The sequence below is a fragment of the Argiope bruennichi genome, chromosome 8, assembly GCF_947563725.1.
Source record: "Argiope bruennichi chromosome 8, qqArgBrue1.1, whole genome shotgun sequence".
Classification (NCBI taxonomy): domain Eukaryota; kingdom Metazoa; phylum Arthropoda; class Arachnida; order Araneae; family Araneidae; genus Argiope; species Argiope bruennichi.
The window spans coordinates 12,336,822-12,913,537 of NC_079158.1; the positions used below are offsets into that span (position 1 = coordinate 12,336,822).

A 576,716-nucleotide genomic window follows, 5' to 3' on the forward strand; every position below is an offset into this window, starting at 1 on the left:
AGCAGTCTGAAACGTTCGCATAGTGATTTTTTTTTTTTTTTTTGCACTTTACTATTTCTGTTCAACAGTAATAAGAGCGATTTTTATGCCAAGTGCTTTAACGTTTTATATATATATATATGTGTCTGTATGTGTGTGTGTGTGTATGTATGTATTTATTAAAATTTAAGAAGATTTGACTTTAATTTTAAATAAAAAAATTATATTTTAAAAAAGTTTAATGATGGCAATTTTCCTTTTTGTCCCGAGACGACGTAACCACTAGAATGCACTATGCCTCGCACCTAACTTTACACTGCATTGCGTCATATTGCTTTGTATATTCTCATATGGTTTTCTTATGCCATACAAGTGCACTTTTAATTATTTTTTCATCATTTGATGGTGCACACCGTTTTTCAGCTTTACCAATTTGATTTTATAGAGAAGGATTTTCCTTATATTTCTAAAATTTGGAAATGCCGACCAGAGTTATATTTCTATTTATCTATTTCTATTTTCATTATAATTAACGTCTTTTTCATGCAATATTAAAACTTTACACCGCTTTTTACTTTCTTATATACAAAGCATAGAACCATCAATAATTCCCTCTTTCCTATCATTGATACTTAGTGCATGTAAGTCCTATTTTTGTTTATTTTGTTAATGCTCTTGTTTAAAACATTTTTCATTAACACATTCACTGTCATGATTTACTTCTATGATTTGGATAATCTCATCCTATAGCAATTATGAATCGCCAGCAAGTCACGCAATATGTTAAAAATTCATGCAATGATCACTAACGTTTAAACTGACATTGCACCTTTGATTATTTTTATGAATCCTGCATTCATATCTTTAATATATCTATATTTTAAATGATTGTCTTTTTAAGAATATGTAAGACAATATGAATTACCTTTATTTAAAGGACAATTTCGGTTTAATATTTACAATTTAACGTGTTTGTTTTATTAATTGAATTAATTTATTTTTATTAATTTGAGAATAGATATTGTGCCACAAAATATTTCATACGCATACACATTTTATCCGATTTTTGTTAAATAAAATTCACGTTAGTGTTAATGTGTAAAGATCCCTTGAGAATGTGCGTTTTGTTTCAAAGCATCCTCCGAGGATTTGTGTAAAAGACGTTTTGTGTGCGTTTTGTTTCAAAATATCCTACAAGGATTTGTGTAAAAGATATATGTGTCTTTGTTTCCATAGAAAGAAATGTTTGAAATTTATTTGGGAAATAAAATAACGTTTTTATATTTTGAGTTAAAAAAATGATCTCCCCCTTTCCACTCGTGTGCTTTTTAACTGCATGCGAAGCGAATATGATTGACACGGAAAGCTAGTAAATAAATCAAAGTAACACACTTCATTTACTTTTATTGGACAATAAAAGGTGGTGTCATGGGTTACATGTACATTGCTGATCATAAATCCAAATGGCACAGGTGATCGTGTGAGCAACCTGCTCGCAAAAAATCTATCTACAGTAAAACAGTTTTATCTTTAAAAAAACTTGAAACAGCCATCGAATGTACAGCAGTTGAGAAAGAATAGTTAAAACCTTTTTTTTGCAAATAAAATTTGGTAGTTATGTATAAATTATTCTCACACTTAACATTTTGAAAATTGACTATTTTCATTAACAATGCTACTATACAGCTTTCATAGTACACGACAAAAAAGATGAAGATCAATTATGTTTGATATATTCTTAAATATAACAACCCGTAAATTTCTTATGTCATATAGGTTTCAGATTTCTAATTGCTTCTTTTAGTATAATAAGTGAGTCAAAGGAAAAACAAAAGTAACATTTTAGTTACTAGAAGCCATACATTTTTCTTGAATAGAAATCCATTTCTGGACTTTGTATTATCTGACTTATGATAGGATTTGTATATCACAGCACTTAAAAACGTATAAATCTATCAAGTCCCTGCCCATCATAAACAGTTGAGACACTTTTACTTGAAACAATAGTTATGAGTCATAATTATAAACAATTCATTAATAATTATAATATTTTGTAATATTAAATTAATAATCAGTTTCAAATAATGAGAAGCTTATATAAAAAAAAACTGATGACCCATTTAACCAAATGTTCGATTTTTTGATCAAGTATGCATATTTGGAATTGATCTTCATCCTGTTTGTCTTTTCTTTCATATCAACAAAAACTTCAATCTAAAGTTTTGTTCATTATTTATGATATACATTCTACACTGCTTGCATTGGTTACATGAACAAGATCACAGACAATAGTGAATGGGAATTATGTCTTCACATTCACCTATTCCAGAGACAATAAGGCCTTGAGTTTCAAGTGAGCTAGGTTTAGAAAAATTCAGAACTTTTCTACCCATTGCAGATAGTACTAAACAACATAGATATTTGTGTTAAGAAAAGAGAAAGAATTACAATTGTATTGCGTTGATTTTTTTTGTTTTGATTGCAATGCGATTTATTCCGTAGAATATTTTTTGGAAGAGCTTTCGATTAAAACAACAGATTTGATTTTGTGGAGAGTAAATCGATGAAGATAAAAGTATATAGATTTAATGGTGCCATATCATGTCTTTTTTTAATTTTTCAGAAAAAAATTTGCAATTAAATAAAGCATATAAGCATTTCAGTGTTTCATTAATAGATAATTTATATTTTTAATGATGTCTTTTGAAATTTAATTAATTTTTTTTCAAAAATATTTTTAATTTATTTTTAAATTATTATTATTTAAATTATTTATTATTTAAATATTTTTAAAAATATTTTTATGTCAAAATCCAAAATTATATTTGCATTTAGCATAAAGAAGTTGTAAGAAAAAAAGTTGATTTAAACCATATATATTTCTGTTTAAATGTTTGTGCAAAGAAAAAAAGTAAGTTATTAAGAGATACATTAAATTTTTTTAGATTAACATGTAAATGAAATTTCTGCCTTAAGGCTACAGTTTTTTTTTTGTGAATAATTTAACCCTTTAGTAAACACGATAATTTAACATTTACATTTTCAGTAAATTATTTACAGTACTTAATATTCTAAGAAACGCAAATTGTTAGTGAAAAATAAGTTGTATTAAATTTAATATGAAAAACAATGATAAGCCTGCACACAAAAAACTGTACCATATGAATTTGTCTCTGAAGATCGAAATAAATGAACAATGCAGCCCTTTTTCTACAAACCTTGTGCTATACATCGTTAGTGACTTTTGTTCTAGTTGTTGTTTCATATTTTGTCAACAACTAGACATAATCAAATGCACACCCTGTTATGTATGTGGTCCCAATATGATGAAAAATGCTATTTTGTTATGTTATATACCATAAAGCATCATTTAGACTACGGATTATATTTCTATGTTGTTTATGCTATTTAAATTTTCTGCTGAAATTTGAATATTCTTTGCAATGAATAAATGAAAGGTGTATTGTAAACAAAGTCAACAAGGTTAAAAAAAAAAAAAAAAAAAAAAAAAAAAAAAAAGCAAGAAAAATTTCATATATTACATTTTCTTGAATAATTTAGTTTACTCCAAAGATTAAATGTGGTAACATTTCTTAGATTTTCAATTTATTTAGAATATTGATTTCATCACTGCTTGTTTAATAAACTGCTCTATTTTCAATATTTTATAGCTTCAAAATTTTCTAATGGCCTAGGCATCTTAAACAGCATATATATTTTAATTTATTTCTTTTTAAATTCGAACTAAGATATCTGCATGCATGTATGTTTCACATATGCAAAGATATGAATTTTAATTATTAGATTCAGATTAAGTTCTTCCATAAAATGTTAATTTTGCACCAAATTGTGTTTTTAAATAATTACTTTATGTTAATTTTCCATAATACAATTTTTAAAGCTTTACATCAGAATTGTTTTCAACCATAAATAAGTACAATTACTCTTATATTTATGATTATGATTTAATTCATTCTAAAATTATAACTTCAAGAATTTGCCGCATTTTGAAAAATATCGCACATCTTTAAACAGATACTTTTTACCACATAACTTTTTAGAAGTTTTTTGTATCCTTTTTTGTATGAAAGAATGAATACAAAATTAGCGTGAAACGAAAACTGTTTCAAGCAGTGTAAGAAATCAATATTTTATTTTAGATAGCCATTTTTTAAGCAATTAAAAAATATCACCCATAGATTAGAGGTAGAATACAATTTTTCAGGAAAAATCTCAGAAATTAATTAAAAAAATGGTTTTAACTTTGAACATCTTTACATTTAAAACATTTTTGAAGATCTAATTTAACATTTTGTTTAAACAAGAATTTATCTCAGTTATCAGAAAAAATAATTTGCACTATTTTCTTTCATTTATATAGCGGTTTTCATATTTTTTAAATAGTTTCTAATGCTTTCCTTTTCCTATTAAAAGCACATTGTCTATAAAGTAGTTCTGTTTTATTTAGGCAGCAACCAAAACAATTTTAAGTTGATAGAAATGAGAATGAAACCCATGATTTCTTCAACTTTCTTTCTTGCAGGCAATTTTTTTTCTCAGTAAACAAATAAATTTTCTAAAAGTATTTTGCAACCATTCCGTCTTCTACTTTTGAAAATTCTTCTACTAATTCTTTATAGACTTGTGCTAATACCGTATTGCTCTGGTCTTTTTACTCTCTCTAATGAAAAAATGGCATAAAAGAATACTATGTCACTCATAAATATATTTTTGAGAAACACTGATTGCTCAGTAGGTTTATTAAAGATATTATTAATGTGATTTAATTCTTTTAGATTTGTTTCCAAAAATGTTAAAAATATATCCATAAACCTCATACAAACAAAGCAATCGTGGTCCCATTATCATACTTCCACGACCATCCATATTTTTGAATTAAATTTTTTTTTGTTAAAGAATTTGATACAATTATAAATAATTGTCTGTGGTAAAGATAAAAGATTTTTAGATATAAAAATGTTATTTCACCTAAATTTTAAAGAAATTAAAAATGTGTTATTTTCATTTTTATAGCAACATTTTCGCATTATTTAGTTGAGAAATTAAAGCTGTGGCAACAGAAAAAGATTAAAAAAAATGATTTTTTTTTTACAATATTTGTTTGATTTTATTGGATACTTAAGGTAATAGGATATTCTATTGCCTTTAAAACAATTATTGCTATATATTAATATAAAAATATTGAATTGTATTCCTTTAAAATTTAATTAACAAGTCGTTATTAGTTGAATTTTATTGTAAAATAAAAATATGTTTGGTGAATATTCTTTTTAAAATTAACTATTTCTGCCTAAATATTTATAATCAAGTTATGTTATTTTTTTTTGTTACCTTTTTATATTCAGCTATGAAAATATAATATAAAATTTAAATATCGATTAATGTCAAGATTAATTTAATAATAATAATCGAAGACTAACTTCCACATATGAATGATTTATCACAATTTTCATTTTATCGTAAATATAATTGAAAAAAATCTAGACTTTTTCTTTACTCATTATTCTATTCATGTTTTTCACCTCACTTACATATTTTTTTAATTTAAAATTAAAGCTATATATAACTTCGAACTGTTAAAATATGTAATCTGTATCATACAAAAAAATGCGCTATCTGTAAGAATCGTTGAAATACATATCTTCGCGATTTCAGCATTCCGAGCAATCAATGTTTCTCTTGAAAGTTTATAAATATCTTTTCGTTTTTTTCGAAATGTGTCGCTAGATTCTAAATAAATGAGCAAACCACTTCTAAAAGCTAAAGTGAGATTCGAAAAACTTAATGGTTGTAACGTGGTTCAGTCCATAAAAATAGATCGCGAAGAATTGTGTTTTTATGTATGAGTGTGATGCGATTGTGACAAAACATAAACCTTTGTGATGAGGAAACAAAACAAGTCTAACACTATACATTCTTCAATAACATGGACACACTTAAAAAAAGCGCCAACAACAAAAGTGATTTACAAATCACTATGGGTCTAAATCCCTGCAGGTGTGGTGAGAGAATCACATCATATATTTAGTTGAACTACCTTCAGTTCACTGGAAGAAGCTATGTACATAAACTAACACAGACGAAGGTTCCAGAATTTGACGCCATTCCTGACGTTCCATCTTCTACAACAATTGCTTTTGTACAGTCTTCGTCCTTTCTAAAAATTGTTAACGATTTGTTTTGGGCTTGCTGTTGCATAATGGAGATTCTTCACCGAGTGATTTTTGTTTACGTATTATTATTTATTAATGTATCTATTATATTGCTGGAAACGTTATCGTTCACCTCTTGCAAGTCTGTTTTCTTTTAAGTTTCCGGATTTCCATAAAAGCATAACAAATATGTTCCATTTTTTTTATTAGTTGTTTGATTCAGCTTCTGTCGTTTTTTATTTGAAAGACTGTATGATAAAACTAACAGTTGGAAGCAATCTACAAATATTTAATCCTCTAGGGTCTAACTTTATAAACTTCAACAGTAACATGAATGACGAACGAGGGAAATGACTTGAAAGTGAGCTTTCTCCAGTCTCGACCAGCGTATACTCGTTGCCATTCTGAAGTTCCTAACTCTAAGAAGGAGACGAAGAAAGTTTTTTTCCATGTATATACAATACATAAATTCTTTTTTTTTTATTTTCTTTAAACTATATAAGGGATTCTTCTGTTTGAATAGTTTCTTATTAAAAAAATCTTTTACTTTTTTTTAAAGAGAAATTACACGTATGTTTTGACGAATTTTCTTTCATTGCAGTACGTTTTTCTATGTACAAGTGGTTTAACAGTCTCTGCAAGAAAGCAGCCGCAAATTGGCAGAGTTTGAAGGGAGGTAGAATGGGGTATTCAGTCAATGAACAAGTTTCAGGACCTCACCCAACCGTTCGCTTGTTGCCTGAAAAGAAAACGATATATAACATCACTCATGTTGTTATTTTAATGCAAAAAACAAATCATTAGTAATAACTGTTACAAAATATTTTAATTATGCTTAAAAAAGGGATCATTAAATTTAAAATGCCTGTTTTATTTTGCCAGTGACAGAAAAACAAAGAGCAAGTGGCTTAAATCATATTTTCTTAATTTCCTTAAAGAAGCTGTTGTTTTATACTCTAATCCATTTGAAATGTTGTATTTGTGGAGTAGCTCTTAAACATTTTTATATAAATCTTTGAAAATTTGTTAATTCTAGAAATTTAGTTATTTTTTAATCATATTAAAATGACGTGATTGTAAAAATGAATTGCACTGTTTCTTACTTAGGTTAAACTGATGAAAGATAAGTTATAAATGGTTCATTAGAGGTGGCATAAATGGCGGTAAATGATTCCAGCGTACGTTCCATGCTTTAATTCAATATCAATTGCAGTGAGCAAGATTTTCACATGATAAGTAATTCCCTAATTTTTTCAGAGTGAAAGGGGGAAAAACAGTCAATAATTATCCGCATTTTATTTTGAAGATCAAACAAACAAAAGCAGAATTTGAATCAAAATTATAATTTCTCCGTAGAGACTCCTGCCTTTGCGATGCATTTCGTCCACAAGTTTGTGCATTCCCTGAGAGATTTACGTTTTGGAACGCATTGCTGAACATTTATGAACTTGTCCTGTTCCAAAGAAATGGAATCCATCTAGTATATATTGGAGGGATAGTGTCTCCATGATAGAGCACTGTCCCTATATTGTATGTCTGGTTTCAGATTTGTCTCGACTTCTGTTGCACATTTTGCCAAAAGGAAACGGATGATCGATCACTCGCTGCTCCTTTTAGTAGACGTTTTTATTCCCCAAGAGAATGAAGATAAATGAAAGTAACACTATCGAATTTCGTTCATGTGACATTAGTATTATGAACTCTACGCATGCGTACTCATAAGTCAAATTCTCCTTTCAAAACTATTTTTCTTGCTAAATGCGGATTATTTTTGACTTTCGTGCGTAATTATGGAAAAGAAAAGGGCAAACCAAATAAATTTAAGAAGTTAATTGATCTGTCTTGTATTCTAAGTGTTCTTCGTTTATTGCACATTTAAGAATCGAAAATCTTATAAAATTTGTGTATCAAAAATAGAATAAATGACATCTGAAGGTTCATTCTGAATTTATATGGTGAGGTACTTACATCGGTGCGGAGAAATCCTGCATTGCTTGTTTAACTGAAGAGAAAACATTTCTGCCGTCTTCCTCCTTAGAGTTGTCCGCACAGAGAGACTGAAGTCTGTTCAAGTACGTGTCGAAATTGTCCGGGGTAGGTTTCTCGTCGAAGCTGGGTAACCGGACGTGGTCCAGGAGGTTGATGAAATTGTTCCGAAGGGATTCGTAGTACTCGCTCAGCTGACTTGTCTTCTGAGCAGTGGAATGGGGACTCTCCTTCAAAAAAAGAAAATAGTTGCGAATGTCTTTTACATGTTAATCGATTTTTACTTACCTCATATATGTAGTATATCATCAAAAAATTCGAACTCGAGGTTTTGATGAATCTCCACGTTTTAGACCACCCTGAGTTCGAAAAAGGCATTTTAGGCATTGCAACAGTCTGATAACTCAAATATGCTTTGAGTTAAACGGATGAAATTGGTATACGACCGTTGCATCTAATTTGTAAATTTTTTTTATCAAATTTTGAATAAACTCCATTAAGAAGAAGTCTGTCCGGCTATTCAAATATATATAAGTTAACACAATAACTACAAAATGAAGAGAGCTGGATGGATAAAATTCGGTAAACTGATTTAACATCTATAGTGTAGACAACAATTAAATTTTGAGTCAAATCCAGAAAGGGGTTGACCGTTTATTTGTCTTTAAACGCGATAACTCAAAAACGAAATGACTTAAATGTATCAAATTTGGTATTTCATTTTGTGATTACAATTATAGTTATGCATCAAATTTTGGTGTCAGTCGAATGGGAAAAATGCATTTCGATTTCAGCATACTAGTAACCGCTCGCCAGGAATTCATCGCCACAAAACTCTCCAAGGATGACATGATAATTTCAGCATAAATTTTAATTTCACGCCAAAAGTTAATATTTAACTATTGTTTGCCAATGTCATGTAAGGCGTTCTCTGTCTTACTCAAGGTTCAGAATTTTTTGCTTGGGAAAGGAGTTGAGGACAACATTTTTATTGGAGAATATACGAAAAAGTTTGGCTGATGCCATTTCCGATGATTTAAAATTATGTTTATATTCTACTATCATCTATGCTTTATATCTACTAATATCTACTAATGCTTATATCTACTAATGCCTTTTGAAATATACTGAAGACTAAATGAAATGAAAATTTGAATGCAATAAAAATGAAAAAAGGAAAGGAAAATTTGAATGCAATAAAAATGAAAAAAGGAAAGGAAAATTTGAATGAAATATTATAAGGGATCTAAATATTTGCAACTTCGTAAATATTTGTACGTCGATTGAAAAGCTTTTGTTTCTTATCAAACATATAATAATACATACAGTATAAATTATCTGTGAAATTTAAAGTATTTATGTAAAATCCTTGATATTTTATAAGTATCATTATATTGGTTCCGTACTTGCATATAGAAATTGCTGATCTTAATACTTATTTTTGTAGCCTCATATTTATTAACTTCTTGAAGGCGTTACGTACCTTGGCATTTTGTTCATTATATCTGTTATATTATTTTACACACCTTTAGTGATCAGCTTGTTTGCTTAAATTTTTTTTAAACTTTTTATACTGCTAAACGATTATATAGTGGCCATTTTTTAACATTTTTACTTCGTTATTTGATAAGAGAGGAAAACATGAAGTTAATTGAATCAATATGTTATAAATTATTGTAGATGCAAATAAAAAATATACACAACGAAAAAAAAAAAAAAAGGAAGTGAAAATGCTATTTCGGAGTGAATGCCGAAGAAAGCATTTTTTATTATAATTTTAACTTTGATAAAAACACGCGATTGAATGTTTTAATGGATGAGTTTGAATTTAAATTGTTCGATTGTGTATTAAATTTAAATGTCTATTAAAATAAAGAAATTTTTTTTATCGAAATTAATTTGATATTAAAAAGTTATTGTTTTTATAGTTTTAAGATACTGCAAAAATCTTTTCTTGCAAGATAGTAATTTTAGAAGGTATGCTTGTCAATTTCCATAGGTAAATCATTACGATGTCTCATCTAGTTGCGAATAAGTCTATTTTTAAGCTCGATCAAATTTCATGTGTGAAAAATTATTTTTTTATTTCTTTTACATCTTGTTCTTTTGTCTGAATGGAGTTTTGAACAAAATCTTGAAGTTTTACAGCTTTTTTTAAAAAACAAAACAATGTTACTATTTCACTATTTTACGAAACGTTGAATTAAATGCAACTGTAAAAATATCCAATGAAGCAATCTGAAACATTGGTATAACAATTTGTTTTTATCCGACTGTTACCATTTGAAATAAAATAGCTCCCGCGCACCAACATGCAGAAGTCCAACCTTTTCGGAGGCAATGGCACCCCTCTTCTATGAGGCTTTTGGAGGACTCTAATCTTTTGCACTAGCAGTGTATGCATAGACACGACAACAACAACAACATCCGACTGTTGCCATTTGATGATAGGTAATAAGAGCTATCTCTGTGCCACGTACATTAGCGTTATATAAATATATATAGGTTTTAAGATTAGAAATTCTTTTGATTTTTAAAATTTGATTTGTAATTTTTTCTTTGTTGTGTGGTTCACGGAAGATAATAGTTCCACATCATTCTCATATGCCTTTTTAGTTGTCAATGTTCTATTCTAATCTTATGAGTGATGAAAGAATGGGATATCTTACTCTGTCCGTAGGCCTCGGGAGTGGTTCCATTTGGGTGATATCTGTTCGTAGTTGGAACATCTCCGATTCCACCCGGGCATTGTATTCCTGGAGTTCCATTATCTCTTCTTCCAGGGCTCGAATGTTGGAAAGATCCTCCACACCAGTTACTGAAATATTTGCATTTGTTCTTGAACGTTGCATTTCAATATTCTATGAGGGTTAATTTTCTTTTTAAATATAGAGGCTATTTTGGGCTGAAAGAATAATTAATCGGAAGTCTGGGAAAATCATATACTGAAGAGAATAATTTTCTTTTTGCAAGAAATGCTTTTATATAAAATAGAATATGTTTTTGAAGACAATAACAGAGAAGGAAATATTACTTGTCATATAAACCATATATTTTTTTGAAATAGTTAATAATACGTATTTTAAGTATTCAATTGAAATTATTTATGCAAAAATGGAGCACTAAATAATTTCTCATGCATTAGATATTTGTAAATATTAATGTAAAACCATAAGATATATGATAATATATCCACAATAAATCAATATTCAAAAGATGCATATAGTGACGCACAGCTTGTACAGAAAGCTTCCAACAGATATTTCTACCTTTCATATATATATTTATAAAAATATATAAAAAAAACCCAAACCATATGAGTTCATCGTGTTATAATCAAATATAAACGAAACCGATATCATTTTGTAAGGTGGTCTGATTCAGACATAGGCAATACAGAAACAATGCATTTTCCCGTATTATCTTGAAACAAGATTCTGTTTTGTTAACCTCCAGCGATGTCTTTCTTGGTAATCTGTCACTTAGAATGAATCTGCAAGCAATTTCGATCATGAAAAGACTTTTCCCAAATAATTTTTGGATTGTGTCTTGCTCTATGGGTGGTACTGACTCACCAAACATGAGGAACAGTACGTACCTGGCTGATGCTTGACTGGCAGAGCGTCTTCATCGGCTGCTGCTTTAGCCTTACGCACTGCCTGGGCTGCCCTGGGACAGCCAGAGAGGCTACGGTGGGTGAGGAATGTACCATTTGCGTGGCCGCTGCCATCGCAGCCTGGTGTTGGGCAGCTGGAGGGATAAAGGTACCACCTTAATACCAAATTTTGGGCACAAATAATTATAACTAAGCATTCATTTCTAAGCGCAGCTAGTCTAAAATTGGTGGTAAGATATAATTCTAATTTTAGATAGGAAAAATAATGAATAACTGCCTAGCAAGCCTAATGTTCATTGAGGAGCGGGATTGTCAAGCAAGCGAAGAAAACCAGAGTTCCGTAGGTTGATGATAGAGATAAAAGCGAATGAGATAAGCTTCATGAAAGCTGAATTATTGTTTTGAATTTTGATGCCTACTTTTACTCATCAGTCTATGAATAATCACTTTCTGTATTGCCCAGTCGGTGAGAAATTGCAACAAAAATATATTTTGTTACAATCATCAGAACACCTTGATTGGTATTTTTCTGTGTATGGTAGAGGTTTTCATCTATTTACCTATTTTCTTAATATACCACACAACTCACCTTTGCTTTATAGCATTTCTGGAAATCAAATACCCATCACAAAAATGGTAATTCACATTTATATAGTATGTACTTGACTTTGTGTGTTCTATTTCTGCATTAAAAAATTCGAGAACTACATTTGGAAAATAAAAGATGATTTTTGATCATATTTTATTTGAGAAAATAAAATATGATTTTTACCCTAGATTACGTTTATTTTATGTTACCACAATTACTTCTAAGTGAAAATAATTTGTTTCTTAAATTTATAATTAGGTGTAATAAAGGACGAATAGAATATTAATGTAACATTCAAGATGCACATTCTTCCATTTTTTAACCTCAGCTGTAACATGAATGTATTTTGAAATTATTTTATTTTATCGAAAACACAACAAGAGCTGATTAAATAGTATTGCACTGGAGAATATAAGTTGACTAACTAGCTACCGAATATGACATAGTAGTTGTGTTTGAAATGTGTCATGAGGGGTTCACCTTGCTCCTCCTAGTGCACGTGGCTCTTTCTAGCTGAGTCATGAAGTGACTTCCAGTTTTCAGATTAAAGATTATCATGAACAAACTACATAAGACATGCAATAATTTTACACAGCGCCATGCAAGGAGAGTAAAACAGTTGCAAAAAAAAAAAAAAAAAAGAGTCTTAGAAAAAATGATCATGCAATGAATCACGATGCACTGAAAATAAGTTAATTCGGTTTCCTTTCTGAGGTGTTTTTTAGTTGTTTGTTTGTTTTTTCATTCGGACAGTTAGCTGGTAGTGCAAAAAAAGAGAGCACTCTATCGCCTACCTCACCCCTTCAACCTTGACTGGCCTAGGTTCATGAGGCATCGTTTCAAGCCGGACCTTGCTGCGATTGGCAATAGGGCAGCCTGAAGCGCTGAAAACCACAGTTCAGCAACAATTAGTTCAACTTGACTGAGATAGTGGTATAGACGCTATATAATTATCTATACATCTAAAAGGAATTATAAAGTATTTAAAATAAAGGTTCTTTGATGGATTTCGTTGCACTTTCAAGAGGTAGATTATATGTTGACACCAAAAGTGTTAAAAGCCTCCGCTGATGTATACGTATATATATATTCGAAATATATAATTCCACAAGATCTGATATGCAATTTTTGATAATAGCATACTATACATCTCCTTTTAAAAGAATGTTTTTGTAACATATTCGGTTGAAATATTTCCTATTAAAAAAGAAGAGCATGTTTTTAGGAGCACTGGATTCTTTTTTTCGGTTAGTAAGTTTACGATTTTGATTTTTTTAATCAGAAATGCCTCAGCAATATAAGGATACAGAATTTGAATGGAAAATATTTAGAAGTAAGAGCAAAAAGTCTTAATTTTAGACTATATTTGTTAGTAAAAAAAGGCTTTGATCAGTTGCTTTTATCTAAGCGAAGCATTTTATGATAATGACATGCGTCGTGTTCTATTTTTTGAACAATTTTTGGAGTGTTCATTCAGTTAAAAAGCACCGGAATAAAGTTTCCAACGAAACCTTACTTTTACTATACATTTTTAAAACTATAAAACTACATAAAATACTAACAAAAAATTTGCAACTACACATGCCATGCAGATTTTAAGGTTGGAGCTAAAAATAAATTATCGCAAAATTAGAAAGGTGTGATAAGTGATCACTGTTGTAAAGATTATTACTTTAAATAATAAAGTTTTTTTTTTTCGAAATTGAGTTATTTTGTAAAAATTTTTAAATGAGGCTAAAATATCTGCTATCTACTTTATCAAGTATTAATTTTTATAACCATGCAGTGCAGCTGGAGGAGTTAGTTGATGGTGTGAAAGAACGTATTCTTAAAAATATCATGCTACTAATATTGACTTGAAAATAATAGTGATTAAATGTACCTTCTGTGTGACTGGAATTTTCCAGTTACATGTCCGGAACCATCACATCCCGGAATTGGACACCTGTAAAGATAAGAATAAAAGACGTTCAGCATTAAAAGGTTTCCTCCTGAAAATAATAATTTAAAACTGTGCGGTCTGTATTATATAAACTAGTTTGACCGGAAGTCAATACAGTTGCAACCACCCGCCTCATTTTAATGAAACGAACATCACAGAAAAAAAATAAAAACAAGTAAACAAACAAAATTATAAAATTTTGGGTTAATTGTAATTAAACTGGGTATTAATTGGAGTAAAAATTGTAAAATTCTTTGAAATGCGCATAACATAAACACTTTCCTGACTGAACAATGGCTTGCTTAATTTTTTGAATTCACAGAGAATAAAAGTAACAAATCTGGAAAAACACGCGGATTATTTTGAAATATTTGAACTTACTGATAAAAGATTTTCTCTTAAGTGTTTTTTTAAATTGGATTTGTTTATTTTGGAAACAAATTCTGATTTGTTCTTGAAAGTAGTTTGAAACTTTTTCGGTAATTTATAATTTCCATTTTTCTCAAACAAAATCTTCGTTTCCAGCTGAAAAAAAAAAAGAAGCAAGGAGTCTCATGTAATAAGTATCTTGTTTAATTATAAAATATATCCTTTTTTGAAAGTTTTTCCCCTTAAAATGAAAAAAATACTAAGAATATTGAAATCTACTATCGCAAATTTCAAGTTAATATGTGAGAACATTACTTTTTTTAAAAATCAATCATCAAGTGGTATCAATGCGACAGAAAAACAACATCATGTTCTCACATGACTCATATTTCGCAATTACCGACATTTAGAAAGACGATGATTTTTAACCACGTCAAAATCAATCGAGTTCTAAAACTTTTTTCTCGAGGCCAGAATTTTTTTCGTGAAAAACCAGTTTAAACCGTTTTGAAACAATCACGTGACTATCAAATTACGCATGCATCGATATTTAGAAAACGATGTTTTTTTTTGTTTTTTTTTAATATCAAATTACACGAGATCCAAAACTTTTTCACAAACGTTTTTTTTTGTGTGTGTGTGTGTGTGCAAAATTTCGGTTTAAAGCGGTTTGGTTCACATGACTATTGGTCACGTGACATCAAAAATTTTTTTGACAACTAGAAAAATTAAAAAAAGTTATAAATTATCTTCTGCCCGTACATTTTGAGGTTTCAAAAACCCCAAACCAAAACAACATCATGTACTTACATGATAACAAGAAATATAAGAATCCTGATGATAAGAAAGTTAGGAAGCAATATCTGAAATTTCGCAATCTTTCAAATCTGCTGTTGACTTAGAAAAGGAAAAGATGAAATATAGATCTCTCCACAACCAGCGACGGAATAGATGATAATTTTGCTTAGACTTATTCTTAATTCATTGTAATATTGAACATTATTGCCGTAAAAGATCATCTAAAGAGTTACAAAAAATAGTAGATTTTCAAATTTAAAGATTTACTCACTGGAAACTATTAGTTAAGTTTATTTTTAGTTTAAATTGTTATTAATGGTAGTAGGAAAAATTATTCTTCGCAAAATTTTATGTAAACTTCTTTAAAAATAGAATTTTTGAACATCCGGAGATATTTAATTCCAAATGAATTAGTATTTTTTTCGCAATTTCAGTGATCTTAATTTTTTTATAAAAATGTATTAGTTTTATTTAAATGTTTATAATTATTTTTTGTAATTTTGATTCGAAATTAAGAAAAAAAAAAGGTATAAAAAGAAAATTTAAACAGTATTTTTGATCGAAAGATGGTTAATACTGATGTGACAGTCTTATATTTTGATAAAATATATTTAACAATAGAAGAATTTTAAGAAATAAGGAATTTATTTAAAGGAAAATATGAATCTTATTTACCAAAAGAAGTATTATTTCGCAAAAATAAGTAGCATACAATTAGAAATTATCGAAAATCTTAGGAAAAAAAATCGAAATTCGGATGCTGTCGCCAAAAGAAAGTTTTTTACCGAAAAGAAAATAGGATGAAAATATTTCAATAAAATAATAAATAATTTCAATTAACTATAAAAAGTCTTTCTATTTTGAGACATTGCTAAATTAATAGCAATAATGAAATAATCTTATAATTTTTTTTCAAGCGGAATTAAAAAAAAAAATTAACAATAATATTGAAAATAAAGCTTTTATTCTGTTTTAAAATTTCTTGGATATTTTGGTAAGCAATCAAAATAAACTTTTATTTGATGAGCTAATTTAATATTAAATGATTATTTAAAAATTTGAAAGACAATATTCATAGATAAAATTTTACTGTCATATTTGTAATTAGAACATGAAAATTTTAGCATTAAATTGTGTGTAAACTCTTCATAGAAATTTTCACTTTCCTATTTTTAAGATTGCATCTCTTAACAAAGAACTATTGCAGGTTTTTGATACTTTTGGTAAAGATAAGTTTTACGAATACAAACATTGAATTTTTGTTCTAAGATGAGGTGATTTAATGTATTCTATTTTATGTAATGATTATTTTATCATACTTAAAATAATGTTTTTGTCAGTTGTAAAATGATCTGAAAATTTGACTGAGAAATAGTAAGTTAACATCGTGACTAATATATTTAAATTTATCTATTCTATCAAATGACGATTGCTTTTATGCTTTTTTTTAGTGTCATTTCAAAACATTTTTAGCATGACAAATGAAATTAAAAAGTAATTCATTATTTTTTTTCATCTGAAAGACATTTATTTTCTATGCTGTTTTAATTTTCATTTTTTTTTTATCAAACCCAATTTTTATGAAAGTGTTATTTTTTGTAATTTGAAGTATTTTTGCTTTAATTTTCACAATATTGTTTAAATGTGTTAGATCAATTAAAATGCATCAATAATTTCACAAATTAAAAAATGTAATATATTCTCCAATATTTAATGTCTCGACGAGTTCTTTTTTTTTTCAATTAAAGTGCTCCATCCTTGACCAGCGCTTCAAATTAAAGATTTCATGACAGCTTTGATATTCAATTGAAATATTCTAAACTATATAAAAATGTACTCTTTTAAAAATATTTAATCAGTTTCTATACAAAAATATTTGAAGCATTCTACACAAATACAAGCCTACATAAACAAAAAAAAAAATTAAACCTAAGATTTGAATTGACCGTTTAGAAATGTATAGGATACCAGAACAGGATTTAGATAAATTATATTAATCTGTCAGAAATGCATTAGAAATTTTGGAAGGTGTTAGAAATCTCTGATATTTAATGACCTGAAAAATAAAAGTTTTCAATAAAGGAACCTTTGATGTTTTAACTTCCTATATACTGGAATAAATGAGAGTGATATTTAAGTAGTGCTGTTTTCAGTTAAACTTAAAGTTGCAGCAATTGTTATTGTGGAACCGTTTGCATACTTTAAATATTAATCTTTTGAAGGAGGCAATAAAAAGAATGAAAAATTTCATCAAAAGGATCATTTTAAATGTGCGACATCTGATAAGAAAGGAGGGCTTAAAGGTGTATTAACTTATCCGTTGGAAATTATCTTCAAGAAATATTTTTTCCTTTATCTTCAATAAAGTCTTTAAAAAATTCAAAAAAGTTTTTAAAAAGTTGAAAATATATTATTTATTCATGTTTTTTCATTTCAAAAATTGATCAAATCTGTGTCCTTCGTAATTTATAATTCGACATTCTGTAGTTAATCTACATTTCTTCAATCAGATATTAATCCACCATGATAGTAAAAAGATAATAATTATGAAAATTGAAACAATGATGAAAACGCTTTCAAATTTATTCAAATGATATTTTTCAGCCGTCATCGTTTCTTACCTAAGAGGTTCTGGGTCATTTTTTTCGTCTCTGTTAACCATTTTCTTTGGTTTATTCGCTCTCGGGCAACCAGAGAGACTCCGATGTGACGAATAATTCCCCGTCACATGACCAGAACCGTCACAGCCGGGCGTAGGGCACCTGCATGAAACGGAATAATTGCTGTTGAATAATGATTAGGAATCAGTTAAAAATGGTGTAAAAGTTTGAATATAAACGAGAGAAATATCATCACATAAAATTATATATCAGTTTTCAGGCGACCTCCTGTTTTGCCAGGAATGATCATATTTGATTTGATATAAATCCTTTAATTATAACTTCATGCCCATGATTCTGACAAATTATCTGATATTAACGCCATGTTATTTTAATGGCCCTATTTGAGTTTTATTTATTGCTTATAAGAACATTTCTAATGGTGACTTATTGTTAAAAATACGATTCATTTGTTTTTTAAATTCGCGACATTATAACTTCCTTTTTTTTAAAATTCGTTTTGTAAACTGAACAAATATTAAACAGAACCCTGCTTCTTTAGATTCCAAATAAGGGAAAGAAATCACGCGATTAAATATTTGATGAAACAATGAAAGCGGTTTGAATTTCAGAGTAACAATGTAATCTATTGTTGGAAATTAAGGAAAAAATATTTTTAGAAAATTCCCGAATTCAGGAAAAATTTGCACGACCATTAAATCTGTATCAGTAAAAAGACATTTTTTTTTTTTTTTTTTTTAAATTTGAAATATTGTAGAATTCATTTTGTGTAATAATATTTTCAGATACTATCGAAGAAAAAAGTCGAAATTTAGCTTAGTTTTTAATTAATTAAAATTTCAAAAATATTCGCTCCAAGATGCACATTTTTACTATCCATGGTATGCATGTGCCATGGTACCAAATACACACACACACGCACACGCGTACACACACACATACGCACACAATCATTCATCTTTATTATTAATATAGATTCTAAAAGAAAAATTCGTGTAAAATTCGGAAAACAAACCCCTAATTTAGAAAAATGAAACTTAAAAAATGCATGAATTAAAACTCATGCAAAATGTACATGAAGTTTAATCTGTTATTCTCAATTTTATTGCCAAAGATTTACACAAAAAATAATGCAGTCAACCCACCTATATAACGCAATTTTAAAATAAACGAAAGCTTAAAAATGTGAACAACATGAATTTTCCTGTCATGATGTTTTAATTGCACGAAACGTGTTCTTTCACTAAACACGTTTTTCAAACAATAAGGAATCTTGTTATGAAAAAGTAATATCAAAGTCATGAGTAAAAATTTGAATTCTGCAATGAGTCGAATAGTAAGAAGAAAATTTAAAAGCCTTTCAGAACATCACGGAAATAAACTGAAGAAAAAAAGCAGCCTCGACAAAATCCAAATACGTTATGGAATTTTTACTAATTTGAATTTCCTTCTTATTCAAATCTGATAAAATAGAATAATATGCCTGTATCATATTTTCAAACATACACAAAATGCATTTTTATTCCCAAAATACATTTTTTCTTTTAATATTTTAGACGTATTAATTAACGTAATAAAATTAATATTAATATTTCATAATCTTTTTAAGAAATAAGAGCATAATTACTAAAATAAATACGCCAAGTTATTTTCCAACAAATTCTCAATAAAATTATTAATGTTTATTTATTAATAATAAAACACTCATATAAAAAATTCTGTAAAAATTCGTGTTTTTACCTAAACAAGATTCGTATAATGCGATTATTTTTTTTTATCCCAACTAATCGAACTTTTATAAAAAGATATTTGATTACGAAAATGCTGGTATTTTGTTGGGGTAAAATTATAAATATAAAACCAAAAAAGTTTCGATTTTTGGTGAATAATGAATAAAAGTAGAAAAAAAAATTAGTATAGATGAAATACGTTTTTCTGAAGAATTAATCACTATTCAATGAATGAGAAAGAGTACAGTTCGCTGTATATCAGGAAGGATTTATGAATGAGAGGTACACACCTGAGAATGGGAGACATTGACTTATCGTGTTGGCTGCTTGGATACCGATACCACTGACCACTTGGTTTTTCATTGTAACATAAATTAGGCCTGAAACATTAATAAGATTTTTTAAAGAAAAAAATTATCTTCATTTACTATGTAAAAAGTAACAGTAGAAAATCATTCGCATTTATTTGTGTGTTACGGAGGTCATTTTAATAAAGTATCGCCACTAAAATGAACGAGATTTAATGATCTATTATTATCTGTTACAAAACGTGAGATCTTTATTTTATTACATAGTTGGAATTTGTGTGCAATGAAAAAAGATAAGCCTAAATTTTGTATTGATAATACTTTTATACAATAAAAAATTTCCTTGAGAAAAATGACCCCATTTGTATTTTTATAATGTTTTTTAATAGAAGCTTTCCATTTTTCTTGTCAATGCTTAACTCGATTCAATTTTTTTTCTTTTAATGTGCCAATTTCTTGTTTAGAAATTTGAAGAAATCAGAAGAAAAAAAAATTCAGTGGCTTTTGTTGATTTCTGCCAAACCAGGCTAAAAAGTTCAAACACGGTCCAATTTTTTTTAGATACTTGATTTAAGAATGAAAATACTTTCTTGAATACGTAGCTCTTTTTTCTGAATTTATTTCCGTGTGATTGCATGAAAGTAAATTTTCAGTTGCATCAAATTGTGTTTTCTTTTCACAATATATTTTTATCTTGATATTTTTGTTTGTTTTTGATTTTTTTTTATGTTTAGCATAAACGGTGCACAATTTAGCTGTTTTTGATTAACTGTTAGTAATTTGTTAACCATTGAAATGTTCTGACAAATTACAAGTTATAAAATAAAGAGAATATTTAAAATATTAATGTATATTACATGCCGAAATTTAAATAAACTGTCAGAATCTGTTGCAGCAAAAAGAAAAATAATTCATTTAAAAAGGAATTTCATGATTTAGATGAATTCATAAATTTGATTAAATGAAAGTTATTTTCTTTTCTTTTCTAATATAAAAAATATGTATATTTTTATAAATAGGCTCTCTATTGTTTGTGAATGAAATTTTTAATGAATTATTTTCAATGAAGAATTTTTATTTAAGTACATTTCTGTGCAAAGCAACAGTGACTTTTGCAAAAAATATTTTTTCTGATGATATTTATGTCAATGTTCTTTGGCATGTAACTTCACAATTAATTAATAAATATATTTTTTAATTACTGCCAAATAGATTCTTAATTCCAAAGAATACATTTTTTCTCAATAATTTAAATATTATATTTTTTATAGAATCTTGATCATTCCTATTAGTCGAAACCACATTTGCTGGAACTTTTCGGTATTTGCTAACAAATTTTTGTTTATAAGATATATTTAATACTGAATTCAAACTCCTCAAAATGTTGACTAATTATTTTTAAAAAATTGAAATTTCAATGAAATTCAAAAAGATTACATACTTTAGCTCTTGATGCTGAGCCTGAATTTGTGATCGATCTGCATGCGGACATCCAGACAGGCTGTAAAGAAAAAAATATCTTTGAAATGTAAAGAAAGATTATTTTTGAAATGTATGTAAAGAAAAAAATCATCTTTGAAATGTTTGTGAAGAAAAAAATATCTTTGAAAGGCAAAATTAGATTTCACTTCCAGATTTAACCTTCCAGAACCTTTATTTTTATTTCGAACCTTTATTTTTATATGCCAAACGATAATATTGTGTTTAGTCATATATGGAAGGAGAATACAATATTTTGAAATTAGTAATATTTATTCATAAGAATAGTGATATTAATAATTTAATAAGGCATAAATATTTTTATTTATCAGACGTGCTTTAGGAAGAAATAAATTCCTTTGTTATTTTGAAACAGGGTTTTCTTCCCATGATGCAGTGTTAAAATGGGAAATAAAAACTAAGTTAACTTAAGTTTTTCCATATTTATATTTGTAATTATGATTATTACATATATAAATCTGGAATAATGAGTCCACCTTTTTCTGAACAAGGTTTAAAATGCTTTTCACGAGGGAAAATTCTTTTGTCATTTGACTCCTTTAAAAAACAAATTATTTAATCTTCAAACTTAGTAAAGGATTTTGTGTTCCTTTCAAGAAAATAATTTTTTTCTATTAATTTATTCATTGATGTTGATAATGTGAAATTGAAAAGAATTTGAATTAACTAATTAAAGAATTTGAATTAAAAAAGGATTTCGTTTTCCATTTTTATCTAATTACATCTCCTTTTAAATTTCAATATTTTTAACTGTACATGAAAACGGTTAACATATTTTCATTAATTTTATTATTTTGACTGAAAATGAAATTTAATTTCTTTGAAAAATATAAAGGATTTTCTATATCCTCAAATTTCTACTCCTTTATAAACATAATTTTATCTATTTACAGGTAATTACAGATAATTATAAATAATTTAATCTAATATTATAATCGGGAGTTGAAACATTATATTTTTACCTTCGATGAGTTGCATAATTTCCGGATATATGGCCCATTCCATCACAACCAGGAGTAGGGCAGTGAATTAATTCTCGACCCTCTCTTCCTCGGCTTTTTATTTTTGGCGGCATACATCTATAATTAAAGAAAGGCCTTTAAAAATCGTGTTTATATAAATGATTTATAATAATTTAATCTTTTTTGTAGATACAATAAACTTAAAACTTACATTTTCATATTGAAAAGAAGAATATTTTAAAATGCTTACTTTAATTTTATATAGGTAATTTGTTTTCATCCATCTTTAAGTCATAAAATATTTTGTCTTTATATTAAAGTTGCAGATTTCATGATGAATGCAACAAAATTTTGATATTGTCATTACATGCTTGCGTTTAAATTAATTTATATCTTAGTTTGATTTTTTACTTAAAAAACTCTTAGACTTTTATTTAAACAAAATCTTATTCCATTTGAAACTTTTGTATTACTTCAATCCCGGCATCTACCATCTATGAAGAATGACTACATTTTGGAAAAATTTGAATCTTGAAAACGCAACTGTTAGAGGGATATCTTTAAATATTGAAATTAATACTTTTTTCCTGCAGTTTTTTTAAGTATATGTTTAAAAAAGTGTTAAAACCATAGGAGAGCTTCGGCTTTTCGTTGCTTAGACGTAGCTGTCTTATGCAGTTGGACGTTAAAAAATTCTTTACGTAAAGAATCAATTTATGTTCGCGTGACACAAGTGAAACATAATTAGAAATGGATTTCTAACTAAAAATAAATTAAGTTTGAAATCCATTGTTTTTCTGTTAAAAGTATAAATGATATATCATGCATTCAGATAGCAATATGTTGGTAAATGCTAAATTATATTTGCCTATAATGTTACTCGTATTAGTTTTATTACATTTCAAATGAAAGCTACTTTTTGTGTTGTCATGTAATTTTTTTAAAATAAAAATAATCCTATTTTAAAGGTTTAAATTTATATTAATAAGACAAATTCGACCTAACTTCTGATTAATCTATATAATCACTTCTTTCTTTATTATTTTTATGATGTATTTTAAAAAGAATTTTTATTGTAATTGTATAATTGAACATTGAAACGTCGAATGTTAAGCTTTATCAATACATGTTATCAGTATATACGCTTTAAGGTTTATCAATATATGTATGTCTTTCAAATGAATCAGATGACCTTATGATTTGTTGTTAATAATCACTGTTAATGAAACAATTTGTGACGAAAGATTTTTATTCCATATAATATAAGTAAGTTGATATTTTATTTTTTCCCTGCAATTCCTCCCAGAGAACACCAGTGATAAAGGGATGAGACGCTTCCGGTATAATGGTTGGTTCTCGACACCCTGATAGATATAAGAATAGTGTAGGATCAGCTACTCCCTACCGATGAGGGGATGTGCTTCCTACGGAAGGGGTTGTATCTTGACCGGTGATGACTTGTATCTCGGTTATATCTTGCCCCCTTAGAACTCAACCATAGTTCTTATTTATACTGTCATGGCATTCCGGTCGCTCAATATTTCCGTGTTCTTTTAAGTGTATCGAAGTAGCTGTTTAGGGTTAAAAACTCCGCACTTACTTCTCTGGTACGTATTCTGGAGGTGATGGCATCAGATGATGATGCTGTATTCTGTCCGCTGGAGGCGGCGGTCCCAAGGGACTCTGTGGATAAGGGGGTACATGCTGCGGTGGACAATGAGGCGAAGCGTCAAGAGGCGATCGTCCAGTTGCTGGAGATCGAGGTGAAGGTGATGGTGTAGCGTTGGGTAGCATGTGAGGTCCGGGCACTCTTTCGTCATGTCCTGTCGAAAAGTCGACGGGCTCCGTCTGTTCCGAGTCGTTGGTTGGTGGCGGGGGAGGGGAATAAATTTGCTTCGATGAGACAACTACTGAATTTCTTTGGCCACCTCCACACACAGGCGCTAAAGGTATGCTGGAAGTGAAAAGTTCAAATATGCCATTTCAAATAATTAAACTTAAAAGAAGTTCGTTTTTTAACACTTTATCTGAGATTCAAATCATTAAACGTATTTGCTATAAAAATAAATGCCAGTGTGTTTTAATATGTTTCTATCTTAAGAGATTATATATATATATATATATATATATATATATATATATATATATATATATATATATATATATATATATATATATATATATATATATATATATATATATATATATATATATATATATATGTAATGGTATTTTAACTCTAATTTCAATGTAATTAATTTTCAAGATTTTATCTTAATTTAGCCCATAGTAACTTCATTCTGAAATATTCTCTTATTTCGTGATCCAATTCCACTGTCTCTACTTAATTAATTCAAGAGAAGCTTTGTTAAAACAAATGGGAATTAGATAAGAAAATAAAAGAAAATTTTAGAATGAGGTAACATGGGTTAATTTAAGGTAAAAATTAGAAAATTAATTAGCATTTAAATTTAAAAGATATTATTACACAATGTATAGAAAGATACATTAGGAATGAGATAATTTTATTTCTTAATTTATAACTGCATCCATAAAAAATGAAAAAAATATTATAGGAATTATCTTGTCATGTGATATACCGCATATTATTTGACTAAAAAGTGCCTGATTAAGCTTTTGACATATAATATGACATATGAAAATTTGATTTTCTGCGTAAAATTATTTCATCAGATTAAATCTTACAGATGGTTTAGTAGGATTTTAAATTTTATGTTAAAAAAATATGAAGGATTTCCTCCATTATAATTTGGTTATATCTTTTTTTAATATATATATATATATATATATATATATATATATATATATATATATATATGTGTGTGTGTGTGTGTGTGTGTGTGTGTGTGTGTGTGTGTGTGTGTGTGTGGGTGTGTAATGATATTTTAAATTCTTAATTTCAATTTAATTAATTTCCAAGATTTTATCCTAATTTATCTCATACTTAATTTCATTCTAAAAATATTCTCTTATTTCGTGATCCAATTCCACTTTCTCTACTTAATTAATTCAAGAGTAGCTTTGTAAAATTGCTGAATCGGCTAAACGCCAACACTTTCACACGCTCAGCGTGAAGGGAGTGAAAAATGTCCAGTAAGCAAATTCTTTTCAAAAAGATCCCTGTGTTTCCTTTACATGTGATTGACATGCGTCAGAAATCCCTATCAGAATCTTAATAATATATTAGCACTGTAAAGAAATATTTTCCCCATCAATTTCTCTGGTTATATAAGACCAGAGATAAAATGTCCAAGAGCTTTTTCCTCATTCCTTTCTGTGTCGTTCTGTGTGCTCATCGCTTGTACATATGCCTGCTTCTCCAAAATGAAATAAAACGACGTCACGAAATCAAAAGTATCTTCACTGTCTTCAAACTGGATTCTGCTTCACATAAAATAATGCTTACATACATACATATATATACATAAAGAAAGTAACTATTCAAAGATTCTTACTTAGATTTATTTAAAATTTGCCCATCCGGTGATTCAGACTTTATTTTTGGCACCATAGGCGGCCTACCATAAAACCTCTGGCTATCGTATGAGTTGTAGTCAGGGGTTTGAGGGCGACCGTACTTTTCCATGGGTGAGCGCGCTGGTTGTCCGTACATCGGATACCTGTAGTCTGGCATGTCTGTGTGTTTTACGTAACAGAGTGTCCTCATAACGCAATCAGGAGACGATGGTCCAGAAGGAACTACAAAACAAATTGTGATTTATAGATCTCATCTTGTGCTTAAATGGAGTGTAAAAAAATAGATGAGATTTATCTCTTTTAATTGTTAATATAAAAAAGTAGTAAACTTACTTTGCCCAACAGGGGGTGATGGTTTGGGTGTGGCTCTTTGTTCCTTTTGGACCATTTTCTCCATTGCAGCAATAGGGCACCCAGATAAGCTAATAAACAAAGAAAAAAATACCACTGCTTTCACCCGTCTCCACCTAATATATATCACATATGCATTAAAAATGTTTTCAAAATAGTGTTTCGAAGATTGGTTTTTATTTTAAAATGTTTTCTTTTTAATCAATTTTTACTTGCATTTCAATTTACCAATCGATTTTTTATTGCTACGAAAAAAAGATAATATCGTGTCATTATGAAGGTGTTCTGGATTGAGATTCAAGAATTCGCTTACAAATGTAGAATAATCCATTTCTATTTATTTGATTTCGATTACGGGGAATTTAAATAGGATTTCGCTTTTAAAAGGTTTAAAATACTTAAGTGGCTATATTATTGATTTTGAATCATTTGAAAGACTTCAGAAATATTAGTTGCATTCGATTCGCTATCAGAAAATAATTCAGATACAATTTTAAAGTTGATGAATACTAGATTTCATTACAGTATTCGGCAACATTAAGTAGAGATCTATATTTATTTTAAAATTAAATCGTTATGTTCAACTGTTTTAATATGAAACAAAGAATGGAAAAGTCTTTAATATAAACAGTTTTTTTTCATTGTTTTTAAACTCGTATATGGATTTTTTTTTCTTTTCAAACAGAACACTTACACTTGAATAAATTTAAATTCAATATTGTACTGTAATAATGGAATATTTTTGCAAAAAGTGTGTACTAGCTTTATGAATTTTATTAATAAATTTGAATCAGTTTCCATTATTTTTAAAAATGCGATAAAAGAATCCAAGAAAAAAGAAATTTTTAGAAGCTATTTGTGCCTAAAGATATGCTTGAGAAATCTATACATATGTCAACATTTTGGAATGCAGAAACGTAGCTAAGATGAAATTATATATACAAAAAGCAATTTTTTTTTTATTATTCTTCAGTCACAGCATTAAAAAAAAGGAAGAAAAAGCCAGGTCCACAGATGAGGGCAGTCGGATACCAACCTCCGATGCGAGATCCTGTTACTGTTGATGTGCCCTCTGCCGTTACAGCCATTCGTAGGACACCTAAAGAAGAACACGCGGCCTCAAGTTCCCATCGCTGCAAAAACACTCCGAACAGCATTTTTACCTGTCTTGTTTCATTCCATTACAGTTTTCCGAAATCGGATGTTTATTTAACTGATGCACTAATTATAAAATCGAGGTACGTTAAAGTAATCATACGAAAATCTCAAGAAAAACGTTTTTTTTCCCAACCAGTTAACAGATTGTAATAAAATTATTTTTCTCAATACTGAGAATGCACCTTTATTATCATGTATTTATTTCACGAAAAAATTATTTTTTAAACTATGCTATAGAATAGCTATACATTTTTTAGAATAAATGTTTATGAAATTTCAAATGCGGTTGAGGAATTTTAGTAAGAAACAGAGACAAACCATGAATAAAATAACTTTCCAAAATGATATTGGAGTAGATTTTAAAATTAAAAAAAATATCAGTAATAAAACTATTTTTATACTGTTTATTTCTTGCTGTAAAATTCTAATCTTCAATTACTAAATGATATCCAAACAAGAAATACTTCCCTCTCAAGCGAGTTTTATTTGTATGATTAATAAATAATCATTTATAAATTCTCATTAAAGGTGCAGGTATTGAAAAATGGTTATAGTTGGAATGAATAAATTTAATAACACAACTTGAAAAGATGTTCGAAGTTTTTCCCGAACGTTATCTAGTATTTTTAGAGTAATGTATTTCTAAATTAGCCAGCCCGTAATTTTTTAAAACTTATGTTGAAATTAGGGCGTTGACGCGTTTTATTCACCACGAATAAAACTTTTTAATTTGCACTGTTAACTCTACCTTGATTTTAAATAATTTTTTGCTTAGGTAAAATTATATGTGTATCAGTGTAAACAATGCGATTCATCTGCAATTTTATGAACATCTGTTAAACAATGAGTTCCAAGACAGGTAAATATGAGTTCTGTGAACATTATGACATCAAACCAGCATTTAAAGTTAAAAAAAAAGATTAAAATATGAACCTTAGTATAAAATGATAGAATGATTGAAAAATGGCTTTACTATTAAATATTATATTAATAATTACTTCGATTTATAAATAATGAATAATTTCATAAAATATTTTTTATTCGTACACTGGAAAATGCCAAATAGGATTTTTAAAAAATTCGAAATAGTCATAAAGACAATATCAAAAATGAACTTACTTCAGTATTGTCTCATGTAAGGCTAAAACTACAAAGAGAAGAAAGAAAGTGAGAAAGTCCAGTAAAAGCAGATTTTAGAATTCAAGAATATAGCAGAAAAAGATTTGAATGAATCATTTAATAAAGAAATGGCATATCATTTTTTATGAATCATTTTATATTTGTAAGCATTACTAGTGAAAGAAAAGAAAAAAAGACTAAAAGTTTGTACAAAACTAAATTTTCAGTATCAGAAAATGAACGTCTATAATTTTAAAAGAAGTTTAGATAAAAAATGAATCAATTTTGTAGTTTTTACAACGCATCAACATTTCTAAAAGCAACGAACAATTTGATGTTTGATTAATGATACCTAGAAAAAAAATTCCTAGAAATAAAAGACTTTGATGTGCTATAAATTTAAAAAGTATTTGAAAATCTTTAGAAATGTAAGTATTCTGTGACGAGGCTCTCATTGCTCATGTTGTGACAAAAATAATTTTTTTCAGGTAGATTTATGCTTGTCCCTTAATTTCCTTTGAGGCTCATAATTGTTAGAACGGACTTTAAAACTTCACTGTTTGCTCTCAAATTTTTTTGTATGATAATAATTTGCATTTCTATTAGGATTTTCTAGCTTTATTTTATTCTTCATAAATGCTCAGATATTTCATTTGTATCTTAAAATATTACTATTTAAAGAAAGAATTATTTTTCTCTATATAAAATTTTTAATGTTCGTAACCGAGAGACTGGTGACAAAGTTTACATATTATCATTAAATACGAGTTAACTTTATTTGTTTGGTAACTTTTACAAATTACAACACATTTATAAGAAACCGTTATATTTGGAGTCTGTAAAATATTTAAGAAAATGGCTATGTTCAAAAGTTTTGAGATTTCTATTGATGTATATATCACCGCATCAGTGAAGATCAAAAAGACGGAATATCTAATCAAATTGTATCAAAAATGCATCAAAATATCATAGGTATTCTTCTATGTTTTGAATAATACTGCATTTTGATATTAAATAAAACTTTATGAAATAAGATTTAATTATTAAGTGCGTCGGAATGTCTTCCAAAAAGGGAATTCATACAAAAAATATTAAGATAATGAACATATATTTTTTATTCTTTTCCATTAGACTATCCAGACTTTTTTTAATCACAAGAATTTTGGCCTTAACTTAGATAAAGTATTTATGTTTAGACAAAATCAATTTTTATCTAAAATTATACATTTTAAATATTACAAATGATTAATTTCATGAAATAAGACAACTGAAATGCTTTTAATCGGAATCCAGCCTTTTCAAAAGGAAAGATTTAACTAGAAATATAAGAACTTGAATGCAAAATGTTGAAATTATGAAATTATTTTGTGCGATTTTTTTTCATAAGCTTTAATAAATTTAATACAAAGCTTATTTTTCTATTTTTAGAAATCGGAGTCTCCTTTCCTTACTTTATGTAGATAACGTGATAGATAACTTTAATTTGTGTTTTATATACAAAGAAATTTCTGAAATATTTTAGAGTGAACCTCGTTAGAGATATTAGTAATAAATTCTTTTTAATGATAGACAGATAAACAAACCAAAAAGAAAGCATTATTTATAAATTTATTATTCCGATTTTCTTATCTCCCTGTAGATGCTAAGTAGAGTAGAAGATGGATTTTCCTATATATGTATGTACGTATGTGCGTGTGTGTGTATTCAGATAAGAAAATAATTAAGGGAAAAACAGCAAACAGATGCGATTATTTTTGAAAAAATTAACACTTAATCAGACCCATTTAATGACTTCTAAACAGTAATCTCATATTTCTCATTACATAAGAAGATGCTTTTGGATAAAACGACTTCTATAAGGCAAAAGAATATAAATAATATATTCTAAACCTCAACGAAAACAATGAATGTATTAATCTTCATGAATGTATAATGATTTAAATGAATGTCTTAATCTGTCTAATGAAGTACAAGCAAAACGTTTGGTTTGAATGGGAACAATTACATTGGAAACATTACAAGTACTTGATACGGTATTTCAGGTTTCTTTTTTTTTTTTTTTTTTTGAAAAAGTGACTGCATGTATTCTTAAAATTAAATATATAAAATTTAAATTTTTATAGATTTGTAATCTTTTGGAGTGAAAACGATATCTTTGGTTGAAAATAAAGCATTATGTATTTTAAATGAAGTTTCAAACTTTATAATGTTTAGATCGTTCACATAAATGAGTCTCTAAATGAATAATATTCTTGCATTTTATTTACAATTGCGAGTTTTTTGTTTATGAATCTTTTCTGCAATAGAAAGAAGAGATTGTAAGAGTTGATAAAACGACTTATTTAAAATGCATCTTTTTTTTTTAGCATTTTGCTACAGTTTTATATTGCGTATGGCAACAAAAAAGTTATGTATTATTAAATACTCAAAATTATTTTGATTCTTTGACACACGATGCATAAACAAATCATTCTTTGTTCAATTTTCAATCATTTTAATTTGTTTTATTATTTTTACTATTGCTTCGCATTTAAATTCGAATGAATATTTTTTAATTTTAATATCGTTTCAAATGCAAAATACATAAAAATAAGTTTTGATAAAAAAATAGGGTATCATTATTTCAGTATAATTCATTTCCTTGTATCAAAAGATGAATACCTGATTTCATTTTATTTTTATTTTTATTATGATGTTTAAATAAAAAATAAAGTTTTATGTAAGTATAGAAAAAATAAATTTTAAATTCAATTAATAATATATAAATGACCTGTTATGCCAATTACTTTATATTTATTCAGTTTAGAAAAGAAATGAAATAATAGCGACAAAGAAAATTTTCAAATATAAGCAGACAAAGCGATACTACACTTGATTTAATCTCTTTTGAATTATTTTTGATGAATAGTGTTTACTTTGAAAAATCATTTAAAACAAAGAGAGAAAGTCAGTAACAATATTTAATTGGAATAACTATTTTAAAATCTAGCGTAAAAAGTATCGGAAAAACTTACTTTCTGGAGTGATTCGATCTTTTCGGGGGCAACCAGATAAACTGCAAAAAACAAAAGACACCATGTTCTAATTTTATCTAGGTAGCTAATTCTCCTTCATTTAACATGAATGTTTTTATTTTAAACTGTTAATATCATCACTCTGCACATGCTTAAATCTCACATTTTTAACTAATTTTTAAAAAAAAATAAGACTGAATGTATAGCAAAAATTAAAAAAAAAAGATACTATGAGAATGTAATTGCTCAATATTAAAAAATATCATAAAAATTTCCTGGTAAATTTGTATTTTCTCTTATATGCAGTATAGAGAAGGTATTCGTCAAAAAATTCGAACTCGAGATTTTGACAAATCTTTACGTTTTAGACTAAATTAATTAAAAACACACAGTTTAGTCTGAAATGTGATAAACACAATTTTTATAAAATGTCTGTAACAAAGTTAACTTAAGAAAGCTTTGAGCTTAGATGGATAAATTTTTGTATACTATCTTAGTCCAAATTTTTATTCTATGAGGTTCCGAGAAAAATCTATTAAGAAAAAGTTTGCCTATCCGGCTGTTCAAATGTAAGTTAACACAATAAGCACAAAACGAAGACAGATGAAGAAATAAAATTCAGTATACAGATTTAACATCCATAATGTCACTTATCAAATTTTGAGCCAAATGCAACAGGGAGCTGAACATTTGTAGATCTGTATCTTTAAAGGCATTTAAACGCGAAACGCAAAAAGAAATGGCATGTGATTTAGCGTAATTGTAGTTCTGTTTTATATTTTGGCTTCAGTCAGTTGGAAAAAAACCTCTCTAAAAATTCTTACTCGAGAGTATACGAGACAACCCTCGGATTATTTAGTATTTAAATGCGCAATACTCACCTTCTATGATGAGAATAGAGTCCGGTAACATGCCCTGACCCATTACATCCTGGAGTAGGGCACTTTCCGTCTGTAGAGAAACACAGAGCAATCATTAGATAAAAAAAATTAAATGTTGCTTGAATTATTACTAATGCAGCTGCTTTTATATATTAACATTGTTATTGGAAAAAGATTAAGCGTCTAAAGAAAAAAAATAAATAAATACAAATTTGTTAACTGGTTTATTAAACAAATCGTTAAAAAATTCCATAAAAGGGCGTTATTCAGAATTTTAAAATATATTTTAATGGGTACACTTTTTTCAGAATAAGAAATCATAAATAAATTTTTGAAAGATATTTTTTCCATTTTAAAAAAAATTTTAATGCTCATTTAAAATACACAGAAACTCGGAAATATTTTTCTAATTTGAATGAAATCCATGAAAATGACCCGTTGTAAAATTGTCTATAATGAATTCATTTCTTATTTTTATTGTTGTTTAACAAGCTGAATTACGACAACGTTTAAATTTTAGTTTCAATTTAGTCGAATTTAATCCAATATTCTTTTGCTGTAAATTTCGTTTTTTACTGTCGATATTTTTTTGATGAAGGAATTCCTTTAAATTAAGGGACGTAAATGATCTCTGAACTTTTATACAACAAAACAGTTGTAAATAAAAATTGTTATTCTCTCTGACTTTTTTTCGGATATGAATATTTTGCAATTTAATATCTTTTAAATACAAAATATCCATGTAATATCCATGCTCATTTTTTAATTTTAAATTTTGTAGTACTTTTTAATTACAGACAGTACTGTCAATACATTGCTTTCATTCTTTATTGTTGCTTATTTCATTATTACTCAAAGCTTCCTTTTCTTATTGTATTTTTTTTTCTGCCTAAGAAAAATATTTGTTTTGTTAAAATTACATTTTCAGTTCAAGAATTTATAAAATAAAGACGACATTTTTTTCAGTTAATGAAATAAATCATGTTTTAATTGATGTGCTTTTATTTTCAAATAAAAAGAAGAATTTGCATTAATTTTTACTTATAAATTTTTTACTATGCACTAATGCATATTTTTTTTACTAATGATATGTATATATTGATTTCATCCTTTATTATTTGAGAAATTTTTTATTTGACACTGATTTTCTTAAAGCATGAAGTGTAAAAAAATCTTCACTTATATTATGCAAAAACGAGCTCTAAGGAGAGAGAATTCGCTCTTTCAGAAACAAGACACAAACAATGTATACTTGTATTAAATATAAAGTAATTTCACCTATTTACCATTAAATTAATTAAAAGCCAACAAGATTTAATAATTATAACGAGTTCCAAGTTGCATATCAAATTGCCTTTTCTGAGGCTGAAACGACTTCCATTCAGGACCTTAAACGGTTCATTCAATAACTCCCATTTAAGGTCACGTGGTCTCTCCGCGACACGACTTCCAGAACTCTCTCCCCTCCAAAAGAAATCTGACATCAAAGGAGCAGCAGAAAGGAAGAGAAATGCATTTTCAGTTCTGTATGGAAATGAGCGGGGAGAACTTAAAGTGTTCCTCGTTCAGGAAATGCTCATTAATCAATAATTTTATTGTTGAGATTATGTCATTTCCTCCGAGGCATAATTGCATCCTCCCGCGCTCACTGTCTTTGAAATTAAAGTGCTCCTTGCTCTTGCTGTTTGCTCCTGCAAGTAATTTGCTTAAAGTTATTTCGTTGTTTTGAAAGCTCACTTGCATTTATTAATGAATGGCAGAATAAACGGTGGCTTCATTTTATACGGAGCAGGGGGAGGGGGGAGACAAAAATGCATTGCTCGACACTCTTAAAAAGAATGAAAATTGCTGGCTATTGTATCTATGGTGATGTAAAAGTTTTTTTCTTCTTAAGCATAAAATTGATGTTGATGGATGTAATAATATCTACAAATTTAAGAAGAAAAACTGGAATAACACTGATTTCTGTGGGGAAGATTTTTAACTTCTTTCAGAATGGGCTTACTTCGGCATTTTTTTTTTTTTTTTTTTTTTTTTTTTTGTCGTTTTAGATTCATATGGTAATGAAATCTTCCGCTTGGGACGTTTTACTGGAAAAAATTAAAGATGCCAGGTCGAAAAAAGTATCAGTTTATTTTATGGCTGGCAATTTATAATTGAGTAAATTTACGAAAAGAGTTAACATCATGAAAAGTTCTTTATTTTACTAGGTGAAAATCGTTGATTCACTTGCTGGTAGTCTATAACGATACTCCACCAGGATGGGATTATTTTGCTGTTTTTTGATGTTTTTGATTTATATGATAATAAAACCTAACATTTGGAACATTTCGCTGGAAAATTTAATATGTTAGGTCAAAGAAGTATCAATTTATTTTACGTCTGGAAATTTATAATAGAGTAAATATATTGGAAAGGATTAACATCTTCAGAAAATCTTTATTTTATTACGAGAAAATCGTTGATTTACCTGATGATGTTCTATAACGAAATCGTCATTCATGTAATAATGAATCAATTAATTGATCACTTTTTCATTAAGTTATAGTCCTTTCGACACCAAGGTAATTTATCATTATAAATACCTGTCGATCAACAAACGATAGTTCGTAAACTTTCCGAAGTACTATCGCACATTTGTTTGACCTAGAATGCAGTTTTATTCGATTCAGAGCGGAAATGAATGAATTATGCTAAAATTGTTGCGTCTAAGTGTTTCGTTATATAGCATTTGCTTATCTGCTCAAAAAAAAAAAAAAAAAGAAGAAAAAAAAAAAAAAAAGATTCGATTTTCGACCATTTTGTGCAGAGCAAACACCCAGACACCCTGAAACGATGGCTCGTAGAAAAGGTCTAAATCCTGATGAAATTGCTAATATGTTGTGAGAGTTTTCTGAGAATGAATCGGATGGTGATGAGCTGTCCTGTTCTAATTTATATTCCGATTAAGACATAAGATTGCGTGAAAGTGACTGCGAAGAATCCGAAGGAAGTACAGATGAAATTGATAATATTCCAATAATAAATACTGAATTTAAAGGAATTACAAATTTGCTAAAACGCAAAAGGTGCGAAATGAAAGAGTGTAATGGAACAAAAAATGTGTGTTCTCTTGCATGAAAATGGTGTGCGGAAAATGTGCAGGAAAAATTGAATATCACTGTATCCATTTAAAATGAGGTATGTACTAAACATTATGTATAAAAACGATAAATAATGATTAAGTAACTTGCATTTTCACATAAATTACATTTTTTCTTATTATACTAATATTTATGAATATTACTGTTTTATTTCATTTTATAAGATTAAGTAATTTGTTTTGTTACAGTTTTTTATGATATAAAGGGTCATAATATATGATAATTGCATGAAATAATATTAAAAACCCTACTGAACAGTAAACCTTAACCTAAAAGTGAACCCTATTGGACAGTAGTCTTACAATTATTCTTTAGTTATTACAATTACTTTATATATTTTATATCGCTGTGTAGAAAGGAGACAGGCAGATGTTTAAGGGTAATTGAAATTCCGAACGTTTTAGTGATAAGAATTGATATAATAGGTTATATTTAAAAAAGACCAGTTCAAAAATATCATTTCATGAATCAGAGACTATTTTTAAAATTCTTTTAGTGTATATTTCTGTTGATAGCATTATCAACTGAAGTTTAATATCTCATTAAATAAAAACACCAGGTTCTAGGGAGTACCATCGCTATCCCGAAAAAGTTTTAGTTTATAGAATTATTTCAAGACAAATTTAGCCGTAACGAATCTTGGAATTCATATATAAATTTCTCCAAGAAGTTGAACATGATTCTGTTTTAATGATTGTATATGTTACAGTTAAAGTAAAAAAATACAGTTAATATGAATTATTATAGTAATTATTAATGCTAACAACCATTTTTATTAATAGTACAGCTACGATTAATAATTAATTCAATATATATATATATATATATATATTATAAATGTAAGCTAATAAAATTATTGATGATCTACGGAAAACTAAGAATTCCTTTTCATGTTATATATAATAACATGATAAGTATTAACCATGTGATAATAATCATGTAGTATTAATCATGTAATATATTAATAAATATGTAATAATTTCAAAAATTAACATGCATCTATCTATCTGAGCATTTTAAATATTAGTTGCAAAAAATAGGATTATAGTTAAGAAAAACCATTCAAAAAGATGAAGATGTTCGATATTAAGGGAAAAAAATTAGCTGAAATATAATATATTTCATTATTTTCATTTTACAGTTCTTTCATCTGGTAATTATAATCACGAAAACAAATTATTAGTTTTACGATTGAGAAAGGATATATTTCCTTAACTAAACCAACAAAAAGAAATTTTTATCTTTCATCAATTTGTTATTAGAGCGATTTCATATCTCATTGTTGCATACTTAGTTGCGAAATAATTTATGTTTAATATCATGACTATATAAAATGCTTTATACAGAAGAATATTTTATGATTAGTTTCTTATAATTATTGTTTAAATGCTATTTTATGAATAGAATTATCAAGTGATTTAATTTTGCCTATGCCTTTATCTATACAATTCCCAAATAATATTTGAACATTCAGGCTTTATAATAAATTCTATTCTACAATATATTATATTTTTAAATTTTAACACATATTTTTCATCACAATTTTTCATACTCATGAATTTGCATTTTTTTTAATTATCAGTTGATAAAATCATTTTCCTTGTTATCACTGTATTTAAAATGCATCAAATCTATCAGATTTATTCTAGAATATTTTTACATAAGACACGCTTGGAAACTGCAATTTTGTCACAACAAAAGCTGCTAGCATTTAATCGATATTCTTTTATTGAAACTCTAATTTAAACTAGGAGAAACGGCATCCTCTAAAAAATGTTTTGTTCTCGGATTTCACTCTCCGAAGGTTCCGCACCACGGAACGTACTCTTTGGAGAGTATCGTATCGCAGATACTCGCGACAATCAGATACCATTCCTTCTTCCCTGCTTCGATCCTCCCTGTTTCCTTTGGGTGTTCTCCGAGCATTCTTCATGGCCGGAGTTTTTGGGAGACAATTTCGAATTGTTTCCAGTCCTCTGGGAAGGTAACGCTCTATCTGAAGGGATTTTTTTTTCTTAGGTTTCTTTTTTGTATTGGGCATACATTTATATGCTACATATCGGACTTGCAAATAATTTTTTAACGTGTCCAAAATTCCAGAAACGGAACAAAGAGATTTGATTTTACAGGATAACTATATATTAATAGGTATTATTTGAGAATTTCAGTTAATAAACGAGTTGACTACGTAATAAGTTTTTCCCCTTTTGATATTGATAATTAAAAGCATCATTAATAATTTTCTTAACATCTTGAATGCCGTGTCACTCACATTCACGCGACAGCAAAAATTCTCAATCAATGTAGAATTTAATACGAGTAGAACAAGCCTATGTTTAGTTTATATCTCCTTGTTTTAACACGTTTCTCAGCTCGTGAATCGCCTTTGATTCATACATACTATATAATTAGATATTTTCTCCTCTACTACAATTAGAAAAGAGCATATAAGGTTTACAGGATGGTAAACCTTAGTGGTGTAGAGAGTGGGGTGCCAGCTCAGGTGTCGTCCTCGTCATCTGACCGCGGTTCAAAATGACGAGGTCCGTCCCAAAATAGCCCTAGTGTTGCTTCAAACGGGACGTTAATATAACCAAGCCAAACTAGAAAAGAGCATATAAGTAAACATTTTATTAGATAGTGGTCCAAATCACAGGCATCAATCATGGCAGCTCAGCGCACGTGTTAAAAATGTGATTTACTTTATCATATGCATATTCTTATATTTCATCGAATTATATTATTTTTATCATTTTATCGATTTTGTGCTCTTATGAAAGGGTCGAGCTTAAAAAAGAGGATAAATAAAAGTCTATAAGAATTCCAAAACCGCTAGAAGGATTATAATCGGATTTTTTTTCTTTATGAATCTATACTTCATTAAGTGTTGCATTTTTAGATGTAGGATGATCTGTGGAGTGTAAAAAATTTTTCAGTTCTTTAAAAAAAGTTAAATTTTATGATTAAAATTGCCTTGAGTTCGAAAATTCGACTCATCTCCAAAAAATGAATTTATATAAAAGTAATTTTAATTCAAAAAAAATTTTAAGATAAGCTAGGGATTATGATCTGTAAGCTTCTTTGAATGCTAATTGAAAAAATGGTATAACAGAATAAATTTCATGTTTCTATTCTAATAGTCAGCTTTATATTGATCTCAATATTTGTTTAACTAATTCGAAATGTATTGCATATTAACATTGTTAAATATAATTTTACACCAATACCGTCAAAGCAGTACCATTCTTATCGTACAATGCTAAGGATATGTTTCGTGATATAAGGTACTTGCATTATCGGAAGAATTTATGCAGGCTCAAGCATGTCTTTAATTTGCAATTGCGCTTATTAATAGGAAGAAATTACTTTCCTGGCATCCTGGCCTAGGAGTAGCGCGTCTTCACAGTGACTTGTTCGTCCCACGTTCGAGTCCTGTTTCGGGCATGATTGTTCTTTACCCTGTGTTCTATCTATGAGGTGTGTGAAAGAACCCTCCTATAAAAAGGGGTTGAGTAAATGAGTGTGTGAGTGTCTTCTTCATTTGAACTGGAAGTCAGACTTATACCCTCGGATGCTCATGGGCCTTTACCCTCAGAAGCTACTGCACAAACTCGGCTTAAATCGTTGACAGAGATAGCGGCTTGTCCTGGCCCTATCAAATCTGAACAAGTGCCATAATAACAACAACAGAAATTCTTTTTTTATTTTCTCTTATAAGAAGCGTTGTGAAAATGTTATAATCGTCAAAAAATTCAAAGCGAGATTTCGACGAATCCCCACATTTTAGATTTCTCTGAATTCGAAAATCACATTTTTGCCATTATTTCTGTTTGTCTGTGACAAAGAAAATTCAAAAACACTTTAGCTAGACATATGAAATTTGTTTTTATATCTTATATGATCTTTACACCTTTCTTTCAAATTTTGAGGAAAATCCATCCAGAAGAAGTCTGTCTGTTCGAATGTGGGTATATGACTTCAGTTGTAGTTCTATATCAAATGTTGATTTCAATCAATTAGGGGGAGGGGAACGCGTCTAAAGCACAATTACAGCTTTATTAAAATGTGTGAGAATGTTTGAGGAAATCCCTGTTGCTGGTTTACTATTTACTCTTCCAAATAATTCGGAAAAAAAAAATCAAGAATTAAAACTGTGTTAAAATTATCTTACTCGTAAGAATGGACCATTCACTATACTGCATGAGAAAACTTATTACTGATTTCTTATCATGAATTCATATTATAAAGGCACCGTTTATTATGAATACATTGTAACAGCATGTATATTTTTTCAATATTGCCATTGTTCTGATAAACGTTTCAGGGATACAGGACCAATTTACTCAATGATTTTTTTTATTATCAAGGATAGAGAAAATACATTTGACATCGATTTTTCTTGATTCTTCTGTTATTGTAGAAACGTTTAAAGAAGCATTTTTTTTCAAAAACTTATTTTGATAGTATACATTAATTTAAACATTTTACTGAATAATTGAATGTTTTGAACATTTGGGCATTTAAATTCACGATATTTCCTACAAAAAATACCTATGATTTTTTTGAGATCAAACAAAATTTCTGTGAAGTGTTTGAAAATATTCTTATAATAAAAGCTGTTTTTGATGCCACATTTTATGAAATATAAATTATTTGCTTTGTTTTCAAACGATAATAATTTTTTTGCTTAAATCATTGGGGGTGAATCGTATTTTTAACTGTATGAGTTTTACTGCAAATTACTTATATATATGATATGAATATTTATAATTTAAGACTGCCTCTGAAAATTATAAATACATTATACAATAATATTAATGATTTATATCATACATAATTCATTAAAGTCATTGAAAAAAGAAATTACCTTATAAATATATTTATTAAATATTATCGAAAGAAGGTATAAAAATCATTCAAACATACAAAATTTCATAGAGAAAACATCTTAAAATATTTTCTTTTCGTATATGATGCCTCTTTTAGTTACATGATACCTGATTTGAATTGAAATTTTTTGTGTGAATGTTACCATTAAGGAATCAAATGAAAGTTTTTATATTGTCATACCATGTATGTATCCTTCATTTAATTAGAATATATGACATTTCGTATCCTCTCTTACTATTCATCAGTAAGAAAATAAACCTAAAAAATTAAGAAATTGTAATTTTAAGCACTTTGCACAGAATGGTTAGTTCTTTATGTACGGAACATCAGTAAATGTAATAATGCTTCGATCCAAATTTTAGACTTATGATCATTAAAGACTTCACATTCCAAGAGTATGAGGGCCAGGAGCACGAGTAAAAAATGACACCTTAAAAAAAGCTTCCTTGCCTTTTCATTTGTTGATAGATATTTAACAATCTGTGTGTTATGGATGGAATTGAACATTCTCCGATTTAATATTTCGTTTTCTAGAGTGTGTTGTTCAGGTAGGTTTGTTTTGTTGTTTAAGCTTGAAGATTAAAATAGATGAATTTTTGAAATACGTGTTTTAAAATTGTTTATAATTTTGTATAAAGAAACATCTGTTGCGACTTTCAAATAAGAAACTTACTGGAAAGGTGACCTAAACGGATCTAATGTGACCCAAATTGCATTTACCGGATAGAATCTTGATGAAATGAATTTGTTGATAATTGAAAACATATACATTCATATTTTTTTTAGTTGATATATTTTCTTTGTAGACTCATAGATATAGATATACTAATTTTATAAAAATTTGCTAAATGTGATGAATCGAGAAAAAAAGTATAAACGTTGCTAACGATGAATTACCAAAAACATTCATCATATTTCCGCTTTTATACTTCTATGTAATAATAACTATATAATCTATATAATCACTTCTATATAATCAATTTTTAATTACAGCATATTACTCAAGCTTAAATTTTATTAATTTTTTCCCCCTTTGTACATGTTAATGAGCTAAATTTCAATTTCCGTGGAGGAAATATTAAAAAATTTAATAGCTATTTAATTTGTTGCTTATTTTAAAATTTAACATTCCTACATTGTCGTAAGTTTTATCTTCTTTTGTAGTTTTTTTTCTTATGTCTTTTTCCCAATTTCTTCCAAATCTCTTTAACAAGGAAAGTAAATGAGGGGAAGAAAAAAACGGAAGCACATACCGGAATATCCTCTCAGCTTGAGTCCCCAAATCCACGCCAAACGGAGAGCTCTCATTCTTTCGTAGAAATACGGATGGAACATGATGCGAAATGGTCATTGCAAAAGACCACTTTTAGACACTAGCAAAAGACCCGGCGCAAACAACAATTACTAATCCACCAATCATCTTCCGGGTGGGTGGTGCCGCGAGAAAACAGAAAGGATGGGGGGGGGGCAGAAACAGAGGGGGAGGGATGTGAATTTCTATTGCCTATTAAACATGGTGATGGAAATGCAGAAATGAGATTACTCGGGAGCCGCTCAAGTAAATGGAAACTGTGTCCTCCAAAACATCATAACTGGCAACCGCTTGGAAAAACGTTCTCTTTCGGCGTATGATTGGAAAATAAATTCATCCATATGTAAAAATGGAGGCTAGGAAAACTACTTTTCTCCCTCTAATACGATTTCAATTTAATCTCCGTGTTCCTATTGTTCCGTTTTATAACATTTATGTTTTATTTAAGCCAGCGAATGCAAAAACTCCCTTCCCCCACCCCCTTCCACTTGTCCGATTACCAATGCTGATATCTGCGCTCGGTTATTTACATTTCGGCGAGTCTCCCGCCGAACAATTTTCGGGAGAATAAAGTTTGAAGGTAACAGTATTTTAATACCGAGAAAACAACCATTAAATATGAAAATGATAGTTTTCAGTGCTGGCGGAAATTGATCGATAGGCATCTCGTCCTGAGCCGATAGCTTTTCGCGCCATATTTATTCAAATGCTTTCTTCAAATACGCTTTCTTCTCTCCATCAAAAGACGGTCTGCAGATGAAATATTTGCCGGAGCCATGAATAGTTTTGCAGAGATGAAACACGGACAAATATTTGTTTTTCCAATCGCTCCCGCGTTTACTTTATTAAATCCCGTCACGATTGTTTGTGTTTTCATTGTTTATGAACCATTGTTTTCGCTCCCCTCATCCCCTTGCTCTCCGGGATTCGTTAATTTCATGTTTTGAAGCAAAAGAGATGAGTCTGTGCGTGCGATTTTTCTTTTTCTCTTAGCTCGTGAGCGACCCTCTCACGGAATAAATTGTGTAATGAGTTTGGAGGAAAAGGCTGCTCTTCTTAATGAGAGCATTCTCAAATTGAGAAGATGATAAGAACAAAAAGAATACTTCCACCTTTCCGTCGAATTTTTAGATGAAATCGTGTTAATAGTTTAACAGTTTTATCGCATTCCATTTAACCCTTTATTCACCGAATTATTATACCATTCATTTTTCAAAATTTTATTGAACCATTAGTTAAGTTTTGGCACAGAATATATCCAGGAAGAAGTGAAAAAACTTTTTAATTAATTAAATTAATAATTATATATTTTCAATGCTATTTTTAGTTGATATCTATTAAATCCTATTGAAAATGCGTTCTGCGTGTACTGTTAGAAAAGATAGTCGTATTGTGAAGATATCAGCCAGATTTAAATGGCTCTTTAAAGTATCATCGGTCAATAAAGGGTTAAACTACAAATCAAATGAATGATTTTAAATTTTCCTAAAAAATGTTCGATGTTCTAATGCTTCACACGTTCTTATTTTTCAAAAATTATTTTTAAGTTTAAAGCTTATCTTTAATAATTTTTTACCAATTTTATGAATAAGGTTAACAACCGTTATTATCATTATGTTACATATCGTTTTTTACATGTATTTTTTTTTGCACCTCATTATCACCTATATTTTTCACATGGAATAAAATAATTTAATCTCGTTTTACTTAAGTTGAAGAACACTGATGAATTGACAACGATGTACGACATTTTAAAATTCTTGCCAATAACGATTATTATAAATATTCAAGTTCCTTTTTTTAGAAAAGTAACTACGAAATGTATACAATAAAAATTATTTCTTAAAGTAATATCTCTTTAACAATTGTTGAAATTTTTGATTTAAAAGAAAAGAGAAGTTTGAAGAAGAGAAGTCGAAACATTCGAAAAAATAAATATGTTTAAAATTAGAATCTAATCACTAAAACTAAAGCTGTTAACTTTTATTTACAGAGTGTAGCATCAAGACTTTGATATAATTCTAAAAGACTGTCCGAAAGGAATCACAAACTTTATCATTTTCTTTTAAAGTTTCATTGATAGTTTATGTTGGATGAAACTTGAATTTTCATTAACTTGATATGCTTTTAAATGAGGAAATTTCTTAAAGCATTAAACCGTTGTATCAAAACAAAAATTAAAATAAAATAATGCAGGACATGTAAGTCACAGAATGAAAGTAGTACAGATAATAGAGAGTAATAAGAAAATGCAAAAAGATGTTTTACCTCCAAAAGATCTGTTGATAGAAAGAGGCATTCATATGGGATTGGCAACTTCCTATATGAATTCAGCAAAATTGTAAAGGTTACTACTTATGCTGAATATATAATAAGTTGTGCTTATTAAAATCCTGATAAAGAATAAATTCTAAATGATTTTGAGAATGTTTCGAAACATCAAGCAGCTAAGCAACATATAAAGGTAATTTTCTTCTTCAGAATAGTTTCGTAATGGTTTGTCAGCTTTATTTGTGTATTAAAATATTTATCCAGTCATAATTTTTTAAAAATCAAAGCACAAAACATTTTAAAACTGAGTTAATTCCTTCGGGACTAATGAATATTTCAGTGGGATTCATTCTTACGGGTGTTTCTGTTATTTTATTAATTTAAAAGCAAAACAAAATGAATCTTTTCCTCATTGTTGAAAATTTCGAACACTCTATTGGACTAATTCCAAGAATCGAAACCGGAATTATCTTTTTTCCCTCCCGTTGTTAATCTCTACGGAGTTTCGCTTTGATTTGATGTTTTTGAATACTTTTTTGAATTTTCTTTTATTTAAACGAATAAATAAAACCGTAGCTTGTTTTTATCTTGATGTAAAAACTATTACAAAGATGAAAAAGGAAACGGTTCTCTCTGGTGTGGTAGAACAAATAAAATATTTTTCCAAGGTGGAAAAGGTTAAATAAGTGAATACTATAGGGTGTTGAAAACACTGCTGCAAAAGTACATTATTATAAAAAGCAAACTAAAAATTGAACGAACTCATTTGAATTCCTTTAACAAGATTAAAAAAAAGTAAAGCAAGATTACTTTTTTTTAAAATAAAAAAGAGAGTTAGGTTGAAAAATTTTGAAATGCAGTACCTTGAAAACATATTAAAAATCAATTTTAACTCGGAAGTTTTTAAAATGTATATTTGATTTTTAGTGTTTTTACAAAAAAGTAATTTTTTTTTTTGTTTAAAATTATTTTTTTGGAAAAACTATTAATTTCCAGTGTTAATTTTTTTAAAAAGTATCTTTGAATGTTTGAGATTCTGAGGGTTTTAAGCTTTTTCATGACGGGGGAAAGTAATTCCCCAGGTATTGGGTCGGAATCATACTTTAATGTAGGCACTGCATATTGATTATCTTCTTTTTCTTTGCTATAAATCACGCTGTCATGTTGTTGTCAGATACAAAAGAAAGGGTGGAGTGGAGAAGTGAAAACTGGTGAATGACTGAAGATTAATCAATGTAGCTTCTGTCTGAACTAAATTTAAAGAAAAAAATTATTCTAGTTCTTAATTACAAAGTTGTATTTTTTACATCGTCAGATTGAAAGCAAGCCGAACTTTTAGAGAATGTTTCGTGAAATTTTCAAAATCCATAATTTAGAAATCAAGAGATTGAAATATCCCATATGATCAAATGAACATTTGGCGTCAGAGATGCAGAATTTTATAAAATAACAATCAAGTTTAGTTTAGTATTGTATTTCAAAATATTATTAAATAATAAAAAAATGAAATGATCATTTTAATTTTGTTATTTGATATCGATTTATTTTACGATTCACTTAGTAGGGTTAAAAACAAGAAAGTCTTTTTCAATTCTTTTGAAAAAAATTTCCATAACAAAGAAGGAAAATGCAAATATTTAAATGTATCTTGAGGGTGACATTTCTGAAACCCCTCAAAGAAGAAACTTTGTGATCTATCATTCTTAGGGTACTTTTCATGGATTCTTGGGATTATTTTCAACATAAAAATACATTTCCTGAAATAACTTTAATCAAAATCTATATTACGAAAAATTAATTGAAGTTTTATTATTTTGGTTAAAAAAATCAAATGGATTATATTTTTTATTCAACAGAAGAGGAAATAATATAAATTGAAGGGAAGGATTTTAAAGAAGTGAATCCAGATATGCCAATACTAACTTTTAATATTGTCACATAGGTAGTCTAGTGTGGAACTCAATGACACACACAAGAAATAGAGCTAAACTAATTTATTAACTCAACTCTGAACTCAGAACCCAGCAACTGAAAAATCTTCTACTTTTACACTACTTTACTACTTACTTAGTGTAAAAGTAGAAAAATCTTCTACTTTTACACTAAGGAAAGTCCCAGAATACTTTTCTGGAGACAGTAAGAAAAGTCCAGAACAGTTGTCTGGTAAACTAAAGAAATGTCCAGAATCTTCTGGAAGGAAATGACCATGCAAAGGAATTCAAAAATTACATTTAAGCAATGAAACGTCTTCACTACTGAAACTCTGAAGTCTTAACATCTTTATATATAGTGAAAATGAATTACACATCAGTACTTTATATATAACATGCCAATGAATACATTATTCAGATCCTAAATTGATTCGGAAATTTAAAAACCAGTACAATCTTAAGATAGACGAAATGTTCATTACTTGAAAAAAAAATGCTAACATTTTATCTATTGAAATGATGTATTTAGTTTTTTACTTCGTCAGCATCAGATATTTTGAAAATATATCGAATAGTTAATAAAAGTCACATCTTTAAATCAGCGGGAGTAGTCTCACCGAAACTTTCTTTCGTACTCCCTAATAAATATGCAAACGGTCCCTTTCCGCATACAATTTTGGATTTTGGTTAAAGTCGTGGAAACCATGAGTATTTCAGATTGTTAGTTTCTGAGCGCTTCATAAAAGCATTCTGAGCTCCCGAGTATAGCAAAGAATGCTGGCGCCTCTGCATAAAACGCATGTCATTGGCAAATGATAGTTAAGAAAAAGTCGAAAGGGCAAGCGATCTTCGGAGCACGTTGTGGCGGTTTGTGATGAGCGGGGATAGAACCTGGGATCTTGTGGTTCGCAATCCAGTAACATGACCAAGATACAAAAGCAACTGCTTAGGTAGCGTAGCTGTTAACTGGCTTATAAGCTTTCACCACAAACTCTCCCTCCAGTGAGTCGAACGATATGGCTGTTGAGTGGTGATGTTTTAGCTGTTGATTCTAATGCGCCTGTATCCATTTGATAAATGCTAAGCTTTATGGCTAGCGTATGTGGGTGAGTGGTTGCTGTTACGCCAAGTGAGTCTGACGACTTTATGTTGCTGCGTCAAGTGAATCTGACGACTTTAGTTTGCTGTGGGTACATGGCGCCATAACAGCTGTACGAAGGTTGAAGGTTCAGTGTCCGAAGTCACCAATGTGACGAATTGTTATGAGTGGGAATTGAACTTGGGACCTTGTGGTTCGCAGTCCAGTAACAGGACCACCATACAAAAGCAATTGTTCGGGGAGTGTAGCTGTTAACTGACTTATAAGCTTTCACCACAACGTTTAATGGCTAACATGCAATTTATTCACAAGTATCAAAAGCCGAATATGCATTTTGATAAATACTTAGACGGTCTCCTCTTTGACAGATTTGTTTTAAAATTTGATAAGCATTTTCATTTTAGATGCTAAAACTGTGAACCAAAATTTCTTTTACATAAGTTGTTCATTTTTGAATAATCGCTTTGACTGGCTTGCAAAAGCACATATAGTCAATCCTTTTAAGGATTTATTTTCAAATTTGATGCGGGCCTTTATTTTTTAGGTATTAAATTTGTATATAAAATGTTTTTTTATTTGGCTCTTCACGTTCTGTTGTATCGTGTTCATTCCTATTCGGACAGTCGGACAGACAGACTTCCTTGAAAAGGATTTCGTTCAAAATTGAACAGAAGTTTAAAAATTTGACGTTAAATCCATATACCAATTTTCATCCAACTAGCTCAATGCATTTTGAGCTCTCGCTGTCATTAATACACGGACAAACATAGATATAATTAAAAAATTGTATTCTTCAGATTGAGATGTCTGAAATGTGAAGATTCGTCCAAATCTCAAATGCGATTTTTTTTACTTTATTTTACATTACAAAAGTTCGTATACTATTCAGAGAAAGTCATTAAATAAATAAACACACACATATATATAATTCTGTCTTTTTTGTGTTTTTCTTTTTCTAAGAAAGATGTGCGCTTTTTACTTTTAATTATTAGATGGAGGCAAATGAAATAATTCGTGTACAATAAAGCGATAAGGTCGATATATGAAGAAAAATAAAAAAAAAAAAAAAAAAAAAAAAAGTAAAAAAAAACAAAAACATTTCGAAGACGTTATAGAGAAAAAAAAGTCGATTATCGAAACATATTTGCCTATATTGGATATGCTATACTTAGTTCTTGTAGGGTGTTTAGAAGCGTATATAAAATTAATTGCATTTTTGCATTGCATTTGGTTATTTTCCAAAAGGAACCAATGTAGAAATGAAAGAAACTGCTCATAAATTTAGAGAATATTGTTCAAAGGATTTTGAATTTGAGTTTGGTGATGAAATAATGCATTATAAATACTTTGTCCTACAAGTAGTGGAAACAGATGAAGAAAAAATAGCGCCTTCAGTAGATTCTTCTAACCTGATGCTTGATAATATGATGTAGCCAAATTTTCAAAGAGTATTGGACAGAGCTGAAAATTTGCAAATGTCTTATAGTCACAAATACAAGTAGTGAACGATGTTTTTCGAAACTGAAGCTAATGAAAAACAATTATAGATTATCAGCATTTCTCTGAACCTGAACTCTCTAAATAGTTTGGCTAAAGAACATGATATATTAGAAAAAAATGTTATTTACCAAGACAATTTAATAGAATTTATATAAATGCGAGGATAATCACAATACCTAAATAGTATAATGTACCTATAGTGTAAATGTACGTAATAGAAATTGTATCTAATATAGTATAATGTAAATTCAAATATAAAGTTATGAACTGTTCTATAATTTTACAAAATAAGTTGCCTTTTTTTCTTTTGAAAAAGTACGATCCACTGATTATTCAGTATTTAGAATCTGTTAAAAATGTTATCATCTTTTTACTGTTTTATTTAAAATTAAATACTTTTGTTATTTCAATTTGTTATAAAAAATTTTTACTTAAAAAACTTTTTTATTGAATTTTTTTAAAACTAAGACAATAATTTTATATATTTATTTAAATAAAATATTTTAAATTATTAGTTTTTAAATAATAATAAATTCAAGAAGACTCTGTATCCTGAGAATTTCGGAAAATCGACGAAAATATCGGTTTTCTAATTTTGAGGGGAAAATGATACTTGAACCTTTGACTTATTAATCTTAAAATTTCAAAAGAATCGGACAAGTATTTAACGAGATATGGAGTTATTTTGTCTAACACGATATCAGGTGCCACGCCCACTTCCTATGTTTACATCAAACATATTTCATGAGCAAGTAATCAACCTGCTTAAATTTTTACATGAAATAAAAAGCATGGTAGTAACGGTTGATACTTTTTTGTTTATAATTTTACAACTTCCGTTTTTCTTTCAGATGGAATTTCTCACTAGTTATTATAATCATCTTCAAAATGACTCATTTCACTTGAATTTCAATCATATGGTCTAGAATTTTCGCAATGTATTAATAGATATTTGATAAACAGAATTGCAAGTTCATTTAATAACTTAAATTTGAAGTGAATTAATCAATGATGATGATGTCATGTCCGCGTTACCACGGAAAGGGGGTGCAGTAGCTTCTGAGGGTAAAGACCCCTGAGCACCCGAGGGCAGAAATTTGACTTCTAGCTCATATGAAGATGAAACTCACACATTCGCTTGCACAACCCCTTTTTACAGGGGGGCACATTCACACACCTCACAGATGAAGAACAACCATGCCCGAACCGTGATTCGAATCCGGAACGCCCAGATCACGGGGAAGATGCGCTATCCCTATGCCAGCACGCCGGCAGTTATTCTCTAATTAATTGAAATAAGATAATAATAATATTTAATTATTTTGTGAAACATATTAACATATAAATATAAAATTAAAGTAAAAAAATATATCGGCTCTGATTATAGTTCATGTGAAACAATACAACTACCAATAATCGTCAGTAGCATTGAAATACTGATGTTAGCCAATAGGAAAGGAGTAGATGACTTTAGTGTAGAAATTTCTTCCTGAGTTATTGACGGATCCAGTTTCCATCAGTGTCCTTTTCTCAGTTTGCCATTGTCAAAACTTTTTGAGAAGCACATTTCTTTTGCTTATCAGTAGTTCATTTGTGGCTATCCGACGACTCTGCCATCCGAGGTCTCCCGCTGCTGAAATTACAGTTTTATTGGACACAACATGAGGCCGCCCAGGGCGTGACAAGTTCTGAATATCTACATAAGTGCATAGAGAGATAACGATCATGCAATGTTAACGGGCTAGAAAGTTTTCTGAACAGAAAAGAGTTTTTCTGCGCCTGCTCAGATTTACCTTCAGAAAACGAGTCATATTAATCCTGTTGCATAATAGGAAATATAAAAATGCGAATGGGAGCTTTAATTAGAGTTATCATCATAACGAAGAATATTTTCGTGTTTGGGAATCGAATATAAATGTCGCCGAAGATTTCGAGAAGTTTGATTGAAGTTTAATGTTTTGATCTTTTTCTTTCTGATGTTTCTTCACTTCTTCTTCCTCCCTATGATCTTCATCTGATGAATTCAGGATTATTCGAATTTATATTCATATTTTGAATAATTAATATATTTTTGAAGAGTCTGCACATATTATAAACACAGCTATAATAGCAACCGTGTTTTATGGAGTAAACAATAGAAATATCCTTATCTCTAGTATATCTCCTTATTCAGCACAAAATGGACACAAGAATAACATCGATTAGAAGTGCCTGGAGAATATTTCTCTCTAAAAAATTTCTAAATCCATTCCCTTTATATTCTTCATTCATCCTGTAATAAATTTTTCTCTCTCCTTTTGCACGAAGAAATTGGATAATTGTCTTTTGTGCTGGAGGAGTCCATTATGCAACGAAGTATGAAAACAACACTCAAGGAATATGGATGTTGAGTCGAAACCATTAACTACGCATGCGCAGCTGGGAATACGACAACGCCATCTATCGGCTAACACGTTAATTCATTAAGGTTTGATAAACGCCGCTACTGTTAAAATCTTTTTTTTTTTTTTTTTCATGTAGACACACATTATAGTTGCAGCCACATAAACAACACGACCCTTGACAGTCAAAAACGAAATAAAAAAGAAAAAAGAAAAGAAAAGAAATAAGAAACCCCGTACCAGTAAAATTATGCAAAAAATTTGCAATACTGTTTTTACAAAATGAAATGTTTTACTATTTTAGAAATAAATTGATATCTATTATTCAGTAATGAGAATTACATAATAATAATAAGGTTCTACTTTATTATAGTAATATAGTGTAAATCGTGATTAAGAGAATACATCAATATTTTCTTTCTTATCGTTCGACTTTCTGTAAAAGAATATTAAATGTTTTAAATATATTTTATTAATGTAGTTCTAAAAGTACCCTCTTTTTTTTAATCATATTTATGTTTAAAAGAAAAACTATTTCCGTTTTTTGTATAAAAATGTTTTCTGCTTCGACACAAATTTTATTAAAATGCAATGAGTTTTAATTAGAAGCTGCGTAAAAACTGGTAATCCTTATTTTATATAAGAACATTTTTAAATAATTGTAGATTGAGATTTTGATAATGACAGAAAATTAATTAAAATTTTAATATTTATATTAATTTTTACATTTTTAAAAAATGTTTCAGAGTTTTCTTTTTTGTGATATTCATTTTTCTCAATTTCCTTATAATACCGTTCTTAGGGTCTCAAGCTTTCACAATTTTGTTTTGGCTACCATATTTTTGATTTAAAAATTCTTTCCCTTTTTTTCTATGTATTTATAGCAAGATTTTCCTAAATATTATTAATATTAATATTTTACTTTTTAGTCTTTATTGTGATTTAGAATATATTATTATAAATAATAGAGAAACTTGTATCAATTTTTTTTCAATTCTCCACCAAGTGGCATTTTATGTATAAAATAAATATTTTATTAAAATTAATCACTTAATTCGCTGTTAAATTCTGGAAATATTAAAGTTCTAAATAACCATTAGAAACATAAAAATAATATAAAATTTCGGAACTTTGGAACACCTATTTACCAAAAACTATTTTAAATGCCGATTTTAGATTTGGTTGGCTTCATACAGCCTGAGTAAAAACTTTAAGGCCAGTAAAAATTTTTGAGAAAATGGAAACATATAAACTGAGGAATTAAAATACCATTTGATTGATAATTATTGAGCTTAAATAAAAGTAAAAAAAGTAGAAAAATTAATTTGCAAATATTTTATTATTAGAAAATATTACAGAACACACAGATGAATATTTGGGCCTGAGTAAAAACTTTAAGGCCAACATAGAAAATAACATATAAGAAAAAAATTACAAATTCTTAGAAGGTTGTGTAGGAGCCATTTCTTCGAATTACTTCAAATATTCTTGTTTTCATGGATGAAACGAGTTTTTGACAAAGGGTGGGGTTGGTTTTATACCATTCATCTTCGATAGTAAATTTCAGCTCTGTTGTTGATGTAAAATGTCTCCCATTTGCATAAACTCTTCTTGATAAGTCACCCCAAAGGTTCTCAATTGGGTTGAGGTCAGGTTATCTAGCTGGCAGTTTCACAATTTCAACATTGTTGACTTGGAACCAATTTTTTTGTGCTGTTACTCGAATGGATCGATGCATTTGTCTTGCTGATATTTACAATTTTCTCCAGCAAGACATTCAGCATTTGGCAAAAGATGATTTGTTAGGACATTTTGGTATCCTTGTGAATTCATTCTACCTGAAACGAATGCAATTGAGCCCACACCATTGTAAGCAAAACAGCCCCAAGTCATGACAGACCCTCTACCTAATTGGCGCTTGGAGAATATTTCTTTTTCATTTCTTATATCATGTCAGTAGAAATACCAGCCATCTGGTCCATCCAAATTCCAATTTTTTTTCGTCAGAAAAAATAATTTCTATCCATTGGTTGTCCCAGGTCATGACTTTCTGGCCAAAGTTCAAACGCTCTATTTTGTGTCTCTGAAGTAACTGAGGCTTAGTCAATTTTGCTGTATAAGTGAACCTTCCAGACCTTCTAATTGTGTTATAAATCGTTTTTTGACAAACTTTTAAACCTGTAGTCGGAATCAGTTTCCTGGTTGAGTACTTTCCAGTAGATGCAAGTTGGCACACTCTTCTTTCATCACGTGAGGACAAAGCTTTAGGTCTTCCCCCAGTATTCTTTTTACCATAATTGCCTTTCAATTTAAAAAAAATTGTTGACTACAGTCTTTGACCTTCCTATCTTTATCGCAATAGCACGACTACTCATTCCTGTTGAAGACAAAGCTTCGATCTGTCCTCTTTCACGATCAGTTAACTTCTGACCCTTCGCCATCTTCACAAAGATCACCAATACTTCGAATAAACGTATGACTTCGAATAAACGTATAATATTATTTGAATCCCTTTTATTTTATTTTACATTTTCTCAAAATTTTTTACTGGCCTTAAAGTTTTTACTCAGGCTGTATCATTGAATGCACATTAAAAAATCAATCAGATATTTTAAAATCAAAAACTATTGCACTTGCATTCGAAATATAAATTCTGATATTTATTAAAGTCAAATTTAAGAAGTATTTAAAAATTCTAGAGTAATTTACAAATTACCCGAAGAAAGTTGCTTTCAATCTTTCCGGGATAAATTTAATTTTGAATTCAAAAGTAACATGATTTTGACTTAACAGTTTAGTTAAGTATACGATGCACTAGAAAAGTTCTTGTTTCCTTTCTTAACAACATTTCCATCTGAAAATGAAACTCTACATTCATAACTTTAATATAACTTTAATCTGAGTACCATTAAGAGACGCCAGATTTTCTAAACAAGTAAATTAGTTTCATAATGAATTCACATCAGGTTAAATGAAATGTTAGTTCTTAAACTGTTATTTCTTTCACGTATTCAGTGAGTAATCATGATATTTTAATTTCCGCCGTAAAAAAATTTCTTTACATTTTAACCTATTACTTTCATCAAAAGAGAATTAATGCATGAATTTGTGATCATTTTATTAGAATATCAACATAAATGCTATAATTGTATTTTTCTATATTGAATATTTTACAATTAAAAAATCTCAAAATATGCAAAATACATGTTAAAACATCAAACGAACATTAGAAATACATATATCACAGGATTTTTTTCATTTAGATATTAAAAAGACACTTAAATTTGAGTAAAAGAGTTCTTATTCTATTAAATTGTTTGACAAACAATTTAATAATGAATATTCTATATTATGGTCAATTTTATCTTTAACTTTCATTGGGTCTTATCTTCCATTTTCATGAGATTTCTGTGATCTTGAGTTATATAAAGATTGATTTCTGGTAAAGTATTAGAGAAAATTGCCATTAAATGGTATCTCAACTACTTGAAGATTACGAATTTTTGGAAAAACATACACAATATTTTGCGATTTGAATCACTTTTATATCGTCATAAATAAGCCGTAAAAGGAAACATGATTCGGGGGATATTGAAATAAACCAAGATTATTTATTCCAAAGAATTCCTACTATTCATATTCTGATTTGGATTGAATACAGTTCGAGGCTACAAACATTTATATTCAAAACTTATTCATTTTTTCTGTGGATTACTATTTCAGAAAATTATTCTCGGTACATTTTATAATTAAATGAAGATAACAAGGGATCTAATACACCGGCATCAAATTTTCAGCTCTCAGCGAAAGTAAGGAATGTGACCACAATATATTTACAATGCCACCCTTCAAAAAGAAAACTCACCATCAATCAGTTAATTGACCAATTAACCTCTGACCCCCCCAATATATATATATATATGTATATATATATATATATATATATATATATATATATATATATATATATATATATATATATATATATATATATATATATATATATATATATATATATATATATATATATTGTGTAGATTCTTCGCTTCTGCCATATTCTTCGTTTTCATGTGAAAGAAGTGATTTAATATTTTATTATATTCATGAACAACTTGTTTGAATCATTTCATAAACCAATCAATTTGAAAATAATTTTTTAAAAGGTAAACGGTGAAGTGGAATGGTAAATAAAACTAAAATTTGATTATCATAATTGAAACAAATTATTAATAATATAATGAATGATGAAATTATGAAACAAAAAAAGTTATGAAACAAAATAAAACATTGAAAACAAAGAGTCACGAATAAATTTAATGAACGTTTAAAAACCGAGGAATTTAATAATATTAAAATTTTCTGGTAAAATGACGTAAGAGTGCATTGAAAATCCTTGCAAATCCATAGCTGATACTTTTCTTACTTTTTGAAGCCCTTGGGATTCAATCATGCAAAAATTTAAAAGTTGAAAACAGTCAAAATTTAAAAGTTGTGAAATAATTTCCAAGTACGATATAAGAATATTTAAGTATATACATATATATTAATAGTTAAAATTTTTCAGAATATAAACCATTATTATAATATTCAGTTATTGTTTAAATACAATTTCGCGTTAATTTTTTATTTTTTGAAAATTTTTATCATTGTAATAAAAAAGTTCACGTCAGATGGCAGCACGATAGCGATTTAATTGAAATGGCTTTCTACACATATTAGATATATCAAGCTGCAAATTTAGATGAATTTCGATGTTTCAGATCTTTTATGTCCATCCACCCCTATTAGCACAAACAAGGTATTTTACGTTCATTGCTTGATTTTCTAAACGCGGCTCAATATCATAAAGATAACAACATGTGGCGAACATTTTATGCCAGTTCTTGTCAGTTATTCCTCTGCATTTATCCGAATATATAGGAACTCAATAATAAAGAAAATCCTCCTACTAGATGGATAACATTTGGCATGTTGTTTTTTTCAATCCCAAAATTGTATCGAATTGATATCATAGCTACTCTGAAATTCAAACCATTTTTATTTCATCAAATATTTAATCTCGTGCTTTTTTTTCACTGTCAAAAGCTAAAGAAGAAGGATTCTGTTCTAATTTCTGCCTAGTTTACCCGACAAATTAAAAGTAAAGTTGCAATATTAAGAAAATTAGATGAATCGGATTTTTATCTTTTTAATAGCTCTATGATTTATGTGAGTGATCTCTATTAGAAAGGTTCATGCATACAATGATCAGAACATATATAAGGAATTAAAATAACACTATTTTAATGTCTAAAAGTTTGAGGAAATAATGGACATAACTGATATTAACTATAACCAATAACCCCTGCAAATCAACTGGTCTCCTAAAGCAATTAGTTATTTATAAAATTTTCTATTTCTCATGAAAACGTTTTCCGTCATTATATTCGCAAATGCCTTTGTCATCATGGACACACGATATTTTAGGATCTCATGGTCATATCTCAGTCATACTTTTCTCTGTTTTACTAAACTAAACTGTAAGAAATCATGTAACGTTTGTAGCTTTCTCAATAGTCACTAAATCGAACAATAATTTTGTATGAATTACCGAAAAAGATTTAAAAAAATCCAAGATAGGGACATTTAAATATTGTATATAAAGGAAATTATAAATTGTAAGTAGTAAATAAATTCGCATCGGTAAATTGTTTTCCTGTTTTGTATATAAGCTTAGTTGAATATTAAATTTCACCAACTTGATCATATATTAAAACACTTTTGGAGGATTAGGTTTACAGTTGTAAAACATTTGTTTGGATTTACTGATATTGAATTAAATTTGAAGAAAGTCAATTGAAATATTAGATATAGATTTATATTTCTTAAACAAAGAAAGGAGAATTTGTTTTTAGCACATTTTTATAAAAGCGGTATTTTAATTATACTTCACCAATAATTTAGTTTGAAATTCGTTATTTCATTCTTCACTGTAAAGGCTATCTTATTTATATGAAATCCTGATGTAGGGACAGGAAAGTTTAGAGAACCCAAAAGATTTCATACATTTGCACACATTTATTTAAACTCTTATATTAGTATAAATGTACTTTTCTTAGTGCCAGTTATAATTTTATTTGTAAAGATATTTATTTATGTGATAATTAGAGTTACAATAAACAATCACTCATAGAAAAATATTTAATATCAAGATGAAAATATGCTTTAATTTTAAAAAATGAATAATATAAATAATTGGAAAAAAGTTAAAGGTCTTTGATTTTATATAATTAACTAGTTAATACTGTATAATAATATAACTAGTTAAGACTGTCAAATTTTAATATCATTATTTGTTTTATCTAATTAAAAATCAAACTATTCAAGACTTGAATTTGTGACACTCAAAACATTTAAGACTCCAGGAAGAAAGGACCCGAACAAAATTTTTTTTTCTAAAGTAGGTAACAGTAATTTTGAAATTCTGAAAATTTTAATATCAAGCACTTTGTTAATATGTTGATTGTTTAGTATTTTAAAAGGAAAAAATTAAAGAAACTAATTTATTTCGCGAATTTCATGAAAATAATGTTATTTCCATAAAGCATAATTGTATTAAATCTTTTTAAATTTGCTGTCAGTAAATAAGTCATGGTTCAATGATTTATTTTTACTTTGTCGTATAAGTAAAAAGTCGAGTAATCTCCACGTTTTAGATCTCCCTAAATCGAAATACATATTTTTGGAAAGTCTGCCAGTGACAAAGATAAATCAAAAAGGCTTTAATTTAGGCGAATATAATCTGGTATATGGTCTTAAAGCAATTTTGTAGATTTCTATTAAATTTTGAGCAAAATACATTCATAGGAAGCCTGTCTATCCGGCTGTTTGATTATAAGTTAACACGATATCTCATAAAATGTAGAGAGCTATATAGATAAAATTAGCTGCACATATCTAACATCTATAATGTAGATACCTATCAAAGTTTGAGTCAAATCCAACAAGCGGTCGAATGTCTGCTGATTTGTACTTTCAGAAGCATGTTGTTGTTGTTTCTAATGGCACTTGCCATAGACAAGCTCGCTGACGAGATCAGCGATTTTAAGCCGAGGGTGCGTCTCTTGTTATTTAGTAGCGCCAACTAGGGCCAAGAGTACGTCTTAGCTATCCACGCATCACATTCGCTTGCACAGCCCCTTTTTACAGGGGGGCACATTCACACATCTCACAGATAGAACAGATGAAGAACAACCATGCCCGAACCGGGACTCGAAGCCAGGACGCCCAGATCACGGGGCCAGAAGCATGTAAACGCGATAATTAAAAAAAAAGCAATGAACGAAATATATCAAATTTGCTATAAAATTTTGTGATTACAATTGTAGTTCTGTACCACCTTTTGGTTTCAATCGATTGGGAAGGGGGGCAAAGAAATTCAACCTTATCAGAGAGTTTACGAAAAACTGGAGAGACCCCTCTCCCTAGTATTAATTTGAAGTTCAACAATAAGTCTTTCTTTAGGCAATGCTGCTAATATCAGCTCTATCTTATTCAAGTAATATTAATCGCATCGATTCTAATTGGAATGTAAGTTTTCTAATGACGAAAAAAGAATGCTCACCTCTAAGAGAAGGATCCTGTGGTGAAGACTGCTGGCACTCGAGCATTCTTCTACCATCCCCCATGTCGGAGTGTGGTGACGGCATCATTTCGCAGCAACTGTTGTTGTAATGAGGCGTCGACCCGCTCTGTTGACTGCACGACTGCAGAGAATTACTGTCCTCTTCGTCTTCTATCCCGCCGTACCTGTGTTGCTGCTGCTGTCTGCCTTCATCAATGACCAGAGGATGGTCATCTTCTGGCAAAGGCAACAGGTGATCGTCGAAAGATAAAGGCCTCTTGACCGGCTCTTGTAGCTTAGAGTCCAGAAGCAGATATCTCCTGGAAGCTGGGCTGGTTGGAGGACAACCATAAGGTTGAAAATATTCTCCACCCCCGTAACCATCGTCCATTCGACAGTAAGACTGTGGAGGCGGTGGCTGAGGCGGTTGTTGATGGGTAAGATGTCTCATGTCATGTATATTGGGTTTTATGTCGTGCATTGGTTCTGTTCTTGAGAACTGTTGTTCTCTGGAGTAGGCATCCGTTTGCATCGTGAAACCGTCGGATTCGACAAGCGATTGGATATTGGCACATTCTTCTGAAACGAAAGTGATTTAATAAGTATTTGTCAAGTTTTATTTCAGTTTTCTTCTGTTTTACACTTGGCCAACTTGTAGAATAATCAAAATTTATCTGTTCAAATAAAAATGTCAGCTACTATTTCTTCACATTTATGATTAAATAAAAATAAACTTTCTGTGTTTAAAATCTAATAATCTAACTTTTATTAAAAGAAATCTATAATTTGCTCTGGATTTTTTTAGTAAATTTCAGAAATGCATCCCGAAGTTTGAAGGAAAAATTTAGTGATGTTTGAAAGCAAAAGGGAGGTTTTAACTATTCATTACATCTGCTGTCAAAAGAAGGAGAAAAATAAATATATGCAGGAAGGCCTGGAGGGAAAAGTTGCGCAAAAACAAGATTAAAGCTTAACTTGATTAAAATAAGTTAAGTATTTCAAACAGATAAAAAAGAAACAAATAAAATTAATTTGTTGTGGGTTATGAGGCTTGTAAAGCTCCAAATGTACATTAAAATTAATAATAGATTAAGCACACATTTTTTAAAATTGATATTTAGCTTTCAAAGATTTCTTAAATTATTGATAGTCTATAAAGTCCCCTAGAATTATGTAAAATAATTAGCTATAAATTTCTAGATTTTATTTTTAAACAAAACACGCGTGTAATTATTATTTATGAATTTTGTTAAGATTCAATTAAGATTTACAATTCGTATTTTTGTTGCAAATCAATAAACAAAGAACTAATATAAAATGCAGTACAAAAATATATAGGTATTGAAAGGAAATACTTTATATAAGAAGAAAGGCATTTAATACTAGAATATTTTTTATTATACATCAAGAAATTTAAAAATTTTCTCAAATAGTTAGGAAATTATTATATATCTATATTATGCTTGCATTAATTTTATCTTTTATTTTTCAATTGAAGATTTTCTCTGTCCTTATCAATTTCTTTAAATCATAAAACGGCCAATTATTGTCTCAGTTGTTCTTTCAATAGAATTAAAATTAATTATACTTTTTAAAAAATCAAAATCAGCAATGAGAACAAAGTTAACCTATAAAACTCAAGCCTATTATATAAATTATTTTTAAACAGCTTATTTATAATTTATAAATATTTTCATGAAATAAAATAAATATATTTTTAATTCTGTGAAAGGAAAAAAGCCTATATTCAAAACTCCAATTTCCAAATTCATTACTCATATATACAATACTATTTTTTGAGCTTATTAAATTGTGCATTTAAAGCATAAATAGCTCTAATAGATAGCTAAATCATTATTTAAATAGTTGTACTGCAAGTGAAATAAAGGTTTTTAATTAAACAAGAAAGCAACATTAATAATAAGTCAAAAGAATTATTTGGAATAATTGGACACTCAATTTTTTTTCAAAATTCATAGATGGCAGCACGATTTAAGTTTTTCTTTCAATCTTACATATTTATGTACCGGAATTTTCAAACACTTTTCCCATAAACAAATAAAAAAATATATTTCTGGAGATGCATTTTATTTTACACCAAATTAGCACCTTCAACAATATTTTATTTACTGATGAAACTTCCTCAAAAGACATATTTATTTTTTAGTAAAATTTCAAAAGTGCGATATATCAGTAAAGTCTATAAATCAAATTTCATTAAATTTTACTTCTTCCTTTATTTTAATTGAATTTTTAGCCACCTTTTAAAGTATCTTTACCATGAATTTTTATAAAAAAATTCTTGTAGATATATTTTATCTAAAAATGTAAATTTATTTTATCAAAAATTAAGTTCAGGAATTTGGTTAAAAAATTAAGATTATACATATTATTTGTATGAAATGATATGTAACATGCATAAATATTATGCATTAAAAATATATATATAAAAAAGGAAAGTTAAAATATATAAAGGTACCCAAATCTATTTTCAGTATAAAGTTTTTGTACCGAAACTTAGTTTATATTGTTTATTTCTTCTATTATAATTAGAAGTATTGCCAAAAATTAAAGATAGAAATTTTCAAAACGTCTGTAATATGTTGATTGGAATTAATAGTAAATCCTAAGTTTCTATAAATAATAGAAGACTGTTAACATTATAGAAAAATGATAGATGTAACGATTACATAGATATCTTGCTACGACTCTTTGTATTTATCATAGTTAAAAAAAAGTTTAAGTCTAGCTATTATTCAGTATAAAATAAATTTTTACTGATAATGAGTTTGAAATTCCGCATTATATGCTGTATTTTTTATTGCATGAAATTAATATGAATTAACTTAATACAGGAAACTTATAAATATCTTTTGGTCGAACAGAAGTTGCTTTTGTATCCGTTAATATAGAAGCTGCCATATTCGTTTGAATGTGGCATCATGATATTTCAGATAAATTTATATCGAATTTAATCAAACCTTTTCCACTACTTTGAAATTAAAATTTACTGTCATTGATTAAAATCTAAGAATCCGAATAGTTAATTCGGCATTTCCTTCCATATCTGTTGCATTCTACGATAATATTACATCGTTATTCGCAACAATGGTGTGACTGAACAGCACAGGATAAAGCAAATCTACGTTAATTGATAAGAGGAAACTTTAAAATCCTCAGAACAACTAGTTCTTTTTATGTCCCCGGAAGATATGGTAATTGGGAAGTCGAGTCATATTAACACGACACCCTTCCTCTTCTCAGTAATTTCGTATCCAAATGAGAAAGAAGTAATTAATGAATTTTTCTTGAGAGGCGCTTTGCCGTCGTTAGAGTCTAATTGGTGCTAAAAACCCAGGAAACTGAATCTTTTCCTTCTCTCATTAGTAACAAAGGGGCGAGATACATACCTTCAATCTTCAGCAGACTGGCGACATCGTACGGTTCTCCTTCGTTAACTGATGAACCTACATTGTCCACGCTCCTGCTGTCCTCCTGGGGCTGCACTGCAGGTGGCAAGGGCGTGAATTCATCGAATACCTCGTCCGCCGAACTGTACTGACTTGTACAGCTCATTGGCTTAGCGTCCACAGAGGCGGGTACACTGAAGCTAGTATCGGGTGAACTGATCGGAGTTTGAGGCTGGGGCTGTTGCTGATGTTGGTGATGTTGCTGTGGCGCCCTGAGCGCTCCCTGAGGGGAATATTCCTCATCCCGAGGTTGCTGGTACATGGGGCTGGTGACCACTTCTTGCTCTTCACGCCTTTCCTCTTTAATACTGTGGATACTGACCACTGGGGATAGGATAGGCGACCTGAGGGGTGATCTCTCACTACTACAGCATGAACTGGAGGACGCACTGAGAGTGACCACGTCCTTCCAAGAGTTCGTGACTACCTCTGCAGTCTTTGGAGTGGTCACCTCGTTTTTCTTTTCAAACAGGTTCTCGAAGAAAGGCCGTTCAGTGGTCACGCCACCACACACGCCAGCAAAAATGTCCATACCAGTGTCCGGTTCGAAGTCACCTGACAGTGAACGTAACGCAGCTTCTGCTTCCCTGATTCTTCGGGTGTCTTCATCCATATCACCTTCTTCTTCGCGTACTACAGCGTCCATGGTTTCTTCGACCACACGCTGCACGATTTGATTTTCCTCTTCGTAACCGACGGGAAAGTCCTTGTTGCCGTATGGCTGTAACCTGCATGCATCAGGAGTCTGATCATGCGTTGGTTTCGTTGAATCAGCACTTATTCTGTGGTTGCTGTCGTCTGTGTTCACTAGATCTGTAAGGGAACCGTCTTCAGTTTTTGGCTCTTTGAAAGATGAAGGCTCGTTCGCGTCGTTGGATAATTTTCTTTTACGATTCGAGACGCATCCAGAGGACCTAGAAATACCGAACGAATCCCTTTATAAGTAAAACTGCATTAGATTTATTAAATGCAATGTTAAGAACTTTAGAAATGTTGAAGTTAAATATTATTCTGAAAATGAAATGCGTTTGAAAAGTCTTGATTAAGTCTTTAATCTATTTCATTCTCCGTCCATATAACAGTCCATAGCTTTTTTTTTTGTATTCAAAAGAAAACATTTTGTAGAAAAAGAAACCAAAAAACAAAAATTGTTGCAATTTATATATCTAAAAATTGTTGAGAAATTTTAAAATTAGAATTATAAGTTAATAATTTAAACATCGTAATACTTAAATATATCAGCTTTGAAATGTGATTTTTTTAAACAAGAAATGTAGTTCTGTGTGAAATTTTTGTTTGGGAAAATAACATTCTAAAACATAAATTCGAATTTCGGATACGATTAATCCCTTGCCAGAAATTAATCTTAAAAATATAAGGAAAAAGAAATGCTTACAAGGATCACACGATAATTTCATGCCAAAGTGAAATATCTGGCCGGGATAGCCTGGTTGGTAGAGTGTTGGATTCGCGTCCCTTAGGTTGCGAGTTCGAACCCGCAGACCGAAAATTCCCCGCTTGCTTGGTGACTGACGCGCGTATAAACCTGTCGTGGTCATAAAGTCCTCCATGTCGAGAGTAATATCACTGGGGGTACTAGATCAGGCGTGATCGTTCTCTGATTTAAGTTTAAATTACGATCTGTGGATGAGTGAATGAAATCCACCCCGAAAACAGGTTGTGACGTAGGTGTAGTTAAGTCGTACTCTTGGCCCCAGTTGGCTCTACTATAAAAACCAGAGGCGCTCCCCCTTGGGCTTAAATCGGCTGTCTTCGAACAGCAGGCCTGTCCATGGTAAGTGCCATAAATAACAAGATTAATATTTCGCAATTGTTGCACCTGAATGCAATGCCGGAAGCTTTATGGGACATTATTGGAGTATGCGCGAAAGGTTTTGGAAACACTCCCCTTGGTTTACAGTGAAGATTTGGTTACCAGTGTATTGAAGGGACCAGCAATCGACAAAAAGAAGATGAGGTTCCATCTGAAACTCTCATCATTAAAAGATAGTAATGAATTCTATCTTTCATCAAAAGTTTCGTATTTGAGTTTTTGTAAAATGAATACATATATTTGAGAATTAATAAAAGTTCTTTTATTAAAATTTTTCCTCCTGTTTCTCGCTGATAATATACAAATTTTTTCCAACAGACTTTATAACACTTACAAAATGCAAGCTAAGATACCAACAAAATTTGAATTGAATACGTTGAGTAGTCGTAGAAAGTCAATGTTTGCAGCAAATAATTTTTAACTGTGCATGTAAAAAACATAGCATATTGATGTAAAACTTTGTATTGAATTTCGTTACGATACAGAAAGATACTAACATTGTAGTGAGCTGAATGTCATTTGCTCTTTAAAAAATGATGAGGGGTTTTCCACAAATTGTTATTTGTAAATCTTGCTTAATGAATTACATAAAAAATAAATATCTTTTAATGCTAATAAATTAAGTATAAAATTTCGAATACAATGAATTTGGCATCTTAAATAGCATAAAATTTAATTACGTTATCCATATTATTCACAGAAACATAACTGTTCCAGTATTTTGTAATTTAATTTACAATCTAACTGAACGCATTCGGACACTTTTTTACTTTGTTTATCCTGAAGACATGTCAATTTCTGATAAAACTTGAGCCATCTTTAGAAGGAAGAATGACAGCTACTCTAAGAGTAAGAGTAAATACTAGCTTTTGGAATACTTCTGCAAATTTTGTATGCCATTCCTGTAATGTATTCTATGAATTGCCCTTATGTCAATATTCAAATTATGAAAAAAAGTATTTCGTGCATGTGCAGTTTAAAAGTTTAGTTTATATATGCATATTTTTTTAATATTCCAAGTTATTTCAAATTTTAGTATAATATTTTGTATACATATTGCATTATATTCTGTAAGTGTCTTACTATTTAATTGGAAACACTGTAGTAATCAAAAGCAGTAACCTAATTATTTTAAAAATCTTTATGTCTTCTAAATGCACATACTATTATGGCAGCAGTTCTTGTTAATATTGCGTATAGTAAATAAAACCATTGATAAAGGTCAGTGTGAGATTTCTGTGAAACAAGGTGATATCAATTCCTTTTCTTCTTCATCAGCTTGTTGTTGGTAATTTTATTACTTTTGAGACCAAAAGGTGAGTTCCCGTATATTTTTTACGCGGTTGATTTCCAAAGATAATCCATCCGGCTTTTCTAAAAAAATTCAAAAAAAAAAAAAATGTGTAAATCCGACAGTGTGTAGATACTTCCCACCATATGGCATATATGATTTTAGTTCTTTTAAATGAAAGTGAAGAGGAAATGAAGTAGCTTTTCAAATCAACGAAGAATTGTTTTTTATTGGCAATGTTCAAGCTTCAATAAAATGTGTATCTTTTTTTTTTTTATAGAAATGTGGAATCTGTTATTGATACATAAAATTTTATGAAATCTTTAGAATGACGAAAGAATTGAGAGCAAAAAATTTCTAAATATGCAATATCCCAATTACTCTTATTACTGTGAATATCACTCTTGTAAAAAGGCCTTACTATACGTAACGCCTTTATTCGAGATACTAGTCTTTATTGGATTTTAACTTTTGAATAATTTTTTTTTAACTAAATAAAATTAATTTTTAAAAAGAGTGAAAAAAATGACAAGAAATTGGTCTATAACCACACCATTGGTAATAAGAATTTAACAAATATAAGTAAATGAAAAGAAATAAAAAATACTTACGCTCTTAATTTATTCACCTTTCTTGGCATATGATTTTGTGAGTTATTTGGCGTACGAGATTGACAGCTGTAATGGAAATAAAGTTAGATAAGCTAAAATTATATTTTACACGATACATTTTAAAAACTGTTTTGCATATAAGAAATGTATGAACCTGCATTTTGGGATTGAGTATTGACTTCTGATTTAAGCATAATAATTTTATTACTAAGTTAACAATAAAATTATTAACCATTTAAATATCGCTTTCCGTTTATCTACTTAATATAGCATAACGACATTTTCTATATGGTAAGAAATTAGTCTTTAAATTACTTTGATTTATTAAAATTTACCAAATATTTATTTTTTTCTCATAATTTTTTTTAATCTTGATTAAGTGAGATGTGATATTAATCGTTTTGTGTAGAGGATGTTTACGCATTTTTAACATGATTTTGGCGCTGTTTAATTAATTTTTGAAATGTAAAAACTATTTGTTTAATTTTCTGATCTGATAGTCTTTTTCCTGTTCTCTTGAAAAGCTCTGCTATCTTGATTTCCATAATAGAAACGCTTTTCGTAAAATTTCTGAGGGACATGGATTTCCATTCCTTTTTCATAGTCGTGGTGTATTTGAACTTAGAAACAGCCTTTTCTATAACCAAAGGCGCAATAATCATTGCTGAAGCGTTAACAGATTTCTCAGAAATGCGTTGATAAGGTACATATGCAATACCTGTATAAGTCTTCATTTTTTTTTCAAGGAAGGCAATGGTGCTTTTTAAAGTTTGAATTGGTTATATTAACTTCCGTTTTTAAAGTAACATCAGGACTATTTTGGGACGGATCTCGTAATTTTGAACAGCGTTCAGATGGCGAGGACGACACCTGTGCTGGCAACCCCTCGCCACACTTCCACATCATACCAACGGGAGGACGTTTGGCCTCGACGGATTTAGAACGCACCAGACACGCTTACCCAGTGGTTCTCCAGCCGGAAACCTTACCACTGGATCACCGGGGGCCATTTTTTTCCGAAATATGACTTGTAACGTCTTAGTAAAGTTTCTCTCTTGGAAAGCCATTGAAACAAAGAATTGGACTTTTCCCCGTAAATATTGTAAGTAAAACTTCCCCCTAATAAAGAGCAGAGATGATTTTAATCTCCCATTCTTTTTATTTTCAATTTTAAGTGCACAAGAACCTTTCGAAAATCATAAACTTCGGACCGAAACTTTCTTTGCGTTGATTGAACAAGATTTGCACAATTTTTCTCTCCATTTTTGATATTAAATAGATTTTTTTTTAATCGTGTGAGAACATGATGTTGTTTTGGTTTGAGGTTTTTGAAGCCTCAAAATGTATGGGTAACAAATTGTTAAATCTCAAAATGCGTAGGCAACAAATTTTCGCTTTTAGGGTTATTAGAAATTAATGCAGAAGGTTGTTACATTTGGCGATTTATCGTCAAAGAAAGTTACAACGTGATTTCCATATTATTCATTCTCTGAATTCTTACGAAGTGTTTTAATTAATTTAAGTCATTAACCAGTTTAAATTGGTTTGAAACAATCATGAGACTAATCAGATTACGCATGAGTTGATATTTAGAAAAACGATGGTTTTTTTTTAAATTTTTTTTTATCCCATCTCAAAATCGGTCGAACGTCCAAACTTTGTTTTTCAGCTAGAAAAATTAAAAATGATTGAATGAAAAATTAAAATTGATGAAAAATTTTCCCTTTACGATTAATAATGTTGCTTATTTTCCGCTTAGAAATTTTAATCCCGTGCATTTTACAAGGTTTTTATTTAATTATGAAGTACGAAAATCTTTCTTCAGAAAGCGAAAAAAAAAAAAAAAAAATGTTTGTTTATGTGCAACATTTTGAAAGAAAAAAAATTAACTTTTACCGGAAATTTTTATTTCAAAACATTTGCTTTAAAAAAATTCTGTTTCGAAATCATTCTGAAATGGTGTAAATACACTCTGTATATTATAATTTTAAGTGTTTCAATGAATGAACATTTCTCTACTTTAAAACAGAACAACCTGATAATGATGAAAAAACGTTAAAAGCAAGTAATTTTTGAGATTGATTTGTTATGTTTATCAATTCAATAATTCATTATGACTAAGATTCTAAAAATTAAAGGATGAAATAAAAATGACATACTAACTTTTGCGCATCTTGAACAGAATCTGAAAAAAAAGAAAGGAAAATATAAACGTTTGAATACATTGTCTGAAATAATGTTTAAGTAAAATAATTATAGTTTTTTGAGGAGCCAATCAAAGATTTTAATTATTATCTGTAAAATAATAAATAATCATTTTTTAACAAAAAAGGCAAAAATAAATATGATTCATATACTTTTTTAATATTTGAGTATCATATATATATATATATATATATTGATAAATCACTTTCATTGTAAAATATTAATGTTAGTTCTTGTTTGATGAGCCAGATTTCTTTGAAAATAATAGAAACGGAAACCAACTTACATAAACAACTAAATAATAATGATAACTTTCACTTTTGCTATTTAATGAAAGGTTTTAAAAAATATTCGCAGAAATATAAACTTGGCTTTAAAATTAAAATAAGAGGGTTTTTTTTTAAACGCCTTTAATTTTGACTGTAAGATAAATAAAATATTTGTGAAGATAAAACAAGGAAAATCAGTTCTTGTAAATAATAAATTAAAAGAAATAAAAAGAATAAAAAAGAAATGTGAAATTCCAAATCTGAGATAAGATATCTCAACTCTGTTTTCTAAACTCGATGTTAGATGGCGCCACAAGCATAAGTATTCATATGTATGAAAACTGGAAGTTATTCAAACTTTTTTTTCACTGGGTCACGAAGTTAAAAGCGAAAAGAGAAAACTGACACTAACTTGAATTTTCTATTCTGTGTGAATAAAATTTTTATAAAAAATTATTTCTAAGAGTAAGATTGACTATCCAACTAAATCTAGCTTATTTTCTTTTATATTTGCAAAAAATTTATTGGAATAATCAGCCAGACTGTGAATATATTTATATGCTTAAAATAAAAGCTAACCATTCAAATTAAGAAAATAAAGAAAGTGTGGAACAAATATAATTTTTTTAGATAAACATTAATTTCATCATAAATATTAATTTTAAAATAAACATTAATTTGATCAAGCTTTCTTATATAAAAGATATTTTTGTCTTTTATACTAATGAAGCAAACTTGTAATATTTGGGCAATTTAAATGAATTTAAAAACGGGATTCTAATGTCCGAATTTTTGTTTCTTTTTCCTATATTCAAAAATGCGCAGAATTTATTCCAATATTTCAAATTCAATTATATGTGATTATTACTTTTTAATTTCCAATCATAATTTTTGTATTAAATAAGCATTGATCCTAAATTCATAAATACAAATTATAAAGTGTTTGTAAAGAGTAGAATAATTATATTTATTTCTAAAGAATTTATTTCTCTGATGGAAAAAATAAAGCATGCTTGGCAAATGTCATCTAAAAGACATGTCTGTTCCAATTTTATTTGGGTAAAACGGGTAGGGGAAAAAAAAAAAAAACTGACCATTTAAATTTCAGTTTTAAGAATTTTTCTTTAAAAAGTAATTTAAAATAAATAATTAAATATAACTAGAATTACGAATCTAAAATTTTATGTGGCTGTTAGATTAGGATACACATGGCTTCTTAATATGTTGTTATATTGTCATTTTCTCTTTTAGTTAGCCTTTACCTTATGCATTAAAAAAATTAATTAGCTATATGCATAACTTCATTTTTAAAAATAAATGAACTAAATAGCATTTTTTTAAAATTCTGATTGTTTTATTTAGTTATTCCTCCCCCTTAAAAATGTAAAATAGAAATAAATCTGACTAAAGAAAAATCACAGTTGTTGTACATGTTGTTTAAAATGATATAATCGATTATGTTCTCTTTTTCTTGAAATAGCAGTGTATTGGAGCTGTTCATTTTACATCGAGTTTCGATTTTATTTGAAATATATTTGTAATTTACTTTCAGATAATCCGATTTAAGCACGCATTTGTAATCAGAATATATATTTCATGTATTTAAATCGAAATTACTCTTGAATAAATCAGATATTAAATAAAATCATAATTGTACTGAAAAATAATGTTTTTATACTTTATTAAATTTATATAAAACTGCACATTAAATATAATATAATTTGTGCAAGGAACATATCAATAATGTTTTGAAATATTTGATAAAATATAAAATTTAAATCGTCTTTAGAAATGCGGCTGTGCAACTATCTATAAGATATACAATGACTTTTAATTAACGCGTTTCATAAAAACGTCGCATGCTTTCCCTTATCTTTTATATTTATAGGCAAATTAATTCTTATAATCTTTCCATTTCCTAAAAAGGAAATGTATTTTTAGAAATATAAATGACATGTATATCTAAAAGATATACTATGGTTTATTGTGAATTTTTTGATCATGAAAAAAGTATAATATTAAGAAAACTCTTCGTCCAGTTTTAAAAATAAATGCTTCTAAACAGCTTTTGAAACCTTTTACAAAGGACTATTTTAAAATTAGTAATTAAAAATTGAAAGCATATAACTTTTTGCAAGTTCGCATAAATATCATGTTCAAGATACCTTAATGTTACACTTTCAAAAGAGTATTTTTAAAACATTGTTTTCATATTTGCATGATTGGAACTGCATTTTATAGTAAACATTTTGAGAGTTTATCTATTAATTACTTGATAAGACGAAATATTTTCTGTTGCCATGCAGAACCAATTAATTGAAACCTGAGTAAATAAAAAAAAAACAGCAAAAATTTAAAAGCTAAAGAGGACCAATTAAGTTGGCAGCATAAAAAGTGCGTTATTTCAAGCCTATATTAACAATTCCGTCTTTTTCTTGCAAGAATTCCTGCTCAAAATGACTGATACGTCATCAGCTTAAAAAGGCCCTTTTTTTTTTCTCATCAGAGTTAAACGTCCTCTTTTAAATTTATTCGTGCGCCCGCTTGTTTTTAATTACGTCGCTAAATTACTTCTAATTAAGAGCCGTTATGAAACCTGGTTTATTGGTTGTCTGATGCATTTCAATTAAGGAGGGATTTTAATGCTGAATATTTTTCCTACGCTGGCTGAAGTCGATAAAAGCTTTAACTGGTGATCAAAATTGGAGCTTCGGTTTTATTATTTTTCAGAATGCTTTTTAAGTCACTAATAATGTCAAAAGTATTCAATTTATACCGTAATACTTTAGAGTGAAAAAAATTTATTCTGATGTGTCCAACGCTAAAAAGTAATCTTTCAGTTTTGAAAAGAACTGGAGCCCATGACTTACTTTTTTGGATGATATTGTTTCAGTTGCCAAACAGTAACTTTTTAAAAAAGGGTTATAAACGAAATTTTTTGCAATCCAAAACAAATTCCAAAACCTGGATGCTGTGAAACAACTTAATATTTTAATTCTTTCAACTTTTTACCAACGAAATTTGCCGCCATATTGTTGCGAATGAAGTATTTTAAGCAGAAAAGAAAATCTTTTAATATCTTATCGAGTTTTATAAACAATTCATTAAGAATTTAAATAAGTATATTTAAGTTGCTTATCCAGAAAATTTCGTTAAAAAGTAAATAATAATCAGAATTTTATAAAAATACTTTTGAAGGTTAAATTCAAGGAATTCAAGTTATATTAAGAATATAAAGTACTTTTATTCGATGACGAATTTTGTTTTCATTGACGAAAGGATTAGATAAGATACTAAAATTAAATACCAGTGTTTCCAACATAATAACCATTTCTTCTTGATACGAAATTAAAAGGTCCTTTTGTTTTAAAAACAATAGTACAAGATTTGAATTAACAAATTGCTTAGGTTATAATGGAACGACAAACACTTCAAAGTCAAATGACGCTCTCTAGAATATGCTCGCATTTCAATCTCGAATATTACTCCTTCGGCTCTAAATTTAGGGAAAAGTAATCCATTCATGTACAACGCACTAAAAAAAGCCTAAGTGTTTTTCTATATTGAAAATCCACTTCAAAACTTATTTGCTATTTAACAAGTATATGAAAATAAGCGCTCGTGGTGTTTTAACTAGTATAAAAATATTAAAGATTGTCAATAAAAAATTGGTGATGGCCCAAACCAAGTACGACCATATCTTTCTACTTCAGAGGAATTGTGCACGTTCATAGGATAGTTGAAATGTAAAAAAATCAAGCAAAAATATTACACAGATGTTCCACGAACAGGTGCTGTCGATGCACATACATATCAGTTCAAATATTTTCTAGTCACTCCTCGTGTGTCCTTAACAATGATTAGTTTATTACTCTTTCTTATTTACGATACTCCTTCCTAATAATACTGCAAAATGCTTTTCTCCCCTTTCAGTTTAAATGTTTTAGTTAAAAAAAATTGAAAATCTTTTATATATATATAATGATATTTTAATTCTAATTTCAATTTAATTCATTTCCAAGATTTTATCTTCATTTAGTCCATAGTGACTTCATTCTAAAATATTCTCTTATTTCGTGATCCAATTCCACTTTCTCTATTTAATTAATTCCAGAAGCTTTATAAATTATTTATAATTGATGAATAAATTAATAATTATGAATTGATGAATCGGCTAAACGCCGACACATTCTCACGCTCCGCTTGAAGGAATAGGAAAATGTCCAGTAAGCACATTCCTTTTAAAAGATCCCTGTGTTTCCCTTACTTGTGATTGACATGCGTCAGAAATCATCAGAATCTTATTAATATATTAGCACTATGCAGAAATGTTTTCCCTATCAAAATCTCAGGTTATACAAGACGAGGGGTAATTTATTTCATTCTTCTTCTCGACTTCTGCTTTTGCAACGTGCTGTGGTGGACATGCCTTGTCCGCGTCTCTGCTTGTAAATAATTATGCTTTCCCGAAATGGATATTAAAATTAATTTTAAAATGTAAAATGTCTCATCTATGTCTTCAAACCTGCTTCAAACAAAATAATACTTACATATATATATATAACCTTCAAAAGATTTCTTGGAAACGAAACTTCTTTCTTAAAATTTTTAAGCGTGCTACTACAATACGGACATTTTCTACAATGCTACTACAATACGGACATTTATTCCGCTGGCAAATGTCCTGTTTCTGCATTAAGAAATTCACAATCCAGAAACGCAATAGTTTTTTTAAAAAATGTTCAACTAATTATTGAAACAAATTTAAAAGTAACTACAAAAACGCACGAGGCATACCTTCAACTGAACTAAATTAAGAAGGTACACTTCAATTCTGTAACTACAGAATTTAACATCGTTCTGGATTTCTTTCTTAAGTGTCCAATTAAAATCTTAAATCTTTTTGAGGACTCACTTCACTTCGACATACCCTCATACGTTTCATTTAAAGAATAAATTTTGCGAGTTGCTGTATTTTCGTCGTCTATTTAAATTTCTAGATAGAATAATGGATTTCTGTGGTCAGACTGGGCTCTTTGGCTTTTAAATACCCCTTACTACATGGAAAATACTTTTCCCGGAGAAATGTTACTCTCCGGGTCACAAATAACCAGTGACGAGAGAGGCGAATCCGACCCCCCCCCCCCGAATGCATTCCGTCGAGGAATTGCGGCAAAACCTTAAAATGCGATGTTTTGCGGCCGGCCTGGGAATAAGCGCAGTTCAGGGGCAGACAATGATTAATGGACCCGAAGAAGGAGAGCGTGGGCGGAGAAGGGAAGGGGAAAAAAAAAATAAGGAGAATAGCCAAACCCTTAAGAACCACAGGAGTGGTCCGTTGCCATGGCTACCGGTTGACGCTTACCTAGAGGTCCCCTGGAGGATCTGGTGGTTCTCCGGTTATCTTCCTCCTGAAAAGGAAGAAGAGAAAAAATAAGTAAAGAAAGAGGTAAGAGGAGGATAAGGAATTTTCTTCTTGGAAAACGTACGTCTCTGTGTCGGTCTTGAAATATAGGAAATGTCGAGGTTTATTCGGTGGTGAGTTTTATTCGTTTCTTAGGCACCAGACCCTGCTGAAGTGACATGATGCGACCCGTTTCATAATCATAAAGTTTAAAACAAAACAGTTCAAATCATAAAACGTTGTTTTTTCCCTAACTCTAACATTATTTAGGTTCGGTTGAACTAGTCAGATCTGAGTGATATCGCATTTTAAAAATTCACAACATTAGAGTTGATTCATTTTTCTTCGATTATGATAATACCCTTTCTCATATTGCTTACGTGGATTAATTCGTTTTTAATTCTTTTTAATACAATAGAATGTTAATTTAGAAAATAAATAAAAAAAGTTAATAAAGATATATTCATTCAAAATGTATTCCCATTTATTGCTAAATAACTGGCAATAAAAATAAGAGTAGATGTAGGAAATGTATAGTTTTATAGTATTTTGAAAAGTTTGTTTATATGTATATATATTCAAACTTCTAATTAATTTCTTATCTTAAATTAGCCCACATTACTTTATTCTAAAATGTTCTTTTATTTCCTGATTCAAATCCACATTTTTTTATTTAATTATTTCCAATACGCGCTTTCAAAAGTGGATGACTAACACAACTCTTAAAATTCAAGAACTGGGATAAAAGTCCCTAAGGCCCCTGGATATCCTTTCAAAGATACCTAAGATTCTCTTTCTTAAATCGAGATATCTTAAAGAAATCCCTAGAAAAATCTCTTAGTAAAAACACTTAGGGAAAACTTACTCACGTTCTATAGTGTTCGGATATAAACGGAACGCAAGAGAAAAGTGAAGTAAAAAAGAAACTAAACACACACACACACACACACACACACACACACACACACACACACACACACACACACACACACACACACACACACACACACACACACACACACACACACACACACACACACACACACACACACACACACACACACACACACACAGAGAGAGAGAGAGAGAGAGAGAGAGAGAGAGAATGCAGATAATGATTTACAATTTCCATCGATGGTAATGTTTGTTATACGCATTACTTTCACGTATTTTCGGAAGAATTTCCTTCATATATGGGAAAATATAAAATGACCAAAATTTTTTCTGCTATGTTTTTGCATATAGAATACAGAAATTTCATTTAAATTATGGAAATTTACTGAATATAGGACAATATACCAGCAAATTATTATAATAAAATTAAGAAATAAATATTTTGATTATTCAAGGAAATATGAGTATTGTGATAAACAATTTTTAAATGCGCATGAGCGAAACACGAGGTTTTACGTATTCCTTTCACATTTTCTAAATATATAGGGCAGCTTATTGAAAAATTCAAATGAACTCCCGCTAAGGCGAGCTGAATTGCATATGCTTTCTAAAAGAAATCAAATAAGAGTTTTTAAACAAACAGACAATTTCAAAATTTGCATCTCGAAACAGTCAGTTATATGGAGTTGTATAATGCTCAAAAATAATCACGAATGCTTATAAACTAATTAAATAATTTAAATTACACTAAATTTGACATTTTAAATCACAATAATCCTGTTGTTGTTTGTTGTTTCTAATGGCACTTGCCATGGACAAGCTCGCTGACGAAATCAGCGATTTTAAGCCGAGGATGCGTCTCTTGTTTTTCAGTAGCTCCATCTAGGGCCAAGAGTACGTCTTAGCTACTCACGCATCACATTCGCTTGCACAGCCCCTTTTTACAGGGAGGCACATTCACACATGGAACAGATAGAACGGATGAAGAAAAACCATGCCCAAACCGGGACTCGAACCCGGGACAACTGAACATGTTTATGTATTGATGAAATATTCAATGCATATGGAATACAATTCAATATAGTTAACTATTCAAAGATTTAAGATTAAAAAGTCTCAATATGTGAAAATATGGTATCGTTTAGCTTCTATTGGAAAGTAACTGAAATTTGGCTCGTGTTTTTTTTCAGAATCTTAAATGAATTTAACTGCAATTTATATATAACCGGCCCTATATATTCTGAAATTATGGAAGAAAAATTACTCTTCTGTTTCGTACAGGCGTAGTTAAAAATTATTTACTGCAAATATTCATTTCTTCAAATAATCAAAAGATTTACTTTTGTTGTTGAGGTGGCACTGGGCACTTCATCGGCCTAGATATATAGTATCTATAGATAGATAAATAGACATATCTATAGACAGATAGAATAGATATATAGTTAGTTGACGGTTAACTGGTGAAATATTCTGCATAATATGAGGGGGAAAAATCGAAAAAATTTAATATTTTTTGAATTTTTTTTTTTCGCATTTTTCACAATTTGAATGTTATTTTTACTAAAATACCTGTAGGTATTGCGCGCAGTAAATAAATCAGTTGAAGGACGTTGTAAATCATTAACAGCTTTCTGTGAAAAGTGCCCGGCCCAAATCATTTGGTACTTCATCACTTTTTGATCTTCTCCTTAAATACCCACACGGCAACATCTGCACTTGTAAAACGAGAATTCCCACCATTTTCCCCAACCATTGCATCCAAATTGACTCCAGATATTTCGCATTTCAACCATGTTTAATAGGTGGATACGGTCGATGCGATTCATAACGGGCGGCAATTATTCACACGAATGCGGGAGTAAAGTTGTTTGAATCGGAAGAAATGTAAAGCAGGGCAAAGATATTCGAATTTGATTTAAGGAATATTTGTTCCCTGTTTTGAAGTTTGATAGGTAACTTTAACTTATTTATTGTGACATTCATTAGGTGATAATAATTAAACTGAAGAATTGAATTAAAAGCATATGCATATGGGTTGCCCCTCACCCCCCCCCCCCAAATCCTACTCTTATTTGCTTTGAATCGAGGGTTTATAAATGCTTTCAGAGAACCAGCGGAGGAGGTCTTCCAGAGTCCAACTCGCATACTCTGTAAAAAAATTTAATTTGTATTTCAGATGCATTTTTCCCCAACTGATTGTCTGAAACCAAAACTACAGAAGCAGAACTACAGTTGCAGTCACAAAATGACACACCAAATTTGATATATTTGAGTCATTATATTTTTGAGTTATCACAATTACATGCCTCTAAAAGTACAGACTGATAATAGACACCTAATAGACCATGATAATAGACCATTGTAGACATCTAACAAGATTTGTTAGGTGTCTACAATGCAGATTTTAAATCTGTGTATCGAATCTTATCCACCGAACTTTTGAACTAATCGTTTTAACCTAAATTCGAACTGTCGGACAAACACATTTCCTCAGAATAGATTTTACTCAAAATTCGATAGAAATCTACAAATATGCTGTAAAAACCATATGCCAACTTTCATCCCTCTAGCTTAAAATCCTTTTCGAATTATCTTTGTCACAGACAGACTGACAGACGTACTGCCAAAAATATGCTTTTCAAAATGAAGGTGGTCTAAAACGTGGAGATTCGTCAAAATATGAAGCTCGAGTTTAGTTTAGTTATATTAACGTACCGTTTTAAAGTGACAACTAGGCCAATTTTGGGACGGACCTCGTCATTTTAAACCTCGGTCAGATGACGAGGACGACACCTGAGCGTTCAACCCCTTCCTCACACCACACTTCACCAACGGGAGGACGTTCGGCCCTGATGGATTTATCGTGCAATAGACCCCCTTACTTCTTCGGTGGAATGGGGTCTCGAACCTGAAACCCTACAGCTCTCAACCCGAGACCTTACCACCAGGCCACCACGTTCCATATGAAGCTCCAATTTTTTGACGATTACAATATTTTCTCTATATTTTGTGTATGAGAATAGGGGTGGGGGAGGAGAAAAGCTGAAATATGAAAAATTAAATAAAAACATTTAAATTTTATTATTGACTCTAGGGATTGCAATACCGGACCAAAATTTCAATACCGGTATTCGGTATTTTTTAAATCTTAATACCGGGATACCGGTTTTAATACCGGTATTAGAAATTTTAGGAAAAGAAAGAAAACACAGGTGTTTCTTTGTTTTATTTGCCAGTTTTGTTACAGAGTGTAAATATCACAAAAAAGAATTTATAATTTATAAATTATAACAGTATATAATCACAAAAAGTAAAGAAACTTCTTATTTATTTAAATCACAAAAAAAAAAGATTTTCACTATTCAGTCTGTGGTACTATTACAAATTTTTGAAATGTGATCTTAAACATAATGCATCAATTGTACTGTCATTAAGCCTGAAAAGTAATTTTATGTAAAAATTACCAGCTGCCGAAAATGCTCTTTCAGCATCTACGCTAGTTGGTGGTACTGTTAGCAATACGCGATATACTTTTTCCAAGTATTTACCTCTAAATCCCTCATCTTCAAATAAATCCATTTCTCGTCGGATGGTTTTGGATATAGCTGATTTCTGTATTGTATTTTGGTTCGTTGAAATTTTTTTATTTATTGCTAATTCTAATTTTTGTTCAAGAGACAATTCCTTTTCACTATCCACAGTAGTGACATCATAATCTTCGATAATTGAACCGAATTCTGAATGTGGATAGGTTTGTGGGAAAAAGTTTTTTAGAAACTTTACTCTAACTTAATCAGATTTGAATTGGTTATTTTCTTTTCTTCTTTTCATTTTCATTTTTAAAATCATTAGAATTATGTAAATACCATAAGACATTTGGTATTTACAGTGGTATTTACATTCTATTTCGGTATGCCTTTCTTCTGTGCGATTTTTCAATTTATTATAGTTGGAATCCGAAGTTTCTATATCCAAAGTATTTGGATTCTTTCTATTCTATTCTATTACTCCTAATTGAATTCCATGTGCAAAGCACAACTGCTGATTTGTATCAATCAACTTTCCAACTTTTTTCATAATTGTTGCTCCATTAGTCGTTATGGATACAATATTTTCTTTCAGGGATAATCCATGTTTCGCTACTTTAGATTTAAGCAATTAATTACGCCATTCATTAGCTAATTAATTTCGCCCGTTAGGGAGACATAAAAACAAAAACGTATACTATATTGCTATGTTCGCGATACCTGAACATATAGTGGAGACAATTTTAAAAATTTCTAGTAAATACCGAAAAACCGGTATTTAAACTTGTGAATACCGGTATTACAAAATTGTACAAATGGCTCAAAATACCGGTATTCGGTATCCCGGTATACCGGTATTGCAATCCCTAATCATCACCTTTCTTTAGTAGCAATACATGAATTTAGAGATGAGTTAGCTCATACCATGTGTTGTATCCACTATATCAGGCAATTTTGAATTCAGTTGTCCATATTTTATTATTAGTTGCTTGTAATGTTGCGTTACAGATAATGTTAAATGATTTCTTATAAGATAAAATATAAGTAAATACTAAATGACAGTCAGAATTGTCTTGTCACGTGATTCAGAGAATTGCAAACGAGAAAATATAAACTCGATTCTCTTTCACACGCCCACTTTGAATACGTTGAAGGATGCATTCAACATGAGATGATTAAAATTTTGTAATTAATATCAATAATGAATATAATTATTTGTTTTTGATTTTAAGTCAAAAATTCACATCTATAGTTTATTATTAAGTGCATCAATTTTGGTTTGTTTTATTTCGATGTTTTGAATACTACTTGAATTTACATCCAGTAATTAAATTCGATTTGAATCCCCAATTTGGATTTCTTTTAATAACAGATGAATTTAATATAAAATGTTTAAAATTTAAAAATATTATCCAAGTTTTTTAAATGTTCAATAAGACTTAAATGAAAGATAAATTTATGTGGAATTCTTTTATAAAAAAAATGGAATTGAAGATATCTGTTCTATTTTTTTTGAACACACCAAGTGAAGACAGAGGTTCAGAGGGATCTGGAAGAGAGCACAAACTATAGACATTATGTCATTTATCATTTCTTTTGTTCTTTTTCTTGGAAGTGGGTGGATCAGGATAAAGGTCAAAGTGGCGGTTTAGGGATTACGTTTCTGCAGGTTTTATAAATTACATAGTAAGCACTCTGTACTTAAAATAAAATGAGTCATTTTCTGAAAAGAACTTTTTATTTTCTTTCTCAGAGTAGGAATTAAAAAGGAAGGCACTCAGTGATCATTAGAGCAGGATACTAGTTATGTCAAGTATCTTAAATTGGTAAAATAAAATATTTCGATTTGAATGCGAAGAAAGACGTTTTCGTGTATCAGTATTTTAGATTTTATGGAAAAGTAAAGTGAAAGACATTTCATTTAAATCATGAAAACACAGTTCCCAATTTATAAAATTAAATAAATCTGAAGATAATTTTGAAAATGTAGACAAATTTCACCATTTTTGTTCAGATCTTTGTTAATAACTTCTAAAATAATTATCGCATGAAAATGATTTGTATGCGATTGTAAGGAGCAAATAATTATATTTTTAATAATGGCAATTTGTTTAAAAAATTATAAACTGTTCAAAATTTATTTTAAACAAAATTTTAACAAGTATCTTTATTGTTGTAGTTAAATTCAAATCAGTTTTATAACTTAATTAAACATTTTATTGAGGTGATATGGCTCTGTTTAAGTCATAATAAAAAATATTTGCGTTTTGTTCCGAGTTTTTGAGATTTTTTTTAAGAAGCATGCATAGCTTTTACGAACACTCAATAATAGTTTAATTGCTAATCATCAACAGATTTGTTGAATTTTCATTAATTTCTAAACGATCTTCTTCAGTTAAGTATTCAAGATTTCTGAGTCTCACTCCTACTGAAGTCGGAGACGGAAGAGAAAGATGGAACATTGTTCGATATTTCTTCTCTCAGACACACAAATACTTAAAAGAAGAGAATGACACTTCAGATATGGCTATAAAACATTATCACAGAAGGAACTTCTCAGTTGTCTCTATAGCATTGTTGAGTAGGGAAGAATAGACTCCCAAGGCTTGCCAAGTGATTTAAAGTATTGAAACTACGATAAGAAAGTGTTTTAGCTGTTGGTCGAGGGGTCAGACAGCACGGGAGCAGGAATGAGAATCAGTTAACGAAGCAGCCTAATGAACTATTTTATCACTTGAAATACTTTTATTTTATTTTTTAAAGTATTTGAAAATATTTTTTCTTCGAGCAACGCTGTATATGTCAATTAGTGGAATTACAAATGTATATTAAATTGAATTCTTGTTTTTAATTGTAATGTACTTATTTTAATTCGATCAGAGTGTTATGCTTTTTGAAATACCTGATTTTTGTCACCAGGAATTTTGACGCATTGCAGTATAAATAATATATGGCCTATTGTGATTAAATGATGGTTTTATAAAGTTTCTATGATTTAATCATTATTTGCTGTGAATTTATTTTCAAATAGCGGCCAGAAAACTAAGCACATCACTGCGTCCTTAAATAAAAAAAAAACACACTCCTTCAGGATCTATAAATTTTAGAAGTGAATTTCTCTAATATAAATGTTCGCAGACGAAATCAAAATAATTTGTTGTACGATTTAAGAAAAATTAATAAAATATATTAATAATTAATAAAATATTGTTATATTATTTTTTAATCCTCAAATTACAATTGTTAGTACTTTTTGAAGAAAAGAAATGCTCATTTTATTTGCGAATTGCTTATAAATGTCTTTTAGTTTATATTTAGAATGAGAAATACGACAGTAATAAATGTTAGTTCAACATTATATAATGCCTTTCTTTGCAATATCTGAATTTTGTCCATATGTGGAGCAAGTTCTTGGTTCATTTTAGCTCATTTATTTATACTTTTGTCTGATATAATCTCAGAGTGAAATTTTCGTTGATTTTTCTCCAATAATTGCATTAAAAGTAGGAAATATACTATGGCAATTCTTAATATTAAACGGACATTCTAACTAGCTACTTAACCATACATCTATTGAATTATTTCGTAGATTCAAATAAAAGGATGAAAGGGACTATCACGAATCTGCTGATTTTAGCAGCGTCTTTTATAAATAAGTGATAAACGAATGAATTTTGTTTAAAAAAAATCTCAAAATGATGTCACATCATATATTTATCCATATTTAAATTTGAAAAATGAAATTTTATTTCAAAATTATTTTTTCTCACGCCCGTGCTTAATTAAGGAGAAATTAAATACTACTTCAATGCATTTCAAATTTTAACTTGTTCACAAAGTCATTCGAATATTAATTATATTTTTAGCATCACACATGCTGTATTATTTTTTTTTAAATTTTTACGTATGGAATACAAACAAGTTTTTATTATAATTTCAAACTTGTAATAATTGACGGAGGTTCAGTAACTCATTAGTATTCTCATAAGGATATTGGCAGAACCTTTGGTTTTTTTAGTTAAAATAATTAAATTATCTAAGTAATTTAATTGTATTTCTGATTGTTAAATTTTGGATTTAAAAACAGAATTGGATGCAGTGATTTTAACGACCATTGAAAGAAAAGTCATTCTTTATTTAATAAATACATTTAATGGCCATTGAAAACTAAAGAATAAATGTATTTATGGAGATAAATTCTTCAAATGTTGAGAAATTAAATCTACTTAAAAAAAATGTATCGAAAAATATTTCTTGAATTTCACTCTGTTTAGTAACTTTTCTCTATTTTTAACACGAAAAAAAAAGCATCATTCGTTCTACTTGAAAGATTTTTGATTAAAACTGCGCTTTCGTCTCAAATAACAAATTAAAAGGAGCGATTATGCAGCAATAATTTTACAATGATGATTAAATGTTGCAGCCTTCCTCTCCTCCCACGAGCGGAAGCAATTCAAAATTCCCCATTCGTTGAAGAAAAGATCGACATATCGTTCTTCTCGATAAACTGTTCAACTAATGATTTAAATTCTTTTCATTTTCTTTTCATCTTTAGGAAAAGGTAATTTTTCGTTCACAATTGCTATTGTGTAAAATTTATTTTAAAGCATTTATTTTGTCCTGAAACACAGCGAGAAAGTTAATTTCCAAATAATTGGCTTGAAAAGCAGCAGGACGGGAGGTTTGTTGAGAGTGAAAATATTTAATGAAATTAAATGTGCATAAATATCCCATAGAAATCTAGTCGGGGGGAAGGTGTATAAGGTTAAATTAAAAGGGGACGAGGCAAAAGAAAAAAAAACATTATCTGCTTTTAATGGCTGTGGGAAAATTTTCCTTTATCCGATCTTTTGGAAGAGATGGGTTGGAGTGTATGAAAGGGGGGGGGGAGATGAAGAAGATTGTTTGATGCTAGGAGAAAACTAATTACTTCTTACGACTTTTTAATCCCGCCTTTGTTTTCCTTCTTGGAAACAGACACCGTACTTTTGCTGCACCTGAAAAAAATATCATAAAAAAAATTCCCGCAGCTTTCAGTGTTAAACAAGCAAAGCATAAAAAATGCCCGCAACGACCTGTTAGTTTTTTTTATGTATCTTTAGCCGCCTCATTAAGGTTTTAAAACGTTGAAATCTGTGGCTTCTCGAATGACCAAAGGGTTTTTGTGTCACGATCTTTAAAGATGAATTTTTTTCTCTTCTCTTCTGTTTCTTTTTTTTTTTCAGTGTTAATCGACACGTTGTCTTTTTTAATTTTTTCTTCTTGTCCTTTTAGTTATCTTTTAATGCTTTTGTGGTAATGAGATTATAAAGGATTTAAAGTCGTTCATCATGTAGTACCTACAGAAGACGATTTGGCTAATCTTTAGGTATACCCCCAATTTAAATAACTTATTTTGGAAGGTATACTTTTTTATATAATTCTAGAGGTAAGCTTTTAAAAATCTTTTTCAACAAAAATCTCTGAACTTTCTTGAAAGAACAAAAAGATGCTTTTAAATTAAGATAAAAAATGTGTTTATAGCGTAAGTAGGTAAAATTTGCACAAGAATCTGATATTCTGCGCAAACGAGTTGCACTTTTTGTTCTTAATTTGAGAAGAGGACCACAAAAAGGGCAGAGTAGATTATTTATTTATTAAATTTCTTAAAGAATAGCTGGCAGGGTTAAAAATATAGATTGAATGCTAACGTTATAAAGGCTTTTGTAATATTTACTTTTACAAATAATATTTACTTTTTATCATTCTTTTCTAAATATATAAAATTATACAATTTTTGTGTGTTTCAAAATATAATGCATAGATCGAATTGCAGTTATAAAAAGACAAAAACAGTCATTACTTACGGCGATATAAGCTTTATATTGATTTTAAAATGATGTTGCTCATTTAATGATTACTTATTTATTTTAAATTAAATATCCTGTTAAGTTATTTAATACTTCTTGCTTAGATGGTTTTATTTTTCTTTTCTGATTATCGACAAATAATTAGAATCAAGATAACAAAATGGTACATGTATATGAAATTCGCCAAAAATTAAAATATGTAAAGTTAATATAAAACAAATTTTTTATCTGCGTACTTTCGTCATAAAAATATTGTTTTAATTTTTGGGGGCTTTTCCTAAAATAGGATGTTTTGCGAAAAATGAAATATTTTTAGTATCTTAGTAAATTGACACTTTTCTCTTCATTTTTCATTAGGTCTTAGTTTTAAAAGCATTTTTCTGCATTTACAATAGTAAATTTTAATGAAACTTAATCACGTCATTGAGTGAAGTTGCTTTGCTTGAATGAAATTTAAAAATAACCTCGATAATCAATAATTATATTAATCATTTTAATTTATCATGAGATTTATTTTCCAGTCAAAAACCGAAGAATCATTTTTCATAATTAAATAAAATAGATGGCATTCGTTTAAAACTCATTTTTTTTTTCAAATTTCTAATCTGATGTGAAAGTATGACAACATCTAATCTTCTATGTTACTTTTCTTCCCTTCTCAGTAATTATTGCTCAAATGAATGTACATTTTAAACATGGTAATTTAAAATACTTCTTATAATGAATGAAGAACGTAATACTTTAAAGTTGAAATTTCAGAAATTATTTGCGAATTGAACGCATTTTGCGCTTTATATTATCTCAAAACAGTTTTTGCTTTCTAGTATGCAAAATGTATAAAAAACTTTGTAATCGTCAAAAAAAAAAAAAAAAAAAAAAAATCGAACTTGAATTTTCTCCTTCCTGAAACATATTTTTGAATATTGTCTGTCTGATTATCTGTCCATCTGTCTGTGACAAAGATTTAAGTTTGTCGGATGAAATTTCGTATATGGTTTTATTTTGCACCTAACTCGTAGACTTTTATCAAAATTTGTGTAAAATCTATTCAAAAGAAGTCTTATCGGTCTGGTTTTTCGAATATAACACGGTAACTACAAAAAGAAGAGAACTAAGTGAATAAAATGAGGTACACCATTAATAGCTCGGCACTTTTGAGTCAAATCCAAATTGTGGTTGAACATTTGTATGATTATGTATGTTTCAGACAATCTGTATGTTTCTATTCTATCTGCATGTTTCAGAAGAATGTAATCTCGATCATTCAAAACCGCAATGACTTAAATATATCAAATTTGATATTGATTTCGTGACTACAATTGTGGCTCTGTGTCTCATTTTTATTTCAATCTGTTAAGAAAAACGCGTCTAAAACACAAGTTCGATTTTCAGATACTATTAACTGCATTTCAAAAATGAATCGCCAAAAGAAACTCACTAAGGATTATATGATAGATCCAATAAAGATATTAAATTCACGCCAAAAGCTATATTTATTAACTATTGTATGCCAGTAAGGCGTTCGCTGCCTTCCACAATTATTTTAGGCGGACGACGCCTTTACTAGAGAGAATGCGAGGGAGCTTTGGGGTACCACCCTGCTGCTTTTCAAAATTATTTTCACTCTTCAGCAGATTCTACATCATTCATGGATAATAAATCCCCTGCCAGCCTAGGTATGCAGAGTACTATACGGTCAGGTTACAATAAATCGTAATATGGATAATGCAAACAGTGCTAAATGTCTATTATTAGTCCATGTACCAAATTCCTTTCCCAGAAGAATGCAAGGGGAAAAAAGGGGACCGCATTGAATTGGTTTTTAAAAAAAGTTTAGTTTTAAATTCATTTTTAGATTCCTTTTATTTATTAGCTTTTCCTGTGTTTTAATTCGTAAACAGAAAAAATAATATAAATTATTATATGTATTATACACTCAAGAGCCAAAACATTATGACCTCTCCTATATTTTGTAATGAACTCGCCTGGATGACGTGGAAGGCACGTGATCAGGTGGAAGTGGTATTTAACTGCTGCTGGAGAGTCTGAAGAATCATTCTTTCATTTACTTCTATGTGTGCTGGGAAAGGCTGCGGATCTAAGCGACTTTGATAGAGGGCAGATTGTAATGGCTCGAAGGCTCGGAACAAGTATTTCCGAAACTGCACGACTCGTGGGTTGTGCGCGATCTACAGTTGTTAGTACTTATGCAAAGTGAATGAATGACGGTGAAAACAGCAGTAGACGACATGTTTTTGGACGTCCACACGCTATCAAAGAAAAAGGTCGTTGGAGACTGTCTCGCATGGTAAAGCAAAACCGGAGCCAGACAGTGGCTCAGCTGACAGCCCAATACAATGCAGGGCCAAGTAGAATAGTATCGGAGCACACTGTTCAGCGGACACTGTTGCATATGGGGCTACGCAGCAAACGTCCCACTCGTGTGCCTTTGCTGACCAAGCGTCATCGCCAACTGCGCCTGCGCTGGACCCGGGAACATCGCGACTGGTCCATGGATCAGTGGGAGAGAGTTGCCTGGTCAGATGAATCACGGTTTGCCATGCATCAAACCGATGGTCGTGTCAGGATACGCTGTCTTCCAGGCGAAAAGTTGCTCCCTCAATGTACAGTAGGTCATACACAGGCCGGTGGTGGCGGTATTATGCTTTGGGGGACGTTCTCTTGGGCGTCTCTGGGACCCGTGGTTGTGGTAGAGCATACCATGAATGCTACAGGGTATCTGAACATCATTGCGGACCAGTTGCACCCTTACATGACCTCTGTTTTTCCAGCTGGAAATTGAATGTTCCAACAGGACAACGCCCCGTGTCACAAGGCTAAAATTGTGTTGGAGTGGTTTCAGGAACATGATGCTGAATTCCAGTTAATGTCCTGGCCGCCAAACTCACCGGATCCCAATCCGATAGAACACCTTTGGGATGACATGGTACGGCAGCAGCTCAGAGTTCAAAGATCACCAATTCGCAATATCTCAGATCTGCGTGAACGTTGCTTAAACATTTGGTACAATCTGTCTCCGGCCATCTACCAAGGACTTGTGGCATCCATGCCAAGGCAGGTTGAAGCTGTGTTGCGCGCCAAAGGTGGGCCAACTCGTTATTAACAGGTGGTCATAAAGTTTTGGCTCTTGAGTGTATATAATATTTTATATAACAAAAGTGGTAACATTTTAAATAAACATATTATGAATTACAAGAAAAAACAAATGTCATCGAGATTTATCATAACAAATATTACCGAGTGAGTTAAGAATAATTCATAGAGTACTTATTGGTGTAAATAACGATGTTTCAAATAATCTTGCCATGTGTCTAGTTTGTGCATACAGATGCTTAATATTCATTAAAAAGCTCCATTTTCTATAAATGTTTACATTTTATTCACTGAGGCTCAAATCGGAATAAAAATTATTGAAGAAAATCTGCAATAACTGCATTTTTCATTTAAGAATTTATTGCCCTTTTGGTGCCTTATGGATCTATAATAATTTTCATATCTTCTAAAAATTATAAATTTAAATTTTGCTTTTTTTAAATAAGAATTTTAATATTTATTTATGAAATATTTAACTATTTAAAGAAATTTCGCTCTTCTTTATCACGACTTTCTGACTTTCTTCGTAATTAGATTAAAATTAAAACATACGGAAATAAGTTTTTATTTCTCGAAGTATAAAATCGTTGCCTACATTATTTGTTGCATCTAGGGATTGCAATACCAGTATACCGGGATACCGAATACCGGTATTTTGAGCCATTTTACAATTTCGTAATACCGGTATTCACAAGTTTAAATACCGGTTTTTCGGTATTTAATAGAAATTTTTTAAATTGTCTCCACTATATGTTCAGGAATCGCCAACATAGCAAAATAGTATACGTTTTTGTTTTTATGTCTCCCTAACGGGCGAAATTAATTAGCTAATTAATGGCTTAATTAATTGCTTAAATCTAAATTAGCGAAACATGGAGTATCCTTGAAAGAAGATATTGTATCCATAACGTCTAATGGAGCAACATTTATGAAAAAAGTTGGAAAGTTGATTGGTGCAAATCAGCAATTGTGCTATGCTCATGGAATTCAATTAGGAGTAATAGATGTATTTATTAGACCAAAAAAAAAATAAAGAACAAATACTGTGGATATAGAAATTTCGGATTCCGACATTGAAGAGAGCAAGAGTGAGAGTGACATTGACAATGCAGATAATGACAATGTAATTGTGGAAGTTGATATTGCTAATGAGGATGAAATATTAACCCATCAAGAATTGCTTCCTATAATTTATAAAGTTCGAGAAATTGTTAAGATATTTAAACTTTCCCCTACAAAAAATGCCATATTACAAAAATATATACTAACTGAAAATGAAACAGAATATATGTTAATAATAGATTCTAAGACACGTTGGAACAGTTTACTCCTAATGATGGAACGATTTTTGAAATTTAGAAATCCAATCCAAAAAGCAATAATCGACTTAGACCTGCAAATTAATTTTTCAGACAGTGAATTCTACTTAATATCTAGAACTATATCAGATCTACTTCGAATAAAACTGGCTGTTGAGGCATTATGTCGGAGAGATTCTAATTTATTAACAGCTAATGCAACAATAAATTTCATGCTGCAGTCACTGAAAGAACAACACACATCACTGTCTGAAGAAGTATATATTACATTGAAAAATCGCACAGAAGAAAGGCATACCGAAATAGAAAATGTCTTATGGTATTTACATAATTATAATGATTTTAAAAATGAAAATGAAAAAGAAGAAAAGAAAATAATCAATTAAATCTGATTAAGTTTATAGTAAATTTTCTTACAATTTTTTACCCACAAACCTATCCACATTTAGAAGAATTCGGTTCAGTTATCGAAGATTATGATGACACTCATGTCGATAGTGAAAAGGAATTGTCTCTTGAACAAAAATTATAGTTAGCGATAAATAAAAAAAAATTCAACGAAACAAAATACAATACAGAAATCAGCTATATCCAAAACCATCCGACGAGAAATTGATTTATTTGAAGATGAGGGATTTAGAGGTAAATACTTGGAAAAAGTATATCGCGTATTGCTAACAGTATCACCAACTAGCGTAGATGGCGAAAGAGCGTTTTCGACAGCTGGTCATTTTTACGCAAAATTACTTTTCAGCTTTAATGTCAGTACAATTGATGCATCATGTTTTTTAAGATCACATTTCAAAAATTTGTAATAGTACCACAGACTGAATAGTAATATTTACACTTTTTTTGTGATTTAAATAAATAAGTTGTTCTTTTACTTTTTTGTGATTCTTTATATACTGTTATTTATAAGTTCCATATCATTTTTTGTGATATTTACACTCTCTTATAAAACTGGCAAATAAAACAAAGAAACACCTTGTTTTCTTTCTTTTTCTAAAATTTTTAATACCGGTATTAAAACCGGTATCCCGGTATTAAGATCTAAAAAATACCGAATACCGGTATTGAAATTTTGTTCCGGTATTGCAATCCCTAGTTGCATCTCTGAACTCGTAATAAACATACTTTTTGAATACAATCATAACAAGTCCAAATCGATAATCCTCATATATAATTAGTATGAACAATGCATGAATGTAAGTATTGCAAATGTTTACCGAAAACAGATTTTAAATTTAATTCAAAATCAATCTTAGAAATGATGAAAATAATTGAAAATTTGAAGGGATCAAGATTTGACGTACTTTGTTCATTCTCCGTTGCCGGCACCGAAGTCACCTGCTGAAAAGAAAAGAAATAAAATATAAATTAACTGGTAGAAAAATTATATTTCAATATTTTTAAACATTAGAAAGTCAGAACAAAATAATTAATAAAAATTTTAAGTTCAGTAATTTCGTAAATGTGTTTAGTGAAATTACATTTTTTTTCTTATTATGGAATATTTTTGATTTCATTGCTTCTTAATATTATGAATCTTTAGTTATAGTGCTAGGATTCGGGACGTGTCTCCTACGGGTGGGGTTGTACTGTGGTCGGCGATGGTCCTAAAAATTTAACCAATGCAGTCGCGGCGGCCGGTCATTCAGTTTTATCTGTGTGCCTTCAGGCGGGTCGGAGTAGTTTTCTATGGTCTACGGTTTTGATGCTAAGAAGCCGTATCTAATCCAGGCAAATTAAGAATTCATTCTGGTAAAATTCAAGCATACCTTTTCGCATACAGTTAACTCTCACATAAAGTTTGCGGAATAAGAAATCGTGTTTTACGGAGAAAGCATTATTCGACGAACTTTTGAAAATTCATACAGGTCTTTTAATTTGTTACTGCTCGCATCAGTGATGATATTTCTTTCTTTCTTTTTTTTTTAAATTTATAGTTCTTATAAAAACAACGGATAAGTTTTTTTTTCATTTGATTTTTTTAAGAAAGGTTTCGAAAAAGTCACATTTATCCTGTGCGTTAAATACCAATGCTTATCTAGTTACATAAAAACTAGTCTCCGTTTCTTCACTATATTAAAGGAACTCATATTGGCAGAGAAAGAATGATATAATAATCCACTGCATTAAAACTTGAAATGAAATGAATTGATCACACATTAAAGATTGTGTTTTGAAAATTTCTTTTCTTTTTCAATGTGACAATGCCTTGTTTAAAACAGTTATTTTATGTTCTTAATCCTCAGTTATCATTTATGTTTGAAAAAATTTTCTTTATTTTTTAAATGATGCAGTGAATTTTTTAAAAAAACTTTGAACAGTTTCTGACTTGTTTTTTATGAATCTTTCGAAGAAATGCCACAGAATACATTCAGCGAATGCATAAAATTTGTTTAAAGAAATCTCTAAACAATTCCAACTATAATTCATTAAATATAACTGTATTTATCTAGTTTCTTTATAAATAAAAAAAGAAATAAAAAAAAGATAATGAATACATTTATTAAAATATAAAATATGCACAATTGCATTTAATTTGTCATCTATGAATTCGAAAACAAAATTCGTACCTGGTTTTTTAACACAAATTTTATGAAAAGTTAACTGTAATTAAAAAATAATAAAACGTTTTGCAGTTTTTTTAAAAATTATATTAGGAAACTACCATCACTGAAATATATTAAATGCCTTTATAATAAATCTTTTTAAGAAGCGTAATTTTACAAGACAGGTAGAAAGGCAAAACTCTGTAGCAAGGGTTGAATTGTATTTTGAGTTATTTCAAAATACTCATGATTACGATGCTCAGGGAATTTCAAATAAAAAGAATCAAAATACGCATGCTCAATACGATGCTTAGAGAATTTTAGGGCTCGTTACCATTAGTTGTCATTATTCAGTGAACATTTTGGTATTATTAAAATAATACCATGTGTTATTACATTCGAATTTTACATTAACGAAATGATAGAAAACTAAATGTAAGGACATTTGAAGAGTTATATCTTAGCTAAGGAATTTAATTTTTTAATTTTAAGCGCATGTATATGAAAGCAATGACAAAAATGTTCATGTTTTTATTATTAACTTTGAAATGAGTTAGAATAATAATTATATATTTAAATAAAGCTTAAAATAATTGAGAAAAATTTGTTCTTCATCGTTTGAATATCTTAAGAAAAGAGGCATGTGAACAGAATGTTAAGCATAGTTTTAAAGACAGCTCATTCACTTTAAAATGAGATCACAAGTAACTCCCAAGAAAGTAAAGTTAGGAGTGTATGAAAAATTAACTGTGCAACAGCTTTTTCACGTTTCGTTAAAATTTTTAGAGGAATTACGGACGGAAGGCATTTACAGTAAATATTTTTTTTCTTCTCTTTCAGTTTGTGAATAACAGAAACAAAAACGGTCCAAGAATTTCCTATTTCTTTTAAACTATATCCATCCATCCGTCATTTTAATCTACCTCCAGTGTGGTTTTTGAAGGCAGTGCTACTTTAAAACATCACGGAATGTCTTAAATTTAAAGACTATTAAAAACGAGGGACAGTTTTTCCCACGTAGCATACTTAACGGTCTTCCTGCAGAGACAAACTAGGCATTAAAAGGTGTATAAATTAAATTAAAAACCACACTTTATAACTTTGGAAGTGACAGGGTTTAAATAAGGAAATTTATTCTTCTCTTTTGTAGCATCATTAATAAAGCTATTCTGCCCGGGCAGACTGTAAAGAGGAATAGAGAGAATCGGTATTTTTGTCACAATTTTGTGAAGACGGAAGGGGAGAGAGGGAGAGAGAGAGAGACAGGGAGAGAGAGAGGGACAGAGAGAGGAAAAAAAACTCTTTTTCCCATCTCGCTAAGCGTCACGTCTAACGTTGTCACGATTTCGAAAGATTCCAACTCGTCCCGGAGATTCCTGCAGTTGAGAAATAATTAATTGGAGTCCTGAACTGAAGTGGAGAAAAAATATAATTAGATTTTCGGCCTCAGGGCTCATTTACTAAGCGCCGCTGAAAAACTATTTGGAGAATTTGCAGAAACTCGTCTTGAAGAAAAGAATGGTAATGAATATTTTTCCTAAGTTGCGTCTGTTCAGCAGGCACACGCATGAGGGTGAGGCGAAGTGAACTGAAGACAGTGACGTTCAGCTGCTACGCCAAGAGTTGTCTAGGCGTTATTACAAATGTGGAAGAAAAATTGAATATATAAAAATCATATCAAAAATCTTCCTTTTAAAATTTATGAGTTGGAATCTCAATTCACTATACAGGAAATTGAGGAACAAAATTTCAAAGACTAAACATTAAAGCAAAAACATGGGAAGACATATTCTTTTAATACAAGGACGTTATGTAAATTTTATAGATAAATTACGTTATGTGACAATGTTCGGGATGAATTATTTGAAAAACGCCCTAAAATAGTTTTATTTTTGAAGTTTTGCGCAAAAAAGATTGTTATAAACCTGAAGCCAAAATATACTAGTTAAATGACAATTTTTTTTCTAAAATGAGAAAAAAAGTGTGTTTTTTTTAAAGTTAAAAAGAACTGTGATGCAAAAGTTTTTTAATTTAGAAGTTTAGCAAATGATTTGCTTAAAATTTAAAAGTTTAGAATACTTTCTATGAGAAGACAGATCCGCCATGTTTTTTGTTGAAAAATAATAACGTTCCTTCATTTAAGCTTTTGTGCTTATGCTTTCTGGCACTTTTGCTTGTCCTTTCCATCTTTTATCTCCGTATATAGAAATGACAAAAATTATTTATAATTTATTGCAAGAGTGAAAAAATTAATAAAAAATGAGATGAGAATGGTGTTTTTAAAAACTGATATGGAAACTTGATATTATTTCTATTCTAAAATATTATTTCTTGTCATATGTTTATGCCGTGCTCACGAATATTGATAAAAAAAGAATAACATTTTAATGTATGTGCAATACTTGGTATATATTTCCCGCTTTATGCAGTTTACTTCTTAATTTTAGTATTAGGTATCGATGAACGAAACTCAAAATACACATTTTAAGATATTCGCATAATGCAACCGTTTTTGCGAAGTTCATTATTGCATTATAAGCAATTGTCTGAACACCGAATTTATTCATACATTGAATTACACTTTAAATGGTGGCTGCTCCCGGATTCCATAAATGCATTTGAAACTAAAAATATTTTTTAAGGCTCATGTCGAGTAATCTAATTACAGAAAAGTAATATAATATATAAATATTATATTATACTAATGATATTAAGATAGAAATAGTTGAAAAGTGATCTACTGAAAATCAACAAATTTTAGTAATAATTTCATTTCGAGTGTCGAATAAAAATTTGTTATTTTTTATTCGATAATAATTTTCAAACCCCACACATTTCTGGTCCTTCAAGAGTTACGATAAATATAATAAACTGGTGATTATATATAATTATCGTTGATTATTCATAATAACCAGTGAGGATCATTCATAATCTCCAATAAGTTTAGTGGTGATTATTCATAATCAGCAGTGAGGATCATTCATAATCTCCAATAAGTTTAGTGGTGATCATGAATAGTCACCGGTGATTATACATGATCACCGAAGTAATCACATTTACTGTAGTATATATATGAAAACCGACAAAACTGGCTTAAGGAAAATTCATGCTTTACTTTGAATCATATGTACATGCATAGTAGGTAAATTTACATTGTTTGCTTACACTTAATCATTAGGGGTGTTAATAACTAAATAATTGTGATTTTTTATGCAGGGTCATGATTTTAAAATGAGTACAATATTAAATTAATTTTGTTAGGTAAAGAATATTCAATTGTCCATTAAATCAGAAATTGTAACAAGGATGTTTTAAAATATTATTTAAAAAAAAAAGGAAACGATAGTGAAATGGAAGATAACAGAGTAGTTTTGTAAAAAAAGAGGAACTATGTTATTTATTGTTATCTATCCCCCCCCCAAAAAAAATTGTGTTGTTATCTGTGTGAGAAGAAACGCCAGTCTATCGAAATTAGCAGAGCTGCAAGAAAACTAGATTTTAATTGTTATTTTATGGCTTATTTAAAATTTATTTCTATAAAATTATTTAGGGTATATGGCCGAAAATATTTTGCATTTTCTCGAACTCAATTTTATTGTCTTGTTTGTATTAAAAGTAGTGTCACAATTTTAAAAATGGAACCAATAAAAACATTACAACTGGGCCCAAATCGTGGAAGGAAATCTATTATTTAACATTCTGTTTAGAAATTGGAGAAAATGTCTATATAAACTAAAATAATCTAAATTTAAATACATAGTTCCAGCTTAACAAGCGCAGAGCATAAAACACACACACAAAAAAAATATAGATTTCATTTTGAGAACATAAATTTTGTTTATTATTCTTATTCTTGATGGCAAAAAAAAAAAAAAAAAACATCATTAGTATATGTCGAATACAGATGTAATACTTAAAAACATGATTCTGTCGCTTGCGGATTGTTTATACGATGAAATCAGTCACACTTTTCTGAAATCTATATTACAAAGAATATTACTAATTTATTATTTTTATTGCTTAGTCCATGCAGCTATTAAAACTATTCTATTAAAATTGTATCAATCCAAAGCAACATAATTAATAAGATAAGAAATTATCAGAGCGGAGGCAATATTTCTGCCATTTAAGTTGTTTTGAACAAACTTTTCATAAGAAAACCAGCAGACGTAGTCTTCGCAAAACTTTCTTGCATACTCTTTAATAAGGGTATTGTTACGAAATTTCCGGGGTTCGTTTGGATAGTGGAAGTTATATGGTGTGAAGAACGCTCAATCACCAGGTGGCAGTAGAAAATAAAACAACGATGTTTATTTACACGAAGACACACAGGACAGCACAAAGACGACAACTATATACAGCACACAATTATCTTCAGCCGAGACATGCAGACAACAGCACACAACAGACTCTAATGCAGACCGTAGCGCACAACTTAATTCAGCACTCACTTGACTCCGCGCTGCTCCGCTAATCTCTGGAAGGCCAGTTCTTTCTGTCGGTTCCGACTACTCTGTCCTAGCAGCTGCGGCCTCCTCCTTTTATAGGTCCCAGGAGGCGGGGCTTAGAAGCCTCTCAACCAATCAGGAACGTTTGAGGCGTATCTCCGTTCCTACTGGACGGATCGGGAAAATTCTTGATGTTTCGGGTATAATCTATTTTGGCGCCAAAGTCGCCAAATTCGTCTCCAAGTCGCCAAGCTCCGGGACTCTCCGACGCGACACTGGACTCCGTCCAATACCGATGACTGTAAAACATTCTTTCCGAGGGTGGAACCAAAAATGCTGGGAAGCAGCATTACAGATTCGTAACAGTATTATCTCCTATACCACGCAAAAAATTATGAACTTTGGGTAAGACACCTTGCATGATGGCACTGGAGTACAATATTTACGAAATGTTACCATTTGGTGTGAATTTAGCATTTTTTCTGATTCCATCGTGTGATCCTTGGCGAGTGTTTTGGCGATTAATCCCTGGCATGCGATTTTTAATATCCAAAAATCGAATTTGTGTTTAGAAGGTGTTTTTGAACAGAGAAGGTTACAAATTGAAACCAAGATTTGACACTGAACTACAATTGTAGTTACCAGATTACGTACCAAAAGCTATGGCATTTCCATTCTTCTATAAGTATAAACCGACAGATGCTTAACTCTTTGTTGGATTTGGCTAAAAATATAATAGGTGTCTACTCAATGGATAGTAAATCTGCCTCAATGGATAGTAAATTTTATCCATCTAGCTCTTTTTGTTATCGCGTTAACTTATATTCGAACAGTAGAAAAAGATATTTCCTCTAAATGAATTTTGCTCAAAATCTAATAGGAATATACAAATTTGATCTAAAGACTATATACAAATTTCTTCCGTTTAGGTTATCTAGGGGTTATCTTGGCCATAGACGGATTGACAGACTTAATGCCAAGAATGTGTTTTTCGAACTCAGTTAGGTTTGAAACGTGGAGATTTGTCAAAATCTCGAGATCAACATTTGTTTGTTTGTTGGATTACTTCCTCTATACGAGAAAGTAAAAATGTGATGCCTCTGGTAGAAACTTCGCTTAAAGTGATCTCAAGTAGACTGAATATAAGCTGTTTTTAAAAAGAAAAGCCCTTTGTTTCAAATGACTTGATATATATTAAGTTATTCAGCCTGCCGAAATACTTTTTCTTTCAGCGCAAAACGCGTTATCCTATTCCGAAAATTCCTACTCATACCAAACAAATCCATCCTTGGTTTAAATCCATTTCTCGAATGGGTAAAATTGCTGCGAAGAGATTGTCCAGTTCACATTTCCGAGTTGTTTCAAAACGCCCTCGAATGCATCCGCCGGATGAATGTCTCGCATTACCTAAATGGCCTGATGTGAAAAGGGTCCACGGACTGAGGAGGGAGAGGGGGTGCCATTTAATTCTCTAATCGTCCTGGCCGTCAATCTGTCGTTCCCATCCCCGTGGCAGTGATGCGAGCCAGGTCCTCACGTAGGGAGGCCAGCTATGAAATGTGAGATAAGTCAATTGACGAAGTGGGCGGCAGGAAATCGAATTAGTCGCCTGCCCAAGCAACCAGATAACAAAAAGAAAGGGGGCAAAAAAGAATAAAAGAGCAACTCGAGAGGAGGGAGGAGCAGAAAGAAGAGGGAATGTTTTGTCTCCATTAAGGGGATGGATAAACAATCATGGCGCACTCGAATGATTCGAACGGCACGTATGTTTTTTTATCCTCCCTTTTTTGGGAGCATGAGAACTTGATAATGCGGTATACAAGGGAAGAATTAAGTTCATTTAACGAGCTGTGGTGGATCCGAGATTAAAAAAAAGTTAAAGATTATCTTTCTCTGAATTCAAATATATATACAAAGTGGGCCTCATTTGTTTGCTGAAGTTATGATAAATTCTTAATATTTTTGAAGATTTGAATAGTGGATGCTAATAAAATTCCAATGTTTTTCAAAATAAATTTTTAAATTTCCGTTTGTATCATCGAAGCTCGATATTGAATAATGATTAAATCAATTCATTTTTTTAGCATATTGTAATACAGTTCAGAAAACATATAACTTCTAATCTACTATTCATTCAAGTTACTTTCTAATTGAAATCAGCCTCAATAAAATACTCAATTTTAACTGAATGGATTAACTGAATATATATATATATATATATATATATATATATATATATATATATATATATATATATATTGTATATATTTATATATACAATTATATATATACTAGCCGCCTTTGGCGACCAGCCGGTTCGCCAATCGTAATGTTCGTTTAAATTTTAATAATTAAATAGGTTGAACCGGAGTTTAACCCCCTTCTTCGCCAAGTTGCGATAACGCTCCAAAGCTGGCAATCTTTATTATGCACTATAATTGAACATCTGCTCCTTTGCTTTTGAACATTTCGCAAGGTCGTTGTTGGCGATTTTTAAAAATTGCTCCAAGCAGGAGGTTAAACTCCGGTCGTACCATTAAATATTTTACGCAATTCCAACTTTAATAGATTCTTTGGCAAAATATTTTAAAACTTCAAATTTTGATAGTCATATAATTCAATCATAATATTATAAGGGCCTTCAGTCATAGCCTGATATGTATCTCTCTAATTTTCTGTTACCCCTCATAGAAAATATGCTTTAAATTAAAGTGTAAATGATTAATCTGCAATTAATATAATAATATTTTTTACTGAAACAAAGCATTTGTTTAATACTATGATTACTGATAATAGAGTCACGGAGCGTTTAGACTTTATGGGCACTAAAGAATATCTTTCTTAATTTATGTAATATCTCAAGAATTTGTCAACAAAAATTTCTCAGATTCATCATGAACAGATCGATTCATTAACAATGTTTAATTTTAAATGCATCAAACACTAAAAAAATAAAATGAATCGTTTAAAATAATTGGTCGAAAACAGGTTTAAAAAATACTTAAAAAACGATGTACTTAAAACTATAAGCATATACAAAAAAGTATATAACTAACATAAATACAATTTAATTACAAAAGCATCCAATTAACCTAAAAATAATTTAAATCATTGAAAATAGGTTAAAAAAAACTACTTAAAAAACGATGTACTTAAAACTATAAGCATATACAAAAAATATATAACTAACATAAATACAATTTACTTAAAAAAGCATGCAACTAACCTAAAAATAATTTAAATCATCCGTTGGTTGCCATGTCAACAGTCAGAAAACAATGCGCATGCGTGAATTTTCTTCGCCAGTACGTTAACGCAAGTGCGTGAATTTTTCTATGCCAGTTGGGGTAACGCAATGCAGATTATACATTTTTAATTTCCTTTATTCTGTGTTATTTTAATTCAAAAGTACTTCAGAATGAATGTGAAACATGGATTAATTAACAATGTTTAATTTTAAATGCATAAAACATTAAGAAAATAAACAGAATCGTTTGAAATAATCCGCCGAAAAATGTTAACCCTAGCCTCAATTCTGTTGGGAGAAAAAAATAACTGAAAGTTGGCGGTAGGGAAAATGGAAGATTTTTTTGGCGAAAAAGTTGGCGGTGGGGAAAATGGAAGATTTTTTTGGCGGGAAAGTTAGTTTTTAACTAATAATTAAAATTCTAATTAAAATTTCAAAAAAATTTCTCCAGGTGCACATTCCCGACCTCTAAGGTATACACGTACCAAATTTGATAGCTGTATGTCAAATGACCTGACCTGTAGAGCGCCAACACACACACACACATTGAGCTTTATTATAAGTATAGATTATATTATATGTATATATTTTATTATATATATATATATTTATTATATATATATATATATACTGCCAATTTTGAAACATGTGTACATGTGTTAGAATAAAATTGAATCAATGTCAAAAAAAAAAATGTTTATTTAATATTATTTATTTTTAAATTTTTACTAAGTTCTTGTAGTTAATCGTTACGCCAAATGATTGAAAAACTATCTGAGGGAATTTGTTATTTTACTTAAAAGAAGCTTTATACTAGACTGAACTTTAACCTAGTCGGAGACAATTCAGTGTAAACAGCCGTTGTAAAACAAAGAAAAATAGCTGAAGTATTTTAAATTCAAATGCGATTTTTGTACAGTTAGGATCATTTGGTTTTACATTTCACTTAAAAGTTTTGATAAAATTATTAAGGTATGTGAGCGCAGTTACAATTTTTTTTTTGAAATCTTTTGACAGTAACATATTCAAAAACAGTATTCTTCTTAAAATTCGTGAACAACAACAACTGCAAAAGATGAAGCGCATAACACATATAGTTTAAAATAACAGTGATTATTCTATGTCATTTCGATAATTATGGTTGTAAAAACATGCCGTTTTTACAATAATAGTGGTGGTGGGGGCACACACCACATTTTTGAAAATTTTCATTTTACATTACACCAATGTTGAGGAATTTATATAATGAAGTAAATAGAAGAATGCCAAAATAACTTTACTATATATACGCAATTTTTAATAATTATTATGACGTTTAGTACGTAGGTAGCTAAGAAATATAGAAACGGTACAATAAACATTTAAAATTAAACTTAATAGAAACCTTTCAAACTATGCATAATTGCTTCCATTTAAATTCATGCAATTTTCGCCCCCCAGAGGATTGCATAACAATTCTCCCCAAAAGCAATTATTGTTTAGCTAATTCATTTGATTAAAATGCTTTATTTCAAATCAGATCTGAGTAAAGTAGTTTGGATTTGTAAAATTTTTTTTATTTGTATTGAGAATAAACTTATAAAGAAATTTTTAATACTGTATGATAAAGGAGCTAAGAGTTCCCAATATTATTTAAAGAAAAAAACCTGGAAACAAAATATTTAGACTTAATAATAAAGAAATTTTGTGTGACATTTTAACATAGTTATAAAAAAAAAGGTGAATTTCGTAGATTAATAAAAATCCTAAATAAATTTCCTTTTACATCTTCTTCGCCTTTTTCAATAAAGAATAACATTTTTAGTCTTTGCATAAGAGCGTTTTTATTTAATGATGGCAACATGATGACAAATTCAATTGATAAATAAAACTACCTAAGAAAATTTCAAAAGTATGTGAAAAAAGTTTTTAGAGTTGATTTCCAAACGAACAAATATATAAATAATTAATACATTGATGTTAGAATTCTCCAAAATGATTGATAGACATTAAAAAAAATTAATACATATGTCAAAATATAAAATACATACTGAGCTATCTCAACAGAATTATATAATCGCACAAATTTTTGATATTGTTCTAAAGAAGCAGTTCACTTTAACGTTCTAACCATCACACACACACACACACACACACACACACACACACACACACACACACAAACACACACACACACACACACACACACACACACACACACACACACATACATACACACACACACACACACACACACACACACACACACACACACACACACACACACACACACACACACACACACTTTAAAAACTTTCTCTAGTTGATTAATTTTAATTTCTTTATTTATGTTTTGATAATACTCTACAGGAGATGAGATTCATGTTCAAATTTAAGGGCAACAGTCGCAAACGCGCTTAAATCAAAGTAAACAGGTGTTTGTGTTTCGAAAAAGAAATCACGTGATCTAGCCTGTATAGATCTGGCTTTCTGGTGGTATTCCCAAATCTTCAAGCTAAATAATGCATTTTTTAGGAGTCGCATAAGAAAATTATTTATATGGATTAACAAAATTTCATAGTCTAATTTATTATTATTTTTTTATGAAACATAATTTTAAAAAGATTGTTAAACATGTCATCGCAGTATTCCTCCTTTCTTGGAATAATTCTTCACATAACATTAAACTTACTTTCATTTTCAGATATATATATTGATTATGTTGATATACTTAAGAATACTATATACTTATTCATATATACCGATTGATCTGTTCATTTAAATATTTTTGGCGTTTTGACGAATACATAATCGGATGTCAGTTTTACATAATTATTAATCTAACAGTGCAACTGATGATACCTGTAAAGAAATATAATGTGTCCATTCTGAATGAAGTTAATAAACATCTTATATCCCCCCCCCCAAAAAAAAAGAAAGAACGACTGATCTAAAAATAAATAAAATTTAGAACAAAAAGCTTCTTTCCTGTGACTAAATTCTATTATCAATTAAAAGTCTAATAAAATTTATTATTATTATAATACCATAAACGAATTTTTTTATTGTAAAAAATGTATAATTAAAAAGAATGCAGTAAATATATGAAACATTTCAATAAATTAAAAAAAAAAATTAAGGGCTGCTAGTAGAAAAGAGGGAGCCTTTCACTCCCTAAGCAATGTCCTTCAACAGATAGCGCCCTCTATACTTTTATAAAAAGAAGAGAGGAAAAACTTCGCAACCTCTTTTAATAGCATCGTGCGCGTTTTTGTCCTCCGATCATTGATGCACTTTATGTTAAAGGTTTCGGTTTCGATTGCTGTCCTTCACGCCCTCTGTTGGCAAAAAACACGGCCACCAGAGGCGCTGCTGCAACGGCCCGATGAGATAAGGCCTCTCTTTTTTTTCTTTTCCCTTTCCCCCCCCCCCTTCCTTCTCATCCTCGACGGATGAAGTCATTGCAGGGAGATTTCTTTACAGGCGCGAGAGTTCTGAATCTAGAAAAGTGTGCGAATAAAACTTGCCTGATGGAAGAACCGGTTTTTGAATACCACTTTTCTGGTAAAATCCCAGACTTGAAGTTTTCTCAATATTTTTTTTAAAACTGTGAAATATTTTAAAAGGTGAATTATTTATGTATTGTAAATGATATTAATAAAAAAACCTCTATTTTTAAAAAAAATATTTTAAAGATTTTTTTCAACTGTTTCCTCTTCAAAAATAATGCAAAAATACACTAGAATACACTTAGATATATTCATATACAATGTATTCAAGTTTTTTTTTATATAAACGATATGTTCCTTTTACATGAAAATCAATTTGATACTTATTTTTATTATTTATCGTGTATTTATTTCAAATAAAAATGTTTTATAGCAACAAAGTAATTACCCTTTCAAGAGACAAATAAAATTTAGAAAAGCAAAAATTCAAGAAATAAATTTTTTAACAATTATTATTTTAAAAAAACAACCACTTTTCCATTCATTTCTAACTCAAAACTATTTCCAGCAAAGTAAGACTTTTTCAAATTATTTTTACTAATATCGTTGCAGATTTTTTTTCTTCTTGTTATTACGTTTTTTTCATCGTTTTTATTAGAAAGCTTTAAATTCCAGTTTTATGACCTGCTTTAAAAGAAAAGCAATAATATCAAATGGTTTAAATATTTCTTTAAAAAAAAAGGAAAGAAAAAAGAACACACATCGTTTGTGGGCTGAAAATGACGGAACCACCTTTCTAAACAATCATTGCTCCTTTAACTAGGAAGATCTCGAATGATATTTAATAATAATGGTGATAATAAAAGTTTTATATAGAAAAATGAAATAATTTCAATATACGCATTTTAATCATTAAAAAAAATTTAAACACATTAATATACCTTTAAATTCTTTTTATATTCAAAATTGATATAATTTTTGATAAATTATTATACCAGACGATGGCTAATACTGAACTGTATCTGGAATCTGCGAGTGTATTTCTCTTGTTATCATCTTTAAAAACAGAAAAAAGTATGTAAACTTATTTTGTTTCGTTATACATGAATAAAATTTATGTATGCATATTTTTATGTGCCATTTGTCAGGGCTTAAAACTTATAAACTCTGTTGAAGTATGGTATGCTTTAAATCAATTATATATATATATATATATATATATATATATATATATATATATATATATATATATATATATATATATATATATATATATATATATATATATATATATATATATATATATATATATATATATATATAAGCAATATTATAAATTTAAAGATATTATATAATTTTAAAAAATTATAGTAGAAAAGTTCAATCCATTTCCCCCAAAAATTACATAACATACTGATTAAATGAGTTAAACGGTCATTTCAAAAATCAACTAATCAATTAATCAATTTAATTAACAAATATTTCTATTTGTTAATTAAATCTAGAATTATCCGATAAAGGAAACTTTTTAGGCATTTTGCAAACGGTAGATTTCCCATTCAATGCTAACTTAATGATTAATAATTATAATTTAAAAGTTAATCATGGACGATGAAGTCTAAAATAAATAATGCTTTCGATATCTTTTAAATTAAAATCATAGTACTATATTCTTTGTCTTAATATTAAATATTTTATTTTCAATATCAATTTTCTTACAGGCCGAAAAATTATATTCCATTTTAATTCAACAAACGATACTCAAATTTTTAAGAGAATTTTTTTTAACAAAAATTCTATATACATTGAAATATTTGCAAAAGGTTCTTTCAATGTGCTTTTTAATTTTTTAAAATTATTTATTAAACTGCCTAATGTCAGTTAATGTCATGTGTATTTATTATGTATAGTTAAATATAGAAAGTAATAGTTAAAATATAATCTTTTTTATGATTTGATGAAGAAATAACTATTTAATATCTGTGTTTTTCTATCAGGGAAATTAAACAAAGGAAATTAAATGAGAAATTTAGATAGTTTGAAAAATACAAAAAATACTTATGCCACATTAAGCAATAAAATTTTAATTGAAAATGACCGTTAGTGAATCTAATCAAGTTAAAAAATATTATTTCTAGATTGTTATTTTTCTAAGAATAAGTTACGAGAGCATTTTTAATGTACATAAAAATTTATTGCATTTGAAACGCGGTAAATATCTGAAAAAATTAATATTTAAAATAAAATTATTTAAGAATTTAATTTTTGTACATCGTGAAAATTTTAAATTTTCTCCCCATTTCGAAATTTAACATCTTTTTTTTTTTTTACTAAGGTATTCATGATCATTTGCCAATTAATCATTTCCGAATTTAAAAATAAGAAATTTAAAAGAAGATTTAACAAAATACGAAAAGCGAATGAAATACTGTTAAAATGATAATTAATAAGCTTCACTTCCTTTTATTGATTTTATTGTTTTTATAGTTACTCAAATAAGTCATTTAATATCAAAATAGCCAACATAAAATAGATAAAAATGCTTTACAGAACTTGTAAAATTATTTTTTAAAACATAATTTTCCAAAAAATAATTCGTTGTATAAATCAATTAAATAACCAGGAGATTTTACAAGTAAAAAATAACTGCAATTTTTCCATATTAATAATAAAACTTTATAACATTAAAAAGTTTATAGAATTTTTGAAACAATTAGTAAAATTGCAGATCATCTATTAACTGCTGATAGAAAGGATTATTAGTCTATAATTTAAAAATTTATTCGCTTAAAGATCATTTTAGACCATTGTCGATTAAATGCTTATTTGATTTGTGGCTTGTACCATAGATTTCAAGAGTTTTAGTAGTTTTCGGATATCAAATTGTTATTAGGAGAGCATTCTTTAATATTTCGTTTTTTTATTTCAAGTTGTAGTATTAATCAAGAAAATTGATATTTCATAGAATACAAAAAGCAATTCCTTTATTATGTACTTTTTTCCTTTCTTAAATTTAAATCTAATTAATTAATTAATTTTTTTGTTTTCACGGGGTTGAAACTTTAAGAGCTGGAACAAAAATCTTAAGGGCATGTGTTCTATTATATTCGTTCATTTTTTATTTGTTCAGTGCATTACAAATCAACAGTTTTTTTTTCTTTTTCATCGAGCCTTACATTTACCGCACGAACTGAAAGGAAACCACATAATTCTTACAACAAACAAAAAACGATTACCGGAAAAAAAACATTCACAAAATGACTTTGCGTGTTATTTCCGTATATTATTACGAATATGCTTTTCCCGTAAATGACCACACGAAAGCTCTTGAAGCTTACTCACTTTCCTGTGGAAATCGATTGACAAAATTTACGAACTTTTATTTATTTATTTAGTTAGTTATTTCACTTCTCTCCCACGCTGGAATTGCGTCTGTTTACCGATCTATTTGCGAAAAATTTCATTCCGAAATACTACTATCTCACCGGTGCTTTTCGAAACTCACACCTTCTTTCGAGTGATTAGCAACCATTTGCTGTATCGCTCTAGTAAATGCCTTTTTATCATCATTATTGTGGATTTTTTTCATTCCTTATATTCATCGCTTTGGAGCGGTTACCTGGAGGCGACATCAGCTCCAGCTCTACACACACACGCATGAGGGGTGGGCTGGGAAGTAAGGGGAGTACAGGCGAGAGGGTTTATCAGCAGCAACCAGCGTGGCCCTAGCAGGAAAAGGAGCGGGGGAGGGTCAGAAAATAGGGGTAGGGGGTGGTGGAAGGCCTGGCTGAAACGTCCGGTCGATACGGGCAAAATGTTCTGCACGCTCGCTACTACTCAGTTGCCTGCTTTACGGGCTTCCTTCTTTCTCTCTCTCTTTCTCTCGCTCTTTCTCTGCCTTTCCCCTTATACTGACTGGAATCCCTTTTTTTTTCTTTTTGTTTTCCCCTTTTTTTTATTTATTTTCTGTGCCGAGTGTGTAGAGGAGAAGGGGGCATACTAGGGGGTTATCCCGAGGCAGGCATCTGGAGAGCTTCTCCTGTTCTGAAGGCAGCGAACCGCGAAACAAGGAACAGCGAACGAAAAAAAAATGTATAAAAAGGGGGGAATGAAAAGAAGAAAAAAAAAAGAAGAAGAAATAAAGAAGAGAAATGGATGAAAATATAAGAATAATAAATAAAGAAAACTAAAAAAATAATAACAAAAAGAAAAGAAACGCAGAAGCATTCGGAATGGCCGCTGGCCTTCCAACCCCTGTCTTTCTCCGCGAGTAGCGAAGTGGCTAATAAAAGCAAAAGGGTTAAGGTCGCGGAATAATTAAGCGTTCGGGCAGAGGTATCATTTTCACGGCGAGAAAATGATGCTACCGTCTCATTCTTTTTTTCTACCTTTCATTCTTTCTTGCGAGCGTGGTCAGGAGGAAGCATTTCCTGATAGGATTTTAGTTTGACATACTTCCGTTGAGTATTCCGATATTTATTATGTAGAATGGTAAGATGTCTTTTTTAAAAAAAGTACTATTAAAAAAAAACAGTTTGAAGGGACGTGGAAACTTTTCGATGAATGATTTGAATTTCACTTTTAGTGTTGAAATAAAAGAGGGGCGAAAACCGTCTTCTTAATGATAAGTCAAAGTTAAAATAAATAAATAAACGAAATAAAATAAAATATATAAAGTATGTTTAAAAAAGAATATATCTTTAAGTTGAAATTAAAGATTCACTGAAGAACTAAATTTAATTTCTTCAGTTTTTCTTGAATTCTATATAATCTCCCCCTTTTTTCTTCCTTTCCTCTATTTTGTAACTGACCCAAAAGCAAAAAATTGGATAATACTGAAGACATGTATAGATTTTACTTTTCATTATTAAGATCTGAAAGCAGTAAGTATCACTACAAAAATGATATTGAAATATTAGATTGTAACATTAGATCACTCTAAAAACAATAAATTTAAGAATTTTTACAATCAGTATTCAGTATTTTACAAGCAGTATCAGTATGAAGTCAAAAAATTTTACTTGACTTTATACTTTATATATTGCCATATGATTATAATCGTGCTGAAAGCTGAAAACCAAAAAAGATATTGATTTTATAGCAAACTATTCTGTGATGTGTCATTGATAGTAAAATTATCTTAGAAATAATTCCTTAAGTTATTTTTTGTTGTAATTAATAATTTCGCATTTTTGATGAATTTGTAATATGTACACTCTTTCCTTTAATTAATGATTGTTTGTAATTAATTTTAATATATTTCAATTAAATTATTCGGTGTTTTGAAATTTTTTACATTGTGTACGAATTTATAAGAAGTAATTACACTAAATTATGGTTTTCTTTTTGAAGTGGAGTAAGAATGTTTGAGAAAGCAAAAAGTGAGCACTTTGATTTTATTACCTTTATTTTGAAAGATGCCTTTTTTTTATTAGTAATTATGCACATATTTATCTGACACAAGTCTGTTTTAGTTTTTTTTATTATTTATTTTACTTTACCTTATTTTTTTTAAAAAAAATATTTCTCATATCATAGATATTTCAAAAGTAACCTATTATTTTTTTTATCAAACATACATAACTTAATTTGTGCACAGACAATAATTTAGAGTTGTACGACTCTTATATCATTTTCTGATTTAGATTACCTCATAATATACTGTATATTTGGTAAATGTCTTTGTTAATGCATGTTATTATTTTAAAAATATGATAAGTCAACCATTTAACTCTCCGACCCGCCCGAAGGCACACGGATTTAAACCATAAACTTGAATGACCGGACCGCCGCAACAGCAACATTGGCGGGAACTGTGGTTGAGTCTTAAGGGCCATCACCGGCCAAGGTACAACCCTCCCCGAAGGAAGTACGTCCCGTCATCGATGGGAGGAGTCAGATCCCCCACCTATTAGTGTACCCTCCAGGGTGGCGAGATCCAACCACCATGCCGGAAGCATCTCATCCTCATTTCGAGGTGCCCCCCCCGGGGGTTAAGAATATGATAAAAAAAGTTCCCAAAAAAACTATTTTAACTGTCAGTTTAAATGGTTTTTATTTTCTAGTATGCGAAATATAGAAAGAGAAAGTATCGCAATCTTTAAAAATTTTGTTTTTTGGAAATCACGTTTTAGATCGAACGGTTATTCAGAAACGCAATGATGCAAACGCAATAGTTCTATGATCAGCATGTATAGTAAATTTTGTTCTATATCGATCACTCATTTTACTGTTTGACGTTATGTCTTTCATGCATATGTAAACGCTTATTCGGAGCAAGAGAAAGCAGAAAGTAAACATGAATGGATGAATTTTTATTGTGTGACTTTTACATGAAAATTTCTTCATCTGTGCGACAACCCTGGATGGTCCCTGATTTTCCTCAGAATTTCATTCCATGCCCTCTTGTACTTAACTAATGTTTTTCGGTTTGTCTCTCTAATAGTTTCATGTCTTCTTAGATGGCAGTTGATCAGTTAGGTGGTCTCCCTCAAATGGTTTAGCCAAAAACATCTTTCTAGTGGCTCGATTGTCATACAATCTTATTAATAGTACTGCCCATCTGATCTTCTGTATTGCAATACATTTAATAATATCTATCTACTTATATAGTCTGTAAATTTCCCGAGTTGGTTCTTCTCCAATAATTATCACATTTTATACCACTAAATATTCTTCTTAAAATTTCTCTTTTTATGGATTTCTTTCTTTCTTTCTTTTTTTTTTTTTTTAATATGGCAAGAATCTCCTTATCTTTTTCAGTCGTTGCTCTATGTTTTTCTGTCGAAATTATATTAAATATTTTTTGTAATTTAATTACACGAGAACTGTTGGTCTGTATTAAATGTAGACCGATTAATGAGAATAGATAATATATTTAAATTTGATTTGATTTTATTCTCTATACGATGAAGCTAAACCCAAAACACGTCACATTGGGGTTTACGTTCCTGGTCTTTATTATATTATTTGCACTTGAGATGAAGAGGTGTAAAACAGAGCTAAACGTCATATATTTGGGATTTTCTTTTACCGAATAATGTTAAGAACCAAAATTTAGATCAACTTTGCCTTTTCCTTTATCACCGATCGCATGAAGAATCACCGATCGGAAAAGGGCATCTGACTCATACATCAAAAGTGCAAAGTTATCTCACAGATTTGTTAATTTTCTCTTATTTCTTTAATCCTTTCGGCAATCACGTCAATCTTGAATCTTACCCGCTCTGCTTTTAATACCCTTTTTCGGAAGCCGTATTACCCCTCGACCGTACTCCCTCTTCCCACCCCACTCCCCCATCTGTTCATTGCCATATCCTTACCAACAAATAACTGGGGCCTTCGAACGAAAAGAAGAAAACGCAGTGGGAATTAGGGGATGGTGCATGGCAGGAATTTTGTCATGCAACTCTGTACTTAGGGTTCTCTCATGCGTTCCGTTTTCCACAGAGGCCTGGCCCTCGCGTGCCAAAGTGCAGTTCGTTCTTCTGCCTATCTGTTCCTTGTGCTTATCGTCTGCCTTTAGGGAGAGGGGAGGGATCACAAGTGCGTTCCTTTTTTCCATTCTTTTCCTTCGTTATTTTATCCAGTATCGTTTAGTTCGGGCTGGAGTGTGCCAGTGAAGGAATAGCCTATAATTTTACATGCTTTATTTAATGGGGGCGAGAAAAGATAGGGAGAGTTGAGAAAAAATTATATTCGAGATATTATCGTCTGGCATTTAATTGCGGTTTATTAAGTTTTTAATGCGGTCTGAATATGATGATGCCAATTAAAACCAAATGTGCTTTCATGTCGAGTGATTTCCTAAAATGACTTCAGGATAACAAGTGTTTTACGTCAACTGTCATTACTTTGATATTATTTGATCGATTGGTGGCACTTAGCTTGAAGTGAGGGGCTAATAAATATTTCTATAGAATAGTAAAGATTTGCATATAAGGTTATTTCTTCCCTCCGGGGTATACATTAGATATGGAGATGAGAAGCTTTTGGAATGGTGGTTGGTTCTCGCAGCTGTGGTGGGTACAGGAAGGATGTGGGGTGACTACTTCCTACCGATGGCGGGATGTGCCTCCTTAGGGAAGAGTTATATCTAGAGTTGGTGATGACCCATAAAACTCAACCTTAATACCCACCTATATTAGTGCGGCTTCCGTCCATTCAGATTTCTTTCGTGCGCCTTCGGGCGAGTCGGAGTAGTTCGGTCATGTTTACGAAGTCGTTTGATAATACCAAACTTATTGTTCTTATTGTTTCAAAATATTTTAATAGATAAAACTTTTTCGAATAGTACAGCTCGTTCAGACTCAATAAATGGATCCAATTATGGTCCCAATCCAGTTAGTATTATGCGAAACATTTTTAATATGTTTGTTACGCTGCTTTTCAGAAAAGATGTAGTGGAGTACATTTAATTTCCTGTTTAATAGGTATTTATTCAACTTAAGGCGATAGACTCTGTGTTATTTATATTCAAAACAGAAATTTTCTTATTCATCGCATTTGCACTTCTTAAAAGTTTGTTTTAGATCACACTTTATGACTCTACACAACCTGTCGATCGAAAAAGGTTTTTTTTTTTTTTTTTTTTTTTTTTTTTTTTTTTTTTTTAAATCAGCAACATTATTTTTAAAAGATTTTGTAAATGATTCTTTTAGCACTTATTAGTTGAATAGAGTAATTCAACATATTCAAAAATTTGTAATGGGGCTACGAGAGTGTGCATTTCAGATGATTCTTTGTATTTTAATAAAATGTAAATATACAAATTATTTCAAAACCCGTCGTAATTACGTTATTGTTAATCCATCGAACGTAACTAGGTAAGAAGAGATCACCCAGCCATTCAGGAGATAATCGGTTAGGAGCTAAAAAAAACCTTTCCAGTAATCTGTCTCATAATGTCTTGGGAATACGATAATAAAATAAATAAAAAAAGAAAGGAAGACATATCTTTCCTGGCCTACAGCAGCTATTTTTATCTATCGCTAATCTATCTCGTAAAATATTCAGTGATATGTTTCATTATAAGTTTCATTACAAACTAAGAAAGGTTTCTATTTTCCACCTGGGAAACGAAAGTAGATTTCTTTTATTCATAGTTATAAGAATTTTTTTTTAAAAAAAATCTTTTCTGAATATTATGTCTCTAATTTTTATGTGGGTTGGAGTTATGAGGAGGAGAGAGACTGAGTTCTGATATACAACATTTGGTCATTTGTGTGTTCAAGCGCTTCTTAAGTCAATTAACTGCAAAGTGTTTTGAAACACCCTGTATATCAATATTTCTTTTGATATATTATTGCACTAATCTAAGAATGGGTTTTGAACGATCACAGGAAGGAGCACAATCTTAGAATGTACTCCAATCTATGGCTTATATTTAAGTATTGGTAAAACAGTTTTTGTTGTTGTTGCTGCTTTTATAAATTTTTTTTTACAATAAAGGTGCATTCATATCATGTTCTATTCTTGCAAAATACGAAACAAAAAGCATGATGGCCATCTAACAATTACATCCACATTATTTCTCTGTATTATGACGTTACGACCTCTCTCTCTCTCTGTTGTAATATAAGCAAATTTCAAAGCTAAACTGGTGTAGTTCTTTGGCGGAAGCCATTCGACTACTCCATTTTGAATTTTATATTGAAGTTGTTTTATGTAGCGTATTTACCCAAGTTATGCATAAAGTGAAGTAATTTATTTTATGTTATTAATGTAACATACATTATTACTTAAAAATACGTATGTAACATACTTTTAAGTAATGCTAATACTTTTACAAAGTTTTTGTTCTCAGATGGTTTTAGTTGATGAAATTTGAGTAGTAGAAGCCTTCATGCTTTTGCCCCTTTTTTATTCTCAGAGAATAAAGGTAAGAAAACCATTTTACCCTTCACACATGACTCTTAATTCCATCCAAGAACTGTGTTAATGTTTTTTTTTTTTTTTTTTTTAGAAATTTTTCACTATATGCATAGTTGAGATAAGAAGTGTTTTTGACGCCTATAAGTAATCTAATGGAAAATATGCTCTATATTCAACAAATATGACAACTATTAGTATAATATTGAAATAAAGTAACTTTCATAACAAAAACCTGATTGTAAATACTGAAGAGATCGTTACATAATTTAAAATAACATTTTATTTTACTTCAGAATTCAAAAAAAGAAGAAAAAAAAAAGAATCTGTGTCTTTTTATTCTGTTTAACAGCCAAACAGAACAAATATAAGGGCTTCTAGATTCGAACTGCGGGTCGACTGTAAAACAAAAGCGCCGTAAAACAACCGATTTGAGCTGTGGTAGAATGCAAAATTTTCTACCATTCTTTTCCCGTGGAAAATAGCTAGCCCATACATTCATGCCATCATATCTGCTTTACGGATAGCCGGCCTCTGATCATTAAACCTTTTGGTACTGAGATAGTACCTGAAGGCACTTTCAAGTTCCGGTGAAGGCAAGAGAGAGAGAGAGGGAGAGGGAGAGGGAGAGAAAGAGAGAAATAGCAAAAAAGAGAAAGAGAGAGAGAGAGAGAGAGAGAAAGGAAACTAGGGTGGAATCTTTAGAAGCGGAGAACCCGAAACACAGGCGAAAGAAAGCATGTGGTAATTGCAAATCGATCTGTCCGTGAAGGGAGGGTGTTTAAAATGAGACGTGTGTGTGTGTGTGAGTAGGGGGGGCTTCCTAATTTGAAAAGGAAGGCAGCAGTTGCGACTGCGCCTGCGCGACAGAAGGATAAGCATATTGAATTTTTGAGCTTATTTCTTTCGGTGAGGAAAGAGTTAGAGGGTATAAAAATAACTGCAAAAGGTCCCACTCGAGAAATTAAGGATTAAAGTGCTTGAAGTATTTCTGTTTGACAGATTTATTATGGGAAATGAGCAATAAAAATATGTATTGTTATTCAGAGATGGATAAACACAGTCATGTGATTACGAGAAATGACATTACTACATAAATTATAACAGACCCGTTTTTATACCGTTTGATATTAAAAATATGTCTGTAATAGTTGTTCAGTAAATATATCTTTGAGGTGGAATAATAAATCAATTTAACTATTAGAAACGAAAACGAATTAACGAATTATTAGATAACAAAACTTTTTTTGAAAATTGTAAGATAAAATTTATTAATGCTTTGAGCTGCTTGTAAAACAAATTCCCAAGTTAGAATGACGTGCTTAATTTTGCCATTCAAAAAATTATCTGGAAGTGCAAAAAAATTGATTATAACTTCGCAATGAATAATTTTGTAATTGTATAAATTGTAAATTTAGTTTAATACCTATGAAAATAACGAGTTGACGATCAAATGTATTTCTTTTAAAAATTAATTTTAGTTTCCTGTTTGTTGATATTAAATTAAAATTAGGTGAATATCAATGATTTTTCATAATTCCATAAATTGAAATAAAAAAAATGTTCAAATTGACCAGGTAAGAACTTTATAAATATGAATTTGGTTAATTTTCTAAAGCAATGACCTAAAAAAAACTCTTGGATGATAAATTACTTGTTTTCAGAAATGGCTGATTTCAGAGAACTTTAAAACATTAAAATTTATGTTATTTCCAAAAAACACATTAAAATTTCGAAATAAATAACATAAATTATGATCACCTCTCTAATTAAAGTGATAAAGGTTTTTTTTTAAATGAAAATTCAGATAACTAAGTGCAAAGTTTGGATGGTAAACTCCGAATATCCAACACAAAACAAACATCTAATATTATTTTCTCCGAAAGTATTAACATATTACTCGCGTATTTATGAGAAAAAACAATGAAATTTGAAAAGAATGTGATTAAATAATTACTCTTTCGGATGTTTTGTCTTCCACATTAATTGGAAAAACAAACAAATAAAATTATACCTGGAAAGCAATCGATGCATATTAAAACTAAAAGCTCTTGGGTATTACCTTTTAGCAAAATCTCTTTTTGCATCTAGTCGAAATGAAATAATAAATTTTGAAAACTGAAAAACGACTCATTATTCGAAATGTATGAAATATTCAGAGTTCAGATCAGTATTATGTTTTCAGTCTCTTATTGTATCGTCAAATGCAAATTAAATTCTTTACTTCTGTTTCATTTATAAAAAGACTCATTTTAAATAACTTTTCTCGAGAGAACTGAATAGATTTTTTGAAAACTTATAATTAGAAAAACTGCGGAATTGGTGAATAGTTTGTGAAATTATTCTTTTACAAAATCATCATTAGATCTTTTTGCATTTTTAATGCGACAGAATTCGTGTTTGCATTGCCTGCAAAGAAAAATAAAATGAAGCTAATATAATTAAACATTGATTCATTAAAGCATCTTCACTTTTTCAGATATCATTTTTGTTGACTCATTATAAATCATGCAATTATAACATTGCGCAAAAACTTCAGCATAGAAACAGGTAGGAAACCATCCTAAGTTTCAAATTTATTATCTCAAGAGTGGATTACTGTGCAAGTGCAAGTTTTTTTTGTTGCTTAATTGCTGATTTGGACGGATTAAAAGGCGAACGGGTTTTTAGAGAACTCGTTCATTTTTGTTCTAGAGAAACGAAATTGGTTACTAGATTAGAATCCATATTCGCAATGCATTCTTTGGGTATTAACAGGGCTTTTCTTTTCCGGAATAATAATCAATTCCAAAACTGACGCTCTGGTGAACGGGATCCGGAATGATCCACTTAAATATTAATTAATGGCTCGCATTCCTTAACGAACGCTGTAATTAAATAGTGAATTATGAATGCATCGCTGAGAAAGAAAAAATAACGGAAGATATTATTTTTTTTTTCATTTTGTTTCTTACGAGCAAAAGGGGCTTTAGCAGCATCGAAACGTGATGATAAAAATATCGGGAGAAAGCAAAAATAGAATTATGTTTTAATTTTTCAAAAACTATATCTTATGATTTTAAAAAATGCTATTGATGTTTATATTTTCATCAGTATCGATAAACACCATGAAATGGATAAACAGATTAATTATTAAAAATTGCGAAGTTGGAGTAAATAATAAATGACTTTTAACGTATCTGTGAACGGCAACAATATGTATATATATATATATATATATATATATATATATATATATATATATATATATATATATATATATATATATATATATATATATATATATATATATATATATATATATATATATATATATATATATATATATATATATATATATATATATATATATATATATATATATATTGCAAATTTATTTCTTTTTTTCGTTAGGATGGGACTAAATGATTCCTTTTTCCTCAGCTAGATCGATGATTTGCATTTTAAAATACACAAGTAAGCGAAAAGAAAAAAAATTACGAGATTAAGTTTCATAAAACGTTAGCAGTTTGGAAAATTTCTGACAACTGATTGTAACATTTTAAATAAAAACTATTATCATGACAGTTTATGCAGAAATTATATTTTTGCACTTAAATAAAGATGATATATTTTAGAATGAATTCCGAACTATTATGACTGCAATTAATATCCATAAAGGCGAGTCAAATTATTAAATTAGATTATAATACTTGCTATTTTATAGCTTCTGTAACTTCTTCAATCACCACACCAATTTCCTTCAGAAAATTTTTCTAAGTATCAAGTGTTTGTGTCCATTTACATTTACAATGAATTTTTCAGACTTTCAAATAAATTTCTATTCTGTAACCAGCTGGCATACACAGCGAATCTTTTTGACTCTGTCCTGTCTCTTTTGTTTAGGAATTCTAAGGTATTATAAAAGTTTACACCAGTTACTCCTTATACTTTTATAGAGGGGCTAGAAGAATAGAATTATAACAACAGAAATTAATGTAACAATGTATCTCATTTTGACCAAATTATTGGAGTCAAAATGACCTCTGCCTGCTTGCGTCAGTGTTTCAGATTCTTTTAATGTTATGCTCATGACCCCGTAAAACTGAGCATCAGAGATTCGCAGATCTTCTGAAGTGTTCCTACTGATAGTGAAAATGACGAGAGCTTAGATGCGTCAGATATTGAAGAAATTTTGGAAAGAAATCATGATACAGAAATCAGAACAAAACGCAGATTCTGAATACTCTAGAACATCGGATCGATCATTTACTGCCTGTGAAAAAAAGTAGCAAATCCGTATACAAATTACATTCTCTTATAATATAAATAAATTATCTTGAAATTTATGTTAAAAATTTACTTCATTCCTCACACACGCACGCACACACACACACACACACACACACACACACACACACACACACACACACACACACACACACACAACACACACACACACAAATGAAATACAAAAGTATTTGTTTGTATGTTACGCTTCTTTTTCTAAAAAAACATTCAAATATAAACTATATATAAAAAATATAGATTTTCTTATTCTTTCAATATTTGTATACAGAAAAAAAAAACGATTTATTTAAAAAATAATAAATTTTATGTGAATGGAATGGGGAAAAAGGAACTGCAGAAAACAAATTATGGGAAAACGAGTTCAGTTTTGTTTTTTCTTGTTAAAAATCGAATTTCTATCTTAAATAAAACATATTTGCATGAAAAAATTCATATTTGATCGCATTTTTTTTATACAGATAGCTAAGTAGACAAGGCGTAAGTGCCTGACATTTGAGTGTTTCATAAACCTGACGAAATGACTCTAGTAGCGAAAGTTCGTAGCGAATGGACTGGGATGAATGCCTCGGATGTTTCGTGTGTCTGCCTTATAAACCATTCCGAAATACGTAGCCCATGTTCCTTACAAGCACTGCGTGATTTAGTGAGGAAATCCGAAGAAAGTGACCGCATCTCTGATAGACCATAATCTGGACGACCGACAGTTCCTGAGGACACTTGTGAAAATACTTCATATAATGACTTCCGTGCACGTTCAAACTGTAAGAGATGCAGCTCGTGTATTGGATTTTCTGAAAACAACAGTCACAGAGCTGCCGAGCTCTGTAATCTACATGTTTCTGTGCTGGTTTAAATATACTATATCCCTTTTATATGTTCCTATACCTCGTTTGGACGCAGGGACCCTCAACAACACATCGACTTTACAAATGAATTTGATGATGATGAAAACGGTGGTTTTTTCGCATATTATGGACCGACAAAGCGCATTCCATTTTAGCTGGCAACGGCGGCAGATCCATGCGTTTTGCCGTCAGTATCTTTATATGACATCAAAATTACTATTTGGTGGGATATGGCCGAATTATTGTCGGCCCGTTCTGCTTTGAGGAAGCGACAACAACTGAGTTCGTAAAAGTTTTGTGACAGCTTTTCGTTATACAGCCCGTGTAGCAAAATTTCGTTAGACCAGAACAGTTCACTGGATGACATCATTTGGATGCAAAATGGTGCATCTCCACATATAGTGACGTCTGTTCACAAAGTTCTGGAACACCATTTTTGAAGCGCATCATCTCTCACCATTTTACTTTTTCCGTAGCCTGCGCAATTCCCCGACCTCATTCTTATGGATTTCTGGTTCTGAAGATGTCTTGAATCTAGAGTATACATGAACAATCTGCATATTTTTCCAGATTTGAAAGACTGTCAAATGGGAAATTGCGAACATCCCTTATGCAATGTTACTTTCTGTTTTATTGTCCCCAGTCTCCTGAACACAATGCATAATTATCCGTGATAGCACCCGTGTCGAAAATATGTTATCCAAATTAATGGCTCCTTTTCTCCGATCCATGTTCTCCTCAGTGACTGGTGTCTTGCCTCTATAATACGAAAGTTTCCTCGATCGAACTTTTTTTTCGCTTTTTGAAACGCTTTTTTTTTTCGTGCGCGTGAAACGGTCACCATTCTATTCTATAGTGATTTCTAAGGATTTTTAATGCATTGAACAGTTTACAAAAAGTGGGCGTTGTCATTCAAAAATTTCATGTTTCTTTACCTGTAACCGTAACCGTGAACACCTCTGTGTTGCTATTTACCAAATCCCAAGTTTATACCTCTGAATAACTACATCTGAAATCTAGGTTCGATTACTTGAACGGACCGGCTATTAGAGATCCATTAATTGACGAAGTTTTTTAATAACCATGTACATTTATATGCTTAAACAAAAATGAAACATGAATTTTCTTTATTTTTTTATTGAAATTCCATATTTAAAATGACAGTCATCTAATTAAATGGAACTTTCCCTGTAATTCTGAGAAGAGAAAAGTGCAGTATTACGTCATTGGATATCTCGTATTTTTCTATGTATTGCCATTTTGGGATTCCGTAATAGCTAAAAGAAAGTTCATGGTATAAAATTCGCATTTTATATTTCTTGGCTTTTTTTCTGGCCAGTTGAAGTTATTAATTTCGACTAATTGAATTGTTTTTGCTTTAAAAGGTTTAAAGATATGTTTATAACAATTTCAGTATATTTGTTTTAGTAAATTGTTGTAGAATATTTAAAAATTACAATAAAAACGATCGTTGTTTACATATTTTTAGGCAAACATAACCGAATATTTATGTAAATTTTTGAGAAAAATATTCGAAATCATAGTATAAAAATGAATTAATATATTATTATATCTGTCTTTGTCTTTTGAGTCAACTTTTTTCTTTTTTTAGTTTGATAGTTATTGTAATGGGTTCAAACTATATATTCATTATTAAGTGAATTCATTTCTGATTTCGAAACGTGTACAATACAAAAACATTATACTGATTGTTAAAATAGTAACTCAAATATTTAAAAGCTCGAAAAATTTGACTTTCAAGCAATTGTTTTAGAAAATAATTTTTCCTGTATTGAATTTTCCACCGATTAACTTTGTTGCGAGATTGAATTTAATTTGAAAGTATTTCTTATTTCAATTCTTAATTTTCCATTTTATGAAGTGCTTCGACTTCGAGTTTTAAAATTGGTTTCTTTTTTCATATTGTAACAATAAAAAATAAAATAGTTTTCTCAAATTTCAGGAAATAAGACTATTGCTTACAATTGTTTGTGCAAAACAAACTCGCCAGGAAAACAATGCTTGCTAAGTTTTGCAGCGTTTGGAAAATATAAAACGTAACTAAATATTTATTTTACAAATATATTTAAAAATTTATTTAAGGGAAAAATGGAACAATAAACTTTGAATAATTCCCAAGTATTTACGAGAACATAATAACTGGAAATTAGAATAATTAAACCAAGAATCTACTTGCAAACAATTGTCTTATATTTCCACTTCATTTATTTAATTTTGGAAAATGTGTTAAGCAAAATAATTTGGAAGAAAATATTGTATTTGAAAATAAATCCATTTCTAGTTAAGTATAAGTTATATATAAGTTATTCATTTGGCACAGTCTTATGTTTAGTATTGAATATTATTTTTCAAATCAGGAAAATACGTGTTTCACAAACAATTACAATGTAAAGCCTATACAAAACTTTTGAAATAAGTCAAGGAATGTTTCTTTTTTTCTATTGATTTTGAGATGAACTTTAGCGCTAGTAATATTATATCCATATTTTTAGTGAATTTCATATTTAACGACTGATTCTATTTAAATGGATGGATATGGATTATGGTTTTCCATATTTATGGTGGATCACACAAAAAAAGGTTGATAAAAGTATTTTTTAAAGAAAAAGTTTTAAAATGTAATTATATAAAATATTTCTAATCTTTTTCTGAATTGTAAACAATTAGAATTTTTTTTGTTCATAAAATAGTTTTAATTGTAATAAAATGAAATGAATGTAAAATCAATCATACAAACATTTTCCCTATTATTTTAATTAATTCAAATAGGTATTATTATTTTTGATAAACAGCGTAGTAACACACTAGTTTTCAATAAATGTTGACATTTGTTTCTTCAGATAATCATTGTTAAATTCACATTAAAAACACTGTATTTATCAGAAATTATACAAGTTCGTGATTATGCACAATTGTTGTAGTTCCTCAACTAAGTGCAGGAATAATCCTTTGTTTATTGTAACTAAATTGTAGATAAGCAATGGAATAAAGCCATTTGATACATATAAAATTTTAATTCGGATCTAGATTTTTTAACTAAAAATCTGAAATTTTATCGAAAGATTTTCGTTTTAGTTCTAGCAAATGCTATAAGACAGTGGGAATTATTCTTTGATCTCTAGCATCTGAAATCTGGGGAAAAATAACGGAAAAAGAAGCCCATTATATCTCTTTTCAAATTTTACATAACATAATGATTTCTAGAGGCTAAAAAAAGAGACCTCAACAGTAAAGAAAAAAAAATGTTGTTAACAAGAATTCCGAGGCAGATGAAAACAAACAAGCTCTAATCGTTGATACAAAGAGAGCGGAACGGGGAGAGGAAAAGGTGTCAGGACGAGAAAGCAGAGGCACTGTTTGGTATTCACTTTAGAAAACCAGCGAGCGATTCAAGCGAAAGGGGGGTGGGCACGTGCTAATAACAAACGAGGCTTCCAACTTCGAAATTAGCCTCCTCCGTGATGATGATGCCCTCCGAGAAGGAAACAAGAGCAACAAAAAAATTGTCAAAATAAAATAATAATAAAAAAGTTGAAAGCGGGGTGGGCGAGAGATGGATGGGGGTAGGGAGTGAAGGTGGGAAGGAATGATCATCATAAACATCATCGTAATGTGGCAGCTGATCCCCATCATCAGCAAGGACAGGAACCAATCAAACTTCATCGCCATGGACCTTTTCAAACACGGAGGGTGGTGGGGTAGGGGAAGGGATGCTGAGGGGGACCGCGGGCTTCCGGTTGCCAAGGCAACGTCCTCTCAGGTGCCTTTTGTGACGGTGGTAGGAAGAAAAGAGATGCTCATTTGAAGCAGGGCAGACGTCTTCTCCTGATGAGCGCGGGTCTTCATTAGGCCTCTGAGGGAGCACAAAACTCGGTCTTTTTTCTTTTTCTTTTCATTTCATTACTTTTTTACCTTTTTCCCTCCCTCTGCCCCTCTCTCTTTTAAAAGAAAGACAAGGCAGCTTCAGGAAAAGCCTTGCAATAATGAGGACAGAGCACAAACCAGAGCTATTATGTGTCTGATGTTGGAAAAAAAATTTAAGAGAAAAAATTATATCTTCAGTAAAGAGACAATGAAAAAAAAACAAAAAAAAAAAAACTTCTTAGTGTCGTCAAACATTTTTTAATACTCCTTTTCCGCATTATTCGTGTTTAAATCTCTGTCGAGTACCGATATAATTTTTTTTTCTGTTTTGAAATTAGCGGTAGCAAGAGAGATCGATCAAATAATAAATATATTCAGGATGAAAAAAAGAAAGAATAAAGGGAAAAAATGGCTATTCCATGTTTATAAATAAGAATCAATGGCTTTGCATGAATTTACATACCTGTATCATTAACGAGTTGTATATTTAACTTTAAATAAGACAGAATCCGAAATAGATTTGATAAGTGTCTAATCATCATTGACTCATTAACTAAGAGTTTTTATTTTGAGATATATGTAAAGAACCTTAGACAAGACACATGTAAAGAATTTTAAAAACAAGGCTTAAATTATAATATTTTAGATTACACATTCTTTAAACTGTATCGAAATACTAAACAGTGATAGTAAACTCGTATTTACTTTATCTTATAAACAGCACAAATGTCTAAACTTTGAAAACACATCAAATTTATGCGATGCAAATTTGCGATATCTTTGAAAAAACGTTTAACTATTTATTCATATTTGACATCTATCACCAAGAATTTTAAGAAATGGCTGTGAAATGAAAATAATTATTTATATTTATTTCAATTAACATCTCCTCTATGCACTATAGTTTGAAATTGAAATTGAAATTATTTTTAATCATTTATAATTTTATTATTTCTTCTTTAAAAACAACCGTATTGGAAAAGTGAAAGTGGCATGGGTGTTAAATTACGATTACAATATTTTATTCCGAAATTTGTGAGAAACTAAAACCGATTGAATGGCCGAAGCGAACTTTGCGTATGTGTCTCACTAAAACCTAAATTTTTGTATAAGTTGAATTTATTATAATTTATCTTGAAAATTAGTAAAACTTGGCATGACTTGAGATATTAATTATTTATATTGTTGTCTACTGATCACCGCGTATTACATGCCTTTTCAATTTCGTTTTGGTACTCATTGAATATTTTGAAGGAGAAAAAGAAGGTGGATGTTGTCGCAACTCGTAAAAGACAGCATGCGTTTCGAGTAGACTGATTTCATAAACGTGATATTTTGTTACTATAAATCTGGCTTAATGACATTTGCTTCATCGCTATATTGAAAGTTCCGATTATGATTGCGGAAGATTAAAATAATAAGAGTGAAACGGAGAATACAAATGAAAATCTCTAATTCTATCATCCTGGAACTTTTACATAATTCCTTATTCTTAAAAAGTAAGGGAATATAACATAAAAAAATAAATAGATAAGAAAAGAGAAGGCATTTAGGAGCGTGTTTTTTTTTTCACAAAGTTTTTTTTTCCTTTTTGCATTGTAGATATCATTTCGTTACGAAATAATAGCCAAATTTTGAATAAAATTTGAATGGACTGAGAATTGAATTTTTATTTATAAAAATAGGCTTAGACCTGAAAATGAATTTCATTTATTGAACGTTGTACTCATATCAATAAACAAACAAAAAAAATCATCCTTCAGTTTTTTTTTTACAGATATGTTTCATAGATCGTTTATTTTTCTTGTTACAAAATCCTTATATATATTAATTCGATTTGTTTTTAGAAATAACGCTGTTCAAATGATTATTTAAATATTTGATGAGCATAAACAAATGAGAGAAAAAGAATTAAAATGTATGTAAAAAATTGCTATGATTGCTTCAATAAATGCAATATTGCTTGAAAGAAGATATCGCAGGAAAGAAAGGAAGAGTTAAAAATGGTTCCTTGTTTCATGGGAAAAATCTTCTAACTAAATTAATGAATAATTAATTGTTTTGAGAAATACTTCATTTATATAGAACTGATTTCATTTAGTCGATTCTGACTACTAATTTCAACTATTAATAAACTATTTTATGCTATGAGAAATTCGAATCGAATTTAATGATTTAAACTTGAATAATTCTTACTAAGAAATATCTTCGGTAACGTACGAAATAAAGTTGTAAATAAAGAATTATGACTTATTAAAAATTTTCTCATTTGCACTTATTCTTAACTATATTCATTAACATGAATGTTTAAAATTCTTACATACATGAAACGCACATGCAAATATTTATTTTATATCGAAATGTGTTATTTTCCATTAATCACGCTTTTAATGCAAAAAGTTAACAAATTCTTCTATATATATATATATATATATATATATATATATATATATATATATATATATATATATATATATATATATATATATATATATATATATATATATATATATATTGTTGTCTGTCAATCTGTCAAATGTTAATTTTTTGATTCAGAAAAATTGTATTAATAAGTTTATTTTCTCTTTTAAAAGATTAGTTGTTCTGCGTAGGGGCCCTGGCCTAGTGGTAGCGCGTCTTCCATTTGTTCTGGTCGTCCACAGTTCGAGTCCCGGCTCAAGCATGGCTGCTCTTCCCCCTGTGCTGTATCTGTAAGGTGTGTGAAAGAGAACCATGTAAAAAGGGGTCGTGTAGGTGATTGTGTGAGTGTCATCTTCATATGAGCTAGCAGTCAGACTTCTGACTTAGGGTCAGGGACTTTTATCTTATTGCACAAACTCGGCTTAAATCACTGACTTTATAAGCGGACTTGTCTATGGCAAGTGCATGGGTAACAACAACAGGAATTTATGGAAAAATTAACGAATTTCTTATCAACTATCATTTTCAGTGCAATACAAATAAAAGTTTATATAATTTTCAAAACCCTTAATTAAAAAATATTTAAATTATTTTTAGCAATTTTGTTATGAAAATACTAAGATTCGCAATGAGAAGGATTGCTAAATGATCTACATTGGTTTGATATTGATTTAATATGAGATATTTAGGTGTATGAACAATGTTGGAAGACATTTTTGCGATCACATTAAACACAGTATCTGTGATTCTGAATTTGAGTGCTCTAACTGTCGTTACAAATACTTTGACCTTTATGTAAACCAAAAATTGACACAGAACAGTAATGTTCGATTTCAATTCATGGAACCAAAGAACATTGAACTTTTTCCTTCCTTGATACCTTTTTTTACAACAATCGAATGTAAAAATAACTATTTCTGCATTATTTGTGTTATGCATCGGACTAAAACTACTAACGCAACTATTTCATAGTAAAAATTTTACAGCATTAAATTGAATGGTTCTTTTGTAAAAAATGTTTATCATCTGGGAAAGACTTTAAGACCACCCTGTATTTGTATATAGATAACTGTAGTGCGATTCACATACCATTCAAAAAATGTCCACGAAAATGCTTCTGCGAACGATATTTCCTGCGAGCCATAAAAGCCCCTTTTTTTTATAATCCGCTTTTCATGGTTTGCCCCCTTGTAAATACTACCTCCAATTGTGTGTGTGTGTCCCCCTTCCCCTCCCTTAATCGCAACATCCTAATCCGCCCTTCTGCAGACCAACTTCTCTCTCTCGCCACACGGTTTTCCCTTAATGCTCATTCCATTTTACTGTACTTCTCTTCTTTTTTCCGCCCTCCGTCTTTTCTATTTTTTGACTTTGGTCGGTGACCGAATGAAAGAGATGGATTATGAGCAGGACGATGGGCGTCCCCAAGGGTCATGTGCTCCGGCATCCATTTTCTTCCTCCACCCTCTCTCTGACTTCTTCTTCTCCTTCTGTCATTTAAAAGGGGTGGTGGAGGAAAGTGGAGTGCGTCGTGGCTGTGATGGATGGGTTCGAGCGTTTGTTCTGGAATATTTATCGCTGGGCCGCGACCGCCGACTGTAATTGGATGACTTATCAGAGAACTCTTTACCTGCGCGGAGGACTCTTTTTTACTTGGTTTGGGGGGGGGGGGAGTGGGAAGGTTTTATTTGAATAATTAGAGGCATTCAAAGAGAATAGGGGATTATTTAGTAGAGTGAAAAAGCTTAAAGAGCTTAGATTTGGAGAGCGATATATATTCCTCCTTTTTTTTTTTACCTTCTACTATGGCGTTTCCTTTTTGTGAAATCGACAAACAAGGCTTTTTAAATTTCTTCTAAAAGGAAAAATGTATGTTTTTTCTCCCACCATTTAACTTATGAGCATATTTTAGAAAAAAAAAAGTGCAGAAGTTTATTCCGTTGAAAAGTATCATTTCATTGGCATAGAGCTGATATTTCTTTATCCACAAAAGTTAGGAATATGCTATCTATGGAATAGAGTTTTCAAATACTATTATCTTATGGATGAAAATTAAATATTATAAAATAATTGAAAAATACGACATCTTTTCAAAAATTACTTAAGCGAATAAAATGAAAAAAGATCTGATTCAATTTTGTTTCCTTCCTTAAAGCTATGAAAGAGGAAACTTACTTTATATTTATTCTTTTATAAGAGCATACACACAAAAGAAGAGGGATATTAATAATGAGTTTCTACTCTAAATGTAAGATGAAATTTAATTACAATAGTAAGTTAATTTAATTGAAGGAATGCATTAGAAAATTAAGATTCAGTAATGTAATAACTTCGCTAAAGGTTTGTTGTTGTTGCTAATTATGGCACTTGTCATAAACAAGCCCGTAGACGAAGTCAGCGATTTTAATCCGAGAAAAATGATGATGATGTCGTCACCGCGTTACAACGGAAAGAGGGGTGCAGTAGCTTCTGAGGGTAGGCACCCCTGAGCATCCGAGGGCAGAAGTCTGACTTCTAGCTCATATGAAGATGATACTCACACGCTTGCACAGCCCCCTTTCACAGGGGGGGGGGAGCTTTTTCACACACCTCACAAATAGAAAACAGGATAAAGAACAACCATGCTCGAAAAAGAACTCGAACCCGGGACGCCTAGATCAAGAGAAAGACGCGCTAGTCCTAGGCCAGGACGCCGGCTAGTTTAATGTAATTTGCAAGAACATAATAATTTAAATTTAAAGTTACGAATAAAATACGAAGTCCTTGGAGTTGAAATATTAGTATTACAGTTTTATTCTCAGATCTTTGACTTAACCAATAAGATATTAGTGATTAAGTGCGGCTTGTCAATGTCAGTTTCATGTTTGAATCATTGCAAAATAGGCACAGATTTTCTTCATTTCATTTATTTATTCATAATTCTTCCATTTTCTTTGATCTAATATTATTTTTTTTCGTTTATAGTCCTTCTCATTTACAGTTCTGATGTATTATGCATTACAATCCGTCTGATAATTTCTAATTTCTAATGCGGCACAAAGCTTGAATAAATAATGGTAATCTTGCTCTCAGACAATATATAGAAATATAGAAAAATTCAAATTCAAAATATAGAAAAATTATATATATTCGATATTTTGGAAAAATTTATTGTTATACACGTTTTAAAAATTTACATAAACCTACATTACATACCTTCAGTTTGATTTAAATATTGCTAAAATACAGACTCGTCTACAATGGCGAGTCTGAATAGCGGATCAAATTTCTGAATTTGAAATCTGCAATTCAATAAATTTATTAACTAATTAAAAATTCAAAAATCACTTAAAGATGTTTCAATATCTCAAATGTCCTTATATTAGTATTAGAATTAAAATAACAATAAATGTTCCAAATAGGATGTGTCATCTAATTAGGAAGTTGAGTTAATTCGTTGGTCAACGGGTTAAAAAAATGTTTTACCTTTATGCGTTTGTTAGTATTTGTACCAGAAGATATCGTTCATTCTTTGTTATTGCTTGTTATTTCTTTATATGTTTAAATGGTCTCCTTCGATGTAATGTATAAAATTTCATAAATGCTGTTTATTGAATTCGAATTAAGGAATTCCTTAAAATAAAAAATCATAATTCATGATTAGCAACCTTCGTTTTATCAAATCAGAGTCAAGTTATATCTCACGTCGTCTTTAATTTTTTTTTATGTATTCAAAAGTTTTACTTTATCTGTTAGATATTGCATGTATGCGCTTAAATCCATAGATCGTTGCTTCTTATTAATACCTTTTTGGCTTGCTTAATTTTCGCACCTAAATCGATGAATCATTTATTTTTGTGTAATATTAGTCATGACTTTTCAGGAAAGCTAGAAGTGAATTCTTTAAAATTAGTAATGAGTATTTAAGAAAATGGGAAGTGAACTGTGGAGAATAAACCCTTCTACAACGGGTAGAAAAGAAAATCGCATTTCATTACGCTCATTTAGTTTCGTATTGTTGGGAGCAGAATTTCATCATTACAGATACGTCTGAATGTATTATGTTATATTATTTGAGCATAAATTAAGTAATTATCGATTTTTTTCGAAAAATGTTAATATTACATAACGATTAAAAACAGCCTGAAATTGGAAAACAATAGCTGAGCTTTAATTAAAAAATGAAAGTTCTGTCTGAAAATATTAAAAATATGATACAAATAATTCTATTTTAATTTTTTTTATCCAATAATTTTTATTAGCTAAAATATTTTTAAAAGTGAAAAATAATAAAAGCAAAGCATCTTCACAATAGCGATAATTTTCTAAAATCGCGAAGTAAGTGCAAATTACAATATACCAAGTTCCATCACTATGCAACCTCAAAGTAAGTGTGAAAGAACAGGAAATATCTGAATTAATTTCGTGGACTAAAACTCTACAAAATACGATAACACCGTCTTTATATCCTGTGAGCCACGTCATCCCGAAATTGCCATAACCCAGTTTCACACTTTAGCGAGGCAGATGCGCGTTAATCTATTGAAATATCAGTGTACCCTGGAATCGAAATCAATTTACCTCCACTATTTCCCTGATAGCTGAATCCAACAATTGGATAATCTGGCAATAGATTCAATGCCTTATCGCAATATCAAATTATCTGCCTTCCATCTTTGGCCTTGTGGTAACGTTGATTAATGGACACTTAACAAGAGATCAGAAGCGACTTGTGGACCTAAAGTGGCTGTCCTGATACATTAAGACGCTAAATGCGGATAAATTGTGTATCGTTTATCCAGGATGGAGGTGACGATGTTGCCGGAATTCATCGAAGTTCTATAAGGGTAGGTACATGCCATATGTTTGCCTATTAACCATTAGTAGAGAAAGTCGCGGGTGCCATTGGCAATCGAGTTCAAATGATTCCCGAGGGACTTGCTGGTAAAATATTAAGGATCCAGACATCTTTCAATATGTCAACGATAGTGTTAATATTTGGTTAGAGACGAATGCTGGGAAACGCCTTATGTTTACTTGATTTGCATGCGAAATATATTGGTAATCCTTATTTAGTTGCTCGTTGACTGAATAGTGAAATATATTCCGATATTCAAAAATATTAAAAGGCCGTTCAAACTGTTATAATTATTATAAAAACTATATAGCAAAATATGCTTCTCAATGTTTTGCTGATGGTGTCTCAATTTATTTTTAATGAAGTAAGAATGAGAGATCGATTTATTGCTATGAATAGAGTTCAACTGCTTATTAAGATGCAAAAACTTAAAACAATTAACAATGAAATATCAAACAATATTTAAATGGATGGAATTTAAGAACTTCATTAGGTAAAAGAACTTTGAAGAATAAGAATTGATACCAAAACTATTATTATTAATGTCATTATTAAACTAATTATTATTAATAACATTTCAATATAAAATCTTATACAACATTTTTATCTGAAATAAAAACGTTATTGCTTTCAGTTAATATTATACGTAGAAGGTTTCTTAAATAGCAACTAGTTTTTTTTTAAATGCAATCTCAAATTTCTAAATTTACTATTTTTCCACCTATGTTATAAAATATTTATGGGACTTTTTGCTTGCAAATTAAAAGTAAACAATTAAATTTAGATATTTGTTTAATGATTTTTTTTCAAAGAAAAATATTTTAACGCTCATATTTTGCATAAAAACACAGAAATGTATATTCTCTCTGCCTTCAAATTCGAATATATAAAATGTTAGGATTTGTTGTTAAAAATCAAATCGTCAAAAATTCGGATGGTGAAATGAAAGCTTTAATTAATATAAAAATTGCATTTATTTCTTTAATCGCTTTCATTAAAAAATTGCATTATATAATATTCATATATTTTTACAATCATTATACGTTACTGGATCAATATTTTAAAATTCATCGTATTTTGATCTCAATTACATGCAGTATTTTAAAAGAATTTGTTAAAATTAGTAAGAAATTGTAAAAATTAAATTTAAATGTTTTGTTTTTATAAAGAGTGAGGATGGCAATGAATATTGTAATATGATATCTATAAATTGGGATATGCTTGATACACACACACACACACACACACACACACACACACACACACACACACACACACACACACACACACACACACACACACACACACACACACACACACACACACACACACACACACACACACACACACACACACACACACACACACACACACACACACACACACACACACACACACACACACACACACACACACACACACACACACACACACACACACACACACCGCTTTTAAAGGCAAACTATGGATTGAAGGCTACCAAATATTGGCATGTAATTTCTTCGTTGGTAAGAAATGATCGCTAACAAATATTTTTCCTCATTTAATTAGTTTTTTTTTCGATTTTTGATTTTTAGTAAAAAAATTCATTGAAATGTTATATTTCCCTGCAGGGACTTCGGAGCACATTACAGTAAAAAAAGTTATACTTCTTTAAAACTTAAAAAGTAGCTTTTCTGTGATTCATTTAGATGTAATTTTTGATTAGTTATTAATAAAATTTAGAAATATTTTTAAGCAGATTTTACAGCATTGCTTTTGCTTTATGTTATGTGTGGGGCGACGATATTAAATATAATTTTTGAGTGCTCGTCATCCTTTTAGTCATAGTTTAGCACTTTTCGTCATAATTTAGAATAAATCATTACAAAGAATATATATATAGAAAAATCAACTCTAAAACGTCATTCTATGGTGCTTCAAGTAATATGCTGGAATTTTCTTTAAAAATTTTTTTTGACCTATAATAAATTTTCTCTTGCTTTTAATTTCCAGAATTCAAATGAGCGAGATTTCTTTTTCCTTCTTAATTAATCTATAATATTCAAGATAAGCTCACTCTACAAGCATTCTCAAGTACAGTCGTATACTTAGAAGAGGAATTATTTTTAAGTACAAGTGACTTAATACTTATAAAAAAAAAGATAATTCAAGTGTATTACATTTTTTTCATTAAAATTTCCATGGAATCTATGGAACATAATCTTTCCGTGACTGAATATTTCTGAGCGAAGAATTATCTCTTTACTTTTAAGGAGATGCAAATTTTTCTTTTCAACTTGTACTTCTTCACAAGCTAATGAGCGCGGAGGAGGGAGCTATTACGGTTTCCTCTCATAACCTAGGATACAACACCAATGCCTTCAGTTCCGTCGTCTCTTCCGCCCTGGTGGCTGACCAAAAACTTGGAATATTTTCTGCTTTCGGCGAAGCTTGTTGGCGATTATCGAGGAAAAGCATTTTCCGCCCTTCGAGAAATTACGTTCTCCGCATTTTAAGCACACTCCACTAATTTCTCCGCAGATCTGGGCACAAAATCGAACAAGGGCCAGATACAAACAGCGGAGATAAAAAAAAATCGTAATTCTTCTTAAGTTAAAGAAGATTCCGTCCCTAGGAGAAATGACATCTTGCAGAGGGTAAATTGTCAATGCAGACAAAGGCTGGTTGGCTGCCGTGGAAAGCTTATTACAACCTCTGTTGAGAAATAATAATAAGTAAATAAGTAAACGACACAAACAACTAAGAAAAAAAATAATAACACATAAGACTAAAGAAGCAGACAGGGCAGGGCAGGACAGGGGGAATCTTGCTTTCTAATTGGAAGAAGAAGCGGGTTCTTCCGTACTTTGTCCGTAACGGATGTTACCCGGGAAACAAGCGGATCTGACTTCCCTCTGCTTTGCAGCAGGGAGGTAGGCTGTAGCAATTAATGTCACTCAACGGCATTACCTTTTTCTCCTTCCTTTTGCAATTGGGTGGATGGAGGAGAAAAAAAAATACTCTCTCTATACCTTAATTCTTTACCTTAATCTCCAGGACGGGTGCGTTTGCTGAGAAAATATTAGTGTTATTTTTAGACTTATTTTTGGACCAATATTAAAGATTTTCTCTTTTTCTTAACGGCATCTCCTTGAAATTGAAGTGGATTGTTAGCTGTGAGATTCACAGAGTTTTTTTTTTGTTAACTGTTAGGAAACTGAAAGGTGGATCCACGAACCAACGATAGAATGTTTCATTGAAGAAATCGGATAAAGAAAAATAGTTTGCTTATATTATCTTTTTATCAGTATTCCTATGTAGAAATCAAATTTTCGATGTTATATATTAAGACTTCTTTTTACTTGATTAAGAGTGATTTCCTTTGTGTGTTGTTGTTGCTTATCTCCTTCGGATTGAACACCATTTCAAACTCAAGTCCAAGAGATCGGGGAAATAGGGGATCCAGTAGTTCTGAGGGTAAAGACCTCGGAGAACCTTAGGACAGAAGTCTGACATTAACTCATATGACGATGGCCCGTTTGCACAACCCCTTTTTATAGGAGGATGGGCTCTTCCACATGCCTCGCAGATTGAACACAGGGTAGAGAACAATCATGCCCGAACCAGGACTCGAACCCGGGATGCCCAAGATCACGGGGAAGACATGCTACCACTAGGCCAGGACGCTAGTTTTTGTGTTTTCAATATTAACAGGCTCAAATTGGAATGGATTTTAAGATTCAAAATGATATCTTTTCAATAGAAAAAAAAACTTTCGGCATTGAAAAAGGATTTATGAATTAATCGTAAAGAAAATAACTGAAACAAATGTAGGAATAGCATTTGCTTTAGAAATATGTTTATTTGTGCAAAGTGCCTGAAATTTAAATTTGTATATTTAAATTTCAGATTTTTTAATTTTAATTTTTTAAAATTAAAATGCTTTAAATTTATTATAAAAATAATAAATTTATATTTATTATTTGTATATTTAGGCTTATTTTTCTTTTTATGTTAATCTTTTCTAAACTGTAATATAAATTGCAGTATAGCCGCTTTTAGAGTGCTAATTCCAATTGTTAAAATCCAGGAAATGGACTCATTTATGGCCAAATAACGGCATGAAAATTGAAAAAAAAATATGGATTGCTTGATATTATTGTTCTATTTAACAATCTCAATTCCAAATTATATTTATGATTTTTTTTTTTTTTTTTTTTTTTTTTTTTTTTACAAAATAAAGAGTAATTTTTCGTATTTTTAAGTCATCAGTCAGAAATTCTGAGAACAAAGGATAGGAATTCACATACGAAAAATGCTTTTAAGATTGTTGTAAAGACGCGATTTCAAAAGCCATTTCTTAATGTATCTCTGTTTTCAACGTTATGACGAGGCTACAGAAATAAATATTACAATTTGATAAAATAATGTCATTCGAGATTTACGTGGAAAATAACAGCCTTGGAAAACTATTAAAAATCGCAATATATTATTAAAATTATTTAAACCAAATTATTTAAACCAAAAATTTCAATCTTCTTACGTATTTTATGTTTCCATTTTAGTAGAACAGTCGAAATCTCATCTGAAAAGGCTTATTATCAATGAAAATTCAAACAACTCAATAGACTCTTATAACTGTTGCAATAATAATCTGCCCGACGTTTGCATTATTATGAAGCTCCATATCGTGACTCAGACGGAAGAGGCAGTGTCTGAGAAAGAAAAGGTTCGCTGGAGAATAGAAGAGATAATTCTGAACTACTTATTTATTCAGGGTGGAATTTATATGTCTACTTTGAAGTTATGATTCTCATATTTTTTCACTACCACATACACAGAATGAGGAAAATTAAACCTCATCTTTTCAAAAACGTACTTACACACTTTCTAATAAAGATATTTTTCCAGAGAAGGTCTTGCGAGGCACTGGTATACAATAAAAATAAAATATTAAACTTTGGTGTAAATTTAGAATTTTTATTGACTCTATCGTATAACCTTTGGCCAGTTTTGTGGTGATTGATTCCTGGCATGATATTAATAGTATAAGAAAACCGAATTTGTGTTTTAGATGCGTTTTTCTCATCGGATTGAAACAGAAATGGGACTGCAACTGTACTCGCAAAATCACATTCCAAATTTGGTATATTTAAGTCATTGCATTATTGAATTATCAGGTTTACATATTTTTGAAATGACAGGCCGACAGACAGTCCTTGTTGGATTTAGCTAAAAATTTGACAGGTGTCTTGCATATACAGATTAAATCTGTGTACCGAATTTTATCTATATAGCATTCTTCGTTTTGTAGTTATCATGCCAGTGTATTCGAATAGCCAGACGGACAGATTTCCACTGAATTGGTTTTGTTCAAAATATGAGATATCCACATTTGTATAAAGATCGTAAACCAAATTTCATAAGTCTAGGTCAAAACCAATTTCAATTATCTTTGTTACAGACAGATGGAAAGATATAATGCTGAAAAGATGGGGTTTTTTTTGAGCTCAGAATGGTCAAAAACGAGGAAATTTTTATTTATTTATTTATTTTTTATTTTGACGATTACAACATGTTCTGTGCTGAATTAAAAAGTAAAAGTTGAAGTGGTTTTGAGCGCTTCTGAAAGACGATGATATGAAAATGTTTTAAGCTCGATTCTTCTGTCCTTTTAAATATGCACTCTTAATTCAAATATCTGTATTCAAAAAATTAATATTTTCTTAATGCTCATTTTGTACGAATACTTAACTAAAACGATGAAAATAATTGCTATAGAATTTATTTAAAAATACTTTGAAATACTTATTTAAGTTTGAGGGGAAAAAAAGTTGTATCGCTGGAAAGCTATATTTTTAGAATTTTATAATGGTATTACAATGATTTAACAACAATATTTCTATAAAAGAAAAGTTATTGAAGAAAAATACTACTTATATTTCGATTCTGTATTAATCGAAGATGAAATTATAAGTATTAAAAAAAGCTTACTTACTGATTATTTACAATTCCAAAAGTAACATCTGCATGTTAGCTTTAGATTTAAAGATCTTCCTTGCAACGAGCTTTCGTCGATTTTTAATCATGCATGTCGCAATTTACAGGTAGCATGCTAACTGATAAACATTTACATGCTTAACAAATAACATATGATGCCCTAAAGTTGACACCGTCATACAGTGTGGTGTTAAATCACTGAGATCAAGCAGAATTATGTTTGTCATTTGACTACAACATCGCATGAATTAGCTTCATAACATAGATGACTCTTTATATAAGTAAAAAGGAAATAAAGCATCGTTTTATAAATGCTCAGTAATTATCGTGATGCATGGTAAATGCTGTAGATGTGTTAGCCTCTGTTATAGACATTCAAATCTCATTCTGATTAATGAACATAATGCCAAATAAAGCAAAGAGCTGCAAGGTAAAATAAAAAAGTTATATCATTTTTCACATCATTCGTTCAAAATTTTGAATGACATATTACCAAGATTTTACTTGATTTTAACCCTGCCTGTAAAACTGTCTTCTTCACTAGAACACTTACTGCATTAGAAAGCAACATTACCAAGATTTTACGTGATTTTAACCCTGCCTGTAAAACTGTCTTCTTCACTAGAACACTTACTGCATTAGAAAGCAACATTACAAATGTGTAACAATACACGAATAGGCTCGTTTAAGTCACTGGGCTGTATGCCAAGTAGTGGTAAACCAGAAAAGTACATTTTTTGTATTTGGTAATTTACTATTTTAATTTATGGGGAAAAAATCTTAGAAGCTTAATTTTTTTCCTGAAATTTCGCTTTCAGAAAGGATGGAAAATTAAGAAATCTTATAAATTTTGTTAGAAAATAATTTTATTTTGTTTAGGAGATATTTCTATGTTGAATTTGTAACAGAAACGTTAACCGCTTTTATTAGTAAGCTGAAAAAACATAAATATGTTAGGTACAAATATAACTTTTGTAATTTGTCTGTCAATGATTCCGTCCTGAGGATCTTATGATTTAGTGAGAAAGAAAGGATTTCATAACCAAAAAGCAAACTTCAGTTTTTGTAACCAGTGATTCCCCAGCTCGGGAACATAAATCACATGAAAACTGTAGACACTGAAATGTCTGCAGATAAAGCATATATATCTTTCGAATTTTAATAATTGAAATTAAAAAAAAAATTAAGAACTAATTGTCTCAAATTTTATAATGATATTACATCAAGAAATTTTTCTTCTTTTCTGTTAAACAAAAGCAATGGCATTAAACGGATTTTATATGATATGCATTTATCCCATTTGCAAAAATTTCTTTAAATAATTTCCCGTATTTTTAAAAGCGAGCCCAAAATAATTCGTTTCGGCTTATAAAATAAGGAAAGGAAAAATGCTCATAGCTTAAATACCGAAAGAAAAATGAAGCGGAACGAAGCAGTAAGAAAAGATTATCTTGATTAAAAAAAAAAGAGTGCAGCGGTCTTTTCATCTTTTTAAAAGAAGATTTAATACGCATGCATTAAGTACATTACTATTTCAGTACGGAAGCAATAAGGAATTCTAAATACTTATCGGCCACTCACTCCCATAACCAAGTGTAAAATCTGTATTTGCTAATATATACTAAATAGCATTGTAAGCAAACAGTTCGCTGCTACTTTTTTCTTCTTTCTTCTTCGCAAAAGGAAAACATTTTTGATTGCGTTCTCAGAAATAACAGCGATAAGTCCCGGAATAAGAGCAAAAACTGAGTCCCGACTCGTTTGTGTGCTAGAAAAACATCTCAGCAGGGAAACAAGTAAAATTACTATTTGCTGAGCCGGAAAAATTTCACCTCACTTGTATTTTTTTAATATTTTTGTTTCATTTTATTTTTTATTTTTCATGACAAGAGCAAATAAACTCGGCAAAATGAATCTCACGCGTTTTGTAGGGAGATGGCGAGAGAGTTGGGTAGCGTTAAGGGAAGGGGGAGTGGAAAGGTGGCGGAAGACCTCTCCTCCTCTTTTTTTCACTTCACCCCCCTGAAAAAGGCCACCGTTAGGTGTTCGAAAGATTCCCAAAAGATGCTGCCGTGTTCCTTTACCACTTTTAGTTTCTTTCCCAGAGTCTTTGCTCCTGCGTGCTGCCACTGTGCGACAAAAATTCATAATTACACCCGAACTAATCTCTTCCCCCCTTCTTTTTTCTTCTGCTGACGTCGGCTGTAGTAACATGGCTGCAGCACACCATCTTGAAGGTCTTCACACACCTCCACATCGATAAATAATTCCTCTGCTTATGCTTTTTCTTCTTCTTGTTGTTGTTTCCCTTCATCCCGAAAACTTAACGAAGAAACGAGTTTCGAAGGCAAAAATTGTCTTTGTCATTGAATGCTTCGTTGGATTCTTCTGCTGGGCTCTCTACAAACTGAAGGGAAAACTCCATTGTGATGATAAACTGGCGTAATCTTTTTCTTTTTCTTTTTTCTCTCCCCTTCTTTTTCTTTTTTTTTTGCCAGGTCGAACTGCTTTCCCACGCACACAACCTACATGGTTTTCGCCTTCGCTGGTTTACATAATTGCTTAAGGCTTACCTGATTCAAAAGTTTTCATTAAAATCCAAGGTCTCGGTCCGGGTTCTGAATCTTTCTTTTCTTTTCGTTTTGTTGACTTCCATATTTGTAATTTAAATGACTCCCCCTTTTCCATCGCGGAACACTCATTGTGATGAGGAAGGTTTGTGAAGAACAAAACGACTTTTCTTCCCAGCGACAATGTATTCATTAAAATTTTAAAACCAGCGGTGCGCTAAGCAGCTGCTACTAGTGGCGATGCTCGAGAAAAGATTCAACCCTCCTCCCCCTGACATTTTTTTTTCTTTTTCGCTTTATTTACAAAAATGGAATCAAAACTCAACAAAAGATACGCGAGTGTAACGTTTTTTTTTAAATTCATTTATTATTATTCGTTTCTGTTGTGGTCCTTCCAACGTTTCAATGCCAGTTTTCACCTTCTTAACAGAAAGAATTGTGAATGTGAATTTGATCGTAATTTAGGAAGAAGCTTTTCTTTCTTTCTTTTTTTTTATTCTTCTCCCTTTTGGGCTTTTGCAAATTTTGTCTTTCGGCCATGAATTTCGAGATTGAGTTCTTGCGCTAAGGTGCGGAAAAATTAAAAGTTCCTTTCTGTTTAAGATGATTAGAAGTAAGAAAAAAATATTTGTTAAAAATCTTTCATTAACTTTTATTTTTGGAAATATTTGCTAATGATAAGCATTAAAATAATTTAATTAAAATATCAAGAAAAACAACTTTATTTTAATCAACGATGAAGATGTGGTCGTATAAAGGTCTCAGAGCCTCTGGGACTAGTATAAGATTATGAAAAGAATATATTAACTGCATGAGAATTTTTGTAAGAGGATTCTTACAGAAGTAGAATTTATCGTAAAAACTCATACATAAAATATTACATTGACATTAATATTAAATGTGTTTTTAGAATAATAATAAATTCACTTATATAATTTAAAGGAGAATTCAATAACTTTTATAGTTTGCACATAAATCAAAATAAATGAATTTTACATATAAGCACATAGGTGTAAAAGTATGCTTATGTGAGTTGTAAATTATGCAATAGCATTATTGTAGATAAAACATGTTGTGCAGTGGTTTGCGTGTATCTCGACGAAACAAATGTGATGTTCATCTTGAACATTTTGTGCCAAATACTGTGTGAAGTAAATAATTTACTCTTAGCATTCAAATGATGGAGAACTCGTGTGTTTTAAAAACATTTTTGGATATTAGGTTTGAAGTACAATAAAATGCAAAATAATAATGTCAGCCAAGATAGGCTGAGCATTATTATGGAAAAAGGAGAATGAGTGTGTAGACAAATAAGATAACAGATATTATAGATTATGAAAAAAAGAAAGTCTATTAGGAATTTCATTGAGACTTATCTTAAATTTTTAATTATATGCGGCAGGCATGATACTTTCCAATGTAATTAGTATTAGAAAAATATGCGCATGTCTTTCACTGAATCAGCGTACCAGAATACTTTTAAGGAAGATAGAAAAAGGAATTTGTTATAACCATAGTGAAAGTGATGTAGAAAGTGCTAAGCTATTGTAAATAGCATATAAAATTATTTATAACAATTAATTATTAATATAGTAAAAAGCTTCTTTCTAGAAACATTCGTTATATCTTATATGTTCTGATGGTAAAAAGAAATATCAGGAAATTGCCATTTGATTAATCGTGCAATTATTTATTAAGTGACATTTGCAGTTTAGTTTGCCATAAGATTAATAGAAAGCAGAGAATAAATGTTTTCTTTTTAGAAACTATTGAAATATATATCGTATTATTCACTTGCTTCTATAGCTTTATAAATATAAGCGCATGTTTTAATTTATTTTTTTATTCGAGTTAAATTTTGTGTTTCTGTTATGAAAACTTATTTTACACGTAATCATCTTAACTGCGCAGAAATGTATCCCTTGACTTAAATCTATCCAATGGAAAAGAGATAAATCTCGCTGTCATTGTGTTCAGGTTTTTGTTTCATTTTAAATTGCCCTCTTTTATTTCCCTCACCAATTTCCGAACGAGTGTTAATAATTAGTGAAATAAACGCCCGCCATCGCGTAAACCCCAAGGATGAGTTCCCATTTTCTGAATTTGCCCAACGCAGATTAATTATCAATTAATCAAGCCAGCAGAGTTGGAAGACCTCCAAAATTCCTCCACAACAGCACACACTCGTTTCTGGCGACCGCATTTCTCTGTAGTATTTTCTTAGGGGAATGCGACCAGAAGGTGTGGTGGTAAATCGCATCCGGGCAGCCCCTTTTCGAAAACCAGGGAAGATTTATGCTAGCCGGATGGTGATGCCGTGGTGGGGCCGGACACACGGCGGGGGTTCACGGTGGGAGCAAATTACCGGGCATCACGTGCTCTTGCTAATCTGCCGCGAACCCTCCCGACGATAAAGCAGCTTCTGGGCACCAGACGATGGAATTAATCCTCGTCAAGCCACCTCTCGTTTCCATGACAACCTCCAACACCCCCAATTTAGATGCTGGAGGGGCTTTTATTAGGAAATGCCGGCGGGAGTGAGTTCTGGTTCCCCCAGCTCTCTATGTCGACCTGTTCCTATTGGTGGGGCGGCGAACAAAGGACAGGCAGCAGAGATATAACCCTATGGTTACTGATATGGCTGCAAATATACCGACACATATGCAGATTAGACGCCCTGGCTTTAACAAAATTCCACCACTCCTCTCATTTTATCTTCCCGGAATTCCTGTAAACCGGAAGCTTCCGCCGCAAGGATAAATGGCAACCCTCTTTTTTATTTTTTATTTATTTTTGATCTTCTATTCAAACAACTTGTAGTTTTGTGTTTGGAGATCGGAATGCTATTATTCCGAAACTACAAACCAGAATCGAATGGGATGTGGAGTCGCGCGCTTAGTCTTTTGTCTCAAAATACATTTTCGAATAAATACTGCATCGAAACAGGTGTTGGTGGAGGTCTGTGGACGGAATAAAAGCAGAAAAGACACAGGTGTTTAGGATAGTGTTGTCGTCTTTGAAAATTTTTTAGGAAATTTTGTTAGAAACAGTTGTTATATTTTATACGCTCTAGAAGTAAAGGAAATATTTAAACTAATTATTTATTTAATTTGTTAATTATAGCAAATAATTATTAGATGGCTTATGTCGCTGTTCTTGTCATGCGATTGTGATATCATCATTTTGATTTGTGTATTGGACATCATTGTTTTTTTCATTTTTCTCTATATAAAAGAAAGATTATTTAAAATGCAGCTCGATGCAGAATAGAACATAACTTAATTTATGGAAATTTATTGAAATAAAAATGTTATCTGGACTTTTAATACAATCGTAGGCCAAAACATCAGAAGAATCAAATCTGAATTAGCCAAACGCATATAGTTGAAGTCATCATCCGTCGTTTTCAACATTATGATTGAGAATGCCATATATAATATTTCTCTTAAAATTATATTTTAAAAACTAAGCGATGATTTGCCAGTATATATATATAATTCAATTATGAGTCGTACATTTTTGTTGATAACAATTTATTTCAGTTTTATTAATATACAGTTTATAATCAATCAAATTTTGTTTTAATTTAAAAAGAAAAAAAAAGTGTGCTTATGATTTTATCAAACAAGCAAAAAAAAATTATATATATATATTGTTATATAAATGAAATAGTCTTTTTAGGTTAAGATATGTGTGAGCAATTCTTAAAACTAGGATCGTTTTATATCCTTATGAAAATTAATTATTATAATGATTGGTATGATTCGTCCTCAGTTTTACATAATATTAAAAGTAAATTGAAATATTGAACAAAATTTCTAGTAGAATTTTCTTAAGATGTTTGTTAAAATCTTTTACTTTAAAAATATTAACGAAAATTGGTTTCCCCAAATTATTTGAAATAAATTTCATCGACAAAGGAAATAATAAATTTCAAGAAGTTACAGAAAAACTAATTAAGACAGTTCTGAAATTTAAAATAATTATTTATATTTTTTAATTAAATTTTCTTTTATAAAATAATTGGAAAATTAAAAACAGCATTAAGGAACCATTTGAAAAAGACGAAGGGTTAAAACCGATTTAAAGAAAAAGAAAGATTTATTGAAAATATTATCTGGTTTCTATATAGATATATATATGTATATAATATACTTTTGGCATTGCATTACAGTTTACGCTAACATGTTAATTTTAAATCGGTTTTAATTTTCCTTTGTATTACGAAAATTGGAATTAAAAGTACGATTTTAATTCGTCCAGTACGAATTAATTTCGTCCAGAAGAAATTATTATTTAAATAACTTTAATGCAAAGTTAAAGTCAGTGAAAAATCATATCATAAAATGAATTAAAGAATGTGATAAAATTTTATGATGCTACTATGAAAAATGCTACTGCTTTGAAAACTTTTTCGAATTAACTTTTTTATCTAATAAATATAAAATGTTCTCTAAAGCATTTTTTTTTATTGCATTACCAATGTACTCTTTTAACTTCATTATGATAGTAAAATCAGGAAAATGAAGGCAAGAAATTGCATTAAAAAACGGTACCAACAATAATTACATCGTTCTGTTGAACAATAAATAGCTTTTTTCAACTTCATTCAGAAAATATATAGAATTATTAAAATAGAATTATTTTAATTGAAAAAACTAGATTTCAATACAAATATCTTTGTTTTCATTCATTGTGAGCAAGCAATAACAACAGAAGTAAATCTTCATTTTTCTTCTTCTTTTCTTTTCTCTTCTTTTTGCGAAAATAACAAAAAAAATGAAGAAGGTTCAATTAAAAAACAACAACAAAGAATAAAGAATTCGAAAAGGTATGCGAATGATTTTTCAGATTGAATGGAATGAAAATGATAATAATAAAACATATAAAGAGAGAGAGAGGGAGAGAGAAATATCCAACTCGCTGCTGTCCATTTTTTTCCGTCCCCAGAGCTCTCTAATTCCATGCGTGTCATCTCACCCATTTCTTAAAACCGAAAAAAAATAATAAAATAGAATAAAATAAAACGAAAAAAAAAAAAAAGAATTTGAGCCGGAGTTAAGAAGAAGAAGAAGGAGATAAGCAGGCTCTTTCTAAAGGACGTCGAGGGAGCGAGAGGCTATAAAACGGAAGACGGTGACGTTGCCATGACGACGAGGTTGCCAGCCAATTAATTTGCCTTGGAGAGGGCGCTCCCGCATCCCTTCGGCAATAATCGCAACTCTTCTCTTAATTTTTATTTGTGGCACTGTCTGACCCCTGTGCCCCATTAAAAGGTCGACCGCCACGGAACATTTATTCCGTTTTCGGACCTCGAAGGAAGGCATGGAATGTATATTTCTTACCTTTTCAACATCATCTACCCCCGTGCATTCATCTTTCAGATATTTTTTAGGGAAACCACTGGCTGGGCGTAAATCAAGATTAGTTGGCCCACACATTTAAAACTGTTTTTTCTCGGCTGTTTTTGATTACTATATAAATTTGATGATTGTTATCAGATTCAAAACTTCATCGCAGCCTTAATTAAAAGTACAGCTATAGTAGTACAGAGTGATTTAAAACGATTGCGCTGATTACAAGTGGAAATAACTTTTCTATAAACAGCGAGAAGATTTTTTTTAATCTATCGAAAAAGAAAGCTTAAAGTTTTGCTTACGTTCTAGTAATTGCCTCTTCTCTTGTTAATGCGAATAAGTATGTGTGGTAGTCCATTTCAGGTAGACACTATGGAAAATGTTTACTGCCATTGATGTGCATTCGACGGTCATTAACGGCCAGCCAGTCAAAATCAGTTGAAAGTAAATTTTTATCTTTAAAAGAATTTACCTCTTTCTCAAAACTTACCTTATAATTTATATTATGATAGGATTCGAAAAAATCTTTAAAAATATCCATAGATTTTTTAAATTTATATTGAAGTAATTCGAAGAATAAATTTCTCATTAAATAGAATTTATATTCATTAAATATAATTTCTATTTATTTACTTACATTTGTATATATTTGCATTATGACTTAAGAATCTGTTAATTGGATGTTAGCTTTTCTGGTACATTTTAATTCACCACGCGGTTTCGTTTTAAAATAAAAGTTTGCTGTTCATAATTTAATTTTATATAAAAGATAATAATCGTATTAGAATGAGTTATCTGAATTTTTATTAAAAACACTTATTTCATGCACAGTTTTTATTCATCTGCCAACTTTTGTTTGTTTATTAATTACGTTGAAGTATGATTACTTGATTAACTTAAGTGAAGAACAGATGACGAGTTGAAGATATTTATTTAAATATTAGCTACCTTTGGCGATCAGCTTGTTAAGATTATTGATTTAAATAATGATATATAAATTCTCCTTGTTGTTTGATATGACTGAAAAAATGAACTCTACTGGATTGGTTTACTAGAAATGAAGAAGTGCGAAATAAAGACGGAATGGGAAATCATACTACGGAATGAAAGATTGGCCGAAGCACGGAATGGATGAATTTGAAATCTATTATAACATTTAAAAACATTGAATCAAATCAGTTTAAACAAACTGAATTAAAAAATATTATTAAACTTGAAGGGGACATTGTGCGGAAAAAAAATGACCTCATTAATTTTTTTTTAGTTTTAAGATTATATGAAGAATATTTTTGTAAAACAATCGTTTTGGAAGACAATGAATCTTAACTTTACCCAGAGGGCGACGATTAAGCCTATTTTTGCTTTTGATTATTCGCATATTTTTGCATTTGAAGTTTTCGTGACGAGGCGAACACGCTCCAGAACATTTCTAATAGTATTTTGCACCTTCATTAATTAGCTAAGTGAAACTTGAATTCAGTGCAACTGTAAAATGCCCAAAAATGCTCAATATAATAATAATTATATATATATATATATATATATATATATATATATATATATATATATATATATATATATATATATACAATATACTAATTTCAATATTTTTCTTTAATAATGTGACTGAATTTAAAAAGAAAGGTAAAATTTGTCTCTAATCATAGCAGTAATAAAGGAAGACGCATGTGACTATTGGGACTCGATGAGATGGATTTTTAAAACTAGAACAACAAAATTTGACAGGGCTATATTTAATGGATTAAAAAAATAATCAAAATGTTGGAAGTTTTTCTGTGATATTATTCGAAGTATATGCATTGCTGCAAGAAAGAAAGAATAGCTTTATTAACTAAATGTATTCATCGACACATTTATATGTAAGAAATCAAAAATTTGCCCTTACTTTATTTGAAATTAAATTATGAAACAAATTTTTTCTAACTGCAACAACTTTTAGGAAGAATTAAAAAAAAATTAACATCACATTGACATGTTGTGATCATATTTTTCGTTGTTTTAGTTAAAATGTGACCTCGCATTTACCAAAAAAGATTTTTTTTTTCTTTACTTACCATATATTATTTACCATACCATATAAATATTTGTTACTCTTTTCGTCCGAACTTTAGTATCATGATTTACCATAGAATCAATCATTTAATTACATGCAAAAGTATTTTAATTTATTCACTGATCAAATTATGGTCTTATATCGAGCCATGTATTTTCACATGGTAATATTTGACATTAAATCTAAATGAAAATATTATCATGCAGAATTATCGGTGGAAGCTTTCAGTATTTTTCGAAGTCGACCGGTAGAGGGCTCTTTCCTTCAATTTTTGTTTCTTCGGTTGTTCATTTTTTTAATACACTTAACATTAAAAAAATAAAAAAGAGAATCGAATATGCCCACTTCATTTTCCATTTTCAATAATAAAAAAAGGGGAAATTATATAAATGTAAATGAAAAAATGCTTGATTAACAATCTAAAAATAACTTCTTCAAATTTGACTTTGTCTTTTCCTTATTTGAAGTGAAAAAGTAAATTAGACTAAAGAAAATGGACTAAAATAATTCCATTAATTAATTTAAGATAGCGAAGTTTTTAACATTATTATTTTTTGAGGAAATATAAGTTTTGAATGATGATCAAGAATTATAAGTTTCCATTTACTTTTTGATCTTAATCTGCTGTTAATGATTTGTGCCTTTCTTGACGAGAGAGTGAAAAAATTTCCAAGCGAATTTTAAGTAACCAAAGGAAGTCAAAAACACCTACAATAAAGTTTATTTAATTAAAATTAACTTTATTTGCCTTCATGTAACTTAATGAATCTCATTAAAAAAATATTTGGATATATATAAGGATCATTACGGCTATTTTATCTGTTTTTTTTACCTTTTATTTTTTAAAAGCAATTTTTTATGTGATTATTCCTTTTATTTTCATTTAATAGAATTTGTTTTGGTATATTTATTTGACATAATTTCCATATTTATTTGACATAATTTTAATAGTTTCTGATTAGCTGGGTTTTTTTATATGGCATTAAGAACAGAACTTTTGGACTATAAAATCTCTACCTACTCGACTAAGCTTACATTAATTTCTATTTATTCAGTTTTAATCAATTATTCGTTACGTATTTTACTTCCTAAAGCGTATATGCATATTTGGGATTACAAAAACGATTTCAGGTAAAAAGGGGGGACTGATATTTTTTCATTGAAATGAGGTTTTGAATAAAATAAAAAAAGAACGAATGCCTTTTAATGCTTAAACATTATTAGTAAATTATTAGATGTACAGATAGTTAAATGCAAGTGTAAAGTAATATATAATTAAAAAAATTCTTTTTACAAACGCTTATTTTATATAGAATTTCTTTATAAGAAATAGAAACAAGCGAGGTTGTAAGAAATAATTTTAATCAAAATATATCAAGTAATTCATAATGCTCCATAAAATTCTCAAGTGAAATATCTCGTATTCTACCATTTCTTAACAATTAAGCGATAGCAATAAAATATTAGCAATAAACAAGGTTTTTAATAATAATAATAATGTTAATATTTTAAATCATTTATTATGTTGATGCTATTTATAACTATATATATGTTAGACAGTCTTAAAAAATAATTAAATAATATGCCATTTTTTAAAACTGTTATGTAATTTAATGTTTATTTCCTTTATTACTTTTTTATGCTTTATTTGCTTATAATTATCAGCTTCTTAATGAACTTCTAGCACTCCTTTCGGTGGCGAGAATTTTCTTACCAATCTAAAAATATCAAAGAATTCAGAAGTATCTTCGGCTATTTAATTATAATTTGCTTTAAGCAAATCAATGGAGAGTTCTGGCATTTATTGACATAGCAAATATTTGATTGAAAAGGTCAAAAGGAGAGTTATTTCCTTTAGATATTGCCATGGAATAAATGATAATTTTCCAATGAAGGGCGCGATTTTACATTAAGTGGATGATGCTTTAAATGTTTTATATATTAGCATAGTTTATAGATGGCTAAAATGGCATTCAACAATTTTGACTGAAAATTTTTCAGTATTTAGCATTCTTATTGATAATTTGATGAGATTATTTTAATAAATAAGGACTCTTTTCTAGATATTTATCTATATTTCTAGAATAAGTAAGCAAATTATTTTATTTAAAATTTTTCATTCTATAATGGTAAATAATATGATACTGAATTAGTTAGAAGCATGACTAAAAAAAAAAAAAAACAGTCACATCATCCAGTAATAGTTAAAAATTCTATTGCGTTAGTATTACAAAGGATGTAGTCTGTTTATTCTTGATTTCGTTTCTATCTTTGTTTATTATTAGTGTAACTAAAAGAAAGTATAAAGAATTGCAATTATTTGCAACTGAATAGTTTATTCAGTTGCAAATAATCGCACAACTCCACTTGTCATGAAGATGCAACTGTGTATGTAAAATCGTCTGTCTTGGATGAAACATAATATAGGCAACTGTAATATAGGCAAACTGTAATATAGGCAAAATAGCCATCATTCAGCCTTCAACTATTTATTTTTACTGTCTCATATATAAATTAAAGAGAATATTGTAACCGTCAAAAAAATTCAAACTCGCTATTTGGATGAATCTTCTCCCTGGGTTCGAAAAATACATTTTCGGCATTATGTCTGTCTTTCACAAAAATATCTCAAGAACGATTTGAGGTAGACAGTGAAATTTGTCATATGGTTTTTGATTTCTTTCAATTTTTAAGCAAAATCCATTCTGGGGAAGTCTGACTGTTCGAGTATAAGTTAATACGATACCTACAAAACGAAGAGAGGCAAATGGATAAATGATTTACAAAGCTAACATCTAAATTGAATGCACCTGCTAAATTTTGAGCCAAATTCAAGAAAGGGTTTTCTGCCGGTTAATACTTTAAGAAGCTTGTAAATGTGATAATTTAAAAACGCCACGACTTAACTATATCAAATTTGGCATGTGATTTTTTTTCTCCAACAATTGTAGTTGTTTGTAAAATTTTGGCTTCATTCGGTTGGGAAAAACGCATCTAAAACACAAATTCGATTTCGGATAGAATTGACAGCGTGCTGGGGATAAATAGCTAAATAATTCGCCAAAGTTTACACGATAGATTTAGGGAAAATGCTAAATTCACGCCAAAAGGTGATATTTCGTAATTTATAATGTCATGTACGATAATGCCATGCAGGACGTTCTTTGAGATAACACCTTTATTAGAAAGTATGCGAGAAAATTTTAGGAGACTGCCCTGCTGGTTTTGTATATGATTCTTAGATATATGGGAATTTTCAGAGTTTTATTCCTTTCAGATTTGCGCACTTTTTAAAATTCATTTTTAACCATTTAATAAAATATTTCATTTTAAGTTAACATTTTGCATTTGCTTCACATTCAAAATAAATATAGCACAGATCATCTGGTTTAAAAATGCAAGTATTTTTTTCATACGGTTATTTAAAATAATGAAGTATCTTTTAAAATTGCTTCATTTTTTTAGAAATAATTTTTGGAAACACCCGAGGTGAATCTATGACTGCTTCTGGTATTCTAACCCCTGTCCATTCAACCATTTGGAAATCTTTTTTTTCCTTCTATTCGGCACAGTTATGAAAAGACTGTATTAAAAGTAGTTTCAAAGGTTCAATAAGGGCATTTAAATTGAGAGGAAATTTATATTTATTGTATTCAGAGAAAGAATTTAAAAAAAAATCATTTTTACTTCTGAACCCTGATTTGATTTTCGGATTGTCTGCCATCATTTGCTTTTAAAGTTTCTCATTAAATCGACGAAAGTGTTGATTTGCTATAAGATGCCAATATGAAAGATTATTTTAATAAACATCATATATTTAGAAGCACTTAACCATTAACTGTATTTTTATAATCATTTTATGGTTTTGAGATTCATTATTGCAAACCTGTGTGTGGCTTGCCACATAAATCAACTTCAATCAAATGACAACACACTATACGTATTGCACTAATTGAATTTGGAAAATATGTAGTTTTAATATTTTTTTTTCTTTTAATGTTTTGCGAAAATAGCTACATTTCAATATAATAGAGTTTTGATGTTGGTTCCACTTTTAAAGATCAGAAACTTAAAATTCGTGATCATTTATAATTATGATGTAAATCTATTTTCAAATACTCTTATGATAAAATATATTTTCTCGCCTTAGTTTTAGTATAGGATAAATTTGAGTAATCTCCAAAAAAACTTAGTTTTTTGAGTATTCAGAATTCCAATTATTTAATTCCATTATTTACGAATATTTTAAAAATAAATTTTGATGTTAAGATATTTTTTTAAAAAGTTTCTTAGTAATAGATATTTTACATTGAAAAAAATGGAATGCATATATGAATTAACATATTTTTTCATCTTTCTGATTCACATTTTTTAGAAGCAGACTGTTAGAGTTGAAATTAAGAATGAATTTAAATTTGAATTTAAGAAAGTATGCATTTTTTAGTATCGTATGATTACATTTTATTTTTACCTATATTACAATTGGTTAACAACACAGAATCCCTCCCAATTGGTATTTGTGTGAGTCAAAGCACGCTGGCATGTTGTGCGAATTCAAATATTCATAGGGCCGATATTATTAATCTTGTTACCTGCCACACATGTAAAAATCCCATTAATCACTGAATGTGAAGTTTTCAGAAATAATTCTGCGAAATGAAATGAGAAAATAGGTTTATTTTTCTATCCTATTTCATGATAACATATTTACTCTGTGATGCTATGTTGAGGACATTTTTTTTTAACTGTCATAATTTGCAATAAAAATCCGTCTAATTTTGGTCAAGCAGGAATAGATTATAACCAATCTTTTACTCAGGAAAATAATCAATTCTCTCTTACTCCAGAATATAGGTGACGCAACGATTTTAAATTCTTAGTAATAATAATAATTATATATATATTCAGAAAGGTATTGTTTTCAGTAATTTTCCTTTTCAGGCTGCCCGACTGTAACCTTTAGAATACTGGAGGAAGGAATCTAATGTTTCATTTTAAAAATGGAGAATCTAGCTGGAAATGTCGGTGCGATTTATTTCCTTTTGATTTTAATAAATATTAAAATCTATACTGTTTTAATTCACTAGTAAGATTTAGTATAACTTTCTAATGAACAATTAACCTAACCATTACTCCCACAAAAGGTCTAAAGGATAAAGCAATTTTAAAAGGTTAAACGTATGCAGACATAGTAACATTTTATTGAATTAGTGATACAACATCTACACCTACACAGTCAAAAAGATAAACATTCGACTCTGTCAACATCTGAAACTCTTATACAGAAATTACATGTATCTATAGCATGAACCTGAGAATTTCTGTTAAAATTTGTTCAGTACCTTCGGCCAAAATTTGAATAAATTATTGAACTTTGTAGCAATGTTTTATCTATAGAGGATGACGTTCGCGATTGAGAAGTGAATAAATCATTAATTGATTAAATCATAAAATCCACATGTGGGACGCCACGTTTAGACACCACATGAAGCAAGTGTTAGGACATTTACATCCGATATAGATTTCACCTGCACCAGACCCAAAAACATCCTAGATGATTTTTGAAAATGAGAAACAATCAACAAATCTGGACCTCGAAACTAAATTATTGTTCATAAAAAATAAGTATAGATTTTAAACAAAATTTACTAAAAAATTGCTTGTTGCCTAAAGAATGTTATAGATTACTATTCTTCTTAAAGCCCGGCAAAATACGACATCTGTGAAAAGTAAAAATGTTTTGAAGTAAAAATGTGAGTATGATTTGTTTCATATTGCTTTTGTATTCGTAAATAATCATACTTTCCAATAAATGTTGTATTAACGCTAGAAAAGAAACATATAAAAAAGTTTTTTACTATATAACCACCACTATATTGTAATTTCTTTTCTTTTGCTTCATCGATTTAAGACTTACTTTCATTGCAAAGTAATTTTCCCTTCGCCATAGTATTTTATAAGAAATATTTTTATCCTGTGTAAGATTTTTCAATGCCTTCTTTATCACACGAACATTTTACCTGTAAATTGTTAGAACGATAATGCGAACCTCAAATGTAATGCCTTGATAAATTCTTCTCTTGATAGATTTTTCTAAAACCCTCTGAAACATTTGACTGCTTTACTCTTTGATTTTAAGAAACGTCTAAGAAAAATTCTTTGAATAACTCACAAAATATAAAAAAAATTACTTCTCTGTGAAACTGGAAACCACATCACAATAACAAAAAAGAAGTCTCAAGAAATGTAGAAAGTATATCGGGACGAAAAATAATCAGAATATATATTCTAAGGAAATAATTTAAATTAAACCAAACAGTATCACTAACCGGAATCATAGCACCTCTAAACAAGCGACGCACATACAAATGACCTCTAATGGGTTTATCAGGAATATACGCTCGGTCATATAAAGTTCTTGGCGAGCTATTCGAAACATTCTTTTCCGCTGCTTCCTCTCTCCCTCTTTTTATTTATTTTTTCTCCTGCATTTGTTCCTTCTCTGCTTTAATTTCATTTTGTAGTCGCTCCGGGATATACAATTCCTCTTTCACGTTAACGATGTCGAATGGGTGGCAAAAGACTGGATATTTCTCCTGTGATGGGGCGGAGAAAGTTACCATAGCGCCCCGGCTTTTATTCGTCCCGCTGCGAAGAAACGCGGCGATTTTTAGGAGTTCGGCAAGGTTCGTAAATTTAAACGAAATTATTCCTGGGGCCTTTCCGAAACGAAGTGAAGAACTCTACGGTTATATAGTTTTCTTTCATTTTTTTTTCAACTCTTTGCTCGGCGACCAAGTGGGGGTGTGCAACAAATAGGTAGCCATGGTAACGGGCTGTACCCCCATATGACGCCGTCAGAAGGCAGGCGCCATAAGGAAGAGGTGATGATGAGGAAAAGGCGTGAAATAAAAGAAAAAAAAATAGGGGAAAGTGTGCACCAATTCTGGCGCCCTAATGAAATCGAATTCTGACTTTTCTTTCCGAGGGATCGGTTACTGGGCGGGCTCAGCCCTTTCGAAAAGAATTTTTTGCCCCATCTTTTGAAATGAAGAGACAATAGATTCGCCGGCTGTGGTGGTTCCAGAAAAAATAAATAAAAGGTAAATGGGCGGTAGCAGTACCAACTTGCCTTTATTGGAAGTATATTGTTACCTTCGCAAGATATCCAATAACTGCTCCGTTACAACCTGCTCGAGTTTTGTTGCAAGCTCCCCGTCCCTGCAGGAATGTCGGACGGTGGTTTCTCACGCCCCCTTTCCTTCATAAGACGCCTGCGTTTACCTAGTAGAGTTAATTGGTGAAACTTTTAAGAATGCAAAGCAATATCTTAACCCTTTTTTTTATTTAAAACTCCGAAAGAGATGATTTGTCATTGATGCGAAATTTTGCGAGTGAATGCGGGCGATTTCTGCAAGAAGCGGCGAAACTTTGTTTGAGATAAAAGAAAAAAAGTCATCCAAGTGGAAATTTATTTCCCGTTACAATAAGCTTTAGCGAATAAACTTCTCGAATATTGCTGAATCTAATCTTTTTTTTTTGTATTCTATGAGAATTTTGAAAAATAAATTTGAAGTGTCTTATTTCGAAACAGAACAGCATTTCGCTATAATCTTAGTAAAAAGGAAATTTAAAAATTGTTTCCTTCTGAATGATAGCAATCAATTTTTATACATGGCGCATTTTCAGGCATAAGTATTGAAGTTATGTCATTTAAAATAATTATTTAAGCTTTAATTTGCTTTTCTGAAAATAGTTTGAAATCGTAGCAATTAAAAGGGAACCTTTATGCATATTCATTATACATTGACATAGTGCAATTTAATGAAAAGAATTTATACTATTCCGCATTCCTATACTTTGGTAATATTTATTGCCTAATTTAAAATATTTCGGAAAAAATTATAATTGCATTGAAGACAAAAATTAAATTTAAGAATTATTGTTAGTATTTGTTTTTGTTTTTGGTGAGGTATTTATTGAATATTTTACTTAATTTCAAATTTTAATGCAAATATATTGATTTAAAAAAAACGCAACTAATTCATTCAGAATACTTTTCACTTATTTGATTTCTATTTATTTGCATTTCTTACGCTTCTATCACCAGTAAAGTTTCTCTTTCGAAATGGTCCTGTCTCAGTTTTTAACAGAAAAAAAATAACAAGTTTTAAGTGAATATCATCCTTTAAATTTCATACATTGAACGTTATTTAAAATTATTTTGTTTTCTTTTAATAGAGTTAATAAATTTAGAAAATAAAATAAATTTTGAAATTTGAAATTTCAGTTTTGAATAAATATCACAATGCATTTTAACCACGAGCATATGATTTCCACAGAAAAAAAATGTTTCTAACTTTTTCACCTGTATGATTTTATCTAACTATTGAAACTTGGAACATTTGAATGTTTACATAAGTACTGAATTTGGATGTAAAAAATTAGCCACAATATACTAGTTGGATTACTTGAAAATAGAATGATTGATATGTCAGTATATAGTCAATTCTAAAGTTCGTGATCCCTAAACACCTATTGTACTCAAATACGTGGTATAGAAACGCTAACCTTCTAAAACGTGGTTAATTGTTGTTTTTATTTTTTAACAATGTTTTTTTTTCATTTTTTGTTAATTTTATCCGCGACACATTATTCTGTTAATGAATTTCGTGGATACTATTAAATGTTTCAAACAAACTCAATTTTTAGAAATAAAATCTGACTTAAAACTTGAAATGAGAAATTTCTTTTGAACTTAAATTACTAGATTTTCACTGCATAGTTATTTACGTTTACATTATAACATTTATTTCATTAATTAGTTTCGAATAATTTAATACTAAAATTATTAAATTTTTGTATTGCTGATGTAAAGAAAGCAAGTTATTTATATTAAAAATTAAACTGTTTAGGTTTTAAAATTAATTAGTTTTAATTGGATAAATATAAATTTAATTATTTATTGGATGAAAATAATTCTTTATTGGATAAAAATAATTCTTTATTGGATAAATATAAAATTAAAATCTTAAGTATTTCCCTGCTTTTCTTTCAGTGGTGCAAAATAGAGCCTTTGTTGGGAAATTAAAAACGTGTAAAATAGGATTAAAATTTGTTGATTGCTTAAAAAATTTAGTGTGAGAAAAATAATGTATGTTTGTGCTCTATGCTATTTCAAAGAATGTTACCTCAATATCAATAGAAAATGGAAGAAATTGTATCATTAAGAAATAATATTGTTAAGTTATTGACAAATGGGATGAAAAATTGATTTAAGAAATACTTTTTCTTATTCAGTTTTTCTGTGTATTAAAAACTCTAGTAATTGAATATGATTCAGAAATATCTCTCGACGCCTTTCCAAGCACAATTAATTCCTGGCCACGTTTCAACTTAAACCTCCTCCAAGGAGAAAGAGAGGAAAGGTTCTGCCCAGATCTGTTCCCAAATATTTATTCAAACAGGAGTGGTATTTGTACATTGAATTGGATTTCTAATTCAGGATCATACAATTTTTTATTTTTTATTTTGACTGCATGATAGTGAATAATGCAGGAGCAAATGGAAATTTTCATATTATCTGAATTCCTGTAACGTAAATTCAAGCCAATAAATTGGAAAGAAAAAAAACTACCTGCACTGGATCCAATCTCTTAAAATATTTTTTTAGGTTTACAGAAGAATTTTGACTGAAAATTTTACTGACAAACGTCATTTTCAAGAACGATGATTAAAATAAAATTCAACGAATTGACCAGAGCGGTATTCAAATAAACAGGTATTATTAAGACGATTGCTAGATTGCAAATTTATGAAAATTAATTTCGCAATGTCGCAAATTATATTTTTAGTAAATTAAACAATTTCTGCGCATCTTCATATGGAATTGGATGACAGAAAATTTCACACCAGAAGTGGTGTGTTATAAAATAAATATAAAAAAATGAAGCGGAACACTTATACCAATTTACAAGGAGTACAGCTGATAAGTTATTTTTATAAGTTAGTGAATACCAGTTGTTCTTATGGATTAAAATTTAATGACATAAAAGTTCTGAATAATATTTAAATTTTGATTTGAAATAATATCTAAAAGATAATTAAGTCTAAATAAAAGAAAAAATTGTAAAATCTCAAAAAAAAAGTTTTGTGAATAGGGAAAAAGTTTTGAAATCGCCTTTCTTATGAAAAAAAAGTTTCTAAATTAAAATATCTGTCATTTTTTCTTCCTTAAACTTAACTGGTCTACTGAAATGTATTGCACTGCTTAGTATGTTTGCGATTTACGTAAAAACTGCTTGAAACATGAAATATTTTTTAAAAATCTTTTTCTACAGAAAATTAAAAAAAAAGTTCTAAGAATAATATGTTTGGTAGATAAGTTTTGAAAATGAAATCATCAGGATTTCTGTTTAAATTGCTATATTTAAAAATGTGTTAATATAATTTTCTATTTGATTTTCTGTACTTGCGTCCCGCTTTGAAGTTGAATGTAAATTGCCAAAATCAAAAATGATGTTAAAGATAGGTTAGTTTCGGAAGCCTCATCAACTTAAGAACTCTAGATCTAATACGAATTTGAGATCTTCAAAGCGTTAGCACATGGAAGAATTCTATTGGAATCGGATTCCAAACTCAAGATCGTCTGAAATGGAATTAGATTTCAAACTTAAGATCTCTGATTGAGAGGTACAGACATTGCTGTCATGGCATAACAAATGATTGAAGATAAATTCTTTACCTCAAGAAAACTTTTGATATCGAATTATTGATACCATTGCTGTAATGTGCAAGTTTGAAACCATCCGAGAATTATCTTGCAGTTTTGAACCAAGACAATATGATGAAAATGACAGGTAGTCATTTCAGCATCACTTCTACACAAGGAATTTTGACTTACATTTTAACCCTCTGGCTGCGTATTTCTTTAAAATTACTATTTAGATGCGACGTTTGTAAATAAGTTCAAATATTTTTCCAAATAAATTGAACTGATACTATATTTTAAGCGATAATATGATATAATGAAAATCTATAATCGTAAAAATAAACACTCTAAACTGCGAAAAACGCGGGAGGCAACAGAAAATAGACTGTTTGCCAATACTCGGAAATCGCGGGACACGCAGCTGGAGGATTAACACAGTCAAGATTCTGATCTCATTCGATAGAATATCGTTCCAATATGAAATTATGTGATTGCATTTATGGAATAACGTTACAGTTTTCAACCATGATCAGATGAAATAATATGTTTTCAACTTCCCTATTACATTACCATGAGAGGATTTGAGTAATTTATGGCATGTAATCGGTGCAATTTTGTCACACCATTTTCCATTACCAAATCATTGAAAGAATGAAAGTAACAGCAGAAATAATTTGATAAAGTACACTCATTAAATTGAAATACAGGGATCTTTATGAAGATTCTGGCTTGATGTTTCGAGAACCAAGCAAGAAAATGACGCCAAAGACAGAGGAAGGGCTTGGCGAGAGTTTGAGTGGAAAGCTTATCATGATGCAAAAGATTAATGCGCAGGGAGAGAGGAAGGAAGACAAAAAAGAGCATCCCTCTTCCTACTTCTATCAGTCTTGAGGCAGAGCTCACGTCTGATCTCGTCATTAGGGGGAGGCAGGCCCTGCTCACGCAAAGGCAGCGGGACCGGGTCACGCATGATGTTAACGCCGTCACGCGTGGGGCAGGGAATCGCCGCATCTGCCCGGGGCTATCGATTCAACTGAGGATGCAAAGGGTTAGGACCAACACGTGCCATTTAAATGATTCGCTCGCCACGCGGTGAAGGGGAAAAAAAAAAAGTGTGTTCTTCAACCAACCGATGATTGGAAGGCCGGGAAAGCTTTCGGGATCAGCTCTTAATGAAAACAGGCTTCAGCTGTTGTTGTTTTTCTGAGAAAAGGCATGGTGTAGAGAAGAGGTTCATGTAGATCATACAGTGAGGAATTAGGGTATTGAATAAAGTGCGGGATTTGTTTTCGTAACGCATTTTGACTATGTGTGATAAGCGTGGTATTGAAACTGATTAGATAAGACATTTATCGATAGATTATTTAATAACAAAAAGATGCAATCTAAGTTTGAAGATGTGGATACTATATGGGACTCAAAGGAAGTATTATAAAAATTTAACGAGCAGATTTCTTTGCAATACATTCGAACTACACCGAAAATACTTATCTTTATTTTAAGAACCTCTCCTCCCCCTCGAAAAGAAAGGAATGATGAAAATTGCACTTTTTTGTTCGCTGGATATACTGATCGGCAGTGCCTCTGGTGCCACGGCTTTTATTTCCTCTTATTAAAATATTACATTCCAAAGTAGTATTTCAGTAATTCTGAAGATATCAAAATAGGATTAAGTAATTGCAGATTATCATGCAGGTCAAAATGCTTATTTGCGAAGATATCATTGGACAACCCTAAACCAATCACTATGGGTTTGATTCTTACTCCGAAGTTTTAAAATCTGAGAAAGCTTTATAATTCAGTTTCGGTAAATTCATTGTGAATTCTATATATTATTACCTTTATCATCATCTCTTCTCCAGATACGCTGATGCACTGTGAAAGTACCATAAATAAGATATCACTGAATGAAAATGTTTGCCGACTTCTGACATAGCATAATGAGTTTACATTAAAGTCTATTCTTTGCTTAAAATTTTAGTTAAATTAAAATGATATTAGATAATGTGAATAGAATTAATTCATTAATGCCAATGATTATACCAATGATTCCTGTATAATAAAGCGGTGTTATACCGGAGCGGACTTTATCAATAAAACGGCATAAAAATCAACTAATATAAAGGACAAAACATATAAATAAGAGGATACCAATTTCATAACAGTTGTGATTCCATACAATTCGAGAGGAAGAATGACAGCTATTTTTTTAGCATTCTTAGAACTAAACTCATCCGATTCGACAACCTTTAAGTAGAATTTAATTAACCCACCCTTGTCATTTTGATCAGAACTTTAAAAACTAAGAAGAGCTTGAATAAGGTTCTAAGAATGGTCTCAATGAATAAATGCCTTTGCTCAGTTGATTGACTCTGAAAACACTACAGTAATACTGTGAATTAACTTAATACCATCTGATCCTAATATGCTTTTTTACAGATGACCAGACAGTTCTCATAGAAAATTTACTTTACAATCACTATATCTCTGGCATAAACCTTTCAAAGAGCTGTATTGCAGGTGCCAAATTCTATGCTTATGAATGGGCAATTCTGTACAGTCTTTTTAGGGGTCATTAAATCTAACAATGTTTTTGCAATATTACTGGAGAGGAATAACGAAAAATCAAACATGAGTGCTTTCTGATGACCAATATTAAATGCAAAGAGATAGTGTAAATATGTTTATATCTGGGAGATGTCTTTGTAGATTCGGTATGCACTTTGATAAGTATTGAACCTTTTCAACAGAATAGCATTAATTAAGACTGATAATGCCCATGGTAAGAAGTATTTAAAAGGTGTTCCAGTTAGGAGATTTAATTTAACGAAATATTTTTTTGGGAGAGAGGAAATTGATTGTGTGAAGATTTCGCACAGGTTTATAGGTGTGAAATATTCTGAAATGGTGTCAAATAATTTTTATGCAATACAAAAAAATTGTCTCCCCTAATAAAATTTTCTAGTTCGGGACGTATATTACAGAAGAGAAAGGAGATCACAACACTGTGCAAAAGGCAAAATATAAGCAGATAGAATGCACAAACAAATTAATTAACAGTATAACTTTATGTTAATATATTTTTTGAATTCAAACTAAAAATTTGCTTATTGATGGAAACAAATATTATTATTACCCATAAATAAGCTTATTAGACAAATTAGAGAATTAGTTGTTAATATAAAATGATTTCATTTTCTTACTAAGGGAGTGAAAATGTTAAAGTATATATCAAGCTAAAAAGAGAAATAAATTTAGTGATATAAAATAATTTTTTAAATAATAGACTTTTACAGAATTCTGATTTACGAATCTCAATTTTATTTTCAAACATCTTCGCTGCTTCCCATGTATGTCCAAAATTTCTGTTTCAGTCTAGCTAAAATGTACTATAAATTGATTAACAGACGAAGTATTATACATTTAAAATTCTTTTATGATTGTAAACAAACTTAACTGTCTGCAGTTTGGTTCATCCATTTTATGCAGAATCATTTGGATGAATTTTAAATTTGACAACAAAACCAAATTTAGAATGATTCCCAAATTTCGCATATTGATCTCCAGGACAATAAACATCCTTGAAACTTTTTTTCAAAATTTTTATGTTAAAAAAATGCTGTAATAAATGAAATAGCAAGCACTTTTTTACATCAAGAGTAGAAAATTCATTAATACCAGAATTGTATTAAAGCTTCTTTTTCAATCTTATTTAAAATATTTTCACCAGGATAGGAAAAAAATATTAAGATTATACGAAGATGCTATCTTAGAAAAGAATGTTTGCTAAAATAGAGTTTATGTAAATATTATTCAACAAAAAAAATGACGTCAAAAACTTATTGAAATAGATCTCCTATTATCGATACATATTCATATTCTATTAGTATAATTTTCATCATAATCGATAGCTTCTTTCTCCACAACATTTTTTATTGTAAATTTAATACACAATGTTTTAGAATTTTAGTTGAGTTTTATGCTAAACACGCAAGTATATAGATGAATGGAGGATTTCGAAAGTATCTTTTCATGCAAAATCTGTTATGCAAGTTTTATGAGCAAAATCGTTATGAGCTCTAGTGTTTTCAGAGTAAATATGTTTATAAAATCACCACTCAGCTATAATAAATTGTATCGTAAACTTTTTCTTAGTGATAACATGGAGTGATTGGAATATTTCTGCTATGAAATTTGGAATACGGAACATAAAAATAAATAAAGAGAGCTGGAGCATTTTTACATCAGGAGATAATCAAGAATATCCTGCAAAACATTTTATATTTAATATCTACGTTTTTTTAATCCCTGTGACTTTTCTACTTTTTTCGCTCAAATTAAGTAACTTAAATAAAACATTGTATTTTCGATAATATTTCTAGATAAATTATTATGTTTAGTATCATTGTTCCATTTGAAATGTTCCATTGTATATATGGTATAGATTGTAAATTTTATTTTTACTTTTTTTTTTCGTTAAAAATACAATATTGCGTTTTTTATATCTAATTATTTCTAGAATCTGCAAATGACAAAAACTGGAAATAAATAGGAGTGTTTTGTATGTACAGAAATAAGATAATATGAACACTTCAAATTTATAAACTTTTTGACAAATTTATTAATTAAATTTATTAACTCAACTTGATTGATTCACACATTCCATGAAATTGTGAGTTGGAAGAACTGGGAGCACTTGAATTCAAATTTTATAGCTAATGAAACGAACGCAAAAAAACCCCAACCCTTCATTGTTTCTTTTCTTTAGATTTTTGATGGTATTAATAATTAAAATAGATCATAATCATGAGATAGAATTTCCCGACAATGCTTCTTCTGTGCTGGAATGAGTGAAAATAAATGAAAGTGATGGAATCACTTGAAGATGTGAGAACGATTCGAACAAAAAAATATCTTCTCTGTATACAGTCTGACAACTGATAGAAGACGAAAAGCTTTCAAAATATCATTTACAATCAAGAAATTCATTAAGAAAAGATTCAAAAAATATTTAATTATTGCATGTTTTCGATTCTGTTGCTAAAAACTAAAAAATGATAAAAAAATGTAACCGTAAAAAAAAAAAAAAATACCTTGAAGTATGAGTGATACCTTATCATGAGATAAATGTAGAAAGTGATCAATAATCATCTGAGTAATTTAAAAGTTTGTGTGCAGAGATCGCTAATGTGATATCTTCGGACTGGCCGAATTGTTTCCTCTCTTTCAACGCGTATTACACTTTTACCATTCTTAGTCCTCAATTAAAATTCTTCCTGGTTCGATATTTACAGTCTTTTGCTATTACAAATGCTGAATGTAAGTAACTGAAATAAATATTATAAATACTGAATTAATAAGAAACTGAATTAATCAAAACTATTAGCATTTGCATAGAATCGCACTTCCTGCTAAGTATAGACACAAACGCCACTTTCTCCCGCGCTTAATTTCGGATTATTATTCGAACTTTATGAAGAAAACACATTACATCATTCTAGAGATCTGTAATGAAATTACTCTGATGAATTCTTATTTCGCTCTTCTTTTTAAAAGACAAACGCTTGTTGTGAAACTTTGGTGGAAACGAGAGATTTCACTCGGATAATTGTATTTTCTTCCAGTTATTGAAGCTTAATGAGAAGTGAAGGAAGATAAAACTTTATTTTTCGAGTACGAAGAGAGAAGAAAAAATCGCATTAGGAATAAATGTCGCGAGGAAAAATGGAAGCACCTGTTCTTCTTTGAGTGAAGTATGGAAAGCTTTTAAAGTAAAAGGAAGTAAATGCGCGTTGCTTCTTTGGAGAATTATCGTCCAATTGGGTCTCCTCCCCTTCATCACCGGAAATTGTACTGGTCGTCTCTTTAAATAAACTTGAATTTAAAATGTTCAATTTTTTTTTCTAAACATTAACATCATAGACTTTTTTTAAAATTTGGTTTTCTTATAATAAGGCATATATATCTTCATTAAGAACATGATGAAGAAAAAAGTACTTATTGATCACATTTTACCAATTAAATAATTTACCGGCTATGGCTAAGCTTAACTTTCCAGCGACGAGAGTACGTGAAAGACGATATGTTGGAGAAGAATTTTATTTTATACCTTTTTACCACTCCTCGACTTTGGTTATTCTTGCAGCTCGTTTCAACTACTTTTTTAGACAATGTCAGGAATTCGAACTGTTAACAGAACTCTGCGAATTTACTATTTGTATTTCAGTATTATGTGCGTCCATTAAGGTACGTTTTTGCTTATTTTCATTTCGTTGTTTCGAAAATAATATAGTTGCAACTATCAACTACATTATTCCTTCGACAAATAATAATAATAAAAAAAATCGACTCAACTATGACTCTTTTTACGTTCTTATGAAAGATTACGTTGCGCGAAGAGTGCCCATGTCTTTACAAAACTAAAAACTAAAAGTGTTGAAAAAGTAAAACGGAACTTGGTTTTGAAGAAGAAAATGACCATCAATAAAAATGATAAAAATTTGCCGAAGTGGCAATCACACTAGAATCGCAAGGCTTAACTGTGAAAATTTTGAAAAAAAAAATTAAATTTGTAAATTTTATCAAATTTTGAGCAAAATCTATTTATATGGAGTCTGTCTATCCGGTTGTTCAATACAAGTTAACCCGATAATTACAAAATGGAGCTAGATAGATGAAATTCGGCACATGGATTTTACGTCTATAGTGTAGACACTTGTCAAATTTTGAGCCGGATTGAACGTCTGTCGGTCTAAAACACATAAACGCAATAATCAAAAATGCAATGATTTAAATATATCAGATTTGGTAAGGGATTTTGTGACTACAAGTGCATTTTATAATCAAATTTTTATTTCAATCGTTTGAGAAAATGTGTCTAAATCACAAATTCACTTTTCAGATACTATTGTCTTTAATCCGTAAATAACTCTCCAAAGATGACTCGATAGATTCAGTAAAAATGTTAAATTCACGCCAAAAAATATTACATAACTATTATTAGAGAGACGCGAGAAAGTTTCGCAAAGACCGCACCTGTTGTTTGAATATTATCCTTACCATATCAGTAAATATTTCAAAAACTTATTTTTCATTATAATATGTTAATTTTGATTTTAAATGGGGAAATATGCGAAAGAATGTATGAATAGATAATATGGGTAATTTAAATAAGTAGATTATTTTTCTGAAATTCATCTATTTAAATTTATGTCGCAACTTCCATATTATGTCTATGTGAAAATGATAGAATTTCTTTGATATTTCCCCCAGAAAGATGTGGATATGCCATTGAAATCATGGTGAGAACAAGATTTTACCTGAACTCCATGATTTTGAAAACTAGACATTCGCAAATTGACATAAAAATGAATAGATGTTTATATTGTGAGTTGTAACATAGCAAATGCTTCCGCATATCGATGGACTTTATCAATTTCCCTTCCAATATCAAAATCAAGATTTTCGCTTGCAAATTTACTGAAACAGAAATTTTTGATTTGTAAATGTTTAAAAAAACGACATCTGATTTCCTCTATAGGTAGATCAGGCAGAACGTGAAAAGTTCGGAATCGAAAGTTACGAATTTAACGATGAAGATTATTTAAAAACTTAACACAAAATGTGAAATTAAATTATAAAAATACAAAATGCAGTTAAATGAATAATTTTAATTCATTCATAGTATTTTTTTTTTAAAAATGCTAATTTTATATGTATATTTAGAGTTATGATATTTTAATCATTTTGTTTACATACCGTAATAGCGGGTTTAAAAGCCGTTTGGTAAACAAATTATTAAAAGACACAGCTTTTGACGAATTTATTGATTATTAAAACATATCTTATTCTAATATCATTAAAAATACCAAAAAAAATTACCTTTGGATAAAAAAGAAATCCATTTTATTATTTTATTAATTATTTATATTAAGTAATTATTATATAAAATAGATGCATAAACTAAATTAGAATAAAACATAATAGCTTTCTTGCTAAAAATCTTGCTTATTGCTATAAATCAGTTTTATTGTGCATATAATTATTGTTACTGTCATAAAATTTTGAATTTGAATTTGAAAACATATTTTCAAAAGCAGAATAACGAAGATTTCAATTTATTTGTGGGGATGTACTGCTGAGGCATTTTATTTTTATTTTTAAAAAGTGTCGAACGGAACAATGCCTGGTTAAGTGGAAAATGTCTATAACGTGAATATAAATTAAAAATCAAGCAAAATATTTCTTTTGTAGTTGCATATCATTTCAAATAATCAGAAAAAAAAACTTTTCTTCTTTCCCAATTGTTGATAATGGTTCAATAAAATAAGAATGTGAAGAAGAAGTGAGCATTTTTCTTTTTACAATGAACTGTTTTTTATCTTTTTGCAACAACTTTTGAAAAGAATTTTAATAAAACATAGATATTTGTCTGTTATATTCTTAATATCATTTGCGAAGAATTAAAAAAAATGGCTATGCTTATGATGTTTTCTGAGTATCAATTTAATTCTATTTAAGCCGATTTTTCAGCAACCATATTTTTGAGTAAAGGAAAAGGAGCTAAATTCTCATGAATTCTTGAGAACAAAACAAGAAGATAACTAATATGATAGAAGTATTCTGCAGAAAAAGTCGCTACTGCTTAAATCATTTGTTTTCTAAAGATCTACTATTTCATTCTTGAAATAAAAATTATTAATACCCATTTAATATGAAATGGAATATTCAACAAAAACTAAAATCTTTAATTAATAACCTCAAAATATGGAAAATAGTTTTAGAATCTTATTGAATTCCAATAGGTTTTTAATAGTTTGAATTCTTTTATATGAATTTCTAAATTTTATATATTGAAAGCATAGTAGATAAAATTAAGCAATATATTGTTATTTACCATATTTGTAAGTTCGGAGTACATTTCACCTGATTCCTAATAATTAATTAATAAAAATACATTGATGGTAATTACCTGTAAAATTTTATTATGGATTTTTTTCAGAAATTCTCCACATTTCATTAAATAATAATTTAAAATATTTGTAATTCAATTAAATAAAACAAATATCAGTTAAGAATTTTTCTGATTTTAAATGCTTGTAATGAGATTTTTTTCATGAATTATTAGTTGGATTTATTTTACGTATTTATAATTTAAACTTATCTTGCAAATAAACGCATAATTTTATAATAAAAATTGTTCTAATTACAAACTGATATTGTGAAAAACTATATCAAGTTTCAAAATTAGATATTTAAAAATTTGAATTAAAATTACCAATATTAGAACTTTGTTATCAAAATCACACTGAAATTATTACATGGATTGCAAAATATTTAAAAAACAATACACAAAAGTAGATTTGTTTAATTTCTTAAACCACTCAGTGGTATCAGTAATTTTAAGTTAATGGATGAATTTAATTAACATAAAATATTTTTTCAAAACTTTCATTCAACAGAGAACTTCTTATACGAGATTCTTATATCCAAATTTATTATATTGCTTTATTCAAACGAGATTATATTTTTCATTTCCTTACCACCAAACAAATTTAGAAATAGACAAACTAGTACCAATTATCACTATTGAGTGAAAAAATTCTATAAGTCTTTCAAAATATGCAACATTTTTATAAATTTTGAGAGCACGTTCTTGGAAATACTCAATTCTTAACTTTTTTTCTCCTTTTAGAACATATGTGGATTTTTGTAGAATTTTTATTAACCGCGCAGCGGATTCAAAGTCAATATTTGGATGGCAATAACAATAAAAACGTAATGTTAAGTAAATGTTGCAAAACCGATATTGGGGTTAGATTTACAACGTTATCAGTAATGTTTTATTTGGAAAAGTGATGATTTATTGTCATTTGGCACGTTATGTACTTGTCAAATCTTTTGTAGTTCGCTCTCCCTTAATGTAAAAAGTTAACACATATTTAATGTATTTTATGCATTTTTAATGTTACACAACTTAATATGTAATGTAAAATGCAATACTGTTTTTCTATTCTTTTTCTGTGCAATATACGTTTTCTCTAGAGGGTTCTTTATTGTTTACAAGGGTTCACTGTCATCAAGTGTAGTTTGTTCCTTCGTGCGAGGGGTTGCTCTTCGGCGGCCCCATCAAGTTTTCCGCATGGCCTCTGGCTAGGTCTGGGTATCGCACAGTAGTATTAAATATTAACTAAATATTAATTAATAAAAAGACTCGCTCTAAAAGAGGAGATGAGTAGCTTGTACTCCGTAGAAAATAACACACGAATGCTATGAAAATCAGAACGTTTCCGCGACAATTATATGAAACACTATTTACTTATGTATTAAAAGTGTATTTGTTGAAAAACTGTTGTACTTAAGAAAGCCTATATTTCCTTAAACACGGTTTAAATATGCTTTAATGTAAATTTATACGCATTTTAGTTTTGTTCTAATATCAAGTTGACTTAAAAAAGTGAGCAATAGAAATTGTTATTTCGAAAGGCAAATTTAATATTTGTACGAAAGTTTTAAATTAAATCACTAATGGCATTAAAAATTATACAGGAATATTTTCAAAAAATATTTATCATTACAATTTTTTTTAAATTTTGCAATCATTACAAGCTAAAATTACACGAAAAAAAATGCGTTTTTCAGGAAAAGCGCTAACAAACAAATTGACTCGAATAACTCGAATCTCAATAAATTTTGATAAATTTTAACAGAAACTAACATTTTCAAAAAATTAAGTTTAGAAAAATAACATAGTCCGATTAAATAATAAAATATAATTTAAAAATTAATCATATTTCTTCAAATATAAGAAATTGTCACTATTTCAGTTTGAGAAAAAACTATCAATGAAGTTAAAAAAAAAGTCAGTTGACATTTTGTAATTTTTTTTTGAGAAAGTATAAGTAAAGTAACGTTTGCTTTTTTAGTAGTTAAAAAATAAAATTGTATTTATTTTTAAGAGAATATGAAAAATTATTAGAAAGACATTTTTCTCTCTTCAAGTCTTCAATATTTAGGATTTTTTTCTTACAAATATATGTAATCTGTATAGATGGTACTAAAAACATACTCATTTGTTCTTATCTTATATTCTTCTTTCTTATATAAAAAGGAATTTTTGTTTGTTCGTATTTTATGCTGGCGTACCGTTCACCCGATTGCGATGAAACTTTGCCACTTTATTGCTCGCATTTCGGCAGCACACTTATTATATCTAATATATAAAAATGATTTTTGTTTTTGTTTTTTCGTATATTTATGCACTGCCCTACCGTTCACCCGATGACGATGTAACTTGGTCAACTTATATATTGCTAGTACTTGCACGAAGATTATAGGCATAATACAATATATATATATATGATCAAATGATATTTCCAAAATTATTTCTTCTGCGGTAGCGACGCTCCTGTTTCCAGCTACTGTATGATAAAAATAACCCAAAAGAATATTCTTATCACTTTTAAAAAGGAATTAATAAATTGCAACATTTGTTGTTTAGTATTAGCCGATTCAAAGTCCCTTTTTTGCGCTTATATAGAATGAATTTATTAAGTTTACATCTTCAATTTTTCAATAAGAATCCAATTACTCTAACCAAGCTCAGGAGCTCATATATTTACTCCATATTTTAGAAAAACGAAACATCTGTAGCAACGGAAGATCGCCCGATGCGTTGTGGGGTGACTTTCATTTCTGTAACTTTGAAGAAAGACAATTAAGTTGAAGAGAGTGATACAGTCTATTAGAATGTTTTTCCGATGAAGTTACGATGCGGTTTTCTGTATGTAAATACAAGCGATTTTAGAACCCAATCGTTATGGAACATTTTATGACATCTCAAACGATATCATTTATATTATTCAAATTATCAGTTGGTATTTTTTCTTTTGGAAAACTTCTTCTGTTTCTCAACAAAGCAACACGTTTAGTTAAAAAAATAGACAGGGCAACAATTTATATTTTAAGCCCTTTCGTATGATATACATTCGAATATCAGTTGAAATTATTTAATAATCTCTTCAAAATACAATTATGCGATATAGGATTGATTCTGCAATTTTAAGTATTATTATTTTTCCAAAATGTTATATTTTCCCCAAATGAATACGTCTAATGTTATATTTTCCCTAAATGAATAGTTGTACTTATAATAAACTTTTGAGCAGTTAAATGCTTTCTCCACGGCAGACTACATGAGATTTGGTACAGTCTGCAATGGTGAATTCCACATTTATAAAACATTAGTCGACTCCCGAATCAATGTTTGTGTTTTGATAATTAAAACAAGTATTAGATATTTTGAGAGTAACTTGAGAAAACTGTGTTGTATTTGATATAATCTTAATGTAATACAAAGTTTCACTATAAATTATTTAAAGAATGGGATGCATAAAGAAAACCTAGATAAATTTTCGTCACATGTTACTGGTAATGACAAAATTTGTCTGTTTATTCAAATACCATAAATTAACATAATTTGTGAAAAGTGAAAATTTTTCGTTAGATATAAAACCATCGAACAAGGTACCTCTTTTGGGTGCTTTGTAGTCAGACAAAGATTCTTACTTTTAAGAAGATCCACCACTTAACCGTATTAGAAAGAAAAACGATGCTAAATAGACCATGACTAGATTTCTCCAACTGACCATCTCTCTTTTGGAATGCTTCTTTTTTCGAAATGAAAAATGACCGAAATACGTGCCTGCCCAGAACAAAGGTTACCGATGGACAACGCCAGCCGTAATCTTCATGTGTGCTTCGGGCCTTCCCTTTCAGATGCAACTATTTCTTTACCTTTTTTCCGCCCTCTCCTCAATTTTTTTTTTAACTCGAATCGTGTTAAAGGGGAACTTTTCGATCACGTTTCCAAACTACACCGATAACCGAAAAATGGCATCACTTAAATTAGTGTGATTGTCCCACACATTCTTCACCAGCCGAAGAACTCTAAGTGAAGTAGGAAAAAAAGGGCATTCATTGCGACATTAAGGGTGGCGAGTTGTTTGCTTTGATGCATAGGTAGATATATATATATATATTATTTGGAAAGTCGTACCTGACTTGGCATTAAAGAAGTGTATAGAGATATTTGTGAGGGTGCTTAAAAGAAGAGCGTTTAAGATTTTTTTATGAATGATTTTTAAAAATAGAATTTTGTTTGTTCAACTCTTGGTGGGAAAAATGGATTTGGAAAGATATAAAAAGAGTTGCGAGAAAATTGTTGGTCAAATTCGTAACTGTTTTGTTTGTTTTGAAATCTCTAGATTTTGGAAATGGCTGGAAGTATATATATATATATATATATATATATATATATATATATATATATAAACCGCTACTGTTAGATAATGAAAAACTGAATACTTTTTACAATTCATAAGTGCAAAATTTAATTCTTTGAATGATTTATAAACCGCGATATTTTTCGGGGAACGAAGACATAAAAACGGAGAGAAAGAAATGTCGAAAATTTAATTCTTATATCTAAAATATGAAAAGATAAATGGTATTATAATGAAATTAAAATATCTTTACTAAAAATTCTGTAAATACTTAAATAAATTTTAAGTATTTAAACTGCCAGGTGAATCAAAAAGGTGGGTGGTATCATAATTACTACAATCGAATGAGGAAAATATGGTAATTGGATAGGGAAGCAATGATTACGAAAAAGTTTAGAATATGTAATAGTTGTTTTACTGAAAATTATTTTTATTAATTTTAAATGAAGTAAAAATTACTCCAAATGGTAGAGATGCTGTCTCTAAACTATGTGAAGCTTCTTAATTGATTTAGACAAGTTATTATGTTACTGTCAGTGTTTTGAGATAGATTCATTTTAATTTTTCGAAACATGGTTGTTCCCAGATTCCCTTTTATGAAAGTATTCAGTGCGGGATGACTCAGTTATTGAACCATTTAATTAAAAAATATACCTTTAAGGCTTCAAACGATGCTTTCTTCATTAAATAGTTTAAGAACTGAACCACCATGCACTGCATGAGTACTTTGATGTAAGTGGTTCAGGAACTAAACCACCAAGCTTGAATGAGTTAAATAAAATAGTGTCTAATCCACTGAATTCTGTAAATTAATAATTAGTGAGAATACACGGTTTTATCATTTTTATTATGATTTTGGCATTACTAATGTAAATAGGAATTTAATTGTTAAAACGTAATTTGTTTTGATAATTTCATTGTGTCATTTTGTGTTTATGCCAACCAATTGCATTAATAAAACCGATGGCGTATTTGGTTTCGCCACTACTTTATATTTATTTCAAATGTTTTGATGTAAAAATCAAGGACGAATGCCCATTTGACATGGTAAATAAAATAGTTAACTCAACTTTTCTTAGAGATACGTACAGATTGTTCCGGTGGCGCTATTCTGACTGGTTTTTGCGTGGAATGATCGTGAGTAGGAGTGTTATACGTTACATTGCATTATTTTTGAAATTCAAATATATCATTATGAAAGGCTAAATGAATGAGAGCAAGTTTTGGACTCTACAGAAATTTTAATTATTGACTGCTTCTAACTGTTCATTTTAAAAATAGATAATGAAAGCTAAAAGGGACCAACCAATGATTAATTCTTGCGAATCAAGATTGGTGTCAAATTTTATAAGTGTTGGAACTAAACTGAATAATATGAAGAGTACTTTTATGAAGTTAAGGGTTGCCGATATACTTTTATTGCCGATATATGAATCAAAATACATTTTTCATTTTACTATAGTAATCTCCAATACGTGAAAAATTTAGGTCAATTCATTCCAGTACGTGAAAATTTTAGGTCAATTCATTCCATTTCTCAATATCTCTAAGAGTTAAAAACTATAAATAATACAATTGCTTTACTTAATTCCAATAAATTCCATAAATCATTTGCCGTCAGTTGATTTTATTAGACTGTTGGTAAATCAGTTCTAAAATATAGTTGTATGCCGATTCCGGAAATATACGCTGAAGTGGGATTTAAAAGAAGAAACCTTATATGTCAATCCCGTATGTCCAGTGGTATTGGACACTGGACCTATTCAACGGAAATAGGATGCAGAGTGGTAATGGAAAGAGGTCGCAAAGGATTAAAGATCGGTTCTGCTGCGATTTTTTATAAGTTCTGTGGATATTTAACGACATTCAAGCAAGGAAATAAAGATAAATTATAGATTGCAAAATAATAAAATTAATAATAAAATCTAAATTACTGAAATCTAGTGTGAATAATTTAACTACACCTATTAAATTCTCGCACATATATTTTATTTTATTTAAAGTGGTTAAATGTATTCTAATCGCCATATCAAAATAGGAAGTTCCGAACAGTTTATAAAGGTATCTGTAAATATAAGCGACAATAATTATATTTCTTAGTTAATAGTAATGATTATGTTTATTATTTTTTTATAGTTAATAATTTGTTGTTTATTTATTTTTAAAAAAAATAGTTTTGAAAGAAATGATTTTCAGAAGTTTTGAATATGCATTTCCTGCATTTCTTCACAATAAACATTATTGAAAAAAATGTTTACATTCAAAATTCCTACATACGCATTTCATGTTTACATACAAAACTCCGAATGGTAAAAAAGGCATAATATTCTGTTAGACAATATTTGGAGCAATACTTTATGAATCAATGTAGCTGGTAATTTCTATAGACATGAAAATTCTTGTGGTTTCCTCTACACTTTCTACAAATAATCTTTATTTATAAAAGAATTATTTTAGAGACTTTAATCTTATCAATTTTAGGCTTAGACACTGTCAGATATTAATTTTCATTATCATCGAATCCTGGTTTTAGAAAAGTAAATACCGATAATTTAAATGCATTTATTTAATCCAGATATCGCTGATGATTTGAAAATATAATTCCTCTCCTCCATTGCTAATTAGAGAAGAATTTCTTATTTGTTTGCGTATTTAACGAATTTACGGTGAAACGAGCCTGCTACCGAAGATCTGAGTATTTCATTTATTTAGACCGCATAATCGAAATACAGACATGTGATGTCTCGGAATCAACAATCAGCATTTACTTGTTTGTTTTTGTAATTGTATGTGTGGATGGTGAGAGGTTAAAAATTTCCTTATCATAGTTTCGATTTTAAAAATTCATTCGTTTTTGGATATCCTTAAAATAAGGATTATCGATTCTATGAAAATACAAAAATAATCCTTCAATTAAAAGTCGCCAAATATACATTAAGAGCAACAATAAATTTAAAATTTCAGTGTGGAAAAAGTTATACCGGTGAATATCTAAATTTTTATATTGTTTGATATTTTCATGCACATATTTGATTTGTATGTCTCCTAACCAATCAGTTAGAGACTTCGTTTTATTCTAGTTTTTCGAAATTTTGTTTTGAATTAGATAATTTGAAAATTCGTTGAAAATTAGTTTCCCCAGTTGCACGAATGAACTACTATTTATATGATGTTAAAATATTCTTCACAACTTAAATTTTTGTTATTCTAAGTCCAAATTATTTTATTTCTGAATAGAGGTTTAGTTATATACACCCGTGCCATTTAACTGAGGTGTCGTAAGGGAATAAAGCTTTTAATTGTTTCGAAGAATTTACTGTTGTATTTGTAAGGTCCAATAGGATAACTGGGAACGAATTTTATAGAAATTATTTTCTTCGAATTAGAATGTGCTTTTTGGAAAGAAAAATACGTACTTAATTCATGTGCGTGCATAATTATGTTCTGAAGGGCTCATTAAACGATGTCTCGCCCCCAAACAATCTTTTAATTTACAATAATGTTAATATATACCCGACAAAATCCCGATTACCCCCAAAAATATGAAATAATTGGGAATACGTACTTTAATTATTGAACATTCATTTCCAGTCATTTTATCGCCCGTTTCAAGTATTCTCAACATACTTTCTCAATAAAAATATATTCTGTGTCATGGAATATCGCATATAAATAGTCAGAACTATTCAATGCCTTTAATTTGGTGTAATTTCTAATTACCATATACACAGTTTTATAGGAAAATGAATCTTTATAAAATTAAAAATTGTTGATTATTATGAGATAAGAGAAGGAAATGTATAAAATTTAGAAATTTACTTTAAAATGTATAAAAATTAGAAAATAAATTGTAGAAAAATAAAGCCTCTACTTCACGAAGAACGTTAAATCTCCATTTCAATTAATTTTTCCCTGACATTCATGCTGCCTGAAAAGAATCTGTTTAGCGATAGGACATGGTAATATAAAATTCTAAATCTCAGGAATCGTAATCATTAGCTTCAAAACAAGTTTTGAATTATTCAAATTGGTGCTCTTCAAAGCTTTCACATTCAGTTATGAACACTCTATTCCATCAATCTCTCAGGTGAACGAATAATGATAACTCATTCTGGTCCCTTTAACATAGTCAAACAATATATATATATATTAAAAATTCAACCACGAATGATTCGATATGTTATTTTCTTCATCACCACAATCTCCACGTCTTATTAAAAGAGTCAAAACCATCATTTTCGGATTCCTCTTTCAGCATTGTGTCTTTCTTTGTCCTAGAGTTCGGTTTTCTTGTTTCCATCTACACTCGATGCCATTCAACAATAAATCATTACGAATAACTAACTTTTACGCTTGAAAAGTGTTATGTATGTTGATCATAAGGTAGATTCTTTAAAAACATTAGTTGTTAATTTGATACGAAGTAATAAACATTATTGGCAGAACAGGACACTGCCATGTTCCTATACGTAATAACCGTCCTATCATAAAATAAATTGTACAAAATGCATGAAAAATATAGGTTTTTATTACATTGAAACCCTTCTCTTAATAACATCTCTTTGGAAATTATCAGGGGTAACTAAGAATCCTATCCTGTTTCTTGGGAGAAAATCTAAAAAAGAAAGCGAAATCTCACTTGTAACTTTATATCCTTCAGGTATAAGATATGTGCCGGCGTCCTGGCATAGGGGTAGCGCGTCTTCTCCGTGATCTGGGCGTCCCGCGTTCGAGTCCCGGTTTGGGCATGGTTGTTCTTCCTGTTCTATCTGTGAGATGTGTGAATGTGCCCTCCTGTAAAAAGGGGTTGTGCAAGCGAATGAGTGATGCGTGAGTAGTCAAGTCGTACTCTAGGCCCAAGATGGCTCTACGATAAAAACAAGAGGCTCTCTCCCTTAGGCTTAAATCGGCTGTTTTCGAACAGCGGGCTTGTCCATGGCAAGTGCCATAAGAAACAACAAGAAATGTACATTCTAGCAACTTATATTGCAAATAATTGATGTAGGGATGAATAATGGCAATTAAAAAAGTTCCAATTCCCCCCCCCCCTTTTTTTTACTACGTTTGCAATTAAAGTAAACAGATTTTATAAAATTTCGTTGAAATACAAAAAAGTGTTTATTGTCTTCTTCAACAGCGCTTTAATGAAGGTACATGCTTCCCAGGTCTTTAATATTTCACTTATGGGTATTGTGATTTCCGTTTCCATTACTCAGATGCTAATTGCTCATTGATATAAGCCAATCAAAAAAAGCAATTAAAAATTTGTCTTCTTTAAAACACTAAAACACTTTTAATATTTAAAAAATAAATTATAAATTAAATGTGAATGATAATGAATTATTATCAAAGTTTTATTATGCAATTGTTGCATTCAGATTTCTTTGCACTGAAAACTGAAACTGCTCGCTTTTTAAATTATAAATTTTAGAAGTTTCAGAACTTTTTATTGTATTTACTATCATTTTGTGTATTAAAATGACTCCCTTTTTACATACTAATAAGTATTATTTATTGATGCTATTTTAATATTTAAAATAAATTTGTTCAGAATATTTTCAGTTACTAATTGCCATCATTTTCTGTTGCTGCTATTTTATACTAATTTAATCGAATCTTTTGCATAGTATTATCCAATTTCGACAGAATTAAATTCAAAAAGAATTATCCGTAGAAAATTTATTTGCATATCATATTCTATATCATATAATATTTGTATATCATATTCCAAAATTAGAAAGAAGGGACTTAAGCTGTAATATATACAGAAATATCGACTGATTAATATTTCAAATATTCATTGCTATTGCAAAATATGTGCAAAAATTCAGTAAATGAATGTTAAAAAGATTTACATGCAGAATAGTCTTTCAAATTTAAAAAAAAAAAGTTAATATGTTTACTTCGAAATGCGCCTTACAAAGCAACCATGTCTTGAAATAATTTTTATAAAAGATGAAGTTAAGTCCATAAAAGATAAAGATTATTGTTGTGAAGTCATTTCTATTTTTTAAATTAATTTGGAACTAAAATATTAAATCCTTGGATGCTTCTTTTTTTTTTATCTATTTAAATATCTAACTAGTTTTATATTTATAAGTTATAATAATACATTTTATAAAACCAATGTATTCTATAAAAAGAGAACTGGAAAAAAAGTGAACAATTTTCCGTTTGTTAAAATGACAAATAAATGATCCCTGGTCCCATTTTTCACTCTAAAAAAGTTTTAAAACTCATGAAAATGACATCTTCCAACTTATGATGATCAAACTATCTGTAAAGACTGGATAGTAGAAAAACTCACTACCACGGCATTAGCTGGCTATCTTTTGACAATTTTGCCAGAAGTAATAACAGAAAAATAATCTGATGCAGCTTCACATAATTAATTACTCGGGTTTTCCGGACCCCGTTGGTCCCCACAGTGATTTTTATCATCCAGCCCCACTATGACAACGCAACTTCAACCCTAACATCCGTCACATCCGCCCGTTTGGAAAGCATTTATCAGTTCCCTTACGTGAAAAGGTGTGATGAAAAAAAAAAATCCCCGAGAATAAATGGAAAAGTGTACAAATAAATAGGGGCAGATAGAGAGAGAGGGAGAAAAACCCAGAGAGTTATCAATGTTCCTCGTTTCCATCTTAGTAAGGATTTTAGGGTAACAGTCTTTCTCCAATCTACGGAAGGAAGCAAGAATTGAATTAGTAGTCGTGCGTAGTGGTTGCTAAACCGCCCCCATTCCCCTTCAGACGACTTCCTGAACCACCTTCCTCAACCACCCCCTCCAGGATAGTACACAGAGAAGGTGGACGCAAAAACAAAAGCTGTTCCTCATTATTCAAAGGGAGCCAATACCACTCCCGCACAGTCATTAGCGGTTTCCCGCTCTTTTCTGCCGACCCCCCCCCACTAGCTCTTTAAATGCCCTCTCCCCATCCTTCCTCGTCATCCTTTTTTGACTCTATCGTTTGCTACCATGCCTAACAGTCACAGTTAGGGTCTCTTCTTCTCTCTAAAACAGAGGATGTTTAAAACGGAAGACAAAAAAAAAAAAAAAAAAAGTGAAAAAGAAATAAAGAATTAAAAAAATCACAGAGTGGAGTTGAGTTAGTGGTTCGGCAAAAGGGAGGGTTGGCAGCTAAAATAACAAAGCAGGCAGTGGCAGCAAGTGGAGGAAAATTTTTACCTTCAACCTATTCGTCGCTTTAAAAGCTAAAAACAAAAAGCTTTCCGTCTTTGTTATCGGGACCACAAATTTATTAGCTTGGTTTATGCGTTTTTTTTTTATTTTCTTTAAACGTACCCTATTTTTAATTCAGGTCCAATGACGGGTTACATTACTGTAACAGCAAGCTGGATTTAAATGTGGAGAGCGCAGAGAGACAGAAAAAAAATGCATGAACTAAAGCAGGTTAATATAAATGTAAAGCTAATCGCTAAGTGAACTTTGCCTCTGTGTTTTCCTTTGTGCTTTTCCTTTTTGACTGTTGGCTCATGAAGACGGATAATCAAATGGATATTTAAAGGTAGCGCACCTGAACCGGTACGAGAAGAATCAGCAACGATACGAAATGACGTTCTTAATTAGATTTATTTACGACAAGTCTCTCTACTTTTTCTGTGGAAGAAATATAGGGTAAGAAGAAAAATTTAGATGCAAGATTTTTTTGTTTAAAAAAATACTGATAAAAGTATTATCATTTTTAAAGTAAAGAAATTGATTCGTATCTAAATCATTCATTATCAGAAATTATAAAACACTGCTGTAATAAGCTGATTTTGGGAATATAATAATAATAATAATATTTCTTAATTTAAATCATATTTCCCTATTTTTTATTTTAAATTAACCTGTGTTAATTTTATTCTAAAATGTTCTCTTATTTATTGATCCAATTCTCATTTTTTTATTATTTATTCCTAATACGTGTTTAACATTATTGCTGACTCCGTGGAATGAAAGGATAAAAATACGTAACACCTGCATATCTTTTTAAAAATATATCTAATATTCCCTAGTCTAAATTGGCAAAGAAATCCCTATTAGAATCTCATATTAAAGTCAATGAAGGTAAAAATTTCGATGACTTGCCTTTGGGGTGGGTCGTAAACACAGTACGTCATTTTATCATCACTTCTCTCTTGTGCAAATTACGACTCCTATAGTAAAATAAAGCGGAGTTTAAATTTTAATTTTGAAAATGTCTTTTTTTCGGCCACGCATCTGTACACACACACACACACACACACAGTAATGTTCTATAAACAAAGTTTTCAAATGCCTCGTACTTTATAACAATTTGCTGTTTGTCATCTTTTTGTCCAAATAGCATGAACTATGAAGGAGTTTCATAAGTGTTTTAACTTTAGGGAAAAGCCTCGTAATCCTGGAATTCATTTCTTTCAGAAAATGTCAAAATGGCCCTTAAATTTAAAATAAACAAACGAAAAAGAATAAATCATCAATAAAGTAAGTTGAATTAAAATAGTAAAATCTAAGAACTGAAATGTTTTAAATCAAGATTTTTTTCTTTCTTACAAATATTGAAAATTTGAAAGAAAAAAAAATGTTTTTGAAAGTTTTCGAGATTTTAGTATTTTTGTGCATGACATCATTTGTATTCTTGACACGCAGTTCATGAATCTGTGGGCCGTTGTATGCTGTAGAGAATATAACAATATACAAGTGACTTTAATTTAAGTAATATAGTAAAATAAGGTCATTATTATAATGGTCTTGATCAAATTTATCTAATTTCATTAGCTATTTATAGATTTAAAGGATAATCGAATGGATGAAATTTGTTTAATTTACAATTTTCAAGGTGATGAAATTAATAAATATTTATTATAAACTATATTTTATAATAATTAATAATAATATAATAATTAAGATATATATATTAATATACGTATATATATATATATTAAGATACGTAGTATACGTATATGTTAAGATACGTAGATATATATATTAAGATACGTATAATAATTAAGATATATAACATAAACGACGTAAAGTTTAAAAATATTCTTGCCCAATAAATCATTTTTGATCATATCTCTGTTCAATTTCCGTTATTATAATTAGTTTTGCTGAAAGACTTTTTGTTTGTTAAGTGTATATTTTTATACAAAATCTTTTGAGCATAGAACGCCGAAGTAGAATGATTTTTCCGTCTCTTTACAATTCTTCTCTTTTCGATCAACATTGTTTTGATTAGGATTGGGGATGTTAATTTTTTCTTTGACTCTTCGTTGGTTGCCACACAGTGATCAGAGAATACTTTAAATCCGGGAACAGGGGTGTGGAATCGAGATCGCCAAGATAGGGAGTAGGACAAAATCATTCAAATTGTAAATGATTGAATAATAAGAAAATAAATAATGTAGATTAAAAGATAAATCAAATAAAAAAATAAAAAAAAAGTTTTTTTTTAAAAATATGTCAAAATAAAAATCCAGTTAAGATAAAGAAGCATCATCGCTATTATTATTTTTTTTAAGTCATTCCTATTATTTCGAAGTAAAAATTTGTAAATTAAAAAGTTTTCAGTGATCGCTGCTTCGGAGAACACTCCTGTTATGAAAAATAAAATATTTATAGATAGATTAAACTTTTTAATTTGTTATTGCTTTATACATATTAATCTATTGATAATTTCATTTTGTGTTATTATATTTATTTATGGAGTCAATATGAATTAATTTACTTATCTTTACAGTGTTTTTCTTCTCTCCTCGTTGTTTTTCATTCACATTTTTTCTTTTGTATATAATATACATTGTAAGAAAACTTCTAATTACAGTTAATATTTTTTCATATTTCTATGGCGAAGCATTTTTCTTATTCAACCCATTTTGTACTGGATGATTGTATTCTATTTTGTAGTCTAAAATGCTTATATAAATTGAAACATTAATCAAATCCCAAAGGATTAAGCACTTTCAAGCTGTATATTTAAAAGAAAAAATATTTTCGAATAGAAATATACTATGAATAATCGTTATACACCTGAAGCGATATCGTTCTAAATGCTCTTTATGAAAGAGCAATCTTGTAATGAACTTGTTGATTAATCATATAAACATTGAAATCAATTTTACCATGAAAAATAAATATTTTTACATAAACTATCTGTTAACAATTTATTTGCCTTAATATGTGAATGATTAAGCAGAAGAATATTTTAATATTTTCATTGGTCCAGTGCAGAAGGGGGGGTGAGATCATCCGTAGTGATAGTAAAACTACCGTAGTATAGTTGATGAAAGCGAATCATGTATAATACTAGGTGTAATATCAACGATTGCTAGTAATATAGCCTGTTTTAATTTTATACATGGACAAGATGAACGAACATGAAAGCGATGTGAGATGCAAGTTTCAGTTTTCTGATTAAGACAAAATTTATTAAGTAATATCATTATTACGAAATTAAAAGTTACCCTCAAACTATTGATAGCGGATGATCCCAATGTCGAGTCATCATACAACAAACTTTTGCAGCAGGAGAACATGATGATACACTTCCCTTTTACCAAATTAACGACGGCAGGGGGGAAAAATGGAGGAATCCTTCACAATGAACGTCGTCGACTTCCCCTTCCTTTTACAATAAAACTTTTCTTAAAAGCGATATCATAATTAATTGTTTATATGAGGAGGAAGAATTCCGGGAAAGCAGAATTATCTTCTGAACCTATCTCATTTCCTTTGGAGGAAGTGGCCTCTTCCGATAAATGAAAAAATAAATAAACAAACCACCTTCCTCACTGATACCGCAGGGTGGATGAAGAAGTAAAATAAAATAGAAAGAAAGAAAAAAAATGAAAAGAAGTATCTCAGGCTCCCCGTATTGCCAAAAGGAGAAGTCTGAGATTTGAGATAAGTATCTCTGAGATGTTTCCGACGGGCTCCTGTGACAGTACCTGGCTCCTTATCTCCACTTCCCCTTCGGAAAGCACTTCCTCATTTCGGGACGAAGGAAACAACTCCTTTTTCGGAAAGGTAGGAGAGAAGAAGACTTTGGTCTTAGCTACTTCTTGTCTCTTTTCAAGTTCTGCAATTCATATCTTTGCTGGAAGATTCTTTCATCTTTTCTTCCGAAAATTCTGTTCTGAATTATCCCGTCAACGTTTCAAGAATGTTTCCCGACTTGTTAAGTGTTTCATTATTCTTTTTATAATTATCTTCTTATTTTTTTTAGGGGGAGGGGAGAGTTTCCTTTAAAATTAAATAATTTTTGGTGAAATTTCCTGTCTCTTGCCGAGAATGAATGGATGTCGTAATTATTACGTTAATTAAAATTTAATTTGTGTTCCGATTACTACGACTTTTTTATTGGTTAATTGTCAAGTAAAAAAGAGATACGCAGTTCTTGAGAGGAAATTGAATTTGACTCAATTTGTAAAGCAACGGTGAGGAGACAACAACAGAGGTGCATTTTTTTTTGTTTTTTTTTTTAAATCCATAAGGAAATTTGTCAAGACACTTCACCTTAACTTTGCCTTTATTATCTGTGCTTTTAACACAGCTTAAAATAAACATTTATTTATTTACTATGATTCACAATTTTGAGTGAAGTCATTTGAAATGAAAATTTTATCGAATTTTACTAGCAACGAATTCTAGTGAATGATGCAATTTGTATTTCTGCATTTATTCAAAGTATCGAAAGAATTCATATTAACACAACTTCCATTTAGATATTCATTGAAATTAAATTCGGCGTTTCATTAGCGATAACCAACATGAATATATAAATTCTGTATGGATACATTGATTACTTTCAAATTCACCAAGATCCTATTTTTGACTGTTTAACTTCATAATGATGTTTATCGTAACTTTCTCCCCCTCATCCATTGCAATTGCCTGATTTATTTAAAATTTGCAATGCTACAGATAATATTTGGTTATTTTGTGTCAATTTGAAGTTAATGAAGTTTTAGAAAGACATTATTACCTGGCAATATTAACATAATCTAAAAAAAAGTAATGCTTTTTAAAAAAAAAAAATTACACACTTGTTCTGAAAGAATAAAACTGAGAAAGTAGTGAAAATTATGTAAATTTGTTTTAATCGCAAAATCAAAAAGGAATTAATTGTAAAGTCTAAAAGGAACAAAATGCATTGTCAATGTAAATGAAATCAAGATTGAAAACGGTAGGAATTCTTAATAAAAAATGTGTCTAGCTAAAATAAATAATGAACCAAAAAGTTTTGTATTATAAAAGAGCTCACTAAATTTCTTATGTATTCAAAATTCACTTAGAAAAAAAAACTGGTTGCAGAGCCCTCCCCCCCTAAAAAAAATATCTTAAATGGATAGCGGAAAAAAAAACCACTTTCTGTTTTCCAATGCAAAATGCTTACCTAAAAGTTTCATAGCACGTAAGAAAATAACATTAATTCTATTTCAAAGTCTTTAATGAAATCACCAAATTTGTTATCCGCACATAACAGGAACAGAACAGAAATCTTGTTAAGCCAAAATCCAAATGATCTAAGATAAAGATACTGCTTTCATATGCCGTGAAATAGCTTACAATATTTTACTGCAAAAGAGCCATTTGAATGTGTATAGAATATGTAAAATAACATTATTATTTTTTTCTTTTTTTAAAAAAAATGAATTTTCTAAATCTCTACTGCAATCTTTGACTATCTTTTCAATTTACGAACATTCATTTTAGTCTTGGTTTATATTTTAAATTCAGTGAGTGAAAGTCTTTATTAATTAATTAATTAATGATTTTTAGTAAAAAATTTCTGTTTGACAAAATCTTGTACCCACTAATGTATCGATGATATTATTACAAACACATTATGTAATTATAGCATCAGTTGAATCAACTTAATCAGCACCCATTCCTAATTATAGATATGAGCAACCAAGAGTGTTTAAAAAAGAAGAAACTTTCATATTTAATGTTGCATGTTTTTTTTAACTCAAATATTATGTTTTTATTCCCTTATACAGTGAATTCAAATTTTCAAAAATATTTGTTTTGAAAATTTGAATGTGCAGAATATTCCAGAGAAGCATATTTTACGGATCTTTACTTATGTTTTCACGTGTAAAGGAAAGAATGTCCAGTTATTTATATTAGAGCATTTCCAATACGAAACTAAAAATAAAATGCTGAGCTTAAATTTCTTTTCCCAACAAGCTGCATTTCCGCTTTGCATAAAATGAAATTATTTGCAAGATATGTTCTTTTAACATTTCGACTCTATCAATAAATCATTTGCAAATAGAATTGATTACTTCAGAGCTAGCTTTGGTCTACATTGTTTTAACACGATCTTGCAAAATATAACAATTTAAAGGTTGATAGTGTTTCCTGATTGTTATGTTGAATCTTCTTCGCGTCTCTTTTTAAAGAAAACTGCATCATAAATATTCATAAAACTCTCTTTTAATTCTTAGAGTGTATAATCTTGCAAACGCCCCGGTTTGCAAGACGCATCTCGTCTTTCTTCGTTTCTTTCGTGTTTTATTTTATTAACGTATAATCTAAATATGAGATGTGTTTTAATAAACTGTAAATGGTGGTAGACATATTTGGAATAAATTTCTCCGCGTATATTCAGTGTTTTCAATGATGTGAAATAGTGTTAGGGATGTTCTAAGGGATTGTTTTACGTTTATGAATTGATAATAAAGGAAGATGTTCATTTTTAGATGGTTTTGAAGAGCGTAGATTGCGAAAATAAGTAAAAGTGAACAAATAATAGAAAGAAAGAAAAACATCTCCAACAAGATATCTATTCAGAATATCTCACGAAAGGTAAGTTATTTTATTTATAAAATAAGGCATGTTAAAGAGCTGGTTGTTAATAAATAATGAATGTGTGAATGACGGAAATATTATATAAAACCTCCCCGCTTGATTATTCAGTTATGTTACCATTAAATTATTTTATTAAAGGAAATATAACATTATGTCTGAAATAAAAGATACAGTTGAAATTTAAATATGAGTTTGTGTACCTAAGGTATATAAATTATTTTCAAGGCAATAAAATGTATTGTTAAAATTTATTGGTGATATATTTTAATATTTTTTCTGATCATTAAGTAGATTTTAGAATTAATATGATCCCAAATAATTACACTCTATAATTTAATTTTTTGGAAATGGAGGAGGACAAAATGATTTCTTGGTAATTTAGATTATAAACTCAAATTTCATTTAGAATTAATTTTAAAATGCATGATATTTGTTCTAACTATAGATAATTTCGAATTTATAACTTTTTAAAAACTAAGGTTTTTGAAAATCAGCATATTTTTTTTATTTCCCATTTCAGTTATTTTAATTTTCATTAAAAGCTTAACTGAAAATAAATATTTTATCCAAAAATAATTTATCCATTATTGAAAATTATTTCATTTTCACATTGCTTTTTCTATGTGACTTTCAGTTTAACTATATCAGAATCAATGAATTTGAACTAATGGGAAAAATTGCAGCTTTAAATTACAAAAAAGGACCTTGACGAAGGAGATGTAAAATGCGATCAAATATTTTTTATAAACTAAATAATATAGTTAAAATCAAAGATGTGCAAAGAATGCATATTTGAATGAAATGGAAATTTGATGTCTTGATAATGTAAAAAATATTAATAATTAATAAAATAAAATTAATTTGTTATTTCAAATATTTCATTATAAATTGATTGTAAGTTTTCTTAAGAATGATATATATTTTCACAAAATTTAGCTGAGTATTTTAAGCAGCATATTTTAACATAAATATATAAGTCAGAAAATCATTTTTTGGGTAGAAAATTCCGATAGTGCAGAAGGAGTTACAGTAATATCTTCCATAAATTTTTATTATCTAATTTTTATTTCTCATTGCTTTTAATTTTTTTTTATCAATTTCCCAAATTTGCTACAATTTTTTTCCACCTGATTATCTACGGAAGGGAAACAAATTTAGTTTAACATAATTCATTTTCTGTTTTTACTGAATTTTTTTTTGTTGCCAATCGGAATGTGACTGAAGAGGAAAAAATTATACAGTCCAAGTTTTGTAAACAATTTAAAGTAATAGAGAGTAGATGACGTTTTATTTGGGTAGTTGTATATTAGCTTTGGAAATATATATTTTACAACTCTTAATTTTGTAATGGAAATATGCAGTCGTGGTGATTCCCATTGCTTCTCCATTTTGTAGCTGAGACCTAGGCCTGTTTATAATCACTTGATATCCATACAAGATCTACCATCTTTAATTGGTTATTCGATTTCTATAAGTCAAATTGATTCCACATATGAATGGATATGAATTAAAAAAATAAGCAGAACCTTTTGTTTAGTTAAATGGGTTGAAATGATAAAAAGGTTATGCAGGAATGTCACACTTGAGTTTTTCATGAGTTCACCTCATGTTGTTGCTTGCAAATGTCGGATTATTTATTATCATACTTTTTAAGCAAAAAACTTGTAAGCAGTTTAGATAAGAATAACTAATATAATAATATAAACTAATAACTAATATAATAATATAAAACTAAAATAAAATAAATTTTATAGAATTTTGGAACATAAAATTTTTTATATTCAATATATGTATTTATTAAGCAGTTCTGAAATTTCAAGGAGACAATTGCGATACCATTTATAGGATTTTGATGCACGAAATTGTTCATATTCAATTTGTGTATTCATTAAACCATTCAGCTATTCTAAAGAGACTAATCTTAAAGTAGGAGTCTAATGGACTCAATGCTTCCTACGAAGGTTCATTGCAAGAAGTTTTCTTTTCCGAGTTAACTAACATAAAATTTTATACCAAATATTTTAAACTTCCCTAATTTATTAGTTAGCTGTAAGTTGTGAGCGATGAATTTTGATTTTCCTTATAGCTTTATAGCGAGGTGGCATAAAGTATTAACAATAAAGGCTTCTGCGAAAGCCCTCTTTATTAGTTCGAAAGAATAATAACAACAAGATCATCTTATTTCTAAACGTTAAATAAAAAAGAGTATTAATTAATTATTTTAAAAGAAATATTTTCTTTTGCGTTTTATTAACATTTTATTTCTATATTTTACTTATTTCTTTACTTTTATTTTCCTATCAGTTGCTTGAGGAAAATTAGAATATCGTTATTTTCGAAGAGGAGATCGCCTAGAGAAAAATTTTTTGTAAGAATTTCGATTTTATACTAATCGTATTTTATAATGAGTGGGTAATATATTCTCTGTGAAATCAAAGTACGTCTTTCACGGGAATAAGTTACTGTTAGATAACCAACACACATTCAAACGATCGCGATCTTGAAATAGCGAGAACGATTTTCATCTTTCTCTCTCTCTCTAACTCTCTTTCTTTCGTTTTTTTTATTCTTTTAATTCTTTTTCCCTGCCACGCTTTATAAGAGAGGAAAAAACACGTTTTGCCTTTTTCCTACTCATTCCCCATCTGAAAATACAGCCGCTGACCGATCACGTGACAAAGGGGGAAGGGGAGAGGGATGTATGGGGGGTGAGGGGGATTTTCGAGAGACGTGTACCGTTGGAACCATTAGGGCTTGGACGTGATGGGAGAGGGGAGGGGTGTTGGGTCGTGGGGGAAGAGAAGGGGCTTCGAACGAAATCAGTGGGAAGCTGGTGGGGGAGTACAGATGGGGGTGGGGGCTGGACGATGATGGAAATCGATCGTCTGCTGGTCTGATAGTTGAGAGGGAGGGAAAAAGTCCAGTGGTCAAGTACAAGACTTCCTTTTGTATTTTCTTTCCTCGAAATTGAAGCTTGTTTTATGACTCTAATGATTTGCAAATTGTTTTCTTAAATGAATCGAAGTAATGCGAATCAGTAGGTATAATTATTGAATGGATTTCTTTTTTTACAAAACTTTATTATATCGAAACGATGATAATTTTTTAATAGATTATTTTATAAATGTTGTAAAATTGTATTAGAAAAGTATACAATGAACAATATAAATGTGGCTGAAAGTAATATAAATTTATGTACGAGAACGTTATAAATTCATTCTGCTATTCAAAATCTAATGACTTTATATTTTCACTTAAAATAAAAGTAATTAGTGGTTAAATGCACAAATATACAGAAAGTTCCTCAAATTACTTTTAAGAGTTGAATATATATATAATTACGGTAGATGTAATAAACTGGTTATGATATATAATTACCTGTTATTATTCCTAATCACAATGTGGTGTTTTTGAATAATTATTGGTAATTATGCATAACAACATATTAAGCACATTTACTATAACATATATACATATTCAATTTATATATATATATATATATATATATATATATATATATATATATATATATATATATATATATATATATATATATATATATATATATATATATATATATATATATATGTTGTTACGCATTGTAATGTTGCTTTCCAATGCATTTAGTTCCATCGTAAGAAAGACAGTTTTACAGACAGCTCCATGGATGTTGAACAGATATTGATACGATGAACCCCATTCGTAGCTGCAAGCTTGGTGACCGTTTGGCGACGAAATGGAAGATTTCAGAATCTCCAGAAATTTTGAGGATAGGTCCACTAGGATATGATTTAGGTTGGTCTTTCTAGAACCTTCTCTCCTAGATATAGAAAGCCGGGAGCTGGAGTCAATCATTTGAGTTGAAGTCAAGTTATTAGTTGAGCTAGTTGTCTCTTTCAGCGATTTGTAGTGTTTATCGCTGTACTGCTTGTGCTGTTGTACGTTGTTTCCTGCAAGTATTCTCTACGTTTTGGCTATGTTACATATGTTCTCCTGCTATTGTATTGGATAAAGCGTCGCTGTTTGGTATTAGACCTGTTGGACTGTTTCACAGTACACTCACTACACATAATTCGTTGATTTTATGGAACTTTTGGAATTCGTAACGATATTTTTATTCTTATAATTCAATTCAAACGAAAACGAAGTTTTCCAGGATAAAATATCGAGTAACTACTTAGCTTTTAATTACTTTGAAGTTCTAATTTCGATACTATAAATAGACTTCTGCTTTAATAAACTTACCATGCGAAACAGTCCTGGATAAGTAACTCGGATCAAACGGAGAGAAAAATAGATGTTAACAGATGCGTAAAATAAATTTTAATCGTCCTTTCATGATTTTAAAATAAAGTTAAAATATACTTATTCGATTTCCTATTATGTTGGTAAATAGTTTTCCCTTCACGCAAATACAAAAGTTATTAGTAAATATTGAAATAAATATATTAAATTTAGATTTGTCTTTTTCTCAGTACCCAAGCAAAAGAAGAAATAATTAGCTGCAAATGATTCAAAATGATAGAAACTTTAAATTATTTGAATAAGATATTTGTTTTAAACAATATTTGTTTATTGATCATATATTTCATCGTTGTTTGCGTCATCAGTTTGAAATTACATAAACTATTTTTTAGTTTTTTTAATGAATTCATTTTCAATAAACAGAATACTTTAATATGTTAAATAAAATATTCTAAAAGATAAATTAATACAATATATGTAATTGGGCTCTAATTATAATACTTAGGTAATTACAACAGCAATTTCAGCAATTAAAAAAAACTCATTTGAATTAAAATCCTTAACAAAATTTTATTCAAATTTTTATATTTTTTTATTCAATACATGTAAACTTCACTTGATAAGCGTTGATAGCATTTTTTTTAAAAATAAAGCACCTGCTTATGGCTAAATTTATGAATTTCAAAATTAAATAATATTTTCTAATATCATATATTAAGAGTCTTATTTGATTATGAAAGGTGTCAATTTGATGGATAAAATGAGTTTTACTGAAATTCCCAACATCTTTCAGGTACGTTTAACCTTTTCTAGGGCCGTGGGAAGTATGCTTCCCACCAAATTTATCAATCTTTGTATGAATTTATGTAGGTTGGCCTAAGTTCTGACAAATTTTTTTTAGAAAGACAGAAACTTAGATGCTTTAGTTCTTTATCTCACACAAAATGAGGTGTCTTGACTTGTTACTTAATTATTAATTAACCAATTAATCAAATTAAATTTATCTTAAATTTATCTATCTATAATTAATACTAATTTATCTAAATGAATCCTTTTTCTTATTCTAATTTCAAGTATAAAAATATTTTAACATAATATGACTAGAAAAAAATGGCCCTTTAAAGGGTTAAGTTACAATAAAAACTGTTTTTTTTCCTCTCTTTGAAAATTTCTTTTCTTATTTGAATCTGTTTCTAGAACTTCATTAAAATGAATACACATTAATTATTCAATTAATTAATCATTCAAAATGAAAAATAAGAATAATTTGAATTAATTAATATTATGATAGCGAATTTATGCGATCTTATTTTCTCGTATACGGAGTATTAAAAAAAAATATTGTAATCTTCAAAAAATTCCGACTCGAAGTTTGACGAATTTCTATGATTCTGACCATCCTGAGTCTGAAAAATGCATTTTTGGCATTATGTTTGATTGCGAACACGATAGCTTAACAACGCTTTGAGCTAGCTGAAAGAAATTTGGTATATGGAATGGATGGCAAAATCTGTAGAAAATCCATTTCGAGGCAGGCTGTCTGACTGTTCCAGTACAATTGCACACGATAAAACTAAGAGAGCTAGATAGATAAAAGTGCTGTATTTTCACAAGCGTGTAAAGGCAATAACTCAGAAACTTAATGACTTAAATATATCCTATCTGGTGTATGATTTTGTGATGATAATTGCAATTCTATGTCTTGTTTTCATTCAACTGGAAAAAAGCTATCAAAATATATATTCTCATGCTAGATACAGTAGAAATAATAGATTCAAGATAAATATATTTCGTAACTATTGTTCACCAATATCATGGAAATTATTAATGGTCTTACTCAAAGTCTGTAATGTTATGCAGCTGAATGGAGATCAGACATTTATTTTAGAGTAAGTGAAAAAACTTCCAGGGAGAAGACTTTCGCTGGTTGCTTAGTAGCCATTTAATAATTCACTAAATTTCACTTTTTAAGCACCCGCTGGTTTTTAGGTACAATATATTTTCCATATAATAAAGAGCGTTAAATTTTTTATCAGAACGATTTTGTCCGTCGAAAGTATTGTTTGGCACGATATATTAAAATTTGACATTGTATAATAAACAAATCTCTAGAATCTACCAAAATATCGGAACATATAATTGATTAATATACACTTTAAGAAGAATTATATCAATGAAAAAATCACGTTTTAAGACATCCTGTTACGTTACCAGAAAAAATTCCGGCAAATATAAGTGAATTGTGTTATCTTTGCAAATGATATAAAACTCGGGCAATTAAATAAGAATGACCTAACCAATAATTTTATAATTAAAGAATTTTATTGTAAAATATGCTCAATCGCTACGATTTTAAAATAGATAAAGGTGTTAAGATTGGTTTAGATCCTATTTCATATATTTAATTATTTATTTTTATACATATCTGAAATAGCTGATGACCATATTAGATATCTAATATAAAAAAATTTAATCTCGTAAATAATTTATGTAAGTCAAAACTGAAAGATTTTTTTTTTTGTTATTTAAAAAAGTCTTATCTATTACAAAGAAAAGGAAAATATTGTAATCGTGAAAAAAATATATAGAACTCGATATTTTGATAAAATTTTTTGTTTAAGAACTTTCTAAGTTTTAAAATACGTCTGTCCGTCTCTCGATCCGTTTTCTGTGACAAAAATAACTCGTTAACTCTCTCAGATGGATAGATGAGATTTGGTATATAGATTTTGCACCAAATTTGTAGATTTATATCAAATTTTGTAGGAAATCCCAACAGAGGAAGTCCGTCTGTCTGGCTGTTCTACTAAAGAGAACTTGATAATTATAAAACTAAAATAACTATTTAATGGAATTTTGTATTTGGAGGTTTGATCTGGATATAATATTTAGTAAATGGTAAAAAAATGGTGGTTTCATTCCTTATGTTATTCTGTATAACCTGCATGTAAAGAGTTATGTTGTTCTATAATATGGAGAATTTTATTTAAAATTGTCAATAAAATATTATCATGTTAAAAAATGAGTGAAACTCGAAATCATGAATTTTCTATTAGCTGAAATAAAGTGTTGGCAGAAAATATTAAGCTTCTTTCATTTATAAGAACTAAAAGATGGGTAAAAAATCTTTAAATTCTTCCAAAAATTTGGGTTTTTTTTTCTTGCTAGTCAACATTAAATTTTCTCTCTTCAGTCGCTCAAGGAAGCGTCAGGCAGCTAATCTGACTAATTCGATTTATCTTCGTCAATAATTCTAACACTCCCGTCCAGGCTAAAGAATTGCGCAGCTCAAAAGTCCTATTTATAATCCGGTGAGTTCGCCTAATTTAAAGGACAGCAGAGGAAGGAAGTTGGGAAAAAAAAAAAAAACTGAAAAGAAGAAGTTTTATTTTTCTTGAAGAAAACGCGGATGTTTACAAAAGGCTGTCCGCGCTAAACGTCATTTGTTGGAATTGGAAAGTTATCAAATGAATCCTAGGGTAGAAACAAAAGAAGCAGCAAACCTAATTGCCTGTGAGCTAATAAAATGCGGCCCCAGAGGCCCCTTTTCTAGGCGAAATCGACAAATTGAAGACAGCGCCGAGCCCTTAATCTAATTTTAGCGACCGTCTTATTTTATTGGGGCTTTTAATTTAAATTGAAATTTGGTGGTGGTGCTGCTATTCAATTCATCTTCCATAGAGATGAAAGGGAAATTTAATTCTATAAATGTCCTTCTGTGCGAAATATTATTATTTGGATTTGGTGTTGGTACTGTCATTATTTTTTTTGTTTGTTTATTCGTCACTTTGCTTTAATATGGCGGAGAGAAGTGGAAAAATTTCAACTACAAATGAGTTTTGCCTCTTCCAAAATCTTCCCTCTCAGTTTAAAATCAAAGAATTAATGCAGACAATTTAAAAGAATTTGAGATTTTTTTGAAGAATTTGAGATTTTTATGAGCTTAACAGGTTTTTCTCAGCAAAGATTTTCCATATGAGTTTTTGGAGAATAACATTTGTTAATATAAAATTCAAAGCAAATAAATAAATTTTTAAAAAAGAAAGTGTATTTAGTTTTTCTAAATCATTTACTGCATGCAAAATTAATGTCAAATAATATATAAAAATAATTTTATAACTATCATAAATTTTTATGTTTTAAAATAATTGTTGTATTTTCTATTCTAAGAATGTAATCATTTTTTAATACAGTGACATAATTTAAAACCTATGATTGATTCAGAAACAATATTGAATTTATTTCTTTAATCAAATGGTTCTAAAGATTTTTTAAAACATAAATTTGCAGAACACTTAGTAAAATTTTGAATTGCAAGTAAGTAAATAATATTAAAATTAAAAAATATATATCTTTCCGGCTTTTAACAAATCACGTTTTGTAAATTTTAATTATTTTTATGAGAAATATCATATTATTATAATTTATATGAAAGTTAGTTACAAATTATTTCTTAATTATGCTTCTGGTTATGAAATGATGTATCGTTCGCTTAAAAATAAAATGATATTATTAATAATTAATAAATTAAATTAATGTGCTAAAGGAATATGTTGAAATAGTCGAATTGCAATATTTACTACTTAATTAACTATCAAAATAATATTTAATAAAGAATACTGCTATATTCTATTTTATTTTTAAGATGAAATTAATTTTATTCATCAATTTTTTTATTTTTATTTTTTTAAATTTTTGTATAGCTTACTGTTTTAAAACATAACCAATGAAATTACAGCTGCAGATTATAGCGATTTAATGAGGAATTACGCATTATAAGAGTTTTCAAGGAATGAAAAGTGTTTTTTAAGCAATAATATTTAAAATTTAAATCTTGAAAGATTTTAAATGTTGAATAAAGAAACTAAACAAAAAGAAGTGTCTAGATTTTGAATTGGATGTTACTGAAGACAAAATGCGAAAATTCTTCAATAATTTCATGATGGAAAATGAAAGGAACATATATTTTTCTATTTCTTAAAAAAATAGATGGAATTGAAAATTCTTTTGAAAATATATGTGAGTATTAAAAAAATTCGAGTCCCAAAGAAATGTATGTAATTACTTATTAAAATAACGAGATATAGCCATCTTATAAATATACTGAGATATTTTAAACTGTAATAATTTTTTTCATATACTATTTGCTTTATAAATAATAGAATTATTAAGTAGATCACGTGCCATTAAAATTTTCAAGATCAAACTTGAACCTGGATTTAATTTGCTTCATTTTATGACTTCTTAAATTGTTCTATTCTAGGTCTTATATCAGATGCAAAAGTTTTTAAAGTATTATTTATTTTTTATCTCAATCATGCAATTTAATTTGAAAAAGTGAACAGTGAATTCTTAAAAATGGACAATAAAGACATATAATTATTTGGTAAATATTAATTTAAGTATTGTCAACCAGATAAGTGAAAAGATATTAAAAGATTTTTCAAATTTTTTGCTTATTAATCAGGAATTTATGAATCAAAATTTTCTCACTCAGTGTTTTCATTACCTCAATATGATTAGAAACTACAATTTAAGAAATGTATATTTTTATTTTTAGATACTTTTTAAAATTCCTTTTTAAAAATACATGTAAGAATGGGCTCCTTAGAGTAGGAGCTGTGATTCTAAATGCAAAATAAATAAACTGTTAAAATTGAAATTCCTATAGAGCCTTTAAAAATTTTTAACAATATAAAAAAAAGTACTTTTAAAAATCATCTTAATTGAAAAAAAAATCATAAAATGTCTTAAATTTTCCGTTTTACAGTACATTTTCTAAGATTATTAAAATGAATTTCCCAAGATTATTTTTCTTTATTTCTATAATTTGTAATTTGTTTTCGGAAAAAAATGTTGCTTCCAAAATAAAAAAAATGGAAGTTATAAGTCATCAGAAACTTTGAATTATTCAGACGAAACGAAACTGTCTGTTAATGTTGTTATTTGGCCTCAGTATGGCCCTAATGAGAAAAAAACTTTCCGTGTTTGGACCTAGAATTAAAAAAAATTATCAAGAAAACGTATTAAAGAAATTATCTTAATTGAAAAAAAAATCATAAAATATGTTAAATTTTTTTACAGTGCATTTTCAAAAATTTTTAAAACGAATTTCTTAAGATTATTTTACAGTATTTATGAATTTTTTAAATTTGATTTGAGAAAAATATTGTTTCCGAAATGAGAATATGAAAGCTATAAATTCCCAGAAACCTTCAGTTATATAGTTGAAACGAAACTGTGAATATAATTATTAATTAACAATGGTATTATGCAACAGAAGGAAACAATTTTACTTGTTTATTGTTAGTGACATCTTGAATCTCTGTTGAATTATTGACATCTTAAATACCTCGTTCAACTGTTTCTGAATATTACTTTGCAACTTGGATTAACCTTCAACTATTTTAACTAAGAAATTTCATTTTTTGAACGAATTAAAAACAATTACAGTTTTTAAATATATACCATTACTAGATTATTTAATTATTTAAAAAAAGATTGCTTTACTGCATTACTTTGATTATTTAAAAAAGTTTTTAGAAGTTATTAAAACTGAACAGCTGCAAATAATTTTGTCTAAAAGGACATGAATTTGCAAATATCTGTAGGTTTCGTTTAAGTTTTAATTGAATTTAACTCAATTTGAAGAAAAACATTTTATGACCGAGTTAAATATTTTATGTATACTTAAATTCTTCAAGATATGCTGTTATTTTCATAGGAAATTAATGTTATTTTAAATTTACTTCGTTAAAATAATATAGCGAATATAAAATTCATTTAATTATTATTTTCATAATTGATATTTTTTTTCCTTAAGAAAGAATTATCAATATTTTTTGGATTATTCGAGGCATTCTATCTTCCCGTTCTATATTGAATTTATATACTTATAATATTGTATATAAAAATAAGCAAATGATTAATTGTAATTTCTTTTTTTTTTTTTGAAAATTCAAACAGGTTTTAAAAGAATTGATATTAAAATCCTAATTAGAATTTAAATATGTTTTGCAAATAAAGATAAAATACTTTATAACATTACTTAAAATACGTTTATTTATATTTGTATCATGACTGGAAGTAAGAAAATTTAGGTAGCTGCAGTGACATTAAAATATTTAAATATCTCTTTTATTAGGAAGCTTTAGATTTAATTTAGTTGAAAATCATACAAAATATTGGCATCAGTAGATTGGAAACTTCGATAACTTCAAATGTTAAATATTCATGTTAAAAGCAAAATATTTAATTCATATTTTATATTTTAAATAAGAATTCTCCGATTTTAATGCTTAACACTGCTGTATGCTCGGCCAAGCAAAATCTGAATTTTACTAAACACAGCAAAACTCCTCTGCCTTTATTGCTTCCTGGATCAAAATCGGAATAACGAGTGAATTGCTCAACTAATTAAGAAACAATATCAGATTCCTCACTTATTAGATTTTTTAACTTAACAGTTGAAGGGCTGATTATGTTTATTTCTTTAAAATATTTTTTTAGATATAATCTCAATTTAAAACTAATTAGACCAAACTCATTTCAGATCAGTTATCATCCCGTTAATTGTATTTTTTATTGTATATTATTTAACTCAATTTGAATGGCAACATCACTTTTTAAACTAATTTCTTTGGACTCTCTCCCATATGCAATGAGAACCATACAGTTCTCGAAAAGGGTGGGTGTAAATCGAGTTATTTTGAGACGGACACGCTCAATTCATTAAGAGTTCGTTCCCTCTCCCCTCTAAAAATTCTTTACCGTCCTCACACGTCCGAATACATACCATCTCTGCACCCCTAAGATAAAAGAAATATCCCCCTCTAAAATTCCTCCCTCCCCATAGCCTCCGTTCTCGTCCGCTGGCATCCCCATGGTGCTGGTGAGGGACTGGTATTAAATTGCCCAGGGCGTCTATACCAGGAAGGTAAAGTCAAAGGCTGTGGCTTTGAGTCGAAATTAAAAGTGGAAGGGGGCATCATCGATTCTAACGTTATCATCGGCTAGCACTGACGCCACCCCACCCCCAGCCCGACCCCGCTCTCTCTTCCTTAACGAGCCAACCCGCGTCGCTTGTGAGCTGAAGCGGAAATCTGCTTTCTTTTCTTCCTCCCCTCGCCTCTTGATAACTCACACGCACACATACTACACACGCATGCACTCATACATCCACGGCCGGCGTACATAACAACACCCTTGCCTGTTATTTCACTAACTACCAGCAGAGGACGGTGGGGGTGGGCTGCGGCTCTCTTTTCTTTTTCTTTTATCTTTTCTCCCTCTTTCTCTCTCTCTCTTCTTTTCACGTTTCTCAGCTCCCACACGCGTTTTTCTTATTACGCTTTTGAAGCAGAGGCGAAATTTCGGGACCTTATATATATACTGAAACTGCTACCTTTTTTTGTATTTTTATTGGGATGATGATTTTACTTTATTATTGTCAGACAATTTTATTTTATTCTTTTTTTTCCCTTCTGGATGTTTATTGCAATCGGAATTTTTTAAATTTTATTTTTTTATTCCCTTTTTACTTCGGAATCGAAACATCTGGAATATTGAGGCAGTTTTCGAAGGAAATTATAATTATCGAGGCGGTGATCTTCAATTAGTGGTGGAAATTGGGATGGTTTTAAAATTTCTATGCTTTTTAACGAAGTAGAAGGGTGTAGAGAAGTTTTAAAAGGCATGATTTATTTTTTGAAAATTAATAAGAGACCAAATTTTCTTAAAAATTTTTTTCTGGATTATGTTAAAACTATTGAACGGATTTAATATTCTCCTTTGATGCTTTTGTGAAATCCATAGCTTTGGTTTTTGTACTTTATGACTAAGAAAAGGTCGTAAAGAAACACCAAAATAAATTTAATTTAGTTATATTTCGATATTCTTTTAAACAACATTCAGAAATGAAAATTAAATTTTTAGTAAATTCATTTAATGATTCTCATTTTTATTTTAGTTTCAAGTTTTTTTTTTCATTTTATTCAACATTTAAAAAAATTTTAAAGATGAAATAATTATTTGATTTTCTTTAATAAATTATTTCAGGTTCTCTACTATATTTGGCAATCGAAACCACTTAAAACAAAATATGCTGATAGGAATTTTCAAAAATTTTTCAAAATTTCTGAGAAATTTATGAATCTGTAGTAAATCAATTATTTTGATATTTTAACCTATTAAAATTCGAAATTAGCATTTAAGATATATTTAGTAATACTGTATAAACTGAGACTTTGAAATAAATAAACTTATTTTCAAATTAAACCATTTAAGCAATGAATATTCAGTGAATTAAATTTCAAATAAAGGCATTATAGCTTAATAAGAATTATCGATCGATCTGATTTTGCATTTTGTATAAAATAATTTTTGATAATAATTTTTTAGTACTGCTTACTTTTCAAAGTTTAAATTATAATTTCAAAACTGGCTAGTGGTACCACAGATTTTTGAAATTTAAATCAATTTAATAATAGAAATCAAATTAATAATAGGTAGTAATTAACCACCATTCCACTATTTTTTAAAACATGTTGTTAGGTATTAATAGTATGGGATAGCAGAAAATTTTTAGAATATATTTAAAAAAAATATTCTTATGATTTACAAGAGAGAAACATATTCCACGATAAATTTGCAAAAGATGTTATGAATTAATGTAACTTTAAGTCAGCTTTATTTAGTAAAGATAAATACTCGTCTTGATGATAATGAGTATTTTGATGTATAACGTGTGGGGTAACCGAATATAGCGTCATAGTCTTTTTAGACTGTTATAGATACATCGAAATACTCGTCTTGATGTGTTTTATCCGAATTTGTAAATATTGCATACCCTGTGGGATCTCTGTATTTCATAATATTCTAAATATGATCCAGCAATTTTAACCTTTCTGGTTCCTGTAAAAGTTGTTTTTCAGCTGACTCATTCGCATAACAGTGAAACTTTTTAAAGAATATAGATTTTTTTTTATTATTTTAATTTTAAAATGAATTATTTGTAAATACAAAACAACACAACGAATTTAATAACACAAAGGTTTTCTTATCAAGCTAGAATAAACTTCCTTTTTAATATATTTTGCTTATATATTAAAGAAATCGAGCCATTTTCTTAGCTAATAATTTTTTTATGTTTTTCGTATGTTTCCTTCTTGCCCTCTCTTCTCAAATGAAACATATTTTTAAAGCATAATGCATTTTTTTTCCAAACAAAATTTCTGATGATTTGTGACTATTTTAATAAAAAAATAATTAGTTCCAATATTTTTAGGTATTTATTTTAAAAATAAGTGATATAATTCATGTTAAAGATATATCACCGAATGAGATTTTTAATTGTAAACTCGATTTAAGGAATGATTCAGATCAACAATTGATCTAATGAAAAATTCATTACTAGCATACAAATAAGCAAAATTTCTTACAATAAAGATACTATTTCATAAATATTTTAAAACAGATTACAAATGAAACAGTGCAATAAAAGAAAGAAATTCCTTTTCAAGTATGCCAAGAAACAAAGCAATCGCATCAACTTTCCGCAGTGGTCATTCAAACATCTACCTGCTAAGATTTTATCCGCAGTATTCCTATCACGTAATACATCTCCCAAGAAATAATCTTTGATATTTGCGACGACGAAAAAAATAAAAATAAAAAGCCTCTGAAAAGGCGAAAAGTTGAACGAAAAAAACTAAAAGCCGTTGCAGATCATTAAAGAGGTAGAACTAACGTCGCAATAAGTGTGTCACTGTCATCTATTTCCAATCTCGTCGAAAACATTAAGACCTCCAACCTCCCCAGCCTCAACCCCACCCCACCAAACATCGGACCTCTTATCATTCACTTATTACCATACATATTTTTTCCTCTCTCTCTCTTCTCCTGGCTTCACCCTCTCCCCCTCCTTCTTCTTCTTGCTCTTTAAATAAATCTCGCCCTCCCCACACCTTTGACCCGCCCAATTTGTGGATTATTAACGAGCTCTTTTTAAACAGAGTTTGTTTACAGGAAGATTATACCCGCCGTTTTCTTGTACCTTCGTCCGCTACACGACACTTAAACGATCCCCTACTCAGCCCCCACCTTGCGTCCCCCTTCCCCCAGCCCCTTCAACTCATTTAACAACACCCTCAGGAGCAGTGTGCGGGGATGTGGAAATTGGGGGAGAAGGGGGACTGGATGGAAGGAAAAAAAAACACCGAAGCCGGTGATCCATAATTTCGTCGGTTTAGCTGGTGCTTATAATTTGCGTAAATTGTTTCTTCTTTGGATGCTTCTTAGAAGCTTTTAAACGTTTCTTGGTGATAGGTATGGTTTTGATTTTTTTCCCCTCTGCTTCATTGCCAAAGGCCCCTCCCCTTCCCCTCCACTGCTACCGCCACCATCTCGCGAGCGCTTAAAAATACGTTCAGTGTCATCAGCTTTAATCGTCTGATGGCTTTTTTTGTGGTTTTTATTGAGTGGGAAACATTAATCTCAATAATCGGACTCTCTCGCGTGCAGGGAGGGGTATGACGAAATTCTCCAAACGGTTCCTATTTTCTAAACACAATTTATGTTGAATTATAAACATGTATGCTGTAAGATTTAATAAAATTTAATTTACTTATCTTTAAAAAATATTTTCGTGTCTGAAAAAGAAATATTTATTTTCATTTCCATAACTGTGAATGTCAGATTTTATTTTTTAAAATTTTTTTTAAAAAAACCGCGTTAGTATTGAATTGTTTTATAAATTCTCCCCCCCCCCCACCTTCCCTCCTGCCACGGTATATTAATTTCTTAATTTTTTTTCATTCCTTTAAATAATATATACTGGTTGCAACTGATATATACTGCTATCAATAACAAACGACTAGGTACGATTATACTAAGTTTATAAATAGAAAGCATTTGGATAACAAAAGATCGTCTGCCAATCGAATTATTTTAAGCTACTATAAGTATGATAATCTGATTTAACAACAAAAATGATGGTCACTTAAAGGAAGTTTTAACAATACTGATACTATCTTTAACACTGTAAAGAAAAAAAATTAAGTGTAGGAATGCCTACAAATCTCCCGGAACTTCTGGCCACGACGTAAAATCAGATGAGAGATTTAAATATAGAGATATTGAAGGTAATATACATCGGTCTCATGGTTAGGTCCTCAGGATAATAAACTAGATTCATTCCCCAAAACAAAAAAACTTTTGATTGATCATTTTGCATAGAAAAGTTAAACATAATTTATGACGCTTAAAAGGACCTCAAACATAAAACCCCCCATTCATTTCTAAAAATATTGATAATCTCTGATGGATCATTTATAAGCCAGCTTACCTAAACAAATAAAATAATTATTAATTCTAACTTAAGTGTTACTGAAATTCTGCACTGAGATGCATTTTTGGAAGTTTATCTTAAAGTAAACTGCTCATTAGGCGAAAACACAACCATGATATAGGTATTTTTGCTTTACCTTATTACCAACTAAATTATTACTTACGAAATTATTCAGCAAAAAGGCTTCAGGTAGGGAGAAATGTTGGGCTAAGGGCTTTATGAATGAGAAGTAACAATGAAGGAAAAATAAATGAAATAGAGTTTGTTTCTCTCCCAATACTGACTCTTCCGAAAATAATTTAAAACGTGATTAAAAATTATTTATATGACATGCTATTGAATCAAACACCCGCCCCCACTTCTTCTTACTTTTAAAAGTCGATTATGCAGTTTAATAGTTAGAGTAAACTCGCTTGAAATTATCATACAGATTATAAATACATAAATATATACATCTGTATATATTATTATAAATACAGATGTCCTATGTCCGAGAAGAGAACATTTAAATAAGTAATGTGTGCTTTAACTGAGCCGTTACATTGTTTAATAATAATTCAAGTAATGCGTAAGAAAACATTACTTTCGTGAAATAATACCCCCCCCCCAACAAATGATTCCATTTAAATTAACAATCATTCTTGAAGTCAGTGTATGAAAAAAAAATCGTAAGGGCATTCATTTTTTCCGGAAGATTTGTGCTGTAATTTTAGGGAGCTCTTGAATTTTGTGATAAAATATAACAAATAAAATTCAATAAATTTTATTTAAGTGGTACTTTTTAAAAATAAATTTAGTTGTAAATTACTTACTCCATTTATTACACTGCATTCTTCTACTGATATTTAAAAGTAGAAAAAAAAAGAATAACTTTTTAATTCGTTTATTGGGCTGATTACGAAATATATAAAGCCGATTTGCATATGGTCACATATAAACTCATTTATTTTTATTAATACTCCTGCACTACCATTATTAAATGAAAATTTATTAAGATTGATACTTTTGTCATACGATATTTAGAGGATGTACACAATATATATTTGTCAGTATAAAAACCTGGAATCTTTCTCAAAAACGTTTTGGTATTGATTATTTGGTACACTGAATTACAATTATCAAATAAAAGAATGTAGACTATCGAATAATGTACTGTGTCTATTTGAATGGAATAGGGTTAAAAAGTATACTAAGATAATTCTGAAAACTCTTGAGATATACTTATCCCTACTTTTGTTGCCTTGAAATTATGCAATAATTATATAAATAATTTACAAAAATAATAAGTGTAATTCTTTAAATGAAAAAACTTAGTATAAAAACATTATCGAAAATAAATTTTTGTTAGCGAATCATAATTGAAATTCCCAAGAAGACGAAAAAGTAAGAAAATCAAAACAATGTTTAATAATTAGAAAAAAGAAATTAACGATTTTTATGTGTTTGTTTATTTTAGTTTTCAATACTGAAACATAATCACTGAACTCCAAAAAAGATCTTTTCCACTTTCGTTTTTTTTTTTTTTGCTTTAAAAAGTTTTAATGTGTGTACTTTTGTGTTAAGTTACTCTTTATGATAAAAATAATATTGTTAGTCATATTTATACGGCTTAGCTTTTAGATTTGTGAAGTTTATAATTATTTTTGTTCAACATTATTTGATTTAAAGCTTTTTTAATACAAAAATAACAACTGAGAATACAACTAACAGATTTATGCATTTTGTTTGGAGAACTTTTCTCCATTATTTTTGTTTAACGCCCTTATAGTATGTTATTTTTTCATGAATAATTGTGTGACGATATTATCGAAGTGAAAAAAAACTATGATTGCTATAATTCATAAATATTCCGAGAATTCAATAAAATCAAATAATTTTTACTAATAATACAATGATAAGTTTTTTTTTTCATTTTATGTCTCATTTGAAAATATGGACTAGTTTTATTTGTTATTCTAACTGTAATTCGAATTTTTATTGACACGACATCATCTTATTGATAATTTATAAAACTCGCGAAATTTAAATTATTAATTTGTGATTAATAGTGAAAAAGATGTTTCTTTTCACATAAAAAATTTCGTTGCAACATTACTAACATTTTTTTTAACTATGAAGGGTTCTTTTTTGATTTTTAAGAATTATCTGAAAATACATTGTGTCATAATGTTTCGATGCCAATAAATAAATCGTCTCTATATTGTATGCACTACTATGTATAAAATATACATGGCATATATAAATATAGACTATAGAAAACTTTTAAAACATTTTCATTACATATAGGAAAAATTTATTTCTTCCCGAATAAGTGAATAACGTTATGTGACCAATTAATAAGAGTATACTGTTTCATACTGTACGAAAAGTATAACGCATGTTTGTATCTCGTAAATATAGGTATTTGTAAGCCACAATGAATTACGACTTCAGTTCTACCATAATCTTGATCTGATCCTATGATCTATTAACTTTTTTCTTTTGGGTGAAGAATTAGCTAAATCAAATTCCAATGCTACCACAACCTTGATCTGGCCCTATGATGTCCGAACTTTTTTTCTAGCGTAGGAATGATTTTCCAAGAATTACAGAGAAGAATACCTTGAAAGAAAGGGCAAAATAAAAAGTGGGGAAACGCTTCTATTCTGCATATACTTTTTTCTGTGAGCTTAGGCTAAAGGTCATAGTTGCACAGGGCGGATATAGGTTGAAGGGAACTCCATATATAAGAGTTTCCATTTACCCTCAATAAAATATGTTTTAGAACTTTTTGGGTGTAATGGTGTATTAACTAAAATCATAATTCTAATTATTTTCCTATTGTCTTCTAATAATTTTTATGATTTTAAAATTCCATAGTAACAAAAAAGTTCCATTCGAACTTTTCCCCGGAATTTGCGCTTAAATTCTTAGTTTATTTTATAGGAAATAAAATGTCATCGGGAAATTTTTCTGTATTGAACAACTACATGAGATAGTTTTAAAATGCTTGTACGTTCTTCTGCTCAATTTTCGTATATATATATTTATCAATCACCCACTCAGTTGTCGATGCAAAAAACTTCGCAACCAGATTCTTCTAAGACTTAAAAACAAATCTTATAAATATAAATAAACGTAGATGCCTACCTTTGGTGACGTCACCCGGTTAGTCATCAAGAACCCATCTTCCGTCTTCTTTCTTCTGAAAGCAGCCGAGGATTCTTTTTGGCTTCTTCCTGGAATAGATGGGAGAGCATTTTGGTAACTGGAAAATGATTACTGATGTCATCTTAAGATGGGAATGAATTACTAAAATGTGCCTTTTTTTAAAACAAAGGATATAACATTGTAACAAAGAATTGTAACAAACATACATTTTTTTTTTTGCTTATTGCGCAAGAATTGATTCATTATTATATGATTTTTACTACACAATGAAATATTTATTTAGTTCCATTATTAATTTTTTTTAACACGAATTCATTTAAATAATGCTTTTTCTGGTTTATAAAAATAATAAACTCATAAAAATGGAGTGGAATGAGTTGTATACCTTTATAAAATTATCATCTGTTCCTTATTTATATGCTATAATCCATTAAATTTAAAGTTTCACTTTTTGGTATATTATTCCGGATTAAATTCTCATAGTATCCCTAAATTATATAGTTCCGTAAATGCATAATGATAACTTGTGAATTTTTTCCTCCTTTTTTTCTTGTGTACAAAGTAGTGATAAATGATTGTAATCGTCAAAAAATTCGAATTCGTGATTTTTCACAAATTTCCAAGACCTCTCTGAGGTCGAAAAACAGATGTCTATTATGTCTATCTGTGATATCGATAACTTAGAAATACTTTGAGATAGACTGATGAAATTTGGTGTATGGTACTTACACCGAACTTGTTATTATCTCGATCCAAATCTATTCAGAGGAAGTCTCTCCATCTGTCCGCACGAATATAAGTAACGCAATAATTCAAATAAGTTTCCGAAAAGTCCTAGACGGAAAAAATGCGGGACACTGATTTGACATATATAGTAAAGACACTTATTAAATTTTGAGCCAAAATTGAATGTTTGTCGGTTTATACTTTCAGAAGCATGTAAACGTAATAACTCAAGCACGCAAATGTGAATTTGTGACTGCTGTTATGTGAATTTATGTGAACATATATGAATTTGTGACTGCTGTTATATGAGCGTATGTGAATTTGTGATTGTTGTTATGGAAATTATGTGAACGTATGTCAATTTGTGATTGCTGTTATGTGAATTTATGTGAACGTATGTGAATTTGTGACTGCTGTTATGTGAATTTATGTGAACGTATATGAATTTGTGACTGCTGTTGTGTGAATTTATGTGAACGTATGTGAATTTCTGACTGATGTTTTAGTTTTGTACCAAATTTTGATTTCAATCAGTTGCGAAAAAACACATCTAAACATAAATTCACTTTTATTAGAAAGTACGCGAGAAAGATTTTGGACGTATCATTCCGATAGTTTCTTAGAATTATCAGCCTTTGTTTTGCATATCTGCAAATGCATGCTGCCCATCGATTGATAAATACCGGTAAAATTATTAAAATACAAAGGTAGAAGTGAAAAAATATGAACAAAACTTTTATTGAAGTAAAAATTGGGATGTAAGTAAACGATTAATTAGTTTTAGAATGCCACTAAATTTTTGCTTTGAAATTTTGAAAGGAAAAGAATGGACCTTAAAAATTAGTAAAACTACTTCATTAGTTGATTATATTAAGGCTATTTTAACGATTTACGACTCACATGACTTGCTTGTAATTTAAGTGGAATTGTTTGCAATGAATGGAAGATTCTATTATTAAAAAAGAAAATGAAACTACAGTCACAATAGTGTGCAATCTCTGATTTTTAATGACTGTTTATGATAAATGTGTTTCAAAAATCAAAACCTGCTTTGAGGACCACTTCATTTTGTCATATGAAACATAGCAAAAATGACTAAAAAATTTTTGGAATACGACGCGTTTTAGGCAGGAAGGAATTGACGCAACATACCATCGTAAAAATTCGCAATGTTACCAGATGTTATATGAATAGATTTCAGAAATTTATATATCGATAACAAACTATGATACATTTTTTTTATCAAAGTATAAGCTATCATTTATAATCACCTGTAGTATTCATCCTGATTTAAAATAAAGAATGCTGAACTTTGATGCTCCTATTAAATCAAGTAACTTCATAATACAGATATCAAAGCATATTTTTTTTGTAATTTTGATCGTAACTTCAAAGAAACATACAATGCACCCTCGAATTTATATGGGCAAGTGAATTTTTGAAATAACAATTCAGTAAATGACGCAATAATTTGGAAAAATTAATTAGCATATAGAATTACAGCATAAAATTATTACAGTGCAAAAATATATTTATATCCCATTATATATTATGGGACATAATGGGATTATGTACCATTGTCCTAAAATATATGGACACTGAAAATATTCTTTTTTATAATCATCGTATTAAGAAACGGCATCTTCTTCGTTCTGTACATGTAGGGTAGCTGCTTCGAAATGTAAAATTATTGTTCATTCTTCAATTTGAGAATTATTAGAAAATCCCTCACGCTATTTAGTTCTATGCAGCTGTTACAGCTAAAATTTGGAGGTTAAAAACTAAAAATGTTAAAGTTTTTGATATCGCTAAACAAATGAAATCTACCAGATTTGGTAATTATGAAATTCTATCGAATGCGATTGGAAAAGGAAAAAAAAGTTCAGGTTGATCGAGAAAGGTATTTCAGCGATAAGATAGAGATATTTTGCGAGCAGTTTCCAATTTTAAGAAATCAGCTTCATGAAATATTGTGGAATGTTTCCTATCTCGAGATCTACTGTTCACCATTTCATACAGAAATATAAATTTCATAAATTTCGCAGAATACATTGAACATCTATGCCGAAATCGCACCATAGAAAGGCACGCGTTCTTTCGGCTAATAATACATGCATTGAATGGATGAATGGTTAAATACTTTCTTTAATGTCGAAAAAAAGAGTTTGTTTATCTTTGATGCCTGGGCATATGATCAGCGACGAGAATCTCACGAGATCTTTAGTTCACAACAAAAAGGGGGTTCTCTTATGGTGTGAGGCGCTTTCTATTTCAGCGGAAGAACGAATGTGGCTCTTATTAATAGTCGATAGTGTTCTGAGGAATATCAAGATGTCACGAATCACCCACCCCCGATTAGAAATATCTTAGGAATTAAAAAATTGCAATTCCAACTGGATTCACACCTCCTACTCGACAAGAACTTGATTTACACAGAATCAAGTGACTGTTATAGACTTGCCAACTATCAGCCAAGATCTGAATTAAATTATAAACCTTTGGAAAGTAATTGTGCGAGATGTATATGCCCATGACCGTCAGTTTTCGACTATCCAGGAATTAAAGCAACAAGTAAAAAAGAGTTGCGTTTGCATTACGGTGATAACATTTTCGAAGCACTAAATGGAAACGTGTCTGATAGGACAATCATGATAATTCATAGGAATGGATCCAGAATTTAAATTCAAAATACTTGGAAAGTTCATTTATTTTTTATAACAGCCTATTTTTTATATTTCTTTTAACCAAAATTCAATAAAACTTTTGCGGTATATCTTTATTGTAGTGTACTTATGTTATGATTGCATTTGCGCATTATTTATTTACGATTATAGCGTCATTTTTTGCATTGTAATTTTTAAAACAATGTCTGTTCATATGGGTTTGAGATGCCATGTATTATTTTAAAAATTTAAACGTGATGACAGCTTTAAGACATATCTTACAGTTCTAAAGAAATATATAGCGGTTGGGATCTGAATGGCAAGAGCTTCACGAAATTCAAAGTGCATGTTTGTGAAGGAGGAAAAATGTTTTGATATTCTAAAATAAGAAAATCTGAATTGAAGTGATCTATAAATGAGAATGATGCAGAAATTCTATTGTCCGTAACAGTTCAAAGCTCTTTGTAATTGTAATGGGGAATATTTATTATTATTTTATAATTGGAATAATTTTGGAAGGGAAAGGAATAGTTTATTCTCACTTATAAATTTCAGAATATGCTAGTTCCAAGTATAAGGAAGAATGAAATAAAATTATACAAAAAAAAAAAAAAATACTTTTTAAGAATCCCTCTTCAAGAAATGGTTTTTTTTAATTATCTTTTGAACAAAAAAATTATTTTGTAATTTATGTTATTTCTAGCAAGTATTAATTGAAATATGAAATCAATGATATTGCAATAAATATGATGAATAATAAAAAATAGAGTAAAACAATCTTCTTCAAAAAACTGTTATTGCTCGAGAAATGATGTTATTTTATTCTTGCAATTCATTGACAACAATAGATGAAACGAAGTGAAAAGACACATTTCATTGAGAGCTGTAATGAGAGGAGAAACGTGGAAATTTCAAAACATGAAGATCATTATTTCGGCATCACTTAACTACAGTCATTGTTAAGTTGAACAATGGAACGTGAATCATTTTCATAAGAAAAGCATTCCCAAAGTTATACATGTTTCTGAATCGGTAGGAGAGATTGTTGTTCTTTTCTAAATTATTACAAAATTCCTCTGAACATTGACACAATTCAATTTTTAAATTTTTTTTAATGATATGTATTAAAGGTAACGGCATAAGTTTTCAGCTAGACTTAAAGAAAAATCACTTAAAACTTTAATTTCAGCTTTTTAACGTCTACAATTTTTCGTTTTAGACAATTACCGGAGTACGTTGCAGTCTTTTGAGAAAATTCATCGGGATTCATTCTATACATTATTTAGTGTTTTTAAATATGCCATCTTTGTTATAAATAATATAAAATGGATTTTTATACATCTGCAAGCATTTAAGAAGAGTTTAATTACCTGAAAACTAAATGATTAATTTTTGATATTGAAATATTACTTAAGTGTAATATCAATTACTAAAAATATAATTAAAGTGTGTGTTTGATGTGTATCAGTTCATTCAACTGATTTTAAAAAGAAATAAAAAACAAATGATGTGCATTCTAAAAAGTTCGTTCTCAAGACTTAGCATAAGAGGTGCTGAAATGTTAAGTATTAAAAATCATCATCCTTAATTAAACATTAAAAATCATCATCATTAAGTAATCATTAATTAAACATTTTTAACCAATGCGTGTTTTGAACGATGATTAGTATTTTTCCGTCGTTTTTATCCAGTGGTATTATCTACAAATATCTTCCCCCTTTTCTCCCTCTCTTCTACATTTTATATATATAAAACCAAATTCATTTCGTTGCTACGAAATACTTTATACTACTTTCGTTTAAAATCCCATACATCAGTTCGATATAAATCTTTTCAAAATCGATCTATCTGAATTGATGTTGTTTTTATAACGCAAAATTTTGCTACTGTTTAAAATAATAAATTCAAATTTTCAACGTATGGAAATAGGTGAATCTTTCTCTTCCACATATGATAAATATATATAAAGATTCGAATATATATTTTTAATTGCTTTTTTTGTATTTTTGAGAAAATTACCGAGATGGTGGCGTAGCTAAGTCCAGATGCCGACAAAAGCTCATTTTCCTAAAGGACGCTTATGAGCTGCGTTTGACAAAACTGTCACCTACAAAGTCAGAATTTTGAGGTCGCTGAAACAGATGTTATAGAAATATATATAAATTATAATATTGAAGGGAATTTTATATGTTCATCCTTTGAGAAATTATTCAAATTATTATAGAAATGATGTGATATTCATATAAATTTCCATTGTATTTAATATTTTTTGTTAGAATATAAAAATATAAATTATTTGCCTGATTTTTACTTCGTTTCAGTATTTTATGAGCTATTTAGAACTAAGATTTAAATGTAGCCAAATGATATGAAGAACCCATGCATTGCAATCTTGTTTTCAAACATGTAATCCACAACTAGGCGTTGTAATTTGATTAATCTCAGATTTAACGTGCTCCTTTAAATCAAATTCTCACTTATGATTATTTATTTCTGAACGTACGACTTAGAGTATTGCAGGAAAGGAAAGTAGAAAGTTTACGAGATCGATAAATCTACTAGAGATGGTGGTGAAGTGAATAACGAAAAAAAAAAGATGTTCCAAAAAGAAAAGATAGACCAATTATTTCTATTATAAATTTAATTTAATCATATGTTATGTACTAATATTATATATTATTTACTAATTGTAATTCCATCTGTAGTTGTGATTAATTAAGAGTAAAATATGAAAATTGAGCATAATATGATATCACATTCAATTATAGGAATTTAATAATATTCAACGATAGATATCATAATATCAGGAATTGTGTTCCTTGTAAAATGGATTCAAATGCATTACGTATCAGGTTGGGAATCTGTAACCTCCAATGACCATTTGCAATTTTGGGAGGCACACTAAACACAACGAAGAGAGTACAGGAAATCGAGTAGTGAACATCTTCGTATTCCACATTTTCCAGATAATTATCCTGGTGGGCAAGGGAAGTATGTCATGGAATAAAGTATCAGGAAAGAACAAAATGGACCATCTTGATAAGATAAATTTTCAATTGAATTATGAAAATTAATAAGATGAAAAAATCAATTTCAAGTAATGAAGGTTACTGTTTTTGGAAGAATAGTAGCGGGGAATATGTGGCATCTTGAAAAACACATTTTCTGTTCAATGAAATTCGTGATTTTTATGGTTTTTAAAATACAATAATAAATCTTTCTATTAGAAAAAATAAGATTTTTTTTAAAGATGAGTAAAACGTTCTCTAATCTTATTGCTAAAATTAAAAAGAAAAGGTGATTTATACCTGTAAAAGGTCGAATCAATACCTTTTTCTAGCAGAAATTAAATACATATTGAATCTACCTTCTTCTATGAGCGTTAAATACCTTTTTCTAGCATAACTTTTATATTGGCTAGATCTTTTTAACGGCATAAATTAACCTTATAAAAATAATTTCTTAATAACTCGAATTCCAGCTGTACTTTAACTTCTACGTTGCGTAGATTATTTTATTCCCTTCAGAATTAATATACTGTCGACAATTCCTTTTTGAAACTGTATGAGCTCAAAATACTTGTTCACTTCACTTTCTCTAATTTCTGCTTTCCTGATCAATATACTATCTTTTGTCTGTACATCTTTACTTTGAAAAATAATCTTGACAATAGACAAAAAATGAACTGTTTCTTTAAAATTATGAAGAATAAAAATTATTAAAGAACGGATATTAAAGAGTAAATATATATATATATATATATATATATATATATATATAATATTTGAGGTGAATGATCATAAATAAAATTATTTTATTGGCAGATAATTCAGTTTCCAAATAAATATAATAAGGTTCTTATGAAATTTTACGTTAATATATTTCTGTTATTCACAATTCTTTTATGTATAGCAAGAAAATAAAAATAATTATCTGAAAATGCAGTTTCAAAATATGTATTAACCATTTCAAAGGAGCGAGATCTTTAACATATCTGAATTTCTTTATTTTGCAAATTCTCTTTGAAATCGCATTCCATATTCAAAACCCCGTCACAAAAACACCTCGACTTCCTGTCTTGAAAAATCTCCAACCAGTTCTGTACGATTCCGTACGATAATCAAACACGGGATTAAAATCGCAACCGGACAATAATAACCGGGGGAAGACACTTCTATAGAAAATTCATCCCCCCACCCTCTCGTTCGAAGTGGGAACAGGGGAGGGAAGTCGGAGAAGGAGGAAAGGGCGGCGACTAACAATGAGCCAGGGCTGCAGACACAACCCAAATAGGAGCCTTATTTTAGAGAGCTTGGGGCTACAGCGTCTAGACTAGGAGGAAGATCGATTAGTCTCATATGGTAAAATGCAACGTGCCCGTCTAGAAACACAGCTCTTGTCTCGAAACAACAATAAAATGCATTTGATAGGTGTTTGCGCGCGGTATTAAAACCCTTCCTAGACCCCTTTTTTTGCTTTGTTTTTCACCGCTCTCCTTGTGCGAAGAGTTTTGGGAATTGGAGAGCCAGAGCTCCCACGACGGCTAGAGTAGCGGGGTGTTTTTCTTGGGGGTTGTCTGTATCTCTGTCTGTGCAGGTGGGCTTCGTTTTATTGTTCTGCTGGCAATGGTATGCAAATGAGAAAGGCGATCATAATCAGCAATGTCGTCTTAAACAGAGTCAATGGCTTCGGTGTGTTTCGAAATCACTTTGCATGTTTGATGAGGGAGGTCAGGTTAGAGAATAGAGCTACGCGGGGTGTTTTACGACTTGGGATAAGAATGAATCGGTAAGCACACATTTTTTGAAACAAAAGCGTTTGCGGAAATATAGATGTGTACGCGACCCTGTTTGACGTTCACTTATGACTAATACAGTCACGATACTCTACTGACATGCAAATTATTTTACGTTCGCGTGTATCTACCACAGTTGCTGTGTCAGTATAACTTTGTAGAACACCGCACTCTTACGGATGCTGTACCAGTAGAATTTATACATTTGTTTGGGATTAATATAAATCCTGTACTTGTTGAATTTATAATTTTGCGTGCGGCTCATATAATACCATACTAGTAGAATTTATACCTTTATGTATAACTAAAATACATGCTGTACTAGTAGAATTAATATCTTTTACGTATGATTAATATCAATGCTATAGCAGTTGAATTTATATCTTTGCGTGTGACTAACATACATTCTCTACTAGTAGAATTTATAACTTTGCGTATGTCTAATATCGAGGCTAGCGATTAATATCAATGAAATTATAATAATATTTTCATGGTTGCAGACGGATGATGCAAATGCTTTACCAGTAAATAATAAGAATTTTAGTATCTTAGAAGCCAGTATCTTAAAGATTCCGGAAATAAAGATATCCGGACAAGAATCGTGTGTTGAAAACGCAATTCGATTTTAATCTATCCACTATATATTTGGGAATGGTGTATATATAATTTATTTTACTAGTAAAATTAAAGAGTAATGTACGGGTTTCGTCTTATTTATTTGATAATTAATTTCATCTATAACTGTCTTAATTATCACTTCAGAATGGGACGGAAACAAGACTAAGCGTTTTCAATTCAAAGTATTCTTTTCTCCATAATTCGTTGTTTTCACAGTTTCTGGTTTTTTTTTTATAAAAACAGTTAATGAAGTTATTTTCGAAGCTGAAGTTAATTAAAACATTTTCAAACATATGTATTTGAATCGATTTTATTAATTTGCATTTTTAGTTTAAATCAATTTTGAATTTGCATTTATAGTTTCTCAACAATCGATTATTGATATAAAATCACAGAACATTCAGAAGACAATAATGTTTAAAAAGTGATAATAACCAATAAACTGCGCAGCAAATGAAACAAAATAATTAAAACATTACTTTTCTAGAAAGGAAATAAATGTGTTTTTTAAAGTACTAAAGCCAGTAAAAGAAAAAAGAAAGAAAAAAAAAAGATTTCGAAATCATGAAGTATCTAAAAGAGAATAATAGTTATGATTTTTTTCTTTGGTCTAGTTATCAAAAGTTTTTAATTTAAAGGTATCTTAAAGGTATCAAAGGTAATTTAAAGGTAAAGGTAATAAAAAACTTTTTTCAGCAACTCATCAACCCTTGTGATATTAACATAGATTAATGTCGTTTAAAGAACAACCGTCTTTCTTCAAAAAAATTGTTTAGAATTCAATGAATTTAAACTTTTTTCCCATGACAGGCATTATTTAATTAGATAAAATAAAAGAAAACATGAAAAAATAACAAATTATCTGAGCAAGATTTTTTATCTTTTATTGAATTAACTGAATAGAAACAGAAGCAATTTTGAAAATTTAATTTTATTATTACTTTTATGTTATGAATAAGAACTACAGTTAAAAATAAGTTCATAATTATGAATATCTACAGTGATTTAAAAGTTGTTTGCGATACATTCAGTTACTGTCGCGAAATAGAATTTCGAAGTATTTTGCTAAGCAATGACAATATCTCGTTTAGAAAAGTTCACTTGAATTGAACCATTTATGATTTTATTCAAATCAACCGATTACTTTATTATTACTGAAACGATAAATTATAATATTTTATTTATCTTTGATCAGCTGATGCTTCTTTAAGTTTAAAGGCCAATTTGTTATTATTAAAATTGATATATTAACCAAATAGAGCTTCTAAAGTTTTTACTATTCACTTCGATTCTAGTAAAAGAATGGTTAGGTTCTCTCTGGATAAGTGGTGCTCCTATATAATTCAATGTTAAATAAAAATTATTTCAATTTAAATAATTAATTTGTCGAATCAGCACGTACAATTTTCTTCTTTCTTTATGAATTAAAGTGAACTACAGAGCAGTTCGAAACTTGGAATACTTAAAGCTCTTTAAAATTCTTTGACGTACATCATATTCAAAACAGAAAAAATAAAAAACAACATTGAAATGTGGACCATAGGTCAATTAAATGCGACCATTTAATGAACTTATATGAAATTGTTTATATATGTGATTAGTAAGCATCATTTTCGAATAATATTTTACTTTTTATAAGTTATTAACAGAATTTATTAAAACGACCAAGTGGATTAAGTACATGTATTCAAATGATTTTCCGTAAATTATTCTTCTATTCTTTCTGAGAAACATTTTTACTATTCGTTAAAATGATTATTTAACCGGAATGTCTGAAAGCAATGTTATTAATTCATGGATAAAACGTAAATAATTGCGAATAAAAATCGGATGAACCAGAATAAGTTGTAATGGATAAACTGTGAATGAATAGTAAATTTTATACCTTTCAAAAATTTATTTTTTCTACTTCTGATCATTAATACCCCCTGTACAAGTTGCAATAACGACATGATTTAGAATTTGAATTATTACCTGATTTGAGGCACCTAATAATATCTTTCTATTTCAAATTAGAGGCATATATTGATATTTCTTTCCAAAAAAACACTTAAAATACTTAACCATGTTTAAAATGTTTTTGTTCTTTTAAATCAATGGCTATTTTATCGCAGTTTCAGAATAAAAGATCAAAAACACCTATAATTCGATGCATGAATTAAGAATATTCTTTAGTATGAAGGGGCCACCGCCCCATTTTGAAACTGTTCGAGAGTTATTTTGAGATGGCGGTCGGATGAGATAGATAATATCTGGGCTAACACCCCTTCTCCAGTCCTAGCCGGAGGGCGGATATCAGGTTGTGCACCAAACCCTTGCACATAGAATTCGAGATCACTACACATTATTCTAACAAATTCAAGTATTGTAGTAGATAGGTATCAAAAATCTATATATATAAAGCGCTAACATACGTGGCATAGAAATCGCTCTCATTTCTTACTATCGAATGACACTACTGAAATGAAAACAAGCCATAATACGAATTGTTGTTGTTTATAATGGCACTCGCCATGGACAAGCCATAAGACAAGGGAGAGTCTCTTGTTTTAGTAACGCCAACTAGGACCAAGAGTATGTCATAGCCACTCACGCATCACATTCGCTTGCAACACCCCTTTTTACAAGGGGGCACATTTACTACAATACTTGAATCTCACAGGTAGAACAGATGAACAACCATGCTCGAGCCGGGACTCGAGCCCAGGACCCACAGATCACGGGGAAGGCGCACTACCCCTATGTCAGGACACCGGCGTAATATGAATTTCATTACTTCATTGAATGTTTTTACAGATGCAATGGAGTTGAACTCTTCGATTGCTTAATTAATAGAGATATAATATATTATTAGAAATTTTTTTATAAAAGGTTTCACCTTGTTACCAAAAGCTACATTCATTTAGAGAAAAAAATAAGAAAGAAATTAAGAAATAGGCTTCCATTAGAAAGTTTAATCGAACGCAAAAATAGACTTAAATGTCGGTAGATAGATTCTCTTATGGAAATGGATGTTCCTTTCCTCCAGAACAATTATATCACAAAAATTAGTCTTTATGTTATCTTAAAACACAAATAGTTACTTTTTTAATGATATCAATTTCATTTTTGTAAAATTGTTTCCTTAATTTTAATTCAATTTGATACACTTATCTGTGATTATATTTTCAAATGATGCGATGGAATTCAAACTCATTGAAACTCCAAAAACAGCTCTCAAAACGCATGTTTTTGTCAGTCCTTAACTCCGTAATAAAAGTTTCACTTCCGATTTTATTTAATAATATATATGCTTTTTAGTCTGCCTTAAATGGATTCGATTGAATTCATGTCTTTCAGTCACATCAAATATAAATATGAAATACGGTTTTTTAAAAGAAATACTTTTTATATTAATAATTTAACTGTCTAAAAGTCAATAATCTGTCTAAAGAAACTGGTCGTTATAACGGTTAGTAATTTAGAATTTAATTATCAAAATGAAGTTTCAATTAAAAAAAATAATAAAAATCCATTATACTTTTAAAATCTCAAAAGAATTTACAAACGCCATCGTGCGCTGGAACTTGACGTAGACCAGACATCTACATCATCAAGTCATTAGAAATGGATGTAAATGACCGAAGTTTTGGTAGTTAAGAAAAAAAAAATCAAGTTTGAATCCAGTGGATTTAACGAGCACCAGATTCTTGCATACTGCGGATGTAAAGTAGATTTGAGTCTCGAAACTTTAGACCTAAAATCGTGACCACGAGTCAGAAGTAGGAGAATGAAATCTAGATGTTGTAAGAGTAGTTTAAATTACAAAAATATAAGACATAGTCATTTCAAGCAGAAAACCTTTACAGATTCACTACGCGCTGCAGTTATGAAGTGATATTGCCTCGACGTAATTCATTGATGCTGTATCAGTTAAAGAAGGGATGAAGCATATAATTTTAGTTAGTTTGGGGGGGGGAGGAAATAAAGTCAATGGACAAGATATGCTCAGCATTCAACTTCCAAACATGACTGGGATAGTATTCTCTTGATTATAAAAAGCATTCATTGTTAAAAAGATGAGGTATTTAAAATGTGTTAGTTAAAATTATTAAGTGGTTCATGAGAGTCCTATTATGTAGCGACATTGCTTTGGCGTAATTTATCAACGCCTCGCCAGTTAATAAAAGAAAATTTTAGGTTGCGAGTCCCGGCGAAAAAATGTTTTAAATCGATGGTCGACGGGTCTCCGACTTCAACATTCGAAGGTGACTGGAATAACATTCGTGACAGCACCAGAAATGGAGGGAGGAGGGAAAAAACCAGAAATCAAAAAAGAAAAGAGAAAGAAAAAAAAAGGAAGAAAGAGAAGAAAGCGAGAGAAAGAAAAGAAAAAGGAAGAAACATCTGTTTTGAGAGTGAGACAACTGTTAAGGTTATTCCTCACTCACTTACTCCAAGGGGAGGACAAAAAGAGGGATATGCAAATGATTCCAAATCCACTCTTACACCCTTTCACCCATTCAAAAATATATTCCTGACGCTTTCTACCCGCACTCGATAAATCGTCCTCTTTGCCAACAATCAAAAGATATTCAGCAGGGGATATATCTTTACCATTCCCTTCTCTTTTTTTTCTCACTGTGTGCGCAAGGAGTGGGAAGGGCGTGTATTATATTGCTGGAGGTTTTAAAGCCAGACTGTGCTTTTTTTTATTCAGTATTTGCACGATGTTTGCATATTTGTTTGCAGGTTATTTGTTTGGGTAGCTGGATTCAAAGGGAGAAATGTTTCGACAGATCCAAATGTTTGCTTTTTCTTGTAGCGTAGTTGTCATCGGGATGTTTAGGATTACTTTCAGATTCGGTTTCTTCAAGATGTATGATTGGTAGTTTGCCGGATGTATTAGTTTGCATCGAAGAGATGGGAGAAGATTCTTCCATTGACATGATATTAAATCTTTTCCCAAAATGTGCCGACGATTTTGTCAATTTATGTATTATTTTTTTTTTACTGAAACATTATTTTTTTATTATTTGACATGAATTAATGCAAATAATTTTCTTTCTATTTAGTTTTCACTCACTCACTCACTCACTCACTCACTCACTCACTCACTCACTCACACACACACACACACACACACACACACACACACACACACACACACACACACACACACACACACACACACACACACACACACACACACACAAACAAACACATATTTTTTGATATTGCGTGTTCTTCATTTTTTTAGAATGGTTGTAGCTAATGCGATTCTAAATATAACCCATAAGAATTTCTTACAAGTATATGACAATCATTAAATACAACAACTAATAAAACTAAATAAATCATTAAAGCCTCACATCATTTTTTAATATTATTCAAAAAAAATTTCATCATTATGCTTACAGATTAAATAAAAATGAGCTTCAGATGCTTTGCATATTTTTAAAAGTCTAAAAGTATGCAAAGGATAAAACGCAAAACGCTCCCAGAATTTAAAATCTCAAGAATTAAAGTTTGCATTTCGCTTTTCTTTAAGTCTGTTAAAGAAAAGTGAAATGCAACAAAAATTACATAAATCTAAAAAAAAAGCCTAAATCGAACTAAAATTAAATTTAATTTAAAAACAATTGTTAAAAAATAAAAATAACCTGAAAAATCATGAAATTTCGCTTATGAAATTACGATATTCATGTGAAAATAATTGATACTGTAATAATAATTTTTATTTAATTTCAACGTTTTGCAATAAGAATTTGCTTAAGTTTTTGTATAAGATATGCGATAATAATATGTCCTAATATGTTCTTTATTTAGAACTGAAATCGTTTCTTAAATAACATTTGTGATTCATCCTTTCTAATAAATGGTTCTTGCTGCTTACACTGAAGTGAATAGAAATATTGTATTGCTACCATTTTATTTTTTGTATTTGATTAAATAACTTTGATTTATTCCCATACAGCATTAAATAATATCATTTTAAATATAGAATACTAATTTAAAAAAACGGCAATTAACGTTTAGTGCTAAAACTTTAATGACGATTACCCATGAAAAAAGAATGGGACTGGATATTCTATATTATTTATTGAGAAAATTTTGAGAACTGATTGAGTTTGCGATATCAGAAAGAAAGGAATTATCTTTGTTACAACTTATTTAAAGAATACGTTATGTTCATGCTGATGGAAAGGATTATAACATCGAATTCTTATGATTTCGGAAATTAAAACATCCCTATTACATTGCCTCCAAAATTTACAAGATCTAATCTGTCATAATGAAAATTAACATCTTTTTTTGCTATCAAATAAGTATGAGATTTAGGAATTTTACATTACCCGTGTTTTCTCATTTATAAAATGTAAAATTAGATTGGACAATATCAAATAAAATTATTTTATGTTGATTTTAATAAATTATAACCAAGAAGGTGGCCAGTGAATCGGCAAATTTTTAAACATTATGACAATTAACTTGCTAAAAGCAGAACAATGCTGTTGTTGTTTATCCCCTTTGGATTGAACATCAACTCAAACCACGTCTAATAAATAGGGAAGAGAGGGGTGTAGTAGCTTCTGAGGGTAAAGACCCCTCAGTGCCCGAAGGCTTAAGTCTGACTACCTCATATGAAGATGACATTCACACATTCTCTTACACAACCCCTCAATCAGACAAATCAAAGAACTATTTTTTTCTTCAACAGGAAAATTTATTTAATGATTAAGAATACTCATTCAAATGGACAGTACGATTTCATACAAATATTATAAAAAAATTTAATATTTTTACACTTTTTAAAATATTTTTTCAGTTATTTCATGTTTCCATAGGTTTTTAAAAAATAATTATCCAAATGATTATTTTCTGTTAAAAATATCTAGCTCATACCACCCATTTAATCATCTTTAAATGCTGATAAAAACAACATTCAAATGAACATCCCTTAACGGTCTGTCTGAAAATAAACCTTTAAATTCTTTACCTCAGAATACAGGGACTAAATTAATCACTGGTCACTTTAGCTTCCGATCAATATAACTCTGCATTAAAGCAGATTTGCGTTTTTTCATCAAGACAACCGAATGAAAAAAGAATGATGAAATTAATTCAGTCGTCACCAAGTCGCATTAATTAACGAGTTCTTTCTTCTTAAAATTATTTTTCACCGACCTTTTTTTTTATAACGCAGCTTAGAAATAATGCGTTTTTTACTGCTTCCATGGTCTTTTTCTGCATTCATTTTCTTCTTTTTAGAAGAGATGACGATTATTTTTTTCGCATGGCCCTCTTCATTCCCATTATCTTGTACGCTTATGTGTGAGATTAAATGGTTTAACATTTTTCGCTCGTTTTAGATTTATCTGTAAATATAATTCGAGCTGTGATTGAATGTCTAATCCTAACATGTGTTTTTTGGGAATAATTTTTTAATGTTATTCGGATTTTTGTACTCATTTTTTTCCTTTTTAAAACTATTGTTTTAAAGTTCTAGGAACGGGCTTGTTTCTTTTTAATTTTTTGTATGAGTATTTCTCAAAAACTATTTAAAACCAATGAGTTGTTCAAGGAAATTTAAATAACTGCAAGCGTTTAAATTTTAATACTTAACAGCTTAGATGAGATATATTAGAAAAGATGGAGTAATCCCCCTCCCCCCCAAAAAAAGAAACTTTCTGACAAATTATATTCGGTATGTACTTTAATCGAATTTGTAAACTTTGTTTTACGAATTTTAAATGCTTAAAATTTGTTTTACGATTAAACTTTGTTTAATCGAATTTGTAAACTTTGTTTAAATCATATAAGCATAACTTTTAATGTGATAAGCATAACTGTAACCGAACCAATACAATCACAAATATTTGTAAAGTAATCAAAATTATTAAAATCCTTAAATTATTTCCTATGGATATAGTTCTGAAGTCACTTTGGATTAAAGAAGTATCATGCATGAAGGGGGGATCATTAATCCAATGAACAAGGTTGATTGTAGCTGAATAGCATTATTCAAGAAAAATTATATTGATGTGCACATTAGTAAAGGTATTGACTACTAATGGACAAATGAAAATTTTACTGTTAGGGAAATTCAAATGTGCAATAGTTTCATAGTAAACTCTGTGGAAAGGCAATCTATTCCCAGATAATGGAGCGAAATCACAGGTTTACCTCAGGTAATCTATAGTCAAAGTCTCCAAGGATATAGTCCAACAAGAGAATAAAATGTTAACATTTGAAGTGTGATATTGGGTCTTCTATTCGGCGAACTATATATGATGGAAAATATAGACAAAATTCTATTACAGCATACAATTTTGAATTTAATGAAAATAGGTGTATAAGGGAACAATTGATATTAAATAAAATTAAAAAAAGTTTTTTTTTTTTTTTTTTTTTTTTTTTTTTTTTTTTTTAAAGCTATACGTCTTCAGATAATTTAGTTTAGTTCTCAAGTATCGCTAGCCCAAGAAAAAAATGATTCACAAAAACGTATTCGACCAACATTTTTCACGGAAGTCATTTAATTTAAATTTCTTGATGTCATGCTTTAAAATAACCATTGATCTATATTTTGCATTCCTCTCAGAACTAAAATTAGAGATTCATGGGCAAATTTGTATGGAGGGGCATAATTTTTTTAGTATGAAAAATAAAAGTATCAAATAATGATTTTTTTAAAGTTAATGCTTTGTGAAAAACATCGATTTATTAAAAAATGGAAGAAATTATCTGGCATCAATCGTTATATTTGTCGTATACCCTATACATCTAACTCCTTATTTTTTCGTACCCGCCTCTTACTACCCTTTATAAAGTACCCAAGATTGAAGCTAAGCATCCACTATTAAATGCACACCTCCCCCCTTTTTTTTACTCTATCTACATTTATTTAGCCATTGATCAGGTCTTTGCCTACTGGACTTTGCGGTAGGAAAAAAACCCCTACAAAAAAAGGGGGGGGGACGCTCGCAAACAAACCGAAAAAGAAACTGTTCAGTAGAATATAGAAAAGAACTGAGAAGAGAAAGGGAGGAGAGAGGCACCCTTCTGTGTGCTGGAGGGAGATCAAATGTAGATTACTGGGGCTGTAAGTGAGGTCCACGTCGGGTGTAAGAGTTGCCCTCTTTCACAGAGCTGGGGCGCACCTGGTGAGAAGTCAATCAAATGTCGCTGTCCCCTTCCCTTACTTCCCACAAACGAACCTGCCTACTTTGAAAATCGATTTTCGTTTTGCTGTTTCTGAAATAAAAAAGTGTTGCTCCCCTTCTATTTGATTCTGTGGAGTAACAAGAGGGAAGTAACCCACGCACACACACATATCAAACCGTAAATAGACGTTGTTCTTTGCTGCCCCTTTTTCTATCCCCTGTTGTTTTCGGTTTTATGGTTGAAGGGAAAGAAAGAAAGCATAAAAAATATGATATTCATACATGGGCCTAATGTATAATGCGTAAAAGACTGGATTGTGATGTGTTGTTCACGTCGTTGTAAATATTCCGTAATAAAGTAAGATTAGAATAACTTAATCTTTTTTGAGATTTGAATCGAATCATATGACGCTTTTTCTCAAAACAATTGTTTTACAATCGGTGTTAAGGGAGGGTGAAAGATTTATCGATCAAAATTAGGCTTAAATAATATAGATTACTGATATTTATTAGCTGAATAGTCCATTAAAAGGAATTTGAGTATTAAACATGCCTAATATTTCGAAGTTTTAACAAAGAATCAAACAATTAAATTTAAATATCCTTTTACCGTACAACTGCACATTTACACACACACACACACACACACACACACACACACACACACACACACACACACACACACACACACACACACACACACACAATATACACACAGGGTATTGCCGAATTCGACCAATAAATTCAGAGGAGTGACTATAGACATCAATTGGATAAAAAAAAATCACCATACAGCATAGGGTCCCAAAATATGTTTAGTAGGTGGAACTCACAAAAATATAGCTTTTACGAGAATTGTGAAACGAAACTACTTTTTCGCTTTCAATAATTTACGACCCCCGGATCCTCAAATCGGCGTGTTACCTTCATGAAAATAAACTTTTAAGAATGTGCTCTAATTAAAAAAAAATTGTAGTTGAAAGATTATTTGTTATTTTTTCATTAATTTTTTACAGTTTCCAACAATTCTCGGACACCCTATATTTTTGCGATTTTTACCTACTAAGCGCAAGTACTTACAAAATTAATAATTTTTAGCAATAATTTTTATTGACTGTTGATTTGTAAAAAGGCGGGACTTTGTAATTCGGAGTACTTCTTGGAAATAAGACTGTAACGTGTTTTAGTGTAAATATAGTTAGTCATTAGTACAAGGTATTCTATTTCTCTAAAAAAATGAATTTACTAGCTTGTAATGAAAATTTAAGACTATTTTTTAAAACATTTTGAAGTAATATCACTTTTTAGATATTTTTGTTTGACTTTCAGAACTTTTTGAGATGATATGAGCATATTAATGTTCGAAGGAATGCTTATAATTCTAATATAGATATTTTTAAAGATTATGGAATTATCTGTATTGTTACTAAGATAAAATAACACTATCATGAGCATTCATTATAATACAATAATATAATGCTTGTGCAGTATTATCCTAAGTGTACACCTATCAAATAGAATCTATATTTATGGGAAACAAGAAATTCCTAATTTTCCTCACATTTAGATAGCACTTTAATGTTCTGACTCTATTAGAGCATATTTCTAACAGTTTAATTTTTTATTACATATTTAGGAATTCAATATAGCACAAAGTATTCTAAAACATTTTAAACTCATCAATATTTCATTTCAAATAAAGAAAATGAAATAAAATGAATGAACCCATTACTTGCGAATTACTATATTATGTCAATGTCTGCTTATATGAATTCGAAAGATATTTTTGCTTTACTTTAAAATTACTTTTAATGCATTTTAGATGAATCATTTTGAAGTTAACAATAAAATAGATACAAAAACTGAAAAAAGCATATTATGCTTTCAGCAACTTATTTATAATTTATTATTGATACAGAAGATTTCAAAGGTATGAATGTAAAGTAAAGATCGCATAAAATGAGTTAAAAACAGAAATAATTGACATTAAAATAATTACATGAGGTAGGCACTTTAAAGTTTTCTTTAATGAGCTCTATATCCAATATCACGAAAATCAATAGCAAATCTCGAAAGCAAACACTTCTTATTATTTACAAGCAGCAAGAAACACTCCATTGCGTAATTCGAAAAGTTCCCTGAAGAGCTAAACCACCTCTACCTCTTTTTCATTTTCAAGTAAAGCATTCTACATTCCATTTTTTAGGACATTCCACCCCATCCTAAAGTATTCCATACCAGCGTTGTAATAATGACGGGAAAAAAAAATCTATATCTTTTCCAACCTTCTCTGCTGGAGGCACAGGTAATGACCCTGCCTAGTCCTGGCGATTCGGGGGAAAGCGCACACCCCTATGAAGGAACGTTTAAATGACGTCATTAGGTGGAACCGTCAGTCGTACAAATGGCTCTAATTGGGCCTCACGCCAGATGATAGAGTTATCTTCTAGACCGGTGATTAACGTGTTTTGACAGACGTTAGGACACCGCCTCTTGTGATGGAATGGGGAGTGGGGGTGTATGTGAAATTATGGAAAGGCTCCGCTGCCTAAAATGAGCAAAAAGCGAAATCTCTTTTGACCGTAATAGTGAATAGTGTCTATAACTAACATGGATTAAATTTGCTGAATATGACAATCGCATTTTAAAGCATATATGCCTTTAAAGGATTGTCTAAAATGTATGTTATACTCTGTAATTATTCGTTCATTCGTAATTATTGAGGTGTATTCTATCATTAATTTATTGGTCAAATGATGAAAGTCATTAAAAATTTACTAACATAACAGAAAAGGAAATATGTTATTCGGAATGAAATATTTTCATGTTCATATACGAACAATAATAGCATTTACATTCTTGGGAGAAAACTTTTGACCTAGAAAAATATCTTCTTTTTTAATATTTTCTTTTTTAACTCTTCTTATATTTTCAATATTATAGAACATTTTTTCTGACTTAGGGGAAAATATCTGAAAATTATTTTTATTAGAATCGCATTCTTAAGATCTCTTATTAGTTTGCATGTTGTCCAAAAATATTACTCAGCTCTTTTAACTCCAATATAATTTCTAACATGATTTTCCTCTATTTTCTTGTGGGGAGAGAAATTATAAAGGAAGAAGCATGGCAAAAGGTACCATACATGAATTTAACAAATGCGGAATGAGGAGGGAATGAATTAATTTAAACAAAATAAGTGCTTAGAAGACATTTCCAGATCAATCCATTTTTTATGAAATAGAAAACGAACTATAATTTATCTAGAATATCTGAAATGACTTTCGATACCGATGATAATTTAATGGTAATAAAACATGAAATGTTAACCAAAATTTAAAAAAAATTGTAATTAACCTCTTTTTGGAAAATGGTACGATAAACAGTACTTCAAATGCCTATGGAAAATGAATTATAGACTTCAATTATAAATTCTGCATTTAATTCTTTAACAAACCAGATTTGCAAGCAACAACCAAAACGAAAAAATTTGTTTAGAAATTAAATAAAGAATTTTATTTGAAGAAAATGGGACATTTTTTTTTCTCACTAGTTTCGCTTCTTATATTTTTCATAATCGTTGTATGAAAATACGTTACTCAAAACCTATGGCATACATATTGTATTCTGAATGAGTAATATATATATGATTACTTTTAGCAATCTTTTGCATAAAAATTGTTTTTTTTTAATTATATAATTTGATAATGTTATAGATAAATAAGAATTCTATAACAAATCATATTGTTTGGCTTTTAATATTTCAAATAAAAATACAATTTTGCTTTTAATTATACACATCAGATATTTCATTTCGGAACAATCTTGTTAAGTTAGCATTCTCGCAATATCAATTTAATTACTGATGAAATAGTTTTACAGGGTTGAGTGAGGACATTGACACTTTACCACTACAGTTGCGCCCGAAACTGATTTAAAGAAGAAATTAAATCAGTAGCGGGGACAGAAATAAATAAATAAAATCTGTAATTAGAATAAAATTCGAAAAAAAAATAATTTAAACAATGTTTATAACATATCGCATAGGTATGGAACAATTTAAAAAAATAGATGTAAACAGAAAAGAGAGAGAAAAAAAACTTACCTCACAAGTAATCAGATATTAACAGATTTTTCAAATAAATTTATCAAAGTAATTAATGTTAGGTCCTTTGTTTTAAATTTACATTATTAGTGGAATTTTAAATACCGTTTGGCTTCTATCTATACTTATAGATTTAACAAAAAATATTTATTTATTTAAAAAATGATTCCTAATTATAAAGAGACACTGAAGGATTTTCGAAATCTAATTATTTTCACCATATAAGTAGTAAATACTCTGAAAAAGTTTTTAAATTCATAAATTCCTATCTTTTAATAGTTTGCACTATGATAAAACATTTTAAAAAGTAAAACTGAAAACAAAACAACTTAATAATTATCCCACTCGGATATCTCGACATTATGGAGATTTTACGGCAAATGTTAATTGAAATAAAAATTCGAAGGCTAAATTTTAAAACAATGCTAGGACTTAAAATTAAAACCTTGCATTGGCACGAATGCTAATTTTAAAAGACGGCATTTTTAAAAAGATATGATGGGATTTCATCCTTCCAGAAGCTGAAACGCTTATTACATTATATATTTGTCTGCATTATTTTCTAAACACTTAAAAGGGAGAAAGCATCTTTTTATTTAGTTCCTACAGTTCTTGTTCTAAAGAAATATTTTGAAATTTCATTTTCCCGTACTCAGTGAGTGATATTGAGGCTGGATTCTATGACACATGGACCAGCTTTGACCATGTGGTGTCAATCTTATGGTTTTCATTTTCCTGCAAACTGAGACGATGAGTATTAAATTACAAAATATTTGCAACATTTTTCATTTGAAACGAGAAAACTCTTTTTTTTTAAATACCACTTATTTTATTAGTGGGCACATATTTATCTAGTAAAAAGTTTTGACGTTTTCTCATATTGCACAAGTGCGCATATATACATAAGTTTTAGAAGCTGAAAAATTCCACTATTCTGCCTGAAAATTCTGTTGAATTAAAAATATATGCTTTCTAAAAATATCTGAACTATTTGTTTACTCAAATATTTGATTTAAAACTAACATAATTATTGTTGCAAATAACTTGCAGCAACAATTGTGAGAAAAAAATGAGATGAGTTAATAAAGTACGTTTTCATTTTATAAAATTAAAAGTAAAAATTAATTAAATGAAATTTTGATAACTACATTTCTTGTATGTTATTGTATTAGGTAAAAAAATCACAGTTTACGTATTGAAAAATAAATATGTGTGATTTCATATATTTAAAAAAAGAAATGGATTAATGAGCTAATATAATACTAATATTTGCAAGTCAATAAATAAAATTGTTGTAACTGCAAATTTGGTTAACTGCCGAAAGCACATTATGAAAGTTATTATTATATTTTCAAAAAAATTAATTCCCTAGTCAGAAAATTAATTTATTTTGGAAGTTCAATGAAAATAATGTTAAATATAGAAGTAAGTTTTTCTTTTATTTTTAATGATTTTCTCACCAACTTAGATTGTTTTATAGGACACCCACTGGGAAGAAACTTAATACAAAAGAGCCGAAGGTTTGCCAGTTTTCAAAATCGTTTAATTTACAAATGCATTTTTAATTATTAATATTGAATTTATTTCTGAAAATAATGGATAGATGAACTGTGTAAATTAATTTTCATGAAATGATTTATAATTTATCTATAAATGTATGTTGTTTGATATCAAATTAAATCAATTAAAGACCATAATGATATAATTATTCAAAATAAATTTTATCAAAATGCGAACAAAATACATTTCATAAATATTCAATTATTCAGAAGGTATTCAATTCTGTGTTGGTTTCAACGAATAATTATTTCAATAAACAGTAAATTACTTTATGGGCTTGCTTATAAAAAAGTTTCGAAACAAAATTATTTTAATATTTTTTCATCATAAAAAATTCGGTTCATTTTCAACAATATTCATAACTGAAATTCTAAAAAACACATTTTACGACCCCATCTCATTCTTTTGTTGGGTAAACCGCCTTGCCTCTTAAAAAAAATTCTTCCCTCAGCCACTCGTTACCGGTACTTAAATCTTCGATTCCACCCCACACGATCCCAACACTTCCACGAACACACCTTTTGTAGTCTGGGCGCATGCAAAAATCTTCATTGCATGGCCAGAGCGAGCACCCACCATTCCTCTCACGTCTCACGTCGAAGTGCCGCCCTGAATGCAAAACGGGAGCAAGCAGCCCAGACACCCCTGACGTGCGATATTTCAAGATCGCGACACACACTAGAGCCAAAGCGACGCACAAAATTGGAAAACGGCAAAATGAAGTGCTCCAGCAAAAGCAACAATAATAAAAAGAGACGCGTGTGTGTGTGCGCGTAGAGAAGGTGTGTGCCTTATTTGGGTAGCGGGGATTTAATTTTTTCCTCTTTTCTGGAAGTAAGTATCGTTTGGAGCTCGGTGCGCTTGTAAAGTGTCAAACCTGCACCGCAATAAGTGAGTGGTGTAAATCTTTGACGTCAGCCCTTCTGTGTCGTTGCAAAGAAGTCGACGGGGACATGGAAAATTACTTCTCTCGCGTCCGGCGAGATTTGACGAGAGAGAGAGAGAGAGAGGTTAACAGTCCATGGAATAGACAAGCTCTTGATCCTTTTCCGATGCGGTTGTCGAGGAAATAGGTGGAAAATTTCGTGTAGTTTGCCGCTACAAGGCGACCGTGTTTCCTGAAAACTTGAGATTTTCGGGTAACTACAGGCTTGTTGTTTTGAAGACACGGTTCAGCTGGATGCCGAGGGTGATTTTAGAGCTGAGTCGTTAATTACGAAGGATATTTTTGCAGTTTGTGGACGCTGCAGGGTTTTCTGAGGAAAAGTTTCCTCGAAATTGTAAATAACTATGCATGGGTAGAAATGAGAAAGATCTTAATATTTTATTTGAATAGAAAGCTTGAGAATATGATTTTATAAAATAATACTTTTTAGTAGTTGCTTTCTAAACACTTTATGTTGGAAGAATCATTGAAAATATTTTCGAAATAGTTAAATACAGTTTTTAAGAAGAGAAATTCTTTTAAATAATGTTTTGGCATTTATTAATGCAAAAAGGTGCATATATAATTTAAATTTTTCGTGCGAGAGAAATGTTTTTTTTTCGTAAGGAATTTATTGCAGGAAATAAATTTTCATCATTTTTATTCAAAGAACTTTATTGCTGAAACAGTTTGATTTTTTATTGAAAATTTCTGTCCAAAAATTCAGTTTTTGAGTTCATTCAACCAAGTGAGTTAAAGAACAGACATTGCTCATGTTATGTAAATCAATTTAACATATTAGACGCATAAATGTCAAAGAAATCACTTATTTAAATTTGAATTGATCCATCTTAAATTTTTGACGCTTTGATATGAGTACCGGTGACGTTGGCTTATGTCACAAAACATATGTATCGATAAACAGTTAACAGTGGTTTAATTTATTTAGTTGCCACATTTTATAAGAATAGTGTCGAATTTCAATGAAGAGTTGGTTTTTAATTCTGATATTACCAGCATCCGATAAAGAATCAAAACAACATCTGTCTCTCATAGATCCTTTGCAAGAAGAGGTAAATGTAACAAATAAGCCCTGCATTGAACAACGTTCACAATTTATATATATTTTTAACCTATTTTTTCATAATTATAAAGATGAAATTTTATATTCGAATATTTATTTCTTGCTATCTTAGATTTTTAAAGTTTGTTATTAATGATACGCACTTTTTCATTAATTTTTAGTTAATCTATTCATTTAATTCCTTTTGTTTTCATATTAGAGGGCTAACTAATGAATTAAAGAAAACAGTAGTTTCAGGAGTTAGTAATATTTATAATAAGGATTTATATATGGAAAAATAAAACGTAGATAATATTTCAAGAAAAAAAATGTATCTTTTTTAGAACATTAGAAATAGTATACCTTTTTATTTCTCTACACTCTAGTACCATTGGGGTATACAAGAGCCATATCTAGAGAAGTATTTTACGATGATTCATTTATGGTAAGCTAATCATTGTTACAATTAAGTTCCCAGGATTTGTCTTTTTAAAGTTAATCATATTTTCTTTTTTTATTATTTAAGATCTTCTTTTAACTTATTACAGATTTATAATTTATTTATTGAGAGATAACCAGTGAGCGAATTATATAAACATTAAAGAATCTTCGAATTGATAGCTTAGATTTTTCATGGTGAGATTAAGCAAATCCCCCAGTTTCCCGCAAATTCATTTTCTGATAAAATAATCGAAAATATTTTCTTTAATTTTTCCCCCTTATTTACTCAACATGGTGCTTTTTTTATGCAACCTGATCTTAAAATTAAAGGAATCAGTTTTTATTTAAAGCCTTCTTTTCTTTGATCTTTTGGGTCCAAAATTTGAAGCAGATCTTCTATTTTATTATGTACTAAATCTCATATAATTTCCTTACTGTTACTGAGAGTTATCGAGTTCAGTTAAAACTGAATAAACAGAATAATAATTAACCAATTGAAGGATGTTTTCCTCAAATTTTGATACAGATATGCAAGTATAGTAAGAATCCATAACCATAACTGTAATCATAACCGATCTGATAGAAGATTACACGGAAAAATCTCCATAGCCGGACAGCACTGGCGAGAACTAAGTTTGAATCTTAAGAGCCCTCACCGGCTATTGTATAATCCTTCCAGTAGTAGGCATGTTCTGTCATTAGTAGGGGTTAGGTGACCCCACACGGTTTCTCTAACCACCAGGACGGCAAGAACCAACTACCATTCTGGAATTTTCTCATCCCTTGTCTGAAAAGCCCCCTGGGGAGATGTACGAATCCATAAAGTTAATTTCATCCTTTTACACCATTGTCTATTTCTGTCATCGTATTCACATCCACTAAAGCGAAAGTACCGTTCAGAATCTGATAGACAGCTACCATTTTTGTATTAAAAATTTTGTCCATCTTGCTTACTGCATTACTGAATTATCAGAGAAACATAATTATATAATTTTTTCGCCCTCAGTGATGTCTAAAACGCGGCGATTCATCAAGAACTTTTGTGTAATGTGATGATTTCAAACAATTTTTTTGTACATTTCATACAAAAGAAATTAAAAAAAAAAATTAGCTTCAAATGCTTGAGCAATTTAGTGGTATCTTTTAAAAAAAGTAGCCTTTCCTAATTTCTTAAACTCTTAACACCATGGAAGTAAAAACTCATTTCGTCCATTTCACATGAGGGCTTCAGGTTTTCTATTGATTTATCACTTCCTGGCCTTTTGGCGGCCTTCAGAAATTTCGGAGTCGTGCGGTTCTCACGTTAACACCTCCTGGAGGACGGGGCAGGGCAAAGACAAATGACTTGTCGCGGAATGAGAGGGAGCAGAACGCCATTTCTCCATTAAACGCGCTGCCCCGATCAAAACGGGTCCGAATGATGACAGCCACGCAATCCCATTCCGAGCAGGAAACTCAATTGGTTAATGCTGTGGGGGTCCGATCAAACTTTCATAAAGAGTTTGAGGAATTTAACAATTTATTTTTCTTTTTTTATTGATTATGATACTTCAGTTTTTTAAAAAAAATTGTTAATAAATTTCATTGGAAATTGCTTGTTTGAAAATATTACTTTTGTTTCGTTTAACACTCAGAAATCAGTAATATTAAATGATTTTCATTAAAACTTATTTCCCAATTAGTCTGCATCAAGTAAAATCTTATTTAACATACATTTCTTTTCTGAAAATTATCCAGTAAGGAAACTAATCCAGTAAGGAACTAATCTTTTACTTTGGACCAGCTAAAAGTACGACGATATCGTGAAAAATGGTTGAAACTTCTTAATGTGAATTCAAAATCGTAACGCAAATATAATTTAAAAATTTTGAAAGACTCCATAATTCAAAATTCGAGAAACTTTTTACAATTTTCTAGCTTTTCTAGCATTTAACCAAGTAAGATTTTGAAATAAATGACTATTTAAAATATAAACTACTCACTTAATCAGCAATATCTTCTTGAAAAAAAAAAAGAAGAAGTCAGAAGAAATAAATATTGTAAATAAAAACTTATAGTGGAAGCAGTTTATGGAAAGTAAAAAATCTTCCTATGATGCTTCACACTATTATTCTATTCTAAGGTCTCTTAAAATCAGTAGAGATATGATCAATGAAAGTAAATTACAGGAATTTAAACGATATGATTATCTAATTGAATTTTTAAATTCTCTTTTCTTTTAGAATATTAATTATGAATGCGATAAAGTCATTTTAAATGAAGCATGTATATCCGTGTTTATTTGATAGGCATTTTGATGAGCCACTAGCGTGGAAATGAACTGTACAGTTCTTTAAATTTTATCGATTTCACCGACTTTTCTTCCAACGAGTTGATATTGCTTTGCTTAATTTATTATGTATATTGACTAAGAAGAGTGATTAAATTTTGAATCTGTTTTATAAGTCGGGTCTTTTATGAGTCAATGTCACAGTTAAAAATATGGATTGCATGTAACAACTGAAAAAAAATTAGTAGCGTTAGTTGATTTATTTGCATAAAAATATTATTCAAAAAGTGCTATCATAAAGATTTGAATCATTTTAAATCAGAATTTTTTTCTATACAATATGAAAGTTCCTCTTAAAATGAAATAATGAAGTAAATATTTAATGTAGGAGGTAAAATATGATTCCAAAATTTCACCAAGATGAAGAAATGTAGCAAATTTATTATATGATATCAAAAATTGTCATTCCAAATTATGATCAAAACTCCATGATGGGCTGAAAAAAAAAGATTCATCTTTATAAACTTCTACCAAAATCAATTTTTACATCTAATAGTCTACTGATGCGCTATGTTGGACATGTAATGTTCGATCATTTGCAAATGGGAGTATCCAAAAGCGGAGCACTTTCAGTTACGGTCTTAGATAATTTAGAGTATGAGAACACAAAAATTTAATGACGAAAAACCCTTGTTCCCATTCCTTTTTTTCACGCACACATTTATGCTGTGCAAAAATCTGCGGCAGAAGCGAGCGATCATTTCGTGCGGAGCAATCATCACGTTGAGCCTCATTATTTAGAGTGACCGTTCACTGCAACCGCAGGTACTAATCATCGAGAAGGGGACAATAAGTAGGAATCGATCACTCCACTCCACCAATCAGAGGACGGTGTTGCCTCAAATTTACACGATTCCTTATTTTTTATTTTTTATATTTTTTTTCCCCAGCAGTTCATTGATTTTTATGCCCTGAAAGTGTTCACACGATCGAAATAACTAGTTTTTTTTAATACTGAGTCGAATTTTACGTTGTGAGGCTTATGATAACCTAGTGTGTCGCAGATAGAAGTACTGCAAGGCCTTTGTTTTAATTTGAGATATTTTTATCAGTTTTGAATAAATCCTGTAGTTAAATAGTTAAAGTTTCTTTTATTTGCTATTGAGAATTTAAATTAGATTTCATTTTGTAGAAATTCTAATAATAAACCAGTGGTCACTAATAAAGGTGAATTTGTATTTTAGATACATTTTTCCTTAAGCAATTGAAACCAAAGTTTGATACAGACTTTCAATTGATGTCACAAAATTATATACCAAATTTGATATATTTTAATCAATGTGGTTTTGAATTTATATGCTTCTGAAAGACAGACAGACTGATGTTCAACTCCTTATTGGATTCGACGCAAAATGTGATAACAGTCCACAATATAGATTTTTTTAATTCTGTGTACTGAATTTTAGTAATCTAGTTCATTTTGTTTTACCCTTTTAGTATTAACTTATATTCCAACAACAGATCTTCTCAGAATAGATTTTGCTCAAATTTAATAGAAATATGCAAATTTGATGGAAATACCATATCCCAAATTTCATTCGTCCAACTCAAAGTATTTTTGAATTATATTTGTTACAGATAAACAGAAAGTCGAACAGTACGGATAAGAAAAATGTCTTTGAACAAAATGTTCAAAATGTTCAAAAATGTTTTTGAACTCAAGGAGGTTTAAAACGTGGAAATACATCAAAATCTACAGTTCAAATTTTTTTGTCGATTACAGTATTTTCTCCATACTTCGCACACGGGAAAGTACAAGTGAAATATAGGAATCTTGGGAGCATATAAAAGACAGAGACAATTAAAAAAAATCTTCAAATGAATTTTAAATTTTTTTATAAAACAATTAGTGGAAAGAGACAAAGACAAATGAGCAACTTGCATTTTATCTGAATTTAAAATGAAATCTTTATCAAATTTGACTTAATATTTTTTTTAACTTCCATATCTGAAATAAAAAAAAAAGTAACTTGGAAGAAAATCGCTCCATAAAAGTATGAAATTTGCATTTTCTAGAAAATTATATTTATAAAAAATGAAATGAAAAATTTTCATTATTAAATTCTAATTAAATTTGTATTTATAATAGATTTATCTCAAAAATGAGTTTCAAGAAAATTTTGTTTGAAAATTTTATCGGAATGTTTAAAAGAGAGGAATTTATTCTCTCATAGAGTTCTTTCAAGTAACGAAAATTGAATTCAAATATTTTAATAATGAATTATTTTACAGTCTTTTGCACTTATTGTTATAGTGCTTATGTTTATGCTCTTTCTATGTGGATAGTTAAATTATGTACATGCTTAGAGTCGCTTAGTTTGAAAGAAAAAAATATTTCAGCATTTTTATCAAGGGGTCCGAGGCCAGAAAAATCTTGAGGAAATGAGGAAGATGACTCTATAGCTTTCTGCTTTATCATAATTTCTTTTGATGTAATAAATGAAACTAGAAATTTTTTTTAAAAAAATCAAACATATTGTAAAATTAGTAACAGAAAAGAGTGATAGGTAATTAATATAAACTTTATATTAAAAGTTTCTTTTTTTATTTTATTCAATTACTTAATCAATAAATTGCATAAAATTTTGCAATTCAAAAATTGTGTTGCAAGATATTTGGGTTTAAAATCGTAAAAGAAGAAGAAATTTTATAACAACTTCGAAAATCGCCAGACAGTTTTATGTATGCTGCTGCATTGAACATTAGTCATCATTCTGTAATCCAGAAATGGAACTTTTCAAACATTTTCTTTTTATTTTGAAAAATAATCTTTCTTTCCTACTGATATTTGATAGCAGACGTATGACGAATATATTAAAACCTTTTATAAGAAATGATTTTTTTTATCCCCTAACAACAAGTAAAATTTTTTTTTGTGGATTGGTATTGCAAACAATTTTTTTAGACCATTAATTGATTTGAAACTCAACCATCTAGGATATTATTACACTTTTTTTTCTCTCAAGACTTGAAAATCCAATCATCATCTAAAGGTTATTTGAGCAGTTAGCAGAAGTTTTCTTTAGATTGCTTTGATTAGAATTGGGCGGGGGTGAGAAGAGGACAGGGATGGAGGCAGGAGGGTTAAATGATATCTAAGCACAAGAGTGGAAATTGGAAAGGAGGGGGGGGGGGGGGTTGTGAAGAAACCTTTCCAACTATTAAGAAGATAAAAATCTTCTGAAAGTTTCAAACTTCAAGAAATAGACGAAATACTTATTCCTCCAGTTTCACGGTAATAAAATAATTTTCAAAACCTGAAATCTAATTCTTATTCATTCATTTTCTTTGCTTTATAAAATTCATTAACGTTTTTGTTTCATAGTATTGGATACTTTGTTTCGTCGAAAAATTGCAAATATCATTTAATCAATTAAAAATATTGTTCTTAAACTTACAATTAACTTGTAAACGTAATCGTTATTTTAGAAGTGCAGGAATCATAAAAATGGTTTAAAAAAACTCAAAATATTGTATAATAATATATTTTAAATTTTTATATTTGTTATTATTTTATGAAAAGGATTAATTTTAGATCATTAACTAAGGAATGCATTTTTTTATTGTCCGAATTATTGGTTTAAAGAAATCAGTACGTATTTTTATTCATCTGATAATGTTTTGATGATCGATTCTCTAAAGAATTAGAACTCTTTTGTAAAACTGATAAATGAGATTTCATGCATCCATTGGATGAAATGGAGGGACTAATTCTTATACAGTACACTCCCGATTATCCACGGAATTGGGTGGTGCGGCCGCCGCGGATAACAAAAATCGCGGATAATCCGAAAAAAGCTAAAAACGGGTATAGCAAAAAAGAAAACAGTCATTCCAACTTTGAAAAATCGTTTTATGTACAATAAAACGTAAAATAAACAGCTGGAAATGTTTAACTAACGCTTACTATTTTAGTATATCACTCAAAACTAACCTAAAATGCATTTTGTTAATGAAAACAGAAAAGTGCTTTGTACTTACGAGAGACGTCAAGGATACACAGAAAAATGAATACATATGTACTGTTTTAATACTGTAATGTATTATGTAATTACAAAAGCATAACTGTAAAACTACACCTTTTTGAAGAAATCAGTCATTTGTGTTTGCTTCTTGCTTTGGAAGCATTTTCCCTTTGCTTGGAAGTAAAAAAAAAAACTTTGTGCGTCAGGCGCGGATAATCCGCTCCGCGGATAACCCGCCCACGGATAATCGGGAGTCTACTGTATATATCAGATGGGGTGTTTTATATTTTTGCCAAATATTTATGTCTCTATAAATATTTTTCATCCCTTTTTGTAAACTAGAATGAAACAAAAAGCATTGCATATATCATTATGGTTTCATAAAATAGATCTAAGATAGAATTAAAATAAAAAATAATTTTGCTTGTTTAAAATCTTCAGAAATTTTCTTCGACCCTTTAATAATTCTGAATACTTCTCCAATACTGGCAAATGAAGCTTCATATACTCAAGTAGATACAACTATGCCGAGATGTTCACATTCTTATGGGTTATATGATTAATACTGTGATAGGTGTATCTTGGGACGTGAATTGTTTTTTTTATCTACTTTCATGAAATTGAATATATTCAAAATACAGCATATGATCCATAGATTATTATTGTGGATTCCAGAAAGAATGTAATCAGTACATTAGATACATGTTATGAAACATTAATTCAAAATATGGCTTAGACTGACGGGTATAAATTTTTATTTTTAAAATGATGCATATTTTAAAATATATGTCAGTATGAAACAGATATTCAGGTATCTGTATCAATTACTCTGTATAAAACACGATATAGAAATAAAATATTAAAGTTTCTGAATGAAAATCTTTCTTCTAATTATTTGTCATTTTCTTTTATAAAAATAACTTATTCTTTTCATAATGGAGTTTAAATATAAAATATATTTTGGGATCATTGCTTAGCCTTGCACTTCTAAGCCTGTTTTAAATTTGATAAAAAATAATTGTTGCATAAATTTTTTCGCGAGTATTTCATTTAAATAAAGGCTTATATTTTAAATAAAGGCTCATATTTTCTTTTTTTTACATTTAGTAATGAATCCAAATACATAATTTATAGATTAAAAGTTAAATGTTAATGTGAATTTATCCTTTCTATTCTCTTTCGTATAAAAGAAGTCTATGGTTTTTTTAACTCCTGGAAATTCATAGTGATTCGCTGAAGAGAGATAATTTAATTCAAGGAAATGCAGACACTAATTTTTTTAACATAAAGACAAAAGTTATTTTATAAAGTTTGTTAAATAGATGGATAAAAAAAATTACAAATTAATTTAAGGTTGCATATAGTTTTGCTTTTAATACAATTGGAAGTCATTTTTTTCCAAAGCAGATTCTAAAGTTGAGTTTGCATTCTATTTCTTATAATTCACTGGAGTCATTTTAATCCTATAAAGCGTATAAAATTTCTGTTAATGCATCAGAAGTTTTAGAAATAATATTTTTTACAATTCCCTTGAAATTTAAATAATTTTTGCTTACCTAGCATATACGGATAATTATTCACGGTAAATGCTATTGGAGTATCATTTTCATTAATGTTTTCTGTTATCAAGTGTTCCCTTGATAACCAAGGAACGGTGATTATTTCTTTTGAATGGAGAATATATGATAGATGTTTCAATAAAACAGTGTAATATTCACTAAAAAGAAGATATTGTAGCAAATGAATAAAAGAATTGAAAATCAGCTCTTGGAATTTGCAGTTTTAAGACAAAATAATAATTTTTATACTTAACAAATAATTCAAGTATTTATTAAAATTAAATGAATTAATTAATTAAACAAAAAATATTAAACAAATTTAGTTGAAAATGTTTTTGAATATTTTTTCTTTTGATTTATTCGTTTTGCTTTACATAAACAAATATATTTTTTGATTATTACAAAAAAATTAGGCATTTTCCGAGTTAGTTAAATGTTTATAATTGCTGATTTTAGAACATCGGAAAATAATCAACAGTTCCTTGTTATTCATCGCATATTGAAAAAAAAAACTCGTAAATGCATGTAATGTTGTAACAATACAAACAAAAATTAATCTCAACAAGTGTATGTAATATTTGTTTAGTTGAAGGTTTATATTCATGTTAAAATTCGTATTAATTCATTGTTTCAACATTAAGTATGAAAAAAATAAAATAAAAATAACATCAAAAATAGCAGTATGATTTATTACAATGCTAATTATTTTAATTTAGTCCAATATTAGCTATGTATTTTTGGAAAATATAGAGATTTCGTGTCATTATATAATCTCCTGCTAATAAATGCTATTGAATGTAATAGCCTACTAATAGCACCCAGCTATTACCTTCTAAATGGAATACTTTATTTCAATTCTCTTAATGGAAAAGAATTTTAAAAATGAATTATAGATATCCTGTAGAGGAAATCCGTAAAAAATCTGATTAGTTGCTTTTAAGAATGTTCTATAAAAATATAAAAGATTTTTCAGGAAAAACTTTCTGAAGATCAGATAAAAAACGATAGTTACATCTTGGCACTCATAACTTTTTCAGAACTACAATTCCGGCATTTCATTTATTATGTATTCATTATAAATAAGTACTATAAAAAATACCACCATAAAAAAAAACCCAAGTTTTTTTTAGAAAGCTTATTTCCGAAAAGCTTAAAATTTCTTTTGAATACACAGAGCCTCGTCAGTAACTTGCTTTCTCTAGATTGATAACCAGCCCGTGCGCGTATTCCACAAAGGCAATCAGCAAATATGTCGTCATTGTCAATGTTAGAGTTGTTTTTTCATATAATATTTGGAAGCTTATAATTCGCTTGTCCAATTGTAAAACTATCCGTGAATTACTGAAGACATATTTCACAGATTTGGTGGTTGACAAGGATTTCCCTGGATCTGCCCTTTTATTTTAGAACTTTAAAATATGAAAATTGGGATGTTTAATAGCAGACTAAGGTAAACTTTATTCATACTGATATGAATAATGGATCTTTATCAGAATGGGGAATTAATACTGCAACACTGCGAGCTTGATAGAATCTGAAGTCTTTTTGACCCTGCTATGAAAAGATTTATAGCAAAATTCCATTTTAACCAAACATTTTTTTACCCCACAATAAATGTGGATATATAAACCACGAATGAGTGTTCGAAAGACACTTTATAAAATATAAATGCCAAGCATTTGATAGCTATTTTCTTGGAATCGGCTACAATTATACTTTTGTATGTTAATAAATGAACATCTTAGCAGTATGTTATCATTATATTAGATCTTATTCCGAATTCAATTTCCAGCACCTTGAACATAATTGTATATCATCTTTTATCTCTTTTTTTAGCTCTTAGAAAATAGCTGTATATTTTTTCAGATAATTTAAAGAAGTTGAACAAGCAAGCAACATACATATTTCATAAATTTACAATTTGAATGCGATCAAAAGGCTGTTTATGTAAAATACTTTCGGTTTAAAGATGTTTGTTAATTCAAAGCGATGAACGTTTTTTTTTTGGAATCTTTTGTCATTGATTTCTGAAAAAATATCGCATGGACATCTAAATATAAGACTATAAATGAAATTTTGATTCCTTTTTCATGATGGTTATTTTTTTAATATTTGGATATTTTTACAGTTTTATATTTGTTATTTAGGTATTTTACAATAAAATGCATTTTAATTCTCAGACTATAAATCAATATAAATTAAGAATAATGTTTATTTAATAGAGTAAAATTTGTTTTATTTATTTTTTTAATAGTTTTTAAATAAAGTTCTTCTTAAAGTCTATATAAGTGAGGTATGTCTTGTTATAAAGTAGAAAAATAAATCTCTATAAATTAAATGATATTTTGATATATGAAATATTAATTATCCTATAGCTATCACTACGAGGCATTTCACCTGCTGTGTTAGCAGAGGAAAATACGCACGCATTTTCTACAGTACTGAAAATCGCGTTCTGAAACTTTCAGAATAAAAACCAGATAGAGAAAAAGTAAAAAAAAAAAAAAAAAAAAAAAAAAGGAACTGAAATAAGGAAAGAAAAAAATTGTATCAGAACCAACAATAATAATAATAAAAAAAAAATACCATCCGAGTGTGTGAGTTAATGGAGGAGAAGAAGCTATCGATCAAAACGCTGAGCGCGGCGACCTCTATTAGCCTCAGCAAAAATAAATAGTGAAGAGAAAATTAAAAAAATAAGTGAATACAAGCTACCAGGGAGGCCGAAATCAGAGAAATGCTTCAACTGGGACACGAGGGAGCAATTACCGTATGGTGCAATACTTCCGTTGGTGACCAGGTAGCAGCGGAATTAATTGCCAGGGGCACCAAGAGGAAAATGATATCTGAACGTTTTTCCTCTTCCAGGATACATAAGACTCAGCTCTGGACAAGGACCGATTCGCTTGAAGAGCTGGATGCAAATTAAGGTATATGTCCTCCGTGGCAGATAAATTTACGGGAAGAAAACTTAACTGCGATAGGTTTACAATTGGAGACATTTTTTATATCCTCGATATTTTCCTGATTATAGATATCCAGATTTTAGCGTTTAGATTACGACTTATTGAATTCTTAGATCTCGCATATCAGAGAAAAAGAAAATTCTTTTACCTATTTTAGGTTATTAAAAGTTTTCATCTCATCATTGGATAAACACTCATCTCTTTAAAGGAGCGAAATTCTAAATTCAGCCCATTTAATTTCATTTGCAGGAATAATAATTAATAATTTTGCAGAATTGTATGAGCCTTTTTAAGTAGGTGCTATTTACAGAATGAATACTACAGAAGTAACTTACATTAAAAAAGATGGTGAATATTGTTTGTATAAGAACATACTGTAGGGCGAATTCATCCTTTTAATTGTGAGAATTCACTCAATCCAGATTCCTTGCAAAACCATACCGAGATTTCAATTTGTAGAAGCACTGAAATACAATGACACCGAAACTTGCGTCAACACGTTATCTAGGAGCTTACGAATGATCGCTTCTTATTCTCATTTTATATGAATGAGGTTCAGAAATAATGCTTAACTGTATTGGAAAAGAATTCATAATCTTCTGATGATCTATTTTACTAACAATACATATTATGATTAAGATGATGGGGCTGGAGAAGAAATAATATTATTTAAAGAAACTATATCGATATGTTATATTTTGGAGAAATTCAGTTGCCTTTTATTACTAAATATTGTAATTTTTAGGGTTACGAATGAAACCTTTGACTAAACACGAAATATTAACTTTTTGATGGTTGTTAATTATTTTTTTATATTTCTTTATTTTGCACAATCAGAATAAACTTTTTTATTATAAAATATTTGATTAAGAAGTATTCGCATTTCTATGGTTGTTATTTTAGTGGCTGCATTTCTTTCTTTTGACATAGTAGAACTTTAAATCTTTGACCTATATACGAAATACTCAATTTTTGACGGTTGTTGTCTTTATGTTAACATTTCTATATTTTGTATAAAGGTTATAAAACTTTTGATCTATTCATGAAGCATTTATTTTTTGACTTTTGTTATTTTGATGTTAATATTTTTTTATTTTGAACTATGAAGGATATGATTTATATTTTGAAAAAATGTGACTAATGTTTTAAAAAGTGTTACTGCAAATAATATTTTCTCCGTTTGCATCGGGAATTATTTGGTATTATTTTATATTTCATTTTATTTCCATGTGCAATAAATTATTCTATATAAATTTAAAATATTAATTAAAATAAAGAGCGGAATTATCAAAATGAATTGTCTTAAACCAGGATTTTTAAAGAAAAATCTTTATTCCTCCTTTTTTTTATTTCCTTTTTAACTTTACATTTCCATGAATTTTTTGTCTTAAATATACAAGACATAATCTCCTATAAATCAAAATCCCTTACAGTTTTCTATCCCAGAATCTAATTCCTTGTTTTAATAAATGTTTGAAAAAAGCAAAAATGAAATGAAATGTTCCCCAACTCCTGTCGAACAATCAGATAAATCTTTTCAATCACTGAAATTCGTTTCTCAGCGCAGTGCCATCTAGTGGAGACACTCCCAACTAGGCATTTGAGAAGCGATTGAGTTCGCAAGACACGTGATGAAAGACACGGAATTGGGCGTGTTGATAACGGACAGGCAAGCCAGAATGCCGGACAAGTGTTCACTAATGAGGAGAAACGATTCTCTTGTGACGACAGTCGCCATATTTCGCATGTCCGACAATCGACGCCTAATTAAGAGTTTGGCACCCTTCCTGCTCTCATAATTGGCACTATTGTTTCACGCATTAAGCTTTTCTACCTGCCTGTCGGTGCAAACGCGGGAGAAATTCAGCCAAATACTGCATTCGAAATTCGTTCAGCTGTGAGGTTTTGTTGTGCTAGAGACTGGATTATCGGAAATTTATTTAGGTTGATTAAAAGTATTGAATGAAAACTGCAAAGTTCTGCAGAATGATTACATAAAATATTTGAGAAGAATTTAAAATTCCAATGCTTTATGAATGAAATTGCAATGCAACCGGAAAATATGAGTGCATTTTTGAACAAATTAAAGGATTTATTATTACTAATAAACACTAATTATAAATGCAGAAAATATTAAAATAATTGTTATATTTATTAACACTTACTATTGCAGTTTCTTAATTGAGTTTTCTAAATATTGCGTACTTTTTGTAATGACATTCTAGATACTTTAAATACTGACAGAAAAATTTCTGAAAGTATGATTAAAGTGTTTTGAATGGATGTAAAATTAAAAACAAACACTATATATAATATAAGAATGCTTTCAGAAATGATGTTTGTGGAGCATTTAATATCCTTTATTCCGTTATTAATATTAAAAGTTACTTATTTATGGAAAATTTAACAAAGTTCATGTAATAATCCATTGGGATAAACAATCATTATTTATCTAGTGATGAACAAGTTGATTCATTACTTCAAAATAATGAATTACTTGTACAGCCTTGTTTTGCTGTTAAATCCATGACTGAGACTTATTTGTAAAAAGGGCTTCATTAATACAAAGTCTTTAATTAAAAGAAAATTTCCTCCTTGAAATGAAAACAGAAAAGTAGTATTTGAACAAAATTCTGATTTTTAAAGTTACATTTCTACATCTTCTTTAGTTATTTTGCCATGTTTCTTTGTATTTCTAAAATTTTTTATACAGTCTTGTTCTAAACGGGTTTTTTAACGAAAACATTAGGAAATCGGAAAAATATATCTTCTTTTATAAGGAATTATCAAGTTCCAGTAACTTTAAAAAGTTTTTAGACGTTTCTTCTTTGTGCATTTTAAGAAAGGTTAATCGGTTAAATGCCCACCTAACTGTAAACTTTAAGTAAAAATTTAAAATAGAAAAGTTTTAAGGTAAGCTTTTATTTAAGTCATGGACAAGGTGTCAGTCGAACTAAGTTATTTTTTTAAAACTTATTTGAAAAATATGCTGAGATAGTTTAAAATAAAATGATCTGCTTTGAGTAAGGCATTTTTAGACCTGTACTGTATAAACAAACAAAATCTATTATCTGAAATCCGTGATATCCATTCTGTGTTTGTTGAGTTTTTATCAATAGTTCTCCGCTGGCACAGCTACAATGAAATATTAGAGGATACTTATGTAAAAAAAAGCCAAACATAACGATAATCAAATTTTACAAATCCATAAATTTTTATATTTTAATTTATAGATTCTGCCAATGAAAAATCATTTATAGTTGAGAATGTATAATTTAAATATTGTGATTACAACTTTAGACAAAACTAGCAATTTTTGGAATTTTTTCACTCCCGTGAAAAATAAAAATCCTTAAAATTTGAATAGAATATAATAAACTTGATTGTTTTGCAAGAGATGTTAAAAGATATATTTAAAAAAAAATTTAATAATCCTTTTCTATTCATTTGTATTTATTTAAAAATTAAATTATGCCTGTAATTTCCGGTTTTTATAATTTTATTTTAAGTAGAGTTTATTTATGTATATTAATTCCCAATTTTTTTATTGCTAATAATTTCTGGTTAAGAATTTTTTTGTGGCATTTCATATGCACTTAAGAATTTCTCGAATGAGATGTTGTCCTTTGAAGTAAAACATTTTCAATGGTAAACAATTAAGATTAATTTATATTCAGAAATTTCCCTTAGAAATCAAAGAACACATTTGTGGCTAACAATTCACTTTTTTGACGAGTCTTTACCTTTAATTCCTATTTAAATTATCAGGTCGTTTGAGCGAAACGTTCAAATTTTACATTGTATCTTATTTTAAATATCATCTACAAAACGGTTTCAAGGACCTCGATAATAAGGAAACAACAAAGAATAAATCAAATGAAACATCTCAGCTTAGAACAACATCAGATATTGAATAAAAGTGCAGTAATTAGGAACAAGTATACAAAATTTACCATGTGAAAACTATTAGCAAGCAAACACTTAAATTAATCTATGTTGAAAAAGAATAAAGTTGAAGTATTCTAAAAAGTTGAGCTATATCCCAGAAACGGTCAACACTTTATCAAGAGTTATAGCAAACCCTCTTAAAAATTCAAAATAGATTCAAGGATATTAAATGATGGATAATTTTGTTTCCAACTATTTAAAATAATCTGTGAGTAAACTAAGGGGGGGGGGTGAGCTTGTTCAGCGGCATCACCTTTCAGGTTCAGCATTTTAATCGAATTCTTCAAAGCAAATCATTCCCTCTGAACCGCCTACCAAGTTCCCCGTGAGTATCCCCAAATTACTTTGATTTCAGAAACCGTTTTAAAGTGGTCGACGATTTCTGTTCTTTTAATCTGTCTCTGGTTCCAACAGTGTTGCCGTAAGTCTTGAAGAGAAACCCTGGGTCTCGGTGCCGGTTAGCAGTTAATAATGCACACAACGGCGCTTTGATACCTCCCAAAGCAAACATTTATAGTTCGCCCAGCTCCCCTGGTTATCGCTAAGTCCGTCACATTCTTAAAAGGGCGGTCTACTCACCTGGCCTCGATTAACTTTAAGTAGGTGGTTGAAATGAGCAATTCAAAGAGTGGGGACGGGTCGCCCTCCCCCCACCCCCTCTCTTCACTTCAAAGGAGGACCCGGGAAGATCTAAGAGATTTTCCGTGTATTTCCTAGTCGATAACGGCAAGACTCTTGAAAACCGCAGAAGAGATTTTAGATCTCGTTCGAAAAGGCTTTTCGAACTCTTAGAGAAAAGATTTCGCATGTGTTTACAGAAGGAAATTGGGGTGTTTGACTTCATTCAAAGATCTCTTCTCGATCCTCTCTTCTACCCCTCCTCGGAACAAATGAGAGAATAATATCACATTAATGACTTCGGGAATAGTCGGAGATCAAAACGATTCGCCGAGTGTACCCGAAAGAGGGAGGCTGAGATTGAGTATTGAATACTAATAAATAGCAGCAAGGATGGGAGGTTTCTGAGAGAAGTGGTCTGCTGTGTGCCGGATAAAGTATCAATAGGTTCTTGCGATTTTCTGTTTGAAGCGGACGCATTCATTCATTTGCTGAATAAGACTAACGTGGTTCGATGTTTGTTGTATGCATATCGGATCTTTGTTCAATACATAGTCACTGCTTTTGACGCTAAATATTTGTATTTCAATTACGGTGAAGATGACGGAAAGTAAGCATTTTCACAGAGTGGCGGGGGCAATTAATTATCTAATTCTGAAATATCACATAGTGGATTAATGAATACATTGGTTTGCCATCGAATCAAATATGACATCACACTGATATGCTGTTTTGAAGACTTATTACTTTCGAACGACAAAACACTTTATGTTCCAATAATTGAAGCGCAGTTGTTGTTTAAATTTAAGAAAACTATTTTGATAATCTCACACCCATTCTTTTTGGTTTTCATTAAATTTCAATCGATTATTAAAATTTCTTCTATCGAGTGTGCTTATTTACTATGTTTTAAACATTTCGAAAAAAAAAATGATTTCAGTCAAGGTAGTTTATCTGGTGCTTTCAAGGTACATAAATTGATTCAAGGTTAGATATTCACTCATAAATTGATTCAATTTTGTCTACTTAATGTTACTATTTCGAACAATTAAAGCAAAGAAAAACAATATATTCAAGAAATATTTTATTTAGATTTGACATATTCTTGCGGATATACAACTATTATTTGTTTTATACAAATTTTCATATAAAGAAGTTTCTAATGCACTTAATTGGTAAGAGAACATTTTAAGATTTCTAAAAGTCCCTTCTAATATTTCTTTAAATATTGTTTATTTTTGACTTTATATTGACAAGCGATTCATTCACAATATTAAAATATATATAATTAAAGTTCATTCAAGAATATTCACTGCCAGAAATGTTCTGACAGTGTTATATTTACTAATATAAACGTATAGCTAATAATGAATTAATTTTCTTCTGATAAAATTGTATCGAAAATTAATATTTGAAGTATAGCTGGTCATTTATTCAAGGTAATGATGAAGTAACAGCAAAAGATCTTCTGATCTTGAAGTAAAAAGTAACTAAAATCACCGTTTTATAATTGTAGATTTAAGCAAAATCAATTTATCATTAAGCTGTTTTCAAAATGATTCAACCCCGACTCTTCTCAATTTATACAACGGCATTCTTTACTTATGTTGAGTATTCATAGGAAATTAAAGCATATAAAGCAAGTCCTGATACACAAATCAAGTATTGATTTATGCATAAGTGTTAACGATAGTGTTTCGAGAAAGTTGGATTTTAACTACATGCTTTCGTAAAATGTCCAATTCAATTCCCGAATCTTCGTATTCTCTGAAATAAGAAAAGGATTTGGCATCACAGCACAGCATAATTTACTACAAGTTATCAGATGGTGACTAAGTGATATTTATTGCATAGCACAGACATCTCGTGATTGGATTTCATTTAGTAATATTTCAACAAAATTTCTAATTTTTCACTTTAGTTTTATTTTAATATTTAAATACACGATAAGTCTTCTGGTGTCTCAGTGTCTTTATATCTTTTAAAGAATATATTTGTCAGTGAATTTTATTCACCAATCCACTCATTGTAATTCCATTTTGTTTGAATTCAATGCTGACTGAATTAAATGGACTTGAATTGCGAAAGGTCTTTAGCAGTTTTTATTCCTCGAATTTTTAGTTCACATTCCATTGAGTAGGACTTGGTTAATGGTTAAAAATATTTTTATTTATATACCAAAATTGCAATTTTTTTTATGAATACTTTTATTACAACATTGAGCTAATGTTTCTCAACTCTAAGTATTTCTTTCAATATTTCTTATCGAATTTAATAATGATTCCATCAAAAATACATCGTAGTTGTTTCACGAATTTCTCAAAAACTTCGTCAAAAATTATTCATTTTAAATTTTATTGAAAAACGGTTTGGGAGTAAAAATGTCAACATTTGAAACAAGAGCAAATTCTTTAAAGGTACGTCACCAAAAGAAATTTTTAGAGTTGGCTCATCATCCGAAAAAAAGAAAATATCTGTAGCTGCCTAAAATTTTTAAGCATTCTTTTTACAAAAAAATCTTATAATGGTTCTCGATCGAAGGAAAAACCCCAAAATCAATAAATAAAATATCAAAATGTTACGGAAGATTGCCTTCGAGTCATTTGCACTGAAAGGTAGAGTAAAACTGAAAAAATGCAACGGCATCTTCGGAGAAAAAAAAATAGAAAAAGACGCGGCAGTTAGGGCTGCGATTAAAGTTTACTAGAGTGCAGACCCCGCCTCTAAGTCGGGATCAATCATTCCAAGCAAATGAAAAATCGAAATCTTGCTCGCAGTACTTAAACTCACTACGATTAATGACAATTAGTCGCGAATATTTGTCGCACCACCATTCGTCATCGTTAATACTCATTGGTACTTTGAGAAGTGAATTTTTAATACGAAGGTGGTGTGGAGCTCTTTTCTCCACCGGAATTATTATTTATGAAATCCTGATGGATTTCGCCCAGCCTGCATTAAAAGCGGATCGATCGATGTACAGAAAACGGCAAAAGTTGCCTGCTATTTTATTTATGATTCTTCCATCTCTTGCTGCTTTTCTTCGCTATCCTCAATTTTCACGTTTCGCGCGATTATAAATTAATGGCGGGAATTCGCGGTTTTTGCCCTCCCCCCCCCCTCCCTTGCTCTACATTTTCCTCAACGCACTTTTGCTTCCAGTGGAGGGAAAAATGAGACATTTGCCAGTCCAGCCGTTGTGATCAAGTATTCATGCAGCCAGTTTTTAATTAAGAAAATCTTAATGAACGAACTTTCTGTCGCGAAGATGTTTTCCCGAACACTTCTGGAGGTTAGGATTCTTGCTTCGAGAAATAGGTTTTAAGTGAATACTTTCGATTAAATACATCAACTTGACTCTAAATGACGAAGGTTTAACGCAAACAAAGAGTAAAATGTTGTGAATGCTAAAATAAGGCTAGATAATTCTGTACCCGGACATTGTGGTAGAACTTGGAAGGAATAACAGATGTTCGTTTCAGTAAGAAAGGAAATATATTGTAGTAAAGGGTTAATTGTAATAAATAATCAAATGATAAAAGTAAATAATAAAAAAATATAATTGCAGGAAATAATAAAAAAGAACAATCATTCTGATGGTATAAAAGTAAGCCTATAGGTGAATCTGGTGCTACACCATATTCCGTTATAACTGTTACACCGAAGTAATTATAACAGACTATTGTTATTCTGTATAGTTATACAATATAACAATAACTTTATATTGTAACATAATAACATAGCAGACTATTTTCATATTGCATAATTATTATACTAAGGAGTCTTTAGCTTGAGTACCCTAGACAATTCATAATTAGAGAAATGGCAGTCAAAGAAAGAGTAGAAGAAAAAGGACCCCCAAACGAATTACTCGAAATATAATTAAATAACTTTTAATGACACAAGATAAAAAATTTTAACATGATAAGCAAACATAATCTGCCACACACAAAAGATTATTCGGCTTTAAAGAATTTAAAATAGTTAACATTATTATTGAATATCTAGTGTGATTGATTGAATGCTAATGGAAAATTTAATTTGTTGGATTGATGTAATATTTTAGAGCAATATGAGATCTAAGAACTGACCTTGCAAATGATAACCAATGCCAAAAGTTAAGAACTTAGCTCCCTATTCTTCAGAGTTCTTTAAATTGGAGATAATAGACCCCCAACGTACACGAAATATATATACATTTAGTTTCTTTGGAGAAATGAGCCTCCAGTCCCCAATAATCATACAGTTCTAAATAATGATAATATAACATATCGATAACTCAGTATCAGCAATAGTTTAATATATAATTCTTTCTCAAACAGGTTTTATTTTATTTAAACAAGACTTAAAATTAGGCAAGGTTCCAAAAATAAGTTTTTTTTTGTAAATAGAATCATGTGTAAAAGGAGTATCCGAATTAAAAGGAATATTTAACCAATCGACCAAGAAATCATTTATTACAAATAAACGATTGTAATATTTATAATAAATGAATAAATATCTGTCACATTTAGAGTTTTTTTTTTATTTATTTATACGATGTTTTTTCGCATCCGATGACATAATAATTTTAGCATCAAGTAGCATTTTTCACAGTATTTCTTTTAATTTGTGAAAAGAAAATCAAATTTAAAAACAAGATCATCGACACATTTCTTTATTAAAATGTTCTTGCGATCAAAGTGAACTCAACAGTAATCCTCGTATGCTTTGAAAGAAAAGAAACCGTGTTGAAAACAGTGTTAATATAGGAAAAAAGTAATTAACGGTTGATTTTTGTCTCCTAAAACAATCTCCAGTTCTTTGTCTTTCAGGATCAAGTGGTCGAACCTTTTTGCCGTCCTTTTTTGCAACCCATTTAAGAAGTGGCATTATTCTCTCTTTTTTCTCCCTCTCCATGAACACGTTTTCCCCCTCTTTCGGTTCTCTTTAAACCGCGAAGCCGGTAATGAAGCATGTAATTTCTAACCTCAACACACCGAGGGGAAAAAATCTTCCCTTTGTGAAAAAACATAACACTGAAAGTTGCACCTTATCTCTGTATACATAGCTGGTTCTACGATGCAGTGACAATAGACAATTAAAATTTTCTCCTGGGAAGCATAATAACTCCTGATGACTTTCCCTCCAGGGTAAAATTTTCGGGTAAAGTTGTCGGAGAAGAAAAAAAATCCTTTTATTTTTTAAAACTTTCATATTAGTTCTTTAAATACACATAGTTTAATCACACTTTTCAAAATGTACCAGTAAGGAGAAAAATTGTAAGTTTTTTTTTTGCCTTTGCCTTTACTCTGAGGGTAAATCAATTTTTAGAAATAAATCAAATCACCGATGAATTTTTTAAAAATGTAATTTTTTAATGTTATCAGTTTGACACTTTTTAGGTAAATAATTGCCGGGAAATGTTTTAATAAATGAATTTTCATGAAATCTTTGCTAGTGTTTTTGGTTTTAAAAGAAGTTTTAAATATCCTTCAATAAATACTCCTCAGAGATTGAAGGAGATAAAAGTGATGATGAGATGATGCGATTCATTAAATAAATTTTGTTGAAATAAGGTCACGAACTGCAGTTCATTATAAAGTCTTACTATTTTTACTATCAAAATCAATGCATAAATTTTAATATGTGTATAATTTGTGTATGCGAAAGCAGCATTTCCTTTATTAAGTATTTTTTATTCTTAAAATCATTCTATGGTCTTTTTTGAAGGTGGTTGGGTGGGTAAGACTTAGAATATAGGACTCAATAGCCCAAGAACAAGATATAGATATGCAGTGTCACAATATTGGAAAAGAGATCATAAGCACGTCTAATCTCATTTAACAGCAGAAATAAATAAAAGATACAAGAAGAGAAAAAAGAAATTAAGAACAAAAGAAATATTTAGTAAAATAAATAAATAAAAAAAATAAAGAGCGAATAATATTTTTTTAACTCATCTAGCCTTTATGTTTGAATTAAACGACATTTGGCTGTAATTAGTTACTGGGAATTTCTATTGGGAATAAAGGCAAGAAAAGTCATTAACTTGAATCTCGGTCTGATTCAATTATAATACTACGAATGATATTGTCAAGAATTGCTAGCCTGCATTTTATATCGTTTATCTTTGGAACATTTTTTGAATAATTTTTTAAAAATAAATTTGGTTTTCAGATCGCTTTTTTCTTTTCTTTCTACAACTCTAAAATTTGGGATATTTAAATTCGAATTACCCGCTACATGAGCATTTATTGGTGTCACAAATGCTCAAGGCGAATCTTTGTGCACATATAATAATAATTTAGGTTCATCTGTAATTCCTGCGCAGAATGCATTTAGGTGGAGTGATAATTCATAGATTTACCACATTTGAATGCCTTTTTCAATATAGCACACTTTCTTCATTATTATAACCAATAAATAAATTGCTATTAATTATTTTAAAATTTATTCTTTCTTTTAAATGTTTATTGAAGTTCTTTAAGTTTTTAGAATGTTTTCCTTTGCTGTATGACAAATTATTAAAAGCTGAGACATCGCCATTGAAATCAGGTTAATCTATTTGGCAAAGAAGTCCTTTTCAAATTCTATGAATATCATTGTTAGTTTTCAGGAATAACAATATACAAGTGTTTCCTAAACATTAAGATACAAGTGAACCTTTAATTTAACCACTAAATCGTAGTGTGCTGAAATTTATGTTTTTTAAATTGAATGATTATTTATAATATGAAAGTGAAGGGCTATTTATTACTGTCTATTGCTTATAATAAAATTATGAAGAAAGTTATATCATTTATGAAATAGAATTTTTGAAAGAAGGAGCTAAAACATAGGAGAGTTATTACTTACATTCCTTTTAAAAGTGATTCCTTCAGGCCTTTTCTAATATTAGGTCTTTGTTTAAAAGAATTAAGGTTTGGTCGTCTGAAAAGAATGTCTGCTCTATCATAAAGACTTCCATTGGATCCAAATTCATTAAGGAAGATGTAGCATACGAACATATTTCTTTTAAAATAAATTGCTTATAAAAGTGAATAAATCTCATTCGGGATGCACTGACATAATTATATAGATGAAGGGAGAATATTATTTTTCACTAAAAGGTACACCACATGAAATAGTGCAAAAAAGTTATGTAATTCTGATACAACTAATTGTTTAAACTAACTCTGAGTGTTCACATAGATAACATCACAAAAGAAACTTATCAAAATTAAAAGGAGAAGTACAAATTACAGTTATCCTACAATTTGTCTCCTTTCGACTCGTATCCTTATCAATTCCTTTTCGCTCTTTTAAACAACGAATTAAGACTCAAACCTTCCTTTCCAGAAGAGGATCTCGTTCCTATCAATTACAAAAAGGGAAAAAAATTAAAGAAACCCATCATCACTCTTGCATTTTTTACTAACCCCACTGCTTTGCTACTTGCTAGAACCAGGGAATATAATCAGAATCAAGATGCCTACTCTCTCGACCACAGCAAAAGGAATCGAATCAATTTGGGATTCCTTCTTCCTACCCCACCTGTAATCCCATTATCCCCCTTTCCTCACCACCCCCTTTTCCAGAGGGGATAAAGGGTCATTCCGGAATCCTCAGGGACCTCACCAATAATAGCCGGAATTAACAGGTGTCTTAATTTTCCCAAGAGGCCGTCCCCCTCTCTTCTTGGAGATGAAACCCACTGGCTGCTGCACATGTTGACTCCGAAAGACCCCAGTTGGTAATTGGTCCGCTTCCATCAAGGCTCCTCATTTCCCGTCATTCATATTTTATTACTCCTTCTTCTCTCTCGCTCTTCTCCCCTGCTCCTCTCGCGGGAGACATCATTGGAAACGATCCTCCTCTCCTCATGACCCGCAAAATAAATGCTCCGTGTGTTTCAGAAATCCTTCTCCTTTTTTGCCTCTTGCTCTCTCAGTGCTACGATTTCTTCTCTTCTGGCTTCTTCTGCAGTTGCAATTGAGAAGGCAAGGTGGAGGGGAGGGGAGAAGAAGTGTATTTTGCCTTTTAGATCTTTGACTGCAATGGGGTCAATTTGTTGGTGGGAGGATAAGATGGAGATGGTAATTGGTGAGTTTTCATCGTTTCTTCTTCGTTTCGTCGCATAAACTTTTTCGGGAAGATTTTCGAGAATTTAATAGGGGAAGTTTTTCCTTTTCGTCCCCCCCCGTTCTGGAATTCGATAAGAGAAAAGTTGGAATTTTTTTGAAGATAACGATATATTTAAGATTCTGATTGTTCTTATAAAGTTAATTGAGGTCTCCCTCTAATGCAAAGAGACACAGTTCTGAAGAATTAGTTGTTAAGAAAAATTAAACCCATCTCTTATTCTCTTATTCTCCTCTCAAGTTTCTCAACATTTGAAATTTTTCAAAAAAATCGTAGAAATATGTTGGATAACGAAGAAATACATCAATGAAATTCGAAATCTTTAAAACAATAAATATAAATGATTGGATGATACGTAAAATGCAAGAATTGTAATAACGACAGCCTAAAACCATGCTGTAATGGCTTTGTTTTAAGAAGTTATTCATTGGCAATTTTTTCCTTATAATGCACTTCTTACTAAATGAATAAACCTATTTCTTCTTTCTGCCCAATGTTGTAAATCTTGACGAATCCATTTACGAATATTTTTTTTTCTTCTCTAATGTCATTCATTTCTTAAAACTGCTTTCATTTTGGTAATGAATTGACTTTCCTTTGAGTTGTTTCATTCCTTTCTTTTGAATTTGAATCATTAAATACCGCGTGACATAAAAAAAATTCATGTTGTACGGTGGCAAACCTATAAAAGATATATAATGATAAAAAGAGTCTCGGCTTTGCAGATAACCTCATCAGTAAAAAAAAAAACAAAAAAAAAACATGAGAAATTATACGCTAAATGCGGGAACAAATTGGATAGTAAGGCAGGATCTCTCACAGATTGGCTGAAATCAAATTGGCATAACAGTTTAAATCGTTTTGTGAAGCAGAATATAAGATATGAAGGGTATTCTTCTCGAGTATAAGTTTCTGATAGAAACTGATAATGCTATACGAAGACTGTTTACTAAAAAAATATGAGCGTCCTGTTTAAAAAGGATTTTAAAAAAATCAAGGAAAATTATATTAACATTATTGTGTAGCGGGATAAGTAAAATGGTGGGTGTTTCATGATTATGCCGTTACTGCTGTAACCTTGGCAGCTGTGCAGATACGTGTTGTTCAACTTTTGCCTATGACAAACTGGTTGTAGCATACAACAAATACATTGAAATTTGTTTTTGCCTTAAATCATCGGCCGAAGTCTACTACAGGAAGATTATGGAGAGTCTATCTTTCCATATAGCATAATTAGATTTTAAAAATATATAAGAGAAAAGACAATCGATATAAAATGAAGATGGACTCGGCGCTCCAGTGATTTTCTTTAATAAAAACAATTATATGGCTGCTGTGGTAGTGAGAGACGATGGTCGAATTACATTAAGAGATCGGACATTTTAATGGGTGCCTCTCACACATTGTTCTAATGATGATGTCGTGTCCACGTTACTATGGAAAGGGGATGCAGTATCTTCTGAGGGTAAAGACCTCTAAGACCCGAAGCCAGAAGTATGACTTCTAGCTCAAATGAAGATGATTCACACAAATTCGCTTGCACAACCCCTAACATTGGGACTCTTTGGCTCATTCACACACATCACAGATAGAACACAGGGGAAGAGCAACCCTGCCCGAACCAGGACTCGAACGCGGGACGTTGAGATCTCGGGGAGGACGCGCTACTCCTGAGTCAGGACGCTGGTACATATTGTTCTAAAAAAAAGCTATAATCGCAAATTTTTTGTACATTGAGGGTTCCGAGACTGCTCGTAATTATCTTTCAAAAATCAACATAGTATGGAATCCCCTTCCTTTTTATAATCCTAATTTAACACCAAGTGATTTTTTGTTTTCAAAAAATTTGAAGAAAAACGCTATCCATCATAGAAATAAAAGCTGGGGAGACTGGGGATTTTGTTTGAAGACCAAGAAAAAGGTGGCATAAAAGCATTGTACATAATGGGTAATACTGTGAGAAAAACAATCAAAATTTGGAAAATAATTACAGCTATATAGGTAATTATATGCAGGTAATTATTTTTTTTATTAATTTATATTCATTCTTTATTGAACAACGTATATAATACAGGATACATGCTTATTATTTCGTTGAAATTGATTACTTCCCTATTGTACCTAATAGTTTTATATCAATTTTAAGAGTTATATGTATGTTAAAATCAGTATATGAATTATAATTTTTCTTGTAATATGTTTGACGCAAATTTACTCTGATATTTTATCCGATTTTCTGCGTACTGTTTTTAATGGCAATTTGATCATTTAGAGTCAATAGTTTTTGGATCAATTTTCTACGTATATCAACAGAAGCAAGCTTTCCAATTAATATTATTAGATAAAACTTTGTCTTAGGAGTTCACTGTAAACCTCACATCAGTTTGAAAATAAATAGGAAATATTTAATTGTTTCTAGAATATGGTTATTGATCTATTGTCTTTATCCGTTACAATTTTAGATTTAAATATTATTCTTTTTTTGGAATTTAATCTTATTTTCTTTGATCTCTTTCTAAAAAAATGACTATTTTCATTCAATTGATCTATGCGTTTTATTGAGACGTTTTTACAATAGAATATCTGTTATTTAGGGTATGTGACCAAGTTTGGGATGAATATTTGAAAAATCCTCTAAAATAGCTATATTTTTGAATTTTTGCATAATAAAAATTGAAAAAACTTCTATCAAACCAAAATATAACCAGTTAAACAACAAAAATCTTTTATTTATTTTTTTATTTTAGAAAAAAGAGCATTTTCTAAGCTAAAAATAAGCCTAAAGAAAAATAATTTAGTTTAAAGGTCTATCAAATGATTTGCTAAAAAATTTGAAGATCGCTTAAAAAATGTATTGCCTTGTTTCTGAACTAAATGTAAGCTGTATTTATATCCACTCTTTAAATATTGGGTTCGACTTATAAAGGGTTTGAAATTTTCATTTTTTCCCACATTGAACCATCAAAACAAATGCATAATATTTCTAAATGAATAGATTATTTATTCTGCAGTGCAAGAACTCCAGGCATAAGATATTGAATAATTATAATATTGAAAAATATGCATTAAATTTTAATTTATGAGGTGTTTCGTAAGAATATTCTACCAAAGATTAGAATTTTAAAAAGTAACATTTAAATATCCACAATAAATAAAATATAAAAATCAGTGCCCCTCCCCCAAAAAAAAGCATTATAAACAAAATTCAATAGGTTTTATTAAATTAACTTTTCAAATACTAAGAATTTTAAATAGAGATTTTTTCATATTTTTGTAAAACATCGGCTTTTCGATGTAGTCACCTGCATTAAGTGGTATGGGCAATTTGTCAATAGTTTTTTCAAGTTTATTACCAAATTCCTGATTACTTTTTATAGTTAAATTTTTAATTATTTTAGCATAATTTTTTTTTGTTGCAGAATATTTAAATTGATTTCTTATTATTAAAATATTTCTTTTAAGATGATACTTCACCTCTTTGTAAAATCTCCGCTATGCGATAATTATTCATGTTTTGAAAGATTGTTTTACAATATTTATTCAAAAGCATCGAAGCTTCCAATTCGCACATTCTGTATTTCGAAATTATATTTCTAAAAGCTTAATTTATACAGAATTAAATGGGAGACTTGAATCTTAAAGAAAAATTCACATTAAGATTCATCTGAAATCAAAGTAATAATAAGTTGCTGCTTTTAAAAATGAGAAATAGGATTCCATGATCACCTTCTCTTAACGCATCGGTAACTTTAGCAATTTCTACTACAAAACGCTGACGAATATTTGACGAATGGAAACTACACCAATTAAAGCAATCGAAGTATAAACTTCTAGTTAAAATTTAAAAGCAGCTGACTGTCTACAAACTGAGGAATAAAGGATAAATATTTTTAAGCTCCAGAAAGAAAAAGAAATCGGGTAGATTTTGCAGAAGGGAAAAAAAGCAATTATCTTTCAAAAAACATCCAGTTTTTGCCCTCGCCAGCATTTCATCAAGGAGAAACCTAATTTATTCTCAATCTTTGAAAATTCACGAAAAACACATGGCGATGACTTGGGCTGTATTAGCAAGACACTATCTCCCAGCGTCCTTCGAGACACTGGATGACTTCCCGAAGAAAGAAAGGAAGAAGAAGATGTAAAGGAATGAATGGATAAGGAAAAAATAATAAGAAGAAATATACACAACAAATTCCATGACAAACTCAAAATTTGCAAATAAATTAAAAATTAAAAGCTGGGGACTGTTCGCATGGAAAGCTTTGGAAAAGCATCCATCTTTCAGTGCAGGATGACTGGAGAGCGCGTGGATTAACCAGCAGCAATCGATTTTTGTTTTGAGTTGGAGACCAGGGTGGCCATGGTGAGGGGGAGAGAGATGAAGTTTTTTCACTCCCTCTTTTTAATCCCCTCAAGTCTTCGGAAATACGAATGACAACCTCACTAAGAAACATCCTTTTTTTGTTTTTGTTATTACTTCTTTTACTTTTTTTTTCTTACTCTTACTTTTCTTTAGGGGGAATTAAAGAGACGCGGAACACTGCCATGGTTTCTTGTTAAAGCAAGGAATGAAGATTACATTGTCTTAGTGACGTTTCCTTCTTCTTCTTCTTTTTTTTTACCATTTCTCCTTTTGATTTTGTCTTTTTTTTGTGTGTGGAAAATTTTCTGATTCTTTTTGATTCCTGACTTATCTATCTGGTATGAACTGATAGTCGCAAGCATACAGAAAAAAAATGGTTTGCATAAGAAATGCGTTCTTATTAAGATTTCTCAATATTGGCTGCCAAGCCGAATAGTCTCAAGGGAAGCTTTGACAAGTTATATTTAAGAAAAGTAGCTGATGATTTCTTCAAAAAAGTAATGCGGATTATGATTCAACTCATACAATCCAGTTATTTTTCTCACCCTGTATCATTTAACGAGAATGGATGAATTTCTGAAATCCAGTTATTCTTGTCATGAACTAAATTATTTTTGTCGAACCATTTGGGTTATTCTGACATGCAGGCCATTTTTTTAGGTAACGAAACTCACGATAACAACATAGAATTTATTAATTCTTAAAAATTTGTAATTTATTGTTTACATAAAATAGCTCAAAATTTCAGTTTAGATACATCGATTCAGATAATATATAACTTGTGCTAAATTAAATTAAATTAGTTATTCCTTGTTTTAAATTGTTGAAATGTGATCATTTGAAATATAAAATGACACTATCAGTTTTTTGATTGAGTAACACATCTCCAGCTCAATCTAAAATTAAATAAAATTATTTTTTGTTGAACTTCAAAATTATTAATAGTGCCAAAAGATTAGGATTCCATCTATATTGGTGTTCTGTTTTCTAAGCTTTCTCAATACACTGAAGAGGGAATTTTGAATTTTGTTACACAATTAACATAATTTCATAATATTTTATCTCGTCAAAGCGCATAATTTATCTAAATTTTTCTTGCCTAAAATTCCACATTTTCATGGACAGTTTGTAAGATTTTATTATAAGAGTTTTCTATTAGATTGACAGGGGACCCAGTTATAACATATAAATAAGAATCTACAATGATTAAAAAGATCATCCAATTAATTTAGATAAAAAAATATTAAATAAACTGAATTTGGAGAATAAAAATTAAAATAGTTTTAAGATCAGTAAAATGAATAGTGTTACAGACGAATGACATATTTTTATATAAAATACTTTAGCGCATTGGAACTTAATCTGCCTGTTTCATTCGTTAAATTATCTGAAGTGGTTTTAAGCCCCTTGTCCAAAATATCTACAAAATCTTTTTGAGACAACTCTCCAGATATGATCTAGGCACCAAGACTTCATCTGCAAACAATTCTATACCAACCCGAGCAACTGCAGCTTACCAGAAACCATACCATATACTACTGGTTGCTAATCGATCCTGAAGTCGTTTTACCAGCCATCCTGCCGGAGACCCTTGAGATATACCCCCTCCCCCCCAACAGCGTCTTTCCGTATCTAGCCAGCCATAAATGCTGTTTTCACGCTGCGGATGAGGCATTAAACTGTACCTAATTAGCTATTAGAACGCCTACTAATTGAACATTGCCGGCCAGACGTTGCTGCAAATGCTCTTGCCGGCCTTTAAGCAGGTGGTCTCAGTCAGAGCATTGATTGGGTTCAGCGCATGTTTTGTAAAATTACGTGAGAAATCGGCATATGTTGGTCTAGACGGACAACGCTATGGATAGGTACAAGTGAAGGGGGGAGATGCAGGGGTGATTTATGCAAAATGTCGATTATGGATTACCGATAGTGCGTTAGAGCCCAAGCCAGCAGAGCTTGTTTGCGATCATTTTCGCAGTGGGTTGAGATCGGTTGTAAACAGATGACAAGTCATTTTTTGTTGTTGTTGTTGTTGTATACGTTTTATTTTTCGACGTGCGTGTGTGTTCGGTGTTTGCGATCAAGAGGTGTTGTGGTTCGCGAGCGATCGTTCGAGTAACATGGGCGTATTATTGATTGGTGCTGGTTTTAATGGCTGAACTTTTTGAAAATAATGAATAAAAAAAATGATGATTGAGTGATGTTGTCACGGAATGAGGATGAATAGCCTTTGAAAGGAAGAATTGATTGGGATAGCGGTACGAAAAATGATTGTTAGATTTTTGATGTTGAGTAAACATTTTTGATGGAAAGTAGTTGGCGAGTTTTGAATCTTTGCTTCGAAATATGAAAGAATTTTTAGGAGTTTTGTAATATGAAATGACTATTTTAGAGTAAAAATTGTGATTGGTGATATCAAAAAAATATTTTGTATTTTTAAACGATAGGAGGTGAAATGAAAAATATGAAATGCTATATTCGTATATATGTTATTTATATATATTCTGGGAAGGGGTCAAACACATTAATTTAAAACAATTAAGTTTCCAAATAATTTTTTGCATTTTAATGTGATCTTTTATTATTTATTTGAATTCATTGTCAGCAAGTAAAGTAAGCAAGTAAATTTATAAAAATTTGATAAATAATATAAATTTCGAGTTTCGATACCTATAAATTTAATAAAGAAATTCTATTCAACAGAACAAAAATAGTGAAAAAAAATCTCTCTTAATATTATCATCATAAATATATTTTTAATTATATAAGTTAAAGATATCTTTTGATTTATGTTCTTAATATGAACTAAAAGCAGGAAGGTTTCATTTATGCCGCATGCATATTCTTTTGGATAAAAATTTTGTTGCAGTAACAAACATTTTGCATTTTACTGTGATAACAGTTTTTAAGAACAAAAGTGCAGATCTCGACAATACTCGAACTCATAATCATTTTTTCAGCAGTAATTAGAGCTATTTTTTTCAAGCTTAATCTCAGAGTTCTATTACAGATGTCATTCTCATGCATGTTATTACTTTGAAAATCGAGGTGGATCCTCAACTTTCAGATGAAAGGATCAAGTAGCAATTTTTTTCCCTTGATGGCTATTCGTAGTAGACATTTTTCCCTATGAATGCATTTTAATAAATATTAAACTATTAGGATTTCATTATGTCCGTGAAACTAAAATGTTTGTCATCACATCAATAAATCAAATTTTTTACTACTATATTTCTTCATTGTCATTCCATATGTGATGACCAGTTTTACCACTATAGAAAGAAGACAAAAGTAATTAGCTTTCAGAGTTATCGAAAGTAGCTAAGGATCTTATTTAATTTATTTTTAGAAAGTGAGATGAGGTACTTTCCTACTATTCTTCATATCTCCGTTTTAATAAGATAAGTTGAGATTTCATTGATCCACAGTCTGAAATAAAGTCTGGTGAACTAAATCTAGTTTCGTTATACGCTGACGGTCTATCTGCACCTAACCTAGCATATGCAGACATATATATATATATATATATATATATATATATATATATATATATATATATAAAGCTGAGGATTTAGGATAAAAAGCGAATTTCTGTAGCTTTTGTTCATCAAAGTGACAAAGCAGATAGATAGTAGATGATGATGAAGTCTGATTTACGAAGATAGGTGGCTTTTATTAAGACATTATGAGTCAAATGGTTCCTGAGTTCGGAGTAAAAACATGAGATGAGTGGAAATCCTATCCGTAAGAGGCGATTATTTGTTAAGTTGTATATACCTTTACCAGTTAATAAATATTGCTGGGCTTAGCGCTAAAAAAGGGCGGAACTTATAAGATTCTTTCGCTATTTATATTTCCTCAAAAATGGTATACCATGCCATTACCTACTAGGGCCATGATAGGCCTAGGCTATATAGAAATTTGAAGTTTTCACTAAAATCTCGTCCTCGTCATCCGATTGCTTTACAGAATAACTAGATTCCTCTGAAACATTTTTAGTATACATTCTAAATAAGATATAGTCTGCAAAGAAATTTAGAAAATTGGTAAGCATGTAAAATTTTTTGTTTTGCATTTGAGCTTATAAAATTCAGAATAACATAATTCTGTCCATTTAATATACCTGGAAAATCCATTTATCGAGTGAAAAATATTACTGTTAATGGAGAAAAGAATCTCTTCCTTTATATGCACCTTCCGATATTCCGTAAAGTTTCGAATGATGGCGGACGAAACAACATCCTTCTAATCGGCCTGCATGGAAGCATCGAAAGTGAAAACAATCAAGGAATAAGAAAAAGAGGAGAAATTCCAGGAGTGGGAGCGAAGGAAATGTAGGGCACTTTCCAGACGAAGCGAAAAAGCAGAAAGAACAATTCGTTTTTGGAACGATTGCGCTCGTGGAAAAGAACTTGGAGGAGCGAGAGAAAGTGGAAAAGGGGAACACAGAGAATCAAATTCGTGTTCCAATTTGCATTCGTTGTAGCTGCCCTAGTCACGTGATGTTCCCAAGTGCGACAGGTGGGGGCAAAGAAAGCAAACAAAAAATATAGGGATGTATCGCGTAAAAAAAATGGGGGATGATGGAGAGATAAAAATAAGATAAACGTCTTAGCGAAAACAACTAAAAGTGTATGGCAAAGTGTGTAGGAAATGTATTAGAAGAAGGGAAGTATATGGCCTCTTCTTCGGCAAGTTTGTTTCTAGGTTCATTACCGATGTCGTATCAAATCGTGCTTCGGAATTCTTGAAGCTAATCATTCACGTGCTCGTCATGCTTATGTGCTTTGTTAGCAAATATATTCAGCTTCCTGAATAATAAATTGAGACATCTGTTGCTCTGAAGTGTAGGTCTACATTACCGTTAGCAGTTACAATGTATTCTGCTGGAGATTCGTTCATAGAAGAAATAAGGTTTGGGGGAATTGGAATAGGCTGTAGCAAGTACAATATCTTAAAGGATCTCATTTTTATAAAGAATGTTCAAAACTTAACGATAAAAATTGTTCACTTGAAATATCCATTGGCCTATTTAGTCTTTGTAAGTTTAAATGTAGATGCGTGTCGTTTCCAGGGGGAAAAAGTTCAGCATATATGATTTTAAGTTTTTCTTAGTTTTTGCACATCAAATATTGAAGCATTTATTGTATAAATGACCATTCATACATATAAAGAAAGCACTTTTCTTTTTAAAAAAATTATTTGTAGGATGTATTTCTAGGATTCTTTGACTGTTTCACTTTTTCTCATGTTGCAGTAATGATTGTCATCTTTCAACCAACAGCCAATAGTGAATGCAGGAATTATAGATCCATAGTAAAAAAAAAAAAAAAAATGCTTAGATCTTAGACCTATGCATCATAATACCTTGATAGGAGGGTGCAGTTTTAAATTACAGTATTATTCAAAAATTGTATTATTACTTATTACAATATTATTTAAAACTGCTTTACGGCTTATTATATTCATTGATTAATTGAGTTGACTGGATCGGTTAACTTTCTGCTTTGTAACTATGCTACAGCTATTTGGAATTTCAGTTCAAACTTTTAAGATGACTGGCGTAACTGCCAGCTTAGCTTGAGGCCGGTCTTGTATCCTCCACTCATAAAACTTAGACTTTGCCGATAATCCTATGCTTATTTACGAAAGAGAATTTTAATGTAGAAATTAAAATAATTATTCTATAATTAGAATTAAAATTAGAGACATTTAAAGATAACTTTGACTAACTAAAATTTGCAATCCATTTTTCATTCCCAACATTTTCTCTACCAAGAAATATTATGTTAGGTCAATACCTATATATTACATTTATTCTTGATGAAAAGGCACTGCTTAATATGAAATCAAAATTTTGCTTTAATATTATGTTTCAAAGCTTCAGCAAAACAATTGCTAAGGATCACGAATTGACCTATATGTAAATTATGTAAATCTCTCTCTGTTTTGAAGGATTCTTTCATTTTCTGAAAATGGTATCTTTCAATATTTTTCTGACATTTTAATTGTTCACTAGTTATTTTTCTACAGAATTACTATCTCTATAACATGAAAGAGAATTCCGTGAAATTATTACACTTATTACTCTCTCTCTCTCTCTATATATATATATACAGGGTGGTCAAAAAAAAAAACTTCCCCTATATATGAAACCCTAGCGGCCTATCCGCTCAACCAATCGAACCAAAATTTCAGACATGGTTGTTTGAAGGTATGCGCTCGAGATTGTGATGATTCTAAACAACACAGGGTTAACGCTTACGGTTACAGTGAGAGAATTTTGAAATTTTCGAATGGCACCACCCACTTTTTCCTTTTGCAAATTGATCAGCGTATTGAAAAACCACAAATAGCGTTGGAACGATTAGCGTGTGACGAAAATTGCCGCCGTAAAGCATTTGCAAAGAAGAGCATTATAAAGGACTAATGACAACACCGAGAGGAAAGAGAAAAAAAGATTTTATTGGAATTGAAAGTTATAATTACAGGTTTTCAACGTGTTCACCTTCGCAGGCGACAACGCATTGCATTCGGGGGATTGTGGACAACAATGCCGAACGTAACATGACTGTAACATTATAATAACATTATAATGAACATTTATATTCACATTATCATGAGAATAATAAATTTAGAACATTTATATAATTTGAAATGAACTTTGATATTTGATATGAGCTGGAATTCTAAATATTTTTAGAAATTAAGCATTTTTGAAAAAAAATAGAGTAGATATATTAATAAATTGTATCGTTCCTGTTTGTCTAACATTGAATAGCTTGAAAAAATACTCTTATTTTGTGCAACTAAGAATTCCTTATTTTCAGGCACCTTCCATCCTTTTGTAAGAAAATCTTCTGAAAACTTTCCATTCCATTTCTAGTTGAATAAGATATATTAGTTTGCAACCAAAGATTTGTCTTCCACTAAGTTTTATAAAAAAACTAACTATCCACTAAGTTTAATAAAAAAAAGTATCTTTTTTACTGTTTGGTTTATTTGTCTGTTGTAGACTTGATATGAATTTATTAGCATCACACTAGTTAATTGATCTTTTGACATTTTAATCTCACTTTACTTTTAACCAAATCTTTTTTTAATTAACTATTGTGCCATTAATCCTCCTCGATTAGTTGTATTGTCGGTTTTAAATTGAACTTTATATAAAGAAATGCATACTAATACATAATGCTTCATATTTTGAAACGATTGTACAGTAGCAACAATACTTATTACATTTATCAATTCATTTTAAGAGTTCGATGTGTGCTTTTTTAAAAAAGAAAAAAATGAGTTATTTAGATGTTACTAGTAAAATTGCCAATTTAAAAATCAGAATTATTCTTTTCTGAACTCAAAAAAATTGCAGAGCCATATTTGTCGTGGCTTGTCAGAAATAACGACATTAGCAAAGATCTTAGCCTTGCTATATTTAAAGACTTCCATAAAATATTACCAACAAAATTCTTTGATAAGTTGAACTGAAGCGACAACATCTCCATTAAAGCTATTGAGCCACAAGACCCCGTTCTTCCGAAGAACATCAAAAGACTCTATAGCTTTATCTATGTAATAAAGTTTAATTTTATCTTTTCCGCACTGACATGACTCTGTTTCGATTTTGCGAAGATTCCTTACTTAAAATTCTGATTTCCCCTTCTTTCTCAAAAAATATTATTAATATCTATTTTACTGCTCAATATAACTGCTAGTCACCACATCCTAATGCACAACCACTTGCTAAGTAATTTCAATGCCATTACCATATCATCTGTTTTAACCTGAGATTAAGAACTTCGAGTTCAAGAACTCTGTGAGCCATCCCTCAAATCGGCAAATCGCATGAAGTCAATCAACATGGTGTCCATTGTTTTACTCTCTGTAGAAATAAATGTGCGCGCTGTACTTAATACGTATTTCGTTGGCACGGATTTATTTCACATTGGTTTTGATCACCAGTTCTCGACTTTTTTAATTAGAAAGGGGAAAAAAATTACCAATGACTATACTACGATGCTTAGCAACATATCAGAAAAATTGAAGAAGCTTTCTATATCAGATTTGAAGGCTATGTGGGTTAGTTATATTATTAGGGTTTAGTTTATTTATATTTATTTCCCGTTCGATGTAACACTAGGATTTTATGGACGAGTGTCATAATTTTGAATCACAGATGATGAGAAAGCCATTTTAGTTCAATTAAAATCCTTTCTTGATTCTTGAAAATTCTTTCTTCTCCTTACTTGAATCTAGAAATAAAGATAATTCAAAATAAGATAAGAATTAAAAAATAAATGCTTAAACTGTTGAATGAAATGATCGTTTTTAAGTATGTAATTATATAACAAGTTGAGTGTTTGGAAAACTCTGTCGCTATTCTTGTTTTTTGATATAATATTAAACGCATCACAGACATCCCATAAGCCCTTCTTAGAAAAAAGATTTATTGTTTATATGACAGTAACCAAAATATGATTGTTAGATCAAAGAATATCTCAATTTCAAGCAAGTACTTGGAATTTAATTCCCGTTCTTTTAAAATCTTTTTTTATTTCATAATATTCCTGCGACTTCTCTGAAAAGGAGTAAAAAATAGAATTAAATTTAAAGAAAAGCGACACCAATTTTTACTATAAGTATTCTATTGTTATTCTGTCTTATTGTACCATGATTTGAGAGAAACTACAACATCGTGAAAGCCTCAAGTGAGGATTTGTGACACATATTTTGTGCGTTTCCAAACACTTCTGTAAAACACCAAATTAATTGTAAACTTTAATGCTAGCAATCGAATCCTTGAAATTTAAATTGCAATCTGACAGTACAGCTCACTTTTCTTTCTACAATGTCTGATTGTCACTGCATCTATTAAAAACGCCCGTCGAAATTTCAAAAGGACCTTTCGAACCTTTCAACCCCCAAGCGAGAAAAGTTCTCAAGAAGCCCTCATCTCGCCTGTGATTTGACACCATAATGTACCTTAACATTTCATAATGGATGCGCTAATGCAAGCTAAAACGAGTCAGAAATAGGAAGGCAAATAATAAAAGAATAAAAAAGAGGGGGCACACTAAAAATAAATAAACGGAAAAGATGAAAAAAAGAGAGAGAAACCCTCTCACCTCTCTTTCAAACCTTTCAAGAATGATCCGGGCTAAAGTGCTTCCCGATTTAGGAAAATCTTTTAGTAAAATTAACGGAACTTTTAACAGACATCGCAATGAACCGAGTTGAGCACTTTTTTCGACAGACACAGTGAATTCCGAGATTATTGGGAACGTTCGCGCGCCAAGCAAATTACTCAGAACTCGCATCGCACTTTTTAATAACTTTTCCGCGCGGAAATGACTTGGTTTGAGTTCGAAATCGTAAGCTGTTAAAAGGATAGAGTGATTGGAGGCGCTTTCGTAATGAAGATTAACTCCCTATTCGATGCCGAAAAAAGTGGGTATCAAAGGTTGATTCGGAGAGCATCTCTTCGCTTCATTTCTGACTTCTTAATCTATGTTGCCAATGACTGTAGCTAAATGGAATGAAAAAATTTGCTACAAATTCTTTGATTGAACTACCATTAACCTCTCTTCTCCTATCATCGTCTCGATGAAGATCTTGCTCGCGAGTAATGAAGTTGCCTAAACTTGTTGTCTTCCAGAGACCGGCCTGTTGCGTTTCTCCATTAAGCATCGGAAATGGATTTCGTTCATTCATGGAATCGCATTTTTGTAGATGTTATTTACGTTAATAAATTGAACAGAAATGTGGGAAATACTTCACGGAAAATCTTATGTATTGTTTTACATCTTTTAGATTCCATTTTAGCGTAAAATTGAAATTGTGAAATTCATTGCATTTCTGGTTATATGTTGGAGACTGGAGATTGAATTTCATCAAAAACGTTTGAAAATCTATTTTAACATCATAGAAGGAGATAAAAATTTACTGTACTTTCAAGTACTGATTGGAATTTAAAATGAAAAATTGTAATTTGAAAATGTATGATTTGAATTTAAATCTCCAGATCTAACTCTGTCAGATTTTGCATTAAATGTGTTATAGCTTATTTAATGCACTGTAAAATGTGTGATAATCTTTTATTTGGTAAATTTGAATTTATTGAATATTTTTAATTTTACAACCATGTATATTCAAAGTAGTAACCAGATGATGTTTGACTATGATCATTCTTTAACTATAGAGCAAACAATATCTAATTAAAATATTGCACATTGAATATGTAGGATTACGTTAAGATTACGATCACGTTTTGAACCAGTATCTTGAACAAGTGAATTCTTTTTTACCACGTTCAATGCCATGGCTGCCTCCGATAACCGGCACAAGATATGGCTGCAACGCCGTGGGAGTCACCGATGACCGGCGTGCCAAGATTTCTAAAACTTGAACAAATGTCAATAATTATAAATTTTTGGATATTACCATCTTTACTGCAATGCTGTGAAGAAAGTAATGTAGTGTAAAACATATAAAAATAGTTTTATTTTTACATAAAATATAGGCTTATTGCTCTTGCACATTGCGATTTGTCGTATTGAAGAAACAACACAGTCTTGTCCATATGCTGCAACTATTTAATACAAATTTTTGCATTCGTCCTCTTTAGATGTTTTATAACACATTTTGCAACATCTTTGCACAGTTCTAGTACTTCCCAGCTTCTCGGTTTAATTCTTGTTTTGTTTTCTTAGCATACTTTTACCTGGAGAAACGCAAATCGCAATTTCATTAACATGTTCAGTACTGTGTGGATTGTCAAAGACCGCACTCAACATGAAAAAAGTGATAACGCTTTAACCAGCAGGCGATTGGGGCACCGCAGGGACTTATTTTAAATAAATTCATAAAAACAGGATTGTACGCCTTAACATATATACGGTAGACAATACTTCAACAATATATGTATCACTTAATAAAAAAAATCTCGCTACAACTCGCGATACTCAACGTGTTAGCGGTATAATAAATTGCTGGTAATCAAAAAAATGTTCTCGCATTTTCTGTTTTTATTAACATTTTTCTAAACATCTTTTACACGTAAAAAACACCACATAGTTGGAAAAAAGTTTTGATATTAATTTATGTAATCTTGCTTTTTACTTTAGACGAGAAGAGGAAAAGGGGGAGGGAAGGGAAAGGGGGTGGAGGGAAGCTGCTAAATGCATTCCGTCTTCACTCTCGGTATTTTGTTTATTAGTATTTTGCGCCTTTCGGTAGTAAGTTAAGTTGGCATATTTTCCTTATTCTGGCAATTCCTTAAGTGACCCGCAAGTTATTCATTAAATCTTAACTAGATAAAAAAAAAAAATTTACCCCGTGATAGAAACCAGTGATTCTTATCATGAGTCTAACTATCTACTTGAAGAGGAATCATCTGCTCCGGTGTCTTATTGTCAAACTAAGCACATAGAAATACATTAAATTTCTATATCAAGCTAATCTTTTCTATTGGGTTAAAATGGGATGACAAATTATTTTCTTTCATGTTCGATGATTCGGTTAGGATTCTCCATTTGTTCTCCAAAATTAAACTCAAGTCAGCTAATGCCACACGAATTCTCAGTTCTCGCGCAGTTAGTTAATTTTGAAACGAATTCATCACATTCTTTCTTCTTCTTTCTGTATAGAAATGTTCATTGAGTAAAAACGCGTAACTTCCAAGATTTTTGGCATCTAACTTCAGCCTAGAATCTTTCGTATCTGACTCAATTTATGTTAATAAATTTTTCTGCCTCAGTGAATGTTGATGGAAATGAAAAAAAAAAAAAAAAAAAAAAAACATTCAGCAATATTAATTAACAAAATGTTAAATTTAAAAGATAAAAAAAAAAGAAATTGCAAGAATTCAAAAAGGAATTCAGAAGTCAGTTTAGCGCAACCAATGAATAAAGGAAAATAGATGAATGCATATATATTTAAATAAAATAATAAAAAAAAACGAAAAAGATAGTAGAAATTTATCTTTAAATTAAAAATAATGATACTATCTCAAGTCTCAGTGGCGTTTAGGTTTTTATTAAAAGAAGAGAATTATACTGTTTGTTGGATTTAAATCAAGTTCTGAAGTTCATTTTCGTTTATCAGAGCAGTATAAAACGTCAAAGTGCAAAGTCTGTTGATAACAATAATATCGGAGCTTGTTCGTAAAAGTCTAATAAATTTAACCGATTCACTTTTAAAAGTACAGTTTTAGTATTACTGCTCTCGTGGAATATGTTTTTCTCTGATTAGACGACTTTGATATTAAAACTCAATACAAATTTGAAATGAGTTAATTTAAATAAAAGCAATTATTTCAGGAAATTCACATGAAAAGCAGTGCATATTTTTAGACCTTTACTTATAAACAGTCATGCAGTGGAAGTAACAGTTGATGAAAATTATAAGGTAGAAATAAGATCTTATTTAGAGAAGAAGATATATATAAAAATATTTAATCGCAGAATGCATGCCTTTTTATTTTTTTACAAACAAATATATGTATTTTGAATAATTGCACATAATTTAGAAAATTTATTTTTAAAATATTAAAATTAGTTTTTTGTAAAATAAAAAAAAATATGGCAAAGGTTTCATTATGAATTAAACAATATCTCATTGACACAAATTATTTTATAACAATTATACGATAAAAAATAAAAATACTTTTTACAAACACTTTTTTTACTACTCAAAAAATATTTTTATAGTTCTTTAATGGTAGAACTATTCGTATAACAGCCATCCTGATATTTCTGTAAGTGACCATTTTATATCTAATTCTACTACCACTATTGCCATATATAATTTTTTTGCAAATTTTTATTAATATATTTAGCAAAAAGATTTCCAAACATTCATTTTGACCTTTGAGAGAGTCATAAGAAGCTTAAAAAAGGAAATAAAAACATGTACCCAAAGGGTTTCACGATGTTCTATAGGGTTAAGATTTTCAAATTATAAGCGGGTCGAAGGTCCTAGGAAAAGGCAAAAGTGAAGAGCATTTTTGTTCTTAATTCAATTTATTTGCCCATTTTTCTGTACACTGATAATGTTCTAAAATATAAAATGCATGCATTCACAAAGTCTTTTCGTAGTTAAAATAGTTTTTCGAAAGTTTGCATTCACAAAGCATGTTTTAAGTTGATTTACTAAAATATTTTAATAAAAATAAATATTTGAAAAATATTATTTGAAATTTGCTTTGGTCAAGTTTGACCATTTACGAACTCAGACAGAGCATATTACATTATCGCATATCTCCTCAGTGTTATAAAGATAAATACGCCTGATATATATTGTACAATAGTTTTCATTCTTTGATTTAAATATTAACAATCTGATTGAAAATTTCACCAAAGAATTATTGGATGGATGCCTATAATAGTATCCAAGTGTAGGCTATTTAAATTCATTCATTAAAACGAAATGAACGTTCACACCTTGCTAAAATTTCCTACAGAGAATTTTAATCTTTCGAATGTTTTATTTATAATAATGAACTAAAAACTTCTTTAAAAAATATATAAAACTAGTACCAGCATTTAACAGTGATTGGAAATCAGATATTGTGCAAGTAAACTTTTTTTGGAATAGCTGAAAACTGTTGATTGTATTTGTCAAAACTACAACTACTACTACAGGGTAATTGTGAATGAAATCCATGGAGTTTAGGTGCAACTCCATGGCAACGGTTGCAAAAGAGAGAAACCTTCAATCATTCTCTGAAATTTTGAGATAGCGGCTTTTGACAGTGATTGAAGAAACAAAAGAAAACTGTGACGCGTAAATAGAACTCAATTACGGTAGCACGGTAGTGGTATTACGGCTTAAACAAAGATTCATAACTATCTTAGAATTTTAGTTATTATCAAAAATATTTTTTTAAAAATCTTATCGATCAGTAAAAGATTTGTAAGCCATGGTTGGAAGGTCTACAGAACGTGAGAATAAAGTTTCTAGAAAAAAATTTGTCTAAAGTTACTTTTTTTCTTTGCGATTGCATTACTGGAACTGCAGATGATTTATCAGAAAAGAGATATCTCTCTTCTCTTAAGTGCAAGTTTGGACAACAGCTGACTGTAAAATGATCGGAGCATCCTTCCTTTCACGCAAATCTGCGGGATCTCTAACCACTCCTTAGATAATTTCTTTATCTATTTTTCTTTTTCTTTTGCGTGGCTAATCATTTTGTTGTTAATATTATTTCTCTTCCTTTATTTGCTTCCGTTTTGCAAAAATAACCTATTAGAAATCTCTAATTACTTTCTAGGCATTTCTTTTTCCTATTTCTTTCCTCTCTTCATATAATTAATGTATCTCTAATCCATTTCTAAATTGTTTATTTCACTTATATTTTCTTCCATTCATATCTTTTCTATTATAGCAACGAGTTGCAAATATTGGTATTTTGGGGAAAAAATTGCCCTGAATGAGTGAAAGTAGAGATTTATTAAAGAAAAACGTATAGCAATGGCCAGTATAAAGATTTGGAGCTAAAAAATTGTTATTAATTGTCTTAATTGAATTAAATAAAAGATTTCTGCTATTGATTTAGGCTAAATACATCGCATTAATATAGTTTAGGAACGTACTGCACATCTTATACGAAAAGAAAAATATTTAACATTATTGCTAAGCATACATGCGTGATTTCTTTTTTTCATAACACTACAATGCCGCGTTAACATACTGCATGGCTACTTAAAATAAATTGGGAAAATATATTATTACTTTAAAAAACTTATTATTATCATTTTTTTTTATTTTTGCTATAAAAGATGTTTGATAAAATTTATATCTCGAAAAGGAAGTCTAATGAAAGTTTCAGAGAAAAAATACCTTTGATAACAAAATTGTCAGTGTGGCGACTAAAAACAACATGATAATTAAGACACAGTCTACTAAAATTTTATGCATCACTTATTTTTCCTCTCTAAAATGATTATTAGTTTACCCTTTAGCCAAACCCAAGTAACCTATAAAGAAATGAATGCGATTCAAACAAATTTCTGCCATTCCTTCAATATCTCAATGAAAGAACCAACATAGTTTTAAACTTTCAAGTCTCTCAAGTCGTTGGACTCAGTGTTTTAGTATTTGTATGGAAATTTATTAACGGAAGTGTTTTGGAAGTTCTTTGTGATCCGGTTTGGAATGGGCCCACCACACGAGCAGCAAGTTATTTATTTTGCCACTTATCTTTTCCAGAGCCCCCGAGGAGAGAATCTGGACATTAAAACGCACTCTCGTTAAAGAGATAAAGGAGCCGATAACACAAAACTTCCCGAAGACTCGTTCTTTCACCCGAGAATGCAAGATAAATCCTCGACGTACTTTATAAACATTTTTACCCGGGAATAAATCCCATTGTCACACTAGAAAGATCTTTGCAATGAACGATGATGAATTTTTGAAAGGAATAATTTGTGATTACACCACAGTGGGTGTTAAAGAAACAAAATAAAAAAGAACATTTTCAATCGATTCAAAATATATGATTTGCAAATATCATAAACGAAATTCAAATAATTCTGCTTTCATTTTGTTGTTTTAGATGCATTACATGTACTATGGTACATATCAAACTGGATATGTGCAATCGGTCATGATGAATTTGTCTTGTGCCGCAATAAATATTTTGAAATAAAGCAATTTTCGAGAATTCAACGTTCGTTTTACCTTTTTTTTAAAGATATTCTATGCATTTTTCTATGTGCATATCAGTCCACATTATAAGTTGATAAAGTTGTGAGGAATGCTATTATATATTTTAAAATAAACATTTGTCTGTTATTGCTTTGAAAATGTACAGAAAAAATTTACTTTACATTTGTCGAATGTTACTTATTGAATGTTATTAATTTTTTTCATAATATCTTAATTGCAGATAATAACCAGATATTTACGAATGTAAATGAAATTATAGTGTACAATTTATGCAAAAAATGCTTTTGCTGATTATTAAATATATATAACTAAAACGAAAGAGGAATTTTAAAAATATATTTATTCTTTTTATGGTCGGAACTTAAGATTTAAGCTAGAAAAAGATTACCTTCTTTCCGACACGCATTGCCAAATATCATAACCAAATTTTAAAGAAAATGTTTACGATAATTAATTAATTATCGTAACCAAATTGATTTTTTATTGCGTTTGTCTTAATTATTTGAGTTTTTTTCATGAATTATTAATGGGATTTTTTAACACGTGTTGACAATGAACGACTTTCTATCATTAATAAAGAAAGACTATTTCTAGTTACTCGGAAGCACTTCCATAAAGCCGAGATTTGTCAATCATAGATATCGAAATGATCATTTACCTTCCAAATTTTTTTCCCTACTACACTTGCATTTTAAATATGATATGTGCATTTTAATATTTATATCAATGAATTTTAAAATACTTTTTCTAATTGGAACAATTTTTTATTATAATTTTTAGAATGTAAATAGAAAGTTTTATTTATTTCTAGGAAATAATACGCAAACGTGATGATACATAATCAGTTATAAAAACATTATTTGAAAAAATGTGATATATTTTCCATGAATTTTAAACTGATTCCGATAAACAGAAATAGGTACTAACTACACGAGGAAAAATTCATTTCTTTTGGAATTTTTACATTAAAATTTTTTTTATATATATAATTATCTAAAAAACATAGTATATCTTTTCAACTATTTAAATAAATACCGACCAGGTTTCTTTACGAAAGAAAAACATCATATTTTCATTTAGTAGGAATTTTAAGAAGAAAATTGTTAAAAATTTACTTAGAGGCTCACAACAATTGACTGTAGATACTTTCCAGTTTTAAAACAAAAAACAAAATGTTCATTCAATAAATTAAATTAAATTCATTTAATTTATAATATTTCATATTAAAAATTTTTAAATGAAAAAAATATATATATATTAAAAAAGTTATTTGGAATTAGTTTTTCTGTATTGTGAAAATTCACGTAGAAAAAACAATTACAGTATGCAAATTTCTTATTTTGTTTTTAATAATTCTGAACTCCATCAGTAGTACAGTATTGTACTCATTATATCGTTAGTACTGTATTATATGTACGATATTACGTATTTTGAATAACATTATCACATTATATTTTTGATTTTTGAGAAATTTCATCCGAATAGCCACCATAATTGTGTTAAAAAAATTCCTGAATTTAATTTTGTTGTTTTCATTTATTAACAATCGCATTTTTCGAATATCCTCTATTTCACAAGTTAACATTTTTAATTTCATAGATTTTTTTTTCTTTAGCTCTGCTGCATGATGATTATGATAAATGAAAAAGGTATTGATTGGACAATATTTTGTTTGAAAATATATAGAATATATGAAATTGATTTATTCATTTATTTAAAAATTCTAAGAGGAAATTAAAAATAGCTCATAACTTGTCATTTTCAAAACTAAATCAGAAAAAAAATATTTAATTTTAATTAGATCATTTACAATTGTGTAATTCATCTGTGGTATTAGTTAAATAAAAGTTAAGATAGAAAAAGAACCATATTAAAAATTATATATGAAATTAATTTTTTTCTCAACATGATAAACAACTGCTAACCAAACTTTTGCAACCCTTTACATACTAAAACCAACACTCATTTTCCATGCTGTTTAACTCTCCATATCAGTAAACGTATGGTGGCGAGAACGTCACACAATATCAATAATAAACCTTCTTCCTTAGAATTTCTACCAGGTAAAAAAAAGTGAAAGCAAAAATACTCAAATACCGAAAGGCATAAAAATAAAATAAAAAAAAAAGATGGCAAAAAATAGTAGAGGGGAAAAATAGTAAAAAAAGCACAAAAAAAACAACAACAACAAGAACAGAAAAAAAAAGAGAGAAAAAAATTAAACTGGGAGATCCAAGCTCGCTTCTCCACCCTTTTCTATCCATTCATTTTTAGTCTCTACACACACACACACATAAACACAGGACAGGGCGGTTGGATGTATGAGTTCGTCTGTTAATCTGGGGCGTCGAGAAAGAGGGGGTGAAGGGGCTGAGAAGAGAAGGGGCGGTTCTCGGCAGCGAGAAAAGGGCGAGTATGAATTCTGTGGCTGCAGCCTCCAAGGTAATTGAAGGCGACGCGAGGAATTTTAGTCTTGCATGAGAGAGCTTATTGGCAACGCCTATGTTCTAGCCTGCCGTCCCGGCCACCTTGCTTACCACCCCTACCACCTTCTTTACAACCTCTGGAGGTATAGCTTATTAAGGGAAAAATAATCTTTCCACGGCGGCGAATTTAAAAACGTTTTCTCTCTGGCTCCCAGGGTTGGGGAATGTTCCAGAATGCACCGAAAGCATAAATACGCCGACCCTACCTCTTCTTGGTGCCCGCTACGGATTAACAGGCAGCTTGTACACAAATGGGGTTTTACTTTACCTGTGCAAATGGGATGGTTGTTCTTTGAGTTTATTTTGTGGGAAGCTTACACCACTCGAGAGTTGGAAACAGGGTACGAGTTGAGGTTTAAATTGCACCAGCAATTCTAGTGGTGGTTCGGATTTAAGAACGTTTTGGTAATTTATGCGCCTCAAATTGGGCAGGATTACTTAAGTAGCGGAGATTTAATGTACTGTTGGCTGGGAATGGCGGTTTTGATGTATATATACAGCGAAAGTGGAGCCTCTGGTAGTGAAGGAAAAATAGAACAAAAATGACCGCATTTGGTGGTGAAATATTTGCTGCTCTGAAGTTAATGAAGATGGTTGAGCAAATGGTCATGGCAGAAAGGGCCATGGAATGCGGAGTTTAGAATCGGAAGTGTTTCATTATTTTGAGAGGGATTTTTGTCGGGTCCTATAGAAATAGAAGCATTTGATAGAAAATATTTCTGGAGCTGGGTTGGTTTGCTTTGTTTCTTAGATTTACCGAGGATTACATTTTACATTTATGCCTAAAGGATAAGAACGAGATGCAAAGAGGATAGATACGAGAAAGAATTTACATTTTTGTATAATTGCATTATACTCCAATGATTTTAAATAATTTATATATCGATTGAGTGTGCATTTTTTATGTATTATTTAAACAAAGAGTTAGTACAATTTCTAACAATTTAGTTTATGAGGTGCAAACTTCCTGATTAGAGAGTACGAATCATTTGATTAGAATTAAATTAATAGTATCTAGTAATATACGTATTAGTTATTATAATAGAAATATTTGAATGTTCGACGTTAAAAGTATAAAAGTTTTAAGTATAAGAATAAATTACATGTAGCATTATCGAAAAATTCCAGGATTACTTCTGTATAGTGTCTGTAGATGATTGCAAACTATTATGGTAATACTTATGATGATATTCCTCTTAGATAAGATACTTCTTCAATCAGGATGGTTGTGCTAAAATTTGCAATAGTGATGCTTTGAGATCCCGTGTATACGATTCTGCGATTAGAAATATTAAAATGTTATCGGTGTTGCTATGTAGGATATTAAGAATGGATAGTGCAGGATTGTGATTCTTGATATTGACTTGTATTATTAATAAAGAAATATGAAAAAAAATTACAAGGTTAATTTCAGCACATGTTTGATTCACCAAGAGGAGTTGTTGACATTACACATACATGTAATTACATAATAACATACAAAAAAAAAAAAACTCTGGGCGCTTTCTGTGATTTCATTTTAAATACAGCTTTAGAGAGATTGTTGGTTTCGATCATTGTGAATGCCATTCTATGCTTCTAATAACTGTTCATTATAGAATTAATTTCAGAAAGTATTGATATGACAACATTTTAACTTTCTGGTGTAAGAAGGACAGGAAGTGTCATGTAATCGTCAAAAAATTCGAACTCGAGATTTTGAGGAATCCCCACATTTTAAAGGTTCCCTGAATTCGAAAAGCACATTTTTGCATTTTGTCTGTCTGTCTATAATAAATCTTTAAAAAATTTTAAGCTAGACGGATGACATTTGGTATATGGTTTTTTTCACTAAATTTATAGATTTCTATCAAATTTTGTGAAAAATCTTTTTAGTGGAAGTTTTTCTGAATACAAATTAACACGATAATTACAAAACAAAGAGAGACAGATGGGTGAAATTCGGTATCCAAAAGGTATCAAATTTTGAGCAAAATCTAACAAGGAGTTGACCATTTATCCTGCTGCACTTTTTGAAACATATAAAAAAGATAATTCAAAAACGTAACGACATAAATATGTCGAATTTGATGCGTCATTTTGTGATTACAATTGTAGTTCAGTAGTTCTGAAAAAAAAATGCGTCTAAAACAAAAATTCAATTGTGGTATACTTTTAACTGCATGCCAGGCCTTAATCGCCCAAAAACTCCACCAAGCATCACTCGACAGATTCGGTAAAAATGCTAAATTTATGCCAAAAAATGATATTTTTGTAACTATTGCACAAAAATTAATATTTTTCAGTTGATATTAACTATTGCGCCAAAAATTGATATTTTTGTAACTATTGCACAAAAATTAATATTTTTCAGTTGATATTAACTATTGCGCCAAAAATTGATATTTTTGTAACTATTGCACAAAAATTAATATTTTTCAGTTGATATTAACTATTGCGCCAAAAATTGATATTTTTGTAACTATTGCAAAAAAATTAATATTTTTCAGTTAATATTAACTATTGCGCCAAAAATTGATATTTTTGTAACTATTGCACAAAAATTAATATTTTTCAGTTAATATTAACTATTGCGCCAAAAATTGATATTTTTGTAACTATTGCACAAAAATTAATATTTTTCAGTTAATATTAACTATTGCGCCAAAAATTTATATTTTTGTAACTATTGCACAAAAATTAATATTTTTCAGTTAATATTAACTATTGCGCCAAAAATTGATATTTTTTTAACTATTGCACAAAAATTAATATTTTTCAGTTAATATTAACTATTGCGCCAAAAATTGATATTTTTGTAACTATTGTACAAAAATTAATATTTTTCAGTTAATATTAACTATTGCGCCAAAAATTGATATTTTTGTAACTATTGTACAAAAATTAATATTTTTCAGTTAATATTAACTATTGCGCCAAAAATTGATATTTTTGTAACTATTGCACAAAAATTAATATTTTTCAGTTAATATTAACTATTGCGCCAAAAATTGATATTTTTGTAACCATTGTACAAAAATTAATATTTTTCAGTTAATATTAACTATTGCGCCAAAAATTGATATTTTGTTAACTATTGTACACTAATGCCATGCAAAACGTTTTCTGGAATAATACCTTTATTTGAGTATATGTGGGAAAATTTTGAGAAGACCATTCCCACTAATATTTTTTATATATTGTTTATCGGCTTTTTTTTTCTTCAACGAAATATTCAGCTGCTAAGTTTAAGTTTCATTTTAGAATATTTTGCTACATTTGATCAGCTTAAGACTTAGACGATTCTTTTGAAATTTGATTTATGCATAGAGATCCTTTATCTAAGTTTTGGAGAAGTGCTATTCGCTCAGAATAAGTTATGAAAAGTTAGCTATGAAAAAAATACCGAAAAAAGTTCAAATAAAAGGTATAAAGTTTGCTTATATTGTTATATTTTATAAATTAGTGCCATATCAAAAGGAAATTGTTATATATATATAACGATATTTTAAACTCTTAATTTAATCCAAATTAATTTCCAAAACTTTACCTTGATTTAGCCCTTCCTAACTTCATTCTAAAATATTCTCTTATTTCGTGATCCAATTCCACTTTCGGTTTAATTAATCCCTTTGTAAAAATAATGAGCCATCAAGTACTACGTATTAAATGAAAGTGATAGTTTTACCCTTCGAAAGGTGTCAAAGGTCACACGCGTATTGAATTGGTGCCTGGCCAGATATCCAATGTTATATAAGGCTAGTGATCATCTGTTTGGTCCTTTTTTTGCTCTTCTTTGCTTTGTGCCACGCTCCGTTTTCTTGTATATAATCATGCCTGCCACTCGGAATAGAATAAAACGAAATTAAAAATACCAAGTCTCTTCACTGTTTCGAACCTGCCTTCTACTTCAATCAAAATATGTTACATATTATTTAGTTGACCGGATTAAAAATCTATTATATATTATTTAGTCGACAGTATAGTTTCCGTGGAAAGAAATGTTCAAATGAATGAAAAGAATTAAATCCCTGGAAGGAGAGGCAATTTGATATTACGGTACGGCTCCTTGATTTGCCGGTAATCTGGAGATGGTTCTGAGCTGACTCTTACTGGGTTACCTCCCGCGGCATAGCGTCTTCAGATCCGACCACGTTGTGAAATTCATTACATATTATTTAGCCGACAGGATTAAAAATCTATTATATATATATATATATATATATATATATATATATATATATATATATATATATATATATATATATATATATATATATATATATATATATATATATATATCACGGGAGGATGGTAAATGTTGTACTTCGTTTTTTTAGAATAATGAACATAATCATGCCATAAATAATTTTCAAATCTTTATTATATAAAACAGAAAAAAAAAGAAAATTTTTATGCGTTGCTGCTGTTTACTAATCCACTTGAATTTTTGCATTCACTAACAAGTAAATTAACATATTTCACAATTAATTAGACGCAGTAATAAAGAAATTTCTTATATCACCCATCGAATAATTTCATAAAAAGAATATCTTGACTTAATGAGGTAGAAAACGGAACGCATTTTTCAGAATTTCTTAATTAAAATATTTTGAAAAGACCTTTTAAAAAGAATATAATTTTTAGCATCAAGTGCATTGCTATTTAACAGAAGACTTTCCTTGCCCAAAGAAAAGGGACGCTTCTCTTGAAAAGGTATAAAGATATTAAATATTTATCAGTCTGGTTCTTTATTACTATTATACGAAATTTCATGCAATCCATCATAACATATTAAAAAAAAGCCTCTTATTATATTTATTAATTAGATTTATAATTGAAAATGCAATTCCTTTAAAGTTACTATTTTAATGATTGAAGTAACACTTTGCCTGGTATTTGTACAATATACTTAACAAATGTTGCATTTTTATTTGTAAAAGCAGATACATTTTAAATTAAATATCAAAAGGATAACGAACAATGTGTTAATAGAGCTGATATATTATTTCTTATTTGTGAAGCTATAATGCATCAGATATAAGAAAAGCAAATGCACAAGATATTGATCAACATATGCTAATTTTTAACTTTCAAATTTCCTTTTTTTTAATTGAATTTATTATTTATTTATTTGTGATTGTATTCTTTTAAAAAAAATTGATCTAAAGGTCTTCCCGTTAACTCACATCAAATCATTTGTAATTTACCGATCGATTTATCATGAAATGATAAAATTTTATTTAAAACCAAATACAAGTGTAAAATAATTTTAAATTATTAACTCATATAAATATATATACACACAGGTGAAAGAAACTTGAGTAGAAATATAGGAAATTTGAGCAGAATTTTTCCTCTTCCTCAATGAAAAGTTAGTTATTTAAAGTAGTTAGCTTAAGCAATTTAGTATAAGGCTCTAGAATAAGCTTCCCTGACATTGTCTCAATTTCACATGCATCAATTAATATCTTTGAATCAGGGAAAAATATCCATTCACTTTATACTAAAAATCACGTGACTTTGCAAAATTTGAGCATACATGAATGGGAAAAGTATATCGCCGTAACCCATTAACCTTTGGCGATTAAGCGACAAGAGCAAGGAAACAACACCAAAAAAAAAACCCCTCATCTTTCCTAAAGAAGAAAAAGTTCACCTAATCAATGACACAAAAACAACAGTTACCCCATTCTACCCCTTTACCCACTCACACACCCCACCTCAATAAACGCGGAGCGGATGGCATGATGATGAAGAAGAAAAAAAACCAAAACGGAAAAAAGTAAGGATGGAAGGGAGGGGGAGGGCACCTGGCCAGCCAATGAAAGCATCGTGGAAGACTGAAGCGGGATTATTGAAAAGTTAGTGGCAACAGAGATAAGAAACAATGCGTTTTTAGAGTCGGGTTCAGTTGTTTGTGCCGGGGGTCTACTCCTTTCTTTTGTTCTTTTGCAGTGAAAAAAATATAAAAAAAACCTGGATGAAGAAGAAATAAGACAGTGAAGGATCGATAATGCAATGGTATTTTGATCGCTTGTCTGATTCGAGTCGGTTGATCTGTGGTATTGATCATCACTATGCATCAGGATGATTTTTATGCACCTGCTGTCGATTATTGCGCTCTTTCCCGAATAGGATGCGATTATGGTAATAGGGGGTGGATTGCTTAATAGACAGGTGATACACAAGCATGATTAGACAATAACAAAAGATGATAAGCATTGGAAAATACTGGCAATTGAAAATAACGGATTGTTAATATCTCTAAATTCATTCCTGTTGAAACTAGTTTTTGACTCATCCTCAATAATGCAGTTATATGTATACTAGTAAAATCACTTCAAAAACTTTAATAATAAGCTGAAGGATTCAAGCTGTTGGACATTTGGAAAAGATCCATACAGAAATTTATTTCGAATCCAAATTTTTATGGTGTTCTTGTATTTTTCCAATTCCGTGCCATGATCTCAAGTAAACTAAACGATTCGAACCCGACTTTATTTTTTTGCAAGTTTCGTGATTTGTGGTTGGCAGCAACTGCAATGCCAATTTGGCTACTATTTAAACTCGCCTCGTGGAAGTATTTTTTAGACGGAATATGAGAAGTGGTTTAAGCTCTTCGGTAGAGGCGGAAGAGAAGTGAGCTGTGTGCGACTGGTTTGTTTCTTCGCCATTTGAAGATAGTTTCTTTCAGTTGGTTTAAAGGTTAGACCGAAAGGATGAATGGTTCGAATCTGTTGACCAAGGTCTGGTAATGTTCATTTGAACTTTGATTTTAACATTTATCGTATTATTTTGATTTCTCCAGTAATGAGCACATTGACTTTATAATCAAGTCATTTTAAGGAAACTACTTTCAACTTTATGCCTCCTCGACATAAGATTTCACTGTCAACTTTGCTAAAATCTGGGTTAGTTTACTCAGAGGAATAACACAAGCAAAATGATCGTTATTATTATCTTGAAACGACAGTACTAAGTTTCTATTGACTCCTTATTTTGCTAAAGGGGGAAAATGAATTAAATATGGGGTTGTACATCAGTTTGTAGTTTCAGCCGCCGTTTGGGCTGTCGGAAAGGATGTTTTAGAAGTTCTTGCTTCAAATTTTCAATAAAAAAAATTAATTTAGTACCACAAAGAATTTCTCTTAAGCATTTCATCAGGGAAATTGATCTTCTGTATAATCGGAAACTTTCCTCGCTAGAACTATTTGAATGAAAGCAGTGACGAGCTTTAGTATGTGCACTCTGTAGGTCAATATATTCTACATTCATTATTCATTCACATGTGGGTCAATTCATTCATTATTAGAGCCGAAATCTATGCAGTTGCCTGTGCACAATATTAACATTCTGGCTTTTGCTTGTCAAAAAATCCAGATGTAACGCGAGTTACAGAAAATTAATATTTATTTACTTTTTGTACACCGAAAACTTCGTATGTATCGTCGTTCGTATTGGTGTGTATGTAATGAAATTTCAAAGGTAGCTCTGCCCGTTATAAGTGAAAGGTAATGATATTATTTCATATTCTAGTAAAATTATATCGTTGTATTTTTGTAATAGGAATTTATAAGGATAGTAGGAATTATAGGAATAGTATTTATAAATTAGACAGAAAAATGAATTGGGAAAATGCATGTTTTCAGTATATTTTTGTCATTAAAAGTCCTTAAAAGCTTTAAATGAATCGTTTACTCGTCCATGATTTCATGATGCATCAATTTAGTTCTTAAAAAAATTCCTAATAAGAATTCGATTGTCTCTATACAGCCTATTAATTTAGAAAAAAATGGCATGATTTAGCTGAGAGCACTTGAATCATTTTTCCTGTTTTGCAATTGCTTTCAGTTACCTGTTCATTTCAGGATTTTCTCTAAGTAGTAGGTTTATTATCTTGATTTATGTGATACTATACTATGTTCATAATTTTTCTTTATAGCTCATTATCGTAGCATTAGCACCTTAGAATGAGCAAAAGTAGCAAGCACTAATATTGCCACCAAGCAGGGAATATTGGAGGGTTTTTAAAGCACTCTTTAGATATAACATTTGTAAATAAGTTCATATTATTGCATTTATAAGAGTATGCAATGCTATAATCGGGAAACATAAGCCAACTTGTCTTCGAAAAAAAAAAATTAATGCTGCCAAAAAATAAAAAATAAAGACGAATTTTTAGTTTGCGTAAATCGAAGTAATGGCAAGTTATTAAATAATGTAGTCACTTTATAATTGAATAATATTCGCACCTTTGAATTTGCATTTTCTGTGTGGTCTTTCAATTTTATTTTCCTTAATTTATTAACATTATTTTAAATTTTAAGAATATTACAATATCAAATAATAGTGATTTAAAATTAATATTCTTGTCGGAGTTTTACGCTTTACAAACCTCAAATGTAATTTTATTTCAAATTCATGCCGGCACATATTTTTGTATCTCAAGAAATTGCTCCCTACATTATATACGCACAAACAACATTAAAACAAAAACTGCACATACTGGAAAGCAGTTCTCTCTTTCAGAGGGAGAAAAAAAAATCTCCGACTGTCGTTGCACAAACCTCTGTTCAATTTTACAAGAAATCCTGGGATTCTGGCGTTACATCAAGTCCACAGTAGAGCTTGTTTGTTTCTTTCAAAGAACCATTCGTCATCGTCTCTTTGTGTATTCACTGTTTTTATACAGGAGCCCATATTTCCTCTGTGCTTGTCTACAGTGGGAGATATGATTCATCATTTGTCTGTTTGCTATACGAAGTAGGTCAGCAGGAGTCTTTGATTTCTGTTAGGTTGTGTGTTTTATTTATTTGGGAGATGATCAGGGGTAGGGAGTGAGTTTATTTTTGAAAATCTCTGTTGTGTAGGTGCAAAATGTTTCTTTTTTTGTTTTTAATTTATGCATAAGACGCATGTAAAATAGTTTCTTATTTGCTATGAAAATGACTGCTGTTATTAAGGGCTTCTTAATATTTTTGGAATACTAAGACATAATGAATACATCTGATAACGATGCAACTTATTATGCCTTTTAATCTTTTATTTTTTAGAATTACTTAAATGATTTTTTTTCAATGTTCGAGTATCGAATATTCATATTGATAGATTCGAAAATTAAAATGAAGCCATTTTGTAACATTATAAATGAAGCAAGGTTTAGTTGGAATTCATGAACATTCCCGTGGGTTGTAAATTGATCAAAACGGCAATCCATTACGAATACAAACTGTCTTATCATATTAAGTTATAGTAAAATCTAAGTAGTTGAATTTTTACGCTTATAGTCTTGGAGACACATTTTTTGAAGTTCATTATTCATTGATTAGACATCTTTTTTTCTTACTTTATATAGGTTCCTAGATGGTATTCCAAATTTTTAAACTTAAAAATTTCTGTTCCTTTAATTTAAATAAATTATATATTTTTTATCTACTCTTTAATTCCATTTCAATTCTAATTTATTCCTTTTTATAGATGCAGTTAAAATTCACATGATGCACATTGCTAAGTTTTTTCTTTAAAGAATCCTTTAGAAATCAACGAAAGCGAATCCCCGAAACATCCAGGCATATTTTTCAATCAGTCTTATCACTCTTCACCAACATAAAATTATTGACATTGAGAAAGGCCAACAATGCCTCGTACGGCATCGGCGAACTATAGCTACGAAATATTGATCTTTGGTGAAAAATCAACATCTTTATAGAGTATGTAGAATTAATTTGTATTTTTAACGCCTGTTCTCTTATGCGAATTATAGTTCAGTCACAAGATCATACTCCAAATACAGTGATTTAAACCATTGCATTTATTAGTTACCGTGTTTACCATTGCATTTATGTACCGATAGACTATCAATCATAAGGTGTATGTACACACTTAAAACTTCGAAAATCGTTCAAAATATCGAATATTTTTTTTATTGCTTAATAATGTTCTCTGATCCTTTAGCTTTCAAACGATACCAAGATGTTGTCAATATTCGAAATATTTCTCGAGTTATAATTATCTTTCTTGAGGTGCTTTCATTAAAAACGTTTTTTTTAATACTCATTTTTATGGAGAATGACATTTTTCTTCTATATTGCTTCATTCAAACAATCATAACTCAACAAGAAATGAACCAAATACAATTATTTATATATCAAAATAATCTGTATGAAATAGCGGATGTTTTGTGTTTCAATCAAAGTTATATTTATGGAAATAAATTTTTAATAGCTATTTAAAAGTTAAAATGACAGAAAAAATCTCGCCTTTTTATATTCATCGTTGATGAAAAAATTGTTAAAAAAACTATATATTTTTATAACTTGATTGAGGCAGACAACATGAAGATGCATATTAGGCATCATTTCCTACTAGAATTGTGTGTCTGTACAAATTAGAATTTAAGATATCGTGTTTCAAAAAATAGGCTAATTAGCTCATTAAATATTATTTAATTAATTAATAATTAGTGTAAGATGTTTTTTTCTGACTGAAATGAGTTTAAACATATATTAATGACCTACTGTGAGAAAACTGGATTTTTAAAGTTAAAATTTAAAAAAAACTTCTAGTGTGTACGTACACAGATTTGGCTTAATTTTATAAAAACCTACAGTTTAAAGGCTTAATCTATGTACCAAATTTTATTTAAACAACTGTTTAGGTTTTGAAGATACTGAATTCACCTCCATTTGAACAGATAAACAAACAAACTTCTTTGGAATGGATTTTGTTCACTGTTAAAAAGACACTTACAAATTTGATCTAAAGTCCATGTACTAAATTTCATACTAATGTCAAAGTTTTCAAGCTCGAATATTTGGCTATTACAATATTTTTTCTGTACTTCATGTATGAGGAAATAAAAAAAATAAAAAAAAAGTTTGTTAAGTCATGGCAAAACATTTGACAACTTCTATTTTATAATGTGGTTGGATAATAATGGCAGAAGGTACAATTGTTTATGATAATTGCATTAGTTCTGCTTATGTGACAATCAATTATAAATTTTAATAACTGTTCTTCCTTGTTAATGTGAAAGTTATTCAAAATCGGTATATGTTTTCTGAAATATCTTGCAGTTTCTAAATAACTTTTGAATAATTTAATTGCATTTCATTAAAACTTAATTTGATATGTTTACAAAGCAAATTTCTGAAATAAGAGAAAGTTCGAATAGAATTCGTTTTCTCGAAAGTCATTATTTATGTTAAACTCTGAAGTTGTCTTAAGATTAAAAAGCATAACTGATATAGGATATGTCAGTATTCTAACAGTTTTGTGGGGTGGTTAATGGGTGTGCGCATTTAATATTAAATTACTGCTTGTTATTCAGTTATTTATTTCAAATAACACGAAGTTACCTTTTACTAAATCATAAAATTTGCTTTCAGCTGAAATTTGATATCTTTGCATATATTTGACTGTTTCTCACAATACCAACACAACTTTTGAAGAAATATGGTTTCTGTCCAAAGTTAATAGAATTTCCCAAATTAATTTGATACAGTGACAGAAAAGAATCGGTGCGTCTTTTTTGAGTTCTCAGTTTAAATCGCGAATCCTTCAATGTGTTTATTTGTGAATGTCAGTAATACGTATTTAGAATTATGTGTGTTTATCAGGGAACACGATATTCAAAATCGCAGGAAAATAGACAGATGAAAGTTAATATTTATCTTTACAGCAAAGTCATTGATGACATAGATATTGAATGAAATCCGTCCACAAGGAATCTGCATACATGCCTGTCTTGCGTGCACGTAAATAAAATACCCCCCCCCAAATGAACTAAATGGATGAAATTTAGCACCTGGTTTTATTGTATATCTATATCACAATTTTTACCAAGCACTTCGAAGGATTTATTATCTGTGAGGTCTTTGTGCCCGTTAATGGGAACCTGATACTTTATAAGTACACATGCGAAATTCAACATTTGTTCCTGGTATTAAAATTGCAAATGTCAACAAACTTTGGATGCAATTCGTCGAGGGGCGGCGATATAAAATCCATACCCGATTTTTGACGCTACCCGATTTATGTTACATAATTTATGCAAAATGCGATAAGTAAATGCACGTTGGAAGTCTAGGGGAACATACTATCACATCAAATTTTGGATGTAGTCCGTGAAAGGACGTAGGTGTAAAAAGCATACTCGATATTTTCTGCTCTGTTGTATAGTTTACACAAAAAGCGCTGTATGGTAATGATGGGTAAGTAATTGTATGAGGAAATCGACGGTAGCATACTATCTCATCAAATTTTGGATTCAGTCCATCAAAGGACGTAGGTGTAAAATGCATACTTGATTTGCTTCGTTGTATTATGTAATTTATACAAAATGCGCCATGCTGTTGAGTAAGTAAGTAAGTATACAAGGAAATCTAAGGTGGCTATTATTTCATCCCCATCCGATGCAATCCGTTATAAGACAGTGGTCTGGATTGTATATTTGGTTTCTCCGCTATGTTGGGTAACTTACTCAAAATACGCTTTGATGTTGAGCGAGTAAGTATATGAGGTGGTCGTGGTGAGCATATTACCATTGGTTTTCTTATGTTTAGCTTTGTTGATCAAAGATAAACGTGTTTGAGATAACCAATTTTTTAAAAGTAATAATCATACAGTTTGACAATAAGTTTCGAAACGAAACCTAAACGAAAAAAGTTCGTATGTGTTTCTGATTTTTGTGAGGATAATCAATGGATTGAGATTGGGACCCTTATAGGCATAATTATAAGTCAGTAATACGTAGATAACTACAAATTTCAAATCACCTATAAATGATGTAATTTCGTATCTTATTTGTATTAAGTCTTTTTTTTTGTATATTTTTATGTATAGAATATCAATTTTAGGATAAAAATTAAATCGTGTTGAAATATATCAGTTCTTTTTTTAATGCACTGGGAACATATCCAAGACAAGTTTTAACTTACTTTAATTTTTTATATGTATCGCGTCCTTTTCCTTTCATTGACAACTAAAGTCATCAGTGATTATTGAAATATCTCTGGATGGATTCCACATGCTTGTATAAGTAGGTGCTCGTTCTACAGTTTAAGTTTCCGTTCAAAATTATCAGATCATAATCATTTTTTATGTTAATTTAATAAAAGATCATGGTTCTTTTCATGGTTAGCAGCTGCCCGTAATGTATTGTCGGCAGATTCGTATTTCAACCATTCGTGCTCATAATCAGCATAACTATAAACCATTGAATAAATTGATGAAAATTTCTTGGTTTCATTCTTGAAATTTACCTTTTTTTTTTTTTTTCCTATTCACAATCAAAAATATACTTCTAATATTGGTCCCTTATTTACGATATAAAATTCAGAAAATACTTAGGTCTAATTATAAGCAATTAAATATTTTGTTAAAGTGATTAAAGGAAGAATTTTAGAATTTGAATCACAATTAAAATAATGCCTGAATTTTTCCGAACATTTTAAAGACAATTTTAGAAAATACTTCTAAGAAAATTTAGGAAACATCATTTTTTAGGAATATTTTTTCGGTGATACATATTAATCTTATTTCTGAAATATGAATTCTAGAAGGCAGCTTTGTATTATGTGGATAATTAAGAAATTTCTTCAGATTAATTGGTTCGGGTTTATTTAAGGTTTTTCTTTTTTATAAGGATGAAAAGTGGATATTGTACGTACACAAATTATTTCATAAAACTGGAAATTTCGATAATGGACATCTTAAAATCTTCAGAGAAGAGGTCCTCTATAAATACATTTCATTCCTTTTGAAATTATAGTCGCATAAATTTATAAAAATATTTCACACAGTACATCAAAAGATTAAAATTATCAATTTAATTTTGAAATTATAGCAAAATTCAACTGTTTTACTGCAAAATCTAAAAATGAATTATTTCATCTGCAAAATGTAAAAAGTGAGTTATTTCAGATTGGTAAGATTTCTGCATTCTGTCATTAGGCATATATATAAAAAATATGAATTAAATTAAATAATAAGCAGAACGATTATATGGTTGTGCAATTAAACATAATACTTATTCAGATCACCAAAAAACAGTTTTTGTTTATGTAAATAATTTACTTTTGTTTATGTAAATTTTAATAAGTTCAAGTTTTTGTTTATGTTAAAAGTTTTATTGATAATTCATAATATAATATACCTCATACATAAATTTAAAATGATTTTGAAAATAACAAAGCTTTAAAAAAAATTCTGATAATTTTTTTTAAAATTTACACAGCCAAAATTTATATGTGAAATGTAGTAAATGCTTCGACAATTTCTTCACAATCAATTAAAATAAAAATAAAAAATTGTATCATATTTCATTAAAACATTTTATGCAACATACCTTTCGAATTTCGGAAGAAAGATGTAAGGAAAAAAAATGCAGCAATAAATTTTTCAATGTATATCTCAAAGTGTTAACAGTCGAAACACTTAAAATAATATTTATCAGAAAAAGTTGGATATATTGATAAATTTCAGCGAAAACAACAGTGAAATATGTTAAACAAATTACATAGCAGAATATGAACTATTTGGATAAATATTTATATTAGAAAAATAATTGTTCAATCTTCAAGTAATATAAATGAAAACAAAGAATTAAAAAATATAAATCAAATCTAGATACAGCTGTGATGGTAAAGAGTTGGAGGATTTTTTTTAGATTAGAAAACCATTTAGTCAGAGTTATGAAACAATTATCTTTCTGAAAATATTAAATAAACGATAAATACACAATCTGAGTTTCGTTTAAAGACAAAAAAAATTACGTGTGAAATATTTTAATAGCTTATTTCATTAAAAAAATTAACAATCATTCACATATACCATTGCATTAAATCAACAAAATCTTTCAAAAATTATATTTGTTTCTATTGACAAAATGGGGAAAAAAACTTGATTTGTTCTACTCAAGAGCATTTAAAAATTGTATTTTAAAGTTTAACTTTTAAGTTTGAAAAAACTTATTTAAATCAGGAAAAAAATTATTGCTATGAAGTTAGGAAATTTCTTTCTTTCGATGTTTCTCTTCAAATCCTTTAAAATGTTTTAAACAAGTTTTCTTGAAAAGTATTGAAACCCTACTATTGTAAAAGAACGAATCTGGTTGCAAACGAATCCTAATTTACAAAGGAATTGTACATTCATTTAGTCTTAAAAAACTTCGAAAAGCTGGGTATGAAATAAAAATGTCTTTATAATGAAGCATTAGAAACAATACTGACTTTTATTAAACAAACACTTATTGTCTGTGATGAATATTATCTGTATACAAACGAATATTTATAAATTATTCTCTTCTTAAACAAAAACACGTTCAGGTGTTTCTAACAAAGAACTTTTTTATTCCTGTGCGCATTCGAATCTATGTTTTTTATATCAGAATCCGTAGAAATTAGCGCTAAAGTTTTTCAGCTCAATATTATTTTTAAATTGCGGTTAAAACCACAGAATAAGTCAGCAATTAGTTCTTTTGTTTTAGTACGATGAGAAAAATGAATAGGTTCTGATGATAAAACAATAGCTTGATATTTTTTTTTAAGAATCCGAACAATCGTTTTAGTTGACAATTCTGTAGATCAAAAAGAAGCCATTATTTCCAGGAGACTAATTAGAATAAAGTTTACTTAAAGCTTCTATTACGCTCAAAAAACTGTTAGATTCGAACTTTTGACGGTGGTAATTGAAATCAACTTAAATGCTTAGAATAATACTAATCCCTTAAGAACGATGGAACTTTTAATTTGAACTTGTTCAAAGGATTATTTCTATTACAGTACAAACTATCTATGCTACCCCGATTTTTCTTTGTCGTTTTGCCCATAATTAAATAAATAAAATGTTACATAATACTTCCAATAGATTCTCATTTTCCCCCCGTCAAATCCCATGAAAATCAGAAGACAAATAAAAGGATTCTGAATATTTTACAAAATCTAAATAAGTAATTTCGATATAGGAATACATTTATGGATAAAAAAAAGTGAATATATTTTTATTGTATGAAGAACACGTATAATTAAAATATTTGTTTTGTTCGTTTCTGAAAAATTTTATAAGGAATATTTAGAATAAAATCGGAGATGTTTTCTCGTTTTTAATAATAAGTTTTTTATTGTTAGCAGTGTGAAAATTAGATTTTTAGAAAAGATTATTAATAAATTTCTCGTATAATTACTTCAAACAGAATATTTATATATATTTTAATAAATATAAAATAATATTTATATTATATATCAATACATTTTAACACAATTATAAAAATATTTATAATCATATGGTATAACATTTTGCTCTAGCAAAAATGTACAAAATTATTTATTATATTGAAAAAATGTTCGTTCATGTAATTTAGCGCAAAAGATTCGAACTCTTTCGGCTTTTTTTTTTTCTTAATGTAGTTATTTTTGTTCAAACTTCTCTGAAAAAACACATAAAAGAAAGAAATTAAAATCAAAATGCGTGATTATTTTAAATGAGAATTCATTGAAAACACTTCACCTTCTTACTCCAACATCGATTATTATTTCTTCAACTTATTCCAAGAAAATTATTATGTTCAAAGAAAAATTAACTTTTTCGTAAGGATTAACTGGATATAATTTCCAACTGATTATTTAAGTCCAATTTAACTTTCTTCCAAATGCGCCAATGAATATAAAAACTCAGCTGATTAAAATGTGGCAATAGTTATCTCGATTTGAAAATCATTTAGCTTCACTTTCATAGACACTTAAATAACTCATTTCAGCATGAATGGAAAATATTAAACTTTTAGCACAGTACTACAAATGAATGTAGCAGGGAAATGAGGGTTTTAACCGTAAGTCGTCAGCGGAAAATTGTCTCTCAAACTGTTTAACAAGGGTGTTATATCAAAGAACGTCTTGCATATCATTGGGATACAGTAGTTACAAAATATTATTGGCGTGAAATTTGCAATTTTACTGAATCTTTTGTGTGATACTTGGCGAGTGTTTTGTCGATTAATCCATGGTATGCAAGCAATAGTATCCGAAAATCAAATTTATGTTTTAAATACCAGCCGATTGAGACGAAATATGTTTCAAATCAAAAGTGTATTCAGGCGTCAATGAATGTCTTTTTATATATAAATTATACCCAGCGTTATTGATGTCTCCAAAAGTTTCGTGCACTGTCTCTAGGTAAATTAAAAGTATTTTTCCCAAACCGACGAAAACCAAAATTTGACACTTAATTACGCTAGCAGTCACAAAATTGCATATTAATTTGATATGTGATATACTTAATAGATCACATATATTTGAGTCATTACGTTTTTGAATTATCGCGTTTATAAACCTGCATTTGAATCCGTTGTTGGATTTACCTGGAAACGTGATAGGTGTTTACACTATAAATGTTAAATGTATCTACTAAATCTTATCCGTCTAGCTCTCTTCGTGTTGTAATTATCGTGTTAACTTTTTCTAGAACAGCCTAACAAACGACCTCTTAAAGAATTTTGCTTAAAATTTTATAGAATATAGCAAATTATAAAATGTTATCGCCATGTATAAAATTCCATCCATCTAGCGCAATATGTTTTTTAGTTATATTTGTAGCAGGTAGACAGATTGACTGACATGCAAGCATACAAAAAATATGCAACATTTCGAACTCACGAAACTCTTAAAACGTAGAGAGACGTTAAAATATTAATTCGATTTTCTTGTCGATCACAATACTTCCTCTATATTTCATAAACGAGAAAATAAAAATGGACCCAAACAGGCTGTTAAATTTTTAAAAAGGAAATTGGGAATGTCCCTTTTAACATTGAAAAATGACAAGTTGAAAAAAATACAGACTTAACCACAGACATTTCAAAAAACATCTTTATAATTACAATTTCATGAAAACGAAGCTAAATACGTAGATTCAAAGCTTTCAATCATTTAACTAATTGATATTTTAAAGTAAAATATACAGTACGGTTTTTTGAATAACACTTTTAATCTGTATAATGAGATTTTTATCTTATCATTGCTGAAAAATTAAATATTTGTCTTGTCATTTTTTTGGTTAAATATTCTTACTCTTAAAAAAGTCTGAAGTATTTAGGATGTAATAATATAGTTATAATCCGTGACAATATAAGTGAAACATCTATTTGGAAATTTGGAATGAACCTGATTTAAAGTATCAAGCGAGAAGTCAAATTTCGTAGTTATTATCCATTAAAATATAGAATTCTTAATTATACCATTACACAGCTTTTCAAATAAATATTATCACTTTTCTGCTAGAGTGTTATAGAAGAATACACATATTTTATTATTTCATGTATATATTTTTTCTAAATAATTCCGATATAGCGCGTCTCTTTCTTTCTAACTAAGCTTGATTTGATTTTTTTCCCTCTTTGTCGAATACGAGGAAACTGTTGCAATCATCAAAAGATTCGGACTCGATAATTTGATGAATTTTGACAGATAAGATAGTCTTGAATTCAAAAAATTATATTTGAAAATATGTCTGTGTCTGTCTGGCCATTCGCTTATGAATACAGTTAATTCAAGGATACAAGTCTGAATTACATGGATAAATTTTAATATATATTTCTGTCTAGAATGTATGTCTGAAAATATGTTCTATGTCTGTCTAATCATTTGGATGTGAATAGGGTACTACAAGTATACAAAGAATTACATGAGTCAATTTTTATATATGTTTCTTATTTCTAACCATAAATCTGCATCAAATTTTAAGATGGTTCACTATGATAAAAAGTTGATTTTTTGCAAAAATAACCAATTTTTAAAAAATTTAATATTATGATAATAAATTAAATTAATATTGCTTGAAATGCTTAATTAATATTGATTTTTATTATTGCTTGAAAGATTTTCTGTGTCAAACCGTTTGAATTTTCTTTCTAAGGCCATTTTCTGGGAACTACCCAATTTTATATTTGCTTTTTATATTAGATTTTTTTCAAATTTTTATCTTTGGTAGAATTTTCCCATAAAAAACCGCATAAAATCTAATGCTTAATTTTTGTTTAGATTTAGTATAAGAATTTCTCATTTCTTTTTGGACTGCAGAATATAATATTCAATAAGAAACATTCTCTAGTTGTTTTAATGCATCACAATGTTTTATTCAGCCAAAAAAAAGTTATTTTTCCGATTTTTAAAAATACTTTTTTTATTCAACCGGTATATTTTGATTTCGTAAAAGTTTATTTTTCATTTTTTTATGCGAAAATAAATAAAAAAAATATTTTATAGCGTTATCAAAAAAAATTCGCCCCGTTATTTTGGGATAAATAATATTATATTCTCTAATGCAATACATATATTATTAACAATTTTTTATTTTGATATTAATTATTTTTTATTTAACTTTCTTCCGGTTAAAAAGAAAACTTGACTTGCTACATTTACACCATCCACAAAATTTATTAAAGAGAATCAATCAACAATTTGATAATTTTAGGCTTATCAGCTGTAAGGAAACTCCATGTGCTTTTTGGCATTTCTTCTTTGAGACGTTCTATGGAGACGTTCTATTTAAAGCCGTTTGGCTCTTAAGATAGCAATACTCATATTCTCAAAATTTACTCATTTTATTCGCAAAAAAGTGACCTTTCTTTTTATTTAAAATGTTAATGTCTCAGGATTATTTTGTTAAATATGACTCATAAAATAGAAAGTCTGTATGCAAATCGTAATTCACGAGAATCTTTATTGACTCAAACGCCATAAAACAGTATCCTTGACTTCCCTTTAACTAACTCATTTTATATATAATATAATCGCTATTTGTAATAAATAATATATAATTTTATAATTTAATAATAGATATTTTATAAGTTCACAACAAACTTTTTTGGCGCTTATTTTTATAGAAAATCATTTTTCATTTTTATTTAGTTTCTAACAAACAGAAAATTACATTTTTCTATGTTTTTTGTAGTAAAAGTTAACTTAATCTTTTTGTTTGATCTATGGTCAGCGTGACGGAAACATGCTGATGGAAGGTGATTTTTGTCACGTTTTCGGATTAAATGCATATTGTCCTGAATAAATATTATTTTTTGTGAAATAAATTGTTTAAAAATATGCTTCACATTTCTTTAAACCATCAGAAGTTATTTCCCCAAAATACTTGGGGCCGCGGTGGCCTGGTGGTAAGGTCTCGGCTTCGGAACCGGATGATTTCAGGTTCGTGACCCGATTCCACCGAAGAACCGTCGTGTAAGGGGGTCAGTTGCACGTTAAATCCGTCATGACCAAACATCCTTCCACTGGTGTGGAGAGGGGGTGTCAGGTCAGGTGTCGTTCTCGTCATCTGACGGCGGTTCAAAATGACGAGGTCCGTCCCAAAATAGCCTTAGTGTTGCTTCAAACGGGACGTTAATGTAACCAAACCAAACCCCAAAATACTTGCATGGCATTGGCGTACAATCATTCGAAATATTAGTCCTTGGTGTAAATTTAAAATCTTTACTGAATCTCTCATGCCATCCTTCGCTATAGTTTTAACGAATAATTCCTGGCATACGCTTAATAGTACGCGGAAATGGAATTTGTGCGTTAGACACATTTTTCTCAATCGATTGAAACAAAGATTTGATACAAAACTCCACTTTTAGTTAGAAAATATTATATCAAATTTGATATCTTTAAGTCATTGTGTTTCTTAATGACCTTGTTTACATGTTTCCGAAAGTACAGACAGACGGCTTAATTAACCCGTTGTCGGATTTGGCTCCAAATCTTTCAGAGGTCTACTTTATAGATGTTAAATTTGCGTACAGAATCTTATATAATTAACTCTCTACATTTTGCAGTTATTGTGTTAACTTATATTCGAACACCCGGACAGAAAAACTTCCTCTGAATAGATTTTTTCAAAATTTGATAGAAATCTGTAAGTTTGGTGTAGAGACTTATACCAAATTTCAGCCATTTAGATCAATGCGTCGCAGACAGACGGACATGTTGCAAAATGTGTTTTTCGAACTCAGGGACGACTAAAACGTGGAGATTCGTTAAAATTTCATCTTCCAGTTTTTTGACTTTTACTATAATACTACGTATAAGAGAAATTAAAAGTAATTAAAAATAGAAACTTTATTTATATGATGATGAATTGGTGTGATTAAAAAGATAACTTTGTGAGTTTTAAGATTACGTAAAAATAATTTTTGTGTTGTAATAAATTCGGAAATTTGCGCGGAAAAACACCGAAATTTTGCTTTCTTATTCAAATAAAATTTCAAAAATTCGCTCGCAGTTGCCCATTTAAACCCTCCGAATTATATACGTGTCAAGGTAATTCTAGATCCTACCGTCTGCCTGTAAAGCGCCAAGATACACACAAGACACATTCATCTTTATTATAAGTAAAGAATATTAAAAATAAGTTCGAATTTTGTTATTTAGGGTAATGTTGACTCATTTTATGGGTGACTTAATGCAGCATAAATCACAATTTTTTTTATTATATTTGTCAAAACTCAACAAAACAATTTTATCTTCAAAATGTTATGTTTTTAAATTATTGTTTCTTTTAGAGCATCTAGAAACATTTTTTGCTTTGAATCTGAGAAGTGGAACAGGAAATTGGAGAAATCAAATTCTTTAGGGGTTTATATATTTTTCAGTTTCTTCTCAATTATATATTAAATTCAAATTCTTTAGGCATATATATTAAAAGTTTTATGAGGCTGAATTCATAAAACTTTAGAAATTTTCAGACTCATAAAAATATTTTTATTCCTTTCTCTAATTTTTAAAATTATGAAAAAGCATATTAAATGTTGAAATGACGGAGGAATTATTTTCATAAATAAATTTAAAAAATAAATTATGAGACTTCGTCATCTCTAGCTTACTGCAGTAAGATTTAATTTGCACGGTTGCTTTTTCATTTGGGATTTATATCGATATTCAATCAATTGGAAAGCTGATACAGATTTTATGTTAACATAAAATTTGGCTAAAAGATTTTTAAAGAAAATTAAATGTATGCAACAAAAATACGATATGGTTACTCAATGCCAAACAAAATGTCAATACAAACGTAATATCTTACTATATATTTTGTCGCAGACTTTTGTTTGAATGGGGATTAATCGGGTTATGTTAGTGTGAAGAGGCTGATGCATTTTTGGATTCAAATTGCATACAAATTAAAACAGTTTAAAAAAATAGTTGACGGGGAGTAACTTCCAGTTATAATCGTATCTACAATAAAGCGAAGAAAAGTTTTAAAATACAATAACTAAGCATATATATTTCAAAATTTAGTTATATTTTAAGTTATTTTCTTAGTTTAAGTTTTGTTTTTAATGGTAAAATAACTGAATATAGGTGAATGAAGAGCATGCAAAAAGGAACAAAAATTAAAATGCGAAATAAGACGACGCTATTGATTCGGATAGTTATACATTGGAAATATTCGTCAATTTATTGTTTCGTATCTGTTTTTTACATACTGATGGTTTTAAGAATTTATGTATATATTAATTTCAAATAGCTTCAAGGCAATGATTGTGAAATTCTATGCAATAAGTTTTATATGTGTATGTTAATTACATATACAAAGCTTATTAATAAAAATTTTATTTCCTTGTTCGAACTTAAACTTAGTTCTATAACCTAATTTCACAGAATCTAATAGCCCAAATTAGAGTTCCTTCATAATTTTCAAGAATATTGTACCTTCAGTAAGTTTCTAATCGCATAAGTTAATTTATTTCAGACAAACTTTATTGATTTAAGGTTTTAGCGCATTCTGTTCTAAAATTAGCTTTTTACTCCAATTAATCGCAAGTCAGTACACATTTGTGTTTTCATACATTTAATATGAATAAAAGGGAAAATTTCTGAATATAAAACATAATGAAACACTCATTTTTAACATGAAAATATAATGGAAAGTCGTTCCACTGCTTCTAATGAGATAAATTTACACTTTAATATTAATACTGCTTAAATGATGAAATTGTTATATTTTGGACGGGTATTTGTCTAAATTCAGAACATTAAAATTTTTTCCCCTTTAATCAGAAGCAATTCAGATGAGAAATATCTTTATTTTCTTACAACCGACGCGTCATTTAGAATAGATTAAATTATTTATAAGAAGTTAAATGATAAATGGATAAATAGTTAAAATAAAATAGAATTTTCAGAATCGGTATTTTAGTAGCATTGCATACTTTCAATGAAGCGAGAAATGAGCTCTGTAACTTAGCATTTGTTTTAAATTTGATCGAATCAAAGACGGAATTATTATTATTCTTAAATTTTCAAGATCTTTATCGAAGTCAATAAATATAACAATTAAATCGAATATTTTCTTTGTTAAAAATATACAATTATTACATATCAATACTCATATTACAAAGCCAATCCGAGATTGAAGATATTATTATCTTCTGATCGAAAAATTTACATAAAACTGTTTATTCTATTTTTGATAGAGTTGCATTAAAGTTACATCAGAATAATATTTCATATGTATTGCTGTTTACAGCATAAGTGTACATTATTTCTAATCAATTTAAAAAGATATTAATGCAAATTATTACATACAAATCACATATGCATACAAATCAAAATAGAATTACTAATAAAATAGTTGACTTTTTTTACAAATACATTTCAACTATTTGATCCCGATAAAATGAAAATAATGTGCGCTTTAGTATTTAAAAATTTGATGTGATTTTAGAAGCACGTTTCAATATTTCATTACTCTTGAAATAACTAAGTTAAATATAAATTGGAGTGTCTCCTAATGTTAAGCAAATAATAAATTCTCAAGAGATTTGAACGGTGCATACAGTTAAAATGGAAAAAGAAAAAAAAAACTTTGATATTTATTGCTCTCTACATCATCTAAAAAATGTGTTGTAACTACTTAGTGATGTAAAGTACGAAATTATTTATAAATAACTAGCTGATACCCGGCGCATTGCTACCGCAGAATAATTTTTTGAAATATCTTTTAAAGTTTGAAATAGCTATCTTGATTAATTAGGAATGACAGAAAGAATATTTATTCTCCTGTCAATAATGAATACATTCAATTAAATTGAATGACATAAAAAGAAAAAGTGTAAATAATATTTATTCTTCTTTTTTTTTTACTTTATTATTCAAGTATACTTTAGGGTAGACAATTTTTTCCCGTCTTCAGCAAAAACGAAAAAATTTTGTGGCTGTCCGGCTCGTGAGCATCCGACATGAAACTAGCCATGTGAAAACATGGCTTTTTGAGATTCAAAGTAATAAATTGGCAAGGTTTTATCGCTATCGGATGAACAGTACGGCAGCACATAAAATACCAACAAACAAACATTCCTTTTTATATATTAGATATAATAATTGTAATATGCCTATAAATTATAATATAATAATTTGGCAAAGTTTTATCGTAATCAGATGAATGGTACGGCAGCGCTTAAAATATGAAAAAACAAAAATTCATTTTTATATATTAGATAGCCAAGAAAATAGCACATGAATGGAACTGAATTTCAACACTGTAATTCTTATTTTATATTTTAGAACTTAAAATTCATATTTTAAACAAATTAAACAATTATAATTAAAATTGGAACTTAGCATCAAGCCAAAAAGTCATTATGTTTATATTTCATAAAACATATTGCCGTTAGATTGTATTTACACAAGAATATAAAAGTATTTTTTTTATGTCGGAAGTTTTTGAAGAAGATTATGTCGGTTTTTCAAGTAAATATTTTAGATTTTTTTTCATTGATGTTTCTCATTTTTTTAGCATTATTATATATTGAATGAGAAAAAATTTTGATAAAGATTTGTAAGAAATTTTATTTTATATTTTTGTTCAATCGGAGTTATTTTAATGTTGTTAGACGCATTTCTCTTGTAAAGATTTTTACTTAATTTCAATTATAAAATGGAAGTATTCGAACAATACAAATTAGAAATCTCCTATTTTTAATTTGTTCTAAATTGAATCGCATAATGAGATAACAGTATTTTCTGTATTCTATTCCCTAGACGTTTTATTTTAAACCCATATATGAGTTGCGGACATTTTTTCTCACTAAGATTTTTATCTCCAAACAAAATTGTCTAATTAATTATATAATGTATAACTATAGTTTTATTTAATTTAATTGTACTGTTAATGAAAATAAAATGCTATGGAATCATTTTTATAAAAATAATTAATTTTACTATAAAATTAACTATACAATTAATGTTACTGTTCAGTTCCTATTTCCTGTTTGTATATATATCACTGTAAACGAAGACTCCTTAAATATCTACTAAATTTTTCTGTCTTGATGCCATCTACAAAATAAGACATATTTCTGTTCAGTTTCTTTAAACAAATGTGTGACGTTTCGTTTTAATTATATTCTATTTTATTGCGCCTGTATTAATTATAATAATTCCTTTCTTTTAATTTAATTCCTGTGAGAATATTTAATTATTCTTTCTTTTAATTTAAAAAGGCAGACATAATCATATTTTAGGGAAAAAAAATCTATTTCAAAATTATATTATTATTAACGAAGTCATCGAACTTAAATTAATGTGAAGTAAATATTGTTAAGCATAAGTCATTTTATTATATGAATTATCAGATGAATTTTGCACTTCGAAAACTTTTTCTCTCGGGTTCTTATAAATTTTTAATGTAAAGTGTGTATAATGTTTCAGATCTAATATTTTATAAGTTTTTATGCTCTTGATCACCATCTATAAATCTAACATAATATTTACAATTCACTCATTTATATAGTTTACTAACACCATTTAATTAAATTCTCTTCATTCCAAATTTGCGAAATTAAAAATTAAATATTTCCTTAAATATTGAAAAACATAATTTTCTAAATTCTCCCTATTTTTGAGCCAAAAATGCGATTAACTATAAATAAGTATAACATGACTGAGAAATTTTAAAAAAATCAAGATTTTATTTTAAATTTTATCGTAACTATTTTAAATTTGAATTGATATTTTGTAAGTTTATTTAAAGACTCCCAAAAAGATTGTAAAACTTTCATCTATTAGTGCTATTGAAGCTGTGGTGACAGAATTAACTTTGAATTTAAAATATTTGAATATTGCACTAAAAATGAATTTCACTTAAAAACTGTCTCTTTCATAAAATATTTGTTTCTTGTTGCTTTAATCATTCCGTGTACATTTCATAATGACCGAATTAGATCTAAAAAGTTTTAATATTTATAATTATTTTTATTATTGAATTGACAAATTTTTATTTTATCTAAGAAAAAAATATGATAACTTTTTACAACTTATAGTTTTGTGTTTAGTTTATGTTTTATGGGAAGAAACTGTTCTTTTCTGTTTTAATCTAGATGTTTTCTTTATTCATTGCTTTCAAGTATTTAAGTGATTTTTAAGAGTTAAAATTAATTTGTATACCTGATTAGATATATGTTTTACTGTCATGGTGATTGAATTTTATGATTACTATTATTTTGTTTGCAGGATAATTCTGTAAGAGACTAAGCACGTAATTTTTTTCTCAATAGTTGGGAAGTTTCATATTTTATTGCCTTTCTTTCCGCATTCAAAATTTCTCCACCGTCCCGAATACCTCCCGCATACCAGGGAGCAAATTTGAAAAACCCTTTCCTCTTTGCGAGTTTTGGAAAGATTCGACTCATAAAGATGTCTTACCTTGAGTCGATCCTGACTTGATGATGATGAGGAAGAAATTGAAATCAGCTGACTGGCCCTCACGCCATGTGGGAGAGCGAGAAATCTGGGCACAATGCCAGTCACTCACTTTGTTTATGTTTACAAGAACTTTGCTATCGCTTCTGTCTTCCCTAACTCTCCAGATAACAGAAGATTATCTACTTCAATCTGGAGGAAAAGAAAAACCGAAGAAGAAGTGGAACGAATCTTCTTCACGTGCTCGCGGCGCCCACGTGGTTTCCTCCGGCTCCAATCGTCATGCAAAAGGCAGCAGCGGGCTGGTTTTTCCCGCGCGTCGGACTGTGATCGCGCAACCAGGAGGTGAAAGAGACTGTCGGGTTCCGGCCTGCGTCTCCTTCGCTATCTCGAACACGACTGAGTCTCCCTCTCTCATAGAGACGAGACCTCCCAAACTGCCTCAGGGTTGTTCGCTCGCTCCCATCCGCCGTTCGCTCTATCCTACGCGTAATGACTTTTATTGATCCTCTTCGTGCATTGGCTGCCACCAGGCGGGGGGGAGGGCGACTGGGGGGAGTGCCTCGAGACCTGCAGCAGTAGCGCCACCAACCCACCCTACTTCTATCTTTTCGTTTCTAGGGCACAAAGAGTTGGCCTGTTTTGTTTACCTCTGCCGACACCACCGGCCCTATCAGCTGCTCTCCCTCCCCCGCGTCCTCCTCCCACCCCCACAACCACCCTTTTCAGAATGCACGTGTTTTCTTCTTTTGGATTTTCTCTCTCTCTCTCTCTCACTCGCTCGTTCTCCGTTCTATCGTTCTCCGGCGACTCTGCGTTTAATTGATATCCAGTGCGGAACGGCAATCAATTCGACTCCGACTCGAACAGCAATTTCTGGGACAGGGAAGGAAAAGATTAAAAAGGCTTTAATTCGTCTTTAGTATTGATCACCCCATATATATATGGATGTATATATATATATATATATATGTATGTATGGATGTATGTATAGATGAATGAGAATGAGGAGGTGCTGCTGGATGGGATAAAGAGTAGGATAAGAAAGAAAGAAAAAAAAGAATGAGCAGGAAATGCCCAGGGGCAACGTTTTAGTTTCTAATTCTTTTTCTTGAGAAGCGTTTTAGCGTTTAAAGCTAATGAAATAAAAAAATAATAGTAATAATAAAATAAAGTGGAAAGTATAACTTGGGATTTATATGAATAAAGTTTTGATGAAGCGTGAAAAAGTGGAATGGATGTGTGATTTTGAAACTAAAAGTTTCGGTTTCGAATTGAATAAAATTGTTTCTACGATTGATATTTGATGAATTCTTCATCTTTCATGTGGTAAAAAATTAGAACTATAAAGATAAGCGAAATTTGAAAATTTTCAACAAATATGCTGCTTATTTTTCATGAATTAAATTAATAATTTAAATAAGATAATAAATATATATAATAAATTTAGATAAGCTTTCCGTGAAAAATTAAATTTGATTAAGAAGTAAGGATATTACGGTCGTTACCTTATATAGATAAGCTTTCCGGGAAAAATTAAATTTGATTAAGAAGTAAGGATATTGGGTATTAGCGATTTTAAATGGGTATTAGCGATTTTATGAAAAAATTGAAGGAAGTAAAAGATGACAATGATTTTTCCTTTTTTGATAATATAAGAAAAGCTGAAGTATTTGTATCATTTTGAAATTAAATTCGGGTTGGGAATCTCATGGACTGGTTTTTGAGATATATACGTGTTATTTTTTCGTTTACTTCAAATTTTATGTTCTGAAATTTATAATGGTGCTGTTAATGAATTCAGGAATATTTTGGTTAACTTATTATCAACTGCTTCTCAGTCAGTTAAAGACTGAAAAAAGGATTCTGATTCTTTAATATACATAAGCATTTTTAACAAATCGAAAGATAAATCATAATTAAGAATGGGAGAAATGTATTAAGAATAATAAGAAATGATGACCTGATAAAGACTGAAGAAATAAAGAAAAATGAAAAAGAAATTATATGGGAATAATAAGGAGTTAGAAATTTATGAATTTTGAAAGGTTGGAATAGATATATCATTTTGAAATTATAAATTTCTCTTTCAAGGGTCTTGTTAATTTTTTTTTTTTTTTTTTCAATTTATAGCTGATTTTCAACTTACACGACATTAAAAGTTTGAAATGCTATAAGAGGTAAATTATCTATTCTGATTTATCAATGAAAAAAAAATAATTAAAACTTACGTTGATCTTTCATTCAAAAGACATTGCACAAAAAAAAATGAGGAATAAAAAAAACTTTTCCATATTAAATACTTTCTTTAATTTGATTTTTGATTGTTTACAAGAAGCAACAGTAATTAAAATTTTATTATCTTCGAATATTTTATGCAATAAAAATGAACGATTGAAATTTACGAATATACATAAAAAAAATCTGAATATGTTAATGTTGATTGCGAAGTAGAAGTAGAAGTGAATATCAAAAACGCATGATACCAGTAGATAATTGCTGTTTGATTCATTATATATAATAAAAATTATTAATTTTAAGAATTTTTAAAAATAATGAACTAAGTTAAATGTTAATAATTTAAAAGCATAAGCTTAATTCAAGCTTTCCTTTCTTTAATATATCCTGTCGGATTTATTATATATAATCAAAATTATTAACATTACGAATTGTTAAAAATAATAAACTGTTAAATGTTAATAATTTAAAAATACAAGCATAATTCAAGCATTCTCTTCTTTAATACGAATTTTAAATTTTTTAAAACCATCTGAAAAAAGGCCAGCAACCCATTAATATTTTTCATTTAAATCATTTTCTTTAGGAAATACATCGTTCTTTTAATTTCTTTTTATACTGTATAACCAAATTAAAATAATCCCAGAATCTATAATGTTACATAATTTAATTTTCTGAATAATTTGGGTGTAATTTAAGGACGTTTGTTTCAATATTTGCATCATTTGGCAATTTTTTAGAATCACTGTAGGATCTGTAGGTTCAGTGAATTGGTATAATGTACATTGATTTGAACTTTATACATAAATCATATATGAATTTGTTTATACATTTTTTTTGTAATTTATATTGTATTATTTAATTAAATATTATAAATTGAATTTTACATTGAATTAGAATTTAACGGAGATTCAAATTAATTGAATTTTTATTAAACTTTAATAAATCGAACAACCTAGAGTACATTTTCTATTTTTTTTTCTTTTTGTGAAACAATATGCTATTCAGTTGGAAAACCTCCAATTTTTAATTAAAAGTTTTCTATAAATAAATTATACTCTAATGAAAAGATTCAAATTAAAAAAATGTAAAGAGAATCGATTATATTGTCTTTGTTGTTCCTTTTTTTTAATACAAGTTAATCTATCTACTGAATAAAGGGCAAGAAAACATTTACAGTTTTTATAGTTTTAATGTGAAAAATACAATTATGTAAAATAAAATAATGCACACAAAATTTTTTATCGTCTTTAGTTAAATTAAAAAAAGTATATATAATGACGAATTGATTTAAAAATTCACCAAAAACTTTTTTTCTTCATGATCCTTTATTAATTTTAAAGAAAGTTATTAAAATTCTTTTAACATAAAAAGATTGTAATTCAGAGGCAATAATTTTGATTCAAAAAGGATAACACTAAATATAAAATAGCATTTTTTATATAATGAATCATGCGGTAGGTGACATTAAAAGTGTATCATTTTCGCATTTTATAAATATCACATTATGAATGTATATTGGTTAAATCATATGGATGAAAATAAAACTATTTCAATCGCTTCAAAATAGGAATGATTAAACAATCGTCTGAGCTATTAGCTTATCCTAACCTAATGTAGAAACATGAGAAAATGTGGAGATAGGGTTAGGTGCATTTTCATTGGCTATTACTACAGATTTTATTTAATGGAAAATTTAGTAGGAGGTGGGCGGGACTAATTGTACCAATTTTTGGAAAATGGATTATATTTTTAATAGGCTTTGCGATTTCTTGATTATAAATACTTTTTCATAAGCTTAATTACTTAGTCAGACCTAAGAAGTATACAATGAACAATGATTTTGTTGATTTTACCAATAGAAATAATTTTTCAAGACTTCGGTTGTTACAAGTTGCTTCGAATACGAATCAAGTTGTAAAAACGACAATATATTGAATCATTTTTTTTTTATTTCTCACTGTTTTACTATTGAAGATGTACTAGACTTTTGGTAATTATTAACACATTAATCTCTTAACATAGTATTAATAAATGTTATCTATATATAGTAAAATGAAGATGAAATTATTTAACCAATTGTCAAATAAGAAAACAATTAACGCAAATAAATCATACATTGCTTCCTATCTCACACACAGTCTCACTATCTTGCGCGTTGTTGTTTTGATTGGAGTGTGCTTGGTTCGAACTGTGGTGTAAGAGTATCCTGTGTAATATTAGTTTGTTGGGGCCAAACATATTTTTGCTGGCATGACAGGGAAGCTTTAAGAGGGCGCACCACCTCTGGTGCTATCCTCGTCATCCGAATACTGTTCAAAATTGCTTAGTCTGCCACAGAATAGTCATAACGATGCTTCTAGATGAAATGTCAGTGTAATATGCTGTAATATAATATATCGGACGCCATGCATCTCCTCAAGCTATTTTTTATTTTTTTATTTTCAGAAAGTGTATATATGTTGAAAATCCTCTTCGACGTTTCTTTATATTTTTCTTTTTGGATTTTTTTCCCCTTAAACCTTTCATTTTTCCTAATCTTTTTTTTTAGTGTTTCCATTTTTTCTTAATTATGTCGCCGTACTCGTTCTCCATTGTTTCCTTTTCAGATGGGAAAGTTATTATTAAGTGAATTGTCGTTAAACTCTTTCTGAGGGGGATCCTTAGGAAGAAATCTGATCTCTTTAAGGCTGTATGCTAAGATTTAAAAAAAAATGTCGTAGCTACATGAATGAAATAAAAATTTAAATAAATCTCACAAATTGTATTATGTTAAAATGTGCCCCATTTTATAGTTTCAGGCATTTTTCTTGATTAATAAAAGATATTGTGATTTAAAAAAAATGAAAGCTATTTTTTAAAATTATTACTAGAAGTGAAAATAAATAATTTAGAATAATTAAAATATTTTTGTATATATTTAATAAAATATATTTTGCAACTTACCTTAAAACAAAATGCGAAATACGTTTTTTCCGTTAATTAGCTAAAACGAATCACATGGTCACAATCTCTCTCTACCCGTTTCGGCTGGGCACTAACCGTACTGGTTTGAAAAGACATGTTGTAAGAATCATATTTAACATAAATTCTGATGTAAAAAAAACTAAAAACCTTTGCGTAGAGTAGATGTTAGAACTAGGTTTGGGTTCCCTTATAGATGGAATTGTCATGAAACTTCCTCCATTAAAATGTTCCTTCACTTCATACTACTTGTGGAGAAAATTTGACGACGTTTATGCATTCTACAATTTGGATTTCAATAGCGTGCAAATTATTTACAAATTTTTATATTTTTAAATACAAATGTATCTGTTTCAGAGTGAATTAATTTTTATTTTTTTGTAATTAAAGTAAATTAAATTAATTATTATCCATGCTTGTGTTTTAAATGTTCCTTAAATATTGTTATTTGATCCCAAACATTGGCTTACTTATTAAATACATTTTTTCAGTGCCATAACCCTATCCGGAATTTATATGTATTTAAATAATAAGGGGAGGGGGAGGACGAAAGAGATCAGTAGCCCATCCAAAATCACTGAACATATTTTTATAATTAGTTAAAAATTTAAGTTTCATATGAAAGCTCATGCCTCCTAGAATGTTGTTCAGAATCACCCGCTCTCTTTCATTACCAATTTTTTAAAGAAATATATATATATATATATATATATATATATATATATATATATATATATATATATATATATATATATATATAATATATATGCGTGATACGTTCTGTACCGGTAATTGTGAGATGGAATTCCCCTGCCTCAACCACTGAGCTGATTTCAAAACATTTTACATCAGATGAATGCTCATGATCCCTCGACGCCTTCCTTAGTGGTCGTCTATTACTTTCTTCCCCATTTCTTTGCAAAATGAAATTTTGGCCCAGCTTTCATCCTCAATAACAGATGATTTCGCCCATTTTTACTGCACACTTGACAATTTCATTTATTTGAAATAGAACTAATCAGTCAGAATGCTCCATTGTTATTGTACGATATTTACTTTCATTTCTATACCTATTCTTTTATTATATATTTGTTATGGTAAGATGTAATTAATCACATAAATGACATGACTAAATTAATCTAATTAATTAATTAATTAATCTAACACTTGTTGGATTCAGCTCAAAAAGTTGACAGATATATAGATATTAAATGTCTGTACTGAACTTCATCCGTCTTCATTTTGTAGTCATCTTGTTAACTTAAATTCGAACAGGCTTCTTGAATTGAACTTCAAACCGGCTTCTTCGGAATAGAATTTGCTCAAATTTTAATAGAAACCTACAAATTTGGTAGAGCGACAGTGTTCGTGTTCATTCGTCTATCTTGCAGCGTTTTTGATATCTTTGTCGCATATAGACTGGCAAATATATTGCCCTGCCCTCAAAAAATGTGTTTTTCGATCACATTTCTAAGAGTTCTAATTCTTGGAAGATTCGTCAAAATCTCGAGTTCGAATTTTTTCACAATTACGATTTTTTCTTTTTACTTCATCTACTAGAAAGTAGAAAACATATCAGTAAGCGATAAATTCTCAGTTCAGTATCGTAGAGCCTTAATTTTAAGCGATTATTTTTCTGCTATTGATCGTGTAAGGCCACACTGACGTTCAAAATCTTATATATTTGGATAAAATTTGTCAGCGATGTTATAATCTATATTATTAAAATAATTGAAACTGTTACAAGTTGTATTGTTGCAATAGAAAAGTCACGTAATAAGCAACTCAATATAGCATGAATTTTAATTGCTTACAGAATTGAGTCCTCAAGACTAGGAGAAACATCCTTCAATTAAACAGTACCATTTTGAGACACTACGTATGACTTGACAGCGTTGCTTCGGTCAATGTACGTTCGGTCAAATTTTACTATTCAAAAAGGAGATTATTTTCTTCTAAGATCACGCTATGCAAATTCTATTGGAAAGCGCTTCAAATAAATAAATAAAAAAATGTCAAAAGATATTTCGGATAAAATTTACTAAAATTTAATGTACTGCAATTCTTATATTCATTGGAGCAGATGGTGATTTTCACACTGAATCAAGTTGACAATTTTCAAAATAAAATTAACTTTAAATAAATTGACACAAATAATAGAATTGACAAACAGAGAAAGTTATGAGCGGTTGGCCAAGTTGCAGCCAAACTCATATTTTATGAAAATCTATAAAAGACGTTTTTTATAACGAACCACAGTGGAAGAAAAAACCCAAATCCAATCAAATTTAACTATCTTAAGTTATAAAACAGGATAGTAGTAATGGTGAATAACATTATTTAGGATGTGTATTTATAAAATTAAAGTAGTTCATTTTTAATTTTATATATATCCATATCCTATTCATCATTTTTATCCCTTTTATTACTAAACCAGCCCAACCGGCTGTGGAAATTCTGTACTGGCTTGCCAATTTTTAATTAAAGCGAAGGGTACAGGATACAAAACCAGGACATATCTAGTTTTGTAAATATATATATTTCCTCAATTACAGTTAAGGCTTTATGGTCTGGGATTGGAAATGCTTCAGAATATTTGGTAAAATAGTAATTATAATATTGATAAAAAGTAATTAAATAGTAAATTATTAGTAAAATAGTAAATAGTAATTAAATAGTAAATTATAATATTCATCTTAGTAAAATCGCTCTCGGGTTTTATTTAATGTTTCCCTAACCCCAAATTACCTTCTGTTTGTATCGTTATAAATCTGTCAATGAGCTTCTGGAGAATCAGCTGCCATCAAATGAGTTTCCGCCTTCACTCTCCCCGTAAAACTCTCTTCCTTACTAGGTGACCCACTGCTCTGGGTAGCAGCATTATGAATCGAAATAGTATTAAGTGAAATATTTTAGTCTTCTAAAGTAAATTCAACATAACAAAATAGTCAAACTGAAATTGTGCAAAACTAATATAAGTCAATGATTGATTTCTGTAAACTTCAGACTTGATTCATTAAAATCTTGAATGCTTTCTTCAGACAAATAATAAAATTCATTGCTCATACGCTATGGATGCTTTCTTAAAATTTGGATAGCTTTACTTAAAAGTTCTATCATTTGTAACTATTTTATCTAACAATTTATAATTGCATCAGATATGAAACAGATGCATTCAGAATAAATACCATAAAAATAATATTTTTATACATTCATTAAAAATTGTAGAATTAAAATTTGTATCAATTACTCATGCTTTTAATATGCTTGCTTGATCGCAAGATTATTGGAAAAATTATTTTCAGTGTTTTAATAACATTAATAAATAAGTTTTAATATTTTTTTATTTAATTTTTGCTGTTCATACTTTGTTTTTCCTTGATCAAGTATATATAACCAAGATTTCAGATTCCTATGAGCAGTAATTTAATTTCTTGGTCCGAAATTTTGTGTATTGAATCCACATTAAACTGGAAAAATGAGAGAGAATAAATTGAATTAATTCATATAAAACTGCACTTAGTATTACCTAATTTTCAATAATAAATTCCATTATTACAGAGAAATTAAAATATTTTTTTTATTCCGTCCACTACAGAAGCGCATGTTTTTTTTTGTTTTTTTACATGATTATGATATCGAAAGAAGTATTCTGTTTAAAATCTGAATGATTTTCATGACGAAATATATATTGTATCACGAAAATTAAAAGATGGAATTAATTTTTAAAAAAACTACATTTTTAAGCGCTATGATGTCATGAGACTTGATTCCATTTTAGAATGTTTGATACAAGCAAGGAACAGGTGTCCGTCTATTAATCTAATATGGTTTTAAATTTTGTCACAATTTGACTCACCTACTGAAGGAATCATTTTGTGGCAGATTTAGTTCATTAAAATGTTTTCCTTATAGTATTTTAAATATTCTGCGATAAGAAATTGGATTAAAAATAAGTCTAATCAAAATTTCCAGTGAACCAGCTAGTCACTAAAAGCGGTTAGTTTTAAAATATATTATTATTTTTTTAAATGTATTGGAATTATGAAGAACGTACTTTCATTATGTTTATGATGAAAATAGTAAAAATATGAGATTGTGGACACAAGATTATAAAATACTCAAATCGCAATGAATATCCTACGACGAAAAAATTTCCAAACATAAAAATAATGTTATGGGTAAAATTAAAGTTTCAGTTTACTTCCAGTATGTTAACAACTGTCTTATAATCTTGTTTTAATTTTCATCTTTTTGGTAACATTTCATTTTTCACTTTTTAAACATTTCATATGAATGTATTAATAGAATCTTTTATAATTTTTTGTTTAATTAATTATTTATTTTCATGTAAATACAAATTTATCTCTGTAAAATTTGAATTTCTAAATTGTATCATCTTTGTTGATGTTCTTTGTGATCTCAATATCTTTTGGTTCAAACATTTTAAAAGGCGCTGCATAATTTAAAATGTTTATAATATTCTTGCTCCTGATAATGGTTCCCTTCTTAGTATACTATTTTTACTTTCTCGTTTACGAAGTACAGAGCAAATATTGTAAACATCAAAAAATTCAAACTACAGATTTTGACGAATTTTAACGTTTTCAAAATCTTTGAGTTTGAAAACCATATTTTTGGAAAATGTTTGCTAGTCCGTCTGTCTGTGACAAAAATATCTCTTTAAGCTAGATGGATAAATTTTGATATACGGTCCCTACACCAAATCTGGAGATGTCTGTCAAATTTTGAGCAAAATCTGTCTGAATGTTTGAATGAGTTAAAATGATAATTACAAAATGCAAGAAGGTAGATGGACAAAATTCGGTATAAATATTTAGTCTTTATAGGGTAAGTCATCCATCTGACTCTCCGACCCGCCACGAATTCACACGGATTTAAACCATAAAACTGAATGATCGGACCACCGCAAAAGCAACACTGAAGGGAACTGTGGTTGAGTTCTAAGGACCATCACCGGCGACGGTACAACCCTCCCCGAAGGAGGTACGTCCCGTCATCGATGGGAGGAGACAGATCCCTCACCTATTTGTGTATCCTCCAGGGTGGCAAGATCCAACCACCATGCCGGAAGCATCTCATCCTCATTTCGAGCCCCCCCCCCCTGGCGGTTTTCTTTATAGGGTAGACGCCTTTCAAAGTTTCAGCCAAATCCATCAAGGGATTGAACGTCTGTCAGTTTGTACTTTCAGAAGCATAGAAACGCGATAATTAAAAAAAACCGCAGTGACTTATATATATTAAATTTGGTATGAAATTTTTAATTTATAAGTATAGTTCTGTGTCAACCGGTTGGGAAAAAATCTGTCTGAAATACAAATTTACCTCTATTAAAGAGTATTAAAGAAAGTTTTGGGAAGACCATCCCCTCTGTATAAAGTTTATATATATAAAAAAATTAATTGATGTTTGGTTGTATATTGATTTGGAACATATTCTAAACTGTCTGTAAATTTATGAAGAAAAAACCGCATCAATCCGCTGCTGATAGGCGAGTAATTCATAGCAATCCCAATAAAATGACACAAATGAAATACATATAACAGACTCTCCAGGTTTTACAATTTCCTACATAATATACATAATGTATTGGAAATACAAAAATTGGGAATATATAATGCATGAAATCTAAGAATATAACTGAATTTAATATATATATATATATATATATATATATAATATATATAACGTGTCTAGGACTATGGAATCCGTGAAGCATATCAGTAATAATATAATTTTAAGATTAAAAAATAAATAAGAATTGATAATATAAAATCATTTTTAAACAAATAAATATGGAATAATTAATAAAATGACAGAATAATAAATAAAATACTAATAGTACAAATAATGAATTATAATGATATTACTAGTAATTGAATACAACATACCAAATTTTCGTTAATTATAAAAAAAACGATATTAAAATCAAGAATTTATAATTTAAATACAAATGCCATAGTGGTACAAAGTCGTTGTTAAATTTCTAAATTAAGTTAATAATTAAGTTCTTAACCGCATAGAAAAGAGTCATTTTGCTGATTTTAAGTTCTTTGATTCAAATAAAAATTGGTCAGTCATATGTTTAGTTATAAAATAAGGACAGTCCACTGTTAATTGGGTCTGCCCTTACTTTAATTTAACTTTTGTGTGTGTTTATTCAAAAAAAACATCGGTGGAATATCTAATGGTTTTCAAATCAATTAAAACAGAGGTTTTGCTTTATTTTATTGACCATCTGACATATATTATATTTCGTTTATGTTTTGAGAGCCTTTTACAATTAAAACAAAATTAGTCCATGCTTGCTGCTTCATTTGATAATGCCTCACTACTGCTTAACTGAAAACTGACTTTGAAATATGTGATATAAAATTTACATTTTTCATAACAAACATAATTATTTTTTATAATACATTGAGGCGATCTTGGATTTTTGTTTTCTCATCATCGGTCATGTTTATCGAAAATGTTACGTTACAATTTTTAGGCATATATTCATTATTTTATTTCAATCATATTTTTATTCCTTCTTGTTTTTGAATGTAAATAGAACTTTCTATTTTTAATTAATTGTACAAGAATTAATGTCAAATATATAAGTTGCATGACTATTTTAAAATAAGATAAAGTGCTATAACAATGGTTTAAATTTTTAAAAAACTGATTTTCAAATTATACATTACTCCATATTTTTCTAGATGATATATTCGGTCTTGAACCGCGATGGATTTAAACCATTTCATGTACAATTCTTTTAACGTAAAAGCACATCTCAAACTATGTAGATTTCATATTTCTTTTATCCTTTGCTTCCCTGTGGTTTTGCAGTATTAATAAAACCAAATTCTTTTATTGTATGAAATTCTTTAGTGAAAATTGAAATATCAACAACTTCATTGAAACAGATGATTTTAAAAATCACTAACAGCTGATTTTCTCAGTTGTTATATTAATACTGCAAATTTGGTTCATAAATACTGAAGTATAATAAAGAAGAGGGAAGCAATTAATTAATTTTGTGAAGCAATAAATTAATAGTTAATTTTTTATTAACAAACTAATTTGAAAATTTATTGAATCTGAATAATCCTTAATAAAAATTATTTATCGTCTCTGCTTGTAAAAGTTTTTATTAGAACTTTGCTTATGTGCTCTGGAACAGCTCTTTGTTGTACTCTTGGTCACTAACAATAAAAAAAAAAGATATTTCATTTTTTTTACTTTCTGGGCCTTCCTATGAATTTGAGCGAATCATTTAATTTTTGATAATCCTTAAATCACTACTTTGAAAACAAAATCATACTATCAACAGATATGTATTAACATAAAAGAGAAATTTAAAAAAACGTGGTATAGTAGTTTAAAGTTTTATTGTTGCTTAGCAAAAGAGTGCCTATAAATTTTCTTATTTCAGAAATTATTTTAATTATAAAAAAAATTCGCAAATTTTTATTAAAAAATTAATATTTATAGAAAAATTTGCACAGAAATGAACTTGATATAGTTGAAAAGATAAAAAATTCCGGTCTCAAGCTTGGAACCCTCCGGTTTCGAGTCCGGAACCTTACAACCGGGCCACCGTAGCCTCATAATCTAAAAATTTTCTTATGTAAAAAGACCTTCATGTTGAATTTTCTAAAGAATTAATAACAGACAGAAAAGCAAATTGCACGAAACGAAATTGGTATCATTAAAGAGGTAATTTTTTTTTATTTAAGATGTTATAAATTTTTTCGGAATGATTTCTTGTGATTGAGTTTCTGTGACAAATACTCGACACTGCTCCAACCTATGAATTAATTTCTCATAGGTTGGAGCAGTGTCGTATGTTTCATATACTCGCAAACGATTTACTTTTCTTCCCACCATTTCAGCAATTGACTGACACTTGCCTTTGGATGTTGTTAATTTACTAATCAGAATAAAATGAAAATTTGACAAAAGATAAGCGTTAAAATGAAAAAAGAAATTAATAAATAATTGTATAGTGGTTCAACGTTAGCATTAATTGCAATGCCTTAATTTTTTTTTCTATTAGAAACAATTGAATGAAATGTTGTGTGAAAACGCTATTAATATTATTAAAACGTTAGATTTTTAAATTTTAAGAGAACATTAAAGTATTTCATGTAATATTATTTGCTTGGAAGTGACTGTAGAAAAATGGATAAATTTTGGCTAATTTCTAATTAATTGGATCTTTAATGAAATTCTGTGCTTTCAAAAGTTTACAGTATTCTTTCTATTATCTTAAGGAACATGTGTGCAAAGTTTGGCTGAAATCGGTCCAGTCATTTAGCAGGATATGGGGAATATACATACATATGTAGCTTCTATGACTTTTATATGAAGATTCAACCTACATTTGCGATCTATTAAGGTAATAAGGAACGCAAAGGGTTAATTTGGGTTTAATTTGCATTTTTTTTTCAAATAATTGAAACCAAATTTTGGCACAAAACTATATTTGTAGTCACAAAATCACATAACATATTTGATAGATTAAAGTCATTGCGCTATTGAACGATTTAGTTTACATACTCCTGAAAGTATAGACTGACAGTCATTCAACCTTTCATTAGATTTGGGTCAGAATAGGATAGGTATCTAGACTACAAATGTTAAATCTGTGTTCCGAATTTTTTCGGTCTTTATCTGTAGTCAGACATAGTAAAATGTTAATTTATTTTTTAAAAGCCGGGGAGACTGACTTTCTCAGAATAAATTTTATTCGAAATTTCATAGAAGGTTAAAAATTTGGTGTAGAGACAGACCGTATGCCTAATTTTATCCGTCTAGATCAAAGTGTATTTCGAATTATTTTTGACAAAGACAGATGGACATAATGCCTAAAATATAATTTCCGAACTTAGGAGTGTCTAAAACGTGTTGTTTCGTCAAAATCTCGAGTTAATTTTTTTTTTTTTTTTTTTTTTTTTTTACGATACCAATTTATTTTGTATTCAAGAAAGTAACCAGGGGAAAGAAATCGAAAAGTTGTTGATGGATTTGTTCCAAAATCCAATACAGATGGATGATTTTAAAGTAAAGATCACATATCAAATGGGTCATCTAAATATGAAAGGTTTTGAATGATAGTTGCGAAGTACAAAGAAATTTTCGAATAAGGTCATTGTATCACAAGATCTATAAAGTCGATAGATCTTGTGTTGCAATGACCTTCTATCTATTTTTCCGAATATTTTGATTTTTTTCTTAGCACAGGATAAAATAAAAGAAAAGCGCCTTAATTTCATCTGGGAATTCTCACTAATTTTATTGGTCAATATAATATTGTATACTTGGCTGTCATTTTGCTAATATAAAATGTCTTCAATATTATTCTAAGTTGAAATTAGAAATATGAACTTATGAAAGCATATTCTAAGAATAGTATTTATTGATCCATATCATTATCCAATATTATTTATAATACACTATTACTGGCAGCCATTATCCTTTATTTTCATAAAACATTTTAGAGATCATAGAAGGGATTATAGTAACAATTAATTTGTCATTCATACATCAAATGTTGATATGATATTCGTCCATCAATAAAAAAAAGTATTAAAAATTACGAATTAAAAAAATGTTTTTAATCAGTTAAAAGTCCCATTAACCAACTATCTCTAAATTTCTTTATGAAATCAAGAAAGATTTGCATTAGAAACTTCAGAAACAGTCGTTTAGCCATTGAATAATTATAATTAAAAAAATTGAAATTACTAATAAATAAGATTTCACACATCATTTGCAAACAGCTATTTAGATGCATAAAACGTTAAAGCAGCTTATGTCGAAATAGCATAGATAATGTTATGAGGCTTCAATGAGGTTTATATCGGTAATTTTGAATTATGATTGATATTTATGTCTTGAATTTTAAATTCCTTTTACTTCTGTGCAACTCAGAATTATTCGAATTTCATGATGTACCTTTCTATATGATATTAAATGAGAAATTCTACATATTGAAAATAAAAAAAAAGTTTTAGTGTCTAAATATGAAGTGGCAATGATATTTTATGCTTTATTTTTAATTGGGAATCTTTAAATATTGTCATTTCAACAAATATATGATTATAAAGTAAACAATCTTTTAGCTAAAATCTGACAAGATCTTTTGCGTTTTCAGTGAAAATGTTGAACATCATTCTTAATGAAAGTAAGTTCACTTTATCCACACCAATTAGAATGTGACGTTATTCATCGATTTTCTGACGTTTCCCATCGAGAGTTAGTTATCCAGAATAATGTATAGTTAGATTGATTATCAGGAGTAATTAAAACCGTTGGATTATCTTGATTCGTTAGAGATATTTGTTGTATTTAACGAATTTCATCATTTGTTTAGAGCATTGACTAATTCACATTTTGGAATAATTTTTTACAAATTAATACCTGGCCCTCAATAAATCTGCCTAAAATAAACGAAAAGATAATTGGGATTGTTTCGAATCAACACTTTTATTTTCAATACATTATATCAATTTTTAGTTCTGCGTATAGTAGCTTCTGGGATTTGCCTTACGAACAGTCAGTCTTAATTGGTGTCATGAAGAGATTTATGTAATAACATTAAATATGATGTAAAGATTCAAAAATTTAAAATTTCAATTTATAAATGAAGGAAATTAATATTTAATATTAGTTTAAATGTGAACCATAATTTAACATATTTCTAAACTAAATATATAGGAAAATAAACAATTTTATTTAAATTTTGATACTTGTGACGCTTTTCTAAGCTAATTTTTTAAAAATTTCCTTTGAAGGATTTTGTAATCGATGATCACGTGTCATAAAATGCGCTAAATCTCACTTTGTAATAAAAAAAAATACTTTATAGAAGACAAATCCCAAATGAATCCAAATTCGAGTAATATTTTATTTCGTAAAGAATTTTTTAAAAGGTATATATTTATTTAATAAAAATTAGATAGAATTTTTTCTTTGATTTTCATTTCTTGTACTTTTACATTTATTCCGAAATTTAACGATCATTAATATTAAGATCATATAGCTATTTTCATGCTGACAGAAAAGTAGTCCTAAGTGAGTCTAACAAAATAAAATTTCTGATGAAAGTTGCAGGAATTTAAGAAATAATTTATTAAGATCTAAGGAATTTTTTTTTTAACTTTTTGAATTCTGAATGCATTTTTCTATTATCACTTCTACAATTAATAATACAAAGTTTATTCAATTATCTTAAAAAAAACCTTTTTGTTTTTCGAATTTTACAAATAACGAGGAACTTTACTTGGACGATATTTTATTAAAAACATTTTAAATATATTCATTTCTCTAAAATAATAATGTTTCTATAGAAAAAGATGAGATGAAATTGGAAAGATTATATACATCTTCTAAGAATTTATCCAACTTTAATATAAAACTACTGTCGATCTTCAAAAATTTGATTTTAAAATCAAAAGAAGATCTAAAAATTTTCCAATTCGAGTTTTTAAGTAAACTCTTGCATTTTAATGGGTATCATTTAAAAACTTGAACGATAAGCAGGCATTTTTATAATAAACGAGTAATTGGAAACGCTAAAGGGAGGGGGCAATGAGTTCTTATCAGTGAATTAAAGAAAAATTAAGTTAAAAAAAAGGATGGAATCGACAGAGATTTGATGAAACATGAATTTACAATAGTAGAACAACTCATTTTCATCAAGAGCAATATATCGATTGCAATAAGACAGATAATGGCAAAGAAACAGAATATAGGACCCAGACTATAGGGCACATCGAGGTGTAAAAACATTTACAGTATTCGGGCGATAGGAGAGCTATTACATTTCTCATGTTATTACATGCAATAAGATAACACCAAAATGTTGGCATTAAGTTAGGGAATCTAGTATGAAATTAACTTTAAAACAATGAATTTAAAACACGGAAATCATGAAAGGGATTTTACCAATCAGAATTAAAATTCATTGACTGATATATAATGCTTTTGAATTTGGGAGCGAATGATGCTGGATAATTATTAAAAAATTAAATGCTGATTATTAAAAAATGTGTTTAATATTTCTAGAAAAATAATCTACACTCTTGCATAATTCGATAGCTTAAAGAAACATGATTTTTTAATACGAAACAAGATAAGCAAGATTCCTTTATCTAATCCTATAAGTCTCTCATGAACACGACATAAACAAAAAAAAATCAATAAAAGTAATAATGATTGAAGAAAATTTGGCAATTATTAAAGATATTACCTTAAATATGTTTAGTTTTTCTGATATGAGAGAAACGTATATAAATGAAAAGTTCATGATTATGAAGAATATATTTTAACAGTCATACACTAATTATTAAGTGATTATTTAATCTGCTTCGATATTGTAGGAAGATAAAAAAATGAAGTAATAAAGTTATCGGTAGGAAATAAGCTCTATTTGTAATCTAATAAAAGGTTACATTAAAAAAATTATTAATCTGGAGAATATACTGATAGATATATTAAACTATATTTCGCTATAACTCTAACAAATCAATTCAATGTCAAAATATTCAATCGTAAACCGATTAAATAAAGCAACTTGAAAAATGAATGAATTAATTAATTAAAACTTTCACCCAAACGTTTAATTCATGAGAGTGATGTTAGATTTAATAAAAAGAGCTTGGAATATTTGACAAATATTATTAGAAATTTAAGAATTTAGAAAAAAAAAAGATTTTCTTCTAGAATAAGATTATGTAATAATTGCTTCAAATTCAATCACAGCAATTTTGATATAATTGAAAATAATATGAATTCGCACACTACTACAAAGAATTTTGTGCAAATAAACATATTATAAAAAAATTACTTTGCCTATATGATCAGGGTGGAGTTGGGAAAGAATAACTCTAGTTTAAAATACTTGTTTATTACTAGAAAAAAATCTCAATTATCATTATAAATATGAACAATAGTAATTAATTTACGAATTTGTGAAAACTGAAAGTAAGAACTTCAGCTTAGACTTTACAGAAAAAAATAACTTCAAAAATTCCTAGCGATTTAATTTCAAATTAATAGATTATTCTTAAATACAAGATTCACAAAGAACATAAAACATTGCGGAAGATAATTTAATTCCAAAATTTACTCATAGATTCATTTGATTATCGTAGTTTTCTCACTTGATTTCTATATCTATGCTCATTCTATCATAAATTCAGAAAACATTTACTAATAAGAAAACATTTTTAACTTGCATCAGACAAAGACAACGCAATAACTACAGCAAATCCGATCCATCCGATCTCAGAATAACATAATATCAACAAATCCAAATCCACAAAGGGCATAAAGCATCGTTGAAAGTTAGCAAATTATAATTAAAATTTCCTCACCGATATTTAATCCGTCTGGATTTAGACCGGAAAAAAAAGCCAAATAGAATAACAAATAGAACAGTTTGAAACCTCGATCGAAATTCCAGTTCTCGATATCTGAGTTTAGAGCGGGAGAGGGGGGCTCAAGAATTAGTCGATGCAACTTGAAGTCCTGAATGTTTAAAGAGGGTATTCCGCTGGGATCTCCCCGCACCTGCTCTAATATTCCGACAATATCCGAGCACGGGAGGAAGTAGACAACTAGATTACAGCCGACTAAATATTCGAAGCGATCCGGTTTGAACTGGTTAAAATATTAATGTTGGTGTATTTGCCGACTGCTTGAGCCACTGAATTCGAATACAATAGGGGCACTCTGACTGTGAATCGAGTATATGCAATGTATGCTTTAAAAAAAAAGACAGTTAGTAAATATTCTATTAGATGTTGTGAAATAGTACTTTATGAGAAGTATTATAATGCAAGTAATCAATATCGTCTACTGGAAATTAATATGAATATTTAATCTGGCAAGAACTGTTAAAAGAAATTCGAATGTATTCGAATATGTTTTCAATTAATTTTAAACGGATGGTGTATTTTAGATTTCTAGCAGGCATTAAATACAAGCTTTAATAAAGGATGAAATAATAATAATAATGTGATTTATTGTTCCATTTTTATTGCAAAGATTACTTATTTCCAATAAGTAATCTTTGTATGAAAGACAAAATTGAAGGGGGAAAAATTCATACTTGAATGCTTTCAGGATTCACGAATTTTTGTATAAAATATTATTACAGTATCTTACTTCGACACTACTGTAATAGGTGTCAGGGCATAGTTTGGAGTTTCAGACGTAAAAAGTGTTTTTCTATTACTGTTGGTTCAACAAATATAATGGAAATTAACAGTAAATTAAAAAAAACGGATTTTATAAATGAATTTTTAAAGTTTCTACATAAAACATTTGTGCATTATTATTTGTAGTAATAATTAGTGTTTAATACCTTAATATAAATATAAAAGAAAAATTATTAACAAATTTATTCTAACTCTTCTCTTTTCTTAATAACACTTTTTTCTAATAACAGGGGCATAATTAGAGTATTCGGGGCTTTAAGAAATCGTTGAGGGTGGGTTTTCCGTAAAAACTAAATCCTGGAAAGTTAACACCGTGTCCCTGTCTACGTGCTTTTATAATTGTAACGGCAAAGTTTGGAAACAGCCTCTAAGAGAATGGACCCCAATTATAGTCCAATACCGCCTTAAAATTACGCCTATGATGATTTCAGTTCTGCGATATTGGTCTGAAGACAGAAGGATACAAAATATTGGGAGGTTATAAACTCTGGTCCTAATTATAAAAAAGCGATAAATATATACGTGGTTCTTTTTGTGAAATAATTAAATTTGTAAATATACCAAATAGCTATTACATTTCAATATGAACTCTTTTTACGACTCAACAGATTTCAAGCTTGCTGATTTCATTTCATGAAATAATCATTGACTGACTAGTCCGACCAGCCGGAAGATACGCGGAAAAACTTGAATGTCCGTACCTCCGCAATAGCAACTCTGGCGGAAACTGTGGTTGAATCTTAAGGGCCATCACCGGCCACGGTACAACCCTTCTCTAAGAAAGTACACCCTGTCGTCGATGGGAGGTAGTCAGCCCTCACTTTCTCGTTTACCAATTTCTGGAGAACCAACCACCAAGACGGAAGCTTATCATCCTAAATTGCGTATTCCCCTCTTCGTGGGACCATTTCATGAGATAAAAAACCCATTTTCCTTATTAACCTCAATTAATAATTGAAGTTTCGTTTACTTTTACATGTTTGGGTTAGCTCCGTCACTTGTTCAGTCACTCACTCACACACACACACTAGTAAATATTTAAAAAAAATTAGTTAACACTTTTCTCAACAAATTTCCATGCGATTATAAAAAATGAAAATAAATAATTGTTTCTTAGGTTTTTTTTTTTGGTTTTTTTTTTGAGAAAAATGATAATAGAAATACTTGTTCTTATAAAGAATAATGCTTTCTTATCTTTTCATAATTATTTATTTATTATCTTAATGGTTTAAAGCCAGATGTCTTTAGTAAGCATTCTAATAAAAAAGGATTCATTGATTAGTAACCCTAGTAATATTTTAATTAAGGAAATTCATTTTTTTATTCCTATTATTCTATTCATTTTGACAGTTCCCTACGAGTGCCAGTTATAATTGTTGTTGTTATTATAATATTACTTTCAGAGATGTAAACGTTTATTTATAGTATTTTAGAGGTAAATCATATATTTTTATCTATCATCAGTGATTTAAAATGACTTCATGTGAAATAAAATTAATTATATTTCAAATGTGATATATTTTAAATTTTAACATAAATTTTACACTACTCAAATTATTTAGTGTCGAAAGAGCAATTAATATTTATCTCAAATATAACTTTATTTGCTTCCAAAGTTGATTCTTTTAAAATACATTGTTCTGTAAGTTGTCTTAAAGACGTGAACGATTCTAAAAATCAAGGAAATATATTTCCGGAATAAATGATGGCAACAAGTCGAAACAAAATACAAAGATGAATTATTAATAGCACATCTGAAATAAGCACGACGGAAATCAGGAGATTCATTTTGACTTATTTTGCATTAGTATAAATTTATCGAAAATTTCTATCGCATATTTAATTTTGGCTTTAACATATTTACGAAAAAGATAATATATTTCTCGCAGAAACTTTTGCAATCCTAATTCAGAATGAGATAAGAATTAAGGATTGGCATTCTTAAATACCGTTTGTTCATCCGTTTACCATATTTTTCCAAGAAGGAAATGAATTTTATTGTCTATTTTTAATGCGAATATTTCTTTACTCTTTTCAAATGGGATGTTTTTAGTATGTTGCTTTTATTATCTGAATGGTTTAAAGCAAGATGTCTTTAGTAAGCATTCTAATAAAAAAAGGTTTCATTGAAAAGTAAACCTAATAATATTTTCATTAGGGAAATTCATTTTTTGTCGCTATTGTAATGTCTTGATCTAGACTGATCAAATAACGAAGCAGAATTTCCAGACAATTCTTTATTTTACAGCCCTATATATACAAACTTGTTCTAATCTTGGTTAAATAAATAGTTATTTACACCTGTAGTAGAAGACACAACAATCGAAGTCGAAGGTTTATCTTGAAACTCAGTTCTCCATCAATACGGAGAAACAACACCACAGGGAACTAACAGGTTGTTAGTCAACACGACCACTCCAGGGGAAGTTCTTGGACTCCGAACTCGTGGGCGTAGTCCAACACTCTCCTGCAATTCGTTTCTTCTCCTATCCCTAAAAAAAATCTCCGCACTTTATTTTGGCGACAATCTTCGCCTCTTAATTTACATTGGTCATTTGAGCTCCCTTTCGGCCAATCTGGGTTCAGCAATATGCTCATTCAGCGGAGCCAGTAGGTCGTGGGAAGGTCCGTTTAGTGATGCACCTTTCATAATTGACTATTCTGGAACACGGAGTTATCATAGCCCTTTCACAATGAGAAACATTTAGCATCCAGATGTTTGGATACCCCTTTCTCTTTGAATGTACTATTAATATCTCTTGGACGAGGAATCCCCACATGTGGTCTTTCACTGTAGTCGCTAATGAACAGATGCGAGATCACCCAGGTGAAAAGATCCACCATCTGGCTATCTCGAGGAATTTAGTAATTAACAGCGACGACACAGCTGGCTGTAAATGTCTTATCAGTACTGGGAAACGGGGAATGTTACACTATACATTGGAATTTATAAGTCCAATGAATACAAGAAAAATACTCAACCGCTCTTTAACGTTAGTATATGTGTAACATATACCAATTCGTAGATTCCCTCATTCATTTTGGATTTTTTCATCAAAATGAGAACAATTTTTCAAAATGTGTGACGATTAGAGAGTAAATACAAAATACACTCACAAATTTTAAACCAAATCCAAAAATTTATTTCAACTTCGAAGACTTTTTGCTCTTATAATATCGAGGCCTGTAGTATTTAAAATTTATAAAGAACATATTAAAATATTTTCCTATTTATTAATATATTTACTATAACACATTCTAATCGAGACCAAAAAAGGCTTTATCGTCGCAGATGGGTAATCAATATTACTTGACTACAGAAATGGACGTCCATAGCTTGCAAAAGAATTATACTTTCTTTAGACTCAAAAAATAAATGTTTGATATTAATTTTATTTCCGTGCACTTATTTATTCCGTCCATTAATTGTTATAATTTTTTTAATTCAATTTCATGCACAATTGAATTGATGCAATGCTTTGAAATGTTATGGTGGAGTTGAAACTTGAATTAAACTCAGGCAGATAAGCTGATCCCTAAAGGCGGCTAATATTTATTAATTCATTGATAAGCAAAATGTTATCAAAAGATGCATACTGTCACTTTGGAGATGAGAAATTCCATCCATATTTCTTTACTTCGCTTAGAAATGTTTTCTTTTCAATGCTGGATTTTCAAGAATTTAGCTCGTAATCTATGCTTTATGTTTATCTATGCAAATTTTACGTTATGTATGCTAGAATTTATAACATGATTCTTGCTTTGTTTTAGAAATATTGTCTGTTAAATTTTTTGCGTTTCACCATCAAGTTTTAAAAAACTATTTCATTATTAATTGCATATGTTAATTCTTCTTTGAATGCTTTTATGTTGTTTTTTCTTTTGCATAGTATAGCAGAAACATGCCATAAAATACAACATTTCATTCTATTTCTATGAATAATTTTTAATTATTTTTACAATACATTTCAGCATGTTTCCCATAAAAATATTGTAATTGGTATATGGTATTATGCACTGTGGCCACTTTATTATGACCACCTGACAGTTTTATGAAAATGAACTACTCCATAACAGTGTTTACACTAGAGTGTGAGATAGGTACAGATACGGACCAGTGAACTTTCAATTGCATTGTGTTGATTGCGAAGATATGGGAAAAATTTATGACTGGGTTTGAACTCGGGATGATTGTAGGCCCTCAGAAAGTCGGAACCAGCATCAGGAAAACGGTTGCAGTTGTGAAATGCTTGACAGTAGCAGTTATTAAGGTTTACAGATATTGGATTACGAAGCAGAAAACTGGGTTTCAGTATTAGGTTTGTGGTCGTCATAGGCTACAAAATGCTCGAGCTAAAAGGATACTTGCCAGAGTTCTTCAGTCCAAATAAAGAGCAGCAGTACGTCAAATAGCGGGAAATCTTAATTATTTAGCAACTGAAAACGTCCCTGAACGAATTGTTCGCCGCATATCAAACCGTTGAGGCTATGGACGTCGACGGTCTGTTTGAAAGCTTCTTCTCTCTGTCTTGAATAAAAGAAGACATCTCCAGTTCTCAAAGAACCACAAGGATTGGACACTAGACGACAGGAAATGGATCATGTGGTTCGATGAATCACGTCTCCAATAACACCATGCAGATGGAAGAGTACGAATGTGGATAAAACAGCCAGAAAGCATTGGTCCCAAATGCATTTCCACAACACTTCAAGCTGGTGGAGACAATAATTTAGTTTGGGGGGAGGTTTTCTTGGCATTGTATAGGTCCATCGATTCCTGTTTAAAAACGTCTGAATGTGCAAGAGTGTCTAAATGTTATCGCAAATCAAGTATAGTGTTACTGGAGTATCCTGCCAGGGATGGATACTTCCAGCAAGACAATACTCCTTGTGATAAATCTGACAATGTCGTTAGATGGTTCAAAGAGCATGACAGAACCTTTACCTTGCTTTGTTGGCCCGCACAATTACCAGCTATTAATACAATGGAGAATTTGTCGGATGAAAGCGAAGGGGACATGAGGTAGTTGGATCCAGTACCAACAAATCTTATGGAATTCGAAAATGAAGTTCATCGGATAGGGCCTCAAATTCCTTCTATCACCTACCAACCTCTCATAGAATCCATGGCAAGAAGAATTCATGCAGTATCAAGGGGAAAAAATAGACCAATATTGTATTAAGGGAGTGGTTATAATAATTTAGCCTCACAGTGTATATGTTGAAATTATTGTATATATTTTGAAGAAAACCAAGAATATGAAAATGAATATAATAATTAACTGCATTACATTATGTTTTTTACAACACAAAAAAAGTCAGTTTTACTTGAATGGAATTTCTTAGAATCAAGAAAATGCATTGAGTCATAAATTAATATGGCATATGGCCATTTTTTTGTAACATTTTAATTAATTAAAAATTGAGCTGAATTTTGGTGTCTTCCCGCGAGAACTTCCGGAAATATTATCATAAAAAGAAAGTTTTATATCGCTTTAGTTAGCTTTCTAATATGATACAATTTTAATAGTCCTGAACATTTTTACAGAATTTAGGAAAATTTTTATATTTCTCTGTATATAATATATATATACAGAGGATAACATATATATAAACAGGATTCCTGTTTAATATCTGTGTAGTTTGCGAGACGTATAAAAATAAAATGACAATATCACGAAGAACCGATATTTATGTTTGTAATAATGCCATGACATCATGGGAATGGTCTCCATTAGAAAGATTCTCAATAAACAGCATATGTAGGGAACAATTAATAACACAGGTTTAATGTGTAACAATTTCGCGGTATCATGGACATAACGTTTTATCTACATGATTTGATGTAAATTATATTTAGAAAATATTTTTTAACGACCCATTTGGTTTCCAAACGATTATAGTTTGAAATAAAAAGAAAAGTCCACTCTAATGCAAATAAAACTGAGGACGTTATGAAAATTTAAGCATTACTATCTAATAAAAAATTATCGACCTTTTCAAAGAAGATACTCCAGTCAGCGCCCAGAGCTGATTGGCCTAAGATTAAGAAAATTTTGATTGTTGTAAAATTGTAATACTCAAAACTTCATGGTTGGGTGGAATTTGAAGATAGGATTCCTTAGGATCAAAGGACTAGATAAAATTTAGACTTCATAATTCTTTGAAATATATTTATTGGCCAAAAGGAAATATTATTATTTACATCATTTGAATCCTTTGAAAGTAAAACTAAAAATGAAACTTTATGATGAATCAGAGAAATTTTTATTGAATAATTCTTTAAGATATTACTTGAATTATGAAAATTATTCTGTAGTGCAAATAAGGTTTTAATACCGAGGGATTCTGTTTTCTGACTCATATTTCTTTTCAAAAACATGCTTGATTTAAGCAGAGAAATGTTTTTGTTTTAAATGAAGTTTAATCATTTTTACTTTTTTAAAGTTCAAATTTGACGGGAGCTGACAGAAAATTAAAGAGGTACACAGTACAATGAATAGAACGACTTTATAATAGTGTGAATCATATATCGAAATTGGAATTTAAAGAATATCTGGCTGAGGAAGTTATTAACAGACCGAGTTACAAAAAAAAAATAGCGAGGATTAATCCCCATCCAACTAGTTTGTCACGAAAAATGACTAATATTTTGAATAAACATTTTATTCCTGCGAGGAAGTTTTATATTAATCGAAAGTTTATTCACTTTATATGGAATCTGTGTTACATACATCGACAAAAGAACAAGATCATCAAAAACGTAACTGTATTATTTAATATGCGAGCATACCAAAAAGAGGATTTGAGGAAAAATTCAGTTAACGTTCCAGTATAGCAAAAATGTAAGCTGAAGAATTTTTCTCTCCTCAACGTTTATGTATGCATTTACAGTGCGGATATTTTGTGTTTAACTTCGTCTTAATCGCGAATTGAATTCGCATTTAGAAAGGGACTTCTGCGTACCGAGCCGGTGCAAAATATAATAGACATAGTATTTGGATGCAAAGATTACAGAGTAAAATTTCCTGCTTGTTGGGACATTCATCCACATGAGGAATGGAATAATACGCTGGATCGAATTTGAAGGTTGAATGCGTTCAGATTTATAAAAACATCCAAATTCTTCTGTCATAAGGGGCGCGGTGGTCTGGTGATGAGGTCTCGGCTTCGGAACCAGAGGGTCTTAGGTTCGAGAATCGATTCCACCTAAGAAAAGTTGTGTAAACGTGTCTGGTGCACGTTAAATCCATCGGGGACAAACGTCCTCCCGCTGGCATGATATGGAATTTTGGAGAGGGGGTGCCAGCTGAGATGCCGTCCTCGTCATCTGACAGCGGTTGAAAATTATGAGGTCCGCTCCAATAATAGGCCCAGTATTGCATTAAAACGAGACATTAATATAACTAAACTAAAGTCTTCGGTTACAGGATTTTTTTTTCTTTTCATGCATTTTGAACGAGAAAACAAAAGATTGTACAATAATTCAACTTATCGATGATGTTTTATTTAAATAAAATATTGCTACAAACATTTTAATTAAAATAAAACAATATAATCGGATGTAGATATATTGCTACGGCATATTTTAGATAGAAACAAGGAAAATGACATTGTTAGTTTCCTCAACTTTTCTACAATAAATAAACAAATAAACCCCAATTATTTTTATTTTAGATTCTTCATTTTCCTTGAAGATTATTATTGTTATATTATTTTTTCATCTCATGGGTCATTTCATAATCAGATAATACATAGAAAGTAACCCGCATTTTTTCGAATTTTGTTCTGCCGTCAAGAACAATTTTTTTACTGAATAAAATGACTATTTATATTTTTTCCGTATTATCTCCTGCAATGAAATTATAGATTGTGGAGCGGTTATTAAATTTTAAATTAGTTTTCTTTATTTCTTAAAAGCTATATATATATATATTATTGATATATGTTTGCATTAGTAATCATTTTTTTTCGTTAACATCATTAGAAAAAAATTAATTATTAGACAAATTAAATGTCTCACAAAAATTATGTTTACGTTGTCAAAGAATATTTGTATCAGTGGGTTGATTAGCATTATATGAATTAGGAAAACAAGAATAAAATAAATGTCTAATGGAGGTATGGAACATTCTTCTCAAATTTTTATAATAATAGTATGAAAACTAAGGATAGTTAAGCAGAAGTTTGAATTTCACTTCCGTATGAAAATTCGTTCTATTTTTCGAATCATGACTGCTAAATGGTAGGTATATTTGAGACAAGAAATAGGTGCGAAATGTGCTCAAACCGCAGTACACATCTAAAAAGTAGGCATTTTAATGAAATGCCTTCTTTTTACTTTCTCGTAAGTTAAGTATAAAAAAAAGTCAAAAAAAATCAATTGTCAAAAAATTTGAATTCGAGATTTTGACAAATCTCCTGGTTTTGAATTTTTAGCATTATATCTGTCTGTTCTCCTGTATTCGGTCTGTAACAAAGATAATTTCAAAACTCTTTGAGTAAGATAGATGAAATTTGGTATGCGGTATTTACTCCAAATTTTTATACTTCGATCAGAATTTGAGCAAAATCCACTGAGGAGAAATCCATCTGCCTGGCTCTTCAAATTTAATTAAAACGATAGCCACAAAACGAAAAGAGCTAGATGGATACAATTTCGTACTCCGACAAGGGTTTGACTGTTTGTCGGTCTGTATTTTCAGAAATATTCAAACCTGATTACTTAAAATGCAGTGATTTAAATATATCAAATTTGGTGTGTGATTTTGTGATTGAAATTGTACCTTTCTTTCAAATTTTGGTTTGAATCGCTGGGAAAAAAACGCGGCTCAAACAAAAATTCACCTTTATTCGAGGTATGCGAGATGCCACTTAAATGGCATCAACAGTGGTTTAAATGGTATAAATGAGTATGCTTTTCATTTGACTGGGACATTGCACGATTGTATTTAGAGATTGCATAAAATAAACATTTACAGCTTAATGAATATTAGTTAATTCAGTTTTATTTAATTTGTGTTAATAATTTCCATGTATAAATAAGTTGTTTAAAGTTTTTTTATGTTTAGATTTTATTATTAGACCAATAAGATAAAGATTCGCATTTTTGAATATTTTGCTTTTCAGGCTCAGCTTTTATTTAGGCCGATATCAGTCCTTAACTGGATGCAATTCTGAAATTTCTATAAAACGGCGCGGGGTACCAATGTCCGACTCATTTCTCTAACTTTTGACACAATTCCAAATAAATAATAAAAGAAAACTAACGAACGAAACGAGCGTAAAAAGCGAGTCAGTTAGGTAAAGACGTAAGGCAAGGCAGAGGAGAGATATAAAGCGCAGGAATTGTTTGAAAGTAGATGAGGGGGAGGGCGAAAGAACAGAATTTCTCTTTGGGCAAAATTCGGCCGAAAGCGCCACGTATCGATCGCGAACGGAAATTCACAAATTCCCTTCCGCAGCTGCTAACGTCCGACCCATTTAATTCCGGCGCGCCCGCCGAACGACTAATTGGCTTCAAAAAAGCCGACCTCCTCCCCCAACATCCCTCCGCCCACGCATGCGGGATTAGCCAGCCGCCAGAACAGAAGGAGAGAGGGGGAGGGATGTTGCATTGAAAAAATGGAAAAGGCGCTCTCTCTCGCTCTTCCATTTCAAAGTCGTTTGTTCTTCTTGAGCAAGTAAGAACCACTTAATGGAAGTGAATGCATCCGCAGACACCTTCTCTCAAGATACCCCCCCCTTTTTTTTTCTCTACGTTGATATGGATTGCCGAAACAAATAATAAGGATTGATCAGATTCACATATGAAGAACGTTCTATACATTGCTTCTTGTATTAATGAAGACATCTTAAAGGAACGCAGAAGAATTCACAAACAGTTGCCTTCGTGGAATTCAATATTGTGTTTTTGAAATTGTGACTGAACCTTAAGAGATATGAAACTTAAATAATTATATTTTTGTTACGTCTGTTTTAACGCCAAACGCACTTTGTTTTTGTTCATTATTCTATTTATATCATATTGTATGTTTCAGCTCAGACATGGATAATGGGACGCATTTAAGATCAATTGCATTGTAATAAACTATTTTGTAGATTTTAGTTATTCATTTTAAACTATACTTAATAGTAAATAATTAAAGTAACCGAGACGTTGTCAACTGTGAAAATTGCCAAAATCTCAGTTGAAAATTAAGGGGTTTTTTTCGCTAGGAAAATTTAATGTCTGAAAAAAAATAGAAACTTAGAAACAAAATACAACTTATGATTTATTTTAATTATAGAACAGAAGAAAAAAAAATTAGAATATTTGTTTTTTTTAATATAATAATTTGAATATATGTTGTGATGCGATACTTTTCAAGTTCGTACCCAGAAATCAAGACGTTCAGAAAATTTAATTCTGAGTTAAACCATTCCAGAATCAGCATAATCTATGAACATAGATTTAATAATTATAGTGAATTTATTTTCCTTTATATACTCTAATAATAAAAATTAAAAAAATAAACGTCCTTTAATTAATTTTTTTTTAAAAAAATGATATTTTGCATGATAATAGCTTCTTCAGATTAATAGTATTGTGCAAAAAAATAGAAATATGTTTAACACATGTATAATGCTTGTTGATACTGTTGTATAAAATCTCATACGATTGTAATGAATAGAATGTATTCTTTGCGTACCGAAATTTGAAGAAAATGCGTTTCGAGGAAAAAGGGAAAAATCAGTATCTTTTGATCTTGGGAGTTTCTGTTAAATTCATTGTTACAAGACAATTTATAAAATTTCGATTTTTCAGACCTTCGCCTTCAAAGTATATATTTTTGTCATCAGTACAAGACCCCTCGATTTCAGAAAACTAAAACTGTAAAAAAAAAATTTTTTTTTGATGGTACAAATATTTCTAATTCCTTTAATAAAACCAGCCTCAGGAATTGCAAAGCAGAATTCGATTCTGAAATTTAAGACAGTATATTATCAGAATTTTTTTGTTATGTTTTATGAAATTTGTTATGTCAGAAATTTCAACTATTGGATTTGATTTATAATGGCGTGACTGCTTCTAATTGTGTAGAATCTTCATAACACTTATGGAAGTAATTATGACGCTCTGAAAACAAATTGCCTTGTAATGTGTTTTGCTGTGTGATTTGAAAATAAATATCTATAAGAAAAAATGAATTTTATTTCCGACTCTCAGTCGCGTGAACCTAATATAGATTTGACAGATACTATTTTATGTATAGAGGGCAGTTTATTTTTTGTTCGACGTCATTAATCGTAAGACTAGATTCCGTATGTTTCATATATGCGAAGAATCAATTGTAAAATTTATACTATTAATTACCATTTCAAATGCCATAAACTTTTATGTTCTTTATTTGCATTCAAATGCATTTTTTAACCCTTTAGAGACATTTTTTCTAGTATTGGGAATTAAAATAATTTTGGAACTAAAATAAATTTAAGAAATAAATTTATTTAATTTATTAGATAAATATATTTTGATTGGTTAATTAATTTCGTTAATTGCTGATTAAATAACAAATAAAGACACATAATTTTGTGTAAGATAAGAAATTGAAACCTCAAGGTTTCTACTTTATCGTAAAATTTGTCAGAATATATGCCAATATTTGTATAACTGCATACAAAGAGTAATGAATTCAATTTGGTAGTTTCCATGTCCCTAGAAAGGGCTAATTGTCAAACCATCCCGTGTCCATTAAATTTTTTTTTTGCACGTCATATTTGCTTTAAACAGTTGTTTCATAGTTATTTTTCATTTTGCGGTATCGTGCAAAACTTATCTCTTCATGTACATCCAAAAATTACTTGATGTTATTATTGTTATTATTTTGTGGATATTTAGTCCGATCTCTATACGATAGAAATACATATATTTGTTCTGGATATTGCTTCCAAAATCACTTGTTATTCTTAACTTTGCAAAAATCACTTATTAGAAGTGAATATATTTGAAGACACGTTTCTTCTCAATTTTTCTAATGTCATTGATATGAATTTAAAAAATATAATAGTAATAATGAAATGACGAATATTTAAAGAGAACTTTGGAAAACAGTTTGCACCGTATGAATTCATAAATACCTTTCATTTTCGGACAAATTGGATCTAAAAATTTTGTATTGTTTTATGAACTTTTTTTAAGCAATGATTTTTATCTTTAAAACATATTTTCATTCTTTTTTTCGTCCTTTTATGATAGTTTGAATGGTTTCGGAACACGAATTACCTTACACTTTTTCTTTTAAGATGCAGTTTTTTTATCTCATTGGCTGAAGATAACAATAATAAATATTAATGTGATAATGATATCGAATATGCTTCATGTGATTTACTAAAGACTTATTTTCCCATATCATATAATTAGTGAATTTTTGAGAAAAAATTGTATGGTTTAAATAAAAAATTGTTTTAAGCAATTGCATTAAATATTTCTTTTTTCTGGAAATTTTTTTTCACACAAAATTTCAGTACTCTTGTATTTATTTGAGAGTATATTTTGATAGTAATTTTTGACGTAGTTATTTTTAAGCTCTTTAGTTTGTTATGTTAAAATCTTTCATAATTTATTTTTTTATCATTTCCGGGTGTTTTTTTTTTGTTTAAGAATAGGCTATGAAGGGATTATAATTATTTATTCTGTTCAAACACAATAAAAATGTTTCCATTCTCAATAATGATTATCTAATTCATGTAAAATTAAAATATTATTTTTCGTTTTATTTCTGTATGTTATACATATTTCATCACAGGTGATTGTAATAATTAACATATGGAAGCATTTTGTGAAATCCATTATTTTGTTTGAGAGCTTAAAAATCTGTTGCGTTATTTTATAAATTTTTTAAATATGTATTTAAGTTTTTATTTGCGTCTTATAAATACAACGCTTGAAATAAACTTTTACTTTGTTTATCTGTTAGGGTGACAACCAAAGACTTGGGTATTTTTTATTTTTATGCTAACGTAAGAAAAATTAAGAAATAAGAATTTTTTCAGATGGCTTATTTTTATGTTACAGTACTTTAACTTGAATGTTTATACAATTTCATTTCCACATAACGAAGATCATTAGACAATTTAAATAATTGTGGTATTTTATATCTTTCTTGTTTTTGCCTTCTCGTACATGAAGTATAAAAAAAGTACTGTAATCATCAAAAAATTCGAATGTGAAAGTTTGACGTATCTGACGTTTTAGACATAATTAAATTCGAAAAAAAAAATTGTCAATCTGTCTGTGACAAAGATAACTCAAAAGCGTTTTGAGGTAGACGGATAAAATTTGTTACGCGACAAATTTGTATATTTCTTTCAAATTTTGTGAAAAATCTGTTGAGGAAGTCTGTCTGCCCGGCTCTCTGAATATACATTAACACAAAACAAAATAAGAGTAAGAGCTAGATATATAAAACAAATTCGGTACGCAGATTTAATATCTATAGTCTGGCCGCTTATCAAATTGGAACCAAATCGATCAAGATGCTCACTTTTTGTTGGTCGGTACTTTCAAAAACGTGGGAAAGTGGTATTTCAAAAATGCCATGAATTAAATACATCAAATTTGGCATGTGATTTTGTAACTACAATTGAAGTCCTGTATCAAATTTTAGTTTCAATATGTTCTTAAAAATGTGTATAAACACAAATTCGATTTCAAGGCGTTCTATGGTATGACACTTTTATTATAGAATATGCAAGAAAGTTTAGGAGAGATTACTACCACTATTTGTGAAATGTGTTTTATATTTTTATCATTTTTGTGTGCGAAGCTTGCACTGTACTTTTTGCAATATATTTTTTTTCAAAATCATTCGCATTTTCTCATTATGTGAAAAATCACTTAATGAATTCGAACACATATTTCTCAAAATGTATTTTTTTTCTGTCTCTTATGTAGAGTATAGAAAGAAATTAAAAAAGTATAAACGAATTTTTTTTTACTGACGTATTTAATATTATTCATTTAATGTTATTTACATTTAATATTATTCTCATTTTTTGTATGAATGAGTTTCCGTTTAGAAAGCTATAAAACATTTGCAATAAGTTGTCCTGACTGAAAATATATTAATCTTTACTTTCGCTTTCAGGCGATAAATATAAATGTAAAGTTTAAGTAACTATAAATGATAACATCAATTTAATTGCAATACACATTTGATGTGCATCAATCTGTGAAAAAGAAACCACACGTTATCCGGCAAACATATCAATCAATGTTGGGAAAAAATCTCCGCATTAAGAAGATACTTGAAATTTTCTCTAAAATTGCAATTTGAAAATCTAAAAATTATATTTTCTATATTTTATTATGATAGTGATCGTGAGTTTTGTTGACAGCTGAATTAAATGATAAAATCTACATTCCTACAATATGATTAGTTCGTTTTTTCTTAAAATGACACCATATTGGATAATTAATGTTAGAATACTTTGGGGCAGAACAACAAAGACTATTTTTTTGACTCAACAAACTTTTTCTGTTGTAAAAATATCCGCAATTTTTGAAACATATTATGTTCTAGTTACCAGCTGATTCGCCAGTGATATTGGTTATATTTAATTCCAGATAAAACATTTAGACGTAACTTCATGTCCATGAATTCGCTAAATTATTTAACATTTGTGTTATTTTAATTTAGTTCTATTTATTGTGACATGATCCTTTCTAATGTAGACAGTCTTATAACATTATAGGGCCACTAAAATTCGAAATATTTGACTAATCTATCTTTTAAATTTCAGGCTTTTATGATTTAATTTTTTTATTTGTCATGTAAATTAAACAGATATGAAAGGAAATCCTCCTTCTTGATCCTTCAAGAATAGAAGATAATCACGCAGTTAAATATTTGTTTGAATTTCTAGGCAATAATGCAATCTATTTTTAGGAATAGGTCAAATTACATTTTTTTTTAAAAATTGCCAAATTCCGCAGAAGTACGAATGATTATTAAACCTGGTATACAGTTTTTTGAAATTTTAAAGCGGCGTACAATTTAACTTTGTGAAAGTTATTTGCGGAAAAACGCCAAACTTCTGCTTAATTTTTAATTAATTAAATCCCTCTTTAAAATTTCAAGAAAAAGTCCTTCTGAAATGGACATTTCTGACTATCGAGTTATATACGTGCCGTATTTGATACCTATATATTAAATGGCCGACCTGTAGAGCACCAACGCCCATGTTCTTAAAAGAAAATAATGTTAAGTTACTTTTTAATTTTTCATTTTTCGCGAAAACTCGAGACAATAGATTTGTTTCCAAATTTGAAAGAATGTGAGAACACTTATAACTGAAAGAGCATCATTTAATGATGACTTTCGAGACGTGGATGTCTAGTTCAGGTATTGTATTAGCAATTAATTAATTTACTACTGTACTGTTGAATGCCAGTAATGAAAATAATAGTCGCCTTTTAATTTTTAGTTAATAGGTGTTCATTTTCTTTTAAATACTAACTGAATAGATGCATATTTAATAACTAAAAATAGTTTAGTAAATAAAAAAAGTAAATATGAATTATGTTAAGATGATGTTAAGTAAATATTTTCTTTTCATTTCCATTGACTTTAAATGTTATACACATAAACTATTAGTATTTTATTCGCCAAGCAATACTAATTTGCGTTTTTTTTTGTAATTGTAATTTTTTACAACATATTGAAAGCTTTGTTATCAAGCCCTTTTTGCATTATTCTAATATGTTGGGTGATTATATTTTTAATGCAAGTTTATAAGACCTGGCGCTATAGAAAACAATCATTTAAAAAGGGCGAAATTGGTTTCTATTTCTTCCACAAGATTCCCCGTATAAAATAATATATTTTGAACTTATGTTCACTTTTGGTTTACCCTTTGAGGCATAGTGACTTCGTTTGAGTCCACTTAGCCTTTTATTTTTTCTTAGCCGTGTTTGTCGCTAAGATTTGTCCCAGTGGCTTCAAATGAAAGCACCCCTAATTCGTGTGTAAATGAGCGAAAAAATTAATAAATTGTCATTTTAATTTTCTTATTGTTTATTTCATTTAATTTAATCACTTTCCACCTGAAATTCAATATTTTATCTTCAATCTTGGATGACAAAGCCTTAAGAACTCACGCGAAGTTAATTTATTTGCTACTGTTTCTTTTATTTTTTTAAGTGAATATTTTCTTAAAATAAAACATAAATTTACTATAGATAAAAAAAATTGAATAGATTCTTGGGAAATTATTCACTGTGTAAAAAAAGTAGAAGGACATTAGATATTTTAAAAAAAGGATTTCTTTTTATTTATACTGCAATTATTTTTATAAGAATTATTTTTTAGATCATTCAATGAAAAATTATTAGTATCATTACCATGATATTCAAAAATAAGCAAAAATGATAACAAAAATTGTTTTTCTCATTTTAAACCGTGTAAAAAAAGTAAGACAGTTATAAAAAAAAGTAGAAACTGTTTTAGTAAGGAATACTCGTTCTATTAACTTTTATGATTTCGAATATTCTGTTTGGAAGTGAATTAATTATACAAAGATTGGATTTCTGTTTGACAAAAATTATCCCATCAGGTATTTAATGCCCCTCGAAGCTCAGCGAGTAATTCAAACTGCTTCCCACCAGCGTATACTCGACGAATAAGCATTGCCCACATATTTTCTACTGAATTCAGATGGTATGCCGTGGTAAACCTGTAGATTATTTGCAGCGAACCAATTTTTAACACCATTGGCGGTATGGATTGAGGCTCCATTTTGTTGAAACATCCACTGATATCCTCCTAATTCGGAGCCATAAGGAAGAAGCGCAGAATTCAGAACATTAATGTAGTCTGTGTGCCTCTGCCTGCACTCAGAAAGACTAAACTTGTTTTTCCTTCATAACCAACTGCTAACCAGACCATCAAACTTCCTCCTTCCATTTGTCTAGTTGAATAATATCGTTCTGCATTCTTCAGATAATGCCGGTAATATTGATAACCGTCTGGACCCTCCAAGTGAAACTTTTTTTTCATCTGAAAATATCACAGAAGTCGGTTCTGTAATCTATGACATATGTTCCTTAGCCCAAGACAAACGATTACAAATATGTGTTTGTTTCCACTTTGTATGATGTCTCCGCTTTTTGAAAACGAATCTTTTAGATCTTTGGGTATTGTTGTATACTGTTTGCTTGGGCACATAAATAAGTTCTGCTTGATTTCGAGCTTTTGCATCACTTCCAGTGCTCTTTTTAAGTTCACAAGCAAGTTTTCTTTCATCAAGAGGCGTTAACATTTTAGACCTACCAGTCTTCTTTCTTATTCCGTTTCTATTTGGATTTTTAATAAAGTTAGAAACTGTGTTGGAGCTGACGTGCAATGCAGTATACGAGCGATCTCTCTAATACCTTTACCTTCATTTTTATATGCAACAATTTTACTCTTTTGAAAATTATTTAATGGTATACTCCATGCATTCTGAAATTAAAGCACCAATTAAATTTTTAACAGAATACGTTTACTTGAGAAAAAAAGTTTTAAAAAGTTACTTACTCTGAAACTTACTTAAAAAACTAAAAACAGTTACTTACTCTTCTACTCGTGCACATTCCACCAAATAAAAAATTGTAGTAGGTGTCCAACTTTTTTTACACACTGTAAATCACATATTCCCGTCTTTCTAATTATAAATAGTGGTGGCTATTTCATTTTTACATGGAAATAAAGAAAACATTGTTAAATAAAACCTACATAAGAATGAATCTATTAGCCAGGATAAAAATATAAAAGAAAATTTACAGAAAACGACTGTCCTACTTTTTTTATGCAATATAGATTTGAAAAGTTACCTTGTTTATGTTTATCAGTATATGCAAAACACATGTACGGTAGATAATTTCAATGTCTCAATGTTGTAACTGCCAAAAATATAAACTTTATACGGGTCGAAATGCTTCAGAATCAAGGCACTTAGAACAGCTCTGATTTCCTTTTCAAAGGGCATCTTGAGAAAGATCGGCCAATGAATGTGCAATATTTCTTCAAGATAGTCTTTAACTGGCAAAAAATAACAAAGTTCAAAGTTTTAATTTTTATCGTTTTGGTAGTAGAACGATCGAAGTTTTTCCTTTAAAATATTTGCGTCAGAGTTGTTTTAAAATGACTAATCATAATAAAGCTCAATGTGTTTGTGTGAGTTGGGGCTCTACAGGCCAGACCGTTTGATATACAGCTACCAAATTTGGCACATGTGTACCTTGGAGGTTGAGAATATGTAACCTCCCTATCTTTTTGAATTTTTAAATATAATTTTAATTAATTAAAAATTTCGCGAAATTTCAGCTTTTTTTCGCTATAACTTCTGAAAATATCATAACAGAATATTAATTTTTGCATCATATTGAAGTTCAAAAAATAATCTTTTCAATGATAAACATAATTTTAACAAAAAAATTAAATTCCTATTTTTAATGAATTATTTTTTTAAAAATTAATCATATTTTTTAACAATTTGTTTCGCACAAAATAAAGATTAAAATTTCAGCTGCAAGAGCACATTGCACGTTAATGGAGAAAAAATTTACTTTTATCCGCGCGTTGCCATCATATTGACAAAAGCTCAAATTAAAAAAAAAAATAAGTTAACTATCATTCCATATTAAACATATAAAAATGTAATTTTCAGCACGTGTCCGTATGAAATGAAATAAATATGAAGCATGGTATTTTTTTTTTTAAAGTAAATGCAAGGAATCGTTTTCTATGATCTTTTACAATACCTGTATTGCTAATTCAACCAAACAGATTTATTGAAGGAAAACATGATTTAATATGTACATCTATTCTAATCGGAACCCAACAGCTAATGTGTAAACCTCCAGTAATGGACATGTATCTGTTAACAAATGGTCTAAATGAAATAAATAATTATATTTTATGGAGTCAATTAATGCTAATGAATTACGAATTTTAAATTTTTACTTATATCCTCTATTCTGTGAATCATATTTAACAAAATATTCTTGAGACACCAATATTTTAAATAAAAAAAGTTGCACACAGATGAACAAAATTAATCACTAAAGTTGACCGATTTTGAAAATTTCAATATCATTATTCTATAAAAACAGCCGATTTTAGATCACTTCATCTACCATCTCAAAGAAGTCAATCATCTACCAGAGTTTCTCAAAACGGATTGGCTTAGATTAGGAAAATGTCGAGTGTTCTAATATTGTAATATTCAAAACTTAATAAATCGGTCAAATTTGAATGCAGCATATAGAAACGTTTATTTATTTAAAAGTTGAAGTGTGAAGAATATTTTTGGAATATGATTCCTTAGGATCAAAGGACTGTCTAAAATTCAAACTTCATAATTTTTTACAATATATTTATAAAACGAAAAAAATTAAATTTTATTATTAACATCATTTATATATTTTTAAGAAAAAAAACTGAATTTTTCATCAAATCCGTGAAATTTTTGTTGAATAATTCTTTGAGATATTATAAATTATGAAAATTATTCTGTAGTACACATAAGACTTCAATGCCGAACGAATCTGTTTTTAGTTCTCATATTTTTTCTTAACAAAAAGACATGCATGGATTCACTGAACAACGTTTTTATATTAATTGCAGTTTCATCATTTCTACTTTAATTTAAAATTCAATTTTACGGGTGCTGATATGAAATGAGAGAGATATGCATAGTAGAATGAACAGAACAGCTTAAGATCAACGTAATAGTATAAGTGAATGATATGATTATCAAAATTTGAGGCTTAAACATAATTTGCTGAAAAATCTATTCTGAGAACAAGTTACATAATATATTAATTGAACATTTTAGCGAACATTAATGCTGGCAAACCGGCTGGTCACCACTGGCGGCTTGTATGATGAATAAAGCGGGAGAAATGTATGAAAAATTATTTTTTTCAGCATTGTATTTATTGACTTAAATAACTTAAATGATACTTTTTCACATTATTGAAAGTATTCTTTCAACTGGTAGTAAATACGAATCTATAACAGCTTAGAACTTAAGGCAACAATTATAATAGACATATTCTTTAGGATTAAGAAGTATCTTTATTAGTAATAAAGTTCCTGTACGTTTGTCTATCGACGTAGGGTTTGATTTAGTGATACCAAATTTGGCCCAAATAAACTTAAAATGCTTATTTCGGAGCGACTTTTTTTGAAAATTTAATTAGAATTTCAATTATTAAAAATATTTTTGTTATATATTTTCGTGTAAAAATATCAAAAATAATTTGACACCATTTTAATACTTGAAAAATTGCCTTTTTAATGATGCTAATTATATTAATTTATATTTAAATCTGTTTTTCTTAACTTTTGGCAACTGTTTAAAAATATTTTTTTAAAGTATAACAGTTTTTAACAAATGGTGTGAAGACAGTTTATCTAGATAATTATATTTTTAATAAACATTGGGATGTTCGTATGTATAATTAGCAGAACAAATGCATTAATAAAACATTAACAATTATTAAACAAAACTGTATTAAAATATTTCGTGAAATTTTTATGAATGTTAAATTATGCAATAGATTTAATTAATAGTGAAAATTATTCATATTTCATCAAAGTAGGATGGTTCAAAAAGACAAAAGAACTCAGATAACAGCATTTTAAGAAATTTCATTTTTATTTTAAAAAACATAAAGTTATATTTGCGATTAAATAATAAATTTATGACGAATCGTAAGATTTCCTTGGATTTACTAATCATTTCAGTATAGCGACTCAGATGATACACCTGTTGAATCAAAAAATCTTCCCATTATTGATCAGTCAGTAAAATTCCTTTAGAAGTATGAGAAGACTTTGAAAAATGTTTAATACTAATCTCGATTTTAATGCAGTGAATATATAAACTTTGTCTAATGCTGGAATTATTTTTATTTCAATTACTATAAGATTAATAATTATTAATTATTTACAGTTTTATGTTTCACTAAGAAGAATGCGACATTTACAAAGAGAAATATTTAAAAGAATGTTAACCATTAAAAATGTATACAACACATAATAGATGTTTGAAGCATAGGAGAACCCCACATCCCCTTGCATTGCAAAATAATAATAATAAATAAATAAATAAATAAAATAAACCATCGAATGCCAAAAGTTTAAAAGAATTTGACTGGTAATTTCCATAAAATTTATATTACTAAAATAAAATCGAAATTCTAGTCAATTCTTTTAGGATAAAGGAATGTTGAGCTCAAACAACATATTTTAAATACATTTTACAAGTATTGTGGAATTCTTAATTTTACTAAGAAAATAGCAAACTAAATAATAATAAGGATACAAAATACACGATTTAACATAAGACTATTATATTAACATATTATTTGGTTAAGTTAGATCTATTCTCATATATGTAACTACTTACATATTAAGTCAAACGTCTTTTCAGACTTTAATTAACAAAAAACAAATAGATTCACTTCGTGAAGAACCTGAAACAACAGAGCATAGTGTTTTTTAATAGATAGCACTCAATCTAGTCAGTTTAGTCTGAAAATAAATTTGGAGGTGGGGGGGGGGGGATCGAAAATATGCTTGAAGAACGTTAGGCAAAATTACTAAAAAGTTCTTTTAAATCAGTAAGTTTTTTTTTTCAAATTTAAAATACCTAATTAAAGATATTAAAATACATAATTTGAAATATATATTTATTGTTTTCTAAACTTTTCAAAATTTTCGATTGGCATAAAGACTGCGATATATCCATGAGGTCATTCAATACTTTTTACTTTAAAGTAGTCAAGAGTAATAAATGTTAAGGTAGGCCAGCTATTGTCGAAATTTATAATATTGACGAAATTTCTGGTCTGGTTTATTATAAAGATATTTTACTAAATATCATGAAATTAATTTTCAGCAGTATTTCAACAACAATAATAACAAAACAAAAAAAAAAATCCCAAATTTAAAAAGAAAATCTCTGACCCATTTTGGTCTATATTGAAAAAAATGTATATATGCGTGCAAGTGAATCTTTTTTTAATTTTAGTTTCCAGAAATTTCCAAAAGAAATCCTCTCAGGAAGGGGGGAAGTAACCAAACCAAAATAAAATATGTCCGTCAATTCCCCCGTGATTAATATCGAATTCTACTCGAGTAATTTTCCCCGTAAATGCAATTTTCCCTTGCCTTGTATATTTTCCCTTTCTCGGACAGTCCCTATCATTGACGATTCCGTGCTGCTACAGAATGCGCCGCGACTACTCAAAGAGCGAATCCAACGTATGGGTCCCCACGCGCTGCTGTTGCTTTGCTGCTGCTGTTGGTCAGATGGGGGGGGGGAATGGACAGTGCGTGTGAAGGAGGAAAGGGATGCCCAACAGAGTTGATGAGCGTCACGATGCTCCAGTGGGAAAATGTTGGGGTGGAGGATGGTCACCGCTGGCATTCGAAATGGCAGACTGAGTTCGACCTCCGCTTCCCCATCCCTTTCCCAGCAGCGCTTTTCCCGTGTGAACGGAATTTAGGATGACCCATCTTTTTGGGAGTAGTTTTATTTTGGGGAAGGGTTTTAAATATTGGCGACATACTTGGCCTTTTATTACGATGCATCGCCAGGCGCCCAGACCATGATAGGATGGAGAACCAGTGGCAATTATAGAGGAATGAATCTCTTCATGTTCCGGAACCTATTCGAGAATGGAAGTCTTGTAATGAGTTTGGGATTCGTTGGAAAGCGAGTCGAGCGGAAACGTGTAACAGTCTCCCGGTTCTCTGATCTCCGAGATTAAAAATGATGCAATGTATGAAAGAACTTGTAAGAAAAATAAGCATGGTTTGGAATTAAAAATGAAACTAGATCTTTGGGGGAAATGTTCTTTGTTTAAAATCTTAGAAATAAATTTAGAAATAAAAATGAAAGCTTGTATACATTATTGAATATGAAAAAGATGGTTGCACTTTAATCGATTTTCCCAGTGTTATGGATTTTCTCCCCCACTTGATATGAGTAAATATTTCAAGGACATTTGAAAAGACGAGTAGAAACATGTATTATCCGATTATCATAAAACTTTCTTTTATTGAATAATTTAATTGAAATTTCTTTCAAAATTTAAACTCATAATGTCAAACAGATGAAATCTTGTTCCCTATTGCCTTCTCTTAATGTTTACTCCATTTCACTTCATTTAGCTAAATTTTGATGAAGTGGAAGCATTTTTTTGTGTTGGTAAAAGCAATTCGGAACACCAAAGGCCCAATCCAATTGAAAATTGATTGCCTTCTTTAGTAAATTTTAAAGGTTAAAATGGCTCATGTTAATGCATTTCCTAGAGAAACCAATCAGAACGATCATAATGATCAGTTCATTGTTAAAGTACCTATTATTACCTATAGGCCTCCATGTTCTAAATCGCTTTTAAATAAAACTACTTTCAAATTAGTTAAGAGTGTATCCAGATTATAATACATATTTTTAAACTTAATTTCTACGATTCATGTTCCTCAACCATGCCATACTTAAAATCATCCGGATATTGGTTATCAATGTCCTCATTTTTTCGTTCAGAGATCTTTTTTAATCTCTTATGAAAGTGCAGCAGTTGTTACACGATAAAACATTATTTTTTTCTATTTTAAAACAAATTTAAGCACTTTCCTTTTTAAACATTATTATTCTAAGAATTATTTATTATAATGTTGCCAAGACCCACGGCAGGCACCTCGTACTTGAAAAGAAGCTTCGAGCAGAGTGGTTGGTTTTCACCACCCTTGTAAATATAAAAGGAGGGAGCTGTCTACCTTTCGATGGAAGGACGTACTTCCTTAGGGTAGAATAGTACCGTGGCCGGTGATGGCCCTTAGGACTCAACCACATTTCCCGCCAGTTGTCATTCGGATGTTACATAAATTTGTTGAAACAAAGATTATGTGTTTGATAGAAGTTACACTAATTCCCTTCCAAATAATATAGTTGCGATATTAGAAGAAAAATTATTGTTAATATCACATGAATACTTACATTATAATAGAATACATAAATGCTATTTGTAAAATATTTACATTCATTAAATCAGGCTGTAATACTCTTAAATTAATTATATCTAAAAAGAATTTTTCAAAAAAAAAACTTTTTTTTTTATTATTCTATCAACATTTTTATTGTAATTTTGTCGTTCACAGTCTATATAAATTAGTCCAAACGAAGATTGTATGATTTATACAGGTTACATATTTATAACTTTTATTTACTGATCATTCAAACTTGCTTTTTGATTCTTTTCTTTGGATAGTTATCTACTAGATATTAGAATCACAGGACAAATGTCTTCTTTGGCTGCATTTTTTTTATTCTCTTAAATTCGTTTACTCTGTGAGATTTCTTATTTTTTTAAAGAACTCCAGCAAGTAAGACGTTAAATTTCATAAAACATTCCAGACAGAAAAATTAGACGGCAAAAATACTGTAACGGAAAATAACAGTATTTTAAAAAGGATGAATTAAATAAATTGTGTAAACATACTTCTAATTTAAAATCTTAATACCTATTTTTTTTCAAACATACTATCGGATAGTAACACTAACTAAATATAAAAATTTAATTTTATAAAAGATTAATAAAAACATTTAATAAAAATTTAATTTAAGAAATGACAATTTCATTCTGAAAATATTAAAATAATGTATTATTATCGATATTACGCAAGTATACGAAATTTAAAAATTCAAGACATTGGGAAATGAAGGAAAACTCGAATGCAAAATGGCATCTCTAGAAACATGAAACAAATCAATTTAAATAAAAGTGTTTCAAAATGGAAGTAAATTAGCCAAATAATGAATAGCAAATGATTCCAAAAATATTGTTTTTATTCTTCGAAAAGTACCCATAAAGAAGGAGAGAAATTAACTTCAAGAAGCACTAAAGAATAATAATAAATAACTTCAAAATAAATATCAAGATTTGTCATTTTAAAGTCAGCATTTCTACTATCGGTTCCAAAATTCAATTTAACTTTAAAAAGGAACAATGTCAAAGGAATTTTTCATTGTTGCATTTTATGATGAATATTTATTTTATATTGATAAATCGTTTAAGAAATAACAATGCAGGAATAAATTTAAATAAAATCTGAACTTATTTGTAAGAAATACATTAAATCAAGCAAATAATTTCTCAGAAATCTCTTAAATCTGTGAAGAAACTGCAGAAGACATATTTGAAACAGTAATATTTAAAGAAAATAAACTAAAAGAAATGAAATTTCATTTCTTTCAGATTGTGAAACTGAATATTCGTTGTCAAGATAAATAAAGGAAGAAGTATTGGAAATTTGCGATATTTAAACGAAACAGAAAACCGTATTTTTTATTTATAAATTTGTAAAAGCATAACCACTTCATAAATGTTTAAAAATTATTTTCTTTGTATTATATTAGTTTCCAAAATATGTTAAAATTGCAAATCATGGCCTGTTTCTTTGGGGGAATTACTTTCTATATTTTAAGATGCAAAATTAGCATCTATATATAATGTTTCGATTAATTTAAATATTAATCTCAGTGGTATCATACCCTATCATTGAATTACCGCATTTGTTATTTTATAAGCTTAAATTAAGATATTTGTAGAAATAAAATTCTATAAAAATTACACATGCACCTCTAAACACTTGAAGGATTGCGTGGATTCGTAATAAAATCAAAATGATAAATTGTTCTTTAAAAAAATGCACGAACAAATTAAATAGGCAAGAAAACAATAAGATACAAAAATGTATCTATACAAAACAAAGACATAAAAAAATCTTTGCATATATTATTCGTTTCAAGATCGCGATAGGAGTTTTCGATGATTGTGCTTCGCTAAGGATTGGTGTGCAGAAAGATGAACTATTATTTCGCCTCTAAATTCCGCGAATAACGCCTGATATGGTATAGCTAAATGTAAGCATCTTCTCCTTTCATCTTCCTCTCTCTCACACACACACACCTTTTGTTTTTGGCGGAATAAACACTTCGTGACATAAGGGTTTCCGAATCTGTGAATAAACAGTAGGTATTTTAGCGGAATAATTCTATTCTGATAGTTCAATTAAAAATAAGTATAAAGAAAATATAAAAAAATAACTTTTTTTAATGATTATTCTTGTCTCAACCTCCTCCCCCCCCCCTGTTGCAAATGTGACCTTAGTTGAAAATATTTTTTCATCATCATTAAAATAGTGTTAAACATTCAAGACTGAAGAACTAAGTGGTTATCTTCGTTAAGTCGATGCACAAGTCAATTCTATTTGATGAGCACTATACAGCTCCTGGCTGCTTAATCAGTCTTTATATATGCGAATATATAGAACTTGCGATAGAGCATCGTCGTAATTCAACGGAACATCAGGTCTAAACATGCAGAGTTCTCATCTATTTTTTTCATCAACTTATTCATAGCAATAAAATTTAATCACTATGGAGTCAGCATTATATTAGATAAGTCTTATGCATAAAATGCATTTCCAGTTTTTCATTATAATTTGCACCATGTCAAATTAATTTTAGACAGAGTGAAAAATATCCGGTCATTGAAAACAAAAAGCACAACATAAATTTATTCTTTTTATTTGTTGTCTAAAGTGAGTACAAATGGCAGTACCAGAGGCGAGTAAAATTCCTTTTAAGAGTTAATAATAAATTGAGTGTGTTGGTCTCTGTGCACATATTTCGCAAATGTTTATCTGGAATGATATGAATCCCCAATTAGTGCTACATACTCTCCTGATTACTAATAGGTCTTTGCCCATATTTACATGTCTTATCTCATTTATTATGATTTTGCCTAGAGAGATTGGTCCTTAGCATTAAAATTATACACAATCAAATGAGGACTATTTATTGACTTGAAGAGAGAAAAATAGAATTAAAAAATTTTCGCTTAGAAGATTTCTATCACGAATTTCAGATCTTAGTAACACATCTAAATGTATGAATACTCAAATAGGTAGCATCATATTACAACAATACTATAAAAAAATAACAATTCCTATGGATATAAAGTACATGTATTGAAATTAAAGATCATGATGAGTTTGTAAAAATTTTTGCTAAGATTTTCATCACGAATTTCAGTCCTACATAACACATCTAAATGGTTTTAATAGCCAAGCTGTTAATTTACTGCGATAAATCGAATTGGTAACTCAATTGGAAGAATGAATTCTGTTTCTTATATTATTAATTTTATATGCAGAAAGTTTTATTATCGTCAACAAATTCAAATTAAATATTATGATGAGTTTATATGGTTGATACCTTTCAAAATTCAAAAAACCTCTTTTAGAACTATGTATACTGTTTGTCTCTTCAGGAAACGTAGAAATGCGATGTTCTGAATGCTTGAAATTGAAATGTGATGCAAAGCAATTAAAACTAATTTTGGACTAAAACTCTCCAAATTTTGGCAAAATATATGGTAGGTTTTTTTCCATTCTTCCATTGGTCTGCATAAAGGGAAGCATTTTTTTAAGAATACCCGATGTAATTATATAAATAAAAAAAAAATGAGATAATTTTTTTTATTTTAATGGCAACGTATTTTCTAGGAAAATAATACATATATGTTTAGAAATTTCGTTTACTTAAATGCGTATGGCCATTTAGTCCAATGAAATATTTGGGAGCAATATGCATATATTTGGGAGCAATATAAAATTTTTGAATCTGTGGAAATCAGCGAAAATAAATCAAAATAGCATCATTTAATGGTTTGTCTTTTTAAATTAATATATCCTCCTCAGTATTTACATAAGTTCAAAATTAAGAAATTAGTTAAAAGAATGATCAACTTTTAGCAGAAATGATAATTTATACCTATAATAAAGTTCAATGTGTGTGTGTTGGCGCTCTACAGGCCAGGTCATTTGACATACAGCTATCAAATTTGGTACATGTATACCTTAGAGGTCGGGAATGTGCACCTGGGGTCCCTTTTTTGAAATTTTAATTAGAATTTTAATTATTAATTAAAAACTAACTTTCCCGCTAAAAAAATCTTCCATTTTCGCCACCGCCAAATGAGTAAGGCTTCAGTTATTTTTTTCTCCCAACAGTCATGAGGCTAGGGTTAATATTTTTTGGCGGATTATTTTAAACGATTCTGTTTATTTTCTTAATGTTTGATGCATTTAAAATGAAACATTGTTAATTAATCCATGTTTCAGATTCATTCTGAAGTACTTTTGAATTAAAATAACACAGAATAAAGGAAATTAAAAATGTATAATCTGCATAGCGTTACCCCAACTGGCGTAGAAAAATTCACGCATTTGCGTTACCTAACTGGCGAAGTGTCATGACAACCACTATCAACGGATGATTTAAATTATTTTTAGGTTAGTTGCATGCTTTTGTAAGTAAATTGTATTTATGTTAGTTATATATTTTTTGTATATGCTTATAGTTTTAAGTACACCGTTTTTTAAGTAGTTTTTTTTTTAACCTGTTTTCAATGATTTAAATTATTTTTAGGTTAGTTGCATGCTTTTGTAATTAAATTGTATTTATGTTAGTTATATATTTTTTTGTATATGCTTATAGTTTTAAGTACATCATTTTTTAAGTAGTTTTTATTAAACCTGTTTTAGACCGATTATTTTAAACGATTCATTTTATTTTCTTAGTGTTTGATGCATTTAAAATGAAACATTGTTAATGAATCGATCTGTTCATGATGAATCTGAGAAATTTTGTTGACAAATTCTTAGGATATTACATAAATTAAGAAAGATATTCTTTAGTGCCCATAAAGTTTAAACGCTCAGTGATTCTATTATCAGTAATCATATTATTAAAAAAATGCTTTGTTTCAGTAAAAAATATTATTATATTAATTGCAGATTAATCATTTACACTTTAATTTAACGCATAAATTCTACGAGGGGTAACAGAAAATTAGAGAGATACATATCACGTTATGACTGAAGGCCTTTATAATATTATGAGTGAATTATATGACTATCAAAATTTGAAGTTTTAAAATATTTTGCTGAAGAATCTATTAAAGTTGGAATTGCATAAAATATTTAATTATTAAAATTTTAAGGAACATTAAGATTGATGAACCGGCTGGTCGCCAAAGGCGGCTAGTTTTATAATATTTTTACAAATGCATTTAAAGAAAGTTGGATTCTATAACACAGAGGTAAAAAATATTTTGATCATGCGTTTTTATTGAGTTCTGTATATGGAATACATTAGAAAATGAAAGAGTAACAATTCATTTTTTTAATATTTGTATAGTGCTTGTAATATTCATATTACTGATGTTACGTACTTACAAAATTAAAGTGTGAAAATAGTATTTAAAACTAAAGAATAATTTGTTAATAATCTTTTTATTTATTACATTAGTTATTTGCAAATACCATTTGATATATTCTAATCATAACAATGTTCTCTTACTTTTCTTTCAATAATTATCTGAAAAAAAGTTTTTTTTAAATAGGTTTCATCATTTTATTTATATAATTGATAAAAAAATTATTACATTGTCGTATATCTTTAGAAAACATAAAAATTATTTGACTTTTAAAAAAAATATTGAAAATATTTTAAATTTTCTAATAAAAATACAGTGAAATTTCAACTGGACACTTCACTGATATACGTATGAGGCAGTCAGATAAAAATCGGTTCTATTTAAAATGCATTATTTATTAAAGTTTATATAAATTAAAACATTTTTGTTATCGTAAAGCTTAAAGAAATCATTTCTGTCAGAAATCATGCATTTCAACGTATAATTTGTTCACAGTTTGCTGAATATAAAACATGCGAGTTTCCAAGTTTTAGAATCTTTGACAGTTTCCGAATTTCAGAATCGTCTTGTCATCAAAATGATAATCTGTAAGTTTTATTCAACATTGTGCTTTTATTTTGATTGTTTATTTTGAATTTTATTTTAACTGCTAATTCCGTAATCGTATAGGTTAAAAATAAACATAACATTTGGAAGTTTTTTGTTTAGTACCATTGGTCCTTAATGACTTTACCGGCAGTGAAATAGGAAATTATTTTTGCGTTCAGTTTTTTTCAAAAACCCAATTATTGAAACAACAGGAAGATGTTTTAGAACATACCTTATATTTTTGATATATGATATTACGATGAAAACGATACATGAGTTTAGCTTTTTCCTTGAATCTTCAGCAGTAGGATGTTTGATTTACGAAGTCAGATTTAACCTTTCCAGTCATAAATACAAATCGGTTTTTCGATAAAATCGGGTTTCAGATTCTTCGTGGAAAAAATAAAGTTTTATAACTTGACTGTTTGTATACTTGAGGGAACTGGGACGTCCTCAACTCTGAAAATGGCTAAAATTTCAGTTGTAGATAATGGAGATTTTTTTGAAAGTAAAATTTAAAATTTGATAGAAAATTTAAAACAACTATAATGAATGTTTTATTTTAAATATTATTTAAATTTTATTTTAAATATAGAAGGAAAATTTTTATTTCTTAAAGGTGTTTGTTTTTTAATGGTGAATCGATGTGATGCAATAGTTTTCAAGTTCTTAAACACAGATCGGTGCAAAACAAATTCAGAAAAAGTGATTCTGAGTGAAATCGCTCCAAAGTTGGCATAATCTATGAGCATAGGTAAAATAATTAAAGTAAATTTATTTTCATTTAAATATATTGATAGTAAAAATTCAAAAAGTAAAGATTGTTGTGTAACTTGAAAATCTAAAAAAATATAAATTTGTCATGATAATAATAATACTATAAGGATAAAAACTAACAGATAAAAATAAGGCTAGTGCATAAAAAAAGGAAAAATATATATGTTTAACAAATTTATAATGTTTAGAAATAATGTTGTTTAAAATTTCATGTGAATGTACTGTATGCATACGGAATATGTACGTGTTTCGGAAATAAACCGATCAATTTTCAATCGTAGAAGTTCCGATTAGATTTATTGCCAAAGGTTAATTTATAACTATGGAGGAGAACTATGCAAATTATACATTACTGTATTCAGTGAAATACTTCCTATTTTACTAGACTAAAATTAAAGTTTTTTTTAAAGGTATTGATTAGTTATCACCTGTACATACTTCCGAAACTTCAAAAAAAATAGATGATCAACCCTTTGTTAGATTTGGCTCTAAATTTTATAGATGTCTAAACTATAGATGCGAAATTTATGTACCGAATTTTATCGATCTAGCTTTCTTTGTTTTGTAGCTGTCGTCCAAGATTATATCCGAATGGCGGTCAGACAGGGTTCTTTCGAATGGATTTGATAGAAATCTACAAATTTGGTATAAAGACCGTATACCAAATTCCATCCATCTATCTCAGGGAATTTTGAATCATCTGTGTCACTAACAGACAGATAGGCGGACAAACATCTTCCAAAAGTGTGTTTTCCAAACTCAGGGATGAAAGTAAGAATTCGTCAAAATCTCAAATTCAAATTTTTTTATGATTACAATACTTTCTCTATACTTCATATACCAGAAACTAAAAAAGGACCGTTAAGTACATACCGAAAATTGAAAATATTTTGTTTTACCTTGTTTAGCCTTTGGTATACTACAAGCAGTGATATGTTAACACCGTCTGAGAAAAACGATTTCGAACTTCCATTATCGAACACTTGAGGATGAACAATATCTATCTCCCTTAAATAATGATGATTCCAAATATATAAAAAAGTAGGGAAATCTCACATCCTGCGGTAGCCAAATAAATTGTTCAAAATGTAAATGCGTTGAGACAATGCAATGCAAGTACAATGTGGTGTTCTTGTAAAGACCATTGCTTACAAACAAATATTTAAGAAATAACTTAAGTTTATTAATGTAAGCTTATGTGAAAATTAAATTTTTGGTATGGCTTGTATTGGTTTTTATATATTTTAATATTTTGAGCTGAATTTTATTTTAACTTTACAGGAAAGATAGATTAAACGTCTCAAAAAGAAGTTTTCTTTAAAAAAAGAATGAGTTTGTATGATAAAACACATACTGAGAAAATTATATTCACATTTATCGATAGTATCTAATAAATAATTTTGATTTTAATTTGATTATAATGAATTGAGCTTCATTTAAGTTTTAATAAATGAGCTTTATTACACAATGATTGATAAATTAAACTTAATATAGAAATATTATTATTAATAATAAAGTGGATATTGATCGTTCTATATATTTAAACCACCTGGAGTGGTCACTCCAAAACTTTCCGAAGCATTTACTGCCAAAAATTTTTTTTAACTTGGAACAGAATGACAAGTGCTGTCACAAAATCGCATACCAAATTTGCTATATGTAAGTCATTACGTTTTGGAGTTATCGCTTTTAATTGCTTCTGTTGTTTATAATGGCACTTGCCATGGACAAGCTCGCTGACGAAGTCAGCGATTTTAAGCCAAGGGAGCGTCTCTTGTTTTGGTAACGCCAACTAGGGCAAACAGTACGTCTTAGCTACTCATGCATCACATTCGCTTGCACAACAGGGGGGCACCCCTTTTTACAGGGGGGCACATTCACACGTCTCACAGATAGAACAGATGAAGAACAACCATGTCCGAACCGGGACTCGAACCCAGGACGCCCAGATCACGGGGAAGACGCGCTACCCCTATGCCAAGACGCCGGCTTAATTGCTTCTTAAAGTACAAACAGATAAACATTCCACCCCTTTTTGGACTTGCATCAAAATTTGATAAGAGAATTTAGCCCTTTAAAAGGCCATTTTTTTTAGTCATATTATGTTAAAATATTTTTAGGCTTGAAATTAGAATAAGAAAATGAATTCATTTAGCTTATTAGATAAATTTAATTTGATTCATTAATTAATTTGGTTAATAAATAATTAAGTAACAAATCAAGACACATCATTTTGTCTGAGATAAAGAACTGAAACATCTAAGTTTCTGTCTTTCTAAAAAAAATTGTCAGAACTTATGTCAACCTACATAAATTCATACAAAGATTGATAAATTTGGTGGGAAGCATACTTCCCACGGCCGTAAAAAGAGTTAATGTAGATCTGTGCCTCGAATTCTATCTCTGTAGCTCTCTCTATTTTGTAATTATCGTGCTAGTTTGTATCCGAAAGGCTGGTCAGACAGATTTCCTTTGAATAGATTGTGCTCAAAACTCAAATTTGTTTCAGACCATATACCAAATTTCATCCGCCAGTCTGAAAGGAATTTTGAGTTATCTTTGTCATTAGTAGACAGACAGACAAAAATTTTCCAGAATTTGTTTTTTGAACTCAGGAAAATCTTACACGTGGAGATTCATCGAAATCCTATGTTCGAAATTTTTGGTAATTGCAATACCTTCTCTATACTTTATATACGAGAAAATAAAAATGATAAACATTTGTAAAACATCTAAAAAGAGAATGCAGTGGCTTTCATTTTAAGTTCTCTTCATTTGTTCGTTTGAGATCGGGAAATGATACATACTCCGTGAACAAAATCTCACTTTTTTTTTTTCTTGCCAGAACTGAATTTTTCTTCCACTTTATCGATAACCCGAATTTGTATTTAAAAAATCCACTAACACCAAATAAATAATTGTGAATAAATTTATTAATTGTTTCAAGATCTTTCATTTATGAACAATATTATTTTTTTGTATATATTTTTCAATTTCTTGTTATCGTCCATTCATTCCAATCGTATTATGTAATGAACTTACTTATAAATGTTTTTCAAAAAAATACCTTTGTTATAGGTTTTGTAAGCATTCATTTTGATAATTTCTGATATCAATGAAATATCTAATATCGGAGTTGATGAAAAAATTATTTTTCAGATAAAGAATATCAGAGAATAATAAATATAAAATAAATGACGAATGTTTTTATGCTGAGATATTAATTGGCAGGTATTATTACACTTGATTTAATTGCTTAGTTATAAAGATGCAAAAGTCACCTAAGGAGTATTGTGAAATTTTAAAATTAGTATCAAATTTAAAAATCTAGAATACCCATACATAAGATAGTTCATACACGTATTACACAGGGTACAGGTTTTAGTAAAGTTTTTAGAGAGGCTTTATTTGGATGTGCTTCTGAGTAAGAGAATTTCTGTAGCATTTGATTCCAAGACAGAATTACAGAATTTGGAATCAAATGTCAAGTGAGTTGAATGAATAACTCTCTTGTCTAAATGAAGTCAGAAACACAACATTTCAGAATCTCTCTAAAGCTTATATAGTACGCCCCATAAGTCTGGAAGAAGAGAAGAATATTAAAAAAAAATTATTCAAATTTCTTATAGTCCTTTGAAAAGCAGTGATAAGCTCACTGATGTTTTCTAACAAATCTGTTATCAGATCTTGTTATCATATATAGTAATGTTAGTATGTTTCTGGTTCAGACACATTTAATGTAAATGCCTTGCAGGATGATCAGCTACTAACTAGATGGGATCTTCTGCAACGCATAAAATTGAACGTTTTAGTGAAAATACTGAAACACATTTCTTAATTCCAGTAAAAGTATGAATTCTTGATAAGGTGTTCAGAACTTAATTTATTTCTTATCAAATATATAAGAAAATAAATGAAAGTCGTCTTATTTTTCTGATGACTGCATTATTCAATGAATAAAGGAGAAAAATGCTGCTTTTATTCATAAAATCTAAGTTTTCTAGATTGTTTAATTTATCCAGAACTGACATGCAAAATATATTAGGAATTTGTCAGTGTTAATTAAAATTCATATCTTCCTATCTTCTACCTTTTGCTAACTGATTTTCACTCATCAACCTGAAGCGGCATTGATTTCCCATCGGCTTCTCTTCCTTATTTATAGATTAAATCCAAGAAGCTTCCTGTTCTTATTTACTCTGAGTAAAGCACGGCTTCCTCCAGAGTAATCCCTTTGTCAAAGAATGTAAGGAAATTATACGTTGGAGTGAAAGAACAGTTCCTTGCAGCAGCAAAAAATGAAAATTCTGTAGTGTTTCGTGACGATCACGATTATAATTTACGCTTAGTTAACTCCGCGAGTGGTTGCCAGTTTGAGGGAAGGAAACATAATTAACCATCGGCGCATGCGTAACACCGGCACTTAATCTTCTTTCTGGGTAAAAATACCCCCACGAAACGTTTTGAATGAGGTATATAATGCATCGGAGCGTGTGCACCGCGACCCTTTAATTTCACCGTCCGCCTAACTAAGCTTCCCCCGTAATGACTAACCGAGAGGAGGACTGCTTGCCAAGATTATCCAGCTCACCTCAGCAAAGACGATCGAGGCAAACCTGCCGAGCAAATATCCCCTTTTCTCTTTTTCTCGAACCATCGCAAAATATTCTGCCCGAAATTTCGGAGTACCTGCAAGCGGTTCGATGCTACGTAATTAAACAAGGAATGGTTGAAGGGGGGATGTAGCAACTTCCTTGCCCCCCTCCTTCCCTCGGTATGGAGCAGATGCTTCGATTGAGGAGAAGATCCCCGAAGGCGACATCGTTTTATGGAGGGGGTTGGCATGTGGGTGTCGAATCTTTAAAGAGTTCTAGCGCGCGGTGGTGGAGAAAGGGTTATAGCCGGCAAAAATCTTTTCTTTTGCGGGGAAGGGGCCATAGATCGATAGGACGCTAATCCCAACGGGACGACACACTTTGGAAGGAAAGAGAACAAAAAACATAGGAAAAAAGTGGGAAAATAAAGAAAGAAAGGAAATAAATAAAAAAAATACTATGTGATATTTTGTTCATCTATTCTTCGGCGTATATTTCTTCTGAATGGAGAGAAGGTAGCTCTGCAGAAAAAAAAATAAAGTGGTACAAAAAATAAATAAATAAGAAAAGAGTTTTAAGACGTGGTCACATTCCATAGAAGACTCTGGTTTGGAATTGGGGCGTCCATTCGCTAAGATGAATGGCATTTTTTTCCTCTCGAAAAGGATGTCGGGTATTTTTTGGAGTTGCTTGTTCCTCGGATGCAATTAAAGTTTTACAGCAGGCCGCTAGTCAAATTAGGAATCTTCCGAGAAAGTTTGATGAGAGGTTTAATTTATTTTGTAGCATAGAATAAGAGATACAGAGAGAATAGAAAAAAAATATTTTAAAGAGTTTTTCCTTATTAATCTAGGCAAAGGATTTGAACTTTGAAAATTTCAGAAATTTAAAATTCAGTGTTTTGAGATGAAGCTTAATAATAACCAATCTTTACTTATGGTCTCTGTCTACAGATTTTATTAACTTATTCGTCAAGCAACCTTCATGATATAAATTGTATTACAAAGGATTAAATCAGATTTAGTTTTAGTTTACTTTGTTGAAAAACTCTAACATGTTTTTAATAAATTTTTATGAAAAAAATACATATATTGAATCAATTTGAATAAAATGATGCACAGTGAATCACGAAAAATGACAAGCATTATATTGGATTGGTTTGGTTATATTAACGGCCCGTTTGAAGCAACACTACGGCTATTTTGGGACCGACCTCGTAATTTTGAACCGCATTCAGATGAAGAGGACGACACCTGAGCTGGCACCCCCTCTCCACACCACACCAGCTGGAGGACGTTTGGTCATGACGGATTTAAGGTGCAACTGACGCCCTTACACGTCGGTTCTTCGCTGGAATCGGGTCACGAACCTGAAACCCTCCGGTTCCGAAGCCGAGACCTTATCACCAGGCCACCGCGGCCCCAGCATTATATTGGAGAAAATAAATCAAAAACTTCTTGTTAAACCTTTGAAATCTTGTCTTGTTCATTAAGAAAAGTGTATATGTTTGCTATATTTTAATTAAAAAGATGAAAAATCATCTTTAATGAAATTTTTATGTAACGTCTTATGAATACACTAGAAAAGAAGTAATGAAAAGTTATGGATTTAGTGAATTTTTTTTCTTTATAGGTTTTTAAAAAAAATCACCTAAACATTGTGTTTATTTTAAAAAATAAACTTTCCTTTCAATTAAGTAACTAACTCATTAAATCCTTTTCCTTAGTTCACTGTATTATTCTAGTCAGTTAAGGTACATTTTTAAGCATAGAATATTCAACACATAATTGTTCAGCAATGAAACTATGACATCAGTTTTTCCTGAGATGTTACTACGTCTAAAATGTATGTTTATACAGATTACAAATAATAATAATAATAATTTCAGATGATTTATTCGAAAATAGATTCAAATTACAATCAATTAATGCATACTAAAAGTAACAAGCAGATTAAAATTTGAAATCCAATGGCGATAGATAGGACTTTTCAATACAATTTAATACAAAGTTCATTCATGATATTGTGAACATATCGATTGTATTTAGATATCCATTATGCATTGTATTAGAGTGAAAATAGATTGCATGTAATAGCTATAGATTTTACAACATGTTCAACAATGCGCATCTAGTGACAGTGGCGTGACAGGATTAATATTAAAAAAGAGAAATATTCTCCCCAAAACGTTTTTGCTTACGCTCTAAAAATGTAATATCCCCCATCACCACGCAAAAAGTTGTGAACCTTGGGCAAAGCAGAGAGCTTGGGTATTGGCTTACTTAAGTAATGAAATACTAACCTTTGGCTTGAATTCAGTAATTTTATTGAATCAATTCTGTGGTCTTTAGTCAGTTTCTTGCAGGTTAATGACACCCAAAAATCGTATTTGTATTTTGAAAGCGTTTTCCCAACTGATTGAACTCAAATTTGGCGCAGAACTTTAATTGTAGTCAAGAAAGTCACATATCAGATTTAATATATTTAAACCAATGCTTTTTTGAGTTGGCGGGTTTATATGCTTCTAAAAGTACTTGTCGTTCGATTTTGCTCAATAATGGATAGATATCTACAATATAGAAGTTAAATATGTGTGTTGAATTTTATTCACCTAGCTCTCTTCGTTTTGTAGTTATCGTATTAAATTATAATATAACTTATATTGCTGATAGACTTTCTCTGAATATATTTTACTCAAACTTTGATAGAAATCTATAAATTTAGCGTGAAGGCCATGTACCGAATTTCCTCTATCTAGCTCAGTGTTTTTGAGTTATCTTTTTCAAAATCAGATATACATTTTCCAAAAAAAAAATTTTTTTTTTTCAAACTGAGAGAGGTTTTAAACGTGGAGATTCGTCAAAATTTCGAGTCGTTATTCGTCAAAATTCAAGAATTTTTTTGATCAATACCATACTTTCCTTATATTTCCTATACAAGGAAATAAAAAGCACATAATTGTGACATTTAATGCTTGGGTTTTAATTTAATTTAAAAAGGTCTATTCAATTCTTATGGCGTATTATTAGCTACAGGATTTATATTTTCAGTAGTTATAAATTCAAAATGATTGGAAATTGAAACATTTTACATTTCATCTCAATATAAGTAAAATAATCTCATTTAATTTATGACAGTGTTGTATATAGTTATATATTTTTTATTATAATCATATATTTCGTGAATATTATAAAGAATAAAATTACTTTCCGTGAATTTGAGAAAAAAGTAAATTTTTACCATATACGCTTTGTTATTTGGTGGCACGAGAAATTATTCCTTAAAAATTTTCTGTTAAAATAAGATATGAAATAAAAATAAATCACTGTAAAACAATAATATTATTTATTATTATATAGTGAATGTGAACAACATATTTGAAATGAACAAATTAATTTCATATATGTACGGGAAGATAACTGTTCGAGGAGTAATAATTCCGAGGCGCAAAATGTGCAAATATAGGAAAGTGAAAATTATATCGCATACTTCGTGTTAAAAAATCAGTTTTTAATAAAAAATATTTTATGGTGAAATTCAGTCTGTATAAAGTATAAGAATATTGAAAATTTTCTAGAAGAATTTTACTTACCTGTATTATTCCATGTTCTTGTGCTACAATTATTTGAAATACTAAAATGACCAGAAAAAGAACGAGAGACAGCCTTTCTAATTTAATACTTTCCTTAAAGACAAAAAGAAGCAAAATGAGTAAATGAATAAGTAGAAATTGTACAAATGATCCACAGAGATTATCTTCTAATTAACTTATAGATAAATCTTAATTAATTATTCTGTCCCACCATGGATGACTGCTGAAGAATGGCGACTCTTCTTTCCGTCTACATTTATGATCTTCCTGATTAGTGGCTTAAAAAAGAAAGAACCCACTTTCATATTTATCCGCCATTCTGAATCTCCATGCCAGAAAATTCCATGTACCGGGTGGTTATAATGAAAATGACAGTTTATGTGACAATTGAATCATAACTTACTCTCAAACCTCTGTAAAGAATTCTTCTATAGTTCTTTCAAATTTGAATCATGCATTTATACATTGGAGAAATGAAAACTACAAAAGAAGTTTAGCTTTTGACCATTATGCAGCGTAGAAACGTTTATATGCAAATTAGATAAATTATGTGTCAAAAATTTTCTGTCAGTGCTGTAAAATCATTATCCATCATTCTTTTAGAGAAGAAAGATCGAGTTTTACTAGCGAAGTGCTATCAGAACTACAGTACGCAGTTTACCTACACTGCGGAAATATTAATAATTAGGTTTATGAAAAGGATCTATGTTGAAGAATGGATTATTAAATTTTAAGAGACTCTGGACTTAGTTGGATGAGATACTAGGAAGTCGATGGATACAAATTTCAAAAAAGTGTTCGAAAAATCGCCAATGCTGTGATTTAATTCCCGATAATTTTCGAGAGGTCTGGTATACGGTACGAAAGTTCTGCTGTCCATATAAGGACGCCATTTGATAATAGTCTCGATAATCCAAAAATGGTATTATCAAGAGCTGGAATTGATTTTACTTACTAGTTTCTTGCCAAAAACCTTGGAACATTTTAATTGTCAATGAGGTGCATTTTATTCTAGACTGAGCAGTGATTACTGTCATATTTAGGTACTGTACATCTTAACGCTGTGCATGGATCTGATGGCATTACTGTATGATGTGCCTTATTGCTGATTTCACACTCGCCTCACCTCCCTACTCTTTTTATCGAGGAAAACTCTCTTCAAAGGTCTAAAAGTTGTTCCTTTAAGAATACCTACTACTTTCAATTTCTACGGCAGAAAATCATTCTTACCTTATAATAAAGCGAATATTTAGAAGCTGCTTCTTCAAGCAAAATAATGCTACATCCCGTATTGCCCGAGAAATGACGCAACTGTTTCGTGCCCATTTTGGAAATGATGGAGTAATTTTGAGATATTTTCTGACTGCCTGATCTCTAATCTTGAATACCGTGATTTCTGTTTGTGGGAATTTCTGAAAGATCATGTCTATGTATTAGGCATACGGACTGCCTGAATTGAAAGCAAGAACAATATTGCTGCAATTCCTCAAGAAATATTTCGCGTTGCTGTTGAACATGCTTTGAACGCACTAATGGCTTAAACGGAATGCACATTAACAAATGGTGCCATTAAATAACGTTTGTATTTCAAAACTTATATTTTTTTGTTCTTTATGTGTTACCTTTTCACCTGGTAGCCTAAATTTGAATTATAAATTTTATTGCCTATTTCTTTTTCCAATGGTTTAAATAACGAATATTCCAAGTTAACAAAATACGTAAAATTGAACGGTCTCTACATTGATAACATTTTTAGAAAACTTCACTAAATAAAGACAAATTAATTAATATTTGCTTTTATAAGAGCAATAGCAATTCACTTTTGGTTCTTCTTATAAAATTGGTATTTTATGATTGGCTCCCATTTTGTTTCAATTTTTATAATCACAAATTCGGGGAATCGTGCTCAGTGAAAGAGTTATGATTCGAAACTAAGATAAATAAGACGTCATCCCCCCTATGATCAAATCTGCTGGCATCTGGTTTCATCAGATGTATCGGGAAACAGTGATTTAGTAGTGTTGCGTTAAATTGGAATAGATTGTACATTCTCTCATAATCTGAAAATAGGTTAGATTTTAAATTTTCATTTTGAATCAACCCACTTGTTGTGCACTTTTAACACTAAGTATTAATCTTTAAATCTGAATCAGTGACTATTTAAAATTAGTTAAATATTTTAATGAAATATAAGTCATTATACAAAGCAACGAAGATATTTATATAATCTATTGCAATCTTTGGGAAGAAGTGTATCATTTGAGAACTTACTTTAGTTTCTTGTCTTTCCTTACGTAATCCAATATTTCTGTAAAAATTTGTAGTCTCCATAGGATGAAAAAGCAAGATACAAGTAAGGATTCTATACTGTTGATTAATATATATATATACTATTTGATGAGTCATAGCAACTGAATGAAAGAGTTTTGGCTTTGTGATCTAGAGGCCAAATTAATGACATTTTCTCTACGTTCGCCCGGCATATAGAAAATACGTCTGGGACAAACATTTCTTATTAATGCCATATGGGAATTTGATGAGAACAGTATCAGTTGTTTCCCTCATCGTTTGAATACAAATCAGAATTCCCAATTTTAAGTAGAACTTTCAGCACAAGGCCTCAATCCAGTTAAACTGATTATTTTGCGGATTTGTAGTTAATTTAAAAGTATCGGGGAAGTATAATTTGTTACATAGAACGTCAAAAAATATCCTTTTTCTATTACCAATCGCATAAATAGGTAAAATATACATTGTATTGACACACCATATTTAAATAAAAATGCAACTCCAAATACTCCCATTCAGTTGTAACCAAACCGTTTTTGCAACTTGTTTGTGCCATTACTCAGCTACTATGTGGAAGCAGGCAAATTTACATACATGGCAAAGGCGATGCGATTTCATCCTATTTGCATATATGCCCGGAATAAAAACAGCAGCCGAGTTGCAGCATCTGTGCAAGGGAATCTCCAGCAGTGCAGGGGAGGGATGGACAAAGAATCTATACTTTATTTGTTCGCGCCCGAAGAAAAAGTTTTCTCTTTATTTACTCAGTTCGGAGGATGGATGGAGGCGAAGAGGGGATAAGTACAGGGAGGATATTGTGTGTTTGGTTGCGCAAGTGGCAACTTAGGGCCCCTTCGAGAAATGTTCTCTATGAGACGCCGGTTGAAGCACGTTTCCTGCCACTTTTAAACCCTGTGATCCCTTCCCTTCCCTTCCCCTGCCAGTATATGTTCTTTTGGTGATAAGAGACTACCAAATAATATTGAGAAATTTGTGGATTCGTTTTTTCTTCCCATAAAAATATTTTAAATTGCCTTTATCTCAAATCGAAGTGTTGTTGTGGTAATTATTATAATTTAATTAAATACCATCTGAACAATCAATAAATTCTCGTGTCATGATTTCTCTTTATATCTTTATTCTTCTAATAATGCACTTTTGCTTTTTTTAACAATTTATTCAAAGCATTTTTAAACAATCCGATACTTTTGAAATTAGTGTTAAAATCACTGAATTAATTTTTTTTAACCCTTTCTAGGGCCGTGGGAAGTATGCTTCCCACCAAATTTATTAATCTTTGTATGAAATTATGTAGGTTGGCATAAGTTCTGACAAATTTTTTTAGACAGACAGAAACTTAGATGCTTCAGTTCTTTATCTCACACAAAATGACGTGTCTTGGTTTGTTACTTAATTATTAATTAACCAAATTAATTAATGAATCAAATTAAATTTATCTAATAAGCTAAATAAATCCCTTTTATTATTCTAATTTCAAACCTAAAAATATTATAACATAATATGGCTAGAAAAAAATGGCCCTTTAAAGGGTTAACTTAATGTCTTAATCATTGGAAAATATTATAATGCGTTTAGTATTACTTTGATTATCATGGGTCAGTTTCCAATCAGGATTGGAGAACAACCTATGATACACGGATTTTTTCAAAGAATTGGAGTTGATGATACTTGATTGTTTATCATTAGTTTCTGAGCAGAATAGTTGAAAAGCCCTTTGACAAGACTCAGAATAAGTTACTCAATTCCACCACAAGATCTGATAACATTAGTTACAAACCAGTAAGCATAATGGCGGGTGATAATCACAAAAGTTGAAATCAAATAACGAGGAATAAATGTATTCTAATCCATTATAGGTAGATTCAAGTTTTTTGACTAAAAGTTGACATCGAATGTAAGAAAAACGACAAACCAACAGATCAAGGAAGAAAGTCCAGAATCAAACTAGAACAACGCCACAGTAGATTGCAATACTTGGAATCTGTCTTTAAACTGGAAATGAGGGAAAAGTGACTATGAATTGGGAGAAAAGAATGCAAGAAATTCCACGTCCAATATTATTTCATGGATTTTACTTCAGTTAAACAATTTGGAAAAGTAAAATGTCTTCCCTTGCGCCCTTACCATTTCAATCTTGCCTTATATGGTAATCTTGATGTCATTTCAGAACACTACTAAAAGCTTGCTGTATTCCTCTTACCACTTGATTAACCCAACTCCTCAATGCGAGTCGTTTGATTCTGCATTATTGACCCTTTCAAATGATCTAGATTAAAAATTCAGAAAATATTTCGACATCTCGAAGACAATCGGAATGTATTCATGATAAGTGGCTGCTCTTCTCAATAGTGATATTCTTGTATCAAAGTAAAGCCATTTCAGTTCAGAGTTTCTGTTATGCCCCTTCTTATCTCAATGTAACTGTTCGAAGATCAAACCCTTCGGATCTCAAACTATCCCTGTGCATAATTAAGAATTTTCTGTATTATAATTGGCATTTTTAATGTTTGTCCGTCTGTCTTTGACTAAGGTAACTTAAAAGCGCTTTGAGTTAGGGGGGTATAAATTTGGTAAATTGTCTTTACAACAAATTTGTAGCTTTCTATCAATTTTTGAGCAAAATCCGTTCGGAAGAAGTATGTCTGCTTGGATATAAATCAACAGAATAAGAACAAAGCGGAGAGATCGAGATAGATAAAATTTGGTACGCAGATTTAACATCTATATCGTAAACATATATCAAATTTTGAGCCAAATCGAACGAAGTGTTTAATGTCAGTTGATATGCATTTTCAAAAGCATGCAAACGCGATAACTTTAAAACTCAATGACTTAAATATATCAAATTTGGTATGTGAATTTGTGATAACAATTGTAGTTCAGAGCCAAAATTTTGTTTCAGTGGTTTGATAAAAAGGCGGGTGAGATATAAATTCACTTTTCGGATACTATTAACTGTATGCGGGGGAACTCGCAAGGATCTTATAATAGATTCAGTAAATTTGCTAAATTCACGCCAACGATTAAGATTTGTAACTATTCAGGCTTTATCTGGGATAACAACTTTACTAGAGAACACGCAAGAAAGTTTTGCGAGTACCATTGCCACTGGGTGTAAATAACGCTATTTTTTTCTTTTGAAATTGTGTCGTTGTAGAATTATAATTGTAATGATAGTTAAATTTTACTAATGTATTGTAACTGTATTGAAAATTTCTTTCCACAAATTTGAATGTCAATATTATTTATTTTTCTTCTTTATCTTATTATTTGATATCAATGTCTTCGAGTACGGCATTTAATTTTAATAACGAATGTTAAAGGAAAAAAAAGAATTTGATTCTAATATAATTTAGTGGTTTGTCTTGAAAATGTCTTATGAAAACTAAACCGAGAAGAAATTTTACTGATCAGTGGGCTTCATTGACTCGTACTTATATCCTTACTGTCGGAAAATACACTAGATATTCTAGACGGCGAGATAAATCGAATACTTATGTATCCAGTTCTCAAAATTGGTTCTATTTTTGGATTTAAACATACGCCAATTTTGATTACATTGCCTGACTCAGATTTCGAAATTATGGTCGTCAGTCTTGAAACAGGAGATTGCCATTTTAACAGATATATATATAAACAAGAGAAAAAAACATAAATTTCAATCTGTTTTAAAAACATGCATTTATTAACGCCTCAGCATGAAAAAATATTAATAAAAAATCAAGACATCAAAACCAAAATCGTAGAAGAAAAGAGCTGACATGATTATTGCAATTTATTTGGAATTCTGCTCACATTCACGAAATGTTTCGATTTTTAGAGTATTTAGAAATTTTCTTTTTAAGATAATCATTGTGGCTTAATTTTAATAGCATTATTTAATAAAGTATTGTTTTCCGATTCTTCTAACAGTAACACTTGATGATTTCGTTTTGATGTCTCCAATAAAGAAATTATTTAGTTTTCTTTTTTATATTAATAAATTTGCATTATTTTTTAAAAGTTTGTTCTATTTCAGTCTTTAACATATTTTATAATTGATTGGTAGAAATATTACGGACTCTTCCGTGAAGGTTATTCAAAAATGAAAGTTTGACTCTTTAGTTTCTACTAAAATGAAACCAAAATTATAAGAAAATTGACGATCAGGTATTTTAGCACTTAAATTATTCAGATAACTTATTTTCATTAAGAACACATAATTCTTGAAACTTCCAAAACTTTAGAGCATTAAAAATAACATTAAAATGATTATGCCATTCCGTCTTTCCAAACATGGCACAAACCAAATCAAATATAAGAATGTTCAAACAGTTTTATGAAACTTGGTATTAATTTTTCCGGCAATATATTAAATGATGAAACGTTCATTTTTCAATTAAAAACTAAAATTTGAAAATATTTGAGACATTTTCTTAAGTATAAAATAATAATTCAAAGCACGTTGCAAGTGCCAATATTTAACAAAAACTTTACTCTGCATAGAATTTCTCATAATCTAATAGATTATACACCATTTCAAAGTCTTTTGAAGTCTTGAAAGTCTTTTTTTAAGTCAGTGTTACTACTTTCTTGTAAAAAAATATAATAGGAAGTATTGTAATCGTTCAAAAATTTGAACTCGAAATGTGGACGAATCTCCACGTTTCAAGTCACCCTGATCCGAAAAACATATTTTAGACATTAGATTTGTCAGTATAATTATATATAGTATAATGAATTATATAATATAGTATGCACAGTATATTGTCAGTATAATATATGTTAAACACGATAGCTCCAAATACTTTGAGTCAGAAGGATATAATTTAGCATATATACAACATTTGTAGATTTTTATACATTAGACAAAATCGATTTGTTTGATGACAAGTGAGTTTGTCTGTTTGTTTGATGACAAGTGAGTTTGTCTGTTTGTCTGTCTGATGACAAGAGAGCTAGATAACTCCAAGACGGAAAGAGATAAATATATAAAACATGTCATATATGTTTATCATCTGTAATATAAATTCTAATCAAATTCTGAACCAAATGTATTAGAATTCTGCTGTTTGTACTTAGACAGTCGACGTAAAACTCATAAATCAATGAAATTCGTTATGTTTATTGTGACTACAATTGTAATTCCATGCTAAGTTTGGGTTTCAATCACTTTGCAGAAAGGTCTTCAAAATACGTATTCGCATGATAGATTTTGTAAATATTTTAATTTTAAGCCAAATATATGTAATTATTGTTTGCCAACGCCCTACAAGGCAATCTCTGCCTCATCCAAGATCCATAGTTTTATGCTGTTGAAGGGAGAAAAAAAACCTTTATTAGAGAGGGAGCAAGTAACTTTCAGGAAGGCCACCCAGCTCGTTTTTAACATAAGTATGCAGTAATAATGGTGGATTTAAAAAACTGTGTCTGCAATATAAAACATTCTTAGTGAAAAAAATGAGTCTCTTAAAAAATTACATTATAAATGAAGAATTGTTTAACTTTCTGGCATCTTGTTACTACTCCATAGTGTAAAATTTTAAATTCTAACCTTATAGTAAAATTTATTCAGCCATTTGTATAAATAACAATACAGCAAATGTTTGACAAAGGCGACTTCTGACCGAAGTCTTGAATATTTTTGTACAATGAAGTCTTGATTAAGAACCTTAATCATTGTTAATTAGTCTAGTCAAGTTCCAAGAAAAATGATTTAACTTTGCACATTTCGAAGTGGTAAAATTTTAATTATCCTCTTCCTAAAAAAAGAAACGAAATATTTTTATTCAAGAAGCTATGTTGCAAAATAGATATATGAAGAGACGAGTGAACATAAAACTCGGCACTATTCTACTTTATTTTCTAAGTATACTGTCTAGACAGTAAATGTACGCCCTTGTTGTCTTTTCTTTGAGAATATATATGTATATTTAATTATAATTTTTCAATTTAATTAATTTTTACATGTGAGTAAATATGCACTATGTCGTTATAAAATTTTCAAAGGATTCTGAATTGAATCATATTTAAAAGAGATATTTTGAGATAAAATGGTACACGTGTCTAGTTATATGTTAAAGAAATTATTTATCTTTGCCATTTTAAATTATCGAATATTCAACTAAATCTCGATGCTAGTTTAAATTGCAACTATTCCTTTAAAAAACTGAAACTTTGAGTTTTGAGTAATATATATGAATATATATTTTATTGAAGTTTGAATACTAATTACGTAATTTTAAAGACGATAGTAATACTAAGTTAGCATTAGCATTTTAGTGTTTCGGCGATTTTTTTCTCTTTTAAATAACTCTGTTTCATTGATGGTATTAGTAATTGGTTTTTCATTCATTTCCTAATGCTCGAAAATTTTGAAATTGTGTACACTTATATAACTTTGATGACAATGGATTATTTTATTTTCTTCGAAACACAATTATCAATAAATCTATTATAATTCAATTAAATTTGGATTTGCTAGCTGTAACGAGTCTTAAAATAAAGAAAAAAATTATTTCAACAGTTTTGGATATTTATAATAATGAATTATTAATTTAAAGATAGATATTTTAAAGAATGTGTTCTTGAAAACCATTTTTATTGAATTTATTTATTGTTTGAATTTTATGTCTGAGTAAAACAGATGAGAGGTTTTAATTCATGATTTATAGTGCATAATTTTTGTTTTTCCCAATTACTACGCACCAACCTTTATAATTTTCCTGAGTAGAAAATTCGTAGCGTCTATAGTAACGAATTACGAAACTGTAGCTTAAATGACGCATTCGAAAGAACATCAAGCTTAATCTTGATTTGATTCGTTTTTCGTTCATCAAGACAGAATTTTGTTATAAATGTTTTGCTGGTTTCTAGGTGCTCCGAAGAGAGGGAAAAATGTCAAATTTTTGATCACAATGCGACATTTTGATATTTTCAAATTTGAGTTATTTTATTCCTTAGTTTTGATTTAATTTTAAATTGAGCATGAGATGAACCATTTAATTTGCGTTTGCGAGAACTGATTATAAGATTCTAAAATAATATAATTACAAATTATGAAATATATTAAACATTTAATAGAAAATAATTTTAAAAAATGAAATTCCTGTATAAAAACGCGATTTTATTGCACTAAAAGCAATCGATTCTTTTGTTCAGCAATCTGGAATTTTAAGTAAAACTCTTATAAAATGAAACTCAAGAGTAATGAATATAACAATATGAATGAACAGATATGAAAATCAAATCAACGAATGTCAAAAAGAAATTTATGAATTATTCATTACAAACTAAATTGAAGGATAATTTCTTGTTAAGAAATAGCTTCCGTTCAACGTTATATTGAGATTCTGAATATTTTTTATTGTTACGGCTTGATGTCAAGATAATAACTTTGGGGCTTCCAAAATCAAGGGTTATACATCCAAGGATAAACTACTATGTACTTAGATCTGACACACGATAAATGCATTCTAGTTGGCATGGCGAGGAAATCGGAGAGGGAAATATTGCCTTAGGTGTATCCTCCTCACTTTACCACGGTTTATAATTGCGAGATCCACCCCCAAACAGCCGTAGTGTTACTTCAATACGGAATGTAAATGTAACTAAATTGCGAAAAGAATGATTTGTTGTACGGTTACAGCAAAGCTGTGTGACATCGAGAAATGTCACGCACATATCTATATGAGCAGAACATAGTTACATGTCTATATAAGCACAGCATTAGTCGCATAACATTTTTATGAAAGTAAAACTTAATATTGTCACACGCTTTTGTAAGAAAAAATAGTCACATGTCTATGTAAATAAAGCATAATCGCATCTCTCTCTCTCTGTATATATATATATATATATAATATAATATTATATTTTTCTGTGAATGTATGTACTTTTTATACTTTTGAAATCATTTATGTTATCCATGCACTTCACATTTAATCATTTATATTATAATATCCCCATTGCATTCACTTTTTATTTTCATCCTGCCGCGCAGTTATTCTTGATTATTTTGTAATTTTGTCACTATTAATATCTTTTTATACTACTTCTCGTTTAAATTTCTTCTGAATATACGATTGATTACACTTTTAAGATTTTTAAAAATGTTTTTAGCCTTGCAGAGATTTTAATTCTAACGCAATTTTATTTATCAGTTTTTAACTTCATATTATATTAAACAAATTCTATTATAGTAGATGCTAGGAGTCTTCAATTTTATAAGCATAAAAATTACAAATAATGTTTATTTTCATATGATACTAAAATAATCATGTGATATGTACACTGTACATTTCCTTATAGTCTCTCATTCTAGCAAACAACTTAAAAACATACCACGCACGGTCAGATTCCATCTTTTAATTTCCTTTTTGTCCCTGTCGCTTACATATTTGTGATATCAGTATGTGAAATCATAATAGAAAATCGAGATTTTATATCCTACAGAGAAAAATTATTCCTCTAAACTACCAACATTGCTAGCTAAATATGATCCATGTACCCTTTTTCTTAGTTTTGCTAAATAATGTAAAATATTAGCCTTTGTAATGCTATATATATATCTCTTTCGACCGAAAACATTTTTACATTAAAAAGTGGTAAGCGTATTCGCGGAATCCATCTGAGGAAATCATGCAGCGTCCTTATCACTTGCATAACAAAAGATATCTATGTTGTAAAATAAGGAGGAAATTCAATCATTTATAAAGACATCTGGAATATTTTCCTCTGCTTTTGTAGGATACTTCCACTAAGCGGCTTGTTTGTGTGCAGTTTCGTCGTTTACTAAACAGATTTGAAGATTATTTCAGTTCCCTGCCAGTGACTTGAAAAATGAAGGCTGATGAATAGCTGATTCTTGAAACAGTCGAATAAACAGAATGATAGGCAGTATCTCTTTGGCAAACTTGAACAAAAATTTCGTACAGATTTATAATTTGAGTGATGAAACCGTTTGCCGAATAACACCTCTATGCTTCCTTACGGTTTTGATTTATCCTATTCATATGCAGTAACAGACAGGCGTAAAATCTTTCCCTTGACAGATTTCGCCCGGATTCCGATTCAGATCTATCAGTTTTGTGTAAAGAACAACATACCAATTTTTATTTATCGACGGTTATCATTTTAATAAGTAAACAGACTGATGGATTTGATGGATTTAGTTCTAAAAATAGTTTTCGAACTCAAGAAAAAAATTTATTAATAACTTGATGATGAATTGTTGTAATAATTACAGTACTTTCTCTTTTTATGTGTGGAAACTGAATCACCAAATCTGAAGTCTCGCAAATGAAATAATCGTGATTCATAATTACTATACTGGTTATTTTCTAATCATATTTTATAGTACTGATAAGAGATAAGATGAGGTAGTTAAGCTGTTGGATCATTTCATGGTGAAATGAGTTGGAAACGTTGGTATTGATGGTAAAAGTTGAGAAGGGGGCCTTTATACAAGTAGCAACCATCTTAGTTGAGAACCTGACTCTCCGTCAAAGTATTTAGACGTAGTCTGGTTTCTCTTGAAGAGTTTATTTGCGTGTTGCAGTTTTTTGCTGAAATACGTAATTTATACTTATAAATCCTTGTGTGCCAGTAAAAAATGTAGTCGGGAGAATTAATTTATATATTTTATAAATACTCGCATTAAAATCACAAGTACAATGAGAATTTATCTTCCATTAATACGGTAGTGGGGCAAGATGGGGTTTTTTTGTGGGAAAATAAAGCATTCTACACCGCTTTTGCCAAGTCGTGTTTTTACGTTTTATATTAACGGAGATATTTTAGATGACTATATAAGGAGGACTTATTGTCGAAAGAGGGATCCGAAATCGATGAAAATATCAATGCTGCTCAACTCACTTTGGGGAAAGTTAGTTGGAGTCGATGCTGAGTGATTTTACTGTGACTATTTACACTCAAAATCTACTGAGTGCTGGAATAACTTAGAACTGAAAGCAATAGATTCATTGCACATATGAAGATAAGGATAACTAAAATGCCTAGTTAATTAATTTTTATTAGAAGATTGGATGCATTTTGCTCCGCTTTTGTTTGTTCGTTTATTATTTATAATGCTTTTTATTTTTGATCTGAAGATGTTGTCGATTTTTAATAAAGTAAAATTCACTTCACTTTAAAAGCCATAATTCATGATGAATGAAAGAAATTTTTTTCCAGCAATTTCTAAGCATGTTTGTTGATTTTATAAAACCAAAATCTCTTATCTCCCACTATACTCTTATTCCAAAGTGGAGCATTCAGTAATGGAAGTAATAATGAAATCATCTGTAATAACAACTTTTAAAAGTTATTGACTTGTTTTAAAATCTATTAGTTTGCTATGATTTCATATCTACTTATTGTACAAACCATTTCCTATTTACATAATTTCTAAATATCTAATAAAACATGTAACAAGTTTATTTTGACACTTCTCAACAACAACAGCAACAGCAAATACGAATAATGGTTAATACATGAACTTTTATCAGAATGATTGGGGGAGAATTTAGATTTTCTATTAAACTGAAATACACCAAGCAAGAGAAAAGCACGAATTTAAATGCATTGCTGTAGTTAAAAAATATCTTTGTAATGTGCGGAATCTTATAAATTTCAATAATAACAAGAAGACAAATTCACTATGAATTAAAGATTTATCTAAACTGCGTATTCATATAAGAGATAAAATATTAACACTAAAAATTAAAAAAAATTATTATCGATTTAGTTAAATTTATACCGACATTGAAATTGTTGGCGGACACAGAAAGAGAAAAGCAAAATTTAACCGCTGTTCTCATCCTAATTTGACTTTCTCTCTTTTCTTTCGGGAATATATATTGAATTCTCCGAGAGAGTCTCCAGCTCTGTCACGTAAACATAGATGCAGAGAAACGGAAAATGTTGAACCGTCCAATATTTTTATTCATCTGAGTAAGCCTCTCATTACAACTTCCTTTGTTTAGCATTCATCGTAGATAAACAAATAACTTCCAACCGTATGATCTGCCCATGTTCTTAAAGGAAATGATGTTTCTATGCACACTCAAGAAAGCTGATGATGATACAGTGGCCAGAACTCATTCTATACTATGACATGAAAAGTTATTTCTGCGTTCCTTCCACTAAGTCAGCGTCTGTATTTTTCTGAGCCTTCACAATTAAAGTATGTGATACATTTGAGATGCATTTTCTGAAAAACTCTCTAAAATAGTTATATTTCTGAATTTTTGTATAAAAAAAAAAACTATAAAATCAAAAGTATAATAGTTAACTGACAAAAGTTTTTTTTTTTTTTAAATTTGAGAACTAGTGCCTTTTATGGAGGGGCAAAAACAGGTATAAAGCAAAAATAATTTAGTTTAGATATTTTTTAAATGGTTTATATAAAATTTTGTACGTAGCTTAAGAAATAAATTATCTAGTTTCTGAACTAAAATATAAGGTGAATTTCTAAACATTCTTTAAATATTGGAGTCAGTCAAAAATCAATATTTAAAGATAAATAGCATGATGTTTTCGATTTTTTTGGCATTGTGAAGGGTTAAAACAATTACAGAATATTTCTAAATGAATCGATTATTTATTCCCTAGTTCAGAAACTGCAAAATTTAATGGGAAATTATTATACCAAATTTAACCAAAAAATGTGTATTAAACTTTAATTTATGAGGTTTTTCATAATAGCATTTTCTAAAGATTAGAATTTGATTAAATAGTATTTAATGATATAAAATAGCATTAAAACATCTATAAATACAATTATAAAAATCAGTGTTGTTTCCCAAAAAAGGATCAAGAGAAAGTTTAGAAATAAAACTGAAACGCTTTTATAAAGGAAACTGTTCAAACATCAAGAATATTAAATAGAAATAGTCCGCCTTTTCTCAAAAAATTTGACTTTTTAATGTAGTCACCTGCCTTAATAAGATTCTTCGGACGGCATCTAAATATTTTTTTTTATCCTTTCTATTTTCCTAGAAAGAAATATGACATTTTGAAACGAAGTTCATCTATGTTTCTAGCAGCCACGGTGATTTTATAGTAAATTCTTGGCTTGGGACAGAATCTTTACTGCGAAGTCTGGAAGGGATCTTAGTATACTTCCTATTTCATCCAAGGTCATTCACATATGTGGGAATAGTTCACATTAAATCTGGCATTGTTGCTCAAACATCCCGTCCGTTGATGTGGAGACTTAGAGAGAGAGGCCAATTCAGGCCTCATCCACGTTGACTACGATAGTATTCGAGTTCAACTGACTATTCCGACCTGTCCGAAGGAAAATCTGAATGACTAAACCTGAAACTGAAAAATGTATCTGGTACTCTGTAACAACATAAGTGGGTGCTATAGTTGAGTCCTAAGGGTCATCACCAGATACGGTGCAACCTCTTTCATATGAGGCACCCTCTGTTATTGGTAGGGGTTAGTTAGCCCACTATTTTTATCCCACCCGGGGTCGAGAAACAGTTACCAAACCGGAAGCTTTACATCCTTATATCTGAACTCCCAGGAGAGCATTTGACTACAGTAAGAAAGGATGAGGTCAAACCCAAGCCTAGTATAGTATTTTAAAGCATGATGCTAATATAGCTTTTGAATCAAAAGAATTCCATAAAAGTTATTTCAAAGTATGCCCATATAGATATAAAAAAACCCAGATAATATAATGGTAATTAAGGAAATGTATGTACCGTGATTAACACCTTTCACCATTATAATTTAAAATTTTTCAATATGATGAAAGTTTCTTTTAACTATCAGTATACAGGTTCTGTATAATAAAAGTATAAAGAAAGTAATAAAATAATATATAGACTATATACGGATAATAAGTATGAAATATATATAAGTAAGTAATGGATAATATGTAGATGGTACAGTTGGATGGTGTTTTTAGACAGAGAAATAGGGAGTCATTTTTACGAGTAATAACCCCTGAATCTCTGAATTTTAAATTATTCGGCGGTATGTATGTAGACCCCTCTCAAGAAATGGATCATTCATTTCTTTATATTCAGTTCTTTATTTCCAGATATTAAAGCTTAAAGCTCATTATTTACCTTCCTACCCATGTAAATACAATTTCCAATTCAGACATGCGCGTTGTGGGCCAGTTCTGTGTTTAATTTCCACTGGGCTACGTTTTATGCTATCGATTTTTGAGTCCAATATATTGCTTTCCACTTCTCATCAACAGCCGTTTGCCCGAGAGAAACCGGGGGAAAAATCAGATTTAATCTCGCCAATACTTCACGGAGAAACTGACATTGTCTTCGGAGGGGAAAAACTATCAATGAAATATTCATGCTCGCCGCGATTTCTTTTGAATGGAATCGTTAATGCGCGTTTAAGAGACGAAACGACCCGTTCCGAGAGCGCTCATATATCAGTGATTCGGGTATTTCGTGATATCTCTGTACGTAAGTGGATGAGAATTGTTATGGAGGCTTTGTTTATTAGATGAGATGTAGGGAATTAAATGCGATGGATCATATAAAAACACGCGCTTCAGGAAATGCGAATTGCTTCATTACAAATTTTTCATCATATATATATATATGCGTGTGCGTGCGTGCGTGTGTTTGTGTGTGCAATAATATCTCTTAATCCAGTTAAAATCTTAAATAATTTCCTGTTTTTTTAGCTAAAATTTATATTACTTTATTTTAAAATTTTCTCTTATAACCTGATCCAAAGTTCACTTTTTTATTTGATTGTTTCTATGTGGGTTTTTCCTTGTACTTAGCTTGTACACGGAATAACCCACAAGAATAAAACTCTGCTTTACAAAAACGAAATATTTTTTAGTAAAACATCAAAACAATTTCACACGCGAACCAGTGTGTTGGTGTTCGAACAGTTGTTGTTACAAGTGAGTAAGAACAAATTAGAAATTTACGTTACATTATTTATACCGTGAAGATGAGGTCCGTTTCAGTTCACTTCACAGAAATATTGATCAATATAAGAGCGCCGCCACACGTTCTAAGAAATTTCCGAGTCTGTTGTACTCGTATACATGCGAAGATTTTAAATTTTATAATGCTCACGACATAACTTCCAATGACGTGTAAGATTCTTTTCCTAAATCGACACTTGTCACAGAAATATTTATAAGAATCTCCTTGTAAAAACAATTTCTCTTGTTCCCCGAAATAAACAGACACGTTTGTTGGTCTTTCAGTTTATAAACATGCCTTCCCATGGAAAAAATGGATTGAAGTTAAATTCCCAGAGTCTTCTTTTCGAACACTAATCTGCAAAACTTTGTGACACACACACACACACACACACACAATGAGTTAGCTGTTCAGTGTTTTATATTAAAGCAACTAGTGAATCTGAGAGCATATTTTAAACGGTAATTTCCAGATTTCAAAGTTCTAACGCCGAAATTTATACTTATTTCTTTTGGTGAGGAAAGGAAGTTTGGAGAGAGACGTATCAGCTCAACCTTCTCTCCGTCCAAAAATCCATCTCGTGTGTAGTTCTGGAGAGCGTTAATAAAATGTCTTAATTGAAACATTCTCCCTCTGTTTTTAAAGTTGGGGATGGATACCAGGATGAGGTCGTTTTGTTTGACCGCAACTAAAATAAAATTATCCTGGAGTTAAGATTTTTACCCAAAAATCTGAAAGAATATTCTCAAGTTCTGAAACTGCTAATACTCCTTGATAAGTCCTTAAAGTTACGAGTGTTTCACATTCTAATTAGGAATAATTTATCCATTACACATGTGGTAATACTCGGAGACAATGAAGTAGGGCAAAGGGAAAATTACGCCCAAATTTATCTTAATTATCAATCTGTTGTATTTACTTAGTTCATGAATAAGCATATTTCGGAATCATTAATTATTTTAAAATTATATTCATTAAATTTTTCCCATGAGTTTCAAACTTCAGTTGAATCTTTTTTAACATTTCTTTTTCTACAAAGGAAATTATTTAGTTTAAAACCACGAATTTTATTTTAATTGATAGAATGAGAAACGCCAAAACAGGCTTGATTCAATGTTCCGAGTTATTCAGTGAGTAAGTCTATATTTTCCAGATTTTGATGAAATGAAATTGAATTTTTCTCTATGCTGACCATTAGAGAATTAGATTAAGTAAGTTGAATAAGTTCGAACCGTTTAAACATACACTCAGTACAGATTATTATTATTTTATATATATTTAAAGAAAGCTGTCCTATACCTTATATTCGCTTTCTATATGGGTCCCTCCATATAAAATTTGAAATCTTGTAAATATTGATAGTCTTGAATTGATCGAATTTTTTATTATTAGTCATCATATATTACTTAAAGAACCATTTTCATTGGAATCACTTTATTAGAGGTTTTCATATTCCTAGTTACATTAAATGTATCACCGATCATGATACTGATGACTGATTTTGCATTAATGCCATGCAGACATATATTCTATTTGAATAAAATTATCGCTGTCATATTGGATCATGTAACTTTTCGAGAATGAAAAAGAACTGCTAAAGGGAAAGTTAAATTTTAGAGGCTATAAATTTATGTTTATTTTTTCCTTTTAAATACTAATAGTTAGCTATTATGATTGTAATACTTAATTTTAGGTATTCTCAACGATTAACATTTTAGTTTCTTTCAATATATTTCAAAAGTTAAAAAATCAGCCTATCACCATACTATATCTTAATGCATTTCCTTTTCGAATCGTTTTAAACGCATACGTAATATTACATTCTAGACAACCCTTATATTGGACAGAGTGAGATTCTAAAATATGCACCAAACTCATCTTTAAAATGCGTACTCAGTTCATTCACTAATTAGCGAAATCCCCGCAGGGTTGTGCGCGTCCTGCCCATTTTAAAATGAACGCCGCAAAAATATTCTCCTTACTCTCATATCGAAGATTTTCAGCGCCGTTAGAATCTATGACAAATGAGCAAAACGTCTCCCACATGCTTTCCAAATTAAGAACACAACGGAAGGTCCCCTAATTACTTGATTTAAGCCAAATGAGCAAAACCTCTCCTGGTGCTACCCTAATTATCAGGTGGTGGGACTTTTTTTTTTTCAACTGTCTCGTCTGCTCTGTGGTCGATGTGGCTGAGAATTTAATGGTCCGCTCACCCTGTCCAATCGATACCAACCATTGGAAGAAAGATCTTTTAGTTTTTCCCCCTTCTTTTCTTTTCTTTTTCCTTTTCTTTGGAATACCCTATTTCGTCTTTTCCTTTTGGGAAAAAAGGACGTAAGGGACTCTTTGGGTCAGCTACTACCAGAACACATCATCCATGAATTTTTTAGTATTTTTTTCCTTACACTTATGTTCCTTATACTTATTTCAAGATTCTGTTTTAGACTGGAAGGCCTTCTAAAATATTTTGTAAACGCATTTTAATTTGTAGTCGATGTTATTTGAAAGTCATTCCTGTCATGGACATAGAAAATCTTTTGGCTTTATACTGCTAAACGATGCTTGCTTGCTTCTACGTGAACATTTAAGATATGAAATTCTATAACTATTAATCCTACTTAATTAAAAAAATAGTAAAAAGAAAGTTTTTCCCAAAATTATGAGATGAAATTAGAGTCTATCAAAATTCAATGACTTTTTAATAGTCACAATGGAAGTTTCTTAACGGAAAAAAATAATAAAATACCAGTAATACCATAATATAATACCAGATCTCCGAAATACCAGTGAAATCGCAAATTCAAAAATACACGGAAATAAGCCCGAAGGCGAGTACGCCTTCACCTATGGTTACTAAAAACGTGAATATTAGTCTTTTTATTCATTTTCCTGCCATGACTTCCCTTTCTAGATATAACTATAGTAGTTGTGTACTAGCTACAGTACATGCGATTTTTATTAAGTTGCTACAGGATGTTTTTGAACCAACGCGGGATAATGTCCTCCTTATAAAAAGACGGCGAGACAATGCTAGAAGAGGCACCAGAAACAGATAAAAATGACTGTATTTCCTGACTCAATAGTTCATATTCTGTAAACTATTACTAAGTAACTTCGAAATATTATTGTAATCACAAAAAGGTAATTTTAACTTTAAAAAAGAACAAAATTATAGCCCACAGTGAGAGTTTTGAAATCGTTTTAATCTCAAAGCATTTCTTTAATGAGATACAAAACTAATAATGGATGTTAATGACTCAACCGAAAAAGTCAAAATAGCTTCCGAAATACCTTCTTTCCCTATTATTCGGGATAGTGCTGTATATAATTTCACTGATTGCAGTAATGTTGATGCTCTATTTTGAATTTTTTTGAAGGAAAAAAACCGAAGTAAAAATCTGGTGGGTTTACTTCCACATGCAGTTGTATATAGTTAATACTTCAATACTTATTGAAGGCCCAAATTTTACATTCTTATTACAGTTATGAATTTGACCTTAGGTAACCAGGAAGTACAAAGTATGTGGAAGTTGTGTTAAAATCCATCACATTAGGTAGATTTTTTTTTTTTTTTTTGCCTATCACTTCTATGAACTTCTGAAAGAAATACTATGCGAAAAATACTATGCAATGGAAAAAAAAATCCTTTGAAATAGTGAGTAAATGCCAGAAGAGAAAAACTCTGAATGATTAGCTATCCAAGATCTTTTCTTGGATAGCTAATCAGCAAAAATATTCTGATCAAGATTCTTCATCTAAGTACTACTGAGACAGCGTGTCTTCCAGAATGACTCATAAGAATTTTGATGGTCACATTATTCTTAAAGTACTTCCAAGTTACTTATAAGGAATTCTCATTCGGAAGTAAAACATTATTACAAATATATTATGTATTATCATATTTCATTTCAGATTTATTGAGCTATATAATTATTATTATATAGCTCAATACATCTGAATGTTTCATTTTTTGCAATAACTTTCGCTTTAAAATATTACTTAAAGCTATTCATTTAATTGATACAGGTATCAATTAACAGGGATTGTGCAGACAATGTATGTGACGTTGATGTTATGACATGATTTATGATATTCCGTCCATTTAATTGATACAGGTATCAGTTAACAGGGATTGTGCAGACAATGTATGTGACGTTGATGTGATGACATGATTTATGATATTCCGTCCATTTAATTCATACAGGTATCAGTTAACAATGATTGTGCAGGCAATGTATGTGACGTTGATGTTATGACATGATTTATGATATTCCGTCTTTTTAATTGATACAGGTATCAGTTAACAGGGATTGTGCAGGCAATGTATGTGACGTTGATGTTATGACATGATTTATGATATTCCTATTACAATTTAATATAATTGCCTATAACAATTTAATTTAATTTCTATAACAATTAAAGTTATAAAATTCCTATAGAACATTAATTCATCTCGATAGAGTCAATTCATGATCACATGATTATCTAAATTGATATTCACCTAAGCTGATTCTCATTTATGAAGGAGGGAAGCTGACTGGCAGTACAGGCACAGCGTAAAACTGTGTATAGTAAGCTGTCAGCGCATGTGATGCTCACATTACGATTTTATGCCATACATGTTGTTTTAAATTTGTTTTCGGTGTATGTTTGTTAAATGATTAACGAGATATATTTAAAAACCTATTGAGTGAATGGATTCTTTTAGAAAGAAAACCGCTTGGCATTGCTATGCTCATTATTATTACATATGCTACGTAACATGCGCACATGTGAATTGCGCCAATTTTAATTTGATTTACAATCCTTTGTGATTTTTCAGGAGGGAAGACACTTGAAGTGATAACATTGTAAAACATGTAGAGCAGTTAGATGATATAAGTTGTCATGTTTGATACATGATTGTGATGTTCCTTAATTAATCCGATGAAACATTTATCCTTTTTTATTTACTACATTTATAGCAGTCGAAATGGAATTAATTTTTCCTTAATCTGCCACAGTGTTTATTTGCTTCATTTGTATTCCCGATTATCAAAACTATAATTTTCTTTTTGAAATATATAACTGCTGCACTATTTTAATCAAATTGAACTTAGCAACAACTAATGTTTTATTCAAACATTCAAACGATAATTGATTAGCATGTATGTGAAGGGAAAAAAAACTTTAACTTCATGACAAACTTCTTTTAAAGAAAATCATTGTTCCTTCTTCCCATTACCCTTCTCCTTCCCGAACCTGGTAAAACTCATCACGGGTACAGACACGCAAAGGCTATGTATTGACATGCGGGCACTTTTCCCAAGCCGGAGAAGCAGCGGCAATGGCAAAACTAAAACCAAAGCCAGCAGCGGCAGAGCAAAAACAAGCGACTTCGTTCCTCGGCAAAATTCTTCTCTAGTCCTATGAGTGGAAAATATTTTACTCCAACGGAAAAGAGAGAAAGAAGGGAAGGGAAGAGAAACGAGCCAGAAATTCTTCTTTCCTTTCGTTGGTGAGAGACACCCCCAGTGGCCCCAGGAGAACGGTCCGGGCACAGTCGTAGAAAACAGTAACTCGGGGATACTGGATGTTCTGGAATGTCTCAGGCGAAACTTCAAAAAAACACACACCTCTCCCGCCTGCCCCAACAACCACCCCGTCTCTGAAGAAAAGCAAAACTCCAGCAGGCAGCGAAGGAAGGCAGCATTAATTAGTTTCATTTCTTATTCGCCGGGAGTCTGTGCCCCTCCCCCGTAAACAAGCCAAGCTGCAGCCCCAGTATTAAGTTTCCCTTCTACCAAACAAGCTTTTCCTCTAGTTCTCTGTGTTCCAAAAGGACGGGCGTGCATTGATTGCTCGCTGCGTCTTTGCCGTCACAGCCACCTGAGGTACCCGGGACACCGCTAATTCTATAAAAGCCGCTAGGTGCATTAAGAAATGGCCTTTAAACAAATATTTTCTCTCCAGCCAAATCATATAATTGATAGCTCCGGAGTTACCAGAGCGGGTCCAATCGTCCCACTGCAGAAGGTGGTCGCGTGTATGCATTTAATTATGAGAAAAAGCTGATGCTCCAATATCTCCAGGTGAGGGGGGCCTTAACTCCACTATTTTAATCAGTATTTTTATGCAACTTCAAATGGGGTGGTGTTGGTACTTCCTTTAAAGAAAAAAACACTTGTCGTTCAACCTCCTTTTGAAAAGTTGCGAGATGTGTTGATGTTTTTCCTACTGCCAGAATTCTCTTATTAATTAGTAGAATTTCTATTCCTGAGGGTGTGTATTGATTCTAGTAGGTCTTAGAAGTTTTGAGTTGTTGGTGTGGGTTAATTTGGTTAATGGTAAATTACAAAGTTGAGATAGCTTGTGATTTGTGAGTTTTGGTCTTACATTTTCCTTTTTTTTATATATGCCATCATGTGTTATTTGATTACTTTTATCTAAAAAAGACGGGAAACAATTTCTTACTTCAGTTTATGATTAATTCATTTCTTGATTTACTCTTAAAGAAATAAGAAACAAACTCTCGCCTATAAATTCATTAAACTTTCAATATATATAAAAGCTTATTTTATTGAAAAACTCTAATGCAGGTACGTAAATGAAAAAGCTGTCCTAATACTAATGATGAAAATAAAAGAATCTTAGAAAAAGAATAAAATTATCTTCCTGTAGTAGAAGTTATTATCGTACATGCGCAGATACCCAACATAATCTTTCTCTTTATGAATATTGTACTTATAAAAAAATTACGCTTAAAAGAGGTACAAAAAAAAGAAAATAGAACTTCACATATTGTGAAAAAAGTAATTGTATATTTAAAAAAAATTGTTATAAAGCGATAATTAGATACAGTTAATTATAAAAGCTATAAATTGTTAGTAAACTTTTTTCTAAATAAGGCTGCTAGATCTGAAACGTATCAACAGTAGGATATTTAACCAATATAATCTATTTATTAAATAACCTATTAGTATTCTGTAGTCAATCTATTAGATATTAAATAAGCAGTCTATTCTATTGAATAGACTGCTTATATTGTTTGTTAAAGTAAAGCTTGGTTATTAAATAGGTTTATATCCATTTTTATTTCTATTTTTGACATAGATTTGTCATTATTTGATAGTAACTATATTTTGAGATGGTTGATAAACATTGCGATAGATCTAAGCATACTCATATTGAAATTAGTTTCATTTCTTAGTCATTTTCAAGTTAACTATTTTGTCTAGTTAAAATTGATACCAGGAATTTAGGCAATTGATGCACATATTTAACTGCTTTTATGAAATTGAATTAAAATAAATATAAGGCATTACAAATAATAATTTATAGAGTTTCCGTTTTTTCATGATAATGCTTTATATTGTCCAATTTTTCATTTTATAAAATTATCATACTTTTTGGGGTTTGCTTCAACTTATTTCTAATGCAAGTTTCTACAGGTTAAGATGTAATCAAAATTCTAAATAGAACGTATGAGATATTAAGGGAGTGAAGTTTTTTTATTAGAGCCTTATACCGTAAAGTATATGGAACAAAAAAGAAAATTAATTCGTGAAAAAGTAATAGTAAATACTTTTCAGAAAGGGAACGCATGTAAAATTGTTGTTAGATCCACTCAGATAAAATATGGGATCGGGCAAGAGTAACCATGATTTTATCTTTTAAAAATAAAAATATTTAATTCTGAAAAAAAAAATTCAACAAAAATTAGCAGGTTCATTAAAAATTAATAAGTAATTTAAAACTTACTCTTCATAACCAAACACATTCTTCAAATTAAAAAATAAAGTAGTTAAAAAATTTTTAAATCAAAAATTCATAATTGCCAAATACAAAAAGAACAAAAATTTACTTCAAATCATAGAACATAGTCGGTTACATGAGTTTTCTGTTAAATTAAATACGGTTTAAATATTTTGAAAATTAATTAAAATTAAATATTTTGAAGAAGAAATGAAATTTTACTTTAAATAAACTGCAAAAACTGTATGATGTCTATAATTTTTCAATAAATCACAACTAAAATATGCAAAAAAAAGATTATTTCAAACATTCTATTTCACCCAATTCTGAAGATCTCACATATTTGTCACACTTAAAAATTATAGATATCGTAAAAAAACATTACGAATACACGTTGAATGGAGCTTCAAATTTTATAATTCACATTTTCTTTCTGGTAAATACTTAATTTATTATTTCTGTTTTAAAACATATCCATCTGGTTATAACTTTCAAACAGACCTGATAATAAAATTCTTACTAGAATTTTTATAATGTAAATTTAAATCATGATTTCGGTAAATAGAATAAAATACTCACAATATTTCCGGAAGAAGAAACCCTGGGAAAGTTTAGTTCCTTAATCTGTACTGTGAAATCTTTTTAATTTGTTACTAATTAAAGAAAAATGATTATGCAAAATATATTAATCAATAACTTCCCAGATTATCGTCGAATCATTTCAGAAGTTACTGATAAAATGTGTATTTTATTTTATAAATCGATCAGAATATTTCATAAGATACAGAACGCACATAAAATCACTCACTGATGAATATTGGCATTAAACCACTTGAATTGGGCAATACAAAAATCATATCTCAACTTCCCCTTAAGACAATTTACGAGAATGTGAAGAATAATTTTAATAAATTATATTACTTAGATACTATTATATCACTATAGTTCTATTGTTTTTAAAAATCATTTTACTTCCATATAAAATATTTATGCTTATTCCCAAGAACAGAATATAGATAAGTATAAAAATATATATTTATTTTAAATTTGTATATTTCTTATTATTCCCATGATATATATTAGCAATGATATGATCAAGAATGGTATTTTGATTTGGAAGTTTATTCGTTTACATCATTTCATTTAATTTGTGTTAAAATGTTTAATGTTTCATGCCTGTAAAGCAAGAATTTCATAATTAATTTTTCATTCACAACCAGAGTTCTGAAATTCTATACAACAGTGTGTTCCTAATGACAATACAATATTTTACGATTTTCAAAATTTAATTTATAATGAGTTCGTCAGTATTTTTTTAAATTTTTATTTTTTTGTGGAAGTTGCCATCTGGTAGTAGATTTGAAAGAATAATTGGTTCAAAAATTCTATAGACATATGCAGTAATGAAATATATAATATATAGAAGATTAAAAAATATCTTCCATGCGGAACATTTTTAAAAATAGATTTTTATTAGTATATTGGAAAAATTCGAGACCCAAAAAAAATCCTAAAACTGTGAGACACTAAAAAGATTATTCGCAGAAATAGGATTTAATAAGATAGAAGGAATAGGAGTTGGAGTTTAACAGGAATGAATACCATACGAGAAAAAGACTCTTGAAAGTATTGTTAAAAATATTTTATATCAAAATTATATTGGTCATTCACATAGAGTATAAATATTTTAAGTTTTTATTATCGTATTTTGATCTTCATATTTTGGATTAAAACTAATTTCTACTCTTTAATGCAATAATAAATAGCATTTAATAAAAAAATATATATTTATATCTTATTGAAACGTATGAGACAAATAAAGAAATGCAATTAAAACTTATATCCGATCGAAAAAATTTTTTTATTTAAATTGTCAACAATTAACTAATTACTTTTTATTTAACAACCAACTCTTGGAGCCTACTTAGTTCATTAGGAGAATCGACGGTGTTTCATTTGAACTAAATTTCTTTCACAAGATGTTTTTAATTCTCCTAACAAAGATTCATTTTCAGCATCAAATTATGACAAACGTTAAAATCTCGTTATTTTAATGGCCTTATATCCATTTTTTTACCAAGAACATGTTCATTCCAATCTAAGATCCCTAGTTTTATAAACGTTATTAAAGTTCTATATAATTGCAGGTTTTCTTTCGCGATACAGAACTTCTCTTTCTTATTCCACATGTAAACTTCATAGATAACAAACTAAATATTTATTCTTTAACTTTCAACGGAGAAACTTATAATATTAAATATACAGGGTGTCTCAAAAACCTTGACAGACCAATACTGTAAATTAAAAAGTTGCGTAAAAAAAGGTGTAAAATGTTGTAAATAGATTAAAGTTTTCATTTGAATAAATTTCAAAAAATACAAAATTTAAATTTTTATACGGACTGTACAAAAAAAAAAACCATTGAGTAAAATGTGTCCCGTCCTCTAATAAGTTCGTGTACAAAATTTCACTAATTTATCATAAAATGTCTCAAAGATATGAAACTACATAAATGCTGACTTAAGCCACTTTTCCATGCCTGGATATGAGTTCGCAAGGAGGAAAAATCATGTCGGATGTTTGTGTTTTAGGGGTCATTCACAAATTAACAAAGAAATTAATGATAATTAACAAAGAAAATAATAATTTTTCTATTTATTGGTTCAAAAGCATTAAAAATTTGTAGAAATAATAACTTAAAAGAAAGATTACATAACTTAAAGAAAAGATTACCTAAGGAGAAATTAATTAAAAAAAAGATTACCTAAGGAGAAATTAATTAAAAAAAAGATTACCTAAGGAAAGATTACTTAAAGAAAAGATTACATAAATTTTTTACAAGTTCATTGACTGTGCTATTTTTAAGTCATATTTTGTAATTCATGATATAAAATTTTAAAGTATATTTTAAGAAGCATAGATTTTAAAATTTTTATTTAGAATTAAAGATATAAAGCATATTTTATTTCCTTATGATGATTCCTGCTTCACGTCATCTGCACTGAAGCTGTAAACATTTACATTTTAATTGGTGATTGACCCTTCACGCTTCATTTTAATCAATAGAATTTTTTTTTGTACGGAAACCGTTTACAAATTTAAATTTTGTATTTTTTAAAGTTTTATTCCCTGAAAATTTTAATCGATTTCATAACATGTTGCACCTTTTTTTAAGCAACTTTGTAATTTACAGTATATGTCTTAGATCAATTTTTAAGGAATAAAAGCCGTGGTCAAGGTTTTTGAGTCATCCTGTTTATTTGAAGAAACAATGAAATCTTTTCCAATTCCATTACAATAAAGTATTGTCGAAAATTATGTTAGAAATCATTTTTTCAAAATATCGAAATTTAAGAAAAAATTATACGAACATTAAATTTTAAAATGACGTAAAATTTATTTTTATGCGATCATATTTTTGGAAGCTTTCGCAGAAAAAAAAAATGTTTAAACTCATTGGATGTTTCATTATAATTTCGAAAATATCGTTAATTGCACTGAATGTAGTGCTCTAAGTTAAACAATCTGTTTACAAAGCGCCAGCAGACAGACGTAGACACAATTCTTCTTTATTCTTCGTAAAGATATGTCATTGAGGATTTGTTACGTAAAGTCTATTTTTGCTTTCTACATTTCTACTTTTCTTTAAGTTCGAAAAACACATTGGTGGCATTATGCCACTCTGCGACTAAGGTAACCAACCCTTAAGCGTTTTAAAGTAGATTGAAGTCTCGTAGGTACTTGATCTTTACAGCATTTTTGTAGATTTCCTCCACATTTTGAGTAAAATCCATTTAGAGGAGCTGTTTGAATGTAAGTTAACACAATAATTACAAAACGAAGTGAGCTAGATGGATGAAATTTGGTGCACAAATTAAGCATCCATACTATAGACACTTGCCCTATTTTCAGCCAAATACAACAGAGGAGGTGATTGTCTCTCGGTCTGCGGTTTGAGAAACATGTAAACGCGATAATTCAAAAATGAAATGTATTGAATACTTCAAATTCAGTATGTGATATTATGACTATAATCGTAGATTTGTGCCAAATTTTGGTTTCAATCGGGTAAGAAAAACATATATAAAACAAAAAATAATGTTTATTAGAGAAAATGCGAGAAAAGTTTAGGGAGATTAACTCCCTCTGGTTGTATTTTTAAAAAATATGTATCCTCCAAATCAGTTCATAAAAAGAAAATACGCACACGGTTACAGATTTCTCATAGAAATTAATCCATTTTCTTTTTTTTCAATAAATACATCACAGTGCATGCAGCTTCCATATAACCTGTAACTGAAATCCAAAATCTTCTTTCACGATTAATACCCAAAAGGGAGCCGCACTATCTCTTTCCTACGTAAAATTATTGGGCGAGTTGATTCGTTGCGGTGAGTCCATCACGATAGGAATAAAGTATGCAAATCTGTTTTGGGAGAAGAAATTGGGACCAAGAACTCTCTACCTGGAAGAAGCCAATGGGCGGAACTATGAAATTATCTATCGTGACGTCACGCAAAGAGACGATCATCAGAGGCGGGAGGGGGGCTACGATTCCCTCCACTCTTGCTTTCTCTGCTTCGATTTTCTTCTTCTTCTTTTTTTTTTTTTTTTTTTTTTTTACTTGTTTTTCATACGAAGAATAGATAAAATATTGTAGTCGTCAAAAAATTCGAGATTTTGACGCATCTCCAAGAATTTCGAAAATCACTTTTTTTGGTATTATATCTGTTACTTTGTCTGTTTTCCAGTCTGTGAGCACGATAAATAAAAAACGCTTTGAGCTAAATGGCTGAAATTTCGTGTATGGAATTGTGATCAAATTTGTAGATTTTTATTTAAATTTTGGAACGAAATTCAGTTAGAAGATCTCGGTCTATTCGGGTGTTCGAGTACAAGTAAACTCTATAACTCCATAACACAAATACCTATACAGATAAAATTAAGTGCCCAGAATTAACATCTAAAATGTAGATTTCAACGTTTGAACCAACTTCGCTAAAAAGGTGATAGTCTATCAGTGTGTATTGCATTCATGTGAATGCAATGACTTAAATCAATGAAATTCGGTATTTTATCTTGTGGATACCTCTGTAATTTTGCGTCAAACTTTGGTGTCAGTCGGACGGAGAAAAGTTTTCCAAAACACATATTCTCTCGATATTTTTAGTAATAATATTGGATTCAAGCCAAAGATCTGTGTTTCGTAACTATCCTTCACCAATGCCATGTAAGGAATTGGCGGCGGCCTTACTTAAGGTCCACAATTTTAAGCGGGGAACTTTTAGGTAGATAATTTCCTTTAGTTTCTATAGAAAGGTATGATGAGCTTCTCTTTTCACAGTAAATTAGATTATTCTGATATTGTGATCGTTACCACCCGATATTTGGTGGTAACGATTGTATAGGATTAAAAATTTCGTACATTTCTGATCATATTCTTGATTTACCTTCTAGTGGTGTATTTTTTTATGTGTTTATCATTCTAGATCTGCTTTGTATTTTCACCTTGTATTTGTGTCATTCTCTTATTTTTCACTTTATATAATGGGATAGATCTATGCTTTCAGATATTGGTACATTGTTTGATATTTCTGTACAGTAGACTACGTCTTCCATCCTTTTGAAATTGCAATAATTTTTTATACTTATGTGTGTTACTGCTTTCTGTATGAACTTTTTAATTTAGTCTCTGGAACCCAAAATTGGTTTGCTAACTATTTAATTCAAATATTTTAATATTTTTATTATATATTTTATTTAATTATTATTATATAATTTTATTTAATTATTATTATATAATTTTATTTAATTATTATTAATATTCTTATTTAACTATTATTAATATTTTTATTTTATTATTATTAATATTCTTATTTAATTTTTATTAATACTTTTATTTAATTATTATTAATATTCTTATTTAATTATTATTAATACTTTTATTTTATTATTATTAATATTTTTACTTATTAATATTATTTATTAATAGTTTTATTATATATTTAAATATTTTTAAAATTTACCGCTAATATTCTGGCTATGACTGTAAGCCTTTCACTAAATAAATAATAGTTCCCTCCCACGGCGACTTTAAAGGTCTTACACCTTTTCGTGTTGGCGGGTCGTTGTGGGGTATAACCAGACCAAGTGATTATAAAAATAATGATTTTGAATACTGAATCCATTAAATTGTAATTGTATAGAAATAATATTTAATTTCTGTAACAGATAAACATTTAATATTCTTTGATATTTAGAAAATCGTACCGTTAAAATGCTTTATTCTAGCTATTTAACAATATTGTTATAAACCATCTAGGATAAATTTAGCACTTCAAATTGAGTGTGTTATTCTTTATTTATCATAATTATAAGAACAGTCGTGACGCTACCTTTCCATAATATTCTATACTGTTATATAGATAAGCGCTATAATAAATTTCAGATGTAATGAACCGCTGATTAGAACTATCAGTCCTGTAGGTTAAATTTAATTCTTAACAAGCAATATTTACCATTGTTCATTATGTGCTGTATTAATATGTACTGTAATTCTTATCTTAATTATCTTAATTAAAATAATAAGATAATTAAGATAATAATTAATATTATTATCTCAATTTAGGATGCAATTAGATTTTGATTGAATTTTTTTCGTGAATGGTAAGCGTCGACCTAATGATTTTAGAGCATATTTCTAAACACTTTCTAAGGCCGTGGGAAGTATGCTTCCCACCAAATTTATCAATCTTTGTATGAAATTATGTTGGTTGGCATAAGTTCTGACAATTTTTTTTAGAAAGATAGAAAATTAGATGTTTCAGTTCTTTATCTTACACAAAATGATGTGTCTTGGTTTGTTACTTAATTATTAATGAACCAAATTAATGAATCAAATTAAATTTATCTAATAAGCTAAAAGAATCCCTTTTCTTATTCTAATTTCAAGCCTAAAAATGTTTTAACATAATACGACTAGAAAAAAATGGCCCTTTAAAGGGTTTAGAAAGAAGTTGGTTTTCTTTGCATTTGGTCTATTCCAATTTGCCAGGTAATAAATGAAAGCTTATTTAGTAATCTTGTACTACCTTTGCTGGAGGAAAAAGAACCCGAAATGGCAGGACTCACCTAGATGACATAGACGACGATTTAATTTGCTGAAATGAATGGGGTCATTTAGAGATATAACATGGATTGATCCACAATTTCCCACAAGCAGTCCGTAATCTTTGATATAAAGTTTATAAACAGAGTCCTCGCAGTAAAAATGGAAGATTTTTAATAGTAAAAAACTATTTAAAATGATCTTAATACTAAAGGTGATTTTTTTTTATCTAAATCAAATGTCTCAAATTTAATGGAATTTTATAATGTTTGTTTTCAAATATATCGGAAATGTCCTCTGCTTTCCCAGTTATAATTTAAATATTAAAACGATCCAGCGGGAGTGATCTTTCCAAAAATTTCTTGCATACCCTCTATAACTGTGATGTGAAATATCGTCTTTCTTGGTATGAAAAATACTAAATTTTGAGATAAATTTAGCGTTTTAATATATTTATAGCTTTATATACTGATAATGAAAGAACTTGATTTTGTAGTTTTTTGAAATGAATCCTTCGTATATGGTTAAGAATATCCGGAAATCGAATTTCTTTAAACGCTTTTTTCCCAACTAACTGAATCCAAAGTTGAGCGATCGCGTTTACGTAATTCTGAAAGAACAAACCGACAGACGCTCAATTCTTTGATGGATTTGGCTCTGAATTTGATAGGGGTTATATACTACCCCATATTTTTTTAATTACTTTATATATGTTAAAGCTGTGTACCAAATTTTATCCATTTAGAGCTGCTGATTTTGTAGTTATCATGTTAACCTGTATTCGAACATCTGGACTGACAGACTTCCTCCGAACTGATTTTGCTCAAAACTTGATACATATCTACACAAACTTGATACAAATCTTGGTGTAAAGACCGTATTTGTCCGCCTAGTTCAAAAGAATTTTGAATTATCTTAATCACAGGCAGACATAATTCTAAAAATATCTTTTTTATACTCAGTTAGATCAAAAACGTGGAGATTAGATCAAATTCTCGAGTTCGAATTTTTCGATTATTAAAATACTTTCTCTATACTTCGTGTATTTGAATGTAAAAATGTTTGTAAACAAGGATTTCATTCATCATTTAAAAGAGAAAACAAGTTTGTAAAATAGCATTACCTAAGGATGTAATTCGTTATATTACTTTCCATGAATTATTCCGCAGAGTGCATGATTAAATTTGAATTGTAGTAAATATACATTATTTGATAGGCATCAGTAATGGCCAGTACAGGCAACTTCCTAGCTTTATATACTGATAATGAAAGAATTTGTTAAAGTGTTTTGAAAAGGAAATACAATGGATAAAATACTTGTTTTGCCTTCTTCAATTACTAGAAGAGAAGTTTTAACTCGTTTTAAAATATTTTTTAATTTCGTAGTTGAGATTTTTTCAAAAATTACATTCTTTATACACTTTTCTATATAGGATTGAAGTATATTAAAGTGTTGTGTAAACTTCAAAAAATATTGCATTAATTCTATATCGTGCCTTTTCATAATGAACTCGCAAGGGAACATCAACTAAAATATGGATATTTTTCATTAAATGTATTTTATAAAAAATAATTTTTAATTGTTATTGTATTATAACATTTATCTACAGAAACGCTTAAAGATGTAAGTTTCTCAGAAACACTTAAAAGATGGATTTTGCAAATATATATAAGTATTGTATAACTTATTGCTGTGAATGCTTTTCTGTGAGTAAGAATTACATTACTTTAATGAATTAAGCAGAATAAATAAATTATTATATGTTAGGAAAGGGCAAAAATATCCTTCTTACTGAAAAGCACTAACTTAATGTTAACATTTCTTTAGTATTATCGTAATATTATCTTCATAAGACTTGCACAAAAATCTTTAACAAAAAAAAAGTCCTCAGTTGAATGCTTTAATTTGATTCGCTTAAGTATCAAAATAAAACTGAGCCTGAAACCGCTTGATAATAATGCTGAAAACTGTTTACAAACATCGTAATAAATTTCCGACTATTTACTCAATTAAAATAAAATAAAAAAAAGTCCAAGAGTTCTCTTTACCGGGGGATAAAAAGATACAGATAAGGTACACAAACAAGAAAAATTCCTTCGTTTCCTCTTGAAAGCCCAGTCCCAAATAGGAGAAGCTTTAATTCGGATCCTTTGCAACAAGGAAGACCAAAGGGGGTTTTGAGCATCTCGTCGAATAGAACAAGAAGGCAGAAGGGGAAAAAAAGTATCCTCACCTGGCAATATAAAATGTTTGTATGAGAGCCCGAAAGGCGACAGGGGTCGGGCAGGGGGTGTTCCTAGAAGAGAGTATGTTCCGAAATCGATTCTTCTTAATTCCCTCTCCAGACCTATTCGAAGCCTCCGAGATTGGAGAGTTTGCAGCGCCCTAATTCGACCCAGAGAGAAGGGTTTTTGTCATTGGGAATGTGTGCACGGATGTGTTCTTACTTCACTTCTTTTCTTGTCCCCTTTCCTTTTGAAGGAGAAGTGCAGGGGTGAAGCAGAAGGTGGTTGGAACACAGGGAGTGCCGTCCAGCTACTTCTTCTTCACACAAGGTCTAGCCAAAAACTCGGTGATAATTGAAATACTGCTCTCGAAAATATTTGTCTTCAAAAATGAGGGTTGAGTTCTTTTCTATTTTATTTTTTAAGCAGAGGAATGAAGTTACAAAAAACATGGAAAGAAAGAACTAAAGAAAGGGGTCTTTCAGTACACCACAGGGGGAGGGTTATGTTTTTTTTTCGAACTTTATTTACTTAATATAGTTTTCTTTCAAGACTGAATTTTTGTATGAAAGATTGATTTTTTTTCTACTTTTTTATATTATTATTTTGCCGCCGTCTGTGTCTTGTGGAGGTTTTAGTCGTTATTTCGAAGGGGAGTTTCTAGACGTTTTTTCCCCGTCTTCTTTTATTTTCATCATTTCTATTTCATATTCTTTTCTTAATGGCAGAAGAAAAAAGAAAGAAAATCGGTTGAAAATATTATTTTATCATCCGCTTGTTAGTTTGAGCTTCAGAGCGAGGAAAGGTGAATATTTCTTTTGGGGAAAATTCCAAATCTTTGGGAGAAGGAGGAAAATTCTAAGAAGCGTCTCCGATTTAAAGGAGTTGAGTCTTTTAAATCTTCTTGCAGTATGGGCCAAATATAAAAGAAAAACTTTTGAATTTAAAACCAAGGTCACCAGAATGTGTAATTTCTAGAAAACTTTATTAATATTATCAAATTTTCAAAAAGTTAGCTCATGATACTACAGTATCATGAGCTAACTTTTAAAATGTCAAATTTAGTAACACAGTCGTTCTGCTAGAAGAAATTTTTACTTTAGGGGATGATGTAATTTATACAAATATGTTAAAATAAAATTTCTATTTCCTGTTGAAATGTAATAAATAATGCTGTATTTAGAAAATATTCTTCTGTCTTATGAGAACCAAATAATAAGTAATTATTTTAAATTTCACACGATTTGTTTAATTTCCAAACATTATTTATCATTTGAAATGAACCGAACATAAACATTGCTGAATTAAAAGCAAAAAGAATATAATGTTTAGAATCATTTGATGAATTTTAATAATTTTCAACTAATTTTAATGTAGGTCAATGTTACAATATTTTTTTTTTTTCAAATTCTTTTCTCAGAAAATTTACTTAAACCTAAAATTTGTTTAAAATTTTTAATATTACCCTCAAAGACCATGTAAGAGTTAGTAAAATAAAATAACTATTAGAAAAGTAAAAAGTATGCTTAAGAGATTCCCTTCATGTTAAATATTGCTATAAACCAGAATAAAATGTTTAGGAAATCGCAATCCAATGCTTTTGTCATAAATACAAAGTGTCTCAATTCAACTAAAACAAAAGTTTATAAATATATTCTAACTTCTACACTAGTAAAGGTTTTTTAGTGGAATTTTTAACAGTAATATATTTATAAACAATCTTTCATCGTTCAGAATGTGTAGATTCAAGTGGCCCGAATAAGCGATGAAAAGACAGACAAGACTTTTAACGATGACATGGCTGAGAAATGTAATATTTACAAGAACTATTCAAATTTGCATCCACCAACAGCGACACATATTTGACAGCATCGATGGAACGAACGCACCCAGCAAAAGATGTCAGATATTTCACACACTCGTGAAGTAGCTATTGATGTTTGAGCAATGAGATCCTCAGCTGATTCAACGGAGTCTCGTGAACAAGACCCTTCCGGTGTTTCCATAAATAATCGATGCTCGATAAATCGGAAGTCCGGGGTAGCCAAGAGACTGGTCCACCACGTCACTGTTGAAAATTCCATTAAAATACTTTTACTAGTGTAGAAGTTAGAAACAAAATATCTTGTTTCAGTTGAATTGACACACTCTGTATTTATGACTACAGAAATGGATCGCGACCTTGGTTTCCTATGCGAATATTATTCATATCCTTGTTCTCTGCCACTCCTCCAAGTTTGTACCATAAATTAGGAATTACTGTATGTTAATCTAAAGAGATAAGTTTTGCACAGGATCAATTTTTATTATTCATCATTTGATCATCTATTGGTTTCCTTCCATCGGTCGACCTCATCTTCAGCTCCCATACTCAAATGAAATCATCAAAGTAATTGTCAGTTTGAGGAGCTATTTTAATTTCATCTTCTAGTCCTTTCTCATAAATCTTTTATTTTTCTAAGTTCTCTATTCATGGTAAAGGTCACAATATTAGATTTAGAATCACCAACAAATATTTCATTCTAAGATCATAAAATGAGTCCAGAATAACCAAAAGATGGATGAGACTGCCGCAGGCTTTCTAAGGTCCAGGCAATGGCAATCACCATCAATTTTTTTATAAAATCAAAATTTCTTCGATACAGCCATAGTGCAATTAATAACTGCAGTGAAAAACAATTAAACTTTCCACTTGAAATTTGGAGTAAATAAGCACATCTTATGCTTTAGTGTTGTACGAATAAGATATATTTGCATGCACATTTATTTCTGGATTTGTTCTTTTGTTATTGAAAGCTATCAAAACGCATTGGAAAACTCTTTGTACTTTAATGCAAGTTACGTAGTAGAATAACATCACTGAAGTGAGTTATGGAAATTTTGTGGTTGTTTATGATGTTTTTAAACAGTGGCTCAAACACATCAAAATTTCTGTGTCTCTCGTCTCAGACTTTTTGTTAAATGTGTGAAAAGAAAGCCTATTATGTTAAAAGAAGCATCAGAACTATCTAACGTGCATGCTTTTAAAGGCGTATTAGTGTACGACGATTCAAGATAGTCACAGATAATGAGATTATTAAAAATAGTTTGCGCCAAAAAGTCCATACGATTTCTAAAATGTTCGTACATTATTATTTCATTTTACAAATTTCAGTGAAAATTTATGACATTTCTTTTCTGTTTGTGTTTTTTTATTCGTACTTCATAAGACAAAGATGAAGCCACGTGTCTAATGACTCGATAACAATGAAACATCTGTACAGAAAAGGCAATTTTTTTTAAATTGACTTCTCGATTAAATGCAATTCTAAAGTTACTTTATGTTATGAAGAGGCTTATACTTCAAACTTCTATATTCAGAGGAAGACGTCTGATTCGTGACAAATCAAATCTGTCAAACGTGGTTCATTCTAGTCTCAAATACACTAACCTCAACTCCGGAAATAGAGACCTATGACCTCATTTAGTCCTTCAGTTTTTAAAATAACATCAAAAAACTTTAACTCATTGTCTTGTTTCTTCAAGATTCTAATGGTATTTGATACAAATGGACTTTTACCAAGCGGGCTTCTAGTTCTTCTATATTAGTAGGAAAAAGTTTGGTCCATGACAAACCAAACGTGATTGGTTCTATTCTCAAATATACCATTCGCAGCTCCAGCAATCGAGACCTATGAACTCATTCAGCCTTTTAATTTTCGAAATAGCTTATCAAAAGAATTGGTCCCGTTTTTCTTCAACACTCTCTTGGGATTGGACCAATATGGGCTTTCACCATACGGGCTTCTAGCACAGCTATTAGGTTATTTTTTATGAACAGTTTAAAAATTATTTAGTTTTAAATTGTTATATTTTATGTAATAAATATGCAAGTTTATAATTTTATTGAGTCACTAGAAGTGTATAATGTATTCTTCATTGAACTGTGATACTTTCATTTGTCGCTGTATGCGGGTTACCAATTCCAGTTGGTCCGACTGCAGATAAAACAACATTTAAAAGCAAAATGTCATCAAAAATAAACATAACATTTTTGATAGTCACTCAATTACTCTTAGATTCTTGTTTCAGATCTTGGTATTACAAGTAATAGAAAAACTTACAGTTGTATTCAAAACTTATTAAACAACATTTCACGCATTTTAATTAAATAAACTTACATGTTTTTAATGTTAATAACATTTTTATCGTATTAAATGTTATTAAGGAAATCATAAATTTTGTTGGGATAAAATTAATAAAAAACTCCATCGTGAATTACAGGAAGCACAATTATATGAATGTTATTTTTTTACTACACTAAAAACTTCTAGCTTTTAAAATGGAAAAAAATAATGAAAATTATAAGAATGAAAGGGAATAGAACGGCCGTCTAAAGTTCATGTCAAGATGATTATTACAAAATCAAATTCATTATAAATAATTAAAATTTCATAGATAAAAATTTGAAATATTTCTTTGAAAATCGATTAGAAGTTAAGATAGTTACGAAATAGGAGCTAGTTGATGCCATAAAATAGCTATAACTTTAAAAGTTTGCAATTTTCTTCCGTCTGTTCGGCATTACTTAATCTGATTTAAATTAAATATACCCGAATGAAAAATCAACACCATGATGAAAATTATTACTGAATAAGTTTGGATACAAGAATTTTTAATATGTTCATATAAGAGATGTAGAATCTCTCATTGATTAAATGTACGCATATACATAAAGTACACTGTCTGATCTAAAGTATCCTGACATTTTTCGAATTCACACATTTTTAGAAGTTCACCAGACTGATCGAACAAACTGCCCTTGAATGACGACTATGTAAATAATCTGCATGCACTCATGTTCTACGATGAAAATTCGGTCTCGAGGGCATTTAAGAAACCAATCAAATGATAAGAATGATTTAAGATTTTAGTTTTACTTGTTGTTGGAATGTTTACATAAATTTTTATAAAAATAACGGATATATTTCGGACGATATAAAGAACATGTATTAGAGAAATCCCAGCTTTTCTTATTTGCTTATAACAGTTTGAATTTTTAATAAGATCACACATAGAATTTACAATAACCGAGCATTTAATTTTTGATACATTATATTAAAATTAAAACTAACCTTCTTTTAATTTTCTAGGAACTAAGAATATTTGTTTGTATAATTTTTTAACCGGATATGCGAGATGTAATGTATTTTTCTTCTTTTATATATCATTTTTTATATCCTTAAGACTCAAACCGGTACTGCCGTTAAAGTGAGCCAAATCTCAACTGCTTTCTTAGAGAAGCTAACTTATAAAGGAATTTTGTCCAATTGTTATTTTTTAAGGTTAAATCTTCGAATAATTGAACTAAATTGTGTAAATTTCAGGAATATGCTTAATTCTCTTGAATGATTATTTTAACGTACAGTATAAAACGCTGTTTCCTAAAAAAATCACAAATTCTACGTTATCTTTCATTTTATTTTCAATAATAAAATATAATATTCAATTCAATGAATTCTATTCGTAAAGAAATGCACAATTCAAAATATATAAACATTCAGATGCAATCTAGTTCTTAAATTAAAAGCGTTCCAATAAAAAAAAATCTTCTCAAAAAGAATAATAAACTTCCAAGTAGAATACAATCAATTCTAAAACGAACATTCAGTTGATTCAGTGTCAGAATAACTTTTATAACATATGTTCATGGCTATCAGAATCGAAAATAAATTTCACTCTTCTAGATCTTAATTAAATATCATTTTTTCTAAAAAGCAAATGAAAAATATAACACTTATATATTAGTTATAAAAGGTGACTTGCAATAACTTAAGCGTAATAAATTCAAATATGTATTTATGATGTTTGCACATGTATTTGTACACGTATGCCATCAACATTATTTGTACAAACATTCTGATTATAACTTATATAACTTGTTTTTCTTATATACACATATAATTAAAAACATTGAGGCACCTCCAAATAACGAGAAGATTTCGAGCCAACAGAAACAGAGTCAAAATTACAAAAGTTTTCTGTAATCTGGAAGAGAGTCTTGCATCCTCTCATTAGAATTAAATGAATTTAAAACACCTTATTGTTTTGATTATCCAGTATCCATCACTAATAAGATGCAGAGCCTTGAGACAACTTTTGCAGCTAGTTTTTTGCATACATTAGTTTGCATTGTTTATAAAGGAGTTGTAAACCATTATATTTTTTATTTAAATCTTAGCTGCGCGGGTTTCCCCAAAACTTTCTCGCAAATACTCTATTAAATGTTTAGCCAAGCGAATACCTTTCATGGCATTTCCGAACAATGCTTAGATATTGATACTTAATTATATATTAAATATTAATTTTTGGCATGAATTTAGCATTTTTAGTAAATCCATCGCGCAATACTCGGCAAGTTTTTTTGGCAATTTATCTCTGAATAGTATCTGAAAATCCAATTTGTGTTTTAGACGCGTTTTCTCCAACCGATTGAAACAAAAATAATGCATAAAACTATATTAGTAATAGTAATGGGATTAGTCTCATATCAAATTTCATATATTTAAGTGATTCTCCTCTGAGTTATTGTATTTATATGTTTCTGAAACTACAGAATGACAGATGCTCAATCTCTTATTGGATTTAGCTCAAACTTTGATAGATGTCTATTTACATCAAAGATGTTAAATCTGTGTACTGAATTGTATCCATTTAGTGTCTTCGTTGTCTTAAGTTAGTCTTTATAGTTGTCCGGTTAGCATATATTCAAAGATCCTTCTGAATGGATTTTGCACAAAATTTGACATAAATTTACAAATTTAGTGTAAAGACCATTTTCCAATTTTCACTCATCTAACTCAAAGTGTTTTCGATCTATCTTTGCTATAGATAGATATCATTCCCACAAAGTATTTTTCGAAATTAGGGTGGTCTTCAAAATCTCGAGTTCGAATTTTTTGACGATTACAATACTTTCTCTATGCTTTGAATATAAGAAGGTAGCTAGTACATTCTATAACCGAAATAGAATATTGTGATCAACTCAAATTCGACTTTCCATTTCCTTCATTCAAATAGTACAGCGTTTATTTAATTTATCTTAGTAAATCGCACTTCATATTAGTAATTGTCCCCTTTTACATAATTTGTTCGTCTTAATTCGTCATGGTTAAAATTTTCAGATCTAAATCTTTAGAGGGAATGCAATGTTTTATTGATTAATGATTCGAAGATAAGACGATGGTGGAGAAATCATTTTGTACCTTAAAGAAAGTTTTGAAACTCTGTTAATTATTCACTTGAGTGTTAACAAAATAATAAAAAAATTTCAAAATAAAATGGAAAATAAAGTTTCTATCCACTTTCTTAAAAATATTTAAAAAGTTAAAGCTTATATTTAGTTTTATTTAAGTTTAATTTTAAATATATCAAGAAGGAAATAAAAAATCTTTGAAAACTCATTTTTAGAAATATGAATAAAATTAAGTTCTATACAAGCTTTTCAAAACATTTATGAAATCTACCATGAACATTCAACAAATCAAAATCTATAAAACGAGTATTTGAGTTTTGAGAAACAACAGTAAGGTATGTATGTTCCAGCCTTTAGAGTCATTAGCCTAAAATTGTAAAATAATATGATGCCATATGATTTCTTAGACCACCAAAACAACTGATTATAAATTATATGGTTGGTATCCAGTCCAGCAAATCCAGTCTTGTTCCAGATTCGAGTTAAAGAAATCCTGGTATTTAATTCTGGATTTAAATCAAAGTGATGAATAATTTCAAAGACTAATATGGCAAGGGCTCGCTTAAATGTTTCGTTTCCTTCTTATCCTCTTTTAAATAAATTTAAATTTCATTATATATATATATATATATATATATATATATATATATATATATATATATATATATATATATATATATATAGAGAGAGAGAGAGAGAGAGAGAGAGAGAGAGAGAGAGATTTTGTTAAATTCCTCTGTATTTGGTAGTAGCAGCATTAGCACTCTCTAAATAGAATTGTATCTTTTTTAGTTTTATTCAGAAATAATTTTTTAATTTTAACTGAAATTTCATAATGCATATAATTTTGATTTTCTTATCTATACTTATATATAAAGCTCAATGTGCGTGGGCGCTCTACAGAAAAGACCATTTGACCTACAGCTACCAAATTCGGTCCGTGTATACCTTGGAGGTCGGGAATGTGCACCTGGGGTCCCTTTTTTGAAATTTTAATTAGAATTTTAATTATTAATTAAAAACTAACTTTCCCGCCAAAAAAATCTTTCATTTTTCCCACCGCCAAATGAGTAAGGTTTCAGTTTTTTTTTCCAACAGCAATGAGGCTAGGGCTAATATTTTTCGGCCGATTATTTCAAACGATTCTGTTTATTTTCTTAATGTTTCATGCATTTAAAATTAAACGTTGTTAATGAATCGATCTTTCAGATTCATTCTGAAGTACTTTTGAATTAAAATAAAACAGATTAAAGGAAATTAAAAATTTCTAATCTACGTAGCGTTACCCAACTTTCTTAGTGTTTTATGCATTTAAAATTAAACATTGTTAATTAATATACCTGCTCAAGATGTATCTGAAAAAATTTTGTTGACAAATTCTTGAGGTATTACATAAATTAAGAAAGATATTCTTTAGTGCCCATAAGGTTTAAATGCTCAGTGACTCTGTTTTCAGTAATCATATTACAAAAAAAATGCTTTGTTTCAGTAAAAAATATTATTATATTAATTGCAGATTAATCATTTCCACTTTCATTTAAAGCATAAATTCTATGGGAGCTAACAGAAAATTGGAGAGATACAGATTACGTTATGACTGAAGGCCTTTATAATATTCTGAGTGAATTTAAATTTGAAGTTTTAAAATATTTTAATGAAGAAGCTATTAAAGTAGGAATTACATAAAATAGTTAATTATTAAAATTTTAACGAGCATTAAGCGAACCGGCTGGTCGCCAAAGGCGGCTAATATATAATATAGTGGGTAGGTGCATTTAAAATTTTCTACACTATTCTGGTTGAAATGTTCAACTTCTGAGAATATTTGTCATGGAATATTTCGTTCTCTTCTGCGCCTTAGCAAAATTCTCAATTGCTTTTAAGTACTCTGAGTCCACTGTCCGCTCAAAGTGTCTCAATCTTCATACCCTGACTTGAGCCCTGTCTGAGAGCGTAGCCAAATGCCGGATCAATGCCCAAACCACCATTTATTCCTTCTTATCGTGCCTGCACGCACGCACGGAGGGCAAGCAAAACTTCCGCGCTTTCCTCAATACTCCCCTGGAATAGAGAGGTGCCTCGCTCACGCAACAGCGCAATGTCTCATTCCTCTCGCATCCCACAGGATATCAGTCTGCTGGGATGCTTGTAGGTGGTTCCCGGCCACGCAACCCCTAGCTCTGTCTCGAACGACAGGTGCTGGCTGCATGTTGCGGCCCCTCTGAAAGATAGGCAAGGTCAGCTGACCCATTAAATGTGCTTTCGTATAAAAGGAACAGTTAATATCGTGTATTAAATGTCATATATAACATATGTTCTGTTATAATCAATCTATAACTATCATATATAACGTAAATCCATATAAATTGATAGTAAGGAGGGACGGAATATTTCAGCTGCAAATCTTTCACTGAAAGATAGCCAGGGTCAGCTGACCAGTTAAATGTGCTATCGTATAAAAGGAACAGTTAATATCCTCATAACTGGGTTGCATTGTCACTCCAAGCGTTTTAATCGTATAATATTTACTTATGGTGTCAGTGATGCCTGTAATATTGTAGAATAACCACTTTTAACATTATGTGAAATTTTTTAAGTTTCGTTTAATAGATTTTTTTTTAGTGAAGAAAATATTTGTAAAATAAACATCTTATATAATTCCTGACTTCGTTCCGAAATGCAGGAACTATATGATACATTGCCAATGATTATTTTTTGGTGATGAAAATTATTATTTGATGATTATAATCGAGAAAATGTCGCTGTGGTGTTGTATAATTCTTTTTTCCATTGGAATTTGACTGCTGAATAGAACCTCCAAATCAATCTCTAGCAACAGATGCGTCATAAAGCTACACATTTTACAGGGACAAAAGCATTAACGTTTCACCTTTTGATTTCGTAGAAAAGAAGATATAAGTTCTAGAACGTTTTTCATCCTGTTGCCTATACATGATTTCTGAATCAGGTAATAACTATTTATAAGTGGGAACTAATAACCAGATTTGTTTTTCAGATTGTTTTAATCAATAATTAAAATATTTCTGTAATATTGTTCTCAATAAATCTTAGAGTCAATAGATAGCACAAATCTTCATTTTTCATAAACATAAATATTAAAATCTGCCATAACATTGAGAGACAGATTTAACTCAAAGGGAATTAGAAACTCCTGTTGATTAAGCTAACACATTGCAAAGTACCTTAGATTTAAAACGATGATAAGTTTTTCTTTTAAAATAATGAGAGCTTTCTTTCGTTGAATTTCTCTTATGCTTCCAAAAATAGGCTTAGCTACTTCGTTATGTAAATCGAATCTTGTATACCTTTTGGAATTTAAACTCTTTTGCCGAACGATTAAATAAAAAATTTAATAGAAATTTGCTGTAATATTTTTTATTTATTCACCTCATTGCCTGGTGGATACATTTATTCATGCACATAGGAGATCCTTCTAATGGATATCCTCCAAAATTAAATACATATATGTAGTTATAATGCAAAGACCAGATGTCACTAATGCAGAATTTTATTTTTTTAATAACCGCGTCTTTCTTTCTACGTCTTTTTGTACACGAAAAGAAACATATTGATGTTGGGGGATTTGTCCAGCATTTGATGCAAATTTACAAATCTAGCCTAATAAATGTGTTACAAATTGATATCTTTCTAATGTAACACTTTTTATTTTTGGGTTATTTTTTTTTCTGATACACATAGACAGATCATAGTATCATTAATGAATTTTCATATGTTACAAACAAAAAGATTCATCAAATTCTCAAAACCGAATTTTCGATGATTACAAAATGTTCTTCTTTATTATTTTGCATTCGGCAAAAAATAAATAATTTCCAATGATATTGTTTTAAAATTCTATAAAAAGATTTCCGCTTTCTACAAAAAAAAAGACACATTTTAAATACTTCTTATTTTGTCATTTAAAACAAATCTCGAATAAATATGAATCACCAGTTAGAAATTTTTATACTCTCGCACCTTTTTTGTTCAAATTCATATTAGATTTTATGTGAAAATACGTTCAATACTCTTTGCAGAATTATAATTTTGATGAAATAACAGAAAATTTCTCTTTCCCTTGTGAAATCAATGGTAAAAAAGAAATTAAAATCCCAAGATATTTATACCGTCGCTTAATATTTGGTTGTCTAAGCGAATGATTATAGAAATATGACGGAGAATTTATCTTCGAGTTTCCACTATTTACAGGTGATTGACAGCATACATTTTTTTTAATAAAATAAGAATATATTCCAAAATCTAGTATTTCCCCTTTCGATGGGTTTTTATATGGTTTCTCAAATGCGCTACAACATATTCAAATTTGAGAATAGCAAAACGCCTTATGTTCCTGTGACATAATATAGTAAGGGTCCTGATACTTGTGTGAAAATGTATTGTCTTGTTGGTATCGACATATGAATGCATAACTTGCTGGTATCCTCTACGGGAAGGTCATTTGTAGACATACTATCCGCATTACTCCTTTCATGCAAAGTGAAGCCTATACCACGATGGCCACCACTGTAAGTAGGAATAGTATCGTGTTGACAGGTAGGATCCGTGCAGTTTAAGCAGGAAAGATTGACTCTGCAACGTTACGGTTGCAAACATCACTTGCCAAATTTTGTTGCTTGTTAAAGAACAGAGGTGTCCTGTATCTGTGTTGTACAGTTACAGGACGAGATCCCGTACCGAAACGAGAAACACATTTCTGTGTCATACGGATATGATAGAGATTCAAATTGTGGGCAATGCTTAAACTCATTGAAACTACAGAAGTTGATTCTAATATTAATGCAGCAATATTGCAAGCCTATCACAATCCTTGGTATTCCTAGATGATCATGTTTTCTCATTATCTTTTCATAACCGCCCTAAAAATATAAGTTTGAAATAAGAATGAACCAAAATAAGTTTTGTTCGGATTCTTCTATTCATGCTACATACAACCTTGTAAATGTTCTGAAATATACTATGGGTGTTTTTTCCACGATTATATGTTGAATCATTACTCAAATTTCTTCTGTTTATGGTACATAAAGACGGGATTCTTCTATTCTTGGTATATACAGCCTTCTAATTGTCCTGAAATACTATGATTTTTTCCTGAATCACATAATAAATCATTTCACAAATTTTCGTATTACTTTTCCTTGTCACAATATACAAATGAAATAGATATCAGGTATGTCTATAACATTAGCAGTAGTATGTATATGGTAATAGAGTGCGCATATGCTGACATTGCTACGAATTTTGCACATACCTCTCTATATCATTTTTTTTTTTTTTTTTATTTAAGCGCAAGAGATTTCTTTCTACTGCCCGTTAGGATACTTATTCGAGTATCACTTTTGATAATTACAACAAAAGACAGCTTTTAACAATTGCTAATATTAACGAGCTGATTATTGTGAGATCTTCTTTCGTCTATGAAATTAGGCAAGAATGAGTGTAATTGCAAGCCACAGCAAAAAGAGCGATATTTTTTTCAATCTACCCTGACAAATAAAAAATAGATATCAAGGATATCAGCAATGATATTAATTCCTTCGTTGGAAGGATTGATATTTGCAGTTGCTCACGAATTGTTGATTAATTAGACAAATTGATCAAAGAGATCGCAGAAGCATTTCGAAGCATTAGCCGTCAATAAATAGAGCCTAACAACTATTCTAATCAAGACCTTTCAACAGCAGTTAGCAAACATTACAAGTCATTCGCCGAGAGGAACTCCTTAACTCTTTGGTTCTTTCCTCCCTTTAGGTGATGAGCATTCGGAGGAAAACTTGAACGTCTAGTCATTTTTCCATTTCTTGTAGGAAAAAGAAAAGTTCTGTAGTCGGAGAAACTATCCTATTTAAGTGAAAGAAAATATTGTAGTTCAATGTTAAAAAAGCAAACTTTACAGCTGTAACAAACTAAAGGAAGAAAACAGATTGTTTTTCATATATATTATTCTATACTTATAATAAAGCTCAATGTGTGTGTGTGTTGGCGCTCTACAGGCCAGACCATTCAACTTACAGCTACCAAATTTGGTACATGTATACCTTAGAGGTCGGAAATGTGCACCTGGGGTCCCTTTTTTTGAAATTTTAATTAGAATTTAAATTATTAATTAAAAACTAACTTTCCCACCAATAAAAATCTTCCATTTTCCTCGCCGCCAACTTTTCCGCCAAAATAATCTTCCATTTTCCCCACCGCCAACTTTTCCGCCAAAATAATCTTCCATTTTCCACACCGCCAAATGAGTAAGGCTTCAGTTTTTTTTTTTTCTTTCAACAGTCATGAGGCTAGGGTTAACATTTTTCGGCGGATTATTTCAAACGATTCTGTTTATTTTCTTAATGTTTGATGCATTTAAAATTAAACATTGTTAATTAATCCATGTTTCAGATTCATTCTGAAGTACTTTTGAATTAAAATAACACAGAATAAAGGAAATTAAAAATGTATAATCTGCATAGCGTTACCCCAACTGGCGTAGAAAAATTCACGCATTTGCGTTAGCATAACTGGGAAAGAAATTGTGTTCATTTGTTCTGATTGTTGTCATGACAACCATTATCAACGGATGATTTAAATTATTTTTAGGTTAGTTGCATGCTTTTCAAAGTAAATTTTATTTATGTTAGTTATATATTTTTGTATATGCTTATAGTTTTAAGTACATCGTTTTTTAAGTAGTTTTTTTAACCCGTTTTCAACGATTTAAATTATTTTTAAGTTAGTTGCATGCTTTTGTAATTAAATTGTATTTATGTTAGTTATATATATATTGTACATGCTTATAGTTTTAAGTACATCGTTTTTTAAGTAGTTTTTTTAAACCTGTTTTAGACCGATTATTTTAAACGATTCATTTTATTTTCTTAGTGTTTGATGCATTTAAAATGAAACATTGTTAATGAATCGATCTGTTCATGATGAATCTGAGAAAATTTTGTTGACAAATTCTTGAGATATTACATAAATTAAGAAAGATATTCTTTAGTGCCCATAAAGTTTAAACGCTCAGTGACTCGATTATCAGTAATTATATTATTAAAAAAATGCTTTGTTTCAGTAAAAAATATTATTATATTAATCGCAGATTAATCATTTACACTTTAATTTAAAGCATAAATTCTACGAGGGGTAACAGAAAATTAGAGAGATACATATCACGTTATGACTGAAGGCCTTCATAATATTATGAGTGAATTATATGATTATCAAAACTTGAAGTTTTAAAATATTTTGCTGAAGAATCTATTAAAGTTGGAATTGCATAAAATATTTAATTATTAAAATTTTAACGAGCATTAAGATTGGCGAACCGGCTGGTCGCCAAAGGCGGCTAGTATGAAATATAATATGTATTTGTACATAAAATATGACAGAATTTTGATAGTATAAATATACAGTTAATAAATATAATACAAAATCTCACGTATTTAGGACAGAATTTTGATATTATAAATATACAGTTAATAAATATAATACAAAATCTCACGTATTTATGACAGAATTTTGACAGTATAAATATACATTTAATAAATATAATGCAAACTCTCACGTATTTATGACAGAATTTTGATAGTATAAATATACAGTTAATAAATATAATACAAAATCTCACGTATTTATGACAGAATTTTGATAGTATAAATATACAGTTAATAAATATTACAAAATCTCACGTATTTATGACAGAATTTTGATAGTATAAATATACAGTTAATAAATATAATACAAAATCTCACGTTTTTATTCCATTATAAATAAACAGAATGCAGGTCAATTCCCAAGGAAGATTATGCATGAAAGTCAAGTTTGAAATTTCAGCCTCTATCTAGTCATCGAAATAATCTAAATGAACCGGAAATTTCTTGGGGATTAAATATAGAGATAGGATGTCTCTTGACAATACTGAAGTAAGGATTAGTAACAACTTTGCTATTGCTCAGTTCTTTACAGCTGTTCTTTATTATTATTTTTTAAAAATCCGAGTCATAATTTTTCAAGTCACTTTATTTTATTTCCATTCTTATAGATAAAAAAGCTTGGTATTAAAAAATATTTTAATACGATGAGCGAATAGTTTTTTTTTATGTTTAAATAATTACTGGCATCTTGTGCAATGTAAAAATGGCACATTTTAAAATATGATAAGCCCTGGTAACCATAAACAGAGTCATAAGCACTGTTAAGAAAAAAATGTTTGAAATTCACTTTTTGCTTTGCTTTATTCCCATATTCGATTCAAGTATTCAGAATTAAGCATAGAAGTGGATTTTTAGCTTTAGGGCAGAAGTGTCTGGAGCTCGAAACCTGATTCAGTCTCCCTTATTCTGAGAAAAGCCGAATCTTCAGTTGACATTCCTGATCCGGATATTAGAAAGGGGAAGCAGTTACTTTATGTCCTTGTTATCTCTTCAAAATTGTAAATGTTCCAATAATATAACTTAAATTTGGAGACCAATGGAATACCTAATGCATGTATATAATTTCTACGTGCATCCTGGAAATTGTAATAAAATAGAATGAGATTCTTTTTCATTGTGTGTATAAATCATGATCAAAACTCCATGTTACTCGATGTGTTATAAATTAAAGAAACTAGTGTCTTTTCTATTAACTCGCTAAAAAAATTTAAAATTAAAAATATATATATATATGGGCTAAATAAATTTGTGACATTATATGTATGCTAAACTTTTCAAACGGAAAAGAAACTAAATCCTTCTTTTTAATTATGTTTTAAAAAGAGAGGAAAGTGTTATTGTCTAGATATTCAAAAAATAACTTACTCAAGTACAAAATAATATAAATATATAGTTTATTTTTAAAAGTACTTTCTATTTCATTACTAAAAAAGTATATTTGCCTTAGCAGCAAGCATTAATCATAAAATATTTGGTAAATTTTCAAAAAATTTTGGAAAATAGTTTTGTGTGTGTATGTAGAAATGGATGAGTTATGTGAATTATTTTGAAAAGCTGATATAGTTTAAAACAAGTGTTAATATTCCAAGGATTTTCTTTTATAGAAGCAACGATTTTGTATAAAATTTTCTGTTATATCTAAATATAGGTATATCAATTCAATTATTTTAAAATAGCTAAAATATGGAATTTAAAGGCATATTTTAAAAATCGCTTTGAATATGGAGGTAAAGTTTAATGCAAATTTTGAAAAAATATACATATTTTTTAAAATTTTGAGACTAAGTTAAAATGTATTTTTTGTATTTACTATTTTGTTTAACGACGTAAAAGCACGCCTTTTTTTAATTTAACTCATAAAATATGGTATATTACATATTTTATGAGTTAATAATAATTCCAATACAATTTCGTTAATATTGTATATTTACGATTCCATAAATATACAATATGTTTAGGTTTGAAAACCAAGAAACTCATAAGTTAACAACTAAATTGTTTAAACAGGTACCCATATGGAAAAAAAATGAAATCTCCACCAGTTTTCCTCAATATGGTTTTTAAATATAGGTACTGATAAGGTAAAAATTGATTTAGTAAGATAGATAAAAAAAAATATTGTGTAATTTTTATATTACACAATTTTTGAATCTATTTTTTATGTAATTTTGGGCTGTAGCATATTTTAAATTACTTTTTAATATAAAAAATATCATACATTTTTAAAATTTTTCGATTATATCAAGTTGAATATTTTTAATTTTTAGTTCATTAAAATGAAAAGAAGTTAAATATTATCATTGAACTTTTTGCTCACATATTGTATCAATTTTAAGGTGATTTTTTTTTCTAAATTGTTTTTACTGAACTTACCGTTTTGAGGCTATGAATCTGCAAATTATCGAATTCCAACAATTTATTATTCAAAAACAAATACTTTAAGAAACGAAAATCTTATGATAAAAATTGTGGATTCTGTTTATATTTGACACAAAATATTACATTTACTTAAGGAAAATGTTTGTTTACAATTCAAATGTTGATGATTTCGACTGGGAACAATTTTAAGCATATTTCCGTTTCTTTGTTCGTTCTTCGACAGATTTTGTTTAAAATGGAAAGCAGATATATTTCTGCGGACGATTTCAGCTTTTTCAGAAATGACTTCTGTCATTCAGGAGATCAATCAATTCTCTTTTATATAATAATTTTATTGTATTTTTAATATCTTAAATATTTTTTATTAATTTATTCATTTTATTATTCAATTAATTATACTTACTTTACTTCTCGGTGTTTATGTTTGGCACAATTCATTATTTTATAAACTTTGGTTTTTTTTTCTTTTAAATTTGCAACATGTCTGTCCGATTTCGATATTTTTTTCCACTGTTTATCTGTATTGCATTATTATAGCAATGATAGAAGAGATATTAGTATGAGCGAAGCATATACTTTGTGTTTGTAGATATGAGATGTGTATGAATTAGAGACATATCTATAAATTAACGATTATGTTTTTCCAAATATTTATTAATAGTTCAGATTGAACAATAAATAAATGATTTAATTTTGGATCCTGATTTACCATCAACTATATATCCATAACCTCATTCAATTGAAATCCCAGCGCCAGTTTTCGGGTTACACTGCCCATTGGAAATACAGAGTTATGTTGATTAAGCGTGTGACATTGTGTAATTGATGACTATATAGTAACTGCATTAAAATTGCACAAAGCTCTTGAATTCCTACAAAAGCACTAAGATGCATGATGTTCATAGCCATCTTAGCATTCTGCCGGACATTTTTGGTACCATCAGTGAAGCAGAATTATTTCACCACTATTTCAAATTCTTGGAAGAATATCGGGGTAGATAGAATGAGTACTACTGCTGCATTCGGTAAAATATTCTCCAGGTTTGAGCCTCCAAGAGTTATTATAAATCCAAATTTTTATCTTAACAGTTCGGATTCGACTAATAGCAGCAATATACTATTTGTTGGAACAAAATAAGTGTATGAAGTATAATCAGATAAATTATTTTTTCTTTATTTTCTATTCTATACAATTTGTTTGCGTTTCGAAGAATATGGACCATATCCTACCTCGTAAATTATTGATGTGATAGAAAAAAGGAGACCAAATTTCACTTCATAGTCCAAAAGCTAATGAAAAATGACAGCGAAAATGAATCTTTTTATAGTTTTAGCATCGAGCATAATCCGTTTCACTGATTATATAATTTATATATTTACTGATTATCTATATAAACCTCGAATAAAACGTACTTAAAATCTCGAATAAAACGTAATATAAATCTCGAATAAAATGTACTTGAAAGAAATATACTGTACAATAAAGATTCTAGATATGAACAGTAGTTCTACGTATAGCTCTGTATATTTTAATATAAGATAATTTTTAAATAAGCGAAAAAATAATTTAATTGCTATGAATTCTAAGCGTGTAAGAGTTAAAATAAAGTCCATTAATTTATTGTACATTAATCATACTGGCTATTTCAATAAAAAATGTGATTCTATCTAATGTCTGTAGAATAAAATAATTCCAGCAGGCAAATCCTGAGAGATAATTTCGAGTTTTGAAATATCTCGGATATTTTTAATACATCCCGAAATGTGTTGCATGATTTGCATAATATAGTACTTCCAAATAGGAAGCTAAAATCTATGTCTGATAGATAATTAATCTTTAGGAAAGTATCCATTGCATATACGTAGAAAAAAAATATCACTAGCATACTGGTAAATTCTTTCAATCGGGAGATTAAAGTTGCAGTTAAGTCTCCAAGGACACTATTCCAAAATACAGAATTCCATCTCTTTAATAAATTGCACACTTTCTGTCTGGACGTTAAAAATGAATACACTTTAATCACGCGGTGGAACAGACGTTGGTTGGCTTTTCATTTTGCTACGAATTTCGGTCTTAAAGAGGCTTCTCAAGTTCAGAGAATAATTCCAAAGAAACATATCTTTTGGTTTTTGGTAACAGATCTTCTTAAAGGATCTCTTGGAATTAGTTTAGAAAATATGCCAGACGACTTCCTGTTTTTAATATGCGTTTAGTTCGTGAAAAGATAAAAATGAAGTTTGGGATAGAAGAATTAAGAGGGAGAAATAGGTCATCGGAATAAGGAAGAAAATTCTATAAAAATTATGAAAGGAAAATTTGAAGTTCATTTTAAAAAAATTTAGCTACTCAGAAATATATAAATTAGTATACAAAATATTACTGCGAAAGTAAATATTTTTTTTTCATTACGAGATGTTTTTTTTAGATTTTACATAAATAAATTTTTAAAAAAACAACATTTTTTACTAAATCAATACTCCTTAATAATCGCTGCTATTGCATTCAATGTAATTGTTTGCTTTTTTCCGAATTTTTGCATTGGAATAATAATTATAATAATATCTGTTGATTTTTATTTAGGAATATAATAATAAATATAGTTTACACGTTATTACTGGAATTAAAGTTATTTCCATTTTGAATTTTTTACAAAAGAATTCGACGATCAAATTTTGAGTGAAAAGTTTTAAAAGATGTAAAACTGTTATGAAATTAATTTTAACTAGAATTATGCCAATATAGTAAAATAAATATCCCATTTTAATATATAACTATCCCAATATAATAAAAATAAATCCAAATATTTTAAACATTTTGTTGCTTTTGTTTTCCATCAAAACATTTTTTTCACAGAATTTTAAAATCATAGAATCACAGAAGTCTTTTATAGAGCTTAAAATTACATTCACAACAGGTTAAAATGTATTAATTTTAATACATACAATTTAAAATTTTAGAGTCAAATTTAGATTAAAAAATTGATAAAGAGATTGAATATTTAATAAGGCATTTTTTTTTACATAAAAGAGCTGCAATTTTATCCAGATAGAGTCCAATATATTTAATCTTTTAATATTTGATTTTGACAACAATATTTCTTTAATTCAAAATGCTTACTAAGAAAGCCTTGTTCAATAAGAAATCTCTATGAAATATACCAAAAAGTATTAAAAAAAGTATTTGCTTTATGTATGGGTGAAGAGAAAAAAATAAGCAAACAGACGACAAAAGAACGAGGTAGGTTCATCAAATGAAAATAGACTAGAGAGCCTCCTTTTACAAAAACCTTAGACCTACAGACAAATAAGGCTGAAACAAAAAATAAGAGTCTTCTTCTCCAGTCTTAATGGAAATAATTACGAAATGAAATCCCTCTCCGAGCAAACGATAGTGGACATTTGGGGACTGCCGGGGAAGAAGGATCTGTTTTGGATAGTTCCCACTGGAGGTAGCAAGTGTGGATAGAAAAGGGGTTGAAGACTCTGAGGGGGGGGAGCAGGGGTGAAGAAGTAGAAGCAAAGTGTTCTCTTGACATCAACAGCTCGGCAGGAATCAGAGTCCTTCCATCGATCTAGATGCCTCCCTCTTCTTCATCTTCTGCCCCCCCCCTGAAAAGATACTGCACTGGAAGAGGTTGCAGCTGTATCATCATCGACGGGATGGTAGAGAACCGCCAGAGGGGGACGGGGGGGCAGCCAGTGGAAGTTCTGGTGGGTTGCCAAATCCACGTACTTAATACGCGATGACCCTGAACATTCGCAGGCAGCAGATCATCGTTGGACGGAGAGACGGATGTGTCTTGATTTTGAAAGTGGAAATTTTCTCTCTCCCCCTGGAATAACAAGAGCGGACTGCTGCCTAACGATTATTTTGAGCTTTATCTTTCCCTTCGCCCGAAGCCCCCCAGAAAGTTTGAATCGGAAGAAAGAAGATCAGTATTTCTCGGGGTCTGACTCTAGATTGGACAGTTTAATGTGAGTAATTGTTTATGATGTGGTGGGTTCTTGTAACCTTCTGTTTGTGAGGCAAAGTTGGAGAGAAAAATCTGTTAATTGGAATACTCTCTGTGGGGGATATAAGTTAAATTTTTGGGAAAACAATAAAACTGATGAGTGAATAAAACTTTGGAAAATACTTGGACACAAGGATTTATCGTAAAGGCTTATTGGGACTTGTTAGAGGGTATTGTGATATGTTAAAATTTGAGATACCAAAAATTAAGCAGCAAACGAAGTGATTAAATTTCTAAAATCTGCTGTTCTTTTGCTACTGCTACGCCTTTCTCAGTCATTAAAATTTGGGCTTTTACTAGCATTTGCAGTTTTCAAATGCTTATCATGATGATGATAAACATGATCACGCTTTTAATGCTGATAAGAATTTGCTTACAACATTAAAAAAAGTTTACAATTTAGAGCTTGTGTTACAATTCGACTCTATTCTTTCCCATGCAATAGATCTCCTGGAAAGGGAAATGTGGAAGAAGATTAAACGGAAATGGGCATTACAGTTGATTGCCATCAGATTAACGGTTAATACAGAGGATGATATTATGTTTATCCAAATATATGTAGAAAAGTGTATATAAGAAAAATGAAACTACTCTCATTTTTGAGAAATAAATGAACTCTGATATATGATGAATTACGATAATTTAAGCTTATTCGAAAAAGTTTTCTTTATCGAAGGGATTATATCTGCTTTTAATGGCACATTTCAGCATTCAAGGCAGTACAAAACTGGGCTCGTGTTCTAAATTTAAAACTTGAAAGTTAAACTCTAAACAGTGAACTTATGAATTTATTGAAATTTTTAGAAGGATAAAGCGAATTATTAAACTTGCTAATCGGCTTCTACAATAATTTTATTAAATTTTTAAACCACGGGAATGGTTTCCACGATGTTTTTCTCATACTTTCTGATAAAGTTGTTATCCATTTTCCTCAACTAAAAGTGTGGACTCTGTGCTAGATCGCGGATGCACAAATGCTGTAATTTTTATTTTCATACATGAGGTTTGTGTTCTTCGTTATATAATAGAGAATCGGTATATATATATATATAATATGCTATTCTGCATGCCACTCGGGAACAATAATTAGTATACATTAACTTTTTTCCTGGCATGACTATCTTTTGCGATTAATCGCTGAAATACGGTTAATACACAAACACAAGGAAACCGAATGCATATTTTGGTCACCTTTATTCCAACGGAATGAAAACAAAATTCGACAAGGAGCCACAACTGCAATCGCAAATTATTTCAAACATTTATTGTGTTTTTGAGATAATGCATTTACATTCTTGTGAAAGTACTGACCAACAGATATTCCCTTGGGCCGCGGTGGCCTGGTGATAAGATGTCGGCTTCGGAACCGGAGGGTTTCAGGTTCGAGACCCGATTCCATCGAAGAACCGTCGTGTAAGGGGGTCTGTTGTACGTTAAATCTGTCCTGACCAAATGTCCTCTCGCTGGTGTGGTGTGGACAGGGGGGTGCCAGCTCAGGTGTAGTCCTCGTCATCTGACCGCGGTTCAAAATGACGAGGTCCGTCCCAAAATAGCCCAAGTGTTGCTTCAAACGGGACGTTAATATAACTAAACTAAAACTAAACAGATATTCCCTTGACAGATTAGGTTCCAAATTCATTGCGGATCTACATTTTAGATGCTAAATCTGGAAACGAACATTTTATTTCTTTACATCTACGTTTTGTATTTTTCGAGCACACTAAATTGTACTAATTACTTGTACTTGGACTGTCAGAGTTTCTTTGAATGGATTTTGTTCAAAATTTCATATATATCAATAAATTTGGTCTATAAACCATATACCAAATTTCTTACGTATAGCTCAAAGTCTTTTTGAGTTATCTTTTTTTACTGACTGGCATTAATCCGAAAATATTTTTTTCTTACTAAGGGATATTTGAAACGATTATATTCCACAAATTCTCGAGTTCAAATTTTTTGACACTGCTTTTTCCCTGTATAATTCGTATGCGAGAAAGTGAAAATAGTAAAAGCAATCATTAAAAATGCTCACCTGCTTCAATAAAAATTGAAATCGATCATTGATAATTAGATTGCAGAAAATTAGTGAAAAGTAATATACGAAATAATATAAGAAAAATGATAAAAAATAACTTTTTTTTTTCATTTCTAGTGAAGGCAACCTGTTTCAACTTAAGTCATGTACTAAAAGTAAAATGCTTAGGCTATTGACCGGTTTGTATAATTTTATAATAAATCAGACAAATGCGAAAGAAAAGTTCATTTTTTACTATTTTAATAAACAATCGAAATCAGCATTTTAGCTAAAATAGAGGCAAATAAGGTTTGTATATCTAGTACTGTTTAAGAAAGGATTTGAAGTTAAATTTCTGTTGTAATATTAAAAATGCGGTACATGCACAAGAACCAAAAACTCGAATACATATTTTGAATGTCGATTCAAACATTTTTTCATATAACAACAATTGTAGATTCAATATTATATATATTCAATATTATATATTTTCATTTATATAAGACATTGAGTTAATGAGTTAACATGCGTATAAAAATGCAGTCAGACTGTCACAGTTTTGAAAGATGTGTTTCCAAATTTGATACGAATATATAATTTGGATGCTAAATCTGTGGACCAACCTTTTTCTTCTAGTTTTTGATATTTTATAGTTACTGAGTCCGCATGTCAGCCATACTGATAGTTTCCTTTGAATGGACTTTATTCAAAATTTGTTAGAAATCTACGAATTTATAGGAAGTCCGTATACCAAATTTTGTCCGTCTAACTCAAAACTTTTTTGATGTATCCTATTCAGAGACAAACAGCCAGACATAATTCTGAAAATGTCATTTTTGCGTTCAGTGTGGTCTAAAACTGAAGGAGAGTTGTCGAAATCCGAATTCCAACTCTTTGACGAGTATAATACTTTTTATTTGAATACATCATGTATGGAAAGTAAAAAAGACGAATTGAAAAAATAAATCCTAGTGGGGTTTTATTAAGTGTTTAAATAATTGATATACCTATAAAATATGTTTATATTAAGGAAGTGTTGCGAACCTTGCATACTCCTTCAGTTTTTTGACATGAAGTTTAGACAACGCAATACGGTTTCATATTAACAAAAACAGCCTTCAGGATTCACTTATCTTCTAGTAATTATATCAAAGTTGTATATGATGCATTTTGTAACAAATTGTTTTTCATTAAAAATTGTAAAAACTTATATAAAATGAAAATGTTATTAAAATTTTTGAAATTTTTATTTTGGTCTAATAAAGCATTATACCATTAAGTATAAATAAAATAAATTATGATTTACAGAAATACATTGGCTAATTATTGATTTCTGCAAAAGGAAAGGAATAGAATGAGTTGCAGTATCTTGAACTTATTATTTCTGGGAAGTAGATGTAGACTCAGTAAAATAACAGTCTGGTGGTAAAAATAGAATATGAAACTTGAACATTTCCTTGAAGTTTTTGAGATATGACCGTTAACTTTAATCAGCAATAAAAATATATCCTTGCGACACAGCGACTGTCCGCCTCTTTTATTTCATAATTTCGCTGGAGATTTCTATGAAAAGACCAGACGAAATCTGAAGAAATAAGCATCTATTATTAAAATAATATCTCCAGGGTTTCTCAAGAAAGATCATATGTCCAATGAAATTAAAAAACGTGAACCTTTCTTAATTGGTAAAGTTGTTTTCTGTATTATTCTGCTAAATTTAAAAATAGAATGGAATTTATAATATATATCACTAATGACTTTTTGAATAGCGCCTGTGTTTTTATTTGTATGGTTTTAAAATGTGTTAATGTCCGAACTAAAACCATTTAAAAGATTCTGAAATCTTGTTCCCACATGCATGTCTTGAACTTCATACAAATGCAAAAATTATATATAATTAAATATAAAATTTATCTTTCCTTGTTTAGAAGTCATACATTACGTATCATTAAAATAATTTAGTAACAATAACTACTTTCTTAAATGTGATTTACCAAAATTTCTATCCAGGTGCTGCTAATATATACAACGAATTCGGTTTTGTATCATTAAATTCTTAGAAATTCTCTCTTCAAGTAACTCATTTGTTTGTTCTATAATTGCTCGGTTTTGGACTAAAACAGACATTTTTACTCCAATGTATTATTGTCTCCTTATATGTACTAGCCGCCTTTGGCAACCAACTTGTTTGCTCAGAGTACTGACTTTTTAATATGGAATTCTTAATATTCCATATTAAGAATCCATATGAAATTCTTAATATGGAATGTATTTTTTTAAAATTTCAACGTGCTGTTTTATACGATTGAAAGACATGAATTTAATTGAATCAGTCCACTGTAAATTATTAGGATGCAAGTTAAAAATTGTATTTACTACGAATAAAAGTTTTCTTATATCTTTGATTTTAACACTTTATTTTTAATCTTAATTTTAACACTTTATTTTCATCTTAACACCTTATTTTTAATTTTAATTATAACACTTAACTTAATTTTAATTTAAGACACGCGATTTATTGTTTTGATAAATGAATTTGAATTTCGCCATAACATTATTTCATTTTGAAACTCAAGTAAATTTAGAAGAAAATATTGAAAACAAAGGAAACATTTATACAGAAATGAAATTGATAACAGTAAAAGGCAATTTTTGGAATTTTTAAGTGTTGCAAAAGCATTTTTCTCACATAATAGATACGAATAGTAGTTTCGATAATGAAGTCAAAGCGATTGTTCACCTGGATTCTGTTAAGCCTATTCTCGAGTTGGATTAAATTTTGTTTGAATGCTTATCTCTACCATTTTGATTTCTTTTACATTTTCTTTCTTTTAACTAATAAAGGTCTTGGTGCACGGTAAGCCTACACTCAATAAATTCTAATAATATTTTGTAGATACATTAGGTAAGCGAATTAAGTGTAACCGTAAAAGCGTCCAATGAAGCAATCAACAGATCATGTAATGCTCAATTTACATTTCACAGTTGCCATTCAACAATTAAAAAGATCGATTTCTGTGCCACTTACATTAGCGTTAATAGATGGGGTTATTAAACATCGGCAAATAAAGATGATTTGAATAAATAATCTCGAGAACTATAAAAAGAACAGCAGACGTTATAACTTTGTAATTTAAAAAGTGGAAAGTATTTTTTGTTCTGTACTGAGCTAATCCTCGTAATAAGGAGGTCTTTTGAGATTTAATCCAATCGAAAACGAAAAAAGTCAATCATCATTATGAAATGAATAATTCAAATTTTAAAAAATGATGCTCAAAAATATGCATCATTACAAAAGTGCAGTTCTGTATGATTTATTAAGACTGACCAGAAAATGATTACTGAACAACATGATCTTAAAAAAGGAGCTAACTAAGTGAATGAATTATGTGAAGGATGGAAAAAGAGGAGTAACCACATGAAAAACTTATAAATCTGTGTGAGATGAAAACTAACTTTCAAACTAGAGCCTCAACACGTCAGTCCTCCAACATTGTTGTAATGATGTTATGTAGCAATAATATTGAGCTTGTTGGACATTACAGAATGCTATGTCATTTGGACACTACTGCATGAGTGGTAGAGTAAGTCTGGATATCTTGTTTTAGTTATTTTTTTACATTTCGAAAATATTATAATAATGAGCTAACGAACTTTTCGACCTCAAGATTTTGTACTGAAGCATGGAATTTTCAGATGTTACCGCAAGCACAGAGAGTAAATTACTTCAGATAGTTCAATTGATTGTTGAAAGACAGTTCGAAAATTGGCCATCTTTCTGAAAATCAGCGAAATTTACATAAAGAAAATAAGTGAATTATTTTGTGCAAATCATCTTTCAAATGGATACGAGATTGTTCAGTGTAAATAAAAACTGTCACCACACAATGTTCATTGCTTATTTGCAAAAGCTGTGGATTGAAGTTATATCTGTATCTTATTTCTGAATTGATGAAGAAAGCATGAAAAATCTCTCAGCCACTCTGGATCATTCAGATTCAGATCGAAGATCGAAACTTGAAGACATGTGATAACATGTCGTGATTTCCCAAGTGTGACCTTGCGGAGTTTATTCTTTTGCCATCCATGCAAATCCATCTTGAACAGTCAATAATTTTAAACAACAGAAGATCAAAAAGAAAAGTTGACGCGAAAAGTATATGCGCTTCTTCTTTCTCCATAAAAAAATTCTAAGAAATAATTGAAAGAAGACAAGGGAAAAAATAGTTGTAAAAAGATAATAATATTTTTGAAATTCATTAACATATATTCTTCTCAACTATTGATTTATTTTAGCTGTTATGTTTTCTTTTGGACAGACTATGTAAACGGGAATATAGCAAAAATGTTTTCCTAATTACCTTCCTTCAAAATGAATATATAAAGCTTTTGCGTCGTAAAGGTTATTCAAGCTTATCTAAAATGCATTTTTCTGCTTTATCATGGTTTTTAGTTTCAACTAGATATCTTTGTGGTTAAAGTATAGGGGAATTATTACTAAAGCACCTCTTTCAAAAGGCTCTAAAAAAGAAGAATTATTAATCAGAATTTTAAATATGAACTGAATATACTTGAAGAAAGGAGAAACGGAATGGCAAAACAAAAAAGAAAAGGTATATCAATAGATGACGCTTCAAGAGACACAACAAAAGTTTATTCGGCTACAAGTGACATTTTGAATCTAAATACGATGGGTATGAGTTGCACATCAGACCAACAGTAACGTTCAATGTACTTGATTATTTTGGATTTTATCAACAGAAAAAAGACTTTTAAGTCTTTCAACAGTTGTAGCACTATTTATGGAAAGCCCAACCAACCACGGCATAGTCGTACTACATAGGATGAGAAAAATTTTCTTATACTAAAAAGCGCATGATGATGATTCTGTTTTTAAAGTTTCCTTGGGCCAAAAACTTCATATAAATCTCATAACGATTTGTTTCTTAACTGTCCTTAGTTCAAAAACCACTTTAAAAGTAATGATGACAACGCCTGTTAATTATCGCTAGACTTGCTCAAAACATGTTTAATAAGTTGCCCACCATTTTCAGCCACAAGTTGAAACTGGTAAACAGCGTGTTCCACAAACAGATCGGGATGTTTCAGCGATCACGTTGTGAATGTGTTATGTAATCCGCTATTACATAGTACGCTTCAATCAGCTAAATTCATAATCGGGCCACTGAACACAACATTTTTAAGCCACTGAACTCAACATTTTGTGAGATAACCTCACAGCAAGAAGTAACAAGGAGTGATATCCGGTGATTTTGAAGGCCAGGCTGTTGGAAAATGACGGCTGATAATTCTATCATTTTCGAAATACCTATTGAACAGCTGCTCTGGCTTTGCAATGTGTTGAAGAGCGCCATCTTGCAATAAAATGATTCTATCCAGACGCTGTTGAAGTGTTGGAATGACTTGGTTGCACAAGATTCTCATAGCGTTTACCATTGAAGGTATTAGTAACGGGACCCTCAGGACTAACTCTTCGAAAAGAAATAGCCTTTCAGTAAACGATGTCGCCAACCGCAGCACACAGTTATCTTTGCAGAATGAAATACTGAATACTGGTGCATGAATGGATTTTACCCTTATCCTGCAATTTCATGTACTGAGAAAGCCTTGGAGAAATAAATAAGCTCCGTTTGTCCAAAAAATATATCATGGCCATTCAGTGTCCATTTTCATGCGAGCAAAAATTTTAGAATGAAAGTGTGTCTTACATGTAGGTCAGTAGGAAGCAACTATTAAGCATGAGTAATTTAATATGGATAGAAATGCAAGATAATTCGTAAAATTTGGTGGACAGTGCCCACAGTCATGTCTGAACATCGGTCAATTATCGTACACTGCACATTTGCATACCACTGCTCGACCCTTCCTGTAATGATGTGGCAACATATTTTATTGACATCAAAGCAATTGATTTCCTCCCTCTGTAGAATTTCACTTCTGAAGAACCTGTCTCCTTGAATTTTCATAATCATTTTCTTCAGAAGCTTGGCAGACATCGGACTACGGTCTTTTTTCATACCCTTTTATGATTGGAATTTCTTTGAAGCTCCTGGCGCACAGTCATCGTTCTTGTTAAAGTGTTTCACAAGCATCGCACAACTCATCATTGATACATTCAAGTTACAATAGGAGGAGCACGCTATATACCCCGCATGTTTATAACAAATCCAATGTGTCGTAGGTATGAGTGCCTTTTAATTTGCATAATATGCTGATTACAGTACAACCCATTGATAGACTTTTGAACTTTTCTTAAACCATACCATTACTCACTTCTTCAAGTACATTCATTCCAAATTTGAAGTCATTCTGAGCTGTGATTCTTCTTTTTTTTGCAGCATTTTGAAAGCGCAACTTTAATTGTTTCACCTTGTATCTATACGACAAATGTTTATTTGTGGAATTTAAATGTACGCCAATAAAATATTATATCGCTGATGAATTCATATAATGGAATATTGATAATGTTTATCTACGATTTGTTTGTAATGTGTATAGTGAAAATCATATGAGGATAATGCTTTTAAACTTTTTAATTATACGCATAATTCACTTTCGTTTCGCGAAAACTATATGTTTGATCAACGTATCTATGGCTTTATAAATAAAATATAATGTTTATATACTGCTCAGCACTATGGAAAATCAACAAGTTTCATAACATTAGCATTAGCAAATGGCAAAATATAATTAAAAATTAATGTATTCGGGCATGTGTCTACGAAAGAACATTGGAAGAAAAATGTTTAATGAAAAATGGTTTTAATGATTTCAAAATGCGCAATTTTTCGAATGGTAGAATGGATTCCCCATTATGCTATTTGCTTTAAAATTAGAATAATTGGAAAAAAATTTCAAATGAATTTTAAGCAATGCTAACTAGAGCCTGTTGCTTGGTCATAAGGCTGGTCAACTATAAAGAGTAAGTGGCATATTATAAGAAAGTGGTTTGTAAATTTCTTTGATTTATCTCTAAATGCAATTTTTGTGTTTGCTACAGATTATAAATTACTGGAGATGCTCAGACATATATCGGTCATGTCCGTTCACGTACAGTAACATAAGGTGAGGTCATTATCTATTTCTGAAGCCCGTTGAACGAAACTAAAAGCCACTTACCTATAAAGGGAACTTTCTCGAAATGCTTATCGACATGATCTGTCTTTCATTAGTATATGGACGTTGACATTATTTTAACGTTCCCTTTTCCGTAAGCCACATTACAGTGAGACGAAGTTCATGGGATAAGCATCGCAATTGATACAGCAAGGAGTGACATCATGTTCCTCTCACCGACGGACCAACATTTTATTTGGAGTTAGTTGACCACCTTATCTTCGTGTGAACTTTGTGGTATGAGAAATAATACAACTTTTGTCCTTACAAAGTTATAAAATTGAGGCGGTCTACGGTATAAGTTGATTCAAGTACTGGCTGTCAAAGCATCCAGAATGGCAATTTTATAATTTTAAAGTTCAAGGAAGTGATTCAGAAATCTTTTGTTTTGAAGAATTAGGGAAACGTTTTAAAAATACCATACTTTTTTTTTAATGTTCTCAATCTAATCGAGGTTATTTTATAGGAAAGTGGCTTTTGAAATTTGTGGAGTATGGAACTGCTGGCGTGTTTATCCGATTTAAATCCCTTAGAACTTGTATGGGACATTCTAAAGTTGTTGCTCAATCAAAACCGCCTCTGACAATCTGAAATCTACAGACCGATCTTGCGGAGAAATGGGAAAGAACATTAGAATTTACACTAATCGCTTTGAATATTCCAAGTTAAATCGATATAAAGTTATTACAGCTGCTCTAGAAAATATAAACAGTATTGATATCTTATGGAAATCCGAAGGAAAATATTTTATTGTAGTTTTTACTGCCTAATATATTGAAATAATTAAAATATCCACAAATATTCTAGAGAGCCTCTAATATGCTTAAATGGTTATAATTGATTTTGTAAGCCGAATTTTCGAGTGCCATGCATTTGTAAGATTGTGTAGAAATACTTATTCTGAATTTCTCCAAAAAATAACTGAAACATATTTTTTTTTAAAAAAACATTAAATGATTCTTTATTTTTTCTAGGCAATGCATATACATTCCACATAAATTATTATTGTAACATGAAATATAACATACATACCATAAGTTATTACATAAGATAATACATCAGACATAAAAACTCTTGACATTTTATAAGTTTCTATTAATTAATTGTATTAATTTTAATAACATAGATGAAAGATAAATTGACAGTTTATTTAATTTTTTGAAACAGGACAATTTAAAGAAGCATTGATAAGAATGATAATAAAACATGGAAAAAAGAACGATTCCTTTAGCGATAAATACTTTTATATTTTAGAAATTAATATCTCAAAAAAAATTATAATAATTCGCAAAATATCTTTTTCAGATTATAAATAAATAAATATTTTCAGAATTTATTAAATTTAGCCATTTTCTTAACGAATACCAAGCACACCTTATTTCATGTGAAAGCTTTCCTGTTCTTATTTTACTATTCACATCACGACTTGCAAATGTCACACCACTTTCCTAGTTGGGAAATCTACGCCGCTGCACATTTCACACTTCATAAACAGCCCAGCATTTAAATCCATCTTTCACTATTCCCGTGCTTACGAACAACAAGAACCTGCACCCACACATAATCCAAAAAATAATAATAAAGGACCGAAAGAGGAAAAAATTACCCCCAAAATGTTCCCTCACGTGTTTGCGAATTTCCTAGTTATGCTCAAAAGGACACCAAAGAGGCAAGACAACATGCTGGCAAATAAATAAATACCGGCGGAAAATAGAGTCTGAATAATAATAGTAAGGAAAAGATAGGGGAAGACAGGGAAAAAAATAGAAGGAGAGGGGGAGAGCTCTGGCAAAAGAGGACAGACGCATGGGAAAGAGGTAGGAAAGAGGATTCCCTAATCTTCTTCTTTCTCCATGTGCATAATGAGGCGTAATATCTGTACTAGGCAAACAACGTACTCTAGGTCTCCTACTTTTTTTCCCTCTTGCCTCTCGTTAAAGGCGTCGTCGCTAACAGAAGGAGCCTGGCGTTCTGCCAGGGAGTTTGTAAAAGGACGGGGGGAGGTTGAATTGTTGCGTGACGTGTGCTATGCCGCCCTACCCTTTCTGTATCGTGCCGTGGAGCAGGTGACTATGGCACAAAAGGGTTACGCCTTATTGTGCACCGAGGACGAAGGACGCAGGAGGGAGTGTGAGGCGGCGAGAATTCAGTTCGATTCATCCGGATGTAGAGAGCGGACGGGAAGATACTGGCTGGCTGGCCCGCCTTTGGGCATGTTCTGGCCCTCAACAAAAGCCATGTTAGATTAGTAAATGCAACTCGTCTCGACTTGTGCTACTTTATTTTTGGCCTTGCCTTCAGCGGAGACGGGATAGTTAGAAAGAAGGATGGGTAAAAGTAGTGGGATCATTTAGTTTTAATTAGTTAGTTGACTTAATTAAAGTTCCATTCAAAGTGAGGCTGATACGGCTTCGGTGGCTGTCATTGATAGGGTGCGCTTGTTGTTTTTGTGCGATGCATGTCTGGAGGAAGTTTATTGATACTCGCAAAATAGATTGTGCAATTCAGTCTTGTTTTTAATCGAACCAAGGAGATAAAAGAAGGAAGAAAAGTGCACTGTAATTTCACCCATGGTTATTATTTTGAGGCAGATTTGACTTTCAATAGATTGAATTATGGATAGGAGCCAGAACCATTAAATTTTAATCGCGTGTTATTTCTTTTGTATCGGGGAATCAGCAGATACTTGAATCGTGTTTTCCTCTGCAGGTGTGAGCACCTCCAATTTAATGATTTATTGTTATTAGGCAAATGTTTATGCATAATGATATACTAAATGAGATTTAAGCGAATCTGTATTCAATATATATCTGTATTCATATTAATAACCTGAGTTCATTTTTCTAAAATACGCTTGATAGATCTAGGGTAACATTATGTATTAAGTAATATTCATGTATATATTGCGATACACTTTATATAATTTACCGCATTTTAACACTTTTACCTTCTAACGCTTATTCATTTCATAAATTCCATAATCCGAAATCTGGTATTTTGGTGGGAAAATTCTATAAGAATTGAAACTTTCCAATAAGAATAATTCATCAAGAATATGTAAACAGAATACAGATATGATTTTTTTACAAATTTTTATTATAATTCGAATTTGAAGCCTCCTCAGGAAGCAAAATTGTGCCCTCATCAACGATTAGAGCAACAAATTATTAAGTCGTTTGTATATTTTGTTATCATAATGCTATTTTATTAGATTTAAACAAGGTGTCATTTAAGCATAATATTGCTAGTTCACCATCTTTCTAATAGTATGTGGTAATTAAAATGATAATGATAGAATATATTCTTGATTAAAGACTATTTTATTTCCTTCATATCTGGAGAATTATTCCTTTGAATAATGAGTTTTTTTATGTACGTTAAAGAATATCATTCTTTGAGCAATCAATGATCAAATGAATAATTTTTATAAACTCATTTAATAATTAATTGAATTGACTGTATATGTTTTGTAAATTAAGAAGATAGCATTAATGTACCAAAAATTGTATATGTTGTATTTCCTATTCTATTAATAACTGGTATCCCATCGTGCTGAGTTTTTCATTTTTAATATCAAAAATTTCTTTAGAATTTAGATAGGTCTTTGAGAAGAAATACCTGATTTTATTGTAGAAAATTCCGTTGAAATTTAACATCAATCTGACAATCGATGGTTTATATGACAATTGATTTCAATTACATCAGATTTGTTCCGTATGTAAGGTAAATGCTGTATTTCAGTCAGTAAGTTGCTAACTCAAGAGATGATGGTCTAAACAGAGAGAATGAAGTTCAAATTACATTAAAAAAAATTTCAGCAATAAATGACGCAGAAAAATAATTAATTGAATTGACTGTAAGCAAGTAAATCAGCTTTTAACAAGCTTTTGTAATAAACTAATTTTACAAGCAGATTTTTTTTACAAGCAAAAAAAAAAAAAAAATCAGCTCGTAAAATATGCTCGTAGATTATGATTTCTACTACATTTAAGAGTAACATATACATCATTATTTTGTAAAAAATATGAGATTGAATTATATATTTTCTTTTTTCTAATAAAATCTATAAACCTCTTCAACCAAACACTGAAAAAGTAGATCTAGAAAGGATAATACAATTTTAGCTCAAAACCGTTGGGAAGAAAATCATTTGAAATCGATTCACAGCGAAACAGTGATCCCCAATATAGAATTTCCACAATTTCCGGACCGTTAAACAATCTGAAAAAATGGCCCGGTGATATTAGACAGTGGGATCAATCTGAAAATAATTTACAGCAAAAATAAAAGACAACCAGAAAGCTTATTCAAGACTTCTTGGGGCTGTTATTCCTCCAATGGATGGAGGTGAAATTCTGGAATGCCCATGATTTCCAGAAAGATCGAACGAGTCGGTCCAAGTCGCTGGCACTGAGGGCGACTATAAAAGTGCTCTCAAAAATAAAAGAACGTCTTCAGACGATGACATCTATCGTCTGGTGGTCGTAATCATAAAAAGAAACTGTACCCTCGCGAACATCGAAGGGCAGGGTATGTTTGAGGGGTCTTGCAGACGAAAAAGAGGTGAAATCAATGAGGCCCAGGAAAAATTTCCCGCTCCTTATACTATTTTTCCCACTTCTACGTTTTAGATTTTTTTCTCTTCCCGTTCGAAGTATACTCAATGCATTCTGGGAGAAAAGAAGAAGAAGAAAAACTGAATCGAAGGATTGTAATGAACTTTTTTTTTCTTCTTCTGTATCTTATACGACTTCTACTTTTTTATAACATACAACAGTGAATTGAGTATTGTTCCGGATTTTGAGAGAGAAAGTTATGCCGGACTTCATTGTCGTGCTCAATTCCCCTTCATTGTGTGGATGCTAAAGTTTCTTGACCGCTTCTGGGTTTCCGCTGTGCACGTCGCTGGTCAATATTTCTTCCCTCTTTAAATCGAACAAAGGAAATGTAGTAGAGATATCTACTGCAGCTGTCTTTGACTAGCAAGGTAAAGCCCATTGTTTGGTCAAGTTATTCCTTAAAGTCAAAAGTTCTTTTTTTTTTTTTCCTTTCTTGCATCACATACCTTGAAGCATGTTTTTATGTTCTGAGAAATCTGATATTCGTGAAGAGGAACTGTATTTCTAAATTCAACCTACCTATTTGATTTTGCATTCAATAGTACGAAACAATATATTCGGTTGTTTGATGGGAAAAAAAGATAACTGTAAATAGTATTACAATAAGGGCTTAATTTTGCATATTTAATGCTTAAACAAATAAAAGGAATATTAATGGGTAGGGTATGATTATTTTTAAAAAATGTATAAGCGCGCTAAAATTCATTTTAGGTTTTGCCGAGCAATGAATAATTGTTTCTATTTTTTAATAGATACATGCATTCTTACATTCTTCCAGATATGTTCCAATATTAATTTTGAAGAATTTATTAGTAAATGAGTTTATTTAAAAGATTTATATGTTTATTAGAAAAGTTCCCTTGATTTAAAAAATAACTTTACTTCGAAATTTACTTATTCATTTAAAAACTATCCTCATTTTTAATACATGAAAATAAAAATTAATTAGCATGTAATATTATTGTATTACATGCTAATATTATTATATTAATAATGAAAAATCAATATTATATTGAAAATCAAATCAATAAAACTTTAATGAAAGTTTAATCAGAAAATTTCGTCGTTTTAATCTCAATATAAATAATTTTTGACAAATCTCAAAGTTTTCTGTAGGATTTATAACTAATTACAAATCTTACATAAATTAAACAAAGTAGAGGCTTAGAAAATTTTTAAAAAATGGAAGTTCAATATTTTCATTAGATAATAAAACTATAACATCGGATAATATTTTCTCGCCAACGTCTTGAAAATAAAAAAAATTTTATGAATCAATGTTTCTAAAATAAACTAAAAATATAAATAAACCAAATAAAATGTATTATTAATAAATCAAAAGAAATTTAATTTATTATTTTATGAAACTAATTTCAGTTATTGAATTTGATTTATTGGTTACTTTGTTTCCTATTGTTTAGAAATTTTCATGAATCCATTTAGATATTTCTTGAATTTAAAATTCAGTTATATCACTCTTTGTGAGATAACAACCTATGGTATAAGTTGTTCAAAACATTTTTTGACTAGCAAATGCCCATAAAAATATTGCAACATTATTTAGTACTTCTTTAGATAACATTATTTTTTAAAAAGTATGTGTTGAAACACTATATGAGAATTTGTATCTCCATTCAAAGGCCTTAAGATGTAATTTAAGTTCTTCCACCAAATTCTTCAGTACTAGACAGTAAACACAATAAATAAAATCATCTTAAATGAATCAGCAAAGTGCCTGTGGGACGTCACGAAAAGTGAACTGCAATTTTGACTTTATTACGAGCGTGCGTCGGATCAATGCTTGTTGATCAACGCAGTCAATTAACGACCCGTGCGGGTCTGAATACTGAATAGGTCTTCCTGTTTGGAATTTCAAAAGTTCATGCACAGAGTTTGACATCATAATTAACTTCCTCCCCCGTGTCTCAATGACTGCAAATGATCTTCGGTTATTAAATGGTTTGCATAAAAACTTTGGACAAGAAGCAGGCAGTTAATTACGTAAAACTTGTTTTTCTTTGACATTAATAAACTTCTCGTAATCACAATCGAAATGTCAGACATCCCTTACCATTGAGGGAATTGAGAAAACTCTAACTAAAATTAGACTTCGATGGTTTCTGACTCAATATATTTCGATGAATCTGATATGCTTTTAACTAGCAAATAATCCATAACTTTCGAATAAAGTTATTTTCAAAAAAAAAAAATTAACATTCTTTGTTATTATTAATATGAGTAATCAAATTTAAGGAAAATATCTTTTTTTTTCAAAATGTACTTTTATTATTTAAAATACAGAAAAAGCTATATTTCTTTAATTTTTTTTAGTTCTTACTTTATAATTATTATAAATATTAAGCAATCTTGAAATAAATTCATTACTAAATGGCATCGAATAAAAATATTAATTAAGTAATCACATTAAGTGATAATGAAGATTTGAAAAATATTGTCAGGTCATTTAATAAAAAAGAATACATGAAAACTTCAAAGCTCTGCATATCTGATAGTAAATGAAAAATCGGTTAGGAAATTCCTTCTTCACAAACATGGCAAATGTCAAATAATATAAAATATATGAGAAAAAAATTATTTTGGAATCTTTTCAAAAAAGCTTCTGTTGGAATTATCGTCTATAAATATTCCTCATTATTAATTTTTATTTGCTATTAATTATTTAGTAACATATAACTAAATTTAATAAAAACTAATTATCTGTTGTTTATCTACGGAACAGTTTCGTTTGGTCCCACTGGAAATGCAAATGAATAACTTTCTACAAAACCCATAAAATTCTTAATAACTAATAACTAACTGTCCTTATGGAGCAATCGTGATTCATTGTCTTATCTAATGATTAATTATAACATCGCCAAATTCAAATTGCTAATTTATCGTCTTTGCATCATTACAGTATTCAAAAGTTATTCCAAATATAAATCGAATGCAGTTAGTAGTTAAAATTCTCAAATGCCTAAACTTCTGCAGCATTCTTTCGGCTAATTACCTATGTTTTTCCACATTGGTCATAACGCATAGAAAAATATTCATTCATATAACATTTATGTATTTTGTTATTGAAGCCTCAGGATTGGATTTGATACATAAAAAAATGAAGACAATATAACTAACTGACCTTATGGAGCAATCGTGATTCATTGTCTTATCTAATGATTAATTATAACATCGCCAAATTCAAATTGCTAATTTATCGTCTTTGCATCATTACAGTATTCAAAAGTTATTCCAAATATAAATCGAATGCAGTTAGTAGTTAAAATTCTCAAATGCTTAAACTTCTGCAGCATTCTTTCGGCTAATTACCTATGTTTTTCCACATTGGTCATAACGCATAGAAAAATATTCATTCATATAACATTTATGTATTTTGTTATTGAAGCCTCAGGATTGGATTTGATACATAAAAAAATGAAGACAATATAACTAACTGACCTTATGGAGCAATCGTGATTCATTGTCTTATCTAATGATTAATTATAACATCGCCAAATTCAAATTGCTAATTTATCGTCTTTGCATCATTACAGTATTCAAAAGTTATTCCAAATATAAATCGAATGCAGTTAGTAGTTAAAATTCTCAAATGCTTAAACTTCTGCAGCATTCTTTCGGCTAATTACCTATGTTTTTCCACATTGGTCATAACGCATAGAAAAATATTCATTCATATAACATTTATGTATTTTGTTATTGAAGCCTCAGGATTGGATTTGATACATAAAAAAATGAAGACAATATAACTAACTGACCTTATGGAGCAATCGTGATTCATTGTCTTATCTAATGATTAATTATAACATCGCCAAATTCAAATTGCTAATTTATCGTCTTTGCATCATTACAGTATTCAAAAGTTATTCCAAATATAAATCGAATGCAGTTAGTAGTTAAAATTCTCAAATGCTTAAACTTCTGCAGCATTCTTTCTGCTAATTACCCATGTTTTTCCACATTGGTCATAACGCATAGAAAAATATTCATTCATATAACATTTATGTATTTTGTTATTGAAGCCTCAGGATTGGATTTGATACATAAAAAAATGAAGACAATATAACTAACTGACCTTATGGAGCAATCGTGATTCATTGTCTTATCTAATGATTAATTATAACATCGCCAAATTCAAATTGCTAATTTATCGTCTTTGCATCATTACAGTATTCAAAAGTTATTCCAAATATAAATCGAATGCAGTTAGTAGTTAAAATTCTCAAATGCCTAAACTTCTGCAGCATTCTTTCGGCTAATTACCTATGTTTTTCCACATTGGTCATAACGCATAGAAAAATATTCATTCATATAACATTTATGTATTTTGTTATTGAAGCCTCAGGATTGGATTTGATACATAAAAAAATGAAGACAATCAACTTTCAAAATGGTCTTCCTCTTTAACAGTTTAGTACTTGGTTTTTGGCTGGTACTTGGAATTCCAAGTGAGAATCTAACACTAGATAATGTTGATACGCTTATTTATCTCATCGTATTTAAACACTGCAAATTTCCAGACACCACATTCGAAGTCGTTTGACTTTATTAATTAATTATTTCAATTGAATAAATTCAAGTATAAATCCAGTATACGTAACAATTTCATTTGACGTAAGAGACGCATCTTTCAAGAAAATAGACGCAAAAATAAAATGTATATAAAATTTTCTTGTAAGTTTGCGAAATTGTAAAAATGTATCAAAATTTTCATTGAAATCTAAAACGGAGAAAATTGTCATTTTCACTTTTTATTGCAATATTTTCTTTATATATAAGGTGTTATAATTAAAGTGGCCATATTCAAACCCTTTTGAAATCCTCCCTGTCTTATCTTGATGAAACGTGGTATATACGTTACGCGGACCATGGGGAAAAGACTTTAGCAACAAAAAATAGTTCACATTTTGACCACCAGGGGGAATTGTGACACCTAAAGAAGGACAAAAATCTGTCAGAATCATTAACATTTATTCAGTTACAGAATGTATTCAGCATATGCTTCATTGACATAAATTAGGTGTTGAAAGTTCATTATAGTGTTTTCAATGGAAGAAACCTTTGAGAGATTGCAGCAACATAGTGTGCAATGCTGAATTTTTACTCAGGTAAATTCGTAATTCCTCCTCCATAAAAATGGTATTTTTAGTAATCCCAACAACTAGAAATCATGGAGTGAACGAGGAGAAAGGCATATGGAAAAGCTCTGGATATTACACGATTTTCGCCAAAGTTAGCACGAAGCAGCTCTTTGACTTGGTGCCCAATGTGGGGAGTTGCACCATCTTGCATGAAGACAGTGTCTGGAAACATTGCTATTCCTGTAAATCAGGAATGGTTTGCTGTCGAAGGAGTTCATTGTATCGTGCGCTCATGACAGAGCATATTTTAGGACTTAGAGGAGTGAAAATTTCAGTAAAAAACCGTCCGAGATTAAAATCAGCAGTAAATCCACTCCATGCAATCGTGTAATCAATTGTTGTTCATATAGCTCATTAGGAGGTGAAGCACTCCATATGTGACAATTTTGATTATTCACAACTTTATCTAAAGAAAAGTAAAGTGCACCTGATATCGCAAGCAAATTCATAATCTGTTTGGAGGTCTTGAGGGGTGCAGCATTTGCACTACGTGGATCTTAAACGGATACCATTTTAAAATGGATCGTAAAATTTTTCGTACTATTGACCACGGAATCGCCAATTCACGTGACACCAATCAAGAACTTGCTGAAGAGTTGCTAGAACTTGAGATTCTTTCAACCACAGCAATAGCGACTTCGACAGTTTCATTCGCAACCGTTTTCCACCCTCTTCCTGGCAGCACACCCAAGTCTTCAGCCTCTTAAAATTTCATAATCATCTTCTTCAAACCATGGGCCCTTCGACATGGGCCCTTTTCCCAATTCCTTTAAGCTACAATATTCACGCAGTGCAGCTAAGTTATTTCTGCCGTTTTGGCTACCCAGCTTTATTAGTAAAGCTTGATCTTTCTTCTGTGAACGCATGATTAACAGTGACAAAGGTACGCAGAATGATTTTCGGGCTTTGACTGCAAGTCTCTTTATAGATTTCATTAATTTGTATAAGGAATTTTTAAAAAGTCCCTCTGGTGTACAAAATTTAAATTAGTTTTTATTGAAAAATCTTTTTCCAATTCTAAATATAAAGTGTATACCAAGTGTCATCAAAATCCGATGGGTAGGAAGCGTTCTAGAAGGGTCTGAATAGAGTCACTTTCATTGTAACCACCCTGTATAAATAGAAAGCTGTACAAATAAAGAAAGTAGTTGATCAGTTTGGAAAAAGTGAAACTTTTACTAACTTCAAAATTTCTTGTAATAAATGTTTTTGATATAGCTAATTAAATTTTTTTTAATTTATTCAATTCTTAATGGGATTCTAATTCGGATAAAAAATGTTCAATGTTGAAAACTCATATTTCTATTTCGGCTGCTTTTGCATTGAATTTATTTAATTATTTCAATAACGAGAGTTTCCCTAGTTAATTACTTTCTATTGATAAGTATTTCCTAGAAACTTCTTGCATATTCCTAATAATACAACCAATTTTCTTACTACAGTTATTAAATGCAGCTTTAAATAGCTATTACCATAATAGTTTGGAGGAAATACAAAAATTTCGAAATTTGACTTGTTTAAGAATAATTGTTATGTGATACCGAATTTTAAAAATATCCTCCTCTCTGTATAACTAGCTGAATTTCCAATTACTTTCTAGTATAGTTAATTTATAAAAATGTAGTTCTCATTGTGAGTAATTTTAAATGCCAATATTTAAAAAATAAATTATTTTGTGTTACTTAAATTCAATTTGCTATAATGATTCATTTCAGGTGGCCTTAAAAACTCTACCCAATATTCAATGAATAATATTCTCAATGGATAACATATGGAATACTTTCATTCATATTTCATAAGTGTAGTTGTAGGGTGGCTGCAATGATGGACATTTAATTTTCCAATCTAACCCTTTGATATAATTTTGTATGAATTTATTTAAATTCCCAATTAGGTTTTCCTTTTTTGTTTTGAATATTTCCATCCACACAAGAACAGAAGCACTTGAGATTCTTAAATGTGTCTAATCGCTTTTTTTTTTAAATCAATCGCTGCTGAAACTCAAATGCAGTTTTAATGCCAAAAATTCTCAAAATCAATCATGCATCTCATACACCATTATACTGTAAGGGGTTGTTTATGTTAAAGTCTATCATTTAAGATATGTGAGTATCATAAGGAATTGTATATGTAGGTATGCGAGTACTATAATACTAAAATGTATCACTTAAGATATGCGAATGCTATTAAGGATTGTTGTTGCTAGAATTTATTGATTAATATATTAGGGTACTATTTTTTGGACATATCTCATCTTTTTGTAAACTTGAAAGTAGTCGGAATAACTATCTTTTGGAACTTTCTAAAATATGGTACATTAATAAATAAATTAAATCTATATTTTAATTGTATTTCTCTTCAGCTTTCACGAAACAGTAGACATTCATGTATTGTACTAAAAATTGTTCAGACATGAGTCATGTGTTGTACTAAAAACTTCTCGTGACATATGACACGTGAACCACTATCTTTCAGATTTACACGCCATATCAGCTGTAGGATGCCTGTTTTACGCTGGCAAGTTTAGCATACACCTGTTGACGCATATATTGCTCATATCTTTGTTGACCGAGATCCAAGGCTGGAACCATTCGGTGCCGTAGACTAGACCTAACTAAACAGCCACCATGACTCTTCAAAACCAAATAAAATGGCAATGATTTTTTAGAATATTACATTCTGTAAATCCATGTAGGGATAGAAATTAGAAGAAAAAAAAATTAGCACGGTGTTACGCTTCAGATTTCAAATCATTACTTCAATAGGTTAGGCGATTAAATTTATCACAATTCATGACATAAAATGATGTTTCTACTTATTATTGTAGTTTCGAATCTCTCTGTAACCAAACTGCTATCCAGGCAAGATAATCTTCATTTTTCTAATATCCTAGCAGGCCTTGCTTGTGTTCCTGTGCCGATTCTCTTCGGTCTCAATCAGTGATTCTTAGCAATTTACTCCAATCCAGCCGCGACCATCTGGACCGAACCATTGATTGATCGATCGCCATAGATTGTCTTCTTCTCAGGGAGCGGCCACAATGGACCTTTGTAGGAGGGACCTCGCACTGTCAAACCACGACTAATGGTCCCTCGTCCTCTTGTGCGCGGGCGGAGTCCCCTTCTTCTTCTTCGTCTGCCTCTTATCTTGCTCTGGATGATGGTTGCTTAACTGATGAGGGGAAATTGGGCGGCAAGTTGGGGCACTACAGCAGGATGAAGAATAACTGGAAGTTAGAGTGGATGCTTGTGAGGGAGGACATTCCCTTCTCTGCTCGGAGTTCTTATTTGTGAATCTCTGGAAACCATGTGGTTAGTTATTATCGAAAATATGGATTTGTATCTCGTTAAACTTCATCGTTCCAATTAGGAAATAAAGAATATACAAAAAGAAAGCATGGTGTGAAAGTGTTAGTTTTGTTTTGAACTTCTCTTATGTAGTAGAAATATTTTTTAGCATTAGAATTCTCTTCTGCTGTGAACATGTAAGCATGCTACACAATTGAAATCTCGTTTCTTAAGACATTTCAGACATCTGTCTTTTACTCATATGTTTGATAGTTTTAAAACTCCTATATAAACTGAATATGTAGACACTTAACATTTTACTTAGTAAATAATTAACTGACTGAGTAAATTTACGAACAGCAGAAAAATACACACCAGATAAAGCTTCAAAAAGTGTAGAAAAGATATTAAAACAACCCTTTGAGTTCTGTTTCGCAAGAATCCTCGGCAATCAACCTCTAATGTATTAACTTAACAATATTGCTCACCAGGTTGGCGAGAATTTGTTTTTAAGTGGGAATGTTGTTGGAATATACACATAGTTTCCTCTGTAATTGGTATAGTTGTTTAAGGGATCTCAGAGCTTAAATTTCAAATTGTGCGTTGGATTTCTCAAAAACTACGTAGCCTATTAATCTAAAATTTCATGCACAGGTTCAAAATGAGTTCATCGATAACTTATACACAAATTTTTAGATAAATAATTCATAGAGAAATTTTCTTTGAATTTCAATTTGACTTTTTCTTAAAATTTCATTTTTTAATAATTGTATTAAAAAATTTTTTCAAAAAATTTTATAAAACGAAAGTAATAATTTAAGTTAACTAAAGTCAGTTCTTATACTTCTAAAGATTTTTAATTTACGTAACTTTATATAAATTCTTGGTTTACTACTTTCCAACTTTAATGTCATTTTTCTCACCAAAAAAAAAAAAAAAGAGTGTGTGCGCAGAATATCTCAAAAACTACTCACCCTTTTAATCTGAAAATTGGATGATCAAAATAGGTTTTTCTATGACTTATGCATCAGTTTTTAGACAAATTATTAACAAAAAAATTTTTATCTAAATTTTAATAATTTTTTTTTCTTAAAATTTAAATTTTTTAAACAATTTTATTCGAAAAATATTTTTTTTTAAGTTTTTATAAAAAGTATCTATAATTTCAAAACTGAACAGTTTTCTGCGAGTTATTATTAATTTTACAAATTGTGTCCAAATTTTAAATTCGGAATCCTGAGCGCAGTATAAGACTGATTTCTAAGAATGTGGAAAAAATATCCAATTTATTTTTCTTTTGAACTTTTTTTTTCTTGAAATTATATGAAAACGTGAGAAATCATGTAATTGTACATTAATATTGAATTGATTAATTTTCAAATTTCACAATTGTTTTATTTGTAAGTTATATGAGTTGGAAAAAGGTTGCTTTTTTGCTTCTATGGTTAATTATTAAGAGTTCTATTAATTTATTAGCGTGTTCATCTATATAAGTGTTCATTTATTGGGAACTGATGAGCTGCCAAATTTAAAAGATAACTTCCTCGGCGGGTTGGCGAGAATTCGTTTTCAAAAAGGACGATTGTTAGAATTTCCACATTTTTTCTTTTGTAAGTGGTATAGTTTGTTTTATTTATAGGTTTCCTCGTTTATATAGTGGGTGACCAGAAAAAAGAATCGAATAAGGAGCCGTGATATCTCGAAAACTACTGTACATAAATTAATCAAACTTTGTGAATAAACAATTCTAACAATCAAATTTAGAATATATATCTTTTTTCTGTAATTGGAATAATATATATTTATTCATCCTTCCTTTCGTTTCGTTTTACTTTTCAGCGCTTTTATCTGACCACCTTCAAAGTATTCATTTATAGGTAGAATTCAAAGGGAAAACTAATGGTTTGGTTTTAGTTATATTAACGTCCTGTTTGAAGCAACACTTGGGCTATTTTGGAACGGACCTCGTCATTTTGAACCATGGTCAGATGACGAGGACGACACCTGAGCTGGCACCCCTCTCTCCACACCAGTGGGAGGACGTTTGGTGAGAACGGATTTAACGTGCAACAGACCGCCGTACACGATGGTTCTTCGGTGGAATCGGGTCTCGAACCTGAAACACTCCGATTCCGAAGCCGAGGCCTTACCACCAGGCCACCGCGGTCTCGGGAAAACTAATGAGCTGCCAAGTTTAGAAGATAATTCCGCTATTAGGTTGGCGATAAGTTGTTTGAAGAAGAAGAGTTGTTAGACTTTTCGCTTTGCTTCCTCTGTTAAAACGTGTAGTTAATTTCATTTATAGGTGTGCTACCATACCAGCGGTTTTTGCGATTGGCAGATGAAGAAAGGGAAGCAGGAACAAAAATTAAAATTTACTGATGCGAATAGTGGTGAAGGAAAGAAAACGATGATCGAGTTCAACTTGTTATTTAGACTTGTTTATGCAATTGGCTCAAATGTATGCTGAGATATATATATGTAATGTTTACATACATGATACCGAAATTGCTGAATGACAGCAGTGAAATGTAAATGAATCATCATACGAACATTTCAGACATCTCCCCAGAATGTTTTAAATTATTGTGTTCGATTCCATGTTTCTATAATTAATGGAGTTCTAAAACGTTATTAAAAATGTTTGGAGAAGGCTGGTATTTTATTTATTAGTCAAAGGAAACACCTCATGATTTAACTGTTCTATATTAATTGTTTAAAACGTAAGTAATTTTGGCGATTAAAAGTCGAAAATCAAGCTGGTCGCCAAAGATGGCTAGTATAATGAGTTTCATATAGAGAATGCATTTCCCTATGCAACTATTTAGAAAATGAATCTAATATTTATTCTGATTACTCTGAAAAAAGATACGTTCTATCCATACTATCAGTTCAATGCTGAAAAAACATTCAATTTATTTATGTAATAGTGAATTAGAAATAATATTAATTAACTGAAATTAAGATTAAATAACTTTATCTTAATTACTGTCTTACATTAATCAGAATTTCATAATTCGATTTGAACTTATTTCTTAGTGCATTAAAAATACAATTTAACGTACAAAAATTCCAGACAGTTAGCTGATTTCAGTTTCGTTGATTTTTTTTTTTTTTTTTTTTTTTTTTTTTAACTTTTAGAGGAGCACGGAGGAAGATTATTGTCTTTGATGCATAGGAAAATAACACAATATTTTTGGATTTACGTGTGTCTTCTCGACTCAATTTTTTTTCTATTTCCAAAATACTTTTTCTTAGTGTATAAAGTTTAATAATGCACTGATATTTGGGAAATAATTTACACATCAATTGTCCCTTCTCTTTGTTATACATTTCAAAGTTTCGAGAAAAACGAAAATTTAAAAAAAGGAACTTTTAATTAAATTTGACTAAATGACTCTTTGTAAGATGTGTATTTTTTGAAGAAGTAAAATCATAAATTTATCTCATTAGAATTTTAAATTCTAGAATAGCTAGCAATATTTTTAGCCACATAATTTATTTTTTGTTTGTAACGAATTAACAAATTATGTAATTTAAATAGTGAATTGAAAGTTATAAACCCTTATAAAGAAAAAAAGTGACCTATTTTAGATAATTTTAAATATATCCAAAATATAATGTCTATCATTAATTTATTATTTAAAGATAACAGTTTTTTAATAAATCTAAAAGTGAAACTAATAATTTCTTTCAAAATGTCTTCTTTTAAAACAAAATCATAAAGTATATTCATTTTAATATTTTCAAAAAAATTAAACAGCATGCAATAAAAAAAACCATTCCCAAAAGTAAGAAAATATACTCAAGATATTGGAAACAAAGTTTTACGTGGAAAAATTTAACAAATAGGCATCTAATATTATACAGTTAAGCTCGCCTTTGTAGACACGTACTGGTTATGTTACTCCTAGTAGCTTATCTCACGTATAACATACTTACTTACATAATTCATTATTATATATGTGTGTGTGTGTGTGTGTGTGTAATGATATTTTAATTCTATTTTCGATTTAATTAATTTCCAAGGTTTTATCTTAATTTAGCCCATAGTAACTTCATTTTAAAAATATTCCTTTATTTCGCGATTCAATTCCACTTTCTCTACTTAATTCATTCAAGAGTAGCTTTGTAAAATTGCTGTATTAGCTAAAAACCACACATTCTCACGCTCTGCGAGAAGGGATAGAAAAATGTCCAATAAGCCCATTCTTTTTAAAAGATCCCTGTGTTTTCCCTTATCTTGTCGACGCGTGTAGCGAAAATCCCCATCGAAATCTCATTATATATTAGCACTATGAATAAATATTTTCCCTATCAATTTCTCAGGTTATATAAGACCAGGGATAAAATGTCGAAGAGCTTTTTCCTCATATATCTCTGTGTCGTTTTGTGTGCTCATCGCTTGTACATATGTCTGCTTCTTCAAAATGAAATAAAACGACGTCACGAAATCGAGTCTTTTCACTGTCTTTTCAACTTCATCCTGCTTCACATAAAATAATGCTTATATATATATATATATATATGTAATATAAGAAACTTCAAGTATGTTATTTGCTTTTTAAATATAAAACGAGAAATGCTTTTCTGAAAGGTAATGTATTTTCCAATATTTAATTAGAATGCACGCACTCTGATTTTACTTCTTTTGCAAAAAATTAAAATATTATATCCACGTTTTAAAAATATTTTAAAGGAGTCTTATATGTGAGATTTAATTAATTTTGTATGTAGAGATTATAATCAAAAGATTTTGCTGCAGAAAGAGATCACATTTCGAAAAGATTACAACCGTATGGTTCGAAAGAAATTCAAAGTACCGGTTATAGTATTGTTTTCACGTTGTTGGAAACTCAAATATTGTTTGATTTAGTTTAGTTTAGATAAATTTTTTGTTACCTCCTCGATTTCTAATACGCAAATTTCTGCATCATAAGACAGGAAACAAAGTTTAATTCACCTCAGTTTGGACTTGTAACATACCCGCATGTAGGTCAGATGTTTTAGAGAAACAGGACTCGCGATAGCCAACTTATTGCCCGAAATCGAGTCCCTCTTTGGCAATTCAATAAAAAGGTCAAATCAGAAAATTCAAAATAAATTACAGAAATCCTCTGCAGAACTTTCCCAATATAAATAAAACTTCAACTTTTTTAAACGTATCTAACTAGGTTTACTAATCACGAATATTACGAACACCAACAATACCTGAAAGATTCTTTTACGCTACGATATAACGATATATTCCAATGTGATCCAATGTAAAAGGCACCAGAATGATTTGAATTCATATTGAGGATTAAAATCAATCACAAAATTGGACTTGCATATTTTGAGAGAAAATTATCAAAAGCTTGTTGGCTTATTTTTATTCCATATTTTTAACTGTATGCTCTCTTCGTGATTTGTAATTTTGATTTTTACTTTTAGTTGTTCGATAGATTTTTTTTTTTTAATTTCATATCTCCTATTACTCAAAAATTATTTTCAAAGAATTGAAGAACAAAATGGTTGAAGCATTTTTAATTTTTTGAAAATTAAGTGTACGAATAGTTTTTGGGGGTTTCGTCGTTGAATAGCGTAATTTTTTCTCTCTTTTGGATGGTGATAATGCAAAACTATATTTACTTTAAATAAATCCTACCAAAAGTCTTTGGTAAAAATGGATCATATTTAATTTTCAAAATTCAAACCAATATTTTCAGGAAAAAAAATACTTTTAAAACTTTTTCTAAACTTTTGAATTTCTGAAAACATGAGAATTATCTTTTACGTTTTACCTATTCATTTATTTGCCAGTGGTCTTGTATTTACCTTGAATAGTTCTTAGTTATTGGCATTAAAATTAGAATTTTTGAAATTCATTCGTGCATTTCTTCGAACTCGGAACGAGCAGGACATTTGCTCTTTGTAAGAGAAATTTTCCCCAAAAAAGGAAAATGAAAAATATTACAGAAAATCTCACCGTGTGTTTGCAAAGGAAAGTTTATTTCTTCCTTTCTATGAAATTAATTTTTAATATTTAAAATGTTTTTTTTAATCGAAGTTTCTTTGTTAGAACTGAATTTCCTGAAGTATGCTTTTCGAGAATTCAAAGCTTATTTTCTCAAAAAATATTTTTGCTAACATCGTTTAAGTTTCAGAATTATAAATCAAAATTTTACACATATTTTAACTAACAAATTGCAAACACAATTTATATATTGACTTTTCAATCAGTATAAACATGACAAACATTTAGGTAAAAATTTCTCATTTCAATCTGGGACTGTTAAGAAAGTACTAAAAATCTACAAATGAGAAATAATACATGTTACTCTTTTAAAATTACTATGAATTTTGCGCTGTTCTTTAAACCATGCATTTCTGCGTAATTTCATATATATATATATATATATATATATATATATATATATATAGTTACAAATCTGTAATGTTGCTTCCAGAACGTTAAGTTCAGTCACTGGAAAAACTTTTTTGCAATTAGCTCTGTTAGATGCTGATCGCATGCTGAATCAGTAATCTCAGGGCTTGACGACAAAATAGATAATACTGGAATCTTTCATAATTTTGGTGATAGAGCCAATAGGAACTGAGATATGCCTGATTGTTCCAGCATCTTCTCTTCCTGGCTCCGGAAACTATAAAAGGCCAGCCATCTAAGCTGAAGACAGTCGTGTATAGAGTCGTCGAAAGGTGTAGAGACGCAAAACGAGTCAACGGCGAATAGTTGTATCAGTTCAACGAAGCACAAGCGTTGTGTGAAGCTCAAGCGTGCGATGTATTGAGCTGTATGCCGAATCCTGGAATTTATTGTAGAAGCAGCATCGAGTCGTGTGAGGAATAACCAGTCATGTAGTAGTGCGTCGGCAGTTGGATAGAGCTAAAGCAGGGAGGCAGAGGGGAACTGCAGGCATTTGGAGAGACCGTAGAGAGTAGCTATTAAGATTCCCTCCTCCTGCTGGATTCTGTAAAGCCGCTATGTGTGCTGTGGTTGTTATTACTACCGATTACTATTTGTGAGCTATAGTTTGTTGTAGCGTGCTGTTGTGTGTTGCTTGTGTACATCTTGGCTGCTCATTTGTTTTCAGCAAATTATTGTCTTCGTGTGAATAAAAGTCGTTGTGGATCCTAACAATAGAAATGTAAGCTTTTCAAGTTGCAAAAAATCAGGAGAGTCTACCCCTACATTTTATGATTATATAGGAGTTTTCCCATCCAAAGTCGTTGCATTAAGTGGCATATATTTATTCCGCAAAAAAAATAGACTTTCTTAAATATTTCAGCGATTTTTCTGGAAGTATTTGCTTTTTTTGCCGCATCGAATTCTATGAAGCTTATTTGAAACGCATGCAATATCTTTGCCACAAATGTACAGGAGTGATAAATGGAGGCTGTTGATTTACAACACTCATTTGCATGCTGCGATCCTATATACAAATTCTTAACCAGATGGCGTAAAACAATTATCATGTATTCACCGTACCGACCTGATCCGGCACCTGCAAACTTCTCTTTGTTCTTTCGCCTCATGCGGTCATGAACCCACATTTTGAGGACTTACCAGAAAATCGATCGATCCCAGAACAATCTTTTGCTAATTCATTCAAACAGTTATATTAATAACGTCAAAAGTATATTATGGTCAATGGATGTTACTTTGAGGGTAAATAGGGATATTTTGTTTTACGCTTCCCCTCACCGAACTTCTAAGGCCCATTTTGTTCCATGAGAAACCAAGAGCATCACATTGACAAAAGAAGTTTATTTACAAATGAAACTTCTTTCAACAGAAAACAGATTGCTAACTGATTCATTTCTGATAGGATTTCGATGGTAACCTGAACCTCAAATTTTGTAAAGAAAAATTAAAATATTAATTAACTCGGATAAAAACTGATCGATATTCATTTATCAAATATTGGGAAGATGTCAGCATAACATGCAAATAAAATTATCTTTGTTTCATTTTTTATTGTTTTAATTGATTAACTTAGTCATTCTGTCCACCCATCTACTCGAAAACAACATTTTATTAATTTTTGGAATTAATTTCATTTTTTCATTTAGATCTAGTTCTAAAAATTGCTCTTCGAAACACAATTTTGGAAAAACAGAAAATCACAAAAAATATGAGCGTGATGGTAACAAATATATCATTTTAAATGCTTTTATTTATTTTTTTCATATTTAATATTATAATTTTTAATAAATTTTAAGAATTTTCTAATGTTTATTTTTCTAATTCAGAAATTTTGTGCACATTTTAATGAATATGCGATATTTTAAGTTTTTCAAAATTTAATTATACACTACTGGTCAAAAGTATTGCAAGTTTGGGAAATTTCCCGTTTTTTCAAGAATAAGCCCCCCAAAGTAATATTTTTTTTCATTTAAAGTGATATTTTTTAGTATAAATGTGGTGGAGAAGTTTCAAGCTATTGTGTCATCCATTGAGAAGTAATCGTCTGCAAAGCTTGTCATCCCGGTAGTTTATTATAAAATCGCTTCGAATACGAAGGATTTCATTCCGTTTGTGAAGCTGTTGAAATGCTTTCGATGTGCATTGCTTTTCAATTTAAACACCAGGCTGTTATTTTAAAGCATAAAAAAAAACATTTCAAATGTTAGGATTTCTCATTGGTGCGACTGCAGTGAGTCGATTGCCTCATAAAGAGATTCAAATCTAAAGGGACCGTAGATAAAAATCTTTGAAGTGGTTGTCTGAGATTATCTTCTAAACGTGTTGATACTACATTGACACGATTATGCCGTAAAAATAGGTTTGCAAGTCCTGCTACACTTGCTTGAGAATGGAAGGAGTCCACGTCTGTCATTGCCCGTCCCAGAACAGTTCGCAGGAGGTTCTGTGAAGCTGCTTACAAGGCACAAGTAACTTGAAAATAAACAGCACTAACGAAAGCAATGTGAAACAAACGATTGGAGTGGGCCAAGATGCACAAAAATTGGACTACTTTGGAATGGAGACAAGTTATATTCAGCGATGAAAGTCACTTTTCTTTAATGTCTGACAAGCTTGGCCATGTTTGGCGTAAAGCAAAGGAGATCACGAGTCCAGAATGCCTGATTCGTACTTAAAAAATACCCAGTAAACGTAATGGCGTGTGGGTGCATGTCATATCAGTCGACTGGACGACTTGCACAGGGAACCATGCCAGGGAAGTTTGCACAGGGAACCATGAATGGTGACAAGTATGTTGGTGTACCGAAGGATCAATTGCTTCGTAATGCACGTAACATGTTTCCAAAGCAGAAATGGATATTTTAGTAAGTTCCAGCACCCTGCCAGACATCGAAAAAGGTAAGATAAACTATACAATTACTTCTAAATTTAATTTCATTTTCGTTCTGACCTCTATATCGAAACTTCGTTCGTAACTCGTTACTTTAGGTTAAGCCTGCGTTTGCAAAACATGGTATTAACATGTTTTCGCACAGCTATGAAACACGCTAGATTTAAACACCCATAGAGAATTTATGGAGTATAATGGGAAAGAAAATAACTGAGAATCATCACATAACAAAGCGAGTACTTCAGGAAACAGTAATTAAAGTTTGGCACCATGAAATACCGAAAGAAGTGTTGCAAAACTTTGTGGAATCCATGTCTAACAGAGTGGCTACTTTGATGGGCACAACCAAATATTAAATGCTTTTCAGTTAACCTGAACTCTTTTATTATTTTTTCTGATTAAAAGAACTTGAAATTTTTTTCTTCACTTCATTTTATTCCGGGAAACCAAAATGGACTCCGATACTGATAACCTACATTTTGTTAGTATTTTATTCTCTTTGAAATTGACAAAAAAATTTGATCAATAGCTTAATTATATCTTGCATTTAGACTAATTTAACATATTGACATAAAAAAATGTCATTTTAAATGAAAAAATATTACTTCCGGGATGTCTATTCTTTATAAAACGTGAAATTTCTCAAACTAGCAATACTTTTGACCAGTAGTGTAATTGATATAATCTATTAATTTTAATAGGATTTTAATTTCATATCAGATGGTCATAGCTACGTCATATGAACCGTGTGATAAATGAGAAACTAAGCGGTTAAAAATTTGCTCAGTAACTAATTATTATAAAGAATTCATAAATGGTTTAATGACTAAAGTGTGAAAAACAATTATGATTAAAATTAGAAATATTTAAATCTCGTTTTAAAACAGGAAAGAAAGAAGAAAGCAGTTTTTGATCAAACATGTGGAGGTGAAAATGATGCGGTAAGAATTTAAGCAGAACAATGCATTTATCAACAAAAAAGATTTCTAAGTATTCGTTAAAAATGAAAATATAATATAAATGTAAACAAAATTCAAATTCACTTAGAGTATTCCTGCCAGCGTCTTTATACATTCATAATCTTTGGTTCCGATTTTTTAATTTCCATATTTTTCGCCAAAAAGAATATTTTCTCGTTTTGAATTCTCTATTAATATCTGTGTCTAAAATTTTTCCACTTTCGTTTATTTTACCCAACTCACATTTTTCATATTGCACTGGTATTTTTAATCTTTACTTATAATAAGATTTTCATGGGACATTTTTTAAAATTTATTTATTACTACTATTCTTTCTGGATACAGTTTTGTTATGACATTTATTAAATCAAAGAAGTGTTTAATCTTATTTATCCAATAACCAAAACTCACCCTACAACGAATTCCTTGCCAAAAATACTTCCAATCTAAAGCAACCTCTCCATCCCCATCAGAGTTTTCTCGCTGCACATTCCTTCCCCTGTTTCTTCCACCCCCCCCTCCTACCATCACTAAACGAGAAATCCAAATTTGAAATTCAACAGAGCTCGGCTGCTTGAAATAATATAAGCTTTCGGAAACCTCAAGCGTCGGTCCATGATTGGAGAAAGAATTTTCTTCTAAGACGGCTGCGGTCTTAATGCCGTTTTCTCTGGCCAACAGGTGGCTGAATGGGTTGCGCAGGGTAAACCTGGCTGGAAAATTCGAGCGAGTAAAATGTGCAAATAACGTTGGCCTCTCACGGGTAATACCGGGCACCTCGCTGCAGTATACTAATAGTGAAGAACTGTCTCTCCGTCAAGCCTGATCATCAGTCAGGGGACCTGAACATGATTTGAGAACGGCTGCCTGCAAATCAGGAGCCGAAGCCTCTTCCTCGGTTTTGTGTAGCGTTGATTTTCTACCTTTCTTTGCTGACAGAAACTGAATAGTATTAAAGAAGGAAGAATAAATGTATGGTGGTAATAGTTTTATTTATGATACTAGTGTAGGGCGCTTTCAGGCTTTTACATATTGCGATGAATTACAAGAAAGGGGCTCAGATGTGTTTTAAGTTATATTTTCATTATTTTTTCATACGTGCATTACATGAAGGGACAGTATATTAATAAAAAATTCTTCAAAATTCATCAAAAAATTCTTCAAATTCGACATTTTACAAAAAATATTTTTTTAATAAAATCGATTTTTTAGAGTTACAAAATACAATAAAATGGACTAATGGCTTTTATCTGAATACCAGAAATGTAGATTTCCTTCAAATTGTAGAAGAAATTCGTTATTTTTAAATGTATCTTTGGCTATCCTTAGATACTTGAACTTAGTAAATCAAAATCACAGGGAATTAAATTACGGTAAGTTGGCATATAGCTTAATTATTAGGATTACAAATCTGCTTTGAATATTGGATCTAGTCTATAAGTTGGCTGACTGCTTGCAGCTCTGGTTATCGATGCATAAATTAACACAGTAGCATATAAGCACATTCATATAGTTAACTAAAATTAGCATTTGGGTTGATTTCAAAATTAAGTATTTGTTTTAAGTTGTGGATTCGGTTGGTCCAAGATTTGAGATACAAATTTCATGCCCGTTCCTTTGCCATACATGAATTGGCTAAACTTAAAGCATTCTAAATGTTTAATTTAGTTACATTTACCTTTTATCTTGAAACAGTGTGAAGACTCTTTTTGGACTATTTCTAAACTATGAGTCGTGGTTAGATGACGAGGACGATACAAATTGTCAATCCTATTAAAATCTCCAATACCTTTCATTCATAAATTATGAACATTACATTACAAATACTAAAATAAATAATTCGATCAATACCCGTTCGTCAAAGTTAGATTTTTTTTAGCTATTTGTCTTTAAATGCAATATTGTAACCGTTTTATTGCACCCTTAAAATATATCGCACGCACACACACACTTTGGACTTCTGGCAAGATTTTGTCGCATATATACGTACCAAATAAATATTATATGTTTAAATTTGTACACATATATAAAAAAATCGAATGTATAGGATGTTTCTGAACTCTACGTACAAATTTAGAGTGGAAGTAGAAAACATCAAAAGAAATCAGAATCATTTGAGAAAGCAGGGTCAACACTCGCAGTGACTATGGTTTGACTAATACAGAGTTAGCCTCTATTCATTTTGTTTATGGCCTATCTAATATAAATGGACGCGCTTCTGTACGGCTGTATCGGATAAGGTTTCCAACGAGACGAATACCAAATCAACAAATGCTCGCTTTTGAGCATTCAAAACTGTGTGAAGGGGGATCTTTCAGAGTTCCGATGAAGGACACCGAATCGATGCGACCAACATGAATATCCGACTTGCAAGATGGTGTATTTAATGAGACCGAAATCAACCCTCAGTGTACATACGCTTATCGCTGCAACAATTACATTCGCATCAACTCTACGGCATGTTCTGCACAGCGAAGATTTTACATCACTTTCTTCATCATGTACTGCAAGCAGAAGGTATTCACGACATGTTGCGTTTACACAGTAGTTTATTAAAAAAGGTGTGTCCGACCAACGCTTCTCTTGCTCTGTTTTGTTCACTTATGAAGCGCCCTTAGGGAGGTTTAATGCTTATAACACACACATGCTGTCATAGACACTTCACGGTGCTGGCACCTCACATCACCACTTCAGTGTTAATATTTTGGTAGAATCTTGCCAAAATGCATAATCGACAGATAACTGATTCTACTTCGAATGAGCAATCAACCTTTTTTTGAAAAGATCCGTCCAGAATTCCTGACCAGTGTTTTTGCACAAGTCTGATGCCAGTGTGGTTTAACACTATAGGCTCCATCTCATTATGGAATTCCCGTATGTAACCATCTGAACAGGACATTTGGAGGAAGATGTATTATGCCTGATGAATCCATCGCATAGCCAGCAAGATCACCTGATTTATTGCCTCTTGGTTTTTATATGCGAAATGCCATTAAGACCGCTATCTATCAAATGTCAATCGATTCTGCAATGGACGTTGTTGAAAGAATCGTCATCGTTGAAGCTAACGAAGCATTCGTTATTTTTTTTTAATGTTCTCCAATCCATACAGCGTTGCTTTCAATGGTGCGCGAATGCCGATTTGCGTAATGTCGAACACCTACTCTAATTCTTTCATCCATTGTACTCTTTTTTTGTTGTAATTCTGCTTTGCTTGTACTGCAATACTTCTTGCTTGTGTAACACTGCTTTTTGTATAGTGTCTTTGCTTTATTCTTATGCCTCTTTATCACTTGAGGAGAAATTTGGGACCCTGCTTTCTGATGTGATTATCATTTCTATTCACTTTCTGCTCCCCTCCAAGTTTATATGCGGAGTTCAGAAACATCCTGTATGAAAGCTATTAAAATATATTTTTAGCGAGGAATTTCGCTTTACATTTGAGCTATGAAATTTTATGTTTTAACAGAGAATTTAAATGTTTGAAAAATAGCTAGAGTTCGGCAATTTATATCAATTATATACAATCTATTCTGCAGGCAATCCATTGTTTTTTTAATAGTATTTTTCTACTCAATTAATTGAGTGAGGCTTTGAATTTAGTGCAGCTGTAAAAAAATTTGAGTGAAGCAATTAGAAACGGTGCGTAAGACGATATGTTATCATTTCACTTTTGTAATTGAACTATAAGAAATAAAAGCGATTCCTATACCACGACGTTAGCATTTTAAAAATATTGGTGATTAAATTGATTGGTTTATCGGTGTCCCTATAAAATTTACAATGCAATAACTAGTTATTATTCATGAAATGAAATTACTCATAGGATTACAAACTTCGTATTTTATCTATATTGTTTGATGCTGGATTATAGCAAAAGTCAATGATCTGATGTCTGTAATTTTTCTTACTTTGCATTTAAGCTGACCATTATATTTTTACTTCATGATCCAGATGAAAATAAATACTGATATTTTCTTCAAATTTTTTTTATTTTTGATTTTTGTCTGTTAGTGGATTAGTACTTTTTTCGATCTGATTGTTTTTTTATTTGAGTGCTCTTGAACGTTATATATAGAGAGAAAATGCCTCTAATGCTGGCATGACAAAATAGAAATCGCTGTTCATTTCTTGGCATATGGTTACCTGCTTTCTTTCTTCTTCCATTATCTAGTCTGTATCTTAACATGTTAAGTCATATCAGTGAATCTTCGACCTGACAGAAGGCACACGGATAAAATTACTGTATGACCAGACTGCCGCTACAGCAACACTGGCAGGAAGTGTGTTTGAATCCTAAGGGGCCATCACCGGCCCCGGTGCAACCCTTCCCTAAGGATGTACGTCCCGTCATCGATGGAAGGAGCCAGATCCTCCCCAGGGTGGCGAGAACCAATCACCATGCCGGAAGTTTCTCATCCTCATTTCGAGGTGCCCCCATGGGGAAGAATTTTATCACGTTAAAACCCACTTAACTTATATCTAACTTAATTCTCATTTCTCCACTGTTCTACGCTTAGTTATATATAAATACATACACACAAAACGTGCAAAAGAATTTATGCGAAGTGGCATTACGGCAGCATAGATCTTAACTTATAGATTTGAGTGCCACCTCCTGCATCAAGAAGCACAGAGACCGTTTGACGCCAAGATATCCTTCTACTTTTTTCTGATCTCTCTCTTCTTTTAATTAGTAAAATCAACAAAGTGGTAATGTCCTTTTGCGAATTTTTATCAAAAAATTTAATGGAAAGCCCTCTACACACTTTAAAAGAAAATTTACTGAATAATTTATGCATTTTTCAATAAATTTTGGCAATTGAGGTAGCTTTATATTTTCTTGCATGCGAAGTGCAGATAAAGTATCGTAATTATCAAAGAAATTCTCCTTAAAAAATCTGCAGGTTTCAGACTTCACGAATTCGAAAAACACCTTTTTGGAATTGTGCCTGTCTGTCTATGGAGAAAAATAATTGAAAAGGTTTTGAGCGAGATGGATGAAATTTGTTATGCGGACTTTCGCTTACAGTCTTTTTGCAGAATTGTAGATTTACGTCAAATTTTGAGCAAAATCTTAGTGTCCGACTCTTAACAAGAAAAACGATAACGATATTAATTAACACTATAAATGCAAACCGAAGAGAACTGGATGGACAAAATTCGGTGCATTAATTTAATATCTATAGTGTTCAAATATGTCAAATTTGGTATGTGATCTTGTGATTGCGAGAAAACTTCTGCGTTAAATTTTTGTTTCAATCGTTTGGGGGAAACGTTTCTAAAACACAAATTCGATTTTCAGATAGTATTTACCATATATCAGGAATTAATCCAATGAAAACTCGCCAGAAATAACAACACAGAAGATTGAGCATAACACGCTCCATTCACACCACAGTTTAACATTTCGTATACTGTACGCTAATGCCATGCAATGTGTTTTCTGGTATCACACCTTTATTAGAGAGTATGTGAGGGAGTTTTAGGGAGTCCACTTCCACTGATTCGTTTTATTATTATTATTATTTTAAAATTTCTCTGTACTTCACATTCCTTGGCAATAGAGCCAATAGGAACCGAGATATGCCTGCTTGTTCCAGCACCTTCTCTGTCCGGCTCCGGAAACTATAAAAGGCATCATAATCTATAAAGGCTTCACACATGAAATCTACGTAACATCACTCTGGTGAGTAAAGTGATAGTTTGGATGACGAGTCATACCTCTTGAGGGTGGGGTTGTACCGTGTCCGGTGATAACCCTTATAACTCGACCATAATTCTCACTAGAATGCTAACATGAAGATGCTGGTCATTCTGTTTCATCAAGATGCTTTGGTAGGATGCAGTAACTTTTTTGTAGTTTAATTCATTGCTGTTGTAGTTACCGCAAATTACAGGAATTCTAATTTGCACGACTGCGTAAAAATTTAAACGTGAGAAGTATAATAGTATCATTTAACCATGCTATTGGATTCAACAACTGAATGTATTATATTTTAAAATGATAGTGAATAATTTCCCATTTCCAAGTATTCACATTTTATATTTTATTTCCTTGTCATTTCAATGGAAATTCTTCAGTTCATTTATTTATTTCTGAAAATTATAGATGAGAATATTAGGAATTATTTTGAAAATTTAGTATTTTATCATCATTGTATTATTTCATCTTCGGTTAATTATTGAACTTGATGAAAAGTGTAAAAATTTTTAGTGCAGATTAATGCTACTTATGCAATTATATCAGTCATTTGATTACACCTATTCCGCTTCTCTTTGAATAATTCCGTCATTTCCTAAAAGTTCTGTGAAAATTCAGAATGCGACAACAATCATTTTTGATCTAAGCTTATAAAAATGCATTTATTGTATTCAATGCTATATTAAAATTTCTACTGATGATTTTTTTAGAATTCCTTATTTATTAACTCATGTACAATTCATATACCGAAATTTCTCAATACTTTTTTCCTTAATGAAAATAGGTAAATGGAGAGTTATTTGATCTCCACAATATCGCAAAAATCCTCATTAAAATGTTAATTAAATGTGCTAAATTCCTACGTTCTTTTCTCAAATGAAGAGTGAGTCACTCTTCCCTGAAAATGAATTGAATCACTTCTCTACACATCTGCATATTAATTCCAATTCCGCCTGTGGCAATACTTCAAAATTTTCAAAAACTTATTTATATGACAAACGGGAACTCGAATGAAGGAACAAAAAAAGAATTGTTTCTAATTGATCGAATTTAGCTTCCCATCGATCGAGCGATCTTAAACGCACATCCTCTTTGACGCGTACCGCCACTGATGGCAGGGGCGTGAAATTTTCCCCAACAAGCCCCATCGATCCATATTAAACAAAAACGTGCGACGCATGTGTTATCGTCATTTCCCGCTAAATGAATCAAGCCGCCAGAGACGCAGAATGAAAAGAGTTGGAAGAGCGGCAACAACAACAACGGCTCAGCCCTCCAACTAGGATATGAAGTCCGAATTTTTTTTTCTTTTTTTCTTTCTGCACCAGCCTCCTTTTATTACGCGCTTTGAGCCCTGGTTGGTTCTTCTTGCTTTTGCTTGCTCCTTTCTTTTACTTTTATTTTTTGTCTGCTGTGTGTGTAAGCCCGTTAAATTTTGTTTTTGGAAAACACAGTCTCCTTATAAATTTGCCTAATCCATTTTGGTATGACTGCTCAATACCAACCCAACGGCAAATTTGATGGATTGTTGTCGATAGGATACAAAGAAGATAATTTTTAGAAGAACGAGGCTGGAATGCGATGTAGTCAATCTGTCTTCTCTTTATATATATATATATATATATATATATATATATATATATATATATATATATATATATATATATATATTTAGGTTGCCTGCATTAGTTGAGCTGCGGTGTATGGTGTAGAAAACAAATGTTGTCTGTTAGGTGAGCTGTTCGGAAAAGTATATTTAAAAATTCGTTACGTCTTCAGATTTTTTTAATAACGAATTTTTTCTAAATGAATGCATAGTGATAATTCCAATTTATTCTGAAATAAAAATGTTAAAGTAGGTGTATGTTCTTGCAGTTAACCAAACACGCATTTAGTCCCTATTTTAGTTATTTTACTTTTCCCTCAGTAAAATCAGCCCGTTAACACGCAAACGGGAGAATATTCAAAATATTACAAATACTGTTTCAAGAAATTATAAATGATGTTCTTATTTATCGGTCTTACGCAATAAGTTCCGTTTCCATTTCAATGGAAAATATTACATATTGTTATTGATAAAATAGGAAAAAAAAATCTAAAGCTAGAATGGAAGTCAATTTCTTTTGCCTTTTCTTTGCTTTGTTTCTCTTATGAGTGGTTACAATGTTGGATATTACAAATTCTTTGTCCTATTTGATAAGATTTTTAAACATCTTAAAGAATAATTTGTTGAAAAGGATCTAAAATGTAGAATGAAATGAAATTTTAAAACACACTATCGTGCAGTCTTAAGCACTAAAAATTTAATATATATATATATATATATATATATATATATATATATATATATATATATATATATATATATATATATATATATATATATATATATATATATATATATATATATATATATATATATATATATATATATATATAAAGTCTTTGGTTTTATAAGTCGTTGAAAACTGTAACAGAAATCGATTTCATTTAGAGGGCTTTCGATTTGAAAAGCTTCTGACAGAACTCAATAGAATGAATTAGATCGTTTCAATTGCTTACTAGAGTTATTACACGTGGCATCCGAATCACAAAAGAAATACAAATGTAATTGCCACCTAGCTGTATATGGATTGTGGCATCGTGTTCTTTTTTCTCCTACAATAAATTAATTGGGATCTAAAAATTATAACGATGCATGTCGTGTAATTGCAATATTTCCTATTGTTGTAAAAAGACGCGATTGGCGAGGTTTTCCTTTCTTAAAAAATATTGTGAAATATCAAATGAAATAAATTAGTAGCAAAATTATTGAATGGAGGTTTCTAAAAGCAAATCTAAATATTTTGCAATAAATGAAGAAAGCGGGATTTTCCCTTCATGACTTAACTAATATCATATCGAAGTTAAGTGCGTCACATGTTCAATTTCACAATACATTGAGCAGAATCAAAAATGAAATAGATATATATTTATGAATCGATATCTATGCTATTTACGGTATCTTTCAATAATATACTGTTCTGTAGTTTTTGGTTTGTTAGGGATTTCACTCATTTTTTTCATAGATAATCCCTTTTTTCACGACCGAATCATTAACTCTCCAATATCTTTCTGAACTTCCATTTTAAGATGAACAGCTACAAATAGAAATTAACCAACTGTTGCTTTCACTCTGGTGTTATTCTGTCACTTGATCTTCATTCTGACAAACCATCAAATTTCGAATATTTTCGTTTGGTCAGTTGTAAAACACTTCAGAAAGAATTTGCATATTGCGTACGGAAACGTTTTTTGCATGATACTTTGTCATTTATCTTAAAAATTGCAAAAGGATTGCTGAGTTTTGTAAAAAAGAGCAATTTATTATGAAACTCCCTTTTAAAGACTCAATATTAACCATATGTAAGTAGTTTATAAAGATAAAAAGTAAAGAATAGAAATTATATTTGTTTATTTTTGTTTTAGTCTTCTGTTCGGAAACTTTTTTTTATTCACTGTATATTTAAAACGGACATCCACAACCCGATTCAACAATAAACAACTAGAAGTTTTCTATTTTGAAATATTGTTAATTTAAAGTGTATTGTTGATTGAAAAAAATTCTACTTCGAATTACTTTAATTTGAAAATTTTATGCTAATAAGCTGAAATTCGATGGTAAAAGAGAATTTTACGAATTATGCAAAAGAATTAAATTTCATCTTCTAATCTTGTCTAACTCAAATAAAGAATATTTTAAATTGTTGCATTTTTAATTAAACGGTTAATACATGTTGAGTCCTTGCCTTGCATTTTGATCCACATCATTTTTATTTAGAATCGTCTTCTTGATCAGTATTAAGTCTCTATTTGATATGTTTGCGCCTACTTAGAATAATTCAGAAAGCAAAATAAGCCAACTAAACTAGAAATGAATTGCAAATATTTCATTTTGAAATTAAATTATCGAACTGATTAAGTAACTGGATTTTTATTATTTCCTTTAGGTTTTGATGGTAGCTTCATAAGCCAATTAACAACCTCCAGACACGAGTGATCACTTTTGTCTAGTGGTCTTGTTACGCAGCTACGAACCTGCACGAAGGTTATGTAGTCTGGCTCACGGGACACCAATGTCGTGGCTGAGTTGCCAAGGACTGAACTTGCAACGTTAGGGTACTAGACAAAAGTGATCAATCGTGTCCAGAGGTTGTTAACTGGCTTATGAAGCTACCACAAGGTCATCCCCTTACCTTCAAACAGTTAATAGGTCCATTGGAATAACTATAGCAAACAGTCCTGCAAAAATGCGAACATGTATGTATATTCCCACGTTAAAAACCTTTTGTAAATAGTTAGAAATTAATTTATTCTTTGTGTATATATGTTTATGTTGTGAGAACGTAATGAATTTAAATGATATTAAAAGTACAAATTGATTCCAAACGTGATTGAATAGATTGATAATCATGAATGTCTAATCATTAATGAAATAAAATTGCGTTTTGATAACTAGAAAAAATATTCTGGAGGCCATCTTAACAACAGGGATGAGAAATTGAAATATAAGTAAACAGAGTTTCTATTCAGTAACTAATATAATAATAATAAGTTATGTAAAAACAGCGGTGATACTTATTAGCCGTCTACAAGAGATAATGCTACATATCTCCTTGTAAAAGTCCCGTGCATGGGTGCATGGAGATGACCCAATGATTCAAGTTTTACATTATATCCTACTCAATTTAAATTCTTAGGATTAATTTTAATTAAATTATTGCGTTTCATCTTAGAACCTGTGTGAAGATAAAAATCAACTGAAAAATCATTTTCAGTTGTAAAATTATACTTAATAAAGAATTTTGAAGGGTAAAAACATTATAAATTTTTATCATAAAATACATCAGAAATTTTTCGCAAACGGTACCAAATAGAATTATTTCGATATTTAAGTTGTACAACATTAAATATATTTTTTTATAAAATTTAAACCCTGAACATATTTCATTCTTAAATGGTGCCTCTAAATTTGTAAAGAAGCAAAAGAAATTTAATTTGTAAGCCAAAATTCTACAGAACACAACTGCGAAGTATCATTTTAATATTGCGTTTCGCAGTAACCACGGAAGCGAGCAAAAAAATGAAACCAGGAAGCTCATCTTTTTAAATGTCAACTAAGATCAACAAAATGCCGAAACACTTGCAAGCGATAGAAAAAGAAGAATGGCTCAGCCAAAAAATAAAAATAATCTCCCGTTCCAAAAAGAAGCAACCCAAGCGATCAGATTAACTCGGGTGTAATTAATCGCATTAATAACTTCTAATTAAAGACGAGTTGCGCGTAAAAATGAAAATTCTCTTTCTGATTTACACGTGGAACGTTTTCGAAAGGAAGAGAAAGGCGGGTGGGTGTAAGGGTGGGAAGAAAAAAAATAATTCCAAGCGAATTCGTCATCCGCGTGATCCAGTTATACAAATCGTTTGCAATTAAAAGCTATTTTAAAAAGCTGGCTGCCAACGAGGCTAGGCGATTTCGCGCGGGTATAGTATTTTCTCCCGATTGTCGCTCGCCTTTGTTCGCAGGTTCGCAGATAGAATTGAAACTGCCGTTTCTCGCGCATTTTGTAATATCAGCTCGAAATCCTTTTCAGAAGCGGCATTTGTATGGATCAATTACCTAAGTCCTTTCTTCCACTTCCTTTTCAATTTTGATTGCTCCGAAGAGTTTTCGGTGGCTTCAAAAGGCTAATGTTTTACGCTCAGCAGCTCGGCGGGGCCGGAATTTATTTCTACGGATACTTTTGTCGAAAAGAAAATCCTACTCGGGAGAGCGGGGAGGGGAAATGGAGTTCCGTTCTTTCTAATTAGTTGAGATTTTCGGCGAAGCTCGCCTTTTCTAGAAAACATCGAATAAGTGGATGCAGGATTTGGCGCGTGTTTATTTTGCACTCAATAACAAATGAGAGAAGGGAAAAAAGAAATTCGGAAGAAAAGGGAAAATACCTGTCGATAAGCTGTTAGTGGATGTTCTTAATTATTTAGATATCTTTTAATTTTTTTTTTAGAAAAAAAAAGATAAACGTGATTTATGAAAATAAATCATGATTATTAGCTGTGATATTTTACTATTCGTCGATACTGGATATTAGTTTTAGAAAATTAAATTATATGAATTATGGCATGGTATTGGATATTTATCGAAAGTTTATAGTATGGTAAAGTGAACAGTATGTTATTGTACAGAATTATTAGTTTTAAAAAATCAAAAATTCATGATCATCGACCTGTGAATTGCATATAATCTAGAAGCAGTAAGTGTCATTTATTTTTACTGGAGAAGAGAGCAGATTAAAGTCTTATATAGAAGACAAAAAATAACCTACTTTGGAACAATTTTGATTCGATATCAAATGAATAGGATGATACTAAAAGAAGAGCCTATCTCAGAATAATCCACATCAGAATGTGAAGATGCATGAAGACTAATGCAGCTAGCGCAGAGATGTAAAATTAAGCCTTAATGGACGCTATTTATAAAACTGCGAACTTCTGGAACCTAATTTGAAGAGCAGCATTAGGCTACTGTGATTAATTATACCGATAGAAGTAGTCATAATCAGTTAAAGTCCAGAATTAGAAACTCAGAAATAATGTTTTTAGATGTTAATACATTAGTTAGTACACATACATTTATAAAACCAGTGAGAGTTCTTCGCCTAAAACTTTCTCACATATTCTCTAATAAAGGTTTTATCAGCCTCGCCCGACATAAAATTTTGGACCTTGGATCAAGAAATGTCTTGCATGGCATTGGCAAACTATAAGAAATATTTACTTTTGGGGTACACTCAGCATTTCTACTAAATTCGTCGTGTGATCCTTGGCGATTTGGAACGGCGATTCATTCCTGGCATTTAGCAATAAGTATTCAAGAGCCGAAATTGTGTTTTGAAGCTTTTTTACTAATCGAATAAAAGCAAGATTTGACTCAGACTTACAATTACAATATCACATACCAGATTAGATATATTTAAGTCTTTACGTAGTCTGCGTTCTGGCATAGGGGTAGCGCGTCGTCTTCGCCGTGATCTGGGCGTTCTGGGTTGGAGTCCCTGTTCGGGCATGGTTGTACTTCATTTGTTCTATCTGTGAGATGTGTGAATGTGTCCCCCTGTAAAAAGGGACTGTGCAAGCGAATGTGATGCGTGAGTAGTTAAGATGTACTCTTGGCCCTAGTTGGCACAACTAAAACACAAGAGACGCACCCTTGGCTTAAAATCGCTGATTTCGTCAGCGAGCTTGTGCATGGCAAGTGCCATTAGAAACAAGAGCAAGTCATTACGTTTTTGAAATATCGAGTTTGCATGCTTGTGAAGGCTCAGACCACCAGAAAGTCAATCTCTAGACGGATTTGGTTCCAAGACTGATACACTTTAGATGTCAAATTTTTCTCGAAAGTTTATACAATTAATTCTCTTCATTTTGTAGTTATCGTGTTAAATTATAGCACACGGTGTCATATTTCAGCTAAACAGATTTTGCTCAAAATTTGATAGAAATTCACAAGTTTGGCGTATAAAAAATGACATCCGTATAACTCAAGGAATTTTTGAGTTACCATCGTCAAAGGCAGACCGGCAGATAGATAGATTTAATATCAAAAATGTGCTTTCGGGATTCAAGAAATTCTGAATGTGGAGATTTGTTAAAATGTCGAATTCGAAATTTTCGACGATACTCCCTCTGTATTTCGTATACAAAATAGAAAAAAATATCGATAGAACAGTATGAGTAATTCAGCAAAAGCTGAATAAATATGAGAATAATTCGAAAAATATTAGTACTTCTCTCTCTCAAAGTTACGGATCATTTTGTGCCTTGCAGCTGATTTGAAAAAAGTGCGAAAACAACAAATATAATTTATATGAAAACTTATTAAATCAAATGTTAAAAATGTATTGAAGAATTTTTGTAAGAATGAGTAGGAATTAAGCTAATTATATGACTGATCTTCCTGGTATATGTTTGTTAAAATGATGTGTTTTCGGGTATATTTTTGTTGATTTTAAATTTTGAATGTGAATAACTTAAAAGAGAAACCGTTTGCTTAGTTTTTAAGGGGGGAAAAGGAAATGACCTTATCGAAATCTATCCCTCAAAATACCGCAAAGTTGTTCGCAATGCTATATACAGACTTTGAAATCGGTTCCAACTATAAAATTTAGTTACCAGCTTATCTGTGGCAACGCGTGACCATCACATCTAATGCACCATTGAAAATAATGGATTAAGACGCAAATCTCCTATTGATTAAAAGAGCAATTATTGAAAACTTCGAATTATAATAAAAAAGGAATTCTCTTTGAGTATATGCACATCAATGTATATGAGGTATTCCCAATATTCTCTTTAAGTGGTGCACATCAATGTAAAGTCCTTGATTATATGATTAACATCTCGATCTGTATGTAAGACCATGTATTAGTCTATCGGTGACACTTTAAAACACAATGGATCATAATGCTTTCTTTCATCAAGCCATCATAAGATGTAAGATTGATTAAAGTTTTTGGATTATTACTTGCTTTGGTTAGATCATCACTGAAATATACATCTTATCCAAAATCTCTGTGACGGATTAAGCTGATAATTATTTGATGAAAATCCTCATCCTGAAACTGTACACGAGTAGGAGAATGTTTTCCTCCCATATAGTCACTTTTTTCAATTTTATAAGAAGAACAATTGAATTCTAGGCTTGAAAAGAAATTCATAGTGTATTTTAATAAGAAGAAGACATATTTATTCTGGAAAAGCATTCTTTTAAATATTTTAAAGGAAACTTTCAGTTCATTGTTTTCTCTACAGACGAAGTAGTGCATTATATATTAATGAATATGTAAATATAACTGACAAAGTCACAAATTCTATTCATAAATTGCATTTTTTTTTTTAAATCCTACAAACTTTATTAATAATTTATTAAAAAGTTTGACCCAGAATAAAAGATTTTTCTTAGCTTCCTGAAAGAGCGCACTTACCAAAAAGATATCATTTGTTGTTTTACCTTGCAATTTTAATACAAATGTTTCCAACTTCTATCAGCTAATGTTTCTTACGCAATTTTAAATAAATTTTTAAAATATTTAATTATTATTTTATATATTATTAATATATCATAAGATTAATTTATTAAGATTTAAAACATTACAATATTTATATAAAAATTTTACGAGCCTATTTCAATCTTTAAAACTTTTATATCAGAAGTCGACACTGATATGGCGAATTTAGAATAGACATATAGAAGTTTATATTTATTTTACAGACATATTTTGTTTATGAAATACACAATTTTGACTTTCATTGAGTATGAACTTATTTTGGGGTTTGGAGTGGGAAGGGTTGGTGTATTGACCTTGATGACCTATTGACCTATTTAATAATTGATATCAGTATTCCTATTACGATTGAAGCTTTGAAGCGATTACTTTCAAAGGCCTTTGGCAGGCAAAGTAATGGCAGGACAAAGTAATTTCATCCGAATTAGCTGAAACTGGGAAGAATAATAAGGTTTTTTTCACTCTGTTTTAGACAAAAATAAAGAACCAATCTGTCAATCAATTTAATCCAGAATTTATCAAATGACACTAGTCAATTATCTTAACAGTTCATTTCAATTTCAATTCCCTATCCTTTTTTTTTTGACAACATACAGCTATTGAAAAATGCTTAGAATTTGTAGAGCATATCAGAAGTAATGTTTTGGTTCTTGTTCTCAATGTTTTAATTATGCCGTATATTATATAATTAACACATTGTATCATTTAATTAGTTGTTGAAATATTCTTTGGTTAATACATGGAAATTAAAACGCTAAATGAGAAAAATTTCAAGTTTAAGAAGCATTCTTGAAGACTGTTTTACGTTTCAAAAGTTACTTTTAATTAAAATTCTATTATTTTATTTTCTTTATAATTTTCTGCATGATATCATAAGTTGGATATTTAAAAAAAATTACAATAGGTTTTTATAAAAAACTCTCTTTAACAAAAAGTTGGAGTTCGCATTGTCGCAATGTAACTATAACTCGTTAATGTAATAAACTAATTATTGAAAAGACATGATAATACCTTCTTTGTTTCCTAAAATAAATTTGATTCAATTCTATCTCAGTAATGAATCAGAACTTAAAATGGAAAGTGGGATTTGAATTTGTCACGGAAATACGTTCTTTAATAAACCAAATCATTAAGTAGCCTAGAATTCATGATAATAAATAATAAAAAGAATATTTTAATTAAACTATTTAATTATAATTTTATGTTTTGTTGTATATCACGTTTTCTCTAGAAATATCTGATTTTAAAAGTATAGAGGTGGCTACTAAGCAATGTTCATTTTGTAGTTAGAATTAATGATTAATTTTTTGCACACTTAATAAATTAACAATAACAGTTAATTTATTAAGCGCAGTTTATGCAAGAATAATTGAATTTAATGAATTTCAATAGTTTGAAAATGCAAATGAATTCATATCTAAACATAGATGAAAAGTATTTAAAATGTATTTCTTAATAACATAAATTTATAATTTTCTTACATCAAGTGTAAATAACATTTTTCTAATTTGACGGAAGCAGTATTTCAAGCAATGTAAAATAAGGAACATGATTTGGTCTATCTAGTGATTGTCTTTTTTTCATTCAGAACAATATGTAAAAATATTTTCCTTTGGATAAATTTTCTTTCTTAAATTATGAAAAATACTCTAATATCTGGAGAGAAAAAAATGTGTATTGAATAGAATTTACATATGACTTGATTAAAATAACACATATTGTATTGCTACTTTTATTCTCTAATGCAATTCGAAAAAAAATCATTCTGCAGAAAAACAAATATTCTTGACCAATAAACCAGCTGTCACCTACGTTTAGATCCCGAATAATTTTTTAAAATCTACTGTGTATTGAAGGATTAAAATTTGCTGTATTGAACTAAATAAATAATATTTGCATGCTAATATTGGATTAACGTATTTAGTGTACCAAAAATTACAAATAATATTTAGTTGAATTAAATGCATGCATAGAGAACTATAAAGATGCATATAGAACTATGAAGTTTAAAACAATAAAAAATAAACATAAGTCAAAGTGTTTTGATTTTTTGATCATTCAACGGAAACCTTAGTATGGACTTAACATCCCATACCGAAATTTCAACCAAATCTAATGAGAGGTTGATTTCCTGACTGTCTATATTTTCAGAAACATGTAAATGCGAAAACTCAAAAATGCAAAGTCTTAAATGTATCATATCCGGTATGTGTTTTTGTCATTACAATTGTAGTCACATTATTATTTCAATCCATCGGGAGAAACTCGTCTAAAACAGATTCGATTTTCTGATATTATCAACTCCATACCAGATATTAATAACCAATGATTACACGATAGATTCACTAAAAATTTACGCCAAAGATTAAAATTTCGTGAAGAAATTTTTAAACTATCGCACGTCAACGTCATTCAAGACATTCTCTGGGATAACATCCTTTAGAGAGATTGAGATAAAGATTAGAAGAGACCACAGTTGCTGGTTTTATTTTGTATATTATATGCTAGACTATCAGTAAGGGGACATGTTGCCCTAGGCTTGTTTCCAGGCTCGATTTCACAACAGATTTAATAAGAGCGATCGTAACTGATCTCAGTGTGTTCCTTCCAGTTTAATTGAAGAAACTATCATATACTCGTAATCTGATCACTGTTCAAAATTATGAAATCCACCGTAGTAGAGCTTCAAAACCGAGTGTCATTCTAACCATCCAATTTCAATTAATATTTATTTGTTTTCTATTTTTTTAATGTGAATGTTGAAATATTAATGTACAATAGATTCACAGCACACTTTGTCTCTAATCCTGTAATTGGTACAGTCATTGTATATTTGAAAATGTATTTTTGTATATTTGAAATTGTATTTCTCCTTTGTATATTTGAAATTGTATTTTATTAAAAAAAATTATACTATTTAACAAAGGAAATTGAAATGATAAAATGGCATGATATATTATTACAAAAAGATAATGATAGTTAGTTGCAATGCAGTATTTTGGTAAACATTTATCTATTCTCACAACATAGTAAGGTTAACACAGCACGAAGCAACCTAGTAACCAGAAGTTAGATATTCGACAATGTGGCCATGACGTCATTCTAGTCATTATTTCCTTCGACTAGGAAAATTTTCATATGCTAATTAGGTGTGAATTCATTTTCTGCATCTGTCTCCCTGACTCATCTGCCATTCTTCTCATCTTGACATCTTGGCGAGAAAATCTCAATTAAGTTGTTGGAGAATCATGTTATTGCGAAGAAGAGACATCTTTGTAATCTAATCAAAGAGAAAAGATTTCTTATGATATCGAAATACAAAGATGTTGTTCCACGTTTGTATGATGATCTATTAATTTTTCTCAACATTTTTAAGATCTATTTGATGCATTATGGAACTTATCCGTAAATAATTTATGCAACACTCAAATTTATATTTGAGAAACTTTCATGATAAGCAAACTATCCCGAAGTAACCGAATGTAGCTTTTATATTTCATTCATGTATCTTTCCATACATTTTTGCGATTAATTTTCAAGAACAAAATTTAAATTTGTATTTTTTTTTAAATTGCGAATGGAATCTTTTGCAAAAGGTTTAAATAAAATGGTAATTTCTCCTTTTACTTACTACTTTAACCAATAATGTAATGATACAACTTTCTAGGAAATTTACTATTCATACAAGAATGTAAGGACTCCTAAGGATATTTAAGCATGTCTGAATGATGTTTGACTTCATTTCAGACCTAAATGTCTAATAATAATATTTAATACAAGAATTAACATTCTTTTTTATCTTTTGTAAGATACAGACGCATCATTTTATACAAAAATATTGAGAATCGTTATATGACACTAATCTCGAGATTCAAAACTTTTCTTTACAGAAGGTATGAGCTTGAGTCTTAAAGTTACAAATGTGACATAATATAAATATGCATCGGAGAAGTAATATTAATTCAGCATTTCTCAGGAGTACATTTCATTTAAACTGATTTAGCACATTTCTCTGACGCATCAATAAATGATTTTTTTTCTTAGTTAATTTTTTCATTAAATTTCAAACCCAAAAAAAAATGTTATATCTAGTAATTTTAAAAATTCATATACCTAATATAAAATTATCTATCGCATCTAAATTTTATCTTTATTTACTGAAAACTAAAATTTATTAAAAAAATTTCTTCGCATTATTATTTCTTCCCAATTATTTGAGAGCATAATATCCAACTAAATAATTTCCCGCAAGTAAAAAGTCAATAATTTGTCAACATTGCATAAAATAATGTTATCATGGTTTCTAATATCGCTCATTACCTCCAATAACGGCAACACTTTCCTTAAAAACAAAAACCACTGGAAAAAAACGGCAACTAAAAAACAACCTCCCAAAGTCATGTTTTGATAGAAAACATAACGAGATAATGTCTTTAGCTCAGAACACTGTCCGCATATCTTTTTCTTCATCTTTTTTTATACCCTCCTCATTTCTTAACTCTTTTTATTTTTATCTTGAGCTGAAGACTATTAATGCATGGGGCAAATAATCCATCAGTTGTTTAACGGCGCTCATTTGTTAGTTGCTGCTCCATTTTTTTTTCATGGCGTCCGAGTTTCTATTAAGGATTTAATTTTATTTAATGCACAGGGAGAGAGGAGAGGAGGAAACACAGATTGGATGAAAAAGGAGGAAAATTAATGACTGCTTAATTTGGCGGAGAGAGGTCGCGGTCGAACGGTCTTGTCACGTGGTTGCGGCGGAACTTTCCGTGTTTTTGTGCCGCCCGTTTTTCTCTTACGTTAAACGAAAGCGATGTTCGCGGTTTTACGTTTTTGTCAAGACCGTCACAAAAAGTTTAATCAGTCCGAGCTTAATCGATACCCTTGATCAAGAGAAGGAGATGTGTTGAGCAGTTGTCTTCTTCCCGATATGTAATTGGTCTCAATGGCCTCAACGTACAGGAAAATACTTTTTTTTTAACTTTTATCTCGTTCTATTTTCTTTCTTATAGTTCTCTTTATTTCAAAGAAATGGGAGTCTCTAAATACTCGAAAATCTACACTATATTTTAAATAAATTGAAATACAAAATAATTATAAAAAAAAAAAATTCAAATTCCAGTTTACTTAAGGTATCGCTATGAGAAGCGCATGCTTTTGTGGTTTTGTTTTAACAGTTATATTTTTGACATAAATATTAATAAGGAAATGTAAACTTTAATTTTAAAAAATAATAAATAAAAACTCATGTTTAGAAGAGTAATATTGCTAAAGCAAACGAGAATATTTATTATTTTTATTGAATGCTAAATATACCGGTTTGGTTCATATTACAATGTTTATTCTCGTAAATCTAGAGTCTAATCTAGAAGTAATTTTCGTCAGAATGTCATTTTATGCCACTGCTTAGAATAGGTCTCCATATTTCGATAGATTTGTTGTAATAGTTGGCAAAAAGTTTCGCAGCATGAATGTTACTGCAATCGATTTTCGAATGAGGCTTAGTTGCATTATATATATATTTTTTTAAGCCGTTATGTAGCTTTTGAGAAATAAACAGTAAAAACTAGAATATAATTATTATAAAATGCATTTTACAATTGCTTTTTTTCAATGTCTTAAAGTGAAATTAATTTTGTTAGTCAAAATTATAGAGGTGAAAGCAAAAACCGTAAAATGTGATGCGAAGGAATTTATAGCAGAAATCTATAAAGCCACAATAACATAAGAAAGTCCCAAATTTTCGTTATATGATTTTTAAAAAGGCACTTATCTGCATTATCAAAAAAATTCTAAATGTTCATTATATAAAAATTAAAATCAGCACTTATCTCTATTATTATGAATATGATAACAATTCCAACTTATAGTTGTTTTTTTTTAATTTGTCCTTCACACTTTCATGTTTTTTTAATTCCAAACTTTTCATAAGAAACTTATTTTTTCTTTTTAACTTCTTTATAAAATGTTTTAATTTTTAAAAATGTTATTTTCATCTGATTAACATGGAAGTGACATTAATGCACATTCATAAAGATGCTTAAATTTTATTAAATTATCTAAGAGAAAACTATTCTAAAAAAGGTACTGGAAAGGAAAATACTGCAAGAAATTTTTTAAAAAAATAAATGACAAATTTTTTTTTTTAAACCGTGTTTCGCTTAAATAAATGATATAATTATAGGCAAAATGTCCCTCATTGTTTGAAGCTAACACAAATATAGTATCCGTAATGTGTCATATTCTTGAAATTCATGATTTCCTTAACCATTCAAGGACACTTATAGGTCAGAAGTATCAGCGGGAATGGTCTTTCAAAAGATATTATCTGTTCTAATAAAGATATTCTGAGCATTCTCTCTAATAAAGATATTATCTGAGAGAGTGCTTGCATGGCTTTGGCGTACAATAGTTACAAAATATTAACCTCTAACTTGAAATTCGAATTTTTACTGAGTTTGTTGTATGAATCTTGGCGAGTTTTTGGCGATTAATCTCTAGCATGGGGTTAATAGAATCTAAAATCGAATTTTTCCCAATCAACTGAAATCAAAATTTGACACGCAACAGCATTTGAAGTCAAAAAATCTGTTATTAAATTTAATATATTTGAATAATTGCGTTTACGTATTTTTGAAAATAAAGACAGATAAATTAACATTTCTTACAGTTTATAGATCTAAGCTGATATATGGATTTCGATCAAAATTCGATAGATGTCTCTACTATAATTAGGTGTACCAAATTTCATCTATCCAGCTCTCTTTTTGTAACTATCGTATTAACTTCAAACATCCGAATAGTCAAACTTCCTCTGAATGGATTTTGATTAAAATTTGAATGAAATCTACAAATTTGATGTAAGGATTATATACCAAATTACATTCATTTAGCTTATTGTGTTTTTGAGCTATCTTTGTCACTGACCGAAATATAGACATTTTCCAAAATGATTTGTTTGGAACTCACAAAGATAAAAAATGTAGAGATTGGTCAAATTTCGGTTCCGAATTTTCGGCGATTACAATACTTTCTCTGTACTTACTTCGTATACGAGAGAATGGAAACGCTTCACCCCTGTAGTTTTGGAATAAGCTTTCGGTCTAATTTTAATGATATAAGAGTTCTAATTTTATAGAAATGTTTTTGAAAAGCTACATAATTTTTCAGTGCTCTTAAACGTTACTAATCGCATTGCAATTAACAGATTATTTTTAATACTCAGTCAGTCATAATTTTTAGAATTATTTTATGGGTACCATTATATCCATATTTCTTCAATTGTATCCATACTTCTGCAATATATTCTTTAATTGATATTTATTCATTTTTATTTCAACTATATTTCCCCGTCAATAAAATTATTTTAAGTTGATTGATTTAAGAGAAAATTTAATGGAAATTAACAAAAGTAATTTAAAACACAGAAATAAATTTGATTCTAATACATGGATCTGAACAAGAATCATTATTCTAAACTTGAATATTGAACACCCGAGGCTGCAAAGAAATGCACTGTAGTTTTTTAAATCCATTAATCAATTAATACTTGTATGATTCGTATCAATTTTGTAGCAGCAGTTTTATTTTGATCAGTCTGAGAAACCTGAATCTCAAAATCAGCTAAATTTAGTTACATCACCGTCCCGTTTATAAACAATACGACGGCTATTTTAAGACAGATCTCGTTAATTTTGAACCCTGCTTAGATTGCGAGGATGACTTGAGTTGGCACTCTTCGCCTCTCCAAACTTCACCACCACCCCAACGGGAGGACAGTTGGTTCATGACATCAGATTCAATGTGCACAAGACTCGATTTTAAGTGAAATCCTGCTTCGAACTTGGAACCCGTAGGCCCCAAAGTTCTTTACCATTGAGCACCATGGTCTCTCGTCAATCGAAAAGTTATGAATTTTATTTTCTATCTGTGCTTTTATCGTGTATTATTTAAAAAGCAAGTAAATCAATAAGGGGTTTTTTGTTGAGTTGCTTTTTTGCGATTTGGTTTTCTGCCAAAAGTTTTTCCGAATTTTCTTGAATGTGAGGAGTTAAATACTTTTAAAAGTTTTTCTGAATTGGGCTTAGCTTCACAAGTTTGAGCTTAAGTCTAAATTCAACCCTAGACATTCTACGATCTCATTGACCAACAAAAGATACCATGCATCCCATTTACCTTACATTTTTCACTTTTAAATAAGTTAGATAAGTAGAATCGGGTTCATTTAGAGCATTTTAAATAACTAAAATAATAATTATTCATTTTATAAAGTTTTCATACTAAAAAATTATTTAAAATTATGTTTTTGCATTATATTTTAGAACACAACTTGATTTGCAGCAACTAATGCATACGCTTTTCAATATTAAAGCATTGCGATTTATTTTATTTCACTCTTACTGGAAGTCTAATGATTATCCTTATCTTAAAATGAGAAGATAAGACTGAAACTTCCGAGTCTAAAGCCCCAATCAATAGTTACCAGATTACATCTCATTAGGAGCTAAACAAGGCGGATTTTCATCAGGGTAAGACAGATAATTAAACATGTGGTTGGAAAACCGGAAAATTCTGAATTGAGAACTTAATCTAGTTAAAAAAGAAACTTCATTCGAGATGCCACTTTTAAAAGAGCTGAGGAATTTAATCAGAAACATTCCAAGAAGTTTTGCGGAGCTTTATGATGGTAAAAGTAAGTAAATTCTTTTTACATTTGATAAAAGAATGTTTTTATCCATTTGTTAAATAAATGAAAGTATCTTCATTATTTTTTGAATAATCCATAGATAATGTATTGAGACATATTTTGATTATCAGCAAAAACTTATTTCTTTATTTGCTCTTACCAACAGGTTGTTTGATAAAGTTTCTTTCTAACGACACTAGAAGAACTATGGAGACCATGAGATTCTGAACTGCATTCGTATGACAGTGAGTGTTTACATCAAGAAACTTTTTAAAGCATTTCACTTTACTCTATTTGTATTATACTACTAGATTCTGAGGTATACTTGATAATAGACTTTGGAGATGATTTCCTGATACAAGATGAATTATGTAATGTAAATAATTTTACTAAGCTGTATAATTGATCAATGCGGTATCCTTTAGAAAGTTACTGAAAAGGTTTTGAGAGATATTTTTTGGGCTGAAACATTTTATTCAAATTCATTCATTTTCTTGAATACAAATTTGATAATTTGCATATTAAGAAGAAATATTGCTTAAGACTATATGTTCCACTTAATGTAATATCCATATAACTAATCTTGGGAATAATTGGTAATAATAATCTTGGGAATAATATTTTTTCTAAAGCAATTTTTAGGAAGGGCAATGAAGGGAACAACATTTCTTAAAGCCTGGGGTTTTAAATTTGAAAAAGTTAACCAGATAACTGCGGAAATTAAGTCTATCTTTTTAAAGTGAAGCGAAGACATATTGTCACGTAGGTACTTTAGTATGAAACTCAATGGCACGCAGAAGAAGTAAAGGTAAACCAATTTATTAACTCAACTCGGAACGCAGAACACAGTGACTGACAAATCTTCTGCTTTTATAATAGCAGGGAAAGTTCCAGAATACTTTTCTGGAGACAGTAAGAAAAGTCCAGAACTCTTGTCTGGTAAACTAAAGAAATGTACAGAATCTTCTGGAACATGAAATAAAGAGAAACATAAAATCAATTAATTAAATATTTACACAAACTGTGAATCGCGGGATTCGAACTCACAATCCCTTGATTATGAGATCAGCACTATGACCATTCAGCCATGGGGAGTCGACTGCCACTTTTCAATGCGGCAATATATACACAACGAATGTAGGGCAAAATGGTTGCATTGAAAATTTTTCAATTAATGATAATACAGAGAATAAGATTTTTTTTATTAGATAAAAAACTACAAATCGACAGCGCCAAAATGATGATTTGGATTGACGTGTATGCACGTCGAACATACTTAACTGGTTAACTGTAACAAATAACCAACTATCCGTCTAAAGAGAAAGGCAGAGAAAATTCCCCTCAAAAGTAAAGTTCATTTTCTTAACTATTGTAATTAAACATATACTTCTAATTGCAAGGCTTCATCACTTTGGAATTGTTAGAGAGGATAGTAAAAAATTACAAAAATCAAAATTTATACGGTCCCTGAAGCTAAGAAGTGTCAGCAAATAAAAGTTTGTAATAATGTTTCATATTTATAACTGCAAACTTTAATGATATATATCAAAACTCAAACTTAGATCGTTTATCTTTACCTCGCATTGGTACTTAAATGAGGCTTTCGTAGTAATTTTCATTGATGTTATGCACATAACGGAAGATTATTAAAAGGACATAATCATAAAATATAAACTTATATATATAAACTTTTACAAAATTTTAAAATGATCATATTATAAACTAATTGAAACACATGCAAACTGTTCAAAATGAATGTTTTAGTCAGACATCAAAAATTGATTTCCTGTAACAATATTTGCACAAAAGTGATAGAGTTGTGACTTATATATAGGTGTTTTGAATGCATTGACAAAGATTGAGATCATGCGCTACCAAAGCCAATTCCTAATTCTCCGACATAATTCCGATCAAAAGTCAAATCGAAATTAAATACATCGGTCACCAGTCAGCATACTGTTGTATAAAATGGAACTCATGAAAAAGTTTGTAAAAATGCCGCACCACTTGTTTATAGGAATTTACCAGTGATAATCAAACTCTTATACGAAGAATGGATTTTTCATCGTTCCAAAATTGATACTTTGAAAATGAATGTTTCTACCTCGATAAAAGTTACGTAATTCCATCCAAATTGTATTTCTCAGAAAAGAAGGATTCGATTTTATCTAAGATAGGGTCGATTGTCTAGTTATCCATGTATCTGGTCTGCACAGTACATGGACTATATGAATGTATGGATCAGTTATTATGCTGCAATTATCTCTACACTGTCGGTTTTGAAATGATGAATTCTGTACTGACTGCTTATGCTCTAATATGATGATAACTTGAAAAGAAAAACAAAAATATCAATTTGTATTTCACATGTATAACTCCTTATCCCTCTCGTTACTTTTCGGTATAATAAGTATGCTGTTGTGTGTATTTGCTAAACCGTTCTGTAAACACATTACCTAGAAGGATGCCAGAATATTCAGAAAATGACTTTTGTATTCTTATTCAAATTGGTTACATGACACAAAAATCGTCAGCACTTCCAACGGTTCTTTGTTACTGAATAGGCCATTCCGTTTGAAAGCGCACAAATGTAAGAAAAAAAATATTTCTTACTCGGCATTTTTGTACTTCTCTGAAGTATCATAAATGTTCAGTTTCTCTTCCTTTCGACAGTACAAACATGGATACAAGTAAGAATGGTAGAGAAAAGGAAAAAAGTATTAAAAGAAAATGAATTTAACTCAATATTCATATCTAATTTAATCAAAATGAATTGAAAAGTTGAAATCAACCAAAACGTAAGCTGAAAACGATTCCCTAATAGGATTGTTTAATTTTAAAATGATCAATAAAATTGTCAGTGATATTGTTTTAACAGATCTGACGTATATTATGTAAATAAATAAACATTATGTAAATAAATAAACATTATGTAAATAAATAAACAATAATTCCTAATTTTAATATAAGAATTAGATTTCATATATATAATTCATAATCGCCTTTTAATTATCATTTTTCGATGTCATTATATTTATACCATGGTATATTAGAATGTCAAGAAGACATAAAAGTTTTAAGTAACATAGGATTAACAGAAACATATCCTTCCAACTAAATATAAAGAAGCTCCTTCCTCGTAGGCATCAAATTGCTTTTATGTCTCCTTTTCCTCAGGAGGAAAAAAAAAGAGAGAAAAAGAACAAAAGATTTCTTTCTACTCTAATCGCGTTTCCTTATTTTTGCTCTGTCCATTAACAGTAACTAGAGACTACAGAGAGTCGTTCGATGTATTTGTTCGAGCTCGAAGCTCAAATGAAAATACCTGAGCAAACCGAAATAAATACAGTTTTAAAAGGGCTCTGAAAGATATCAGTAGCATTTTCAAAATATAAATTTGGTACTATAATATTCTCTCAAAACAAGTGATAACATATCAATATCCATGAACAATATTCAACGAAAATTGGAAAATGAGTTACTTTGAACGATAAATTGTTTAATTCGTTTTTATTTGCTTCTTAAAAAATCCAGAAAATATCAGAAGGAGTTTCGGTATTAAAATCCCCTTGAAATGATTTGCATGACCAAATACTAAATGTTATATACTAAATAAAAATAATGATTATACACACTAAATAATAGATAGATATGAAGATGCAATTGGCCACGCATCTGAAATGTGGAAATGGAATCATTTAAAATGTAAAATATTTGCAACCAAATCCATCTTATGCTTGTTCGTTTGTTGATCTATATTTTTACAAAGCGATAACTCAAAATAGCAAGGATATCAATTTAAATATATGAATTTTGGTATGTGGTATTTTGATGATAATTATAGTTATAAGCCAAATTTTGGTTTCCACATGTCGGAAAAAAAGCGGCTAAATAAACATTTGGTTTTCTAAAGCTTGTATATTGACAACAACCCACCGGTTAATAACCAAATTTATCGCAAAAGAATGCACTTTAAGGGTTTTTTTCTCTAGTGGTATATAATTAATAATACACAAGTACATTTATTTATAGAGTATAAGAGTTAATCAGTTTATAATAAACTGGTTTCAGACTTTCTTCATCTGGTACTAAGCAATTTGTATATCACAATTTTGAAAATTTTGCGAAAGGACAACATTTTGAGTGCATTTGTTGAATACTCAATGACATGTGAGGTCACTCTTTATTTACTATTACTGTTTGAAAAAAGATTTTCATAATAATCCGATTGTTACACCAGAGACAGCTATGAGCAAGCTAAAAAATATCAACCGTATTACTGAGAGAAGAATGTAACACTTTCTTCTATTTTTGTCTATTTATTGTAAAGTTCTGTTAGTTATCATTCATATTTAGTTTAACTGTTATATATTTAAAAATCTATACATATCGAAATTTCTTCATAGAAAAAAAAATATATACTTCGAATACATTTTAGAACAAAGCTTTTTTCATACAAAAATTATCTATCCTTATTATAGGCAATACCCCCCCCCCCCATGTATTCTTCCAAGTGGAAAAAACAACAACATATAAATGAAATAATAGAAAAAATATTGTCTCACCGATTCTTACTGCAATATAAATTCGAGCAAGACTGTAAATCTTAAACGATAAAGGAATAAAAATTTGTAATTGAGTCATATGCTAATATTAACTTGTTTTCAGTGAATACGATTCCTACCATGGAGTGATATTTTTTCTATAATTTTAGCTTAATTAGATCTCTTTAAGTGTGAAGTTATTCAGCTAATAACAGGCATAGATATTTGGATAGAAGAAAAAAATTGAAGTTTCGACATACAAAGCAGAAAAAAAATGGGATTCGGTTATTAAAATTTTGAAAATATTGTAGGAGATCGAGATATGTTTAAATCTTTGAGATTTTTAATTGTCGCTAAAATATAAGTGAAATAGATAAAAATTATCCAACACAATAACATGCTTGTGATTGGGCCGATCTTTAAAGTAAAAACTACTGAATACATTACAAATGTAGGTGTCGGGTTTTTTCCCCCAGCTTTCAAGTGATCTTGCATCATTCTAAAGATTCTAAAAGCGATAGGGTATTTAAGAAATGATTGCCCAAAAATGATAAAAACTTTATTTCTTGATATTTCTGTAGATTCATGTTTTTCGTCTATTTTCAAGTTTGATATACACTATTTATATGATATTCCTTTATATGATATTTATTTTATACTTATTGATGTGATATTTCTTTAAGACTTATTAGAATAGGTATATTTTTTAAGATAACTATTATGAAAGTACAGGAAATCCGAAATTACTTGAAGAATGAAATTTCGATATTGACAACTAATCAATTCTTGAATGCAACACTCTGCCTCTCCCATCCCTCTCGACTTGCTCTATTCTTCTGCTTAAGAATGATAACAGGTCAAAACTTATTTTGAAAGCTTGCCGTAAAATAATATTATGATATAAAAAGACAAAATTTCTTACGTAATTCTCATAAATAGGGTTTTAAACTCATTTAGAATCAGAAATCACTACTTTAGAGTCTATACTTTTTTTTGCAATTTTTGTAAATTTGAGTATATGTGTTCTATTAGGGATAAAATTGTTAACGATTGAAAAAATTCGACTTCAAAATTTAATTTAAATGTCAGTTTTCATACCTTAGCAAATAAATTGAGAACTTTAAATTAAATAATTATTTTAGTAAAATATTAATTAAGATGAAATTCTCATAAACTCATAAAGAAAAAGATAATGCTTATCGCCACCTTAAAATATGCCTGCTTATAAAAACAGCGCTGCTGCAGCACATCGTTGAAACAGTATTGGGCCAAGTTGTCCCTAAATACGTTAGAAATAAACATCCCAAACTCGGCAATATTTCGTTTTCGCCCAAAAAAATCAACAAAGCAAAATAAGATAAAGACTTCTCCACAGCTAACTGAAGCTAAGTTAACCAAGTGTGACGGGAAAAAGTCACCCATCTCAATCCTGAACCCTGGCACTGAAATACTATATATATATATATATATATATATATATCCACACAGTTATATATAACAGCAGCGATGTTAGAAAAACCAGGCCAAGAAGAAAAAAATACAGAAAAGAATCCTTAAAAATAGAAATAAAAAAACCTAAATACAACAAGGGGCATTTTGCCTTGCTAGCGTTCTATATTCCGAACGGATGGTCTTTCCTATCCAGTCCAATCTTCATTCCCTATGGCTAGCCTAGGGCAGCCACTGCTCTGGAATGAGAAGGGCTGTGTCTGCAATTGGGAGGTGGGGATGGTGGGTAGGAGCGATGTCGTGTTCTGGGGCCAAAGTCCTAATGGTCAATTCTAAGGCCTTAGGTAGAAGCAGGTTCCGACGCGGATCGTTAAGCATCTGTGGGGGTGGGCAGGGAGGCTGCTGGGAAGCATCGACCCAGCTCAGCCCCAGCATTCTCCCCACCATTACCCTAAGCCCCGGCCTTCTCTTTTCCAACAAGACTGGAGAAAAGAAAGAGGGGAGCGGAGACCCATGAGAATTTTCTTCATTCTATCCCGCGAAGAACCCGTGTGTGACGGTGAGGGTCAGCCCGAGGGGGTTGGTCTGTAGCCACGCACGCACGGCCCACGTGGTCAGTGGCTTACTTGCCTCATTTTTTGCCTGATATTTTGTTTCGTCCTTCATGCTTTATCCGCAGGAAAGCCGGATTTACAGGCCTGCTGATGATTACTACATGACTCGGTTTTCGGTGTTATGTCTGAAATGAAGTTTCATTTCTTATTTTATAGGGAAGAATATAAACATCTGAAAAGATTTATAGTCTCTTTTAAGATTTATTTTTGAAATATTTCATTAAGAAAATTCTACTGTGTTTGCTTAAAATGCAAGAATTATCCATATGTACACATATGACGTAATTTGAAAAAAAAAAAAAAATGTCGCGCAACTTTTCGGAAACGTAGTTCAACAAGATCATGTGTTTAATTGGCTTACTTATAGTTAAAAAAAATAGATAAATGTATTACACTACTATGTTATAAATGGATTTCTTATGGAAGAATTATCTGTTGCAAAAGTGCTCATGACATGATTTCGGGAAAAAAAATTTTGTACCATTTCTTCGTGGACGCAAAACAACCTTTCTTTCAAAGTTTACTGTCGCCCTAATAGATAGAGTAATTTTGATTGGATTTGAACCGACGAAATATATGCTATAGGAAGGGTAAATGTCTTGGCCAAGTTCGTAGATCAGCTTCTCAGCCCTAAGTGAATAGAAATAGTAAAATGGAACTTTCATTTTCCGACAACTCATTAACTATTGAAGATTCCTTAGAAGCTAAGTAAAATTGGCTCTCAAACACTTATTTTTGCTTTGTATCTTAATCATGTGACACCTCATTCGAAATCACTGATCATTTGTCTTCTGCTCATCCTTATAGATTAACTTTTTTGAAATTAAAGGTGATTTGATATTTCCAGACAAAACAAAAATGTGCATTCGGCAAGTCAACAAGATTTTATTTATTCTTTATTAACTTTATTTAGGACTGGAAATGATGAATGCATTAAGCGTCAAAATAAAAAGAATTCCACGGCAAAATGTAGTCAATACCAACCATTTGAACTTATGAAACTATATGATTGCAGAGCACACTATGAGAAATTGAAAGCTGTTTCAGCTTGTAATACTAATGGCACAAACATCGTCATATGTGAACTGGTGAATTCTGTTAGTGGCATTAGATTTGATACTAGATAACGAAATAAGTAACATTCACATGAAACATAAGTATGTGCCAAAATTGGTAAGAAAATATGTTTTCGTTCTCCTGTAAATTTATCAATTCGATTCTACTGATGGAAATTGCAATTTCGTTTCCATTCCAATGTTTAATTATAGAGAAAACATTAAAACATGTTTGAAAATTAGAAAATTTATAAACCTAATTTTTTTTGTGTGTGTAGTTTGATTTTGAAATCTTATATTTACAAAGGCAGACTTTTGAACATTTTTTTTTATTTGACATCAGTATATGCATAATTTGCTTTGACTGTTAATGAGGAATATGTTTTTATGCAAGGAGACATTTTGCATCAGGATTCTTTTAGATCATTAGTTCAAATCAACATTACAAAATTTGAAAAATCCTAACAGTTATTATATTTATGATTTTAGTAACATAAGTAAGATTTTAGTAACATAAGTAAGATTTTAGTAAAAGGATTGCAAGGCACTAAGAAAATAGAGAGAATTTAAAAATCATCTCAGAAACAGAGAAAATGGAAAGAAATTTGAAAATTTCCATAAAACCCGGCAAAATATAAGGTATTTTATGCTTCTTAGTTCCTCTTTTTTTTCATCTAAAAAATGACGATCTGTGAACATTGAAAGTATAAAAGATCATAGATGTATACTAATATTGGAAAAACTGTGTAATCGCAGAAATTCACTCCGTTTCTATTCGTTCTTTTTTTTTCTTCTGTACAGAAACCCCGGGAGGGGGGCACTTCAAAATGAGGATGAGATGCTTCCGGTATAGTGGTTGGATTTTGAAACCCTGGAGGGTACACAAAAAGGTGAGGGATCTGCTCCTCCCATTGATGACGGAACGTACTTCCTTCGGGAAGGGTTGTACCGTGGTCGGTGATGGCCCTTAAGATTCAACCACAGTTCCTGCCAGTGTTGCTGTTGCGGTGGTCCAGTCATTCAGTATTATTTATCTGTGTGCCTTCGGGCAGGACGAAGAGTCAATGATACCACTTTTCTTCTGTACAGATCAGGCTGATTTCGATTTCAGAGGCAATTGTTCTCTTTCTGTGAGATTCCCTGCTTGCAGCTATTGAGGGTGTGTGAGAATTCTATAAATGCTTGAGAAAATAGAATAAAATTCTCTGACAGGAATAACAACATTAAATCTACTTAAGCCTCGCGGTAGTGTGAGAAACACCACCGTAACGTGAGCTTATTGAGCGGTTTGTTTATTATTTGAGAAATTGTAAGCTTATTTGGAGTAAATTAGAGATTTTTTTTAAACAATGAGCTGCTTCAAAATCAGTGTTTAATACAGACTGGATAGATAAAAATATGAATTTCGACTTTGCTTAATGGTTAGAGAAGCTTCACAAATAAATTTGCTGCATACTACTCGCTTCGTAAGAAGATAATATGCTTTAGTACTCTAAGTAAACGGGCACATATTAGTCATGCAAAAAAAGGAGAATATACAAAATTGCGTGCGAGTTCAAAAAGGTTCTAAATGATATTGGATTTTGTATCTAAAAGGAATACATGAGAAGATAATATGTCAAATCCGAAAATGGCAAATTTGATGTCCGGAAACAAGTCGATTTCGAATTTTCAAGAACAATCTTATACAGCTGAACTTTTATGGGCATTAAAACTTGTTGCATCACATTCGTCCTCTAATGCATTCATTGATATATCGGAAATATTTCACATATGATAACTGATAGTGAAATAGCTAAAAATGTACTTTATGTCGTACATTATTTATTGCAGATTTTTTCCGTATCGAATTTTGTTATGGATTTTTCCTTGTTAAACAGTGAAAAGTATTATTAAAAGATGGATGATCTAACAAGCAAATATTTTAGACAGCTTATTTTGGATAGAGCTTGAGGATCTTAAAAATCTAAGCGTGAGAAAAAATACTGATATTGGAATAATGACTGCAAGTGACTTGATGACTAGTGAAGCTACTGAAACTGAAAAAATAAAGATTATTTTTAGCAGAGTGTTTTATATTAGGGAAGAACACTATAAAAATATTTGAACATGTCCAAAAATTTTACTATTTAAAAAACTCCATAAATCCACATTTATTGCAAAACCTTTGTTTTTTCTACCCATTATAAATTGCGGGTTATTGTTATTCCATTATAACTACCACACGAGTGCTTGCTCATTTCTTCTTATAATGCATATACGTACAGGTGAATTTTTTCAGATTTGAGTTGCAACCCTGAATCGTCGTGAAATAAATATCTTGAGATAAAACTATGGTAGAGCACAAAGATGAGATCGAGACGATGAATATTAATTTAGATATCCCGAAACTGTCGTCTGTATTAATAATCTAACAAATCCATGAATTTTACGGATACAGAATTATAGGAAATATGACGGATGAAATTCATGTAAAATTTATATATTAAATTGTACTGACATTTTTAATATGAAAGAAATAATTTTAAAAATTATATATAAATTCAAATTCAACAAAACTATAACATCGTTTAGTTGTGAAACTATTTTGCTGATTTCTTCTATTAATATCATATACGCCACCTGTATTTTATTATATATCTATTTTTTTAATTTCCTAAGAATGAAATGAAATTGAATTCCCGGAAGAAAATATATGTCTCAAGCATGAAAATTTTCACAATACTCCGTCCGTTGAAGGGAAAGATATTTTCTGATTGAAATATTCCAAGAACTTTTTGAGCCTTATGCTATCAATTAAAAATTCTCAAATAATACATGATACGACTTTTACTTTTTAATAACGAGTTAACTTTTCATGAATGTCTGTCTACATTATATACAATATACTATATATTTTAGGTTGATTTCAAAATTTTGAATGCGCATTTAAACATGTTGGAAATAATAATTCACTCGAACAGTGATTTGTAAGTAAGAGATTTAATAAGACATGTTATGAAATCTTTACTTTTCAAAAAATTTATTTCAGATTTAAAAATAATAATAATGCTTTTGTTTTCCCTGGAATTTTTTAGAATTTAATTGTTTAAAATTTTTTCTAATAATTATTTAACAGATATTTAGAGTTAGTTATTTTTTTCATTTCGTATGTATTATGCTGGTTTTATATATCCTTTTATTTATTTGTTGTTATATATTTTACATTCATATTGGAACCAAGAATTATCCTTTGTGCTTGGGTATATATTATAGAAATTTTTATTTTGGTTATTGAAACACTTTCATATTTTCTGAAAAGAGCATGGCTTGCTTTTTTTTTTTTCTTTCATTCTTTTTTGTCTACTGAAAATATGTATATTCAATACATAATCAAAATTATATATTTAAATTTAAAACTGTTCGACATTATGAACTGCGTTAAAGTTGATTGCTGATGGATGGGAAGCGCGCAGTTTTGAAATAACTTATGCTCGGTAATGGAGTAGGAAATGTACATTCAATTAGAGGCGTTTATTTCCATTATTCATAGCACTGATATCGAGCAGCTTGTTGTTATAAGAGAAATTTTATCAAATTATTATTTTGAGGCGAATCGATTCACATGTTTTATCATGAGTTTCGAGGCACATTCTAAATTCATCGAAATGTAGCGCTTCTTTCGGTACTAAGATCTCGACTACCGGACTGAAGGAATCCAAAATCGAAACTCTACTCCATCATAGAAGCACTCATATCTGTCTATGGCAAGCATCCTTTCATTAATGAGCTGCAGAAGTTTCGAGGAAAGATGCGGATCAAGTGTTTTCATTATCTGACCTCGGCCACCCTGAAGATGCCACTTGTTGCTTCAAATTGGAGTGTAAACAAAATTTGAAAAACCGACACCATCAATCGATGCAGTCCAATCTTCAATTAATTTTTTTCAGAAAGTTCATAACACTTGGTAATTCATGTATATGCATTCCAGAAAAGGAGGAATGGTTTATAAAATTCACACCGAAATGGTTCAGTACATTCCATGGACATTAATTAATGCATAGGCGAACATCGATATCATTTACCGGAAATGATTGGTTTTAGTTTTATGGTAGTTAAAATATTATTTTCGCTTGATACTATTTCTAGAAATAAAAGGAAAACTTCACAATTTAACATAAATTTTAAATAACCAAACTTTCTAAAAAATCTCTTTAATATATCTTTACTAAAGTTTGCAGCTCAATAGTATCTGCTGAAGCATATTTACATAAACACACACTCATATTAACTTTTATTATTAATAGATATACTTTTAAATAAAATCTAAACTTTAACAAAAATGGGTTTTCGGCTGTTTTCTGTTGGCAACTGAATAGGTACACACTGAATAGGGGGCCATCAAATTTCGTATCATATTTTATGGAAGGTTTGAATTAACATATCGAAATGAACTTTTGAAGATTTTAATTAATAAAAATAAAGTAAAATTTTAACATCTTTACTTAATATTTCTTAAAATATTATTGAAAAAAACAGACATTCATATTTTTTTAAAATTCAAAAATATAACTTTACTAGCCTTTTAATTAAACTGTTAAAGTTTTTCCAAGTTAAAAAGTAAATATGTTTAAATATGGTTTGAGCAATACTTTAAATTGCTGTAATGGAAATGAAACTCATTTCAATGTTCCATTAAATTTTTAAATTGGATTATTTTTCTCCCATAAATGCCATAAAAATTATCCCCAATTTTTGAATAATGTCTTAAAAATTTATTAATTTTTAATCACTTATTTTAATACTATAACATTGTGTCTTTATTAAAGAATTTTAGACATGTTAACTCATAAATATAATTTGTAATATTCATTTCTACGATATAGTGAAATAAAGCTCAATTTCATTCTTTTGAGGGCATTTGTCACCCTGTGACTTTATTTCACATAATTTGAAATTAAAGCATGAAACTATTGTTGATTCTTTTAATTTTTCCCCTGATAGAGCAGATTTCAAAATCTGATTTTCCTCGTTAGATTTTACCGACTTAAGAAATTTTTTTGCTTTTTGTGATAGTAAATTTAAATAATACATTTGCACAAAAACTATTTTATGATTTAATAGTTATAAAAACAACTTTCAAATAATATAAATTATTGTGGGAGCTTTAATTAGTTTGGAAATTTTATCGATATACTAATCCAAAATTATTGTTCTAATTATATGTTAACCAATTGCTCAATCTTTTCAAGGAAAAAGTTTAAAAACTTTTGACAATTTTTTTTGTTACCTTATATTAACAATATCCCAATAAAAAAATAAAAATAAATCTTGGTTATATTCTTTTGCTTGATACCCAGCCAAGTATTAGCTTCTTTTAGATTTATTTTATTTTAATGTTAGTGTCATCGAAAAGCTAATGCATGCATAAAAATAAATTTCTTTACTATCTTATCCTCTAATTTTTTTGTTTCCCTTTACATCAGAAAATGATCATGTATGAACAACTATTTACACAAATCATCTTATTTTGCAAAATTTCGACTTATTACACAGCATAACATCGAACTTTTGACTTTAAAAAATCGTTTATAAACCTGATTATAGGATTTGTTTTCCAAGAAAAAAAATTAATTGACTTAAAATTAATTTAAAAAATATTATGCATATTGATATTAGTTGTGCTGCAGGCTTCAACGTTTCCTTTATTGAAACTATTTAATATATTTCTTTGTCTAGAAGTCATCGTTACTGAAAAAAGGCATATAAATATATTTACGTCAATAAATAGATAAATCACAAATTTTAAAGCGCAATGTTTTCTCCGTTTAATCATGGCGGAAATTGTCTTCTAAAAACATTAAAATTATATTAAAATTCATAAGAACTGTCAGTGTAATTAAGGATTAAATTTAAAAGTTATTATCATACTTTTATTAAATGCATATTGCAGTGTTCTGAGGAAAACTTGCTTACACAATGTGTTGGACATTCTAATAATCCACTTAAATCATTCTCATTGTTGTTGTTGTTTTTTGGCGATATATAACTTTTGTTCAAAACTGTTTCACACTTAACCACTCCAAGTCGTTCACATCACTATTAGAAGCATTTTGAAATTTTTTGCATGATGTTTTTTTATCAGCTCCATAAATATATTAAATTAATATTTTCATTCTCCACTACTTAACATTCTTATAGAAGCATTTCAATTTTATTCAAATTTTAATGTTAATGAAATGCTTTCATCTAGCTTTTCATTAATAATTTCATCATTTTTTTGTTATTTGACTAATTGTTTGATTCATTTACTACATATTTTTAAATATTTTGCTATAAAGGACGTTTGTAAAGAGAATATATACTTCGAATGTCTTTCTCAGGAGCCATTACACTGTTCTATATTTAAATTTATATTAAAATTAAAATAACGTGTAAATTAGATTGAATCACAAATGTGTTGGAAGGTACACACAAAGTGTTGGAAATAATATCATATAGCTTAGATTTCATTGATACCATTAATATTTCTCATTCACAATTTTTTTAAAAAACAAAAGTAGTAATTTTTTCATTCTTAATATAATTAAATTAGTACTATAAGCGTTCCCGAGCGTTGAAAAAGAGCTGATACAACAGTATTATCAGTCTTACCACTGGTGAAAGTTATGCATCTATCCCGGCTGAGAAACGAATTACATGTATTCAAAATCCCCTCAAAACTCTTCTTAATTAATTGATAATCTATGGTTACTTCTAAATGCAGTGCCTACGTGAATATTTAATGTAATTAGTTTATTTAAAAAGTTAGCTCGTATTGATACAATTAAAATGAATACTTAGTATCGCTATAAGAGAGAATTCTTATCAGAATTTTTTTGTTATAATTTTTATGAAACTGTGCGGAATGAGACGCGTGAGGATAGAACCTGGGACCTTTAGGTTAGCAGTCCAGTAACAAACCGATTTTGCTAAAACAGCTGTACGAGCAGAAGCGCTGTTACTGGCTTATATGCGATTCACCACAAAACAAATGATTATTTTTACGAATTAATTATGGTAGCGAATTTGTGAATGTTGCTTTCCAGCACAATAAGTTCTATTGTAAGAGAGATTGTTTTACGGAAACGATCTGTGGAATATGAACATATACTAGATTAATTACTCCCGGGCTTGGCGACAAACTTGATGATCATTTGGCGACGAATTTTAAGATTTTAGTGACAAAACAGAAGATTAAAAAGATTTCCAGGAATTTTGCCCATAGGTTTATTAGAACGCAAATTATGAAGTGCACTTCTTGTGTACGTCTTGGCTGTGTTTTTTTTTTTTTTTGTATCTTCATGTTGAATAAATGCCGTTCTTTATTAATGTACCTGTTGGACTGCTGCACCATACACCCACAATGCCGGATCCGATTGAAAAATTCGCAAAATCGTTGAATTTTGTGGATTTTTTGGTAATTTTCCATAACATTATGTTATTTTTTTTTTAAATAAATAGAATTAACTATATTGAATGCATAAAAAATAATTTATATCAGTATTAGACACAATATATATCAATATGATGTTTGGTATTTGTATACTTCGTATTTTGTATATTTGGTAAATATTGATATATGTATATATATAATTGCCCCAAAAAGAGAACAGAAATGAGGAATCCTAATGTGGGACTTTAAATAATTAATTGCAATATGTATCAAAAGTTTTCATATTTTGGATTTTACAAGTGAGATTTACTAAAATATAATTATCTATGAAATTAAAAGTTTTAAAAAGTTAATCATCGTTACAGTTTGCATCGAAAATTGTATTATATCGCCAAAAATTTTAAAGCCAAATCTGTTCTATGTCTAGACAAAGAAAAAAAAATGAATAAGGTTTCCCATAACACAGCACATCTGTCACCGATCACTCAGGAAACCCCAACCCACATTTCTCCCTCAGAACACCCCCTGATCTTCTGTAATCACTCAATCACCATGGAATCTAGAATAATACCAAAGAATAAAATATCGTCAGTGAAAATGTTTTTCCTTCCTCCCCTCCCCAAAAAAAAGAGCAAGTAGGCAACCACCTAATAAATAATTTTCCAACCCCTAGTGAAATTCGCCAACTTGAAATTTTCTCTTCTCCAAATTTTTTTTAGTCCTTTCTTTTATTTATTTCAGTTTTCTCTTCCCTATTTTTTTTTTCTTTTCTTTTTCCACCTCTCCCTCTACCACAACCCACAGCTTTTCCTTCCTGGCAGATTCTTTTTTTTCTTTTTCTTTCCTTTTTCGTTCTTGCGCCGAATGTTCCTCATCTTATTCGAGAGTGGACGATGTGGCTGGTCGCAGCTGGTCTCAACCCTCCTCCTTCCTGCTTTTCCTGGATAAAACGAAGGTCTGGGATGGAGAAAAAGCAATGGGAGAGATGAAAAAAATATATATATTTCCCACCTTTACGTTTTCCTATCTGTTCGCATTCATAACGAACCGGTCAGCTCTGGCCTTAGAGGGAACACCTTCATAAACGAAGAAGGGGGCCCCCTGTGCGAATATTTTTCCCTTCTTTCTCTGGAACAATTTTGCGATCGAACCTTGGACTTCTGGCATATTAAAAGTTTTCCTTTTTCTCTCTATTTCCCATCTTGAAAAAAATATGAATACATTTCATACAGTGTTTATTTTGCTCCAATAGACAATTTGCTGGAATTTAAAAAAAATTTAGTACATATTTAAATATCTGACATTTAATGCTAAACCGACATCAGTTATAAAATTATCAAAATTTCAAATAAAAAGTAAATTTTTCCTCCGGAAGTGCATGTGTGTTTCGCTTTATTAAAGTTTCAAGTACAGATCCCAGAGTTTCATTAGAATTAGCAGCGCTGTAGACTGTTAAGTCAATTAAACATCTAAATAAATCAGTCATTTCTGATCTTAAGTATCTTTATGAAAGATAAGGGATGAACCTTTATGATTTTTCTAAACTTTTTTAAGCGTGACATCTTTGTGATCGAATTTCAGACTTTTGACATATTAATTTTCCTTTTCTGTAATCCACAATTAGGAAAAAAGTATGATAGATTTTTTAATTACATTTTAATTTCATTTTATTATTATTTTATTTCAATTTTATTTTAAATGTTGTTCCGTGTAAATTAAAATAAAATGGTTTGAATCTGTGCATTATTTGGTTTAAACTTTGGTCTCCGTTTTCACCATTTCTGTTTGTGTATTGGCAACCTTTCTGTTGGGGTAAAGGAACCAATTACTGTTCTAAAACCAAAACACTGTGAATGTTTGTCTCCTGAGTATAAATGAATGAATGAAGGTGATTCGGATAGAATTTGAATTTATTTAGAGTAGATTTTTAATTATTTAACATTGCACCTAAGACGACTTTTAATTAATTTAAAAAAATCGTAAATTTTAAAATGACGTCAGTAATTTAGTGTTTCAGTCAGTAATTTCTTATATTAGCTATTACTTTGTTATTTATAGAGATTAGTTGAATTAAATTAATTATTATCTCCTTTTGAAGCAAAATAATTTATTTGCTTTTCTAGAATCATTTCATATTCGAATTGACAATTACAATATTTTCTCTATACTTCCAGTAAGGGAAGGTGAAAAAATCTATTCTGATCGAAAATAATCTCTCTTGTTTTGATTTGAAAATGTTTTCACCAAACATTACTGTAAAAAAACTCTAGTGCACCATTCTTCCAAAATTTGTTAATGCATTTTAAGCAATCGTTTCCCAGGATTCATTTATTCATTTAAAAATCATAAAAAAGAACTAGTTCATATAGCAAATTCCTTGATTTCTAGAAACAGATTTCATGAAACTATATTAAAATCCTCTCATAGTTATTGATTTCTTTACTTTTAATTGAGGGCAGTTATAGAGTTTTTTATTGAATTTTATATGGCAACTGTATTCGAATTAAAATTTTCGACAAATTTAGTACATGAAAATATTTATTCACAAATTATGCTTATCACTGATCTTGTTTACAGTAAAACTGCGTTCTTTATTTCGGTATTCGAGATGAATCCCTTATTTTTCTTCTTATCGAATTCAGAAATACGGCATTGAACCACAGTATGTTATATTGCGGTTAAACATAGAGAGATTTTAGCAGTGTGCTTTATGCTTCGTTATTACATCTTGGATATAAGTTTAAAAAATACACCCAATTCGTCAGTAATTATTGCACTAGGGAAATTATTTTAACATAAGGTTGGTTCTTTCTTGCGATTGAATATTGGGCTTATTTACAAAATAAAAATAAAACATTTTTCTATTATTTTACTGAGGACGAAATTTGTGTTAAATATTCTCAAGAGTACTAGCTTTTTTATTATATTTATTTTGTTCTATCTAAAATTGTAAATTCATGTTTTATTTTTATGCAGTTAACAATATTGTTGTGAATTATACTTACATCTGGCTTAGAACTTGATGCTTTATGCTTAAAGATCTAAATACTTTTACTTGATGCAACTTTTTCTTAAGTTTCCGAACTAAAAGTTTGCGAAATGTCTGTCCATATAGTTGGACTCTTCTCCACTTCCACATGCATTATTTACAATATAAAAACGTAATACAGATGCCATTCGTTCAATTATTTTCTATTTAACTTCGGATTTCCAGGTATAGAAAAATTCAAATGTGTGTTTATAACATTGATATTGAGAAATGTCAAAGAGGAATTCCTTTCGGTCGCTGGTGGATTGCCATCCTTTTTTTCATCATTGATTATCAATCTATTTTTCACATATGGGGTGGCTGAAGGATCACCCAGAGGAGTAAAACGATCAACAAGCGATTAGGTATTAAAGATTCTTCTTTCCAAAAATTATGAATTTTAATTTGAGATAAAAAAAAAACTCAAAATCTGCAATTTCTACAAAAGCATTTATTTTTAATCCATTTAAGATAAAACTATAGATAGAGCAGTTTTAATCATAAATAACTGATCAAAATAAAACCAGAAATACTGATATTTTAAATCGAATCTGAAGGGCGTTTTGTTTTGTTTTTACCGAATGATTTATATAACATCTTAATATTTGAAATATTTAGAATACCTCTTAATCAAACAACGCAATTTGCTTATTTCAGGAAATTGTATTAAAAAAGCTTGGCATGTGTTTCCTGGCTATTTAGATGAGCACTTGTGGAAGTGCATTTTTAAAAGTAACTTTTTTGAAGAATGAATATTTCACTGATTCACGGAAAGCATGAAAGCACGTTAAAAACGCCCTCTGTGATGCAGATCACAGATCTGATGTACATCTTCATTGAATCATATTTTACAATTATTTTCAGTTAAAAACATTGAAAAATTTTAACAATAAATCTTTAAAGGCGATTTCTCTCTCCAAGGTCGCTTATATGGTCACTCCGCGCCACTCCAGTCGGAGACGTTTTCAAGCTAAACTTGCACCAGGCCCTTTTACACAGCTTGTCTTATGTGAAATTCATTTTCCAACAATTCCTCTGCCTCCAAGTCAAGATGTTGCAACCAAGTCATTGCAGTACTGTCAATTGATAAAGTTTAAACTAAATATTTCTTTCATATTTATCCCCTTCGCATACAATGACGAATCTGTCGCGCTCTATTCGAGTCACTGCATTTTTAATTTTAAATCTGTAATTAATTGAAAGTATTAAATAATTTAAAATACAAAAATTACTTAAGAAAGCTGTATTATCTCAAATGTCCTTATGTTATTATAGGAATTGAAATAATAATAATTAACCCAATTAAAATATATAATCTAATTAGGAAATGAAGCAAATTCGTATGTCAAGGGCTTAAAAAGATCTAGATGCTTGTTTTGACTAGGATGATGATGTGTCATTGAAGTACTTCATTCACAGTTTTGTTTACTGTAAAATGACATTCAATAAGAAAATCGTGAAAGTGTCATTTTTTTTTTTTGCCATTAGTATTCATAAATATTTGACATTAACAAATAGCACGAGAATATCTTAGACATTTCGTAAGTAATCTTCACAGCAGCAAATTATTTTGAATTATTTGTATATCATAAGTATTAGCAGTCAATTCATGAGCGCATAGCAGCAAAAATTCTCTCACCTACGATACCAATGCTCTCCAATGAAGGTCTTGTACCTCTCTCCACCGCACGAAATTATTAAATCTTGAGTGATGCTGCAAATATGTATTTTGAACTTATTTTTGCTGCCCGAATGAAATAAAAATATTACAAGTAATTACATTTGTAGTTACAAGGTAACATCCCGAATGACAGTGATTTAAGTCATTCTGTTTAAGAGTTATTGCGTTTACACGCATTCGAAAATATAGACCGACGGTCAATCCTGTGATAAATTCAGTTCAAAATTAATTAAGAATATATATTTTAAATCTCTGTACCAAATTTTAATTACTCAGTTGTAGAGTTCATTTCTAATGAAACAGACAGATTTATTGTGAATGGATTACTTTAAACTTTGATAAATATCTACTCATTTGGCCATAAATTCATATACCAAATTTCATTCGTTAGTCAACATTTTTCCGTTATCTTGTTCACAGACAACCATAATGCCAAAACGTGTTTCTCAGATTCAAGGGGGTCTGAAACGTTGAGATTTGTCAATGTGTGGAGTTCGAATTTTTTGACGATTATAATACTTTATCTGTGTTTCGTACATGAGTAAATAAAAAAGGCCAGAAATAATTTTTTTCTATGACTTACTGTTCAAGAAAAATCTTATATGTACTTGAAACTCGAAAGAACCAGACAAAATTTTGAGAAATCTCAAAATACTAAACGGTTAAAACAACGGAAAACGTATTATATGTTAAAGTCAGAAATAAAATAATATTTTTCAATGCTTTTGAAATAAGGAAAAGGCTTTTACCATCTAAAAATTTTTTTTGTTTCATATTACTGCGGATCAGAAATTTTATTTTTTCAAAGATATAGGACCATTCAAAAAATGTATAAAAATAATATTAATACTAATATAAGTAATATTAATAGAAGGGAAAACGGCTAGAAATACGAGTTTAATGAAAGGACCGAACTAATTTAACGATTTGATATTTATCTTGATTTATTTTCGAATTCAAAACAAAATACGATGAATTCAAATTTATCGTGCTATGAAATTTTGAACTGCCAATAATTCGAAACAATTTTTTGTGTAAATTCGGTAAAAAAAAAAAAAAAAAATGTAAATATTTAAATAGTTCAGAATCTAAGATTAAAGATATTTTGTATTGTAATATTTGCTTTCAGAGTAATTTCATAAATTTTTGATTAACTATATGATATGATGATTTTCTATTTTATTTCTTTGTCCGATTCGAATGTAAAGTTTCAATTTTAGAATTACTATCAAAAAATATAAAATTCTGGAAGCGCCTCCTATTTATAGAAATAGGTTAAGGAAAATAAATAATAAAAACGTATATCTGCATAAAAGTCTATAACTATACGTATGCCAAAAAAAAGGAAAGAAAGTACAATAACAAATAAAGTGAAATGAAAAAAAAAAAAAAAGAGGCAAACAAAATTCTTATGTTTTCTCGGACGGTCAATCCAGGCAGAATCTCGTTCTCTCACACACGAAGCAGACCTTTCCTTGATTTAATAAAACCTCTCGCTTCATACCAGCAACGAAAGAAGAGAAAAAGGAAAAAAAAATCCGACAAAGATGGGTTAAAAAAATAGAAAATACAATATAAAAAAAAGAATCTTCCAAATTGCCGGTCGGGTAAAATAAAGTAGAGACGTAAAAAAAAAGTAATGCTAGGCGAAAACTAAACTAAACATAAAAAAAAAAAGATCTCAGAGTCGTTTTTATCGAACTGCCTGGAAGAACGAAAACGAAAAGTGCGAATAATTTGCATAGAGGCTAGGTTCGATCGTGCCACCGTGTGACGTCACGGCTCGACAATTAAAACGCGCCGTTGGGGCACTTCGCCATTAATTTCACAGCGTCCAAATTTCTACGGCACCCCCTCCCCTTCCCCCTCTACATCCTCATCTTTACAGAGGAGATGGTAGGACTAATGACTAGGGTTTGCACATCCATATTCATGTAAAGATCTCTGTGTGTGGGATCACCGTTTTATGCATTTTCGGTGCGTCTGTTTTAATTTTTTTTCTTTGAAGACTGCTGCACCTGAATATCAATGGGCGCACATATAATCGCACGTCTGGGAAGTTTACGGGGAATTGGTTTAAAATGGACCCAGAAGAGGTTTGAGAGAAATTTTTAGTATCAAGTAGGTTCGCTAAGCTTGTGGGTTCGGAAGTCTATGGAAAGTGTCTGATAAACAAGAACTTAAAAAAAAAGTTGTTTATTAGACATTTAATATTTAAATTAATATTAAGTTTAAAAATAATTTAATTGAAAAAAATGAAATTTATTTCATTGGACTCTTTAACAGTTTTAAGTTAAATTTTATCTTAACCTTTCAATGAATGGTTCGAAGAAAATGAAATATCCTCTTTACTTCTATAATGAACCAAAAAAAAGATGTTACTCTTTGCGCTTTTCTAAGTGAAATTATATGAAATTTGAAATTCATTATTTTTTCCCTCTTAATCTTTAGATCACAGTCAGAAATGTCTCTTAAAACTGGAATTTTGATGAGACAAAAAAAGTTTTTTCCCTTCTTTTCTCAAATGATTGGATAATAGTAAACTCTTTCGACGCATGTCGAAGCATGAATAGTAACCCATGTTGCTATTCATATTTTTTCTCTATGGCACATGTAATGCTAAAAAATATGTAGGTAGTAACGTTATCATGCAGGTAATTACAAACAAGACATATTTGTTTGCAACAGAAGGAAGGAGTAAAATGTTTAATTTTTACTGTTGCATTAGTTATATTAATTGTTAGGACTCAACGGCGTTAGGATGAATAATTTTTGCATTATGATTGTAGTATCATGCCATTTACAAATAGTATTCAACTTGCAAATACTATTACGTTAAAATGAATAGATACCAATTAAATTCAAAATGAAACTTTTCACATATTTTTATTTTATTTGCTGTGCAGTAATTCAAAAGATTATGAAAGGGGAACACAGTTATGTGACATCCTTATCTGCTTATAGCTACTTCAGGACTGCATTATGTTTTTGTCATATTTTTAAAATTTTATTCAAAAGTGCAACGCATCAGATTGTCTTAATTAATCATAACTTTTTTTTTTGTAGAAACTCAGCACGGATTTAACACGGATGCTCTGTTTTTCAATATAGAGATGTTATAATCCATCTCGTTCTTACCTTTTTTGAATGTATGTAGTGCTTGTTATCCTACCCATTTGACATCTAAATAATGAAAAAATGATAACTGTAACTACACTAAATATGTAAGCACAAACGCGTGAGTATCTGTGTGTTGACGCTCTGCAAGCCAGACCGTTTGACCTACAGCCACCAAATTTCGTACATACGTATATACATTGGAAAGTGGGAATGTGCATTTCAGAGTTGTGTTTTGAAATTATAATTAACTAAGAAATTCGCTAGATTTTTATGTTTTTTTGCTATAATTTTCGAAAATTCACTGTTCAAAAATAGTTTTTATTCCATTTTAAAATTTCCTTTTAAGTTATATCGATTTATCAGTTGTACGAATGTTTGCTGTGTTTTTGGAAATTTTTAAAGAATGCTTTTTTTCTTAATTCCCGCAATAAGTTACATTGTTGTCCAGAAATTCAGCCTCTTTTCATTGTTTCATCAAATACTTAATCCAGTGATTTTTTTTTCCAGAATGATACTGTTTAATATGTTCGTAATTTGCAAGACATATAAATAAGTGAAGTTACAATTCCTTGAAATTTTGAAGATATATTAAACAGATATATATATGCTTTCAACAGCGATATGATATTCTAGAACATTCACCAATAAAAGTGTTCATACATACAATATACATAGTAAGTGAGACAATATTAAGTAAGAAAAAACAAAAATTTTAAGCCAAGCAATTTAGTGGACAGGAACATGAAGTTATATCTACAATATTTAATTAAAACAAATATAATAAATATTCCTGGCGAGCCAGATGGTCACCTGAGACGTTTAGTAATAATTAAAGTCAAATTTCTTGATGGGCCTTGTTTATTTTAACATATCTGACTGTGTATCATTGAAATACGACATAAAAATTTCGAAAAGAGTGTACAAATTAGCAATTAATGCCTACAATATGACCAACAAGAGGAAATGTTTTGATTTAAATCGATTTCACTTGGTATTCTCCGCACCATATATCAGCTTGGTAACTGATTTCCCCGCAATATAACCTAACCTGCGAAAGTAATCTCCTATAAACTTTCTGTTGTTTGTCTGCGTCTTCCCAGGATAGTGGGTTCCATAGGAGGTCCCAGAGCTTGGCGACAAACTTGACGACCATTTGGCGACTTGGCGACGAATTTGACGACTTTGGCGCCAAAATAGATTATACCCGAAACATCGAGAATTTTCCCGATCCGTCCTGTAGAAACGAAGATACGCCTCGAACGTTCTTGATTGGTTGAGAGGCTTCTAGCCCCGCCTCCTGAGACCTATAAAAGGAAGCACCCGCAGCTGCCGGGCAACGGTGAGTCGAGTGGTGAACCAGTGGTGAATTGAGTAGTCGGAAACGACAGAGAAGAGTGGTCGTGGACCAGTGGAGTCGTCGTAGTTGTGAACCGACGGTGAATTGGAGTCGTGGACCAATGGAGTCGAAGAATAGTCGGAAGCGACGGCGAAGAACTCGTCTTCCAGGGACTAGCGGAGCAGCGATGGAGTAGAGCTACTGTTGTATGCTGCACGTCTCGGCTGAATATAATCGTCTTCTGTGCTGTATATAGTTATCGTCTTTGTGCTGTCCTGTGTGTCTTCGTGTAAATAAACGTCGTTGTGTTATTTTCTACTGCCACCTGGTGATTGAGTGTTCTCCACACCATATAACTTCCACTATCCAAACGAACCCCCGGAAATTTCGTAACACTGTCTTGCTCCGTAATAAAGTATTACAATACGAAATTGCAAAACTTGGACAACGCCATGAGTGCTCTGATTTACTTTTCAGCGTTTAGGGCTTCACAGCATAGTGCAGAAAATAGAATATACATTTTAGATACTATTTTTCGACTGTTTGAGATCAAAATTCCACATATAAAGGCAATTTTAATAAGAAAACCTCATGCCAAATTCCATTTATCGAAGTTTTGCATTTTTACATATTTATGAATATACATACAGATAGACTATCAACCCTCTATTAATTTTGTTGATATGGATCATGATCTACACTTTAGATGCTGAAACAATACATCCTGTTTTATTTGTTTGTTTTTCATAGTTATCGTGTTAACTTAGTACATTCGAACAGCCGAGTAAACAATCTTCCCGAGAATGGATTGTATTTAAACCTTGATAGGAAACTACAAATTTGTTGTTAAGATGATACTGTAAAGTCTCGATCCAGTACGATCCAATAAAGGGTAGCGTTATAATCAAATTCTTTATTTACACAAAATTACAGGTCATCATCTAGGCTATAGGTTAAATGAGTTATTAGTATTCTCTTCGACACAACAAGGATAGTTCCTCGAATACTTTCGGAGAAACCTCCCAAGAAAACAGCTAACCGACTCTTAGCGTTCTAGCAAACACAGGCGTAGCTCTAGTGATCCACCGAATCTTCTCGGGTGAAATTCTCGTCGGACACTCCGCTCTCACCGCTATCTTCCTCCTTCTCCACGAATCTCCTCTCTTCCAACCTCCTCGCACTTTTATTCTGTCTCCACCCTCATTCACATCGGACCATTTTCCCGGTTATCCAATAATCGTTCAGCAACAACTTCACTGGTCTACCGTTGACCGTGGGAATCCGTTGAAGAGCCACTCTCTACAATGTAAGGAATGCAGGTTTACATCTGTTTCAAATACCCGTTTCTTGCATGTGTGGTCCCTTATCTGGACTCACACTAATTGCCCAGATGTCCTTACTTTAAAGGGGTTGAACACCTGGCACTTCTGGAAGCACTTACACTGCGATAGGGCGTCGCCATTGCTAATACTGCTGTCTGGATGCTAATTATGGAGCGTGGGGAAAAGAACCATCACCATGGTCAAGCAGGGAAGATGCTGAATCATTACAGTACCATATTTCATCTGTTTAACTCAAAGCGTTTGTGAATTATCGTATTCACATATAGACAGACATGATTTCAAATACGTGTTTTTCAGAATCCGGAAAATCTGAAATTCGAAGATTCATCAAAATGTACGATATCAAATTTTTACACAATTATAATATTTTCATTTGTATACCCCGAATAACAGATATTATAGAAGAGTAACAAAAATTGGCTGAATTCTGTATGATAAAAATATTAGTTTAGTTATATTAACGTCCCGTTTGAAGCAACACTAAGGCTATTTTGGGACGGACCTCGTCATTTTGAACCACGGTCAGATGACGAGGACGATACCTGAGCTGGCACCCCCCTCTCCACACCAGCGGGAGGACGTTTGGTCAGGACGGATTTAACGTGCAACAGAGCTCCTTACACGACGGTTCTTCGGTGGAATCGGGTCTCGAACCTGAAACCCTCTGGTTCCGAAGCCTTGACCTTACCACCAGGCCACCACGGCTGCATTATAAAGATATGTCAAAGTTATTGTGAATTAAAAAATGCATCAGCAAGGAAAAGCCAAGAAAGAATTATGTTATAGGGAAAGCTACATTGAAAATTCCAGAAAATATTCTTTTATTTTATTTTTTAATACAGTATCGCCATTTTAGGGAACAGAAAATTTTTTTTGCAATTAAATCTTGATCATTTTGCTCATAATGATGACCCCCCTTGGATTTCCAAATGTTTAGAGAGAAAAGGCTTGATAGTGATATTAATATTGTCACTTGAGAAAAAGAGAAAACTGACTGAATGCGGAATAATTTATACACACAAGTTTCCTTTGACGACCAAGTTGATCATCGGAAGTAGCGAAAACTTTTTATTTCAACTGAATATCTTATGTATAATTGGATATTCAGGCTTTTTTTAATAAAATGTTTTTAAGCTTCATTTTGTAGGAAGCTTCAGCCATATTAATTTGTTGTTGTTGTGGTTTCTAATGGCACTTGTCATAGACTGTAATCAATGACTTTAGAAGTCAGTGATTTTAAACCAAGGGTGCGTCTCTTGTTTTTTAGTAGCGCCATTTAGGGCCAGGAGTACAACTTAGCTACACAAACGTCACAGCCCTTTTTACAGGGCGGACTTCCTTCATGCATTACATTCACTCATCCACAGATCGTAATTTAGACCTGAATCAGAGAACGATCGCCCCTAATACAGTACCACCACTGGTATTACTCTCGACATGGAGGACTTCGACACCATGGCAGATTTATACGTGCGCCGGCCACCACACACACGGAGAGTCTTCAGCCGGTGGGGTTCGAAGCCATATTAATTTATTAGCCTTGACTTTGTTCTGTCCATTGCTTTCATACCCATTCTTAATAGCACCACGTGTGATGCCAAACTATCCATCTGACGTCTCATTTATTCATTAGGCAAAATATATGATTGATTCTAATTTTAAAATGGTGCTATGTATTTTACATCGAACAGTACATTAGTTGAATTAAAGCATTCCTATTAAAGAAATAAAAAATAGCAGCCGTAATCATCCATTTTAACGGGTATATTTCATATTTTACTTATTATGTTAGAATGTTTTTTGTACTTCATAAAAGACTAAAAAATAGAAGCAAAATTAATTATGATATTATCAAAAGAAAATGGAAAAATTAATAGAATCTTCATTGTTAAATTTTCAATAGGGAAAAAGAAACTAAATATTTATATTATTAATGAAAATCTTGATTTTTAATGTAACAAAGAAAATTATTATAAGGTAAATTATGTCTAAAAATATAACTCAAACATTATGTCAAGTTAAGTCTTAATTTAGAAAAAACTGTCCTCAAACTAAAGTGATATCATTAAAAAGGTAATTGTTTAACATTTCAGATGAAATAAACTCATTTTTGTACGATACTAATTTTGGATAATATCGCCAATAAATGCCAAATTGTGACTTAATTTTTGATTATTTAATATTAAAATAAAAATTACAAATTTCCACCTGCAAATTATATGTGCGCCATATTTGATAACTTTATTTGAAGTGATTTGCTTTATAAATTATCAACTTACAATAGATCACATATACATTATCCTTAGCAAAAACAGATATAAAGGTATTAGATAAGAATGAGATTAATTTTTCATATTTGCAATTTTTCGGATTTGTAATTACTAATTTTGACCATTTTTCTGAATCTACGTAGCAACTAAAAGAGAATGGAAAGTATACATGGCCGAAAATCGAAAATAATATTTTAAGTTTACTGATGACAACAAAGTCGTGGCAAGCACATTTTCTTCCGAACACATTCCGAAATGGCAAGTCTGAAAAAGCATTTGCAGATGTAAAAAGAGAGACATATGGATATATCTGAAAATTAAATGTTCTGAATGAGACTGTCAGATTTTCAGGCGCCACTAAGAATTTGATTGGAATACAAATATCCACTATATATTGCCACACTTGTTGTTATTGTTTCTTATGGCACTTGCCATGGACAAGCCCGCTGTTACGAAGACAGCGATTTAAGCCGGTGGGGAAGCGTCTCTTGTTTTTTTAGTAGCGCCAACTAGGGCCGAGAGTACGACTTTGCTACTCACGCATCACTCATTCGCTTGCACAACCCCTTTTTACAAGAGGGCACATTCACACATCTCACAGACAGAACAACGGAAGAACAACCATGCCCAAACCGGGCCTCGAACCCAGGACGCCCAGATCACGGGGAAGACGCCCTACCCCTATGCCTGGACGCCGGTGCCACGTTTGATCGAATGGTAACTATTAAAACCATTGAACTTATAGCTGTCAATAGTCCTTTGTTTAATTCCATAACATTCAGGGCTTAAAGAATATATATACAAACATAACAATAACATTCTCGTTTTTCCACAAGAAATCAAAAACTTTATTTCTTATCTTTTTTTCTTATTTCTATAAATACAGTTTCAAATGAAGAATAAACGTATGGGCTATTAGTGTATATGTTACGGCCAACGCCCGAAATCGGCCAGATCGCGAATTGGCAAGGCCAATTCGCGATCTGGCCAACGTTGCTGTAAACTTACCGGCCAATGTCCGATCTTTTCTTGATTTCGGGCTTTGACCGGCCAGTTCGCGAAATGGCTGGGGACGATCGGCCAAAGTAGAAAGAAAGGAATCAAGAACACATTGTTTTACACCCTGTTAAAAATGAAGTATTTAAAAATGAGTACTTCTGTGTACTGTTTTTTTTAAGTACAATTGTTTCAGAAACGAGTTCAAATATAACTGACACCTCTGAGTTAAAAATAAGTTTGTAATATATAAAAATATGATCTCGTGTTATTCTGTTCTCATATTAAAGCCATTATAGAAATTATTCAGTGAACGTGTATACTTTAACAACGTGATAGCGTGAAGATTAGATTTGCGCCCTTCAAAATGAAATAATTATATCTTGAGCAAAAGCGTTGCGTATCGTGTATGAATACAAAGGCAAATTGAGTATCCAGTTTTCAATTACCTTTAAGGATGATCCTAAGTCTTTTTCTGCTCCATGGACCTAATGTTAAAGATCCCAGATCACTTTGTCTCCCGAAATGTCGCTTCAAAAAATATGAAATTTTTTGCAAAGGCAAATAACAAAAATAAGGGCTAATTAAAACAAATATGAAGGACAAATAGTTTTGTTATTAATATCATTTAAAGACATTTATTTGTTGGCGCCATCTGTCGAATTTCACCTACAACATGTCCTTATTTATATTTTATACATGAATGCCATTATATTTATTTACCACTAGTCGCCTTTGGCGACCAGCCGGTTCACCAGTATTAATGATCGCTAAAATTTTCAATTAATGTAAATTGCTCTCTTAGTAGCTTTTTCTGCAAAATATTTTTGAGCTTCATATTTTGGTAGTTATATGATTCAGTCGTACTTTTATGTAGGCCTTAAACAGTTCTGTTTCATTGTACTACTTTCCCTAATGTTCTGTCAGTATCCATAAAATTTCTAGTTTAAACTAAAGTGGAAATGTTAAACTGCAATCAATATAAAAGCTTTTTATATTAAAGCTAACCATGTCTTTTTTTAAATATGAAAATTGAAATCAGAGTCGTTCAGCAGTGAAATCTGACCGATTTATGAAGTTTTTATGCATCATTTTTATAATCACAGGCCAATCACTGTCTAGAAACCCTGCAGAGGATTAGCGTATCTTCATTGAGACAGTCGGTGAAGTGGTCTAAAATCACCAGTTTTTATAGAAGTGAGATATTGAAATTTCATAAATCAGTCAGTTTTAGTGATTGATTTAGTTGGTTGGAGTTCAACAATTTTTATTAAAAATATTGGTGTCTCAAGAATATTTTGTTAAATATAATTCAAAGGGCAGAGGACCTATGTAAAAATTTAAAATTCCTGATTCATCGGAACATTTATTGACTAAAGTTATATTAAATATAATTATTTAGTTAATTTAGACCATTTTGTTAGCAAATGTATGCCCCAAATTAGCTGATGGTAGCTGATTAGAATGATTATCCTAAGTATATTAAACTATGTTTGCCTTAAATTAAATTGTTTTATTGAATTAATAATATAGGTATTGTCAAAGCTCATAGAAAACTTTTCCTCCTTTTACTTTTCAGAAAATATTATTTCTCTTTTTTTTACATTTTATACAGACACCTGCAGAAAATTACAATTTTGTTTATTAAATTTGCAATAATAGTTTATTTATTTTTTAATTTAAACTTCTATCAATGTGATGGCAACACGTTGATAAAAGATTTTTTTTAATTTGACGTGCTCGTGCAGATTAAATTTTAGCATAATTTAATCTAAGCATAATTTATAAATTAAATTTTAAGCTTTAATTAAAAAAAACTTTAATTTGATGCAAAAATCGATTTTGTGCTGTAATATTTTCTGGTTATAGCGACAAAACGCCGAAATTACGCTTAATTTCTAATTAAAAATTTTAAAAAATCGCTCCAGGGTGCACATTTTCGACCTCCAAGGTATATATATGCCAAATTTGTCAAACGGTTTGGACTGTAGAGCGCCAACACACACACACACACACACACACACACACACACGCGCGCGCGAACAAACATGCATTGAGCTGTATTTATAAGTATAGATTATCACTTCGGGCTTTGGCCAAGGATGGCCGGCCACTTCGCGAAATGGCCAGCCAAAGTAGAAAATACAACATTAATTGCAAGTGTTTCGGACTTTGGCCAAACCTCTTGGCCAGTTCGCGAATTGGCCGGCCAATTCGCGAACTGGCCGCATTTCGGGCTTTGGCCGTAACATATATAAGCGAAGTAAGACCTAATTTGACAAAAAGATTTTCCAAAAATGTAATTTTGGGAATTAATATATTATTGATGTCACCGAAGGTGTTAAATGTACCCTTCAATTACGACTAAGCGAAAATCGAGGTTTTCTCTAAATACGACGCAAGAAACAACAAAATGATTTTGAAATATTTGGAAAATACGATTTGTTGTGTCCTTTCCTACGGAATAACCGCTTCTTCTTTTCCTTTACTAGCAACGAATCTAATAATCATTCATATCTTCACATGACAAAAAAAAAAAATCAGCGGGAGTCCTTTCTCTCAAACTTCTTCGTATATTCTCTGATAAAGGTATTATCCCAGAGAAAGCCTTGTATGGTGTTGGCATACAATAGCAACCAATTATTAATCTCTGGCGGGAATTTAGTATTTTTAAGGAATATATCGTGTAATCCTTGGCGAGGATTTTGGTGATTAATCACTGACATGCGGTTAATATTATCCAAAAATCGCGTTTTTGTTTTAGACGGGTCTTTCTCAACACTCGCGTTGACACAGAAATACAATTGTAGTCACAATTGCATACCAAATTTGATATAATTAAATTATTGCATTTTTGAATTATCACGTTTAAATGTTTCTGAAAAAACAACGACCAAACCTCTAAGTGGTTTTGGCATAAAACTTATTCACCTAGCTCTCTTCGTTTTATGTCAGATTTTCTTTGCATGGATTTTGCACAAAATTTGTTAGAAATCTACAAATTTGGTGTAAAGACCACGTACCAAATTTCATTCGTTTAGCTCAAAACGTTTTTGAGTTATCTTTGTCACAGATGGATCGATATACATAATTCCAAAAGTGTGCTTTTCGAGCTGAGGGAGTCTAGCAGGTGCAGATTCGTCAAAATCTCGAGTTCGAATTTTTTGACAATTACAATTCTTCCTCTATGCTTTGTGTCCGAGAAAATAAAAAGAAATTATCATATTTCCAACATAATAGTACCACTTTCGATATTTTGCCGCTTAATTATTTTTATATTTCCGTTTTGAAGCAATAAAGACTTTTGGAGGATGTATCTCTTAATTGTAGCCGCTTTCAGCAGCTGGATTCGCACAAGAACTGATCTCTTCTCCTCCAAGCTTATACGCCACGAAAAAAAACGCGTGATTCCTGAAGTCATATTCAGCATATACAAAAGCAATATGCGTGCCATATGTCCAGTTTATATCCCGTTTTGAATCTGAAACTCTCCAGAACTATAATCGAGACCTTATCACCAAGATATCCATTGCAACTTCACGGTGGGAATGAAATTATAATAATTTTAGCCTTACAGTATGTTTGCGTATTTTGAAAAAAAGGATTATTATTTTAATATTAGAGACTCTGTATCGCCCGAAAGTTAAGTTAAAAGCAGAAATAATGACGACAAATGGAAGAAACTCCAATGCATTTGTAATTTTAAAAAAATATTTCATACTACGCGTCTCCAACAGAAGATGTTTCAAATTCTGCTCATAGCATTAAATACTTGATGACAAATCAACGCAAGGCAAATGTACATATGAAATCGAAACATTTTTGTAATATGAATACTTACATAATCGAACCCTTTTATAATAAATATGGGTAAAGTTACAGGCACAAGACCCTTTGAGTACCTTGTTTTAAGTGGGATAATAAATGCGTTAAAAAACTACTAAATCATCTTTCCTCGGTAAGAAATGGTTCGCTCTTCACATGTGAACAGACCCGGGCATGATGGATCGCACTTTAGATCTGTTCATCAATCATCTCAATGGTGTATCTTTTCTCGTTAAGCTGATATTTAATAGTACTTTGACACTTTGCTCAAGACTACTTAAACAGGCACATTTGCCTTCGGGAGAAAAGGAATAAAATCATTAAAAGAAGTTCATTGGGTATCGTTGATTTCCAGCCCAGTCTATATATTGTTACAAGACTTTTTGTTAGATTTAAATGATTCAATATTATTAAATTTGGAAATTGAAATGCTACATATTTATTCTTCAAATGTTATCAATCTTCTTTGCATATTTCAAAATCAACCAAACAACGTGAATCACATTTCTTTGTCTTCATGAGCCTAAAAAATAATTAATCTCATAGTGAGCTTATCATTTCAATCTTCTTTGCATTTTCCAAAGTTAACCAAACACCACAAATCCCATTTATTGATCTTTATCAGCCTAAAAAAAATTTGTCCTAGAATCAACTTATCATTTCAATCCTCTTTTCAAATACACCTCACCATACACCTTTAATTGCATTTCTTCGTCCTCATGAGCTTAAACTTCTTAAACAGCTTAAATTGTCATCAAAGACCATGAAAGCTAGACAAAGCCTGCCGATGATTGTCTTACGTGTAATGATGGACGAAAAACGATTGAATCATCAGGCTATCACAATGAAACTAGCATTCAGCTTCGTTTGAAATTAATTATTAGTTAGAAAATAGTTATCCGGCTTGCCGTAGCAGTCCACTTATTAGTTCATTTTGAGATGACTAATAATCAGATTAGATATTATTGAAATATAACTTTTCTATTAGGAAAGTTCTATTTTACTTTAAGCCTCCATGAAAAAAAAGGGAGAATATATTAAATGAAATATAAAAACACATATTGCGTAAAAGATTATTGTGAAGAGTGAAAGATCGCATTAAGTCACTGTTGTGCATTGCAGGATTTATTCACCATTCGTAGATATTTTTAATTGGCCGAATACAAAACTCTCTAGGAATTTGGCATTATTATTTGACATTTCTTTTACAAATATTGCATAAAAGATTATTGTGAAGAGCGAAAGATCGTATTACGTCACTGTTGTCCTTTGCACGGCTTAATGGCATGGCATCATTCTTAATTTTTTTTAATCGACCGAATACCAAACTCTTTAAGAATTTGACTTTTATGAATTTGTCTAGTACACACATTTATTGACGAAACGCCATAAATATCAAATATTTTTTTTTTGCTTTGGCATAATTTTGCTTAGAATTTCATATTAAATCATGATTATATTTGCAGAACCCAACATGAAACTCAACAATATTCCAGAATCAGCAGTTCTTAGGAGAACAGCACTAAATTAATAGTTTCTTAGTTCCTTTACGTAAGCTAATTTATTTAATGATCTGATGATAAACAATCCAAGCATCTACATGATGAAAGAAGCAAAAAAAGGAATGAATGAAGAGGGAAGGAAGGCGAACAAGCTTCGGCTTCCTTCCTTGAACCATTATCTCTGCCGATTCTTTATTTATTATGCGAACATTCCATAATGCCTGCCGTTATTCATCATTAATTTTTCGTATTCTTCATGTCTTACAGGCAGCAATAAAGCAAAGTCATATTTAACGAAGATCGATGCTGATTATCGATTACGGATTGTATTAATTAAGGCACTCTCCTTCTCTGGGATCCTCCTGGAAGTGCCCTGGGGTGCCTCTCAGAGAACGTTCCATAATTCTTTCAGGAAGAACGGGGTCTCAAAAATCAAGAAAAATTGTCCCTCTCTTCAAAGCGGTAATTTCCTTGAAGATGGTAATTTTGGTACGAAGGATTTTCTGGCACGGCTGAGAGGGTTCAGGTTTATCGCTGGATTCGGTGGAGAGAGTCGTCTTGAAGCTGCGACCAGAAGGAAACAAGATCTCTTCAGAAGCAGTATAAAATAAGAAAAACTTCCGATGCTGCTTAATTGCATAAGCGATGTGTTAGCTAAATTTTGAGGAATTTATATACTTATATCTGTAACTAGTCTCTGGCGGTTTGAGAAATCAATAGTGATTGTCAGCCTTTTGAAACTTTCTTGGTCTCAACAACGCAATAATATGTTCACCTTATTTGTTAAATAAAAAAAAAGTATTTTTCTGGAGTTCTGACAGTTAGATTTCTACTTGCTTTTTCATTTCTAGTTTTACATAGGTTTGTCTTACCGTACTAAATAATCTTTATCTTTGATGTTTAATCGAAAAGTACATCATTTCTATGCTTAAAAAAAGAAAGCTGAGCCAATTCGAAGAATAAAAATTAAACTATAGGAGGAAACTGTTAATCCTAAATCTAAAGGAATGAATTCATGCTGGTTTATATTTGTAATATGATATCCTGTCATTCTTCTATTTGTAAGATGCATCTTACATTCCAAAATAAAATTAGCAAGATGCGTTTGCCTTGAAACGGCAATATGAACTAATTTTATTGTTCTCGAATTTTATAACTCTATGCTTATCAAGGTTAAAACATTAAATATAATTTTATAATTTTTTGCATCTCTAGAACTTATTAATAATCATATATGTAATAATCTACGAATATAATGGATCAGATATTTTTCTTCATATTCTTTCTAATCAAATAACTGACATGAGAATCCGATTATTTGTGCTATGTTCTTGTGATATGATTCATTTTAGTGCTTATTTAATGCATACTTGAAGAATAAGACTGCTGACCATGATTTTTTCATGATTCAATCGACTAATCATACAAGTTGCTATATTTTCCTTTAAATTTTTATGATAAATGATTGTGCATTAACCTATCTCGAATTAATATACTCTATCGTTTAATTATGCTTGTCAACATGTTTTCTCTAATTCTTTTTCCCAGATGATTGAATCCTATATAATTTCGAGATTTTCCAGTTGTTGGACGATTTTCGCAAGTTGTCAAACTCTTGCTGTCCAATTGTAATTTTTGCATTTCAGTTTTTGAAAAAGTAAGACACAATAATGTTAGATTTTTGTTAAAATTAGGGATTTTTATCTATCAAGAATAACCTATATTTTCATCTTGATTGTAATAATAAACAAAATATGAAAGAATGTTAAAAATAAATAATATTTATATAAATAATACGGGCCTAACAGATTCTGGTGTATTTCTTCATATGAGCTGCCAGATGCTATATCTGATTACAGAATTGCAAAAAGTACACAATCATTTCCCTTAAAAGAAAATGCTTAACATTTCCTCCTAGAAAATTAATGATAAATTTTCTGGACTAATTTATGGATGGAAATAGTATGCATTTCTTTGATTTTATTATTAACTATTAGCCTTTGGCTACTAGCATGTTTGCCGAGATTACAGAAGGAAAAAATTTTATTCATTGCCTGGTCTTAATTGTACTGGAGCATCTTTAGACTTCCAATTTTAAAACTCATTAATCGTTCTGTTTTAGGAGGCTTACATTTGGATTGCTCATTGCATTATGTAACTATGCAGTTCTCTTTATCCGTCATTATTCTATAATAATCGAGGATTTGTAGCAACAGTGAAAACGATTTGCATTTCATTACAAGAATGAAATTGTTGCAAATTATATCTCATTTTTTCTCAAAAATTATTTCAAATAAATAAAATATTTTCCGACAATTAGATTAATACTAAAGAAAATACAATTTTTTACAATTTAAGATAGCATAAAAATCATTTAAAATGTATCGAGAAAATACGCTAGAATTTTGCTCAATTTTGAATAACATAAATTTTCAAAAAATAGCTTCTTGAGGCAGATTTTCATTCCTAGGAGTTATGTTTGTGCTGTATTTCAGAAATTGTAGAAAAACGAAACATGTCAGACACGCCAAATTTTTCATAAGTAAAGAAAATTATAATAAAGTTCAGAGGTGTGTTTTTTCTTCTAAATTTTCTGTATACTAAGTAAAAGAAGTTTTTATAATCGTAAACAATTTGAACTTGTAATTTCGACGAATTTCCGAATTTTAGTAAACTCAAAAACATAGACATGTAAACTCAAATACGCAGTGGCTTAAATATATCAGATTTGGTATGTGATTTTTCGATTACAAGATTAGATTAATCATCGAAAGAATCGCATAGAATCGCACAATAGATTCAACAATCACGTTCAAAATATTTCTTAACTTTTGTACGCCAATACCACAGAAGGCGTTCTATGGAATAATATCTTAGAGAATATGTGAGAAGAAAGTGTAGGGGAGAATGCTCCCGCTGCTATACATATGAAATTTAGTATTATGTATTGAACTTCGCAGGGTCAATCCGTGGAGTGTAGCTTTCATAAATGAGAAAAGAACATTCTTTCGAAGCATTTCACATCATCAGCTTGGTTCAAATTTTTAAAATAGATCAACAAATTCGCTTTAAAGATCATTTTCTAAAAATTATCCACTTAAATTACTATGCTTTTGAAATATAGAATTTTCATACAAACATACGAATTTCATACAAATATAGAATTTTCCTACAACAAACTGCCATACAAACACTAATTTGGCGAATTAATCAAAACTTTAGGTTTATGAATTCGAATTATCATTTCTCGTTTCCATTTTTGATCATGTATGTCTGTGATCATCATTTCACAGACATACATAATAAAAAATATTTTTTTCAAACTCGGCGATCCAAAACTTGTATAGATACTTATCAATTTCTCGAGAACGACTCATTTGATAATTATAATGCTTATTTTTTTGTATTTGTAGCAGCAGAAAGTGAAAGTAAAAGAGCAGAATAGATTTGGTGCATAGAACTTAAAAAATTTGATCTTGCATTATTTTTTGTTTTGTTTTCTTTATCAAACTAATTGCGAAAAAAAGGTATTCATTCCTTCATTAAATAATCTAGAATCTAAATGTTTAGATTCAATGTCTTTACTTAATATTTAATGTTTTTACTTTCAATCACATGATAAACATCATGTCGTCTAATATCTAAGTGCGCAGTCTCTTTCGTTCAAAATTTGATTTAAATTTACCTTTCCTTAAAAATTTCACATCAAATTACATCTATATCTTTGATCGTTTTTTAGCTGTGTTATATATTAGCAAATGCGCATAGTTATTTTTTTTTTTTAACTCGGGGTTGTAAAAAAAATTATCAAAATCTCATATCGAATTTTTTTATTATACCAATATTTTTTCCTTCACTTAGTACGTTTTGTACCAGAAAATAATAACAATTATTTAATACACTTCGTTATGACCCCGAAATCTATATTTAATTTCCCATTGACTTAAAGTAAAGTTTATTTGTTGCTTTAAATTAATGTTATCTCACTAATCAATAAATCCGTTTTCAAAAATTTCTTCCGAATATTCTGAAGTATGATAAATAGTTTTCTCTAAAGCTCTTCGACGGCGGTGAAATCCCCGACGTCTTCGGTTTCGGGATCATTTTAATCTCAAATTCTTCCGGGTTCTGTCCATCTGCGACGCTCTTTCCGCGGCACTGACCACCGGCCGAAGAGGGGGAAACGAAGCAGAAACGAAGAAGCCGCGAAATAAATAAAAGATGGAGGCCCCGATAAATGCGATCAGTATGCCGAGCGAGTCTTGATGGAGGGGATCGTTTACTGCTGACCATCGGTCAGCCCTGAGGTCTCCTCTATAATGACCCCTGCCAAAACGATTATCCAATCTGCGTCCCGAGGCTTTCTAATCGGTTGGGTTTTTTTCATCATGTCCAATGTTAAGAAAAAATATGCTGATTTTTTTTTTTCTTTTCTTTTTTAAAAGGAATTTTTAAACAAGCTGAATGCTTGTCTATCAGAGCAGAATAATTTTTATTTAAGAAATAAACTGGTATTATATTAGTAGTAACTAGTATTTTACAGATTTACTAGTATTGTATTAATAACTAGTATTTTACAGATTTACTAGTATTGTATTAATAACTAGTATTTTACTAGTATATTAGTAACTAGTATCTTACATAGTTACTAGTATTATATTAGTAATTAGTATTTTACAAAGTCATTAGTATCATATTAGTAACTAGTATTTTATAGAGTTACTAGTATTATATCAGTAACTAGTATTTTATAGAGTTACTAGCATTATATCAGTAACTAGTATTTTACAGAGTTACTAGTATATTAGTAACTAGTATTTTACAGAGTTAATAGCATAATATTAGTAACTATTATTTTACATAATTACTAGTATTATATTTGTAACCAGTATTTTATAGAGTTACTAGTATTATACTAGTAATTAGTATTTTACAGAGTTACTTCATTAAATATTTTCAGTAATTCAAAGTTTACAATGAACGTTTGAATTAAATAGGATTTCAAATGCTCAAAGTAATCTGAATTAACTTTTTACCCGTTGCAGCGGCAGAAATATGATTTACAAAATAAAGGCACGGTGTAACCAGCTGTAAAATAAAACGAAGTACTGTTTATTTTTTCATTCTGTTTTCTGTCATAGCCTCCTATTCTTAATATGTAAATGCTTTAGGCCGTCATACTATCTATGAACTGCATGAGGAAAAAGGAATTAAAACACTCTACAAAGCAAACCATGACAATTCAATTTATCAAATTCGGCTAGTTACTTCAGATGCTCATTAAAATTTCAATGGATTTATAATTGGAAATTTATTGGTATTTAAATGTTTGAACTTTTGCCAAAATTTCGGTACAGCTATATGGAAATTTTTCAGCTTTACGGAGGTACAGTAAATTCGGTACAGTGTTCTTTAAATAATCCGGTAATTTTTAAGCAGTTTTAAAAAATTAGCTTATCATTCGTTTATTAAAAATTTTAATAAGTTTTAAAAAGTATTTTTGAATATATTTTGCAATAATTATTTTATTTATTGTCATATTCAAGTATAATCGTCAACAAAGATAACATGACACCTCTGTAGCTTTCTTATTTATTATCGCATCTTTATAAAGTTGGTGTTCATGGAAATTTCTCAAGAAATGCAAGTCTTTTTAGATTGAAAACATGGTTGACTGAGTTTTAATTAACATAATTAATTAATTAGAATCTCGGAATCTTCCCATTACGGAAATTGAGATTTTTTTTTTTTTTTTTTTTTTTTTTTTTTTTTTTGATGATTCGTTTCAATATGCTTTTTTATACATATGCATCAAATTTCGTTTCAAAATTTGTAGTTGTTCTTGAATTAAAATAAATTTTGTACGTTTGAAACTTCGCCTTGAAGGAGCCAACCCAGTAAGGACTATTTAGTAAGTAAAGTTCAGACTTCTATAAGCAAAAAGTGCATTACTTTATTTTATTTCCCTGAGATTCTAAAAAATTATCAAACGCAATTCTGGTTTATCTGTATCATGAATATTCATTTTCAAATTTCAACTAATATATGATTTTTATAAGAAATTTAAGCATTTCATTACCTTTCAGATTTTTTTTTTTTTTGAATCCACACTTATGACTGATAAGGCTCTAAATATTTCAATGTCACCCGAAATTTTTTATTGGGAATGAAATGCATTGCTCCAAATATTTTTAATTGAAATTTTATTTTGTTGGTAAAAACACTCATTCGTATAATGACATTTTAAGCAAATGAATTTATCAACTGCCTTTATATAAAGAATGGAATTTTGTCATCTGTCGAGCTATTGTTCATTAGATAGGGAATTCATTAAGCTAAGAATTTCTTTTTTATATAATAAAATTGTTATACTTTGATTTCAAATAGGGTTCAAGAATATTTTAATTAGATCAGTAGAGTAAAAGATCAATAGAGTAAGATTTTAAATTACAAAAATATACGTTGTTTCAAAGAAGAAAATTCAATTGACGTCATTTGGTTAAAATAACTGCATTTTTTTTGTGTGTGTGTGTGTGTAATGAAGCAATTGATCTTCCAAATTAACTAAACTCCTTCATTTCACTAAAATTATTTTTTTTTATTTCTTCTTAAGCAAATGAATGCAAGGCTCATCCCTGAAATCGTCTCATAATTTAATTCAATGAAAAGAACGGGACCCATTACTGAAGGACATTCCCAATTTACTGAAAATTCTTGTTTTAACCTTTTTTTAGTAAAAAAAAAAAATCATCAATCATTTTGCCTACCTGTCTTTTTAGTTTTATTTATATTAGCATCCTGTTTTTAAAGTAACACTAAGGTTATTTTGGGACGGACATCATCATTTTGAACCGCTGTTAGATGATGAGGATGACACCTGAGTTGGCACACCTCTCTCCAAGTTTCCACACCACCCGAGGACGATCGAGGACGTTTGACCCCGATGGATTTAACGTGCACCAGACTTGCTTACATGACGGTTTTTCGGTGAATTGGGTCTCCGACCTGAAACTTTCCGGTTCCGAAGCCAAAGTTTACCACCATGCCACTGCGACCTTATGAAAATTCTAACATGGAGCGAGTTAGATCAATGAAATTTTGTATGCGAGTGCATGAGAACACGGTATTTCAAGAAAGGCTGAATAGATGCAATTCGTTACACGGTTTTTATCACCAGTCTTAAAATTTGGACCAACTCAATCGAATAGTTGACTGCTTCTTAGTTTGTTAATTCCTGAAGGTTCAAACCAAATCGCTTAAAGATGCAACAAGCTAGATATCTAGAAATCGGTATGTAGTTTTGCCATTAAGACTGCACTTGTGATGTGATTCAATCTGTTAAGGACCAAAATAATTATTTTATTTTCATTACTATAAAGTAATTAAAAAAATCAATTGCCTTTATTGAATATTTTCAGTGACTTTATAAATTTCCAATGCTCACACAATAGGCATGTAACCATGAGAGAATCACAGTAAAAAGAGCTGTATAAAAGAATCAATGATCATAAGAATTTGGCAATATTACAGCATTTCATTCGAATCCCATTACAGTCATCAAAATTATAGGAAGAAGTGAAAGAATTCTCTTAGTAATATTGTAGCAAGAATGAATTACGAATATATCATTGGATTCTTTTAAAATACACTTTATTGCTAAGGTTAGACTGCAGTAGCCTGTTGGTAAGGTCTAGGGTTTGGAACCGGAGGATTTCAAAGTTCGAGACTCGATTCCACCGAAGAACGTTGTGTAAGCTGGTCTGGTGTACTGACCAAACGCCCTCCCTCTGGTGTGGTGTGAAAATTTGGAGGGGGGGTACCATCTCAGGTGTTGTTCTCGACATTTGGCTGCAGTTCAAAATGACGAGGTCCGTCCTAAAATAGTTCTTGAGCTGCTTTAAAACGGAACGTAATGTAACTAAACTAAACTAAACTTCTTGCTAAGGTTATATAACTTCATGAGGAAGATTATATGATGAGAAAAAGTGATTTATTATTTAGTTGGAATAAGAATTATATTGATGTTGCTATTTTCAATCACATATATTCAAATTAACATGAAAGAATAAAGGACAGTTGTTTCGCAATATAAAATAAGGTATTTAAATGATTAGATGACAAATCAGCGTCAAGGAAGGACATAAAAAATCCATTTGAAAGAAAGGAAGCCCACATTCGTATCATAAGAGAGGAAAATAAACATAAAACTGGTTATTCAATATCGGTTTTGATGGAGACACTTGTGGTATTTGTACACCAAATTTCTGAAATGAAGCTACCTACGAATATGATTGAGTCGAAAGCACAGGCTCTAATTGTTGCAGTACAAAAAGTGAGGATCGATTTTGTTTATATCAGTCTTTGAGGAAATTTATTGGTCACTATTTTACTTATATTTAATGCTTTGTTTGAGCAACCTTATTTTATTTCACATATTTCAGGAAATATATAAAATAATGCTTACAGCACAGGCATGATAGCAATTCCAATGCAATATCTTATATAAGCAGCTTTCGATTTAAAAAAAATTGTTTATCAGTATTAAAAACAGAATTTTGTAACTATATTTCATTGTCATTTAAAAACATGATAGTTTTTATTGTCCTTAGTTGAATTCTTATGTTTAATGAAATCCAAAGTATTTGCAGTATAGGATTGATCCTTCAATTTTATTTGAAAATTCGTAAATGAGCATTATTTTCACACATATAGTCATTAATTATTCAATATGAGAAAAAAAAAGATGAAATATATAATTTGTAAAAAATCACAATCCAACAGCATAAGTATACTTTCTTCTAATAAAAAAAGTTGTTCTTGATATTCTGTATCTGTTATATCAACTGATATATTTATTTTTAATAGGAAAGGAAATTCCACTTTATATAAAAATTATCTAATCTGCAAGTGATCCAGTGGCTATTTTATAACAGTTGTTGAAACTCGCATATCAATAGATAGAAATAGATCGATAGAAATAATTAAAGATAATATGTTCTTCAACATGTAGATGCGTAGAGAGGTTTTTAATCCACAATGGAAATGTTGCAGCTTTTTTTTCTTTCGAAATTTTTCAGAAACTATATTACAGATAGGTAAACTATAGCAGATATGTAATTTCTAGGATTCCTATATTTTAATATCCCAGATTTGCTCTCACTTGAAAATTTTATTGTAATTCACTTTTTATCACAGTCATATTTAAAAATTTGTGAAAAAATATTTTTTTAATTTAAAAATTTATTTCATCTATTTGTGTAGCAAAATTATGTTTTTTAAATGAAAAAAATTTGAGAATTATGTTGTAATTTCCGAGATATCATCAAAAGTTTTATAATTCATTTTAACGTCATTTTTCAAACTTTCATAATTCTTGAAATTTTTTTCGGAAGCTTACAAAGAAAAAAAATGGGGAGGGGGCCTATTATCATAGCGAACAATCGATTATGCGAAAAAATTAATAGACGTAGTGGAAAATGTTCTATTTAATTAACTATGTCAATTAGCTCAGTTAATCAACGTATCTATCTAAACAAACTTCTCTCCCTGGGCTATTTTCATCATATCAGTTTTGTAAAGATGCGATAATAAATAGCTAACTTACAGAGGTGTCCCTTTTTTTTTCATTGACGATTGTTCATTACGAACATGTTAAAAGCAATTTTTGAACTTACCTTATCACTGCCATATAATATAATCAAATAAATTTAAAAAATAAAATAGAAACAGATAATAAATCCATAAAACTTGTATGACTTCATATTGCGGATTAGAAGTTTGAATCTCCTTTAATTATAACGTCTATAAGATTCACAATGGATTCCAAAAAATTTTTAATTTGATTTTGACGTAATTTTAAGATTATTTAAAACTAATTACTGCTTATTAGTAATTAGTTTGGCTATTTAATTCTTCAATTAAATTCTTCAACTGAAATTATTGAAAAGTTTCAATAAATTTACAAATCAAGGATCTTTTACTGTATATTATTTTATTTGAAGGTTACTAATTTTTTTTCCAGTAACACAAGACATGAATGTTTTCCTTATATAAGAGGAAGCCTGTGAGTTTGTAGTTAGTATTGCATTCTCTCTGTCAGCTTTCTCAGATAAGGGGCATATAATAATTGTCACAGACATTTTGCCACGATCTCTCTTTTCTTCTTTATCGGTCGGGACGTGGGGGCCTAAAAGTAAGTTCTCGGTTTCGGAACATGAGGGTTTTTAAGTTCGAGACCCGATTTCACCGAAGAATCATCAAGTAAGTGGGTCTGGTGCGCGCTAAATTCGTCGGGCCAAACGTCCTCCCGCTGGCGTGGGGAGAAGTTTGGAGAGGGAGGATGCCTGCTCAAGTCTCGTCCTCGTCATCTGGTTCAAAATGACGAGATCGGTCTCAAAATAGCCTTAATGTTGCTTTAAAAACGGGACTGAATGTAACTGAAATTAAAAGTTAGATAAAGAATTGGTGTCAGTTGTTCGATGACTAAGTCTTTGCCATTGAAGAATTTTTTATGACCAAGTTGTATTTAACAGATACAATGCCATTAAACGAATTTTGATTTGTAAATTTTAATAATATTTTATTTTGCTTATACAGCATTCATTTATTTATGACTCACAAATCTATTTTTCACAATCTCAGATGCTTCACATACCACCGATGGGAACTTACTATCCTAAAATAAAGAGTCTGTGATTTCTATAGCAGAACAGTCGAGAATACCTGAAAGCATTGCCTACCTATTTTTTATAATATTTGCACTTTTTTTTCAATTGTTCATTGCTTAATACATCGTTTTTATAAGAATTATTCTTCATTCCCGTCTTACTTCTATGCATTTTTTCAGCATTTTTATTGAGATTCATTTATATGCAAACGATTGTGTAGAATCGCAGTATATCGTTCGTTTTTGATTCATCAGGATTTTTTTCCATGTTTCGAAGACTTTAGAAGTACCTTTATTGAATCTATATTAACAATTTTAGAACATTAATTGGATATAACGATTATGTGATTTTAAAATATATAACATCCAAAGTTTTAAAATATTTCTAAATATTGACACTGCTTTTTTTCACGTCCTCATTTTCCCAACGGGGTTCATAATTACGATCCTAATTAATAGCTTCAAAATCTCTCGTCAATAAAATGAAGCTAAACTTTTCACTTTATATATCATGTATTTTAATTTTACAGTGAAGCATGAAAAGGAATTATGTAATAGAAGGAAAGGTTTGTTTTGTGTTTTTCTCATTATTTTGCATTGAAATGCCACCAATGTTTTCCACTAATAAAATTTTTACAAAAGGTATATTTAACGCCTTTTTTATTAAATATACCATTTTAGTGCGTTTATTAGAAAACAAATTATACATTTTTATGTTTCGTGCATTTCTAATAATAGAAAGGCTTTTAGATATAATGATCTTTTTCATGGTACACAAATATGGGAAGTTCTGTTGTCTGTTTGGAGCTATATACAATTAGATCTAATAAAAGCTCTTATTAACACTTTACCGACCGGTAGCGGTTCGAACATACTATGCCATTTCACCGCCGGATAATCCGTCGAATAATCGACGACCGGTTGGTAAGCGCTGAGAACAAAACGTCGATTAATCGACGGCCGGTTGGTAAGCGCTGAGAACAAAACGTCGATTAATCGACGGCCGGTCGGTAAAGTGTTAAGACCGTTATATTAAGACCGTAGATGATGTTCTTCGAATAAGAATAATTTTAACATTAAAAAAATTATTTGCATGTTTACATAAAGTATTCTAATTCCCAAAAAGCATCTTATAGTTCCAAGAAAACAACAACGGCTGCTTTTCTTTTTTGCAATAAATTAATTGGATAAGCGACCCTTTTTTTCTCTCTACATTAAGGCAGTTTTGAGACATCATTTTATTCGGGACGTTCATCTTGTCCGTGCATCATTTAGATAGAAGACAGTAGTTAGGTCATGAAAGTGATAGCTGAGTTGGAACCACCTTGTAGTTTCACACAAAAGTGGCAAGAGAGCATTTTGAATTGTTGGAATCTAGTATCATTCATAGAAAACTTTTGATTGATCTTTGTTTTTCTAGATCTAGAAGCCAAGACTTTTCCTCCTAGATTGTGAAAACTCTATTTTTCATAAAATTTGATCAAAAAGTTATTTTCCTTCATATTAAATCAGTGGAAGGGTCTCCCTAAAGAGTTCTCGCATACTCTCCAATAAAGTGTTGTCCTATAGAAAACCATCCTTGGCATTAACATACAATAATAACATAATATAAATCTTCGACCTTCATTCAGAATTTTTATTGAATCTATTGTGTGATCCTTGACGAGTATACTGGCTATTAATCACTGGCATATCATTACTAGCATCCGAAAATTGAATCTGTATATTAAATGCGTTTTCCCAACCGATTGAAACAAATATTTGACTAGGAACTACCATTCGAATCACAACATAATATATTGTTACGAAATTTCCGGGGGTTCGTTTGGATAGTGGGAGTTACATGGTGTAAGAACGCTCAATCGGCAGGCGGCAGTAGAAAATAAAACAACGACGTTTATTTACACGAAGACACACAGGACAGCACAAGAAAGACAACTATATACAGCATAGAAGACGATTATCTTCAGCCGAGACGTGCAGCATACACAGGAGCATACAAGACTCTACTGCAGACAGTAGTGCACAGCTTAGTTCAGCACTAGCTTGACTCCGTCACTGCTCCACTTATCTCTGGAAGGCCGGTTCTTTACCGTCGATTCCGGCCACTCTCCACCGTCGATTCCGACCACTCTTCACCATCGATCCCGACTACTTTTCTCTGTCGCTTCCGACTACTCTTCTCTGTTGCTTCCGACTACGACTACTCAATTCACGACACGACTACTCTGGCAGCTGCGTCTGCCTCCTTTTATAGGTTTCAGGAGGCGGGGCTAGAAGCCTCTCAACCAATTAGGAACGTTCGAGGCGTATCTCGGCTCCTAATGGACGGATCGGGAAAATTCTCGATGTTTCGGGTATTATCTATTTTGGCGCCAAAGTCGCCAAATTCGTCGCCAAGTCGCCAAATGGTAGCCAAGCTCTGAGACCTCCTATGGAACCAAGTATGCTGGGAAGCCGCATCACAGATTCGTAACAATATCAACTTTCATGTATTTACGTTGTTGCGTTTTTTGAGATATCGCTATTACATTTTTATGAAAGTACATACCGACAGACGGTCACCCTATTGTTGGATTTAACTCAAAATTTGTCTAGGTATCTACAATATAAATTGTGTGATCTTATCTCTCTAACGCTGTTTGATAGTTATCGTGATAACTTATATTCGAATCATTGGACAGACAGACTTCCTCTGAAAAGATTGTGCTTAAACTTTGTTAGAAATCTACAACTTTGTAGTAAAGACTGTATATAAATATACTCGAAGAATTTTCTCCCCGATAGATAGACGGACAGACAGACATGTATTTTTCGAACTGAGGAATTCGAGGTAGTCAAAAGCTTGAGTTCGAATTTCTTTATCATTACAATACTCTCTCTATATTATTAATATGACAAAGTAAAATGACAGAATTTTCTTTTATATCAAAGAATGGTAGAAAATCATTTTCGTTTTTAACGAGAGGGGAAGTTCTTCCTTCTATTTTGTTACAGACTTTTCAGAAACATGTTTCTACGTGTTAATTGCACGGTAAACTCAAGAAAATGGAATCAGCATTTCAAATCTCTCTCCTCATATTGATTGCTTCAAAAATTTGATAAATTTCTACAAGTTTGCAGATGGCATGTTAAATTTCTTTATGCAGCTTGTTGCATTTTTACTTTCTCGTGTACGAAGTGCATTGAGAGAATGTATAATAATCGTAAAAAATTTTGAACTCGAGGTGAAAGTCTGAATATCTACATTTCAGACTTCAGGAAAAACACAATTTTGGAATTCTGTCTATGAACAGGATAACTCAAAAACTCATTAAACTAGAAAAATGAAAACATGTGCATAGATTTTTATCAAAATTTGAAAGAAATACGTTTAGAGGAAATTTCTATCTGCCAAATACAAGCTCACACAATAACTATAAAACGGAAAGAGCTAAATGTATAAAATTTAATCTACAGATTTAGCATCTATAGGGAAGATTTCTTCAAAATTTGGAACCAAATCCGTCCAGAGGTCGATTGTTTGTCGGTCTGTTTACTTCACAAGTATATAAACTCGATAACTCATAAATACGAGGACTAAAATATATGAAGTTTTGTATGTGATTTTGTGACAACAATAGTTGTTCTATATCCATTTTAATCTACCCAAAAAGAGACCCTCAAAGCACATATTGGATTTTCGTGTTCTTTATTGCTAATTGTATTACCAGTGATTAATCACAAAAAAATTGTCAAAGATCACGCGGTTATAGGCACTTTTGTAACTATTTTTCGCAAATACCTTACGGTGAATAGCATATAAGTATATTTATTAGAGATATGCTTTCACTTACACCAGTATAGACAGACTGATGGTTAGACAATGAATTAAGGCAAAAAGGTTAATGAAGATAAAAATAAAAAGCATTTTATAAAATCATGCAGTAAAATGTATTTATCTAGTTTCTATTTATCTATCAATCATAGGTTCCAGTTTAAAGTTATGATGCTCATAGACACACGGAAGAATATGCTGACGCTTTCCTCTTCCATTGGCGAGTTTTGTTTAACCCTTTCTAGGGCCGTGTTAAGTACGCTTTCCACAAAATTTATCAATCTTTGTATGAAATTATGTAGGTTGGCATAAGTTCTGACAAGTTTTTTTTAGTAAAACAGAAACTAAGATGCTTCAGTTCTTTATCTCACACAAAATGATGTCTTGATTTGTTATTTAATTATTAATGAACCAAATTAATTAATGAATCAAATTAAATTTATCTAATAAGCTAAATGAATCTCTTTTCTTATTCTAATTTCAAGCCTAAAAATCTTTTAACATAACATGACTAGAAAAAAATGGCCCTTTACAGGGTTAAAATCGACAATGGTGGACGTTTTTTGCAATTTTTGTAATAGAAGGATTACCAAAATTCATTCGTCTACTTTTTTCCAGCTTGAAGTGATCGTAGTTACAAACTAATGGACTGACATTATTCCACTAATATTTTCTTCTTATTCAAGATCGTATAAAATGTGAATATTCCACTTAATATCTGGGTTGATAAATCAACATGGAAGAACTTCTGGCATGCATTCCAAATTCCATAATTGGTTTCTGTCATTTTTCCGCAAGTATGAAATCCATGAATTATTTTTTTAATCCTTTTATCGTAGCAAAGCTTTATTTAAATGGGAAATCAATTCTATTAGAAGTATCTATCTGTCGAAATACACTGGATAGTATCACTTCATGAGTCCTATTTTGCAACAGATGAAATCAGTGAATATATATGTATGGAAGTGATTTATATGTATCGCAGTGATTAATAATTCGGTCATTTTAAATCATATTGTGAATTTGCTGGCACAGTTCGGTAGCAGATCACTTCAATGCAAAACTGAGCGTGTCGTTCTTCTTAAAACTGTTTACTACTCAAATAAAAGACTTATTGGATATTTAATATTTATCTTTATTCTCTTTATTATATAGGAATAATAAAAAATAATTTTATTTCGAATATTTTTGTTTTTAATTCCGAACTAAATGTTTTTCTCCGATTCACATAAGAGTTTTCTAAGTTTGTTGCATTAATGCATTAATACTTTCTAAAATCTTTAAATGTGCAAGTTGCGTGTCAATTATTTTGTATATTTAATAGCAAACAGAAATAAATTAAAGCTTATCTCACAAAGTATTCTATTATTGTGATCAAATAAATTTAAACTCTTAAACATTAGACTTTAAATTATCTAAACAATGCGTTTCATATGTCAAAACTTCTATCTCTCAAGTGTATATTACCCATGGAGTTTTAAGAAAATTAAGCCTTTTTGCTTTTCAGCTGAATATGAAAAAGAAGATACCGCTTTGAATGTTAACTGGAATAAAGTAAACTATCAGCCAAATTAAGATGATTGAGTTAGCGTGTTAAGTATCATCACAACACATGAAACTGCCTTTTTATTTTATATTGAGGCATCAGATCAAAAAATTTCAAATGTCGATTTTACACATTTCTAAATATCATATTTGAAAAAGTAATTAAAATTGTATAAATTATAAAATTTATCATGACAGTTGACTCCATCTTCTTCAATGGTCGTAAACTATTATTTTTTTATTCTGTCAAGAATTTTGTAAAACTATAATTCATTCAATATAATATTTCTTTTAATACAAAAAGTTAGAAATTAAATGCCGAATCAAGAATAAATGTTTTGATAGTCATATTTCAAAATACAACATAGTCTTCATTTTCTAAAAATCATCCGTAATTATCATCTTCATAATTGCTTGAACTGATGAACTATCTTACACTTTCAGTTATCATTGAGAAACTGTTATAAAACTTTCAAGATATATTTTAGGAAATCGCTGAAAAAAATATATCCGTTGTGATTCACTATTTAATATCAATTTCAAGAAAAGGCTTTTTTACAATATAATCTTTTAAATACTAATTAATATTTCAGTTCTCAGTACATGTTTAAAAATCATTGCTTTATATTTCTATGACCAAATTCTAATATGTTCTTTTCCTAAATGGAAATGTTTTTTTTAAACCAATTTTAAAAAATAATGCTAAAAACTGTCAAGGGATCTTTTTTAAATTCTTGTAATAAAAAAATCCATTTATTTTCTATTTCCTTTTCATCACTTACATTGTTATAGTATACTTAAAATCGTCAAATTAATTTAAATGGTTTAATATTTTTAATGCCGGCGTCCTGGCATAGCACCCCGTGATCTGGGCGTCCTGGGTTCGAGTCCCAGTTCATGGTTGTTCTTCCTCTGTGTTCTATCTGTAATGCGTGTGAATGTGTCCCCTGTAAAAAGGGGTTGTGAAAACGAATGTGATGCATGAAGTAACTAAGTCGTACTCTTGGTCCTAGTAGGCGCTACTGAAAAAACAAGAGACGCTCACTCGTCTTAAATTGCTGACAGATCTGTCAGCGGGCTTGTGAAGTGACATAAGTAACAACAGCAACACTATTTTTAATTGTGTATCCATTACATTTTTATTCATTTTATATTAACCCTTTGATTGGATGGTGACTCTCACTCACCATTCCAGACGGTGCACCATTTTGATGTTTTATTTATTTATTTTTCCATTTTAGTTATTAAAAACGCTACAGAATGATAAAAAGATGCAAATTAAAATTTCAGGGAAATTCAACACAGAAACATTTATATATATTTATTTTGCGGAACGATAAATAAGCCCTTGTATTAGGTGAATAATTATGTTTCGAATTACTTTTCCGTGTGTAAAGGATTAATCATTATCAAGGAGACATTCCACTGTTTTTAATTAAACTAGGTCACCCGACACTTTCATTCAAGCTTCCTAATAAAGATAATATTCCTCTCCAGAACGAGATTCTGGATTTTGAGCAAATGCAATGAAAGCCAAGAGTACTCAGAGTTTTATTTTCTGCACATGAATGTTCGGTGCTTTATAATATATTTGAAAAAAAAATGAAGCCATTTTGGAAACCCTTCTTTTTGACCGTCAGAAGCTGAATCGGAAGTGAAATTTTAATGACAAATACACATAACCAAATTTCATTTATCAAAGTCATTTAGTTTCATAGATTCCAAGTTCCATGTATGCAAATGTACTAATCGAAGCATAGCCTTGACGATTTGTTTTAAAATTTGTTATGAATTTGCACATTAGATATTAAAACAGTGTATAAAAAGTTTTAAATGAGTTAATTTAGCATTTTAGATTTAAATTAATTAAAATGTTAATTAATTTATTAGATATTAAACAGTATTTATATTTTACTTTTTGCGTTTGTAGTTATCGTGCCCATTTAGTGTCGTACAGATATACAAACGCACTTCTTGTGAACGGATTTTGTCCGAAATTCTATAGAAAGGCTACAAATTTGGTACAAAACCCGCTTACCAAATTTCGTTTGACTAGCTCAATGCATCTTTTGTTTTCCGAGTTCATAGATACATAGACATAATTCCAAAAAATAATTTTCCTGAACTCGTAGATTCCTCAAATTCTCGAACTCGAATCTTTGATTGACTCAATACTTTTTAAGCATACTTTATATGCGAGAAAGAAAAAAGATTGCTAAATTTAAAACAGACACGACACTCATAAAGAAAATTTTGAAAAATAACTTCAGTAAGAGATTTATGGTTTACTCTGACGTAGCTTTTAATGCTCATTCAAACTTAAATCAAAGACAGTGATATTTTAAGAAATATATCTTATTTTCGATATTTAAAAAAAGAATTCTTGTCATAGTGAACAAAGTTTGTCGCTTGTGTGACTCTTGGAGTAAAGATTCAAAGAAAAAGTAGATTCAAAGAAATAGCTCAGTATTCTTGATATGAAATTCATATGTAAAAATATTTAATAAATGAATATAACTCTGAAAATAGGGTAAACAAGTTTGGTTTTATATAATGCTAAAATCGGATTTCTGTTCAAAAAAAAATCTTCATTTTGGGGATTGGTATATTAAAAATTTTGAAATTAAACACGAAATTAAGAATTTTTGATTTTTTTTTAGACGTTAATTCTTTTAAAGTTATTTATGTACGATTCATTAATATGAATTTTGTGGTAACTTCAAGTTGTTTAAAAATAATCTTCCTCTCTATGAGAGACATCAGTCAAATTATTGGCTCAAATCAGTCAAATTATTAAATATTTTAAATTATGTACTGTATTTTATAATTAATTGTCTTAGGCAATCAACTAGTTTGTCGGATTATTGGATATTTTAGATTTATCATTTAGTTGTAACGTCATTCCATGATTCCGCCAAAGTGTCTGATATTAAAGCCATTTTACACGACTCCTAATTGTTTTACTTAAATTCTATTTAGTATGTATATGAACTTTTCTAATGACGCCATGATACTGTTAGAAACTTGCTTTCTTCTTCTTTTAACTTCGGTGGTACGGTAAATACATTTTTTTTTAATTTCCTCTTAAATTACATAGATATTAAACAAATCTTTTTATCTTTAGCTTTCAACAATAGAAAAAAATCACGTAATTAAATATTTGATGAAACAATGAAAACAGTTTTAATTTTAAGGCAAGAACGTAGATCTATCGCTAGAAATTCGGTTAAAAAATTTTTATTACCAAAATGCAGGAAAAATTCGTACGGTTATTAAAATGATAATAATAAGAAATTTTTTTAGCTTTTAAGACATAAAATTCATGTTTTTCGAAAATTATCGTAGAAAAACACCAAAATTCAGCTTAATTTTTAATTTATTAAAATTAAAATTTCCAAAACATCTCTCTGAGGTGCTAATCTCCACCGTCCAAATTTTATATATGCCAAATTTATTACCTATAGGCCAAATATTCTGGATTGTAGAGCTCCAACACTTAAACCTACATACATACGTGGTTATTATTAATAGAGACAATAATTACTATATAAAGTTGCTTAATTTTACCTAGTTTTAAAAAATATAATAGTTTTGCTTGCCTGATTATTATTAGTTTTTGGACATTAATGTCAATTGAATATTTCTAATAAAGTCTAGGTATTTGGGAGAAATTTTTTAAATTTTTAAAATATATCTTGATTGATAATTAAGAATAGGATTGATAATTAGGATTTTAAATAGGAATAGAAATACAATCTAAATGATCAAAAGTTGTCCATATCTATATTGATATGTTTAAAATAAGAAATGTTTTCCAAGAAATTCTACATTTTTTGTAAAATTTTTAGAAATTGAATTTTTTTTACTAGAAAATAAAACCTTAAGACAAATAAGCAATAATTCAATCGAAATAAGATTGTTTCATCAGTTTTTGTAATAATTTTTTCATTTACATAATGTTTATTTTAAATTATTTTTAAATAGGGACTACTGAATACTTACTAATGGCACAAAGAAAGTTGAGTAATAAGTAAGTAATCGGATTAAATAAAAGTAATATATTTACATTTGAAACATTTCATCATATTAAATATTTCCCTACGAACTATTCCAACGCACAAGAGCTATTAAAATGATCGCGACTCCTCCTTACCTTGGGAACAAGCACCCGATAATTTATTAGAGGAATTTGATGTAGACATTGTAAAATATTGAACTTTTCATCCGGCACCGAATCCATTGAAGCCCGATTCTCACGATCGGCTGGCCGACTGGATTAAATTTTCGGGAAGGAAACGAAATTAAACTTCATAGCTCGGAGGCTGTACCTCCAACGATATTAAAAATTTTCTCCTCCCCCTCCCCTCGCCGTCTCATTCCTTCCCACTCCGCCAACCAATTTTTAGAAATATCTGAGCGCTTAGTTGTAACCGTCCGCATTTGAATAAGGCAATAATAATAATAATGCTAACAGCAGAAACAACAACAGCAAAAAAGACGGAGGGACGTCACGGAATAAAAAATTAAAAAAGAGAGCGAGGAGTAAGAAAAGTGGCGGAAGCTTCATCGTTGGAAGTTAAAACGCGTCTCCCTCCGACGTCCTTACCAGTTAGTTCACTTCAATTGGTTTCGCTCATTTCAAGAAAGCCGGAAGACAGAATTGCTCTGCCCCCCACCGGCTCTCCGTCCCCTTTTCGAAAAGAGGACCTTCCTCTGCCTTTGAGCCTCCCTGCATACATCTCTTCCCAGAGAAGGAAGAAAATGAAGAAAAGAAGACAAAAGATCCTAGAGGCAACCGAGGCCGCTTACTAGCAACTTTCCGCCTCAGTTCTCTCTCTCTCTCTCTCCCTCTCTTCTTCTTCTTTGGAGTTCTTGCCCCGTATGGAACCACTGCTTCCACCCACCACCCTCCCACCACTCCTGTCTTCCGACACCCGCACAAATGGGGTTGTGGAACCGTAAACAATTGGAGAAGAGGCCCTGCCCGCCTCCCCCGCCCGGGCCTTGGCGAAGGTAATGAGGGACTAATCATTTGACAAAGGCTTCACACGAGATTAAGATCGATGCCTGTCTCTACCCACCCTCTCATGGGTCCTAAAAGACATCCTTTTCCCGACACTTTTGCTCGGCAGCCCCTGCCGCTGCTGCTGGAGCATCTTCCTTCCCCTTTTTTTTTCTAATGAATTAAACTTTTCCGCCGCGTGCATTTCCGAAACGGCATTTCCATTAGAACATCTGCATTTCCAATTAGAAGCATCTGATGTAACTGGGCTGAGGGATGGAAAGACACCAAGAATTTCCTCTCAAAAGGAAAGAGGGTCTGGGACAGACAGAAAGGAAGAAGGAGAGAGAGAGAGAGATGGAAAAAAATATTCAGGAATTGGATTCTCTATCGGTTTCGAATCCAAAAGGAATGGATTCTTTCCCTTCCCTTTCTTTCGAGTTGCAGGTGCTTCAAAAACTCTAATTGGATTCCAGGATGCTTGCCTTAACCGAGCCCTGATTGCGGGTCAGAGAACTACGGAATCCATTACAGGAATGTCTCTCTTTTTTTCCCTGCAATGGATTCGTTAAAAAATATTTCTGCGGGCTGTTATTTCTCTTTTCTCTCTCAAATGGCAGAATATAAGAAGACCCGTAGACCAATATCTTAAATTTTTTTTGCCTTCAGAATTCATAAATGCTAATAGCGCTCTCTGAATGAAAAATCCTGGTTTTGAAATTGTGGTCTTCTAAATTTGGGCTTTAGATTTCTTCTTTCCGAGCTGGTTGAAATGTATTGCATAGAAAGGAAGGTAATTTTGGAGGGGTTGGTGTTCGTTTATAATAGAGCTGGGAGAGAAGACAAATTTTAATGCAACCCACAAAGTTATTGGTGGTTCATTTAAATATTTCTTTTTTTTTTTTTCGGCATTAAGGTTCGTGGTAATATAAATTTGGAGAGTTTCAATATTTTTCGCGGGCATGAGTCAATTTGGGAGAGGTTGCTCTTCAGAAATTCAATTTCTTGTTTATTATTCTGATATTGTTCAACTTTGACTTTAAAATCAGGATATGAGAAATTTTATTTCAGCAAACATTGGAGATATAATTACTTTATTCCATTAAAAACATATCTGTTAGATATTATCTTCATGAAATTCTAAAAAAAATTTAAACATTTCAAAAGTGTGTATAAACGTCTGTAACAGAAAATAATTTTATCAATGACAACTAGAATTTAAATATTTTAAATATACAAATGAAATAATTTTATATATTGTTCCCTCAATACTAAACTGCCCTAAAATAAATTTTGGAGATTCAAAATTTCTTTTAAAAAATTCAATTCCTAGAAATTAACTTCACTAGTATAAAGCATAAAAACTTATGGAAATCATAGTATACATTTTTTAGAAATAAAAATCTTTCAATATAGAATCTCTGTGAAAGTATATAATTTTGAATTAAAACTTTAATATTTTATGAATGCTATTTTCGTAAATGAAACATTATAACCGTATTCTAAATTAGGTTAGATAAAAAAAATAGTGGCATATTACATACAAATATTGTAAATGTATTCATTAAAATAATGATTCGTTTTCTCTATTTGTGACTTAAATATATTTATTTCCCATTGGATGTAAAATATTTTTTATCTATAAAATTATTATCCGGAATTAAATTATTGAGTAAAATTGAACTGAGAAGGCTCATTTAAGTTACTCTTTTTTAGAAGATTAGCGGAAAGAAAAAGAAAGGCATACTAATCGACTCATGTCTAAATCTGAATTATGCAGGTGTATATTCCATTGGATGTACAAATTTTTTTTACAAAAAGAAAGTTATAAGCGCTTTAATCGCCATCACTTTGATTGCGAAACTAGTCGCCTTTGGCGACCAGTTTGTTGGTCCAGATAAATTTATTTTTGAAGCCCAATTATTAATATAAGAGCATTTTTTAATATTTTATCATGTAGAAAGATTGAAAAATTTGTAATTAATTTTTTTCATTCTGCTCTATTTACTGTACATCCGAAATGAACTGTATATATATATATATATATATATATATATATATATATAATATTATTATTATTATTATTATATAGAAGTGAAAAACCTACTTTGAAATTATGGCCCAAATAAAGCATATTTATTTAATTTTTTTTTTCAATTTTAACATTTGCAAAAGCACGCAATTGAATATTTTGTTGGATGAATTTGAATTTCCACATAAATTTAAGAACATTATTATAGTTTGTGTATCAAAGTAAATTTTTTCAGAAAGTTAAAACAAAGAAAAGATGTGCAGAAGTAAAAGGGATGTCATTAAGAATATATATTTTGAGATTTTAGATTGTTCAAAAATAATTTTTGTGCAGTAGTACTTTTGTAAGATATGATCATCCATTCCCATAATTAAGCGATTGGTCATTTGGCAGTAGTTAAACCTGTTTTCGCTCTTGATAAATCTTTCTGTTTGACACTTATTTCTTAATTTCTATTATATTTTATTCCCTCTTACTAAATGGAGCTTCTCGAATATATGGGAATATTTCTCCGGAATATTTCTAATAACATTTTACAATTCCATTAGTTTGTGAGGAGACGAATGAAGTGCAATTGTAAAACCCTTCATTGAATGGAAGCAGTTTGAAATGTTCGGCTAAAGATTTGTGTTCATTTGACTGTTGTCAATCGTCAATAAACAATAAAGGGGATTTTTATGCCACATAAGTTAGCATTATATATATATATATATATATATATATATATATATATATATATATATATATATATATATATATCGGTATAATATGGATTGTATATCCTATATTTAAAAACATGAAGTGAAACATTTTTTCGCAACAACGATTCATGTCTGAAAAAAGGCTTTGGAGCAAGAAATTTTCATTAGAGAGAGAATTCAAAATGAAATTGAAGCATGGCTATATGCACATACAAGGCTTCCTATTCGCAAAAAGAAATTTTTGCATTGGAATGTTATTTTATGTATCAAACTTTAGAATACACGCATTTGAATGACTTTGACCTGGCGGCAAAACTTGCAGAACCTTAATAGCAGACGTTGCAATGAACATCTCTTGATCAAAAAATATGTATTTCAGTGTAGTCTTCGATTTCCAGATTTTAGACCATAAATATAAAAAATAGACCCGAAATTACCTGAATAAGCTAAATGTTATTAAAAGCAGAAATTATACAAACACTTTCAGTTTCCCTTTTTCCCCATATTGATTACACTCTAAAATAGAAAATAAATATTAAAAAAATCGCTATGCTTTTGAAAAATTATAAAAGTTACTACTTTTAATTTCCGTAAATTCCATACCATTCAAATGGTCATTTTTAATATAAGGTTTAAATTCCGCATTGAAATTTAGTGTTAAGCTGTTAGCCTTCTAGAATTCGGTACAAGTACAAGATTTCGGTACACAATATAAGAACTTCTCAGTTATTTCCCATTAGCCATTACATGCACGCAACAGCTTAAGATAAAATGCAATTAAATTATTTGATCATCCAGTTTCAAATAATTTAATTTGAAACTGGATCATCAAATGACCCATGCAATTGTGAAGCAAGTGAATCGATTTCAGACTTAATAATAATAAACGCAATATTATTATTTATTTTATTTTAAAGAGTTTCTTTAAACTCTCTGCTTTTGTGTGAAAGGCAAATAAAAAATTATTATTGAGTAGCTAATTTGTGAAAATTAAAATTAGGGACAACATCATATAAATTTTGGCATGCCCAAAAAATTTTATTTCCTAAACAAGGAAATCAGTTTTTCAAGAAAGTTGAGAATATTTAAAGAACATAAAAATCATGAGTAACAGTTAAAATATATGGAAACAAATGATAACAGAATCTTATTCAATAATCAAGGGAAAACGGTCTCTTTAGAAGTGCGGTTTGAAATCCGAAACAAATACTTAAATATGATTGTTTACTGGTAGTTAAATGTATATATATCAGATTTGCTAATTATGAAAGCAAATGTATTCTTTTATTATTTTTTTCTAACTCTGCTAAAGAATTTCCATTACGACAAGCGTTATCAGCGATAACTGTGTTGCATTAAATAAAAAACGATATAAAGTCCAATCTATGTCAAATTAATTATTAATTTAAATTATTAGATTAGTTTATAATAGTTAAAGGAATAAAATAAACAGATATTCAAAGATGGTGGATGAAAAAAAATCACAAAGCATTGTCCTGATTTCGTCTTATTATAATGAGAAAAGTGGAACATGAACATTATTTGCACGTGGGAAGCCATGAGAAAAGTAATTCTACGAGGATCCTTTTCAAAATATTTTCATTCGCAACCTACCACTCTCGAGTAATGCTTTTAATTCACGTTCATGTGATACCCTGTCAATTCTGCTTATAACTTCAATTTTGGAATCTCTCGAACATCTTTTATTTGTATAACGTGGTGTAAAAGAAATATTAGATGATGGACGCATTTTGCATGTGGATATTGCTTTTAAAATACTTGATCGGTTAAATCTCTATAGATTCTACGGCATACGTTTTACATGTATGGCATTTCGGAGTCATAATACAAATGTCATTTTTACAGCTGATGAAGCATATTATGTTATTTATGGGAAAAAATGATTATTAATATATGCACTTAAATTTGTAGAAATATCATTGATTTCCTTCTACTAATAGAAAATATTTAAAACTCAATTCCTTCAAAGTGTTATAGAATTCCTATCTGGAATCGAGTAAAATACTGTTATTCAGGCTTCCTTCCTAGTTAGCATCTTTAATAATTAGATTATTTAAAATATATATTTGATCATGTGTTCTTTATTTGTTAAGATTTATCTCAGCTTAGGAAATGTATATATATATATATATATATATATATATATATATATATATATATTGTTACGAATCCTTCATGCGGCTTCGCAGCATAGTGGGTTCCATAGGAGATCTCAGAGCTTGGCGACTTTGGCGCCAAAATAGATTATACCGGAAACATCGACAATTTTCCCGATCCGTCCAGTAGGAACGGAGATACGCCTCGAACGTTCCTGATTGGTTGAGAGGCTTCTAAGCCCCGCCTCCTGGGACCTATAAAAGGAGGAGGCCGCAGCTGCTAGGGCAGAGTAGTCGGAACCGACCTTCCAGAAATAAGCGGAGCAGCGACGGAGTGAAGCTAGTGCTGAACTTAGCTGTGTGCTACTGGCTGTAGTAGAGTCTGTTGTATGCTTCTGTGTATGCTGCACGTCTCGGCTGAAGATAATCGTCTTCTGTGCTGTGCTGTGTGTCTTCGTGTAAATAAACGTCGTTGTTTTGTTTTCTACTGTCGCCTGGTGATTGAGCGTTCTTCACACCATATAACCCCCACTATCCAAACGAACCCCGGGAAATTTCGTAACAATATATATATATAATTTCAATTTATATTTACAGATTCTTGTAGAAATTTTCTTTTGGTGATTCACTACATTTCCCAGCTAACGGAATTTGATAGATCAACTGTTTATTTCTGTTAGTGAGCTGCATCACATACCAATAAATCCAGAATGTTTGAACATTCTACAACTCTTCATTAATTATAAGGACAATCAACTACTGGTACAAATCTACGACTTAAACATGGTACGTCTCTTTTTCCTTTTTCATTATCGATTTATTTAAGATCAAAATTCTTCAAGAAAGATTTTTTTTAGAAAATTCAACATATATCTTTTTAATCAAAGTTTTAATGAGGCTAACTTTTGATTCCATGTGAGTGATTTTCCTGGCATGGAACTTGAGAAAAAATGATTTTAACGTACAAAAATGCTTTGTAATAATAAACTATGAACTAAGATTTTTTTTCGGTACGCTAATAATGATAGTTTTTATTGAATGACAACTAACAAAAACCATTTATTAGCTAATATTTATATCGTTAAAATAATTAGCAAAAAAACCCGGATAGCAAGTATTCCAAGTACAACCTTTGTACTAATTTTGACAATTTTTATTTTATATGATACCTACTATGCGTTAATGTAGCCCTGCTAACCATACATTTTCAAGAGAAATATCAAAAAACATTATTTCATCGTACATTCTACAGAGAAAGTAAAATAAGGCTCTTTGTAAAGGGGGAAAAAATGATAGAATACCTTAGTAACAATCACTATTTAAAATTTCTTATTGTACTATTTTCGCCAATTTTTCTTTCAGATGAAGCATAGATCTATTAATTTCACAAAGGCCACATTTTTGTCCTTAGATAGCTAAACTATCTCAAGAAAATGTCATTGAATATTTCGCAAACATTCTGGCATGAAGGATAGAATTTCACTTTTTAAAACTTTTTAGTATACAAAGTATGTAAAGAAAAAGGACCATAATCATCGAAAAATTCGGATTCAAAAGTTTTACGAATCACCGTGCTTCAGGCCTTCCTGAGTTCAAAAAACATATTTTTGGCATTATGTTTCTCTGTCTGTAAGTACAAAAATTCAAAAATGCTTTGAGGCTAGGCGGGAGATATTTGGTATATGAATTTTAGACCAAATTTGTAAATTTCTGCCTAATCTTGAGCGAAATTCATTTACAGAAAGACGTTTTATCGTGTGCAAGTAAATCGATAACTATAAAACGTAAAAAACTAAATTGATAAAATGCGGTACTGATATTGATTATCTAAAATTCAGATTCATATCAAATTTTTATCCAAGTCTGTCATAGGATGTGCCATCTGTCAATATGTGCTTTCTTATGATCTAAGTGCGATAACTCAAAAAAGTAATAAATGAAATTTGGTGAGTAATCTGATTGATTACATTTGGAATTCTACGTCAAATTTTGGTTTCAATCGGTTCTAAAAGAAAAGTGTCCAAATTACATATTCGATTTTCAGATACTTGTGTATTAACCGCATGCCAGCCATTAATCTTCAAAGACCACACATTAGATTGAGTAAAGGCCCAGGATTTACGTCAAAGATTGATTTTTCTTATTCATTATTCACCATTTACTAGGCTTTTTTTCTATACTTCGAAGTATACAGCTCTCATGTATGGGACTCTGGAGATAAAAATCTGAGCCTCCATGGCCTTCACAGCTGTGACTAATTTTCGCAATTCCTTGCTCTTGGAGGATAATAATAAATTTATTAGAGAATAATAGTTTTATGGAGATCACTGTCGCTTATTCTTTCATATGAAATATAATTTTGCTTATTTCTCAGAGGCAACATATTTTTCTTTCGATACTTAAATTATTTCAACAAAATTTAAATAAATATTTCGCAAAAACTTTGACCTGAAGATTAAAATGTCTCTGATGTTTTTAACAGTATAGTCATATTTGTTTAAATGTTATCGACCTTCAGAATAAAATATCACGCCGATTTATAACTGCACATGACAGACGTTTAATAACGGGTGATTTCGATTTCATGGCACAAACTTTATATTTTTATAGTGTCTTTTGGTGCAAGACACTATGATATTTTCTACAGGAATGTAGACTGGAAGTGACATGGAAAGGCGTACACACAGAAAATAATAGACGAAAGGAAAGTTCAAATGTTTACTGACTTCATCGTTGATAAGTGCCATTTTTAATAATAAATGTTCGAAGTTACGTCCACCCACTGAGTCACATGCTTGACAGCGTTGGTACATGTTCAATGATGGCAGGTATTTCACGAACACACGGATAAGCAGTGGATATTCGAGTAATGACATTCTCGCTTGAGACAGATGTATTCACATACACAAGACTCTTCAGATGTGCCCATAAAAAGTAATAGAGGGTGTATAAATCAGGAGATCGAGATGGCCAAATGACTCGTCCATCACGCTCAATTCAACGCGCCTCAAAACTCTCCATTCTCTTTCCTTTCATCTCTTATTTCAAGTGTTTGGAGCTCACCGTATCGCTTGCTATCATACAATTCTACACAATAAATTATTATTATAATGTCCAGCTCCAGCTTTTGAAGCTTGTATCTTGAATTCGGGATCGCCATGTATAAGTTGACGAATTCTATTAGTTTTGCAAAATGTGTAACAGATTCCCGTCTTTTCTTTCTTCTTTCTGAGAAGAACGTCCCGAGACCAGGAATGGATTCCATTTGTAAGAGTCTACTGCAAATGTTTGGTAAAACTTGTATTGATTCTCAGTTCGGTGACAGAGTATAATCTGTATTGAAAATAACATGAGGAATTTGTTTATGATTATTGTTTAGTTTTAAGTTACAGTACACTCTTATCTCATTAATAAAATGAAAAATATATATAAGAGTAGTAGATGTAGATTGCGATAGCATAACTTTAACTGTTTTCCAATCGTAAAAATGAGATTATTATTTAAAATGCTGGCCTTTTATATCCTATCATACTCAATCACATATCTTTTTCCTGTACAGTCACTTCTAAAATTCAAAGTAATTATATTCTAATTAACTTCGGCGTGAATTTTTAATAACTAGTATATAAAATGCAGAAAGAAAAAGTATTCGTGTCAATGAACATTTTGACCTTAGCAGTTTGAAGAATTTCCATGATTTAGACGTCCTTTCGCCTGAAAAACAACAAAACAAAGGTTGTTTGTCAAGAAACATGTTCAATCAAAAACATTTTGAACAAATCCACCACCGAAAAGTCTGTCTCCATGGAAACAGGAGTACTCAAAAATGTCTAAAACTAGAAGGATGAAAGTTTAAATAGGATGTATTCGTCAGATTTCATGTTTTATCTATTACGCTATATTTAATCTGTCAAATGGTTAATTAACTATCAGTTTGTTCCGGCATCTATTAAAAAAATGTGTGCTCGAAATGTGTATGCGAACCTGATGACTCTAAGAGAACAACAGGCTGACTAGATAGATGAATTCTAGTTCACAAATTTTATACAAAAATAAGAGATGCGTGTTAAAATGTTGGACCCAGATGGTTAGCGGAAGATGTTGAAATGCATATCGTTTTTCTCTACCATTCTCAGAGTTAAACGTTATAACGTGCCGTATATATGCCGACGTCCTGGCATAGGGGTAGCGCATCTTCCGCGTGATCTGGGCGTCCCGGTTTGGGTATGGTTGTTCTTCCGTTGTTCTATCTGTGAGATGTGTGAATGTGCCCTGTTGTAAAAAGGGGTCGTGCAAGCGAATGAGTGATGCGTGAGTAGCAAAGTAGTACTCTTGTCCCTAGTTGGCGCTACTATAAGAACAAGACACGCTCCCCCTCCGGCTTAAATCGCTGTCTTCTTAACAGCGGACTTGTTCGTGGCAGGTGCTATAAGAAACAACAAACAAGCAACAACATGTGCCGTATTTTGTCAGTATACGAGAAACTCGTTTTAGTAGGTACACAGCTCTAAAACGCATATATTTTCTCTCTACCAAACTAGGAAGTTAAACATTAAAAGGCTTCATATTCACTCATTATATCAGAAACTTGTATCTGTGATTTTGGTAGAAAATGTTTATGAATCTTGTGATCTGATTAGCAGATACATATTTATTCATGCCTAATGTTTGTGTGTAAAACCTCTTCTTATTTTATTTCTCAATTAAAATATACTATGAAACTTAAATTGCCTTTTTATAGCGTTAAGAATTTTACATTCTATCTGTAAGCTGCACGATGCATAGATGTTTAACCCTTTCTAGAGCCGTGAGAAGTATGCTTCCCACCAAATTTATCAATCTTTGTATGAAATTATGTAGCTTGGCATCAGTTCTAGCAAATTTTTTTAGAAAGACATAAACGTAGATGCTTCAGTTTTTTATCTTACACAAAATGACGTGTCTTGATTTGTTACTTAAGTATTAATTAACCATATTAATTAATTAATCAAATTATTTTATCTAATAAGCAAAGTGAATCCCTTTTCTTATTCTAATTTCAAGCCTAAAAATATTTTAACATAATATCACTAAAAAAAAATGGCCCTTTAAAGTGTTAAAATGTTTTTGTAAACAGACCTTTGGGTCTAGAATATCAGTTTTGCGTAAAGCTACTTCTTAGATGACAGAAAATCACTAAGAAGGGATTTTTCAAAGTTTAATTAATTACAATTCACAAACATTTTAACCCGATTTAAATTTTAATATGACATCTTTTTAAAGATGCCAATTTTTTCTCGATGTAAGTTGTTCTTCAATTTTTATAAAAATTTATATTAACTTAGTTTCAATCATATATTATATTTATATTAAATTAGTTTCAATCAAAATTTTTGTACCAATGCTTTCCCTTTGTATAAATGTGTGCTATAACACGAGTCAGAAAATTCTGTATATTAGTTTACATATAATTGGGTGATTATTATATTTATATATTATAATTATTACTGTACTGTAACAGTTCAAACTGGAATTTCAAATCGCCACAAATTTCTTTATGACAGATTAACTCACAACTTTTTTAAAAAGAAATATATGAAAGCCAATAAATGAGGGAAATAAATTTTAAAGTTTTGTATCTGTCTTTATATACGCTTTAAAATTTCTAGAATGAATCCTATTGACTTACAGACTATGTTGAATTGATAAAATAAATAGTTACTTATTTTTAGAAATATCGAAGGAATTTATTAAATTTTCTTAGAGCTTTAAAATTACAAACTTACATTAGCACCTTTTGTCTTACTAATTGACATTAAATCAAAAGGGCTTTGCTCACCAACACTGTGAGTGCGATCCCCCAGCCCATCATTTTATTACCAAAGTTTAAATTGACGCTACCCTCGTTCTTTTCAACCGCATTTTTTCCCTCCTCCTTCAGATCTTTATTTTCCTAGCCGGAGATCGAGAGCTTTAATACGCGTGCATGCAGGCGCCTTGAGTGACGTGTCGCCTTGTCAGCATTAAGAAGTCATCCGGTGGATGATGCCTTTAAGAATTTCTTAAGTAATGATGCCAGGATGGCCTTTACGTCATAAATCGATCCGCAAAGATGCTCAGCGGGGGATCCGCTTTGATCCGCTTTGTGGGGGGTAGGAGAAGGGGGAGGAATAATTCTAGAAGGACGTCACGGGAAAAGACATCCGTGGGACACTTTAAGGTTTTAAAGTAAAGAGAAAAGGAGGATTAAAAGAAGAGGCGGGGTGCATTAAAAGAGCACAGACGAGACAGCAACTGTCGGCAGTCCTTGGGGTCCTTCGAGATGTGCATGTGAGGGGGGGGAGGTGCTTTTGCCCTCTCATCTTCTGACGACCACTTAGGGGAAAGGGGCTTAAAGATGTCGCCTGACCCAAGGATTTCTCTCTACTCTGCAGAAAAGAACAGAATAGTTAAAATTATCTACTCGAGAGCAATTCTGAGGATAATATTCACTATGTTGTTGTGATTTATTACATTTGTTTGAAATTCTTAATAGAAAGAAAATAAGAATTTGTTCTTCATTGTGTTTTCTATTATAACGCTTGTTTTGCTCATAATTGATAGAATCTTATTAGCATAAATTGTTTAAAAATATTATATGTATTAATATGTTTGTGAAATTTTAATTTTTATTGCATTTCAATTATTTAAAAAGCATTTTTGATCAGATATCAAAAATGAAGCATTTTCCCCCTTGAATTTTGACCTCTTTATACTTATAAAAGAAAATAACAATTTTATTTTCAAGTTGGACTTCTTTGTTTATTTAAAAATAGCATATTCTCAAACTTAAATATAAAATATTAATATTGAATATTAATGTTTAACTTAAGAAGCTAAGAAAATTTAGTCTATAAAGACAGCTTTATTAAAATTTTTAATCAGGTTTTTTTAATACTGATTGATCTTAAGACATAATATTGAGAGTCTGAGTATCTTAAAATATAAAAGTTGTAGTAATTTCAAAAAATAAAGCGATTTTTTCATATTTATACAATTGAGTTTAAAATATCTTTACTTGAATTATACCATGATTTTAAATTAGATGAATTTGAAACATTATTTTAAATTATTCAATGCCATTAATTATCATCTATGCCATTATTATTTGAAGAATTCCATTCATTGTTAATCTCTGCAGGAAAAGCGACAAAAAAAATTTTATTGACAGCCATAAAATGTAATCAAAGGTCAAATATTATTAGAAAATTATATTTCAGGTTTTCTAAACAATTATTCAACTTCATACACATGTGACATACGTACATGAAAATCTCACATTTCAAACGAATAAACTAAAACTAAATATTTGAAAAGGACGTAGTTTGATGCAAATAATTCATATAATTTGCATTCTACGAACTTTTAATTGAATCAATAAGATAGCACATTTCTGAAATGGGAAATGACATCTAATTAGATAGTGGAAGAGATAAGATAATTCAGTAATTAAAATTATCATTAATACCTTTAATTAATATACCATTCTGTTGTATATTTGCAGCTTTAAAACTAGTTTAGCGTTCATTACATTTTGGCAATAAGACAACCAATGATGGAAAAACGTTTTTACAGACTCATTCAAAAAATAAAGTTTATTAATGACAGTATATCCGTAAGAAAATGCCAAAATTTTGAAAATAATAGACAAAATTATAAATTTATAGATGCTATAAAATACTTTGCAATCCCTGAAATGTACATTAAAAGATTTCTGTTTGATTCAATCGTGTATAAATTTGAAAACTGGAAAATGATAATAGAAATCGGCTACTGATTCGCGAGTGTCAATTGGAAAATAGATACAATAAATTAAGTTTACTCTAAAAAAATTACGTACACACAATGTTCCTCCAATAGCTCCAATGAAAATCTGTTTCAAAAAGTTTCTTAGTCCCCCCCCCCACATTCAAAATTTATTATTTCTGAAACTTGTTTTATTGTAGTAAGATGTGATAAATTGTTACGATTTTAAATCACAAATTGACTTTTAAACGTTTCTTTTTGCTATAATTGTCCTCTTTCATACTTTTATATTCATATATTCAGTGGTCTTTGCCTTTTAAACTCGTGTTCGAAACTTAAATTGGTAATATCGTGAAACTAATCTTTTGTTTAAGAACGAAATTCGAGTAATAAATGCATAAACATAGACAATCAATCCGTCATTTCTGCTAGATAATGTATCAATTCCCCTCTAAACTTGGAAAAGTAATGAGAGATTTTGTAATATATGGAGGGTTCTTTCATTAACTAATTATATTTAAATGCTGATTTCAAAGTAAAATAATAAATTTTGAAAACGGAAAAAAACTGAGAAATTTGTTGAATCAGGTTATCATTGGAGGAACATTGTTGTACACCTTCTTCTTTTAAGACAAATTCAATTCACTGCAATCATTTTTCAACTTTCCGCCTTTGTCAACCAGCCGGTTCGCCAGGATTAATGTTTGATAATTTATATTTCAATTAATATCTTACATAACTTGTTCTCATAATATTGATACAGAACTTTAATTCCGTAAATTCACCGGGTTCGCTTGTAGTGGGTGTATGGTGTGAAAATAATCAGCAGGCCTCAATAAGGAACGACGACTTTTATTAACACGAAGACACTAAATTCAAAGACGACGAATACACAGAACAACAAATATATATAACCGAGATGAACACAGGCAACACACACAGCAGCACAGTACAACAAACAGTAGCCACAAGTAGAAATTGGTAGTAATAACGCCCACAACACACAAAGGTACCAAACAGAATTCAGCAGATGGGGGGAATTCAAGTAGCTTCACTCTACAGCCTATCCAAACGTATGCAATTTCCCACTGTCTCCTCGCTTTAACTGTATCCAACTGCAGATTCATTACTATACCACTGGCTACTCCACACACGACACGATGCTGCTTCTTCAAAAAAAAGCCAGGACTCGGCAGCAGCCTCAGTTCAGTCATCGCTTGAGCTCCACGCAAAGCTTGCTCTTAAATGGACTTCGCTATCTTCTCGACGACTCTACACACGCCTAGTTTTAGGATTACGACTTCCAGCTTGAGACTGCCGGCCTTTTATAGTAGTTCCCGGGAGACGCGGCGAAAATCTTCTGCGCCAATCAATCGTATCTCAATTCAATGTATTCAAAATTTCAAAAAAAAAATCTTATTCAAAAATACGCTAACATTGCAAACTTTCGCTACTGTACAATTTTACCAATATATAATAATTTAATATCTAATATTCTGTCCTTAATTCATTTTACTTTCTTCACATAATTATTCGAAATATATTCAAAATTGGCTTACTTCAATTTGTTGAAAACTGCACTTTAAATAAAGGCACTTTTCATATAAAAAAAGTAAACTTTTGAACTTTAATTTTTGAAACAAAATTCATACAATAATAGTGTTCTGAAACGTTTGAACAACATAATACATAACGACTATTGTCATCTTTAACAGTCATTTAATAAAACTAATTGAATAAATAAACACACTTAAGTTTTTGATCATTTATATGTCATCATAAATCAAGACCTCTCGCGCTAGATTCATCTTGAATGTCTAAGCAAATCTGAAACATAAATTTAATTGATCATCCCAAGGGTAGCCTTCACTGCAAATTCACCACAAACGCACCCTCAGATAACTCAAAAATTCTCTGTCAAAGTGAACCCAACTTGGAATACATCAAGATTAAATCTCGATAGGAACTTATTTCTAAATGTAAGCACTCAAAGTGATTGGGATTTCGATAAGCGGAAATTAAAAACTGCTTTTCGAATATTCCAGTCTTCTGCAACCTACCCCCCACCCCAATCCTCGTTTCTGACCAGTTGCTATCTCCCCCCCCCCCTTCACGAAGTTAGTAAAAAGAGCAATCAAGCAGAGCAAAATGCTAAGATGAAAGGTTCTGCATGTTGCAATGAGCGTAATTGAATGCTTCTGCGCAGAGAACTTCAATAAGCTGAAAAGCTGTTTGGGGAAGGAATTTTATTCCAGAAATGTCGGTTCTTAGAGAAAGAGGGCCGCACGTTTCAATTTTTAAAATGAATGAGCTTGATTAATTGATAAAAAGTTTTCGGTCAATGTTTTACAATTTTAATGAGAATAGCTAAGAAAATGAATATTTCTTGAGTAAGTAAATGTTGTCTCTTTCGTGTATTAAATTTTGTTGCAGGTGTATCAATATTTTTATCATAAATAATTTAGAATACTTTTTTTATTGATTATAAAGCAAGCAGACCAAATGTGTTTTGAAATAATTTTTTTAAGTTTTTTCATCACTTTTAGAAGCATAAATCTTATTTACATTTTATCTGTTAACTTACTGTAGTAGAAAAATCTAGAAGAATATAAGGAACTTAAAGATTTAAATAAGGAATAGGTTAGAATTTAACTATTAAAGTTTGGATAGTTAATATTTTTTTATAAATAGCTAAGAATATTTTCTGGAGATTATAAAGGAAGCCGAATGTGTTTTTGAAATAATTTTTAGATTTTTTTTTCATTCGTTTTATTTACATCTTATCAATTAACTCACTTTAGTAGAAGAATCGAAAAGACTATAAGAAAAAGATCTAAAAAATGCATATTAATTTTTGAGCACTTACTATTTTAAAATTTAATAAAAGCTTCAATTTTTTTTTCTCAGCAGTATATGGATATTTTATTGTTCTAAAGGTTCTCATTAAAAAATCTCATATTTTATCATTATTTATAAGAAATTGAAATAATAAAAAGAAGGAGGAAAGTATTTCAGTAAAAAAATATACACTTTCTATTTTGAAATAAATAGCACTCGTTTGAATCTCTCGAAATGATTACCTTTTAAATAAGACCTGAACTATGATTTTGCTTTTTCGTAACGCTTTTACGCTATTTTTGTTTAAAATACATTTATAATTTCATAAATAATGAAATTAAATACAAATTTAGTTTTAAAATTACATTTTTTTCTTAGACTGATAATAATTGAAAACCTTAAGCAAAAGAAACAAAAATTATATTAAAATTATTAGTGTTAGCTGTTTTTTCTTCATAAAACTAATTTTCCGTTGTATTATACTTTTAACGATTTTAATGATTTTATAAAATTGTAAGAGGAAATTAATATAAATTTATAAAAGAAAAATAATACCACCATAGTGTTTTTTTCATAAATACTCCACATTTATTTCGCACGGAAATAAGTTGAAATGGAAGCAAAAATTTGATTTGCTTATTGAATGCACAACGGAATATGTGTGAGAATGCTAATACCGGGTGCGGCATAAATTCGTGCAAACTTCAAAAAATCATAATAAAAAAAGTAATGCTCGAAAAAAATTGCAGTTTGTGGGAATATGTTCAGAAGGCCTTTGGATTTTGTTATTTGTATTAAAAAAAGTGAATTTAGAAAATGACCAATAGATGGCGCTCACACGTCATACCGAGAAGGTTTATGCAAATCAGGAAAACAGAGCACAGTAACATTATAGTACATTTTATTTTAAAGCAAAAGATTCTCAACATGACAGCCACCACAAAGTATTAAGCAAGTGAGGCTTGTAAGATGTCGGCATTGATGCCACCAACGACCATTTGAATGGCATCTTTCAGTTCCATCAGCAGGAGAGCTCCGGTAGACACGAGACTTTAGGTATCCCCACAACCAAAAGTCCGCTGAAGCAAGATCTGGCGATCTTGAGGGCCACTCATTCTTACATCCTCGGCTTATCACTCTGTTCTCAGTGAATGTGTCTAGGAGGAACGTCTTAACGGAACTAGCAACGTGGGGCGGGGCACCATCCTGCATGAAGGTGACGGAAGATAATGCACGTCTTTGCTGCAAAGCAGGCATAACGTGGTCCCGCGAAAGCCTAAGATAGCATTCTGCAGTGACGGAATAGATTTTCCTACCGGAGAATGAAGGACGGAGCACGAAACAGCCACATGCGGTGAATGTAGTGGTTTGGTCATGAGGGTTTGATATCGCCCAAATACGACTGTTTTGCATATTGACGTCACCATGCAATGAAAAGTGGGATTCATCTGTCCACATGATGTTCAGTAACCATTCTGGGTCACGTTCCATTTGTGCGAGCACCCATGTTGCAAAGGTTTGTCTTTTCGCGCAATAGGATGGCCACAACTGGTGAAATGCCTCTATCTTGTACAGATGCAGTTTCAAGATTTCGTGCAGAATGCGTTGGATCGACCTTTCCGGAATTCCTGTTACTTTACCTGCTTCACATGCACTGCAACTCCCCGTTGAAGTCTCGGCTGCCACATTTCCCATGACCCTTTGGATAACAGGGATGCGGTCAGCGCTGACAGATGGTCTGCCACTTCGTGGATGATTCTCTAATCTTCCCGTTTCGTTAAAACGGTGAACTGCAATCAATATCCCATTCAATAAAATTGGGTTTTTCTTTGCCTTAATTCCTTTCACCGTCTGTAACTGTCGCAATGCTTTAGTCGCGGATTCACCGTTCTTATAGAACAGTTTAACCACTAATGCTTGATCCGGTAGCGATAGCATGCTACTGGCGTCGAATGGCAGATCCATTTCCAGTCTTGTGTTTTATAGCTATGCTGATTTGCGTAAACCGTCTCGGTATGACGTGTGAGGGCCATCTATCGTTCATTTTTAAATATATTTTTTAATTTAAATAACAAAATCCAAAGGCTCTCTGAACATATTCCCGTAAACCGCAATTTTTTTTCGAGCATTACTTTTTTTATTATGATTTTTTGAAGTTTGCACGAATGTATGCCGCACCCGGTATATCATTTGGTAATTCTTTTTACATTGTTGTATCTGACTTATAAAGGGAAGTTCACAGTTGTTTGATAAATATGCATTTTACATTAGCATTATATAAAACTATATCTTTCCGCAGGAATTTATTTTTTACCCCCTTTCATAATTCGAAAATATTTTCAATGTTATTTTCAAGCCTAAGAATATGATGTGATAAGTGGTAGATCATAATCCAAATGTAAGTGTTAAGAAAATACTAGACGAAGCACAACACCATTTCATCTACATGCCATTTAGACCATATGGAATCAATTTATATATGAAATCGGAGGCAATAGTCTTTCCAAAGCTTTCTTGTATACTCTCTTATAAAGGTGAATTTGTATTTTAGAAGATTTTTTTCATGAGACTAAAATTTGACATAGAACTATAATTGGGGTCATAAAATCATGTACCAAATTTGATTTATTAAAGTCAGTACGTTTTTGAGTTATCACGCTTTTATGTTTCTGATAGTACAAACCGACAGACGGTCAACCCCCTGTTGGATTTGGCTCAAAATGTGAAAGGTATCTACGTTATAAACATTGAGTGCAGGCACCAAATTTTATTCATCTAGCTCTCTGTGTTTTATAGTCGTCGTATTTACTTATATTCGAACATCCAGACAAAAAGACTTCCTCTGAATAAATTTTATTGAAAATTTGTTAGAAATCTACTAATTTGATGTAAAGACCAAATCCATCATTTCAACCGTCTAACTCGAAGCGATTTTGAGTTATATTTCTCACAGATAGACATTCTGATATTCTCCAAAAATGTGTCGGGGAAATCTAAAATGTGAACATTCATCAAAATCTCGATTTCAAATTTTTTGATAACAATAATGCTTTCTTTGTACTTCATATATAAGAAAGTAAAAAAATATGACCTGTTCACTATTTTTCTATTAAAGTGACGCCGCAGTTGAATTTGTGCTATAAAATAGGTATAAAAACTGAATAAACGAACAATTTATGTGATTGAATAAAATTTATTGGGCATTTTAACACTAAAATAAATACATTTCGGGAATTCTATCTTCACTTTAAAAATGAAATTGTATTGTTACATCTTTGTAATTTGCTTGTTAATTTTATAATTCGGAATCTATATTTAACTGTTTAATTGTATCATTTTTGAATATATTGCATCATCCTTTGATTTTCTGAAAAAAGATACTACTTACTTCAGATTGCAATGTGTTTCTATCATCTGAGTAATGCCCAATACATAAACTATGCATATTTACAGAATTTACAAACTGTGTTTAGAGACTCAGCAACCTAACTTCACAAGAAATAGGAGTAGGCGGGAAAAATTTACATGATTCTCAATTTTACAATAACTTTCCAAAAGACAAGTTTTAACTGTTAAAAGACAATATTATTTATTTTAACAAAACATATTGGCGTTAAATGATCCATAAACTGTAATCAATTACTTAAATTCGGTTTTTTACTTTTTTGTATATAAAGTACAGATGAAGTATTGTAATCGTCTAAAAATTCGAACCCTAGATATTGACAAATTTCCAGGTTCCATAATTCCCTGATTTCCAAAAATAAATTGTTGGCATTATTTGTCTGTCTGTGGACATGGTAACTCAAAAGCGCTTTGAGCTAAACGAATGAAATTTGGTATACATACTTGCAACTAAAATTTTATATTTCTATCAAATTTTAAATGGAACTCATTACAAGAGGTCGGTTTAACTTGACTGTTTAAGTACAAGTGAATTTGATTACTACAAAACTCTATGATCCAAATAAATATACTTGGCATGTAGATATGGTATTAAAAATAAAGATTCTGATTAAATTTTGAACAAAATCTAACAAAGAGTTGAATATCTGTAGGTGTGTACTTTAGCAGGCATGTAAAAGCCATAACTCATAAAAGCAATGATTTAAATCTCTAAATTTTGGTATGCTTTTTTGTGACGACAACCACAGTTTAATTTCATATTTTGGTATCAATCGATCAGCAAAAAGGAGTCTAAAACACATATTAGGTAAAATTGTTTTATTCACGTCAAAGATCTGTTCGTAACAATCTGTCGTCAGTGCCATTCAAAGTATTCGTTGCTTTATCCAAAGTTCAGAATTCTATACGGAAGAAAAAGGATAAGAATTTTATTGAAGAATATGCGAGAGACTTTCAAAGAGACTACTCTTGCTGATATTTTAAGCGGCAAAATCTTAAATTATTATTCTTTATATATCTATTCTCCATAAACCAAAGTCTATGATGAATTAATTTTGTGTTTCGCTCAATACTTTCTTTATATTTGAGAATTAAATTTAATATTTTAATTATATGACACTGTATATTAACTGTGTGGATAAGGAAAAGCTTTAAGAAAAAAATTGAAATACATAATACTCCAATGTACGTAGCACAAAAAAAAAGAAAAAAAATGCTTGTATTACTTATTGTCGAATGGCAACAATCCAATTTAAACAAAACATCGTAAGAATGTTTCAGACTATTTCAATGGACGCTTTAATAGCTGTACTAAATTCAGCATTTCGATTAGCTAATTAATATAGCTGTCATTTTTTTTTTCAAATATTAGGATAAGGATTCACTGTGAGTAAAACTAAAGAACACGGTACAGAAATTTCGCCAAAGTTTGAAAAATCATGCCAAAGAGTAGACAACTCGCTAAATGTTGCTAAAAAATATTTTTAGGTTACCTTAAACTAAATAGAGTAATAAACAACAAGAAATAACTAGGAATTTTATAAGATGACTAAATTACATTTTTAACGATATCATATACGCATTTTAATTTGCCCTAAATATAATAGTTTTTTCTGTTCACACAGTTCACATTTTTTAATATTATTAACAAAGTTTAATCTTAACAAAATATATCGTATGAATATTTTAACATTCAGAAAATCAATATTTCTGGTGATCAAGTTGATCGCCAAAAGCGGCTAGTAGCTATAAAGCATTATTTCTTATAGCTTGCATAAAGAATCTATACTATTATAAGAAGTTATACGCTTTGTAATTATTTTCTCAAATTTAGATCATTTTACCAAATTACTAAAGCATCCCATCCCTGAAATGTTACACGATGCCTCCACATACTGATTCTTAACGTATCCAGAATCCAGACTTCACATTTCATTCCTCTAATAAGTTGTGTAAAGGTATTCAGAATGTATATATGAGAATATTCTGTTCACATGAGGAAATTTCCTTGACAATTAAATGTTTTTATGCACATACTATATGAAAAAAGATATTCGGTGACTTCCGAAATTTTCCAGAAATGTTAGGTGCACTAAATTCGAAATTCAGGCGTTTAAAATATATGTTTTAAATCACATTTCACTGTAAAGATTCGATCGCAGGGCCGTTTCATAAAAATCGGATTATAATTTAAAATTTATAACATTTATTCTATTTGGCTATTTTAGAGCATTTTTTAAAAATAGCGAGTAAATCAGAAAAGATATAAAAAATTTTCTAAAAATGTCCGCCATTTTTTTTTTTTTTTTTTTTTTTTGTGTATGAAATTCAGAATTTTAGCCAAATTATAAAAATCAATGAACAATATATGACGAAGTATTATTAAAGCTTTTATATTAAAATATGAAGAGAATTCTGAGATAACTCAAAGAAAAAATAAATATTTTTAGCAAATTATTTTTTGCAAATCATTGCGCATGCACGATTTACAACATATATTTATTTTCATAATTTCAAATGCAAATATATAAAGCAATTTATATAAAAATTGCTATAGAATATTATTAAGATTTCAAAATATATTGTCATTGCAATGAACTTAATTTCTTCAAAGAGAAACCACATGACGAGGGGTTTTCTCCAAATTGATATTTTTTAAACTTGAATTTTCGAATAATTGCACTGAATTCTATAAAAAGCTTGAAATATATTCAATTCTCCACATATTTTCTTAATTTGTAAATTACAGTAAAAAATGAAAAGGATTTGAATATAATAATTAACGGCAAAGTAAACTTTTATTAAATTAAATTATTAAAAGATTAACATAAAACATTTTAGATTTGTTTGAAATCTATTAATTATTTCGATCACCAGATTTCAAATTTTTTCAACTGACAGAAAATCTTTAAAAATTTATGACTTCCTTAATTTTTTTAATTGTATAATAATCTCAATAAGAGTGCAGCTTTTTGTGAAATAAATAAACTTTAGGTTATGAATTTTAATTCATCTTTATTGCAAGTACAATAAGAGAGCTATTTTAAATTATTATCTTTGTTTTTAATGAAACATAATGTTATTGACAGCTTAAAATGTTTTTGAATAAATAATTTTTAATATATTTTTTTTTGTTGCTAAAGGAAAGATTCATTTCAAAAACACTGCTCATTATTAGTGATAAATCAGAATTGAAGCCATTTAATTCTTCATAATTGATTTAATTTTACTTTGACAAGAAAACACTTAAAAAAAAAGTACATATCCTTTTGTTGACGTTATTTCCTGCCTAAGATATTAACATTTCACAAATTCGCAATATTTCTTATGTGCTACTTGTGTTTCATTTTTTTTTTAAACTTTGTTAAGAGTTTGCTTCATATGTATTATTATAAGGTATTAAATTTGTTTGTGAAAATTTACACCAAATAATTAAGAAATCGAAGATCAAATTTCAAGCGGACAATATTTGAAATATATTATTAGAGATTAAAATCTAATTTTAATAGAAACTTATAATTTGTGTCGATTGAGTTCAAGATTGTTATTATACTGAAATAGATAAAAAATGTTTTCAAATGCATTGAATGAAAAAAGGCAGCTGTGAAAAGGTTGGTAAAGATTTTTCATTCATTTCATTTATTTGTTCATCGATATTCAACATCGCAATCAGTTTCACAAGCGTTTTTCCTTTCACATTTTTGAGATATTTTCAAAATATTTTTTTCTCTAATTGATTTTTTTTTCTTTCACTTTCCAAACTGGAATACTTTCATGATATTTAATTACATTTAAATATCCTATTTTTTCTACTTTTTTATCCACTTTTACTTGGCTTTCTTCAGATTTATAAATTTGGAATTTTATTATCGATTTTCAACTCTTATTATCGCTCTTGTGTACTAGAATTCTTGTTTTGTAGTGAGTTCTTGATCTATCAATATTTCGACTAAACTTACGAAGTGCTCTATATTGAATCTGAATCTTTTTTATTTTAATTGAATTTTGATCTTATATATTTAATTAAATAATGGATTATTAAATATTCTAAAAGTTACGATAGAATATGGAGTATGTAAACATTCAGAAATTTGATAATAAATGTAATAAAATATACAATTTCATGGTATATTATGAATTTGAAAAGAATTTATTTTTATATTTTGGTCAGATCTAACCATCTACAAAACCTAAAGAAGCAGTAAACGATACTATAAAATATCAAACCACGATGAATATCTATAGAAAAAAAATTCTTACACATTTACTAAAACTATGAAAAAATTATTATTAATATGAATAAAATTCTTATTTACTTAGAATATTTCTAGCAGAAACTCATGACTTAAGGATTTGTTTTGAGGTTCATGTTCTTGATCATTTTATTTAATAACTAGCCGCCTTTGGCGACCAGCCGGTTCGCCAATCTTAATGCTCGTTAAAATTTTAATATTTAACTATTTTATGTAATTCCTACTTTAATAGCTTCTTCATTAAAATATTTTAAAACTTCAAATGTCAATTCACTCAGAATATTATAAAGGCCTTCAGTCATAACGTAATCTGTATCTCTCCAATTTTCTGTTAGCTCCCGTAGATTTTATGTTTTAAATGAAAGTGGAAATGATTAATCTGCAATTAATATAATAATATTTTTTACTGAAACAAAGCATTTTTTTTGTGTAATATGATTACTGAAAACAGTGTCACTGAGCATTTAAATCTTATGGGCACTAAAGAATATCTTTCTTAATTTATGTATTATCTCAAGAATTTCTCAACAAAATTTTTTCAGATTCATCTTGAGCAGGTATACTAATTAACAATGTTTAATTTTAAATGCATCAAACACTAAGAAAATAAACAGAATCGTTTAAAATAATCGGTTGAAAACAGGTTAAAAAATTACTTAAAAAACGATGAACTTAAACATAAATACAATTTAATTACAAAAGCATACAACTAACCTAAAAATAATTTAAATCGAGTCCGCTTCCGTTGAAATGTAAACAATCAGAATACAATACGCATGCGTGAATTTTCAACGCCAGTTACGGTAACGCAAATGTGTGAATTTTTCTACGCCAGTTGGGGTAACGCTATGCAGATTAGAAATTTTTAATGTCCTTTAATCTGCTTTATTTTGATTCAAAAGTACTTCAGAATGAATCTAAAAGATTGATTAATTAACAATGTTTAATTTTAAATGCAATAAACATTAAGAAAATAAACAGAATCGTTTGAAATAATCGGCCGACAAATGTTAGCCCTAGCCTCATTGCTGTTGGGAAAAAAAAACTGAAGCCTTACTCATTTGGCGGTGGGGAAAAATGAAAGGATTTTTTTTGGCGGGAAAGTTAGTTTTTAATTAATAATTAAAATTCTAATTAAAATTTCAAAAAAGAGACACCAGGTGCACATTCCCGACCTCCAAGGTATACACGTACCAAATTTGGCAGCTGTAGGTCAAATGGTCTTTTCTGTAGAGCGCCAACACACACACACATTGAGCTTTATATATAAGTATAGATTATATTATGCTTGATAAATAAAAATTATTATTCGGCACGAATAAAATATTTTTTGTAAAAGTTTTGATTTGTATGCGTTATTGTCGTTGCAAATCAGTTTCTACAGCAATAATTAATTGCATCAAAATTTCCCTTGGAACTTTGATTTAGTTCACACATTTATTAAATTTACTCTATGATAAAAAATTTCTCTAACCTAATGAATTATGTTTAAGTTGACTTCTAGAATTTCCACAGTGCCCTGGCTTATCTGCCCTTAACCATATCAAATTACAAGAAAAAGCCTTCCGGAAAACTCGGACTTCCCTTTCGATTATCTGAAATACCCAAATGCCAGACAACTTCAATCATCTGGAGAAAAGCCCGCCTTTCAGTATCTCTACATAAGATCCTTGGCGAGGCAGGGCGGAAGATTAAAGAAAACCCCGATAGGGTGCCCAGACATGCACAGATCCCGAACCTGCACAGAAATTAGCATGAAATAAACCGATGGAGGGGGTGGATTGCCGGACTGATTGCTAGCCGACCTCTCCCCCTCCCTCGCTATCCTTTCAACCCTCGCCCCAAAGAAATAAGAAGACTGAAAGCCGTGATCGATGGGGGATGGAACGATGGAATGAGGAAAGGGTTGAATCTGGATGGAAGGAAAGCCTTCCTCCTTTCCCCCAGTGGTCTTTTTGCCTTTTGCGAATTGAGCCTCTTAACCAGACTTCTTCTCATTAAAGAATCTTAATTAACTTCATGGGTTAGTTCAATGGGTTTTGTTTATTGCGGAAATCGTGGAGTCTCATGTAGTGTCGGAACGTATGGAACAGTTTTTTAAATTATTATAAATTTTCGGAGTTATTTGCTGTTTTGTTTACTGAAGAAGGTTTCTTTAGAAGTTTTTTTTAGGTTTTGGAGTTATTTTGGTGTTGATGAATTATGCATGTATTTTCAATAACAACTTTTTTTTTTATCGTGAAATATAATACGAAAAGAGGTTTTCAAATTCGTAGAAGTAAATAAAATCCAACTACTGTTCGTTTTTCTTTAAGGAGTTTAAGTTTCTTAATGCAATCTTAATTCCAAGATTTTTTTTTTTTTTAGATGCTTCTTAAGCAAAATAATGCTTAAATAAAATTTTTAAATAAACATTTAAAAAACTTTTAGTTTTATTGTTTACATGAAAAATCCAATTATCTATCCAATTTTTTTCATTAATAAGAATAACCTTTATAGTTTAGATAAAAGATTTTTTTAAAAAAACTATAATGAATTTTGCCTTTATATAATTTGTGTTGTTTAGTAAGGAAACAGTACCTTATTTTTTTAAATAGTGTTGAAAATATGTCAGGCAATTTAATTAATATTAACCATTTTTTTTTAAATTTTATTTTTTGAATTTATTGTCGACGATAAAATTCCAAGGACAAATATTTTTTTATAAAAATGTTTTTTGTTTGTATTTTGCATTGATTAATGGATAAAAATTGCCCAAGTATTAAGCTAAAATGGCTTTTGGTTGATTGTTTGGGTTATGTTTTGGCCCAAAAAAACTATATTTGAGCATGCTGTGCTTTAAACGTTTTCATTACGTTCAAAGGCAAAGTATGACTGAAATCTTAATTTTGATAATTAATAAATTATTGATATTGTTTTTTTCTTGCTCCTTAAAAAGGCAGGGTTAAATTGTTTAGAATTAACTTAAGTGAGAAGGAATGAATAAAAATTCGCAGTTACCCAAAATATTTCTGAATATTTCTGAGGTTGACATTTCTGTCAGAAATCCATAGGATATTTGCAAGATAAATTCGTACGAATTTATTGTCTTCCATCTTTTTATTTTAGTCATTTTCTAGTAATGAGAGTTTATTGAATTTTTACACTATCCACCATGAAGTAATTGGACGCTTATGATAAAAGAGATAAGCACAATTTATTCATATTCAATAATTTTTAGATCTTCCACCTGAGGCAATTAAAGCCTTAACTCTCATGGGAATGTTTTCCATAAATGTTTGACTGATGGACAGAGGTATTTTCCTCCACTCGGTTTGAAGAAGACATGTAAGTTTTTTCACCGATTTTGGACAGTTGCTGCAACCCATAATTCAGTTATCCAATCGTCCCAAAGGGTTTCTATAGGATTCAAACCTGGACTCTGGGTAGTCCAGTCCAGTCGGTTCACCTATTATCATCATACCAATCCATGATGGACCTCGCAACATGATAAGTGGCGTTGTCATCTTGGAAATAACAATTATCTAACCTGTAAAATTGCCACAACGTAGGAAGCACATTGTTTCAAGAACAAAGGAGTCAGAGTAGTCATTGAGCTTTTCATGAACTGGGATCAAGAGCCCCGAAAAATATCCTCAAATCATAATTCAACTTCCGCCAAACTTTACTTTTTGCACAATCCATTCTGGTAAAAGACGTTCGCCATGCATTCGACAAACCCAGACTCTGTCTGATAGAGATTGGACTTTGATACATCACCCCAGCGAACCTGTTTCCACTCATCTACAGTCCAATTTCAGAGTGCTTTGCACCACCTCAACTGATCAGCGGGATTGGATTTTATAGTGAAAGGCTTATGGACGGCAGCAAACCAAACAAATATGCTTATTTGTAAAAGGTAACAGTCCCGGATGCTTGTTGGAACTCCTGGAGTATGTGAGCCATCGTTTGGTGTGGTTTTTCAGAATTTCTTTGGACAGCACTCGTCGGTCTTTATCTCTTAGTTTAATGGGCCTGCCAGATTGAAGCACATTCCGACAATCAACATTCACCTTCCACGTCTTAATCACAAAAGCCACTGTCTATTTTGGAATGTTTAACTCATTACATGTGTCCCTTGAGGATCGGCCATTTCTATGATATTCCATAATCATGCCTTTCTCGAAGTCAGACAGCTCTGAATTTTGTGGTATCTTGCATGTGATCAGGACCGCAGATATCCTCATTTACAAGGGTGTCCAAGGGTATGAGTAGATAATGTATATTATTATGCTGCTTCCAAATCCAATGCATTTAATCTATTATCACTAATTTATTGAATTTTTATAGGTAAATATAATTTTATTGGATGTTCCGTATTTTAATAAGAAATACAATGTTGAGAAAAAGATTTAATGAAAGATATTTGATTTATTTAATAGCAGATATTATGCCAGTGAATTCCAAAGACGAATGATATCGTCATATTTAAAGGAAATGCCATATTCTGTATTAAAGTAGTTAAATTGAATGAAAAAAAATCAATAAACTTTATAATTAAATTTTTATTAAACATGTCAAAATACTATAGTTATCGAAATATACTAAAATATTATGAAATATTCATAAAATAAAAATACTATTAAAAGTGTATATTATTCGTACCATTATCCAAAATAAAAAAAAATTACATAGAAACTATTTTCATGTATTTATGTTTATATTGGCTTCAAAGCACCAAACCATTTTTGAAATGTTAATAACAGTACAACTCATTTATACGGAAATTGAATACGACTCATTTAAATACAATTATGCTTTTTTCTTATTTTTCAAATTCCTGAGAATCTATAGAAGCAGCGTTTGAATAATCATTTAAAATTTCACAAATTTTTGGAATTTGCATCATCAGAACTGTAATCAAACAATATCTAGAATTTACATTAAGAAATTTGCTGAAAAGGAATTATTATTTAATGAATAATTGTAGTTTATGCATTTACCGGAAGACAATGATTCAAAATGCATGCATTACAAATCGAATGAATCAGGCAATGAACTAAAACCACTATATTAATGAATGGAATTGTGAACTCCAGTGTAAGAATTATTCTCCTCATTTGAATGAGTGACATAATTATTACTACCTCATCAAATGCAGTAAAATGCTAGTATCTTATTACTCATTAGTGATATAAGTCGTTATTCTTCTAGAGTGCCGAATTTTGATTTATAAAAACTTTAAAATTTATAATTAACACATACTAAAATTACATTTGGGGAGGAGAATATGATTATGACTGACAGTATTTTATTGATTAATAATTAACTTTTTTATTTATTTGGTAAAAAATTCAGGCAGACATTTTTCTATTATTTTTATTTAAAATGTGTATATAATTTCAAATGAAATCACTATTTTGTAAACTTTTGCTACAAAAAAAGTAAAAGGAAATTCCAGTTCTTAATTAAAAATCCAATGACTTTTAATTTTGCTTAATTTTGCTGTTAGATTTTACTCAAATAAAATCTAAAAAGCGTAAGATCTTTTTATGTTGTTTGTTTCATCTATTATAAGCAGAATGCGACAGAGAGTTTATCTTTTTTTCTCAAGTTGATAAAATTCGGAAATCATTTTTAATTCAGAAGCTGTAGTAGACATAAAATTTCTATGTATTAAAAAGTTTTGAAAATTGCATCACTTAGGTGTCGGTCACAAATGGCGCTGTTGGTGTGAAGACTCTTAATAATACGCCGTTGCTCATTAAATTATGTTGAGTAGTTGATTTCTTTCGTTATTGCTAAATTTAAACCTACAGCAAAGGTCGGTAAATATCTATACAACAGTGATTTGAGATATCTGCATGAAAAAATTACACGGAGATATATCCAGTGGACCTAGATGTGACCTAATAGAATCTCGCTGTGAAATAAGATGACCCAAACATATTTCTCGCAAAAGTCTGATTAAGCATCATGAGGTAAAATCTGTTCAACTGTCTTGTTGGACTTTTATACACATTATGATCCTTGAGTTACTTATGTACAAGAAGCGTCATGAAGTAGGATTTGTGGAATCATCTTGTGGGAAACACTATTTTTTCCAGAAGTGGGAATTGAAAAGTTGTAACATCTATTATTCACTTTGAAACAAAAACTATTAATCTGTGAATTTAAATCTTAGATTTATGGATATGTAGAATGTCTGCATTATGTAACGGGAAACATTAAGACAACCCAATTAAATCACGGTCAAATTTAAAAACAGAAGTTGAGAAATATTTCCCAAACCCAAACATATTTCTCGCAAAAGTCTGATTAAGCATCATGAGGTAAAATCTGTTCAACTGTCTTGTTGGACTTTTATACACATTATGATCCTTGAGTTACTTATGTACAAGAAGCGTCATGAAGTAGGATTTGTGGAATCATCTTGTGGGAAACACTATTTTTTCCAGAAGTGGGAATTGAAAAGTTGTAACATCTATTATTCACTTTGAAACAAAAACTATTAATCTGTGAATTTAAATCTTAGATTTATGGATATGTAGAATGTCTGCATTATGTAACGGGAAACATTAAGACAACCCAATTAAATCACGGTCAAATTTAAAAACAGAAGTTGAGAAATATTTCCCAAACCCAAACATATTTCTCGCAAAAGTCTGATTAAGCATCATGAGGTAAAATCTGTTCAACTGTCTTGTTGGACTTTTATACACATTATGATCCTTGAGTTACTTATGTACAAGAAGCGTCATGAAGTAGGATTTGTGGAATCATCTTGTGGGAAACACTATTTTTTCCAGAAGTGGGAATTGAAAAGTTGTAACATCTATTATTCACTTTGAAACAAAAACTATTAATCTGTGAATTTAAATCTTAGATTTATGGATATGTAGAATGTCTGCATTATGTAACGGGAAACATTAAGACAACCCAATTAAATCACGGTCAAATTTAAAAACAGAAATATTTTAAAAGTTATTTCAATTTGAACGAAATATTTTAGAATAGACTAAGTGTCAATTGAACGGAAACATTAACTGATAAAAATTGAAGAATGAATCTGTGTTGTTTTTTGAAATCTCAATTTTTGTTGAAAAAATAAGTAATTGAAAAATACCTACAAGGCTTATCTATCTATCTCATTTTGCTGACTGAAAAAAAAAATCTTATTTTGGAAATAACATTCTACGATTTAAGAGTGTATTATAGTAGGGTTTTTTTTCATTTAAGCGATGAAAATTAAAATTCGAGTCATTATTATTAAGTCTGAGAGCATTCACTGATGATCATTACTCAGGCTGTTATTTAAATTTTTTAAAAAAATTTACCGTTAATAATTTTTTCTCTTTTTTATATTTATTTATTTTGAAAATTAAGCGTTACAATGCAACTTGAATTTGTAGAAAAATAATTTTTAGATCATAACTTTTTTTCGGTCCACATATTTGGACAGATGTTAAAGTATTTAAATGCGTTTTTTGATGACTCAGTTTTTTTCCAACATTGTTGAATGCTTAAAAATAACTCAGATTTCCTATTTGATATTTTAAAAAAATATTTCCTTTTACGCAACATATGCTTAAGTTGAAAGGCAAAATTTTCACTCAAATTCAAAAATAAATAAATAAAATAAAATCTTTTTTCTGAATTTACGCTTTTTGATTCTGGTCTACTAATTTTATCTTAACTCTTGATAACTAGTTTTACAGAATAATTTAATACCTATGGCATTTTTGAATAAATTAATCCACTCAGATTAATAACTCAGATTAATTTTAAATGCGAAAAACCGATATTATAACTTTCTCACCCTTTATCCGGGAACAACTATAGGGCTTTTAAATGGCCAACTTAAGAGTTTTAACCTTTAAAATTACCATTGTGCTATTTTTTTCTGTCAAAATGCACTTCGATTGGACTTTGTAATCCGTTATAGCCCAAATAGCCCCTCTGCCAAATCACGATAGTTGCATCTTCTATTAGTAACTAGGAAACAAAATAAAAGACAAAACAGAAATAAAAAAGAAATTGGCAAAATTTGACAAATTTTTCTGACTTTAGAAAAAGAATATATATATATATACGTATATATATATCGTTATTTATTAAGTTATCGTTCCTTTCCATCAAAGTAAAATTTCTAGTATTTCATGAAAAACCTCACTTATACAGAAGTATTATCTTTAAGAAGTGACTGGAGAAGAATTACGTCTTATTTACCAGGTGAAAATTGGAAGTAATTACCTTAAGTTACTAATTATGAGTTTGAATGCAGTTGCTTAGTAACTGAAAATTAAGATTTTTTTGTGTCTTTTTATTTATTTTTTACATTTATTACTGTAATATCTATAAAGCATCTGCTGGGATATACTTTTATGCGCGTGCCTTTTTTTTTTTTTAAAAAATGAGCTTGTTTCTTCGTCCTTTAAAGTAGCGATATATTTGCCCATAATTCAACCTAAAAATCGACAGATATACTCCATATTTTATAAATCACCATAAAATTAAGCTTTGCAAAAAAAATTTATAACGGTGGTCTAATTATCACAGATGATCTCTATTTCTCGAAAACACCACGTTCTCTTCCACGTGAAATTTGAAGCAATTGCTTTCGTAGAAGTAGGCTGCTATAAATAGTATTTCTGAAATAAGCTTCATCCGTCCTTTTACTCCAAGAATATTTATCAAACCAATTAGTTTTCTCAAAAGTTTATTTATTCTTTTTTGAAATTCAAAAATCGATTTCCTAAATTCTTCAGAAATTCTTTTTTAATAGATACAATATAGCAGAATTTTTATAATTCGAAAATAAATAAAAACTTCTTTATAATATAAAGAACGACTTTTATTTTTTTTATTATAAATAAGTTTGTTTCCGTAATAAATTTGTAATAAGTGTTGATTTTGATTAACATGTGCTTTCCCATATCAAACCAGCATGGCCTTTTTTTTCTTAAGAAGATTATATAGTGGCATTATTTAGAGTTAATGAAAGAGTCCTTTTCAAATAAAAAATATGTGATTTTCAAAATAATTTTTAATTATGATTTATTTTTAGGGTATATTTAATTTCGTCTTAAAAATCTAATAATTGCCATTTTGTTTTAATTTTACTCTTCATATTTATATATTTAATTTTAATCTATGCAGGTATCTTACAGCAACAGATATTTTTGACTAAATCTTAAAAGACTTTCGTTTAGAAAACTATAAATACAGGTGGTTTACATTTATATAATTGTATCTCCCTGCAAGCATCTTTTTTCTATCCTGAAAATCCTTCACATTCATTTACAAAAAAGTTATTCCGATTCGATAAATTTTACCATTGCTTATTTAATCATTATTGATAAGAGGTAATTATTGATTGATTTGGTAAGATTGATTTTATTGATAAGATAAGAATTGATATTATTGTTAAGATTTAATTAAATTGGAGCCTTTAGAAGCCTTTTGATAGAATCGCAAAATCCTGGTCAACATTTGATTATATTTAACATGCAATTATTGGGTGGGGCTCGTAGGAATTAAAACCATTGGCGATGGTTGCACCAAACCAGTTTTGAGTTCTAAATGGAAGGTTTCAGAAACTGTGAGATAATTCTTAACCTAAGATCTAATCCTATGTGATCTGTTTGCATGGTAAATGTTTCGTCTAAAGTCAAAGTTCCTCTAGCTGATATGAGATGAATGTTTAAAGAATTGATGCCGCTCACTGGATGTCCTTGTCCTCTGACACTTCAGAATCTCAAGACTCTCCCCAGAAATATATTTGCGTCTGCTTGAAAATGGAATGTAAATGCTATTAAAAAAAGTCTCTATGCCGATTTTTTTATGTAATCTATCTGAAAAGGACAAAGGTTTTGAGATTAAGATTAGAACGTAAAAAAGGTTGAGAGAAAACAAGAGAAATATAATACATAAATGAAAAAATAAATTTTAGTTCCTATTAAAAATAATTAGGAACTTTCATTCTATATTTTAGAAAACATTTAAAATAAAAACACTCCAAAATCCTGCACTCTGACTGCAGTAAATTAAGAATACGAAGACATATTAGCGCATACATATATTTACAAATTTTTAAAGAATTTTCATGTTTACATTAAATTAGAACGATATTTATAAAATTTATAATTATTCTATTCAGTGTATTTTAAATAATTCGTTAAAAATTATTTTCTATTGTAGTAGTTCATAGGGTATGCTCATAAGTAATTAGATGTTTGATAACCCGCCAATTCGACAGGTATAAATGTTTTTTTCGTCAATCTAGATGATAAATATTAACAAGAAGTTTCAATAGTTTTTTTTCTGACCAAGGCACAGCGTGATTGTATCTCTTTTTTTTTTTTCGTCTAAAAATAATATGCTAACGAATTAACTAAATTCAGAACTTGAAATACTTACTTCTGAAATTCAGATTGAAACAATTCGACAAAAAATCGATTTCAGAATCAAGTATTACGCGATCATTGATTTAAGAGTTTTTTTTTTTTAATTTTTAACATCTTGTTAAGAATTTGGTACAAAAAATCTTTATATACAAAAGAGTATGTTTTTACTCTTCTTTAAAAGATTTATATAAAACGAGTACTGTAAATATAAAAGGATCGTAGTGACCAGGTTTGGCATTTGTGATCGGATAACCACGTGTGGGAGACTCGATGTTACTGGAAAATTGTCTTGTAAATGGTTCATGTAGCTGTTATCCATTATAGGTCATTTGTCCTCAAATTAGTGTTTAAAGAATTAGTTGCATCTTCTGTTGGATTTTCTAATCTGATAACAGCTTACGAATTCCGTCCTAAAATACAGGGTGACCTCAAATCCATGGTGCACACTTTAAGAACATTACACTAATCACTATGCAGGGCACTATACCAATCATTTATTCTACAAATATGTATCGCTGCAAGTGACACGGAGAGTTCTAATTATTGGAATTAACAGATGAAAGGAAACACGAAGTGTTTAGTGACGACGCTGTTGACTTTACGAGAACTGCTCGAAATTGCATCCACCGATTGTCATACATGATTGACAGAGTTGGTTTAGAGAATGTCTGAGTATGTCTTCAAAGATACAAATTTCACTTGAAAAACTGATCCGTACACTTGAAAAACTGAGGATATTCGAGCAACGAGATTATCGCCGGAGTCAGATATATTAACATACACAACAAGGAGATCGAGGTGGCCAAAGGATTCTTTTGTTACGCTCAATCCATCATAGCTCAAAATTCTCTATGCTCTTTCCTTTCAATTAATTCTATTTCTCTTTCTTTTCATCTCTTATTTCAAGTGTTTGAACCTCACCGCATCACTTGAGATAATACTTACCTATATAATATATTGCTGTTTCAGTGTTCTGAGCCAGCCTTTAAAGCTTGTACTATGAATTCGGGACCAACCTGCATTTCTTGCGTAATTTCTAGCCGGACGAAATTTCACCAATAAATTACTTTAAAATATAAACTTGATTATTTCAAAATGTTCATACATTACAATTTTCTGACATCGAATGTTCATTTCTGTTGTTTTAACGTCCACTTTCATCACGCACTAAAAATAATTATTTGGGAAAATATCAATTGCACGCCAAAATTTTACTTTGTACTCTTAACTATGGTTTATCGTTTACGTTTTAGACCTTGTTGGAAGAAAAACTTTCATAAGTTTATATATTTTACCAGAAATGGTAACTCGTCGGATTATCTTGGGAAGCGTAAACTACTGCATCCGTCTTTCACAATACTAATTTTTCTTATAATCAAATAGAATAAATATTTTCTTCTGAAATGCCGCTCAGAAGATCTCAAATCAATTAACTGACATTTTAAAACAAGAAGCATCCATTAGTGGCTGTTGTAGGATGTGGAACGGCATGAAGAGTAAAAATCAGAGAAGGAATCTAAAACTACTTCTGACTGGGCTTATTGTCACTATTATTCAAAACTATCTGACTTATATGCAGTTTAGCAATAAAATGCTGGCTACAAGAGGTTTTTCAGACTTTTTCACTCACGTTGAACTTAAATGTGGACCAGTTTCTTTTAAAATTCATCCAGGAGAAACCTGTCCTATAACTTGAAGATTAATCTGGATTCTATCACAGATGTTTTGAGTAGCTGTGAGCAATAGATACACCACATTTCTCCTTTAACATGATTCAGATAAATAAATAAATATATTGTTACTAAATTTCTGGGGTACGTTTGGATAGTGGGAGTTATATGGTGTGGAGAACGCTCAATCAGCAGGCGGCAGTAGAAAAAAAAAACAACGACGTCTATTTACACGAAGACACACAGGACAGTACAAAGACGACAGCCAATACAGCACAGAAGACGATTATCTTCAGCCGAAACGTGCAGCATACAACAGCATACACAGCATCATACAACCAGACTCTACTTCAGACAGTAGCGCACAGCTTAGTTCAGCACTAGCTTCGCTCCGTCTATCTCTGGAAGGCCAGTTCTTTACCGTCGATTCCGACTACTCTACTCTGGCGGCTGCGGCTGTCACCTTTTATAGGTCTTTAGCGGTATAGGACGCGCTAGGATAGAACCTGGGACCTTTGGGTTAGCACTCCAGTAAGATTCCGATTTTGCCAAAACAGCTGTTCGGGTAGAAGCGCTGTTACTGGCTTATATGCAATTCACCACAGTACTCTCCCTCCAGTGAGGCGAAGGGGAGACGAACGATATTGCGTTGAGTGGTGATGTATTGAGTAGTAGCTGTTGTCTTAATGGGCCGTACCCTTATTTGAGTAGTGCCAAGCGTTATGGCGAGAGTTTGTGGGTGCCGATGCGCCAAGTGTGTCTGGCGACTTAGGGTTGCTGCGTCATGTGAGTCTGACGACTTTGCTGCGCCAAGTGAGTCTGGCGACTTTGGTTGCGGGTAGATGGCGCCACAACAGCTGTATGAAGGTTGAAGGTTCAGCGTCCGAGGTCACCAATTTAGCGGTATAGGACGCGCTAGGATAGAACCTGGGACCTTTGGGTTAGCAGTCCAGTAACATTCCGATTTTGCCAAAACAGCTGTTCGGGCAGAAGCGCTGTTACTGGCTTATATGCGATTCACCACAGGTCTCAGGAGGCGGGGCTAGAAGCCTCTCAACCAATCAGGAACGTTCGAGACGTATCTCGGTTCCTACTGGACGTATCGGGAAAATGCTAGATGTTTCGGGTATAATCTATTTTGGTGCCAAAGTCCCCAAATTCGTCGCCAAGTCGCCAAGTTTGTCGCCAAGCTCCGGGACCTCCGACGCGACACCCAGACTCCGTCCAATGCAGATGACTGTAAAACATTCTTTCTTATGATGGAACCAACTATGCTGGGAAGCCGCATCACAGATCTGAAACAATATGACATCAGAGGGTATCATCACAAACAAAAATGTAGCTGCAATTAATTTTTCGAATTACTCTGCGCTTGTGGACATGGCTTACATCAAAGGTACGAAATAAAGTGAAAATCATGTTTTCTGTTAAAAATCAGAGCTGTAATCATATCACAAAAAGTGAACTACAACCTGAGCCCTACAAGTATACGATTCTGTATATTTAAGGAATAACTCTTATAAAAAGTCTTAGAAAAATAAAATAAAATTTATAAATACTGTGCATCAAATATCTTAAAACGAGGAAAATTACTGTTCTGAACATTTTTTTAACTTCAAGCTCGTTGTTTTCAACCAATACTTACCGCTGTCTAATATCTACATATGACTTATCGCAAAAACTCTATGTCTACATAATGCATATCGCAAGAGTTGAACTTCACTCTGAGTGCTACAAAGATACTATTCTGTATATACTTAATAACTCTTATAAAAAAAATTTAGAAAAATAAAACTACATTTATGAATACCGGGAAAAATATCAAAAATTCTTTAAACGGGGAAAAAATGCTTTGAACATTATTCTAATTTAAAAATTCGCTATCAAACCATAGGCAAGATATTAAATTTTTCCTATACCTGCATATGTTTGATATCCTAAAAAATTTTTAACATTTTCATTTTCTCTTAAATTTTCCAACACCTCAGGTCTCTGATGAAATATCGTTCTCAATCACGCACTAATGATAATTATTCAACAAAAATATCAGAAAATAAATTTTTAAAAAATAACATTACAGATTAAAATAACTGCCAAAGTTCAAAAATCTTTAAAACGATTTGAAAGAGTGTTTTGAACATTTTTTAACTTCAAAATTCGTTATCAAAGATTTATTGCCACATGCTAAAATTTCTAATATCTAATATGACAAATATTCCAAAAATTCTCCCGCAAATGATATATTTAATCCAAAATTATAATTACTCATAAAAAAAATCAGTTGTAGATACGTAAAACTACATTTATAAATAAATGACTTATCGCAACCTGCTATACATGAAAAATCTTTAAAACAAGGGAAATGAAAGCTCTGAACATTTTCTAACTTCAAAGTTCGTTATCAAGAATCATACGCTAAAATTTTCAATTCCACATACGCTGAATATTCCAAAATATCTCTCCCATTTTCATTTCCTCTTGAACTTTTTCCAACACCTCAGGTCTCTCATGAAATATCTTTCTCAATCACGCACTAATGATAATTACTCAACAGAAGGAGAAAAAATCAATTCCACCAGCAAGTATCGCCCCTCGCGATTTCTTATTTCAATTCTCCATTCTTGCTACTGGAGGGGAAAAAAAAGTCCCCAAAAGTGCGGCAGACAAGGAGTCCTCTGAGGGCTGACGGGCCGAAGGCGTAAATGGCCGCATCTGCATATCCCTTCCTTTAATTCAGCTCTTTTCAGCGTCAGAGTGAGGGATCTAATGACTGAGTCCGCATCCATATTCATGCGCGCTTCTCAACGCCCTGATCCCCGCTTGACCTTACTTTAGATTCCATATTCTTCCTTTTAAGTACCGCCGTCTGCCCCTTTCCTTCCTCTACCCCGTAGGGCTTGAGGGTGATGAGGGAGGGTGAGGTGGATGTTGTTGGAAGAAGTGGAATAAGTCGTCAGTAGGAAGGATTCCGTGAAGTAGGATGGTGTGCGACTCTATTTCAAGGTTAGCTAGTTTGGGACGTCAAAGGATGAAGGAATGCCATATTAGAGGAATTTATGTAATACTTTCCTTTCATTGACATTTATTTGGAGCCACCGTAAATCAAAGAGCTATATTAATTTACTTCTCGTCTTTCCTAACCCTTTCACATACAATGACGAGACTAACCCGCAGATGCCATACTATAGGAATTTATATAATATTTCCATTATAAATAAGTTGGATTTAGCGACATTTATTTGAAGTCATCGTAAATCAAAGAGCTATATTAATTTACCTCTCGTCTTTATTAACCCCTTTCACATATAATAACGGGACTAACCCGCAGATGCCTATCTATAAGAATTTATATAATATTTCCATTATAAATAAGATGGATTTAGCGACATCTATTTGAAGTCATCGTAAATCAAAGAGCTATATTAATTTACCTCTCGTCTTTCCTAACCGCTTCACATACAATGACGAGACTAACCCGCAGATGCCACACTATGGGAATTTATATAATATTTCCATTATAAATAAGTTGGATTTAGGGACATTTATTTGAAGTAATCATGAATCAAAGCGCTATATTAATTTACCTTTTGTCTTTCCTAACCCCTTCGCGTACAATAACGGGACTAAGTTGCGCATTTATAATATATTTCCATTATAAATAAGTTGAATTTAGTGTCATTTATTTGAAGTCATCTTAAATCATGGTGGTATATAATTTAACTTCCGTCTTTTTTAACCCCTTCGCATACAATATACTTCATCCAATAACTAAATTTTTAAATTTAAATCTGCAATTAATGGAAAGCATTGAGTAATTTAAAATGCAGAAATCACTGAAAAATATTTCATTATCTAAAACGCCCTTCTTTTTTTATAGGAATTTAAATAATAATAAATATCTCAAATAGGACGTGTCGCTCAATTAGGAATTTAAGTAAATTTGTAAGTCAAGAGGTTATAAATTTCCCTTATGTAAAGCAACAAAACAAAACGTTTTGTGTGTAGCATACTTGAATAAAACAATTAAATATTAATTCAGTATATGATAAGTTTATAATAATCTTTTAAACAATGTTTATGCAAAAAAAAAAAAAAAAATTATGATCTCTCAGAAAAATCGAGATTTTGATGAAATGTCATACCAAGAAATCATTTTTTCATAATATATATATTTATCGGTTGATGAGCGAAATTGCTAAAAAATTTCAGCGACAAAGAAAATTTCAAGTGAGGTCTTGAAACCGAAAGAGTTTATCTTCATTATATTTTGGTGAAGTCTTCAGTGAGAAGTCTGTCCAATTGCATACATGGGATCAAAGTAACAAGAAAACGTAATAAAATAGATGGATGACATATGGCAAATGAAGTTATCCCTAGAAATATTTGTTTATCGAATTTTACATGAACTAAGTTAAAAAGTTTGTTATTGTTGGTTTGTTATTCACTAGTAAGTTGGAGCGACATTTCAATATCTCAACTAGATGAGTGAATTAATTTTGTACATAATCTTAACATACAAACTTTCTACATCTGCGCAGTATAGCCAAATATGGCTCTTGCGCCAGTAAAACACACACAGACACAAATCTACATCAAATTCTGGATCCTACCGAACATTGGGTTAAGATCGAAATGCATAATCGACTTAATAAACCTATATAAGCCGAAATTAACTTTACTTTTAACTTAACTGTGGAGGTGAAATGCATATTCAATTTAATTAACCTAGCTTAGCCCAAAATCAATATTATTGTATATATGCGGGATAAATACATATTCGACTTAATAAACCTAGCTATTCTCAAAATTGATATTATTGTATATGGGCGGTATAAATGCATATTCGATTTAATAAATCTGGTTAAGCCAAAACGAGCATTGTTGTATATGTGCGAGAGAAATGCCTATCCAACTTAATAAACCTAGCTGGGCCTAAAATGAACACTTTTATATATGTGCGACTTATTGTATTTGACATACTTTAAGGGGAAAGCGAGCACACGCAAGCGAGTCATTTTATGTAGGTTTATATGGTTGAAAGCGTTGAAAAAAATACTAAAGGAATCGTTGTGTCAGATAATAACTCAAGGAACGTTGCACCACGCATTACACTGCAGCACATGACAGAAAATGTGGGGTGCAATGTAATTTTGGTAATATTTTTCGGAAGATTGCTATTTTTCACTATGGTGATGTGTTGGCAGTTAGAGTAAACAGAAAATTGTTTCTACTACCAGTTCAAATGTTGAGATTGTATTGTTGATATTCATCATGCTGTTAAGTTTCGCGTGAATTTTCAAGGCATTCACGTGAACAGATAAGGTTTACCAACCATGCAGCCCCTTGAAAACGATATTTCATCGGCCAAAAAGAAAAAAAAAGGCATTTGGTGAAGGCCTGTTTACTGTATATTTGAAATCGTGTTTTTGAACAAAAATTACTGATCTGAATTTAACAGACTTTGACTTAAAGTTTACATTAAACTTGATGTTCGTCGTGCATGTTTCATTAAAAATAAACAACGATATTCAAAAAAAAAAAAATTAGAATTATATTTGCATTGATGTGCTATTCTCCAATGATGCAAATATCTAGCATAAATATATAATTTTTTTGCTTTGCTTTCCTTGTTTGAAGTACAAAGAAAATGCTGTCATCGTCAAAGCAATTCGAACTCGAGATCTCCATATTTCATATCACCATGAGTTCGAGAAACATATTTTTGGAAAATGTCTGACTGTGAACACGAGGACTGCCAAACGCTTTCATGAAGATGTATCAAGTTTGGTATATGGATTTAAAATCAAATTTCTTTATTTCTGTCAAATTTTATACAAAATCCAATACAAAGAAATCTATCTCTGTGGCTGTTCAAATTCAAGTTAACTAGATAATTTAAAAATGTAAAGAGCTAGATAAATAAAATTTGGTATACAGATTTAGTATCTAAAAGATAGATTCTTATTACATTTTACACTAAATTTGTCAAATGGTGGGTTGTCTGTAGGTCTGTACTTTCGAATGCATATAAACAAAATAACTGAAAAATGCAATGACTTAAAACATTAAAATCCGACACGTGCTCTAATGACTGCAACTGTAAATATGTGTCAAATTTTGATTATAATTGATAAGGGGGGGGATCATTCAGAATACAAATTCGCCAGCCAGATTAAGTAAAAAAAAAATGCTATATTCAGGTCAAAGATCCATATTTCGTAACTCACTTTCGTCAATGCTGTACAAGGCATTTGTACCTATACCCAAGGTACACGAATTTATTTTCCATTGAAATTTTTAATATCTGCTGTGATTCGCCATTTTCTGAAGTAGGATATAAGAACTGAATGATGCGATGATAAATATGTAAGAAAGATCTAGCTTTGTTCATTAAGTACAAAAAAGAAATTAAAAAAGTAAATATAATATATGAAAATTTTATTTGTGGCAGTCATCATTGATCCGATCACGTAGATTGGAAAAACTCTAATAAAAGAAAATATTGGTGCTATCAAAATGAATAAACTTATTAATACATTTATGCTATATTTTTCTGTTTCCCTTCAGTGGTCCATGCTTGGAATTGACTTTAAAAAGATTTTCAACAAATTATGTGATTGTTATTGATGCAATTAATGGACTTCTTCCTATATGAAACTGTAAATAATTTACTCTGTTTCCTGAAAAAAATAAAATGTTTTGAAGCATGTTTGCCAATTTCGTCAATATTCGGCAATCTAATGTAAAAAATGTTTTGTAATGAAGTTATCCTCGGTTTATTTAAGAACAAAAAAAAATCATAGTTTAGAATCTTTTTAGAATCATTTTTAATTTTGAAAAATTTTCAGAAAATTTATTCATTAATCAATTCTTATTTAATCTAATCAGATATTCTACTGCATTCATTAATTTTTAAGAAAAACCCTTGAGGAAGAGGTTTCTCCAACACTTTCTCACGTACTCTCAAATAAAGTTGTTATTTCAAATCCCTCGAAAAAATATAAATAAATAATAAAATCTTGTGGAACTTGGGTAAGATAGAGGACGCCTCGCAGGGCACTGACGCACTTTAGTTAACCCTTTCTAGGGCCGTGGGAAGTATGCTTCCCACCAAATTTATCAATCTTTGTCTGAATTTATGTAGGTTGGCATAAGTTCTGACAATTTTTTTTAGAAAGACAGAAAATTAGATGCTTCAGTTCTTTATCTCACACAAAATGACGTGTCTTGATTTGTCACTTAATTATTAATTAACCAAATTAATTAATGAATCAAATTAAATTTATCTAATAAGCTAAATTAATCCATTTTCTTATTCTAATTTCAAGCCTAAAAATATTTTAACATAATATGACTAGAAAAAAATGGCCCTTTAAAAGGGTTAAGAAATCCCGATCTTCGGTGTATATCTCCCATATCACTGACTCTGTCGTGTTCATTATTGGAGAGTTTTTGGCGGTTCATCCTTGGCATGCAGCTAATAGTATTCGAAAATCGAATTCGTGTTTTAGATGCGTTTTTTCGTTATCGAATGAAATCAAAATTTGACATGGAGCTACACGTGTAGTCATAAAATCACATACCAAATTTGATATATTTAATACATTTTTTTTAATTATCACGTTCACACGTTTCTGAAAATACAGACAGACAGACATTCAACCCTTTGATGGATTTGACTCAAATTTTTACAAGTGATTTTATCCATTTAACTTTCTTTGTTCTACAATTATCGCGTTAACTTATATTCGAAAAGCTGGACACTCATACTTTTTTTCAATAGATTTTTCTCAGAATTAGATAGATATCTAGAAATTTCGTATAAAGACTTTGTACCAAATTTCATCCATCTGGATCGCAGCACTTTTTTTAACATCATTGCCAAAGACAAACAAAATTTTCCCCAAAATGCGTTTTAGGAACTCAGAGAGGTCTAAAATTTGATTTGTCAAAATATCGAATTCATTTATTTATTTATTAAACGTCGTGAAAATAAATTATTAATAAAACGTGAAATAAGTATTAATAAAGTATTAATAAAGTCGTATAAATAAGTATTAATAAAGTCGTATAAATAAGTATTAATAAAGTCGTGAAATAAGTATTAATAAAACGTCGTGAAAGTGTGCGCTTTAAAATCTGTTTCTATCATGTGCTTCAATTTGACAGCAAATTTCACTCACTTGTTTATCATTAGGAGGAAAGATGCCAGCGTCCTGGCATAGGAGTAGGGCGTCTTCCCCGTGATCTGAGCTTCCTGGGTTCGAGTCCCGGTTCGGGCATGGTTGTTCTTCATCTGTTCTCTCTTTGAGATGTGTGAATGTGCTCCCCTGTAAAAAGGGGTTGTGCAAACGAATGTGATGCGTGAGTAGCTAAGACGTACTCTTGGCCCTACTTGCCGCTACTAAAACAAGAGACGCTCCCTTGGCTTAAAATCGCTGACTTGTCCATGGCAACTGTCATTATAAACAACAACAGGAGGAAAGATTATTACTTAACGAGATTTTCATGTAATCAAAAGGAATCAGTTTTAAATCGATGATTTTGGAGATTGGTTTTTGGTTGGTGGTTTACGACTTTTAGATTTAGAGGGAGAATCATTGCTTAAATAATTTCGTAAAAAAATTGTTTTCACGCGATTTTTAAAAATTATTCTAGCTTATTTTTTTTCACTAACAGCATATGAACATTCATAACTTACGTTCAGCGTTTAAAATTTTAGTATCGCCTCTTCGCGTTTATAGAAAAATTGGACAAGAAAATAATTATATTTTTTATATATATTTAATTAAATAAGACATTAACAAGCGATATTTTTTTTAATTTAATTAATAATAATAATAAAGTTGTGAAAGTTATAGAGACTTAGGAAATGAAGCACAAAATTATTTAAGAACATTTGAAACAAAATTCAAACGATTAAAGTGAGAAATTTTATTTCTAATTTATTCAGTTCAACAAAATTGTTTGCTACAGTCAGTTCTCTGCCTGTCTCTCTGTACATATTTTTATTTAGAATATCTAGCAAAAGGCGTTTATTAAAGGTCAATTGAATAATATGCATTCATCATACAATTAGCAAAAGGATTAAATTACATTAATCGGATTTTTTTCCTTACTTTCTTACATACGATGCATAGAGAAAGAATCTTTATCGTCAAAAAATTCGAACTCGAAATTTTGACGAATTTCCATGTTTTAGACTTCCCTGAGTTCCAAAAACAAAAATTTTAAAATGTTTATCTGCCTGTCCGTCCCTCTGTCTGTGACACAAAAACGCTTTGAGCTAAACAGATGAGATTTGGTATACGGTCTTAAAACCAAATTTCATACAAAATCCATTTAGAGGAAGTTTGTCCGAAAGAAATGGATAAAATCCATACATAAACTTAATATCTATGGTATAGGCACCTCTCAAATATTGAGCTAAATTCAAAAAAAAGTTCAAAATTTTTCGATCGAATTTTTATTTCCTCCGAGATGAATACAGTCTGTAAAGAAACGAAATTTTTTTCCATGGTTTTAACCAAATCATTAACATTTTTTTGTTAAATGATAATAAACTAATTTATCTAGTGTTCAAACATAAATTAAAAATTCTATTTCATAAAAACGTACTGGACAAATCAGAACACTAAACTAAACTAGAAAGTAATAATAATTTCTTTCCTGCCGATCAAAATCAAATATTAAACGCTTCAAAAATTTAAATTGTTATGAATTAGACAAGAATTAGATAGAATTTGTAAATTTGTGTAGCTCATCTTAGAATATATCTCAAAATCTGAAAATTTAACATCAATTGAGTTCTGATTATCCAAACTGTGTTCTAGTAACCAATTAAAAAAATTAAGAACAAGAACTCTAAAGAAAGTAATTTTATTGAAAATCCAGTCGAATTTTGCAGCATTTAAGAAGTTCGATTATTTAATCTAAAAAGTATATAAATCTCTAATTTTTGAAATTATTAGCTTAGAATCTACTTTAAAATCTGAAAAATTAATATGAATAGAGTTTTGATTATTCAGTCTGTGTATTGACTGCCAATGAAGAAATTGAGAATTGTAAAGGAAGTAATTTTAATAAAAATGCAATCGAGTTTTAGAGTATCAGTCATGTACGATTATTTTAGATAAAAGATTCATAAATCTCAAATTTTGGAAATTAGAATTTCAGATTTAAAATATTAGATGTTATCGCATACCTTTATAATTTTATCATTTAAAATTTGAGAAAAAAAATCGGAAATCAGATGATAATTACGCAGTAATTCAAATATTCAATAGTCAAGAAACCAATCATTTTTATAGCAAAAATATCACGTGTAGTAAAAATTCTGCAATTCTCTTGAATTTGTGGCTGTTAATAAAAATGCACAAAAAAATTAATTTTAATATTTAAAAGCTTCAAAATAAATTAAGACACAGAGACGTATAAAGACCATGTTTTAAAATGGCAATTCTTAAAATTTTCATTTGTGTCTTTTTTATAAAAGGAAATAATTTTGCCAAAATAATTATATATTATTTAATGAAAATAGAGAATTATATATTATTTAATGAAAATAGAGAATTATATATTATTTAATGAAATAAATTCAAAAGGAATTCCAAATTGTTTTTGAATAGATATTAATAAGAATCTTAAAATAAACATTATATATTCCTCAAATTGTGTTTCCTTACAAATGTTAAACAATGTGAACGAATGAATCATTACTGTAATTTTGTGAAGAAGACGAATGTGACTCATTTACTCATTTATATGACCGTTATAACTACTATACTACATTTGCTCTTTTGAAAATACAATGATTGCTGTAAATCTTTAAGGGAAAAAAGTTCTACATAATACCGATATCAATTACAATAAAATAAATAACCAGTTGCACAAATTGTGAAGTTATCTTTTCTATATTATGCACTATATACTATAATTTATAAGTTTTATTAATAATTCCAAAATTTCCAAAATACCGAAGGGTTACTTCTTACATAATTGCAAGCTATTTTCATTTATCCATGATAAAAGATAAAATTTAATATTCAATTCGAATAGTCGGAGTTGGAATTTTGAATGATGAACAGAAGGCAACATAAATAAATGGAAACAAAAATGTTACATTTTTTCATAAATGCAGAAAATAAATAACTAAACATATTAACGACAAAGAAATTTGTATCAAGCTATAATATAAAAAATTTAACAAAAAATTAATATTTTTAATAACGTAGAAAAAATCGAATGTTTTTGTTTTTTTTTTCAATTTCAAATAATTTTACTTCTTATTTTTAATCTCAAAGATATTACTGAAACATTATGGAGCTAAGAAATCATGTTTTCCTTAGATTCATTACTAGATGGAATCACTGGTATAGAATCAAAATTTCATTAAATTAATAGATTTATGATAATTGAATTCTTAAAATTTTAAAAAAATTGTATTATTTTCAAGGAAGAGTATATGTACAAAGTTTCAAAGTTTTACAAAGTTCAAAATTTTTTTCAATCAGGAAGCGATTCTAAATTACTTCTTTGCAAACAAATTTGACATTAAATGGAAGGGTTCAAAATAGTTATGAAAGATCACAAGTGTGATTAAGTATTCTTTCTGATACTTTTGGAAGTGAATATGACATTTTTTTAAACTTTGGGTATATATGGCTTATTTAGTTCAATATCGTTTAATGACGAAACAAGAACTGGCTATGCTGCACCGAATGCACTACCAAAAGTTTTCACAATTTCTACATCATCTACAACTTCCAAATAACTATCTAAATATCCGCCATTGGTTTCATCGTTTTAAAAGTACAGTAGATAATTTTAGCCATACTGGGAAAAAAAATGTTCTGTATGGAATAATTTGAAAACAAAAAGGCTTAAAAACCTCCAAGGTCCTTTTTTTTTCTTTCTTTTTTTCCCCCACGATTTATATCTTAAATATCAAATAAGAATTGCATATATATTTCTCTATATAACAATTCCTAATACAAAATTCCAGTGACAAAAGAAATCGGTGTGTACCTCGAAACAATCCTGATCAGAAAATGCTAGATCTGAAGAGAAAAAATAAAGTAAAAAAAAAAAATGTTGAGTCGATAAGAAGCAATAGAGATTAAGCCGACCCCATCCCTGACTGTGTCCTTCCCGCTGATCATTGGGGTGGGCGGGGGAGGGATGAATACAGAGCTTGAAAATGTCCTCATCTTCTACGTTGGCTAAATCTCCTATTCTCTTTAATTTTTTTTTCTCTCTCTTTTCTGCCTTCACTTCTTTTCCTCCGTCATGGCCGGAGGGGGTGGGCGAGCGGGTACAACTTGGCTTCCGTTCGTTAGAAGGCCCGAATGGCGGCAAAGTTTTGCGTCCGGCGTGTTGTTGCCATGGTTACGGGAAGGAGAAAGGGGGAGAGGATGGAGTGCCAAAGCCACAACAGATGCTGCCGCTTCTTTATCAATCTCCTTGCTTGGAGGATAGAAGAGAGGTGGCTGATTGCGGGGGTGTGGGGGATGAAGAGAGTGTTTGCAACGCCCCCCCCCCTTCGCTGCCCTTCTGATAAGCCTCCTTCATCAATTTAAAATCTTTCTATCCCCCTTGCCTTGCTTCCCCCACAAAACCTCTTCCGGGTGACCCCAGCGTTTATATACTTAGGTATGGGTGAAATATTAGCTGCGAGTTTGGCGCCTAATTTTTTGGTGACGCTTTTATATATATAAATGTATTGAGAAATATTTTTTAAAACTGTCACCGATTCGTTTTCCGCGAATTTGAGCATTATTTGAGAAGCGACTCGACGGAAAAAATAAATTATCTTTCGGATGTATGAGCTGCGTGTTAATTTGTTAGAGGGACTGCCAAGATATCTGTTTTGAAATTTTCTATAGAATCTTGATATGAGTTTTTTTTAGAGTCAACCATTATATACTAGCGTATTTTATACATAATCATGAAAACTATTGTTACTAATAATTTTTATGATTAAACTTATTGTCTTGGATATTACAATATGGATATAACTATATAGTATAGTTAGATTAACGCTTCATTTTGAAATATGGTTATTTAAAGAATTTTTAGAAATTATCGCCGATTTGGCCTTTACGAATTTGATCATTATTTCGTAAGCGACTCGATTGAAAACATAAATTGTTTTTCAGATGTATATGCCCGAAATTTTGAACAATGTTCTGATGATGATGATAATTCGTGGACTAGCATTCCCTCTGTGAATTGTTACATTACACTAACAAGAAAAAAATGCTTATATAGAGGTAATTAAGTGGTATTGTATAAAATTTCAAAATACTATTTAGTAAAAAAAAGGGAGTGTCGTTATAATATTTCCCGTTTCCAAGATTGAAATGTTTTAAGTCAAATAAAAATGTTTGATACAAAAAAAAAGGAAATAATATTCTGATATCCTGGATTATACAAATTATACACATATGTATCTTTGAATATGACGGGACTAGGATGTTTTGTAATTCCCGTGAATAATTTAAATTAATGAAAATAATTGCAATAGAGAAGTTAAAACTTTTATAATGGGAGATAAAGTATATCCCCGATAATTATTGTAGATCTCTTATGCGGCGCTCGTACCACGGTGACCTAGTGGTGAGGTCTCGGTTTCGGAACCGGAAGGTTTCAGGCTCGAGACCCGATTCCAACGAAGAACCGTCGTGTAAGCGGGTCCGGTGCACGTTTTTCAAATACGTATGTGAATTACTCATTATACCGAGTTTTGTCAACTGCTGTTAACGTTATTTGAAATATTCATAGCTCCATATGGCACTGCATTACAAATACACTGAAAAAAGTTTTTCCAGTATCAATTTATATGTCGCCCAGGCTCTATCTCCCGTTAATTTATTAAGGGAAAACGAGAGGGGTCATCCCAAAACATTATCGTATACTCTCTAATAAAGGTGTTATTCCAGAGACCGCCTTACATAATTACAAGACATTAAAAACTTTGGTGCGAATACACGATTTTTACTGAATGATTCTTGACGATTTATTCTTGGTATGTTATATTGTATATAAAAAAATAATCTGTGTTTTAGACGCGTTATTCCCAAACGTTTGAAATAAAAAAAAGACATAAAACTACACTTGTAGTCACAAAATCACGTTCTAAATTTGATATATTTAAAGCATTGCGTTTACGAATCATAGCGTTTACAAGTTCCTGAAAGTACGGACCAACATATGATCAACCCCTCTATGGAATTGATCTGTCTTCTACACTATGGAGGTTGAATATGTGTATCGAATTTTCTCCATCCAGCTCTCTTCGTGTACTAGTTTCCGCGTTAACTTAGATTCGAACTGCCGGATACAAATTTTGTTGAAAAAGCGTATACCATTCATCTGTCTAGTTCAAAGAGTTTTTGAGTTTTCTTTATCACAGTTACACAGACAGACATTTCCCAAAAATAAGTTTTTAGAAATCAGACGTGAGAATTCGTCAAAATCTCGAGTTCGATTTTTTTTTTCTTTTACAACTACAATACTTCATCTATACCTATGCGAGAAAGTACAACTACAATACTCTTCAATACGTATAAAAGAAAGTAAAAATGGTTGTCAAGTTGTAAATTTTTTTAATGCTTTTAATTTATTGCTGTCTGTTGCTTAGAATTTGTTACCTCTTCCAATATTCAGGACTCCGATTTCGGGTAAGCCTGCATCCCTCACCAAGATTAGGACGAAGTCATCCAAGATGATAACTGGCTTGACTTTCTATAGACATAATAGATAGACTATAAGATCTACCAATCTTATAGTCTATCTATTATGTCTATCTACTGTTAGTCTATTATGATATAGACCTCTTTACACCTGAATCTATACGATGCTATTAAATCGTAAATGATGGAACAACATTGCTATTATCGAGCCCTTTATATTCCTTTGGTATTCAAGAGATAAGAAGATTTTGAAGACATCAATATTATTCATAAAAATAATATTAATACTAGCCCTTTATATTCCTTTGGTATTCAAAAGTAAGAAAGATTTTGAAGATATTAATATTATTCATAAACATAATATTAATATTAGCCCTTTATATTCCTTTGGTATTCAAAAGGTAAGAAAGATTTTGAAGATATTAATATTATTCATAAACATAATATTAATATTAGCCCTTTATATTCCTTTGGTATTCAAAAGGCAAGAAAGATTTTGAAGATATTAATATTATTCATAAAAATTATATTAATATTTTCAAACATTGCTATTTTTTTACTGATTATTATTCAAAAAAGCATGAAGATTGTTAACTCCGACAACAAACAATAGATGTCAGCTAAAGGCAGAAATTAAAAATATTTAATTCTTAATTACATTATTTAAGTTATTTAATTTAATTTAATATTTTTTCCTCTTTCTTAGGATTATTTTGCACCAATTTATCTAATGGTGCGAAAATAGAATTGAAGTAATTAAGGGTACATTAAAATATCAGATTAATTGCGCGAAGGTTTCAATATTGAAGATTCGAAATTGAATTGCAATCTTTTCAAATAGAGGATGGACTATTTCCAATAGAAACTTTTCACTGAAGCAACAAATCCTGTAGTGGTCACAGCTGCATTCAGCTTTATGTTGCTGTTAATGTTGTCCATAGATTCCAGAGTTAGAACTTCAATATAAACAAATATGGATGGACAGTCAAAAACCCATTCATTCACTTGAGATTACTGGCGATTTTACGATGTCGAGACCAGGATTCGATTTGAACTCTTCGTCTTCCATAGCCTGGTTTGAAAAACCAAATAGTTAAACAGAAAAATATTTTTAATTGTGCTATATTTTAAAAATTAACTGTATCAATTTTATAGAAAAAATCACTTAGAAATATTTAATTATTAAGATGCGTTTTTTATTTGTACTTAAGAAACTTGAATACCTTTAGAGGACAAATGAGGAGAAGAAAAGGTTTTCAACTGTAAGCTTCCCTCAATATATCAAATTTCTTTCTTTAAAATATAAAAATAGTGTTAGAAATCTAGTATTATCTGTCAGGGTTCAAATAATTCACTGAATTCCTTGCAAAGAGGTAAAGTAGTGATGAAAGAAAAAAAAACATTGTTGGTATTTTTTGTTCCCTTATTCGATTTTCCCCATTTATCAGTGTTTTTGCAGATGTATCAATATAACAGAATATGGATATAATAATATATTTTTAAAACGTAATAACAAACATGTGGTGTCAAATATTTTTTTAAATCAATAATTTCTTTTTTCAAAAAAATATCAGAGCATTAGCAAAAATGTTAAAAATGAAAAATGCATATTTTTTAGCCTTAATATCGTTTTTATAAATTTTGTGATTCAAGACATTATCGAAATTTCAAGGAAAAAGTATAATCTTATACAAAAAAAGGGTGAAAATCCTTCAAGAAATTTTTAGAATAAAGTTATTCAACAAAATTTTTGAAAATATTTTCTAAATGACAGTGTTGTGAAGCCCTAAATTCATGTTATTTAAAATATGAATTGAAAAATTAAAAACTGCGAATAAAAGAAACTATTTTAAAAAATGCTTTAAAAATATATTTGTGAAAAAAAAGGTTGAAACAGTATGAAAATAAATTAAAGAAAAATGTTGCACTTTCATCGAAATAACTCTTGACGTAATAAGTTCCTCTACAAAACGAGTACACTTATTGAAGTAATCTGCCCTGAGAAAAAATCATATTTGTCGTCTGCTGAAAGTTAATTAGAAAATGGAGTCGAAAAAGAAAATGGATTTAGTTATTTATTATCTTGCACTAATAACGGGATTAATTTCGTTAACAAAGAGAACAATGGAATCTAAAACACACGGTGCACAATTAGGAGACAGAATTTAAGAGAAACAAAGAAATACATAAACGAAGTTGCATTAAAGCTATTAACTAAAAGGCAATTTCAGGTTTGATTTCGTTCCATGGCTTTATAAGTTAATTTTATAAATTTAAAGGAAATTGCAAAATAAGTAATTATTGTACCAAGAAATATAACAAATATTGATATTAATTAAAAGTTTTGCATAATATTTTTTGTTTCTCATCAGTCTTAAAGCTGTATCAACGTAGATGTGGGAGCATC

At 30.0% G+C, this 576,716-nt stretch overlaps 1 protein-coding gene and 1 long non-coding RNA gene across 6 annotated transcripts; one reads left to right on the forward strand and one right to left on the reverse strand.

The window, feature by feature from the left end:
• Nucleotides 1–5,455: 5,455 nt before the first annotated feature.
• Nucleotides 5,456–300,973, reverse strand: LOC129981916 (myelin transcription factor 1-like). 5 transcript variants are annotated; one of them, XM_056092972.1, is made up of 25 exons: nucleotides 300,583–300,973; nucleotides 201,842–201,930; nucleotides 89,825–89,858; nucleotides 73,770–73,815; nucleotides 68,094–68,115; nucleotides 65,931–65,996; nucleotides 62,135–63,108; nucleotides 58,725–59,303; nucleotides 32,595–32,664; nucleotides 31,714–31,754; nucleotides 28,700–28,727; nucleotides 27,459–27,521; nucleotides 26,405–26,493; nucleotides 26,050–26,293; nucleotides 24,174–24,527; nucleotides 22,574–22,690; nucleotides 21,553–21,612; nucleotides 20,094–20,183; nucleotides 18,074–18,214; nucleotides 14,226–14,288; nucleotides 13,138–13,227; nucleotides 11,737–11,888; nucleotides 10,808–10,956; nucleotides 8,121–8,368; nucleotides 5,456–6,891 (listed from the first exon to the last, which is right to left on the reverse strand). In XM_056092972.1, exons 3-25 carry the CDS (start codon nucleotides 89,831–89,833, stop codon nucleotides 6,861–6,863), a joined length of 3,726 nt encoding a protein of 1,241 aa, XP_055948947.1. In that variant the 5' UTR covers nucleotides 89,834–89,858; nucleotides 201,842–201,930; nucleotides 300,583–300,973; the 3' UTR covers nucleotides 5,456–6,860. The 5 variants fall into 5 exon arrangements, 4 of the variants coding, with proteins under 4 accessions (XP_055948947.1, XP_055948946.1, XP_055948948.1 ...); XM_056092971.1 differs by having other exon boundaries at nucleotides 89,825–89,861; XM_056092973.1 differs by lacking the exon at nucleotides 27,459–27,521 and having other exon boundaries at nucleotides 89,825–89,861.
• Nucleotides 128,224–271,039, forward strand: LOC129981917 (uncharacterized). Its single transcript, XR_008785386.1, has 3 exons — nucleotides 128,224–128,326; nucleotides 182,013–182,118; nucleotides 270,963–271,039. It is a non-coding gene; the product is annotated as an uncharacterized LOC129981917 (long non-coding RNA).
• Nucleotides 300,974–576,716: the final 275,743 nt, after the last annotated feature.

What these genes read in the sequence shown, in the direction of transcription:
- LOC129981916 (XM_056092972.1), bottom strand. An exon ending in CTCTATTCTCATCATAGAAG is followed by an intron (nt 31,755 to 32,594) that starts GTGAGTATTGCG and finishes TGTTTTTTGCAG; the next exon opens with TTTATCTGGTTGCCCCCGAA. An exon ending in AAATTCCAGTCACACAGAAG is followed by an intron (nt 13,228 to 14,225) that starts GTACATTTAATC and finishes TGTGGTTTTCAG; the next exon opens with CGCTTCAGGCTGCCCTATTG.